This window comes from Homo sapiens, chromosome 21 (genome assembly GCF_000001405.40).
Source record: "Homo sapiens chromosome 21, GRCh38.p14 Primary Assembly".
Taxonomy (NCBI): domain Eukaryota; kingdom Metazoa; phylum Chordata; class Mammalia; order Primates; family Hominidae; genus Homo; species Homo sapiens.
This window is the reverse complement of record NC_000021.9, coordinates 28,914,483-29,491,198: the sequence shown is the minus strand read 5'-3', so window position 1 is coordinate 29,491,198 and position 576,716 is coordinate 28,914,483. Positions and strand designations below refer to the sequence as shown.

The window sequence follows — 576,716 nt, the reverse complement described above, 5'->3', positions numbered from 1 at the left end:
GATTGCAAGTAACCCGCTATGACTCTGAAGTTGATCATTGAGTTTGATCATTATTGACATCCTTTGTTTCTTTGCTTGCTAACTTTTGGCAATTTTATTCGACAAGGTAAATTGTCTCACTATGTGATTCCAATGAAATCCTTTTCCTCCTTGGAACAGGTTTTTAAAAAAAAAAAAATCAGCAAAAGAGAAGAGTAAAACTGTTATAATTAAGTTTTTAAAAAAAAAATTATCTCTGGTTTTTATGTTTTCATATGAACCCTGGGAGGGAAATCTGTCTTCTTGCCAATGGGATAGTACAATATTGGTGTGACCATTGGCAGTGTTGTCTATTGCTTCATTTGCCATCAGGGTTGATTTGGCTAATCGGGTTGACTAATCCTTGTTTCCCCTCCGTGTGTATTTTAACAGAACTAGTGGGCTCAGATGGACAATCTTTCCAGGAAAAGGAGGCCGGTTCTGAAACAAGTAAATCAGAAAGTAAACCTCCAGATAATTCCTACATTTTGCACTTGTTGACAGAGGCGTTTCTGCCCTAAGATGAGTTATCATGGGAATCTTCTCCTCTTTCTTTCCTGTCTCAATCATGGGTTTGAATTCAAATATCAAAATCCTAGTATTTCTGTATAACATTTTTATTGTGCAGTCAAGAGGGCCCCACTCCATATAGACATAGAGCTTTGTGGGGCAGTATTGGGTTCCTAATGTTACTTCAAATGTTCTGTTGCCCCAGGTCACTTCAATTTAGCAGGTATGATTTAATGAGTTTCCACTGGATACAAAGCACAGGGAAGAATTCTGTAAATGATATGAAGATGTATAAAGATTGAAGGGTAGAGAAAAGCCCCAGAAAGATGTATAAACACTTTGAGCTCTTGAATCAAGCCCTGTCTCTTTGGACTTTCAAAAACTTCTGAACAATGGCAGGAATCATTGCTAAGTTATGAAAACTCTGGGCCATGACCCTAAATCCACAGAAGGTTGGAATTTACCGCCACGAAAAATGCAATGCGAGCAGAGTGGGGAGGAGACACTGGTGGTTAAAACCCAGAAACACATAGAGCTAAAAGTCATGCTCATAGTCATTGTATGTTCACTGTGTACCAGAAATCATACTAAGTGCTTTATATAAATAATTGCATTCTGATGTTACAAATAGCCCTGTGAGTATGTATTATTGTTTTTATCCCACTTTGTAGATGAGGAAATTTTAAAGTTTAGATGTTAAATAAATTATCCAAAGTCACAAAAATCAGTAAGTGGTAGAGCCTGGAATTGAACCCAGAGCCTAGATTCTAAGCCACTACATGCAATGAAGACTGTCTTCCTGGTCTACCTCTTTCTCTCCAGCAACCTCACTCCCAGCCCTACCCCAGACCCCTAGCCAGTTACAGTAGACACAGTGCCTATGGCCCACAGAACATTAGGAATCCACAAAAATATTTTAATTTTATTTAAGTCAGAAGAAAAATATTAATAACAATAAATATATGATAATAAATCCAGCCTGAATTGTGTTCATCTTTATATCAACATAATCATAAAATATAATATTAGCTTAGTTATTTTTATGAAAAAAGGGCGAAAGTGCCCACTCGAGGCCCAGAAAAGTCAGAATTTGGCAGATACCATCTTCTTGACAGAGGAATAGAAACTTCACGCTCTCCCTTTCTAAGGCCCTTCACTGGAGCTAATTTTTCCTCTTCAATATAATAAAATAACAATAACCAACACTTCTATAGCTTCTACAATGTGCCAGGAATGTATATATGAGCTTTATATGCATTCTTCACAAACCCCTGTGAAGAAGCTGCTACTATTGTTAGCAGCAGAAAGCATCTGAGTTGCACGGTACCAAAGCAGGTTAGCAGTGGCAGATCCACGAGGGCCTGAAGCAACCTGTTGCCTCCTCAGAAGAAAGAATTTGAATGAGGGGCAGAAGGCAGAAGGAGAGATAGAGGTAAGTTTAGAGCAGGGGAGAAAGTTTATTAAAAAGTTTGGATCAGGAACAAAAGAAAGTAAAGTACACTTGGAAGAGGGCCAAGCAGGCAACTTGAGAGATCAAATGCCCTGTTTAACCTTTGACATGGGGTTTTATAAGTTGAAATACTTGCGGGGTCTTGCATCTCTTCTCCCCTGATTCATCCCCTGGGGTGGGCTGTCTGCATGCGCGGTAGCCTGCTAGCACTTGGGAGTGACCGCAAGTGTGGTGTTTACTGGAGTTGTACACATGCTTACTTGAGGAGTTCTTCTTCCCTTACCAGCTGAATGTTCTAGAAGGAACATTCTAGGAATATTCTGCCTCTTAATGTGCATGCTTGAACCCACTTGCCCAGCTCATGAGATCTTACTGGGAAGCTGCTGATCACCAGTTTCAGGCGTTTCTATCTATCGGGAGACGGCCTTTCTTGGTGCCAGCTGTGACCAATTACTATTTTACAGAGACAGTTAACAACCACCTGACCATACCTGATAGTCACCTGACATTCCTGATGGGCACAGAGGAGCCCTCTCCTGCCTTGCTCATGCCTGACTAGCTAGCTAGCTACTGTAATATTATTAGCTCCATGTTATTTGTATTATTATTATTATTGGCTCCATTTTAGCAAGAGTATTTAATATTTCTTTGAATCACATCCCACCCACGTTAAAATACCAAGAGTCCCTTCAAGATGTGTCCCTGGTCCAATCCTCCAGAATGGCTTCCGTCATGCAGGCATGCAATCATTCACATATTCATTCCCTTAACATGCCTATCTTAAGAAAGGTGCTCTATAAGCCTCTGTAAATATGAGAAGGGAAAATTAAAGTGTCTCTGTCTACAACTTGCTAATATTCTCACCCTAAGATTGTGATTTAAAATACATCTCCTGTAGATTCAGCCATGTTATCTGTGCAGTATCTGGGACTAGGTTTTGGTTTGCTAGACTTTGGCTGGTGGTCATTAGGTGTTTGTGTGTTTGTCAGGAGAAGTGTGAGATTATGGTGCAGAAATTAACTTCACTTCTGCCAGTGCATAGAGTACAAACAGCCTTCTTCCAGAAGTATCTATGCTATTTAATAGAGTTAATAGGAGCGCACCCCAGAGGAATCATTTAAACACAACTCACTTTGTTAAACTTTTTAAATGGAACTGATATCAGCAATAATGTAAAGCATTATTTCAGCCTTTTGCACGACATAAAAACCACCTCGTCTTTTTTCACAAAATCGTTCCCTCTGTCACAAACAGCATTCAAGATTAGATCAGTTTGACTGTCAACTATTTTTACTTTTCAAGCACGGATCAACGGCACACTCTGCCTGATATCATTAAGATAATCTGAGGATAACTAGCCATACGTCGACAAAGGGAGAGATTCATTATTGTGATTCAATAAACCAAGCTGATTATTATAATTCCAACCACTTCTCCCCCACCTCACAGCTCCCTGTTACTAAAACATTCTCTCCCAGAAATAAATACATTGCCATACATCTCATTTCTTTTTTTGACTTTTTTTAAGTTTTGCCTTTGAAACCTCAACACTCTTCTTTGGGTAAATTAAGTAGTTCAATGAGTAGGTCCCTCATTATTACTTTAAATAATCAAGAGTTCCAACCTGATTTCTACAATCATTTTTATTTTGTCTCTAGTTAAATACTACTTGAATGAATGAGAGTGGTCTCTTTTTCCATAACAATGCAATTTTAAATGTTTCAATATTATTTGCAGGAAACTTTTACCTTCCCAGCTGACTGATTATCATATTTAACAAAGCCTTGCTTGTGTGAGAGTGAACAGCCCAGCAATTGCCATCATTTGCATGCACACTAAAACTAGCACTGGGAATGTGACCTTCATTTAGGCATTGAATAATGTTCTCGAAGCTTTATCCACCCTGCCTGCTAATCACCACAGCTACAACACAGTCCCGTGTTGGGCAACTGAATTGTTTTTGCAAACAAAAAGTAAATTGTCTATTAGCGCGTCCACACATTTTCTTGTCTCAGAGAACTAACATAAGCAAAGGTCATTGAAGGAAACAGACAGGGTTCCAGTTAAGTGTTATTGGTGGGTAGGGGGATAGAGTCCAGTGATAAAGAAAACTATTAACCTTGTTTTTTTCCTCTTTGTTTGTGCCTTTGTTTGGGAAATAAGGTCTATAATAAGAGATTAAAACTCCCCACCAAAAGCAAAGTAAGGGCCTACTAAATCGATTTTTATATGTTAGAAAAAAAAGGTTGATCTACATTGCTGATATGGAAAAAAATGAAGACACCCAGTTATAACGCATAAATCTGGAGCTATTATCATGAGTCCGGATGGAGTATTTCAGACAGTCTAAGGAGCTCCTAAAAGGCACAGGGAAGAGATGAAATTTCTTATAATTGAAATAAATCCTTTTGCATGATTACAAGGCAGATCTTAGGCTACTCACAAGAAATGAACCTTAAAAGGGAGGGGTTGGTAAGGGTGAGGAGATTCTAGGCCATTGAACTCAAAAAGCATGTGTCCTGTAGCAGCTGCCATTAAATAAATATTCTAGATCTACAACAGTTCTATCCCTGGTGACTATTTGCATGGTAAATGGCTAAAAGCACAGTTTTAGAATCTCTTATTTATGTAGATTAGAAGGGAAAGAATAATTCATAGTTCTTTCCTGCCCAGAGGTTTACACACTCCACTCCAAAAAGGAAAATAATATGTTGTCAGCAAATATACAACAAGGAACCACTTAAAATTCTGGTTTCATTAATCATCATATGCATTTGCTTTTCTATCCCAGTTCTTTGCAAACTTCAGTGCATACACACACATTAAAAAGATATATAAATATGTTTGTGTAGTTATTTATATAGAATATATATGTTTAGCCTGTGTGTGGCTGGTAGGCTCAACTGATTAAAGTCCTGTTCTAATGAGGCTAGGTCCGAATTTCTCTGGCTCTGCTTTCTGGCCAAGAATAGCAATCTAATTTCTGATTAGACAAGTTCTAAAGGCACACAGTGAGTCCCAAGGTGAAGCAGGCAAGAAACTGTTGGAAGAACAAGCCTTCCGCATGATGGAAAGAAAAAAGACCAAGTGACAAGACCTGCTGGAGGGAAGCTGGAAAGTCTGGACAGGTAACATTTTCATTTGCCAATATGTCTATTCAGGGCATAAAGTATAACTTAAATAACTAACCTACAGCTTTGGTCACTAAAGAAAAACCAGAAGAAAATTGCATAGACACTATCTTGAGTCATCTCCCTCTGGAATTTTAGAAGGTAGGTTGGTAGGATTTTCAGATTAGAAAGTCCACAGCTCAGGAGAATCAAAGAGGTCCAGGTGGAGAAGAAGAAAGGTGCAGGCTGGACTGTCGCTGGGCTTTACCAGACGAGGTGAGATCATAGGGTCATCATTTGTGCTTCTTCATGGTACGGTCAAGTTTACTAGAGAGGAGCACAAGACGGATCTGGGGAAGAAGTCATAGCCAGGAGCAAAGACTGTCCCTTGTATAAAATTTCTCTAGAACCCTAGAATAGCTACAGGACAAGGTGGGAGTCCAGCAGAAGAAAGGCAAAGAGAAAGTCAGGTATGTTTGGCTGGGCGCGGTGGCTCATGGTTGTAATCACAGCACTTTGGGAGGCCGAGGCAGAGGATCATGAGGTCAGGAGATCGAGACCATCCTGGCTAACACGGTGAAAGCCCGTCTCTACTAAAAATACAAAATATTAGCCGGGCGCGGTGGCGGGCACCTGTAGTCCCAGCTACTTGGAGAGGCTGAGGCAGGAGAATGGGGTGAACCTGGGAGGCGGAGCTTGCAGTGAGCCGAGATTGCGCCACTGCACTCCAGCCTGGGCGACAGAGCGAGACTCCGTCTTAAAAAAAAAAAAAAAAGGCAGCTATGTTTGGTATGACACCACTAACAACATCTCTGTAAATGTGTCAGTGGAAATGAGCCACGCCCTGGAAGTCTCTGGAGATCACAGGTGATATGGTTTGGCTGTGTCCCCACCCCAATCTCACCTGGAATTGTAGCCCCCATAATTTCCACGTGTTGTGGGAGGGACCTGGCAGGAGATAATTGAATCTTGGGAGCAGTTTCCCCCATACTTTTCTTGTGGTAGTGAACAAGCCTCACAAGATCTGATGGTTTGATAAGGGGTTTCCCCTTTCACTTGGCTCTCATTCTCTCTTGTCTGCTGCCATGGAAGACATGCCTTTCGCCTTCCACTGTGATTGTCAGACCTCCCCAGCCACGTGGAACTGTTGAGTCCATTAAACCTCTTTTTCTTTATAGGTTATCCAGTCTCGGGTATGTCTATCAGCAGCGTAAAAACGGACTAATACAACAGGGGACTGCATTATCTTCAGTGGGGTCTTCAAAGATAAAAGGCTATGAAAACCTGAGAGTTGAGTATGGCAAAAGTAGACAAACCAAAGAAGTTTTTCCAAAAGATCCACCAAATCAAGAAGAGCTTGGAGGATTTGGGGTACCCGAAGCCAAAGAAGCAGTCAGTATTCAAAGACCCAGTTGTGACTTAAGATACCATCACTAATTCCAGCAACACTCCACAAAAGTCTACTAATAAAACTGGTCTTCAGTGCTTGTAGATCCCATGGTAATTTCTAGAGACAAAAAATTCTGCCAAGCATCTTGATAGCTAAAAGGAATAGCAATATGTCATTTAGGAACTTGCTACATCCAGAATGGTCTCTTACAGTTGAAGGTCAGCTGCTAAGAGGCATAGATAATAACTGCCTCCTTGTCTTGACCAAGGAACTGGTAACATCAAATTACAAAGGCTCCTGTACAGTCTGAGCGAACACATCGAGGCCCAGAAATTTGCCTTCATGTTTGTTCAGCTTGGGTCTACACATTAGGAAAGTCATTAACAGATTGTTAGCATCTGCTGAGGAGTTCCTCAACGCCTTTCACAAGAGCAACTTCATCCGCAAGCTATACTGAGTCAATGCCAAGGTGGTAGGTTAAGTAAAACTTGAAGAGGTGATAATGATTGGTACAAAACCAGGAACTCATCAGTATGTCATCCCACCAGCCTCAACATGCAGCCACTTGTGAGCCGTGAAGAAAAGAACCAAAGAGGGGTAAGTAGTAGATAGGATTCCAACATTACAGAACAGGGCAGCAGAAGCAGCAGCATTGGAAATCTAACTCCACTTCTGATGTTAGAAGGCCTAGACATAAAATATGGGGAGTTGTTCTTCCATAATAAAAGAAAAATCCAAATAATTGAATAAGGCAACTAAGTAAAGCAATTAAATGTGATGCTTCAGGATAGACATCAAGGCCATTAATAGCAATTAATGTCTTTTGTTTGTAGTATTATGCAAGGGGCATTGTAATTTCCACATAGTAAAATGATCTATTTTTCACTTCATTAATCAGAACACATGATCATTGTGATCAAAAAAAGTGGCCTCATTCTACTTCCCGACCAAGATTTAACTGCAAGCGCTTACAGTGAGGTCTCATTTTCTCAAGACTTTATCGCAGTTAAAAGACATACTACAGCCCATTAGTCGGTAGGCTATGGATTATTATAATAAATACTTAAAACCACTTATCAAAATAAAGAGCCAAAGCACACTCTGCCATGCAGTGGGCCCCGTTTTTCAATCAGAGTCTCTCACTTGCTAATTGGAAGTACTCAGAACTCCAAATGACTTGTCTTATCGTTGGTGAGAATTAAAGAGGTTTTATACACTGGAGATATTTTAGCACTTTTCCCAACTAGGTCACCCTCATTACCTTAGCTTTGAAGCTTCTCTTACATTTTCTTTCTTATATGTCAGTTCAAGAAACGGGCTTTCAGAGACAAGTACACTGACCCTCTCAGCCAATGATCCACCAAGTGACTATTCCACACGTAGGCAGCTGTACACATAGCCACTTGCCGGGGGGAAAGAAAATCAATTCATTCCAGAAGATTATTGAAGCTATTTTATTTTGCTTATTTTTGCAATGTACCAGGCTCCTGCCTGAAAAGCAGTCTGGCTTATTTTGTGTGTTTATTTATAGGGTGTATTTATAGTATTTATTTATATACTTATTTATAACAGTGTATTAAACTGATATCAGACCGATTAGAAGGAGTGATGGCAAATACGTTTGCTTGTTTCTTTGTTTTTAAAATTGTGCTGGAATGGTAATGAGGTTGGGAAAATATCATTACATCCAGAATACTGGACTGTGCATCTGCCTAGGATCATTCTCTGAGTCCCACGTAACAATGGCAGCCAACAATGAATAGATGAAGGGCCACCTGAGAGAGGAAGAAATGAATGAGGACCCCTGAGAGGGGATAGAAGCACAAAGGGGGCCAGTGAGCAGCAATCCGCTTGAGGAAAATATTTACTTCCTCTGAGGTCAAAAGGCGGAAACTGTGAATAAATCTTAGCAGCCACAAATGGTCAAGGGAGTCTATAAACCAAGTCATCAGAGAGTGTGCCTACCGCCTCAAACACAGTGCCTTCTCCTGCCTTGGGAGGCCCCTGAAGGCGTCTGGTTGGTAAGTGCAGGGATAAAGACACCAAAGCTGGCTAGGCACGGTGGCTCACGCCTGTAATCCCAGCACTTTGGGAGGCCAAGGCGGGTAGATCACGAGGTCCAGAGATCCAGGCCATCCTGGCCAACATGGTGAAACACTGTCTCTACTAAAAATACAAGAATTAGCCAGGCGTGGTGGCGCCACCTGTAGTTCCAGCTACTCAGGAGGCTGAGGCAGGAGAATCGCTTGAACCCGGGAGGTAGAGGTTGCAGTGAGCCGAGATTGCGCCACTGCACTCCAGTCTGGGGACAGAGCGAGACTCCATCTCAAAAAAAAAAAAAGACACCAAAGCTAACTCTTCACTTTCAACAAGCTTTCCATTTGAAGTTCTAAAGAGCCTCAAACCTCCCAGAACCCACCTCAAACCTCCCAGAACCCACCATCTGCTGAGTCTTTTGAATGAGGTCAAAGGTAGCCCGCTCTGTAGGCTGAGATAATTGCTTCTTCAGGCTTAGTTAATTAGGACAGTTATTTCATTATTAGCCAAGCTCCTTTTATACATACAGCCCACATGAACTGAGTCTGAAGAGTCATCTCAGAAACCAGGCCAGGGCAGGAAAACCCAAATACCGCTCAGCAATATTCCTGTTTTTAGCAATGTTGACAATGAAAGACAAAGTCTTGAGTTTTATGTAGAAAACAGTAAAACATAAACTCATACAGTTAAAGGAATATAGTAAATGAAAGAAATACTCAAGGAAAGAATTTGGCAACATTTTCATTCTTTCATTTGAGCATAAATATATGTAAATTCCTCCTTGTTGACTAATCTGAAGTTACTATATTCCTAACCACCCTTGTGAAGTTGCCCATTTATGGACACCCTTTGCCATCACATTCCACATGGAGCAACTGCAGTTATAAAAAGGACAAATAAAAGGGGAAGCAGGCTGGTGGCTCACATCTGTAATCCCAGCACTTTGAGAGGCCAAGGCAGGCAGATCACTTGAGCTCAGGAGTTTTAGACCAGCCTGGGCAACACGGCGAAATCCCATCTCTACAAAACAATAAAAAAATTAGCCGGGCATGGTGGTGCATGCCTGTAGTCCCAGCTACTTGGGAGGCTGAGGTGGGAGAATCACTTGAGCCCAGGAGGTTGAGACTGCAGTGAGCTGTGATCATTCCACGGCACTCCAGCCTAGGTGACACAGTGAGACCCTGTCTCAAAAAAAAAAAGGGGGGGGGGTGGGGAAGCAGCTATTGTCACTACAGAATCAAAACAGAGTTAGAAATTGTCAACAGAACACTGCCTGCGGGAGTGAGAAATATGTAAACTTCCACCCTTTTGTGTCTGTCCTCTGATTACTCTTGTCTGTAATTGTGCGTTGGTCTTATGCGTTAAGTTTGGTTACAGAGTTTTTGCTATGATTCCACATCTGTTGTGACTTAAGAGACCCAGGAAAGAGGAAATTCCAGCATCAAACTTTAATCCAGCATATTAGGTTGATGCAAATGTAACTGTGGTTTTGCCATTACTTTTGCCATTATTTTAGTGGCAAAACCGCAATTACTTTTGCACCAACCTAATACTAAGTACTCTCACGGAGTTTCTTCCTTTTTCCTCAAAATTGTCCTTCTCTTCACTCTACAGAGCCAAAGACTAGTTCTTATATTTTTATTGCTAATAATTTGTTGCCGCCAAAATCTACTGGGACTTTCTCGTATTCCTCATCACTGTTGACTTACTCACCTGGATATGAACGAGGTGAGTTCATATCTCTGTCCCCACAACATTTTTTATATATTTCTGTGAAAACCCTCTGTTATCCGTGTGCTTTAGCAGGCTTTTTTATTTTCCTACATCTCTCCTCCATGAAGCTATAAGCATCTTGATGACCGAGATTCTGATATAAAAGCAAAACACAGGGCCTGGACCATAGTAGGAGCTTACTAAGTTTATATTGAATGAATAAAAAAATAAGTTGCAAAATATGGAAGGTCAGAATCTGATTGCTCTGTCTTCCTTCACTTAGATGTCTTTCCTACTTCTAGCAACTGGCCGTTGGAGACAGTGGTTTGATTATGCAACTATGTTTATTATCTCTGTCATTACCAATATATTTGAATTCATCCATTTCTTCACTCATTAAAGTATAGAAACTTGGCCAAGTGCGGTGCCTCACACTTCTAATCCCAGCACTTTGGGAGGCCGAGGCGGGTGGATCACAAGGTCAAGAGATCGAGACCATCCTGTCCAACATAGTGAAACCCCGGCTCTACTAAAAATACAAAAATTAGCCAGGTGTGTTGGCGCATGCCTGTAGTCCCAGCTACTCATGAGGCTGAGCAGGAGAGTCTCTTGAACCCAGGAGATGGAGATTGCAGTGAGCTGAGATTGCGCCACTGCACTGCAGCCTGGCAACAGAGTGAGACTCCATCTCAAAAAAAAAAATATGGAAACTTAGGATTATGTGTCTTTAAGGATTGTTGCAACCAACACATACCTTAGCTGGTTAAACTCTCCTCTTTCAAGGTAAAGAAAACAAAATCTGCATGACTGCATTCTTCTTAATAGTGTAAAAACTTGGAGATTAGGGAAAACTTTAGGAGTGGAAATGTGACTGGGAAAATGGAAGTTGTTTATTCACATTGGTTGATCTCTAAAGCTAGAATATCTGGATTTCCAGCTCCACCACTTTGGCAAGTTATGTAATCTCGGTTTTTCACATTGCTAAAACGGAAACAAAAATAGACTCAACCCAACAGGGCTCTTATGGAGTTCAACGAGATAAAGTGTGTTCAGGGCTGGCAACTGCTGAGCTCCCCCCTACTCCATATCAGGTCTTATTACTGCTATTATGGAGCTGTATCAGTATTCCTCATGTCACTCAGAGAAGGCCCATCCAAAAAGACACAAAGGGGTGTAAACCCAAGTGTATTCTTCATCTCGCCATGCAAGCATGAACACCCACTGGCTACTCTCCTTTCACTACCCAGAAAAACTTTCCGTCCATAATGCAAACTGCATCGTAAACTCCAGGAAACACCAGCTTTCATCACATAGGTAATTTAAGCATAGCTTTAACCTCCATTGCTTAAGTTCTAGCTCTGTCTGTGGGTCTCCCAGTCTACCATTCTGGCCCATGCCATAACAATAGCTACCAACAACACTAATATTTATTAAGTGCTTATAATGCACCTTATGAGTTTTCACTCATTTAGTCCTCAAAACAACCCATTAAAAAGATGATTATTATATCATCTTTTTACTAATCTATTCTTCAAATTAGGAAACAAAAGCAAAGAAGGGTCACATAACTTATCCAAAGTCACACTATAAATCAACCATGTATAGTTAAGAGATGCATTAAAATACAAAACCATAGAGTGAAAGGTGCATTAAAATAAAAATAATTTTAAATTATGACAAATTACCAGCTGGTCCAGGTATCTGGTCTTTTGGAAAAGTTACTCAATTTTACCAAAATTTGTATAAACCCTTTGTAAAAACTCTGGAAAAGATCTTAGAGATTCATAAGGTAGAAAAATGTGAGACTTTCTGCAATTAAACTTGAGCAAGCTGAGATAAAATTCTGTAAAGAAAGGAAGGAAAAAGAAAGAAGGAAGAGAAAAAGAACAGAAGAAGCAGATCAGAGAATGAAAATAACCATAATTAAACTCCTAATGATGTGTAAAGCAGCATTTTAGAAACATTTTATTTGTATGACTTGCTAATACTCCAAACTCTTTTGTCTTTCTCCCTCTTTCCATTGTGTCCATCTGTGGAGATCCCAACCTTTGTCCTTGCGTTTAAGCAGCCAAGTCATGTTCTAACCTTGACCCTGTCTTCAGTCTGTGTCCCCTCACTTGCTGAAGAGACCATCAAACATTGTTACTCCAGCCAGAATGACCCATGATGCTGTCTTCCCTTAACCACCCCTTCCTACCCAATTCCTCCCAAAGTTCCGTCCATTTTAGGTCCCACCTGTCTCTTGAATCTGGCCACTAGTCTCCAGGCCCTTGTCCTCTCATCCAAGTTCCTCTCTCTTGTGCCAGGATTTGCATGGCCACCTTTTTGCTCCTGTGGCATCCTGGGCACCACTTCACTTCCATGTGCTATTTCTACAGCAACAGGGCTATTTTCAATGTATAAACTCATTACACCCTCCTGTATCAACAACAGCTCCTCCGCTGTCATGGTTAATATTGAGAGTCAACTTGATTGGATTGAAGGATGCAAAGTATTGTTCTGGGTGTGTCTATGAGTGTGTTCCCAGAGGAGATTAACATTTGAGTCAGTGGACTGAGAGAGACAGACTCACCCTCAATCTGGGTGGGCACCATCTAATCAGCTGCCAGCACGGCCAGAATAAAAGCAGGCAGAAGAACGTGGAAAGACTAGAACGGCTAAGTCTTCTGGACTCCGTCCTTCTCCCATGCTGGATGCTTCCTACCCTCAAACATCAGCCTCTAGGTTCCTCAGCTTTTGGACTCTTGGACTTACATCAGTTGTTTGCTGAGTGCTCTTGGGCTTTAGGCCACAGACTGTACGTTGGCTTCCCTACTTTTGAGGTTTGGTGACTCAGACTTAGCCACTACTGGCTTCTTTGCTCCTTAGCTTGCAGGCAGCCTATGATGGGACTTCACCTTGTGACCTTGAGAGCTAATTCTCCATAATAAACACCCTTTAGTATATACCTCTATCCCATTAGTTCTGTCCTTCTGGAGAACCCTGACTAATACACCAGCTCTGCCGTAGCCCTCTGGGTCAGCCTGTTCTCCCCGGCCTCATTTCACGCTCTCTTCCTCTAGCTGTCTGTGCTCCAACCTGCATTCCTTAGACACACCATTCCCACCTCTGTCCTCTGCCTGGGCCCATTCTTTTCCACCAACACTCCCCTTCCCATCTCACTGCCTTTCCCTGCTTAATGTCAATCCATCTTTCAGATTTCACCTTCAGTCTAACTTTTTAGGGAGACCCGGCCTGACCACCCAGCTAGAGCAGGTCTGTGGTTGTCTGCTGTGATTCTACAACATGTTTTTTTTTTTTTTCCTTCGGAGCTCTTCCTTCAGTGTGTGATTACACATGCACTCCTTTGGGTGTTTTGTTTGAAATCAAGGTTGTTTTATCCACCTGACCATATGTGCTATGAGCTCGGGGAGCACACCTGGTTGTTCTCAGCATGTCACCCAGCTGGACCTGCAAAGAGTGCCACATATGCAGTATCCATTGCCTGAACAAGTGACTCCCTCTAAAATTCACAACAAAGCTAATAGCTGTTGTGCCTGAGGACATACAGCAAGTGCAGCCACAAACATCAGGTCAGACATTAGAAAGCGGCGCTCAAACTTCATGGCTTTCTAAGTCCCCATGCCACCAACCCTTCTGGACAACAGCTGACTTCCATTTCTAAAGAACCATAAAAAGGTCATTGGTTTGCAAAATCAAAATTTGTTCTGGGTGCTACTGTGCCCTCATAAATGAAATTTTGTTATTAAAGGAATGAACCTATTAGAAAACAATTTTTGGTGGAGTTTAAAGAAACAAGTTTCTACTCTCTTCCCCCACCCCCCCCAAAAAAAAAATCACACCATCTGGTACAAATCAAGAGAAAACTCACCCTGCTAATGACATGTGCAAACATGAATAATGAGGGCTTGAGGGTGGCAGAAAAACAGCATTCTCCCTCTGATGTGAGTCAGGAGTTTTAGAAAGTCTGAGATTTGAGAAAACTTTTCCAGGAAAAAGTAACAACAGCTTTTCATTCTCAATGTGTCAGTCAGTGTTTGAGTTAAAGGAGAAGACTAAAGAAAAAAAAACCTCAAACCCAACAGAGATTCCAAACTGCTTTAACATGATAGAACTAAAATATCTGATATTCAGAAAGCATCACAAAACTTGGCCTCGCGGAGCCAAAGAGGGCTCAACCACAAAACAAACACTGTCAGGGAAAACAGAGTTTCCACCAAAACAGGAGCAGGCAATTTTCTAGGAGGCTGGACAAAAAAAAAAAAAAAAATGCTTGTCACACAAAACCACAGAGTCCCCAAGGGCAGCGAGCCGAAAGCAGCATTCGTGGACGGCTGCCACCAAGTGGCCACTGCAGGTATTACATCTACTTAAAATGCTGTTTTGTTTTTTTGAGACGGAGTTTCGCTCTTGTTGCCCAGGCTTGAGTGCAATGGCGCGCGACCTCAGCTCACTGCAACCTCCACCTCCCGGGCTCAAGCGATTCTCCTGCCTCAGGCTCCCAAGTAGCTGGGATTACAGGCACCCGCCACCAAGCCCAGCTAATTTTTTGTATTTTTAGTAAAGACGCGGTTTCACCATGTTGGCCAGGCTGGTCTCGAACTCCTGACCTCAGGTGATCCACCCGCCTCGGCCTCCCAAAGTGCTGGGATTACAGGCGTGAGCCACCACGCCCAGCCAAAATGTTTTAATTCCTAAGATTCCCCCAGAGAAAACTACCTGTGAAATTCTCAAATCTAGAGAGCATGTCTTGGGATTTTTCATTACTCTACCTATCAAACAATCATTTAACAAGTTAAATTTTCCCCCTTTAAAATTGGATAGGGAGGCAAAATACAGCTAATAGTAGAACACATATGTCTCATAAAATGTAAATTTATTTTTGTTCCCCTACTCTCACTTAAAATGTACTCAGTCAGACTAGTTCTTCCCCTGCTCCAGGAAGAAAATCCAGGCAGCCCAAGACTTTTCTGGATATGTAAAACATTGTCACAAATTAGTAACTAAAATGATTGGTTCCATGTACAGGTCTGAATTTCAATCTAGTGTTAAAAGGTGAGTCCACTCCACCTTGGGCCAGAATCTAGCAGGCAGCTGGCGTTGGAAAAGGAGGGGATATAGTCTCTCTTCCTGGCTTATTATAGCATTTTGCATTCTTTTTCCATTCTGCTAGCTTCAGTTTCTGACTCCTTTAAGATTGAGGGTCCAAGAGAGGGGAAGAGATGGGAAATTTCTAACTTAAAGAGTAGCCTCTCTCCTTGGTGTTTTTGTGGATTCTTGAGAGACTCTGCCACCAGAAGTCTCCCCTGTATTTGCTCAGACTGTGGGCTATGAATTGAATTGTATCCTTCCAAAATTCACATACTGAAGCCCTAATCCTCAATGTGATGGTATTTGGAGATGGGACCTTTGGGAGGTATATAGGGCTGGATGTGATCATGAGGGTGGGGCCCTAATGACGGAGTTAGTGCCTTTATATGAAGACACTAAAAAGCTTGCTTACTCTCTCTCCACACACATGCACCAGAGAAAGGCTGTATGCGGACACAGTGAGAAGGCCACTGTCTTCAGGTGAAAAAGAGGGCCCTCTCCAGGACCTAATCATACTGGCATCTGATCCCAGACTCCTAGCCTCCAGAACTGTGAGAAAATACATTTTTGTTGTTCTACCTATCAAGCAATATGCCTGTTCTTTGGTATTTTGCTGGGGTAGCCCAAGCACACTAAGACACTGGATGAACATGTCTTTATTCTGACTGTAGGTATCATGTACCCTCATTCCTCATCAGCCCCAGGAATGCACTGATACAGGCAGATCCTCTCTGCTGAGACCTTTTTGCCTCTGCAGGTAGCCTTCTTGGACAAAACCCCAAGAGAATTCCAAGCCAGCCTTTGCTGACATAGCCCATAGCTGGACCATGAGAAACACCCCTGCAATGTTTGTCTTAAAACAAAGCGACAGAGGCCAACCCTAAGGGAACTGCAATTTCTTTTTACTTCTGCCCTAAGAGTGACTGGCCAGCTGCCTCTCGTCTTTTTAATTTGCCCCGTAAAAGTCAGATAATCCACTGTGTGCCCACCAAAATTCCAGGTACATAGAGAAAGTCCTCCCAGCAAACTCCTTAAAGCCCCATGTCATGGTTAATTTCATGTGTCAACTTGGCTACACCACAGTACCCAGATATTTGGTCAAAACAGTCTAGATATTGTTTTGAAAGTCATTTTCAGATGAGATTAACATTTAAATCAGCAGACTTTAAGAAAAACAGATTAACCCTCCATAATGTGGGTAGACCTCATCTAATTAGTTAAAGGCATTAATCGAAAAAGAATGACCTCCTCTAGAGAAGGGAGAATTCTGCCAGCAGTCTGCCTTCAGACTTGAGCTGCAAAATCAGCTCTTCCCTGGATCTTTGGCCTACCCTCCACCCTGCAGATTTTGGACTTGCCAACCTCTACAATTGTGTGAGCCAATCTCTCTTTCTGTGGTGTGTGTGTGTGTGTGTGTGTGTGTGTGCGCGCGCGCGCGTGTCTATATATCCTACTGGTTGTTTCTCTGGACAACCCTATTACAACCTCACTAGTGACTTGAGGAAAGGGAGGAAGCATCCCCTTGTTTATCCCCAACCAACAGTTGTCCCTAAAGATTCTCTTCCAAACCCTTCTCTAGGAATCTTCTTAAGACACCTCTCACTAGGCTCCAGGTGAGGGGGAAACACCCCCACCACTTCCCCTGGCTGACAGTGGGACTTAAGGTCAACTCTCTCCAAAGGAGCATTTCTCCCCACACTCTCCTACCAAGCCCTCTGTAACCACCATGGGGGTGGGAGATCTAAGTGTCCCCTCCTGGGTCTTGGCCCCAATTCTCTACATTGTGGTCTAGTGCCAGGACAGCGTCTGTCCTTCCCACATCTGCCTCACTGAGTGGACTCTGATCACTGTTCAGGGTGGCAGTGTGCCTAGTCCCAGAGAACAAACAATGTTTGGTGTCAGAGTGCTGCAGTCACTCTGCAGAAGCAGAATGGACATCACCCAGAATTTGGTCCTGATGTTGAGACTGCTGACACCATACGCACACCTAGGGGGTATGAAATTGTTTATTATTCACAAGAGAAGGCTTTCTGGGGGGAATAGGAAGGCTCCAGGCAGGTCTGAAAATGGTTTGAGAGAGCTGGAAGAGGAGACTGGTGTGGTGTTTTGTGGCAGATGGGGCTGGCGTGAGGGCTTCTGCTCACAGACAGAGGGAGCAGGGAGGCTTAAAGGATGTCAGCAATTGAACATCAAAAATGGAGTCAGAGTCTTTATTAAACACAGCCTGGGGCAAGGCCTTGTGTGCTACTATTTTGTTGGGGAGTATAGTTCCAAAAAGCAGGAATGAGGTCACAGATTAAGCAGGGAAGGATGGAAAAGAAATGCAGAAAATACAGGAGATGGGTGTAGCTGGCTACTGCATATGGGGATGGCCTCTCAGCCACTGCTCCCAGGACAGTCCTGCCACAGACAGAAAGGCAAAGCTATCCATGAGTTTCAATCTTCTGTTAGTCAAAGTCTACCCCATGGGTTGACCTCCTCCCCTAAACTTCCAGATTGTACACAGGGGGCCGGAAGTGAGGGTCTGTTTACATCACTTACCCTAGTGACATCAGGGAACTCCCAGGACATGAGATGGGAAGCAGAGTGTGTTCAGGAAATGCTGTCAAGTTGTGTCTAGGACAACACAATGGGGCAGCCACTGTGGCAAGTCACTGGGCAAGTAGCAGCTGTGGCAGCAGCACAAGGGACCCAGCTGACCGGGCAGGAGCAGTGAAAGATGCTCTGGCCAACACGCTAGCAGGGGTAGAGATCTGGAGGGATGTACACACAAAGTGCAGGGCAACTGGTTAGGCTGGTCACAGCTATGTTGTTGTGTTTGTTCACATGCTCCTTTTCCAGGCTCTTTTGCAGTTTGCAAGAAGGGGTTGCCATGTCACAAGTTTCTAGCCATTGAAATGAAAATGGAAGTTTTTGGGAGAGATGTTTCTTCCCGGTTGAAAGAAAAGAAAGCCAGTTGAGAATTTCTCTTTCTCTCCTCTTCTCCTTATCTTGGAGTACCATCTTGATGCCAAGAATACTGCAGCAGGCCAGGCGCGGTGCTCACGCCTGTAATCCCAGCACTTTGGAATGCTGAGGCAGGCGGATCACGAGGTCAGGAGATCGAGACCATCCTGGCTAACACAGTGAAACCGCGTCTCTACTAAAAATAGAAAAAAATTAGCCGGGCGTGGTGGCAGGAGCCTGTAGTCCCAGCTACTCGGGAGGCTGAGGCAGGAGAATGGCGTGAACCTGGGAGGCGGAGCTTGCAGTGAGCCGAGATCGTGCCACTGCACTCCAGAGCCTGGGCGACAGAGTGAGACTCCGTCTCAAAAAAAAAAGAGAATACTGCAGCAGTTCGGCAGGAATCCTGCAACAATTAAGTAGGTCTAAAAGCCTGCAGACTGAGGGTGATGAACTAGAAGGATGAACACAGTCCCTGTCCCTACTGACATGACTGAGCTGCTACCCTCCGTCTGGAAGCAGCTATGTCTGGATTTGTTGTTATGGAAGATAATGACATACTTTTATTAATCAGATTTTCAGTTGCAGGGAAATGTAATTTCACACACACTAGAAAGGAAAATCAATGGTGGGCACGCAACAAAAATAAGCCCCCAGGTACCTCCAAGCCCCATCTTGCGTGAAGCTAAACACAAGAGAGACACACATAGGCCCCATCGTATGGTGATGTACCAGGCCACTCTTGTTGGAGACCCCCATTCTGCCTTGACTCCTGGGAGAAAGACAGAGTAAATAACTTAGTAAATATTTTACCTTCAGATAACCTTGAATGTAGATGTTTCTACCTGACAGAAAAGAGGTGCTATGTCATCATTTTCATCTCATAACATATTTGCTGGTATTTAGATGTTGGAAAGAAGGGGAGGGTGTAGCAAAATGCTGAATAATAACACTAATAATAATAAGGAGGAAAACACTACTAGTTCATGAGTTGCACAAGATGCCAAAGTTAAAAAAAAAAAAAAGTACTTAGGAGCTTATTTTTATCATCACACTGGATCATGGGTGATCTGGGGTTTTGCCAGAGTTGAGGATTTGCATATTGACAGTTCCTGACTTTTACGTATTGTACTTTCTCTTAACCTTCACTTTCATGCACTCTGTATTGATCCCCCTAAATCTGCTTTTATGTGACAGATAGGGACTCTCCTGCCTCTACTGCTCAGTGATAAAGTGGCATTGTGCCTGCCCACCAACAGGTTCTACCAACAGTTCTACCAACAGCGCCACCTCGATCAAAACACCAAGTTTGTCAAAGCATCTCGAATACTATTTTATTGCATGTGTTACATTATAAGTTAAATAGGAAACATAAAACAAGAGTTCCAACACTAAAGACAAAAGGCATAGGCCACCTCAATTCGAAGTATGATGAAATAAACATAAGACTCACTTTATATGAAGAAAGCAGAATGTATTTAGCCTCAAATTGCCTCTTACTGGATGCAAACCAGTTAACAGCATCTTTAGTTTTGTATGAAAACAATTAAATAATATGTACAAGATACAAGAAATATATTAAATATTGAGATTAAAAGGCTGAAAGAATGTGTAATTTTATAATATTTCTTAATAGATTGGCAAATGAACCACATCACCCTCCTACTCATAATATATAAATCTATTATTCTGTCTTTATACATAAACAAACATATTTGTAAATATACTTTGTACTTAAGTAGGAGATACTTATATTATACATTGTGCTCATCAAAACCTTTGCTAAAGGAATAATGTACCATCTCATTACCTTCCCCCAAATATTCATAGTTAAATTTGGTTCTACTCAGATATACACTGCATTTAGAAACCACACCACAAGAGAAAAACACAGCGTCTTTCAGTCACTCCTTCCTGCTTCCCTAATAAAGAGAAGTTCTACATGTACAGAAATAGAATATCTGCCCCCCATGAACGACAAAGGGGCCCCCAGTGAATCAGTGTCTGGCCTTAGCTATGATTTCCTTCTAACAATCCCCCAGGAGAATTATGCACAGAGACCAACCTCTGATTGATTATGGACCAGTGATCAGGTCATTAGCACACGATCTTTGTTATTTACTAATAAACGTCCTCAGCCTTGCACACCACCATAAATTCAGCTCACTGGGGGGATTCTCGGAGCACCACTTGTGCCTTCCTCATCCCAGAGATGGGTCATTTATCCACAAGCTGTGTGCATTTTGCCTTCTGCCTCTAAATACACTCTTTTCTCACAAGGGTCGAAATGGCTTTCATTTTTGTACAAAGTCCACATCCCATACACTCCCCCTTCTGAATGACTTTGAACTTAAAATATGTTTGTTTGTTTAACTTAAGCCACTTCAGTCCATTTACTTCTTTACTTATCTCTTCCCTGCACCAATTACTCACCCTCCTTTTAGTAGCAGCCATTAATATTCTCCATTAATGGTCTCTTTCCAAAACCTAGTCCCTCAGAAATTTCCTTCACCAAGACTCTCCTTTGAAAATATCTACTCCCAAAGGTCTACACTCATCTCTTTGAGCAGCATCTTTCCTAAATATGTGTAATAATAAATTTAGCCCTGGCTAAGAAACTTGAAGAAGTGATCAAGGATCATTTTAAAGAAAAATGATAAACAATGAACAAAAGGCAACCTGAGTCTGAAGAGTTTAATAAAGGGCTCAGGCCGGGTTCAGTGGCTCATGCCCATAATCCCAGCACTTTGGGAGGCCGAGGCGGGTGGATCACCTGAGATCAGGAGTTTGAGACCAGCCTGGCCAGCATGGTGAAACCTCGTCTCTACTAAAAGTACAAAAATTAGCAGGGCGTGGTGGTGCATGCCTGTAATCCCAGCTACTCAGGAGGCTGAGGCAGGAGAATCACTTGAACCTGGGAGGCGGAGGTTGCAGTGAGCTGAGATCATGCCATTGAACTCCAGCCTGGGCAAAAAGAGCAAAACTCCACTCAAAAAATAAAATAAAATAAAATATAAAATAAAATAAAATAAATAAAATAAAATAAAATAAAATGCTCAAATATAAACTCAAGAGTTTATGAAGAATTGTAACCATTTATCTTTTTCCTTAAAGCTTGAAAAAGCAAAAAAAAAAAAAAAAAAAAACAGACAAGAGGCATTTCAGTTTTGTACTTTTTGAGAAAAAAAAAATCCTGACAGAAACTGTTGTTAGATATTCAAATCAGTTACCAAAGGAGATTGTGAAGCCCATGCCCTTGAGTGGGTGAAATTACAAGATGAATTCTCATTGCCTGGAAGGAAGCAGGGGGTAATGTTAATGACCTCTGTAAGTCTCATTCTATCCAATACTATTATGCCCAAGTGGTATACAAACTGTTGTTGTTGTCTTTGTTTTAATAATCAAAATGTGTGACACAAAAGCAATTGAATGCAAAAGTAACTGCCTTCAGGAAAATATACCTGTTGACAAAGTACTGTAAGAAAATCACGGCCTGGCATGGTGGCTCATGCCTGTAATCCCAGCATTTTGGAGGCTGAGGCGGGCAGATCACGAGGTCAGAAGATCAAGACCCTCCTGGCTAACATGGTGAAACCCCATCTCTACTAAAAAGAAATACAAAAAATTAGCTGGGTGTGGTGGCACGCACCTGCAGTCCCAGCTACTGGGGAGGCTAAAGCAGAAGAATTGCTTGAACCCGGGAGGCAGAGGTTGCAGTGAGCTGAGATCACGCCACTGCACTCCAGCCTGGGCAACAGAGAGAGACTCCGTCTCAAAAAAAAAAAAAAAAGGAAGAAGAAGAAAGAAAATCACATAATCCTCTTTGCATGTCACTTATGATTGCTCTTTGAGATTAATTCCAGTTGTACATGCATTAGGGATGGTATGCTTTATTTAGGGAAGTGATTTAAAAAATTAGTCATTTCTTATTTCATCAGTGTAAAAGAATCAGCTAAACATTTTAATGCAGTAATTTCAATGACTTAGAAGCAAATTAATAAAATATTCCCTTGTCATCCACTGGGAAATGCATTCTACCTTGTTAGAGACATATTTATTTAACCTAGTGAAATTCAGAATTGCTTATAATCAAAAAGCAATTTTGGATTAAGGAATAATCCTATGTTAACATGCAGAAATGGTAGAGAAACATCACAGAATAAGTTATGAGTGAAAACTTAAGAAGGAAGAAAGATTGAAGAAATGAGAACTTGCCACATTGCAGGCAATCCTTCTATTAATAATACCCTAAGTTCCAAAGACTCATTTTGAAACCATGTGTTCAGAATTTAGAGTACATATTCCTGCATAATCATATACTCTACAGGTTGGAAAGAGCCTCAAAGATCATTTAGGTCAATGCTCTGGGATTTAATCATCTATTACATCATCTCTACCAAGTAAACAATGTTATTAAAAGGCAATTAAGACTCCAGATTACCTTATAAAATTGTTTTCATGGCCAGGTGCAGTGGCTCATGCCTGTAATCTCAGCACTTTGGGAGGCCAAGGCGGGCGATCACCTGAGGTCAGGAGTTCAAGACCAGCCTGGCCAACATGGTGAAACCCCGCCTCTACTAAAAATACAAAAATTAGCCAGGTGTGGTGGCAGGCGCCTGTAATCCCAGCTACCTGGGAGGCTTAGGCAAGAGAATTGCTTGAACCCAGGAGGGAGAGGCTGCAGTGGGCCAAGACTGTGCCATTGCACTCCAGCCTGGGCAACAAGAGGGAAACTCCATCTCAGAAAATATATATATATTTTTACATCATAAAGATCTAGCATGTACTAAACACATAGTATGATACCATTTTCCCACTCTATATCATAATATTTGTATGAAAAAAATAGGATCAGATTATAGTCGCAATTTGGGGTGGCAGATACACAGACACATTTGAAGCCCCAAACTCCACGCAGAAGCATGATTTATCTCTACCCCATGTGCAAGCACCAGAGGGCTGAGGAAAGGAGTGAGGGGAGAGCTGTGAGTAGGATCAGGACCTGTGTTGTAAGGTAGGAGAGAAACAAACAAGGGGCTAGGAAAGAGGTGAGAGAGAGACTGGAGATAACACAAGGGCAATGAGATTTGTAACTTCCGCATCTCCCTTGACTGGCTTTACTTGCCTTCCAACTCAGTGCTACCCTGAGAAGGCCAGCCTCCACTCTCATGAATCCTCCTCTCTTCACACAATGTGGAAGTTCTGAGCATTCTATTCAGTCAAGCATTAAGTCACTCATCTACTTGTTCACTTTTTAAACATTTCTATTTTGCACTCTATCACTTTACAGTTGTTGGTGTTGACCAGTGACCAAGAGTTCTTGGAGCACTGATGCCTTCTACTATGCATTTCTCAGTACCCAAACCCTGCTTGTGTTTGGCTCACAAAGCATGTTAAAATGTCTTTGTAGAATAGGAGTTTAGGGTGCGGTGGCTCATGCATGTAATCTCAGCACTTTGGGAGGCCAAGGCGGGTGGATCACCTGAGGACAGGAGTTGAAGAGCAGCCCGGCCAACATGGTGAAATCCCATCTGTACAAAAAATACAAAAACTTAGCTAGGTGTGGTGGTGGGTGCCTGTAATCCAAGCTATCTGGGAGGCTGAGGCAGGAGAATCGCTTGAACCCAGGAGGTGGAGGTTGCAATGAGCCGAGATTGCACCATTGCACTCCAGCCTTAGCAACAAGAGCAAAAACTCTGTCAAAAAAAAAAAGAAAAAGGAGTTCATTAAATAAAACGAAAGGAAAGGGAGGTGAAGGAGGAAAAATAGCAGAGGTCCCTTAGTATAAATAGCAGAGTAGATTCTCTCCGCTCTTCAATCTCCTTCCAACTTGCAACCATCGGCAAGAGCTGGGCCGTGAGAAATGGAGCAGCAAAGAAACCAGCAGCGGGAGAGAAATGAGAAGTGACAACTAAGGAACTATTTCTTTCCTTTTCCCTCCCCTTTCTACTTTTCTGCCACTTCACCCACCCTCAGAGACGCCTCCTCTAGTCAAGACTGAATTGTCTGAATAGGGGAAATCTGGTACCATAAGGATATGGTTTCATAAAGCAAGAGGTCTAAAGGGTTAAGAAGAAAGAGAAAGGTAGCAGGAGAGAAATTCCCAGTAGATATAAGAAGAGCCTAGTCCTTATGCAGCACAGATGACCAGCACTCACTAAATATCCATGCACTTCTCCAGGTTTCCCAACCCCATGCATTGGAGCAGTGGTGTCACGTGACTAACTCTTCTCCATGGAACACAAACGGAAGTAATATGCCAGTTCCAATTTGAGGAAGGTCTGAGTGGGTATGCCTTCTCCAAGGCTGTTTTTTTCCTCTGCTACATTGACCTTGGAGACCATTTGCTCTAAGTGGCATGACTACAAATCAAAGAAAGCTATTAGACACAACTAGGCCTTATATGAGAAGAAAACGAGCATTTTTTGGTGCAAAATCAATGCACTTCAGAGATGTATTTGTTACCACAACATAGCATAACATAACCTAACTGATTCACCTTATTTCACCCATCTGACACGGTCACAAACAGGAAAAGGAAGGTTGCTTAGTTGTGAGTACAGGCCAATAACCGCCTACTACTCATTAGCATCTCATTCATCATTTTTAATTCAAAGTTTGAAACCATCTCCAAGCCATCACTTCCATTTCTACCTGTCACTTAATTAGAAGATATAATATTTTCAAAGAATTGACTAAAGGGCCTGGGAGTGGTGGCTCACACCTGTAATCCTGGCACTTTAGGAGGCCAAGGCAAGAGGATCACTTGAGCTTGGGAGTTCAAGACCACCCTGGGTAACATAGTGAGACCTCATCCCTACAAACAATTTTTCAAATTAGCTGGATGTGGTGGTGCATGCCTGTAGTCCCAGCTACTCGGGAGGCTGAGGTAGGAGGATCGCTTGAGCCTGGAAGGTCAAGGCTACACTGAGCCGTGACTGCACCACTGCACTCCAGCCTGAGTGAGAAAGACCCTGTCTCAAAAAAAAAAAAAAAAAGAAGAAGAAGAAGAAGAAAGAGAATTAACTAAAGTATATTCAAATAGCACATTCCTCTAGGTACCCTGAAATCTACCTCTGAATGAAGTTATATTGGCAGCGCTACGTTTATCACATTGGCCACTGTAGACTCATTCTGAGCTTGGCATGAGGCCATTAGATCAAGAGATGCCACCCTCTAGTGTTAGGCCCTGTATAATCTCCTCCCCTTGAGAGTGGCTGGGACCTGCAGCTTGCTTCCAACCAATAGAATATGACAACAGTAATAGGATATTACTCCTTGATTAGGTTATGTTGTGTGGCAAATGTGAGGAGATGACAGTTTCAGGATTATGTTACATAATATAAAGGCAGACATGTGAGATTCACTGCAGTGCCAGAGTATAAACACTGGAGAATGCTACTCATTCTATTGCACAGCATCGTCTTTATGAAAATCCTCTGAATAGTTTTCTCCCTTATCTCAATATTAGTAATAGTTGCTCTTCTCCTGTAAGACAGAATAGTATTAGGACTCATCTCATCAGGTTGTTGCAAGGATTAAATTAATTCATTTAAAAAGCTTAAAATGATGCCCAGGACAGAGTAAGCACCACATATATTTTTGCCATTACTAGGAATTTTTTTAAATCTTAATTGAACTATAAATTGTGCTTATGCTCAATATGTTTTCTAACTGATAAGAACCAAAACCTGAGCCTTCTCACAGCAAGTCTATCAAATGTCTCCAACTTTGTTTCGTGCCCCATTTCTTTCTCACCTTCTTCCAGTGTATTTAATTTGGCTGCATTTTATATATTCCTGTAAGCTGATCTAAATTCGCTCCAGAGCCACATAGGCTAAAAATAAATAAAAATTCACAGAATAATCCCTAAATTCTTTACTTACCTTTTATTAACACTTGGAGAGGGAAAGTGAAACAATGAAAGCCTGTACATAAAAGTAAAATTTTTTCCACTACAGTCTTCTCTTGCTTTCCTACTGTTATTAAAGATGTAAATCTTAACACCTTGGACTGGAAGAACAGATAAGCTCCAGCTAGCCTCAATACCCTAAGTTTAACTTTGACACCTCAGTCAAAAATTTACAAAGGGAGCATCCCTTTCAGCTAACTTGTCTCTGAAACACTCAGGCTAAGGATTAAAAGCCCACTCTGCTCATGGGCCAGAGACATGGAAGGCCACTTTAGGTGAAAGCTGTAACTCTAGTGGCCATTTTCCAAACAAATACTTAGGCCAGTACTGGAATAATATATTTATAGAAACACAATATTTAAAATATAAATTTGGTTGAAAAATTGGACTGCATGATCATTGTGGCTAAAGGACTTAAAACATTGGCCCTGAGCTCAGAGCAAATTTGGTTCCATTCTGTTCAATAAATATTTGGTGGCTTTATTTCCTGGGCATTGTGCGAGGCTCTGAGGACCCAAAGACAAATAAGTTATGGACCAAACCCTCGAAGACTCTAAGTGGGTAAGAAGATACACTTAAATAATTATTCTGTATGACTGAACACTCCTCATTATCTTCATAGCATTTATTCAAATAGTAATTATAAATTAGTTTGCTTACATGTTTACTTTCTGCCTTCTTTACTAGGCCATTTGTTCATTGTGGGGAAGGACCATGGCTATTTTGTGACTGTGAGCTCAGCGCTAGTACAGAAGCCCATCATATGTTAGAGACCCAATAAATGTTTTCTAAGTGAGAATGTATGCATATATAAAATTTATAGAAAGCAATAGTTTTCACGTTATACAAACAACAACGTGTAGAAGATGTAATGGAAAAGAGTCATGTATAATGGCCAAAGCAATAAATCTATAAAGCACAAAATACCAAAGAATAAACCTAATAAGAAATATGTGGCCGGACATGGTGGCTCACACCTGTAATCTCAGCACTTTGGGAGGCCGAGGCAGGTGGACCATCTGAGGTCAAGAGTTCAAGACCAGCCAGGCCAACATGGTGAAACCCCATCTCTACTAAAAATACAAAAATTAGCTGGATATGGTGGCATGTGCCTGTAATCCCAGCTACTTGGGAGGCTGAGGCAGGAGAATCACTTGAGCCTGGGAGGCGGAGGTTGCAGTGAGCCAAGATCGTGCCACTGCACTCCAGCCTGGGTGACAGAGTGAGACTCCATCTCAAAAATAAAAATAAAAATAAAAATAAATATGCAAAAACAATATGAGGGAAGAAAAATTAGTATATATCTGAAAAACAAAGACACCAAGTTTGTAAATGCACCAAAACTTAATATGGTAAAGATGCCAATTCTTTCTAAGCTAATTCATAAATTTAACAGTACTAATAAGAATACTGAAAAAGAAATTTTGTTCTAGAATTAGATAAGCTAATTCTAAAGGTCATGTGGAAAATAAACTAGTAATAGTAATGAGGAAATCTCCAGAATAGAAGTCTTAGAAGCCAATGAATACATAACAAAACTTCAATAATTAAAACAATATCATATTGAGACATATGTAAATATACTAGAGAAGAGGAGATAAATTCCAGAAATAGAATCTACTTTATGTGGGAATTTAGTATATGATAAAGGTGATACTCATTCTGTGGTGGTAAAGATGAACTTTAATATACAATGTTGGAACAACCAAATAGTCTTCTCAAAAATGACACTGTTAGATTCATATATCATACCATATTCAAATAAATCTTCCTAATGGGATTTAGGATTTAGATGTAAAAAAATTACAACATAGTTTAATTTCTTTATATACTTAGCATGGAAGAGACGTTTACAGCTATGACTCAAAAATGAGAAGTCAAAAGAAAAGATTGGTAAGTTCGTAAACTTTGCATTCAAAAATATAAGTGCAAAACGGAAGAAAATATTTGCAATTCATGTCACATAGAAATGTAGAAGAAAAGTAAAAGTTGGATGGAAATATAAACAAAGAATATGAACAGACAGTTCACTAAGAAAAAACACAGGTGGTAATTAAATCTATGAAAATACTCATAATAAAAAGAAAGGATTTTTATTTTCTCACAGTGATGGGAAGAATCTTATGATAGCCAACCTCCACCCCCTGGTGTTAGGGCCTGTACAATCCCCTCTCCTTGGTGTGGCCAGGACCTGTGATTTGCTTCTAATCAATAGAATATGACAACAGTGATAGGGTGTTACCCCCTGGACTAGGTTTTGTTGTTTGGCAAATGTGCTGGGATGACACTCCCGTGATTAGGTTACATGGTATGAGACTCCACCACTTTAACAGACCATAGCAAGGGACTTTCCTGCTAGCCTTGTGGAAGCCAGTTGCTGTGATGTGAACTGTCTATGGGGAGGCTCATGTGCCCAGGAACTGCAGACAGCTTCTCATTGCTGAGGGCCTCATTCTTACAACCATAAGGAACTGACTTTTGCCAACAATCACATGAGTTTGGAAGAGAACTCTCAGCCTCAGGTGAGACCACAGTCACAACCCACATTTTGATTGCAGCTCCTGAGACCCTAAGAAGAGGATGCAGCTAAGTTGTGCTTGGGTTCCTGAACCACAGAAACTGTGAGATACTAAATGTATGTTGCTTTAAGCTGCTGAGTTTATGATTATTTGTTATTCAGCGATAGAAAACTATGACACTTGTCAACCATATTGGCAAAAAAACAAAATATACAATATTGTGTTGCGGAGTATGCCCATGGGCTGTCTCATATGAAATGGTTCAATGCTTATGGAGGAAAATCTGGCAATGTCTAGCACAGTGACAGTAACATTTGCCCTTTGGCCCAGAAATCCAACTTTTGGAAATCTACCTATGCTTTCATATATATGAAATAATGCATGTACAAAATTTTTCATTAAAGCATTTTTTATAATAACAAATAATGAAAACAATTCAGTGGTTCAACAATTGAGAATTAGTTAAATTATCTAGGACCATGTATATGATGGAATACTATGTAACTATAAAAAAGGAATGGGGGAGGCCGGGCGCAGTGGCTCACGCCTGTAATCTCAACACTTTGGGAGGCCAAGGCGGGCAGATCACGAGGTCAGGAGATCGAGACCATCCTGGCTAACACAGTGAAACCCCGTCTCTACTAACAATACAAAAAAAAAAAAATTAGCTGGGCATGGTGGCAGGCGCCTGTAGTTCAGGCTACTCGGGAGGCTGAGGCAGGAGAATGGTGTGAACCCGGGAGGCAGAGCTTGCAGTGAGCTGAGATCGCGTCACCGCACTCCAGCGAGTGCAGGGAGAATGAGACTCCGTCTCAAAAAAAAAAAAAAAAAAAAAAAAAAGGAATGGGGGAGATCTTTATGTAATGATATGGAAAAATGGAAAAAAGTAAAGTTCATAACAATATATGTAGTACACTGCCTTTGTATAATGAAAATTTATGTATTTGCATAAAGAAACTGTGGAAGTTAAAAAAAAAAATTTAATGATTACCTGTAGGGAAAAGAAAGAAAAAAAATGGATAGGAGTAAGACTTCTCCATGGATACCGTTTTTATCATTGTATTTTTGAAACATAAACATCTTACCTACTAAAAATTAATTTAATGTTCTAAGTTGTTGAATGGATGGATGTAAGAAAGCACTGTGTCATAATGAACATACTCAAGATGTAGAGATGACACAGAGAAAAAGGGGGTGAGAGAGGGAAGTCGGCTAACATGTCTTCACAGACAGGGGACACTGAGTGGGACACTGAAAGATGATCAAGAGTTACCATGGGCCGGGCGCGGTGGCTCACGCCTGTAATCCCAGCACTTTGGGAAGCTGAGGCGGGCAAATCACAAGGTCAGGAGTTCCAGACCAGCCTGGCCAATATGGCAAAACCCCATCTCTACTAAAAATACAAAAATTAGCTGGGTGTGGTGGCACGTGCCTCTAGTCCCAGCTACTCAGGAGGCTGAAGCAAAGAATCGCTTGAACCCAGGAGGCAGAGGTTCCAGTGAGCTGAGATCACACCATTGCGCTCCAGCCTGGGCAACAGAGCAAGACTCCATCTCCAAAAAAAAAAAAAAGTTACCATGGATGAACAAGCCTCAAAAGGACATCACAGACGATGAGAACTGCAAGTTCAAAGATACGGTGGGGTAAAACAGACAGTATATCCAGGTAATAAGAGACTCTAGTCTTATTAAATGTTATGGGGGTGCCGGAGAGCTGTGTACTGAGAGAAGAAGCCAGAGGCCAGATCAAGGGGTCCTTGGAAGCTCTCCTAAGAGACTTGGACTTTATGCTGTGCATAATGTTTATGTCTTAAATGGGTCATTCTAGAAGTGACTTGGAGGATATATCAGAGGGTATCTGTATTTATGCCTCATGGCTGCCATAGCAAATTCCCATGAACTTGGTGGCTTAATACAACAGAAATTTATTTTCTCACAGTTCTGGAAGCCAAAGATCTGAGCCAGAAGTCTGAAATCAAGGTGCTAGCAGGGACACATAGGGAAGAATCCATCGTCTGTCTCTTCCAGCTTCTGGAGGTTGCCAGTTTCTTTGGCTCATGGCCACATTATGCCAATCTCTGCCCTCATCTTCACCTCACCTTTTCTCCTATGCGTGTCTTCTCCTCTTCTGTTTCTTACAGGGACACTTGCCATTGGATTTAGGGCCCACTCAAGTAATTCAGGATGATCTCATCTCAGCATTCTGAGCTTAATTATATGTGCAAAACATCTTTTCCAAATAAGGTCACATTCACACCTTCCAAGGATTAGAACATGGACATATCTGTTGTGTGTGTGTGAGGTGGGGAAGAGGCAGTCATGGTGAATGCTAATGACAAAAAGTCTATTTGGAAGATAGTTGCAATTGACCAGGTAAGAGATGTTCATCAAGTATTCAATTTTTCTGATTAAAAACTTCCCACGGCGAAATCCTACAAGCCACTCACATTTTTCAGAAATCCACCCCACATTTTCCTTTCTATAATTTAAGCCCACCTTTCTTGCCTTGATTTTTACTCAAGCAATTGAATGTATATTTGCAGCAGCACCCCCCCCGCATCTCCTCTAAGTCATTTCTTATATTCATATCATAACCACTATGTGGCATCTTATGCTGTAAGAATAATTCTGGGCTTTCTCATCTGAAATGGCAGAAGTCCTCAGGGAGATTCCCTCCCCGAAAATGACACTTACCTAGAGGCAGACAGAGTGTTCTACACAGGATATTTTCCAGCAAGAAAGCCCAAGGCACGTAGCGTTAAAGTTTCTGGTGAGGTCTGTGGAGCACCAGACCAATCATCATAAAATCCAGATATGAGAATTTCTAAAGTAAGTGGTAGCATATTAAAATAGGATGCAGAAGACCTAGGAAGGGATCAAATCTTTAAACTTCACATCAAAGTCAAGAGTGGTTTCATATGAAAGACAAGCCAATCTAATCTCCCATCCCCTTCACCTCCAAAACGGTCACTATCTGGCTGTTTTTGGTTAGCAATTAAGCAGCAAAGAGTTATTATCCAGATCATGTTCTGCTTGTATTTCTAAACCTAGCTAAACTGTAGTTATTGACCTTCAATCTAACTAACCAATGCTGCTAGTGACCCCTTGCTTTCTAATCAGTTAGACTGGTCACTTTCTAACAGTGAAAGCTCTGACTGTAAGCCAGTCCTGTCCAAAAGAACTTTCCACGATGACAATAATGCGTACATACAACATTGTATAATAATCTGCACTCTCCAATATGATGTCCACCAGCCACATGTGGCTACTGACCACTTGAACTGTGGCTGGTGTGAGGGAGAAACCAGTTTTTAAATTATTTATCATTTTCATTAATTTAAAGAGCCAAATGGAGTTCATGGCTACCATACTGGACACCACAACTCTAAGATGGGTCCTGGCCCATCTTCCTATTTGAACAGACTGAAGTTCCATGTTGGTATCACTTTAGTCTTGGTCTGTTGTCATATTTACTTCCTGCTCCCAAGGAAGAATCTGGTAAGCCTACTGGGACTTATGGCCATCAATTATATTTCAAAGGAATAAGTTAGAAGTTTTTTTTTCTCTTTGATATTAGTTTGAGATGTTATGAAATAAGACCTATGATACTGCCTAGATAATTTCAAAAAAATGTTTATAATTGTGGGATGCCCTGCTAGCCACAGATCACTTAGCGGTTTTCTGGATAGACTCGCCCTTTTTTTCCCCTTGCTTCTCTTTCTAGGAAAATTAACAAAGGCTTCTTTGGCTCCTGGATTTAATTTCTATGATGTGACAGAAACATGTACATTTACATACACTATCATTTAAGCCTGAAATTGCAAAAGTTTCTTAGATTGTTTTCAAGTTCCTAACTACCCAACTTCTGGATGGAGTGAAGTTGATTACTCATTGAAGGGGTGAATATAAAGTATTTAGGACTAGATCCACTGTCCTTCAAGGAACTCCTACAGATGTGTCTAGGAAGACGAATCATTGTTTCTGTGAGTGATTTTATCACATCTATACACTAAGCATTAAAAGAAAGCTGAAGCTTTCAGTAAGCAGACCAGGCTGTCACGAAAGCCTTCACTGTATGAACCCAGATTCTCCATTCCCCAAAATCAGAGAACATTCCAACAACTCACCTGTCCCTTTATTCACAGTGTAAAAAGAAACATTCAGCTCCATGAGGTGCTGAAGAAACAGAGATGGTTGGTTCAATGAGACTATGGGGCACGGAGAGCTCTCATAAAACTTACTACTAGATTATATGATGGTAAGTCCTACAATAGAGATGACATAGGAACAAACAAGATCAAATTTATAAATAATATATTAAAAATACAGATAGCAAAAGAATGAATGAGAAGAAATCTACAAAGCACTTCCCACTGAAAACGGTTTCAAAACTATGTGATATTATGACATAGCATTACTGTTTTGATAAGTTAACTGAAATCCCAGCAACTCAGGAGGCCAAGGTGGGAAGATTGCTTGAGGCCAGGAGTTCAAGGCCAAACTTGGCAACATAGCGAGACCTTGTCTCTACAAGAAAAAAAATTTTTTTTAATTATCTGGGTATGGTGGCCCGCACCTGAAGACCTAGCTACTCCTCAGGAGGCTGAGGCGGAAGGATTGCCTGAGCCCGGGAGTTCAAGGTTACAGTGAGCTATGACTGCACCACTGCACCCCAGCCTGAGTTACGGAGCAAGACCCTGTCATTTGTTGTTGTTTTCTCTCTCTTCTTAGATAAAATTTCTGTTTGTGACACAAACAGCCATTAGAGAGAAATGATTAGCTATTATACTTCTCAGTGGTGGTTAGCAATGGTCTATAATTATTCATTTCTATTAGGAGCCATTAGCCATTAATTCCATGTATTAGAATTTTGAGAGCAGCTTGACCACATTGATTCCTGGGTCTACATTTAAAATAGATGTGAGAGAGAGAGAGAGACAGAGAGAGAGAGAGAGAGAGAGAGAGAGAGAGAGAGAGAGAGAGAGAGAGGATAGACAAGTATGTATTTTTGAAACAAACTACTAAGTTATGGTCATGTTTATTGAATGGCTTTCAAATCCATTGGAATACATTGTTCCAGAACTGTGTTTTATCTGTGTCTTCACCGATGCAAGTTTTCATTAAAATAGAATCTGAGACTTTAGGAACTTTAGCCACTGTCAAGAAGAGAGGAGCCCAGGACAGGAAGACATAACCTTAACCCTGTCTTTGCTGAGTGAACTTAAGCAATAGATTTAACCTTTTTATGGCTTAGCATCCTCATCTGTAAAATGAGAAAAATGGTATCTACTTCATTAGGATGTTGCAAAGATTAAATGAGTTCGTTATTGTTAAGCACTTAACTGTCATCATCATCATCATCCCACAGATGTAGACACCGATGTCCAGGTAGGCGATGTGATTTGTCCAAATCATAAAACTAGCATTAAGCACGCAGAAGAACCCAAATCTCTTGACAACTAGCCCTGAGTTCCTTCCACTGTGCCATGCTGCCTGTATTGTTCTATACTACGCCATACTTTCTGATGCATAAAGTCCTTATCAGGTACATAACTTATGAAGGAAAGAACTCAGAAAGAAGAAGGCCTAATGATGCCATTTCTAGAGGTCTCGAGGCAAGGCCATATAGGCCAAAGTGGCTGCTGAAACCAGTCACTTCAGTGTCACTATTAAAGTCCTTGTACCGAATGTATCTCCCCATTTGCTGCTATTCCTAAAATTTCTCTTATATAAGGAACAAGTTTTCATTGCATAATAATAAATGTATAAATAATATTGTTTTAATTATTAATAACCATATACTGGCTCATATTTATAGTACTCATATCAAAACCTTACTCTTAATAAATGAAAATATAAGGTAAAATATATGAACATATAATAATATTTGTGTAATACATAAGAACATAAGACCATGAGCCACGAAAGAGGGATTGTTGAGGTGAGGAATGAAATGGTACACAGTGGATGCTTTGGGTATCCAAATCAAACTTAATTTTCCTCACAATTTTCCAGGAGCCAGTAGGAACATTTCCTGGGATATCACAGCAAGGAATGGAGTACAGCTCCACCAGGAGCCATTAAATATGGGATTAATGATGGACAATTCACGTGAAAGGCAAGAACTGCTTGTCTCCTTCCTCGAAACACCAAGGCCATTCCAGACCCAAGTCAAACTGAGTCTGTAGCCATGAAAAAAATGGTCCCCATGGGGTCCCTGCAGGAGAGACAACAAAACATTTTGATGTTACATATCCTCCAGATCCATGTGGGCTTTCAGAAAAAAAAAAAAAAGGCCCTTGTACAGATATGTTTTATAATCCAGATTTTTACATAGCATGAAAGGGGAAGGAAAAAGGAGCCATTCACAAATTGTCCATCTATTCCTGTATTCTGCAGGAACAATACTTTGCTTCCACATGAACTGCTTTCAACATAATTCCTCTTTATATTAGAAGTCAAAAGTAAAAAGGCTACCTTGACTATATAAGCTTCGCGAAAATCTATATATTTAACTTTAGAATGGCTTTTCTTTTATCCCCATGTAACGTTTGAAAATCATGTTGATGCATTTTATAAAGAATCACACTGGCTCAAAAGTATAGCAACAAAAACAATTCAAACATAAAATCTCATTTTTAAGTTCTTAGCTTTAAATATGCATCAACAGAATGTGAACTGCTATTTTCTCCACATGGGTCTTAAGCACTATACAAAGCATTGGCAGATCAGTATTACAGAAAAGTGGACTTGGTTATTGTCACACTGTCTCTGTCACATCAAAGCTATCTCTCTTTTGCAAGAACCAGTTTTTTTCTGTACTGCACTTTTTCCCCGGCCACTACATGGAATGCTCTGAAGCACTGATCAATTAGGGAAATTGTTTTAATGAGGGAGGTTGATTTTGTCATGTATGCGTTATCTTTCTCTTTTCTTGACCACATTATCCTCTGGGAATCAGAATGCTAAGTTGTTATTGGGAGTCAATAACTGGCTTGAAATTACTCTGAGAAGTTCACCCCTACCAAACTGCTTCATGGCAAATTATTGCTTACCACCTAGCATCTGATACATATATACCAGAGGGCATGCACACATGCATGTATAGGATGGCAATTTGCTGTACTTTAAATTTATTCCTTTCTTCTCACCTTTCTCACATGCCATCAAATCCCCCATTTCCTAGATGGAATGCATCTTTCTAGATGAAAAGAAAAAACTCACTGATGAAATGAGTACTAATTCATTTGCCTCACTGGTCGAAGAAGCCAATTAATATATGAGAAACATCAGCTAGCTTAAAGAAACGTGGAGTGCAGATAAAGACTAAAGAACCACGGAGTCAACCAAGTAAAGTGCCAACTCAAAATGATAGCAAAGAACTAGATATCTAGTATGTGTTCAATAGATGGCTAAGGGTGAGTTTCCTGATATTCTAATTTACTCAGGAGCAATCTGAATTTTCTAAGAGGATATTTATAATAAATTCCTACTGGTAGACTTTAGGCTATTATGTAAGACAGTAAGAGGTTTTTTTTTTTTTTATTTTTGTGCCCATTAAATTGCATCATGTAGTTGATCATTTAACTTTGTCTAAATCCAAGTTTGACCTGTTCGTCTATGTTCCACATAATTGAAAAAAGTACTGGGAGTAAATGAGGGGGATTCTCAGATGTGCTTACTGAGTTATGTTGGTCTGGTAGATGCTGGAATGGAGAGTGAAAGTCTTCAACTTTTTTTGTCATTCTATCGAACCGACAGGATGGAGACAAGAAGTAATACTCACTTTGCAATTAATCACAATCTCATCAGGAAGACTCACCCCCAACCGGTTCATTAAAGGCAAATAGACTTCTTCCAAAGCCTTAGTTTTCCTTTCCATTATCAATCCGGGGAAGAATAAATGAGATTAAAAATGTAAAGCAAAAAGGAAGAACTGAATAAATCAGCCAAAAAATAATAGGATCTTTGGGAGAAAATAGTTTTTTACAAAAACGTTCAGAAAGAGTATAAAATAAATATCTGAGTGTAGAGATCTAAGTACATATACCCACACTGACATTAACACACATGTTCAGCAAACATCAATATTGATTATGCCTCTGGAAACTATTGACTGGTGGGAAAATCAATATATATCTTGATGTTGACCACAACAAAATCAATAATTGCTTCATAATTTACCAAGACTCATGGGATTTAATGAACCAGATAGCTATGAAGTAAAGCAAAATGATTGTACTTTCTCCCCAGCATACTGGATAAAGGATATAATACCAGCATTAGACATTGGTAGCCATACCTTGTGTCACCCCCCTAAACCCCATCTTTATTGAATGAAGCAAGTGAAACATCACCTTTCCCAGAATTGTGGATGACAACTCTGAAATTTGAGCAAGGAGAGAAGAGTAAGAGAAAGAAACCTCAGGGAAGACAACACTCACAAGAAAACTGATTCAGTGTCACAGATGAATGTGGGCATTTGTGCCTGTGAATTAAACAGCAGTCGCCTGCTGATAAATATCATTTATCCACTTTGTTAGGCCCCAGTATTGCATTATATTGATTGTACGTTCAGCCTTTTCTAGTTTTTCACTTATTTCCAGAGATTAATAAATGCAGGTTATTCAAATGCCATGACTATCTAAAATCCAATCCAAAGGGACTTTAGTGGCAGATTTAGAAAAAAAAAAATGCTGGTACTCTTCCTGTCCTTCTTTAGGATCCCCTCAATATTTGCATCTACTTAAGAAAAGCAGAAGTAAAAAGATGGCCAACACTCCGCAGTGCAGACACAATGATTCATCTGCATATTAGGAGCTGGGCCAATACGACCAGTCATTAAAATCTTTCAGTTTAAGTCCAAAACAGAGAAGCTCTATACACTGAACTGTAGGGATGTGTGTATGAATTGCCTGATAAATATGCAGAATGATGTTTCCCAGTGCTCCTAAATGATATTAATAAGTCGAGCTCTGCAAGGAAAAACAGAGGTCAAAGCAACCAACAGAGTAAGCCAAAAATGGGTTCCCATTAGAATAAATTTCTAATAATGAATTTCTCTAGAAAACTGCCAGACTACCTTTATCTAAAACTATAGAAAAAGATCTGGTTCCCATTTTGTAGGGTCTACACAGGGAAATAATAAGTGAACAAATGTGGGCTGAAAGCATAATGGCTAATAATATTTCCCAGAAGAGAAGAAAGAGGTGAGCTGTGTCTTTACAGACATTGCCAATAGGTAAGAGAGGGCACAGAAACTCAAAGAAGCCTTAGATTTACTGAATGTAAGAGAAGGAAGAGGAGAAAAGAGATGTAGATACAAGATTAAAGATTATAAATAAAATTACCATAAGTGACCCCAATTTACCAATCATTTGAAGTGGTTCTAAGAGCAAGATTGTTTCATATTGCCTAAGTTTATGGCAAGGAGCATCAGTGATGTTACACTTTTCAAATGTATCATAACTTACGCATTTCAGAAAGCTTGTACATGGATTATCGTAATTGAGCCTCACAAAAAAACTTTTAAATGGCCTCCTGTGTGATGGTTAATTTTATATGTCAACTTGACTGGGCTTAGGGATGCCCAGATAGTTAGTAAAACACTATTTCTGGGTGTATTTGTGAGGGTCTTTCTGGAAGAGATTAGCATTTGACTCAGTAAACTGAGTAAAAAAAACTGTCCTCACCGAGGTAGGTGGATATCACCCAGGCCATTAAAGGTCTAAATAGAACAGAAAAAAAAATAAAAAATTACTATTTTCAATCAGAAGGATTGTAAAATTCTAATATCTGCCTTTGCACATTTTCTGTCATAAGCTAACCATTGAAAGCTAATTAGGCAAAAATTATTTATTCAAATGTCTACCCCTAACATTACTATCTTAAATTCCACATTCTTTTCTATGTGACTAAGAGCACCATTTTATATCAGGTGTTCTATCCTTTAGGGCTATTGTGAGACATGAGGAATACTTCCATCTCTGATAACCAAGCTGGGGAAATGCCCCTTGATACACCAAATCTCAACTATTAAATGATCTAAAGCAGTGTTTCTAAAATTGTAGTCAATGGACTATCTTCCTTAAAAGGAACTAGAGATCTTGTTAAAATGCAGACTCCTAAGTCCTACCCCAATACTTTTGAGTCAGAATTTCTAATTGGGTCCCAGCTATATTTTAACAAACATCCTAGATAATATTTGTGTACAGGGTAGGATAAGAACCACTGAATCAGAAAATTGGAGCGATGAGTATACAAATAAGACTCAGGCCCTAACACAGAACCCTCTACACATTATACCCAGGGACAGCAAGTACAGATCAAAATAAACAAAAACAAAACGTCCTAGCTTAGGTAAAAAAATAAAAATGAAAAACAGGACAGGTGCGGTGGCTCACGCCTGTCATCCCAGTACTTTGGGAGGCTGAGGAGGGCGGATCACTTGAGGTCAGGAGTTCAAGACCAGCCTGGCCAACATGGTGAAACCCCGTCTCTACTGAAAATACAAAACTTAGCCAGGCGTGGTGGTGCATACCTGTAGCCCCAGCTACTCGGGAGGCTGAGGCAAGAGAATCACTTGAACCCGGGAGGTATAGGCTCCAGTGAGCCGAGATTGCACCACTGCACTCCAGCCTGGGCGACAGAATGAGACCCTGTCTCAAAAAAAAAAAAAAAAATTCTCATTTAAATGCCTTCAAAGGAGGTTTTACAAAGCCTCTTGATATTGACAGCTTCTTTTTTTTTTTTCGAGATGGAGTCTCACTCTGTCGCCCAGGCTAGAGTGCAGTGGCATGATCTTGGCTCACTGCAACCTTCACCTCCCAAGTTCAAGTGATTCTCCTGACTCAGTGTCCCGAGTAAGTTTGGATTACAGGCGTGTGCCACCATACCCAGCTAATTTTTGTATTTTTAGTAGAGAGGGAGGTTTCACCAGGTTGACCAGGCTGGTCTCGAACTCCTGACCTCATGATCCACCAGCCTCAGCCTCCCAAAGTGCTGGGATTACAGGCATGAGCCACCATGCTCAGCCAATAACTTCCTATATGAGTGTGCTTCACTCTAAACATGCACACACACAAAACTAAAATGTGTATATTTAAAAAATCAAATTACTACAATTTTCCTTAAATTTTGGAATATCTTATCCAGGGTTATTTAAAATAGTGTACACAATTATGCATTTTAAATATTGTTCTATCTAGACATAACTTTACACACAGCTGTTCATGAATGTGTCTATTGAACAAAGGTAAGCTTATAGATTTTTCCCAAATAACCCTTCATTTTGGAATTTTCTTTTTTTTTTTTCTGAGACGGAGTTTCGCTCTTGTTGCCCAGGCTGGAGTGCAATGGTATGATCTTGGTTCATCACAATCTCCGCCTCCTGAGTTCAAATGATTGTCCTGCCTCAGCCTCCCAAGTAGCTGGGATTACAGGCATGCGCCACCACACCCAGGCAATTTTGTATTTTTAGTAGACACAGGGTTTCTCCATGTTGGTCAGCCTAGTCTCAAACTCCCGGCCTCAGATGATCAGCATGCCTCAACCTCCCAAAGTGCTGGGATTACAGATGTGAGCCACCGCACCCAGCCAATTTTGGAATTTTCAAAATACGTCAAGGACTGTAGAACTATACATACACACACACACACATATGTATATATAAAATATACGTATAAATACATATATATATAATGTTTATATATACATATATACAATATAATATATACATATGTATATATATGTATATACATTATATAATATATATGTGTATATTTTTGTTTAATTGATGAAATAATTAACTTGTATTTGGGACTGTAATACAAAAAGCTATGGTCTGGGTTGGGCGCAGTGGCTCACGCCTGTAATCCCAGAACTTTGGGTGGCTGAGTTGGGGGGATCATTTGAGGTCAGGAGTTCAAGACCAGCCTGGCCAACATAGTGAAACCCCATCTTTACTAAAATTACAAAACTGAGCAGGGCGTGGTGGCAGGCTCCTGTAATTCCTGCTACTCAGGAGGCTGAGGCACAAAAATCACTTGAACCCGGGAGGCAGAGGTTGCAGTGAGCCAAGATCGCACCACTGCACACTCCAGCCTGGGTGACTGAGATTCAGTCTCAAAAAAAAAAAAAAAAAAAAAAGCTATGGTCTGGAATGGAAAAAAATGGGCCTGCTTTCTGAATCTTCCACATACTAATTTATGCGGCCATAAGCACATCGCTTAACAACCCTGGGCTTTGTTGTTCCTTTGCTGCCTGGGCATGCTAATATTCTCCTCCCAGCATTGCTATTAAGGTGTTTAGCAGGGTTTCTGAATGAACATAATAAATTTAAAGTGCAACACAGAACTTGCCTCCCCTGACACTTAGCAAGTGAGCAAAGAAGAGCTACAGCAACCTACAGAAGGAAAAATAATTAAACGAAATCGTGGAAGGAAAGTTGCAGGGGAGGGGGCATTCTTCAGTGGAGGGGAGGGGTGCAGTACAGCTGGCATCCAAACCAGTTCCCTCCTAGTGGACCTCAGCTTATCCCAGAAGGAGTGTCACTGAGGTTACAAAGTTCTGAAATTTGTTGTTAATACCCTCAACCTGAACAGAAGCAGACTGAACATATATCTGTATCATTTTCTCTCTTAACAGAAGAATGATGGAGTGGTTCCTGGGGTGAGGCAGGTTAAATGGAGAAAGCAGACAATGTACATAACTCTCTCTGATGAAAATGGAAACTACAGACCTACATCCTGTATTGAAGTACAACTGAAGAACAAGCTAAAGCTCAAGGCCCTTCCTGCCTCCAAGCGGAAATAAAATATATGATTCCTAGCCAAGTGTTACAGAACACGTATGTGACAAAAAACCTCAAAGGCACAAAAGATCCTAAATATCCTAAAAGAGAGCTCCTCAGCCGACCTTTCTTCGTATCCTCTATTTTCTCCTTAGGCGACTCAAAAATGGGTAGAAGCAAAAGACTTAACTATCAAACTGTAGCTTACAGAGGAAAACAAACTCTCATATGACAGGAAGAGGGTTAAGAAATCACCCAGCTCTATACCAGATCAAATGGAACATCAGCACAGGACTGCCAAGTCATAAGCAAGAAGAAAAAAAATAGCACGGCAACAATGCAAACATGTGACAGCCAAAAGGGTGGGAGTAGAAAAGGGAGCAGAATGTCAAAAAGACAAAGAACCAATGCTAGAAGGAAAAATTACTCAATGAACGAGGGAAAGTGCTCTACCACTGTGTTATGCTATGAAACAACGTAATTATTAAATGAATACGGTAAGATGGTAAAAGGATAGAATAAGATGAAAAGAGAAATTGCCTAGCTGAGGCAATAAATTGATGCTCAAATCAACATCATTTCTGAACTAAAAAACGTATTAGAACTAGCAAGGAACTGAATAGACATTGCTAAAGAGCAAGCTACTAACATGTGGAAAATTGAACATAAAAATAATGAATGCAAATTTAAAAAACAAAGACATCTAAACAATTAGAAAGGAACTAAGTTACATGGAGGACAAAGATGATATAGCCAAAGAAGAATTGGTGCCCGTGAGATAATCAACAAGTGAAACTGAAAAAATATGTTGTAAGTTGTAATACAATATATATATCGTATTATACAATACGATATATATATACATATATCCCAAAATTCAAAGAGCAACCAATGAGCCTGAACAAAAGCTCATATCATAATTGAACATATCAAGTGTTATAGGGGATTTTCAACACCAAGAACCATCTAGTAGACTAAGTAACATCAAGAATAAACAATTACACAGTCATCCAGACAAATAATGCACATCACTCACAAAAAGAAAAAAAATCATGCTGGCCGTAGATTTATTCACCATACCAATGAATGCCAGGTGATGATGGAATAATGTCTATTAATCTCTAAGGGAAAAAAAATGGTTCCCCCAAGAGAATTATCTCCAGCCAAGAGAGGTTGTTCACATAGCATCAGGTAGACATTATTGAACATAGAAGAAACGAAGGAATAAAAACATCCATGAGGCCAGGCGCGGTGGCTCACGCCTGTAATCCCAGCACTTTGGGAAGCTGAGGCAGGCGGATCAAAAGTCAGGAGTTTGAGACCAGCCTGGCCAACATGGTGAAACCCTGTCTCTACTAAAAAAAAATACAAAATTCAGCTGTGTATGGTGGTGTGCACCTGTAATTCCAGCTACTTGGGAGGCTGAGGCAGAATTGCTGGAACCCGAGAGGTGGAGGTTGCAGTGAGCTGAGATTGTGCCATTGCACTCCAGCCTGGGTGACAGAGCAAGACTCACTCTGTCTCATAAATAAATAAATATTAAAAAGTAAAAAAATCCATGAATTCCTTCTTAATGACAATAAAATCTAGCCAATTAATAGATGAGTCAAAATTTAAAACTTGAGAATGAAGAAGCCATGGTAACAGAAGAGGTGTTAAGCATTTTATCCACTGTACTATTTTTTCAACTTTCCTGTATGTTAGAATGTATTCATATTAAAAGGTTGGAGAAAAAAGATTAAATTAATGTTATACATGCTATAGTATAATACCATGAAAATACTATACCAGGTACTAGTAAGTGGTATACATGGTATACTATTCCATGGTATAGTATTACACATGTTTTGCAAAGATGGTGAAGCTGAGCCATAAGATGGCACTATTTGTGTTACTGGGTGGTGTCTGACCTCACTCCCTTAGCAGTGCTAGGAAGGATAGGGATAGGAAAAATATCTTTCAGCAGCACTCCAGACTGACATGGTATAAGCAGATATTTATCGGAAGTCTATTCCTAAATTATAAAAAGACTAGCTTTGATAAGAAGAAAAGTTAAGAATCTGGGACAGAGTCAGAGCCTTGGGATGGGATGGAACCATCAACAGGACCATTATGCTACTCAGTAATACTAAAATAAAAGTTGTTAAAATGTATCTTTGTTAATACATTTGTGGTGCTCCCCTAGAAAAAAATAAGAAAGTCATGGTCTCTTTTTTTTTTTTTTTTTTTTTTTTTTTTTTTTTTTTTTTGAGACTGAGTCTCACTCTGTTGCCCAGGATGGAGTGCAGTAGTGGGGTCTCGGCTCACTGCAAGCTCCGCCTCCCGGGTTCATGCCATTCTCCTGCCTCAGCCTCCCGAGTAGCTGGGACTACAGGCACCCACCACCACGCCTGGCTAATTTTTTGTATTTTCAGTAGAGACGGAGTTTCACCGTGTTAGCCAGGATGGTCTCGATCTCCTGACCTCATGATACACCCACCTTGGCCTCCCAAAGTGCTGGGATTACAGGTGTGAGCCATGGCACCCAGCTGGTCTTTGTCTTTTGAGATATTGTCTGTTCTCATCATTGTGTCATGTGATGAGAAGATTATTTAACCAAATACCAGAAAAGCTGAAGTTATAGTTTAATATATTTGGTTATCTATAGATATAATATACAACATATAAATTAAATAAGAAAATATCCATGTGTTAGTGGGCATCTATTGAAATTATGCATGTGATAATTTCAACAGATCTTCCCCACACACGTACATCTAATAAAATTTTATACCCTATAACAATAATTTTAAAGTAATAAAAAATTTTACTTTACTATAATTATTTATATTAAATCAAAACTTGAAACATATGTGGCATTCATTTTAAACACAAGAAAAGAGTAAGGATACCTATTATCAGTATTGTGTTGGTCAGAGAATTTTTGGTTTTGAGAAACAGAATCCCACTAGAGATAGATCACAGAAAGGAGGGTTTATTATAGTAGAATCTAAAACCTAAAGGGACACCAGGTGTAGTGGCTCAGCCTATAATCCCAACACTTTGGGAGGCTGAAGCAGGAGGATCGCTTGAGCCCAGGAGTTTACGATCAGCCTGAGCAACATATTGAGACCCCATTTCTATAATAAATTTTAAAAAATTAGCCAGGCGTGGTGGTGCATGCCTGTGGTCCCAGCTACTTGGGAGGCTGAGGTAGGAAGCTCACTTGAGCCTGGGAGGTCAAGGCTGCAATGAGCCACGATAGCTCCATTGCACTCCAGCCTGGACAACAGAGAGAGACCCTGCCTCAAAAAGTTAATTAATTAATTAATTAATTAATTGAAAAACCTAAAGGGAAAACTGCTTCTCACGAGAAGTTGAAAGATAACAAAACAGCTCTTTCCGAGTCTGAATGTTCTCTTGGATTGGCTTTTGTGGGTTGGTGTGTGTGTGCACATGTATGTGTGTGTACACGTGTGTCATACATGTGAGTGTGCATGTGTGTGGGAACTCAGTATCAACAGTACATGAACTTATAGCTCCTGTCTGACTCCTAACCTGCTGGTTGCTGGCTGGCAGATGAATCAGCTTTCCCTAAGGCGTGTGCCCATTTTTTATCCAATCAATCATTACGGAAGCACACATATAGTGCTGAGCTAGCAAGCAGAACAGTTAGAAAGGGAGATTGGACAAGACCGGCAAATTAATTGATGTCTCTTCTACAACTGTTTTTCTAAAATAATAATAAATATCATTAAGATTCAAGTAAGATATAAAAATCATATTGGGAACTGAAAAATTATTATGCACAATTAGAATAATTGCATCATTAAAAGAGCCGAATAAATCTGCTATTAGAGATAAATTACCAATTAGAAATAATAACAGTGAAATGAAAAGATAGAACATCCAAAAAGTTCATCAAAGTCTTATATCCCGTAAAAGGAAGCTAAAGCATAATAATAAAAGAGATCTATTCTCAAGAATAATAGAGTTAGCAAATATTCATGAAAAAGCTTAATTAAAAGCTACATAGAACTTTTATAATGAAAAATGTTAAGTAGGAAATATAAAGAAAAACTTTAATAAGTGAAGTTATAATTTAAACCTTGATAAAGAGATTAATATTTCTTCAAAGTTAATTTGTAGAAGTATTACCATTGCATTCAAACTCTCAATAGAGAGGGGTGGGAAGATAACAAAATATTTCCAAAATCAATTTTAGAAAAGTGTTTAGAATAATTGGAATATTATAAAAACACTGAAAAAAGTGTCACTGGTTTTTAAAATATAAGAAAAGCAAAGTATTGCTCTTAGAAGAATTAAGTTGTGTTAGATGTTAAAACATTATAAAACATTATAAAATTAACAAATTCATAAAAATTAGAATAATTAAAATATTGATTATATCTGCAGACAAATAATAATTTTTCTCAAGCCTAAAGTACCAATCAAAATCATAAGAAAAAACTGACAAATTTAGATATGTAAAACTTAAAATGATATATTAAAAACTCAATTGATAAAGAAACCAGTAGACTATGAACAATATTTGATATTGAGTATGTCAAATATTTCTATAAAATATCATCTCATTAAAATTTATTTTAAAAGGCAAAAATGCCCTAGCATTAAAATTGAAAATATGTAACAATTTGTACAAGAAAGAACACAATTACATTTAAACAAACAAATGGAAATGTGTTCATTCTCACTAAACATCAAAGATTGCACATTAAAGCAAACTTGAAATATTAACATGGACCTACAAATTAGAAAACACTTCTGGAAATAGCACACAGATTGAATAAGGATGTTACCACACTAGAAATACTCTGTACAATTTGTAACACTGCAAACTGGTACAACTGATTTGGATGGCAACATTACAAATTGAACACCAAAGGCCATAAAAAACTATTTTTTCCACTTTACCACTCCCAAGAGATAAAGGAAAGAGTGCAATCTCTTTTTGTTTTTTGCATTTTTAAAATTATTTAAATAGGTTTTTGAGGAACAGGTGGTGTTTGATTACCTGAGTAAGTTCTTTCATGGTGATTTCTGAGATTTTGGTGCACCCATCACCCGAGTACTGTACCTTATACCCAACGTGTAGTCTTTTATCCCTCAGCCCACTGCAACACTTTCCCCTGAGTTCCCAAAGTCCATTGTATCATTCCTATGTCTTTTCATCCTTATAGTTTAGCTCCCACTTGTGAGTAAGAACATATGATGTTTGGTTTTCCATTCCCGAGTTACTTCACTTAGAATAATGGTCTCCAATTCCATCCAGGTTGCTGCAAATGTCATTATTTCATTCCTTTTTATGGCTGAGTAGTAGTCCATGGTATATATATTCCACAATTTCTTTATCCACTCATTGATTGATGGGCATTTGGGCTGGTTCCATATATTTGCAATTGCTAATTGTGCTGCTATAAACATGTGTGTGCAAGTATCTTTTTTGTATAATGACTTCTTTTCCTGTGGGAAGATACCCAGGAGTGAGATTGCTGGATCACATGGTAGTTCTACTTTTAGTTCTTTAAGGAATGGAATGAACACAATCTTTGAGATCAAATAGACACAGGCTCCATTCTGATATACTGCAGCTTTACTATCTTCATTGATTAGAAAGTGATGATAACTGTGGCTAAGATTTCCACAGAGAGCAAATAAGATAATGATACTATAAATGCCTAGCACTTTAGAGACACTAAATGGATTGTATTACCTATGTTTTTTCTCCTCATCTTTCTTATCCCCATGAAACACACACACAAACATGAACATACATGCACTTATATATAAGCACAGAAAATTTAAAGAAAATAATTTAATCAAAAAAGCTTTATGCTCTGAGAACAGAAGGGGAAATGGCATGCCATTCCTTTAACAATGCCTAAGCCATTACAAGGGATTGGGAGTTTTCCAGCTACAATCTTGGCCATCTGTATTAGTCTGTTCTCACACTGCTATGAAGAAATAACCAAGACTGAATAATTTATAACAGAAAGAGGTGAAATTGACTCAGTTCTTCAGGGCTGGGGAGGCCTTGGGGAACTTACAATCATGGTGGAAGGGGAAGCAACCATGACCTTCTTCACATGGCAACAGAACTGTGCTGAGCAAAAGGGGGAAATCCCCTTATAAAACCATCAGCTCTAGTTTACAGTCCCACCAACAGTGTAAAAGTGTTCCTATTTCTCCACATCATCTCCAGCACCTGTTGTTTCCTGACTTTTTAATCCATTCTCAGTAAACTATGGCAAGAACAAAAAACCAAACACCGCATATTCTCACTCATAGGTGGGAATTGAACAATGAGATCACATGGACACAGGAAGGGGAATATCACACTCTGGGGACTGTGGTGGGGTGGGGGGAGGGGGGAGGGATAGCATTGGGAGATATACCTAATGCTAGATGACGAGTTAGTGGGTGCAGCGCACCAGCACGGCACATGTATACATATGTAACTAACCTGCACAATGTGCACATGTACCCTAAAACTTAAAGTATAATAATAAAAAAAAAAAAATCAGATCTCGTGAGAACTCACTCATTATCACAAGAACAGCATGGAGGTAACCTCACCCATGATTCAATTACCTCCCACTGGGTCCCTCCCATGACATGTGGGAATTATGGGAGCTACAATTCAAGATGAGATTTGGGACACAGCCAAACCATATCACCATCTGAAGAAAATAGGATCCAAAAGGACCCAAAGGCAGAAGGAAATCTGGCATATTCCTGGACTCCATCTAGGGATAGAAGCTTAGGGAGAGAATGCTCTTTTAAGACACTAAAAACTATTACACAACAGGGTCTGAATGCTGCTTTGAAGGCCTAACTCATCAGATTGGTGCATGCTTTAAACTGGCTGCACATATCCCCCTCTAACCAGCAGGTGAGTTCCCAAGAGGAAGGAGAGATCAATGATAGAAAAAAATAATTGTTTTCCTCTGCACATCAAACTTGTAGAATGAGTTGAATTTTGTAGATGTTGCATGAAAAAGCACTTTTAGAAAACTAAAGGACAATCCAGTTTTAGAAATTCCCATAAGACTGGGATTTTTGCTCTCTTGTCTGCGTTTTTAGGTTGACTCCATGAAGGTATCACACCTTTACTAGGGTTAATACCTGTCTAACAATCTGTAGTTCTTCAATCAGCTATGAAAACCATATTTTTCAAAATGAGTTATTAGAATCTGGAAATTATATGATTATTATTACTTCTAATAATTATTTGTGTTATTATTTTGGAAATAATAGCAGCCAGGCATGCTGGCTCATACCTGTAATCCAAGCACTTTGGGAGTCCAAGGTCGGAGGATTACTTGAGCTCAAAAGTTTGAGACCAGCCTGGGCAACATGGTGAAACCCCATCTGTACAAAAACTTTTAAAAATTAGCCAGGCCTGGTGGCCTGCACCTGTAGTTTTAGCTTCTCAGGAGGCGGAGGCAGGAGGATCACTTGAGCCAGGGGAAGTTGAGGTTGCAATGAACCAGTATCTAGCCACTGACTCCAGCCTCGGTAACAGAGTGAGACCCCATATCAAAATACAATAAAATAGAAATAGTGGCAAAAAATTATTTCTTTCCAAAGGCCCTAACTTATAATCCTCTTTTACAGTACATAAAACCAGATTCTGAAAATCACATGGGTCCACACATTACGAAGAGGGTCTTTTCTCTCTGTTTATGTCATCTTTTGAGTGCACTTACAGATTCCTGTCTTGAATTCACTGCTGGTTTTTCAGCCTCTATTGCTGCTTCAGCTTGCTCTTCCGTTTCCTAGTTGCTTACTTGTTTCTTCATTTTATTTATAGCTCTATTTTTTCCTGCACTGTTGGAATGATTTCCAGTTGCACCATTCACGCTTTCAACTATTTGAAAAAAAAAAATCTCATTTTCTATAAAAATAGCTAACCTCAAAGTGATTCATTTCATTGTCCAGGCCTTTTTATGATTAAAAGACCTTTTCATATTATTCATGAGTCTCAACTGATTCATCCGTATAATTGAGATTTTAAGCTTTTAGGTTAAGGACTACAATTTCCCAGTGACATTTTCAGTGCTAGGTGGAAAGTCTGTGCTGAAATTGATGCTCTTTCTTAAAAAAAGAAATGTTAGCACTTACTTCACCTTTTAACTTAGGCTGCAGAACTAAAGAAATAGGTTTATATTCTTTAAGGTGGGAAAGACCTTAATAACTGCCTGAAGTGACAAACTGTAATAGGAAGTAGATTTTTGTACTAATAGACTTCCGCTTAATAAAATCACACATTTATGTAGATCAATACAGGGAAACCATTATGTGTGAGTATACTACGTTTCAAAACTTTCTTGTTTTGTCCATTCTCAAAGTGATATATGCTCATTAGGGAAAACAACAGGAAAAAAAGGGAGACAAAAAATCAACCGTACTCCCACTAACCAAAACAATATCAATGTTAACACTTGATGAAATGATTTTCTTTATTCATTTATCTAAATGGAATTTGGGGTTTTGTTTTATTCCTTTTTCCTTTTTATGTAATTGTGATCATTCTGTATATGGAACTCTGAACTCCTATATATAAACATTCATAACATATAATGAAAGTACCTTGCTTTCTTAATATTATGGCATGAACATTTCTCTTATTATAAATTTTTACAAAGTATTTCAAAACAATTACATAATATCTCATTGAGTGGTGATTCCTGACCTTACTTAACTATTTTATTCTATGGCATGTTAAAATGGTTACCAATTTTTGCTATCACATTAAGCCAGAAAAGAATATCCCTAAACAGAAAGGTTTTTCATTTGGTCTTTGTTTCTTGGGATAAATTTTCAGGAATAGAGTTATTAGTTCAAAGGGAAGAAATACTTGAAGGGTTTTGGTATACATTATCAAAGTTTTTCCAAAAGACTTGCAACAATTGGCACTCCTCTCTACAAGATACCCTTAAGTTATTAGCAGTAAGTTGTCTCATTAAAAACAGCTTATGTTTGTGAATTTGCTGGGAAGAAATACTTTTTTTCTTATCTTAATTTGCAAATCTTGATCACCATGTGTTGAAATATTTCCACATTTTCATTTATTAGTTGTTGCTCATCTTTTATGATTTTCTAGCAATGATTTTTGCACATTATCTATCATGATTTTAAAGTTTCCATTATTAACACTTTTACACTGTTGGTGGGACTGTAAACTAGTTCAACCATTGTGGAAGACAGTGTGGCGATTCCTCAAGGATCTAGAACTAGAAATACCATTTGACCCAGCCATCCCATTACTGGGTATATACCAAAAGGATTATAAATCATGCTGCTATAAAGACACATGCATGCGTATGTTTATTGCGGCACTATTCACAATAGCAAAGACTTGGAACCAATCCAAAAGTCCAACAATGATAGACTGAATTAAGAAAATGTGGCACATATACACCATGGAATACTATGCAGCCATAAAAAAAGATGAGTTCATGTCCTTTGTAGGGACATGGATGAAGCTGGAAACCATCATTCTGAGAAAACTATCGCAAGGACAGAAAACCAAACACTGCATGTTCTCACTTATAGGTGAGAATTGAACAATGAGAACACTTGGACACAGGATGGGGAACAGCACACACCGGGGCCTGTCATGGGGTGGGAGAAGAGGGGAGGGATAGCATTAGGAGATATACCCAATGTAAACGACGAGTTAATGGGTGCAGCACACCAACACGACACATATATACATATGTAACAAACCTGCATGTTATACACATGTACCCTAGAACTTAAAGTATAATGAATAAATAAATAAATAAATGTTTCCAGTATTGATTTCTGTGGCTTTTCATAAGGAAGAAAATGAATGTGATTCACAATTGATTCAAAAAATGTCCAAAGTATTTGCCCTTTGATTTTTTTATAGGCATAAGTTATTATTTTTATGGCATTAACATCTATCTCTGTCCTTACAGTTTTTCCATTATTTTTAAGTTGGTAAACCTTCCCCCAAACAGAGATTTGATAGTTTTCTTCTAAACTTTTAAATTTATATGATTTTTTCAAGTCTCTTTTATTCTTGTAGATTTTTGGGGGGTGTATGGTAAGAGGTAAGAATCCAAAGATATCTTTTTTTGTAAACAGATAACCAGTTGTCCCAACACTACTTATTAAATACTACTTTTTTAACCATTAGTTTGTGGTGCCTCCTTTACCATATATTGCAGCTTACCTATCATAGAGTTCATCTGAGCTACCTGGTTCTAGTGATTAGCCTATATCAAGCCCACACTGCTTAAGGAATCCAAGCTTCATAATACTTCTTAATATATGGTACAATTCTCCACCACTTATTAATATTCTATTTTAAGAAAAAAAATATTTTTCTTAATTTTTTTTTTTACAAAGTTTCTCTCAAAAGAATCCCATCTGGACTTTGAATTATAATATTAAAATGATAAATTAATTTGAAAAAAGATAATTTTTTACTATTTAACCCTACCTCCTGATAAAATGTACATCTTTCATTTGCTACAGTTTTACTTTAGGGCATTAGGTAATCTCTTACAGTTTTTAAAAATTTTTTAAATAATTTTTATTCAGGTTATCTTATTTTATTTATTTATTTATTTTGAGACAGTTTCCTTCTGTCACCCAGGCTGGAATGCAATGGTGCGCTGTCACCTCATTGTGACCTCTGCCTCCCAGACTCACGTGATTTTCGTGCTTCAACCTCCCGAGTCACTGGGATTATAGGCATGTGCCTCCATGTCCGGCTAATTTTTGTATTTTTAGTAGAAATGGGGTTTCGTTATGTTGGCCAGGCTGGTCTCAAACTCTTGGCCCCAAGTGATCTGTCCACCTCAGCCTCCCAGAGTGCTGGGGTTACAGGCATGAGCCACTGGGCCTGGCCTATTCAGGTCATTTCTACTAATTGCAGATTTGTGCTATTTATGCACATGGACATTCTATTTTATTATACTATGTAACCTAAGTACTTATAGGGTTATGAAGAAAAGCTAATCAAATATTTTATGTTTAACTTATATTTAGCCTCATTATTTACCCTTTTATAAAATTTAATATTTTTTGTGTTTATTTAAACTTCTAATAATATATCATAATCCATATATAATAAACATACCAATTAAATACATTAATATAATGTAATCCCCATATATTTAAAGTTTTCAATACTGTCACTTAGTTCCTCCCTCCACATATTTATAACCCCTTAAATATGTTTAATATTTCATTGTCTTGACTGGACATTCCAGATTGATAGTTAGATAATCCTGAGGTTACAAGTTAATTGATTTAATGATAATTAAATGTTTAGGTGTTCTTGAAAAACTAGTTCTTTTAAATAAAATCAATGATGAGTTTCCATAAGATGTGAAGTATTCTGGTGTAAAATAAAAGATTCTTTTGTAATTCACAAGCTCCATATTTAAAGAATGCTTAAAATGAAACCCATTTGCGATGTTACATGTAAAATGCCATGTATTGGAACCATGAATGAATTCTCAAAATCTAAAGTACAGTTACAAAGACTTCTCTGAGCACTTGCATTGAATCTAACAGACTGACACATTTTCTATGTGTTAGATGATAAAAATATGCAGTGGGTAGGAGCCTGTGAAAAAATACTCTGGTTAATTTATTATGAATTGTAACATACACAAAATTACCATGGGCAATACCATGTCAAAATTAATTTTAGTAATCTTGACATAAAACCGAATTTGTTTAAAAAAATAAGAGAAAATATTCTGGCAACCCCTCAGTATGGGCCAAAAATGAAGAAAAAAAAAAAGTGAGTGGTGGGAAGACATGTTGAGATAGACCAGAAAGCCAGTATATGTGGTAAACTTGCATTGCTGCCGAAGTCTGCCACTAGAAAATAATTGTAAAGATACAAAAAGTCACAGTAGGGAATTATCTAGCCAGAGAGAAGAATGTGGGGAATACAGACTTAATAAACGGTCTTTGGTGGGATCCAAGAAATCATTTGTAGCAGGATGTTAAAATGTGACCCTTCCTGCCTCATATTTTCACCTGAGACCCTAAATTACCTCCCAAGGATCCTTCGTGTGGCTAAAACCAGTTCTAACAGCCTTTGCCAGTCACCTGCCCCCATCAGAACATGTTAGGAAAAGCTTTTTAAAAAAGATGAAAAGAATATCTTTGAGCAGAAAGCTTTTTTATTATTTGGGCTTAGTTCCTTAGGACTGATCCCCAGGAATGAAATTATTTGTTCAAAGGGAAGAACTATTTGAAAGGAAATCCTCATGAGGAATGTGAAAGGAAAATAAATCTCGGGACCCCAAAATCACTAAGCCAAAGGGAAAAGCCAAGCTGGGAACTGCTTAGGGAAACTTTTTTCCCATTCTATTCCTAAGAAAGATAGCTACTAAGATAAACTCAAAGTCATCCCTCCACTCACTGAGATAAATGCATATCTGATTGCCTCCTTAGGAAAAACTAATCAGAAACTCAAAAGACTGCAAACACTTGTCACTTATATACTTACAACCTGGAAGCCCCCTCCCCACTTAGCATTGTCCTGCCTTTCCAAACCAAACCAATGTACATCTTACACATATTGATTGATGTCTCATGTCTCCCTAAAATGCATAAAACCAATTGTGCCCCAACCACTTTGGGCACATGTCATCAGGACCTCCTGAGGTTGGGTCACAGGCGCATCCTTAACCTTAGCAAAATAAACTTTCTAAATTGATTGAGGCCTGTCTCAGATATTTGGGGTTCACAAGAGGCTGAAGAGATTGAAGATGAAGGATGTGTATGGTATTCTGTGTTGTGGCACTTCCCTTCCTCACCTGTAGTGAAGAGAAGATGGCTTTAAGGGAACCAGGTGGAGGGCATGTGTCCCTTCAACTTCCAGGATGGTACCAGCCTCACTCTTAGAAAGTCCAAAGGAGAGAGAGCACCTGTAGCAGCCTGCCTGAGACACAGCCAAACGGCAGGATTTATTGGTGTCAGATGTATGTCTAGAGTTGAAGAGGACAAAAGTGAATAAAGAGGCTAGATGTAGACAGATCCAGGATCTAAGGGGAAACAGGAAACAGCCAGCTGGAAGAGGAAGCTCCTTGCCAGAAAACCGGAATTGGAGATCCTCAGGGAGGACTCTCCAAGGAAGCCATAATAGTGTACCATAAGAGAAAGAGGCAGCTAGGGACATCTGCCACCCCCAGACCCACCAAGTCTAACAGAGAAATAAGGCCTTCTCTCCCACTCACCAATACGCTGCACCACTACAGTCTTTAAGCCCGGAGAAGCAGGAAGCAGCAAGGGCGGGGGTGTGGGAGGAGTAAAAGAGCAAGACAAAAAAATAGAGATGAAAGGCAGTCCCCATGCTCTGCCCCATAAGAATGGGCCTTGTGCCTGGAACACTTCCTTGCCAAGTTCCAGGCTCTGTGTGTGCTCCTCTGTTAGTCTTAATCATATGTGTCAACGGCCCTCAAGCACACCCCCAGCTTTCAGTATTTCAGGCCCCACAGGGGAAGGGTCAGCGTCCTACTACTGCAGTACAGGATGGGTATGTGAAGGCCTCTTGCCCTGCATTGGCTGCCAGAGGGGCCCACTAGCCATGCAAGACTCATGCACATTGTTGGAGCTGATCTCACCCTGTCTCTTCTCTATGTGAGTAAAAGCGTTGCTCCAGCCAGTGCTTGACAGTACTGCGTTTTCCTTGGCGACTCCAATACTAAGATACAGTGGGCATAAGTGTTTGGATTTCTATTACAGGTGGCTGGCATTATGATGACCTTGTCTATCCTCCAGATAGTTGGAATCTTCACCTGGCATTGGTAACTGGTACATGTTTTTCTGCTCAACAGTAGGCTTACAGATGAGGTCAAGTACAAACTGGAATAGGGAAGAAGTTTTAACTTGAATAAACAATTGTATTAGACTTTAGTGAATATTTTAATACTAAAAATCACCAGAAGAACTATGAGATCAGCCTGGTGTGTCTTCCAGGGATGGTGGGGGGAGGGGTGGGGAATGACAAAATGCAAAAATTAAGAAAGAATTAAGTTGCTTTCTCCATTCCACAAATGAGTTAGAGAACTGACTAAGGGGGTGATAGAGCCAGCTAGTGAGAGTCAGTTACGTTCATTCCATTCCAATTCTGAGTTCCATGGCATCACACTGGGGATTTGAAATTGACCATAGTGGTAGTATTTACACGAGAGAAATTGGCAAATGCTACAAATCAGGTTTTTCTTTTTTTTCTAAAAGCAAGTTGTTAAACATTTACCACCACATCGCTAGAAAGAACCTTTCGTCTAAAATTCAGGTGGCCTGTAGAAAACTTTTAACCAGAACCAAGGATTGGAACTAGGAACTGAGGCAGGAAATAGGGTCTGGAGGCAGGGAACCTAAGGACTTCCTAGAACTAAATTAAATGGAAAAACCCCAACCCAGCCTTCTAAGTCCAAGTAAATAACTTTGTAACTCTACTTCAGCTATGACAGGAAACATCCTCTTCTTTGCATAGGGTGTACACATCCACTTTGCATAGGGTGTACACATCCACTTTGCATAGGGTGTACACATCCACTTTGCATAGGGTGTACACCAAGTAAATAACTTTGTAACTTCACTTTAGCCTCTTCATCTGCATAGGATGGTACACTAAGTAACCAATGGAAACCTCTAGAGAGAATTTAAACTCCAGAAAATTCTGTAACCAGGCCCTTGAGCCGTATGCTCGGCCCACTCCTACCTTGTGGAGTATGTTTCTGATTTCAATAAATCTCTGCTTTAGTTGCTTCATTCTTTCTTTCTTTGTACGTTTTGTCCAATTTATGTTCAAGACACCGAGAACCTGGACACCCTCCACCGGTAGCAGAACCAGCAAATAAAATTGGCATCCCCAAGGATCAAGGCTGAGAGAGGAAATAATAACCTAAAAATTAATCCAAGGATGATCACATCATAAAGGCCACTTCGCCTTTGAACATGCCATTTAGACTAAGGTCAATTTAAACATTAGCCTAAAGGTTAGTAAAGGGGTGCTAGAACAATAAAAAACAGGAAGACAAGACCAGCACAGTCCAGGGACAACAGGACCAGACCTACTGGACCTTAGGCTGACTTCTAAGCATCCCCAGCAAGTGCCCAACATAGACAGAACTAGAGGGAAAAAAAAGAAAACACTAACAAAAGAAGTAGGGAACAGCCATGGAAGGAATCTAGAAAGGACGCTACCAGAATGTATATGTAGCCTTGTTTACAATTCAGTGAATTCTAGAGACAATCGCTGTATTAGTCTGTTTCCACACTGCTGATAAAGACATACCCGAGACTGGTTAATTTATAAAGAAAAAGAGGTTTAAGGGACTCACAGTTCCATGCAGCTGGGGAGGCCTCACAATCATAGTGGAACGTGAAACGCACATCTTTCATGGTGGCAGACGAGAGAGAATGAAAACCAAGTGAAAGGGATTTCCCCTTATAAAACATTCAGATCTCGTGAGACTTATTCACTACTTCAAGAACAGCATGGGGGAAATCACCCCTATGATTCAATTAACTCTGATTAGGTTCCTCCCACAACACGTGGGAATTATGGGAGCTACAATTCAAGGTGAGATTTGGATGGGGACACAGCCAAACCATATCAATTACTTGAGTATATTTTGAGATTCATTCTCTGAGATCTGTTACTTTCGTCAATCTATGTGTTTTCCCATAGTTCTTAGCAATATAAATAAATAACAATGAAAGAGAGTTGTTAGGCATGCCTCAAATACAGCAGGGAAGGAGGAAGCTAAGAAAAATATATATATAAGAGGAATGTGAGGAGGTAGCCGGGCAGAGGAATGTAAACAACTGCAATTGGAAAAGAAACAAGCAGGAGCAAATATCCGAGGGATTGGCAAACTGGTTCTCTGGCAGATTAGCCTGCAGGAAAGTTCCAAGGCCCTCATCATTTCTCTGAAGTCTGGGATCAGTATCTTTCAGAGGAATGGTTTTTCTTAGAAAATGCACACTCCCACATCAGGCATCTCATTAACTTGTGGATTTGCTACAGATTATTTCTCTGCTCTTACGGCAATTTTTAAGCCTCTGAACTTTATCTTATTGTTAGTCATGATTTGATGTGGAATTATAAGCCCCATTAAAATGATTTAAATCTCTTAGAAAAGACCAAAAGCTGCAGTTCTGTCTGTGATAAGACCACTTGAAGATAACAACCATAATTGTCCAGAGTAACTAAACAATCCCTCGCTTGTGGATAAATAAGTCTTGGTATAATCGATCTTTCAGGGATGCTAATCATTCTGTCAGAATCATTGTTGGTTTTGTATTTCCCCAGCAATGATGAACCATCTAACTTAGATCGTATTTCCCATAGATGTCATATCATCTATGGGATATAGATGGAAGATCATAAAACCTTAGTGCTAAAAGATGATCTAATTTAACCTGTCAATTGTATAACTAACCCAACACTCAGAAGAGAAATTAAGTGACTTATCCAAGATCATACAGTTCAGTAGAATTCCATTGACCTAGGGCATCAATTAAATGCTTAACACTTGGTTAATTCAAAAAGTGATAAAATTCAGAGATGCCATATGTTGAACTACATGCATTCTATTTTTCTATTCCTGCATTAGTGTAATGCCTCTTTGTAATGACCAAAATAACAAGTTTATTGAGGCACAGATAGGTAGTTGCATGTTTATGGATTTACAGTGTAACAGAAAGGACCCAGAGCTATTAAAAATCCCTAGACATGTGCCCCAATGCCTGGAAGCCCACAAGGAGCTATTCATTTCTGTTGATTTTTCATACTTCTGAGTGATACATATTAAAAACCCTCAAGATTGTCTGCTACTGGGAAACTCACATAACTTTCTTGAGCATTGGTTTTAATATTATTTTTTACAATATTGGAAAATAGACCTTTAAGCTACCCCCAAGTTATAAATGCAATGGGAATGATGCTCAGATAGGCAAAAATAACAACAATGACTATTCATCCATTCTAGGATGCCCATCAAAGGCCATCACAAGCAGCCAAACAATCAGTTCTCTTTTTCAGGAAATGGAGCAAGGTATCTGCATCCCATCCTTCTTCTGCAGGAAAGAAGGACAGCTAAATTTCCATATCAAACCAGGAGGAACTTGATATTATATTCCTTTTTGTTTTGTTTTGTTTTGAGACTGATTCTCTCTGTCACTCAGACTAGAGTGCAGTGGCATGATCTCGGCTCACTGCAACCTCCGCCTCCCAGGTTCAAGCAATTCTCCTGCCTCAATCTCCCAAGTAGCTGGGATTACAGGCACCTGCCACCATGCCTGGTTAATTTTTATATTTTTAATAGAGACGGGGTTTCACCATGTTGGTCAGGCTGATCTTGAGCTCCTGACCTCAGGTGATCTGCCTAACTTGGCCTCCCAAACTGCTGGGATTACAGTGATACTATAGTCTAGGATCTACCACTGAGTGAATTCCACAGTCAGCATCAACATGATTATCACAGTATCTTTCAGAAATCAGAGAATTGGAAACAGATTTCCAAGAGTATTATTCCTAGGAGAGGTAAATTTTAAAAGAATAAGGTTGGCAGGGAAAGGATCAATGGCAGACCAAAAACCAGAGAGGTGAGATTTGGAGAGAAACCTTTGGATATCCACAGGACATCAAAATGGTGTTAGGAGACGATAATACACGGGACCAAAAAGGGAAAGGCTTTGAAAGAGGAGCTAAGGCAGTGCTACTTTTCCATTCCTCTAACTGCTGGATTATTTTCTTTCATGTGTGCTATAATTTGAGGTTTTCATGTGGACTCCACCCCTTCTCAGGTAGTTTTCGTCTGAAAGGTATACTTTATGTAAGCGGCATTTCTCCTGTCCTTCAATAATAGCATTTATCTGTTAACCACTCAGCTCCGTGGTAGGCTCTCACAGTGGGATCTCATCAAACACACAATTACCCACTCCAGCTGCCATGAATGTGGCATTAATTTCTGACTCTCTGAGACAAAAATTAGATTGTGTTCCAAGTTCTTAGGACTGTAACACCGAACAAAATAACTGAAGTGAGTCTCAATCAATTTAGAGGTTTATTTTGCCAAAGTTAAGGATGCATCCAGGAAAGAGAGACACAAGTCCCAGAAGGATCTGTGGCCCATATTTTTTCCAAAGAGGACTTTGAGAGCTTCAATATTTAAAGTGAAAAAAGTGGGCCGTGGGAAAAGGGGAGAGAAAAAGAGGGAGGATACAGTCACATTCTTGTGATGCTTTGATTAGGCTCACTGAATACTCACATGGAAAGGAGGGGGTAGAGGGAATAGTCAATTAGGTATTCATCTCACATTCAGTAAATCTGCACTTTACATAAGATAAAGTAAACATAGAGTAGAGGAGGAAGTCAAATATGCATTCATCTCAGGGTGGATAGGAATGATTTCCAGTCTCCTCTTGTACCATACTGTGAAGATAAGCTGTTCACTTACATTGTCAGAGTGAGAGAAGCCCCCTGAAGAGACATGTGGCCTTCTACCCTATAACTATTTGTTTAGGAACTCAAGCAAAGGTAGTTTGCTATTGTTGTTGTTGTTGTTGTTGTTTGTGTGTGTGTGTGTGTGTGTGTGTGTGTGTGTGTGTGTGTGTGTGTTCTGCATGACTCAACTTAACTTTTCCTTTTTGGCTTAGTGAATTGGGAGTACTGAGATATTATTTCCTTGCACAGGAATTTACCTGATATCGCTAAGTGACTGATTCCTTGGCAATCATGGAATTTTACATTAAGGCTGAATTTTTAATTAATAGCCCGTGGAACCTCCCTGGGACCCATAGTCATTTTTACGATACGCCAAAATTAACTGCGACCACCTGTCCAACTCTTGCCATGTGCTCAGAGACCAAAGGGCAGACGACTTTGCCAACCAAGCGCGCACATTCCTCAGCTGCCTGTCTGAGGCTTCATTACTGACTTACTGAGAGATAAAAGCTTTTGTCTTCAGCATCTCCCCTGCCAGGTTGGTGATAAATTTACTAGTGCAAATTACCATCCAGGACAATGCTGCAATTCCATTTTGCCAGAGGCAGCTGATTTTCTTTTTAAAGGTGAACCAGCTCCTAGTTCCTGAAAACAACTTTTTCTCCTCACACTCAGCTTTCACACATTTGCAGAAACTATTATTAAGGGATTCTTTTTTCTCACTCTTGAAGTCTATTACAAGGCAATTGCTGAATACAGAGTATATCCAGTTTCCAAAACTGAAAATAAGAGAAGATTGGTGCTCCTGGCCCTCAGAACCATTCTTTTACCCTTTTTGGCACCCTCCCTCTGAGTATAGCTCATACCCTCTGTAATGGCTTTTTTGATGTCAACCCAGCTAAGCTGTAGTCCCCAGGTATTCAAACACTAATCTACTTGTTGCTTTGAAAGGATTTTGCAGATTTAAAGTCCCTGTTCAGTTGACTTTAATTAAGGGAGATTATCCTGGACAACCTGGGTGGGCCTGGCTTAATCAGTTGGAAAGCAGGCCCGAGCCTTCCTGGAGAGACGGAATTCCACCTGCAGACAACAATTTTGTACTGTGTGGTGGAGGTCATTACTCCCTACTGGTCCTACTTCTCTGGGCAAATGCTAAGTGACACACCTTCGTACTATAACACACACAAGCCCGCTGGGAACATCTTTCTGGTGACCCCTGCTTTGGACTTCCCTTTCTCTCTTCCTTCACTCAAATTTTCTTTGTATGCCACAGTGATGATATTCCTTGGTAAACAAAAAGCTAGGACCTGTGACCTAAGGATAGATGTCTTTTATTGTTCTGTGAACATGTTTAAATGAACTATCTTATCAGAGTATAGATATTAAATTCTGTTTATGCATATGATGGCCCAAATTTATTGGAAGGAAAAAATTACTTGAAATTGGTATACCCAGGATAATTTGTGGCATATGATCACCACAACTGTACCCAAATCAATAAACTTCCCATTAGAAATGAATATTATCCCATTTATGCTAAGGTGTTAAAGGTCTTGAGATTGGACTTTTACGCCATACGAACATAAACACTTAAGTGTAATACATATCATAATGTATTTTTATTTTTACAGAATTCTTCAAAAGTTATTACTGCATAAATCAGTATTTCTGATATTGTGGTTCTCTGACCAGCAACATAAGCATTAAAAACTTATTAAAGATAAAAATTTAAATTTTCATGCCCCACCCAAGACTTGATGAATCAGATGAATCTCTGCAGGGGGTGAGGGGCAGGGGTTCCAGCAATCTGTGTTTTAACAAACCCTCCAGGCAAGTCTGATGTCATCTAAAGTTTGAGAACTACTTTCTTAATCTGAGAAAATCACAGTACTGGGAACACATGGGCTAATTTTGAATGACAGATTTGTGGACAGTTAATGAGTTAAGGTATTAAAAAAAAACCTGGAAATTGTTTGTAAAAACAACCATCAAAAATGAATTAATTAGGAGAATACTGGCATCTACCACCAACTTAGCAAGTTTAACACGTTGGAATGTAGGTGAACAGGCAGCCCCAGCACCAGCCCCAATGTTTATAAAACTTCCTTCTAGAGCACAGCCACTAGCAACTCAGTTTTCATCTCCCAATAGTTACTTCGTCTCAACTCAAACTATGAAATTTCAGATATTTGAAACTAGACGGGCTTAGCCTAAGTCAGGGATTCATCACTATAACTTGACAGGGTCACAGAGTAGGAACACAACCATGAAAACTTTTCATCCATGGGTCAAAACTGTTACAGGGAGTTAGACAGGCATGAGCGGGGCAAGAGAGGGCTCTCCCCTACCCACTGGGAATATCGGATGATGGTTGTGCAATTATCACATTGCCTCTCTAAAAGTGATCAATTGGCAGCCAGTGCCAGGAAGAGGCCATTTCCTGATGGTCCACACCTGTTGCATTAAAGTGTTAGTTGAATGCAGGTTCCAGGGAGAAGCAAAAAGGGGCTTCCAATAAAATCTCAGGTATAGGGCAAGTAAGCCTGGGCATGCACATTAAGCGACAAAATGGCGGAGTATGACCTTCCGGGGACACTCCACCGGAAAAGGGAAGAAAGCCTCAGATGGGCATGCACACAACTTCCTAAACACACTACCGCGTGCTCACCTCTGAGCATAAGGAAGGCACTGCACATGGGGGCGGCCCACCCTAAGGGAAGAACCATGGGCAAGGGACCAGCCTAAAAAGTCCTAAGATCAAGGTTAAATACTGCACTTGACCTCAGTGCCCACTTGAGTCTCTTCCTAAAGTATTTTCCTTTCTTTCCTGTTCTAAAGCCTTTTTACATAAACTTCCACTCCTCCTCTGAAACTTGCCCGTCTCTTTTTCTCTCTTACGCCCCTCGGTTGAATTCTTTCTAATGAGAAGGCAGGTATTGAGGTCGCTGTAGACACGTACAGATTCGTCACCAATAACTCAGATACCGTTCACCTTTCACTCTAAAGAGGAAGAAAGCCTATAAGCTAATCAGCCACCCAAAACTATAACTACCCGGAGCCATCCTGGACTTACCTCGATGCTCCTATGCTGCATACTACAGGTGGCTATGCTTCCTCAGCATGACACCAGATTATGCTACTCCCATTCATCCTTCCTGGATCATTTAAAATGTCGTCTCCGCCGGCCATGACCCTTTCAGTCTGGGCTGGCCACAATTTCTCATGCTCTTATAGCACTGATGTGGACTTCACATCCGCTTTTATTTTCTTCAAACCCTGCCTTTGCCTCCATTCCCTTGCCGTATCATTCCATCAGACTCTGCTTGAGAGTTTCTAACAAATACAAATATCTTTAGAATTTAAGGTCTGAAAAAAAGGAGATTTCAGTATGTTCAAACGAAAAGGCTTGAGCACATTAGTAAACTCAGTAGACAAAGGAGTTCTAATCTCTGGGCAAAATTGGAATCGGCAATGTATTTGGAAAAAAAAGTGTGAAGTGCAGCTCTGAAAAGTTACCCTTTCCTTCAGAAACTGAGAATGATGTGTACATACTGAGACGATATTGTGAAGTGTTAACTTGTAATTCTCCCTAAAACTGCCCCTCATACCTCTCCTCATTCAGGCTGCTGAGCAGGAGCATTGCCTGAACCATGTTCCATGTTGTCATCCCAACAAACACAGAGAAATAGGGGATCACATTTTAGCTTCTTAAAAGTTTCTTGGCTGAGACTGGGTGTGGTGGCGCACCCCTATAATTCCAGCACTTTGAGAGGCCGAGGTGGGCAGATCCCCTGAGGTCAGGAGTTCAAGACCAGCCTGGCCAACATGGTGAAACCCCATCTCCACAAAAATACAAAAATTAGCCAGGCATGATGCCAGGTGCCTGTAATCCCAGCTACTCAGAAGGCTGAGGCAGGAGAATCACTTGAACCCAGGAGGCGGAGGTTGCAGTGAGCCGATATCCCACCATTGCACTCCAGCCACAGAGTAAGACTCCATCTAAAAAAAAAAAAAGAAGAAAAGAAAAGAAAAAAGTTTTTTGACTGAGGATGGCAGCTCACTCCTGTGATCCCAGTACTTTGGGAGAACGCGGTGGACAGTTGCTTGAGCCCAGTAGTTCAAGACCAACCTGGGCAACATGGCAAAACTCCGTGTCTACAAAAATAATAAAAATTAGCCAGGTTTGGTGGTGCACATCCCAGCTACTCAGGAGGCTGAGGTGGGAGGATTGATTGAGCCCAGGAGGAGGAGGCTGCAGTGAGCTGAGAGCGTGCCACTGTACTCCAGTCTGGGTGACAGAGTGAGATCCTGTCTCAAAAAAATAAATAAAAGTTCTTTTTTCCGTTACCGTCACCTATACCCCACCATTTCCCATCCCCGGAATCGACAAAAACCTCTTTGTCTGGAGGGGAGAAGGGTGAAAGATAGAAAGCAATTTAAACCATTAATCAACAAGAAAGAGTTTTAGTCATATTAGGCAGTGTGAGAAGGACGCAGAAAATCTTATTCCATGGTTAAAAGACAGAGAAAGAGAGGAGAAGAGAGAAAAGGAAGCAGAAATGGAAGGAGGAAAGAGAGAAAAGAAGAGAAGAGAAGAGAAGGGAGAAGAGAACAACAGATTTTAACCTCCTCCAGCCCTTGTTTGTGCTCACACACAGCCTCCCAGGAGAGCTATCCCACAGGATGCATAGCAGGCCTGGCGAAGCAAGTAAGCTTGCCAGCATCTCTCCCAGTGAAACATCCAAACACCCTCGAACCACGAAGAAAAGCAACATGGAAAATTGGAGAAACAGGAACCAAACTGGGGAAATCTATAAGAGTGTATTGACCTCAGAATCAGGGCCTCCTACTTGAGATATTCTCAGAAGATAATGACAGGAATTTGATTTCTCTCCTTGAATTAATGTTATTTCTAGATGTCTGGAATTTCCAAGTTGACCAACAGTCATTTGTTGTTATTTTTTTCTTTTTTTTTTTAATCCCACAGACTTGGCAACATTCTCTTCAAAGTGGCGTATCCAGGCCAGGCGCAGTGGCTCACGCCTGTAATCCCAGCGCTTTGGGAGGCCAAGGTGGGCAGATCACCTGAGGTCAGGAGTTCGAGACCAACCTGGCCAACATGGCAAAACCGCATCTCTACTAAAAATACAAAAATGAGTTGGGCGTGGTGGCACGTGCCTATAATCCCGCTACTCAGGCGGCTGAGGCAGGAGAATTGCTTGAACCTGGGAGGTAGAGGTTGCAGTGAGCCAAGATAGCGCCATTGCACTCCAGCCTGGGCAACAAGAGCAAAACTCCATCTCAAAAAATAAAATAAAATAAAATAAAATAAAATAAAATAAAATAAAATAAAATAAAATAAAGTAAAAATAAAATAAAATAAAATGACATATCTAATGCCACAAGTGTCTTTAGATTATTCTCTCATTGCCTCCCCTCTGATTTTTTCTTACCTTCTTTCCATTTCTGTCTTCCCTCCCCACTTCGAATGTTCTTATCTATCCTTTTATTCACAGTTCCTTAGGTCAGCCACATCTGGGATATTCAAACTTTCTGGACTGGCCTCTTATTTGGGTAAGAAACAGGATTACCTGTCATTCTCTCTTCTTTTTACCCATGTTTTAGAACCTGCTATTGGATAATTGCATTGTTTATTCTGTGTCTTTAGAAAGTCTGTAAGAGTAAGACCACTGGAATCAGAATAAAGAGCCCTACTTTCCACCCCCACACTTCTGTTTCTTCTTTTTTTTTTTTTTTTTTTTTTTTTTTGAGATGAGTCTCGCTCTGTCAGCCGAGGTGGGCGGATCACCCTGGCCAACATGGCAAAACCCCATCTCTACTAAAAATACTTCCATTTCTTAAATAGCTGGGAAAAGCAATTTTTAGCCATTAGTTTCCTCATCTGTAAAATAAATAAGTTAAACTAAATTTCCATTAAGTTTCCTTCCTGTTGTAAAATGCTATGATTCTCAATGGAAAAAAAAAAGACCCATATTTAAACTTAGGTTATTCAAGGAAAATGAATTAATTTTGTTTCAGGCACCAGCAAAGATTCTTCTATTTTGTAAGAGGAAATAATAGAAAACACTCATATCAGGTATTCATTCAGAACCATTACAACTAAAAATATGTTCTTCCTTATTATCTTCTATTTTAACTTTCTCACTTCCTTTAATGTATTAATTTTTACACCGATGGAGTTTTCTCCCACACTTTCTTCCTTTTTCCTGGCTGGTAAAATGGGAAGCTGGTCCAGTTCAGAGTTTGCCTCCTCCTCTACACATACTAGGACCCCCTGTCCAGCTTCCCTGAGACATCATCTAACACAGTGCACTGTCTTCACCTTCTACTCTCATTTTTTCCTCTCTGCAGGGCACTGCCACTGTTCAATCATCTGTCTCTCCACTGGTTCCCATGTGAAATTCATACAAGTAAAGCAATTTCTTGCTTGTCTTTATGTCTCTGGGCCCAGCCAGTACTTGAAGCAGACATGCGTCTAATAACTAATGATTGAATAAATTAATTATAAAAATGTATCTATCATGCTAGATGAAAAACCCTGAAGGAAACTTAAATGTATTTTGCTAAGTGAAAGAAGCCAGTCCAAAAAGGCTACCTACTACTGTTTGATTTCCAGTGTATGACACTGAAAATGACAAAACTATGGAGACAGCAAAAAGATCAATGGTTGCCAGGAACTTGGGGAGAGAGAGGAAGGAAAGAATAGATGGAGTACAGGGCCTCTTTAGAGCAGTGAAACTATTCTGGTGGATATGGTGGATACATATGATGATATATTTGACAAAACCTACAGAATTGTACAAGGAGTGAACCCTAATGTAAAGTATGGGTTTTAGTTAATAATCATGTATTAATATTAGTTTATCAATTGTAACAAAAGTAGCACTCCAAAGCCAGATGCTAATAATAGGGGGAACTGAGGCAAGGATAGAGGAAGCATGTGGTAATTCTATACTATACGCTCAATTTTTGTAAGCCTAAAACCCCTCTAAAAATTAAAGTCTATTAATTCTTAAAAAATGAATGAGCCCCCATTAGTCTCTCCTAGGTCACTTGTTTTTGTGTAAGTAAACTTTTAACTTGGAGCAGGTAAAGACAGCTAGATAGGGTCACACAGCTCATGCTGACGTTAGAACAAGACATCAGGCCTGCTACTTTCCTGCCTAAGGACTTTTCCTATAGTTGACTTGCTTTTCATTCTGGTCTTATTTAACTTTTAGTTGTTTTTTTTTTTTAATCATCTGTTAGCTTTTATCTTTTTTTCATAGCTTTTCCTGCAACCTAGACATTGTTTATATCATTATCTTGGCTGTGTCACTAATTAGCAATTGATTTCTGAAAATTTAGCTCGTCATCAATAAATGCTGTTCCTAAGTAGTCAATTAGAATGAACATCTCCCAGGGATTTATGGGGTTATTAAGTCTGGAAGGTAGTCTTGGTGAAGGCATACATTAAGACCTTGTATCCCAGGAGGATTATCTGTGGTGACAGCAACAGGAGGTGAACCTGCTCAGCCCAGCTGTGGAGTTCAGCACCAGGCTGGTGAATCCATCTTCCCAAGACCTCATGCTGTCACAGCCAGGAGACTTATGCTCTAATTATGTGCCCCTTCTTTTGCAACCCCTACAGCTTAATGGGTTTCACATTCTCTTAAGGTCTAATGTCCATTTTAAAATTGACTGACATGCCATTATCTCTCAGGTTTGGGGGGACTTGTTTCTTCCTAGGAAGGGAGTTTTGCAATATATCTATTCATCTGCTCCTGACTAGTGCATTAAAGAGAGCTCTTCTTCAATCTTGTCTTCCCACAAATGAAGTAGCACTTTGTTCTCCTAGAGAAGCTCTTTTTATGGAACTGCATTAATCACCTACATAAACCCACCTCCTCGTGCATCCCAATGCTTATGTTCCTCCTTTCTGAAGCTCTCCCCAGTTGGCAATGAAAGGAAGTGCAGACAATGAGCTGTGGCTTCTTGAAGGGCAGAGGCAGACTCCTCAGTCACCCTCTGATGAATGATTACAAGAACTCATTGTGCAAGGCAATGAAGAACATTTATGTTGATACAATACCTGGGCTTTAAAATGCCTTCCGATGACATAACACCAGGAAAAATCAACACAGCCACTTCAGCTGGGATCTCTGAGCAGGAGCCTCAGATGTACTCATTTTTAATTAAATCCCTCTCTCTCTCTCTCTCTCTCTCTCTCTCTGCAAGCCTATGAGAGAGTGGATAAGACAAGGGCAAAATATGAATGACTTATTTTAAATAAAGAGACAACCTGTAAGCTATTTTCCCTGGCCAGTTCATAAAGCTCAGTAAGTGAGTACAGTGAAAACAGAATTGTTGAAAGGTCATTCAACAGGTAATAACTGTTATTGGTTATGGTGGTAGTTTAAAAACTCACCTATTTAGGTTTCAAATAAAGTCTAGTAGTAGATAGCACCAGCTATTAAAAAACATTTTCAAAGAATATTTATAAGGCCAAGAAGAGATGTAGAGATGTCAATACACCCCTATCAGAACAATAAAAATAAAAAATAGTAACACCACCAAATGCTGGTAAGGATGTGGAGAAACTAGAACTGTCATACCTTGGTGGCAGGAATGCAAAATGAGAGAGCTACTTTTAAACCATGTAACTGGGCAGTTTTTTAGACTTGTCAGTTTCTTATTCTTTAAAAAATAAACAACTACATATGGCTAGCCAGTTTTCCCAGCACCATTTATTAAATAGGGAATCCTTTCCCCATTGCTTGTTTTTCTCAGGTTTGTCAAAGATCAGATAGTTGTAGGTATGCGGCGTTATTTCTGAGGGCTCTGTTCTGTTCCATTGATCTATATCTCTGTTTTGGTACCAGTACCATGCTGTTTTGGTTACTGTAGCCTTGTAGTATAGTTTGAAGTCAGGTAGTGTGATGCCTCCAGCTTTGTTCTTTTGGCTTAGGATTGACTTGGCGATGCGGGCTCTTTTTTGGTTCCATATGAACTTTAAAGTAGTTTTTTCCAATTCTGTGAAGAAAGTCATTGGTAGCTTAATGGGGATGGCATTAAATCTGTAAATTACCTTGGGCAGTATGGCCATTTTCACGATATTGATTCTTCCTACCCATGAGCATGGAATGTTCTTCCATTTGTTTGTATCCTCTTTTATTTCCTTGAGCAGTGGTTTGTAGTTCTCCTTGAAGAGGTCCTTCACATCCCTTGTAAGTTGGATTCCTAGGTATTTTATTCTCTTTGAAGCAATTGTGAATGGGAGTTCACTCATGATTTGGCTCTCTGTTTGTCTGTTGTTGGTGTATAAGAATGCTTGTGATTTTTGTACATTGATTTTGTATCCTGAGACTTTGCTGAAGTTGCTTATCAGCTTAAGGAGATTTTGGGCTGAGACGATGGGGTTTTCTAGATAAACAATCATGTCGTCTGCAAACAGGGACAATTTGACTTCCTCTTTTCCTAATTGAATACCCTTTATTTCCTTCTCCTTCCTGATTGCCCTGGCCAGAACTTCCAACACTATGTTGAATAGGAGCAGTGAGAGAGGGCATCCCTGTCTTGTGCCAGTTTTCAAAGGGAATGCTTCCAGTTTTTGCCCATTCAGTATGATATTGGCTGTGGGTTTGTCATAGATAGCTCTTATTATTTTGAAATACGTCCCATCAATACCTAATTTATTGAGAGTTTTTAGCATGAAGGGTTGTTGAATTTTGTCAAAGGCTTTTTCTGCATCTATTGAGATAATCATGTGGTTTTTGTCTTTGGCTCTGTTTATATGCTGGATTACATTTATTGATTTGCGTATATTGAACCAGCCTTGCATCCCAGGGATGAAGCCCACTTGATCATGGTGGATAAGCTTTTTGATGTGCTGCTGGATTCAGTTTGCCAGTATTTTATTGAGGATTTTTGCATCAATGTTCATCAAGGATATTGGTCTAAAATTCTCTTCCTTACACCTTATACAAAAATCAATTCAAGATGGATTAAAGATTTAAACGTTAGACCTAAAACCATAAAAACCCTAGAAGAAAACCTAGGCATTTCCATTCAGGACATAGGCATGGGCAAGGACTTCATGTCCAAAACACCAAAAGCAATGGCAACAAAAGCCAAAATTGACAAATGGGATCTAATTAAACTAAAGAGCTTCTGCACAGCAAAAGAAACTACCATCAGAGTGAACAGGCAACCTACAACATGGGAGAAAATTTTCGCAACCTACTCATCTGACAAAGGGCTAATATCCAGAATCTACAATGAACTCAAACAAATTTACAAGAAAAAAACAAATAACCCCATCAAAAAGTGGGCGAAGGACATGAACAGACACTTCTCAAAAGAAGACATTTATGCAGCCAAAAAACACATGAAAAAATGCTCATGATCACTGGCCATCAGAGAAATGCAAATCAAAACCACTATGAGATATCATCTCACACCAGTTAGAATGGCAATCATTAAAAAGTCAGGAAACAACAGGTGCTGGAGAGGATGTGGACAAATAGGAACACTTTTACACTGTTGGTGGGACCGTAAACTAGTTCAACCATTGTGGAAGTCAGTGTGGCGATTCCTCAGGGATCTAGAACTAGAAATACCATTTGACCCAGCCATCCCATTACTGGGTATATACCCAAATGACTATAAATCATGCTGCTATAAAGACACATGCACACGTATGTTTATTGCGGCATTATTCACAATAGCAAAGACTTGGAACCAACCCAAATGTCCAACAATGATAGACTGGATCAAGAAAATGTGTCACATATACACCATGGAATACTATGCAGCCATAAAAAATGATGAGTTCATGTCCTTTGTAGGGACATGGATGAAACTGGAAATCATCATTCTCAGTAAACTATCGCAAGAACAAAAAACCAAACACCGCATATTCTCACTCATAGGTGGGAATTGAACAATGAGATCACATGGACACAGGAAGGGGAATATCACACTCTGGGGACTGTGGTGGGGTGGGGGGAGGGGGGAGGGATAGCATTGGGAGATATACCTAATGCTAGATGACGAGTTAGTGGGTGCAGTGCACCAGCATGGCACATGTATACATATGTAACTAACCTGCACAATGTGCACATGTACCCTAAAACTTAAAGTATAATAAAAAAAAAGAAAAATAAATAAAAAAAGAAAAAAAAAGAAAAAAAGAGAAAAATCTACAGTTTTGTTCTTTCAAAAAAAAAATAAATAAAAAAATAAACGACTAAACATGTATTTACCATATGAACCAAAAATCACATTTCTGAGAATGTATCCCAGAGAAATGAAAACTTCTGCCCACAAAACACCTGTACACAATGTTCACAGCAGCTTTATTTGGTAATAGCAAAGGTCCAGAAACCACTGAGATGTCCTCCAATGGAGGAATGGTGAAACCGCGGTACATGTCATAGAATATTGATGGCTCTCAGAGGTATTATGCTGAGTAAAAAATCCAATCTCTAAAGGTCAAGTACTGTATGATTGCATTTATATAACATTCTCAAAGCAATAATAGAGAGATGGAGAACAAAATTAGTGGTTACCAGGAGTGGTGGTGGATAGAGTAACCATAAGGGTATAAAGAGTTAGCATGCATGAGATGTTTATGGTAATGGAATAGTTCTGTGTCTTGACTATGATGTGGTCACACAAATCTATATATGTAATAAAATGACACATATTGTACTGACGGCAATTTCCTGACTTTGGTATTGTGCTATAGTTATATAAGATGTTACCATTGGGAGAAAATGGGTAACACTGTACTATAGTTATATAAGATGTTACAACTGGGAGAGACATGAAACTTCTCTCTACTATTTGTGAATAAATAATTATTTCAAGTATAAAAACTTTTAAAAGAATATTTAATAACATAAGAAAATGTTGAAAAAATTATGTTTTAAACCTAAGCAATATATTAACAATATATGCAGAAAAACTATGCATACTTATATACCACCTCCAAAAAGTGCTAGAAAGAAAAACACCCCTACTGATATATTAGTGATTGTACCTAGAGAGCAGAATTTAAATTCTGTTTCTTGTCTGTGCTTTATATAACGTCTACAATGAGCATATATTAATTTTATGATCACCCCTTAAAATTCTGTTTCCTTGTGCTCCACTAGAAGGATAGTCCTTTTAAAAACAGTAAGTTATATATGCTCTGCTAAAAATCAATGAACCAGAACTCATTTCTGAAAGGAAATTGCAGAAGTGAAAGTAATCACCCAGGAGAATCAACTAGTTCCTTCACATAAAAACCAAGGAGAATCTTACTTTGTTTATAAGGGCTCTACTTGTGTGAGGCGTATTTTTTCTTAGCTAATACAAGTCCAAAATTAACAAGACTACCAAATACCATGACTATAACATTTAAATCAGATAGACTAATTTTATAGCTACCAAAGCAATGGTGTTGATTTACTTGGGATGTATTTCCCTGCCTCAACAAGGTAACAGTCAGAAAGCAGGTGCTCTTTATTGTGCTTAATGTAAATCATTCATTAATGCCTCTAGAAGAAGACTGACTGTGTGCTAACTGGCAAATTAACCTAAGATAAACATAAATGTTCAGGTCTTTATTGAAGTGCCTTATGTTTCATCATTATGAAGCTGTGCTCCTGGCTACCTATCTATTCTCTCCCTGTGAACATCCTTGCTGTTCATATATAACAAGTTATTCCTACCCTTTATATTTAACACTTAATGTTTTCTCTTTGGATAACTTGCATTTGTGAACTTACTTTTTGTAAATATTTCTAAAGTAGACTTCCCACATCTCCAGGATGAGTTTAATGACAGGAGATAACTGGGGTTTATAATTTTCCCCAGCTGTTTATGAAAACAAAGAACAGCCTATTTATTATTCAGATGTAAAGCCTCTATTCATCAAAAAGGCATTGATTTCATATTTTTGACTGAAATAATCCTGAATTGTTTTAAGTCGTAAAACAAACACCATCCCAATTATAATTTCAAGATAGGCTAAACAATTAAAAGAAATATAATACAGAGTTGAAATTCAAATAAATGTTTAGTTTCATCTCATTTATTTTAAACTTGAGTAACAGGAATCCAGAAGAGAAAAATACACAAAAAAGTACAAATAAGGAAAAATTCCCTAAAACCAACTGACATTCAAAAGAAAATTCTGGACCGGGCGCACTGGCTCATGCCTGTAATCCCAGCACTTTGGGAGGCCGAGGTGGACGGATCACGAGGTCAGGAGATCGAGACCATCCTGACTAACTCGGTGAAACCCCGTCTCTACTAAAAATACAAAAAATTAGCCAGGCGTGGGGCGGGCACCTGTAGTCCCAGCTACTCAGGAGGCTGAGGAAGGAGAATGGGCTGAACCTGGGAGGTGGAGCTTGCAGTGAGCAGAGATTGGGCCACTGCACTCCAGCCTGGGCAACAGAGCAAGACTCCATCTCAAAAAAAAAAAAAAAAAAGAAAAGAAAATTCTGCCCATTGTTGTATCATAGAAATAGAAACAGATGTAAATATGAATACCTTAGTTGGAAGGATAAAACAAATATACACACAGTTACAGGCAGCATGGTGTAGAGAAAAAGGACAGATAGACACAGACTCGAATCCTGCTCCCAGAGTGCTCACAGTTGAGCAATGGTCAAGTTCAGGGTCATACCAGGAAACCCTTCCATGTCAGGTTATTTTAGAGCTGACCTCCTCTGGCCAGCACTGCTACATCCCAGAGACACCCAAGTTCTTGGTGCCATTTAGGCCAGTGCTACACCCTTGCTATCAGAGGTCAACTGAGTGTTCTGAATTTTTCAAAGCTACTGAGTCACATCCCTTCTTCACTTAATGCCTCTCATCATCCCTGGAGTGAAGTGGTAGACCCTGTGGCTCGTAGTTATCTTAAGGGTCCTCTCTTCCTACCCCTCTCTTTTTTTTTTCAGTTTGTATGTCCATACCTGCAAAACACAAGTTATTATATTCACATCCTTGTTACCAAAGTATAAGATATAAGCTATTACATTTCCAATATTATAGTTGAGGCAACTGACTTACAGACTTATAGAAAATAAGAAACCTGCCTACAGTTGCACAGTTTGAAAGCCAGAAGGTCTGACTCAGGCACTGATGGTGTGTGAGTTGTGAAGTAACAAAGTGGTTGTCTCTATCCATACATCTGGTAGTGGTGACATGTGAGGTGGGCTGGATGTGGGTACAGATTGATTCCTGTATTTGCTGCTCCCTGCATTTCACTTTTTGACTCAAATAAATTATTCTAATCAATGACGTCTCATGCTAGCTCCTTCATTTAGTTCATTTCTTTTTTTTCTTCTTTTCCTTTTAAAAAAAGATCCTATACTGACAACTCCAAATGCTGGCAAGTTGAGGAGCAATAGGAACTGTCATTCATTGACTGGTGGGAATGTCAATGGTACAACAATTTGGAAGACAGTATGGCAGGTTATTACTAAAGTGAGCATATTGTCACTATAAATTCCAGTAAGTGTGCTCCTTGACTTTGACCCAAATTAGTTAAAATTTTATTTCCATAAAAAATGTGGACATAGATATTCATAGCAGCTTGATGGAAAGTTGTCAAAACTGGGAAGCAACTGAGAAGCCCTTTAGTAGGCGTAGGAGTTATTACACTTTGGTACATACAAACAGTAGAATAAGATTCAACACCAATAAGAAATGAGCTATTGTGCCACGAAAAGACAAAGAGGAATCTCAAATGCATATGACTAAGTGAAAGAAGCCAGTCTGAAAAGATGACTTACCATATGACATTCCAACCATATGACATTCTGAAAAGCAAATATGGAGACAAAGATCAGAGATTGGCATAGGTTATTGGAGAGGGAAACATGAAAAGGGAGAGTTCAGAGGATTTTTAGGGCAGGGAAACGAGTCGGAATTCCTTTTTAAAAATTTTTTTATTTCCATAGGTTTTTGGGGAACAGGTGGTCTTTGGTTACATGAATAAGTTCTTCAGCAGTAATTTGTGAGATTTTAGTGCACCCATCAACAGAGTAGTATACACTGAACCCAATTTGAAGTCTTTTATCCCTCACGCCCCTCCCAGCCTTTCCCCTGAGTCCCCAAGTCTTTTTTATCATTCTTATGCCTTTGTATCCTCATAGCTTAACTCTCACTTATGAGTGAGAATATACAATATTTGGTTTTCCATTCCTGAGTGACTTCCCTCAGAAGAATAGTCTTCAGTTCCATCCAGGCTGCTGCAAATGCCATTAGTTTGTTCCTTTTTATGGCTGAGTAGTATTCCATGGTATATATATACCACAATTTCTTTTTTTTAGTATTATTATTATACTTTAAGTTCTTTTTTTTTTAATTATACTTTAAGTTCTAAGATACATGTGCAGAATGTGCAGGTTTGTTACATAGGTATACATGTGCCATAGTGGTTTGCTGCACCCATCAACCCATCATCTATATGATGTTCCCCTCCCTGTGCCTATATGTTCTCATTGTTCAACTCCCACTTATGAGTGAGAACATGAAGTTTTTGGTTTTCTGTTCCTGTGTTAGTTTGCTGAGAATGATGGTTTCCAGCTTCATCCATGTCCCTGCAAAGGACGCTAACTCATTCTTTTTTATGGCTGCATAGTTTTGCATGGTATATATGTGCCACATTTTCTTTATCCAGTCTAACATTGATGGGCATTTGGGTTGGCTCCAAGTCTTTGCTATTGTGAATAGTGCTGCAGTAAACATATGCGTGCATGTGTCTTTATAGTAGCATGATTTATAATCCTTTGGGTATATACCCAGTAATGGGATGGCTGGGTCAAATGGTATTTCTAGTTCTAGATCCTTGAGGAATCGCCACTCTGTCTTCCACAATGATTGAACTAATTTACACCCCCACCAACAGTGTAAAAGTGTTCCTATTTCTCTACATCCTCTCCAGCATGTTTCCTGGCTTTTTAATGATCACCATCCTAACTGGCGTGACATGGTATCTCATTGCAGTTTTGATTTGCATTTCTCTAATGACCAGTGATGATGATCTTTTTTCATATGCTTTTTGGCCACATAAATGTCTTCTTTTGAAAATCCCGCCCCTCTCTTAAATCCCTTCTAATATCCTGACTAAGAGAGAGAAGTGATGCCAAGCTCTGCTGGGGACCCACCACATGGGAAGTATTCCAATCTCAGCTAGTTCTATTCACCCAAACACCAGGTCTGTCTCCACCTTCTGAGACCACACAGAAAACACTAAATTTCTTTGCATCATCATTATCATCCCCATGCTTATTAATGTCTTGGTCCTTTATTCATGTACTGGACACTCTGCTAAAAACTCTATAGGCACTCCTCATTTGATCCACCTAACAGCCTCAATCAGCAGGTATTAATATTTTGTTCCATTTTACAGGATAAATTCAAGTTCAGAGAAGTTAAGTAACCAGCCTAAGACCACAAACCCAGTGAGTAGCAGGGCCAAAATTTGAAGTCTCTGCTCTCAACCATACATCACTCTCTGCATATTAGGCAACAGCTTTGTCACCTCCCTGAGCCTGCTCTTATGCAGATTAAAAGTTTTTGTTTTCAAAGCAAAACAATCATGAAATCATGACATTCTATCCAACGCAATAACCATTAGGATATTTTCTCAGAGATTCCACCTGGAATTCTATCCAGTGTGATAACTATGAGGACATTGCCTCAGAGATCCTAGCTGGAATGCAATAGTTAATTCGAATGGCTGGTGGCATTCAGCACATGGTGAAAACAGCAGAAAGAGGGATGTACAGGAGTTGCGTGTTTGCAGTGTCAGAGCTGAAGGGGAGAAGGCAATGTCAAATTACCCACAATCCCACTGTTCAAAGAACCCTGTACTGCCCTTGTCTTCTTTCCTTCTTCACATTTCAAGAGTTACAGAAGAATCTCAAAGAATCTTTCAGTGTCTGTGACAATACACTTCTATGGGTTTAAACTCCTCAGACTGTAAACGCTTTGAGAGTAGGGGCCACGTCTTACTTAGCTTTGCATCATATACACATGTTTGATTAAATCGGGGACAAAAATCAATGAGCAAAAAACTACACATAGAACCAAGAAAAACTCAGAAGTAGACGCTGATCGAACCTCACTGCAAAAGTTATAAAGCACAACTTGTTTTAGTTTAGGTTCCCTAAGAAGCAAACTCTGACATGAAGTCTTGGTGCAAATAGTTTATTCAGGAGTTAACGTTGAAAACAGAAGAATGGAATAGAAACAGTGAGACAAAAAAGAGAAAACATCAATAACTGGTGTCTAATGAACTGGATTAACCTGTGAGAAGCTGTGCAGAACACTCCTTAGAACTGTCACACCAGGTGATGGGGTGTGGAGGTATTACTCACTTTAGTTGAGGGTTGCTTCCGAGGGTGTTAACTCCCCTGAAATTCTGTGTCATGCATGAAAAACGTTAAGCAGGCTCCTGCAGTTTTGGAGAAAGCAACTTAGAGAGATGCCCTGGCACAAACTTGGTGAAAGACCCTGGCAGTGGCTTGTGGGGCAGCTGTCCTGGAATGAGGAGACTGAGGACATATGGCAACAGTCATGGTAAATCACAAGTTTTTGCACTCACATCTTTATGTAAGCTGGTTAAAAGAAACTATGGAGCCAAGTGCAGTGGCTCACGCCTGTAATCCCAACACTTTGGGGGGCCGAGGTGGGCGGATCACCTGAGGCCAGGAGTTCAAGACCAGCCCGGCCAAAATGGTGAAACCCCGTCTCTACTAAAAATACAAAAATTAGCCTGGCATGGTGGTGCGCACCTGTAATCCCAGCTACTACAGAGGCTGAGGCAGGAGAATCACTTGAACTGGGGAGGCAGAGGTTACAGTGAGCCGAGATGGCGCCACCGCACTCCAGCCTGGGCGACAGAGAAAGACTCCATCTTAAAAAAAAAAAAAAAAAAAAAAGGGAAGAAAAAGAAGAAATGACGGAGTAGAATGTCTCCTCTGGTCTCGGATTTTCAGGTGAAGCTCCAAGCTGAGTACAATAAGCGTCACGAAGCATGAAACCAAGAAACCAGCGGACACTTCCCAATTTGTGGAAATGAGGGTGCCCATACAGAATAGAAAATAGTATCTGTATCAGTTTACCAGGGATACCATAAAAAAAATAGCACAAACTAGGTGGTTTAAGCAACAGAAATGTATTTTCTCACAATTCCGGAAGCTAGAAGTCCGAGATCGGGAGACTAGCAGGGTTTGTTTCTCCTGAGACCTCTCTCCTTGCCTGGCAGGTATTCCTCTTCTCCCTGTGTCTTCACTTGGTCTTCCCAGGGACCCAATATCCTGTTCTTAGAGGCGTACCAATCACATGGATTAGGTCCTACCCTAATAAGCTCATTTTAATTTAATCACTTTTTTCTTTTAACAGACCCTATCTCCAAATACAGTCACCTGCTGAGGTACTAAGGGTTAGGAATTCAACATATGAATTTTGGGGAAACACAGTTCAACCCATAACAGTATCTCACGCTCAGCTGGGGGCTTGCTAAGCAGTTGCAGCAATTCTTAAGTCCCTAAAGAAGGATACGGTGGAATTGCTCTCTGGAGAGCATGACATGGATAAGCTAGAATTTAGGGGTTTATATGAACATAGAGGCTGGTGCCTGCCTCCCGCCAGAGAATGTAGACAGTGAGAGGCTGGCAGGAGGAAGGAAAGGAGCACCGGAAGCAGCCCACATTTGGAACGGCAACGAACCATGCATTTCCGGTGGGTTCGGTGAACTCCGGAAGGGAGCCAAGCTTGAGCCATCTCGATGGGATGCAGCACACTAGACGGTACCACCGGAGGCTTGGAAAAGGCCAACTGGGTATTGCATCTCTTGACACCCTGTGCAGAGCCCACGTGGAGCACACACAGACCATCTGCACCCCACAAATGAGCCAGCGTTTGGAGGCCCAGCACACATATTATCACCAGCCAAGAGAAACCCATAAATATCATGAACGGAGTAAAAATGCCTTTCCCCCTTTCATGCTAACCCCTGCTTCCCAGTTCTGGAGGAGCCAGCAGCAGGAGTTGGGAAGAGAAGCAAAGGAGAAAGGAATTGCATAAGAAAAGACCACACCTCTTTCCTAGCCTAGATCAGACCTGAGTTGAGGGAAGGTGAGAAGCTCAGAATTGGATCTGAGCCTGAAGTTTTTATTTAGACTGGGCTGTTTAATACCAGACACAGTGACTCTTAACAAAATAGGACTTGTCTAACAAGTCAAAAGGACAAGAAAGCTATGTGATTTTCCTCAGATCTCATTCAGGGATAAGGAAAAGGGATCAAACAGACCACATTTAAATGCAATAGACGATGAAAAATTAAATCGTTCCCTAGTTCTACCCCCGCTCAGTTTAGCTCACTCAATAAACCAACAGCACTTCATGTTCTCACGTACAGATTATGGGGGGAAGAAGATTCTGAACTGGCCCCCTTCCCAGAAATCTCCTAAATTATTTTGTACCCTGTTATCAAATTAATATTCTCTAGACATTACTTCTATCTCATTATTCCTCTGTCCAAAATTCTCCAATGACTCCGTAGCCTAAAGGATAAAGCCCACGGTTTTCTTCTTGCTCCAAAAGACCTTCCCCACCAATGCTCACCTCCAGACAGCTCATGAGTCTTCTTTCCCTAGGAAAACCACATTCCAATCTTAGGGTTTGGGAGGGCCACCTCATGGTTTTCCAGGAGTCTTTTCATCGTGGCCTGGGAGGGTTTGAAATAAAGATTGTACCTCAGTGACATAGGTCAAGGAACCCAAACCATCCTCCTCCTCATTCAACCATAAACAGCCCATATTGGCTTCTGTGTATGAGAAATTGAAGGCTCTCCCTTGTCCCAGCTTCCTTAAAGAGTTCCTTAAAGAGTTCATGTTACCACTAAACAGAGTCCCCCTGTTCTTCTAACTGTCATTTCTCACGTTATGGGATGTACATCAGGGCCTCATCATTATTCTCTTTCATATACCTGGACCTTATTACATAGGAGCTCAAAGTCTAGCTCTTTACATTTCTCTTAATCTTCTTTGATACTAAGTGAGGCAACAACAACAACAAAAAGATAGTATAGGCCATTTTATTTTACTTTATTGAGACAGGGTCTTGTTCTGTTGCCCAGGCTGGGGCAGTGGCTTGATCAAGGTTCAATGAAGCCTCAAATTCCTGGGCTCAAGAGATCCTCCAGCCTCAGCCTCCTGAGTAGCTTGGATGACAGGTGTGTGACACCACATATGACTAATTTATATATATATATATATATATATATATATATATATATATATATATATACACACATACAGACAGTGGTCTCCCTATATTGCCTAGATTGGTCTCAAACTCCTGGGCTCAAGTGATTCTCCCCACTCATCCTCCCAAAGTGCTGAGACTACAGGCATGAGCCACCACGTCTGGCCCATGTAGGTCTTTTTAAATAGCCCTGAGCTTCTCAAGCCCCTACACCCCTCCCAAGTAGGAGAAAGGAAAACCTAAATGATTAAATTTGATCTCCTGAGGCCACATGAAAACGGACCCTCGAAAATTCACTGTACTTAGGAAACTCATGGACAGGTTATCAAACCTCAAGTAGCAAAGTCCCTGTAGAGTTTCCTTGGACTTCTACATTTTCTTGCAACAAATAATACATTTAAAGGTCAATGGATCTCATTCTTTATCAACCAAGAAAATATGTTTGCAGAATCTAAAATCTCATCTAGAGTTAAGATCAACATTTTTTTTTCTTCTGGTCCTTTCATTTATTTCTTTAAAATTGTCTTATCATTACTATGTAAGCTTGTACCTGAATTACAGCTTTTAATAAAGCAATGACACTTTTATTTCTCAGATGCCTGATGACCATATTAACCTCTCCTCATTTGAGTTATTAATTGCACGTTCTGTCCAATCCCTTTGGTGTGGCTTCCAAGGAGACAGTCAGAAGGCTTCTCAGGAAGGGAAGGACATGTTTATTGTTGGCCCTGTGGGAGTGTTTGCATAATTACTGGAATGATTAAAGAGGTCTTTTCTAAAACAGACAAGCATACTAAGTTTTAATATGTTTCATGACAATGCATAAGACAAGAGTGCATGTTGTACCTGATATAGGACCCTGCAGGTCGCCAAAATAAATAAATACGTGTAGAGGTGCTGGAATGAATTCAGTCATGGATATAAACAGAAATTTCAAGGGGAAATGAGCTTTGATTCTTGATGAGAGAATTGTTTGTGATCAGAATGAGGACAGCTGTACAGCAAAGGTGACAAAGAGCCTGGGGACATGAAGTCTTAAATAGTTTGCTCTAATCCCATGTTGTAAAGATGGCTTAATGTGAGGGAGGGGGTAGCAGGAAGAGTTTTGATGAATCCTGAGACTGGAGTTAAAGCTTTTCTAATTTGGCTCACTGGTATTTAATCTTATAACTGTGCATCCTTAATCAAAACTCAGAGGGACTCTTTAATCTTGTGTGTATAAAATGAAAGATGATTAGAGTCCCCTGACCTGCCTGTGAGTTCCAGCTGTTTCCTTCTTTTCTATTTCCTAGGCTCTTCATATCTCCCACTAGCTGGAGTTACATTAATAGAAAAAACAGCATCCCGAAATTGTAGGAGAATAAATATGAAGAACACATTCATTCATTCATTTTTTTCTTTTGGTGGTTAATGGCATCTATTATGTGGAAGGCATTGTTTTACATATTAATATACAGCATGAACAAGAACGACATATCTATTTGTACAGACTGCATTTTAGAATCTAACTAGGACTTTTTCACCATTTCTTGGCTAAGTAAGCAAATGCAAGTGATTCAGGAAAATAAATATGATTTTAAGGAGTAAATAATTATGTAGAAAAATTCTTCTGTTTCAGATGACTGCAAGGTGCAAATTGTTTACTGAAGAAATTCATCATATAGCTGGTCAAGTGTTTGGATTCTGTTAGAAGATTGAGAACAAGGTGATAAAATGCATCATTCCAGCATCACAGGATTTTGATGACCAGACAAAGGCTTTGAATTGTGCCTGATGTATTTTTTTAATGCACAGTAAATAGGACTCCAGGGCCAACTCCCCCGACCCACACCACATCCTAAGCAAGACCTTTATAGAGAACTGTCCCTGGGGGAAACCTTTTCCCTTGATCGAAATCCTAGCATATCCAGGTAATACTTCACTACTATTCCCACTCTTTTTTTTTTTTTTTTTTTTTTTTTTGAGACAGTCTCACTCTGTCACCCAGGCTGGAGCGCAATGGCATTATCTCGGCTCACTGCAACCTCTGCCTCCCAGGGTCTGAGCAATTCTCCTACCTCAGCCTCTGGAGTATCTGGGATTACAAGTATGTACCACCATGCCCAGCTAAGTTTTGTATTTTTACTAGAGATGTAGTTTCACCATGTTGGCCACACTGGTCTTGAACTCCTGACCTCAAGTGATCAGCCCACCTTGGTCTCCCAAAATGCTGGGATTGCAGGTGTGAGCCACTGCACCCAGCCTTATTGCCACTTTAAAAAGCTTTTTATTTTTAAGAATATTATTAAAAATCTTTCCATTCTTCAGCTTCCAAATTCAATTTCAATAGAGGGATCAGATTTCAATAACCGACAACTGACAAAAACAACCCAAAAAATCTACAACAATGAAAAATACTAAATTCCTGAGAAAGCATTACTCTGTCACTATAACTAAAATAATGATTTCTATAAAAAAGAGATTTTCAGGGATGAGAAGGCAAACTTTCAGTTTTTGCACGAGTTTTCTAGGTTTTATCATAAACAAAAGAGTGATAGGCTCCTTTGCCTTCCCCCCAAACCCCCACCTTGGTCCTTCTTCATGAATTAATGAGTCTGATACACAGGATGCTGGTAAAAATCATCCCTATATACTTTATAAAATTAATCAGGGAAGAACGGAGGAAGAGCAAGGAAACTAAACCAGGCTCGCAGCAGGCTCAGCGTGCATCACTAGGCCAGCTGCTCTCTGACCTGCTTCCTCCTGGTTGTTTGGTGATGACTGCCTCAGAATCACATAGACCCTGAAACTGCCTTTGCAAAACTTACAACTGAGGAAATTGTAACAGGGAAAGAGATGAGACCTAACCGACTCCATCTTGCTTCTAACCATTTAGCTGTCCTTGTTCATTCCTGGGCATAGGCCAAACTAACTTTGGGAAGGAATTCAGTTCATGGTTGGACTCTGAAACAAAATTGATAACAGCCCTTTTACAAAAAGATCCCTTTCTTGCCTGGAGACCAGTCTGCCTTGGCAGGACTAACAAATTAGCTACAAGATTAGAAATTAAGGTTGAGGGGTCATGGAGCCTCTGGCTCCAAGAGTCTGAACCTCCCCACATTGCTCCTAGGGACAGCATCACTATTGTAAAACCTAAGATCAATGCTTGAGATATTTTGCAGACCCTGCAGTGGATGGATCAGGTAACACCACCCAGACCAGTAATCTGGCTCAACCAGTTCTGCCATCCCACCCAGGAACAAAGGCAGCAAAAAAACTTCACTTCGACCCCCTATGATTCCATCTCCAACCTGACCAATCCTCATTCGCCACTTCCCAAGCCCCTACCCATCAAATTATCTTTAAAATCTCCAATCCCCAAATGCTCAGGGAGACTGATTTGAGTAATAATAAAACTCTGCTCTCCTGTACAGCCAGCTCTGCATGAATTACTCTTTCTTCCTTGCAATTCCTCTGAATAAATTGGCTCTGTCTAGGCAGTGGGCAAGGTAAACCCATTGGGTGGTTACAACCCATTACAAGATTATAGTTCCCCTTACCTGCTCTATAGATAACAACATGAACATTATAAGATGTTGAGTTTTCCATCTGAGATATTCTTTCAGGTCCTGTATATCAATGAAACTACTGATGTCAGCTGGTCTGAAGGGCCCCACAAGATGCTGACTCCCTGAAGAAGCCTATGTGATTCTGAGGCCTATGTGATTCTGAGTTTCTACATCTTGATGGTTTCATATCTCATACACTGACCAATTAATGGCCCCAATATTCCAGCCCTTCATACTTCATGATCCCCTTAAAAGCCCCCACCCAGGACTCCTCGGGGAGATGGATATGAGGGTCTCCTCCCATCACCTTACTTAGTGCCCTGCAATCATTAGACTCTTTCTCTGCTGCAAACACTGTTGTCTTCGTGTAATTGGTATGTTACTGCACAGTGGACATACAAACCTGTTGGTCCTACAATACTGGTAAGAGGACAGTATCATTGAAATAACACAAAAAGAGTAATATTCTATACTCAGAACTCTAGCCACCATAATAAGACATTTAGGCAAAACTCACTGCAGCAAAGTATTAAGTGAAAACATACAAAACCAACATATTTTCTGTTGACATAGGTGTATGTTAGAGCATAAGGAATAGCAGGACTGTTTATTAACTTGAGTTAAAACCACCTCCCTTTTCAGCTGACCAAAGAGAGAGATATGCTGTAAGCCATTCTGGACACCAAGCACATTGATTCTTATTTGTTGCTTGTCTAGAAGACCTTTTGTTTGTGTGGAGGAGGAATATTAGCTGTATATCAGTCACACTTTATTTCTGAGAGAATTTGTACACTAAACATGTGCATAAAAGGAGCACTAGAAAATATTAAATCAGAAACAGCTTGGAAAACACAAAAGATAAGAAACCACAGTGACTTTACAAAAACAAGTACTCACTCTGAACTTGACTGCCCTAACAGTAGCCTATCCAAACCAAGAAGGAGAGCAAACTGTAGGAGAGAACTGTAAGGATCCTGGATCTCAGAAGAAAAGGAAGAGATTCTTATAACACTTTTTCTTTCCCAACATTATTCTGGAATAGGAAAAGAGAAGTGAAGTCAGAAGGAACAAACACTATGGCACTTCCAGCCCCTTCTGACCTATAGTCCCCATATTTGACATTCAAATGATTCACTTTCTCCACCCGAGTGGCTCCCAATCTCTTTTCTTTATAAAAATTTATTTTGCAATATTTGAGACATAGAAAAGGAAATGAAGAATAATATAAGTACCTATGTACCTATCAACTAGTGATATGGTTTGGATGTCTGTCTCCTCCAAATGTCATGTTGAAACGTAATCCCCAGGGCCAGGAGTGGTGGCTCACACCTGAATTCTAGCACTTTGGGAGGCTGAGGCAGGAAGATTGCTTGATTTCAGGAATTTGAGACCAGCCTGGCCAACATAGGGAGACCCCATCTCTACAAAAAATTTTTGAAAGCCAGGCATGGTGGCTCCCACCAGTGGTCCCAGATACTCAGGAGGCTGAAAGAGGCGTATTGCTTGGGCCAAGGAGGTCAAGGATCAGTGAGCTGTGATTGTGCCACTGTGATTGTGCCTGGGCAACAGAGCAAGACCCTGTCTCAAAAAAGAAAAGGAAAGAAAGAGAAAGGGAGAGGGAGAAAGAAAGAAGAGAGAGAGAGAAAGAAAGAAAGGAAGGAAGGAAGGAAGGAAGGAAGGAAGGAAGGAAGGAAGGAAGGAAAAAGAAAAAGAAAGAAAGAAAGAAAGGAAAAGAAAAGAAGAAAAAAAGAAAAGAAAAGAAAAGAAAGAAAAAGAAAGAAGGAAGGAAAGCAGGCAGGCTGGCTGTATAGAGCAGTGGAGCCCTGGACAGGGCCCAGGAAACCATTTTTCCCTCCTAGGCCTCTGGGACCGTGATGGGAGGGTCTGCCATAAAGGTCTCTGACATGCCCTGGAGACATTTTCCCCATTGTGCTGGTGATTAACATTTGGCTTCTTGTTACTTACGCAAATTTCTGTAGCCATCTTGAATTTCTCCCCAGAAAATGAGGTTTTATTTTCTATCACATTGTCAGGCTACAAATTTTCTAAACTTTTATGCTCTGCTTACCCTTAAACACTTTGCCACTTAGAAATTTCTTCTGCCAGATACCCTAAACCATCTCTCTCAAATTCAAAGTTCCACAGATCTCTAGGACAGGGGGAAAATGCCACCAGTCTCTTTGCACAGCAAGTGTGACCTTTACTCCAGTTCCCAACAAGTTCCTCATCTCCACCTGAGACCATCTCAGCCTTGACTTTATTATCCATATCACCATCAGCATTTTGGTCAAAGCCATTCAACAAATCTCTAGGAAGTTCCAAACTTTCCCACATTTTCCTATCTTCTTCTGAGACCTCCAAACTGTTCCAAATGACAGGGACAGGAGACAGGAAACTACTGGATAGAAAAGAGCAGTTCCCACCCTCAAGCCTTGATACCCACAGCCCTGAGAACAGGTATTTCTGTTTTCATGCTCAAAAAGTTGCCTTTTGGCTCACCACATCCCCATATTCTGTACCCATATAAATCCCAAACCCCAGACTCCATAACCAGATGAACAGAGGAGCAGAAGAGTGGCAGAATAGCACAGCAGAGAAGGAGAGAAGAGAAGGAATATCTGAACATCAAAAGGAGTTCAGCTGGGTATGGTCAGAGAGGAGATTGGCAACTGGACAGCCATAATCCAGGGGAACATCATCTTCCTACTCTATCCCCTGTCCAGCTCCCCATACATCCCACTGAGAGCCACCTCTACCACTCAATAAAACCCCCACATTCATCCTTCAAGTCTGTGTGTGACCCAATTCTTCCAGGATGCTAGACAAGAGCTCAGGATCCAGAAGGCTATCACACTGGCCCTCTGCCCTTGCAAAAAGGCATAGAGTCCACTGAGCTGGTTAACACTTAAGCTATCGGTGGAGAGCAAGGCTAAAAGAGTACACTGTAACATGTGTCCACTGGTCTTTGGGAGTCACAGACAACCACCCCTAGACACTGCCACGGGGCTAGAGCCCAAAAGTGCTCACCCTAGTTCCTGCCTCTGCCCCTCTGTGTGCTCCCCCTCCCTCACAGTGGCTGAACAGAGAGCCACACCCTTGTCACATGTCCTGTGAAGGAGGTCAGGGAACTCTCCTGTTTCACAACCTCTGCCTGTTACCCAATTCCAAGGTTACTTCCACATTTTCAGGCACTTTACAGCAGCATCCCACTACCTGGTACCAATTTACTGTATTAGTCCCTTCTCATGCTGCTAATAAAGACATACCTGAGACTGGGTAATTTATAAAGGAAAGAGGTTTAATTGACTCACAGTTCAGCATGTCTGGGCATGCCTCAGGAAACTTACAATCACGGCAGAAGGGGAAGCAAACACGTCCTTCTTCACATGGTGGCAGCAAGGAGAAGCACCAAGCAAAAGGGGGAAAAGCCCCTTATAAAACCATCAGATCTCATGAGAACTCACTATCATGAGGACAACAGCATGGGGCTAACCACCCCCATGATTTGATTACTTCCCACCAGGTCCCTCCCATGACACATGGGGATTACAGGAACTACAATTCAAGATGAGATTTAGGTGGGGACACAGCCAAACCATATCAGTGGGTACATAGTAGGTGCATGTATTTGTATTGTATATTTTTTACCTTTATATGTTCTTCTTTTATTTTTTAACTTTTAGTCTTATTTGTATGTTTTAAATTTTTATATATTTTTATTCAATTTGCTTTTTCAAGCAACATTATGTTTATGAGGTTCTTTCATGAATGTATTTGGCTCTAGTTCATTAATTTTCAGTATTACATAGTATCTATCATATGAACACTCCACCATGAGTTAATCCACATTTCTGTTGATGGCTACTGAAGCTGTTTCTAAGTGTTTGCTACAATAAACCATTTGGCTCTGTCTCCCTGGGAATATGGGCAAGATGTCCTAGGGTATATTTCTAGAGTAAAAGCTGCTGAGTCACAGAGGAAATTAATTTCCAACTTTACTAAATATTGCAAAATTGATCTCCAAAGTGGCTACACAAATCTAAATTCCCCCTTGCTGTGCATAGGAATTGTTATTGCCTTATATCCTTGTAACCATTTGGTATTGTCAGACTTTAAATTTTCTGCCAGTATGATGAGTGTCAAATTATACCTCACAGTGATTTCTTTTACCATTATCCACATTACTAGTGGAGTTAATAATCTCTTCAAATCAGTATTTGTAATTTATTATTTCTGTGAGATTCCATGTTCTTTTTTTTGGGGGGGACCATTTTTTGATAATGTTGTTTGTTGTGCTTTTCTTATTGATGTAGAGAATTTCTTATATAAACTGGATATTAATCTTCTATTGATTATACATGCTGCAAATATTTTTCTTTCTTATTATAATACCTTTTGATGAACAAAAATGTTTTATGTAGTTTGTGTTGTCAATATTTATCTCTATAATTTGTATGTTTTCTGTTTTCTTTATTCCCTACCCTAAAGTCTTGAAGATATTATCCTTTATTTTCTTCTAAATTTTTAGAGTTTCTATTTTCACAGTCAGGTGTTGAACGAACCTTGAGTTCACATCCCTAGGAGATGCAAAGCAGCATGGCATCGTGATTGAGAGCATGGAGTCCGGAGGCAGACTACCTGGGTTCACTTCTCAGCTCTGCCACTTTTTAACCTGTCATTTAACTTCCACGTACTCCAGTTTCTTAATCTGTAAATGGGTACCTAATCATAGGTATGAGTAAAGTTGCAATTAGAATATATAATATTACTCATAGGTAAGAGTAAAGTTGCAATTAGAATATACAAAACCTTTTAGAACAGCACCTACTGAGTGCAGTGGAAGGGATTACTCTTATTATTATATGAGCTCTAGTTTTATTTTTGCATGTGGATAGCCAATTTTCCCACTCCTACATGTTATCTAGTCCATTGCTTTCTCACTGATTTAACAATGCCACTTACATCATACATCAGCTTTCATGTAGGTGTTGACATTTTTCTTGGTTTCCCAGTCTTCCAGTGGTCTATCTGTCTATCCTTTAGGGAAATCTCAAGCCTCCATTTAAAATTTCCTGAGTTCTAAAAATCCCTGAAGTTATCACTCCTGCTTGTTCTTTCATCTACAGTCCCATCTCAACAATATCATTGTAGCTGTTAGTGAAACATAAAGGTTTCCTGTGAGTTTCCTGGGGCTGCCATAACAAAGTACCACAAAATTGGTGACTTAAGACAACAGAAATGTATTTTTCAAATGTGTTGTTCAGAAATGTTCACAGTTCTGGAGGCTAGAAGTCCAAAATCAAGGTGTCAGCAGGACCATGCTCCCTCTGAAATCTGTAGAGAAAACCCTTGCCTCTTCCTAACTTCTGGGGATTTGCTGTCAATTTTTGGTGTTCCCTGGCTTACAGATGTATCCCTCCAATCCCTTATTTTCACATAACATTCTCCCTGTGTCTCTTCACATGGAGATCTTTTCATGAGGACACCAGTCCGATTAGGGCCCACTCTACTTCAGTGTGACCTTGTCTTAACAAATCACATCTGCAATGTCCCTATTTCCAATTAAGGTCACATTCTGAGGCGCTGTGAGTTGGAACTTCATTTGGGGGGAATATAAAATTCAACTTGTAACGAGGGCATAGCCAAAAAAATACTAACGTTGAGCTTTAATGAAAGCTTCTAATCCTCTCCTGGACATTGTAATTTACCCCCGGATGCTTCCTGCCATACTGCCATCAAGTACAGTAATTTAATCCTCCTGGATCCAGACGCACTAACTCAGATTTTAAAACAAATAATTGCAAGCTTCAAATTCTAACCAACTACCTCCAGAGTTTGTAAAAAATGAAGATTTTTAGAAGCCCACCTCCAGAGATTCTTATTCAGTGGTTAAGTTGATCAATGCTAATGCAGGTAGTCAAGAGACTATATTTCGGGAAGCACTGGTCTAGAAAGAAGTGTTAAAAGACATGTCCCCTAAGGAAGGGGCAATTGGTGGAGCAGCCAGCCTCATCACTCAGCTCTCAGGCTGGTCTAAAGGTCTTGGAAGGGGCTAAGGAGAACTTTGCTCTGCCATGATAAGTAGTCTGGAAAGTGAGATTAATACTACTTCACCACTTAAAATCCTTTCCTTAGAGGATCATAGAATTGAACTGGTTCCGATCTTTAATTAGCAATTCAATTGTGTCTTCAGTTTTCACAGGCTGCAGATTCCCTCAAGGTCTAAAGTATGACACTGCAGCAATCTATTCCACACTTGGAGCAAGGATTGCTTTTTTTTATTTGGAAAAAAAAAGGAAAAAAAAAGAGACAACAGCTTGGTGTTTGTTAAGAGCCTACTATTTGCCAGGCATTCTAGGCACTAGCGATGCAGCACTGAACAAAACCAATAGCATCCCTGTTATCACAACGCTTTTATTCTAGTGAATGGGAAACAATTGAGAAGCAAGATAAATTAGTAATATATGTGCAAATTCTATCATGATAGAGTTTTGACTGTTCCATTTAATTTTCATCCCTGGGACCTAGAATGATCCTTAGCACACAGTAGATGATCAACAAATATATATTGAATACCAAATGGTGATAAGTGTAATGACAAAAAATAAAGTAGGGAAATGAAACAAAGTGTGGGGAGGGTGCAATTTTAAATGGAAGAATCACAGAAAGCTTCATAGGAAAAGTGTCATTGGAGTAAAGTTCTGAAGGAAATGAGAATGCAAGTCATGTACATATATCTGGGAAAGAAGGGAGCCTTAGAACAGCATCAGCAAAGGCCCTGAGATAGGAGCATACTTGTGTGTTCAAAGAACAGCATAGAGAGAAAGAAAAGAGGGGAAGAGAAGTAGGAGGGTGGAAAGGTAAAGAGTGCGAGGGATGGCCAGATATGCACTGGGATGTCTTGGCATCAGCTCTGAGATGGGAAGGCACTGAGAGTTATAAACAGTGGAGTGAGGCTGAGACAAGAGGATCCCTCGAAGCCAGGAATTCATGACCAGCCTGGGCAACATAGCAAGACTCACCTCTCTACAACAAAAACTTAAAAATTAACTGGGTGTGGTGGCATGTGCTTGTAGTCCTAGCTACTTGGGAGGCCAAGGCAGGAGAATCACTTGAGCCCAGGAGTTCAAGGCTGCAGTGAACTATGGTTATGACAGCCTGGGTGAAAGAGCAAGACTTTGTCTCAAATAAAATAAAACAGTGGAATGATAGAAGCTGCTTATATTTTAACAGGTTTATTTCAACTGCTGTGTTAGAACACTGAAGAAAACAAGGGTACAAGCAGGAAGCTATTGCAAAAAATCCAATGAGAGATGAGACTGTCTCAGACCCAAATGGTCACAGTAATAGGATGAAAAGGGATAAGATTCTAGGTATATTTTGAAGGTTTGGGCAACAGAACTTGCTAATGAATGGGATGCTGGACATGAGAAAAAGAGAGCAAAGATATAGTCAAGTGAGAATGTGGAGGAACTGGAACTATAATCCACTGTTCGTGGAAATGCAAGATGGTACAGCCACCTTGGAAAATTATTTGGCAGTTTCTTAAGAAGCTACACAATGCACCTACCCACCCAAACATGCCACTCTTAGGTGATTTACTCAAGAAAAATGAAATCAAATACCTACACAAAGACCACTATGGAATGTTCATGGCAACTTTAATCATAATAGCCAACAACTGGGAGCAAGTCAAACGTTCATCACATGAAGAATGCATAAGCAAATCGTGGTGTGTCTATATAATGAAATGTTAATCACAACACAAAGAAGCAAACTACCATTTCACACATGAATAAATATCAAAATATTCACTCTAAGTAAAAGAGACATAACGAGAGTACCTACTGTATAACTCCATCTATATAAAATTCCGGAAAATGTAAACTAGCCATGATGAAAAGTAAATCAGTGGTCTCTTGGGGACAGACTTGAAGGGAGGAATGGGTGACAAAGGGAGATAGAAATGTTCTGTAAATTAATTGTGGCAATGGCATTATGGGTGTATACCCAAACTCATTGAGTTGTACACTTTAAACATTACAGTTTACTGGACATATATGTCATAGAGTTGATTTTAATAATTTTCAAAAAGAGTAAAGCCAGGGTTTTAGCCTGAGTAATTGGAAGAATAGAGTTGTGATTTTCAGAGATGAGAAAGATTGTGAGAGGAGCCAATCTTGTTGGTGGTGAAATAGAATATAAGGAGCTGAGTTATGGCCATGCTAAGTTTGACATGCCTAATAGGGAGATGTTGAATGGACAGTCAGGTATATAAATCCGGAGTTCAGGAAACAGGTCAGGCTGGAGATATACATATAGGAATCATCAACATATGGATGGTCCTTAAAGTCATGAGGTTGTACAAAATCACTATGAGAGTGAATGCAGATTTAAAAAAATAGAAGACATGCAAGGACTAATCCTTGGGACTCCAAAATCAAGAGACCATGAAGCTGAGAAGGAATCAGCAGCAACTAAGGAGGAAAGGCAGTACAGCCTGGTATCCCAGAAGGCAAGTGAAGGGCTCATCGAGAAAGAAGGGAATGACCCTGTGGCCATCTGTGGCAAAGTCAGTCCTGGGGGACTGAGAACTGCTCATTGGAGTACCTGAAGGTCATTACTGACCTTGATAGAGTAATGGTGAAGAAAGAATGGAAAGAGTGAAATTGGAGTTAGCCTATGTAGTTAATTCATTCATGGAGTTTTGCTGGGAGAAATATGAAGTGGCAGGTGGAGGAGAAAGTGGAGTCAAGGGAATTTTTTAGAATGCGACAAATCATAGCATGTTTGCATGTTGATAGGGAAGATCCAGTGAAGAAATATTAGTGCTTTAAAGGAGATAGAAGAGGATGGATGGAACAATATTCCTGAATAAGTGGGAGGCAACAGGACATAATGTACAATTGAAGGGGCTGGCTGGGTCAGGAGACCAGTGAGCTCCTTCACTGTGACCAGAGATGAAAAGAGGCCAGGTGTGGTGACTCACACCTGTAATCCCAGCACTTGGGAGGCCAAGGTGGGAGGACCATTAAGCACAGAAGTTTGAGACCAGCCTGGGTAACAGAGTGAGGCCCCATCTCTACAAAAATTTTCAAATTAGCCAGGTGTGGTGGTGGGCACCTGTAATTCCAGCTACTCGGGACACTGAGGTGGGAGGATCGCTTGAGTTGGGGGGTCAAGGCTTCAGTGAGCCAAGATCACACAACTGCACTCCAGCCTGGGTGACAGAAACAGACCCTGTCCCAAAACAGTAAAATTAAAAATTAAAATTAAAAACAGAGACAGGAAAGAGAATGTGGGCAGCATGAAGGGAGGCATGGCAGAGGGAGCCCATCCCATCTGATAGCTCCTGTTTTCTGGATGAATGAGGAAGGAATATTGAGAGAGAGAGATGAGTGGGAAGCTGCTGGAGACATCTATTTTTGTATGGGCTGTGTGCTAAGAATAGTTTTTACATTTTTAAAAGTAAAACATAAAAAGGACTATTAGCCTTTCAGAAAGACCACACGCTCAAAGAGTTGAGGAAATTTCCTCTTGGCCCACAAAGCCTACATTATTAGTACTGGCCCTTTACAGAAACAAATTGGGCTACCTTTGACAGAGGTGAGTTAGTGAGTGAATGGGCTAAAACTCTATGTAGAGCAGGACATGCCAGGCATCGAAGAGCACTGGGCAGCAGCTTGACAGAATATCAATCTACTTCATCCTCACACAAGTACTACAAGTTAAATATTAATAACCCAATTTTAGATGAGCTAATTGTTTCTCAGGGAGGTTCAATAAATTCCTCGAGGTCATACACATAGTAAGTGGGGTGTATTAGTCTGTTTTCACACTACTATAAAGAAATACCTGAGACCAGGTAATTTACAAAAGAAGGAGGTTTAATTGACTCACAGTTCCACATGGCTGGGGAGGCCTCAGAAAACTTACAGTCATGGTGGAAGGGGAAGCAGTCACCTTCTTCACAAGGCAGCAGGAGAGAGAAGCACAAAAGAGGAACTTCCAAACACTTATAAAACCATCAGATCTCATGAGATCTCACTCACTATTATGAGAACAGCATGGAGGAAATTGTCCCCATGATCCAATCATCTCCCTCCCTCAACCCGTGAGGATTACAGGTCCCTCCTTTGATACACGGGGATTACAATTTGAGATGAGATTTGGGTGTGGACCCAGAGCCAAACCACATCATGGGGAATAAAGATTTACTTAGCAAACATGTAAATGTCTCAAATTCCTCTTTCCTTTCCAAAAGACTGTGACCCCTTCATCTTTACTTTGAATGTTGCATATGCAACTGCAAGATAATGCATATGGAAACAGCACGTGCAGCAGGACAAGCCCACTTTAGAGCTAGACAGATTCAGGTGTAGACCTCAGCCTCCTCTTGCTGGCTTTGTGGGCTTGAATGATATATGCAACATTTCCAAGTCTCCATTTTTCTCATCTGTCAAATCTGATTTGTAATAATTAAGCCACTTGAAATTGCTAATATTCAACCATTTCTGACCTATAAAGATGACAGTTTCATATAGTTCTAACACCTATCATCCAAGGATTTTCTGTGGGATAAAGTTAATATACATAAAGCATGTGTACTTTTTAGACACTTAAATGGTAGTGAATATATGGATAATAATACATCTTGATGCCTAAAGAAGTATTTATTTAGAGGAAAGGGGCTATGGAATGATATCAACTATGCACACTTAGCCCAGAGCCACAGGGAAAAATGAGATGTGGAGGGCTGCAGGAACCCTGAAGGTGGCTGGTGAGTCTCGAGTCACACTAACCCTAAGTCTAAACTCATCTTGATAACATTTGGCCTGGAGGAGCCCTGTGGGCCACTTCATGTCCAACTTTCAATACCTGGAAGATTGCCACAGGGAGGCATCATACTGTCTGGGCTATAGAGGATAGAAAGAGGAATCCTGGGTGGACATTACCTGGAGACAGAGTTATATACAATGTATGCTAAAACTTTTTGATAATTAGAATTATTAACCATGGAATAAGCTGCAGTGGGGAATACACAGTTCAAAAGGGGACTAGAAAGCACAAAATAACATATTGTTGGAGGACTCACCGAATGGGTGAGGGCTGGACTAAATGACCTTTGAGATTCTTTCCAACTCTAAACTTTTATGAGTCAGTAGGTCCTGGTTCAGGTCTAGCAGTGTTCTGAAGTGGAACCAACTAGTTATATCTAATATAGTTCCTGACACAGAGCAGGCATTTAAGGAAAGTGTGCCCTTCTCTTTCACAGCTCCTCTGCCCCTAATGCAAGAAGAACTATTAAGTTATCCTATCATTCAGCAACTGTACATATCTCCCCTTCCTTTCATCCATTTTGATTTCTCATGGGTCTACTAATTAAGAAATAGAGGAGGAAGGAACTGATTCAAAAAGTCACAAGCCAAAATTTAAATTGGAATCCTAGTATATACTTATGAAGTTGTTATCAGATCAAAGTCAGTATTTTTATGTTTGAATAGGCTTTTCCAAGGATAGATCACTGGAATTTATATTGCTAATAGGAGGATAAATTGTTTTCCTAGAAGACAAGATTAAAAAGAAGCAACTGGCATTTGAGAGATTCAGATCACTTCACTCCCGGGTGGCTGGACTAGAAATGAGATGGTAGAAGATAAACAGTGGTGCCTAGATGGTCTCTTCCCAGGTCACAGGTTGCAGCAAATTTTAAGTCAAAAGAATTGTCTCATAATGGGATGATTAAAGGAAGCTCCCTTTGCCTCCCTTAAAAGAGGCAGCCTATGAGTAGAAAACTTGCTCTGTAACAAATGCATTTAAATTATAGCAATGAGGAAGAGCCACTTCTCCAAAATTAAAGACAATAGAAAGTTATTAGAAAGTCCTTTCTGCCAGGCATAGTGGCTCATGCCTGTAATCCCAGCACTTTCGGAGGCTGAGACGGGCGGATCACCTGAGGTCGGGAGTTCAAGACAAGCCTGACCAACACGGAGAAGCTCCATGTCCACTAAAAATACAAAATTAGCCTGGTGTGGTGGTGCATGCCTATAATCCCAGCTATTTTGGAGGCTGAGGCAAGAGAATTGCTTGAACCTGGGAGGCAGAGGTTGTGGTGAGCCGAGATCATGCCATTGCACTCCAGCCTGGGCAATAAGAGTGAAACTCCATCTCAAAAAAAAAAAAAAGAAAAGAAAAAAGAAAGTCCTTTCTATCTTCCAGGTACCTGGGTTTGAGGAGGACTTTTTATAAGGCCATGTACTTGGAGCCAGAAGGCATTCATGAGAACCCTCACCATGTGGCCTCCTACCCTTAATTCAATGACCTTGGGAAGGTTACTTGACCCTCCTATGCCAGTGTCTCATCTGCAAATAGAAACCATATAACATTGACTTCATAGGGTTATTATAAAGATTAAGTTAGATAATGTTTATCAAGCAGTGGGCATGGTACTTGGCAAATTATGAACGTTCAAGAAATGTCAATTACATATGCATACCTTTTAATCCAGAAATGACATCATGGGGACTTTCCTGTTTAAAGGGTACCCAGTTAACACCCCCTACAGCACCCCCTCCAAAGTCTTGCTAAAACACTTTATACAGGCAAAAAATAACACCCTAATTACTTAAAAAAATTTTTTTTTTTTTGAGACAAGGTCTTGCTCTGTCACTGAGGCTGGACCGCAGTGGCATGATCAGGGCTCACTGCAACCTCAACCTTCTGGGCTCAAAGGATCCTCCTGCCTCAGCCTCCCAAGTAGCTAAGACTACAGGCACACACCACCACACCCAGCTAATTTTTTGATTTTCTGGTAGAGTCTAGGTCGTGCTATATTGCACAGACTGGTCTCAAACTCCTGGGCTCAAGTGGTTCTCCTGCCTCAGCCTCCTAAAGTGCTGGGATTACAGGTGTGAGCCACCATACCTGGCTTTAGAATTTCTCATCATGAATTAGGTGGAGTGGAATTGTGAAAATCAATCTGTAGTCCACCCAGCTTTGTCCAAATAAAGTGAATGGCATCTTGAATGTCCATATCAGTCTGCCCTAGCTAATAACCAAAAAAAAAAAAAAGCTGTGGCTTCACTACTGAACAGGTACTGTTTTGAGGTGATCAGAATGTTTCTACCTCATCATTTTCCTGCATGTTTTCAAAGCTTGTAACTCCTTCAAGAAACAGCGAGTCACTGGCACTAGCAGAAGTGGTTCTTTCTTGAGCAATAGCAATATTGTTCTAATATTTTAAGCACTGTGGGGCAGGCAGGGCAAGAATGAAGGTTCTAGTGGCAGACCATGCTGGAGATTTCAGTTTTTACCATCTCACTCTCAGAAGGTCAGAAAATCAAGCAGGAGTAGAAGATCCCACTTCAGTACGCCAGCACCATGTCCACAGGAGCTTCCTAGACACTTTAGATGGGACTACCCACAAAGACTCGCCTTCGACTGTCCATGTGAGAAAGGCAAACATACCTATTCCTCTTTTCTATGGAAGATGCCAAATCTAGATCGTTTTTTCCTTTATGACTAAGGAGGGAAAAAAAAGGGGGCTTGGGCAGCCCAAAAGCTTCTTAGGCTGATAAGCAACTTCAGCAAAGTCTCAGGATAAAAAATCAATGTGCAAAAATCACAAGCATTTCTACACACCAAGAATAGACAAGCAGAGAGCCAACTCATGAATGAGCTCTCATTCACAATTGCTACAAAGAGAATAAAATATCTAGGAATACAGCTAACAAGGGAAGTGAAGGACCTATTTAAGGAGAACTACAAACTACTGCTAAGGAAATCAGAGAGGACACAAACAAATGGAAAAACATTCCATGCTCATGGATAGGAAGAATCAATATCACAAAAATGGTCACGCTGCCCAAAGTAACTTGTAAATTCAGTACTATTCCCATTTAACTACCACTGCCATGCTTCACAAAATTAGAAAAAAAAAAAAACTTTAAAATTCATATGGAACCAAAAAAGAGCCTGTATAACCAAGATAATTCTAAGCAAAAAGAACAAAGTTGGAGGCATCACACTAGCTGACTTCAAACTATACTACAAGGTTACAATTACCTAAACAGCATGGTACTGGTATGAAAACAGACACATAGACCAATGGAACAGAATAGAGATCTCAGAAGTAAGACTGTACATCTACAACCATCTGATCTTCGAAAAACCTGACAAAAACAAGCAACGGAGAAAGGATTCTCTATTTAATAAATGGTGCTGGGAAAACTGGCTAGCCATATGCAGAAAATTGAAACTGGACCCATTCCTTGTACCTCATACAAAAATTAACTGAAGATGGATTAAAGACTTAAATTTAACACCCCAAACTATAAAAACCCTAGAAAAAAATCTAGGCAATACCATTCAGGACATAGGCACAGGCAAAGATTTCATGAGGAAAACGTCAAAAGCAACTGCAACAAAAGCTAAAATTGATAAATGGCATCTAATTAAACTAAAGAGCTTCTGCACAGAAAAAAAACTGTCAGAGTAAACAAAAAACCTACAGAATGGGAGAAGATTCTTACAATCTAACCATCTGACAAAGGTCTAATATCCAGAATCTACAAGGAACTTAAACAAATTTACAAAAAAAAAAAAATTAAAAACTGGGCAAAGCATCGTCTGGGATGTGAGGAGCGCCTCTGCCCGGCCACCCCGTCTGGGAAGTGAGGAGCGCCTCTGCCCAGCCGCCCCATCTGGGAGGTGTACCCAACGGCTCCAAAGAGACAGCGACCATCGAGAACGGGCCATGAAGACGATGGCGGTTTTGTCAAAAAGAAAAGGGGGAAATGTGGGGAAAAGAAAGAGAGATCAGATTGTTACTGTGTCTGTGTAGAAAGAAATAGACATAGGAGACTCCATTTTGTTCTGTACTAAGAAAAATTCTTCTGCCTTGGGATGCTGTTAATCTATAACCTTACTCCCAACCCCGTGCTCTCTGAAACATGTGCTGTGTCAACTCAGGGTTAAATGGATTAAGGGCGGTGCAAGATGTGCTTTGTTAAACAGATGCTTGAAGGCAGCATGCTCCTTAAGAGTCATCACCACTCCCTAATCTCAAGTACCCAGGGACACAAACACTGCGGAAGCCCGCAGGGACCTCTGCCTAGGAAAACCAGAGACCTTTGTTCACGTGTTTATCTACTGACCTTCTCTCCACTATTATCCTATGACCCTGCCACATCCCCCTCTCCGAGAAACACCCAAGAATGATCAATAAATACTTAAAAAAAAAAAAAAACTGGGCAAAGGACACGAACAGACACTTCTCAAAAGAGGACATTTATGCAGCCAACAAACAAATGAAAAAAGTTCAACATCACTAGAGAAATGCAAATCAAAACCACAACGAGACAGCATCTCACACCAGTCAGAATAACAATTCTCAAAGTCAAGAAACAACAGGTGCTGGTGAAGCTGTGGAGAAATAGGAATGCTTTTACACTGTTGGTGGGAATGTAAATTAGTTCAACCATTGTGGAAGGCAGTGTGACAATTCCTCAAAGACCTAGAACCAGAAATACTATGTGACTCAGCAGTCCCATTATTAGATATCTACCCAAAGGAATATAAATCATTCTATCATAAAGATACATGCATATGTATGTTCACTGCAGCACTATCGACAACAGCAAAAACATAGAATTAACCAAAATGCCCATCAATGATAGACTGGATAAAGAAAATGTGGTACATATACACCATGGAATACTATGCAACCATAAAAAGAAAAGAGATCATGTCCTTTGCAGGGACATGAATAGAGCTAGAAGCCATTATCCTCAGCAAACTAACACAGGAACAGAAAACCAAACACTCCATGTTCTCACTTATAAGTGGGAGCTGAACAATGAGAACACATGGGCACAAGGAGGGGAACAACACACATTGGGGCCTGTTTGGGGAGTGGGGGAGGGGGAGGGAGAGCATCAAGATAAATAGCTAAGGCGTGAGGGGCTTAGTATCTAGATGACGGGTTGATAGGTGCAGCAAACCACCATAGCACATGTATACCTATGTAACAAACCTGAATGTTCTGCACGCGTATCCTGGAACTTAAAATAAAATTAAATTAAAATATTTAAAAGAGAGCATGGGGCCTTGCAAACAATATGAGACTAAGGAAAAAGGGAACAACAACTATAGACTCAGAGACAGAACCAATCTCTGAAAATTATCTACTGAAAGAACCAGAATTAAGCTGTAGGAAACTAGGTGCTTTCAACGGGCCACAAGACAGCCTGGCTTCTTCAAGGAGTCACAAAAAGTGAATAGGTTGACATGAACTCAAGAAGAGATGAAAAGATGAAATTAAATTAAATCTCAAGCTGAGATTTTAAAATCATAATAATAACACACTACTTACTAAAAGGAGGCAGATGATGTGCGCAGGAAGGGCAGAGGAGAGAGACTGAAAGAATAATAGCAGGGAAAAAGAGCACATGAAAAGCAGATGTCACCATGACAAATCAAAGGCATCTGGTGAAGGGCAAATTTCAGAACCTTTTAAAAGAAAAGGGAAAAACAAAGATACAAGTGACGAGCAAGATGATGATCTTGAAGGAGAGTTTGGAAAGCCAACTAAATAATTTAGTGTCTTTCTTAGGAGAATACCAAGATAATTACAAGCAAAGCAATAACCAAAATCATCAACAAAGAAAATGTATTTGAGCTGAAAAAGCCTTAACTGTGCAAGCAAAAAGACTCACTCCCCATGATCCACAAAATAAATAGATGAATATATAAATTACACATAAAGCATTCTGAAACTATTTTATAACTACAAAACAGAAAGACATCTTGTAAACATTCACTTGGAAAAAACCTGGTCACTAAGAAAAAACGAAGTCAAGATGATCTTATACTTCCATATAGCATTAAGTTTCAAACATACACACACAGGAAATGTTTACAGAGTTTTAAGGAAAACAATGTGGAACGTAAGAATTTTCAATTCAGACAACAGGAAAAATATTTTTAAACACCTAAGATCTTATATACGGGCTTATAATAATACCTTTCTTGGGAAAAAAAAAATCCTAAAAATGTCTTTAAGAAAAGAAAGAAAGAGGCCAGGTGCCGTAGGTCATGCCTGTAATCCCAACACTTTGGGAGACCGAGGCAGGCAGATCATTTAAGGGCAGGAATTTGAGACCAGTCTGGCCAACATGGTGAAATCCCCTCTACTAAAAATACAAAAATTAGCTTGGCGTGGTGGTGCACGCCTGTAATCCCAGCTATTCCAAAGGCTGAAGCCTGAGAATTGCTTGAACCGGGAGGTGGAGGTTGCAGTGAGCCCAGACTGCGCCACTGCACTCCAGCCTGAGTAACAGAGTAAAACCCTGTCTCAAATTAAAAAAAAAAGAGAGATGGAAAGAAAAATTAAGATCACAAGCCTGAGAGCATTGTATTAGAAAATAAATAGTATCAAGAACTGAAATTATTACTGTGGTGAATTTAATCTAAATAAGCATTAATACAAACACAAATACAAATGATACAAAGTAAACTTAAAAAGAAAAAATACATGAAATTCTTATAAATAATGTAAGAGTAATTACATGGGTTGTATTAGCAAAGTCTAGCATGGTAGAAGACAAATATAAAAGTGCAATAAATTTATCATGCTATTTCAAATGAGGACAAATGATCAAATTCCTTGATAACTAAAGAAAAATGTGTTAAAGAATGTATCTTTAAAATTTAAAGTCAATTACTAGAAGACTCTGAGGAGGATATGTAACTTCCACATCATGAGAAACTGAAACAAACAAAATATGGCTCAAAATCAGAAAATATAAGACAATAAAAACTGCGAAGTAGAGTAAAAATACAAACTATTAAATAACATGATATTGAAATAGCTAAGATAAACTAAATTAATAGTGGCTTTAAAACATGTGGTTTTGATTTCTTATTTTAAAAAATCCAGAATTAGACCATTTTGTGGTTCGTAAGTGTGATGATTGGGTTTGCATGCTCATGAGTGAGACGTGCCTCCCTCAAACCTTGTTACATCATTAGCACATTAAATATCTGACATAAAAAAGTGGGGGAAAGTCAGAAGCAGGCAGTCTGGGCGGACATAGAAGTTCCACAGTCACTGGGGACCCCAGATATGCTGAGCTTCCTGCATTGCTATACTAGTGTGTGTGGTCCTTTGCCAATATGGATTCTCCAGCTAAAAATATGATGTCTGGAATTTACCCTGCAGAAAGGAAAAAGGAGAAAGATGCATAATACCTACCCTCCAAGTATACTTTCTGGAAGTTATACCTATGACTTCAGCCTTCATCCATTATTTGTAACTCAGTCATATGCCAAACATTCCACAAAAGAGCATGGAAAATTAATAACGACCATTCAGGAGGGCCTCTGGTCTTTGCGCAGCTAAAAATTGAGGATTCCCATCTTTATTCAAATAATTTTAGCAGATCAAATTAGGGAGAAAAAGTGTGTAAAGAGCAATGTTCTTTGGAAAAACCAATTAATTTTCAACCATGAAAAAATGAAAACAGGTAAGTGCTAGAAGTAAATGATGGATGATTATTTTCATAATCTTAGGCAGAAAAAGTCTTTCTAAGAAGTTCTAAATTAAAACTTTGATATTTAAAAGATTAAATATGTAATCCTTCAACATCAAAAACATAAAGATAACAAAAATTAAAAGTAAATGAAGATCTGGGAAAATATACTTAGACCATATATGATAATGAAGTTAGCACTATCATATATAATGATATAATAAAGTCATATATCGTAATGTCATTGTTTCTATAACATATAAAGAAATGTTATAAATCAAGGAAAAGATGAACGCCTTAATATAACGATAAGTTAAGAACATGAAGCAATCTGAGAGACAAATACAAAATGGCAAACACAGGTTCAAGAAAAGTTTTACTTCACTAATAATCATTGTAGTTAAAATTAAAATAATGAGACACTATTGTTCTCATACAAATTGTCAAATTTTCAAATTTGCCAATGATGGCAAAAACACTTTGAAATAGGAAATATGCCACTTAATATTAGAAAAGCAAAACTTGGAGGTGAAATCCCAAGTTTCAAAATTATTTAATGACCATTGACCCAGTAAGTCCTAAGATTCCATTCTAGGGACTATGTATAGATTATACATAATATACATCTATAAAGATGTATAAAATAGTGAAAAATTGGAAAGAGCCTGTGTCAAATGAGAGTTTTATTAAAATAAATGTGCCCCCAAAGGTGTCCTTTTTATTGTATCCAAAAGTGCCCTATACTTCTCCTATGAGATTAATTGCATTATATGATTTTGAATCTACTTGTACAAAAGCATGCTTATTTTGTATCTGCCTAGGTACACAATTGTACCCTCTGGTAGATGGGAGCACCTTGAAAACAGGGCCATGTTGTCTTATTCAACAGTGTGTTCTCAAGAACCAGGCTTGGGTCTGTAAACAGTAAGAATTCAGAAAACGTTTGCCACTAAAAACAATAATGTAGAATTATTCTATTAATACAACACATGATTACAGTGTACCATGTGCCAGACACTAAGCTAAACACTAAGATTTGAAAGTGAGCAATGTATTCTTGACTCTCACGAAGATTGTATTTGTCAGAGGCATGTGAACCAGAGCAACTCCATCTTAAATAGGGGCTGGGCAAAATGAGGCTGAAACCTACTGGGCTGCATTCCCAGATGGCTAAGGCATTCTAAGTCACAGGATGAGATAGGAGGTCAGCACAAAGTACAGGTCATAAAGACTGTGCTGATAAAACAGGTTGTAGTAAAGGAAACGGCCAAAACCCACCAATACCAAAATGGCGACGAGAGTGGTCCTCACTGCTACACTCCTGCCAGCACCATGACAGTTTACAAATGCCATGGCAATATCAGGAAGTTACTCTATACAGTCTAAAAAGGGGAGGCATGAATAATCCACCCCTTGTTTAGCATATCATCAAGAAATAACCATAAAAATGAGCAACCATCAGCCCTTGGGGCTGCTCTGTCTATGGAGTAGCCATTCGTTTATTCCTTTACTTTCTTAAACTTGCTTTCACTCTGCACTGCGGACTCACCCTGAATTCTTTCTTGTGTGAGATCCAAGAACCCTCTCTTGGGGTCTGGATCTGGACCCCTTTCCTGTAACACATTCAGGATGGAAAACAGAAAAAAAAAAAAACAAATACAGCCACACATCACATAATGACATTCCAGACAGGCCACTTATACAACGGTGGTCCCCTGAGATTATAATATCATGTTTTCACTATACCTTTCCTACGTTTAGATACATAAATACCATTGTATTACAGTTGCTTACAGTATTCAGGGCAGTAACATGCTGTACAGGTTTGTAGCCCAGGAGCAATAGGCTATACCACATAGGCTAGGTGTGTAGTAGGCTATACCATCTGGGTTTGTGTAAATACACTTGTGATGTTTGCACAATGACAAAGACGCATTTCTTAGAACGTATCCCTCTTATTATGCAACACATGATTATCATAAATATTTATATAGTGTGAAAATGGCTATGAATATAATCATCAAGAAGATAAAATAGAAAATAACTGAGGGAGATGCACTTTAATTACACCAGTCAGAAAAAGCTTCAACATGGGCCAGGCTCACACCTGTAATCCCAGCACTTTGGGAGGCCAAGGCGGGCAGATAACTTGAGGTCAGAGGTTTGAGACCAGCCTGGCCAAACTGGCGAAACCCTCTCTCTACTAAAAATACAAAAGTTAGCTAGGCATGGTGGCATGCACTTGTAATCCCAGCTACTCAGGAGGCTGAGGCAGGAGAATCGCTTGAACCTGGGAGGCGGAGGTTGCAGTGAGCCAAGATTATGCCACTGCACTCCAGCCTGGGCGACAGAGCAAGACTCTGTCTCAAAAAAAAAAAAAAAAAAAAAGAAAAAGAAAAAGAAAAAGCTTCAACATGACAATATTTAAGCTGATTTCCAATGGATAAGAAGTCACACATGGCAACAGTACGGAGAAAAGCATTTTAAGCAGAGGGTACAGCAGATACAAACAGCCTGAGGCAGGAAGATTTAAGTGTGTTTGAATAAGACTGACTCTGGTGTAGGGAGTAGCTTAACCTGAGGCTGGAGAGATATCAGGAGACAGGATCTGTAGAGCCATCCAGCCCTTGTGCAGAGTTTGGATTTATTACACATGTAATGAAAGCCGCTGAAGGTTTTAATGTAAGGTTTAATTTATGTTCTTGCTCATAATGTGGAAAATGGATTGTAGAGGAACAAGTATGAATTGAGAGACCCTTCAACGAGGTGCTGACATAGTGCAGGTGAAGGATGAGCCATGGCCAGGGTGTTCACCATGGAGACAGAGAAAAGTTGACAGTCAAGATATTTTAGGGGGAACAATCAAATGGAGTTGCTGCAACTGCTATATAGGGGTTATGGGAAAGGGAAAATCGGGACTGACTCAGATTTCTGAATTGGGCAACCGACGGATAATGCTGCCATTTATTGGCATAGGACAGATAGAGGAGGAATTGATTCATGCAGGGGAAATGAGAAGTTCTATCTTGGACACGTTTAATTTGAGATGTTTGTAAGACATCCAGGTTGAACTGTCAAGTAAGCAGAGCTGGATATGGTGCTCAGAAAAAATGGGTTGAAGACACAAACTTTGGAGTCTTGAGTCATAATGAGATTTTTAAAGCTGTGAATTAATGGAACCACCCAGTGAAAAATGATAACAGGAGAAGAGAAGAGGACCCAATACTGTCAACACTTAAAAGGAGAAATAGCAGCTGGGAGAAACCAGTGAGTTTGGAAAGCAGAGAACCAATGGCCTGATGATAACCAAGAGAAGAGTATTTTGAGAAACAAATGGCCCACTCCACCCAATGCTGCTGAAAGGGTAAGATGAAGACAGAGAAGTGTACATTGCATGTGGCTATGTGGATTTCCAGTGACCCTGAGGCAAGAAATTTTAGTACAGTGACGGGGCTGGAGAGGAACCAGACTGGAATAAAAAAAATGAGTTAAAAAAGTGGAAATCACATAGTTAACAACTCTTGAGAAGTCTGGCAATGCAAAATAATACAGAAATGGATGGGAGACAGGGGAGACAGGGAACCAAGGAAGTGACTGTGTTTGTTGTTGGTGTTGTTTTTATGATAGGGTTGGTAAATTAGAATATGGTTACAGAAATGATCCAGTAGATGATAAGGGCAAGTTGATAAAGGAGAGAAGATAACCAGAGTGAAGTGTTTTAAAAGGTCAACGAGCATTGGATACAGAGAAGGGGAGGGACTGGACTTTGCTAGGAGAGAGAAAATGCCCTCCATTGTGCCAGGAGGAAAGAAGGGAGCATTAGCTGCAGAGGAGTTTTTGTTAAGTTTTCATCGGGAATGCTAGAGTCATCATGTGAAGGTTTTTACTTCACTGAAGTGTGGAACAAGGTCAATAGCCCAGTGAGGACTAAAGAGGGAAGGGTTGGGGGAGGGTTTGAGGAGAATATATGAATAGTTCTGGGAAACACAAGAAGGTTTCTGGGTCACAATGCATGCCTGTGGAGGCTTTAGATCATCAAATGAAGGAAATGGTTCAGTTAATAGTCTCCAGTAACAGACACAGGTGCAGAGGTGAAGAGGGTTGAGGTTTGGCTAGACATGTGCAATGAGGCTAAGATGAGGGGTAGTTGAAAGCACTTCTGACAGAGTGACTACAATGACAGGTTGAAGAGTATTTAATGATATATAAAAGAGCAAGACAATAGAGGGAAATTTGACATTTATAAAGGGGAATCTTTTTGAGTGGGAAGAATACAGGTAATTTTCATTTTCCTCTTTATGTGGGGCTTTATTCTCTAAATTTTCTATAATAGGAATATTTTAATACTAAGTACAGTTGTATTTCAAAAATAAACAGGATAGTAGGCAAGCAGTTTTACACTGAGTTTAAGAGCAATCCTATTAAACAACGGGGAGACAAATTTAGCATTCATTACAATGGATTGTCAACTGAAACTCATTGATTCAAATATGTTAAATATTTTAGATATATACAACGTATCAAATCTTTTAGTATATTAATATATAACAGAAATATATATATTAAATGTGTAAGTTCATAATGATATTTTGAAAAATGAAAACCACACTAATCATTTTTGGCTGTTGCTGGACTCATTGCTCTGAAATTGGATAAATAAAGGTACAGAATACAGCATTTACCTTGCCTCTCATTTATGAACTGTGCTTCAGGTTAACCAAATAGATGTGAGGGAAAGTTCTTCTCCACAGAAGAATTCTAATTAAAAAAGAATGATTATTAGAAAAATAATTCGAAAAATGTCATTTTGCAACCCCTGCCGAGACAATGGATTTTGGCAAGAATCATAAATGGTAGTTGATGGGAAAATTGATAATGGGTGAATGATGACATCTAAACCCATCAACTTCAGCATCATGAAAAGTGGGACAAGTAGACATTGGGTGCCTGTTGATTTAAACACTGCCCATAAAATATTTTTGCCCCCTGAAAAAAATAAACCTAAATTTAATTGTGTTTCTTGACTTAACTGCCAGTTAACAAGAAATATGGGGTATATAAACAATACCACAGGATACAATCACATAAGACCAGGATGTGGGAAATTCAACTGGAAAAATGACATATTTTCAACAAATAAATGGCTTGAAAAAAAGGGGGAAGAGAAAGTGTTAAATAATAATAGAGGATTAAGAGATATATCAACCAAAATCAACAAAGGAACTCATACAGCTCCTGATATGAACAAATGTACTATTCAAAATTTTTTTGAGGCCGGGCACGGTGGCTCACGCCTGTAATCCCAGCTCTTCGGGAGGCCAAGGCGAGTGGATCACGAGGTCAGGAGATCGAGACCATCCTGGCTAACACGGTGAAACCCCATCTCTACTAAAAATACAAAAAAATTAGCCAGGTGTGGTGGTGGGCGCCTGTAGTCCCAGCTACTTGGGAGGCTGAGGCAGGAGAATGGCATGAACCCAGGAGGCGGAGCTTGCAGTGAGCCGAGATTGCGCCACTGCACTCCAGCCCGGGCAACAGAGCGAGACTCCATCTCAAAAAAAAAAAAAAAAAAAAAAAAAAAAAAAAAAAAATTGAGACAAGGCAATTTGAACATGGACTGATGATATTTAAAATAATAATTTTGTTAAGTATGGTGATACTATTGTGGTTATATTGTCTTAAAGCCCTTATCTGCTAGAGATTCATATTAAAGTATTTACCAATAAAATTAGTGAAGTCCTGGTCATTTTAGACCAATTGTTCCAGAAGTGACTGTTAACTTCCTAGACTGTTGCCAGTGATAGCATGTGACCCCCTCCAACTCTGACTTAAAGCAGGCTGGTTTCCTGGGCTGTTTGTTGGAAACAAGGGGTTGGTTTTCTGGGCGGGCAGGTGTAAGCTGTTCTATTTTTATATATGCTCTGGTTATTGTCTTTGTATATGTGCCTCTCATTTCCAAATCAATTATCATTTAATGTGCCACTGAACTCTTGGTATAATTCAGATCCAGAATAGGGAGGCTACTTCTATGGAAATGTAGTTCCCACAGCCAGGGGAGGCTTCACACAATTCCACTTGGATGAAGGTCTACATACGTGGAGACGAGCTGAGAAATGGTGGTAAGAAACAAATTGGAGTTAATAGCTGCCAGATAGAGATCAGGCCACAAGGAAACCAAGAGTGGGGACTGACTAAAACACAATTGACAAAATATTGACAATTATTGAGACTGAATTAATGGTACCATCAAGTTTTATTATGCTATTCTCTCTAATTCTGGGTATGTCTAAAAATTTACATAATAAAAAATTTAAAACAGAGTTGAAATGAAAAAGACAATGTACCATCAAAATCTAAGAGAGCGTTAAGACCAGAGACTCATAGAGTTCTTTCAGAGCCTTTCATCACCTGCAATTTTATATATCAATGTGCGCTGATGTTCCATTGGACTGACATTTGCCTGTTTCCAGGATAAGCTCCAGAATATAATTTGAGCCATCCAGCAACTCACGAAGAACTTCTTGCATTTGGCAGAGAAAGAAACAGTTGCTAGACTCACTAAAGTACCCATCCACTTCATTCTTCAAGCAGGTGAATGACTATGATGGGGTTAAAATTCCCAGCTAATTACCTCCCAGCCAGCATTTTAACTGGCTGACTCATACAGATTCCTTAAGATAGAGCAGAAGAACAAGAAAACATAAGCAGTAGCTGTGTGCAGTCAAATGTACAAATATTTAACTAGCTTACTCCACCAGTGCACAGTTTTAATACATAGTCTGAGAGCATAGAATGTAGATACCAGCATTGTATGTGAGGCTGAGACGTGGCAATTTAGCAAACCTTATGGAGTAATTAAACCATCTAGAATTTCAGTTCAGAGAAATCTAAATGGGAGAAGCATCCAGCTGTCAGGAACATGTCGGTTTTTCTTTCTCTCTTCCCTTCATCCTTATGCCTTTGGGACCTGGGATCCTTCAGGACCTCCGTGGCCTTCTCACAATGATCTATACCTGCAACCTTTTCTATGTCCAGGTCCTACCTGGTCAAACCATACCCCTATTCCTACCACCACCAACACTGCCTACACACACACACACACATACACACACACACAGGCACACACATACAAGTGTGCTGTGGAATTCATATTAACTTATAGATGGCACAATAGCAGCGGATCTGAAAGTGTGGTCCTGAGACTGGCAGCATCAGCATCCCCTGAGGACTTATTATACACGCAATAAATTCTTGGGCCCCATCCCAGGCCCACAGAATCAGAAACTCTAGGGGCACGGCCTAGCACTCCAAGTTATAACCAGCCCTCCAACTCCTTTCAATCCATAAAAACCTAAGATCAGGTGAATATAAGGTATTCTTATTTTACACAAGAGGCAGGGGAATAATTAATAAATCAAAAGATATACAGTCAATGTGAATTAACTCTAGAAAAGAGTAGGGAGGAGTAAATCAAATAATACAAAATAAGCGTTAAGTGACTTACTGTTTCAGCACACTCATCTTCCAAATTGAGTCTAATATAAAATCAGTTTGCATTTAATCAATTTGCCAAAAAGTATTCCTTGAACACCTTTGATATCCATTTCTTCAAAATACATCAACCAATGGAGACACCCAGAAAGGGAGTATTTGGGGAATTCTCTGAAGGATTTACAATTTAAAAATCACAATATGAGTAATATGCATATGTATGAAGGATATTATAGTCAACTCTAAAGTGATTCCTGAAAAGTTAGAAAACACAAAACAGTTTCTACAGTATTCTCTCCTCTACCTCTCTCTGCCTAGAGTTAAGAATAATAAAGGTCAGGGCAGGGTGTGGTGGCTAACGCCTGTAATCCCAGCACTTTGGGAGGCCAAGGTGGGTGGATCGCAAGGTCAGGAGTTCGAGACCAGCCTGACCAACAAGGTGAAACCCCATCTCTACTAAAAATACAAAAATTAGCCAGGCGTGGTGGCAGGTGCCTGTAATCCCAGCTACTCAGGAGGCTGAGGCAGGAGAATTGCTTGAACCCGGGAGGTGGAGGTTGCAGTGAGCTGAGATCATGCCATTGCACTCCAGCTTGGGCGACAAGAGCAAGACTCCATCTCAAAAATAAATAAATAAATAAATAAATAAATAAATAAATAAATAAATAAAGATCTTATTCCTATAATTTTAGAGGAATAAATAAGAAAAGCATATGCAAAGACTATGGATTTCTAGTCTGCATCCCAGTTCAAATGTGAAGTAAATTACCGTTAAATTTGGATTGAAAACAGGTATGCTTCATATAGAGCTTTATAAGTTTTAGGTCATGTTGACAAAAACACATACGCGCTCCACTTCTTTGCAACATCTTTGAGGAAAGAATTTCTAGAATGAGGATTCTGGAGTACAAATATGTGGGTAACGTTTCTAAGTTCCCAGAATACATATGATTTCTCATAATTAAAATGCCTAGCATTTTTCTTTTACTTTGATTTTTATTAGATTATAAAACTGGTGGGATAATTATTCATGTTAAAAAGAATTATTTCCATGTTTTAAGCTATAAGTATATTTCAAACTCTTTTCATATTCTTTTAATTATGATGGGACAGTAGAGTATTTATAAATGTAGAAAAAAGTCACTTAGATGATAATATTTCAAAAACTGCCTGCATTCTTTTAAATTAATAAACCTGAAGCCATCTTTTGCAGAAATAACTGCCTTAAGCTTCAAAAAGTTTTCAGTTTGAAAGTAGCAAAGTTCAAAATTTTAACGAGTTGTTTTATTAATATTGTAAATTTCTGTGGTGACAGGAAAAATTGGAGAAGTGATCTATGGAGGAGATTCAAAGCATCCTGAAAAACAAACTCCTCTTAAACTTTTACGGAATACAAGATTCTTATTTTTCCTCTCCATTTTGCCATTTTGCTAACGGCCTTTACTATTATTTTGATTATCTAAATGTAATTGAATTTATTTCTGTGGAAACTAAATGAATATAAACCAAAGGAGAAAAGAAAAGTCTACTTATTCAGGGCTTGCTATAACAAGGGAGTCGGCCACCATCAGTTGCATTTTGGCCAAGAACTCAAAGGCAGGCAGAGTGGAAAAGCCCTACAGTGGAAAAGGGGGAAGCCTTCTCATGTGCCTTGATTGCAGGCAGCTGGCATGGGGAAGCTGTGGGCCGCCTAGCTAGAAACTGGCATCCTGTTGCATATTTGCATTTCTCTGGTTGGTCCTAAGTTGGAAGTGGGGACAAGAATTAGGGAAGCTGTCAGTCATTCTTCAAGTCCTGGCCGTTTTAGACCAATTGTTCCAGAAGTGATTGTTAAGTTCCTAGACCGTTGCCCTAGATAGCATCTGACCCCCTCCAAGTCTGACTTAAAGCAGGCTGGTTTCCTGGGCTGTTTGTTAGAAACAAGGAGTTGGTTTTCTGGGCAGGTAGGTGTAAGCTGTTCTATTTTCATATACAGTCTGGCCATTGTCTTTGTATATGCAGTCTCTCATTTCCAAATAAATTATCATTTAATGTGCCACAGAAATATTGGTATAATTCAGATCCAGAATAAGAAGCCTACCTCTATGGAAATTTAGGCCCCACGAATGGGGGCTTCATATAATTCCTCTTGTATGAAGGCCTATGCACATGGAGACAAGCTGAGAGGACGTAGTAAGAAACAAATTGGACCTATCAGCTGCCGGATAGAGACCAGGCCACAAGGAAAGGTTTAGAGCAGCCTAGCACAAGCAGATGCTTTTCAGCAACCCAGGGTAACATAAATGAGTAAAGCCAGCCAACTCTAGGACAGGGAACAAGAGGGGAGACTGGGAATTGAAGAATGCCTGCTTAGCCTAAAGGCTCTCAAACACATACCATATTTCAAAATCACTCCGAATACCAAACAAAACTAATCTACTGGAAACATGGCCCAGAGGCCTGTCTGTTTGGCCTCCCGCCCAATCTGATATTCAGCCAGTACGCAATGGTTTGGCCATACTGATTGGTCAGTTACTGATTTGATCAGGCACCCAAGACAACTGGTTATTAAATATGCATTTTGAATGGCACCTCACTCTAAAGCAAGAGGGTCAGGGCAATCCCCCAAAACTGGTGGTTGTCAAGAATACATGATTTGGGATGTAGTTTTCCAGGTAGGCTGATGTTTTCTTACTGTCTAGGCACTGGGTAATTTGTGTCAAGCTTTATGTGAATTGGGAAGTCATGAGAACCTGAAAGATGGAATCAAAGCAAAAGTAGCCCTGATGAGAAAAGGCTACTCTTTTCCTGATAAGTTAGAGCCACAAGGGAGCTATGAATCTCAGAGTCACACCTCCATGTTAGTCACCTAAGTGGACTACAGGGAGAATCACTGGGGCCTTTAGCCATGAAAGAGATACATCAACGCAGTGATCAGAGCATCAGGGATGCTTGGGGGGCATCAGGAAAGGAAGGCTGTGCAGAGAACAGGATGGAGAGGATAAAGGAGGGCATTGATTCTGACTACTTCAACAAGAGGCCTGCCATCCCCACTGATAATATGAGCATTACCCCCATGGCCCGTTCAAAACGTCATGGCGATAGAGGTTTAGGGGGTATTTCTGGATGGTGCTTAGGGCAGAGACACTGTCTTTACCACTTCATATGGTAACAGGCCCCTGCACCCTTCCACAATAACTTCTATTTTTTTTTTGAGACAGAGTCTCACTCTGTCATCCAGGCTGGAGTGCAGTGGTGTGATCTCTGCTCACTGCAACCTCCACCTCCTGGGCTCAAGTGATTCTCCCACCTCAGCCTCCTGAGTAGCTAGGATTACAGGCGCACACCACCATGCCTGGCTAATTTTTTTGTATTTTTAGTAGAGACGGGGTTTCGCCATGTTGGCCAGGCTGGTCTCGAGCTCCTGACTTCAAATGATCTACCTGTGCCTGGCCTTCCACAGTAACTTCTACTTCAGGTTAAAAAAAAAAAAAATAGCCTGAAGGTGCATTTAATGTACATGTTTTTACCAGCTGAATTTTTTACAACAGGTAATCCTATTTCTATGATAATAAATTAACAGATTCCATTTGAAAAAAGAAAAAACTTCAAGAATTTGCACTTACACACAAGTATGGTGAGTTATTTACTAAAATAGCCAAATAATATAGACACAGTTTTAAAATACTTTAAAAAAAAAAAAAGTTAGAAATCCAATAAATTCTGGGGTTTCTGCAACTAAACTCTTATAGTAAATGTAATATGAATTTTTTTCAAGTTACTTCTACTTAATGGAAATGCATTATATACCAAAATGCCTTTCCTGGTTCTGGAAAACAAGTGTTCCTCTCCTAACTTTGTGCATTTTTAATTTCTGCTCTTAACTCGAAAATATCTACTAGGGGACAGTGATGCTGCTGTACTGTGGGCCAGGTCACCCTTCAAGGCCACAGGCCTTTGTACAATCGAACAGGCTTCTCTTGACGCACCATTTCCTGGCAGTGTGCTCAGGCATGTTCGTGGCCATTTCAAAACTTCAGTTCCAGAGACTTTCAACTTAAGTCTTCAAAGTGGACAGGTAGATAATATGGATCTTTTGTCCTGCATACAGTGGTGTTGATGGGACTATTTTCATTGTTGCAGAATTGGTGACCAAGACCCAGAGTCAAAGGCAAAGACATATCAAGAATCTCTCATTCTGAAGAGAGCTGCCAACAGCTGGAGGCCATATACTCCCCGAAGACTTTTTATTAGGTTGGACATAACCAGCTCTGCTGCTCCCAACTATCCCCAGGCCCCTCTCATTCCCCTACCCCATACAAGCAGAAGATTGGGAAGAGGGGGAGAAAAGGGGTTGCTTTTTGTGGGTCATCAGTACAGACAGCCTTGATGTTTTCCAGGAAGGAAGAGAAGAAAGGAAGGGAAGCACTCATAGCCATTGCAGGTGTCAGGAATAAGAGGATTTGTCTTGATCTACAGTGGGATATCTGCTTATGGGCAGGGGAGATAAAAACTTACATGACAGAGAGGGGCCAGCAATGGGAAGCAAGCCCTTTTGCTATTCAGTGTTACAAGGAAGCTTGAGTTTCCTGTGGCTCAGGGGGACACTGCAGGAGGCAGCTGAGCTTGAGCTGTCCTGTTGTACCCAAAACAAGAAGGCCACCACAAGGTGGCAGTCCCAGCAACAGGAAATGGCAGGGCGTATTATTGCCAGCAAAAGCTGGGGTGGGACTCAGAAGACTGAGCTAGAGCTGATCTCTCACGTTAGAGAATTGGGCCAAAACCTAGGGAGGAACCCTTCCCTAACCCTGAATGGCCTATATAGAACCCACATATGTACTCCAAGAAGGAACCAGCCTGGGACGCCCACCATCAGTGAGCACCCCCACTGGGTCTATCTCAGCCAAAGAGGCAACAAGCAAGGGAAAGCTATCATCCAGAATGACGGCTTCATCCCTTTCCATCTTTCTTCCCCACTCAAAGGGAAGAGTGTCCCGAGAGAGGGGAGTAAGGAGAGAAAAAGCAGATCAAGCCTTCTCCCAACTCTAAGTCCCCATGGAGAAGCATGATCAGGGCTCTGCAGAGGTGGGAGGAGGTAAAGGGGAATCTATTGGATCTGAAATGGATTTTTAAAACTTCACTGGCTTTTTATAAATACTCAGAAGTGGATTTAAAAATTTATGAAACTCTGTGGGTACAGAGTAGAACTTCCCCACAAAATAAATAAATGTTTGCAGGGCTCAAGTTGGAAAAAATGTCCTTCTGCAGCAAAGGGTGTGGCCCTGGGGTCAGGGAAGCACAATGATGAACCAGGAGCATCTAGGAAGTGACCCGTGCCAAGGGTTTAAATTCCAGGACACTCTTTCCTTGGACTTCTGGAAAAGTAGAATGAAGCAGATAGGTTTAAATTCTTTCTCTAGGCTGGGCACAGTGGCTCACGCCTGTAATCCCAGAACTTTGAGAGGCCAAGGTGGGTGAATCACTTGAGGTCAGGAGTTCGAGACCAGCCTGACCAACATGGTGAAACCCCATCTCTACTGAAAATACAAAAATTAGCCAGGTGTGGTGGTGCACGCCTGTAGTCCCAGCTACTCGGGAGGCTGACACACGAGGATCACTTGAGCCCGGGAGGTGGAGGTTGCAGCAAGCTGAGATCATGCCACTGCACTCCAGCCTGGGTGATAGAGTGAGACTCAGTCTCAAAAAAAAAAAAAAAATTCTTTCTCTTATAGTTTCTCAAACACTGTAATAAAATTTGGTACAGCTTTAATATCAAGTTCGAAATGAGTAACAGGCTGGGTCATAAAATAAAAGAGAGAAAGGGCAGCTTCCCCATGTTCAACCTCCCTCCACCCAGTCCTCACTGCTCAGACTTTGCAGAGGTGGCAACAGTGCATCAGAAGGTGGCCTGTGCTCCAGGCCCCGACTAGAAGGAGAGTGAATAGGTACCTGCTTTAACTCAGTGTTATGGACTAAATGTTTATGTCCCTCCAGAAATCATATGTTGAAATTCTAACCTCCAATGCAATGGTATTTGGAGGAGGAGCCTTGATAGGTGATTGGGTCATGAAGGTGGATCCCTTATGTTGTAATTAGTGACCTTATAAAGGAGTCCCCAAAGAGTTCTCTCCTTCCTTCCTTCCTTCCATCCTTCCTTCCTTTCTTTCTCTCTTTTGTTGAGATGAAGTCTCACTCTGTTGCCCAGGCTGGAGTACAGTGGCATGATCTTGGCTCACCACAACCTCCACCTCCCGGGTTCAAACAATTCTCCTGCCTCAGCCTCCCAAGTAATTGGGATTACAGGCATACACCACCAGGCCCAGCAAATTTTTTGTATTTTTTAGTAGAGACGGGGTTTAACCAAGTTGGCTAGACTGGTCTTGAACTCCTGACCTCAAGTGATCCACCCGCCTCAGCCTCCCAAAGTGCTGGGATTACGGGTGTGAGCCACCGTGCCCGGCTCTTCTCTCTTTCTGAGGATACAAGAAGACGGCAGGCTGTGACCCGGAAGAGGGTCCTCATCAGCATCCGACCATGCTCACATCCTAATCTTGGAACTATGAGAAATAAATTTCTGTAATTTCTAAGCCACACAATCTATGGTACTTTGTTATAGCAGCCCAAACTGACTCAGACCCTCAGAAAAGGCTGATGGGGAAAAACCATCCTGGAAAGTAAATAGTCAAGAGGACCTTGTAAGAGCAGACATGAGAAAACTCCCCACCCCAGTAGATTCACTAGAGACGCAGCTCTCAACTCCTTGTACCAAGACCCATAGGAATGATACACTTTACATCATACCCCTATAAACATGTACATGTGTAATTGATTAAAGTTTCATAAAGTAATATTTACTCACTATGTGCAATGCACATTGATATTTCATATTCTGTTCTGTTTTTTAAATGCTGGCCACAACCCCACACAAATTGATTTCTAGACCTTAATAGTCTCTAATCAGCAGTGTAAACAACTCTCATTAGAGGGAGAGAACCCTTAAGAGGAAGGGGAAACCTTGGGTTTCACAGGCATGAACAGCAGTGTTTCTTCTCTCTGAGATATGCCTCCCATACCCACAGCCCCTTTTTTTTCATCATACTGGGATCCTATATTCCTGATTGCCTACTTTCCAGGTGAGTTATCTCCTCTGGAGTTCCCACCTCTCTACTGGATCTCTTATGTAACCACCTGATATGGTTTGGCTGTGTCCCCACCCAAATCTCATCTTGAATTGTAGCTCCCATAATTCCCATGTGTTGTGGGAGGGACCCGGTGAAAGAAAATTGAATCGGTTTCCCCCATACTGTTCTCAAGGTAGTGAATAAGTCTCACAAGATCTGACAGTTTCGTAAGGGGTTTCCCCCTTTCCTTGGCTCTCATTCTCTCTTGCCTGCTGCCATGTAAGATGTGCCTTTCACCTTCTGCCATGATTGTGAAGCCTCCCCAGCCTCATGGAACTGTGAGTCCATTAAACCTCTTCTTTCTTTATAAATTACCCACTCTCAGGTATGTTTTTATCAGCAGTTTGAAAACAGACTAATACACTATCCTCAATGCCTTTCTAATTCTACCCATTGTACATGGATTGGACTCCTCAATGCCAACTCCATTCATGAAATACTTTCCAAGCCCTTTCATACCCAGCATGTACAAATTGTCCCCAGCACCTTCTTAACAAGTATGTCTGAATAACAGAAAACTACAATAATAATGCATGTCAGAATTATATGATGTAAAGATGTGTCTGTCACTGCTACCAGCTCTATCTATACCTCTTTCTCTGTAATCCTTATAACCATCTGACACATTAGGTCACATAGCTATTTAGCGGTGGACTTGAGCTTCGAATCCAGGTGTTCTTGGGAAACTTGCAGATCATAGAGAAGCATGAACACAAAGAATAAGTGTGGCCTTCCAGTGGTGGGGGCAGGGTGTCATGAGACACAGAGCAGTGGTAGGTCTTATGCAGAGCCTCTTTAGGGTTTTACACCACTGGTAGAAGAATCTGTCTCTAGACCGAAGAGTTCAAACCGAGAGACTTCTTGCTTTCTCACAAAGACAGGCTTCTGGCCATTTAGCTGCTGGGCTTTTCATCAGCCTTGAGGAATGAGAGACCTTTGTGGAGCTCTTGTTTCTAGGCGTGAGAGCAGGGGAGAGGCTGAAAAGCATCTGACATTCCTGGCGTCCCATTCTCTAGACAAGAGGGGACACTCATAAGGGCCTAAATACCTGTCCAAAGGCTTCAGTCACAATCCCTACTCTGTAAGGAAAATCTTGGCATCATTTCATCCCATACAACTAAGAAGAAAGATATATATCATGATAGCATATGGATGTGTTAACCATCTTCCCCCATTTTCACGTTTTAAGAATTTTAGGGCCGTGCATGGTGGCTCACGCCTGTAATCCCAGCACTTTGGGAGGCTAAGGCTGGCAGATCACAAGGTCAGGAGATCGAAACCATCCTGGCCAACATGGTGAAACCCCCGTCTCTACTAAAATACAAAAAATGAGCCAGGCGAGGTGGTGTGCGCTTGTAGTCCCAGCTACTCGGGAGGCTGAGACAAGGGAATTGCTTGAACCCAGGAGGCAAAGGTTGCAGTGAGCCAAGATCATGCCACTGCACTCCAGCCTGGCGACAGAGCAAGACTCTGTCTCCAAAAAAAAAAAAAAAAATTTTAGGTCTGGGGTGAGTTGGAGTATTGCTGAGGAGAACCTTTCTCAAGGGCAGGGCTCTCGGAGATCATGTTCTCATGGGTCCCCGGGACCGGTCCTCAGGCTCGCTAGTTTAAGGTGAGTGGAGTGGTCTCTAGGAGCAGAGCATGATAACAACGCTAGGTCACTCATTTACAACGGACTGTAATAAACTACCTTTTTCCTTCCACCAGGGGGCACCATTCACATAGACTTCAACAGCAGTGGCATCAACAGGCCTACAAAGTGGTGGTGGTAAAAAACACACTTGAGACCATCATATGTATCTGAAATCAGATACGATACCTGAAAAACATAAATCAAATTAATGCTCATATGGTTGCTTGCTGTCCAAGGAATTCAAAGCAAAGGTGGAAACTGACCCTTACATCACTTCTTCCTTCTAGATGAATAGCATCAGCTACATTTTCTTTCCCATTATGTAATGTTTCTATTCTGACCACCCACCTGTGATGGACATAGTCTTTTTAGATGTGTTAGTTTTAATATTAGTCAAGACTTAGTCTCAACCGTTCTCTATTAAGTGACTTTGCAGATATCTGATGTCATCTCCATTAATGCAGATTTTCATGTCAGATTCAGCTCTGAGTTCACCTTAATGCGGTGGTGGTTCCCATAGTGTAGTGCCCAGGCCCCCGCATCAACATCACTTGGGAACTTGTTAGAAAGGCAAGTTCCTGGTTCCCAACTCAGACCTACCTACCAAGTCAGAAATCTAAGTGTGGGGCCTGCAATCTGTGTTTTTACAAGCCTAACAGGGGATACTAATGCATGCTAAAGTTTGAGAACCACTGACTTAATATACAGTTTCCAACCCGGATGACACTAGAAACAACTACGGGACTTTACAAAAATATGGGTGTCCTGGCTTCCCCCAGAGCCACTAGGGTAGTGGAAACAAATGTCACTATCAAATGGATCTGGGTTTGAATTCTGGTTTTGTCACTCACCAGCTATGTGCCTTGTGGAGGCTCCATCTTCTCATCTGTAAAGTAAAAGTCATCGGACCTGCCTTGTAGGAAGGTGTAGGAGGGGAAGGTTCAGCAAATGCCTCATAGAGAGATTGACTCATAGTACATCTTCTTCCTTGGCCTCCACCGCAACTAGAATCTTATTCACCCGGCCTGTGAGGGTACAGTTCTCACCTTGCCCCAGAATCACCAGGTGAGAATGATTTGCTAGACCCGCTTTCTGAAGTTTCACAAATGGACAAACATTTTCACAGCTGTTACTGGGATTTTGCCATAAATCAGCAGGAACACACCCGAGATCTGACAAAGCTATTTCAAACTCTAGATCAATGAGGAGGGAAGTTGCTATGAAGCCGGGTTTGCCAACTGAGAGCATTGTAATTGTTCGAGTTGCTCTTGGGATCTAGCTCAGATTCCTGCTGACACCAGAGAAGTGAAGAATGAAAATAGTTGCCTAGAAAATCAGAAGCAGCTCCCCAAGTTACCTGCCACATACAGGTTTGTTTTTCCTTAATTATCTAGGTAATTGCTTTGCTTCCTCTACCTGCCTTTACCAAGAGATGCCTGGCCAGAAGAGCGAGGAATTAAAGTACCTGTGGAGGCTGCCCACCGAGTGAAGCTGCAGGCTGCCCATCCCATCGCAGTAGCTCCTTAGTTGTCAGTAGGTTGTTTCTATGAATGCCCCCTCCATCAGAAACCAATGAGGTTTTTCCAATTAATCTAAATCCCTGCTCTTGTGGAACTGGTGCGGAGACAGTGGTTAAATGCTAAATTGTCAGCCCAAAGTCAAATCCTTTTATTTAAAAACATAATATGCAGAATGGCTTCCTAAAACAAAAATTGGGAAAATTGTTAACATAGAGACTTCCAGGTTTTGCCAAGGGTACAACTGTTTTCTTAAACACAGTTTTTAACAATTACGTACAAATCAAACCAAAGTTCATCCAACCCACTCTCTGAATTAGTCTCAGTACAATGCGCATAGACAGCTATCACTAGAGTTAGTGAATATTATGGGAAAAATTAGAGGCAAAAGTTGAGACTGGAGCCGGTGAGAGTTAACAAAAACACTATTTATATAGAGAAAAATACATTTTAGAGAAGTATAAACATACTGCTTGGCATCAACATAAAAGCCCAAGTGCAAGTCAAAGGTAACCCAAAAGGCTCATAGGTCCTCAGACTACAGAAACCCCCCTACTGATGGCAACAGAAGGTCTGGCCTTCCACATGCTACTTCCTTAGTGTTTGTGGGGGAAAAAAAAATCCCACTGTATAAATTAGAATAGGCCAGATCATGCTACAGTAACAAATAACCCCAAAGTCTCAGTAGCTTACAACCACAAAGGTTTACCTCTTTCCCACTGTATTCAGGGTTTTCCAGAGAAACAGAACCAATAAGGGATTTAATAGAGAGAGAGGGGATGAGGGGGAGAGATAGTGATATGGTTTGGCTCTGTGTCCCCACCCAAATCCCACCAGGAACTGTAATCCCCATAATCCCCATGTGTCAAGGTCAGGACCAGGTGGAGGTAATTGGATCATGGGTGCAGTTCCCCCAAGCTGTTCTTGTGATAGTGAGTTCTCACGATATCTCATGGTTTTATAAGCATCTGGCATTTCCCCAGCTTGCACTCTATCCTGCCACCCTTGTGAAGAAGGTGCCTGCTTCTCCTTTACCTTGCGCCATGATTGTAAGTTACCTGTGGCCTCCCCAGCAATACACAACTGTGAGTCAATTAAACCGCTTTTCTTTATAAATTACCTAGTCTCGGGTATTTCTCCATAGCAGTGTGAGAATGGACTAACACAGATGGACTAATTATGAGGAATTAGCTCGCTTGATTATGAAGGCTAAGAAGTCCCATGCTCTGCCATCTGCAAGCTGCAGACCCAGGAAAGCTGGTAGTGTAGTTTGGTTTCGGACCCAAGGCCTGAGAACCAGTGGAGCTGATGGTTTAAGTCTCAGTTTGAGGGCAGAAGGAGACTGATATCCCAGCTCAATCAGTCAGGCAGAGGAGGTGAATTCTCCTTTCTCCATCTTTTGTTCTGTTCAGGCTCTCAGCAAATTGGCTAATACACTTCCATTCAGGGAAGGGCAATCTATCTTATGGAGTCCACTGACTCAAATGCAAATCTCATCTGGAAACATCATCACACAAACCCAGAAAAGCTTAGTGAAATATCTGGCCACTCCATGATCCAGTCAAGTTGACACATAAAATTAACCATCACACTCACATAACATGTTGAATGAAAGTTGCCTCTGGCTTTGACGCCCTCCCCAAACTTGTAGGTTCCAGGATGATGGAGCAGCAACCAGCTGGAATATTATCAGGTCCAGGGTGAGAGAAGGGAGACATGGAGAACAGTACACTGGTTCCCAGAAATGATAAATGTTTTTGCTGCTCCCATTTCATCGGCCACAGCAAAGCGAATGGCCTCTCTTGAGTCTGGCAGAGTTGAAGAGTAAACTCCTTCCATGGCAAAAGACGGAGGAAAAGTAAAATATTTGGCAAACAGAAATACAGTCTACCATACCGATGGAATTCTTATGCAGTCCACACTTAACTTATTCTGGACCTCTGCTCTGAGACTTCCCCGCAGATCTCTACTGAATATCTTCTTATCACTTTTTCACACAAGTCAGGCTCTTGTTTTATGCAAGGAGAGTTACAGGCTCCTCCCTTAATTTCCAAAAGTACAGCAAATATCTGGATAAACATTTAAGACAATTTCCTGTTGGCTTGAGAATAATGAGGAGAATTATAATGGAGAAAAAGAAAAATACTGTACTGGATATGAACTATCACTGCTCCTGGAGTTCTGTCCATCAGCCATGCCTCTCCACCGGCGTCCTCTCTACGTGGCCTCCCCTAGTCCATCAATTACCATGAGCCACCAGTCCCCTGGGTACCTTCTCCAACCCCCCTTATCCTCACTGCAAGAAGGGCGTTATCCACCACATCCTCACCCACAGGCAACAGCATCATAACCCTAAAAAGATGCAATTCTGCACATGACAAATTCAGCCTTTGATAATTCTATTCAGAAATGTTTAGGATGTCTGGCTCGAGCTTCTTGAGTCTAGAATAGAATTTTGCCTTTGCATAAATAAAGGTCCCAGTGAAGAATAATTTTAATCAAAGATGATGCATGTCTCCTAGCGGAACAAGAGAAAATTACAGGTAGATTTGAAATGTTTTTTTCTACTGCACACAAAAAGAAAATGGTTGTGCTGCGTACAAAAAGAAAATTATATACCTAGTCTGGATGTCCCTGTAATTTTGCATTTTGTTTTGCTTTTTCACGTACTACGTCATAAATGGATTTTGAAATTTTATAGAATGTTCTTAATTAACATAAAGACTACATAATATTCCATCCTGATAAACTAACATAATTTGTTAACACATTCTCTTAATTTAGACATGTCCCTTTAATTTATTATTATCACAGTTGTCATAAATTGTGTAATGTATATGAGCATTTGCTTTTGTTATATTATTTTATTGAGGTAAATTCCTAGGGATAAAATTAATGGGCTAAAAGTATGGATGCTATTGCTTTGTGCCAACTGTTTTATATCTTTCCTAATTTACACTAATTATGTGTAATTTTTACTGCAAATTCAGTAACACTTTTATTTGAAACTTATGTGGTTCAGTTTAACTTAATAAACTAATAACCTGTGATATATAGGTGATAATGTTTATTTTCAATATGAAAGATTTTATCCCCCTAAAAATCAACCTAAAAAAGCTTTGCATTGGGATAGGGACAGCAACTTTTGATATAAAAACCATCTGATCTAGAAAAAACAGTATAGATGGGTCATAACCCTTTGGTTGCAAGTACCAGAAATGCAGTTTATACTAATTAATGCAAGAAAGAAGAGTTTGGAGGGATTGTGGAGTAGCCTACCTCCTAGTAAAACAAAAACAAAACAAAACAAAACAAAACAAAAAGTTGATTAACCAAACCTCCCAAGTGCAGCAATCTAAGCACAGCCAAAACTGTTATTAATAACTAGAAAATGATTGGGACCTTCTCCCATCCTGTCTTCCATTGCATCTCTCTGGATCTTGACTGTCTTCTCCTACCAGAGACAGATGTCTGATGTGGGGCTCACTCCTAGCAGCTCCACGCCTAGAGAAGAAAGGGGCTGTGGTATTGAAAGACTAGTCCAGTTCTTCACCCTTCCATGTATCCACACCCTTGGCATGGCCTCCTAGCGGGTGGTGTATGCCTGTGCCTTGAGTTTGTGCTTGTTTGTTTGACTTACTTTGGCTAATGGCATAAGAGTATAAGTCATAACATGACCCTTCACAGCCTAGGTCTATGTGACCTTGCAGGTTCTCACTTGCTCTCTTGTGGAATATTCCCCAACTAGTCTGCTAAAAGGTTAAAGACTGACTTAAACTGTTTTGACGTTGCTACAAAAAAAAAAAAATGCCTGCAGCTGGGCAGTTTATACAGAAAAAAAATTTATTTGGGTCACAGTTCTGCAAGTTGTACAGGCACGGCACTGGTATCTATCTGATTTTGGTGAGGGCTTCAGGCTGCTTCCACTCATGGTGGAAGGTAAAGGGGAGCCACGTGGTGAAAGAGGAAGCAAGAGACAGAAAGAGGAGGAGGTGCCAGGCTCTTTTCAAAACCCAGCTCTCATGAGAACTCACTCATCCCCACAAGAATGGCACCAAGCCATTTATGAGGGATCCTCCCTCAGGACCCAAACACCTCCCACCAGGCCCTGCCTCCAACATTGAAGATCAAATCTCAACATGATACTTGGAGGGCTCAAATATCCAAACCATAGCAAAGACATAGGCAACAGATGTGCAAACATGCAGTGTGGACTAGAGACATCCTTAAATCAAACCACCCACTGCCAGCCTAAAGACACATGAGCAGGCCTGCTGAGATCAGTGGAGCCCACTCATCAGACCTGAAGAGATGTGAAGTAAATAAGTGCTCACTGTTTTAAGTGACTCTGATTTTATGGTTCTTTGTTATGCAGCAGTAGCTGACTAATACAGGGGGCACCTCTCTTCTAGCTCTAGTTTGAAAAGTCTCGAGAAAGAATACTCTGGCCCAGTTCGTAACAAAGGCCCGTATCTGTCCCCAAGCTGTCAGATAGCTAAAAAACAGAAATGATGCCTGCTGGATGTCAGAAAAAATAATAGCTTTCTAATCTGTAATACACTGTGGTTTTAAGAGCCAAATTTAAAATACTCCACACATCCATCTTTTTGAACTAAATAAAAAGTGAGTTTAGTTAATACAGTAAATAATAATAAAATGACATGGAATTTAAATCTATAGGTGGTAAGAGAGTGAAAAGAAAGAAGACACAGGAAAAGAAGAACAAATGAAAAGCAATATTTGCCAAAACTCTGAGAAGCAGCAATATTTCTTTAGACTAAAAAAAATTTAAAAGCATACTTTCTAATAAACATATTTTAACATTTATCCAAGTAAGAAAACAATAGGATTTTTAGAAATATCATTTTACCCCAACTGAGAAAAACACCAACTGTTTTCCCAGGAAGTAACGAGTATTGTCTCTCAACTCACAGGTAGAAATGTTGCATTCAGTGTCTTTTTATTGCCATCTGGTTACCAGCATCAGCTTCCAGGCAAAGGATTAGAATAAACTACGATTTAGTGCCAAATGCAGAGGGCTCAGGCAAACTGAGCCAGCGGAAGATATAGAAGGCAATGAGCTAGAAAAGTGAGGCAGAGGAGAAAAAACAAAACAAAACAAAAAAAAACACAGCAGGCTCAGAACAAGGATTTAAAAATCACAGCCAGAGAGAGTACAAACAGGACAGCGTCACCTCTATTCTGGTTCCAAGGGTCTTGAAACAAAGCCGGGAGTAATCTTCAGCTAGCAACACAGAACACAACAGGGCAGAGAGCCCTGGCATATCCGACAGCAGCTTCCAATGTTTGCTCCAGAGGAATCGATACAAAATCAGTGCAGAAAACAACAAGAAGAGGATCCATGGGACTGAGTTTGCAGGAGGGAAAGAGATGCCAGCTCCTGCCTTGGGAAGGGGCACAACAGAAAAACCCACGCACCAAAGAGAGGCAGGCAGAAAGAGGCTAGGCTAGGAGCCTGGCCTCCCTGGGAAGGACATTGTAGGGATTGATCTATTTCAGTTACAAAGTAGCCAAAAACTGTTTTTTTTTTAAGAGACAGGGTCTCGCTCTGTCACCCAAGCTGGAGTGCAGTGGTGCAATCATAGCTCACTGCCGCCTTCAACTCCTAGGCTCAAGCAATTCTCCTGCCTCAGCCTCCTAAAGTTCTTGGATTATAGGTATGAGCCACCGTGCCCAGCCTATTTCCAAATATCATTATTTGGCAAGGATTGTTCTATTGATATACTGTCCCAGTGGCCTCTCCTTGGTCCCATAATGAACTGAAAACAGCCTGCAGGTGATGAAGTACTTGGGAGAAACAGCTGGGATGTGGCTGGAACAAAGTTAAGACTGAAATTTAGGGGCCCTTTAGGATTCTGCTGCTGAAGACTTTAGAAATAATGTTACATCTTTGTAACTAGGGGCATATGTTGATCCAACTTTTGATATTTGCAGCAGGAAATTGGGTTAAGAGCTGAATGGTCTCCCTTGCCTAAGCATTTATAACATCTATACAGTAGTGTTCCCCCTTGCTATGAATTAATACGAACAATGGGGGCAATGTTATTATACTTATGACAAGTTTCAATTTACAAATAGGCAGTACACCAGAAGTATGCTTTTAGGTAGGCTGAACTCAAAAGAACGTATTAGTTTAGAAATAAAGATATGCATAGTAGATTAAGTTTTCAGGGTAGACCACAAACCTCTAGTTAAAAGCCATACAGTGGTAGAAATAGTTTAGGTTTTTAATGCCAACTGGTATACATTTTTAGCATTGGACAATCACAAATGGACTTAAGAACATTGCTGTGAGTTAGCTGAGAATGTTAACGATCATTTGGCCTGGTTTTCATTAGAAAATGTAATTCAAATTGCTGTGGCAATGGTTGTGGATGCTTGAAGAAGCTTTGTTTTTGTTTTTGATAGTTGTTGCACTGTCAACCAGAAACATATCTCTATCTCCCCCTTTCTTTACTTCCATCTCCAGTGTAGCATTTAGAATTCTTTGGGTAGCAAGGGAAAGAAAATCCAACCCAAACCAATTCTATAAAGCAAATACATGGGCTCATGTAACAAACTGCACAGGTGCTTCAGGCAAAGCTTGATCCAGAGGCATAAGCACAAGCCCTGGCTCTCTCAGATCTCTGCTCTCTTATTCCTCAAGGTCCACCTAGTGACTTCGCAAAAGGTACTGGCCCTTCTCTCATGAGCACAGCTGCCAGCCTTATATGTTTATATCACACTCAGAATGCCGTCTATCAGTAGGTCCCTGGAGAAGGCAAGAGTTTTTTGTTTTTTGGTTTTTTTCTCAGTAACCCCGGACAATCTCTCCTCACAGCTTTACGGGATTTTAGTACCCATTCTGTACCTATGACTACGGTCAGAGAGACGGGATTGCCTGAATGATTTAATTGTACAGGACTGGGGCTATCAGATATGACTGTGCAGGTTGTGCACTGCACAACTTCAAGTTCACTATACACATTTATGACAATGCAGATGTGTAGTGGTCCGTTCTCATGCTGCTATGAAGAAATACTCGAGATTGGGTAATTTATAAAGCAAAGAGATTTAATTGACTTACAGTTCTGCATGGCTAGGGAGGCCTCGGGAAACTTACAATCATGGTGGAAGGCACCTCTTCTCAGGGCAGCAGGAGAGAGAATGAGTGCAGCAGGGGAAATGCCAGACGCTTATAAAACAATCAGATCTCCTGAGAACTCACTCACTATCACGAGAACAGTGTGAGGGAAACAGCCAGCCTGATTCAATTATCTCCCACCGGCTCCCTCCCATGACACGTGGGGATTATGGGATTACAATTCAAGATGAGATTTGGGTGGGGACACAAAGCCAAACAATATCAAGATGATACCCCTTGGAATTATCTGATGCAGTGACCCTATTTGGGACCCACTTCTAGAGATGGGAGTGGGATCCATATCACCTTAACACGTGGTTTTTGAGTTAGGGAGGCCGTTCTGCGCTGGGTAGAGAGGATATAAAACATGCTTGGGAGGCAGCCCGTAGAAGCCCACTACTGACAGATGGCAAGAAAGTGGCAGGGCCTATGCCCTTTCACACATTCCCTACCATGAAGTAGGAACCCTAGATAATTACAGAGAGAAGAAACCAAAGTAACTTAGAAAACACTTCATTCCACCTTTGAGTCCTAACATGTGAAAGTAAAACACACAAAATACTCATTCTCATCCATGTCATTATTTATGGGTTTCAAAGCATTTTCTGAGTCGGCCCTTCACCTACACAACAGTAGCTCCAGGGGACAGCTGGCAGATAATATTATCCCCATTGGAGACGTGAAGCAAGTCAGGCATCTCCCTGCTCAGGTGGAACCCATCTCCCGCTTACTACAACAGAAACTCCCTGCTTACTTCTGTGCTATGAGAGGGAGATCCTATGGAAAACGATGAGAGAGGGCAGGAAAGTTGAGTGACAGAGAGGCCAGAAGAGAAAGCACAGAAGGAAGAGAAGAGGAGATTCAAGGCAAGGAGAGGAAAGCTTTGGAACAATGGCAGCCACCAACCAAAGGTTCTGTAGTGGTTGACTAGGGCTGCCATAACAATGCACCACAGGCCGTGTGCCTTAAACGACAGAAATGTATTCTCTCACAGTTCTGGAGGCTGGATGTCCAAAATCAAGACATCAGCAGGGTTGGTTCCTTCTGAGGCTGTGAGGGAGACTGTTCCATGGCTCCCTCCTAGCTTCTGGGGATGAAGGTGATCTTTGATGGTCCTTGGCTTGGAGATGCATCACCCAGTCTCTGCCTTCCTCTCCACATGGAGTTCTCCCTGTGTGTGAGCCTGTCTCCAGTCTCCGCATTTTAGAAGGACATCAGTCATACTGGATTAGGATCCACTCTAAAGGTCCACCCTAAAATGACCTCGTTTTTACTTGGTAACAACCCTATCTCCAAATAAGGTCACATTCTGAAGTAGTGGGGGTTAGGATTCTAACACATGAATTTGGGGGGCACACAATTCCCCTCATAACAGGCACTAAGTCTTTAGAGCCGAGCGGAACATGATGTGGCCAACTAGCCACATGTGGCTACTGAGCACTTAAAATCTGGCTAATCTAAATCGAAATGAGCTGTGAGTGTAAAATACACACCAGATTAAAAAAAATGAATGTGCAATATTGCAATAATTTTTATATAGATTACCTGATAAAAATAATATTTTGGATATATCTGGTTAAATAAAATATAGTACAGTATTCAAATTAATTTCACCTCTTTTTTTACTTTTTAACATGTGGTTTCTAGAAAATTTAAAACTTCACATGCAACTTGCATTTGGCTCATTTTATATTTCTACTGGATGACACTGATCTAGAAACAGAAATTCAGAGTCTTTGACACCTGGTCATTTTGTGAAAAGTTTCTGAAATTTCTACATTGTTCTCTGACAAGGATGGCAAAATTAAGCATTCAATTCACTGAATTGAAGTGACATGTAGCATATGGTAAATATCAAACTTTATACCTGTGTAACCAACTCTAAATTTTAAGTAAGTTCTCATAGAACCTAAGTGGCAGATATATTTGATCAATAAGGATCACACTTCATTTTTATTACTAAGAACTCAATTTGGAACAGGCCACCCAATATCATCTTATAAGAGTGGCTTTTGTTTAAAGCAATCACCTTTTCATTTACCTTGTGTAAGAAAAACAAGGCTGCTTATCAAGTGTGACTTTATTAATAATTACATCAGAATGGCATGGGTCCTTATTAAAGACGGTATACAAGTGAGATTTTGCATATGCTTTGTGCAGATAAATCATGAGCTCCATAGTAAAGTTATGTAAATGGAGATGCGTTTTTGCTTTTATGAAATACACTGGGTTATAAATACTCTGACCTTGTTTATGGAGGAAGCTGGTTTGTTCACTTAATGAAGACATTAATTTGCCATTCAGTTTGGACTGATTACTCATTAGCTGCCATCTCCTGACCAACAGCTCTGACTTACAAACCCAGGCTGGTGATCGGATCGTAGGTAGTGGTGTGCTGCCATCTATAGCTGGAACGAGAAAAAGATCAAAGTGCAGCAAGGTCTGCAAAGCCACAACTACTAAAAAGAGTTACAGTATCAAAACATTAACAATTTTTTTTAAAGCTAGACAAAAAAAAATACACTCCAAGGTCTACAACTACGGCTCTTTCCCCTTGTTAAAATCATTGTAAGTATTGATTGATTTGCAAGCAAAACAAAACCTAGATAAAGCAAGCTGTATAATATCCCAGCTGCAAGCCTTAACCCAATTATTGTTGGTGGAGCAGGTGCAAAAACATCTGCAATACTGATAACTCAAATGGCACAAAACCTACTGTAATCATTTTCCAAGTCAGCTACTGCTTGCCTTTGCCCAGAATTCATGTCAGGATTTCTTTTTCCACTCTTCAGTCTTTTTCCTACTCCAGGATGCCGCCATCAGCAACGTTCAACAAACATTTTTGGAGACCCTACTATGTTCCAGCCATTGTCCTGCTTGAGATGCAGCACAGACCAAACGCATCTCCTGGCCTTGCGATGATTACATTCTAGTGGAGTGAGACAGACATTAAACACTAGACTAAGTAAACAAGCTCATTCTATACTATGTTGGGAGGTGGCAGGCATTACAAAGAGAGAAAACAAGAGGGCAGGATATGGGGATGGGGATTGGAGGTAGAATGGTAGGAAGGAGGAAGCATGTGGGGTTTTTTTTTGTTTTTTTTTTTTTTTTGAGACAGGGTCTTGCTCTGTTGCCCCAGTCTGGAGTGCAGTGGTGCCATCTCAGCTCACTGCAACCTCCACCTCGTGGGTTCAAGCTATTCTCCTGTCTCAGCCTCCTGAGTAGCTGGGATTACAGGTGTGTGCCACCACACCTGGGTAATTTTTGTATTTTTAGTAGAGACAGGGTTTCGCCATGTTGGCCAGACTGGTCTTGAACTCCTGAGCTCAGGTGATCCACCCACCTCGGCCTCCCAAAGTGCTGGGATTACAGGCGTGAGCCACTGCGCCTGGCCAGATGCAGTCTTAATGAGGGCAGTCAGGGGAGCCTCACTGACAAGATGACAATGGGGCAAACATGACATTCCCAGGAGTTCCCAGGAGAGGACAGGGGCCTGGGAATGAGGCCAGAGGGTTGGGGAGGGAGTTCATTGTGGAAGGCCTCTGAGGCCGCCGACAAAATAGCAGCTTTTAGCTGAGTAAAATATCACTTCTTGCTTTTAGATATCTGCCTGATGGACAGCTACGTTTTGTGAGCCCAAAGTATTTGAGACAGGTCTCAATTAATTTAGAAAGTTTATCTGCCAAGGCTAAGGACGTGCCTATGACAGCGTCAGGAAGTCTTGGGTACATGATGACATGTACCCAAGTGGTCAGGGCACAGCTTGGTTTTATACATTTTAGCTTGATTTTATACATTGATGAGACCTCAATCAATATGCATAAGAGGTACATTGGTTTGGTCCAGAAAGGTGGAACAACTCGAAGTAAGGGATTCCAGGTCAGAGGTAGATAAGGGACAAAAGGTTTCATTCTTTGGGGTCTTCGATCAGCCTTTCACTGAATACATGTGAGGTGGAATGAATAGAGGAATAGTCACTGATGCCTTAGTCTGACTCAGTGAATCTGCATTTTTACATAAACAATAGGTCAGAGGAAGCAATGAGAAATGCATTTGTCACAGGTGAGCAGAGCAATGATCAAGAGTTCTGTCTGTCCTCTGTCCTGGGCCTGTGAAGATAAGGTATCAATTAATATGGCCAGGATGAAGTTCAACAGAACTGTTTTAGGGTAAAGATCTTTGAGGCTCACAAGGAATTTCCTTACGGGCAAATTGTGAGGGAGGTATGTAGCTTTTTTATTTTTATTGTTTTTCTTTGTAGTTATTTTATTTAGGAATAAAATGGGAGGCAGGTTTGTCTGATGCAGTTCCCAGCTTGACTTTTCCCTTTGGCTTAGTGATTCTGGAGTCTTGAGATTTATTTTCCTTTCACGGTTTTCCCCATTTCTTTCTTTGCTTAAAATCGTGTTTGATAGTTTTATAATCGTGGTGGTGGTTATTGTCTCAAGATTCATGAGTACTCGCAAAAGCAAATTTTAATAAATAACAACTGTTCACCCCAGATGGACTTCAATTTTTTTTATTCACAGAGAGATTTCGATATACCTGGTTATAATCATACTAGATACATAAATCACTTGCTTTCATGTTTAGCATCTGTCATGAGTATTTTTCATTTTATTCCATGTTTACCATAAACATTTTGTTAGCTAAAAACTCATAAAGAGACAATCATTGTGTCAAACATTTGATTTTACTGTGAGGATTAAGGGAAAAATTATAAAAAGAGCCGAGTACAGTGTCAAATCTTAGTTTGAGTAGAGATACAATATAGTGCTTTGCTTTTTTCCATTTCTAAAGGTCTATTCAAAATTATTTACTATGATAAATGCTATGATGGACATCTTGATATAAGAAGAAATTTTTATTATTATTATTATGGATTAATAATAGTCCTAAAATTTAAGATTATTGTTCTTCAGGATGGATTCCTTGGCATACAATTACTGTGTCTGATGTTATGGCTAGTTTAAAATGTTTTAAATAAAATATCAAACTGCTTCCCCAAAGCATAAAAGCTATTTTAAATACTACCCCCCTTGTGTTAGAATGCCAGTTTCACTCCCCCTCATTTTTTATTTTCTAATTTGATATATTTTTTACTTCTTTCTATTTAGCACTTTTTACATTTCTTTCTTTCTTCTTTCTTTCTTTCTTTCTTTCTTTCTTTCTTTCTTTCTTTCTTTTCTTTTCTTTTCTTTTCTTTTCTTTTTTTCTGAGACAGAGTCTCACTCTGTCACCCAGGCTGGAATGCAGTGGTGTGATCTCAGCTTACTGCAACCTCTGCCTCCTGAGGTCAAGCAATCCTCCTGCCTCAGCCTCCCCAGTAGCTGGGATTACAGGCGCCCTCCACCACACCCAACTAATTTTTGGATTTTTAGTAGAGATGGGGTTTCACCATGTTGGCCAGGCTGGTCTTGAACTCCTGATCTCGTGATCCACTTGCCTCGGCCTCCCAAAGTGCTGGGATTACAGGCGTGAGCCACGGCGCCCAGCCCACTTTTTATATTTCTAATGAGAAATAATGATAAAAATCTTCAAAAGCATGTTTAACCCACACAGGTTGCCTCCAAAGTCCCTGAGTTCCTGGTTATTGAGTGCTCCTGTTTTCTCTTTTGTCCTCTGCAGGCCCATGTCTGTTGCTCCTTTGTCTTGATGTAGTTTGGTGTTCTTTTTATTGGATATTGTCAAATGTGTAAAGATTAAAGATATTAGCCCTGTAACTGTTGTTTGGATGACTCTTAAATCTTGAGGCCAAATTAGTTTTCACTTTTACGCTGAATTGCTAACATCAAATGTGCCCTTCCTGCCCCACCCAAAAGGGCAGAGGAAGTGACAACCCCAGGGGCCCTCCTTCTCCCCTGTGTCCAGGGAAGAGCATCCCCACTTCCAGTCACTCCAGCAGGGAAGTATAAGGAAAGGGCAGAAGAAGTGAGGGGTGGACATCAGACCACAGGGACTAGCTCTCAGGGCGTGTGGGGACTAGGTGAGTGGGAGAAGCGGATCACGCTGACTCCACTAGATCCAGTAGGAGTAGCCAAAGCTGGAGTTATTATCTACATGAATATGGGGAACGAGTTACCCATTTGTTGTCCCCTACTTGAGGAGGGAATCAACCCTGAAGTCTGGGCATTGGAAGGAACAAACTCAAGCTCCAGCCTTAAGCCTTCCCACAGGATGAAACTTTTCTTTATGCATCACAGAGAGAGCAAGGATGGCTCTTGGAGTCCTTACTCAGACTCATGGGGCAACCCCACAACCAGTGGCATACCTAAGTAAGGAAATTGATGTAGTAGCGAAAGGCTGGCCTCACTCTTTAAGGGTAGTTGTGGCGGTGGCCATCTTAGTGTCAGAGGCTATCAAAATAATACAAGGAAAGGATCTCACTGTCTGGACTACTCATGATGTAAATGGCATACTAGGTGCCAAAGGAAGTTTATGGCTATCAGACAACCACCTACTCAGATACCAGGCGCTACTCATTGAGGGACTGGTGCTTCAAATATGTACATGCGTGGCCCTCAACCCTGCCACTTTTCTCCCAGAGGATGGGGAACCAATCGAGCGTGACTGCCAACAAATTGTAGTCCAGACTTAGGCCGCCTGACATGATCTCTTAGAAGTCCCCGTAGCTAATCCTCACCTTAACCTATATACCGACGGAAGTTCACTTGTGGAGAATGGGATACGAAGGGCAGGTTATGCCACAGTAACAGTACTTGAAAGTAAGCCTCTTCCCCCAGGGACCAGCGCCCCGTTAGCAGAACTAGTGGCACTGACCCGAGCCTTAGAACTGGGAAAGGGAAGAAGAATAAATGTGTATACAGATAGCAAGTATGCTTATCTAATCCTACATGCCCATGCTGCAATATGGAAAGAAAGGGAGTTACTAACCTCTGGGGGAACGCCCATTAAATATCACAAAGAAACCATGGAGTTATTGCATGCAGTGTAAAAACCCAAGGAGGTGGCAGTCTTACACTGCCAAAGCCATCAAAAGGGGAAGGAGAGGGGAAAACAGCAACATAAGCAGCTGGCAGAGGCAACAGAAAGGAAGAGAGAAAGAAAGAGACAAAGAAGAAGTCAAAGAGAGAGAAAGAGAGAGATAGAAGTAGTAAAGGAAAAACAGTGTACCCTATTCCATTAAAAGCCAGGGTAAATTTAAAACCTATAATTGATAATTGAAGGTCTTCTCTGTAACCCTGTAACACTCCAATATCACCTTGTTGTCAGTGTAAACAAGGGCGTAGCCCGAAAGCACTGAAGCCACTGACAACCCATAGCCTTCCTATCAAAAATCCTTAACCCAGCAGGTTTCCTAACAGGGGATCTAAATCTTAATTAATTACCATACAAAGGTCTGACCAGATCTAGGAGGAACTCCCTTCAGGACAGGATAATATACGGTTCCTCCTCAACTACTAAGGAAAAAAGACACAATGGGTATTCAGTAAGTGATAAGGAAACTCTTGTAGAAGCAGTTAAGAAAATTGCCTAATAATTGGTCTGTTCAAACATGCAGCTGTTTGCACTCAGCCAAACCTTAAAGTACTTACAGTATCAGGAAGGAGCCATCTATACCAATTCTAAGTTAATATGGACTGAATGAGGTTTTATTAATAGCAAAGAAAAATTAAAACCCCAAACTTACAAGGTTTTCAACAAAAGTTTGCTAAAAGTTAACAGTGTAACATGTATTGTACTAACTTCTAATTTTATGGAAATCAGACCCTATCTGTTCCCCTCAAAGCTCAAGTCCGTCAGTGCAGAGCCATACAACTAATACCCTACTTAATAGGGTTAGGAATGGCTACTGCTACAGGAACCGGAATAGCCAGTATATCCACTTCATTATCCTACTACCACACACTCTCACAGGATTTCTCAGATAGTTTGCAAGAAATAACGAAATCTATCCTTACTCTACAATCCCAAATAGACTCTTTGGCAGCAGTGACTCTCCAAAACTGCTGAGGCCTAGACCTCCTCACTGCTGAGAAAGGAGGACTCTGCATCTTCTTAGGGGAAGAGTGTTGTTTTTACACTAATCAGTCAGGGATAGTAAGAGATGCCACCTGGCGCTTACAGGAAAAGGCTTCTGAAATCAGACAACGCCTTTCAAAACTCTTATACCAACCTCTGGAGTTGGGCAACATGGCTTCTCCCCTTTCTAGGTCCTGTGGCAGCCATCTTGCTATTACTCGCCTTCGGACCCTTATTTTTAACCTCCTTGTCAAATCTGTTTCCTCTAGAATCGAGGCCATCAAGCTACAGATGGTCTTACGAATGGAACCCCAAATGAGCTAAACTAACAACTTCTACCGAGGACCCCTGGACCGACCCGCTGGCCCTTTCACTGGCCTAGAGAGTTCCCCTCTGGAAGACACTGCAACTGCAGGGACCCTTCTTTGCCTCTATCCAGCAGGAAGTAGCTAGAGCAGTCATCGCCCAATTCCCAGCAGCAGTTGGGGTGTCCTGTTTAGAGGGGGGATTGAGAGGTGAAGCCAGCTGGCCTTCTGGGTTAGGTGGGGACTTGGAGAACTTTTCTGTCTAGCTAAAGGATTGTAAACACACCAATCAGCACTCTGTGTCTAGCTAAAGGTTTGTAAACGCACCAATCAGCACTCTGTAAAAACGCACCAATCAGCGCTCTGTGTCTAGCTAAGGGTTTGTAAACGCACCAAACAGCCCTCTGTAAAAACGGACCAATCAGCACTCTGTGTCTAGCTAAAGGTTTGTAAACGCACCAATCAGCACTCTGTAAAAACAGACCAATCAGCACTCTGCAAAATGGACCAATCAGTGCTCTGTAAAATGGACCAATCAGCAGGATGTGGCAGAGCCAAATAAGGGAATAAAAGCTGGCCACCCCAGTCAGCAGGGGCAACCCGCTCCGGTCCCCTTCCATGCTGTGGAAGCTTTTTCTTTCACTCTTCACAATAAATCTTGCTGCTGCAAGATCTTGCTTGCTTCTGATCTTCCTTCTCCTCTAGTGTTCCTTATCTCCATTATGAGTTCTTCTTTCCCAGTCATCAGTATTCCTTTGGGGTCTGTCCTGGGCTATCTCCTCTGTTCACCACACACACACTTTTCAGGCAAGCTTTTCCTCTCACATAGCTTCAAAAGTGGACCATATGCCAAAGGCATAAATGTAAAGCTTTGGCCCAAATCTTCCTCCTGAGCAGAAGTCTTACATGTCAACAACCACATGGGCGCCACACAGCATGCCTTGCCTGCAGTACACTCATCACTGAATTTAACACCTGGTTCCACAAACCTGCTCTGACCTCGTGTTCACCATCGCATTGAACAGAAACATCTTCCACTCTGTTGTTCAAGAAAGGAACCTGGGGATCGTCTGTGGTTCTATCTTTTTTACCAGCTCTTCTTCTACCTCAGGACAGTCATCTCTGCCATGTTTCATGAATCTGGCCACTGTTCTGATTTCCCACGAACACATCCCTGGTCCAGTCCACCTAACTTCTTGTCTGACTACAGCCGTGGTTTCTTACTGGTATCTCCCATTCCACTCTTCCCACTCCACAATCCACTCTCCTCACTGCAGCCAAAACAAACTGTGAAACACAGGACTGATCATATCACACCTTTCAAAAGTTTCCCATTGTCCTTAAGATAAATGTCAAACTTTATCATATACCTGAGAAGGTCTGGACTCTTCTCACCCCTCTCCTGACTCACCACATGTCACTCCTCCAACCTGGAGCCCTCATTATCCCCGGCCACACATACATGGCATGCAACCACACCAAACATCTTTCAGCTCTACAAATAAACCATGAGAGGCCCTCTCTCATCCCTCAGCCTTTGCATATGCAATTGCCTTGGCTCAAAACATGCTTCCTCTTCACCCAGCTTCCCGCTCATCTTTTAGAGCTCCATTGGTTGACCATGAGCAATCCCTCAGCTTCTGTACCTGAGGGTAAATCTCAGATTTTCTCTTTCAAAGGCAACCTCCCTCCCTGGCAGAAGCCCTGTTGAATAGGATCCCCTTGGAAATGACCTCAGACGAACAGTCCTCATTTAGGTTCCACATCTGGTGGCTGAAGTCCTATAACTTTTACCCCCACCAGTGCCAATTCTTCTTCTTCCCAAATGCCACTCTATTCTGCTGCCACAGGAGTTTCATCCATCTACTCAAGCAATATTTTTTATGCATAAGGTGCCAGTCCTTTGTGTCTCCCAAACTCTAGGTGACTCATGTCAAGGCTTTTTTAGTGGGCATCTCATAGCCCCCCTCACTAAGATTAAGAAGGTTACAGTCCCAGCACTACCACATTTTCTAACAAAATTCTCTATCTTCTCCAAAAAACTCTTCTTAGTCTTTTCAACCACCTCTGTAGGCTGGAGGTGGGTGGTCAGCTAAGAATTCCAAAAACACTTCTTGGCCAGTTCCTTCTCAAATGCTGCAAAGGAGATGGAGGTGAATTTTGGCAAGTTGGAGGAACAGAGAGGGGACCTCTGACAAAAAGGTACTAAGAAAAGAAGGGGGTTGTGACACGTGGCATGTGGCTAGTGGGTACTGAATTGGATGGTACCATTCTATACAAGACGATGAAAGCTTATTGCGTGCTAGCTGTGTCATGGGGCCTTCTGGTAGACACTCTTCCATACATTGTTTCATTTGATTCTTACTACAACCATACAAGATTGGTTATTTCCTCTATTTTTTACTTACAACTTAGCCAAAAATAATTTGCAATGTGTAACCACTAAAACTCACTTCACCTCCTTCAGTTCTTACATCTTCTCAGTGAGGCCTTCCATTGCCATTTCTTAGAAAACTGTAACCGGCCAGGCACGGTGGCTCTTGCCTGTAATTCCAACACTTTGGGAGGCCAAGGCAGGCAGATCATGAGGTCAGGAGTTCAAGACCAGCCTGGCAAACATAGTGAAACCCCATCTCTACTAAAAATACAAAAATTAGGCTGGACACAGTGGCTCATGCCTGTAATCTCAGCACTTTGGGAGGCTGAGGTGGGTGGATCACCTGAGGTCAGGAGTTCAAGACTGGCCTGGCCAACACGGTGAAACCCCATCTCTACTAAAAAATACAAAAATTAGCCAGGTGTGGTGGCGAGCACCTGTAGTCCCAGCTACTTGGGAGGCTGAGACAGGAGAATTGCTTGAACCTGGAAGGTGGAGGTTGCAGTGAGCTGAGATCATGCCACTGCATTCTAGCCTGGGCAACAGAGCAAGACTCCATCTCAAAAAAAAAAAACAAAAACAACAACAACAACAAAAACAAATATTAGCCAAGTGTGGTGGCACGCACCTGTAGTCCCAGTTACTTGGGAAGCTGAGGCAGGAGAATCACTTGAACCTGGCAGGCAAAGGTTGCAATGAGCTGAGACTCCAGCCTGGGCAACAGAGCAAATTAAAGAAGGCATTCAATGCGGTGAATTGATTTGAATTTTCACGAGGTGTGAGTAGAAGTTTGAGTCAGTCTTACTTTGCTATCGAGGACCAGAAGTCCCAACATGAAAGACATACATATAAGGAAATTCTATCTGAGAGACATTAAGTAATTTTCCTTTGGCTATACTGTGGCTAAGCATCAAAACCAGGCTTCAAAACTAGGTCTAGGCCGGGAGCAGTGGCTCACGCCTGCAATCCCAGCACTTTGGGAGGCCGAGGCGGGCGGATCACTTGAGGTCAGGAGTTCAAGACCAGCCTGGCCAACACGTGAAACCCCGTCTCTACCAAAAATAGAAAAATTAGCCAGGTGTGGTGGTGCACACCTATAATCCTAGCTACTTGGGAGGCTGAGGCAGAAGAATGGCTTGAACCCAGGAGGCAGAGGTTGCTGTGAGCTCTGATCGCGCCACTGCACTCCAGCCTGGGCAAAAAAGTGAGACTCCATCTCAAAAAAAAAAAAAAAGAAAACTAGGTCTGTCTCACTGCAGGTTTATGTTCTTTCTATTCCTCCCCATAGTTCCTGTACTTTCTGAAGGGGCTTGGATTTGTAACTGAGTCATTGCTTAAATTTCTGCAATTCTTTTAGTCCTTAAGTGCATACTTCATACTCAACCTATTTTAAGTATGCTGGCAGCTGTCTGCTCTCCCAGGCCCTAGTAAACACAAGTTCAGGCCATTAAGTGCTTTTACTAGCCAAATTCTCCTACCTTATCTTAGCAGCTATGTGCTCTACTTCTCATTCCTGTGTTAAACTTCATCCTTGATTCCACATTAAGCTTCCCTCCCAGATGTTACTGTTTAGCTGAAACAGAGCTGTCTGAGCAGGTATCCAGAGTTCTCAGAATGGTATGGAACACTTCTTGGCACATCAGATTTTCCACAGAACCCTGAAACAGAACCCCTCAAATATCAGATGTTGAGCATAATAGATGAGGTCTTCTAAAGCCCAGAGTAAACGCTCAAATGAGATGAAAACACAGTGCTTAAAAAACGAGTTCCTTCTTCAGAAAATCTTATTCTTAAGGTTTTAATAGTAGTCCTGTGCCCAGCAGTTAAGGCTATCATTTAAATCAAAGCAAGGAAAACATAAGCATGCTTATTTCACAAAGGAAGATTCTCTGAAATTAATAGCTCAAAACAGAACTACTGTCAGTTTCTGAGGTGGACCAAATAGGTATTACTTTAGAAAGCTTAAGTTATAGTGGATATTTTCATATAGCGTGCTGGGTATTGTTAACAGGATCTCCTGCCAAGAGATTCACATCACATGGGAAACCTGCATATCAAGATGGTATCTGGAAAATTATTTAGGTCCGGTCTCCTGAAAGAAGGAAATTAACTGTTTAGAAAACAGCTGACTTTCGGGACAGTGATTAAGTATAAACTAAGAGTGCAGAATGAAAATGGTGTCTGTTTTAAAGGATGGCTGTTTTAAAATGAAAAGGTAATGTGCTCAATTTTTAAATATTTTCCATGATCTTTGCATTTATACTTTAAGAATAAGATGAGGAAGAGGAAAAAGAAGTGTTTGCAGTTAAACACAAGGTCAGGCTTGGCTTTTAAACCTGAACCTATGTTCCCGCTAGTAGTGGAGTGTGCAGATGAGAGGGCAAGTTCGTGGCTTTCATGGGAGTCTGCTCCTCTTCTGGGGTATCTTTCTCTTTCTCTTCTTGCAAGCTTCTCAAAGCCCCCAGACTCTGCCTCCACGTAATTCCTTTCCACATTCTTCCCTTCACCTTCTACACTCTGACCTTGGAACATGATCTTCCCTCAACCTCTTTGCTCCCCTCATCCCTGCAGAGATGGAGTGCGCTGGCTGATTGATAAATCTGAAAATAACTGGTTGTCCTCTGCCCTGCATGGCCATTCTTCCTCTTGGGATGTGCCCGTCTCCAAATAGCACCACTAGCACTCTACGCCTCCACACCACCATGCTGATTAGCGGAGTATAGGTGGTGCTATGCTGCCCAGAGGAAAATCTCCCTTCATGGAAACCAAGGGTGGAAAAGTTACTTCCCTCTAACAAGAAACAACCTGATAAGGTCAACTTGACTCATTCTGGAGTTTGCACTAGGCTCTCACGCTAAGCTACTCCATTATCAGCAACTGAGGTTTTGTTTTGGTTTCCCATCTACCATTCCTTTATTTTCTCTCTCAAATTCTTCATAGCTCAGGAAAGGAATATGCAATGTTCCTTTGGAAACCCAACATTTGGCAGGGCGGCATTGTATACAGACATTGAAAAATCAAAACCAGAAGAGCAGAGTTTGGGTAGTAAGAGACGCATGTGATTGGGAGTCTTGTGAACCACGGGGTGCAGTAGAGGCCGTGACATTTTACCTTCGATTGTATGTGGAGGTTTGTATTAGGCCAAGTGGGTTTTTACAGGAGTGACGTTGGTCTGGGTAAGAGGTTTTAAAGCAGGCTGTGAGCATATTGAATCTAGAGGATCGTTGTGGCTTGTGGTGTTTTTCCTCAGAGAATGACTTTCTGTGGAGCCCTAACTGGTCTCCTTAGGCCTTTGGAGAGGCTGGTGGGGAGGGGCATCTTAAGTGAAAGGCGCAAGGACTTCAGAAGAGATATGGAGCGCCTCTCATAGTGCAATTCCTTCAGGGACTCAGGAGTTTAACTGGCTCAATGCCAAGAGTCTAAGTGGCTCAGCATTAATGAGACACTCACAAGATTATCACAGCATTTGCACCACCTGTTTTGAAATCAAGCCAATCCCCAGCCAAGACAGCAGCTGTCCAAGAAAAATTATATTCTTAGAACACGGTACCTGGTGCACCCAAAGGCTGTGGAAGGTACTCAGTGGTAACTGAGGCAAGGAAAGTCAATGGGGAAAATCCTTACATTAGCTTCCCCCTGATGCCTGTCAGTCAACACCCACTTTCTGGAATGTACTACCCATGATCTTAAACCCAACTGGCAGAAATTCCCTCCACACCTCTCACGGACTGCAAGAGGCCCTAGAAAGTGGGTGCAACATGGAATAAATTAAATGTGGGCAGCAGCCGCCGGTGGGCCCCTCTCCATCAACAGCAACATAGCAGTTTCACAGGGAAAGGCCCAGCGCCCACAGGTGCTTGGCAGGGCAGGTGGCCTCAAGATGCCACTGCTGCAGTTTCCAGGGGAAAAGCAGACTTCACAGGCCTTTTAGGTGTAGCTGGGAAAAATAATAGGTACTGATTTTCACCGATTTTCAAGGCAGCTGGGTTCCAACGTACTACAGAGTGCTTGTAAGGTTCTAGCTTCTAACTGGTAGCGCCAGGCCACTGTGGCCCTTGCTGTATCAGCCACCCCAAATTCCATTCTGCATTCAGGCACAAGGAGGGAACCATGAAGGGACCTTGGATCCATGTGGTTCATCTGTAGTTGATTCTGGACTGCTTAAATCTATGTAAAGATAGATTTTTTTTTTTTTTTTGAGACGGAGTCTCACTCTGTCGCCCAGGCTGGATAGCAGTGGCGCTATCTCGGCTCACTGCAAGCTCCGCCTCCTGGGTTCACGCCATTCTCCTGCCTCAGTCTCCTGAGTAGCTGGGACTACAGGCACCTGCCACCACGCCCGGCTAATTTTTTGTATTTTTAGTAGAGATGGGGTTTCATCGTGTTAGCCAGGATGGTCTCAATCTCCTGACCTCGTGATCCGCCCACCTCAGCCTCCCAAAGTGCTGGGATTACAGGCGTGAGCCACCCTGCCGGGCCGTAAAGATAGATTTAAGACGCCTCCTCCATCCCTAGGAGGCAACTTTCTTAGGCCTAAACATGCATTCTGGCTCAGGCCTGAAAACGCCTGTATACAGGGATGTTGGCTCAGAGCCCCTAGAGGGAGCCCTCACTCAACAGTCCAGGTACCAGAAACAGCTTGTTGGAAGGGGAAATGTAAATTAAGGTGTCATGCAATGGTGGTCTTTCCCCCAGGAATGATCAGTGTATACGGCCAAAATTAAGCCCTTTTTGAGCGTCCTTCCAATAGAAATTAGGATCACGAGTTGTGAGTTACAGAACACTGGGGCATCTTTGGGGAACTGAAACCAAGATTTTTTTTTTTTCCAGATACTATTGAGGTTCTACTATGGTCTCTGGCAGCACTAGGTACTGAGCTGTGGGAGCAGTGTTGTATGGGATGACTGCTTTAGTACCTGGGAATTAGCTTGTTTCGAAACAAGGGTGGTTGTGGGGCCAAGGCTATGATAATTTTGTGGTTAACTCTTCTGACTCTAAAGTGAGCACATCAGAGACTCAGCCTCAAACCTAGTTCCTTCTGGAGCACGGTAGGAACAACCACTCTCTTAAAGACAACTCCAGCTACAGCCTCTTGAAAGAATCTCAACTGGACCTAGGCATCAAAAACTCCTCTGGCCAAGGCTGATCTGAATGAGAAATCTGGCAGGATAGTCTTGGGATTTATTTTTCTTAAAGTTTTGTACTTCGAACTCAGGTGGACAAAATAATTTGATTTGCTTTAGTTCCTTTAGACTTTAATGCCTTTAGATTTTTTTTAATCCAAAGGGACTTAATCTTTGAATTTTTTTCTCTAAAAGTTGAATAATAAAAGTTAAACTTCCATTCAAATTTGGATATCATTATGTTGCTAGCATTTTATTCCTGGACTTTCATGCATTTTCTTATGGGAATGTTATGTTGGGATCTAATCTCAATGCAGAACATCTGATATGCTACATGCTACACGGGACGATGAGGTAGGAGAGAATTAGGGATGAGAAAAATGTTCAGTCTTTGGTACAGAGTAGCCTTTGAATTCATTTACTTACTAGTACACTGCTGGATCCAGAGCCTTCTGAGACCAAATGTTCACTGACAGCCCAAGCCAGTCACACCTGCAAAGGCTGGTGTTGGGAAGTGGCCTCAAAGGTGAGAGGAGGTCTGCCCTCTGGAACAGATGCTCTCCTCCTCCAGGCCATCAGTCACAGCCCTGGTTGAGCAATGGGCCAATGTTTCAAGAGAACTTAAACTGGGGAGCATGAAAGGGGAACACTCTTCCCTAAGACTTCCCTAGTTTAAATCTCCAGGGCAAGAAACACCCTCTGGCCTTTGTACTTCCACTTTGTACTTTGTCCTGGCCCTGATGTAGTAGTCCCTGATTCTAATGAGTAAATTTTTAGCGTCATTAAGTCTACTTGGCTCGGCCCACCCCTTACTTGTGGAATTTGCTCCCTGTTTACATTTTTCTGCTCCTCTAAGAGCTCTGCCCCTTTTGGGGTCGTCCAAGGTGACCGGTGGATGGATTAAGTCTGCCTAATTCCAGAATGCACTTTTAGCAGGTTCACTGGGCTAAACAGCTAGAAAGCCATGGTTCCAAGCTGGGTTCCATCAGCGATATGGACTTCACCTACTTTTTATTTCTCAAATGGTTCAAAACTCTGGCCAGGGAAAGGGTGCTATTTTTGGCCTTCCTCTAAACCCTCAATACCTACTACCTATACTTCTGTTGCTCTTAAAGCCCTTACAGTCTAACCTCAGACCTTCGATAACTTAAGTCAATCTGGGTAGGGCAAGATGCTGGGACACCCACTGGTGAACACTCAAGTGGGGGCCTTCCTCCTTCTCCCTCTCACTGTGACAACCTCCTTCTGTTCCTTTAACACGCCAGGCTTATTTGTGCCAAGTGGCCTCCTCTCCCCAGAGACCATCTTCTCCCGATTCAGACTACAATCTTTCAAAGCTTGGTGAAATCCCACGTTTCTCACCCTGTCTCCTTTGAACTCTTGCAGCCACCACACTATCTCACACAACTGAGCACTTTCTTACAAGTCATCTTGATTCCATCGTTGGTCTAGTCAGGGTTTCTCAATGTCAGCCAGATCGATACCCTGGGTGGGTAATTGTTGTGAGGGCTGTCCTGGCCTCTGCCCCTAGAAGCCATATCCTATACCCTGCCCCCGAGATTTGTGTCTCTGGGAACTGCCAAGTGTCCCCTAGGCAAGCAAAATCATCCCCAGCTGAGAATCACTATGATTAGACCAGAAGACTTTGCCCTGGATGGCCAATACCGCTGAGCAGCTGCCCAAAGCTTGGTCAGAAGGGCCTGGTTGGAAATTGAATAGGATACAAAGAGCTGACTCGGCAGATAAGTTTTTAAAACTTAATGACTGATAGAGATAATACCCCTTAAGAGTCCCTATACTTCTCTATCCAAACTAACATTAAGTAAAATCAGAAGCAAAGCTAAAATCTGTGCTTCCTAAAACACCTGAATGCTGGAATTTTTTTTTTTTTGAGGCATGATTATCATCAACTAAGGAAAGATTCTCTCCTACAAATTCAGATATACTAATTACCGATCAAAAGACTAAACTGAGTAAATCCACATGAAGTGAGAAAATGAAAATGGAATGTACAATTCTATTCAATTAGAAGCAATTTTAGAGAATTTTATTTAACTGTCAACTTATCACCAACATCTAACATTTTTTAGTTCAGGTACATTTGGGTAAGAACATTAGGGAGAAATGTAAATTAAATACTATGAAACTATGCTTTTAATGAAACATGGTCTCAGTAAAATATGGACACAAAAGTTTAGTGGTTTTATTGCATTGTTAGAAAATTATATTATGAAAGATATAAAAAAATCAATGTTTTTCTGCTTCTTTTATAATCAGTATGCCATCTTCTACCATTATGGCTTTAATTTTCATTCTACCCAACAAGTTTCAAAGAATAGTTTATTACATGCCTTAATAAAACATTTAAAATATTTACAGATTCAAAATAGATGTTTTATAACTGAAAAAAGTTCACCTGAGAATTCACCGTAACATTGCCATTTTTTTCCCAAGTTGTTAATGTGACTGAGTGTCCACATGCAACCTGTATCGTCTACTGCATCTAACATACTTATTTCCTTATTTAAAATTAGTTAAGCAGTAAGCTATAGCAAACTGTTAAAAAAAATTACAGATGGAGAACCAAGACTGTATCCACATTTGTTTTGAATATGACAATTTAACGAATTATTTGCTATAGTTCCAGAATTTGAATAAGAAAAAAAATAAGGTAATGTTATTTTACTGAATTCAACATAACAGCTTTTAAAAAATCATCAAACATTGAGAAGGCCAGTTCATAAAATAGTGAACAATGATCATGTGAATATGCAATATACAAACTGAAAACATTTCAAAATTCTGCATGAAGGAAAAGGCATACACTGTATACTCATAATCCTGTCATTTGTCTTCGGCAGCCTCAAAAAAAATATTGCCTTGAAACATTTTCTTAGAAAAAACTTCTTTAGAAGTTAATGTTAAAATAGGCATAAATGTGTAATGCTATGCAATATACAGAAAACTTTCCCACTTATGGCCAAAAGACAAACGTAAAATCTTTTTTATCTGTCCATCTGCATTACAACTTGAAAATCATGTAGATATGAGGTAGTGTAGTTACTTGTATTACATGCTGGCTATTTAAAGTAATGCTAAATTTTAAGAAATTACACTTGGCCAATAATTCTGTGTCATTAATAGAAACCCTTAATGCTAAACTGTTTATAGGTAGAGAGAAATTTAAACCAAGTGCTTTACAAATTATATTTAAGCTCTGGAGACAACTACATTTTATCATAAAATAGTAGGTAATCTTTCAAAGCAAGTACAGTAGCAATTAAAGCAAAAGATTATTTGACATTTGCACATACACAAACTGATACAACCAATAGTTGGGTGTACACTGAGGTAGGAAATCAAGGGTTCCATTGGCTTAAGATTTTACATTTTGTAAACCAGAAGTTCTTATATTATTTTATATCGTGAAGCTGAAATTTAAAATTACAAGTATCAAAGAAATACCTATATGGAGAGATATATATGTATACATACACATACACACACACACACACACACACACACACACACACAAATTCTTTTGCAGTATGGGATGCACTATCAGAATTATTCTCCCTGACAAATTCTTGAGTGTACTTATAAAAGCTACTAGAAAATAAACAAGTCCAACTAATTTTCTCTTACAAATAAGTCAGTGACAGAGAGAACATACAAACCACTGAAAATATACTAGCAATATCCTCCCCCTACACCCTGATCAAAAAGGGTAACATTTGACAAATTACTCCAAGACATGAAGACTGGTCCCCATATACTCTCAAGGGCAAGGCCAACTTGCTTCAGACTTGTTCATACACAGTGGGTGGTGGCTGCCCACATTAGCTAGACAAGCCCTGCACTAGGCTCAGGATGCAGTCTATAGAAGTGTCTCTTTCAGCCCTCTGATTTTGGTGAAATCAACACTATAAACTACTCCTCTGTACCATTAAAACTGGGTTCTGCCAATGTTTCTGTGAATGTGAATATATGCATTTTTTTTAATTGCTGAGAAGATCCATAGCTTTCATTTGACTCTCAAACACATCTAACCCCAGCATGGCTAAAAGCCACCGCAAAATGTTATGCGATAGGTGCTCAGTTATCTATTTTGTAACAGGACTGAACAAACACTAAGACTGATCTTTAAATGTCCAAGTTAAAATGATTTGTGTGTCTTTATACCACACCAAATTTGGAGAAGAGAGCAAGGATTCAACCTGCTTTTCAAATGCAAACCCACAATAGAAAAAGATTGAGTTTCATCCTATTTCACAAACCTGCAGAGTTGCTGCAGATACATTTTTTATCTGTTACAATCATTTTTACAAGTGAATAATACGACTTCAAAAACAGGGTGAAAAAAATGAACTGCACTCCTGGTAAAAAGTAAGCAACATTCTTTCCCCGTGATGTCTGGTTTTCTGGCATTGGTGACCCACGGTGGAAAAATGAACAGCTTTACATGTTGGTAAGCTCTCCAGATTCTAGGGAGCCTGAGATAATGCTGCCAGTGTAATCACTCATGCCACTGTATTCTGAGTCCTATTTCTTCTTCCAAAGGGACAAAAATGCCAGGAAATAGGAAGTCCATGATGGGACCAGATATGGTAGAGACTGAAGCGGGGGGCAGGGAGGGAAAGTGACACTTAAATCTATTCATGTAGCCAGACTTTCTAGAGTCCATACTGAAGAGGAGAAGCAGCCCCCGTCTTAGGCCAACCACTTGCCTATTTACTAAATCTTCCCAATGTAGCTTAAAGCCTGATTTTAGGAGCCGAAGAACAAAGCCCTAAGATTCAGGTAAGACCATCTTTTTTTCACAATGCAGCTCTACAAAAATATTCCCAGTAGCTGACACCCTGCTTCTAAGAATAGAACTCTATTAGCATTGCTTGGGAAGAAATTTTCTTTCAAACTAAAATATTAGAAAAAAGTCAAATTATTAAACTTCTGCAGGCCACTTCTTTTAGTAGGAACTATCTGTAGATGTTTCAAGCTGTTAAATTGCTGTCTGATATGCTGCAGTTTTCATTCTCCTACTTATTCTGAATAGCAGGAAGAGTTATTACTAGAGTTATTATTCTTTAAAACATGAGTTTTAAAGGTTTACTACATTTTCACATGGATTTTTCTGATATCCAGGAGGCAAAATCATTTCTTTGTCTCTTGTAGAAATCAAGGAGAAATCATGGTTGACTTAAAGGAAATTCCCTTATGGTAAACTACTAAAGGAAAAAAACAGTATTGTTGAGCAACAGATGGTCATATTAGGCTTTCAAGACGCTGCCAAAACTTCAGGAGAAAATTAGATGGTTTGAAGGAAGTGAATGCAAGTTTACTCATCAGTAGTACATTTATCAGTCATCTGCTGACAGAAATCTGAGATCCCACCACTCTGACGACACTGTTCCGCAGGCCCAGCTTGCTCAGAGGTGGCTGTGGACATCTGCTGGGACTCCTGCCCTCGCGCGTAGCCAGGCTCACTGTTTCCTCTGGCACAGGGAGGCAGCACTGCTGGAGGCCGGTCAGATAAACTGAAAATTGATGGTAACGCCAGTTCACCATCAGGAGTACTTTTATCTTTTTCAGAAATTAAAAATGAAAGTGGGCAATCTGCAGCTGAGTACTTGGCGAGTATCTGTATTTGTTCTTGACTCAGAGCTGCTTCTTTACAAACTTTCTGGCAAAGTCCAGTTAGGTTCTGCTTTGTCTCACCCAGAGTTGACAAAATGTGATCTCTTTCCTTCAACAAGCTCTCCTTTTCACTTTGCTGTGAAGTGGGGAAAGAGAACACAATGGCTTGTGTTTATTAGCTCAATCAACATTTCCAAGGCGATCAAATAATATACAGGGGCTTCTCATCAAGTAAGATCACATGGAGTTTATCCTTTCAATTCCATTCAATTATACATTAAATACTAAAGGCCCAGAATCTCCCACCCAAAACTCTTGGGGCAGATGTATTTTGGCACAAAGCATTTTTCAGGTTTTGGAAAGACAGTATGGGTGCACACATAATTTCTCTAGCAGGCCTGGGGCAGCACTTCCCTATCAACTATCTTTACATTTCTAGGTAAACATTAAAATAGCAAATAATGAAGAAAGTAGGATAAAGACTATGTAGTCTAATGTCAATTTGGGGCAGTTTTTCGGTCAAAAGAGTTTGTGACAAACATACGGTTTTTGGAGCTTTCTGGATTTACAGACTGTACATAACAGGTATGGATGGCATTTTGGATGGGATACAAGAAAAAAAGTAAAAGTACAGTTAGCATAACTTAATTACTGAGACTCAAAGCATTGCAAGATTCAACTAATGACCAGCATTTGTTGAGCAGATTCTCTGACAGATATTGTGCTAAATGTTTTCCAACATGCAATCTCAGCTATGTAATCCACACAACACCTCTCTTGATTTAAGCAACATCAAACCCACTGAAGGGATGGGACTGAATTTAAGATGCCTAGAGACAGCCGGTGGGTGAGTTACTAAAGTGTGAAGAATTCGGGGGGGTAATTTTGTGCTTGCTAATTACCATTTTTGTTATTATTATAATTTTAAGATATTACCCCTATAAGAAAGTCTACCACAGAATTTTTCAAAAGTTTTTCTGGTTCCTGCCTTCCTGTCCATGTCACTTATCACTGCTGACAGCATGTCTTTTCTATTATCATCCCATTTCATCCTTCTTGTTCTAACATCTTATTGCTTCTAATCTATTATGAGCCAGGAAACCAAATAATCAAGGTATTTATAAGAAAAGAGTAAATAAACACTTGCTAGAAAGTCAAACGTTTTTCTTATGAAATTTATCACAACTCTCAACAAGTCAGTGTTGTTCTGTTTGCTTTCTGTTCATTGACAGGTTCTGGAGAGTTGAGGCTGCCAGTTAACCTTGAGACAAGTTAGTTCATAGTGCTAATCTATAAGTGCCATCCTTTAGTCTTTTATGACATAAAAGTCACTAAAAGGGTAAAACGAATTTTGCTTTATACAAAAGTATTGTTATGGTTTTATACAAAAGTATTACTATAAAATTATGTATGAATCCAATTATTGTTATTTCTAAAATATTTTAAAGCCTTGTAATATTTTGAGAAAATATACAATAAATACAAAATACTAAATTTTTATATGGCAAAGTATTCTCCAATCTGTTCAGATTTTTATATACAAGTTCTTTTTTTTTTTTTTTTTAAATAGATGTAGGTCAAGAATGTGCGTGTTAAGTATGTGTATGTAAGCAAAATCAATGTTTGGCCAGTACATTTTCTCTTATGCAAAGTTTATCAGTTGCACTCTTCTGATAAAATGAGTCTGCAGATACTGAAAGGGCAAGAACGGTACCTACTGCTTGTTCACAGTAGGAACCATTAAATGCAATCAACACCCATTTCTTTTTATGGTCTCTCAGAAGCCAATCCAAAGGAGGATGAAAACAAAGCTTCCAGAAGAAAGTGAGAAAGAATCTTTCTTCACTCATGGCAATATTCAGCCATGGACTCCTCTACCAAAGTTGGGATGAATCTATTCTAAACAGCAATAGAAAATTTTCAACTGCTGGTTGGTCTTTTAAATTAAATATGGTTCAACAAAATAAGGAGTACTTGAGCTTCCTCCCAGAAATTAGAACCACTACTTAACCTACAGATACTATGAAGATTACAAATATTTTATGACTTCTGTATCTTAATATCCACATGATCTTTAAATACTCTCACTCCTCCCACCCCACTAAATTAGGGATGACATCATTCTTTAAGTATACAAGATGGCTTGCTTCTTCACAACAACTAAAACAAATAGGCACAGCCCTAGAACTCCACCAGAATTATTTCTATAAATTAAATGTTCCCATCTGTTCCCCTGCACTTTAACTCCTACACAGCTAAGCTTCTAAGCAGTTTCCATTTCACTCTAAGTTTAAGACACATATTTACTATAATAGCAGTCAGCTTAATAACTAAAAGTAAAATACAAGTAATTCAAGTTAATTACTTAATGACATCAGTATTTAAGATACCTCCCAAAGTCACTACTTACAGTCATGAGTGGGACTCACTATTAGTGTCCTGCTACCTATCCCTACAATATATTTCCATTTTCCTATAAAAACAACTGTATAAATCACGTTTGAAGTGCTGCACCTTTAATTAGAGCTATTTCTTAAAAAGGAATAAAATTGGCATTCTGGTACCATTCTGGATTTTATACCAACAAAAAATCTTTACAGGCTGGGCACAGTGGCTCACGCCTGTAATCCCAGCACTTTGGGAGGCTGAGGTGGGCGGGTCATGTGAGGTCAGGAGTTCGAGACCAGCTTAGCCAACATGGTGAAACCCTGTCTCTAATAAAAATACAAAAAAATTAGCTGGGCATGGTGGCACACACCTGTAAACCTAGCTAAAAGGGCAGGCTGAGGCAGGGGAATCACTTGAGCCTGGGAGACGGAGGTTGCGGTGAGCCGAGATTGTGCCGCTGCACTCCAGCCTGGGTGACAGAGCAAGACTCTGTCTCAAAAAAAAAAAAAAAAAAAAACCTTTGCATCTAAATCCTTATTTTGAATAGCTAGTGCACAATATTTATTCAAATATAATTTTTTTAAAGATCATAAATATAACTCACCCAATAAAGATATAGAAGAATTTGGCACCAAAAGTACAAGTGACAATTTTATGATAGGGTAAAGAGTACTCACTGTTAGAAAATGGTCACTAATAGTTCCTTAGTAAGTAAAACCTCTGAACGGCAGTTCAGAGAAATCTGCAAATGGCACTGAGAAATATAAGCAAAAATGCTCATTTTCACTCATAAGATAAAAATAAAAGCTACCACGAGATATCATGGTATCTCACTATCAGACTGGAAAAAACCCAAAAGCTGACAACAAATCTTGACTGAGGGTGTGGACAGACACACACACATATACTGCTGCTGGAAGGCCAAATATGACAATTCCTAAGGAGGGGAATCTGTTAATATCTAATAAAATTATGTATGTATTTACCCTTGATCCAACAATCCCACTTCTAGGAATGTGTCCTAGAGACACAGCTCCTTAAACATGAAACAGTATACAGTTATTCACTGCAGGATCCCAACTGTCCACCCACAGAAGACTGGTTTGAACTGTATTACAGTCACTACTGAGTACTATGGAGCTGGAAAACGAATGACAACCTCTCTGAACTAAGAAAAAATATTTCCTATAAATCAATTCTTAAGTTTAAAAAGTACAGAAAAATGTATATAAAATACTTCCATGCAGCAGGATGGATAATAAGAGTAGACATAAAATGTTAACACATTTTTAGAAAAGAAACACAGGGAAAAAAAAATCCAGAAACTAATGAAAATGGTTACCTATAGGAAGTAGCTATGAATAGGGTATAAGGAGAAGATGAGATCAAGATTTGGAGTATATATTTTTTAAAATATAGTTTTAATGTTTGAACCATATAAACGTTTTACATTCAAAATAAAACAAATTAAAAATGTAGGCCAGGCATGGTGGCTCATGCCTAAAATCTCAGCACTTTGGGAGGCCAAGGCAGGAGGATCGATTGAGCCCAGGAGTTTTGAGAGGAGCCTGGGCAACACAGCGAAACCTCACCTTCACAAAAAAATTACCCGGGCATGGTGGTGCGCACCTGTAGTCCTGGCTACTCAGAAGGCTGATATGAGAGGATTTGCTTGATCCCAAGAAGTCAAGGCTGCAGTGAGTCATGACTGTGCCACTGCACTCTAGCCTGGGTGACAGAGTGAAACCCTGTCTCAAAAAATGTAGAGTAAATCCCAGTAATATAAATAGAAAAAAAAATTAATTGTATGCCAAATTGGTAACACAAATATTTCAAATAACTTTAAAGCTTCACACTGGGAAATATTTAAGCATAAAAAAGCAAATAAATCTCAAATTCTGCTCAATTTGTTTACTGTTAATAGTAATACTGATTGTCTAATTTTCTTACTTTTTATACAGTGTGCCCTCACTTAAAATCATCGACAGGTTTTTGGAAACTGACTTTAAGAGAAACAACGCACACCAGGTCCTCAATAAACATTTTGTTCCACATCCTTTCTTTTTTATTTTATTGTTTATTTATATTATACTTTAAGTTCTAGGGTACATGTGCACAACGTGCAGGTTTGTTACATATGTATACATGTGCCATGTTAGTGTGCTGCACCCATTAACTCGTTTTTTTTGTTTTTGTTTTTGTTTTTGTTTTTGTTTTAAGACGGAGTTTCGCTCTTGTAGCCCAGGCTGGAGTGCAATGGCATGATCTCAGCTCACCGCAACCTCCACCTCCCAGGTTCAAGCGATTCTCCTGCCTCAGCCTCCCGAGTAGCTGGGATTACAGGTTTGCACCACCATGTTGGCCAGGCTAGCCTCGAACTCCTGAGCCACCGCACCCGGCACATTAGGTATATCTCCTAATGCTATCCCTCCCCACTCCCCCACCCGACGACAGGCCCCGGTGTGTGATGTTCCCCACCCTGTGTCCAAGTGTTCTCATTTTTACAACATCCTTTCATTATAAAGTTGATGAGGAAAAAAACTGGTTTCATTATCCATCATTTCATGTTAAGTGAGAACTTACTGTATATTATAAAGGAAACAATACACTAATGTAATTGGAGCCAAAATTTTTCCTGTAAATGATGAGAGATTAAACATAAACACAGAAGTGAAGACAAAAGCTCTATACTGCTAAATTTGGACTGGAAATACTACATAAACTCAGGATTTCTAATGTACTTTTTACTTTCATTTACTGAAGCCTGATATATATGAATTCATGATATAATGAACTTTATTTTATACACAGATGCATATATTTCCTAGCTCTGTCCACTGAAAAAGGCCCAGAAGGAATAATACTCCAGCAGCAGGTAGGCTTTCCAAAGTCCAATATAACTGCTAGAAGAAACCAGGAGTTTTAAAGAAATGGGTGATTCCAAATCTTGAAACAATAGAGGTTAAAAAGTGAGACCATGGCAAGTGCTAGATGGTTATGTCAACAGGACAGGAGCTGGCTTGAACGGGCTCTCCCAGGCCAAATTTGAAAAATGTCAACATCAAAAAGAATAATGACTATTACTTATCCTAACAAATTGAATCAGAAAAAATTAATCCATGAGTCCACTGTGATTCCAAAGAGTGGGAGGGAGGGAAAAGAGAAAACAAGAAAAGGCCAGGCATGGTGGCTCATGTCTGTAATCCCAGCACTTTGGGAGGCTGAGGAAAGCAGATCACTTGAAGTCAGGTGTTCGAGACCAGGCTGGCCAACACGATGAAAACCCATCACTTCTAAAAATACAAAAATTAGCTAGGTGTGGTGGTGGGCACCTGTAGTCCTAGCTATTCGGGAGGCTGAGGCAGGAGAATCACATGAACCTGGGAGGTAGAGGTTGCAGTGAGCTGAGATCACGCCACTGCACTCCACACTCCAGCCTAGGCAACAGAGTGAGACTCTGTTTCAAAAAAAAATAAAAAAATAAAAGAGAAAGAAAGGAAGAACAATCCTTTTTAATCAGGAATACCAACTAAAATAATGTAAATAGAATGAAAGATTTAGAAAAATCATGATTTTGTAATCATGGTAATCACAGTGAAGGTCATCAACATATTCTAAAGGATGCAGGAGTATTGGGGAACGGGATAATTATAAAGTGCCCAAGTAACACATCATAGATAACTAAGCAACACAGGTTGAAAAAATATTACTTTGAAAATGGAGCAATCTGGCACTTCCCAGCTACCCAGGTACGACAATACTGACACTGGACCTCCTGCCTCCCTAGGCGACACAATATAAAGGACAACACCAGTGAATGTTTAAACTCAGTCTCCTCAACTCAAACATTTCCAGTTTACGGGAAGTAAAGGGATGGAGAAATGACTTAAAGCCATGGGGAAGCAATCAGACAAATAACTTAAAGTAAGACATTTATGAGAAATCCAGCCTGGATACTTCAAAAAGTTATTGTCATTAAAACAATGAGAGTACTTGTTCTAGATTAAGAGACTAAACAGGTTTAATCAAATGCATTATACGATGACTGTATCCTCGTTTGAAAAAAAAGCATCTATGAAAGATGGGAAAATCAGAGTAATTTGAATAAAAACTAGATATAATATTTAGGATGTGTTGAAATTCTCAGGCATAATAAAGGTATTAGTCATATCTAAGAATGCCTCTTTTTAGAAGATGCATGTTTAAACATTTAAGGATGAAGTGTCATAATATGGTAGCTTTCAAACAATTCAGAAAATAAAAGGAGAGGAAGAGAGCCAGAGTGAGGAATGACAGCCAGCAAGACAGCAGGACAGGAACAACAGTGACACCAAGGGGTGAGAGACCAAGATCAACCAAGTGGGGTTAAAAAAGGACCAAGATGGATAGACGGAGATAGAGGTGCAAAGACTGACAAACCAACAGGTATAGACAGATGATCTGAGGTGGAGAGACAAAGGCGGAAAGATCAAGATAGAGAAATAAAGCAAATGTGGCAAAATGTCAAAAATCAAAGAATCTACATGCAGAGTATATGGTTGCTTATGGTACCCATTCATTTAACTTTTCTGAAAGCTTGAAATTTTTAGAATGGGGTGGGGGGTGCTGACATGAAGCTCAAGAAAAAATGAACACACTTGAACTTGACTCCCTATGAGACTGTAAGTAAGTGAGGATTCTGTCTTACTCATTTCTGACATCCTGGTACCAAGCACAACATTTAACATGTAGGGTCACCAGCAAATACTTATAGGAAGAATAGAGAACCACTTTTATTTAAAGTACAACTAATACATATTGAGCCCTGAACACGTGCTGGGCAGTACAAACAGCTTTTCATCCCTGATCTCATCAGATCCTTGCATCAACCCCGCTGTGGCTGTTACTCTTATCCCACATTAGTAACGGGGGAATGTGGGTACTGGAGGTTAAGCAATTGCCCCAGACCACAAAGCTACCCAGTGGCCAGGCAGGCTTTCCAGTCATTTGTCTCCAAAGCCTCCGTCTGACCTCAGTGCTATCATGCAGTGAGTTCTCAGAATTTAAAACGTACATGACATTTATCTTGGACTTGTATCAAATGCAAGGTCCAGGGCCTTAACAACAGCTCTGGTATAGACTAAGAAATGTCCACCTTAAGGGGCACCCCAAGATAACTATGATGCCAATGGGACACACACCACATTTCAAGAAATGCTGCTCAACGACAACACGGAATGACAGAGGGCAGGTTCCGGAAGGGCCACTGGGGTGCGCTTTGGTTGAGCAGCCAGTAAATTGTGACTAGTTGTGAATAGGACAGGTTTATTTTTAATAAAATATAATCTTCACCACAAAATGCAAATCACTAAGGACGGATGAGGTCGTTTTACTTCTGTGCCATCATAATGGACAAAAGTAATGAAATAAAATGGTGTCTGAACACCTCAACCCTGAGCGCAAGTGTTTGTGAATATTCTGATTGCTGATCACTTACAAGTTGATATCGAAAACAATATTTGATACTTTCTAAAAGAAATACATTTTGGTAAATATTTTTCTGCAAAAAGCGAGGCTCCCTTCATTTCAGGGTACCTCTGAGGTTAAAATGGTTATCAGAGATATGTATATTTTCTAACTTCTGAATTAATCTTCCAGAAAAGAATAAACTTGGACCTTGTAAAGAAAGCTACATAGACAAGAGCTTCATAAGTTAAACACTGAACAGAAGCTGAATCCAAAGACTTTATAATTGTTAGTTTTAAAAGTCGGCCGAGCGCAGTGGCTCACGCCTATAATCCCAGCACTTTGGGAGGCCGAGGCGGGCGGATCAAGAGGTCAGGAGATCAAGACCATCCTGGCTAACACAGTGAAACCCCGTCTCTACTAAAAATATAAAAAAATTACCCAGGCATGGTGGCCAGCGCCTGTAGTCCCAGCTACTCGGGAGGCCGAGGCAGGTGAATGGTGTGAACCTAGGAGGCGGAGCTTACAGTGAGCCAAGACCGACCTCCAGCCTGGGCGAAAAGAGCGAGACTCTGCCTCAAAAAAAAAAATAAAAAAAATAAAAAAAATAACAAAAAAAACCAAAGTCATGTTACTGGCTTATGCATTATGCGCATTCAGTTCTTGTAATAAAAGCAATGCTAAATTAATGCTTAACCTCTAACATACTATAAAATTCAAAATAAATGCTAAAGTCAATACCATCCATTTTTCCACCAAATAAATAAACACCTTTTCTTCAAAGGTTCTATTAGACTCTGACAGAACTTCTTGTTGAGAAATACCTTATTTACTAAATGCTAACTCACATCTCCCTTTGTCCCAACACACTGAGACTTTAATAAAAGTGTCCTTTATTCCTTTATACATAATTATAATACTAACCCACTTTGCAAACATTTTAGAATAATTATTCTATTGTAATCAAACCCCTTTTTATCACATGCTGATCCATCCAGAATCTATTATGCCATTGCCCTCAGGACGAACTGCAAAAAGTTCCAAGATTTCTTTCTAGGAAAACAAACAGCCAATAGCCTAAGACCAAACTAACTAGAATATAGGGCCCTCTGCATGAATATTTTTAGACCTGAGCAATAAATACTGTGAATCTATTAATATGTTAAAGCCAACCAGTCATTCACTATGTGCAAATGGCTGTTTAATTATTAAACAAGCAATTTCCCTTAAATAGGTTTGTTATAATCTTTAGACTATAAAGACTAAGAATACTGCTTGTTTATTGGCCATGTTACTTTCAAAAAGTAACATCTCAATGAGATTAAAATATACACAAATATCTGTTCACATTCCTTCCTCTTTCTCAACTCTCCATGCTACTAAGTATAAACCTCTGGCTGTAACCCTCCTAGTTTTCTGTTTACAAAAGACAAGATCCATAACATCACCCAACAACCAGGGTCCAAGTAAACTTCTTACCATAATAACTATCTTAAACGTCAAATTCTTTTCCTTCTAGACGGGCCAGCTTTCTTATTCGTATTAGCTAATAAGCAGCATATTTTCTGTTTATGTTTATCTGAGAAAGACATCTACGCAGTACAGAAATTTGTAATGTACCCCTCACGCTGCAACTGGAGTTTGCCAGTACAAATCACTAGAACTGAGAGCAGTGTGAAGGACTGAGTAGAGACTTCAAGGAAGATGAAACACAAATGAGTCACTCTGATACAAAAATTCCAACACAACTTCTCTGGGGTTATTTTAGAAGTCAGACTGGCGCCTATCTAGGTGCAGGAGACACTATCAGATGTCTGCTGTGCCTGCCCAGAAAGGAGGGTCTTGACTCTTCTATTTTGTTCTTGCTCGCTAGTCACAGAAGAGGATACCTGAGTGAATTCAGCCAGTAAGATGCTCTCCTTGGGAATTCAGAACTGACTAAAACAGTAGTCTCTGACTGGATTAGTCCCTGGAGAGAGTGAAATTATTCAGGCATTGTGCCACAGCCACCCTTCCCATGTGCACTTAGTGACACACAAAGCCACTCTCGGATAGAGAGCGAAGCGGGTGCACAGAGAAGTCCCTGGGTTCCCAGGAGTCTTCCACTTCTGTTCCCTGTTATTTATGAGGCCTGGCTCCATTGTCTAGCTTCTAAATGAGAGGTACCTATCTCCCTACAACAAATTCATTCATTCATTCATTCATTCTTCAATCAAAAGTCTGTTTCTTGAAGCCAAAGAGTCCAAATTAATGTAATAGTTAAACAGGATACTGACCATTCAGATTTTGGATTTCATAAAAACTGTTGAGAAACAAAATATTACTTTGTATTGAAAATTAACCAGTAGTTATTCACTGACCATATGAAAGGAACCTTACTATGATGACAGAAGCAATATACCAAACACAGAGTTTACAGTTTAGGCAGAGACATTAGGAAGAAGGTCAATTAAGAAAGGGAAAATGGAGACCGGATGCAATGGCTCACACCTGTAATCCCAGCACTTTGGAAGGCTGAGGCGGGCGGATCACGAGGTCAGGAGATCGAGACCATCCTGGCTAACACGGTGAAGCCCCTGTTCTCCACTAAAAATACAAAAAATTAGTTGGGTGTGGTGGCACGTGCCTGTAATCCCAGCTACTCAGGAGGCTGAGGCAGGAGAATTGCTTGAACCCGGGAGACAGAGACAGGAGAATCGCTTGAACCCGGGAAGCGGAAGTTGCAGTGAGCCGAGATCATGCCACTGCATTCCAGCCTGGGTGACAGAGCAAGACTCCGTCTAAAAATAAATAAATAAATAAACCAAATAAAATTTTTTAAAAAGTAGAAAATGGAAAATAATAAAAAATACATAGTATTTATTGAGTAGTTACTACGTGCCAGGCATTGTTCTAAGTTCTTCAGATGGATTAACTCAATTAATTCCCCCAAATAAGCACCTAATCTATAAAGTAGGAACTAGTATTATCCTATTTTTCCGATGAAAACCCCAAGTCACAGAGAAATTAACCTGCCCAAAGTTACTAAGCATCTGATTGAGAGCCCACAATTTTAACCACTGTATCTGCCACCTCTCTAAGAAGGAAAGGCAGAGGGAGAAGAAAGCCCAAAGATAGCAAGGCTTCTTCATCCTAGATATCTGAAATTTAGTAGCAATATCAATAATCTAGCAAACCAATGTCTGATTTGTATCAAAAAAATAAAACCCTTGAGCCAAGAAATAGAGTAGTTCTAAAGGATAATAGCTACTCTCAAACATATTTGCTTAGTATCCATTTATAAAATAAAGTTACGAAATAAACTAGAATAGTCTTGTTTCGCTTTTATTTTTATTTTTAGAGGAGTAAGAAAACTGGATAAACTCTATGAACTACTATAAATTATAGCTGGCAGACGAGAAAGAGCAAGAAAAAGAACTAAGAAGCATAACTAAGAACTTCAGTAGTACAATTTTATGTAGATTTCATTCCACTAGCTTCGCATAACCTAACAGTGTAAAAAGCATCTCTGTATTGCAGCACAGAATAAAAACTGAAGCTCAAAATGCTATACTCCTTCTAAAGGCAGGTAAGGGTTTAATTCAAAACTGAATAAGAAAGAACACCAGTGTTTATTAAAGGTATTACTGATACACACTCTAAAAGTACTAAGTACTATAGAATTGAAAACTTTTCCTCCTTGGTTTTAACAATTTTAACTATTCAGCAATATCATGTCGGTGTTTGGGTTTTTTGTTTTTTTTTTTAACATCTCTCATGCCTCTATTTGTAAAACATCTAGTTCCTCTATTTTTTATTTAGTTATGCTTCATCTCTTTAATATAGTTATGATTTTTTATCTTTTTACACAAAGTATATGTACAATATATAAATAATAATTTTTTATTTTTCAACTTCTCCTGGAGGCACAATTTTTTTCCCTAAATTGTTGCTGTTTAATTGCCATTCATAGCTAGAATGTTCACGCTTGAAAACTTGCCACAATCCCAACTTTTAAACTTTCAACAATTAATAGACACAAAATTGAATATTCAAGCAATGTTTTTACTACTTCTAGGCTGTTTCCTTGCTATCTTTTACCATATCTTAGCTTTAGCTGGCCTGTACTATCAGAGTTGTCCTCTTTCATACAATGCTTCCTTCCACCAACGGAAAAAAGAAAGAGGAGTAAACTAATCAATTTTCAGTTAATTTGTGTCTTGATGCTGGAATAGAAAATAAGATTCAGGCCAGGCACGGTGGCTCATGCCTGAAATCCCTTTGGGAGGCCGAGACAGGCAGATCACGAGGTCAGGAGATCGAGACCATCCTGGCTCACACAGTGAAACCCCATCTCTACTAAAAATACAAAAAATAAATTAAAAAAAAAATTAGCCAGGCGCAGTGGCAGGCGCCTGTAGTCCCAGCTACTCCGGAGGCTGAGGCAGGAGAATGGCATGAACCCAGCAGGCAGAGCTTGCAGTGAGCCGAGATCGCACCACTGCACTCCAGCCTGGGCGACAAAGCAAGACTCCATCTCAAAAAAGAAAAAGAAAAGATTCAAAAGCAAGCATTGTTCTCACTTAGGATCCCATTAGATATTAATATTTTCAATTCATATCACCATATCTATCAGAATTTTTTTCCTTAGATGAAAGATCCTGGTTGGTCTGGTTTTGGTATCAACCAAAACAAGTTATTCAGGTCCACAGTTCATTTAAATGAACACCTGGAATATTAACTTCTATAGACACAAAACAGAGAACCTAAAGTGCTTTATAATTTCTTGAATCTATTCACAACCACTAATGATTAGGTAGACAGTAAAGTCATTCTTAATTTGAAAACCTTCTTTTTAAAAAGCACTTACATATCACAGCATATCATGGTAAAAATGATAAAATGGTAATTGATACATATTAAAATAAGTAATTGAGCATTATATCTGACCTAGAAATTTAAAAACTATTTCCTTGACAAAAAAGAAAGTGGTGGAATTTAAATAGTAACAAGAAACTTTTACACTTACCAGCTTCTCAATTTCTGATTCAAGATTCTGTATACAGTCAAGTTTTCTCTTGCGACAGCGCTGTGCAGCAATTCTGTTTTTACTTCTTCTTCGAATATCATGGATACAATCCAGCTGTTCTGGAGTAAGCTTGTGCATTTTCAACAAGGACTGAAAATCATTTCGAGACAGTGAAATTATCCGTTGTGCATTGAATGGCAGTTTTACCTAGAATATGAAATAAATATTACTAATTATTGCTGTATTTTATAATTATAGTCAAACCTAGGAAGATGAAGGTATACATCTAAGTTTTTCAGAGAACTTATTTTACATTAAAGAAAACATAGGCCTCTATCCCAATTTCTATACAATCTCAAAAGGATATCTGCACTGATCTACACATATTTTTTTGGAGACAGGGTCTCTGTCATGCAGGAGTACGGTGGCACAATCATGGCTTACTGCAGCCTCAACCTCCTAGGCTCAAGCGATCCTCTCACCTCAGCTTCCTAAGTAGCTGGGACTACTGGCACATGCCACCATGCCTGGCTAATTTTTGTATTTTTTGTAGAGATGGGGTTTTACCATGTTGCCCAAGCTGATCTCAAACTCCTGGGCTCAGGCAATCTACCCACCTCAGCCTCCCAAGGTGTTGGGATTACAGGCATGAGCCACTGTGCCCAGTCTGTACTCCCCGCCATATTCGTTACCGCATTATTCACAATAGCCATGATATGGAAACAACCTAAATGTCCATGGATGGATGAACGGATAAAGAAAACGTGGTGTATATACACAAAGGAATACCATTCAGCCTGATAAAAAGAAGGAAATCCTGCCATTTGCCTACAATATGGAGAACTTGGGAGGCATCATGCTAAGTGAAATAAGCCAGACACAGAGGAGAGTAAATCCAACATGATTTCACTTATACGAAGTAGACAGAACAGTCAAACTCACAGAAACAGAGAGTAGAATGGTGGTTGCCAGGGGCTAGGGAGAGGGAAAAAATGGGGAATTGCAATTGGATGGGTTAAGTTTCAGTCATAAAAGAATAAGTTATAGAGATCTGCTGTACAATATTGTGCTTATACTTAACAATACTGTATCGTACACTTAAAATTTTGTTATAAGGGTAGATCCCATGTTAAGTATTCTTACAAAAAACAAATAAAGCCCAAGAAAGGGGAAAAAATGCAATGGATAAAATAGAAAAATAATTTTTAAAAAGAATGTAAATTGTGATTATAAAGAGAAAAGCCAACTATTGAAAGGCAAAAAAAATCATAAAATATAAAAACAAAAAAAAGAAAAAATATTTTAATTAATATATTTTTGGAAGGAACTAACAGGCCCTTGTCATTATTGGACTTATAAGTAATATTTTACAGAAAGGATCTATCAAATACAAACAGAATATACAAATCAAGCTTGCTTTGATTAATATCATACCAGCTACATGTAACTCATGCTAAATTAAGACATTCATCAATAGTTGAAATGGCCAAAGGAAAATTTAAAAATCAATGGCCATGAAAAACTAGATCCAATAAACTTTACTCCACTAGAAGTCACATTCCTACAACTAATCACTGTTAAACCACTGCTCAGGGACATGTCCCAGGTCTAGAGGTTCTTGTTGGCAATGAGCAAGACTGAATATATGCTGCATTTTTCCAGGAGTTATCAAATAATGAGCATAGAATCATTATTCTTTTTTGTCTTGCAGCATGGCATTTGATTTAAACAATTAAATGGCCGATGTGTGAACACAGCCAATGTGTGAACCTACTTTATGGTTAATATATCTACTGGAAACGAATGAACAGAAGTCCTTCAAACTTCATCTCTCTCTTTTGGTATTTATCACACAGTGTTTTTAAAAAATTTTTTGAGACAGTCTTGCTCTGTCTCCTAGGCTGGAGTGCAGTGGTGCAAACCTGGCTCACTGCAACCTCCGCCTCCCACATTCAAGCGCTTCTCCTGCCTCAGCCTCTCGAGTAGCTGGGATTACAGGCACCCACCACCACACCCAGCTAATTTTTGTAGAGACGGAGATTCGCCATGTTGGCCAGGCTGATCTCAAACTTCTGACTTCAGGTGATCCACCCACACCTCGGCTTCTCAAAGTGCTGGAATTAACAGTTGTGGGCCACTGCGCCCAGCCCTATCACACAGTCTTACAATTAATTTTGTATGAGTTTCCTCCCCACTCCCTGAACCTGATTATATCCCTAATGATGCAAAGGGAGCTGATCCACAGTAAATCCCAATTAATGGTTATTAAAACAATGAATTAAGAACATATTCCTGCTCACCTCACATTCTTGTTCTCTGGCTGAACAGGATTCACTGTCTCCTTCGGTGTCCGTCTCAGAGTCGTCTCCCAAGCTAATGACACAAGCATATGGGCAAGGTTCTTGCTGGGGTTCTGAAACATAATCATCGTTTCCAATTTCCAAATTGCTTGAACAGCCTTCAGTACTCAGAGTACTTATAAAAGGGCAGTTGACAGAACTTAATGTTGTGAAAGTCCTTTGACCTGGTTCTGGGCTCTCACTAATCCTGATACCTAACCACGGACACTCAGACCGTTTCTGTGAGATCTGTTCTGAGCCATCTTTGGCCACAGCAGGTGATAACTGCATTTGGCAAGGAGTGTCCGTGCTGCAAATGTCACTCCAGAAGCCTTTTGCTAGGTGTTCTGCCACTTCTCGCTCCACACTACTCCTATCACTAGATGCAACACTACTATCTTCCCTGGTGCCCAAGTCGGATTTCAAAGGTAAATCCTGACTTTCACCAAATGTTTTTTCTTGGACGTCTGTACCTGACAAAGGCTTTTCTGTTAACACTGTTGTGTTTTGCATACCAGCAAAATTCAAGTCACCATATTGGTCATATGTGTGTAAAAGAGACAAAGAATAAAGTCCATGAGGGTCTATGGAAGAATTGTGGGGGAAAGGAGTCACTTCTGATTTTTCAGTTGGGCACTGAGAAGCAGGATCTTTCTTCGTTTCTTCAGGTTCCATTGCTAATTTACTTTCGTCACATTTTAACATCACCTGCAAATCTCTACACTCCGGGACTCCTCCCAGGCATTCATTTTCAGACCTTTCATTTGGCTGAACAGAAGCATGAATGTCTTTGACACTAGATTCCCCAGTACGGACTCTGTCAGTTCCAAATGCTTTTTGGAATTTTCTGTATTTGGGGCATAAAGAAGGCAAGGCCAGAGCAGCATCCTTCTCTAAGCACATGGACTCATATGTCTGACTGGCACTGTCTTGTAGAGGAGGTGAGGCTTTTGCATTTCCTTGATACCTGCGGAGTTTACACTGAGGAGTCTGAACATTTTTATTTTCCAGAAATTCCTCCACTTCATCAGTTTCTAGATCCCTCTGGTCCAAAAGTGAAAGTTTAAGGTCTGTTTTCTGACAGTGTGATGAAAAGCATTTTTTTCTTGGGCATTCTTGCTGGTCTGCAGTGGAGTCCAAAAACTTAAATTTCAGAAACTGAAAGCAGGATTCCTCAATATTATGTACACTTAAAAACTCCACACATTTGCACACTTCATCCACATTCTCTTTACTTAAAATCAGTTTAGCAGTGTAGGCAAACTGAATTAAAGGTTCAAATCCTTTAACTGTCACCTGTTGATACACAAAATAAAAACAAACACATCATTTGAAAGCTGTCTAGTACATAAAAACAAAATAAGTAGAAGAGGAATAGAGAGATATGTAACTTATTTGTGATAATTATAAAATATGTACTTTAATTTGAAGAAAACATATTCTTCTAAGAAATGTAAAAGAAAAAGATCCTGGAAAAGCATGCTTTTCACAGGGACCACACACTATTTTATAGAGTCCTCTCTTAATTGCACATGAATTATGGTTTACTCACATAAGTTAAAGATGTAAGACATTACCACAATTTTCCCATGATAGTGAAAAAAAAAATCATCTATGAATTAGAGCAGGATGAACACTACCTGCCACACATAGTGAGTCTACTGCTAGCCCAGCTCCACATGGCCACTGTATTCCAAACAACTCCAACTGCTACAAGCTACAAAAGCAGAATTTTAAAGGATATAAAACAGTATTTGTAAAGCAGTTACAAAGTCTTGATCCATGGTAAATGCATACTAACTGGTAACTATTAACTTTACTGTCAAAAATTCCTAACAGTAAAAGTTTTAAAGATTCAGATTTTTAAAAGTGATCTAAGAGAAGTTATAAAAATCATGCCTCGGTACTGTTTCAGCAAAAATTCATGGACTCGAAGTAACAAAACTTTTAAGTAGAAACTTGCACATTTACATTAAACCTGCCTCTTAAAGTGAGAGGCAAATGGAACCAACTCCAGTACACAGAAGGCATCATCCTGGATTAAAAGCACAAAATTAATTTGAAACCACTGAGTTCTTATAAGAGTGGTCAAGATAATATTAATATTTGTGATTTTTTTTTTTCTAAGACGGAGTCTCGCTCTGTCGCCCAGGCTGGAGTGCAGTGGCGCGATCTCGGCTCACTGCAAGCTCCGCCTCTCGGGTTCACGCCATTCTCCTGCCTCAGCCTCCCGAGCAGCTGGGACTACAGGTGCCTGCCACCATGCCCGGCTAATTTTTCTGTATTTTTAGTAGAGACGGGGGTTTCACCACGTTAGCCAGGATGGTCTCTATTTCCTGACCTCGTGATCCACTCGCCTAGGCCTCCCAAAGTGCTGGGATTACAGGCGTGAGCCACCGCGCCCGGCTGTGATCTTCTTAAAAACATAAACATGCTAAACCATGTTTAGGCTTTTTAAAGGCTCCAATAAAAAGCAGTGATACCATCAAATGCTAATGAGAATGCCGATAAACTAAATCACTCACATATTGCTAGTGGGAATGTAAAATGGTACAGACACTTTGAAAAAAACTTTCTTATAAAACTAAACATGCAACTACCATATAACCCAGCAACTGCACTCCTGGTCTTTTATCCCAGAGAAATGCAAATTTATGTTCACACAAAAACCAGTACACAAATGTTTACAGCAATTTTATTTGTGATAGCCAAAAACCAGAATTAGCCTGATTTCCTTCAATAGGTAAAAAGCTACACACACACACACACACACACACACACACACACACACACACACAAGGTACATCCATACTACAGAATATTACTCAGCAATAAAAAGGAATAAATTGCTGATACACACAAGCTGGATAATCTCAGCTAAGTCAAACAACATCAATCCTAAGAGGTAATATACTGCATAATTCCATTTATATAACATTTTTAGAATGACAAAACTTTAGAAAAGGAAGAAAGATTAGTGGTTGCCATGGATTAGGCACGGAGGAAGGGGGCAAGGGGATGAGGGCATGGAGTGTAGGCAGGAGATGTCTGTGGTTATAAAAGGACAACACAAGGGATCTTTGTGTTGGCAAGTTCAGTTCCTTTTTTTTTTTTTTTTTTTTTGAGGCAGAGTCTCTCTCTGTCACCCAGGCTAGAGTGCAGCGGCACGATCTTGGCTCACTGCAAGTGATTCTCCTGCCTCAGTCTCCCGAGTAGCTGGGATTACAGGTGCCCGCCACCACGCCTGGCTAATTTTTGTATTTTTAGTAGAGATGTGGTTTCACCATGTTGGCCAGGCTGGTCTCGAACTCCTGACCTCAGGTGATCTGCCTGCCTCGCCCTCCCAAAGTGCTGGGATTACAGGCATGAGCCACTGGGCCCGGCTGTTATCTTAACTATGGTGGTGGATACACAAACCTTCGCAGGGGATAAAATTATATAGAACTTAACCCGCACACACACATGCTAGTACAAGCAAAATTGTGGCAATCTGAACGCTATGGGAGATTGTATCAATATCCTGGTTGTAATACTATACTACAATTTTGCAAAATGTTATCAATGGCGGACACTGGACAAAGTGAAAAGGAACTCTGCATTGTTTCTTACATCTGTACATGAAAACATCAGTGTGACAGTTAATATTAAATGTCAACTTGATTGGATTGAAGGCTGTAAAGTCTTGTTTCTGGGTGTGTCAGTGAGGGCGTTGCTAGAGAAGACTAACATTTGAGTCAGTGGACTGGGAGAGGAAGACCCACCCTCAATATGGGTGGGCACCATCCACTCAGCTGCCAGCGAGGCTGGAACAAAACAGGAGGAAAAAGGTGGGATAGGTGACTTGCTGAGTCTTCCAGCTTTCATCTTTCTCCCCTGCTGGATGCCTCCTGCCCTTGACATCAGACGCCAGGTTCTTTGGCCTTTGGACTCTCAGACTTACACCAGCGGTTTGCCGAGGGCTCTTGGGCCTTTGGCCACAGACTGAAGGCTCTACAGTGTTGGCTTCCCTACTTTTGAGGCCTTTGGACTCGGACTGGGCCACTACTAGCTTCCTTCCTCCTCAGCTTGCAGGTGGCCTATAATGGGCCTTCACCTTGTGAACATGTGAGCCAATTCTCCTTAACAAACGCCCCTTCATACATACATATATCCTATTAGTTCTGTCCCTCTGGAGAACCCTAATACACTCGATAAAAATTTCAATTAAAATTTTTAAATATGTTAAAATAATCTAAAAAGGTCTTTAGGATAGTGAGTTATAAGGTATTTTGACATTGTCACTATAATGAAACACTTCAAATATTTGAAAACTTATGATTTACACATTAGAAAGAATGAATGAATGCATACACACATGCATGTATGCACATACCTTTCCTCCTAAATCCACGAATCAAACTTTGCTTTACTTGTAAAGTCTCATTCAATAATTTGAAAATATGAACCATAGTTAATACATCTCCATTATAAAATGTGTTGTTCTTTTTTTAAAACAATGGCTAGTTCATAGGTTGGCCTTTTTTACCATTTTCTTGATATTGCACCATTGACTCTGACCTCTGCTACAAAACTAACAGACAACCTGTTCCCAAAACCGTAGCTGCAGTTTCACAGAAGTAGGCATGGACAGCAACAAGCTAAACTGTAGACTTAGTTTACAGTTTATCCAACCGTATCCAACTGGGAATATCCCACATAGACCTGTCATACTCAAATGATTTCTACATTCTTTCTCCATATTCCTCCTAACTTCTATTTGTGTCCCAATGCCACAGCCTTGATACTCTGCTAGTAGCAGTTACTAACTAAAGCAAGGGATGCTGCTAGGAGTCAGCACAGCCAGCACATCCCCACCCAAAAGAGAATTCCTCTGAAAGGCAGGACATTAACAAGGACCCAAATATTTGTTAGCCTGAGCTCCACAACAGACCAGAGAAAAAGATGTATGTAAAAATAAGGCTATATAAAAATGACGCAACACTGTTTATTTTTTCTAATCAATACATAAAGACTAAGTCAAGAAAGAAGGGGAGACAGAACACTCATGGAGTGCCTCCTTTTCATAGGAGATGTCTTGGGAAAACGGACGTTTTACAGAACCCTAAACCTAGTGATATGGTTTGGCTGTGTCCCCACCCAAATCTTATCTTGAATTGTAGCTCCCACAATTGCCACGTCATGGGAGGGACCCAATGGGAGGTCACTGAATCACAGGGGCGGGTCTTTCCAGTGCTATTCTGGTGATAGTGAATAAGTCTCACGAGATGTGATGGTTTTATAAGGGGGAGCTTCACTGCACAAGTTCTCTCTTGCCCACCACCACGTAAGTCCCTTTGCTTTTCCTTCGTCTTCCACCATGATTGTGAGGTCTCCCCAGCCATGTGCAACTGTGAGCCGATTAAACTTCTTTCCTTTAAAAATTACCCAGTTTCAGGTATGTCTTTATTAGCGCCACGAGAACAGACTAACACACATAGCTACAATTGCTGATCACTGGAAAGGGCCCCTAGAAGAGAATGTCACACAGCACAGACTCTCAAAACCATGACTTTTCCAATTGCCTACAATCCACTGGGCGTGTCCTGATTTGGTCATTTCATCAAAAATAACATAACAGTGGGTGTTATGTTATATCCAACTGCTCAGTAATGTTAACCAACATTCAAAATTAATGATTTTACATTAAAAAAACTAAAAAAAAAAAAAAAAGGGGTTGCACAGAACCTGGGAAATGCTCCATAGCCACCTGACAAGGAGACTGTGCTTTATTTTCAACATTATGAACCATAAAAAACTTAAGTAAAAGTAGATTAAAATTGCCAAAAACATGGATCTCTCACCTCTTCTGGAAGAGTAATGTTCAGCTCTCCATCAGCCTGGCCTACGATTCTTGAGTGGAAGTAACTGCTGCATGCCGCCAGCACGGACCGGTGAGCGCGGAACCGCTGTCCCTCCACAAAGATGGTGACATCGCACAGCACATCTTTCTTCCGCTGGTCATTAAGGCTGAGTAAAACATTGGTGCTATGCACAGAAGATTCATAGGCAAAAACCGAGTTCTCACTCAGAGACATTCTGCATAACAAATGTTGTCGGGAAGTTCAGTGGAAAGCATGCTTCTAATTATCATCAACCTGCAAACACACATGCAAGATTTCACTTAAATAACATCTTGTTAAAAAATGACAGTGTCAAATACAGGCTAAGATACATACTCATTAAAACAAAAATGAAAATAAAAAACCTCCAGAGGAACAACCTAGAGGCATTTATTCAATATACTTCATTTAAAATAGGTTCTTGATAGCAGTTTTTCTAACTAATTTTACGGAAAAGATTCTTGGTGTGAGGGAACTTTTTGAACCAAGGATTTCATGGCTCTCTGAAAGTGAGACATTACACACTGAGTAACCACCTACTCTGAGCAAACAGATGGGAGCAGGGAATTTCTGGTGGCATCCCAATCCTATTGTTTTGAGACAGTTGAGAGAGAGAGAGAAGGCAGGAGAGACAGCCAGAGAGGTAAGAAGGAAGGTCCCCAGAGGTCACACCTTGGGATGAGACTGATAGTAAAACAGGCATGTGCTGTTCCACATTCTCCACACCCCATTCCTCAACATCTGATAGATGGCAAGTGAATTTAGTGTTTTATAACAAGGGACACTGTTCTACAAAAGGTAAAGTTCCTCCAGCACCAAGAAGAAAATGACTGAAATGTGTCAAGCCAGATCTTGGTAGTAAGTCTTTTTATACAGTAAGATTTACTTCACACTACAAATACAGGCAAGTAAAACTACCTCATTAATTACATGCAGAAACTAGGTTTTCTCAAAATGCTAAGAAAAAGTTATAATTTTATATTTTTTTAAAATACATACTAACATATAATAGCCTCCAAATATTTTTTGATCACATACACACTACTGCCAAAAACAAGAATACCCCCAATACGTGTATGCTTATCTATATTTTTCAGACATGTGCTACTATTCTGATATATATGTTCTGAGAAACACAGAAGTTCAAAGTAACAGGTTAAAAGAGAAGTTCTAATATTGTCTTCCAGCACCCTACGGCCGGAAAGGATGATACTGTGAGGAGCTTATTGGCCTTTATCCGTGTGATGCCTCACGGTATCATCCCTGCGTCATTCACTTCTGTTCTCCTGACACATGGGAAGCCTTCAAATGGTCAGTGAATGAGTAAATGGTACTGCTTTCAGATTTGCTACACACTCCAAACAAAAATGAAAGGAGAAATAAGGACTACTGAAGTTCAGTCCCAAGGTTAAGGATCACAACTTATTTACTGATTCAGCATACCACACGAAATCACTGGTAACTTCAAAATTAAACACTAGAACTAACTCCAGTTTTGGCCCATACGAGAATATAAATTTATTTTTAGCAATTAGTCTTAATACTTCAGTTATCAACACAAGAAATTAGTGTTAAGAATAACAGGGAAAACCATCAATCAAAGAAGTTATATATCTTTTGTGGGTGGCACCACACACAGACCACTGCCCTCTTCTTTCTTCAAGACTATACCCTGCCCAGAGCACACTGCCCTCCCAACCAAGCCGGACTCCATGGCTGACCACCTGCCCTACTATGTCCCTGTACCCACGCTCCCAGCCTCCTTATTCTTTCCTGGTATCTAGGATGCACACCCTTCAAAACTATACTAATCTTACTTCTATAGCTCATCATTCTTTTGAACACAGCACTGCCAGAAAACACTGTAGAAATACACAGACTGGTGTCATTATAAATTTACAATGTGCAGTCGCAGGCTCTTGGTACTGTTCACCAGTTTTCTGGTATGTCCCTGTCTCCTGTTCTCTATAATAGCTTTCCACCTTGCCACTTTTCTCCTCCTGATATCAGCATCTCTCCTAGCAAATCACCATGACTGGGACCCAACCTCAGAAAAAACAGTCCTCCTACCACCTCCATCAGGTTCCCTCTTCTGTTGAAAACAATCTGTAATGTATTCTCTTAATCCCGTGCCATGCCTGCTTCTCTGGGATCCAATACCTTCTCTTAAGACCCTGTCTCATAGATATCCAACCTCTCCCTCTATGCTGGCTCCTTCCCATAATGTTTGTTAATGAACACGTTTAAGTCTCTCCAGAGACTATCCTAAAGATGTTAACTATCAATGGCAAGATTATTAAGCTGTAATTCTTCACCAGGCACTGAGCTAAGTGCTAGATAGAGTTTCTCTCGTTTATGCCTCAAAACAGCCCTGTGATGCTCCTCTATCATCCCAATTTTACAGATGTGGAAACCAAGGCTCAGTAAGAAGTATCTTGGCCAACATCAAAAGACCAATAAGACAAAGATGGAGAATTGCCACCAGACATTTTTTTTAACTACTCCATCATTCTGTCTCCAGTTAGTACTAGCTGAACGCACAGTATGGAGATTCACTGCAGCAATGTGGGGAGCTGGATATGACTAAAAGGTTATGCTTGAGAATACAGATATGGACCGCAGAGAGAGCAAGAAAAAAAAAATTGGACCTGAGCTTCAGAAAGAGAATGACTCTGGGCCTTAGAAACGGAAATCTAAAGGTTCTTTGAATCTCAAGGTGACTCCACACAAATAATTCCTACACCTTCACCCTAGAGCTGCTAGTAGTCAACTACATACATCTGTGGCCCACCGCTTCTCATCCTGCCACCAGCTGGCTGACTACTCACCTCAAATTCCAGAGAATTAATTATTGGCTCAACATCTGTTTAGGCAGTTTTCAGTAACACATCATCTCATGGGTTGAGAGCTAGCTTACAGATTTGCTGCCCCTGGGCGAGATGCCAACCCCAAGTCCTGTCAGCTGCAGCTGAGAGAAACTAGAAATTCAGGTAGTAAAACAGCCATCCAGGAGGACCCCTCTAAGAAGGATCAGTCTCCCTTCAAGTGGATTGAGCACAGCATGCACCATGACTGATGCTGTTCATACAAGAAATCTGGGACTCACTCCTCATTCCTTCCTCAGCTGGGCACCTCTATCCAATCTCTTACTGAGTCCTGCTGCCTCTGCCTCTTAGCACTGGGGTCCACCTCTCTCCATCGGCATCAGCACAACTCTAATCCAAGCCATCATCAGCTCCTGCCTGGAAAAATGCTGTTTAACCTTCTATAACAGCTCACAAGCTCACAAATGTACAAGTTTACTTACATAAAATAAAGTTTCACATATCAATATTTATGCTTATTACTTGCAAGTAGTCTGATACTTTCTACTCCATTCAATTTTTTTTTTAAATCCCAGTTGCGATCCACTCAATTTCAAGACCCACATAGGCGCATCACCTACGCAATGAAAAATACAGGCCCAGTGGCAAACACCACAGGATTTAGAGTCTCAGAATTTACAATCTTACACTGTCTGGGTTCAAATCCCAGCTCTGCCACTACTAGCTATATGACCTTGGCCAAGTTGCTTAACCTCACTGTCTCGGTTCCCTCATCTATAAAGTAGAGAAAACACCACCTCGCTGAGATGTTCTGAAGTTTATATGAGATGATGTGGGAAAAGGGTTCACAGCACAGTGCTTGGTCTACAGCAACAAATAATATTAGCTGTTATTAGTGGTGATAATATTAACAAAAGCCTTATACCCCTAAAGCCCCTCTTGACCCCCTCCAATGTATTCTCTTCCTAACAAAAACCCTACGTCATCTTCCAAATAAATGGCATATCACTTCAAAATCCTTAACACGTCCTCAAGTCCTATGTAGTTGGGTTTTCCATCCATTAATCCAGACTTATCTCAAGCCATTGCCCCCCTTTCTTGCTATTCTCTAGCCTCACTGTCTCTTCCTTCCTGCTCCACAGGCCCCAAGCTCCTACTGATTTCAGGGCCTCCACATACACTGTGGCCACTATCTGGACTTCTACTCTTCAGCCAGCTAATGCCTCACCTTTTAGTTCTCTGTTTAAATGTCACAACTTTGTCTGATTTGTTCCCTGCCATAACCCAAGCATACCTGTTGGACCTGGTCCAACACAGGTACATGCTGCTGAATTAGTAATTTCTTATTTTTAATACAGAAACAAAACAGAGATCATCTAGATCAGCAGTCTCCAACTTTTTGGCACCAGGGATGGGTTTCATGGAAGACAAATTTTCCCCACATGGGCGGGTGCAATGGTTTTAGGATGAAACTGTTTCAGACCATCAGGCATTAGAGTCTCATAAGGACTGCGCAACCTATATCCCTTGCATGCACAGTTTACCATAGGGTTCACACTCCTGTGAGAATCTAATGCTACTGCTGATCTGACAGGAGGTGGAGCTCAAGCAGTAATGCTCACTGGACAGCCACTCACCTCCTGCTGTGCAACCCGGAGGTTGGGGACCCCAATCTAGATCTTCTTCCAAACACAGCCTAGTCACCTATTCCAACATATGTGGAACAATGCCACTGAGCCAAGCATTCAGAGAAAATTTCTTGGACAGCTTTTCCAGCGACTTGAGGGACAAAAAAGAGGCCAGCTCATCCCTCTGGAAGTCAAAGACATACCTGCAACAACAGGCCAAAAAAGAGCAAGGACTGGCAACTATAAACATGGCCAATATATATGACCTACAGTCATGAAAACACCTTGCCTTTTGCTTTCATTAGCATGAGGCACTACAGAAGTGTTCTGAAAATCATTTCTCCTAATCCTGGAAACCATCTAAGTGGTCAGCAATCCATTTTTACCCAATAACTACGTAACAACTACATCAGACAAGAACGGCACCTTCATGTCCTCTAACATCCATCATGCACCTTCTAACATTTCTCAAACCTAAAAACACTCCAGCCTTCCAGAATCTAAAATTCTATTAACTTAATACTAAATTTGGACTCCTGTGTTACGCCTGCATTTTTCTATATTCTTAGAAATAATACTATTGTTATCATTCAAAATAAAAGTTTGCTGACCTTAGGAAATTGCCAATTCATTCACTAGTGCTGATAAAGGATGAATAAGCATTTTAAAGCTTCCTACACCTCAATTTGGAAATAACTTCTGCTCTCTGCTGAATGCACATAATTTAAGTTTTGATATAGTTACTACTTGACATTTTTGCTTTCAAAATCATACAGAAAACAAGATGCTGTGGCTTTATCACATTATATAATTTATTTAAAGGAAAAAAAACTCTTAAAAACCTAAGGTGAACATGTGATCATGGAACCAGGTCTACAATATTTCATCTAACAGAAAGTCAGAAGATAACTTTGTATAAAGTTCCATGTGTGAAAAAGAGCTAGAATTTTATCTACCTCAAGTTTCAATAGATTATATGTTGTGTTTTAATTCTCAATGTAGAAGGGTACAATAAATAACACCTCAAATTTTTTTTTTTAAAAAAAGGCTACCATACATTTTTTATCTTCATTGAAAAATGACAAATGTTCTTCCTACAAGTGTTAGCTGGGCCATATGATGCATTAAGTGCCAAGAAAACACAAATAAAAGACTGTCCCTTCAAGAACATAACCTAGATATGTTCAAAATGAGAATGATGCCTCAAGTAAAAAAGATAATAATGATCATTATAATCAATTTACACAGGAATGTGGACATCTGGAAAGGTATTTATTTGAAGTAAGTCTTCAAACAAAAACTACTTTCCTGGTCAATTTTCATTTAACCATAATATTCAATTAATGAGAACAATTATTTCACAAATAGTTCTGTTAGTCAAGGGTGTGTGTGTGTGTGGTTGGCCACAAGTGGTGGCCAGTGGACATCAGGAACGGTGCATATGGGCAAGTGCCAGCCTTTTTATAAAAGCAGTGCCCTGATCTGCAGCCCAGTCCATTCCTCAAAACCTGCCTTCTCGCATTTCTAGTGGCTATTTGGAATTTCCACCTTTGCCTCCTCACTGTTTCTGCCTAACATCACCTTCATCAACCTGTCAATTACTTTCACCTCACTCAATTTCAGGGCAGGGTATTCAATGGCTCAGAAGACAGGGAAATTCCTCTACTATGACATCTTTCTGAGCTCCCTAAGCTAAGAAAGCTAACCTCCCTAAGCCCAAGCTTCAAACTCCCCTAAGCCAGTCAGTTCCTGTTACAATACACCTAAGATACCCAAAGTTTGAGTGTTCTTCTGAAATTAGGTGAACCTTACATTCAATTTTTCAAGTGGATGGCAAAGATCCAACAGTATCCTGTGTCTACACCCTTAACTCTCCTTTAAGGGCCTTTATTTTAAAAATGATTTTAAATTTAAGGTGGAGATTCCCATAAGAAAAATTCTAAAGACATGGCTTTTCATCATTCTGTAATTCTGAAAAAAACTTAACATCAGAAAGTCTGTGGAAACTTAATTCAGGACAGTAATTTAAGACAACATTCTTCCCAAGGTCCTAAGACCCGACTCACCTGCCAGGAGAGCCTGGAAGAGTAACTCCATGACCAAGCTGTTATTTTCTTTAACCGTTTACAGGCTTAAATATCATAACTGTTTAAACATCTGTATTTGATAGTCACATTTTCTAAAGTTATTTCTCTCAGCCTTAAGAAAATCCTTAAGTATTATTGGATAAGGTACACTGACAAATATATTTTGAAAAGGCTGAATGAAAATGGGAAACAAAAAAAAAAGTTTGAACTAAGGTAAGTAGCAGAGGAGCTTACAGCAACACCAAAAATGATGACATTGTTAGAGGAGTAAATAACCTGGTAATTTACATTAGAACTGTTATATAACTAAAGATGCCACCGCTTTTTTAAAAATGGGGTGGGAGGGAATCACTACAATTTTTGCAGCTCATGATTATTACAACATCATGTGAGGTCCCATACAGGCAAGATTTTTCATTTACTTTTCCTAACATTAAAAACTATATAGTTAAGTCATGGACCTTTTGTTATAGTTGCTGGGTCTAAATCCATATTCGAAATTATGAAACTAAAGTTAAGCTTAGAGGAGAAGACTGTGAACTGTTAGGGAAGTTTGTTAAAGTTATAGACTCCTCAAAGCTCAAAAATAAATGGTGTTTTACTTCCCAAATGATGAAAACCAACTTTGATAATTCCAGGTCATAAGCTTAGAAGAGCTTGGAAGTAAATACTGGAACAAAGATGAGAAGGAACACAGGAAATCCAAGCTCCAGAACCAAAACAAGACTAACAGATTCCACTGTTATACCTTCTTACTACAAAGAGCTTAAGAAACAATGAAGTCTTTTATTTGCTTAACATATTTGGCTGCTACTTGATTCTGAATAGGATTGTTATCTGCTATGAAAATGTGAACTAGTAACTAGAATTGGTCCACATCAATAAAGCTTTTTTACTGAATACATATTTTCTGTCATGCCTTTGTCAGTCACTATTTGTTAAGCAACTTTGAGGTATGATTTATATAGAATAAACCATATCTATTTAAAGCATGCAATACAATGACCTTTAACAACTGTATATGTGCATAAAACCACCACCACCCCCCCCAACCAAGACAAAATTTCCATCAGTCCTCAAAATTTCACACGCCCCTTCCTCCAAGGGCATTGACATGTACCCTTCCCTGTGCCTGATTCCAGGTAACCAATAATTTGCTTTATGTCACTATGGATTAATGTGCATTTTCTTTTTATACAAATAGAATCACATATTATGTACTCTTACTTCGGGTTTCTTTCATTACTCAGAAACATTACTTCTTAATGTTTCTGAGGTTCATTCATGTTGTTGCATACATCAGATGTTCCTTTGTATTACAAAATAACACTCCATTACATGGATATGCCACAATTTGTTTATCCATTTGACTCTGATGGACTACTATAATAAAGATGTACCCTTGCATTGTTCTGAATTTGGGATTATTGTAATAAAGCTTTGATGAACATTTGCATGGACATATATTTCGTGTATCACTTTTCTTGGGTAAACACCTAGGAGTAGAAGAGCTGGGTCATATTATAGGCACATGCCTAACTTTTTAGAAATTACTGAATAGTTTTCCAAAGTGACTGTATCATTTTATCTTGCTACCAGCAGTGTATGACAATTCCAATGTATGGCAATTAATTAGAATGCTCTACGTAAGACGTGTCCATCCCTTTGAACGTGAGGACTGTTTTGTTTCATCGGCGGTGGCAGATAGCATGAAAATCATGCATGGACCTTTTTTTTTTCCTAGCTTGTCAGCTATCGTTAGTGTTAGTGTATTTTATTTGTGGCCCAAGACAATTCTTCCAATGCAGCCCAAGGAAGCCAAAAGGTTGGACAGCCGTGCTCTACATTCTCATTAACCCTTGGTACTGTCATCTTTTTAATCCTGCCTATCCTGATATGTATGGTGGTATCTCACTGTGGTTTTACTTTGCATTTCTTGATAAGTAATGGATGTTGAGCCTCCTTACATGTGCTTATTAGCCATTTGTATACCTTCTTTTGTGAAATGTCTAATTCTTCTGGGCTTTTTAATTCTTATTAAATTCTACTGTAAGAGCTAGTTGAATTCTGATTAGGAATGCAATGAAAATATAGATCTATTTGGGGAGAACCAACATCTAAAAAACTGAGTCCTCCAGTATATGAATATGGCATCTCTCTTCATTTACTTAGGCATTCTTTATCTCAGCATTATTATGATCTTTTTAGTAGAGGGCTTGTGAAGCTTTTGCTATATTCCTCAGCATTTAATGTTTATAGTTACTGCATACAGAGTTGGTTTTTTTAAACTTCATTTTCTCTTTTGTTTTGTTTTGTTGCTATTGTGTAAAAACAAAATTATCGTTTTAAATATCAACCGTGAATTCTGCAACCTTAATTTGCTTACTAGTTCGGATAGCTGTTTGTGGATTCCATAGGATTTTCTATGCACACAATCATGTCATCTGCAAACAGAGACCATTTTACTTCTTTCCCGTCTTTATGCTTATTTCTTTTTCTTCCCTTATTGCAATGACCGAATAGTGAGAGTGGTGACAGTGGGTATCCTCATCTCATTCCCATATAAGGAAAGTGTTAAGTATTTCGCCACTAAATATGTTAACTGTAGATTTTCTAAGATGAGCAACTAATGGGCAGAGAGGCGGGTGCAATTGTTACTATCCCAGTTAAGGCTCCCACAAGAAAGAGGGGAGGGGAAAAAAGCAAAGAATGAAAATTCCCCCAACACGTAAAATTTCCCAACTCAGCCTCTTCCACGGTTTGTCTACACCACTTTCTAAATGCTTACATCTCAGATACCCCTAAAATCCCACAATCAGGGGCTGAAGATGAGGACAGAGTTGTTATCAGGGAGCACAAGTAAGGACATAAAGACTTCTCCAGAAACTGCCAAACAGCAGCTAGCGCTGCTCTAGGGATACCTATGGGTGGACAGCACAAAAGATTAATAGCACTTTATAACTTGAGGACTCCACTGTCAGTTAAGCATGTCACTTTACATCTCTGTGACTTTTTTCAACTTTTAGAATAGACAAATAATGAGAGACTTAATTATAACTATAGCATAGAATGTAAATATTATTAACCTTGACAAAATAAAGCAGGCTGGGAGACAGAATCAGGAAGAATGGGAATGGTATTTCCATACAACTTACAATGTGCAGAGTCAAAAGGCACTGCCTCAGATTAATGAGACAAGAAAAAGAAATAGAAAAAAAGTGTTTAGAGCTGGAGTTGCAGAGGTGATCAACAGTAGAAGTGGAATAATAAGATTACAAATACATGTGGGGGGATAGTAGAGTAAACGAAATCATCACCCACAGTAATACCAAGTCAACAGATAATATCTTAGGTTGATAAATAAACTGAGGTGTAAACATTTTAGACAGAGGTATCCACCAAAAAAATTAAATAGCAGAAACCAGTAAACATTGCACATAACTCTGAAGCAGAATTAGGGGGTGAGGTGCAGCAGATAAGGTTGTTCTCTGTACTTAAAAAAACAAACAAACAAAAACCAACAAGTATTACTTTGACTAAAAACACAAACTTAAAATGTTTAAATAGATAGTAAACAAAAGTAGCAAAATTTAGTTAAATGTAAATGGTTGATCACTTGGTTGCAAGTATTAATATAACTTTTTAGGAGAGTCTTCAAATAGAAAAGGCATTTGATAGAGAATATTCTGAACTAAAAAGATTTTAACAAAACTAAGAGAAGGAAAGAAAAAAATACAGAAAGACATCTTGTTTGGGTACGATGTTACACATACTATTTAATACTGGTGAATATTAATTTAAATCAGTTAAAATTTTAAGGGTATCCTCCAGAAAAATGAGCTGTTGAACTGCCAAATCACTAGAGCACTGGTTCTCTGCCTTACAGAATCTGATGAAATCTATTGAACTTCCACCAGAAAACCACGCACATAATAAAATTTTGCATTTGCCTTTAATGGAACTGATGAATAATGGATCCTCTCTTAAAATTTATTGACCCTCCTTATACCCCTCGATCTATAATTCTTTGCTCTCCTGTACTGAATTTCCAAAAGGAACCATTTATACTCACACTGTCTCTTCCCTCTCTTCCCAATTTCATTTGAGGCCACTCAAACAAGCCTTTTCCCCTCCACTCCGTGGAAACCATTTAGTGAAGCTCAACAGCTTCCACATCACCAAATGGCAAATGTTCAGTCTTCTTACACAGCATCTCAGCAATAGTTAACAAGTTGATCATTCCTTTCCTGAAACCTTGTCTTCACTTGGCTTCCAGGATACCACAATCCTCTGGTTTCTTCTTTGCACACACTCCCTAGGTGAACACATCTGGACCCACAATGGAGACACGATCACTTCACTGACTTGCTGAACACTCTCATATTCGTATTTGGTCCAATCTTGACTTCTCTCTTGAATTTCATACTCATATAGCCAACTGCATACTCAAATTACTACCTGTATGTCTAATAGGCATCACCAATTCAGTATGTCCAGAAATCTTGGTTGCCACCCTCATCACCATCACCATGCCTTGTTAGGATATATAATTAAAATATTAGCATGGTAAGATCTAGGTAATTTTTGTTTCTGCATTCAAATTCTTAACCATAAATACATACTACTTTATAATCAGAAAAATGTTGGAATAAATAACTATAAACAAACAAAAAATGTGCCTTGGTTAAAAAGATAGTTCACAATTATTTTGATTGTCGTGAAATCTCCCAAAGATTGCCAATTACATTTTCCCCCTTTAGAGTAGATATTTCCTACAGTCATCAGCAGATAATTGGTTTGTCACTACATGATAAGTTGATGGGCTCTAAAACTTAGCAGATTCTTCACAATAAATTACTAAAGAATAAATTAAATTTTATAGAAATCTAAAATAAAAAGAAGACTTGGTGTTTAAAAAAAATGAGAGAACCCTGCTATAGGAAAATGAGGAGGAAAGACCCATCAAGTCAAGTCTAGCCATGTGAACAAGGGCAAATGTGCATGTGTGAAACTGAATAGATAGCCTAAGTAGGTAGCTCCCACCCTATCTGTCTCACGAAGCCCTCTGAAAAATATGAAGTGTTAAACACACAGAATTATTAGGGACAACAGGAAATCAAGTTTTAGGTTATTTTAAGGCTACCAGCAGCTGTGGATAATCAGATTAACGCTCTACTGATATCATCAACCATGTGATCTTCTGTAAATTACCTGGCTTAACACTTCCTATAATAAAAATTCAGTTAAGCTTAATAAGGATCTCAAGATAAAATGAAAATATTAAAATTGCACAAGTCTGCCCAAAATAATGGCTAATTTCACAGACCTAAAGAATTTCCAATTAAAAAAGCACATTCATCCAGGATGACCCGCTTCTGTTACAGATAAGGAAACTAAAGGCTTGAGAAGGGCAATAATTTAAAGACTGAAAAAGTCTCTGCTCCCAGGTCCAAATATTACATTTCAATTCATGTTACATGACTCAAGTGGTATGTGGGGGAAGAATAGGTAAAACTGAGGAGGGATGGAAGAACAAGGAGTTCAAGAAATACCCCAAGTATCCTGTGTGTGATGAGAAGGAACACTATTACACAAACAGATTAAATGGGCATTTGTGGAACAACAAATTTCCCCTTATTAATCAATATTTGGTGAATCTTTCTTTTTTTTTTTTTTTTGAGACAGAGTCTCACTCTGTCACCCAGGCTGGAGTGCAGTGGCACAATCTTGGCTCACTGTAACACCTGTCCCCCAGGTTCAAGCAATTCTCATGCCTCAGCCTCCCAAGTAGCTGGGATTGCAGGCGAGCATCACCACGCCCAGATAATTTTCATATTTTTAGTAGAGACAGGGTTTCACCATGTTGGCCAGGCTGGTCTCGAACTCCTGACCTCAGGTGATCTGCCTGCCTCGCCCTCCCATAGTGCTGGGATTACAGGCATGAGCCACCACACCCGGGTCTGGTGAATTAATTTCTAAATAACACTCACTAGATCATATAACCAATCTCATGCATCACTGAAAGGAACCTGACACTAAACTGTGCTCAACTTAAATCATCAAGGTCTATAGTTATACATACTACATATGGACAACTAGAAGAAGAGAACACTAGGAAGTATTTCACTACAAGTTACTTTCAATACAGAGGATTAAGCATCCATGTTCTATTTTCATAATGAAATAAAGATTCTTCATATGCCATCTTGTTTTTTAAACTGTAAAAATTACAACCATAATTCATATTCTTTAGGAGGCGAAAGCCCTAAAACTAGTTGATGGCCAAAATGACCCCCTGCAGGTTTAAGAGTTGACACACATAGTATGCATAGTAACCGAAAAGATAAAATAAACAAAAAAAGTGCTCTTCAAATTCCTAACTATACACCAACTCACAATAAAATTTGAGTCAAAAAGGGGGGTGAGGGTGGAGGGAGGTGCTTAAGAGTATAAAAAAGAATGTTAACAATTTTAATTAAATAAAACAGAAGTTACCGTAGGGCAATCAGTATATCATATGAATCACAAATTTGAAACTGTTTTATTCAAGTAGAGATACTAAACTGAAATGTCTTATTTAAAAACAACCTAATCCACTAATCCCTAACAGCCACCGTAGGGCCACAGTTTCTCAATATACATAGCTAAAACTAAAAACATAAGTCTATTTTTTACTATTTAACTTGGGAGTCAAAATAATCATTTCTAAAATGAGGATTTCCAAGCTACAGATTTGCACCAGTGATCTCAGTAACTACTTTTCATTATATCATAACCACAAGATTCAGCCAAATAAGGAACAATTTGCAGCCTATAAATAAAGCTGAAATATAGCTCAGTTTAAATAGCATCTGAGGAACTACTGAGTAGGGAAATACTATTGCATTTATCTGAGACAAAAATTATATTGGTAGTACAAGTCTTTCTAAATTCTATCCAAAAAACTAATACCAGTTCAGAAGCCTACTCTGGCCATTTATCACAGTCTATTTGTTACTCTCAAAAAGAAACAACCATTGAGCAATTCTCATTTTGTAAATTTACAACACTCAAGTGTTTAGGATTTACATTATTTGTCTGCCTTTCACAGCACAGAAAGCACCCAGACCTGCGATTGAGAAGGAACAAGAATGAAATACAAAAGTGCTTTTACACAGTGATCATACTTGTAACAACATACACAGGTGTCCCCCTTATCTACAGGGGATACATTCCAAGAACCCCAGTGGATACCTGAAACTGCAGATAGTAACAAACCCTATATATATACTATGCTTTTTCATCAAGCACAGTAAGAGATTAACAATAATAAAATACAACAATTATAACCATATACTGTAATAAAAGTTATGTGAATGTGATGTTTGTCTCTTTCTCAAAATATCTATTGTATTTAATATTTTTGGACTTCATCTGACCACAGGTAACAAACTGCTGAAAGTAAAACAGTGGGTGGGGATCCTACTGTATTTCAAAATTGCTAAGAGAGTAGATTTAAAGGTTCTCACCACACACACACACACACACAAAGGTAAGTGAGGTAATGGACATGTTAATTAGCTTGATTTAATCTTTCTACAATGTACACATACAGCAAAACAGAAAAGTTAGGAGTACTACAAGAATACTGTATAAACTTAAGGTGGCATTAATTTTAAAGTCTGAAAAGAATGACGAATAAGCTAACTACGGGACAGCTTTCCCTTCGAGGAGGGGAATGAGTGTGTAGAAAAGGGAAGATGTTCCTGTTTGTACTCCTGATTCAAGAATTTGCATTCTAAAGAATCCTGACCCATCTAGCCAATGAACTAACAATTCTATCTGAGCCAGGCTGGCCTCAGCACTCAGTGCAAGCCATAGAGACCACAGGTGGGTGTGCACTATGGACTGAGGGACAGAGTAGTCCTCTTAGTATACACATAATCAGAAACTACAAGATATAATTATATGTTCTCCTCTCCCTGAAAGGAATAAGACAATGGCAGGGAACTTTTGAAATGTTTAAAGCATTGAAAAAAAAAATTATTTCTTCTATATATATTTATTGACAAAATTGGCATTTTCAATTTTTAAATAATTTTTAAATAAACCATTGATTTGATTTGATTGTAAAAGTGCTACTTGATCATAGAAGGAAATGGCATATAAGAGGAAAAAAAGTCACCTAAAATTCCAAATCCAAAGGCAAGCACATTTTCTTTTTCTCCTCCGAAGTTTGTATCTAAGTGTAGTGGTGGCAGAACTAGTAGACAAGGATGTCACTGTTAACTGCACAACACCATTCACCCCCTCACTTTCTAACCAAACCCTGACTGTGCTCACGTATCTACTCTCAACCCGAGGCCATCAACTTCCAAGGAAGTAGACCCCAGCCACAACCTAAGATGAATCACGATCCATTTATGCCAATCACAGCGGTACTATTCCCCTTGACCTTGACTCATTTAGGCACTGGCTTGTGTGCAATGCTGACCTATGAAGAGAGGAGAGAGGGACAAGGTAGCATCTGCTATGAGGCTTTAGGGAAAAATTTTTCTCACTGATAGCAACAACCTAGGAAAAAAAAAAAAAAAGTGTGTCTTCTTCCAGGAAACTTAAGTCATATTTTCTTGTGACACTTGAACTTGTGGCAGCCATCTTGCAACCATAAGAGGAACTTGCCAAGGACAAAACAAGGACGTTGCCTGCATCTTCAACCTTTTTCCATTGACTGGATTTTTAAATACACACACACACACACACACACACACACACACACACACACACTCTTCCTGACCCAACTTCTCCCTACTAAAATCTATTTCTCTCTCCTCTTATTCACAGCTAAGCTTCTCAAATTGAGTTGATACAAGTTGTTTCCTCCACTAACCTATGCATTCATCACTAAACATCCCTAAGGCTTTCTTGATTTCCCAAAACTTAGGCTTTTAATAGTCTGTGGTTCCACAGCACATTTTACATGTTGCTACTATAGCATGCTATGGGAATAGTTTGCCTGTCTATTAGACTGTAACTTCTGAAAAGTTCATTATTGCCAATATCTGGAAAAGTTCCTGGCTTATAAAAGCCTAAACATTTGTTTCATAAGTTAAATGTAAACCAAATGCCTAACATGTAGGAATGCCACAAATATTGACATGAATTTAGCAACCCTACTGTCCACATACACTGAAAGTTAAGTATGCGTTCATGTGAGTTGGGGGAGAACAGCAGCAGGAACAGGGAGAAAAGAGAACACAGTGCCTTAGCCTTGAAACTTAAAAACACAGTTTTTCCTCACTCTTCAGAGATTAGAGAGCTGTTCCAAGCTAATTCAACAAAAAAGAAGAGGCTGTTTCCACACTGGCATCTGAGAAGCAGTGGTAGGATAGCTCTCTAGAATCTCAGCTCCTCTGCTATTTGTGACCACTGTTGCCAACCTGCTCAAAGAAGAAAAGGTGGCCCAGCCTTTCTGGGGTCTGGAAAAAGACAAACTAGTCCAAAGACAGGAGGCCCTCAGAGACAAAATATACTTTTTAGAAATCTAAAAAAAAATACCTATAGTTTGAATAGCACTTGTGACAGTCTTTTACCACAAAGAGACAACGAAGTAGGGAAAGTTAATCGTAATTACATGCTCATCCCCAAGCAGCATTTCCTTTGACTTCTCTGGATGACAACTGAAACTGAAGGCATGCCAGCAAAGAATCCGAGTGAGCTGGGCAAAATGCTCTCTACTTCAACAGTCTTTTGCTAATGTGAAAGAAAAAAAAAAAAACAAGATTACAAAAGCCAAAAGCTTTTTTTTTTCTTACCTCTTTTAACCTGAATTATGACTCTTACCTAGGGGAGTACCCAAGGCCAGGCTGAGATACACCTCAGAAAAACAGTTGATAAAGAGACATCAGGTACACTGGAAATTGAAGAGGCCTGGGCCAAGATCAGATAACCACTGTACATTTTTTAAAATAATATTTAAATATAAAATACACATTAATGAAATTACAACCTAATAAATTTATTCAATCTTTTATAGCCACATATTTTATAACAAAACTGTCTGATGGATGAGCAACTGCACTAATTTAGCTGACTTCTGAAAGACGCTGGCACACTTTAGAAAATGAATAAGGCAATAAGCATGTGAAGATATCAGTAAAGAGGAAGTTGGGTGGATAGGTCGCCCTATTTCTTCAATAGGACCCTCAGGAGTTCACCTCCTTAGGACAAAAACACCTCCCTAGGGTCCTGGAGGCAGACAAATCAATAAAAAGAAGAGATAACTGGAAAAAAGGTGTGTAGGGGGAGGGAGGGACATTTCCCTTACTATACTATTTACTCTACAGCCTTAGAGGTAGGCTATTACTAATGTCCAGGCTACAAAGGAATTGAAAACCTTTTTTAGTGTAATTCCACTTTAATGAGGGATGGGGAAGTAGAGTGCAACTGTCCACTGACTGATCTGATCTAAAAAAATGATAAATTTAAAAAGTGAAAAAAACTTTACCTGAAAGAAACTGGGAATAATTAGGGGCCAGGCACAGTGGCTCACGCCTGTAATCTCAGCACTTTGGGAAGCCAAGGCGGGTGGATTGCTTGAGGTCAGGAGTTCGAGACCAGCCTGGCCAACATGGTGAAACCCATCTCTACTAAAACACAAAAATTAGCTGGGCATGGTGGGGGGTGCCCCATAATTCCAGCTACTACGGAGGCTGAGGCAGAAGAATTGCTTGAACCCAAGAGGCGGAGGTTGCAGTGACCCGAGATCGCGCCACTGCACTCCAGCCTGAGCGACAGAGTGATACTCCATCTCAAAAAAAAAAAAAAGAAAAAAAAAACTGGGAATAACTAGTTTATTACAAAAATATTAGTTTGAACGATGACTTTCCTAAGGCACTGCAAAAAGTGTTTACATTTATTTTTCAAATAACATGATCTGCACAAAATTTCAGCTGCATTAATGTAACATTTTCTAAATTGTGCCCGTACTGAGAAGGAACCAGCTGCCAGCCAATTTCACTGCATGCCCACTGTGTTTCTACACTGGTCATTAACAACCAAGATTCTGGCTACCACTATTTCTTCTTCCTCACGTTTGCTTCAGGGCAGTTTTTTATTATCCTATGAATATTTGAATATTTTCTAACCTGTCCCTGATCCTAAATAAAACAAAGAACCTGTTCTAGAGGAGTGATATTCAAAGTATTAGACATATAAGACATTTAACATCTAGAAAACCAAATTATATTTTGCTCAATTCAATTCTAATCCAATTATGGGTAAAAATAAGTCACAAGACAAGTTTTATGTCTATCTTAGGAGATGAACTAGAATTACTTAATTCCAGCTGCCTTCTCAATAATCACACCAATGATAAAAACAGAAAGTAGAAAGCTAAATAATCAAAAGAATTTCAACTCAGTGCACACTTACAAGGTACCACACACGATGTTCTCTCCTTCAATCTGTTAAACATTCCCAAGTTTCAAAATCACAGAACTAGAATGAACGCATATCATACCACCCAGTTCAGCAACCAACAGTTTATTAAAGAAACACAGCCAAGGCACATTCAGAGTGCCATAGGAGATAAAACAGAAAGACACAGATTCTCACCATCAGGAAACTTACAATCTGGCTGAAAGAATGGTCAAAATAACACAACCTTTCTGAATTACTAACAGGTACAAAAAGCTATACGATAAATATGTCCATTGTATTCATATCCATTTCATGGATAATTTTTCTGTATTAGTACAGGCATATCATCTAAAGAAAACATAATACTTAGAAGAAACTAATTAGCTTACAAATTTACATTCTAAATGTTTCCAACAAACTGGATAGGGCCCAGGAATATGTACTGAGAAACTAGTTCTGTTCTGGTATTAACAAGAAGGGAGGGGTGGACAGGTTACTAAAGCTGCCAGGCCACAATGTCAACTACAACGTGGAAAAGACTAGCCAAAGAATGGCAAGTGTTTTTATTTCGTAAAAGCCAGTTTCAATTAACTGGTTAGTGACTACCTCAAGCACTCCGCTGAGACTGTTAAGATTCCTTTAAGTAAAAAGCTATGTCCTGTGTTCGTTGCCCTCAGAAGTTGGATGTATGTTTGAGATGGTGCTACTGACTTAACATAAGAGTGTTCCCCGGGTTGTTTTTCCAGTCTCACTTGTGATCAATGCCGGCAATTCAGCTCTCAACAGCTATAAAACACTACTGTGTAACTAAGTACTTCCCTGATTCTGAACAACAGATAATAACACCTAACACTTGATGTTTCTTATAAAGCTGGCACTGTTCTAACCACTTACCCCGTATTAACGCATATAATCCTCACAACAACCTCTCTGATACAGATTCTACTATCACCACCCCTGTTTTACAGAGGAAACAATGAGGCACTAGTTACCAGGTAGAAGAGCTTGCCCAAGGCTTTAAAGTGGGTGACACAACCAGAACCTGACCTTAAGCAGTCTGGCTCCAGAACTACTTTTTAACCATTCTGCTTACTGCTTCTTTGTCAACTGTACAGTGATCAAACCCAGACTTCAGTTATGTTAGTGCACTGTGTAAGCCAGGTGCCTGGGCTTCAGGAGAGTGTAAGTCAATGTTTTAGCTGCAGTCCTGAAATGTTTACTCCCTCCAAGGGGCACGGATTCTGGCGAATTGCACTCAAATTACCCATACCTTGGCCATCGGTACATTACCTCATTTGACATATATTTTAAATCAAAACAATCTCAAAAATCATCGTTCCACCACATAAAATAAACCCTCTGTCTAGAATGCTCAGGGAATGCAGGTTTTAGGGTTAAGACAATTCTCTCATTAACAGAACATTAGTCAGAAAATTAGAAGAGAGGTGGTGATTCCTAAAACGTAAGTCATGGAGAGATCAGCACTATGAAGAGAAAATCTGACAAGTGGTAATTTTAACGGGCTTTGCAACTGTTATTCTGAGCATCACCTCTCACAGTACAGGGGTGTAGAAGGCACATGGCACATGAGATTTAACTGAATGGTAAATACTAACCACCCTCACCGCCGCCACCCGCCCCCAGCACTAGTAGGAGGTTGATATTCTGAATAAATGCCACTTCCCAAGGGATTTACTGAATATGTCGTCTTATTAATCTTAAGAGAACATAAGCTTGGCAAAAAACAAACAAAAAAAAACAGACTTCAAGGAGTAACAGTACAAACTAATTTTTACATATGCTATACATATTACACTCCAATGTGTAGATTATCTTCAAGTATTTCCACTGCACCCTTTTACACATCACTGCACTTCAGATCACATACATTAAACCAACCGCTGGGCTTGTCTCCAAATTCAAAATACAGGTTATCAAATGAAATTCTGTATTTTTTGTATTTCCATCCCCAGTATCAACAATGTAACAAGAAATTTACACTCAAGCTTCTAAAGTAAAACATACAGACAATAGAACTACCTATAAAATAAAACTTAAATGGAATATTAACAGTCTGAAAGAACTCTTAGGAGGAAACCGTAAGTTAAAAGAAAAAGCATTCCGGTTGTTGAAAGAATGTTACTGACAGTGGTTAACAGGCTATGTTCCCCCAGCAACAAAGGGGTGGAGGACATGCACGCGCATTATATAATATGAATACACGATTGTTAGTCTGCATCTTTAAGCTTAATGTCTTTCTTATATTAAAGTTTTTAAAAGTTTTAATATATTCCTTCCAAATGAACCTCCTTGCACCCCACCTTGGAGGCCCTAATACTTACAAAATTCATGATTTCTAATCTCCTCTAGTCCCAGACTTAAAGGAACAAAATAAATCGTTTTTCCTAATACAGAATATTTTAAATGAACTACCATTAATAGGAATCATCATTTTTTTCACCAAAGGGCCAAATTCCCAGCTCTACATTTCCCATTCCTAAACTTTGTTTGCAATGAGGACTCATATAAATATTTGGGTTGTGTGCTCCTTTTTAAAGCAAGAAGCAATGACACCAGGTGTAAAGGCAGTGGTGTCATATAATCAAGACAATGAGACAGGTATTTACGGTTGGCTATTTATTAAACAGCTCTTTCGAGACTTAACCCAATGAGACCTATTAATTCCACCCATATGGTGCTTACCCTCCTCTGACTCCTGAAACTTCTTGTGTATGCATGAAAAGCCAAGGGCCATGAGAAACAGAGCAAGTCCCTTCTGTGTACTCATAACCAAATTTTTATGACGCACAAATTAAGCTCACTGCTTGAAACTTATAGACCACGTAACAGAAACCACAAAAAGGAAACTAAGTCCAGTAAGAGTAGTAAATATTTTTGTTACAATATTTTTTATTGGGTTACCCCTAGCTGCAAATTTCTTCCCCAGTTTTAGCTCTCTCCAGCGCAAATTTATTCTCAGACAGCAGGTCACGAGGCTCCGTCTTTAAACCCGCCTCAGTGCTATTGGCCACTGCCTAAGAGTGCTCTTCCACTTCACCCACTGATAACCTGTATCAAAACAACCCCAGCTGGGTCCCCTTCAGCCTTCTGAAGCAACCTCTCTAGAGCGCTCTTTGGCCTTTTATAGTGGAGGCATGTGATGAGAGTATTTGCACCAGCTGTTTCTAATTACCTCTCAAGCTGGGGCGAATGACTCAGCAACCCAACTTTTTAGAGAGTCATCCTACCTTGTTAACCAACCAACATACCGAACAACAGTAAACCACTTGACAGAAACATAGGTTAAACAACAATACAAGAATCACTACGCCAAAGTCACCCTACTCCAAGCTGACTCACCGGGAGCCTTTCTTCCCTAAGCTTCTTCAAGATGTCCAAAGGCAGAAGTGGCAAGTGCCTTCAAGCCCAGCCCAGCCCTTGCACCACTACCCAAAGACCAGGAAGAAGCAAGCCGACCTCTTCCCATTTCTCTGCTTGACTATGTGAAGCGCTCAAGTGCTCTGCCACTAACACATCTGGGATTTCCACCCTTTATCCTTCTGAACTGCATTCAATGCAGACCCTCTGATGTAAAGGGTGTTCAAATACATGATCAAATTCCCATAGCATCATCCATGGGTAACAGTCCCTACCCCTACACAATTCTCCAAAAAGCAAAGCATCCTACAAAACATTCTTTGTTCCTCCAAGCATGACATTGTAGCTCGTTTTCCTCATACACGTTCTTTCACAATTACTACTACACTTTACCTGGAATCAGCACAAGTTTAACGCAGAAGCCTCACTCCATAAAAGCATTCCGCACAATTCTACTCAATGACATGAAACTGCCGTGTAAGAATGAGAAAGCAACGGCACTCGTGTTACATTACACGAGCACAAAGCTGGTGTCTCCAGAATCAACGCCCACTCTCACCATATTGTGCGAGGCTTAATTACAACGCGTGGGCAAAACTCCAACAAAGGGAGTCCTGGGCTCTCCGGTCCCCAAAACCAGTCTTCGCTAAATCCAGCTCAGCACGGTGGCCTTCTCTCCCCAGCCACAAACTCGGCTTTTCTTACGCGATTCCACGCGCGACAGCCACCGGGCTGAGTAGACGCGAGGCTGGGCATGCGGTGGGAGGCGGCGGAGGACAATACGGGGCCCCAGCCGCGAGGGCGGTGCTGATGTGTCACAGCCCGGGCGGGCCGCGGGCGAGGGGCCGGGCTGGCGCCCGAGGGCAGGGAGGGGGGTGGGGCAGGGACCCCGCGGCCCCCAGCCCCCGCCCGCCCCGGGTAAAGTACGGCGCGCGCGGGTAAACAACAGCTCCGGCAGTGCAGGGGGTTCGGCCGCCGACGGGACGCCCCTTCCGGCGTCGCGGCCACTTCCAGGATCCCGGCCGCCGGCGCCCCCCGCGGGCCCCGATACGTGCCCCCCGCGCCCCGCCCAGCCCAGAAAGAGCCGCCCCCGGCCCGCCCGCGCCTTCACTGGACCTGTCCGCCGGCCTCCCCTCACAGGCCCGCGGCCCTGACCGCGCCAACCCTCCCGGAGAAGGGCCGGCGGGACGGCCGAGCCACTCACCAGAGCTGAGGCGCGGCGCGGCCCGACTGACTGAAGCGAGAGCGCCCGGCGGGCGGCGAGGGCAGCGGTCAGGTGACTCACTCCTTCCGCGCGGCCAGCCGCCCCCTCCCTTCTGCGCCGCTCTGCTGCCGCCACCTCGCGGCGCCAAAACCCCGCCCGCCCGCTGAAGGCCCCGCCCCCGGCGCCGAAGCCCCGCCCTGCCGCCCTCGAAGCCTCTGTCAGCGAACGAGCGCGCGCAATAGCGCGGGGCAGGGGTCGCCGCGGCCGGAAGCCCACGCGGGGGGTTGCAGGGACGGGTCGTAAGGGGCGGGGCGGGCCTCGAGGAGGCGGCGGTGGGGTCCCCGGACCTCCGCGCGTGGCACAGCCCGCATCCTGAACTGACTCCCACTCGAGGACCACCTCTCCTCTCCCTTCTGAGGGCGGAACGGAAAGGCCAAGCGCCTCCTCGCCTCGGGAGCTGCAGGACGCCCTAATTCAGCCGAGTCGCCGCGTGCCCGGGTGCCCGCGAACAGCAGGAGAGAGGACGGGCGCTGGCCCCACAGGGGTCGCTTTACCCCTTGAAGAGCTCCTCGCTGCCTGCCCTGGGGGTGGTGGGCGTCCAGGTTCACAGGGTACTTGAGCTTGCTGGGGTGGGGGTGTGTATGAAGTGCGTCCAGGGTTTTGTGGAGCGCGTCTAGCAGTTGCTCTACTTCTTACTGACAGTGAAACAAGGGCGCCCACGACAGGTGTTCCCTTTTCGCTGTCGCTGCCAGGAAGCTTCCAGCCAGGTTCAGCGCCCAGTGGTGTCAGCCGGCCCATCTCGAGCCTTGGTTCCGCTGTCATCTTCTGGTGCTTATTCTGGTGTTTATCCAACTGTCCGTTTTGAAATTATGTTCCCAAGCCATTTAACACCTCTGGAGAACCAAAGCACTGGCTGTCAGCGGAGCGGGATGCACGCGCAGCGGAGGGGACTGGGCACGCCAACCCCACGAGGGTTCCTGCGGAGATGACACGGACCTTGAGGTCTGAAGCCAAAGGACGATTTGTGTGAAGGGATTTTATTGTTAGCTTTGGAGCCAGCAACAAGAACACAGCCCTGGAGTTCCCGGGGCAAAAAGGATACCAAGATAATAATTCAGGTATTACGACTAACATGACTGCATTTGCACCCACAGGCTGTGGGACTTGGGGACGTTTGAGCTACATCCAAAATACATGAGAAAATCACACAAGTGAAATTGGATGAGAGTGCGAGGGGTGAAGTGATACATTATGACCTAGAATTAGGGGAGGCTTCCTGGAGCAGGTGACATTTGCATTGGGTCTTGATTGGGAAGAGTGGAACCCAGCAGTCTAGATAGGGTCCAGAGGTAGGAGGTACCTCGCATCCCAGGCTGCCTCAGTTCATGGTGAGAGTGCAGATATTTAGTGAAACAGGAGGAAAGGACACTTGGAAATACACCATGAAAGAAGGATTGAAGTTCTTGCAGACACATGGGAGTGTCCGAGGCTTTATTCTCCTTCCACCTTGAGCCAGTGGAATTGCAGTGTCTTTTTTCTACACCTATGCAGTTTTTTCTACACCTGTGCAGTTTTTTCTAGGGGAAGATCAGACCCTCCTCTTTGGGAGGAACTCTTGCTTCTTTAGATAATAGCAGTGACATTTTCTAGCCTGAAAATTATGATGTATGCCCTGATAGGTTTAATTATTTGAGAAGTTCTCACAAAGGTATACAGATGTGCTAAGAGTATCAAGTCAAGTGAGTGACTCTCAAGCTTCATTATGGGGAAGAATATTTGGTTTGCTTGTTAAAATGCAGATTCCGGCCGGGAGCAGTGGCTCATGCCTGTAATCCCAGCACTTTCAAAGGCCAAGGCGGGCGGATCACGAGGTCAGGAGATCGACATGGTGAAACCCCGTTTCTACTAAACCCCAACATGGTGAAACCCCGTTTCTACTAAAATACAAAAAATTAGCCAGGCATGATGGTGTGCGCCTGTAGTCCCAGCCGCTCAGGAGGCTGACACAGGGGAATCGCTTGAACCTGGGCGGTGGAGGTTGCAGTGAGCTGAGATCGCGCCACTGCACTCCAGCCTGGCGACAGAGCAAAACTCTATCTCAAAAAAAAAAAAAAAAAAAAAAATGCAGATTCCTGGGTCCCACCCCCAAAAGATGCTAATTTTGTAGATCTGAGTAGGACCTAAGGGTCTGCATTTTTAATACTGAAGCATGTGGTCTTCAAGCTTATGGCATGTAGTAGGGACAGGACGAAAAATGAAACTGGAGAATGAAATGAAACCGAGTCAGTATGAGAAGGGCCTCATGCACAGCACCTGGAGTTTGGACTTCATCCCGTGGTCTGCAATAAGTGAGTAGAGGTTTCTAAGTCATGTGGTTATTTTTAAAAGCTAATTCTAGTATTGAGAAGGAATGGGAGTGGAAACAGATAGTAGGTTGAATGAAGGAATGAATGCAGTAAAATGCTCAGTGAAAGATGTGGCACTTTTTGTTTTCAGTATTCTCTTGCTTTGAACCAAAACCACTTAGAATGTATTTCTTTTAAAACCTGTATGTCAGTGTAAATATTCACAAACAACTGTATGTTCTGACCTATGTCTTCTGGACTTCCAGAGTTAGCATTAACATTATTAGCTGCCAGGCCAACAAAACCTTGAGTAATCCTGCAATACTCGGAATCAAGAAAAGTGGCTACATCATGGTCAACTTTGAAGAACATCAGCCTCAAGATCTTTTATACTAACTCATATGTTTATTAAAATCTATTACTAAAACAGATTTTTAAAAATTATCTTGAGGTTATAATGAGACATAGTGCTTCTACCTAATTCCTATTGGGAAAAAAAAATGTTGAGATTTGGGGACCAAGAAAAAAAATTCTGATCGCTTTTTTTTTTTTTTTTTTTGAGATGGTGTCTCTCTCTGTCACGCAGGCTTGGAGTGCAGTGGCATGATTTTGTCTCACTGCAACCTCTGCCTCCCGGGTTCAAGTGATTCTCCTGCCCCAGCCTCCTGAGTAGCTGGAATTTCAGGCACCCACCACCAAGCCCAGCTAATTTTTGTATTTTTAGTAGAGACAAGGTTTCACCATGTTGGCCAGGCTGATCTCAAACTCCTGACCTCAAATGATCCACCTGCCTTGGCCTCCCAGAGTGCTGGGACTACAGGCATGAGCCACCGCTCCCAGCTGATTGCTTTCAATTAGTATTGATAATAGTTTGAAACTGGGACAAGTAGCCTAGTCTTGGCAGTCTTTCTGCTCCTTAGCTCAGCTAGGTCCAAGTTCTTGTCTCACAACCAGGAAAAACTAGGCACACAGACACCGGAAAGTGAGTGGAGTGGAATTGATTAAGCAAAAGGAAAGCTCTCAGCAAAGAGCGAATGCTGGGAGCAGTTCCCCTACCCGAAAGTGGGAAAATCCCCTCTCATGTGGCTGAGCCTGGGGCTTTTATGCACTCAGAATGGGGAGTGCATGCTGATTGGTTTGTGAGTTTGCAAAAAAAGGTTAAAGCAAAGACACCACTCAAAGGCAGGCACGACAGTGTAGAAAACCAATTAGAAAGGGTAAGTATACGTAAAATAGGTGAAGGGTGGAGATCAGAGGAAAGCGTGCCAAACAGGAAGACAAGTTCTCAATCTAGTCTGAAAATTTAACTTGTAGTTTGGCTTTCAGGCTTTAAACTGTCTTCAGCTTGGAGGTGGGGTTTCACCGGGGACCTGCCTCTATCTGCCTAGGCGTTTGACTGTCTTCTGTTGCTGTCACTAGTAGCACAATATAAAGATTTTGTGCTACTGTTTCACAGTGATTTGCAATTAGTGCTTTTTTTTGTCATGTAGTTTTGTTTTTAGTGCATTATTCTTTAGGAGAATTTATCCGTGAAGCTTGGGTATCACAGCTTACTGCTATGTCCTTGATTTATACTTCTCATTGACTGTGAGAAGTGATGGCTAGTTTTCCTGCTGTGAGCAGGTTTGGTGATATACAATACCATTCGCAAGATGTTATATATGTGCATTGTCACATTTCTTTCAAAAATGATATTTCCAATTTTTCCAAACATTCATATCTTCTTTCTGGCCATCATACTGATTTTATTACCAAAATAAAATCTTATCATTAACTCTGAAAACAATTTAAATAACTATAAGCCATAGTTAGGGAATGATTTTTAATAAAACCTAGATACAAACACCATCATTTTCTCCTCTAATAGCAGGTTGTCTTGCCTGACTCTCAAAAATGAGGGAGCTAAATCATACAGATAGGTGACATGTTCATGGCTATAAGGAACACCATAGCATAATATTTGGACAGTAAGACATAATACATATCCTGAAAAAACTTTGATGTGTAGTCAGTGTAACCCTTGTCCCCTGTCCTCCTCCCTAACCTCAGGAAAGATCCACACTTCCACATTTATTCCCTACCCACCTTTGGTTTTGAATCCTCATTTCCACAGATGCAGCATGACATCTGTAACCCCTACAAATCTGCATACCCCTCCAGCCTTCCCAGAACTTCATTCCCTCCATCTTCATTGCCTTAGCTCCTTTTGTCTTTAAGTATTCACTCACTAAGTCAAGAAAATATTGGAGGGGGGGTGGGGCAAAACAACTAGGCTTTAAAGGTGGGGGATTACCCAGATCAACACAAGTCTCCCACTTGAACAACTGCTCTTTGACACCTGTACCCTGAGATGTGACTATGGATTAAAGTCATAGCACCCCTGCCTCCAGGTTGGAAAGTTTTATGGAAAATGAACATATTTTATTAGAAGACAATGAGAACTTCCTGGAGCAGATGAGTAAACACACCCTCATGTTTACCTGATAACTGAAATCAAAGATGAGGTGTAGCCTCTGGTTTGAAATGTTACAAAGTGTAAAATTAAGATAAAGGCAGAAAAATGAAAAGGAAATAGCCAGTTTTGAAGCAGAAGAACTCAGTGGGACAGGGGCCAAATCAGTGAAAGAGGTGCTGCTCAGATACCAGATTTAATGACAACCAAAGTGGCCCAAATATCCAAAAAAAATTGCGCTTCTGAAAACCAGTAGGAGGTTGCAGTGGACTAAAGATGGCCACAAAATTTTTATCGTTTTCCCCGTCAAGAATGGGAGTTTATTTTTCATCATCTTGAATCTGGCCCTGTGACTGCATCACCAAGAAGACACTGCAGAAGTGATGCTCTGCCAGTTCTGGTTCTAGTCTTTTAGAAGACTGTTAGCCTCTACTTCCTCTTTCTTCAAATGAGCTCTCTTGGGACACCCTCTCTCAGAACCAAACCACCATGCATGGGGCATGTGTGGCCTCTTCACTCAGGAGCCCCAGCAGAGCAACCAGCCAGTACTGAGCATCAAGTGCCAGTCATGTGAATGAGCCATCTAGGATGTTCTTTGGTCAAGTCTATACAAAAGAACTTACCAGCTGAGCCCAGCCAACACATAGAATTATGAAATAGTAAAATGATTATTGTTTAAAGTCATGAAATTTTGCAGTTTTTTTAATATAGCAATAGATAACCAAAATCAAGATTAAATAAAATATCAGATGATTAAAATGGAGCATGAAAATGGAGTTAACTTTGTAAGAAGAACCACAACCCCAATGATCATGACTTAGAGGAAAGTTCAGTAAATAAAACAGAAAATATTGAAAAAGGCTGTTTCATTTTAAACCTGTGTCAAGCTCCTAGACCTAAAATGACACTTGAAATTGTCCTCCATTAGAATTCATTGTGCTACAGATTTTCTCTCATTCTGTTACATATATTTATTTAATGAAGTAGAGAAATTCTTCTCTCATAAGCTAATGCTGCAAGGTGTTTTTATATGTATTATATGTATATGTACATACATATATTTTTTATATTAACATAACAGTTTATAATAAATGTTTAAGTGTTTTATAATAATATTTATACATTTATCACCATATATACACACACACAAATATATGTATACACACACATATACATACATATAAATGTCTGGGGATAGAAAGTGAGACCCTCAGAATCTTGGATGTAGCCTGACTGCTCTGCACCCAACTGGGGAGGAGTGAGGGGAGAAGAAAGTAGAGTTCCAGCCAGAAAGGTGACAGAAGACTGCCCAAAGCTTCATGTAACCAATCCCTCAAGCCTGCGGAAAAGTTACTAAATGTTTGGTGCCAGTGCCTTCCTGCAGAGTCAGTGATGCTTATGCTTGGTACTGAATCAGAGACAGCACCTTCAACCATAGTCACACGTCTGCAAAAGACAGAAAAATCCAGTCTGATAGCTTTGTTCTATGTATTTGTTCGTGTTTACACCAAGGATTGTAGCCTGCAGCTCCTGATCTTTTATTCTGAAACGTTCTGGAAGTAGTAAAGGCTACTCTATAACATACTTGTTTTAATAAATGTATTCTCCATTTTTTAATGCAAAACTGGCACAACCAAGAGAGGTGCCATATTTTGACTCATATTTTTACTTCACCTCTTCATATAACACTTCATTCAGTGTCCTCAATCAGGTTCTCATTCAGGTTCTCAATAGAGGCCAATTTTGCACCCCCCACCCCCTGCAGCAGGAGATATTGTTATGGGGTGGGTGGTTCTAGCCTCTAGGAGGTAGAGGCCAGAGATGCTGCCAAACATTCTACAATGCACAGGACAGTACCCATGGATAAAATACTTTGTGAATAAGGATACGTTATTCGCCATTCAGAACAAATAATTATCTCGCCCAAGTTTCCACAGAGCCAAGGCTGAGAAACCCTGACCTAAAGATATTCATGCCCCAATATGAGAAATGTGCGTATACATTAAAAGAAAGTGTAAAGGAATAAAGGAACAAAGTGGAAATCAAAAAATGGAATCAGGAAAGAAGCTAAAACATACATATTGCAAAACATGTATCTTTGATAAAGATGAGCTACAGATTTGTCTATAGCTTCCTGGCATCTGGGTAAAAAGATAAGCCAGATAATTCAATCATGAGCTAACTGAGGTCTGAGTGGCCACCATGAGAAGAAGTACTGAACTCCTAGAGGAGAGACCGTAGACACAGGTTGTCATCATAACAGCCTATTCCCTGGACTGAGGTGCCATACATAGGGATCACTTTGGAAAGGGAGGAAAATGATTCACCTGGACTGAGGTGCCATACATAGGGAGCACTTTGGAAAGGGAGGAAAATGATTCATCTTTGAATAAGAACTACTGGATCAGAGGAGAGAGATGGTTATTAGCATGAAGAGATAGAACAGTCAATTGATTAGGGGTGCTGGGTTTTCAGCCTTGATCGCTCCAGATTCCCTCTCCAGCCTCCTCCACACTTCTCTGTACCCTAGGAGGCAGGCCTTTTAGGATGGTATTCATGGATTCCCCATGCTCCCTCACTTCTGGTTGATACGGATAACGGCAGATGTCTACAGGAACTCAGCTGTCTACCTGCCAGGCCAAGGGTTGGCTATGGCTGTATTCCTCTACCAAAGTCCCCAGCTCCTGCCAGGCCACCTTCACCTACAGCTAAAGCCAAAGCAACATCACTCTAAGGGTAGTGGTATCTCCCTACTTTGGTTAGCCCTAGGGTGCATCACCCCTTTGGTGGGTTCCCTGCCCTCATCCTTGTAAATGGTTCCATCTGTTTTCTATCAGTTCCCTGACTGATTCACCAGATCAAGACTTGGGGGTAAGGAGAGTGACTATATTAACACATCAAAGGAAAGAATGTGGATGTAGTAAAGAGAAGCTAAATCAACTCCTAAAGCCAGTGAAGGGAAAGCTAGAGGTACAAATAGGAGCATCATATCCCTTGCCCTGCCTGGGACTCAGTATTTTACTCCTGGGCCCTGTTAACCTGCAGGACAGGAGAAGGATGGAAGCACAGGCTACCATGGTTTGGTTCTACTACATTAGCTATAGAGGTCTTCCAACCTGGATTTCTCTTTGATTTCTTTCCAATAATTATTTGCCTTTACATGTACATTTACCTACTGGAAGAGATGGGTTGGTTAATAAGCATCAATATTTGAAACACTTGTTAGCTATATCCTCATTGTAAATCAATAAATTATCTTTCCAGTGTTCCCCCTGCCTCTGCAGCTTCAGGTGAATGTGCATCCTAAAGCTGTTATCACCACCAATGTGTCTATAGTTCAGTTTTCTGCATCAGCAAGTTCAAAATCATGGTGAGATGACAATCCTGCAGTGACCTGGTTCAGGTGGTTCCTACTTCATGGAAACACCCTCTTTATTAATCATAGTAGCTTCAGGACTGACCTTTAGATCAGGGATGCTTTATTTTCCATACACTTACCTTGCCCTTAATCCCTTTGTGACAGACACTGCTTTGTCTACCCAATATCCCTTTCTTTCTAACATAATCCTGATTAAATGTGCAATGTACCAACTTAAAACATGCCTTTCCAGATTGCATTAGCTATGTGACCTAGTCCTTCTCAATCACATATAAGCAAATATGGACTCAATACAATTTCCAGGAAAGTTTTTACTTTCCTGATAACAAAAGGCTGAATCAGCTGCGCTTATGCCCTCTGTCCACCTTCCTTGAATGACTGGAGGAGGAGCTCTTTTCTTTCAATCATGAGGATGAAAACTACAGGCTAAGCATAGCAGAGCAGGAAGCTAGGAAGAAGCTCAGGTGCTTGATGACTTTTCTTGAGCAGCTGATTAGCCCTGGTTACTGAGTTTACTCTTCTTTTAAAAGCAGAGAAAGAAAACCCTATTCAGTTAAGCTTCTAGAGTTGAGTTTCTGTGACATAAAGCCAAATGCAGTCTTAACTGATACCCCTTCTTAATCTCAAGTTCCTCTTGTCATTCTGTATAAACATACATGCTAAGAACCCTGAAGTCATGCATCCTCTGTTGTATGGGAGTAAGTGGATTGTTATGAAAATATTCAGTGCAATAAACTGAATGTTTATGTCTCACCAAAGTTCTTATGTTGAAATCCTAACCCCCATTGTAATGTTATTAGGGGGTCAGGCCTTTGGAAGGTGATTAGTTCTTGAGGATGGAAACCTCATAAATGTAATTAGTGCCCTTATAAAAGAACCCCAAAAAGCTCCCTCCCTCATCCCACCATGTGAAAACACAGCAAGAAGGTGACATCTGCAACCCAAAAGAGGGCCTTCAGCAGAACCTGACCAAGCTGAACCGTGATCTTGGACTTCCAGCCTCCGGAACTGTAAGAAATAAGTGCTTGTTGTACAAGCCACTGTGGTATTCTGTTAAAGCAGCACAAATTGACCAAGACGCTCAACCTACACCAATGATCCTGGAGGCTGGCAAATGAATAGCACTGAATGACAGTATAATAGTGCCGACAGTAATAAAAGAACAAAAGATGTATGTTATTATGAAATTATGAAGAATATTATTGACTTCAGTATTGCTACCTCCCCTTGGATATAATGAGGTCACACATAACAGAACACAGATATAGATAAGCCAGTAAAAATACTCTGACAAAGTTCCAGGAAATGGCTTTTTCGAAACATGGGACAGCTGCCAAACAAAAAAGAAATTAAAATCCTTCAAAACAATTTTATGGATTTAAGCTATGCAAAAACATTGGGGGAACATGTGAAATTATATGGAATTATTCTGATACTCGGCCTCTTATTGTGCATTTTATGAAAGAATAATCAATAAAACATCTGTCATAATTGCATAAATTTAAAAAAGCAGATCCACTTAACATGGTCAAAATAAACTAAATGTATTTTAAATCCATGTCTCTGAACTGAAGCTACAGGAATGAGATGTTGAATCCCATTTAATAAAAGGAAATATCTTTTTATACTAGCAATTTGAGAATTTTACCTAAGTAAAAAGAGGCTCTAGAATGAATATTAAGCTTACAGTTCTAAAAGCATCCATTTAAATTGGTTAGAACACTGGAAAATTACCCACTGGCTAAATAAGATTTCCAGAAGGAATACTATTGAAAATGTTTTTTACATCCCTTAGGAAAAACAGGGAAAATAAACAGAGGGCATATCTCTAATTAACTACATGTACCCCTTGGGTTTCCAAAAACAAGCTCTAATATAATTTGATTCTTTATCCTTAGCAATGGGAAGTCAAGCATAAAACCATGTGCAAGCACCGCATGATGTGGCATAGGAAAGAAAACATTAATCATAGACATTTCTATCACTTTTTAATAGACAAAAATCCGTGTTTCTATTAGCAGATACAAACAGATCAGTCTGTGCCCTTATTACTTTTCTAGTTGGCGCCCGAAATCCCTTAAAGATTGATTATTTGGGGTGAAGGTTTTGCGTATTCAGAAGTTCTCTGTTAAAATTCAAATTCTTTCAGAGGGCAAACATTAAGCCACATTTAAGGACAGTCGTAATCACTCTAGTGAGAAGCAGCTCATAAAAATACTCATGGCGAATGGGATTTAAATGCATTTTGACAGGAAAGTGGAAGAAAGCATCGAGAGCAGAATCCATGCCACTGTTGGGGCCTGAGAGAATTTTGGTGGAGTCGGGGAGGGCAGTAGAGGGCACTGAATGCTAAGTAGCAGAGGGATGACAGAGACGAATTCTGAATCATTGACAGGTGAGCATAGTTTTTGGAAACAAGTGTTACCTATTCAGTAAGACTTTTATTAAAAATCCAGTTAAGATATTGAAAATAAGGCCCTGAGATACTGTAGATTCATCATTATTAGTAGAAAAATAAAGAATGATATATATTATGAAAGTGCAAAAAATAGGAAAGATTTAAATACATCTATCCACGTTCAATATTCAAAATGTATTTTTGTGAATCTGATATTTCATAGATTTTGTTTCAGTTGATACACCAGGAATATCTCAAATGAAAGTATATAAAACAGGAATTATCTCAAATGAAGAAGTTGAGTTTTCAGGCCAAAAGCTGGCAAAGGTTGCCATGCAGTCTTCAGGCTCATTGACCAAGAGCCCCTTCCTCCACCTGAAACATTCCCTGAAGATCCTGTAAATAAATACAGGTAAATAAATTTGACTGTATGGACTTCATAAGTGCCTTCTTATATCAATTTATGTGCATGTTTTAAAGCTTTATATCATACAGTGTGCAGTTATATCCTTTTTAAGTATGATTTGTAATCATTTAATAAAAGGTCTATTAATTCCCTATTATGTCATATGATTTGTAGGAGGTATTTTGATCAGTTTTATTTATAATAGTCAAAAGTGTCAAAATCCTGGCCTCTGTGGAGTCCTGCTGGGAGAGAATATGAAGCAAGCCACAGATGGCCTAGAATAGAAACTGGAAGGAAGCTACATTGGGCTTCCTGCTATCTGAATCACCAAGTTCAGGAACTAAGTATTTACTAGTCTTGAGTACTTATTAGTTCAATTCAGGCTAACAGGAAGTCATTGATGAGAAAGTAGATGGAACAGAAATCAATGTAGGCTGCTTTTGGAGGGACTTTCATCCCTCGTGGAGAGGCATTTCAGCATAATGATTACAAACATGGACTTTAGTTAGAGCCAGAGTGTTTGAAACCCACTTCTACTACTTACCCATTTGTGCCTGTTTCTTCACCCATAAACAGGGATTATGCTGGTACTTATTACAACAGAGTTGTTGCAAATATTAAATGAGTTAACATACAAAGAGCATTTAGACCAGCACATAGGCATAATTGTATAAGTATTAGCTTCATTATTATAGAAGCCAAGAATATTTTAGATAAAAGCAAGGGTGAAGCAGAGATCAGGTCCTGCCCAAGCCTAATTTGCTGATTCTGAGAAGGGACTAGATAGCATCAAGAAATATGAAAATGGTGGCACTGAGGATTTTTTAGCTTTGAAGTTATGCAAGAGGAATACTAATCATTCCTTAATGTGAAACTATCCAAGAGATATTACCCTAATTTAAATTTCAGTTATAAACCGGTTTGATGATGGCCTTTGGAATAGAGGGGTGTGTGTGTGTGTGTGTGAGTGTGTGTGTGTGTATTTAAAAATCCAGTCAATGGAAAAAGGTTGAAGATGCAGCTGCGTGCACGCTCTTTGAAATAAGCATCTTCTAAGTGAAAACAAAACTGTGAAAACAGCCTCCCAGGGAGCAGGCTGGAGTTGAAGTACACAGTGTTGGTGATCCACCGAGACCCTTCAGACCCCTTTTACCATTTTTGTGCACCTCTCTGCTCTTGCTCCCGATGGCCAGCCCTTCTTTAGAAGACTTCCCTCAGTCAGTGAAGCTGCTTCCCACCCCCATCCCCTGCACATGTTGATTCAGAAATGCCTGCAACTTTACCTCTCTCTGGATGGTGCTTAGCTGCTGGGCAGAGGAGTATGAAAGCCAAGCTCCTCTGCCTCACGTTATTCTCTAAGTTCCCCTATGGGATCAGGCCACACCTATCTTCCGCAGGACTTTTGTCCAATATTGCACCTTGTTTGGCTTCCTCTCCTTCCCTATTCTTCCTTCATTTCCTTACTGATTTCCCTTGGGAGGAAAATAATAAATAACAAATCACTTGCACATGAATCCTTGTCTCAGGGTCTGCTTCTGGGGAACCCACCTGCTATGATCTGAATGTTTGTGTTCCCTCAAGATCCATATGTGAAAATCCTAACCCCAAGGTGATGGTTTTAGAAAATGGCACTTTTAGGAAGTGATTAATGCACTTAGTATACTTATAAAAGAGACCCCAGAGAGCTGACTAGCTTCTTCTACTATGTGAGAACACGGCAAGAAGGCACCATCCATGAACCAGGAAGTGGGTCCTCTCTAGACACAGAATCTGCCCGTTTCTGGATCTCAGACTTCCCAGCCTCCAGAACTGTGAAAAATAAAATTCTGTTTTGTAAGCCTCCCAGTTTATAGTATTTTGTTATAGCAGCCCAAACAGACTAACACACTGACAAGATAGAAGTGAAGTACTTTTTGTCTTCTTTTATAATAAATGATTAGTAATTAAGGCACACTCTGGGATCAGGAAATCTGAATTCAAATCTTGCCCTTAGCTGTGCTAACTTCTATGAGCCTGCTTTCTATCTTTGAATGTTTTCAGTTTAAGCAGTATTTTATTTCTTCTTAATACAACCAAGAACTGTCTTAGATTTTGAGTTACCTAGGTAGGAGAATGAACTAACTTTTGCCAAACATTGGGCACAGAGCTAGGTTCCATTGATGTGTGTTCATTTAATCTTCACAACAACCAGAAGGGGCATGTATGCTCATCCCTGTTTCACAGCGAGGAGTTTGAGAATCAGAGAAGTAATTTGTCCAATACTAAACTGAATGAGTATTTAAATGCAGGGTTATGTAGAACATAGAGTTATAAGAAAGAATCACAAAAACGGTAAAAATTCCATTATATGTAACTTAATTATATAAAGAAAATCTCTATGCAAATTTGCAAAGTTGACTGCAATTAAAAGTTGAGGAAGTGCAAAGATATATGAAGGATATAGGATGTCTCACTAAACATCCTACAATTCAAAGTTGCAAGGAAGAGAGAGAAAAAAAGGAGCAGATGAAGAATGAATTACTAAATATAGGTGGCTGGAAGGAAAATCAAAGAAGGGTGATGGGAGGTGACTCTCACTGTTAAAATATGGTGGGAAATCAAATGAATGAGGTCAAGGAACCATTGGAGGAATGAAGAGAGACTTCTAAGGAAAATAGTGGTGAACATCATTTTCCTGAGATAGGGGCCAGGAAAAACCCTTTGCAAGTTCCAATCAGCATGATTGCCAGGGTACACTGAACAAGAACGCAAGTGTGTTAGTTCAGATCCTCTAACAAGCCAACACCTGGAACAGGATTAAACATGCAAGGAATTGATTAGAAGGAATGCCTGTGTGAAAGGAAACAGCAGGTAGAGCAATAAGACTCCATTGCAAGCCTAATCTCAAGCAAAGAAGAGAGGAGAGAAGATTGCATGGAAGCATCGTAGAAATACAGTGCAGTCTAACGAAGGTTCAACAAAGTTAGCAGAAAGTCCTTGAGCCTAAGTGGACACTGGTAGGAGTCCCATGGCTCTATGAATGAGTCTGCCTTTGTATCCCCACTACACTGCATCACTGGCAAGGAGCAGCCCATGGGAAGTATAGCCTCAAGCCTCAAGCAAAGGTACCCATGCATTTCAAAACTTAGTAGCTGGTGCCATAGGCCAATTACAAATGGCCTTCTACTATGCCCTGTGGTAGAAGGTCTGGGAGGTGCATTCTCATGGCCTCTTTATCAAGTTTCCAAAAAGTCTTTGTTTGAAAGCTACAAGGCAACATCCCTTTTATTCTCAATGTTTCACAGAAAAATAATGCATCTAGTCACCTTTTATTGAGCACTCATGTGCACCAATCACTGTGCTAAGCACTTTATATATTTTTTCTTTTAGAGTCTTCACAGCACATTGAGGAAGATGTTATTACCACTTTACAAATGAAGAATCCAAAGCTTGAAGAGGTTAAAGGACTTCCTCAATAATGCAAAGATAGTAAGGGGTAATGCCAGGATTCAACTCAGACACACTGACTGCTGTTGCAGACCTCCATGTGATAACTCATAATAATAACGCCAACTATGCTATTAGGTAGGATTGTTGTGAATACTCATTGAAATCGTTCATATAAAAGCCCATCACACCTTGCCTGGCCAGGTAGCAAGAGCTCAAGGAATGCTGTGATTATGCAGTAGTTGTGCCAAGATGCAGATCCAGCTCTGATTGATGCCAATATCTGTGCTCTTGGCCACTGATGCTGAACAGCCATCAGTGTAACTTCAGTGTTTCCATCAGATAGTATTGGGAACAGCTGAAAGGCATTAAAAAAGAAAGAGGAGGACTGGAACGAAACATTTTTTCAAGAATTAGTTTCAGTCACACAGATAGAATTCAATGATAGGAATTGAATTGAATTGAAACGTAAGGAATGACTTCCTTTGATTCCCTGAGGAAGAAAGTCACACAGGTGTGGCCCATTTACTACTTCTTCATAAATAGAAATCTGTCAGATTTATGAGACTAAGTGCCAATGGGAGAAAACAAAGAAAAAATATGTTTGCAGAATGCATCTGGATTTCTGCTTATGACCAAGATAGGGTAACAGAAACAAGGTTTACCCTCCGATATGGTTTGGATCTGCATCTCTGCCCAAATCTCATGTCAAATTATAATCCCCAGTGTTGGGAGAGGGGCCTGATGGGAGGTGATTGGATCATGGAGGTGGCTTTCTCCCTTGCTATTCTTGTAATCGTGAGTTCTCATGAGATCTGGTTGTTAAGAAGTGTGTAGCACCTCCCCCTTCTTTCCCTTCCTCCTGCTCTGAACATATGAAGACATGCCTGCTTCCCCTTCAACTTCCACCATGACTGTAAGTTTCCTGAGGCCTCCCCAGCTATGCTTCCTGTACAGCCTGTGGAACTGTGAGCTAATTAAACTTTTCTTTATAAATTACCCAGTTTTATATATTTCTTTATAGCAATGCAAGAACTAATACACCCTCCCACCAGAAACTAAAAAATCAGAAAAAAAAAAATGAAACAATGGTTTTTCTATTGGATTCTAGCAACACAGGACAGTGTTCCCTGAGAGTGGGAAACAAATAAAATGAGTCCTATGGGTGCCCCAGATTACTGCCTGAAGAGAGGAAACCCAAGTGGGGAGCCTGGTGGTCAATCAGAGTTAAGAAGCTGGAGCTGGTCATCTGGAAAAACCAAGGCAGCTGGAATTTGCAGAGAAGAATGCTGAAGAAAGGGAGCTTCATAGAGAACTCCAGTGATCTGCAGAGAGTCCCCCTCATGTCTCCAGCTTAATAATGTTCACTGCATGCCTGTGAGGCAAAGGTTGACGGATAGGCAAAGAACCATATGAAAGGAACAAAGAAAGCAAATACTGGAGCTCACACAAGACAGGGAATAGTTCAGGTGTCTCCCAGCAGGAGTGGAAAACTTCATTCATGAAGCATTGGATAGAGAGTACTCAGAAGAGTATTGTTTGAGTAATGGGGCAAAATTAGCCGTAAACTAAAGGCTGCTCTCCTCCCAAATCACAAAGCTTAAAAGTTTGAAAGGCTCAGACTATTTTCGTAACTGCATCCCAATAAAACTCAGATATTTACAGGAATACAAAAATATCAATAACCCCAACAAGATAAAATTTACAATGAACAACATCCAATCAAATATTACCAGGTACACAAAGAAGCAGAAAAATATGACAAAACATAATGAAAGAAAAAGTTAATCAATAGAAATTGATCCAGAAATGATGGATCTACAACTGATAGAATTTGATCCAGAAATGATGGATCTACAACTGATAGAATTAGTAGACAAGGACATTAAAACTATATTGTAACTCTATTTCCATTGTAACTATATTCCATATGTACAAGAAGGCAGGAGAAAGATGAAACATTTTTAATAGAGATTTGGATATATTAAAATGACCCAAATCCAACTCCTAGAAATAAAAAGTACAATGTCTTAAATAAAAATTCCATCTGTTGTATGAGATTAACAGCACATTAGACACTGTATGGATACAAAAGTATGGATTTGCCCACATTATTGTGTGTATCAATAGTTCATTCATTTTATTGCTGAGAAGTTGTGACTGTACCACAAAAGAAAGGACTAATGTGAAGACACAGCAATAGAAACTCTCCAAAATGAAACGGAATAAACTGAAAAAAAAAAATGAACAGAGCATCACTTAACTGTGAGACAATCTTGGGCAGCCTAACATACATGTAATTGGAGTTCCCAAGGATGGGAGAGAACATAAAAAAACATTTAAAGACATAATGGCTGAAGAATTTTTCCAAATGTGATGAAAACCATAAACATATATAGCCAAGAAACTCAACAAACCTTGATGTGATTTGGCTATGTCCCCACCCAAATCTCACCTTGAATTGTAATAATCCCCACGTGTAGTGGGAGGGACCCGGTAGGAGGTAACTGAATCATGGGTGTGGGATTGTCCCTTACTGTTCTTGTGATAGTGAATAAGTCTCATGAGATCTGATGGTTTTATAAAGGGGAGTTCCCCTGCACATGCCCTTCTGCCTGTGCCATGTAAGATGTGTCTTTGCTCCTCCTTTGCTTTCCACCATGATTGTGAGGCCTCACCAGCCATGTGGAACTGTGAGTTAATTAAACCTCTTTTCTTTATAAATTACCCATTCTCGGGTATGTCTTTTTTTTTTATTTTCATTTTTTTTAAGACAGAGTCTCGCACTGTCGCCCAGGCTGGAGTGCAGTGGTGTGATCTCGGCTCACTGCAAGCTCCGCCTCCTGGGTTCACGCCATTCTCTTGCCTCAGCCTCCCCAGTAGCTGGGACTACAGGTGCCTGCCACCATGCCTGGCTAAATTTTTTTTTTTTTTTTAGTAGAGACCGGGTTTCACCACGTTAGCCAGGATGGTCTCGATCTCCTGACCTCGTGATCCACCCGTCTTGGCCTCCCAAAGTGCTGGGATTACAGGCGTGAGCCACTGCGCCCAGCCACTCGGGTGTGTCTTTATTAGCAGTGTGAGAATGGACTAATACAAACTCCAAGCATAGAAAAAGGCATCTTATAGTACAATGCAAACAAACTTAGAATAGAATGATTACACAACCATAAACGTTGCTTAGATAAGGAGATAACACCCCCAAATTGTATTCCAAACAAACAAGAGCTTTAGTGCAGGAAGTCAGGTGAGGTTTGAACTCTCCATCCAATCCATTTAAAAAACAGATGAGGTTATACATAAGGAGGAAGCAATCAGAAGAATCAAAGAGATTTAAGAAAGAAAAAAAAAGCTTACATACTAGATCAAAGTGTAGAATAAAGCCAAGGTGAAATCAGCAAAAAAGGATGACCTAAATACCTCATATGATAGTTATGGCAAACTACCTTATATAATAATGATGGGAAGACAATATCCCCCTCCCTAACCTATTTCTAAGCTTTCAGATCTTTACTTTTTTTCTTCTTTTGAGACAGAGTCTCTCTCTGTCACCCAGGCTGGAGTGCAATGGCGCAATCTCGGCTCACTGCAACTTTGACCTCCTGGACTCAAGTGGTTCTCCTGCCTCAGCCTCCCAAATAGGTGACTACAGGCATGCACCACCATGCCCAGCTAATTTTTTTGTATTTTGTAGAGACGGGGTTTTACCATATTTCCCAGGCTGGTCTCAAACTCCTGGGCTGAAGCGATCCACACTCCCTCAACCTCCCAAAGTGCTGGAATTACAGGCATGAGCCACCATGCCCAGCAGATCTTTACTTTCAGTTGCCCCAGGCATAACCATAGTCCCAAAGTTTCTTAATTCTGTACATCCATTTTATGATCCTACTTCCTCCATCACCCCATCTCGTTCCTCACCTCAAACTCCTTCGTTGCTTATATTTTCAGTCTCCATTGATGATATCACCCTCTTCCACCAGGCTAGCTTGTTCTCATCTCTATTTCATCTGGATTCCTCAAAACCAATCAATCACCAAATCCTATGGAATTTACCTCTGAAATATCCTTAAAATCAGGCACTTTTCTCCCCTTCTCTCTATTAACATTACTTCAGGCCTTCATTATTTCTTCCATTTTAATTTAATATAAATCTTTTATTAAAATGAAGCATGCATATAGAAAGATACATTAATCGTAAGTATAAAACTTAATTTTTTTTTACAAGGTGAATACACCTATGTAAACACCACCTAATCAGTATGTAGAATTTTTCTATTATCCCAGATGACTCCCTGGTGTACCTTACCAATAATTACCTGTGTCCCCAAAAGATAACCATTATTCAGCAACCAAATACCACAGATTCGTTTTACCAGTTTTTTGAACTTCATGTAAGTTTAAATTAATTTTGAAGTAGAATTATACAGTATATAATCTTGTGTCTGGCTTCTTTAGCTCTATTTTTTTTTTTTTTTTGCAAAATTTATCCCTGTTATTAGGAGTAGCAATAATATCCGTATTTCATTGCATGTATGAATGTACCACAGTGCATGTATCCATTGTATGGTTGGTAGGCATGTTTGAGGCCATTATGAATAAAGTTGCCATGAACATACTTGCAAATGCTTCCTGGTACATTTATATGCACATTTGTTTTGGGTATAAAACTAGGAATGGGATTACTAGATCAAAGGATATGCAGAGGATCAGCATTCACAGATGCTGCCCAACAACTTTCCTAAATAGTTCTTCAATTAACATTCCAATGAGTGGTGTATGAGAGTTCCAAGTATTTCACATCCACTAAGACACCTGGCACTGTCAGTTTTTGAAGTTTCTCCCATTCTGGTTGTTGGGTAATGACATTCATTGTGGTTTTAATTTGCATTTCCATGATGTTAAGCCACATTTCATAAATTTATTGACCATTTTGAAAACCCTGATATGTGAGGTCTTGCTCAAGTCATTTGGCTTTTTTCATTGGACTGTCTGTATTTTTCTTAATGAGTTCTAGGAAGATTTTGAAAATATATAACTTAGGGGTATATGTCTTTTAGATTTTTCCTTATTCTGTGGCTTTTTCAATCTCTTAATTGGATTAGTCAGTGTAAAATTTATTACACTAACTGCACAGATTTTAAGTGTACAGTTCTGTGAGTTTTGACAAATGTATATATATGTGCAACCCCAATCATGATCTAGAACATTCCCATCATGTCAGAAGATTCTCTCATGCCCCTTTACCATGACTTATCCTCCCTCTCCTCCAAGCAACACCTGATCCAATTTCTTTGACCATGGCTTAATTTTTGCTGTTCTCAAGCCTCAATTAAAAGAATTGGAAAGTATGGATTCACCCACATTATTGTGTGTATCAATAGTTCATTCATTTTATTGCTGAGAAATAGTCATTTGTTTGACTGTATCATAAATTTGCTTATCCATTCACCTATTGAAGGGCATGTGGGTTGTTTCAGGTTTAGACTATTATGGATAAAAGTGTTATATTCATATACAATATTTTTTATGAATATTTGTTTTTATTTCCCTCATTTCCCTAGCAGTGGGATTGCTGGACCTAAGATAGGTGGTTCCCCCTGCCCCTTTCTTTTTGTCTGATGGAGTCTTGCTCTGTCATCCAGGCTAGAGTACAGTGGCATGATCTCGGCTCACTGCAACCTCCACCTCCCAGGTTCAAGCAATTCGCATGCCTCAGCCTCTCAGGTAGCTTGGATTACAGGCATGCGCCACCACGCTGGGCTAATTTTTGTATTTTTAGTAGAGACGGGGTTTCACCAGGCTGGTCCAGGCTGGTCTTGAACTCCTGACCTCAGGTGATCCACCCACCTCCACCTCCCAAAGTACTGAGATTACAGGCGTCAGCCACCACACCGGGCCAATAGGTGTATTTATAACTTTATGAGAAATCCCAAACTGTTTTCTAAAGTTTTGTAACATTTTACACTCCCATCAGCAATGTGTGAGCTCCACATTCCCTGCAACTCTTATATTGTCCATTTTTTAAGCACTAGTCATTCTAGTGGGTATGACATGTTCTCAGTCAGGTGTGGTGGCTCACGCCTGTAGTTCCAGCACTTTGGGAGGCCAAGGCAGGAGGATTGCTTACGCCCAGGAGTTCGAGACCATCCTGGGCAAAATGGCAAAACCCTGTCTCTACAAAAAATACAAAAATTAGCCGGGCTGTAGTTTCAGCTTCTTAGGAGGCTGATGCAAAAGGATTGATTGAGCTCTGGAGGTCTAGGTTGCATTGAGCTGTGATCATGCCGCTGCACTCCAGCCTGTGTGATGGAACGAGACCCTGTCTCAAAAAAGAAAGAAATGTAGTCTTATGGAGATGTATTTCCATTTCACTGACAACCAATGACGCTGAACACCTTGTTACTTTTCCATGTATTTATTGGCCATTCCTATATTTTCTTTTGTGCAGTATCTATTCAAGTCTTTGCCTATGTATTACTGCCTGTTTATACTTTTATTCTTGATTTTTAAGAGTTCTTTATGTATTCCGGATTTAAGATGCACATGCTCGCACATACACATGTGCACACACACACAGAGCAAGAGAGATAATATTTTATTCTTGTTTATTCTGCCTTTTAATTATCCTAATGATGTATTGTTCTGAAGTCTTATCAGTTTTTCTTTTTATAGATAGTGTTTGTGTCCTAGCCTAAAAATCGATGGCAGTGGCAAGAGCACAAAGACATTCTCCTATGCTTCTGGAAGTTTTACCATTTTATCTTTTACATTGAGGTCTACTTCCCATCTTAAAAAATGTTGTGGATGGTGTGAGGCAGAGGTCAGGGTTAATTTATTTTCCCATGCAGACATACAGATGTACCACATCATTTGTTGAAATTGTTCTTTTCCCATTGATTTACTTTGGCACTTTGCCAAAAATTGATTACCATGTAACTATGGAACAACTTCTAGACACTTTTTTTTTTCTTGGATCTACTTGTCTCTCCTTATACTAATGCCATATTGTCTCAATTATAGAAGCTTTAAAGTATACCTTGAAATCAGGTGTGTGAATTCTCCAATAAAATTTTTTTTCAGAATGTGCATATTCTAGGTCTTCAGCAATCCATAAATATATTAGAATTGGCCTCTAGATTTTTTTTAAAGCATGCTGAGATTTTATTTGGAATAGTGTTAAGTTTATATTTGGGAGAGAATAGATGTCCTAACAGTCTTGAATCTGCCAACGTATAAACATGGTATATTTCATTATTTATTTAGATATATTTTATATTAGATATATTTAGATATATTTTACTTATTCTCTGCAATGTTTTGTAGTTTGTGCTATACTAGAGGTAATAGCCAGTTCAATAAGGCAAAAATACATAAATAAATAACGTAAAAAGTGAACAGAAGACTTCATATTAGTAGTTGATATGTTCTTTTATGTAGAAAAATCATAAGAAAAAAATTTTAACTTACTAGAATTAATAAGTGAATTTAATGAGGTCAGAGAATACAAAGCTGATATACAAAAATTGCCTACCACACATTTGGTTGAATTTATTCTTAATATGTTATGATGGTTGATAGTATTGTAACTGGTATTGTTTTGAAATTTAATTTTTTCAGCTTTCTGTTGCTTTATAGAAAAAATTAGCTCTGTACTTTTTCACCTGCTATCATCTCATCCTGAATGGAATTGTACCCAAAGTCACCCACCTCACCTCTTTTTCACTCATTACTTGCTTTCAAGACCAGCTCAAAATTCATCTCCTGATTGGAACCTTCTCCAACCTTCCTAATAGCTCTATGCTACATGCTTACGAAAATATCCAACAGGAGAAATAAATGAATAGGAGTCAGTCAATAGGGAACACTTAGTATATACTTAAGTCACATTTAAGATTTGCTATTTGTTATTACTTTAAACTCAATAAGGAAAAATTAAAGAGAATAAGATACATTTAACACTGCCCATAAGGAAAGTGATAAAGATGTTGGAGAAAGCTGGAATCTGTTTTTAGTTTAAATTTTCACTCTCCTGATTTTTATTAAAATCATGTTAACAGGCTCAGTCTTTAAAAAGTATATCATGACTGCCAGTGAATTATAACATTCAACACAGTTATATCTTTCTTCAAAAAGTAGAAGTATTCAATTGGGAAAAATACAAGTAATTATGAGGAATAAAACTTAGTACTTCAAATTTTAAGAGATAAATTAATATTTTATACTTATTTATTTCCATAATAAAGTAGTTCACTCACTAGCTTAGCATTAATCACCAAGCTCTAGTTATACTATCTACTATGCTAAAAACTTAAGCTTTCACTGTATATTAAAGATCATCATTTTAAAAGGTAATATTTTAAATTTAAACTATAAATTACTTCTTATGAAGATGAAATGCATTTTAAATTGAATGAAATTGCAGCTAAATGACAAAATGTTTATGTGTTTCAATTAAGAAAAATACAATATAAAAAGAAATATATTTTAATGAAGCACTATGAATGCTCTTCAAAGAACCATTGAAAATAAGGAAAACATGTCATTATACATTTGTCCAAACTCATAGAATGCCGAACACCAAGAGTGAACCTGAATGTAAACTATGGACTCTGGGTGATAATGATGTGTCAGTTAGGTTTATTGACTGCAACAAATGTACCACTCTGGTAGGGGATGTCAATAATGGTGGAGGCTATGCATGTGTGGGGTGGGGAGACATGGGGAACCTCTGTACCTTCCTCTCAATTTTGCAGTGAACCTAAAACTGCTCTAAAAAAACAAAGTCAAAAAACATAAGGAAAACAAATAACATCATTTTATCTTTCCCTTTCTCATTCCTACTTTCTGGATAATACCTCTTCCTGGTGATTGCCTTCCTTTCTGTGGTGATTGCCTTCCTTTCTCATCTAATTCTTCTAATTGCATGAGGAAATGAATATAAAAGCCTTAGCACAACCTCTACCCCGATAAGTGCTCAAAAATGGCAGCTATTATTCATTATATAAATAATTTCCAGGCACCAGGACTTCTGTTAAGGAACTCATGGATAATATAGAGGTTTTAATTTAATCAATGGGGGAAAGGAAAACTAGAAAAATCCATAGGAAAATTCACTAAAAACATAAAATCCATAATTTGCTATATCCATCCTAACACAATGTTTAAATCTTTTTTCTTTTTAGTAAGTTTTAAAATGCCTAAAAAAAGCTATTTGTGTTACAGGTTAGATATTTAAACTAACCCTTTCATTTCTATTGTGTGACCTACTAAAACTGCAAAACTCAGTGACACATTGAGATGTGTCCAGCATTTATATTATGTATATATATTATGACCAGCATTTATATTATGTGAAGTGACACATAACAGAGCACGAGTTATTTTGAAATAATTTATTGTTAATATGTTGAATGTTAAGGCGCTTGGTATGAAAAAAATAGCCACTGGAAGCATTAAGTATAAAAGAACCATAACTAGCTAATTTTGTATTAGTCTATGGCTGTGTAATAAATTACTGTAAATCATAACAGCTCAAAATAGCAATAAATATGTATTAACTCCCAGTTTCTGCAGGTCAGGAATTTGGGAACAGTTAGCTGAGTGGTTCTGGCTCAGAGTCTCTCATGAGGTTGTAGTCAAGATGCTGTCCAGGACCACAGTCACCTGAAGGGTTGGACGAAGCTTAGGATTGTTCCCAAGAAAGCTCACTCACCTGCTGCTGTTTCCCAGCAGGAGGCTTCAGATCCTCCTCTTCTGGGCTTCCCCATGGGCTGCTTGAGAATCCTCATGATATAGTGACTGGCTCCCCATAAAAGTGAGAGACCCAAGACAGAGCAAGACAGAAGCTGCATTGTCTTTTCACAGTCTAGCTTCAGAAGTCACACATGGTTATTTCCACAATATCCTATAGCTACAAAACTCCATCCTAATCCAAGTAGGAGGGTACTGCAAAAGGGCATGAACATGAGGAGTTCAGGATCACTCAGGGCCATCTTGGAGGCTGGCTACCATGAACCTTAATTGGAATCTAATGCTTAAGTACTACATCAGGAGAGTATCAGTTTTTAAAATTATATTACGTTCAATTCAACAAAAATATTGTTTTGCTCTTTTAATTTTTACCTATATATAAACATAAATCTATATACTTGTATTTATTTATTATTAAATTCACTAAAAACATAAAATCCATAATTTGCTATATCCATTCTAACACGTTTAAATCTTTTTTCTTTTTAGTAAAAGTTTTAATATGCCTAAAAAAAGCTATTTGTGTTACAAGTTAGATATTTAAACTAACCCTTTCATTTCTATTGTGTGACCTACCAAAACTGCAAAACTCAGTGACACATTGATATACAGGGACCAGCATTTATATTATGTAAAGGTAGTATGCTATAGATAGTGTCCTGATAACTTTTTTCCATTGGATAGTATATTAAGTTGATGCAAAAGTAATTACGGTTTTCGTCATTGCTTTTAATAGAAAACAACACAGTTACTTTTGCTCCAACCTAATATTTGTAAGATTTATCCAATTGTGGGTATTGTAGTGTCTTATTAGGTAAGAATGCTATGTAATATTTCATTGTGTGATTACACAACAATTCTTGAATCCACACTCCTGTTGATGTGCATTTGAGTTCTTTCCAGGTTTTTGCTTTTAGGAACAGTGTTGCTGTGACCAGTCTTAAACATGTGCAAGAGCTTCTCATATATTCCTAAGAATAAAACTGCTAACTCACCTGGTATATGAATATCCATCTGTTTTCCAAAGTTACTGCACCTGTTTACCTCCCCACTAAAACTTCAAAAGATTTTCAAGACTTTTAATTTTTATTAATTAAAAACTATAATGACCTTATATTATCCTAAAAAGTAATTAAGAAATATAACCCTGTCCTGGAGAACATAATCTAAACTAAAAGAAAAATTGTATCTAAAACATATAGGCAAACAGACAATTCCAAGATATTACATATGTAAGGATAGTTCCCTATAGGGTGATAGTACATCTCAAACAAGCTTTTCTGGGAAGGAACCCCTAGTGATAGAGAAACATAAAAATGCAGTTTGTCTCACCTTATACCTATTCCCACATCTCCTCACCAAGTCTGAAGATATGGCAAAAACTTCAGAATTCATTTGAAGTTTCATGTTTCATTGTAAATGTTGCTTTTTTATTTTTGCCTGTTACTCCAATATATAACTATTTTGTGTCAATATATTTTATTATGAATCTTTGAGTATAATTGATAACCTAAAAATATGTGGCATGTTTAATCTCATGTTAATCTACTGTTCCTTGGCCAGGCACTGTGGCTCATGCCTATAATCCCAGCACTTTGAGAGGCCAAGGTGGGCAGATCACTTGAGGCCAAGAGTTAGAGACCAGCCTGGCCAACATGGCAAAACCCCATCTCTACTAAGAAGTACAAAAATTAGTTGGGTGTGGTGGCACATGCATGTAGTCCCAGTTACTCAGGAGGCTGAGGCACAACAATCGCTTGAATTCAGTAGGTGGAAGTTGCAGTGAGCTGAGATTGTGCCACTGCACTGCAGCCTGGGCAACAGAGCGAAGCTCTGTCTCAAAAAAAAAAAAAAAATACATCCATTTAAAAAGTACAACTATAAGTGGTGGGAATGTCTTGGATTTTCTTGCATAATCCAATATCCTTTTTTAAAAAAAAAGATTCTAGAGACAGGGTCTCACTTTGTTGCCCAGGCTGGAGTACAGTGGCTCAATCATGCCTCACTGCAGCCTCAGACTCCTGGGATCAAGCTATCCTTCCACCTCAGCCTCCTGAATAGCTGGGACTACAAGCACGCACCACATGCCTGGTGAATTTTTTAAAATTTTTAGTAGAGATTGGGGGCCTCTCTATGCTGCCCAGGCTGATCTGACACTCCTGGCCTTAAGCAATCCTCCTGCCTAAGCCCTCCTAAGTGCTGGCATTACAGGATTAATTAACATCCATTTTTAAAACAGAATAAGTTCACATTGGAAATATTTTCAAACTATTTTGAAAGGCTTTTTTTTTCCATAATTTTCTTTTGAAAAATTAGTGCTTTCTTACACATTGTTGAAATGTCATATTTACTTTGAAAGGACAGACTGTGTTTATTTGCTCAAAATATTTGCTCCATAACATGATTCTAACAGCCATTTATCTTTACAGAAAAAGTCAGCAAATTTGGATTGTTTGTATCATGCATGCCATCTTTTAATACATCTTTTAAATGCTTTGCCAGAAATTGAGCCAGGAACTTCTGGGTTGCAAAACATTTTAATGGTTTACTAGTTCCACTTCTGTGATTGCTTGCAACATAGCCATAAATTCTACCCATTCCTGCAATGTGATTTTGCAGACCCTACAAGAAAAAGGCGGAGTATTTTTCTCTAACCTTTGAACCTGGGCTTGGCCATGTGACTTGCCTTAGCCAATGAGACATTAGCAAACGTGATGCAAGCAAAGGCTCGAAAAGGGCGTGTGGCTTTCTCTCTTTCTGCTGTTTGCTCTTCATTAATCGGCAAGTGAAGAAATCCAGACTAGGCCAGGTGTGGTGGCTCATGCCTGTAACCCCAACACTCTGGGAGGCCAAGGCGGACAGATCACCTGGGGTCAGGAAATCGAGACCAGCCTGGCTGACATGGTAAAACCCTGTCTCTATTAAAAAAAAAAACAAAAATTAGCTGGACGTGGTGGTGTGCCCCTGTAATCCCACCTACTCAGGAGGCTAAGGCAGAAGAATTGCTTGAGCCTGGGAAGCAGAGGTTGCAGTGAGTGGAGATTGCACCACTGCACTCCAGCCTGGGTGAGAGTAAGACTCCATCTCAAAAAGAAAAAAGAGAAATCTAGACTAGTCTGGTAGAGGATGAGAGATCATGTGGCATAGGGGATTGTCCCAGCACTCCCAGCCCGCCATACTTACTAATAAAGTAATAAAGTCGTCCTAGTTTAACCCACCTCAAACAAGGACATCAGAAGAACCACTCAGCTTTCGTTCAGGCTTCACACAGAATCATGAGAAAGAATAAAAGTTGGCAGGGCGTGGTGGCTCACGCCTGTAATCCCAGCACTTTGGGAGGCCAAGGCGGGTGGATCACCTGAGGTCGGGAGTTCAAGACCAGCCTGACCAACATGGAGAAACCCTGTCTCTACTAAAAACAAAAAAAATTAGCCGGGCATTGTGGCGCATGCCTGTAATCCCAGCTGCTTGGGAGGCTGAAGCAGGAGAATCACTTGAACCCAGGAGGCGGAGGTTGCGGTGAGCCAAGATGGTGCCATTGCACTCCAGCCCTGGCAACAAGAGTGAAACTCCATCTCAAAAAAAAAAAAAAAGAATAAAAGTTGTTGTTTCAAGCCACTAAGTTTTCAAATGCTTTGTTACACAGTAAAAGCTGATTAATACATTCCATCTCAAAAAGTATCACATATTCAAAGGTCTCATTTTTATAAATTAACACAAAGGTGACCTCGTATAGTACGTCACTGATAATACACCCTAAGATTCTCAGAAATAAACCAATGGCAGAAGGAACCGATGTCACCCCATCCTCCCTCCAGAAGTATGCATTCTGACTTACTGGTCCACTGAAGACACTAGTATCAATCTGTATATTACACATGAGTAAAGCATAATTTCTATTATTCAGTTTTAGCAAAATTAAATCAATAAAAATAGAACTGTTAATATTGGCTTCATTTACCTCCATTTTGGAGCTCAGTGGTTTAGTGAATCATAAAGGCAATGTCTATTTTTCTGCTTTCTCCCAAACAGGCTATAACACAATATTAAGAAAGGGAAGAAAAAGGCGATGGCAATTTCTGTTTTTCTTTTTACCAGATACATGTTCTATTCATTTGATACTATTAAATTAACATTTGATACTCTTTGGTGTTGAGTTTTAATATTTTGGGAGGATTTTCTTTGCAAGTAGCAAAATAAAACCCAATATTGTGTCACAATTCTGTGAAACCCATTTTTAAAAATTAATCTTTAGTGACTGTATTAGTCCGTTTTCATACTGCTATAAAGAACTACCTAACATTGGGTAATTTAGAAAGGAAAGAGGTTTAATTGACTCACAGTTCAGGATGGCTGGAGAGGCCTCAGGAAACTTACAATCATGGCAGAAGGTGAAAGGGAAGCAAGGCACTTCTTCACAAGATGGCAGGAAGGAGACGTGCTGAGCAAAGGAGAAAGAGCCCCTTATAAAACCATCAGATCTTGTGAGAACTCACTATCACGAGAACAGAATGGGGGAGACCGCCCCCATGATCCCTCCGCCTAGTCTCTCCTTTGCCACATGGGGATGATGGGAATTACAATTCAAGATGAGATGTGGGTGGGGATAGAAAGCCTAACCGTACCAGTGACCTAGAGAGACCAACCATTCCAGTTTTCCAGGAACTGAGAGGGTTCCTGGGAATTGGGACTTTCAGTGCTAAACCCAGGAAAGTCCTAGGCAAACTGGGATTATTGTTTGGGATGATGATTGTTCAGCTGGCTTTGAAAGGACTTGAGTCCCTTGGTAGTTTTTTTTTTTCTTCCCCCAGTGGCTTCTGATTGACCTTTGCTATACAAAATCTCTGAGGAAACTGAAAAGGCTGGGCAGTGCCAAGTAGGGGTATTTGGGGTGGTTTCTATTTTCTAAGTGTCTTTAGTAAGAAAAGTGCCACCAACCTTTGCTGAAATAACACCTCAGTACTCTGAGTACTAGTTTCTGAAAACTCTAAGATAATCAGGATGATTCTGAGTGTTACTTGTCCTCAGAGAAAAAGGTTGTATGTGTTGAAATAAAACTAGATGGTCTTTAAATGTGGCCTGGACAACAGACAGACAAATGTCACATGTTCTCACTTATTTGTGGGATCTGAAAATAAAAACAATTGAACTCACGGACATAGAGAGCAGAAAAATGGTTACCAGAGGCTAGAAAGGGTACTGGTGGGTGAGGGAGGTGGAGATGTTTAATGGATACAAATAAAGTAGTGGGGATAACACCTATTTGATAGCACAACAGGGTGACTATAGTCAATAATAACTTAGTTGTACAGTTTAAAATAACTTAAAAGAGTTTAAGTGGATTGTTTGTAACTGAAAGGATAAATGTTTGAGGGGATAGATCCCCCGTTCTCCATGATGTGATTATTTCACATTGGATGCCTGTATGAAAACACCTCATGTACCCCATAAACACCTACTATGTATCAAAATATTAAAAATTTAAACAATTTTATAAAAATAATAAACGAATAAATAAAAGTGGCCTGGAAAATTATGAATTTTCTTATCAAAATGCAAATACAGTCATTTTAATTAAATGTTTAAATAATGCTTATAATTGGCATCCTAATTTAAAGCAAATTTACACTGGAATCATATTTATATACTATATATCTTTTTTACAGCAAATTGAAGTTCTTTATATACTTAACTTTACAGTGTATTTTTTACTCATTTTATTGGAGTTGAAGCATTAAATTTCATATTTTAAAAGAATATATAGAAATTTTACTTAGCTTTTCTTTTATGTTCCTTTTAGTCAGTGCTATGAATTATTTCATGTTGAATCAGCAAATAACCCCCAATTATATCATTAGTCTAATAACATACTGTTTTTAAATGATGAAGTTTCTGAGAATACACTGCAAATAAAATTAGGAATTTTGGTTTTTTTTTCTTTATTTTTGAGACAGAGTCTCACTCTGTCACCTAGGCTGGAGTGCAGTGGTGCAATCTCGGCTCACTGCAACCTCCACCTTCTGGGTTCAAGCGATTCTCCTGCCTGGGCCTCCCAAGCTGGGACCACAGGTGCCTGCGACCACGCCTAACTAATTTTCGTATTTTTAGTAGAGACGAGGTTTCACCATATTGGCCAGGTTGGTCTCAAACTCCTGACCTTGTGATCCACCCACCTTGGCCTCCCAAAGTGCTGGGATTACAGGCGTGAGCCACCACGCCCGGCCAGGACTGTTCTTATATTACAATGTAACATTTCAAAATGCAAAGTCCATATTTTTTATTTATGTACATATATTTTGTGTTTGTGTGTGTGTGTGAATGGTCAGGGGAGAGAAAGAATGAATCTTGGCTGTTAGCAACAGAAACATGCCCTCTGCTGTTCAGTGCCCCTCACATTTTAATGTGCACATGAATCACTTGGGAAGCTTCTTAAAATGCAGATTCTGAATCTGGGGTAAGTCTCAGGTGATTCTCCAGATTCTTTGTTTCTAACAACCTTTCATATGACACAATCCTCCCCGGCTGCTGGACACCCTTTGAGCGGCAAGGTTCTAGCAAGCCTGTAGGAAGTAAGATGCACCGTCACCCTGGTAACTCCTGTGGCTTCACCGTCATATATTCTTCTTTGCTCTTCCCTACTGCATCATCTTATTTCCTTATTTGTTTACAGGTGTGTTGTCTGTCTTCCTAGCATGGCATTAACTCCTGTATCTACAGTATCTGCCACTAATGAATAATGAGCCACCAGTACTAAAGATCTGTTGGTTAAATAATGTATATGCACAAAGACATGGTGTCTGTGTGGTGCAGGCTACCAGACAGAATCCTTGTATATATTAATACAAGGCAAAGTGTTACCAGTTAAGAGCATGGGCTCATAAGTACATTCCCCAGCTGTGACTGGCAAGCAGATTAAAGCCTCCTGCTTCTGTGTACTCATCAATAAAATGGGAGTGATAATAACTGCAGTCACAGTACTGTTGTGAGACCAAACAAGTCACTACATGTGACATAGAAAGGTGACTGCCAAATAATAAACACATTGTAAATGGGAGCTCATAAGTTATAATGTTTTTAACACTGACAGGTGTTTTACTTATAAAACCTGGAAGTGGCCAGGCATGGTGGCTCACGCCTGTAATCCCAGCACTTTGGGAGGCCGAGGTGGGGGGATCACAAGGTCAGGATTTCGAGACCAGCCAGGCCAATACGATGAAACCCCATCTCTACTAAATATACAAAAATCAGCTGGGCATGGCGGCAGGCACCTGTAGTCTCAGCAAAATTAGCTGGGCATGGTGGCGGCGCCTGTAGTCTCAGCTACTTGGGAGACTGCCTGGGCAACAGAGTGAGACTCCATCTCAAAAAAGAAAAAAAGAAACAGAAAGAAAACCTAGAAGCTTCTTAAGGTGGCAGACATATCCTGTGTTGTATCTGAAAGGGATCAAGACTAGATGGGTAGTTTCCAAACTGTCCTTTGCAGAGATGCAGAGGGTCTGTGGAGATCTCTAAGGGCTATCTCTGAGGGAACAGTGGACAGAAAGGTGGACAGAACCCAGCAATCAGGGCTCTGTCCCCACCATCAATACCACACAAAGTAGCCCCACCCTCTCTTTTATTACCTGCTGACATTTCAAATAAGCTTCCCAAATAAAGGGATGTGTCACTCTAAATGAAATTATCTTGAGAAGCACAGGACAAGGTAATTTTAAAATCTTTGTTCAACTCTATAATCTTATCAATTCCTAGAGACTCAGGCATTCAATAGCCCTCTTATGACCCACTGCAGTCTTCAGGTAGGTCTTCAATATACATTGATGTTATATATTAGTTATAAATTACATATTAAGATACAGTAAATGAATTACTGATTGAGGCTTGATAAGATCAGTTGCAGGAGGATGGAGATCATGACTGTTGTTTGAGATGGATTAAGAAGTGGAGGAAATAGAAACTTTGAGCAGCCTCTACTCTTTAGAGACAAATAGGTCTGGAGAAGGAGATAGCATCTGAGGAAGGTTAAAGACCAAAGGAAAATTCTTTCATGGATGCTGTGCAGATGAGAGCATTGATTTTTTTTTTTTTGAGACAGAGTCTCACTCTGTCACCCCAGCTGGAGCACAGTGGTGTGATCTTGGCTCACTGCAACCTCTGCCTCCCAGGTTCAAGTGACTCTCCTGCCTCAGCCTCCTGAGAAGTTGGGACTACAGGTGTCCGCCACCAGGCCCAGCTAATTTTTGTATTTTTAGTAGAGACAGGGTTCCACCATGTTGGCCAGGCTGGTCTCGAACTCCTGATCTCAAGTGATCAACCTGCCTCAGCTTCCTGAAGTGCTGGGATTACAGAAACAAGCCACCACACCCGACCAAGGGCATTGGTTTTAAAGTACTGAGTACTTAATCTGTTTCAGCAAGTATTTATTGTCCCATTCAAGTAGGTGCTTCTACTTTTTTAGGCCAGTGATTCCCAGCCCTGATGACTCATTAGAATCCCCTGGGGAGGTTTCAAACAGTATCAACTCCCCCATCAGTTAAAACACCATCTTTGCGGCTGAGTCCCAGGCATGGGGTGGTGGTGATGGTTGTTGTCCCCATAGTCCCAGAGCTGCCAGGCAAACCTAACATGCAGTCAGGTTTGAAGTTGGAAGTTTCATTTCAAATCAAAATGTCTAGGATTTACATCAGTGAGGTTTTAATATGTTGTATTAGTCTGTTCTCATGCTGCTAATAAAGACATACCTAAGACTGGGTAATTTATAAAGGAAAGAGGTTTAATTGACTCACAATTCCATATTGCTGGGGAAGCCTCACAATCATGGCAGAAGGGTGGAGGAAGAACAAAGACACATCTTACGTGGCAGTAGACAAGAGGGCATGTGCAGGGGAACTCCCCTTTGTAAAACCATCAGATCTCGTGAGATTTATTCCCTACAACAAGAACAGCATGGGGGAAACCCCCGCCCCCATCATTCAATTATCTTCACCTGGCCTGGCCTTGACACATGGGGATTATTACAATTCAAGGAGAGATTTGGATGAGGACAAAGTCAAACCGTATCACATGTTAATCAAAAAGTATTACATTTACCTCTTTTTTTTTCTCTTGAGGCAGAGTCTCCCTCTGTCACCCAGGCTGGCGTGATCTCAGCTCACCGCAACCTCCACCTCCTGGGTTCAAGTGATTCCCCTGCCTCACCCTCCTGAGTAGCTGGGATTACAGCACCTGCCATCACACCCAGCTAATTTTTGAATTTTTAGTACAGATGGGGTTTCACCATGTTGGCCAGGCTGGTCTCGAACTCCTGACCTCAAGTGATCCACCTACCTTGGCCTCCCAAAGTGTTGCGATTACAGGCGTGAGCCACCACACCGACCTAAATTTACCTCTTAAATAGTTCTTGTTTACAGGTTTGTTGCTGTTTACATGTGATGTGTTAAATCTTGTGATCAAAGAATATTTAATGAACACATTTATAATGAAATAATAGGAAAAATAGATGTGGAAATTTAAGTAAAATGTATGTTTTTCTTTCATTGGGAAAAGATGTATACATATAAATATATAATATATATTATATATGTAACTATATACAAAATGAATTCCAGTATATTAATCACATTATTCAATCCACAACCTGGTAACTGGAGAAAGAACTGGAGAACATCTTTCTATGCACACACCCTACCCCTCCCCACCATACTAACCTCTGCTTGGTCTTCTTTGGCAGTACAGAAATCATCACTGAGGAGTGGAAGTACTTCAAAATTGGACCAGTCTGGCTTAAATGCTGGCTCTGCCCCCCACTCTCTAGGACAAATTCTGAACTTCTCTGAGCCCAGTTTCTTCATCTAGAAATGGAAATGATGTCACCTATTTCCCATGGTTCTTTTGAGGAGTAGATGTGATCACTATAAACGACTCAGCAAAGCATCCAGCATATTTCAAAGACACATACCTCTTCCACTAACAACAGTAAGAGCAGATAATGTCCACTGATCATTTTCTATGTGCCACCACCTGGCTATGTACTCTTTATATATCAGTTCATTTTATTGTAATGCAGTGTAATCCTTCTTTTAAAGTAGGAGATGGAGAGAAGAATAGGATTATAAAGCAAGGTCAAGCTTATTTCAGATTCCTTGGCATAGCAAGGTCAGGGGACCACCTTATTGCGTGTTGTGAAACTACAATACTTGTAACATAAAACACAGTGTCAAAAATAAGTGCCTTATCTAAATAGTCACATGTACTGTAAACTCTCATTAACTATGAAAGTATCTGTCATGAATTGTGACATTTATAAAATGAAATATGTTTTCTTACCAGATAATCTTGGCTTAATAAATATAGTACATATATGAGAAGGTGAAAATGTCCTTCAAACTACAGGCATATCTTGTTTTCTTGCGCTTCGCTTTATTGTGCTTCGCAGATACTGCGCTTTTTACAAATTAAAGGTTTGTGGCAACCCCGTGTTGAGCAAGTCTATCGATGCTATTACTCCAACAGCATGTGCTCACTTTGTGCCTCTGTGTCACATTTTGGTAATTCTAGCAATATTTCAAACTTTTTCGTTATTATTATATCTGTTATGGTGATCTGTGAGCAGTTATCTTTGATGTTCCTATTGTAATTGTTTGGGGATGCCACAAACCCCGCCCATATAAGAAGGCAAACTTAATAAATGTTTGTGTTCTGACTGCTCCATCAACTGGCTGTTTCCCACCTCTCTCCCTCTCTTCAGGCCTCCCTGTTCCTTGAGACACAATATTGAAATTAAGCCAATTGATAACCCCACAATGGCCTCAAAGTGTTCAAGTGAACACTTAGTGTTCAACACTCAAGTGTTCAGGTGAAAGGAAGAGTCACATATCTCACACTTTAAATCAAAAACTAGACATTATTAATAAGCTTAGTGAGAAAGGCATGTTGGAAGTCAAGATAGGCCAGAAGCTAGGTTTCTGCACCAAACAGCCAAGTTGTGAATGCAAAGGGAGAATTCTTGAAGGAAATTAAAAATGCTATTCCAGTGAACACAAGAATGATCAGAGAACAAAACAGATGCATTGTTGACATGGAGAATGTTTTAATAGTCTGGATAGATCAAACCAGCCACAACATGCCCTCAGGCCAAAGTTTAATCCAGAGAAAGACCCCAGCTCTCTTTAACTTTATGAAAGCTGAGAGCAATAAGGAGGCCGTACAAGAAAAGTTTGAAGTTAGTAGAGATTGCTTCATGATTTTTAAGGAAAGAAGCCTTCTTTATAATATAAAGTACAAGGTGAAGCAGTGAGTGCTAATGTAGAAGTTGTGGCAAGTTAACCAGAAGAGCTACCTAAGATCATTGATGAAAGTGGCTAAGCTAAACAACAGATTTTCAATGTAGATGAAACACTCTTCTACTGGAAGAAGATGCCATCTAGGACTTCTAAAGAGAAGTCAGTGCCTGGCTTCAAAAATTCAAAAGATAGGCTAATGCAGCTGGCAACTCTAAGTTAAAGCCAATGCTCATTACCATTCTGAAAACCCTACAGCTCTTAAGAATTATGTTACATCTACTGTGCCTATGCTCTATAAATGGAACAACAAAGCCTGGATAACAGCATATTTGGTAACACCATGGTTTATCAAATATTTGAAGCCCACAACTCACTGTTGAGACCTACTGCTCAAAAAAGGGATTCTTTTAAAAGCATTACTGCTTATTGGCAATGCATCCAGTCACCCAAAAGCTCTGATGGAGATGTACAGGAGAATAATGTTTTCATGCTGCTGACACCACATCCATTCTGCAGCCCTTGGATCAAGGAATAATTGTAATCTTCAAGTCTTATCATTTCAGAAATACATTTCATAAGGGTATAGCGGCCATAGATAGTGATTTCTCTGATAGATCTGGGAAAAATAAATTGACTATCTTCTGGAAAAAAAAAAATCTTCATTTTAAGTGTCATTAAGAACATTCATGATTCATGGGAGAAGGTCAAAATATCAACATTAACAGGAGTTTGGAAGTTGATTCTAACCCTCATGCATGACTTTGAGGGGTTCAAGACTTCAGAGGAAGAAGTCACTGCAAATGTGGTGGAAATAAGAGAACTAGAATTAGAGGTCGAAGCTAAAGATGTGACGGAATTGCTGCAATCTCGTGATAAAACCTGAATGGATAAGGAGTTACTTCTTATGGGTGAGCAAAGTGGTTTCCAGTGAAATCTAATCCTGGTGAGGATGCTGTGAACATTATTGAAATGGCAACAAATGACTTAGAATATTACATAAATGTAGCTGATAAAGCAGTGACAAAGTTTGAGAGGATTGACTCTAATTTTGAAATAAGTTCTACTGTGCGTAAAATGCTATCAAACAACATTTTCTACAGAGAAATCTTTCGTGAAAGGAAGAGTCAACTGATGAGGCCAACTTCAAATGTCTTATTTTAAGAGTCAGCAACCACCACCCTGATCAACATTCCACCAGCAAAAAGATTACAACTCACTGAAAGCTCAGGTGATAGCCTTGTTAGGCAATAAAATATTTTTTAAATAAGGTATGTACATTTTTAGACAATGCTACTGCACACCTAATAGACTATAATATATCGTAAACATACTTTTATATGCTCTGGAAAATGGAAAAATTTATATGACTTGCTTGATTGTGATATTTGCTTTATTATGGTGGTCTGGAACCAAACCCACAATATCTTCGAGGTATGCCTGTACTGACTTGCAGTAGAACCCAGACGCAGGCTGTCTGACTCAAGCTACACTGCCTCAAGGCAAGGGCAGGAACTCTTGTTTATTCCTGTAGCCGATGTTACATTTAACACTGCCTCTCAATCCAAAAAGCTGTTTGCTATGGGCAGAAGTAACTAAAATGAAGAAAATAAAATACAGTATGGTTTCCATTTAGTTAATGCTATTTTGCCAAAATAACAAAAACATAAATCCTAAAGAAGATGACACTCAAACATTCAATATCATTTATGTTAGTACCTACATAGAGTTGTCTCAGTTACTAACTGAACATTTCTGAATCACTGCTTAACCTAATCCTGGTTTTTCCCCTGGTTCAAGTCAATCTAATTCATGCTGAATCTCGTAATTTGAAGATTGAGCTTCTCAAAGCTTATCTGGCTTCTCACCATCTTTGTATCCAAAGACCCTGCAAGCACTTTTATCCCACCTTTGATTTCCTTAAAAAGTGTGATTGATAGCTACTCCCTATAATTTGTGATGGAAAATACTCCTTCCAAGTTTTTTTTTTCTCTCTCTCTCTCCCTCCTTCTCTACCTCCTTCCCTCCCTCCCTCTCTCTCTCCTTCCCTCCTCCTTCATTTCTGGACCCAGTAAAAAAAAGTGTTAATCACACCATTGTTGTTGACTCAAGTGAAACATGATTTTTCTCTAATTTATGACCTTTCTAACAGTTTTCATCTAAGTCTTAATCAGTATTTTCTATTTGAAAAATTCTACAGTTTCCTCTACCTAATTTCTGGTATCTTAAATATAGTTTTTAGAGAACGTTATTTAACATGGATTTCTGTCTGTCGTCAAGACTGTGTTAACTGAAAATTCAGCCTATAATAGATGCTAATTCCTTAAAACATACTTATCCAGCACATATTAAAAACCTTCAAGCAATGATATGAGTTGTCTTCTCCATAACTGTAATATTAAATTATAATATAGGATACCTTTTAAAATCATTTACAACATTGTTGTAGAAATCCAGCAGTTTAAAAAAATCAATTCTTGTGAATCCCTCATGGAGCTAAGAGTGGACGATTCCTCATAAACTGTGTCAGGTGCTACGCCTCCACTTTGGCTATTAAGTTGCCAGATTAATATTTAGGCAATAATAATAATAATAATAGCTAACACCTGAAACTGTATTCTGTGTAAGTACCATTCTGTTTATATCTATTAACATTTAATCAAAATAATTCAATGAGATGTTTCCTGTTATAATCCCCATGTTACTGGTTAAGAAACTGAGATGCAATAACTTGCCAGAAGTCTCACAGTTAGTTAGGCGTAGAACCAGGATCCAAACCAAGACCACCTCACTCCAGCTTCCTTAACCTTTGAGCAACACTGCCTCAAGGCATTGTCTTCATTCATTCACTCACTCAGTTAACAAATATTTATTGAGTACGTACCTCATCAGGCCAGGGCCCTGCCCTAATGTGGCAGTCAAATAATTTGAAAAGAGTATGGTATCATGATAGGCATAGAAAATAGGAGTAATAAAACAGCACAAAATCAGTCTAGGGACATTAGAGAAGGCTTCCAGAAAGAAGTCATGCTTAAGTTGGGTCTTGCTATGGTTGGAATATTTACCCCCTCCAAAACTCATGTTGAAATGTAATTGCCATTTTAGCAGTATTAAGAGGGGGACCATTAAAAGGTGATTAGGCATGAGAGCTCTACCCTAATGAATGGATTAATGAGTGTCATATTGCTGGAGTGTGATCATTATAGAATGGTGAGTTCAGGTCTCTCTCTCTCTCTCTCTCTCTCCCTGGGCCTCACTATTGTGAAGACACAGCAAGAAGACCTTCAATCAGATGCAAGCACTTGATCTTGGACTTCCCAGCCTCCAGATATGTAAGAAATAAATTTCTGTTCATTTAAACATTATCCCATCTATGGTATTCTGTTAGAGCAGCACAAAACAAAGGTCCTAAACAATGAGTGGGAATTAAACAGGCCAAAAGTAGCTACAGGGTGAAGATGAGCTTCCCAAGGCAGAGAGAGTAACAAGTGCAGAGGGTAGGAGGGGAGAAAGAGGAAAACATTCTTCAGGTAACTCTTAAGTCAGCATTATGGCCAGGCATAGAATGGGGTGGGAGCTCATGAGATGGGCTGGAGAGACAGGTAGGGGCCAGATCATGCTTCCCTGAGTCTGATGACCCTATTGAAAGATACTAAGCAGATATGATCAGGTTTTCTCTTCAGAAGACGACTTGTCTGCCTTCAGTGTGTGGAAGATGGGAAGGTGAGCAAATCCAGGACCAGGAAGACTAGACAGGAGGCTGATCTGGTAACTGGAGCAAGAGATTACACTGATCTGGACTGAGCTGACCATCCCCTGAGCAGTGAAGCTAGCCAGATGATGCAGATTATTATCTTAAATATATAAGATATAAAGCTGTGATGCACAAAAATAATGATGCACAAATACTATATGTCTGATGAAATATATATTATATGTAAATAATATATATATTTGTATATACAAAAGATATATATGGAAGATATCTTCTTAAATACTTTGGAGAGGTTTTGGAAAAAAGATATACAAGCTGCCGGTAGGTATTTTTCAAAATATATACAAAACACTCAAGAGAGAAGCAGCCAAAAACAAAAGGCATTTAAGAATGAAAAATAAAAAAGAGGATACATCAAGAAGAAATCCTCAAGAATTCACTAAATTGTAGTTTACTGTAAATAATCATGTCCCAGAGGAAATTTCAAGGGATAATATTTTCCTGCTAGAGATAAAGGGAAGGAAATCCTAACAAAAACAAACCAGAAAGGATTGCACAATTTTCTATAATAAAACAAAGAGAGCTGACTGATGCGAGGTATGCAACAGGCAAAAGGCACGTAGGCACAGCCTCCAGAAATTGGAAGAACAGGATGAGCACGTGCCAGGAGGCTGCACCCAAATTCCAATCTCCTGTTCCATGAATTTTCTTCCCCTTCCCTTGGCTCATTCCAACAGAAAGAAATCACAATTCCTGCAATCGATAACAAGTCCTAGGTTTCTCCCATTCTCTATCATCTATGTATCTTCTTGCCCCTTCTCTCCTAAACTTTTGGAATTGTATTTTAAATATTCACTAAACATATTGATTTGGGGTGTCCCATGTTTGTGAGTACCATTGCACAGCATCACTTTATGTATAACTGATCAAATTACCTCAAAACAGGACTAGCTCTTAGCATTTTTCCTGTGTGATTCATACTCAGCCTCACTTGAATGTCTCAGGGTTAGTAAAATAATTGTGGCTGCAATAGGCAAAGAAGGACTAACATTTAATGGATTTCTCTTGTGAACTAGGCTCCAAGACAGACGCTTATCATGTTTGATCATATTGTATTAAGTCTCATATCCTATAAAGGAGGTGGTATTATTTTCATTTTACAGGTAAAGGCACTATTTTGTTGGCGGGGGGAGGTGGAGTCTCACTCTGTTGCCCAGGCTGGAGTGCAATGGCACACTCTCAGCTCACTGCAACCTTCGCCCCCGAGTTCAAGAGAATCTCCTGCCTCAGCCTCCCAGGTAACTGGGACTACAGGCGCATGCCACCATGCCCGGCCAATTTTTGTATTTTTAGTAGAGAAGGGGTTTCACCATGTTGGCCAGGCTGATCTTGAACTCCTGACCTCAAGTGATCTGCCTGCCTTGGCCTCCCAAAGTGTTGGGATTACAGGCGTAAGACACCGCACCTGGCCAAAGAGCACTATTTAGAAAGTTTCCTGAAAGTACTTAGATTTTTAGCATCTGTCAGGATTAGAGCTTCTGTCTGACTCCAAAGTCTATACTTTTTCTACTATGCCACATTCTAAAGTTCTTTAGTCTAATGTCCTTGGAAAAAAGAATGATATTTTCCTCCTTCATACTTCATAAGGACGTTGTGAGGATTAAAGAGGAGTTTAAAATAAATTTACCCCAAGAAAAGTGGCAAAATAGGAAACATGAAGGTCACTTCCTTGGAAAATTCCAGCAACTCTGACTTTTGTCCACTTTACAATTTAAGTAACAAGGTATTTTTAAAAACTTGATTTGAGAATTACATGTTAACATTCTTGAACAAAGAGGCAGGTGGTATAGAGAAATGACAATGGGTTCCGAGGTCAGACAGAAATCCTGCAGTCCTGACTTCACCACTCAGGCAAGTTACGCAACCTCCCAGACTATCAGTGTCCTGCTCTGAAAGAGACAGGTAATAGAAGTTGCTTTATATAAATGTTATGAAGATTAAATAATAAAGGTAAAAGGCCTACCATAGCACCCAGGACATTATAGGTATTCATTAATTATGCACATAAGTTAAATCACTGGGTTTTTAAAAACCACAGATGATTTTCGTGGTAGCTGTATTAGTCAGGGTTCTCTAGAGGGACAGAACTAATAGGAGATATATATATATATGTATATATATATATGGAAGTTTATATATATATTATATAATATATAACAAATGTCACCAAGTATATTGTGATCTAACCTTAGAAGTCACACAGTATCACTTCTGTGGTTCTCTGATGATTAAAGCAGCCCCAAATTCACCCAGACTCAAGGAGAGAAAACCTAAACTACCTATCAATGGTAAAAGAGTCTCAGATAATTTGCAAGTACCTAAGTAGGTCCAAGCTAATACCTAGAGCGAAAAGTTAGAAAATCTGACCAAGATGTTGGTAAGAGTGAATATACCCAGCAAGAAAGGAGATGGTAATTATAGTGCAGTTGGGGAGAAAGAAGTCATTGAAACAGAAGTTTTCTGTTTATGCCATATCATGTTGAGAATTCTCAATAAACCATTTACAACAATTTACCATATGCAAGAAGAAGCCAGAGTCTGTGCACTTATGTGAAAGCCAAAACCAAAAATTTTATCATTCAAAAGTGACCTGTTGGTCACATCCTTGCCTCTTTGCTTAAGATTCTAATTTCTTTTGTACATGTAATAAGTAAAAATATTTTGAACTTGGTATCTTTTCTAAATAGAAGGCATATATATATGGTAAGGATTTTTATTGGCTAATCTCTTTACAAATCTTGTCAGTACCTAATCCTACAAACATGCCATGATGTGTTAGCATAATTAGCCCCATTTCACAGATTTTTAACAAGGAGATTTAGGAAAGTATCTAACTCACCGAAGATCACAAAATGAACTTATGCAACACTCATATGTTAGCATATGGCTCAAGGCTGCTAAGGCAAATGCTGCTTAGAGAGCAATAGTTACTTCCTGAAATAATATATCTTGTTAAATATAATTTCAAAGCGTCCTTTGTCACTAGAATGGATAGGGAAGCTAAGTGATTGGATGCCCTCCCCTACAGCTGGTAGCTCCAATGTGCTGAACTTTTTATTTTCCTAGAGCGATGATGACTGTGAATCATATGAGCTCTTGCTTTGAAAATAGTCCACAGACAATGGGAGCAGATGGGCTTTTTGGCAGCAGTACCCCTCTTTTCCATCTGCCACAGGTGAGTAGTAGGCCACTTTCTTACATAAGCCCCAATGGCTACTTCAAGTACTAGCAGATTACAAACATCATAGCCAACTTAGGACAGCATAAGATATACATTTAAAGGAGGACAACAGTTCTTGGAGTTAGAGGAATTGACACATAGTAGAAAACGGTAGCCAGTTCCAGTGTCATAAATTGTGCCAAGTTTTTATCATTGCATATTATCTAGGAAGTGAGTGGCGAACCTTTCCTTCAGAAAAGTAAACATTACAGATGACATAGTCAGATTTTGAAGTATTGTGGTAGCAGAAAACGGTGTAGTACAAAAAAAGGAGGAACCTGAAAAAAACACTGAATCAAAGAGCTAATAGGCCAAACCAATTTCAGCCAAGTGTGTGGGAAAATCTACAACCCGTAGGCAAGTGAATGTGAACTCCCCCTAAACACCAAGCCCCAGTGCAGGATAAAGTAGGCAATTTTAACTACATGCCATGCAGTATATGCAAACAGTAGGTTGAGGACAAGAGTTGGGGAGAGGAGAAGGAGGAGGAATCATTGCTCATTGGATACAGCACACTTAGCTTAAACGACCTCTGGAGAATGTAAGGAAAATGGAAATTCACACTTGCCAGTCAGAATGTAAAATGGTTCAGTCACTTTGGAAAACAATTTTGCAGTTTTTTAAAAAGTTAAACATATACTTACAGTAGGACCAACAATTTCACTCTAAGTATTTACTCAAGAGAAATGAATATGAATGTTCATAGCAGAATTACTCAGAATAGTCCGAAATTGGAAACAACCTAAATCTCCTCCAAATGGTAAATAAGTAAACAATTTGGTACATTCATACAATGGAATACTACTCAGCAATAAAAAGGATGGACTACTAATTCATGAAAAATCATGGCTGACCCTCAATATTACGCTAAGTAAAAGAAGCTAGACACAAATGACTATATATTTTTTTTGTGTTGTTGTTTTTGAGACACAGTCTTGCTCTGTCGCCTAGGCTGGAGTGCAGTGGCATGATCTCGGCTCACTGCAACTTCTGCCTCCCAGGTTCAAGCGATTCTCCTGCCTCAGCCTCCCGAATAGCTGAGATTACACACGTGTGCCACTACGCACAGTTAATTTTTGTATTTTTAGTAGAGATGGGGTTTCACCATGTTGGCCAGGCTGAACTCCTGACCTCGTGATCCACCCGCCTCAGCCTCCCAAAGTGCTGGGATTACAGACGTGAGCCACTGCGCCCAGTCACAAATGACTGTATATTATATGATTTCATTTTATATGAAATCTCTAGAACAGGCAAAGTTATAGAAACAGAAAGCAGACCAGTGGTTGCCTGGGGCTAGGTGCAGAAGTGGGAAATGACTATAAATAGGCAGCAGTGAAATTTTTGTTTTTTGATGAAAGTGTTCTGAGTATCCAGGTTTTAATCAAAAAGTACTAGTCACACAAAAAACCAGGAAAGCCGTGAGCTGAATGAAAAATGCAAGCAATAGATGACAACACTGAGATGACAGAGTCTGAAAAGAATTAACTTAAAAATTTTAATAGTAGTTTATATATTTTTACAAGCAAAATTTAATAGAAGAGTGGTTATGAGAATTTAGAAGTCAAGACATTCCAGTATTGATGTAAGCAAAGACATGTTATACACTTACTTATTTACCCAAAAGAAATAATAACATGTCCACAAAACGGGTATACAAATGTTCACAGCAGCTATATTTATAATAGTTAAAAATGAAAAACCAACAAAGTGTCCATTTATAGGTGAATAGATAAACTAATTGTGGTAAATCCATACAATGGCATACTATTTAACAAGGAAAAGGAACAAACTAATGATATATGCAACAACATGAGTGAATCTGAAAAACATTATACTGACCAAAACAAGTTAGATGTAAAAGAAGACTTACAATGTGATTCTATTTACAGGAAAGTCCAAGAAAACTAATCTATAGAGATAAGCAAACATCAGTGATTGCCTGCAGCTAGGCAGGATAGGAAACTGAATGCATAAATGCTGGAAGACAGTTTTTGGTGTGAAGGAAATGTTCTATATTTTGACTGTGGTAGTGGCCATTGTCTAGTTTGTAACAAGGCCCAGTCTACCTGATTTGTATCTTGGTTCTGACACTTACTTGGTGATATGGTTTGGCTCTGTGTCCCCACCCAAATCTCATCTTGAATTGTACTCCCATAATTCTCACAGGTTGTGGGAGGGACCTGGTGGGACATAATTTGAATCATGGGTGTGGTTCCCCCATACTGTTCTTGTGGTAGTGAATAAGTCTCATGAGAGCTGATGGTTTTATCAGGAGTCTCCACTTTTGCATCTTCCTCATTTTTCTCTTGCCACCACCAGGTAAGAAGTGGCTTTTGCCTCCCACCATGATTTTGAGGCTTCCCCAGCCATGTGGAACTGTAAGTCCAATTAAACCTTTTTTTCTTCCTAGTCTCAGGTATGCCTTTATCAGCAGTGTGAAAATGGACTAATACAGTAAGTTGGTACCAGGAGTGGGGTGTTGCTGAAAAGATACCTGAAAATGTGGAAGCAACTTTGGAACTGGGTAACAGGCAGAGGTTGGAACAGTTTAGAGGGCTCAGAAGAAGACAGGAAAATGTAGGAAAGTTTGAAACCTCCTAGAGATTTGTTGAATGGCTTTGACAAAAATGCTGATAGTGATATGAACAATAAGAAGCAGGCTGAGGTGACCTCAGATGGAGCTGAAGAACTTGTTAGGAACGGGAGCAAAGTTGACTCTTGTTATGTTTTACCAAAGAAACTAGTGGCATTTTGCCCCTGCCCTAAAGATTTGTGGAACTTTGAACTTGAGAGAGATGATTTAGAGTATCTGGTGAAAGAAATTTCTAAGCAGAGAAGCATTCAAGAGGTGACTTGGGTGCTGTTAAAAGCATTCCATTTTGAAAGGGAAACAGAGCATAAAAGCTCAGAAAATTTGCAGCCTGATGATGCAGTAGAAAAGGAAAACCCATTTTTTTGAGGAGAAATTCAACCTGGCTGCATAAATTTGCATAAGTAACAAAAAGTTGAATGTGAATCCCCAAGACAATGGGGAACATGTCTCCAGGGCATGTCATAGGTTTTCATGGCAGCCCCTCCCATCGCAGACCCAGAAGCATAGGAGGAAAAAATGGTTTCATGGGCTGGGCCCAGGGTCCTCATGCTGTGTGCAGCATAGGGACTTGGTGCCCTGTGTCACAGCCACTCCAGCCATTGCTAAAAGGGTCCAACATACAGCTTGGCCCATGTTTTCAGAGGGTGCAAGCCCCAAACCTTGGCAGTTTCCACATGGTGTTGAGCCTGCAGTTGCACAGAAGTCAAGAATTGAGGTTTGGGAACCTCCTCCTAGATTTCAGAAGATGCATGGAAACGCCTGGATGCCCAGGCAAAAGTTTGCTACACAGGTGGGGCCCACATGGAGAATCTCTGCCAGGGCAGTACAGAAGGGAAATGTGGAGTCAGAGCCCCCACACAGAGTGCCTACTGGTGCACCACCTAGTGGAGCTGTGAGAAGAGGGTTACTGTCCTCCAAACCCCAAAATGGGAGATTCAATGACAGCCTGCCCTGTGCACCTGGAAAAGCCATAGACGCTCAATGCTAGCCCGTGAAAGCAGCCAGAAGGGGGGTTGTACCCTGCAAAGCCACAAGGGCAGAGCTGCCCAAGCCTATGGGAACCTACCTCTTGCATCAGCATGACCTGGATGTGAGATATGGAATCAAAGGAGATCATTTTGGAGCTTTAAAATTTTACTGCCCTGCTGGATTTCAGACTTGCATGGGCCCTGTAACCCCTTTGTTCTGGCCAATTTCTCCCATTTGGAATGACTATATTTACCCAATATCTGTATCCCATTGTATCTAGGAAGTAACTAGCTTGCTTTTGATTTTACAGGCTCATAGGTGGAAGAGACTTCCCTTGTATCAGATGAGTTGGACTGTGGACTTTCAGGTTAATGCTGAAATGACTTAAGACTTTGAGGGACTGTTGGGAAGGCATGATTGGTTTTGAAATGTGAGGACATGAGATTTGAAGAGGCCAGAGGTGGAATGATATGGGTTGATTCTGTATCCCCACCCAAGTCTCATCTTGAATTGGACTCCCGTAATTCTCACATGTTGTGGGAGGGACCCAGTGGGAGATAATTTGAATAATGGGGGCAGTTCCCCCATACTGTTCTCATGGTATTGAATAAGTCTCACGAGATCTGATGGTTATATCAGAGGTTTTCCCTTCTGCATCTTCCTCATTTTTCTCTTGCCTCTGCCATGTAAGAGTGCCTCTCACCTCCTCCATGATTCTGAGGCCTCCCCAGCCATGTGGAACTGTAAGTCCAATTAAATCTCTTTTTCTTCCCAGTCTCAGGTATGTCTTTATCAGCAGTGTGAAAATGGACTAATATACTTGGGCAAGTTATTTAACTTCTCTGTGCCTCAGTTATCTCATCTGTAAAATGGATATCATAATAATACCTATTTCATAAGGTGATTGTAATTGTTAAAAAATGAGTTAGTAAATAGAAAGATTGTAAAGTACCTGAGATACAGACATTTCCATGTGTTACCCATTATTATTTTTAACAAAGGATAAAGTTGTCTATGTAAATATGTTTGTCAAATAGGTGTTTACAAAAGCAAAAACTGGCTTGCATAGGTATATGAGCTATAATGCTTTTCACCTGATGAAATATTATGTAGTCGCTACATTGGTGAACATTAGAGAATCTATTATATAACTTCTAATTTTAGTAGTTCACATAAAAAATCAGGTAAATATCTCAATAAATGCAGAAATGACATAAAATACAACACCCATTTCTGACACAAAGCAAAATTGATCAGTTCTTACACTTAATCACATCAAAAGCTAGCAACAAATTTAACAGTAAACTTTCGATTTTCCATTCAAATTTCACAAACGAAACAATGGTGCTATCACAATTATTGTCCATTGTTCTGGAAGTAAAATTTAATGCAAGCAAATAAAAATAAATAAGGAGAGTATATGTACTAGAAAAGAAGATGCATAATTGTCATAATTTGGAGATTACAGGACTGCGTAAAAGGATAAAATAATGTGGCTGGTTAAAAATGTTATTTACAAAAATGAGTAGTTTACCTATCTACAAAATCATAATAAGAAAAAAAGGATTAAACAAAACCCCATAATAACAAGACAAAAATAATTAGAAATCATCTTAGCAGTTAACATACAGGACAAATAAAAAGAAAATATTACAACTTTACTGAAGAGACATAAAAGCAGAATTGAGTAAATGTCCCCATATAGAAAAACTCAAAACTCTAAAATTATCAAATCAACTTTCAAAAATTCAAAAAAAGCAACAGGAATTCGGGAGGTATTTGAAAAAATTATAATAAGTTCGCCTGGAAGATTAAATGGAAAAAATGTGGAAAAAATAAGATGAGGCAGAACTATTTTTATCAAATATCAAAGCATATAAGACTACAGGAACTAAAGCATTTTGTGGCAGGATTACTGTGTTAGTTAATTATTGCTGCATAACAAATTTCCCCAAAACATATTGGCTTAAAACAACACACACCTATTATCTCATAGTTTTGTGGGTCAGGAATCAGGGCATGATTTAGCTGAGTTCTCTGACTATGGGTGTTTCACAAGGCTGCAATCAACGTGTCTACTGGGGCCACAGTCATCTCAAGGCTCAACTAGGGTAAGACCTGCTTCCAAGCTCACTCACTTGGTTGTCGGAAGGATTCAGTTCCTTTCAGGCTGTTGGACTGATGACCTCGGTTCCTCCTCAGCTGTTGGCTAGCGATCTTGCTCATTCTCTTGGCACATGAGTTTCTCCACAGGGCAACTCACAACATGGCAGGTGGCTTTAGCAGAGCAAGCAAGTGAGAGGACGAGAGAGAGAGCAACAGAGTACCAGTAGGATGGAGGTCTCAGTTTTTGTAATCTAATTGCAGAAGTGACATCTCATCAATTTTTCAGTATTCAGTTCATTAGAAGCAAATCACTGGGTCCAGCCCACATTCAAGGGGAGGGGATTACACACGGGTATGAATACCAGGAGGCAGGGATCATCGTACAAATCTGCCTGCTACCACCAGAGAGATAAACCAATAGAAGAAAACAAAGTATAGAAATAGACCCAAATTCCTTTGAGAATCTAGTATATAATAAAGATAGCATTCCGGATTAATGATGACAAGCTCTATGAATTATCATGCCATTGCCAAATCAAATCATATACAAATCATACTTTCAAATAATTAGCTAGGCATCTATGAAAAACCATCTTGGCACCTATCTCTTTCCCAGAGATATGATAATACTGATATAATAATTCTATGGAAAATACATATAAAATTAAGGCATGGAAAAATACATATATACTATAATTATCAAAATGTTTTAAAAATATATATACGGAGAAGCAAAAGAAACTACCAATAAAGTAAACAGACACCCTACAGAATGGGAGAAAATATTTGCAAACTGTGCATTCAGCAAAAGTCTAATATCCAAAATCTATTAGGAACTTAAATCAACAACAAAAAAAAATTCCATTAAAAAACTGGCAAAGGAGATGAACAGATACTTCTCAAAAGAAGATATACAAGCAGCCAACAAACTATGAAAAAATACTCATCATCACAGATCATCAGATAAATGCAAATCAAAACCACAGTGAAATATCATCACAAACCAGTCAGAATGGTTATTATTAAAAAGTCAAAAAGAAAATTCTGGAAGGCTGCAAAGAAAAAAGAACACATACACTGTTGGTGGAACTGAAAATTAGTTAAGCCACTGTGGAAAGCAGTTCAGAGATTTCTCTAAGAACTTAAAACAGAGCTACTGTTCAACCTAGCAATCCCATTACTGGGTGTATACCTAAAGGAAAATAAGATCATTATACTCAAAAGACACATGCACTCATATGTTCATCACTACACTATTCACAATAGCAAAGACATGGAATCAACCTAGATGCCCATCAGTGGTGGATTAGACAAAGAAAATGCAATACCTACATACCATGGAATACTATGCAGCCATAAAAAAGAATGACATCATGTCTTTCACAGGAACATGGACAGAGCTGGAGGCCATAATCCTAAGCAAACTAATGCAGGAACAGAAAACCAAATACCACATGCTCTCACTTACAAGTGGGAGCTAAACATTGAGCACACATGGACATAAACAGGGAAAAAAGAGACACTGTGGACTACTAGAGATGGAGAGGGAGAGGGAGAGAGTGTGGATTGAAAAACTACCTATTAGGTACTATGCTTATTACCTGGATGAAATATAGCCATGTAACAAATCTGCACATGGACCTCCTGTGTCTAAAATAAAAGTTGAAGTTTAACCAATCAATAAGTAAAAACATATAGAGGGGAGAAAATGTTTAAGAAAAGAAAAAGAAATACTACACATCAACAGTGGTTGTGTATAGCTGGGATCATTGGCATGTTTTAAGTCTTTTATGTGTTCTAAATATTGTTAATAAAAATGTGGTACTTTACAATGGAAAAAGAAAGTCTTCTAAGTGATGGTTTCAAATTTTTAAAGAAGTGGGAATCTCTTTCAAATGAATTCTTATACAGAATCCTAATCATAAAGAAGACACGTAAATAATTTCTGAATGAATTTTGAAGGTTTAAAGTTGAAAATATTTGAGAATACCTAATACAGTAAGATATTAAAACCTCTTCAATGTCACTATGGTAAAATAGATATCACTATCAATCATTACTGAATTTTTTTTTTAAATACATACTCATACTTAATGCTTTTTAAAAACAAAGTTCTGGCTTCTTATTTTTATTCTTCACCAAATAATCAGATTATAGGAAAAAAAATTTGAAAGCTGGAAAGGTTTACTTTAAGTGTGAAAATAAATAAAAATTTTAGTTCTAGCTCAAGCTGAACAAGTCTTGTTCTAAAAATCTCTGCATATAGCCTTCTTATCAGGAAAGCAGAGATGGATATAAATTACATGATTTCAGGAGCTCAGATGGAACTCCAGATTTATAGAATCTGGAACAGGAGAATAAAGGAGAGTTTGTCTTTTTAAAAAATAAATAAATAAATAAATAATGCTAATACCCACCCACACAGCTCTCCACACAGAATGAAAGCTATGTTATAATAAATTCTGTTTCTCATTTATGACTCAATGAAACATCAGAACACTTGATGTACAATATAACTTTTAAAGGAAGGTTGACCAATTTTCTTCTTGGAAGAAGAAACGAAATCATCTAAAAAAAGCACTTTGGGAACTATGACAAAAATGAGGAAATAAGCTCTTCCTCTTATGAATAAAGATTCAGTGTCTCTGTATCTAATAGTAAATAGACTGAAAATAGGAGATGTTCAATAGGAAGCTTAATGTCTGTTACTAAAATAATAGATAAAAATAAAAAATTAAAGATAAATAAAAATTAAATTATCTGGAAACTCAAAATAGAAGTTCATGTAACCAAAAGACAAAAGTTCTATTAGAAAAAATAATCATTCAACAATATGTATCCCACTTTTAGCTATTTTCTATATGTGAACAAAAATCATTGTACAGTCAATGGGAAATAGTAATTGAATACTACATGAAATAACATTGGACAATTTTTACTTTTGATTAACTCAAGAAATGTAGAGTTATAAGGAATTGAAAGGTAGGACATAAACCAGTTTCCCAGTTTGGAAAATGGTGAAACATGCATTGTTACCAGAGGTCAAATCAAAGCTTACTGGCTACATTTCTTCACCTTTATCATAAAAATTTTAAAGTATGAGAAATCTTCATATGGACATTCTTAAGACAAGTGAAGAAATATTTCCCATTTTCACCTTGTACAATCAATTTAAAATATGAATTTTAAACGTAAAATGTGTTACTATAATTTCCTGTGTTATTTCTTGATGGGGAAAAAATATACCTCAGAAGCACATCCAACTTCTTCTCTGCAGAAGCATAGCCTTGGGAGTGGCCAACCTGAAATTAATTTCCCTGAATAAATTTTGCAAAGCTGCCAGGTGGAGAAATTTTCCTTTAGAAGAGATCCTAGGGTTTGCTAAAACCAGCAAATGGCTTACTATCAGAAAACCTGAAATCATCATATCAAAATATACTTGCACTTGTATGTTTATTGAAGCACTAGTCACAATATCAAGGATATGAAATCAACCTAAATGTCCGTCAAGGGATGACTGGATAAAGAAAATGTGACACACACACACACACCATGGAATATTATTCAGCCATAAAAAAGAATGAAATCAAGTCTTTTGCAGCAACATGGATGGAACTAGAGTCTATTATCTTAAGTGAAATAACTCAGAAAGTCAAATACTGCATGTTCTCACTTATAAGTGGGGCCTAAATGATGTGCGTACGTGGACATAAAGAATAGAAGAGTAGACACTGCAGACTCAGAAAGGTGGAAGGGTGGGAAGGGGGTGACGGATGAAAATTACTTAATGGGTACAATGTACACAATTCAGGTGATGGTTACACTAAAAGCTCAGACTTCACCACCATACACTATATTGATGTGACATAATTGCACTTGTGTCTCCTAAATCTATAAAAATTAAAATAAAGAAAAATAAAAGAAAATCTAGGTTTCAGACTCAGCTTATCCTTAGAAGCTTGAGCAAGACATAACTTCACTTGGCTTCAGTTGCTTCATTTGTAAAATTGACAGGCTGTCAAACAGCTGTCACATCCTGCGATTCCCACTGGACATCATTATGTAATCATTCATCCGAACAAATCCAGGCTCAAGAGAAGATTGCTCTATAACCTGGCTCTTTGTTGTCAATCTCCTCTCAAGATCATTAATGTAAATATTTTAGTTTACTCAAGATAATGGCCATTGATAAGCCTATAAAATAATTATTTTCTCAAAACTGAACATTCCAATGAACAGATACTCTTTAGCAAAGTAGCCTGCGCACAACTAGTTCTTAACACATATTTGAAAAATGTATTTAAGATTATAGTCTGGGCTGGTCGTGGTGGCTCCTGCCTGTAATCTCAGGAGTTAGAGACCAGCCTGGTCAACATAGTGAGACCCTGCTTCTACAAAAATAAAAATAAAAATAAAAATTAGCCAGGCATGGTGGCATGCACCTGTAGTCCCAGCTACTCGGAAGGCTGTGGCGGAAGGATCACTTGACCCCAGGAGGTCAAGGCTGCATGCAATGAACCATGATGGCACTACAGCCTGGGAGACAGAGCAACACCCTGTCTCAAAACAAAACAGGACAAACAAAAGAAAAAGAAAAAAATCTAAGAGTATAGTCTGTACTTTTTCTCATCAATTTTTTCTTCATAATTGTTAAAAATCATCAAATAAAAATATGTGGTATATTTTCTCTTTCTTAAACTATTTCACATGAATACAAAATTTTAATTGGGTAGAAACCATGAATTTTAGGCATATTCATAGAACATTCCTCAAAACATATTTGCAAGTCATATCATTCCCTTTTAGCATACAGTCACTCAGAAGTAGTAATAGAAACTTCAATAGTATTCTTCCTATGAAATTTAAATAAATTAATATTAACAAGACAGCTCAAAATCCTAGGATGAAAATAAAACATATATGGAAATATATTTTTGGGCTTGTTTTTAAAATTTGACTGATACTGTAGTGGAATGAAAGGGTAATGAATTCATGGGCCAATTCTGTCGCTGTAAGCTATAACTTTGTGCAACTAATTTTAACTTGGCTTTCTTATCTGTGAAATGGCCATCATGCCCTTCTACCCACCTCACAGTCTGATGTGTAGATAGTGGGGAAAATCTATACAATGCCCACTTGACACCACAAATATTAATGCTGATGGCACAAGGAGCTTGTTCATTTGTTCTAGCCTGAGAGATAGAGCTTGGGAATGGCCTCAAACTATTGAAATTGGTTCTGTTGTTACAGTGGTGGGGTGGTTGTGGTTTCAGTGACTGAGTTTGAAAGGAGTGGGAAGAGAGTGGGAAGTTCACTGCAATGTATCTGACCAAGATCTGCTGGAAGGTGAAAGTGTGTAGCTTCTCGGTGCAGTTGTGTTGCAAAAGGGAGACCATTTGCAGAGACATAGTTGAGTCAGGTCTATGCTTAGGAGAGTGGATCTTTCAGTTGTTTACAGCAACGTGCCTAAAATGAGCTCACCCTCTTCAGCTGACAAGATAAATGCCCCTGCAGAGCAGGTCTGAGCTGTTCTTTTTAGGGGCACGGCACAGGCAAGCTGCTGAGAAATGTGGCCTGGTGTGCACAGGATTCCCAGCATAGGCCATTAAGGCTGATGGTCCAGTTTCCAGAACTATCCAAAATTACAGAGGAGGCTCATGTGAGGTCTGGGCTTGCCTGGCTCTGTCATCATTGCTTCCTGTCTCTCTGGTCAAGGGCCTGGGCAGACACTTGCCACAATGGGCACAGGGAGAGACCAACTTACCTTCATAGTTGGAGGAGGAGAAACAGAAACTCAGATGCCTGAATTTTAACCTCATGTATTTCCCAACTACACTTGGGGAGAGTAAATAAACCATTACTATTTTAATCATTTGACTACGAAAATAATATTTCTGGCTTTCCAGCTGGATAGAGGATGCATCGAAACAGTGCCCTCTGCCTTACGCTCTGTTTGTGAGCAGTGCGTGACCACAGACTTATTTTGGGGTATCCTAGGGTGGCTTCTTAAAATTTACAGATATCCATATGAAGCTTCCTGAGAACAACATGTTAAAATACACGAGATCTTCCGGGCCTCATCTTCCTACTCTCTAATGCACCACCTTTAACAAAACTGATTTATATTTTTCAACTATGAAAGTATAAAAATGCAATGTTTGTGAGTTCTGAGAAGCATCCTTTCTGAAAGTGCTTACTTAAAAAAATTATGGGTACATAGTAGATGTACATATTTATGGGGTACATGAGATATTTTGATACAGGCATACAATGTGTAATAATCACATTAGGGTAAACCGAGTATCCATCACCTCAAGCATTTATCATTTATTTGTGTTACAAACATTTCGTTTATACTCTTTTAGTTATTTTTAAATGTGCAATAAATTGTTGTTGGCTGTAATCACCCTGTTGTGCTATTAAATATTAGATCTTATTCAAGTGGAGAAAAAGGAACCCTTGCATGCTGTTGGTGGGAATATAAATTAGTACTAAATTAGAATGTAAATTATTCTCCACAGCCACTATGAGAATAGTATGGATGCTCCACAAACAATTAAAAATAGAACTACAACACGATCCAGCAATCCCACTGCTAGGTATATACCCAAAAGAAAGGAAGTCAGTTTATGGAGGGGATATCCACATTCCCATGTTCCTGCTGCACTATATATAATCGCCAAGATGTGGAAGCTTCCCATTTTTTTTTGAGTAAATTATTCAAGAATAAGTACATGCCACGGAATCCTAAATAACAAGTAATGGGATACTACCCTTGTTCTCTGCACAGTTGTGCATCTTTTGCTCCTTCCTACAACTGCCAATTGTTTAAGGGGAGAGTTACTGGGGTGAACAGCCTGGCCAACATGGTGGAACCCCATCTCTACTAAAAATACAAAAATTAGTTCTGCATCGTGGTGCCCGCCTGTAATCTCAGCTACTCAGGAGGCTGAAGCAGAAGAATTGCTTGAACCCGGGAGGTGGAGGTTGCAGTGAGCTAAGATCATGCCACTGCACTCCAGACTGGGCAACAGAGTAAGGCTCCTTCTCAAAAAAAAAAAGAAAGAAAAAAGAAAAAGAAACATAGGATAAATCCATCTTTTAACAGTATGTCACTTATATGTTTGCTATGGTTTGGGTGTTTGTCTCCCCAAACCTCACATTGAGCTTTGATCCCCAGTGTTGGAGATGAGGCCTAAGGGGACGTGTTTAGGCCATAGGGGTGAATTTCTCATGAATGGCTTGGTGCTATCCTTATGGTAATGAGTGAGTTCTTGCTCTATCAGTTCCTGTGAGAGCTGATTGTTAAAAAGAGCCTGGCACCTCCTGCCTCTCTTGCTTCTTCTCTTGCTGAATGATTTCTGCACACACTGACTTCCCTTCACCTTCCACCATGAGTGAAAGCAGCCTGAGACCCTCACCAGATGCAGATGTTGGTGCCATGCTTCTTGTATGGGCTACAGAAGTGTGCGCCAAATAAACCTCTTTTCTTTATAAATTACCCAGTCACAGATATTCCTTTATAGCAACACAAATGGACTCAGATAATTTTCAAACAACATAATCTGCATTTCTTTAACTTCCATTCCCCTTCAAAAGTATAATGAATATAGTAAGCTTCCTATGCTGCCAGAATTTTTGGATGCTCAATATGTTTTATAAGTTACTTTTTTCTAGATCAGCAATTAGGCCCATTATTTTAAATCTAGAGCAAATCCACTTCAACTGAAAGCATATTATTTGAAGATAACTAACATACTGTTTTAAGAAAAGTTTACTTTGTTTCCTGACTTTGCATATGTATCTTATAGAATGGGGACTGGAAGACCAACAGCAATAAATTATTTGCCAAGAAATGTAGTACATTAATAATGTAAACTGTAACTGTGTAAGGCCTTTTGAAAGATGCTTAATACATAAATCTACTCTCTGATAATTTTTTTTTTTGAAACAGAGTTTCACTCTTATTGCCCAGGCTGGAGAGCAATGGCTAGATCTCAGTTCACTGCAACCTCTGCCTCCCGGGTTCAAGCCATTCTCCTGCCTTAACCTCCCAAGTAGCTGGGATTACAGGTGCCTGCTACCACGCCCAGCTAATATTTGTATTTTTAATAGAGACCGGGTTTCACCATGTTGGCCAGGCTTGTATCAAATTCCAGACCTCCATTGATCTGCCCACTTCAGCCTCCCAAAGTGTTGGGATTACAGGCATGAGCCACCATGCCTGGTCAACACTCTGATAACTCTAAGCTATTTAATCCTTAAAAGTTACCAGCCTCATTTGCCAGAATGTGTTGTTTTGATGCCTAATGCCAGAGTGTAAGCTCCCTAAAGGTAGTAATATGTGTAGGATTTGTTCACCAGGAATATCCAGTACTTGGAAATGGGCCTGGCACATAGAATGCATTCAATAAATAATTTTAAATAAATGCTGCCATACATGGAAAGAGGATTAACATGATTTAGCTACTTAAACAATCTGCAACTCATCTGAATATTACTGGTTGGGCAAAGTCCCCAGTGCCTCTTGCTTAGGGGTAGCTTGCAAAATGAGAATCTCTCTGACCATGAAAATTATTTGGGAATTCTTCCAAATATGTCAGCTTAACAAAGACACATCAGTGAGTTATCTTGAAAATTCATTGTCTTCCTTATGTCTAAGGAAACATAGCACATTTTGACAGATAGCCACCATTTATGATTTCATGACATAACTGACACAATTGCAGCACTTAAAATAAGATTTTCCTGCTTTTGGATAGGTCTTCTCATGCCCAGTATATTTTTTAAGAAGTTATAAACAGTGAAAAACAAATTCATTGCAATTATATAAAGTATGTTAGCATAGTTCTTTTTAGAGAAAAACATCCTCATTATAAGTATGTTACTGTAAATGTATATTTATATTGTAAAATCCTAATTCATACACACTACTCCTTTTGTTGGTGGGGTAGAAGTAAGACACTAAAGGATCTAAGAGATTCATAGGGAAACTAAGTGGAAAATATTGGGAAATAAGATGAGGCAGACCAGCCAAGCTTTGGGTTTTTTGTCTGTTTTTTGAAATGGAGCTTCGCTCTTGTTGCCCAGGCTGGAGTGCAATGGCACCATCTCAGCTCACTGCAACCTCTGCCTCCTGGGTTTAAGTGATTCTCCTGCCTCAGCCTCCCGAGTAGCTGAGATTACAGGCACCCGCCACCATGCCCAGCTAATTTTTGCATTTTTAGTAGAGACGGGGTTTCACCATGTTTGCCAGGCTAGTGTCGAACTCCTGACCTCAGGTGACCTGCCCACCTCAACCTCCCAAATTGCTGGGATTACAGGTGTGAGCCACTGTTCCTGGCCATGCTTTGGGTTTTTATGGTACCAATAACCACTTCTCTGAAGTTAGAGGTGTAAACTTCACCTGCTTGATGTACTTTTTGGAAGAGCCTAGGTTGAAGAGAGGTATAGGGGATGAGAGAGGTGAGCACCAGAAAAAAACTTATAAAGAAAAGCCTGTGTTTGTTTTGAAAACAAGTAACCTATGGCTGGGAGAAGAGCTACTGTCAGATGCATGGGCAGAAAATCCAGGCAACCTGACTGTGAAAGGCCTACACAGCAGCAGCTGCAAGGCTGCTCACTGAGTCTTCAAAAGAGGGAACTTTATGCTAAGTCAATCTCTTCTCTGCATAAACTAGAATTATTTTACTTAGCAATGCCTGCTTTTCAAAGTATGGGTTGTAGAATGAAATAACCATTGTTCTCATCCCAAGCTTCACCACTGACCAGCAGTGGGACACAGGACAAGGAAAACTCTTTCCAGGCCTCGGCTCCTGTATTAGTCCATTTTCATCCTGCTGATAGACATACCCAAGACCAGTTGCTTTATTTAAAAAAAAAAAAAAAAAAAAAAGAGGTTTAATGGACTCACAGTTCCACGTGGCTGGGGAGGCCTCACAATCATGGCGGAAGGCGAAAGGCACATCTTACATGGCGGCAGGCAGGAGAGTATGAGAGCCAAGCAAAAGGGGTTTCCCCTTATAAAACCATCAGATCTCGTGAGACTTATTCACTACCACAAGAACAGTATAAGGGAAATCACCCCCAGGATTCAATTAACTCCCACCGGGTCCCTTCCATAACATGTGGGAATTATGGAAGCTACAATTCAAGACGAGATTTGGGTGGGGACACAGTCAAACCATATCATCTCCACACCTCCAAAATGGAGAGAGTAATCCCTCTTCCCATGTCTGTAGAAACCTTGCACAGTGTCCGGCGTACAGGAAAATGTCAATTAGTGGTAGGCTGTTATTTTTCATCTTTTGAATGGGAGTTGTAATTTTTTTTCTTTTTACATTTTCTCTTAGAATTTTAGTCAATTTTTAAAATATTGGGTTCTAAGAGTGCTAACATGGAGTAAAAAACTTGATATTGTCATTGCTTGGAGTTGGAAGAGAAAAAGCAAACACCAGGAGTCCTGGCACAGTAGCTGCAGGTCCATGAGGTAACTCAGCATGGAAGGCAGAAAAGCCAAGGAAAGAAGGTTGGGAAACTGGGGCAGGCAGGCATTCCCCCTATCTATTGCCTGGTCTGCATTTGTTGTTCTTTTGTTTTCTGGAACAAGACTGTATATTTTGCTCATTCATTGGCTTAGTTATTCATTCCATTCAATACAAATGCCACAAAAGGCCGGGGGCAGAGGTTCACACCTGTAATCCCATCACTTTGGGAGGCCAAGGCAGGCAGATCACTTGAGGTCAGGAGTTCGAGACAAGCCCGGCCAACATGGCAAAACCTCGTCTCTACTAAAAATATGAAAATTAGCTGGGGGTGGTGGCAGGCACCTGTAATCCCAGCTACTTGGGAGGCTGAGGCAGGAGAATTGCTTCAACCCAGGAAGCAGAGGCTGCAGTGAGCTCAGATAGTGCCACTGCACTCCAGCCTGGGTGACAGAGGGAGACTCTGCCTCAAAAAAAAACAAAAACAAAAACAAAAACAAAAACAAAAAAAGCCACAAAAGACATTGTGCAAAATGTGGAGAGAGGGAACAGAAAATGGCGGAAATTGAACTTCTCTCAAATCTCAAGTCCCTGTAGGAGATCAGACAAGGAAACTGACAAATGCAAAACCGGATGGTGAAGGCAAGGGGTTTAAGCAGATGTTCCCATGCAATTCTGTTCCCAATAAAAGACCACTGCTTTGGGTGCCAATAACCATGTAGATATGGAAAAAAAATTAATGATATTATGTATTATAAATATCTATACTTTTACAAAAAAGCCAATAAAAATAAATAATAACTGGAGGGTTTGTATTACTTTATTAGCAAAGATTGTTTTATATATGCTGGAAGTAATTTTGATTTCTGCAAAGAGGAAATTTTCTGATTATTATATACTGCAATCAGATTTTTTTCCTATCTCAAGTTATTATAAAAAATTCATTGTTGTCACAGATCAGAAACACCCATCCTCCTTGACTTTCCAGAAAGTCTGAAAGTTAAGAAAAATAATTTCACCATCTAAGCTATATGTTCCATGAGAAAGACACTGCTAAAACAGCAAAATGGTCCAAAAAAGATTCACCTGTGGAAAGTGAAGAAAAAAATGTTAACTTTTATAGTCTCTCTTAAAACAAGGAAATAGATGCATTTATTCCTATGTCTAGCTCTTCTCCTGTAATCTTCTACTTCTTGAATCTGCCTTGGACCAAGAAGCCCACATCTCTGCTGATACTGATTCCTACATCTTCTGGTCTGATGCCAAACCACAGTGATTTTGCATCTGCAAGAGCACATTTGAGAGTCAGCTGAAAGAAGAGCAAAACATTTATTAACGCCAAAGCCATCAACTGCAATCAAAAGATGAAGCCAAACAAATCGAGCAATTTGCAGAAGAGGAGACACCGTCTAAGGCAGGAATAAGTGAACCTGAAGGGTGTTAGAACAAAAACAGATCCCATCTCATAAAAGGAATCTTGGCACAGGCCTTCCCAAATATAAAAATCAAAGAGCTATTCTCCCCTGTCTTCCTTACATAACAGCACTCAAGGATAGGAAAGACAGATTTATGGATCAGAGGCTTCTGTCCAGAGCATGGCCTTTCTCATGAAGTTACCTGTCTAGCATGTGAACCTGATGATCGATGGGACTGTTATTCCCCATATTGGCTTTCTTCCCTGTAAGTGATTATACATCCAACCCATTTCCGAATGACTTGTGGTGCCTCTCCATACGTGGAGAATATTTCTCTGCCATGTTTTCAGGCTTGGCAACATGAGGTGTCTGGGCCAGTGAAATGTAAGCAGAGGTGACAGTGTGCCAGTTCAAGCAAACACTTTGAAGCATGACATTTTCCAGCCAATACTCTGTTTTTCTTTCTGCCACAAAAACAGCAGTCCCAAAGCCAGGCACAGAAAGATAAATTTCGCAGGTTCTCACTCATATGTGAGACTTAGGAATCAAAACAATTGAACTCATGGAGGTAAAGAGTAAAATGATGGTTACTAGAGGCTGGGAAGAGGACAGGGAAGGGGAAGGAGTGCAGACAGCTACTGGGTACAAAAATGCAGTTATGAAACAAAAATAGCAAGTCCCAACTATACATGGCTATGTTTCTGATTCCAGGAAAGAGAAGACACTGGGAGCAGAACTGTAGCAATCAGTGCATGACCATCACTATGTAATGCAAGTGGGAAATGAAAATTTGTTGGCGTGAGCCCCTGAGATTTGGAGACTATATATTATTGCAGTGAAACTGACTAATATATATGACACCACGAAGCAGTAACACAACTGCATTGAAATAAGCATTCTTTCTCTAAGGGCATCCCAATCCATGAGAGGCTTGGCTTTTATTCTAAAAATGAGTGGAAAGAGATTAGATAGGATTGGTTCAAGCACTATGTCATCTGTAGTCAGAAGGTACCAGGGATAAAGGTACAATTTTCTATCCTAGATGAACTACGTTGCTGTAAGATAAGCCATAGTTATCCTGGAGGTCACCTGTTGCACAATTCTGGAAGTGGCCATGAAATAGATCAGCCTTGAAGGAGTGTGGCACAGCATAGGTTTATATTTGCCCCACTGCAACCATTTTTTCAAACACATAGTAAGTTCACTTGTCCTCCATCTCAGGAGTCCACACACAGTCAGGGCTATTACAGTCACTAAACAGAAAGTGCTGCTTTTGGCTTCTAGTTCTGCAACTGCTTTTACGGCTCCACCTCTTCCTTTTAATTTGCTTATTAATGGCTCTTTGACAACCCCACAGCTAAGTCAGTGGCCTTGGGGGGGTATAATTACAAATACTTTAAAACTCAAAGTTAGCATGTTTTTCCAATCAATTAAAAGTACTTAAAAATATCTAGAGCAGCCAAAAGCAACCTAGGTCCTAACCACATGCACCAGGCTACAGGAACTCAACAAGGCCTGACAAATTCAGTCTTGCCAGGACCAGCAGGGAGGGGACAAGAACTGTGAGATTCAGAAAATGAGTTGGAAGGCAGTGATGCATGGCTGAGCAAAGGGGATTTGTTCCTAGAATGCTGCTGCCTAATCCAAGAAGGACAGACAGGGCTGGGAAGCAGATCTGAAGCAGAGCTATGGAAGGAACACCGCATTCCTTGGCAAGCTTAGCTCTGATGGTGGGGCCTGGGGCTCATAAGGACAGCCAGCCACATGCTCACTGGCTCAATCAGAGATGGTTCCTCCTGCCTCTGGAGTGACTTATTCTTCAGAAGATTAGGAGCAAAGAGGATACATTCTTTGGCTAGCCCAGCTTGATTCCCTCTTTGGCTAGACTCACCCTCTGGGTCTTACGGAATCTACAAAAGGACGAAAAGGAACTCACTGGCAAGTAAAGCTTAATGGGAACAAAACAAGGATTGTCCAACAAGGATGACCTATCACAAGGATGCTAGAACTCCTGACAGGCCAGTCTTCTTCTTTTAAGGGTGGGGAAACTGGGCCCAGAGATGCAAAATGACCCACCTAAGGCCAAAGTCAATGACAGCATGGCAGAGGCAGGGCTCAGGGCCTGACCGATGAATTCCTGACTGATGCCGAGAGCTCTTCCTTAAGTCTCTACACTAGCCTATTCTGAAATAAATACAAGGACCTTGTAGGAGCCCCTAAAGTCAGAGAGAAGGTGTGACTACAACAGGAAGGGCTTATGTATCCGAAACACTGTTGTTATTGACAATTGATCCACCCAAGACATCGACTTTTCCACATAATGTTTTCACAAAGAATAGGGGTGTGAGATACTGTTGTGTGGATATTATCCACATGTGGAAGGAAAGAAAATCAATATGTGATGTACAAACCATTGAAACTTCATATTTGAGAATTCTGCAAGTCAACCATTATTGTCAATGGACAGGATCCTCCCTAATGAGAATTTCATAAAGCGTAAGTATAATACATCACACTCCATTAGGGGCTGGGGGTAGGGAACTGGAGGAGGTTGAAAAGGAGGGGCTCAGAGAGGAAGGAAGATGAGGGAAGTGATTAAGAAAAAACACTGACAAGTAGTGAAAACAAAGAACTTGCCTGGAGTGGATGCAGCTAAATGAAGTTTTCCTATGAGAAACAAGGTAAAGGACTCATTTAAAATGCCTGCAGGTAGACTGAAAGTTGTTTCCAAACACCGGATTGACAAAAAGATCTTAGAAATAGACAGAAAATGCCAATGCCTGTAGCTCTTTCTGACTCTTGCCAGTGGTCATGCTTTCATTTCCTCCCAAATCAGATCCTAAGTACCTATTCAGCAAAATAGAATACATGAGATCACAAACAGACACTTTCAACCACCAGAAACACAACTTCACTTAATTCTACAAATATTGTCAAGCTCCAGTGGGAGATGTTCTTTCCCCTGGCATTTGGTTGCGTTTGATTTTCACAAAATAGTGAACTTCTCAAGAGGAAATGCTTCTCTAGAGCTTGCTGGATTGATTTAGTCACTTCTCCCGACTGCCCCTCAGGGTCCCCATTAATTGCTACTTGGGGCAGACTATGACCAGTTTCTCTCGGCATAAACCACACAATAACCATGACAGCATAGCTTTGAGGGTTTACTAACCTGTGACACACTCAAACCATGCGAACTAAAGGGTTTCAAAAATCCTGAAGCACCTGAAATGTTTCTGAAAATGATTCTATGACCTGGCTATTAATAGGGATGAAAACAAGTTTGAAAATTAAGAGAGAATGAGAAGTTAGATGGGAAGTTGCATGCAACTTGGGTTCTTTCCCTGCAAAGTAAGGCAAAGCAGACACAAGAGAGGACTTGAGCTTACACTCATTTTGGAGGAAAATTCCTTGTGATGCTACCCTCCCCACATCCCTGGAGCCCCCACCCCACACCATAAACCTGATCCTTGAAATAATTAAAATCCACTTCTACAAAAGGGAAAATACTAAGTAGATTGATTTTAAACCTTCCACAGTAATGCAGTATGTATCAGGGCAACAGTGGTGTTGGATTGATACTAGGAGAGAAATTCAGTCTTTGCCAGAGCAGTGACTTTATAGCCAACTCCTCATCATGTCAACCTGAAATAATCTAAAGGGTCAGATTCCAATTTTAGAGAGTTTATTCAAGCAAAAAGCTGGGAATGGCCATTTCTGGATGCTCTGTCCCAGAGAAATGGGGGTAGTGCTCTGAAGTTAAAAGCTAAATTCTCTTTTATATAGGAAAAAGCAAAGAAATTTAACAAGATTACAACATTTTCAATACAGGGCCAGTTTATGAGTTACAACAAATTAATCAGTTTCTTTTCTTTTCTTTTCCATGCAGCTTGTTTTCTTTTCTTTATCGCTCCTTTTCATTTCCTTTTGATTTTAAAAGAGTGTGCTTAACATTCCATCTTGAGGCATTGAGATGGCCATAAAGTTTTTGTGTGAGAAGAAAGAGGTTAATCTATAATGAAAGTCAATAGTAAGAGGGAAGGGGTCTCCTCTGGCATCCTTCACTGATATGGACAGGAAACAGGGAAATACTGGGTAGAAGGGGGCGGTTCCCCAACAAACGGCCCACCCTCAAGCCTGAAGACCGGCAGCCCTAAAGGAGGACAGGCATTTCTGTTTTCATGGCCAAAATTTGCCTTTTGGCCTGCCATGCACCCCCCATCCTGCCCCCATACAAACCCAAGACCTTAGCGGGCACATACACAAGAAGCTGGACATCAAGACCAGCAGACCAGTGGACCAGTGAACCAGCAGACCAGTGACAGTGGAACAATGCAGCAGAGAAAGAGAGAAAAGGAAGGATGTCTGGACTCATAGGGGAGCTTGGCCAGGGGTGGCTGGAGAAGAGTTGGGCCGCTGGATGCCCGACTCCAGGGAAAGACCACCTTCCCACTCCATCCCCACTTCTGCCTCCCCATCCATCTCACTGAGAGCCACCTCCACCACTCAATGAAACCTTGCACTCATCCTTCAAGCCCATGTGTGATCTGATTCTTTCAGGACACTGGACAAGAGCTTGGGATAAAGAAAGTTGTCACGCTGGCCCCCTGCCCTCACAATAAGGCAGAGGGTCCGTTAAGCTGATTAACACACAAGCCGTCTGCAGACAACAAATCTGAAAGAGCTTTGTAATACATGCCTACATGGGCTTCGAGTGACACAGAGACCCACCCCTAGACTCTGCCGTGGGACAGGAGCCCAAAAGTGCTTGTACTGGCCTCTGCACCTGCCTGTCTGCATGCTCCTCCTTTGAGCTTTGGGGCGACCAAGCAGGTGAGCTACACCTGTCGCACGTCCTACAACCATTCACAACATTTTACAAAATAATGTAGGTAAGGGAAAAGACAATTCAGACAATCAAAAATATTACAAAAAGTTCACAGCTGCCTAGTTTACAGCTGCCTGTCTTGTGACTCAGGCCCCATAATTCACATTTCCTTATGGCTCAAAATAATTTAGAGTTCCAACAGCTTAGATTTTGAATCACTTATTTTCACAATCACAAAGCATAGTAGGAGTCCCAGAGAGAGAGCATAGCTCACACATAATCCAAAAGTCTTTTGTAGCCCATAGTTTCAAAATCACTCTCCCCAAGAAAGGTGAGGAAAGCTGGTATCATAGAAACCAAATGGGCCCGTCTGAGTTTCATTTCCCTCCCGCTGAGAGGTAATGATGAAACACCATACAAGTACTGCTTTGAAAAGCACCTGGATTCCCCAGGTTCTTTTAGATTACCTCATGGGAAATAAAATAGAAACAAATTTAAAACTATAACTAGGTTGGTTTTTTGTTTGTTTGTTTACCAGTTAAGACCTTAGGTAGGTACATGCTATGGGCTGAATTGTCTTCCTGCAACCTCCGCCAAATGTATATGTTGAACTCCAAACCTCTAGTACCTCAGAATGTTCCTGTTTTGGGACATGATAAAAGAAAAACTTCAGTCGGTTTAAATTTAAAGGAGTTTAATTGAGCAATGAACGTTTCACAAATCAGACAGCCCCCAGAATCACAGCAGATTCACAAAGACTCCAGCGCAGCCATGTGGTGGAAGATTTATAGACCAAAAAAAAAAAGAGAAATGACGTTCAGAAATTGGAAGTGAGGTACAGAACGGCTGGATTGGTTAGAGGTTGGCGTTTGCCTTATTTGAACACAGTTTGAGCACTAAGCAGTGTATGAATGGTTGAAATATGGCTGCTGGGATTGGCTAGGATTTAGCTATTGTTACAGGTGCATACTACTAAGTTAGGTTTTCAATTTTATCTGCCTATTAAGTTAGGTTACGGTTCATCCGCAAGGACTCAAATATAGAAGTAGGGAGTCCTTCTCAGGCTATAGTTTGCTTTAACAGACATAAAGGCTTTAAAGAGGTAATTAAGGTAAAATGAGGTTATTGGCATGGGTCCTAATGTAATCTGACTGGTGTCCTTATAAGATTAGGACACAGACACACAGAAGGAAGACAATCTGAAGTCACAGATCTACAAGCCAGGGAGAGGGGCCTCAGAAGTCAACCTGCTGACACATTGATCTTAGATTCACAGCTTCCAGAACTGTGAGAAAACAAATTTTTGTTTTCTGAGTCACCTAGCGTCCTTCTGGCACTTTTTTATGGCAGCCCTAGTGAACTAATATAGTATATTAACTTCTCCACAATTTTAGTGCATATTTAAAAATCCACCCTTAGGGAGTTGCTTACTAATCTGTCTCTCACTTTTAATGCTTTGTTGACGTCCACATTGCATCAGAGCCATGTCAGAATAACTGAAATAATAGCACAGCCAGTCTGGAGGTTTGGGCTGTCAGATTCGTAACCCTTGATCCAACTCTGTGGACATCATCGACATGTACAGTTTGTTACGATCTCCGCTTTACAGATATGAAAAATGGGGCTTGAAGAGGCTACAATACTTGTTCGAGTTCGGCAACTGGAGAAGGGAAGGGCTAGGATTTGAACCTAGATGGCTTGAGTCAGAGGGTGTGCTCTTAACAATTATGGGACACTGTCTCCCTAAGCAGGGAGGAGAGGAACTGTGATATTGAAACTGCCTTTGCAAAATTATGACTGAGACAGTGAAAGAGATCTGACCTAACCAACTCCATCTTCCTTCTAACCTTTAAGCTGTCCTTGTCCCTTCCTGGGCATAGACCGAGCTAACTTTGGGAGGAATTTATAGTTTACAACAAAGACCATAACAGCCCTTTCCCAAAACAAGCCTCCTTCTTGCCTGGGGACTAGACTGCCTTTATAGGACCAATTAGCCACAAGATTTGAAATTATGTTTTAGGACTTACGCAGCTGGAGGCTACAGGATTCTGACCCTCCCTAAACTGCTCATAAGATTAGTGCTTGAAATATTTTGCAGATATTTTGATGGATCAGCTGGCACCACCCAGACTGATAAACTGGCTCACCTGATCTTGTGGCCCCCACCCAGGAATTGACTCAGCACAAGAGGACAGCTTCAACTTGCCATGATTTCATCTCTGACCCAACCAAGCAGCACTCTCAATTCACTGGTCTTCCCCCACCCACCAAGTTATCCTTAAACACCCTGGGCCAGGCCCAGTGGCTCACGCCTGTAATCCAAGCACTTTGGGAGGCTGAGACAGGCAGATCACAAGGTCAAGAGATCGAGACCATCCTGGATAACATGTGAAACCCCGTCTCTACTAGAAATACAAAAATTAGCTGGGCATGGTGGCAGGCACCTGTGGTCCCAGCTACTCGAGAGGCTGAGGCAGGAGAATCACTTGAACCTGGGAGGCAGAGGTTGCAGTGAGCTGAGATCGCGCCACTGCACTCCAGCCTGGCAACAGAATGAGACTCCATCTCAAAAAAAAAAAAAAAGACCTGTGATCCCCAAATGCTCAGGAAGACTGATTTGAGTAATAATGAAACTCTGGTCCCCCACACAGCCGGCTCCGTGTAAATTATTCTTTCTCTATTGCAATTCCCCTGTCTTGATAGATTCTGTCTAGGCAGCAGGCAAGGTGAACCCACTGGGTGGTTACAATATATCTGAGCTTTAGTGACTGAGAGAAAGGTTGAATCACTGGCAGAAACAGAGAAGATCCCAAAGTCTTCTTGTGAAGAGAAACGTGATGAGGTGGATGTTAGACCTGTTAATTTCAATGGAGAGCCTTCACACAGAGCTGGGAGATTCATGGCAGGGCCATGGGTGAAGAACTGGGGCTTCTCCATTTAAGGCATGGAAGCAGAGGAGACCTCTAAGCAGAAAATTGCAAAGAAGAGAATTACAAATCCTTCCTTTGGGTGTGGCCACAGTTAAGATGAGAATGAGGGAGCGGCAGCTGTGAAGAAGCCAGAGAGGCCGAGCGTAACCAGAAAACACAGAGTCCTGGGATTCCAGGGTAGAATATGTCAGGGATGTGGTAGTAAACACTCAGAACAGCAAACTGCTGACTAGTGCTGTCAGCAAACTGAAATAAGCACTGCATTGAGGGCAGGCAATTGGTTTAACTCCAACATACTCAACTTTTCATTATTGAGATATTCTGGGCACCATCTAATAAAAACTAGCATTTTCCAAAAAACTTCTTAATTCTCAGTCCTCACTTACATATTGAAAAAAATTGTAAAATACACAGAAACAGAAACATATGATTGGCTTTATAAATAATCATAATGATCTGAATCAGCAAATACTGTAAATACAGCAAATACTGTAAAATCACTTCTTAAATTCAGAAAATATTCAAGCATTTTAAAAACCAACAGAGATAGCTACATGTTGACAAAATAATGGATATTAGTAACTGTCTAGTGATCTCTAACAAACTGTAAAAAACAAAACTGTAATATAGTAAGAAAGAATTAGAAACCCCATTGTTAGGCTTAATCTGTGAAAAGATATTTTAGTAGTTTTGTTGATAATGAAAAAAGTGCATATAGCCCAGATATTTATTATTTTTTAAAAAAATTAGACTAGCTCTTACTACCCAATGTAGTCTTTGAGTTGGAAAGACAATCCAAGCTAAATCACTACACCAAATATATAGATAGAAATTTTCCCTACAACGTGCCTAATAGATGGTCATGCAATAGTCCTGATATGGTTTGGCTCTGTGCTCCCGTCCCCAAATCTCATCTGAAATTATAATCCCTACATGTCAGGGGAGGAACCTGGTGAGAAGTGTTTGGATCATGGGGGCGGGTTTCCCTCTGCTATTTTCATGACAGTGAGTTCTCACGAGATCTGATGGTTTAAAGTGTGGCACTTCCCACCTTGTTCTCTCTCTCTCCTGCTGCCTTGTGAAGGAGGTGCTTGCTTCTCCTTTACCTTCTGCCATGATTATAAGTTTCCTGAGGCCTCCCCAGCTATGTGGAACTGTAAGTCAATTAAAACTCCTTTCTTTATAAATTACCCAGTCTCGGGTAGCTCTTTATAGCTGTGTGACAACAAACTAATACAAGTCCATATCATTGTCTTTTATTAATTATAGAAAGCTCTTCTTAATACTGAGTTTAAACCTGCCTCCCTATAACATCAATTAGAATACTTCCCTTGGGACAGAATAAGACAATCTATAATAAAATAGCCGGCCCCCTTTTTTTTTTTTTTTTTTTTTTTTTTTTTTTTTTTTTGAGACGGAGTCTCGCTCTGTCGCCCAGGTCGGACTGCGGACTGCAGTGGCGCAATCTCGGCTCACTGCAAGCTCCGCTTCCCGGGTTCACGCCATTCTCCTGCCTCAGCCTCCCGAGTAGCTGGGACTACAGGTGCCCGCCACCGCGCCCGGCTAATTTTTTGTATTTTTAGTAGAGACGGGGTTTCACCTTGTTAGCCAGGATGGTCTCGATCTCCTGACCTCATGATCCACCCGCCTCGGCCTCCCAAAGTGCTGGGATTACAGGCGTGAGCCACCGCGCCCGGCCTAATAGCCGGTCTCTTAATAAATTAACCTTCTCTTCTGTACACGCCTAATTCTTCCATTGGACTTCCTAGTATGTGGTTTTTAGACCCTCCTTGCTGATCTATCATTATTTGTGTGCACTCCAGGTTAACAACTGACCATTAAAGTGTAACAGACAAATTTTAATTTAATACTCCTGCAAAGACCTGATCATTATATTTGTTACTGAACAAATAATAATTAAGAATCTACCAAGCACAATACATTGAGCTGAACATTGGGGATAAAACATGTGGTTTAGAATGCAGATCTTCAATATCTGCAGTGACTATCTCAGCTTTTGGGGGCTGTGTGGTATTTTGGTCTCACAGCAAATTTGTAATTAATTTATTTGTTTATGTCTTATTTTCGTTTTTACAAAAGCTGCTGCCACAAAGATTTTCAGATCTTATATCTTATCATTGCAGATTTGCTCTTTTAAAGCTGACAATAGTAACTTACATATTTCATGCCATTTCATAGCCAGTTGTCCAACCTGGTGAGATTACTTAGAATTTTCATCTTCAACTAGCAGCAAAAAAAGAAAAAAAAAAGAGTTCTTTTCGCTAAGCTGGCAGCTTTTTGCATTATAAATTTTTAAATTTGATAAATGTGGCTTTTATGCTTATATTCAAGTCTCCGATAACATTTTCACAGAAGTCAAAGAACAAAGAAACTTCTTTTAAGGTTGACCTCCCTTGGTTTATACCCTTTTTGTGTGACTGTCCAACTACTTAAAAAATCATCTGGAACATCAGAGGTAGCCATCCCACATGCTTTTATCTCGCTCATAAGATTATTAAAATAGGCTTTATTCATGTATAATACAATAATAAAGGTTGCCAGGGGTTCATTTGTGCTGTTTATTGTTACTTTTATGAAGAAAAATGAAGAACTGCACAGATATCTAACGGATAAGAAGGCTGAAGGAGGAACCAACCACAAAAACAACAGCAGAAACTGTCTGTAAGGAAACCACAAGGCCCAGATAGTGGGACACACCACCAAATCATGTACATCATGTACAAAAGGTCATGACAATGAAGAAATCCTTATCCCTTTGAAAACTCCCATGTTTCTAGGCAATATGCCTCTTCACTCTGCTAGGATATTGTAGAAATGTTTAGGGTGCATGAAAGGATAAGTACATTATAGGATGCAGTAGATACCATACAATGATAATAGAGATGGAGACCACCCACTTGGGTCATGGAAGATGAAGCCTTTGAGGACTTAGAGTTAAGATCTGATCATTCTTTTTGTAGACAGTCTTGAGACTGGTCCTTGCTAATTCATTTGAATTTGCTGATTACTTTATCTTATTCTGTGTGGATTTTGGCCCAATGATGACAACTGGTGGTGGGGGGGAGGGGTGGTCCCAGAACAAATAAGTGAACATTTTGTCTGCTATTTTATTGTGATCATACAATCTAGGAAACTTAGAATAGAAAGAAAATTGGAGTTTACTTTACCTGATCTATTCGAAGGAAACGTGTGTCAGTCCTGATTGATTGCCATCTTCTATTCCAAATGTTCAACAACGATCTAGCTAATAAAAAATTCTGAGAAAAGGATTTCTCAGATACACTTTTTAAATATTTGCACATTTCCAAGCTTCTTTCATCTCTGCAGTTCCCTACTGTCTCTGATAACACATCCAGGAGACCTTTATACCCTGAAAAGTAATTTACCTAATACTGGGGGTATGAGCACATTTAAAACACCTTCAGGTTCTCTTACCCTTTATTCTCCTATTCTGGGCTTGATGTTAGAGTGGGAAGAAAACAGCTTTAAATTAAGACCACATACCAGACTCCTGGTTCTGCCACTTATTAGCTGAGTTACTTTGGGAAAATTACCAACCCTCCCAAGCCTCACTTTGTTTCTCTATTCAATTGAGGGTTCCTGTTAATTCACAGAGTTACTATAAGGACAAAATGAAAATATGCAAGCAAACAAAATTAATTAAAGATATTATTCTCACATTACAATTGTTAACTTTTCCAGTTGGAATTTCATATCCCTTAATGCAAAAGATTTGAACTTCACTCAATAATTATTGAGTACTTACTATGTACCAAGATAAATATGAAAAAGATACAGTCTCTGCCTGAAGCGGGCTTAGACAAGTAAAATGTAAGTGTCAAACAGCGTGTACAGGATATTTTGAGAGTACACAGGGGACTGAGATGAGGAAGGTCAGGGAGGCCACCAAAGGAGCTTATTCTTGAATCTTCTAAGCATGTCTTAGACAGGAGAGGAGCTGTGACAAGGGAGAGCACCCCAAGCATAAAGAACAATTTGTGTAAAGTCACAGAGATGAATAAAAGCTTGGTGAAATAAACGCAATGGCTGGAGTACAAAAACAAGAGAGTGTCAACATGTGAAAATGGACACTGGCAGGGATCTGATCACAAACAAACAAACAAATAAACAAACAAAAACACAGAAAGAGCAAATGTGCCTGGGAGTTTATTCTCTATCTCAACCACTGCAGAGGGCCTCTGCTATGTTCTGTTTGTGTCCCCCAAAATTCATATGGTGAAATCCTAACCCCCAACATGATGATATTAGGAAGTGTGACCTTTTGTGGAGTGATTAGGTCATGAGGGCAGAGACTTCATTAATTGGATGAGTGCCCTTGTAAAAGAGGCTTCAGAGAGCTAGCTTGAGCCTTCCACCATGTGAGGACACAGCTAGAGGACGTCTTCTATGAACCAGAAATAGACCCTCCCCAGACACTGAATGTATTGGCATCTTGATCGTGGACTTCTCAGGCTCCAGAACTGTGTGAAACAAATGTTTATTGTTTATAAGCCACCTAAGTTTATGGATTTTTGTTATAGCAGCCTGAAAGACTAAGGCAAACTCTAAAGGATTTCCATGATAGTGAGGGGTAGATAATATTCCTAGAATCATACTTTAAAAATATGGCTTGGCTACAACATAGAGAATAGTTTAGAAGGAAGCTAAAGCCAAAGGCGGAAAAATCATTTAGAGGCTTCTGAAATAATCCTGGAAAGAAGTAAAGGGAATCTGAACAAGTGCAGTGCAGATAGGCTAGAGAAAATGGAATGCCTCCTAGAGATATTAAAAAGGCAAACTTTCAAAACTAACACACCAGTTGGGGGATTAGGGAAAGGGGATAGTGAAGTACCCCAGTTTTTGTCTTGGATAAGTGACATTTGAAAAAGAAAGGTATGTAACAGGAAAAGGAATTGGAAAACAGATGATGAAATTCATTTTGAACATATTAACTTGAGATACATCGATTTCAAGATCTAGAGGTCTTATTTTGTTTTACTTTGAGATAAAATCTAATTTTCTTGGAATTCTTTGAGATAAAATCTAATTTTCTTGGAATTCTATCAACTGAAAATTTCTATTATTTGGAACTGACTTGGCAAGATCAGGAGTGAAAGAGAATATATGACTACAAACCCCATGGATGTGAAAAAAAGATAATATATAATGGCTACAAGTAATTCTATACACATACATTTGACAACTGAGATAAAATGGACCAATTTCTCCAAAATCAATAAATACCAAAGCTTACCTAAGATGAAATAGATAACCTGGATAGTCCTAAAACTATTAAAGAAATTGAATTGATAGTTTAAACATCTGAAAAAGGTATCTCTTGGACAAATTATTTCACCAATCAGTTCTACCAAACATTTAAAAAAGAAATAGCACAAATTCCACATAAGCTCTTCCTTAGAAGAGGAGGAAACACTTCCCACTTTATTTTACAAGACCAACATTAGCTAGATACCAAATAAACAACCTAATCTTAAGGGAAAAAAAACTAAAGCAAACAAGAAACAGAAGGAACATTTTCTTTAGTTTTCTTTTTAAAAAAATTCTCTTGTATATTTTTGTTGTTTATTCATTTATATGACTCGACTGCAGTAAGAAGGAACATTTTCAAAAAAGCTTTGAGTAATAGGACAAGCTTACAATAGCCACTTGAATTTGACAAAATGAGAGCAAAAAGATTAGAATATAAAGAATGCTGTAGTATGAAACAGGAAATAAGAACCAAAATAATGTCATCAAAATTAAGCAAGCTAAAAACACAAGTTAAATAAGATCAAAAGAGCAGAAAACAAAATCAATATACTTACATTTAGAAAAAGATTGTGATAATTACAGTAATGCAAATAACATGAGGTGCTTAAAGAATCATAAAGAAACTACTAGATATGGAGGACAAAAATAGAGAGCCCAACAAATGTTAACTGATGTCTCAGAAGAAAAAATAACTCAACAGTGGAATAAGAAAAGTATTACAAAGATATATCACAAAATAAGTAACAGTCCTGAAATGAGAACTCAATTGGCACAGTGAATGAACATGAAAATTAAGTATGGACCTCTTTGATATGTATCTTTGTTAAGTTATTGAATTGTAAGAATGAAAAATAATTGTTCAGGTATCAGAAAGCTAATCACCTACAAGGAGAAAAAAAACCATACGGACCTCAGACTTCTGCAAAGCCAAACACCCAGCTAGAAATGAGAACTATCTGCAGTGTGCTGTTCAATATGACAGCTACATCTGTGTTTTGAGCACTTGAAATGTGACCACTTTAAACTGAGTTTCATTCCGAATATAAAATACATCCTGAATTTTGAAGACTTTATGAATAAAAAGGTAAAAATCTCATTAACATTTTATGTTGATTACATGATGAAACATTTATATATATTGGGTTAAATAAAATATATTAGTAAAATTAATCCAATTTAGAAATGGGCAAAGGACATGATTAGATTATTTTCTATGCCACAGTATTAACAATATGACTTAACTGTTGCTCTTTAACTCTTTAATAACCATATACCACAAAACTGGCAGAATTGCTTTTCTTTAAAATAGTCATTGAAAAATATTCTTACCCAGCAAGATTTCATTTAGAACTGAAAATTTTCAGGGTATAAAATAAGCAATTGTGTTACAATTATGATCTGCCATATGAGGTTCAAGCTTCTCCAGATGTTGACCGTGTTTGTGCTTTCTCTGCCTTTTCTCCAAGTTACTTACTGCTTTCCTCTATAGCATTAGCTATTTTTAAAAATAAGCTACTATTTTTGTTTTTCAGCTTAGGCTCTTTGGTCAACTGAGGTCAACTATCCTGGTACCGTGAGATCCCCATTTATATCATCTCACCCTAAAAATATATCCCTCCAAAGTCAAAAGATGTCTTTTTCTTTCTGAGTCATTGTATATTAGTCCGTTCTCACAGTGCTACAAAGATACTACCTGAGACTGAGTAATTTATAAACAAAAGAGGTTGAATTGACTCACAGTTCCTCATGGCTGGAAAGGCCTCAGGAAACTTACAATCATGGCAGAAGGGGAAGGGGAAGCAAGGTATGTATTACACGGTGGCAGGAAAGAGAGGAGCACGCAGGGGAAACTGCCACTTATAAAACCGTCAGATCTCATGAGAACTCACTCACTATCATGAGTACAGCATGGTGGAAACCGCCCCCATAATCCAATCATCTCCCACTAGCTCCCTCCTTCAACATGTGGGAATTACAATTCAGATTATAATTCAAGGTAAGATTTGGGTGGGGACACAGACCCAAACCATATCACACTGTGACAAGTATCTGACTCTTGAAGAATTGTTAACTACTAGAATTTCAGGCAGTAAGAAAGCACTGGGATGAGAAAATCCTTTTGTCAAAATACCTGTATTTCTTGCTGTTTCTGCTTCAGTTTTTCTCCCATGGTTAGAAAAGAGATTTTCCAGTCTTCGGGGTGGAAAGCTGTTCACAGAACACAACAAAATTGAAAGGGGCTTCCCAGTTCTCTGAGAAAAGCAACAACTGGAGCTTTATAAGAAAGTGCCTGTAACTCAATAAACAACTCAGATATTTTTTACAAGGGAGCTTAATTTCCAAAATGATAAATCCATTGCCTGATACTGATTCACATATGAACATAAAACATCTGAACTCTTTATTAAATACTATCTTTCAGTATAATTTCTTTTCTTTTCTTTTTTTGAGTACAGGAGACTTTATTGATGGTACACAAGGTGGGGCTCCCTAGGCCCCTCCCACTTCAGGGTGTTTGCCATGGAACCAGTGAGGCAGGGAGATTCTCACTGTCATGGGGGACTGGGTGTGGCATGGACTCCCCAGCAGCTGAGGGCCTCTCTTTTCCCTCTCGTGCTCTCGCTGGGGCTGGCAGTCTGGGGGCCTTACTCCTTTGAGGCCTACCACCCTATTGCTGTAGCCAAATTCACTATCATACCAGGATATGAACTTGAAAAAGTGGTTGTTGGGGGCAATGCTGATCCAGCATGGAAAGTGGAAGAGTAAATGTCACTGTTAAAGTTGGAGGAGACAGCCTGGTGCTCAGTGTAGCCCAAGATGCCCTTGAAGGGGCCCTCCAATGCCTGCATCACCACCTTCTTGATGTAATCATATTTGGCAGGTTTCTCCAGATGGCAGGTCAGGTCCATGACCGACATATTGGTGGTGAGGACATGCCAGTGAGCTTCCTGTTCAGCTTGGTAGATGCAGCACCAGTAGATGCACAGATGATGTTCTGGAGAGTCCCGCGGCTGTCGCACCACTGTTTCCCAGAGGGGCCATTCCCTGGTCTTGTAGGTGGCAGTGATGGCATGGACTGTGGTCATAAGTCATGATGCCAAAGTTGGCATGGATGACCTTGACCAGGGGTGCGAAGAAGTTGGTGGTACAGGAGGCATCGCTGATGATCTTGAGGCTGTTTTTGAACTTCTCATGGTTCACCCCCATCACGAACATGGGGTCATCAACAGACAGGGCAGAGATGATGACCATTTTGACTCCCTACTCTCAGTATGCCCCAGCCTTCTCCATGGGAGTGGGAGTGAAGATGCCAGTGGGCTCCCCAACATAATGAGCACTGGCATCACCCCATTTGCTTTTGGTGGGATCTTCCTCCGGGAACACGGTGATAGGATTTCCACTGATGACAAGTTTCCCATTCTCAGCCTTGCCAATGCCATGGAATCATACTGGAATATGCAGAGCATGTAGTTGAGGTCAATGAAAGGATCATTGATGACAACAATATCTGCTTCCCAAAGTTAAAAGCAGCCTTGGTGACCAGGCACTCAATATGGCCAAATCCGTTTAGTCTGACCTGCACTTCCACCATGGTGTCTCAGGGACACGGCTGACACTGCATGAGAAAATGTGGCTGCCAAACCGGAGGAGCAGAGAGCCTAATTTCCTTTTAAATACCTTAAGGATCTTGCTTATGAGCCCACACGTGGCCAAGATATCTTAAGCAAGGTTGCCAATCATTCATTAAGTGACAAACATTTCAATTTTACTACTTTTAATAAGTTCTACCATGTGTTTAAATATTGACCTAAATATAGTACTTTGGGCTTAAAAAGAAAAAAACACAATCCTTTTCAACTGAATGATCTACACTATGCTTCACAAGTAATCTCATGTCAATAACCATCCATTTTCTGAAACTCACTAACACTGTAATGGAGCCAGTTTATTGCCAAAAAGGAAAAGAAAAATGAAGCCCTTTGTACTCTACCAATTATTTCAATTTTCTTCTGATCTCAGCATGGCTCTGAGGCTGTGCCATCTTGGTGGCATGGTAAATTATTAGATATTTTCATGATACATTTTACTCAATGTCCATTCAAACATTAAAAAACTAATTTTCTCTCGAAGAGAAAAATCTGTTCTGGACTTCAGATAGGATAATTCTCCAGCATTCCTTAAATAGTGAGGTGCGTCATCAAACCCAAAGCGCCACACACTCAGGGTCCCTACAAAAATAGTCATTTTGTTTGCTCAGCTGCACATAACCCCACATATCTCAGCCCCATGCATGCTTGGTATATTTAGTAACCGCTCAAGTTGCTTATCTTTCTTTAGCATATTCTTTAATAATCCTAAGTAAAAAGTTTCTGCTGCTCCAAAAACACATTCCCATTTTGCTTATGGTCAATGTGTCTTGTGGTTTGAGATTCTTTCGCCCACTCTTACATTCAGGGAAGGTTATCACTTCTCCACAAAATTCCATTAAAGGAGCTTCGATAGGAGATGAGATCATATTTGCAATGCAGGAATTATTGGGCCTCTGCATCCACAAGTATAAGCATTGTGGTTACCACCTGCAGGCAGTATGACAGTCAAAATGACTGGGCAGATGGAGCCTGTTGCTTTGCTCCATCCAGTATGTCTTGCTTCTTACTTCTCAGTCGGTGATAAGGAGAATGAATGAGCAGGGTGATTTTCTATCAGTATATCCAAAATAGCCTGGCCCAGTGGCTCACGTCTGCAATCCCAGAACTTTGGGAGGCCCAGGCAGGTGGATCACTTGAGGTCAGGAGTTCAAGACCGCCCTGACTAACATGGTGAAACCTTGCGTCTGCTAAAAATACAAAAATTAGCTGGGTGTGGTGGCGGGAGCCTGTAGTCCCAGCTACTTGGGAGGCTGAGGTGAGACAATTGCTTGAACGTGAGAGGTGGAGGTTGCAGTGAGCCAAGATTGTGCCACTGCACTCCAGCCTGGGTGACAGAGTGAGATTACATCTCAAAAATAAAATAAAATAAATTCAAAATATTCGTGGTGCTTTCCGGATTTTAAGGAAAAGGGATGTATACCAAATGATTTCTAATAAGGCTTCAACTTATATTTCTAGGAAGACCAAAAGGAGGTGGTTGTATTTGTTCTTTTTTTTTTTTTTTCCTGTGAATAAGGAAGGAAACAGAAAGAAAGGTGTTTAAATAACAACATCTGAAATCTAGGTTCAATTGTGGAAGGATTTTTAAACCTATCAGTTAAATTTAGAGGTATTTTACTGAGTGAGACTTTTATCTTCCCGCATGGCAGGGTTCTAAAAAGTACCTGAATATTCATCAGAAAATAATGATTCACTTTAAACTCACAAATAATTCCTTTAAAAAAATGGACCCAGAAACTTCCTTCTGTCTTCTTCGTTAGTACTGATAGGTTATCTAATATTATGGTTAAAAATACAGACTCTGGAGCCAGACTACCTGAGCTCAAATCCCAGCTCTATCATTTTTGAGTTTGGTCAAGTTATTCAACCTTTTGGTGACTCATTTCCCTCACGTGTAAAAAGAATATTCATAGCACCTACATCAAAATGTTGCTGTAAAAAGTAGATATGTGAATTTAATGTGCCTGGCACATGGGGGGCACTAGATGTGATCGCTGCTAGTTTCAATAAACATCTTACATTTCACTTCTTTTCAGGATAAGATAGTTTAAATTTGACTTTCTTAATTTATTTATAGATGTGGCCTAGAAACACAGCATAAAGACAGAGAGAGAGGAACTTTTCTCTCTTCTTTTTAGGGTCTCACTCTGTTGTCAGGCTGGAGTGCAGTGGCGTAATCATAGTTTATTCCAGCCTGGCACTCCTGGGTTCATGTGATCCTCCTGCCTCAGCCTACTGGATAGCAAGGACTACAGGTGCACACCACCATGCCTGACCTAGGGGAACTATGAAATTCTACTATTGCTACTATTCTGTCATTTCTTATTATCCACCCATTTTATGTATTCACTCATTCATCCATTATTTGGCTTGTATTAAACACCTGTTATGGACCCTGCAAAGCGCAGGACCCTAAGGACACAAAGATAAATAAAATATAATCTTCAAGAAGGAAAAAGGACTCATGAACACAATGTAAGCACATCAGCGTCACGGGTCTTACGGTTTAAAACTAAACAGTGTGTGGTGGAAGTACCAGTGAGGGAGAGACTAATTCTAATCTGGAGAAAGGTTTAAAAAAGTTCAATAGAGAAGGGGATGCTCGGCTGAGTATGAAGAGCAAGGTTGCCCTGCAGTCTGGGTTGGTTTGATGACAGAGTCTTCCATGTAAAGGAGAACGTGGGAATAACCACAGCAGGTAACACAGAGGCCCTCCAACAACCTATTGGACTACACTGACACCAATTCTCCCACATGCTAGATAAAACAGCGTAAGGAAAAATGATTGAGCTTGAAAAAAGAAAACAGAAACAAACCCATAGGTTTAAGCAAGGAAGAGGGAAATTAAATACAGGCTAGTAAATAGAGCTGATGCAACAGCCTCTCACGGGGTTGTCAGGCCTGCTTAGCAATACAGCTGAGTTTTAATGTCCAGGCAGGAAGAGGGTAAGGACACTGACCCATGTGAGATCTGACATGGAGAGCTAGAGCTGAATCCTCTACATTTAGCCAGGCCCATCTGTTAAAAAGGAACTAGAAATACTCCACCCAAAAGCCTAGAGAGGTAGCAAGGAAGTTTGCCATCTACCCGCGACTCAGTAGGGAAAAAACGAGAAATTGCAAACCTAAGGCACACAAGCATGTAAGGCTCCAATTTATATTGTCCCCATGCTATCAAAATCCCAAGCTGGGACATTAACATAGAGCTGGTCTAGGACCCATAAAACCACTAGGAAACTGGCAAAACTGGTACTTCTACTACCTGGGAGTGGGAAGCGAATCAACCCCTGCTGAAAATGATCTCACAATAAAATAAGCAAATAAAACAAAACTCACCCACACACAGGCACACTAGGAAAAAATCCATCTCCACCACCATGAGAGTCAGTAAATGTAACAAGTCTGTAAAATATGGTTTAAATAATTAGGGAGATAAAAAAAGAAATAGAAACAACAATGAAAGAACAGGACAATGATGGAAAATGGCTACAGAAGTTCCTGCAGTGTGGTCCATTTAGATAATTACTTGTAATTCAGCATCTATAAAGCAGGTAGGTGGGGTGGAAAGTGCAGGGTTGTGAGGTAGTTGTGTGTATTGGTGGGGGACTGAGGGGAGAATGGAGAAGATGCATCAAGAGATAAGTCATGGAAGATCGAGAGGATTAAATTAAGTAAGGTCTTGGATGCCACCCTAAAAAAAATTTTATCCTTTAGCAAGGGGAAGACTTTGAAGACTTTTAATTAAAAAGTAATAAACAGATTTGTTTTGGAATATTCTCTTTGGCAGGAATTGGAAAATGATTGAAAGGAAACATGAATAGAGGAATAGAGACCATTCAGAAGATTTTTATAGTAGACCAGATGTCTTTAGTTCCAAGCTGCATTTATAGGCCCGAGAAATATTCAAATATATTTGTTAGAGTTCCAAACCTGGGTTTCACTGAGAACGTCAACAAAATCCCAAAGCTGAAGGACTACTCTCAACTTTACATTTAGGAAATATTGAATACACATGGAGCACTTATGCTGTCAGTTGGTGCACACGTTGGGCATACAGACATGAATAAAATATAGGCTGTGCATTTTCTCTTCTCCAAGTGCTCACAAACTAGCAGGATAATCAGACATGTAAATAAACAATCATTACACAATGTGATGTGGATAGGAGAATTATGAGCAGAGCACTGGGGAGACTGGAGGAAGTGGGATGTTGACAAAGGCGTTAAAGAGAAGAAGGCATTTGAACTGAATCATGAGGGGAGAATAACAACATTCAACATAGGAGGAATTTTGTAATTGCAAAGGCGCATAAATGTGTCATCAATATGATGTAATTCCAGGAAAATCTCATAAACCATATCCTGATGATATGCTGTCATATGAGTCATTACGTGAGATGAGAGGAGTCCAAAACTTGATCCTCAGGGAGCTTTTAACATATAACAATTCTTTATTTTGGAATATCATAATAATTTCAGAGGCATTCCATACTTGCTTTTTTTTTTTTTTTTTTGGAGACAGAGTCTTGCTCTGTCACCCAGGCTGGAGTGCAGAGACTCAATCTTGGCTCACTGCAGCCTCTGCCTCCTAGGTTCAAGAAATTCTCCTGCCTTAGCCTCCCAAATAGCTGGGATTACTGGTGTGCACCACCATGCCCAGCTAATTTTTGTATTTTTAGCAGAGACGAGGTTTCGCCATGTTGGCCAGACTGGTCTCGAATTCCTGACGTCAAGTGCTCCACCCGCCTCAGCCTCCCAAAGTACAGGGATTACAGACGTGAGCCCACCGCACCCGGCCCACACGTCCTCTTATTTTATCCCCACAATAACTCCGTGAGGTTGATCTTATTCTATCTACCTTGAGAGGAAGGAATTTCTTCATAAAATAGTAACTAAAAACAAGACTAACCCATGAGAAATAACAACCATTAAAGGCGAAGCAGTGCGGGTAACAGCAGTGGTAGGTCCAGAGTTGTTCCATCTCACAGGGAAATTCCCAGCTGTTCTGATCAGCTGCATGTAGGCCAGGATACCATGTTTTTCTTCCACGCTTTCTGCCCTGACAAGGCAACCAAGAAGCCTACCTTCTGTTCAGGGGACAAATAAGGACCCAACACTTTTAGATGGTGTGTTGTCCACGGGCATTGAGTCACTGAGGGCAAGTTGATTTCAAGCACAGTGTGGCATTGACTCCTTCCACTTCCTGGCACTCCTTCCATTTCCCGGTCCTCCTTCTACTTCCTGGTCCTCCTTCTACTTCCTGGCTTCACTCCGAAAAATCTGTTGCCTCCACACTTTTCTCTCATATCCCAATCACCCCTCTTCCATCTTCTCCTCACAGTCTCAGCCCCAGGTTCAGGTAGTCTTTACAAGCAAGTATCTGAAATGCTTAGATCAATGTGTGATTAGAGTTTACGGGTGCCCCTGGATTCACTGAAGGTAAGAAACAGAAGGAGAGGGAATTACACAGAGATCAGATTAATAGCCAAGATAATCCTGCCATATGTGTTGCAGCAACTTGAGGTCAGAGAAGAAACAGCTAATTTAAACTTAGATAATGTTTCAAGCCAAAAGGGGCTCGCATGGAAAAGATGCATTTGAAAAGAGATAATAGCTAATAAATTTGAGGACTGCTTGGGACCTTGGAGATCTTGGAATCTATCCTCTAACACCCCCACATCCTGGTGGGAAAAGCCATATATGCAAAGATCCAGCCTGGACCACATGGAGCCCTGTGAGGAGATAGACCTACCAGAGGAAGTCTTTAATGCCAAGAAATGGTTGGGAAACAGGCATCAACTCAGGAAGATGCTGATAAATATACACCTGTGAATAATGAACGCTTCCTTTGACAGGCAGAGCCAATATTACCATTTTACTGAGCACATAATTCTTGTCCATTAAAGAGTCCATTCTCTTGATGACCTAGGAGACCATAGGGGAACAGATTGTTCTTAAACGTGTACTATTTTCTTAACATGATATTCATTGTATCTTTCCACTCACAAGTACATTAGAATTAGTGAGGCTTAACTTGCTTCCTCTTAGTAGTAAATTACACATCTTTGATTGAACATCAGATCTTTAGACCACTAGCAAACTATTGAGCAGATTACTATTCCACCACAATATACTATCATTCAACTATGTAAAAAGACTTTGAGTTTTGCCATACACAAATATACTCTAGATGTGAAACTAAGTCAGTAAACCACTCTTAGTTTAGTAGAGGAGAAGCTGCAAACTAGAGCCTTAGAAGCAAATCTGTGTGCCATCTGTTTTGTAAATAAAGTTTCATTGGAACACAGCCGCACCCAGTCATTTACAGATTGTCTATGGCTGCTGTCCTGCTACAACAGCAGAGTTAAGTAGTTGTGAAAGAGTCCAGATGGCCAACAAAGCATAACATATTTACTCTCTGGCCCTTTACTGAAATAGTTTGCCCATTCCTGGAGAGCGTTAGTTTTGTTGCTTGTAAAATGTGATCAGAAATGGATCCTAATCTTACCTATTTCTCTCTATTCAATAAACATTTATTGAGCACCTACTATGTGATAGGCACTTTGGAAGAGGGGTAACAAAGAAGAGTAAGACATGGTTCCTTCCGAGAACATTGTAAGGACTGAGAAAGAGGTAACACGGATAATTTCAAGGTGCATATGAAGTACCGAGATAAGGGTATGCATTAATACTATCAAGTCAAAATAGGAGAACTTAGTAGAAACTGGCAAAGGCATTATGGAGAGATGAGACCAGAGCCAAGTGATAAAAAATGAGTAGTATTTTTTATGTTGCATAACCTAACAATATTGTATTGTATACTTACAAACCTACTAAGAGTATTTTTCATGTTAAGGATTCTTATCACCAAAAATATAATAATAATAAATGAAGAGGGTAGATGGAAACTTTCGGAGGTGACGAATAGGTTTGTACCATAGATTGTGGTGATGGTTTCATGGGTATATACTAATCTCCAAACTCATTAAGTTGTACACATTAACTATGTATGGCTTTTTGTATAGCAGTCTTACCTCAAGTAATTTTTTTTAACGAGTAGGAATTAACCAATGAAAGTGCTGAAAAAAAATTGGGAGGATTCAAGGGACTTTTTTGCAGCCAAAGGCCAAAAATGGACTCTTTTTGCATTTCTGCTGAAACAATCTTTACTAAGTTCATGGATGCCTCCGGCTGCAAGGGAGCGGGAGGAGTGTCTTGTATATTACACGCTTTGCATGGTTTAGTTTATAATGAGAACTTGCTGCTTAAAGACTAATGAAGACAAAGAAAATAATGAAAAGCTTTAAAATTAAACTTGTGTGAAAGCTTTAGTCTCCAGGAAACTCTAGTCATTTTTAAAAAGCCACTTAGGATTTACTGATAAATAATTCTACTTGCAAAGAATAGAAACATCGTTTATTAAATCTGGACAATATTTACTATATAATAGGGTATGAAATAAAATTTTTCCGTTATCTTATTTTTGGCTGAGCCCCCAAAACCAATTCAATAGATGTCAAATAACCTCCTAGAAGGAATTCTTTATAGGCTTGTCTATGTGGTGTGAACTGAAGAGAGCAAAGAAGGTGTACATTTGGTGCCTGAGAGATACCACATAAGAATGTCTTTTTACCCCCAACAAGAACACTATCGGGAATTACTTTTTCTTGGCAGTGAGTAGAAAGTGAAGCCCAAAGGTCTAGGACAAAAGACACACAAATGTTGTCAGGATTTACAAGGCATGGGAGATCCAGAACATGGTAAACGGCATTGGAAGGTTGAAATGGAGTATACGGTATAGAAGAAGGGTCAGGGGACAAATAGGAAGTGGAAAGACTAAGGGCTTGTTTTCCCATACACAGGTGTGTCTAAGTGTCTGTATGTGTGTCTCTGTGTGTGTCTATGTGTGTCTGTGTGTCTGTATGTGTCTATGTGTGTATCTGTGTGTATGTGTCTACGTGTGTGCCTGATGTGTCTGTGTCTGTATGTCTGTGTGCATGTGTGTGTGCCTGTGTCTGTGTATATGTCTGTGTGTCTGTATGTCTGTGTATATGTCTGTGTGTCTGTGTGTGCATGTGTGTCTGTATGTGTGTCTCCATATGTGTCTGTGTGTCTGTGTGTGTCTGTGTGTGTCTGTGTGTGTCTGTGTGTGCCTGTGTATATGTGTGTGTCTGTATGTGCCTGTGTCTGTATGTATCTGCGTGTGTGTCTGTGTGTCTGCAGTGTCTGTACTTGTGTCTGTGTGTCTGTGTGTGTGTCTATGTGTGTCTGTGTGTGTCTGTATATATGTCTGTATGTGTTTGTAGTGTCTGTATTTGTGTCTGTGTGTCTGTGTGTGTCTGTCTGTGTCTGCATGTGTGTCTGTGTGTCTGCAGTGTCTGTACTTGTGTCTGTGTGTGTGTCTGTGTGTGTGTCTGTATGTTATATGTCTGTATGTGTGTTTGTATTGTCTGTATTTGTGTCTGTGTGTGTGTCTGTGTGTGTGTGTGTGTGTCTGTGTCTGTATGTGTGTCTGTGTATGTGTCTGTGTGTATATGTCTGTGTATGTGTCTGTGTGTGTGTCTGTGTCTGTATGTCTGTGTCTGTGTATGTGTCTGTATGTGTCTGTGTGTGTCTATGTGTTTGTGTGTTTGTGTGTGTGTGTGTGTGTGTGAGAGCATGTATCTATGCCTCCATGTGTGGCAGCAGCAAGGAATGCAGAGGGTTGCAGGGGCAAAGCAGGTGGGATATTGCCAAAAAGAGGAAATCAACTATTTTGCATGAGTGTGTAAGAGTTCAACTTTTCCACATTTCAATGTCTCTTTATCCATTTTCCAAAATCATCTTAATTCTATAATTGAAAGGTAAATATATTTAAATCCCATGAAGGTACTTCCACATATTAGTGTACATCGTGGGCTATTCTGAGGTGATTCATGCTTCAGAGAAGATGAATATTGGTATTTTTTTGCATCTTAGTATGGAGGGTTAGGAAAAATATTTTAAATGTATTTATAGTCCTTGTTCTTTCTAAATCGTGTACCTCACAATTTTGAGATTTTTCCAACCAGAGACAATTAATTAGTTCAGTGGAATTATCATGGTGCACCAGTTTCAAAACTTAAAGAGAGTTTTAGAATATCTGTGTATGATTTGCTAGGAGGTGACTTGAACCTCATCTACTTCACCTTCCTTCAGTTTCCATTCAGGAGGAGTACAAAGATTAATAGGGATTTCTTTGTATGTTTGTCCCACCTCCCCCTGGGAGAGTAGCTGGAGCGCTTCTCTCCCATTCTCATATTGCCTTAGTTAGTTCAGACTGCCATAACAAAAATGTCATAGGCTGAGTGGCTTAGGCAACAGAAATTTATTTCTCACAGTTTTGGAGGCTGGAAGTGAAGACCCAGGTGCAGGCTGAATCAGTTCTTGGTATGTCCTCACATGGTGGAGAGAGAGGAAGCAAGCGCTCTCCTGTCTCTTAAAAGGGCACCAGTCCCATCATGAGGGCTCCACCTAATTACCTCCTGAAGTCTCCACCTCCTCATACCATCATCTTAGGGATTACAGTTTCAGCATATGAATTTAGGCGGGGCGGGGGACACACGTTCAGTCCATAGCGCATGCCAAATGAGAGTCTTCAGAATAACTGCTTATAGAGACTGGGGTGTCTGGCAGGAAGGGAGTAAGACAGCTTACCACTACCACACCCTTCCCATCGTCCCCCACCCCTAGCCAGCTGGAGCCAGCTAAATTGGGGCAGGTTCTGGGCCCCAGCAACAGCACGGGCCCTGAGAGGAACTGGAGTTTCCTGGACTTACAGGGACACAGGACAGGTGTCTGATTCTCATCTGACAAAGTCTAATGAGAGGCCAGCTAGAGCTCCCTTCTAAGCAAAGTGAAGAGAAGCGGCCTACACCTTCATACCCTGTCTGAGGCCAGGTGCTGAGTGCTCTATGGGTTAAATGGAGACTATGGAAGGTAACCGTCTTGGGAACACTTGAAAGGGCCATATAGAAGGCATCTGCCTGGCAGGGCAAAGCAACCCCTAAAGGAGAGGCTATGGGATCTGATCAGATGAGGTTGCTAAGCAAGGCTCATAAGCAGTCATCTGATCACATGGCTTACTTCACAACCAAGTCTTTCATACTCAAAGCCAGAGAACAAGGTAGTGAGAGGACCCTTTGGGCATTTTCAGAAACTACTTCATGAGAGAAAGTGTGGAGGGTGCATTTGGGCATCTGCCTCCCAGAGGGCTGGAAACAGCCAGTTGTAACAGTGCCAGCCAACTAAGACTGTGCTATGCCTCTAGTCTTCCCACTCTCCTGCATTCTACCCTAGAGGCGTGAGGAACCGTGGATGAGAGAAAAGGTGGTCAGGAGGACCAGAGAAGCTGACCGCAACACCCCTTCCCCACTGTAGGCTTCCAGGACCCAGGCACCTGAGCTGTGGGGGGATGGGAGAAGGTTTAAATTGGACAAGTGATTGAAAGTTTGATGTTACCCTAGGTTGGACTTTTTGTTTCCAATTTTTTAAATTGTGTTAAAATACATATAACTAAAATTTACTGTCTTAGTCATTTTTAAGTATATGTTCAGTGGTATTAAATACATTTATAATGTTGTACAACCATTATCACCATCGATCTCCATAACTCTTCAGTAAAACTAAAATTCTGTACACATAAACCACTAACTCTCCACTTTCCTCTCCCCCTTGCCCTTGGGAAACACCATTCTACTGTCTCTATCAATTTGCCTACCCTAAGTGCCTCATATAAGTAGAATCAAACAATATTTGTCTTTTTATGACTGGTTTATTTCATTTAACATAATATCCTCAAGTTCATCCATGTTGTAGCATATTTCAGAATTTCTTTCCTTTTTAAGGCTGAGTAATATTCCTTGTATGTATTTACCACATTTTGCCTGTCTAGCCATCAATCAATAGATAATTGTGTTGCTTCTACATATTAGCTATTGTGAATATAATGCTGCTATAATCATGGGTGCACCACTTTCATTTCTTTGGGTATATACTCAGAAGCATAATTACTGGATCATATGGTAATTCTATTTTTTAATTTTTCGAGGATCCACCACCATACCATTTTCCACAACAGTGTACCATTTTGCATTCCTACCAATAGTGTACAAGCGTTCCAATTTCTCTACATCCTCACCAACACTTGTGATTTTCTGTGTTGTTTTAAATAGTAGCCATCCCAATGAGTGTCAAGCGGGATCTCCTTTTAGTTTTGATTTGTATCTCTCCAGTGACTGTTAATGTTGAACATCTTTTCACATGCTTATTGATCATTTATACACCTTCTTTGAAGAAATGCCTATTCAAGTTCTTTGCCCATTTGAATCAGGTCATTTGTTGTTGTTCAGTTTTAGGAGTTCTCTATATATTCTGGATACTAATCAACCCCTTCTGTGAGTTGCAAATGTTTTCTCCCATTCTGTGGGTTGTCTTTTTAGCCAGCTGATATTTTCTTTGATGTCCAATTTTAAAATTTTTCATGAAGCCCAATTTGTTTATTTCTTCTTTTATGGCCTTTGCCTTTGGTATAACAGCCACCAAAAGATTGTTTTCAAATCCAATGTTGTGAAGCTTTTGCCCTGTGTTTTTTCTAAGATTTATATAATTTTAGGTTTTACAAATGGATCTTTGATATACCTTGAGTTAATTTTTATATATGATGTTAGGTAAAGATCCAACTTCATTATTTTACATGTGAATATTGTTTTCCCATGGGCTGGACTTTTTAATACCTGAAAATGGGATCTTTAAGACAAATTTATCCATAGACAGGAAAGAGAAATCTGAGAGGGGGTTTGAAAGAACAAGGCTGACTTCTACTTGGCCTCCTATGTCCAGCCCATTCAAAGAATTGGTTCTATAACCAAAGCACAATTATCAGGTAATGAAACTGGTTTCCTGTGTGGTATATAAACCAACCCTGAAGGAAATACTCCAAGAAAAAAACAGTTTTAAGAAACTCCATTAGCAAGACATTTAAAAATAAAGAAAGAGCTCAAAGGGAGCATTTTGGAGGCTATCACATGTACTAGTTCATTATCTAAAGGCTTTGCCAGTGGTATGATGACAGGTGGGCAGTGTGTGCCTCAAAAAAATGGGTCACCTTATTTAGACTAATCTCAGATTTTAAACATCAGAAAAGGACAAAATATTTAATCTTTATCACAAAATAAATCAAAGGGCTCAGTAAAGTCATTTAAAAAGAACATAAATCACAATAGAAGAAAACAGAAGATCCAGACATATGGCACCAGCAATGATTTTACCTCCTTCCCTGTGTTCATAATTTCCTCCACCTTTTTTCTATATACAAGCCTGCCTCACAGACCACATGTGTGAGGATATTTTGGACTTTATATCAAGCATTTCTATGACTCATATAACATCATCTAATGGACCACTTATGTCATTATTTCCAAGAAAATAATCTTTAAGGAATGGCACTAAAAATTTGTTCTCATCTAAGGTATTAAAGGTTTTTTTCTATATACATAAACTAGAAAATAGTATTAAGACATAAAAATAATGCTTTAAATTATATGTTAACACCATAAAGAAAATATTCCTAGGGTTGCATTATCCAACCCTGTAGCCACTGGCCACATGCAGCTATTTAAACTTAAATTTTAATTAATTAAAGTTTTAAAAAATTAAATATTCATTTAGTAATGGCCACCACATTGGACAGCATATACACAGAAAATGTTTATCATTATAGAAAGTTTTTTTTTTTTTTTTTTTAGAGACAGAGTCTCACTCTGTTGCCCAGGCTGGAGTGCAGTTTCATAATCTCAGCTCACTGCAATCTCTACCTCCCAAGTTCAACTGATTCCCCTGCTTCAGCCTCCCAAATAGTTAGAAATACAGGGATGCACCACCAACCCCAGCTAATTTTTGTATTTTTAGTAGAGATGGGGTTTCCCATGTTGGCCAGGCTGGTCTTGAACTCCTGACCTCAGGTGATCCACCCACCTTGGCCTCCCAAAGTGCTGGGATTACAAGCATGAGCCACCACACCTGGCCTATTACAGAAAGTTGTTTTGGACAACACTGTTCTAGAGTTTCAGAGCCAATCACTTTGGAAAATTTAAAAAACTAGTGTTTTCTGTGCATGACTAGGTTCTTAATATCTTAATGCTCAAGCAATTTGAGCTTTTGTAAAGTAAGAAGATACGTGATGTCACAGGCTTGTAAAGGCAGAATATTATTCCTCAATTTAGAGACAGGCTGAGTTCCCTTGATACTTTATTTTTAAATTGCTGTATTAAGGCCAAGAGACAGGCAAAAATTCAAAGTTGCAAAACTTCTTCCTAGAAGCCTGAATGCCCTTCAGATTGCTTGCAAACCATGAAAATTCAGCACTGAGGGATTTAAAATGTTGAGTAGTGATCTCATGCACTTAGCTTTTTCACAGAAGTTTTCATGGTTTCTCGAATAAACACATAATGCACTTCTTTGTGTCACATTTTTTCCCATATTTGTCATTTTCACTTCCCTTTTACATGATTCATCTTTTAATGTATTAAGGTTACATTATTTACTGGCATGCATGGATATTTGTGAGAGTACTGAAGAAGGGAAAACTTACGGGAACTTTTTTTAAATTCTGTTATCTAGAAACTCATTCTTTACTTGGAACAAGGAAAATTAGGAGTTTTGAATCGTTGACATTTTACTATTCAGCTTCCTTTCCCCACCAAAGAACAAGCTGAATAAATCTTTGTCAGAATTTAAATTTGTCTTTAACTGCTTCCTCCGGAAACATGCAGAGTATTAGATCATCAAAAATTACATTCATTTGTCTAATGAAAGCATGTCCAAATCTCAGAAGCTTTATCTAATGTCTAACCAGAATATGTGATTTCATCTGCCTACAGTGGAAAAATCTATATGTAGCCTAAAAATTCTCATTATGATATTCTTAAAACTTTATCATAGGGAGACTGGAAGGAGCAAGTACAGTCTCTTTACAAGCAATGTGGCTACCAATCCCCAGCAACACCTCAACCCCATCCTGGAGCAGTGGCGCCGTTAAGGAAGCGTCTTTGCTAGAGAAATCTATACATGGGCTTTTTGGTGCTTATGGTAGCTCTCACTATATGGTTCTGACAGTCTGACTTCTGAAACTATTGTGTGTCTACAGCCATACCACTCTGCACGTGCCCGATCTCATCCGAAATTAAACTATTATGATAATGAATGTTATTTTTTGTATAGGCAGAACTTAGATTTTTAACTCTTAGCAACCTTTATTAAATGGAAAGGGATTGTTAACACACCCAGCCCCGTACCTTGTCCCTTCCTATAACTAAAGAAAGACCTAGAGAGACTGACTTTGGAAAACTAATTGACAGTTGCTATGTTTTGAATGTCCCCACAAAAACTCATGTTGACATTTAATTGCCATTGTAAGGGTATTGGAAGGTGGAACCTTTATTTAAGAAGTTAACACTATAAAGAAAATATAAGGGCTCTGCCCTCGTGAATGGATTAATGCCAGTATATTGGAAGTAGGTTAATTATCACAAGAGTGGGCTTCTGATAAAAACCTAAGTTCGGCCCCTATTTCTGTCTCTGTCTCATGGGCTCAATCCCACCTTCCACCCTTTCACCATGGGATGCCACTCACCAGATGCCAGTGCCATTTGGACTTCCTAACCTCCAGAACCATGATCTAAATAAACCTTTCTTTATAAATCATCCATTCTGTTATAGCAGCAGAAAACAGATGAAAACAAGTGTTGAACAATTTACGGAATTTTTAAAATTTTGTAAAGTTTACTGTGGTCTTCTGAGAAATTTCCTAGGTCCAGGCATACTATTGGCATTCAAAAAAACCACATATAATATTAGAATTCAGGGAGGGAAAAGAGGAACAAAATTTTGATGGAAGTGAATGGTAAAGATTATGAATTTCCAGGAAGAGAAGTATTGCAAAGAATTCCAGATGGGGCAGGCACCGAAATGAGGTAGAAGAAATGAACCTAAGATATGTCAGGAAGAGGAAGAGTACAAAAGGCTGTAATCAACGCTTTTCAGACTTTAACATGCCTAGGAATCACATTTTGCTACAATGCAGCCTTAGATGAAATAAATCTGGATTAGGGCCTGAGACTCTGCATTTCTAGCAGGCACTCAGGTGATTCCAATGCTCTGCTTTCATAGGCCACATTTTGAGTAACAAAGCTGCAGTCAACTCAGTTACCATAATCACGAATAACTCACATTTATATTGATCCTTTGTTGCACAGGACGGTCTCTCACATAATTTACCTCTTTCGATCATTAGATGAATAAAACAGGATTCTGTGAATATCCAGTCTTATTTTATCTCTGTTATGGAAACACAGGGAGGCTCTGAGGACTCAGCATTGCACCACACTCCTGGATTTTTAAGAAACTCTCCTTTTAACAAGTTCTAACGATCATCTCAAATATTCTACACATCCTTTCCCAAACTGGATGTGATTAGATATGCCAGTGGTAAAAATGTTTCATGCTCAAATAAGTTTGAAAACGTGAGTTACACACAGTTAGATGTTTCTTTACTATAAGACTCTCAGAGTGTTCGATACGAATGTACATCAGAAGTCTTTGAGAGATTTGACCACAGACACAATGCTTTCTTTGTAGTAAACCTATTAACACCTGCTGGAGAAACTTCCCTACATTGTGAACAGTGAGGTTTTGACTACTAGTTCTGAGGTCTCATTGTTCTTAACTTCATAGATATTACTTTGACCAATGTAATCAGTGACCTATGCTTAAATATAAGTCATTGCTAAGAGAGTTTTCAAAGCTGGCCAGGGCATCCACTTAGAAACAATGATCACCTTTGCACGAGTTGATTAGATGGGGTTGAGCAGAGAACAGCTACTGTAGAAAACGCTGGAAAGAGCATCATGCTGAGAATGTACAAAGGACACATCATACAATTAGGATACTGAAAACCATCATTTTAAATGGTGCACCATAGCTGTAAACCGTAAGGAAATGATAGTGGCAAACAGGACCAGTCTACTGTGTACCAAACAAACAGAATAGCTCATCATAAGTAAGCAGAGAAGTGCCCAACCCAAGGACTGAGGTTTATACAAAAGTTTTCCAAGCACAGCCCATAGTGTCCTGTAATCACTGCCTTTGTGAGTGAAGAGAAAGACCAAAAACTTTCCAGCACAAGACTTCGGAAGTCTGACCTCACCCTTCCCCACTATGATAACTAGGAGAGAAGTTTCTAACTATATAAAATATATGAAACTCAAAGCTACAAAAAATACCTCTCTGACCTTTCTTTGGACTGGTTATGTTAAAATAAATTGTGAATTGAGGTTTTGCCTACAACAAATGGACATAGAGCAATGATAAGCTACTCTCTATAATGAATTCTGAGTAAGAAGAAATGAACTCTTTTTATTCTTTTTTTTCTTTTTTTTTTTTCGAGACGGAGTCTCACTCTTTCACCCAGGCTGGAGTGCAAGTGGTGCGATCTCGGCTCACTGCAAGCTCCGCCACCCGGGTTCACACCATTCTCCTGCCTCAGCCTCCGGAGTAGCTGGGACTACAGGCGCCCGCCACCACGCCCGGCTAACTTTTTGTATTTTTAGTAGAGGCGGGGTTTCACCGTGTTAGCCAGGATGGTCTCAATCTCCTGACCTCATGATCCACCCACCTCGGCCTCCCAAAGTGCTGGGATTACAGGCGTGAGCCACCGTGCCCGGCCGAACTCCTTTTTTTATATAAAAAATAAAAAGAGCTTTAACCAAACTGACTTTTTCCTTTTACACACAGAAATAATTGATGCTTTCAAAGTTTAGGAGAAAATTCTAAATATGCTGTCATGATAGCTAATGGAGTTTCCTTGATATCTGTATTAGTCTATTCTCACGCTGCTAATAAAGATGTACATGACACTGGGTAATTTATAAAGGAAAGAGGCTTAATTGACTCACAGTTCCACATGGCTAGGAAGGCCTCACAATCATGGTGGAAGGCCTGTGAAGAGCAAAGTCACATCTTACACGGCGACAGGCAAGACACTGTGTGCAGGGGAACTCCCATTTATAAAACCATCAGATCTCGTGAGACTTATTCACTACCACAAGTACAGTAGGAGGGAAACTGACCCTATGATTCAATTATCTCCACCTGGCACCCGGCAGGGGTTATTACAATTCAAGGTGAGATTTGAATGGGAACACAGCCAAACTATATCATATCAATATCAAATTTCCATCTCATAGAAAATTGATATACAATGGTTCTCAAAATTCAGCTGCATCAAAATCACCTAGAGAGCTTGCTGAGATCTACACTGGAGTTTCCAATTCAGTAAAACTGGGATGGGGCCTAAGGATCTGCATTTCTAACAAGTTCTCAGGTGATACTGATGCTGCAGTTCTGGGGGCCACATTTGAATACAGCTGGAATGGGATGAGCCTTAGCAATCAGCTGATCCATATCTTTACCTTACAGATGAGGAAGCGGGGCATAGAGAAGAATTTATCACTGAAGGCGAGGCCAGCAACAGCTACCTTGAACACCCCTGCACTCTGCTCTGTCCTTTTCCACTGTTTTAGTCACATGTCCAGGGTCTCAAAATGTTATACTGCTTTTCCCTACACTCTCTTCTCCATTCCCTTATCAGGAAAAACTACAAAAACTTTATTGTGGGGAAAAAAGATTACCAGGACTCTGTCTGTCTATCCTTCTAGTGTATCTTTGCCTTGTACTCCCTTTCAGCTGCTTCACTACTCTCAATATTGTCAAAAACTAATAACACAAATGATGCTTGCCTGAAGAAATGAAAGTGAATTGGGCCCTGTGAAATACAATTGATTATTGGGCTGTAGGTATTAACCCAATATGCCTGTAAAATGATTTCAGCATTCTCAATTCCCTCTGTGTGTATGTGTATTTAATTCTCTTTTGAATGTATAGTATCTTAATATGCTCCACAATAAATACAGAGTTAAATAAAGTCTTTGGCGTGTGTTCATTTACTATTTTTATAATTTTTGTGTCATGGTTTATGTTTTTTAAAAAAACTTACCTTTTAACATGCTAAAAAAGACAGTACTTCTTGAATGGTAGAATAAAGACCATCAAAAATCTGCTCATCCATAAAAGCAATGAGATCAGTGGCAAAAATTGTCAAAATTAACTTTTTCAGAACTCTGGAAATTAACTAAAAGATTGCAAAATGTCAAGGACTGTTTAGTCAGGAAAAAATGGCTGAATCTTGGTAAGACCAGTGAGCTATTTTGTGGCATTTTAACTTGACCTAATCCCTCTCCCCCACCCCAATGCCATGGTAACATTGAAAACCAACAGCCTCGCAACTACGGTAGCTATGAAAACCAGCAGCCTGGCAGCCACTGGAGAGGGTCAAATGGATATGGATATAAAACTTCCCCCAAATCTCATAATTGTTAAGACTTGACCTGTGTGGCAGTTCACTGAAAATATCCGTTCTCAGGGCTTTTCTGTATTTGACCTAACCCAGAATTTGCTCTGTGCCAACAGCCCTATTCCTAGGACATTTGTTTAAAAAAAAAAATAGGTGGCAATTATTTCACATTGCAGCTGCCTGAGACAATGTTACTGGTTGGAGCTAACAGGAAACCGACCAAAACACAACCACCAAGGAATTAAGATGTCCATAAGAGACTTTGGAAAGCAAACACATATTCCTGCAAATACAGAAGGTCATTCACATGTGCAGGGCTGTGTACCTGCACAGGAAAGACCTGAGAAGATCCTAATTCCTCACCTCTGGCTTACCTTAAGATTACATACAAGCAGGAAGAAAGTTTAAGGCAAAATTGTAAACTGCCTGTAGGAATATTAAAGATATACCCCAACCCACACATATATCCCATCACCCAAAACTGGGAAACTTATTGGTTCAAGGAATGTAAGGAAATCTCTGTCTAATCATTAGCTGACTACCAATCTAACCAGGCAGAGACTTCAATGGCTGCATATAAAAGAAGAATATAGACTTTACAGAATTAGTGCAGGAAAGTCACTAAAAAAACGAATAAACAAACTAATAATAGTAAGAAAAAATAGCAACAATAACAACAAACTTTGGGGAGAAGAGAGCATCCAATTTCCCGAATAGACATATTATTTAAAATGTCCAGTTTTTAACAAAAACAGAGAGACACATACACACACAAAAAAAAGAATGTCCCGTGCAAAAGAAAACAAGCAGTAAATTCTCCTTGACAAAGTCCAGACTTTGGATTTAGCAAACAAAGATTTTATTTTGCTTTTTGTTTTATAATTTGATGTTTTATTTTAGACTCAGTGGGAACATGTGCAACTTTGTTGCATGGGTATACTGTGTGATACTGAGGTTTGGGGTATGAATAATCCTGTAACCCAGGTAGTGAGTATAGTACCCAATAGTTGTTTTTTTTTTTTCACCCTTGTCCCCCTCCCTCCCTTCCTCTTCTAGTAGTCCCCGGTGTCTATTTCTGCCATATATATGTCCGTGAGTACTCAAAAAACAATGACCTTTAATCATCTAATGAACTAAAGGAAACCACATCTAAAAAATTAAAACAAAGTGTGAGAATAATGTCTCATCAAACAAAAATATCTATAAAAAGATATAAATTATTGTTTTAAGAGAATAGAAATTCTGAAGTTGAAAAGTATAACTGAAATTAAAATCACTAGATGGGATTAACAACAAATTTGAACTCATAGAAGAAAGAATCAGTGAACTTGAAGATAGGCCAATTGTGATTATCCAGGACCAGAAAGAAAAAAGATTAAAAAAAAAAATAACAAGCTTCAGAAACCTGTGGGACACTATCAAGCATACAAACATATGGCAGTCCAAGAGAAGAAAAGATAGATAAAAAGACAGAAATATCATTTGAAAAAATAATGGCCAAAAATTTTCCAAATTTGGTCAAACATATTACACAGTCAAAAATCTAAATAAATTCAAGTAGAATAAACTCAAAGAGATCCACAGTGAGTTACATTGTAATCTGACTGTAAAAAGACAAAGAGAAAGCAAGAATCTTGAAAGCAGCAAGAGAGAAATGGCTTACCACATACAAAGGATTCTTAGTAGGATTAACTGTTGGCTTTTCATCAGAAACCATTGAGATCAGAAGGAAATGGGAGTTAATATATTCAAAGTGCTGAAAGAAAAAGATTGTCAATCAAGAATTCTATATTAAGCAAAAGTGTCTTTCAAAAATGAAGGAGAAAGTAAGATATTCCCAGATAAACTAAAACTAAAATAATTCATCAGTAGCAGACATGCCATATAAGAAATACACATCACTCCAATCACTAAAATCAGAAATGATAAAGAACATCATTAAGTTGTTTAAAGAAATAAAAGGATTATAAGAAAATACTACAAACAATTGTGTGCTAACAAATTAAATAACCTAGATGAGGTAGCCAAATTCCTAGAAAGATACAAACTACCAAAACTGACTCAGAAGAAACTGAATATTCAAATAGACCTATAATAAGTAAAGAGATTGAATTAGTAATCCAAATACTTCTCACAAAAAGTCCAGGCTCAAGTGATTTCAATAATGAATTCCACTGAATAATTTAGAAAGAATGAAGATCACTCACAAACTTTTCTGAAAAGGTGGAAGAGAAAGGAACATTTCCCAGCTAATTCTATGGAGGCCATATCACCATAATACCATAATCAGATATAGATATCAAAAGAGAAAAAAACACAGACTAATATCTCTTATGAATATAGATGCAAAAATCCTCAACAAAAGTGTAGCAGGCCATATTGAACAACATATAAAATGGATTATACACCATGACTAAGTGAGATTATCCCAGGAATGCAAGGTTGGCTCAACATAAGAAATCTATCAATGTAATATAGCATATTAGTAGAATTAAAGATAAACCCACATAATCATCTCAATACATTTTCTTAAAGCAATTGATGAAATCCACCCCCATCCCCATAGCAAACTAAGCATAGAAGAGAAGTTTCTCAACCCAATAAAGGCCATCTATGAAAAACCTCTAGCTAACATGATGCTTAATGGTGAAAGAAAGTTCAGGAACAAGATAAGCATGTCTACTCTCACCACTTCTAGTCAACATTGTATTGAAGGTTCTAGCCAGAGCAGCTAGGCAGAAAGAAAGAAATAAAAGGTAAGCACACATATATCCCATCAGCAAAGACTGGGAAACTTAGTGGTTCAAAGCATTTAAGAAAATCTCTGTCTAATAATTAGCTGACTGCTAATCAGACTAGGCAGAGACTTCAGTGGCTGCACATAAAAAAGAATACAGACTTGACAGATTACAAAGGAAGAAGTAAAATTGTTTCTATCTGCAGATGATGTAATCTTGTATATATAAAATCCTAAGGAAAATCTACCAAAAAACTATAAGAATCTAACAAACCAGCATAATAAGGTTGCAGAATAGAAGATCAATTTACGGAAATGAATTTTATTTCTATAAAATAGCAATAAACAATAAGAAATACAATAAAAAACAATTTTGTTTGCAAAAGTATAAAAGAAAACCTCAGGAATAATTTTTTTTAAGTAAAAGACTTGTACACTGAAAATCTGTAAAAGATCATTGAAAGAAGTTAAAGAAGATCTAAATAAATGGGAAGATACCTCATGTTCATGGATCAGAAGACTTACTTCTGTTAAGGTGGCAATATTTCACAAATTAATCCACATATTCAACTCAATCCTTCTCAAAATCTCAGCTATGTTTTTTCAGAAATTGACAAGCCAATCCTAAAATTTGTATAAGAACTCAAAGGAACCACAATAACCAAAACAACCTGGAATTGTAGGACTTAGGCTTATCAGTTTCAAAACTTATTAGAAAACTGCAGTGACTAAGATAATGTAGTACTGGCATAAGCATAGACATATAGATCAACAGAATAGAATTGGATTCAGAAATAAACTCTTACATTTATAGGTCAAATGATTTTTCAGCAAAGATGTCAAGAAAATTTAATGAAGAAACAGTAGTATTTTCAACAAATGGTGCTGGGACAACTAAATATCCATATGCAAATGAATAAATTTGAAGCCCTACTTCACACCATATACAAAAATTCATAGACCTAAACATAAGGGGTAAAACTATAAAAGTCAACCATAGACCTAAATATAAGAGGTAAAACTATAAAAGTCTTAGAAGAGGCCGGGCATGGTGGCTCATGCCTATAATCCCAGCACTTTGGGAAGCCAAGGTGGGTGGATCACCTGAGGTCAGGAGTTTGAGACCAGCCTGGCCAACATGGTGAAACCCCATCTCTATTAAAAATATAAAAACTAGCCAGGCATGGTGGTGGGTGCCTGTAATCCCAGCTACTCAGGAGGCTGAGGCAGGAGAATTGCTTGAACCCAGGAGATGAAAGTTGCAGTGAGCCGACATGGTGCCACTGCACTCCAGCCTGGGTGACAGAGTGAGACTCTGTCTCAAAAAAAAAAAAAGTCTTAGAAGAAAGCATAAGAGTAAATCTTCATGACATTGGGTTAGGCAATGGTTTCTTAGATTTGTGAATCCAAAGGTACCTGAGACAGGTCTCAATAAATTTAGAAAGTTTATTTTGCCAAGGTTAAGGATGCACCCGTGACACAGCCTCAGGAGGTCATGATGGCATGTGCTCAAGGTGGTCGAGTATAGCTTGCTTTTATCTATTTTAGGGAGACATAATACATCAGTCAATACATGTAAGATGTACTTTGTTTCGATCTAGAAAGGCAGGACAACTTGAAGTTGGGCTTCCAGCTCATAGGTAGATTTTAAAGATTTTCTGATTGGCAATTGGTTGAAAGAGTTAAGCTATTATCTAAAGACCTGAAATTAATAGAATGGAATGTCTAGGTTAAGATAAGTGATGGTGGAGGCCAAAGTTTTATCATGCAGATGAAACCTCCAGGTAGGAGGCTTCAGAGAGAATAGATGGTAAATGTTTCTTGTAAGACTTAAGGTCTGTGTTGATGTTAGTGCTGGAAGGCTTTTCCTGAATTCCAAAAGGGAAGAGGATATATAATGAGGCACTTCTGACCCTCCCTTCCCATCATGGCCTGAACTAGTTTTTCAGGTTAACTTTGGAATGCCCTTGGCCAAGAGGAGTGGTTCATTCAGATGGTTGAAGGGCTTAGAATTTTATTTTTGGTTTACAGACTGATACTGTTTGGCTGTGTCCCCAGCCAAATCTCATCTTGAATTGTAGCTCCCATAATTCTGTTGTGTTGTGGGAGGGACCCAGTGGGAGACACTTGAATCATGGGGGGAGCTTCCCCCATACTATTCTCATGGTAGTGAATAAGTCTCATGAGAGCTGATGGTTCTATAAGGGGAAACCCCTTTTGCTTGGCTCTCACTCTTCTCTTGTCTGCCGCCATGTGAGATGTGACTTTCACCTTCTGCCATGATTGTAAGGCCATCCTAGCCACATAGAACTTTCGAGTCCAATAAACCTCTTTCTTTTGTAAATTACCCAATCTCGGGTATGTCTTTTTTTTTTTTTTTTTTTTTTTTTTTTTTTTGAGATGGAGTCTAGCTCTGTTGCCCAGGCTGGAATGCAGTGGTGCAATCTCAGCTCACTACAACCTCCACTTCCTGGGTTCAAGCTATTCTCCTGCCTCAGCCTCCCAAGTAACTGGGATTACAGGCATGTGCCACAATGCCCAGCTAATTTTGTGTGTTTGTGTGTATTTTTAGTAGAGATGGGGTTTCACCATCTAAGCCAGGCTGGTCTTGAACTCCTGACCTCAAGTGATTCACCCACCTTGGCCTCCCAAAGTGCTGGGATTACAGGTGCAAGCTACCATGCCTGGTCATGGGTATGTCTTTATCAGTGGTGTGAAAAGGGACTAATACACAGATATAACACCAAATGTACAAGCAACAAAAGAAAAAGCAGATAAATTGGATTTCATAGAAATCAAAAACCCCGTTTCTAAGGACACAATCAATAAAACAAAAAGACAACGCACAGAATTGGAAAAATATATGTGCAAATAATATATATAATCAAAGACTGAATATACAATGCAGAATATATGAAGAACTCCTAGAGATTAACAATAAAAAGACAACCCAATTAAGAAATAAACAATTTGATAGACATGTCTTCAAATATGTCCAAATGGCCAATGAGTACATAAAAACGTGCTTGTCATTAGGGAAATACAAATAAAAATTACAATGCGACACCACTTGACACCTACAAGTGAGGACAGCAAACCAGTCCTCACTCTCCTAGAAGGTATGACTTTTCATTCTGTTCCTCACCAAGACCATCACTTCCCACTGCCCCACATTTTCTCCTGCCTCTCCTCTATTTTCCCATCCCTAGTGACAGAAATGACCCAGGCAGTTGCCCCAGATTGAAACGGGAAAGTTTCCTGATCCCTCTCGCAGGACATGCAACAGAGGTATGGCTCGCCTGTTCAGTCGACACCACTGCTCTTCAGTTGTCACCATTGCTCAAACCCCTGATGGGAGGGGAAACACACAGACTGACAGGTGTAGGAGCTGGGGCAAGTGCCTTGGGCTCCAGCCCCGTATCTAGGGGTGGGTGCCTGCGGCCCCTTTTTGCAAGGGCAGAGGACCAGTATGGCAGCTTTCTGTATCCCTAGCTCTTGCTCAGCATCCCAGAAGAATCAGGTGACCCACGGGCTTGAAGGATGAATGTGGGGTTTTACTGAGTGATGGAGGTGGCTCTCAGCAGGATGGATGGGGAGCTGGGAGGAGGATGGAGTGGGAAGATGATCTTCCCCTGGAGTTTGGCCATCCAGCAGTCAAACTCCCCTCCAACCACCCCCAGCTGAGCTCCTCTCAGCGTTCAGATGTTCCTTCTCTTCTCTCTTTCTCTGCTGCGCTGTTTGTCTGCTTGTCTCCTCATCTGCTCATCTGCTTCTGGAGCCTGGGGTTCAGGGTTTATATGGGTACAGGATGGAGGGGCATGGCGAGCCAAAAGGCAACTTTTGGGGCACATAATGCCTGTTCCCACTTACGGCCACGGGTCTCAAGGCTTGAGGGTTGGGACTTTGCTGGGGAACCACCCTCTTCTACCCAATATTTCCCTGTCTTCTGTCCATATCAAAATTACCTTCTCTCCTCCACAACAGAAATCAGGGTTTTCCCCTCTTCCTTCCCAGATTTATCTCTGTGGCAAGTATTTTTGTCTCCAGAAGTCCTATTCTCATTGCCCAGCCAAATGGCTAAAGGAACATCACCCCACCAGCTGTTAGAACCGTGGTGAAGGATGGGAAAATATGTCCCTGGTAACCAAACAGGAAAGCCAACTGAACCTTCCCCACAGAAACAATATTACACGCACCTCAGCCATTTGGGTGTAGGATAGCCTTGAGTGGATAGTCTAGCAGTCCTAACAATCATCGAGGATGTATATGTAAAAAATGGAAACTACGTTTTCACTTTCAAACAACCAGCTCATAAATGAATGTTTGGATCAGACCCATTCTTCTATTTTTCAGTCAAATAATTTTTTATTTTTATTTTTTGGTATCTAACCTTGTTTTGATTCTTGTTGTTGTCAATCAGTTCGACACTGCATTCCTCCAGAAACTCATGAGTATGTTTTGAAAACTTTGCTCCTGTGACCCAGGACCTTGGCTAGAAAGAGTCATCGTAGCACAAGAGGAAGATGGAGCAGGGGTTTTCCTGAGGGTGTGGCAATAGCAGTGACTCATGCTACTTCCTTTTTCTAACCCTTTCCATTAGTGGGGTGGGGGAAAGTCACAGTCAGACCTGGGGAAAGCCGTCTTTATTTAGAGGGCGCCCCTAGTGTAGTGATGGCTTTTTGCTTTCTTTCTGCCACAGTGCAAAGCAGGGAAATAAAAATGCACAGCACGATAGCGAGAGTTTAGAACTCTAAGACAGCCAAAAAAAAGTCATTTATAAAAGAATGCAACATACGCTAAAATTAGTTCCCTAGTGTATGCAAAAAAGAAAGTCAAACTCAGCACATTTCTTTTTGTGTAGTCAGGTACTAAATGTCTCTTGCAGCATATGAAGTGGATAAAGAGAACAGAGACGAAGAAGAAAGGAGAGAGAGGAGTGCAAAGAAGAAAATAAGTGTGGACATAAATTCGCTTTTCAGTGTGTGTAGTCTAGATACTATCTTAGTTCCCCAAACAATGTTTGCTTTGTGATTTCACTGCATAACTCTTTCAGATGTTTTCTCTCTGAATGGCTAGAAGTCAACAGCTCTAGACCCTAACTCTGTAAAAGCAAAGGACTCAAGTCCTCTTCAAGTCTTTCCACTTATAAAAAGGGGAATAAATGAGAGTTTTATATCTTGTGAGCTTTTTAAAGCATTTCACAGAAATTAAACATCAGTGATTACATAAAGTTATATATAACTTCTCAAACTGAGGGGAAAGAAGCCAAGTTGTTGAGGAAACCATAGCCAAAGAAGGATGGCTGTTTAGTTCCCTGAACCACGCTTTTGAAATACTATAATCGAGATCATTCAATGAAACTTGTTTGCTTAAATTTTTTTTACTTTATTGAAAAGAGGGGCTGAGAGGAAGGAAGGCATGAACTGCTATTTCACAAATTAGCATAATTACATCCACTGTATATGCTATTATGGAAATTCAATTTAAGAAATTATAGCTAAAACACCTAGCACGGCGTCTGGCACCTGTTAAGGGATCAATAAGACTCAGGTGTCACAGTTTTTATTATTATTGCTGTTATTATCATTGTGATTATTATAGAGGGGGATCTGTGAGTTACAAGGAGATTGCTGGTAGTTGGATAACTGACCCAAATCATTCCAAATTCTCATGTTGTATTTCATGGACCATGTACAGAAAATAGAATGACAGTTCCATTTTTGTGTCAAATTGTAATTAGTTAACGCCATGCCCTCAAAAGAAACCTTGATTTTTATATTATTATCCAAAATGAATTTCATTCCCAAACTCTTGAATGTGAATATCTTTGACCTGTAGGAGATGAAAATATGCCTGTTTGGCATAAGGATTATTTTGAGGTATTTTGAGAAATTGCAGACACAGGAGAAGCTCTGAAAACAGAGTAAAAGTTACCCTTTTGTAAGAAAAATGTATATCTGTAAAGGAAATCTCCATTTGTAAGTGTCTTCCTCTCTGTACCAGGATGAGAAGGATGACTAAATCATTAGAGACTCAGTGGAGAAGGCACCAACTTAGATCTGCATAACAAACTTGACCTTTGCTTACTGTGTTTTCCTGGGCGTCTCACCATAACTGGCCTTCCCCTCACCCTTCTGTCTTTGTTTCAGTGGAAGATAGGATTTAAGCCTGAATTCAAAGCCATGTCTTTGAGATTTGCTCATTTCTCTAAGTTTCTCCCAGGTATACAGAAGATACACGTTATGAAACGTCCTTTTTTCCCTCGTTAATCAGTCTTTTGTTGCGGCGGTCTGCCCCAGCTAAAAGATATGCAGAGTAGAGAGAAATGTTTTCCCCCTACAGTCCCCAATACTTAATTTTATTCACTAATTTCTGGATCTTGATTTATTAATCATTGAAAAGGTGTCAGATGCACCAAAATCACCCTGGTAAAGAAAGAATACGTAGAGAAAAAAGGTGAAATGCTTTGTCTAGCTCATCCGTCTGGGTTATCTGTGCCTTTGTTTGCCTCTGATTGGGCTATTTCACAACTCTTTAGACACAGAAGTTACCTTGGAGAAAATTGATTGGAATGCAAATAATCTCTGTCCATGAAAATGCAAACTGGGTTTGTGTGGATATTGACCAGTTTTGCCAGTTTTGCATTTGTTTGTAAATTCATTTCACATTCCTTATTTAACCATAAATGTGTGGTTCTCTTTTGAACTCCTTGCAACATCTATTTATCACCTTATTAATTCCTGAGTTAAATCCGACACATTTATTTTATATTGTATGAAAGTTGTAATTTTATCCTCATTTAAAACGTATTCTTTAATGAATATAAACAGCAAACTTACGTGATTCATTGAGGAACACATCTGAAATTCAAACATGTTCCTTTCCTTGCAAGTTTTCTCTCCAAGGCCAGAATTGCATCCTTCCTGTGTCATCCAGATAGTCATTGTCAAAGAATCAGTCAATCAAAGATGGCTTTGTAAGCTTGCTGAATAAATAACAGAGTCCTGGACATTTTTGAATAGCTTCTTCTGTTCAACAAAAAACAACTTGCAAGGCTAGGCGCGATGGCTCACGTCTGTAATCTCAGCACTTTGGGAGGCTGAGGTGGGCGGATTGCTTCACCTCAAGAGTTCAAGACCAGCTGGGAACATGGTGAAACCCCAACTCTACTAAAAATACAAAATAAAAATTAAAATTAGCCGGGTGTGGTGGTGCATGCCTGTAGTCCCAGGTACTCGGGAAGCCGAGGTGGGAGGATCACTTGAGCCCGGGAGGCAGAGGTTGCGGAGAGCCGAGATTGCGCCACTGCACTCCAGCCTGGGCAACAAACCTGGGCGACAAAGTGAGACCCCGTCTCAAAAAAACAAACAAACAAAAAAACAAAACAACCTGCAAAGCTTCTAAGGCAACCTGTTGTTCCCAGTGGTTACTCCAATGTACTTGTGGTGAATCCACAGGCGTCTGCAGCAACTTCAATTCTTGCCTCCTCAGATGAAAGAATTCGACTGAGGGGCATAAAGCAGAAAAAAAGACTAAGGCAAGTTTCAGCACAGGAGTGGAAGTTTATTTAAAAGGCTTTAAAACAGGAAAGAAAGTTCACTTGTAAAAGACCCAAGAGGGTGCCTGAAGGTCAAAAAGAGAGCGTTTAACCTTGATCCTCGGGCTTTACAGGCTTGCCTCTTTCCCATAATTCCTCCCTTAGGGTGGGCTTCCCGCATGCGCAGTGCCCTCCTTACTTCTGGGAATTGAGCACACAGTGAGTTTAAGAAGTTGTATACAGCCGCGTCTGATCCTTCCTTCCCTTTTTTCCGATGGAGTGTCCCCAAAAGGTCATACTCCGCCAACTTGTCTTTTACGGTACATGCCCAGGAGGCTGCTTTCCCTGGCATCTGCATTCAATTAACACTTTAATGTTAACAGCTGTGGATCATCAGGAGATTGTCTCTCCCTGGCACAGGCTGCTGAATTATCATTGCTAGAGAGGCAGTGTGATAATTGTCAAACCATCCCCGGACATTCCTAGTGGGTGGGGGAAGAGCGCTCTCCTGCCCCACTCATGCCTATCTAACTACCTGTAACAATACGAATAAGTTGCCAACAGATCATAAGTAAGCATTACCAAAAGGAAAGTAAGATCTGTTTAGGGGGCTTCTTGGAGAGAAGATTTGCAAACAAAATTTGGTTTAAAAGGGGATGATAATATTAGTTCATCTCATCGGAGTGTATGCAAAACAAACTCTTCAATGTTTTTATTAAAATTTGGCTAATGTCTTTTGAGAAAGCAAAATTTTGAAAAATTTTGTTTTTAGTTTTTATTTTTACAATTGTATTTTAAAACTTATAGAAACACAACTGTTTAGCAGCTTTTCTCTAGAGAGTATGTTGCTAAAATTTTAGGCCTTTCTTTTTACTGAATTTAATTTTATGTAACTACAGACTTGAGTATTTTATAGCTATAATACCATTCCAGTTATGTAAGTAATATTTTATGTAATTGAAATAATTATGTGGGAGGAATTTAGTCAACTCAACTGTATAACCATTCATGTAGTTTATAGAATTATAAAAAAGTTTTAGACATATTTCTATGTGAATGTGTAGTGTCTTTGCAAAAACAGCACCAAACTATAATCATATAAGTAGCTGAAGGTTTTAATGATTTAATGAATATTTAATTATTTAATTTAAATTAATAAATAATGACCATCTAATAAATATGACTAATGATGTTTGTGGTAGCAAGTATAAGAATTTGTGTTTGTTGGCCGGGTGCGGTGGCTCACGCCTATAATCCCAGCACTTTGAGAGGCCGAGGTGGGCGGATCACCTGAGGTTGGGAGTTCGAGACAAGTCTGACCAACATGGAGAAACCCCGTCTCTGCTGAAAATACAAAATTAGCCGGGCATGGTGGTGCACACCTATAATCCCAGCTACTCGGGAGGCTGAGGCAGGAGAATCGCTTGAACCCAGGAGGTGGAGGTTGCGGTGAGCCAAGATGGTGCCATTGCACTCCAGTCTGGGCAACAAGAGCAAAACTCCATCTCAAAAAAAAAAAAAAAAAAAAAGAATTTGTGTTTGTCATCAATGTGATCAGTGTGGAACATTTAATAAAAGGTTACAGAAACCTAATGAGAGCTTATTAGGATGAAATACATGTGTTTTTAAAACTATTAATATTTATCTTACTTGTGAATATGTTTCATGCATTGCCTGTTATTAAACTTATTAGAAAATGAGATCATTGTCATCAATCACCACTCAAGCATCATCTCCTTCCAAAGCCACCCTTGATGTCCTCAAGACAGAATTAAATGCTCCCTCTTGTCTGTTCCCACAGTGTATCTGCCATAACTGCACCATAATTATTGTTTATCTGTGAGTACCTATCTATAGGTGTGGTAAATGGAAACAATATAGATGTTGAAGTCAAACCAGATTTGAATTTCAAAATAACCAATTGCTAGTTGAGTGATCATAGATGAGCAAATAAACATTGTGAAATTCAGCAAGATGCACATTAAAATCATCATAATATATACCATAGTATTATAGTATTGTTATGAAGATTAAGAGAAATAACATATGTTGCCACCTGGAACACAGTAGGTGCCCAACTTTATTATCTAAACATTTCCCCCTCTTCTTAGATTACAAATAAGCTATTTGTATCTGTTTTATTCTATATTTACTATATAATGCTAAACATATGTTATAACAGAAGAGAAAGACGAAAATTACAAATGCTGTAGAAGTTAGTAGCATTTCCCACACCATCACATCTTGTTTTGATAAGTCATCATTAGTTTTCACTTTTCCCTCAACTTTGCTGGACATGCTGTTTTGACACCAGTGTTTTTGAAAAAATGCAAACATTGAGCAATGTATGACCCTTGCAAAATGCTCCTGGTGTTTCTTCTTCACTATTTCCAGAGAGAAACTAATGTTCAAGCCTAATTAACTAGGTAAGGATGAAACATTTGCCCAGGCAGCAAGATCTAGTTCTGCTTGTTCACAAAACGTGGCCAAGGCGAAGGGGGCAGGGTGCCCAGGAGACTGAGGCTTTGGAACATATGGAGTCACCAGGCCCTGCCCAACCCTGTAGTTGGGTTTCTCACCACCCTTTCACACTCTGGCCAAACCAGATGTCAGCCAGTCTCTGATCCTGCCACAGTATCACCTTTTCATCTGAGGTTTCTTCTACCAGAACTGCACCCCCTCACATTTTGTCTTGTGATCTTTGCAACTCAACTCTGTTCCTATCTTTTCCGGAAAACATTTCCCAAATCATTTACCTTTCTCCAAGACCTCCATTCCATCCCTGAAAAAATGAAAAAACAAAAACAAAAGCAATCTCTTACAGCTCCAGTTCTTCTCACTGAGGGTTGCTAAAATATAGGCTATCCAATCAAATTTGAATTTTAATAAGCAATGAATAATTTTTAGTATTAGTATCTCCCAAATAGTCCATGAGATATATACATACTATTTGTTGCTTACCTGAAATTCAAATTTAACTGGGCATCCTGTATTTTTATTTGCTAAATATGGCAATCCTATTCTCTTGTCTTGTGTTGTAGTACTGTATTATGTCATGTGTCTTGTATTACACCATTATTCACAATTGTTAATAGACTACATGTTCTCTGAAGCCAGGAACAGTGTTCAATTTTTTGGTTTCACTACCACCTCTACCTCACCCTTCCTGATGCCTCCTTACTGAATACTCAGCACAGTGTCTTAAATGTTGTTGGGAGTACAGGAATCAAGTCCTCATTCATTCTTTCATTCCTTCTTTCACATAGCAAATATCTACTAAGCTTATAGTTTCTGGGGATACGACTTTAAACAAGAAATAGCTATTGTCATTGAGGAGCTCCCAGCTCATTCAGGAAAATAGACATGTCAGAAAGCGATTTCTTTTTTATTTTATTATTTATTTATTTATTTTGAGATGGAGCCTCGTTCTGTTGCCCAGGCTGGAGTGCAGTGGCGCGATCTCGGCTGGATGCAACCTCCGCCTCCTGAGTTCAAGTGATTCTCCTGACTCAGCCTCCCAAGTAGCTGGAACTACAGGCCCCCACCACCATGCCCAGCTAATTTTTGTATTTTTAGTAGAGACGAGGTTTCACCCTGTTGGTCAGGCCGGTCTCGAAATCCTGACCTCGTGATCTGCCTGCCTCGGCCTCCCAAAGTGCTGGGAATACAGGTGTGAGCCACCGCGCCCTACCAGAAAGCAATTTAAATCAGTGACATAGTTCTAGAGTAGGGTGACTTGAGAACACAGGAGAAAAGCACCAAGCCCAGTCTTTAGGGGTTAAAGGAGACTTCTGGGGAGGAAGTAACAGCAAGGCTGAGACCTAAGAGTTAATAGGAGTTATTAATAATAAGGTGATGGCAGAGAGCGAAGACATTCTACACAGAGATAATAGTTGGAAAAAAAAACACTTGAAATAAGAGAAAATGTGGCATTAATATTTGATTCATTAATCAAATCTTCCTTGTAGTTCAAGCTTGTTCTGACTCATGCATGCAATGTCTTTGAGGCCTCAAGCCTCTTCTTCACATTTTTTTCTCAAGGAATTCAACAATGACAATTCTTATTTCCCGTGCCACATCCACCTTCTCTGAGCTCTAGGCTGGGTTTTATCCCCCATCCTTGGTGTAGTCTAAACTACTTCTTCAAGAATTTAGAGCTGAATGTGACCAGCTGTCTCAGCCCACCTCACCCTTCTCCCATTCAGTCTCACTCTGTCTGCTCCATCCAGTATTCTACTGATTTTTTCCCTCAGTTTACTCCTTCCAACTCCTGTTGCCCCACTGAGGCTGATGTCTATGACCATAACTGCTTTCTGATCCACTTTTGAGTAATTCCACTCACTCAGTCTTCTGCATTTCCTACATAACCAAACCATATTCCACATAGTAGTGCTGACGGCATTCATAGGATTCCAACTTTAAAAGTGCAGTCACAAGAGAAAATACATCACATCTCTGACAAGGACTAAAAGTATAGGAAGAAACTCTCAGGTAAAATCCACTTAATAAAGCTGTTTCTAAATCAATGTCCTGCCAGGTGCGGTGGCTCACGCCTGTAATCCCAACACTTTGGTGGGCCAAGGTGGGTGGATCGCCTGAGGTCAGGAGTTCAAGACCAGCCTGACCAATATGGTGAAACCCTGTCTCTACTAAAAATACAAAATAATAGCTGGGCATGGTGGCGAGTGCCTGTAATCCCAGCTACTAGGGAAGCTGAGGCAGGAGACTCACTTGAACCGGGAGGCGGAGGTTGCAGTGAGCCAAGATAACGCCATTGCACTCCGGCCGGGGCAACAAGAGCAAAACTCCATTTCAAAAAAAATAATAAAAATAAAAATAAAATTACTACAATGTCCTTTGTAGTAATCAGCCATTTGTAGTCATCTTTGCAGTCCTAACCTGTGCCTAGCACAAAGCAACCACTTGATGCAAGAATTTACATCTAATTACATCTTTCGTTCTAATTAAACTTTGTTATAATTAATCTTAAGTTATGGCCACGTGTAGAATTAAACAAATGATGAACAGTAGCTAACTTTCTGTACCAAGCATGAAACCAGGAATTTTAAGTGCTATACAGAGTTTGTGACAATAGGATATCTGTGGTACCTTAATTTCATGTGTCAACTTGACTGGGCCATGGGGTCTCCAGGTATTCGGTCAAACATTATTGTGGGTGTTTCTTGGGAGTGTTGTTGAGTGAGACTGGCATTTAAACAGGCAGACCAAATAAAACAGATTGGCCTTTCCAGTGTGCGCAGGCCTCATCCAATCATTTGAAGGCCTGAATAAAACAAAAAGACTACTGTCCCCTAAGTAAGAGAGAATTCTTGCTGCCTGGCTACCTTCAAACTGGGACATCAGCTCCTCCTCAGTCTTGAGCCTGCCAACTGGGTCTCTAGCCAAGCTTGCTGACTCACCTCCAGATCTTTGAACTTGCCCACTTTCATAATCATGGGAGCCAATTCCTCACATGTAATTCCACTCACTCATCCTTCTGCACTTCCTACATAACCAAACCATATTCCATACAGGAAATTTATATACATCCTATTGATTTTGTTTCTCTGGAGAACCCTGACACCGATAATAGAGTATTCCAGGAAATAAAGCAATCAGAGGTTACTTTGATGAGAATACATGCCTTTAATTTGCCTTATAAGTCTTTTGTGATCCAGATATATGCCATCTCCCTTGGTAATTCGTCCATCTGTGCTACATGTGGATGACTTAATTCTTACAGGTCATTTTTTCATATTCAATCTCAGGACCTTTGAAGAATCCTCTCAACTTATGGATACTAATCCATCAGCTGCAAATAGCCACACAAATGTTCACCACATGCATATACAGGACTATGAAGCTTTGTACGATATGGAGTTGTATTAGGGTAAGTCAGAAAATAGGGAAAAGGGCTATGAGTGCTGATATTCAGAAATAAAAATGAAAAAAAACTAGGTTAAAGCCAATTAATACTTTCTCATCAGACCCTGTCATGTTTCATAGTGTTGTACACAAGTAAAGTTTTGGAAAAAAACAGAAGAGCTGGGGACTTGGGTGGGGAGGGGAGGAAGTAAGAGTTTTGTAAGGAATTCAGGGACATCAAAGTACTAAATGTATAACATTGAGCAGCGTCTGCATCCTAGCTGTGCTACCTGTGTAGTTACACAGAGTCCTGCACGCAGGAGGAGCCTGAATTGGCCTTAAAGCTCTGTCACTATCTTGAGATTCTTAATATTTTTTGCAAAAATGGACCCCAAATTTTCACACTGCACTGGGCCCCGCAAATTATGTAGTTGGTCTTGCCGCTAAGTAAAACTTTCTGAAGTAACCATTTAAAAGTCAAAAGTAAATGTTTATTCAACTTTCTACCTAATGATTAGTTTGATGTCCTGACAATAGCAAACCAAACTGAGGCTCCATACTCCCATGCTCTCCCTGCACATGGAAAGAACAGCTGGCAAGAAATGGCTGAGCAGTAACCATCAAGAGCTATGGATAAGTGGTTGTTGTACAGAACTTGAGAAGAGAGACAAGTTCCTATCATCAGTTCTTATAAGAGCTTGGATAGCTGCTTCTGAAATCAAGGACTAGACCTCTTATATTATAGTGACATCTGCCCCTAGATTGAAAATCCCCAATCTAGGAACTGAGGAAGGTAATTTGGCACTATTGTCAAAACTTTTCTTTATCATCCTTCACCTTTGACTCTGTCTAGTATAAGAAAAAGGAAATGCCAACCATTTGGGAGTTTATTACTTGCTATACAAAAGTAATCACCATTACTTCCATTCCAGGGATTAAGGTAGACCAAATATCCTATTTCCATGTTTTGCACGTGCACACACACACACACACACACACAATCATGTAAACACAAACATATATCAATGGACAAAGTGCTATTTATAGAGATACTGTATTTAAAATAATCTGGATAGATAGTAAAAATGAAGGAATTTGGAAATGATTAGTATCTTTCATAAACTTTCATCTGGTAGGACAGAGGAAGGCACTATACTCAATTTGATAAATGGAAGACATAAACTGCTAAAATGACAATACTTTTAATTGACTCCTGAAATAAAATACTGCACCAACATTATTGCTGACTCATAACTGCCCTCAATGACTTGAACTCCTCTCCTGCAGCAAAGTCTTTTAGCTCCACTCCTATACATTTCACCCCATATACTCACTCTCTTTCTTGCATACTAAGTTCCAGACAATAGGATTGTATTAGTCAGCATTGTCCAGAGAAACAGAACCAATAGATAGAGAGGTTATCAATGATAGATAGATAGATAGATAGATAGATAGATAGATAGATAGATATCAATATACAATAAGGAATTGACTCATGAGATTATGAAGGCTGACAGGTACCAAAATCTGCAGCCAGCAAGCAGGAGGCCCAGAAGAGCCATGGTGTAGTTCCAATCCAAAGGCTGGCAGGCTCAAGATCCAGGAAGAGACCAATATTTTAGTTTGAGACTGAAGGCAAAAAAGAGCCCATGTCTCAGGGTCAAGGCAGTCAGGCAGGAGGAGTTCTCTCTTACTTGTAGGAGGGTCAACCTTTTGTTCTCTTCAGGTCTTTAGTAGATTGGATGAGGCCCACCCACATTAGGATGGAAAATATGCTTTTTTCAGTCTGCCGATTCAATCGTTATCCGCATCCAAAAATACTCTCACAGACATATGCAGAATACTGGTTGACCAAATATCTGGGCATCCTGTGGCCCAGTCAACTTGATACATAAAATTAACCATTTCAAGCATGTAACTGAAAGCATCTTGTGCCAGCTTCCAGGACAGCCAGCCACCCCACTGCCTCAGCCACTTCTTTGTTCCTTCCTTCTCTGGTTGCCTGGAATATATATACCGCCATCTTGGACCATGAGATTGAGAAACATTGCTCAATAATGGCAAAGAAGTTTGAAGCCTTGGAGATTTGATGGAGAAGAGCCTCTATTTCAGCCCAGGACTACACATCCCAGTCTTTTGCATGAGAGAAAAGGAAACTTCCACCTTGTTTAAGGCACCGTTATTTGGCAGGTTTCTGTCCTTCACAAGCAATTCTAATCCTAATTCATGTACCTCCCTTTCACTCCCACTGCACACAACAGGGTAGAATTACAGACTGGACAACAAATTAGATAAAATACCTATGACCAGAAAGGGAGAAAATTGTGAAAATCCCATCCACTCTACAGGGAGGGTAATTTGTATCCTTGCAGTAATATTTGCACAGCCTTTCACAACATTACTTCATTTCTTTCCAAAAATAACCTTGAGAAGCAGACAGAGCTAATGTTTTTATCCTCATTTTTCTCTCTGAATAATCTAGGATTGTCCCTGCTTAGATGATAATTTAGTTTTAATTGATTCTTCATATTAAGCTTAGCAAAACCAGTATCAAGTGAACAATTTAATAGCTTATTAAATACAATGCTATTACTTTGCAAACATTTATAGAGAGCTTTAAAACATCTTTATAAATATAAATTTAGTCTTAAAGCAAGATTGAGGTAATAGTAAAATTTTACTTTGGTAATAGTAAAATTTTACTTTAACATAATAGACACCAAAATGACTTTTTAAAATTTAAACTGCATTTCAATGGAAACCTATGGTCACACTGAAACAGAAGAATATTGGGCTGTTTCTTTGTTGTGATGGTTTTCAAATAAAGCAAGGAAAAACACTATCATTGTTGTCACAATGCATGTTAGCATTAAGTCCCAGGAGAAATCCTAAAGCTGTGAGAACTATTTAACTTTATTTTAATCCACTGTTTTTTTAACTTCTTTGACTATGAAACAGTGTTTAGCTTGTTTTTTTGTTCATTTGTTTGGAAATACTTAACATTTCAAAAATTGGTGTTGAAAGAACAAGGTTTCAGGAATGCTATACCATATTCAAATTCTAATTCTAGTATCTTTAGTGAGAAGGAAGTGCCCTTAGAATTACCATATTTATAAAAATACGGGATGCCCAGTTAAAATTGAATTTCAAATGAACAACAACTCTTTAAGTACCTCCCATGCAATATTTGGGATATACTTATACTGAAAAAAAAAGTTTATCTAATTTCTGAAATTCAATTTTAACTGGATGCCTGTCTTTTCCCTGGCAACCCTACTGTCTTAGTCCATTTTGTCTTGCTATAACAGAATACATGAGACTGGGTAATTTACAAAGGAAAGAAGTGTATCTAGTCCACGGTTCTGCAGGGTGAGAAGTTCAAAAGTATGGCCATGGCTTCTGGTGAGGGCATTCTTCTGTGTCATAACATTGCAGGGCAGAGTAGGTCAAAGGGGAAGCAGACAAGTGAGAAGAGAGAGGATCAAACAGGAACAGGAACTTTGCTTTATAATAACTCACACTTTAGGGAACTAATCCATTCCCACAAGAACTAATGCAGTCTCATGAAAGCAAGAACTCACTACCTGGAAAACTGCATTATTCATAAGGCCATGCTCCTGGCCCAAACACCTCCCACTAGACCCCACCTCTCAACACCACCATATTCGTGATCAAATTTCAACATGAGTTTTGGTGGGGACAGACAAGCCGTATCCATAGGACCTACCTTTGATCCATTCCTAGGGAAGAACAGTTGCTGATCCTTCTGATTCAGATTTTCAGACATTTAATGGGGCTTTACCACTAGGCAAGATCCCATGATTAAAATCACAGGCCTGGCCGGGTGAGGTGGCTCACGCCTGTAATCCCAGCACTTTGGGAGGCTGAGGCGGGTGGATCATCTGAGGTCAGGAGTTCAAGACCAGCCTGGCCAACATGGTGAAACCCTGTCTCTGCTAGAAAAAAATACAAAAAATTAGCTGGGCGTGATGGTGCACGCCTGTAATCCCAGCTACTAGAGAGGCTGAGGCAGGAGAATTGCTTGAACCCAGGAGGCGGAGGTTGCAGTGAGCCAACACTGCGCCATTGCATTCAAGCCTGGGTGACAGAGCAAGACTCCATCTCCACACACACACAAAAAAAAAAACCACCGACCTGGCCATCCTGCTTTCTTTTCTGAAGCATTTCCATCTCTTTCGTTTGTCAGTGGTCTGTGCCCGACACTATCCATGTTCCCCTGCAGATCCACTCTTCACCCATTCACCCTGCTCTGCACCCTGAAAGACTGGCTGTATGATGGACCCCAGCAACCAAGCTCCCTTGTTCTGTCGTTTGTAGTTGGGCTTGGCCAGTGGCAGCCACCAGGAGAGGATGGAAGGACAGAAGGAGAGAGAGATTTTCTGCTAAGCCCTAGGTCAGCTGTGGCCCGGCTCCCTCACCAAAGTGCAAGTTTGTGAGGAATGTCAGTGGTCCTTTGCTTGCCCTTGAAAGCCTAGAGAAGACTTCCCTGAAGCAGCCACCCCAAGGACCTCATCAACCCTTCTTATTTCCCTTAACTCTTCCTCTAACTTTATAATAATCCCTTCATTACTTTCTCTTTTTATCATGCCTTCTTAAGTGTGCTTCTCTTTCCTCCCAAGACCCTGATAATACAGTGTAAGACTGAGATGCAGGGTAAATGGAGATTCCCTACTTGAACCTTAATCCTGAATCTCAAACTCACTCCTAGTTTTGACAAACAGTCCTACTTGGGGAGTTTTAGTACTTGAGTAATAATAGAGGTCACTCGTTTCCCATTTCTAGATAGGCTAGTTAAAGATCAACAAAAGCCGTTCAGTAGGCTTAATATAAATTATTGTTGTTACCAGCATTTGTGTTATTTGGGGGTGGGGCTCAGCGTATTTAAGTGATGTCAACACTTATCTCTCTCCACTTTATAGAAAAGGAGATCATATAACCAAATCCATAGTTGCCCGCAGATCACAGTGACTCCATGGTGAACCTTGTGTCTTGTTGTCTTTTGTTTTTTGTTTTTTGGGTTTATTTGCCTGGGATCTGAGATCTGACCAGCACGTTCATATTGTTAGTTTCCAGAACTCATAAATCCCTAAGATTTGTTTGGCAAACTAGATGTTGTCAGAATACTTAGGGTGAGATACAATAACAATTTAAATGATAAACAAAAACAAACAGAAAAGAATTCATCCTAACTTACCCAGGACCAATTTCTTGCTGTTTTTTTCCCCAGCTATTTTTAAATAATCAAATCACTGTAGTAGCTATGGCATTTTAGAGATTGCAAGGTCTGTGAGTCATATCCTTATTTACAGGAATGATGGGAGAAAGTCAGCTTGTTCAGCATTTACTCCATTTATGAGAAATGTACAGGCAAATAAGAAGCTGGGGAAACGCTGTTTCGTGTATCATTTCACCGTGTCCTACAATCTCTTTCTCTTTCCCTTTTCAGGACTCAGACCTGGGAGAACAGCCACTGCCCAGACACGTTCAGCGACAGATAAAACAGTATAACATTTTGCAAAGGCAAATTCCTCCTCTTCTGCTGTAGAAAAACTTGGTTTCTTCTTCATACACACTGAGTCCTTCTGCTCATAATGCTGGTCCTAAACACCTTAATCCAAAAGCAGCCAATAAAAAGTTTTTAAAAGTCCAACTCCTTAGGGAAAAACTTTGTTTTCCAGTTTGTGTGACTCAGGTCATCAGCTCACGGTCATTGTCAGAGCCCCAGTCATCTACGTGTGTCAGCACCGCCCCTTTTATCTCTCTGTCTTCAGTACTGCCTGAGAAGTACACACAAAGGACTGAACAGAGACATTTTCAAAGTTTCAGAGAAAAATGAAAGGATATGATTTTAACACTGGAACCGAATACTCTCTTAAGCATAAATTTTTCTTCTAGGGAGCATTTGTTTGTAATTATGAGAAATTAAGGAATATATTCCCAGTGAATTAAAACATAGGAAATTAAAACTGGAAGGGTATTCAGGGAATCTAGAAGTTCATGCTATCAGCTTTGTGAGTGATTTCATCTCTCACTTTGTGCATTTCCCTTTCTATGTTCATGTTTGATGTGAGCTGCATTCCCAGCTCAGATTATTCTCATTCTTTAAAAATAAGAGGGGCTGGGCACAGTGGCTCACACCTGTAATCCCAGCACTTTGGGAGGCCGAGGCAGGCGGATCACCTGAGGTCGGGAGTTCGAGACCAGCCTGACCAACATGGAGAAACCCCGTCTCTACTAAAAATACAAAAAACTAACTGGGCATGGTGGTATATGTCTGTAATCCCAGCTACTCAGGAGGCTGAGACAGGAGAATTGCTTGAACCCGGGAGGGGGAGGTTGCAGTGAGCTGAGAACGCACCAGTGCAATCCAGCCTGGGCAATAGAGAGAGACTCCATCTCCATCTCAAATTAAAAATAATAATAATAATAAAATAATAATAATAGACCAGGTGTGGTGGCTCACGCCTGTAATTCCAGCACTTTCGAAGGATAAGGCAGGAGGATTGCTTGAGCCCAGGAGTTCAAGACCAGCCTGGGCCAACAAGAGAGACCCTCATCTCTACAAAATATTTTTTAAAATAACTGGGCCTCATGGTGCATTCCTGTAATCTGAGCTAGTTGGGAGGATAGCTAGAGCCCAGGAGATCGAGGCTGCAGAGAACCGTGATCACACGACTGCACTCCAGCCTGGGTGACAGAGCAAGACCCTGTCTCAATAGATAGATAGATAGATAGATAGATAGATAGATAGATAGATAGATAGATAAAAACAGAGAGGTGAAAAATATGGTTTTAAGGGTTCTGTTTAAGAATACTCTGTTCCAACATGGAGTTTGTCAACTCTAAAGTGGTAAAAAACAAGACAGATTGTAGACATTTTCATAAAAGGCAGGATTATTTGGTGTCACCAAATTAAATATGTTAATGGTCACAGCGGAGGCCGACTCAATCAGCCTTTTATTCTGCCAGGCTATTTGATACTGCTGAGGGCTTACCTATTTCCTGAGGAGAAAAATAGTCATTAAAATGACCTTATAAAGACGACGCTTGCAGGGATTGTTTCTATAGCTCACTACCAGATAAGTTTCTCCGAACATGTAGAGCACCAGAAACCACATGCAGCGGTGCAGCGCTCTCTCGGGAGCCTGACACTGGCTCTGGGTGCTGCTTCACTGCAACTTCCATTTGCCATTGAGAACTGTTCCGCTCTTCCTCTGGGAAAGTAAGAGAGAGAGGGTGCAATCTGAGGGGTTTCCCTTCTTGTAATACAAAATAATAACAACCACAGAGGACATCGCAAGTAAAATGTGTATAACAACCCCATCTAAAGAACCCTATCATCTTTCTACTATCTGTCTACCTAAATATGTATAGTATAAATAACCCTATATAGCACTCTAAGCAACTTAAGTTAGGTAACTTAGAAAACTCTTTTTTTTTTTTGAGACTGAGTCTCACTCTGTCGCACCCAGGCTGGAGTGCAGTGGCGTGATCTCGGCTCACTGCAACCTCCACCTTCTGGGTTCAAGTGATTCTCCCATCTCAGTCTCCCAAGTAGCTGGGATTACAGGCACGCCACCATGCCCTGCTACATTTTTTTTTTTTTTTTTTTTTAGTAGAGATGAGGTTTCACCACATTGGCCAGGCTGTTCTCGAACTCCTGACCTCAGGTGATCCGCCCACCTTGGCCTCATGAAGTGCTGGGATTACAGGTGTGAGCCACTGTACCCAGCCAGAAAACTCTTAAAAAACATGCTATTCTAGCAAAAAACATGTTACCCCTGTAATATGCTTAAAATTCTCCAATGGCTTCTCTTTGCTTTTAGGCCAACATTCTTAATGTGATCTTCAAGTTCTTGACCTATTCTACAACCTTACCTTATACTATACTACCTAATACTATATTCTCCCTACCCCTTCATGCTCAGCCATCCTGGCCTTTCTTCAGGTCTTTGAGCATGTCACAGGGCCTTTGCATGTGTTTTCACTCTGTCTAGGTTGTCTTCCTCCACCTGCCTTCTTTGCCTCTTTAGTTCTTACTCATCCATTAGATCTTAGCTCAGTAGACACTACACTAAGCAGCCATCCCAGACTCCCTATCTCAGTAAGATTCCGTGTTTGTTTGTTTGTTTGAGACAAAGTTTCACTCTTGTTGCCCAGGCTGGAGTGCAAACTCACTGCAAACTCTGCCTCCCGGATTCAACCGATTCTCCTGCCTCAGCCTCCCGAGTAGCTGGGATTACAGGTGCCCAACACCACGCCCGGCTAATTTTTGTATATTTAGTAGAGACAGGGTTTCACCATGTTGGCCAGGCTGGTCTTGAACTCCTGACCTCAGGTGATCCACCCGCCTCAGCCTCCCAAACTGCTGGGATTACAGGCGTGAGCCACCGCACCTGGCAAGATTCTGTTTTTAAGGTGCATTCATCAACTACATTTTGTCACTTATCTCATTTTTGTGGTTATCTTCATTACTTATTGCTGCAAAACAAATCACCCCAAACTTAGCAGCTTAAAACCAGTATTATTGCCTCAAAGTTCCTGAGAATCGGGAACCAGGGGCAGTTCAGCTGGGTGGTTCTGACTCAGAGACTTTCATGAGGCTGCACTCAAGATGTCAGCCAGACTGCAGCGTTTGAAGTCTTGCCTGGAGCTGGCAGATCTGCTTCCAAGTTCACTTACGTGGCTGTTGGCCGAAGGTGTCAGTTCCTTACCTGTGGGCTTCTCCGTGGCAGCTGGCTCACCCCAGGGCAAGTGATCCAAGAGACAGCAGGTGGGAAGGAAGCTCCAATGTCTTTCATGACCTAGACTTAGAAGTCAGATGTTGTCACTGCTGCTTGACTCTATTTGTTAAAAATATGTCTTTAAGTCCAACCCACACTAAATGGGAGAGAAATTAGGCTCTACCTCTTATGGAAATTTTTTGATATGTTTTAAAACTATCCCATTTGGGTATTTAGATAAATATCTACCTCCCTTACTAGACTAAGGGTTCCTTGAGAACCCAATAGAACCCTTGTTTCTAGTGTTCACTTTTGTGTCCCTGGTATCTTCCAGGATGCCTGGCAGAGCGTGGACATTCAATAAATATTGACTATATGAATTAATGAGTGAATGAAACTTTGCACTTGAATCCCAGCTCTGAGAACTTTCTACAAATTATACAACATTGGAGAAAAGGGACAATCACAGCTGTCTCTCAGGTGTTTAAAATAATACAGCCTATACAAAGCACCTAGTATAGTCTGGCACTGAAGGAGGTCATTAAATGTTCTTTCTCTTCCTCTTCCTTGCCTCAATCACACATGCAATCCATCTGAAGCCCTGTGGAGTCTACCTCCCATTATGTCTTTCCCATCCCTCTTAGTCTGTTACTCTCTTTCAAATGCTGCTGCTCTTAGACTTGCCTTGCACATGCTTTTCTATTAGCCTTGTATCAGTTCCCTGTGCCTCTATTCTCTAGGGCAATCTAGTGCAATCCATCCCTAAATGTGCTAGGACCACATTATCTTTGTCATTTTTGCATCTTCTATTGCTGTTGCTCGGCCCTGCACCAGCTAAGTGTATAATAAATTTTTGTTGAATTGAATTTCAGTTCCAGATCTCTTTTATTTAGCTCCTTACTTGCACTGAGTTAATCATACACTCAAACTCAGGTACCAGGATGAGAAAGAGAAACATGCCCTGCCCATATGAAAGGTTATACATTTTCTAGCTAGGTGTAACCACATTCTTTTCATGTCTACACAAAATAAATGGCCCATAAATGACAAATTCTTTAGTAGAGCAATTAAAGAATATAATGTGAGTTACATTTTATTTTAATTCTATCTCTAAAGCAAGCACCCTCACCCTAATGCTATAGTACTAATAACACCATAATACTTCTGTGCTCGTTTTTATGCTCTATAATATTGTCATTATTGCTAATAGCAAGAATATTGCAAATATATTTGAAGATAGAAAATTCTTAAATGGTCATTATATAGATAATATGCAGTGGTAAATAAGATTGGTGGAAATTTGTCAAATTATTGAAAAAAAAGAGACAGATAATATAAGAAATTCCACCTTCTCACATAAGATTTCTCTGACATGCTATAAAAGTAGATAATATTTTCATGTTCTAATTAACAAAAATCTTCTTACAACATATACACCTAGGGAAATGCTTGCTTTTGAGTCACAAATATATAACTTTTGGAAATAGTAAAAAGTCAAGCTAACACCAGCAAAGATAAGAAAACCATCAGTGACTCCTTAATGTAATAATAGTTGTGTTCAAATACTTTTACTTTGTTAAATTATTTTCATTCTGGTAAAGCAAAGAGATTTTGGAACCGTATTTCCCGGCTTCCCATTTTCTAGAAGGGACTGTGACTGCTTGAATTTTGTAAATATATGCAACTGTCTTCAGATGAGCAGTGTCCAAAAACTAATCTTTATATTTAAAGATGAGTAACTTACCTTTCTTCCTCCCATTCTGCTAACTTTGTATTTGTATTAACTTAGTGAACAATTCCTCCTTTATACTGGTGTTTATTAGCCTTATACTAAAAAGAGGAGGTGGGTTACTGAAACAGAAGGTTCTTCCAGAACAGTAGAGACTTTCACCTTCAGTCAAATGTTAAAGCAGCTTAAGGGTGAATAGGCTCACATAACATGAAAACTTTGAGGTCTATCAAAAAGCTTCATTTCACAAATGAGGAAATTGAAGATCAACATGCATAAGGGCCTCCCAGCTCTTATGCTCTTTTGCATCACGTGGCAAAAAAACCTGTGGCCCTGCACCATGCCTCCCTTCACATTTGCCCAAACTGTCCAGAGACTTGTCTATCCCAGGGCACATCAATCTCAGTGCTATTGTCACACTGAGGTGGACAACTCTGTTGCAGGCACTGTTCTGGGCAGGATGGTTAGCAGTATCCTGGACTCAGTCCTCTAGATACAAGTAGGACTCCCTCATGCTAGCTGTGGCAACAAAAACTATTTCCAGACATTGTCAAAGGTCCCCTGGGAGCAAAATCACGCCCATTTGAAAACCACTCATTTATCTGAGGTCATCTTGTTTTAATGAATTATTCCTTTTTTTCTGTTTTTGGGGCAAATATCTCAAGATACAAATGCATCACATTCAATATTGAAGTTCTGAGTTGTTTATATGTGAAATCACAGTCTTTCTAAGAAATGGGACTTCAGGCCAGGTGTGGTGGCCCACGCCTGGAGTCCCAGCACTTTGGGAGGCCGAGGTGGGCAGATCACCCAAGGTCAGGAGTTCCAGACCAGCCTGGCCAACATGGTGAAATCCCATCTCCACTAAAAATACAAAAATTAGCCAGATGTGGTGATGGGCGCCCGTAATCCCAGCTAATTGGGAGGCTGAGGCAGGAGAATCACTTGAACTCAGGAGGCAGTGGTTGCAGTGAGCTGAGATCTTGCCACAGCACTCCAGCCTGGGTGACGGAGCAAGGCTCTGTCAAAAAAAAAAAAAAAGAAAGAAAAAAAGAAAGAAAGAAGAGAGAGAGAGAGAGAGGAGAGAGAGAGAGAGAGAGAAAGAGAGAGAGAGAGAGAGAAAGAGAGAGAGAGAGAAAGAAAGAAAGGGAAAGAAAGAAAGAAAGGGAAAGAAAGAAAAGAAGGAAGAAAGAAAGAAAGAGAAAAAGAAAGAAAGGGGACTTCACTTCTTTTTTTTTGGCACATGCAAATACAGCTAAGAATCAGTTTCCGACTAGGGCTAGGTCATCGCAACATCTAGCACAAAGGAGGTTAAGAAAGGAGCAAACTAGAAACTGTCAGTTTTGATCCATGTTTAATGAAAAAGAAGTTACATGAATAGAAATGGACATATAACAAAGAGTTCAATTTGAGAAAATGTGGTGATAGGTAGAACAAGGAGAAATTGTTTCAATTCTGAATTTACTCGCATATTCCTATTAGCTGTTACTGATCTAAAACATCTCCTTAAATCCAAAACAAAACAATAGTTACAAGTTCACTGATGTTTTCATGGGCACTCACCCAAGTAATGTCCAAACAATATTTTTCCATGTCCCCCCTCCCCCAGAACACACACAGGCAAAGGCAGAGATGTTTACTGTGAGGTCACATGGCATGAAGCAAATGCAGCCTTATCTGTTTATTATTACAACAGCCAGTTAGCATTGGCAAATGTGCTTTGGTTACAAACATGGTTTCTGCTAATAATTTCATGAAGAAGCTTTTAGGATATGTGACCATTTATTCTTAGTATAATCAATCATTGAAGGATAAAAATCAGAGTATAAAAGTTTATACTCTGGCAAATATAAATACATGCACAGAAGTTTCTGACAGTTTAAATTTGAGCATATTTGAAATATTAAAGGCATGAAATTTAAAAATACACATACGTGAAACTATGGTGAACATGTTATGGGTTTGTCCCATGGTTTAACTCTGCTCAGCCCACGATTCTTAGCTGGGTCAGTCAATAGTCTATTTTTATCATTTTCTACCCTGTTGTACAGCATGATCATATCTTCCTAAAAAAGAAAAAAACATATATCTTTGGAAAAGAATTCTGATCTCCAAAAACATATACTAGTAATAGTTTCACGTTAATGATCTCATTTAAAATATCCCTTCTCTCAAGCTAGAAGCTGGCAAGCAGTAAACTCATTATAGACAGTTGTCATGTGGGTAATACAGAGAAGCAATAGATCTGACTCACTATTCATTTAAAATAAAAATCTTTTGGCCAGCACAGGGCAGTCATCAGCCTCGTATGCTCACACTGAAAAATTTAAAGTTAGGACGAGCCCTGCCTCTTCTGATACTGTATTCGAAGTTTCTCCAGTTGTTCCACACATTGAGACTGGGCCAACCTCAACGTCCGATTCTCCTCCGTCAGAGCCTCGAATTCCCGAACCAGCTCAGCAGCATCCACCTTCTCCTTTTCTGCCTGATCTAACTTGGCAATGAGCTCCTTCCTGAAGATTCGGGGTAAAGGGCAGGAAGAAGCACAGAATTCAATGCAAGCAAATTAAATTATTCAGTAATAGCATGATGGAAGTAGAATGATTCATTCTGCTGTTCTGAATTTTTTCCCATCTCTACTTGCCTCCAATGACTTTTATTTGTCCAGCTTTGCAAATTTTATATCCCTTTATTCTAGCACCTCGACTAGACACTTCCAAAATACTAACCATACACCAAAAGTCCCATAGGTTCTTTAGTAGTCAAAAACATGATCATTTTAAAAATACAGAAAATTGTAAAAATAATTTAGAAAAATATCTGTGTAAAATTTTTCATAATTTAAGATGCTGCCTATTGTCTTGTAGAGAGGACAACTATAGTTTTCTCTTGGCTGAGTCTTTGTCCCCCAAATTCAGTTGTTATCTTCCTTTGTTTCCTACATCTGAGTTGAACAAATCTCCAATAGACTTCTTTGAACTACAGAATCCCAACTCTGTCCTTGTAGATATTACCTCCTATGTCTTTCCCTAATCCTTACATATATATTGCAGCCCAAATTAACAAAACTGTGTCCACATTTGATGCTGACGTGACTCCAGAATTGAGGAAGCAGGCTGAAGCTACTGTAGGAAAATTGTAATGAAAACACTTTAAAGAAACTTAGTTCTTAGTTAATAGTTGTAAATAATTCATTGATTTAAATACACATTATAAGGAGCTAAAGGTTGGGCACAGTGGTTCATGTCTGTAATCCCAGCATTTTGGGATACCTAGGCAAATATCTCTTGAGTCCAGGAGTTTGAGACCATCCTCGGCAACATAGCGAGACAACATCTCTACAAAAAATTGGGAAATTAGCTGGGTATGATGGCTGACAACTGCAGTTCCAGCTACTCGGGAGGCTGTGGCAGGAGGATCACTTGAGCGTGGGAGGTTGAGGCTGCAGTGAGCTATGATTGTGCCACTGCACTCCAGCCTGGGCAAAAGAGTGAGATCCTGTCTCAAAAAAGGAAAGAAATAATGAGCTAAAGATCTTCAGTCCATGTGTAGATTTAATAAACATGATAACCCAAAGGATACCAGGTCTGTCTCCATCATGGAGGTCAGGTAATCCTAACCTAGACAAAATCTAACTGAATTCTCCTTTGCCTTACATTTCTTCCTCCTCTGTAGGGCAAAAAACAGTTGGTAAATGACCTTCAGATACATAGTTTTCTAGATGAGCTTTCCAAAGGGAAGGCTTTGTACTGCTGGTGTTAGCATTAGATGATTGTAGGTTGTACTGAAAGCTTCATTAGACTTTTGAATTAAATTAATGTGTATTTTTAAATATAAACCAACGCATCTAACATATGATTTCAAAGATCTTGTGCCCTAAAAGGAGGCTAATTAAAAGAAGATCTACATAAAGATGACTTACAAAAAAAGTTTGAGTCAATAATAATGTAGATGTGGAAGTATCTGGAACTTACTTCATGATCATTCACAGAAGTTGTACCCAAATGACCAAAGCTTAGGACACACTGCCACCAGTCTCAGTCCCAAGGCTTCTCCTCCTAGGTTCCCCCTACCCTGAAAAGCTCCTGATGTTTTACAGTTGTGTTCCTAGGAAACAGTTTTGAACCCCTGTTTTAAAGTAGTAATAACATTGCTTTAGCATAAAATACATGCAAATACTATCTTCCTTACATTCTTTCATCACTACAGTTGGCTACATTTCTAAAAGCCTCTCCTCTTCCTTCTTCCACTGATCAGATACTGATCTGACACTACATAATATGAAAAGAAGAAAGGAAAATACATATATTCCTGAAAAGCAATAATATTCAAGTTTATATTGGAAATAAGCCTGTGGCCACTGGGAACAAGGGGCGGGGGGAGGGGGGGGTTGCTCATCAAAACACAACCTGTAATGTTTCAATAATCCAGAGCTAGAAAACAGCCTGACCATCTCATTCAATTAGGTCTCCAAACATGTTTTATTATATAATACTATTGGTTAAAAAAAATTGAACACAAACCCAAACTACTTCTACGTATGTCTGCATATTCATTCATAAATTATATACCTGCCAATATATTACATACATTATAAAGCATACCCAAATATGGATATGTAACAGGATAAGACCGGATGCTAAACCTGGGGGGTGAAAGTCTGATAAGGAACAAAATATTTACATAACCTCAGTGTCTCCTACAAATTACTTAATTGAAAAGGGAAATGTGTGATGAAAACTGGAAGGCCACTTTCACCAAATGACCAAAGTTGACACTGCTAGTCATGAGATAAATAGACATCACATGCACTGTGAAACACACATCATTTCTGTGGTATTCCTGCCAAAAATGTACACTCTATATCTAATCATACAGACCAAATCAAATTCAGGGAAATTCTACAAAATTGTTAACCTGTATCTTTAAAAATGTTAAGAACTCCTCCGTATTTAAAGAAACCAAAAAAAAAAAAAAAAAAAAGAAAATGACAACACAGGCAATGTGCTATTCTGAACTGAAAAAAAAATAGTTTTGAAGAACATTATTGGGAAATTGATGCAATTTGAATATGGACTGTGAATTAAATAATAATAATATATCAATGCTAAATTTCTTGATTTTAATTATTATACCATGGTTAAATGAGAGAATGTTATTGTTTTAGACTATACTTACTGAAGTGTTTAGGGCAATGTGGAGCATGATGACACACATATATGCATACGTATACATACATGTATTTACACACATATATACATACACATATGTATATATGTATATGTGTGTGTATGAGAGAAAGAAAACCCCAGTACTGTCGTGGGAGGAAGAATAAGGCACAACTGGGGAAAGTTTAGTAACTGGTGAATCCAGTAAAGGATATATGGGAGTGTTGTTTTTTTTTTTTTTTTTTTTTTTGAGATGGAGTCTCACTCTGTCACCCAGACTGGAGTGCGGTGGCGTGATGTCGGCTCACTTCAACCTCTGCCTCCTGGGATCAAGCGATTCTCCTGCCTCAGCCTCGCGAGTAGCTGGGACTACAGGTGTGTGCGCCACACTTGGCTAATTTTTGTATTTTTAGTAGAGATGGGGTTTCACCATGTTGACTAAGCTGGTCCTGACCTCAGGTGATCCTCCCGCCTCAGCCTCCCAAAGTGCTGGGATTACAGGCGTGAACCACCACGCCCGGTTGGGAGTTCTCTATACTACTTTTGCAATTTTTCTCTAAGTTTGAAACTATCAAAATGCAGTTATCCTGAAAAAAAGACAAGGAGTAAATAAGGATAAAAGTTCTAGTATTTTCTTCCTGCACCCAATGGCCTGCCTTGGATACCCACTTTGGTGTCCACTGAGCAAAACCAGATGTTAGAAAGTGTCCAAAACTGGAAGATAAGGTACATCACTGATACGCATATAAACAAAGTTCCTTTGGGCTGTTACTGATTTTTGGATCTTCCATGCTGTTTAGAATAGAATAGGCTCACAATAAATACTTACTGAATAAATAATTGAAGAAAAAGGTAGCTCAGAGATACAGTAATTTATGTTTTAAAAATGAGGAAATAGAAACTGAAAGTGCTCCATTTAAAGGAAAAAGTCACACAGCTAATAAGAGTGAGCCAGAAATCAAGCCTATCTTCTGATTAAATGTTTAGAGTTTTGTGTCCCTAAGCATAGCTTAGGTAGTAAATGTCAATAATTAAATATTAATTAGTAAAATTCCTCATGTAATTATTTTTAAACATTAATGAGTAAAGCCTATATAAATTAAAAAAAAAAAAAAAAGAGGCAGGCACAGAGGCTCACACCTGTAATTCCAGCACTTTGAGAGGCCGAGGCGGGCAGATCACTTGAGGTCAGGAGTTTGAGACCAGCCTGGCCAACATGGTGAAACCCTGTATCTACCGAAAATACAAAAATTAGCGAGGCATGGTGGTGTGTGCCTGTAATCCCAGCTACTCGGGAGGCTGAGGCAGGAGAATCGCTGGAACCTGGGAGGTGGAGCTGCAGTGAGCCGAGATCACATCACTGCACTCCTGCCTGGGCGACAGAGTGAGACTCCATTCCAAAAAAAAAGAAAAAAAAAAGAGAAAGAGAGAGAGACATGCTTTAAATCCCCTATGCATCAAACAGATCATCTATTCCTGTTCTATTTTTCTCTTCAAATTACTTGTGTCATATAAATGATTTAGGTGGACTTTACTTTCAAATCACAGTCTGGGAGGTGGTGGTAATGGGGATAACAATGGCTATTTCCCTGGCTCCATATCTAACCTCATGTAAAACTCCTGAAGCTATCTGTCATTAATTTTGATTGTCAGAGATAAAAAATCACAAAATCATAGATTTTTACAATTTGAAAGAATAGTCTAAATTATCTAGTCTGATCTTGCATTGGAGAAAGTCAATAATAATTTCTTCTTTACTGGAACCCAGAAGACTCAGCGGATATGTTTCTAAATTAGTGTCATGTATTTGATAAGTAATTATACAGACATCCAATGAAAACTGTCAAAATGTCTATTGTTTCCTGTCCAGGACCTATTTATATAGACATATTTATGCTCATCCATTAGCAATTCATAATTAAACCTTGGCACATCAAGCTACAAAAACAATCTTATAAATAGATGATCTGAAGAACAAATCAATATGTATTATAGGCTAGAATGTGGTTCTGCCTTTGATTTATTGGTTCTATTTGTATCGTTTCCTTCAGTGTAATGTAATATGGGGGTAGAAGACCACAGTTAGAGAGATCTTATTTCTGCAGTCATGAATCTGTAACATAGCTTTCCACATGACGCCATTCAATAGCCTAAAAGGTCATAACTTTGGAGTCCACCATAGCTCATCTGTTGCCTCCATCCTAAGCCACATGCCTGGAAAGGTTTTTAGTTACTAAACAAATAGGGGAAGGGAAAGTCCAAGTCAATTGGTTAAGAAAACTTTCAAACTTTATGGAAATTAATTCCAAAATTAAGGAGATTCTTTACATTGCAGGAGTTTGAGACATGGATCCATCACTGGAATAAATATTTCTCTGTGCTGAGGAGACCACTACAAGGGATCTTGGCCCTTTCAAAGTTAACTAGGGACTTTTATTTGGGAAAGGCAAAATTCTAGACAGTTTGGCCCCAGTGAGCTAAAGAATTTGGGGAAATAATATAATAAAATACCTTTATCATAGGGAGAATTTTACTTTTAAATAGGGATTTAGACTGTATTGTTGGTGGATCTTGAGAGACTTATGTCTGAGTAAAAGCATTCATACGCAGGACAGAAGGAGTCAATGCCTCAAGATGACAGAAAGGATGTCAAAGTCTACCTTCATTTTATCCAGGTGGAGGAATAATAAATGATACTGAACTGAGATTTCCAATGCTCAGTCTAGACTATGTTGTTGAAGCTGTACAAATGCTTAATGCATGAAGAAATGTACTAATATCTATTGGGAAGCAAAGGGCAACACTGCACCCGTGCAGGAGGAAGTCAGACTTGCTCCAAAGCAGGATTTCTCATCCTTGGTACAACTGACATTGTGGGCCAGGCAATTCTTTGTCGTTGGGCACTGTCTATACATTGGCGTTGTAGGAAGTCTAGCAGCAACCTTGGCCTCACTCACTAGATGTCAATAGCAAACCTACACTCACCAACCAAAAATGTCTCTTAAGTATTGCCAATGTAGGGTGGGGCAGGTGTGGAGAATTTCCTGATTAAGAACCACCACCTAAAGGAAGTGGAGATTCCCACTATCAATCAACCTGACAAGAATTAATCCTGGGACAGGAAGAAAGTGAACAGCAAAAGGTTTCTTCACTCTGCTACCCCAGAGATTGGATTTGAGCCTCTTTCCTCAGCAAGGGAAACCTACTTAAAAGAGCTCTCACTGAGAAGAGTAAATATGCTGTCCCTTTTAACCCACTTAATGCCTGAGGTTGCAATTTTTTGAATTTGAAAAATCAGATCTTGGCAATGACCTTGAGCAGTAGGATATAAATAACTCCCACATTTAGTGTTCCAATAATGGAACACTAGGCATAAATTTAATATAGTTTCGGGCAGACAATTAGGTGTAGAAATACTTGGGAATGAAATTCCCATTAAATGACTGGGCTGCACCTAATTATGTGGTGTAAAATACCCAAATCATTGTGATTGGGGCATTAACAGCTTAAACTCACAGCCTGATGGCATCTGGGATACTGAAATTTCACAAAAACCTAAGTACTAAAATGAAAGAATACCTTTGGCTACATCTCTGTCTCCATAAACAAAGTAAAGAACTGAGGCAGGCCTTTGCTCTTCTACTCATTTGCTCAGCAAGTATTTATTGAAAGTCTGTTACAAGCCAGGCACCGTCTTCTATTCTTGCTAGCCAAGTCAGTCTTGGGAAGTGCATCTCCACAGCTGGAAAATGAACTCAAATCTCATATCTTACCCAGAAGGCATCTTACTCATATCAGACATCATAGGAAAGAGAAGATAGAACTTTTCCCCACATTACTATATATCCTGCAAACACTTGTGGAGAAATGTCTCCATTTACTGTGTATTTATGTTAATGAAAATGTAATTTCTGGAGGCTGAGTAAATATTTAAGAAAAATATCTTAGGTATATAAAAGTGAGGTTTGGTTTTCAGTGTTACCCTGCTGTGGAATCCTTTTGCAAAGAAAGTCATACCCTGAAGGGATGCAAATAAAAGGGATAAAATTGGTCCTTCTCTGCCGGGCGTGGTGGTTCACAACTGTAATCCCAGCACTTTGGGAGGCCAGGTGGGCGGACCACGAGGTCAGGAGATCAAGACCATCCTGGCTAACATGGCGAAACCCCATCTCTACTAAAAATACAAAAAATTAGCTGGGTATGGTGGCGGGCGCCTGTAGTCCCAGCTACGTGGGAGGCTGAAGCAGGAGAATGGCATGAACCGGGGAGATGGAGCTTGCAGTGAGCCGAGATCGCGCCACTGCATTCCAGCCTGGGTGACAGAGCAAGACTCTATCTCAAAAAAAAAAAAAAAAAAAAAAAATTGGTCCTTCTCTGGTTGATCTTGGTACAGTCCCCTGCCTGACACCCTCTCCCTCCCGAATCTGTGAGAGACTCCTCAGAACACAGTTTAAAAGCCTCTCCCTTTGGGAATATCCTAAAGAAATAAATCCTTCTGGTTAAACATAAAAAAAAAAACTTAAAATCTCCTGTTATTAGAAATCTCAGAATAAATATGACTAAAAACAAATCAAAATTGCACTAATTTTAATTTATGCCTTTGCAAATTACATATGCACCCTTTTGCCCCATCCTGATATGTTCCCCTAGATGAGATGTTACTCCCCAATCATCATTTTATACATTTTAAAAAGACATGACAATATAAGTCTCACATTGATTTTGATAGCCTCATATGAAAACCCCTTTCTGATGTTTTGCCTGAACACACTAAAATTATGTAACATTTTTCACCTCAGAAACAAAAAGACAACCAAATTAAAAAATGGGCAAAAGATCTTTGAGATATTTCTCCAAGAAAAGATAGAAATGGCCAATGAAGCACAGGAGAACCTGTGTAACATCATTAGCCATCAGAGAACTGTAAATCAAAACCACAATGACATATTGTTTCACACCCACTACAGATGGCTAGAATCTAAAAGGCACAAGAAGTGTTGGCAAAGATGTGGAAAAATTGGAACCTTGATACACTGCTGGCAAGAATATAAAATGTCAACCCGTTTGAAAACAATCTGGCAGTTCCTCAAAAGGTTACACATTGAGTTATAATATGAGCCAACAATTCTACTGCTAGGAACCTACTCAAGAGAATTGAAAACATAGGTCTACCTCAAAAATTGTACACAAATGTTTATAGCAGCGTTATTCACAATAGCCAAGAAGTGCAAACAACCGATTAAATGTCCATTAGCCTATGAAAGGATAAAATATTATATATTCATACAATGGAATATTATTCAGCAATAAAAAGAATGAAGTACTGATGCATGATACAAAGTGGATGAACCTTAAAAACATTATACTAAGTGAAAAAAGCCAATCACAAAAGATTACATATTATATGATTCCATTTGTATGAAATGTCCAAAATAAGCAAATCCATAGAGACAGAAAGTAGATTATTGGTTGCCAAAGTCCAGAAGTCAAGGGTCAGTGGGGCGTAACTGCCAAAGAGTGCCAGATTTATTTCTGGGGTGAAGGAAATGTGAAGTTGGTGATGGTTGCACAACTCTGTGAATATACTGAAAACCACCGAATTGCAATAGCCAGGGTATAGGATCAACCTACGTGTCCAAGTGTCCATCAGCAGAAGAATAGATTTTTTAATGTGATATATCTATACAATGGAATACTACTCAGCCATTTTAAAAAATGAAATCCTGTCATTTGCAACAACATGGATGAACCTGGAGGACATGATGTTAAATGAAATAAGTGAGGCACAGAAGGACAAAGACCACACAATCACGCTCCTATGTGGAATCTAAAAAAGTTGATCTCATTGATGTAGAGAGTAGAATAGTGATTACCAGAGGTTGGGGAGGGTGGTAGGAAGAGGGGTATGGGGAGGGGTTATTCAGTGAGTACATAGTTACAGTTAGACAGGAGGAATAACTTCTGGTGTTCTCCTGCACAGTAGGGTGACTGTAGTTAACAATGATGTACACTTCAAAATAGCTAAAAGAGAGGATTTTGAATGTTCTCACCACAAAGATATGACAAATGTTTGAGGAGATGAATACGCTAATTACACTGATTTGATCATTACACAATGTGTCCATGTATGAAAACATTACACTAGACCCCATAACTAAGTACAATTACTACATGTCAATTAAAAACAAATAAAACTGGCCAGGCGCATGGCTCATGCCTGTAATCCCAGCACTTTAGCAGCCCGATCACTTGAGGCCAGGAGTTTGAGACCAGCCTGGCCAACATGGTGAAACCCTGACTCTACTAAAAATATAACAATTAGCCCAGAGTGGTGGCACACACCTGTAATCCCAGCTACTCGGGGAGCTGAGGTAGGAGGATCGCTTGAACCTGGGAGGCAGAGGTTGCAGTGAGCCAAGATCGCACTGCTGCACTGCAGCCTGGGAGACTGAGCAAGACTGTCTCAGAAAAATAAAATAAAATAAAATTGTTTATAAAAATATATATAACATGAGGATGCAAAGACATAAGGATAATACAATGGACTTTGGGGACTCGGGAAAGGGTGGGAGAGGAGTGAGGAATAAAAGAATATACATTGTGTACAGTGTACCCTGCTTGGGTGACAGGTGTACCAAAATCTCAGAAATCATCACTAAAGAACTTATTCATGTAACCAAGCACCACCTGTGCCCCAAAAACATATTGAAATTAAAAAATAAAAATTAAAATGAATAAATAAAACATTCTTCAATCTGACTTTTCTAAGAGTCTGTCTATTTTTCTGACATTTCAGTTAATCTTCTAAACACCAAAGTACCCAATACAATATTTCATACCAAAAAAATAAATAAGTGGTTTCTCTACTGGATGAGATAAAATGCTTTATCTGGAACAAAGCAAACTTTACAGTTGATTGTAGCTTAATAATATACTTTTAAAAATTTCTGTCAAACAATTTGGTAATAGATTTCATTTTTTTATTTTATTTTTTCTAAATTTGGTGATAGATTTCAAAAGCCATAAAATGTCTATATCTCATTTCAATGACTTTCATATTACATACACAAAAAGCTAGGTATGTTGTAGAAAAATGCTTATAATATTTACGGAAAAAATCATGTTATACATTCCACGTTACTGTATATGCAATTATATTAAAATGTCTATTCACATGCAAAAGGCCTAGAAAGAATTAGATAAAAATGATAGCAGGAGTTCTTTAAAGATATCAGAATTCTTGGTAATTTTTCAAAGCTTTCAAGAAAGTCCTTCCCACCTTTTTCACACGGAGAAGAAAAAAAAAATCAGTAAAAATATAACAAACCTCTCGTACATCATTGGTCATAAGCCAGAAGCGATTCTTTAAATTGGATTCAGCCAATGCTGAGTTTATAATCCTAGAAAATGTTTGACTCTCTTTCTCCATCCAACAGATATGATTTAAAATAACAGTTTCAGCAACTCTTCTCATCACGCCTCTTAAGACAAATTCTCCCAAACTTGATCCAGGGAGACCTCCTCTGGAGATGAGAGAGAAGTTCAGTTTGGAGTTCAAACCTTAAGCAGTGTCTGAACGACTCCAATAAAGAAAAACTGTCTTTTAAAATACCTTAGTTAGCGTCTCTCTTTGCATCTAGCTTACGCCAGCCAAGCTAGAGGCAACATAATCAGCTACACTTTATGAAATAATGAGAAAGAAATTCTCAACAGAATCATCAAAAAATGGAGAGCTAACTACTTGGGTCAAATTCACTTGGCCCAATATATCTTGCTTGAAAATAAAGACTGTTTGGGAAAAGACATGTTGCAAAATGAATTTCCACTTCAGTAAAGTCTTAATGAAAATAACGATCATTAACAATCCTTGGAAAACCAAGCTCATGTATTTATAAATATAAGATATTACCATATTTCCCAATTTAACAATGTATCCTAGCAGTTTGTTTTTTTTTTTTAAATGGAGTCTCGCACTGTCACCCGGGCTGGAGTGCAATGGTGTGATCTAGGCTCACTGCAACCTCCACCTCCCGAGTTCGAGCAATTTTCCTCCTAGCAGTCCTTTATTGCTGATATTGACTCTGTAATACCAGCACTTTGGGCGGCTGACGTGGAAGGATTGCTGTAGGTCAGGAGTTTGAGACCAGCCTGGGCAACATAGCAAGATGCCATCTCTTTAAAAAAATTTTTTTAATTAACTGGGCATGCTGGCATGCACCTGTCGTCCCAGCTATTCAAGAGGCTGAGGTGGGAGAGTTGCTTGAGCTCAGGGGGTTGAGGCTGCAGTGAGCTATGATTGCATCACTGCACTCCAGCCTGGGTGACAGGGCAAGACTTTGTCTCAAAAAAAAAAAAAAAAAAAAGGAAGAAAGGGGCCTGTTAGGCCAAGAGCTTGGTGTGAACAGGGGCTCAGTGACTGGAGGACCCACCTCCTGCCCCGGGAGAAGTGAGGAGGCCAATGTAGCTGAAGTTGAGGGATGAGATTGGAAGTTCTACAGAGGTTCCAAGGCATCCCCAGGGAGGTCTTGAAATCTATGCCAAGAACTGGCTGTCATTTTCTAGCAACAAGAAACCCTAGGCAGGGAAACTAGTTACAATATTGCATCAACCAAGATCTCAAGTAATAAGTCCCAAGCCCAAATGGTAGAAGTGAGAATGAAGAAAAAGGAACTTGAGACTTTACGAAAAAGAAAATATATATATAATGAAAGAATTTGGCCTTGGCCCTACATCTAGCCAATTATTTAGGGAGACACTTCAAGTACTTTGGGGAAGGAAACAAGATGAGTTCTGCAGAAACACACACAGGCATATAAGTAATTAAGGAGGGGGTCCGGCCCACTTGTATGTGGTCTGGAAGGTTGTATAAAATACCTCCACTAGCCTGCTAGCCATGTTACTTCTAGAAGTTGACTTTTCCTTTTTTTATTTTTTATTTTTATTTTTTTGAGACAGTCTCACTCCGTCACCCAGGCTGGAATGCAGTGGCGTGATCTTGGCTCACTGCAACCTCCGCCTACTGGGTTCAAGCAATTCTCATGACTCAGCCTCTTGAGTAGCTGCGATTACAGGCACGTGCTATCTACCACACCCGACTAATTTTTTTGTATTTTTAGTAGAGACAGGGCTTTGCCATGTTGGCCAGGCTAGTCTCAAACTCCTGACCTCAGGTGATCCGCCTGCCTTTCCTCCCAAAGTGCTGGGATTACAGGTGTGAGCCTCTGCGCCTGGCCCCTTTTTTCATTTTAATATTGTTGTAGTGGTACCCAGAGTTATCATTGCTTTCAATGTAAACAGTAAGGATATGTTTCAAACATTAGATAGGAGTCACTCTCATGTCATTATCCTACCATATCATTTTTTTTTTTTTTTTGAGACAGAGTTTTGCTCTTGTTGCCCAGGCTGGAGTGCAATGGCACGATCTCAGCTCCCTGTAACCTTCACCTCCTGGGTTCAAGCGATTCTCCTGCCTCAGCCTCCCGAGTAGCTGGGATTACATGCGCCCACCACTACACCAGGCTAATTTTTGTATTTTTTAGTAGAGACAGGGTTTTGCCATGTTGGCCAGGCTGGTCTCGAACTCCTGACCTCAGGTGATCTGCCTGCCTCGGCCTCCCAAAGTGCTGAAATTACAGGTGTGAGACACTGCGTCTGGCCCCTACCATATTTTTTTTAATGCAACATAAAAAAAACTTACAGAACATGTAATTTAGGGGATGAGTATTGCATTTCCAAAAAAAAAAAAGCTACACATAAATTTAATTTAAATAACAAAGTCCTCCAGTACCTTCAGTCTGAAGAGTTTATAAATAGAGACATAATTACTGAGGATTTTTCTATCATACCACCACACTTCACACACACACACCAGAAGATACATTTACAGGCTATTCGTCATATAGATCTTCTTTGACTTCAATATGGATCACATGATTAATAATCCTCAATTCCTTCATGAAATTTTTTGTAGGACTCCAACTGTGTGTAATCATGCAATCTGAGTATTCCAAGCAACTTTATCAAAACTCTTAGAACAAAAAGAAAATAGTCAGACATGGAAGAGAAAATTTGTATTTGTGACCTCCTAATAAACATCTTTTAATCCCCTGTAGCCAAAAGTCTAGATACAATTTTATGTTTGAAGCATGGCAAACCAAGCAAGGAAGGAAGGGTTTGTAAGGTACTAACTGAGGTTTTGCAGAAGTCTGGCCCCAAAACCCATACTGTCCACCATCATGCTATACTGTCCGACCACCATTCTGGGAGTCTCAAAAAAATTGTAAGGATTTCACAAACTTCTCAACACAAAATATATTTCATTCGCTTTTTGTAAAAATTAAATTTTGTGTGTGTGTGTATTTTTATTATACCACCACACTTCACATACACACACCAGAAGATACATTTATTCACAGGCTATTGATTATATAAATCTTCCTTTGACTTCAATACTGGTCACATTATTAATAATCTTTAATTCCTTTATGAAATTTCATATCTATATTAATGAAAATAATAATCATTAATAACCCTTGGAAAACCAACCTCATGTATTTATAAATATAAGATATAATCATATTTCCTAATTTAACAATTCATCTTAGCAGCCCTTTATTGCTGATATTGACTCTGTAATACCAGCACTTTGGGAGGCCAAGGTTGGAGGATTGCTTGAGGTCAGAAGTTTGAGACAAGCCTGGGCAAGATAACAAGATCCCATCTGTAAAAAAAAAATTGTTTTTTTTGAGATAGAGTCTCACTCTGTTGCCCAGGCTGAAGTATAGTGGCACGTGATCTCAGCTCACTGCAACCTCTGCCTCCCAGGTTCAAGCGATTCTCCTGCCTCAGCCTCCCGAGTAGCTGGGATTACAGGTGCCCGCCACCACACCCGGCTAATTTTTGTATTTTTAGTAGAGACAGGGTTTCACCATGTTGGCCAGGCTGTTCTCAAATCCTGACCTCAGGTGATCTACCAGCCTCGGCCTCCTAAAGTGCTGGGATTATAGGCGTGGGCCACTGCGCCCGGCCCCCACAAAATATTTTTTAATTAGCTGAGCATGGTAGCATGTTTATTTCTTCTCCCCTTCCTTTTATTAGGGTGACACGTGATATATAAGAAATAAAGAATCACAATATGTTTGTGTTCTGTTTCACACATCAACAATAATTTACTCAGCCTCTAGGTGCCACATATCATACCAGGCTCCAGGAATCTGATGGTGACAACACCTGACTATCAGTGCTTTTATGGCACTTACCACCTAGTAGGAGATGTAATCAAAAGGAGATCTAATCAAAAGATCCTAGTAATCAAGATATCTCGTTAATAAATGGGAAATCCCAACCAGCTAGTACTGTGAAGGAAAGGTGTCTACTCTGAAGCTTTGCAAGTATAAAAGAATGGGATTCACTGGGGTAGGCACTGGCGGAATCAAGTGCAATTAAAAAGAAGGATCCAGAAACAAAAAGTTATGAGTGAGTAAAATCAGAATGCTTTAATTAATAGAACTGTATAATTCCCTATAGCAGAACTGTAATAGTAATAAAAGCTATCAAGATAAAAACTTACCCTACTATAAAATGTAGTCAGTCAACTAAAACGTTTACATTATTTTGAAGAGCTATCCCAGTGGCTTCTTCACGTGATGTGGGAATGCCATCATTTAAGCAGAAATTAAAATTCACACCAAGCCACAGTGCTCTGCAGCCTCTGGGCACATTTACGGAAAACATAGTGTGGTTTTGGGTGGTATTTTGGCATTTTTAATTTCATGAACTAAAATGTCTTATTTAAAAAATTAAGTTTTGAGTAGGAAGCATTCCTGGTATTCCTTTTGCTACTCCATAAAGCACTTAATCTCCAATAGCACCACTTGAATCATTGCTGTAACCCCCTTGCCTCCCTGTCATCCTCACACTCAGCCTGTCCCCTGCCCATTGCCCCTGGTCCTTGCCCAGTAGGCAGTGCTCAGATGTAGAGTGAGGGGGGTAGGTACTTACTTCCTTTGCTCAAGCAGGGTGATTTCCTTTTTGACCTCATGGTATTCTTCTGCTATTTGGCAGTGCTGTTTGAACACCTCCATGGATTCCTCGGAGTCATGACAAGGCGGCAGGGGCTTCACAAACAACAAGAAGAAATTAGTCCATTTCTTTGCATCAGGATAAATTACCAACCATTTTGCTCGCTGATGTTCTTTAAACGAAGGTTTTTTCTTCTTCTTTTTTTTTTTTAACGTGAGAACAGCATTGTCAGTCAACATTCAACAGAGTTCAGCTGATTCTATTTGACTGAAAATAGAGAGGTGGACAGATAGTCTCCACATTCATCTCCCAGTGTCATTCATGGGCATCTCAGGCCTGAGCCAGAGCCCTGAAATCCATTACATGTCAGTTACCTGCCTTGTGATGGAGTAAAAATAAGTCTCCAAAGGATTCTACCGTACTCCCCGGAAATCTTAGACTTTGCTTTAGAGAAGAGCAGTGGTGGGGAAATAGTTCAGTTGTCTGTTTCAATTATCCCTTGCTTTCTGTTTCTGTAGCCAGGAGGTATAATCTCATCTTGCAGAGTAGAGAAGAAAAGCTCTCTTCTGAGAAATGCATTTGGGCTAAAGAAAGATGCTGAGCCAGAAATAATGCTTGCAAGGATTAAGCAACCTGTAAGAAAGGCCGGATCTCCCTCCCCCTAAAAAAAAACCATCCCTATAAGATTCATGTTTCTCTTTTTCTCCCATCCATGAAAGAAGCAAAGGCCAGCGTGGCAAGCCTTTCTGACCGCAACATGGTGAAAACCCTACTTCTAGGAATTATTTTTAAAGAACGAGTTTTCCCCAAGTTTATTTTTCTAATTTCTTGTTTAGCAATGCGTGATTAAAAGTACTACTTTTAGGCCAGGTGGATCACTTGAGGCCAGGCATTCGAGACCAGCCTGGTCAACGTGATGAAAACCCATCTCTACTAAAAATACAAAAATTTGCCAGGCATGGCGGGGCCCACCTGTAGTCCCAGCTACTTAGGAGACTGAAGCAGGAGAATCGCTTGAACCCAGGAGGTGGAGGTTGCAGTGAGCCGAGATCATGCCACTGTACTCCAGCCTGGGTGACAGAGTGAGACTCCATTGCAAAAAAAAAAAAAAAAAAAAAGTACTACTTTTAGGAATACTAGTTAAGAGTTTTTTTTTAAATCACCCTTTTCAATTATATATAGAAAAAAGTAAATAAAATCTGAGAAATATCAGTTTATTGTGAAATAGGCTCTTCAATCTTATCCTTTCTTCACAATGGTCTCTCTCTATATATAAACTATGTATCTGACAAGGTCATATTGTCACTAATTTTATATTAGGAAATTGAGAACTAATGAATTTTTTACTATTTGTTCCTCTCATTATATTCTTCAAGGACACAGATTTCTGTGGGTGTCATATTTATTTCTGTGATCCCTCCCATGATGTAATAGAAATTCAATAAAGTTTACTGTCTGATTGATAGATAAGATGACATTCCCTATGTATCATGAGGCCTCTGAGTAGAGATGTTTAAAGGAAATAAAATTCTAAATAGATTTAGGTCAAATTTACCTTCACGTGGAACATCTGTTATGTCCCAGTTCATGGAAAATCTCATAATAATCATATTAGGTAGCACCTTTCTCTGCTGCCCATGAACACATTCACAGCATAAACTCAGACTGTTGGAACCATCATCCCTTTCTATACGGGATTCAATTGAAAAATAACGCACAGTAGTACTACAGTATAACTCGCCCCATGAGATAAAGCTATTGCCAAAGGAATTCAGAACTCCTGGCTCCTCCAGTCTGTGCCCCAGAAATCGCTACCCACTCATCAATTTTCACCTGTTACACTGGCAACTTACCAGGTATAACAGTAAGGGGAATGAAAGCAATTTATTCTGGGCACCATAGCCAAGCTGTTGAATCATCTGTGCCCTGTTAAAGGATTTGCCTCCTGGAAGGCCCTAAGACTCTACACATCAGATCCTGTCCTTACAAACACCACACAGGCTATACTCAGTTGAAACAAGAGCTCAGTACGTGTAGGTACCTGAACCATGAATTCAGCACAGTTAACTATGTGGCAGCGAAAAAGTTCTAGAACTCTACATAAAGGATTCACAACTTTAAGATAACATAGAGAGCAGCCGTGTAAAGGGAGATATGTCTTTTGCTGCTGTAATTTAAAAGGAAAACTGAAAAGTACATTAATAACTTTCTTAAGAAGGGAGAGGCCTTCCCTGCCTCACCCCCAGCTTACCACCTGTAATGATTTTTACTAAGTGGGAAATGTTGTCATTTGTTCTTTTTTTACTACTGGCACCTCTTAATTGTGGGAAATTCAAGATGTTGTTATCTATAGGTAGAGCGATCATGCCACTAAGCATATGTGATGATAGGTAGTACATATTTCAAGATATCCACACGTGCTTTCAGCAGCATGATCATGCTATCTATACATAATAATATTTTCAAGACTTCCCATCATAAAGAAGGGACAATCAAAAAAGAATAAGCCTAAAATACTTTGTATCCAGTTTTCAGGGAGTACAAAGATTCCAGGGGTCACTTCAGCCTCTGGATCCTAAAAACTAAGCCTTCAACTTGACATAAAACTCAGCACCACTTCAAATGTTCCAAGTTTGTATGAAAACATTAAAGAGCAATATAGATTTCTATTTTTTAAGTAAAGAGGAAGGTTATATTGCATAACCCACCAAAACATTGTAAAATTCTCTCATTTGTTGCCATAGGAAGAGGGAAATAAGGAATTGTTGTTTAATGGGTACAGACTTTCTATTTTGCAAGATGAAAAAGTTCTGGAGATCGGTTGCACAACAATGTGAATATACTTAACACTACCAAACTGTACACTTAGAAATGGTTAAGATGGTAAATTTTACCATATGCGTTTTTACCCATAATAAGAAAAAAATCAATGCAAAAAAAATTATTTCATTAAACCTTTCTGCTGTCTCTAGCCCATCTTCTAAGCAGTGCTACCAGGGTTACCTAGGAGAGGCTGACTCCATTTGTACTCAATCTTTTGCTCTTTCCCAAATTTCTCCCCAGAGAACTTCAAATTTCTCACCCCTTTATAATCTCGAGCCATTCACTGGTAACCCCAAACATTGTTGAGCAAATCAAAGTGCTCTCCGGTCAACGGAATCTACTGTTCTTAGAGGGCAGTTGACATCATTGGCCATTTACCCCAGCCAGGAAACTGATCAAAGAATTTGCTTAAATATATATGGTTCTTGTCCCAGCAGGAATTCTGGTGAATACAAGTATTAAGATATTCAGGTTTTATACCTAATACAAAAAGTGGCACTATAGAATAATGTGATGTGTTGTTCCATGTAGGATGGAATAACTCTCATTGCTTTGTGATATAATGTGTGTATGTATGTTGTATCATCAGGTCCTGACTGAGGGTAATCCTCTCTTACCTTACCTTTTGAGAGGTAATCCCTCAAAATAAGAGACAATATATGGCCAACAGTATTAATCAAACACAAGCTTCTGCCTGAGGAAATCGATTCTTAGAATTCAAGAATCAGGTTTCCAGTTTAAAAATGGAGTGTCAGTACGCTTAAGTAACATGACATGTAAAACACTGGCACTCATGAATTAACTGGCTGTACGTGGGTTTATGTAACACATGCTCAAATTAAAAACTGTAAAATAACTTAAAAGAATACCTGTGGGTAACTAGATGAGAAAACATCTATTAACTTCTTGGAATAAAAGAAACACTATTTCAGTTCTCATTGCTTGATTTTGACTATTCTTGTCAGAGAGATTTTCATAGTTATAAGCCCATGCTGGGAATGGATGTACGATAAATAAACTCTTAATGTTGATAGTTAATTATTTTTCACATCAGGAGGAAAAAAATTCCCTTGTTATTTTCTCCACAATGATGCTACATCCTCCAATTTTGGATACACTTATCCCACCTTCCTGCTTAAAGAATGAAATATTGCACTCCAAAGAAAAGGAATCCAAAGATAGTTGAGTTGATAAATTGAAGAATAAAGATACTGCTAATGTACTAGAGCACAAATTCTGTGCGGTCACAGCAGCAGCTTTTCAGATGCACTCCCTGCCATCGTATCTGGTTTACTATACAACGCAGCCAGTTCTTAGGAGGTGAAATTAACACCTTCTCCTAACAGCGCCTCAAGCCAACTTTGAAACACATGTTTCCAAGACACAGACTGGGGCTTGGGTGAGGTCACAGCCCAGGAGGAGATACTTCCTCCTCGCCCACTTTTCCTCCATCTCCGCCTCCTCCCGCTGCCGCCTGAGGATGGAGCTCGCAAGGGCTTAATATTTCATGGCAGTGCAGCGTGAAGGAGCTGCTGCTATCTCTGGTATCCGCCCCAATTATCAGGACCGATTTAACAAGATGAAGTAAGAGAGAAACCGCAGGGTCCGGTTCCAAGAATGCCGGCTTGAGCCACACGGTGCTATGGTGCTGTTCTGCTCTCTGCCTGAGCTTGCCGGTTCATAGCAAGCTCCTCCCGAAGTGGATTCCACTCCCTGGAACAGACCCCATGGGGAAGGACCCAGCCAAGCCACCCTCAGCTAGGAGCAAAGCCGGCTCGGGCGTTTCCGTTTTCTATTTGGCTTCTGCGAATACTACTGGCCCCATCCTCTTCAAAAATGTCAGAATTTAATTTTCCTATCCCAGCTTCCCACACAGGAGATATATTTAGGAAGCTAAACATTCTACACTCGCTGAGCACTCTTTGTATTTATTCCTTGATTCTCAGGGTTACCTACTTTTGGGAAAGATGGGGGTGTCTGATTTAAATTTACATTACATTGTAATGTCTTAAAATTAACAAGCATCGTTTGTTAAAACTGAGAGGAAAAACACAGTCCATGCTGATTTCGATATTTAAGAACTCTATTATCTTAGAACTTTAAATATTTTAAGAAATGACATTTATATAGTATCTACATTACAGTACAAGTTGAGCACTATCAATTATACTACAGAACTTATACATCATGTTACACTGGAGTAAAGTATATTTAAGTCATTTCTGTTGACATAAACAATATCAAAAGGAGAAAGAACACAAGAGTAGCAAACTTTTTGAACAAGCCATACCTAAATGACAACTGAGCTTCTCAAAACAAACAAAAAATTAAAGGCATTATTGAAAAGCTCCAAAGTATCTATATATGTTTTCTGTGTGGACACAGCAATCAAAGAAAAATTGCAGTATACAATACTTTTCAATGTGTGTATGAGAGAAAATGTCAGCTACGTCTGGTGCTTTCTATGAGAATATACCCTAACCACATTTCCAGATGGATGTTAAAGACCAGTGTAGCAGAATCCTGGAAGGCTAGACTTCTTCATTTTCTATCATTTTCATTTCCCAGATGTCAAGCAATATATTGATGCAAAATCTAAAAGAAGTTTTCGGAGAGGCTGCTTGGATAACAGGATATTATGGTACACAACTGAAGCTACGAAATTGTTTATTTGTGGAGGTGACATCAGTTTCTGGACTTATCAGACTCTGTTAGTTCAGTGTGTACCACAGAGACACCTGTCACTGTCATCTCAGATTAGATAGGAGGACTTTAAGGAGGGATTGAAGCTATTGCTCAATTTGGTTAAAAAAAAAAAAAAGTCATATTGTTCTCGAAGCACCTTGGCTTAATGAAAAGAAGAGGGCATCAGAACTTCTATCCCTAACTTAAAAATTCAAGCAGATGCTTTTATTTCATTTTACATGAATAAAAATAAATTACTTATTCTTAAGTATTTCATTCAATAAATAATTTCACCAGAGAATGAAATTTACATTAATTGAGCAATTATTTTGTCAAGGACTGTGCTAGATCTACTCATTACCGTATTTAATTCCCACAACAATGTGAGATTGATATCATTATCTCCACTTTGCAGTTGAGGAAAGTGAGCTTTCAAGAGAGTAAATAACATGCTGGAAATCACAAATTTAGCTGAGATCCAAATCCAGGCCAACCCAATGCTAATGCCCATGCCTTGGTCATTGTCATTCTTATTAGTTATCATGTCCTATACCTGACAATAAAACATATTTCTCATTCCAATGAAGTTAAGACCACGTTATAGCATAGTTTTGGATCATGTGTAAGTCAAATCATGGTTCCAAAAACATAACATGCTTAAGCAGTAAGACAGGCTTGGTCTTGACCCAAACCCTGGGACCATGAAAGGATGCCACCATCTTTTAGAACAGAGAGAGACAAGTCAAACAGAAAGAAGCTGAGACCTGAAGAAAAGTAATGGCTGGGTGTGGTGGTTCACATCTGTAATCTCAGCATTTTGGGAGCCTGAGGTGGGCAGATCCCTTGAGCACAGGAGTTTGAGACCAATCTGGGCAACATGGCAAAACCCCATCTCTACAAAAAATACAAAAATTAGCCAGGTGTGGTGGCATGCACCTGTGGTCCCAGCTACTCAAGAGGCTGGGGTGGGAGGATCACCTGAGCTTGGGGAGGTCGAGGCTGCAGTGAGCCATGATCATGCCACTGCACTCTGGCCTGGGTGACAGAGCAAGACTTTGTCTCAAAACATAAAAAAGAAAGAGAATAGTGATTTTTCATTCATTCTTAGAAATGGACATAGAATTGGGCGTCCTTTCTTCTGACTATATCATCTACACTAGCTCTACTCAAATACTGTCCCTGATGGGCATGGGAAATTTAGAAACCTAGTCCCAAGAAAGGAATCTGCACAAATAGAACTGACCTTCCACCTACTCCTGGACAGAGGCCCAAGGCCCACAAATGAACATTATAAAGAGATATTCATTTTAACACCTACCTTCTCCTGCGGTCTCTTGCTCAATATTTTGCATTAATAGAGACATCAAGAGAAATGTTTTTCACTGCTATTCTTGCACAAGGCTTTTTTTGGCTTCTGTGAAAATAGAAGCACTGCAAATTACATGCTCAAACTTGTCCACATTCTTGGCAAAACAACAGAAAAATCCTGGGGGTCAAATTAGTGATTGAGTGTCTACCAAATAGCTATTTTATAGCAGCATTTTATAAACTACCAAAGCATGTGTAATGGATATCAGAAAGTCAGAACAGATTTTACAAGGTTATTCTATAACTACATTATGGCAATCTTGCAAACCAGAAACAAACAAAAAAAGTTTCCACCTATCAAAGTAATTTAAGCAGCCTGTATATTCCTTAAAAAGCGTAAGGGAAAGAAGGGAATAGTAAATGTATTTAGACCAAAATTTGGCCTCAAGTTTCTCATCTGTAAGGTGGAGACAAAACAGTTAGCTTACTCATTATTGCAAAGATCAAATGAGATCATATGTAGGGAAACACCCCTTGCCTAATAGGTACTCAGTGGCTTCGGTGGGATTTAAATCCGAGGTTTTGCAGAGAACGGGGCTGACAATACCTAGCATCATCTATTTTCCACCAAGAAAATGTTTAAGTCTCTGATAGAGGTAATCAAGACTCAATTCATTCTCAAGCAAATAGTTGCAACCACAAGGCACTTCATATGCCTTTGTAATCCAACTTTTACTCTTCCATAGTGGATGATGATAGTCGATAAAATTCCAAGAGCCATTACTGTGTAATGAAAGCACACGAGACTGACTATAAAGATGGCCTGCTCTGTGTAATAGATTGTTCCTTTTGTACATAAAGCATTTTCACTGCTTTCAATACAGAGACTTCCTGCAACAGAAGGCTTAAATGTATATGCTTACGCTAAGTATAGAAATAAAAATCTGCTTTTAGATGTCATCTTCTATTAGATTTCTCCTCCCAACCATCATCGTCTTGCTGTTTAGTCACTCACGCCCTGGAGTACAGAACAAAGATAACAGGCAACAGCTCTAGACAGAGGCAACCCTACCCAAAAGCCTTGACAACTGGTAAATGTTTGTAACACTCACTCCTATCCTTCATTCAACAAACAAGCACTTACTGAAATGTGTTTGGTTGTATTGCTGGTAACACACTCTCCATTCACAAAGAGATAAAGCACTATCATACTTTAAGGGGGAAAAAAAAATCAAAACCATGAGCCAGAAACTACCCTCTCAACTGCCTAATTCATTAAAGATCAATGAAGATGAAATAGTTTCATTGGAATAAAATAATTAAATAGACTTAATTTCTAACATATGTCAAGTGGAATTAAAGCTATAAAATTCAAATGGACCTGGCAATGCTTTAACAGAAAAATTATCTGGATAATTGCCAGAGCTACTGTGAGTCTTGTGGAGAATGATCCACGAGCCAGAGAAGACCATTAAAGTTCCCAAAGGAAAAAATGTTGTTCCAACACAAAAAAAGTAGAATTAATGATCCATAATTTGATGAGAGAACAATAGCCTGAATATGCTTTTAGTGTTTTATTTTCAAAATATGTTTACTCCTTATTTTCACCTGATTTCCGTGATAATAAAATAGCTTTGACATGACCATAGAATAAAGAGGAAAAAATATGACTAGGGGAAAAAATAGCTATTAGGTTGGTGCAAAAGAAGTTGTAGTTTTTGCCATTACTTTCTTTTTTATTTTTTTGAGACGGAGTCTTGCTCTGTTGCCCAGGCTGGAGTGCAGTGGTACGATCTTGGCTCACAGCAACCTTGGGCTCACTGCAACCTCCGCCTCCTGGTTTCAAGCGATTCTCCTGCCTCAGCCTCCCTAGTAGCTGGGACTATAGGTGTGTGCCACCACACCTGGCTAATTTTTGTATTTTTAGTAGAGATGGGGTTTCACCATATTGACCAGGCTGGTCTTATCCACCCGCCTCAGCCTCCCAAAGTGCTGGGATTACAGGTGTGAGCCACGGCACCGGGCCAATGGCATTACTTTCAATAGCAATCCCAATTACACCACCAGCAGCACATAGACAGCCTCTCTGTGAGAACAGAACCTAAGCAAGAACTATCACTTGCAGTGTCAACAGACCAGAAGAAAATGCAGGCCAGGCGCCGTGGCTCACGCCTGCAATCCTAGCACTTTGGGAGGCTGAGGCGGGCGGATCACTTGAGGTCAGGAGTTTGAGACCAGTCTGGCCAACATGGCAAAACCCCGTCTCTACTAAAAATACAAAAATTATCCGGGCGTGGTGGCACATGCCTGTAATTCCAGCTACTAGGGAGGCTGAGATGGGAGAATCGCTTGAACCCAGGAGGTGGAGTTTGCAGTGAGCCGAGATCACATCACTGCACTCCAGCCTGGGTGACCAAGGGAGACTCTGTCTCAAAAAAAAAAAAAAAAGGAAAGGTAGAGGGAGAGCTGAATTGTTCTTCATGCTGAAAAGAAGACATATTGGTGGGGGTGGGAGTGGGGAAGGGAGAGACTATGGTTAAAAATTAGAAGCCAGGAGAGCTGGGTTGAGAACCCTGCATGGAGGATAGAAAAAAGAGGGAGACGTGATGGCTGATAGCTAGAGAGGAAATTTTAGGGGACGACAGAGCTCTTTTGACAGCTGTGTGGTGATCAGTGTAACCCTCCGACCTCCTATACAATTTTCAGTAATACCTACATAACTGATAATGCTCTGTTGAGCAGCTTTCTGTTGGAAAGCTGAGACAATGCCCAGGACTGCTACAAAGGTGAGAATGAGGACTCCTCCAAGCGGCCAGATCACACCTGAGTCACCCTCAGTTGGTTTTTAGAGACCACCCTGGCAGTAGAACACCAGCTCTTCAAACCTGACCTGGTTGCTGCCAGGTTTTTAACACAGTGCTCTGCATACTGAGGTAAGAACAGAAGCAAACAAAAAGGAACACTATCTTGGCTTGCGGAAGGGCTCATTCTTGGTTCTTCTTCCACCTCTGTTGAGGGCTGTCCAGGAATAAGAATGCCAAACTCAAATGACGTTAGGACACAAGGCACACCCACAAATGGGAAAAGCTGCTGTGTGTAAGATAATAGGGTATGTCAGGGCCTGTTGGGAACTGGAGGTTACAAACCCCTCCTAAAGGCTTTCAAAATCAATATTTAGGAGAAAAAAGTGGTGACTAAGAAATGTCTGTGTACAGGATTCAAGACCCCTATTGGACTTGCCTAAATGTGACTACAAAGTTAAGTATTCAAGTGAATGGCTGGCCCAAGGCCAGTATCCTGGTATTTTAGACAGAACCTCTTCTGAAAGCCATTTTTGCCTGGAATCACCATGGATAATCTAAAGAAAATTAAAATGTGATAAATGAGCTCCTTTCAAATAATTCTGGTGTATTAAAATATCTTTCAACAGATCACTCAGAAACTACATATACAAAATAATTTGTCATGGGTCCAACAAGTCAATTTTCAGAAGGTTTAAGTTAAAATAGTTATATTCCATTAAAAGTTGTCAGAGAACTGGGGAAGGGGCAGGGAACAGAGAAAGGAAGATTATTCCAAAGTCTTGGCAAACATGGTAAGTCTTCTCTGCAGAGTTTAATACTAAATCACTAACCCCAGACAAGCCAAAAATGCAATGACCTAGAGACAGCCATATCGAAGTAGAGAAGGGACCCGTCCTTTTCCCAGGCTCCAGAACCCCTTAAAAATAGGAGCCAGTTTATGCTATAAGCACTTGCTGTCCTGGTGCCATAGCCAGATAACCAGACAGGGGCATTCCATGAGGGCTTCAGCCTGACTTTGGAGCTCTAGAAATGTAATCCTTGATGACTTCAAAGCCCCACATTCTGGGTCCAAGTCAGTCTCCCCTAGTCAGGCCACTCTCTGCCCAGCTCGCTATACTTTATGACACTAAGGAGGAAAGAAGAGAGACTTTAGAAAAATCCTTACCTGTAGCTGCTGGTCTAATTCTGGAAAGACCAAAGGAATGGAGTCTTCAGGGGGTGTATCATCTAAAACAAGGAAATAAAATGATTCTTCACTATGGAGCTCTTTCTTGTAGGAGTCCTTGGACTCCCCCAGAGTTAGACCATCAGTATACACTGTTTCAGTCATTTCATCACTTCAGTTGGGGACAGACAGAATGTAAAGGACAATTTTGCTCATTTTCTGTACACACAGATGCGTGGAGAGCTTAGGTCGCCTGAACAAAATTTTGCAAGCAAATATCAGAATCCTCAAATGTCCAGGCTGGCAGCTCTCCAATTAAGAAGGACTGCTTGTCTTTCAATACTCTTACATTGGCCAAAACCAAAAAATATGATATGAAACAAAATGCTTTAACAAGGTGCTAATGAGGTGGCCAGAAGGACTTTAATGGGACAGGAGAACATGTTAGTGAAAAGTAGAAGCATTCGTTCTGCTCTGAATGACTCCAAGTGCCACAAGCTGTGATGGTATTGCTGTCTGCTCCTACCACAAACCACACTAACAGGCAGTTAACCAGAAACTCATTCTGGGTTACAGTGAGAAGCAGGCAGCAACCCAAATGGGGCGTTTCTTTCCAATACACCAGGCAGCACTCCTACCCTGCAGCAGAATTCACAGCTTTGTTAGGGAGCGCCAGAGCCCAGAGAGTCCCGAAAGACCTCCTAACTCATGCTTACGTTGACTGGTTGGCAATAGGCAGCTGTTGCTGGATGGCAAGATGCAGTTCTAAGAAGCATTTGAGGAAACCTGACCAAAATATGGGTCAAAATATCCAAGTCACCCCCAATCTCTTCAAGAACATAGTGCTGACCGAGCCTTGGTGCTAGAAAGCAGAACTTCCATTATCTCCAGGTACTCTCTGGCTCTAAGGTCCATTGGCCACTCATTTCCAATCCCTACCCTAGTACATACACAGTACACATATATGTACAGTAAAGGTACAGTACAGATACATATACAGTACACATACAGTATACCTACACATACATATATAATAGAGATACAGTACAGGTATATATACAGTACACATATACATACAGTACAGGTACAGTACAGATACATATACAGTACATACATATAAAATACAGACACACATACAGTATACCTACACATACATATATAATAGAGATATAGCACAGATACATATACAGTACACATATACATACAGTACAGGTATAGTACAGATACATATACAGTACATATACATATGCAATACACATACAGTACACATGCACATACACAAACATATATAATATATAATAGAGATACAGTACAGATACATACACAGTACACATACATATACAATACAGATACAGTACACATACACATACATATAATAGAGATACAGTACAGATATACAGTACAGATATATACAGTACAGATACAGTTAGGTTTATACAGTACACATATACAGTACAGATACAGTTAGATATATACAGTACACATACAGATACAGCACAGATACATACATACACAGTACACATACATATACAATACAAATACACATACAGTACACATACACATACATATACAATAGAGACAGTACAGATACATATACAGTACACACATACAGTACAGGTATAGTACAGATACATATACAGTACACATATACATACAGTACAGATACATACACAGTACACATACATATACAATACAGATACAGTACACATATACATATATAATAGAGATACAGTACAGATGCATATACAGTACACATGTATACAGTACAGATACAATAAGATATGTACAGTACACATACAGATACAATACAGATACATATGCAGTACATATACATATACTGTACACATATATATGCAGTACAGTACATATACATATACAGTACATACATACAGTACACATACACAGTGCAGATACATATACAGTGCATATATGTATACAGTACAGATACAGTGCATATACTACATATGCAGTACACTTATACATATAGTACACATACATATACAGTACATATACATATATAGTACCTATACATATATACATTTACAGTACACATATGCATATACAGTACACATACTATGCATATACAGTATGTATGCAAAATATAAGGTGAAAAAATAATTTAAAAACCAAAGCTATTTTAAATTATAATAAAGCAAGAAAAGATAACAGTTTTTATGTTTTCATAGTCATCACCAAATTTCTTGATAAAAACTTGTTGGTGTTCTTTTTGAACTAGAGGAAGTGACATGGGCCACATACAATGTGGAAACAAGTATCCTCTCCCAATGTGCTGATAGTACAGTCCAGAATAAAATGCAGTACACAAGGCATTTCTGGCATCTAAGGCATTGAAAGCATCGAAGATAATCACCAAAAAGATAATTTAAACAAGCATGGTATTCACTTTGACCAAACCCCTCAAGGGTCATATCACTTAATAGTCTCTGGTATATTTTAGTCAAGAGTAGTATAACAATACTTCCATTTAAAAGTAGTTTAAAATAATGACAATGCATCACCAAATTTGAATCTGTTTTGTATCTGCTCCTATGCTAGACAATGGGTGTCCTCAGATTCAGTGATATCACTTAACTTTAGCTCACAGAACAAGTAAAAACTGAGAAATTTCCCAAGCCCCTTGCTGCAGGTTAGAGGACAGTCTTCAGAGGAACTGAGATTCAGTCCCAAGGCCCTTTGAATGCTCTACTTAGACCAGAAGTGACAAATTCTGCCAATTACTGTGCCTTGTTAAATCCACCCCAATGTTTGCAAAGAATTGGACAAAAGGCAAAAATAATACACTTGTCACCACTGAACCTTTAGAGGTAGGCTTCATTATAAAACCTATGCTTTGTGAAACTGATTTTGTTCTTAAGTGCGTTTACATTCACTGCAGTACAAGTTTAATAACCTAGACATCACGACCATTTTAGCTCATTGGGTCCAAGGCCAGAATGATTTGGCAAAGGTAAATGGGAACACACTGTACTTGTGCATCCCAACCCTAATAATCATAGACAAGCAGGCACTTGTTGGAAGGAGAAACCACTCTGTAAAGTATGAGAGCAGCTGAGACATTCTAGAATTCTAGAAGACAGCCAGGAATGAATCTTAAGGCTTCCTGAGACTTAATCCACCTTGCCCCCTGTGAAGTCACACTCCTTCCTGCTTAATTATTAAAAAAAAAAAAGTTATCCATTTACTTTACTACAGTAATGTAAATAGCAAACACCTGGTATCAACAGACTTAATGAGGCCCGTTGTGGAAATCGACGTCCTTATTTATAGTCACGCCATGTCACCTCACACATATGTGACCATACTGATAAACTTACAGATAAATAAAGTAGCTTCAAATTGGACTCCTTGAGTTGAAATAAAAGTCTAATTGATTAACGTAGAAATCAACATACAATAGATGTTTTAGAGAGTCAAGCAAAATAAAAAGTAAGACTTTTGTTAAAGAATGGATCAAGTTGGATTAACCCAAGCAGGAAATAGCAGCGGAAACAAGAAAACCAAAGACAGATGTATGAAGCCTACCAAGTCTGAAAGCCAGGCCTGTATTTCACTGTTTGATGCCATCTGGTTTAGCTGGCATCCCTACCAGCCAGAAGTTTCAGGGCTTGCGAAGCTGCTTACAAAGCTGCCCCAAGTTGATGTGTGGTGTGTTTACTTTTAAACAGTGGCTGCCTTCTTTGACTGGTTTTAAAAATAGGCAAATATTCTAAAAGCAGGATGATGAATCACTGGATTGGGCCAAAAGGAAAGAAGGAAAATGACTCATGCTGACTTGTAGCACAGCTGTTCCAAAAACATTTGGCTGAATCGTTGTAAAACATTTTGACAGTGATACCGGATCGGAGTTCCTGACAGCAGTTAAGTTTGTTTTGACAATTCCAGAAGCATAAAGTAGACTGTACAGTAGCTGTACAAGAGACCCTCTAGCAAATTTAGCTTTTTTGAAAAAAAAAATAGTTGCTTGATATGTTTATAATGGGACAAAATCACAGCACAAGTACATTTTTATTAAAATTTACCAATTATTTATTGTGCAAGACAGGGACTCAGACTTACGCAAATTGGCAAATCACTTTATCATATTTTTAATGCATTAAGGAAGTAATTTGAAGGCTTCTTCTTCAAAATGGCACTGTAGACTTACTAGACCAAGCAAAATGTATCCTAAGAAATTTTTTAAAGGATGAAATATAAAGGAAAGAAGAGGAAAATTTTTTATATAAACAGATGTTCACTGCCTGTTTGGCAAATACAATGTGACTAAGCCAACGTCCTTAAGCTAGAACTTTCTTACTGACAGCCCAACCATTATGATGTACCATAGTACATTTGATGATGGGCTCTTTTCAACATCTATTGAGCAGCTGTTGGGTTGGTTTCAGGATTATTTTGTTTGTAGATTCCCTTCAATTGTCTTCTCTGTGTTTCTCCATAACTTGAATAAATAGGACACATTGGGTCTGTAATCCAAATCCTCCCTGTTATTTAGCAATGATAGCTAGCAATCAGTTAACAGAGAATATTGAAGCTGGAAAGGACTAGGCAACCATCTGGTCCAGCCCCCTCAGAGTAGAGCTAAAGACAAGGACCCCAAAAAGGGAAAGAAGCCACCCAAGACTCCACGATTCGTGGCCATGTAAGACTAAGGGGTGTCCCCCAGCCCTGGGCTCTTTCCACCATACCACTCCGCTCTTCTTCACTTACTAGTCCATAGGTTCTCAGACTCGTATTTCATGAACCAGTAAAATTTTCCCTAAAATATTCTGGCTGGGCACAGTGACTCATACTTGTAATCCTAGCACTTTGGGAGGCCCAGGCAGGAGGATCACTTGAGGTCAGGAGTTCGAGACCAGCCTGGCCAACATGGTGAAAACCTGTCTCCACTAAAAATACAAAAATCAGCCTGGCTTGGTGGCACATGCCTGTTGTCCCTGCTACTCGGGAGGCTGAGACAGAAGAATCGCTTGAACCCAGGAGGCTGCAGTGAGAACTGGAGGTTGCAGTGAGCCAAGATCAAGCCCCTGCTTGCACTCCAGCCTGGGCAACAGAGCTAGACTCCGTCTCAAAAAAAAAAAAAAATTCCCTAAAACATGGGGAATTATGTCTTAAGAGCATCCAACTTTTTATTTAGCTAGTGAAGATGATTCAAAAATGACCACCGGATATCATTAGTATCCCTTTAGGACAGAGAGAACATTTCAACACCAAAATCATAAGGCAATCATAGAGTAAAGGAGTGGCCATTATATTACATACATTTAGCTTTACAGATAAAAATAAGCATATACCCAAAACACCTCACTGTCGTACCCTTCTTTCTTTCTTTATATCAGAGGGGTGAAAACTTCATCAAAGCCAGACCAGGTTTTGAGAACCACTGTTCTAAACAGCATCTTCACTGGGTTTTACAATCAATCATCTCCCCCTCCCACTGTGCTCCCCATCGTAGACATAACTGGGATGTAAGTTGAGACGCCCTAAATCCTTGTTAAAAAGTGTTTAGGTTGGGCCACGCGGGGTAGCTCACACCTGTAATACCAGCACTTTGGGAGGCCGAGGTGGGCGGATCACCTGAGGTCGGGAGTTCGAGACCAGACTGACCAATATGGAGAAACCCAGTCTCTACCAAAAATACAAAAATTAGCCAGGCGTGGTGGCACATGCCTGTAATCCCAGCTACTCAGGAGGCTGAGGCAGGAGAATTGCTTGAACCCAGAAGGCGGAGGTTGCAGTGAGCCGAGATTGCGCAACTGTACTCCAGCCTGGGCAACAAGAGTGAAACTCCGCCTCAAAAAAAAAAGAAAAAAAAAGTGTTTAGGTTTCCACACAGAGAAGACCTCAGGAGAGGGAAAGCCATGCCCAGAGGACATTCCCAAGCCCACTCCACTCCCCAAGCAGAACACAAGAGGCAGCCTTGCCCAGGATCCACTGAATTTGTTGACATTTCCTGCAGTTACAGCTGGCTTCATGGGCATTGGACCTATGTGATCACACAGAGCCCGCCCTCCAGACGGGCCCCACGCTTAATTTAATGCTATAGTGTCTTGAATTTCTTAAAAATTTTTGAATGAGGAACCCTGCATTTTCATTTTGCACCATGTCCTGCAAATTATGAAGTTGATTCTACCTGCAGTATGACCTCTGAGTGCTGGTGTCCTGTAAATTGTCCTGCAGGTCACCAGGGACAAACTGACACTTACAAGGCAAGTGAATCTGAGTAGTGGCTTAAGTGTTGAGGCTCATACAGAAACTTTCCTAGGAACTGTTTGCCTATGAAGGCTCCTAACCACTAAGAACACAGCGGGTCAGTACAACGTTCAGTAGGACACAGACTTGCATTTGAATCTCGGGTTGGCCACTTTTTAATTGGTGAATGTGAACAACTGGCATAATCTTCTTGAGACTCAGTTTCCTCCTCTGCAAAATGGGAAGGGTATTACCTGTCTCTGAAAATTTGTATTGATAAAGCAATGTATATGTCAATCACTGGCCTAAAGCCCAGCACCTAGGAAATAACCAGTAATAACAATGAATGCTTAATATAATTAAGTTCATTTTTCATTCTTTTTCACTATAAAGCCAACCAAAGGAGTAATGTGGAGACAGGGGAGCTGTGTGTGTATATATGTGAGTAGTGGCACTTTTTCCTCTAACCCATGTCTATTCTATCAAGCTAAACTTCTGAGGTGGGGAATTATTCTTCATCATCTGAATAATACAAAGGCAAAACACAGGGTTAAGGTCAATGACTCTAATTACTGAGTTCTGCCTCTGCCACTTAAGGGAGATTTCCCTGATGCAGCCATAACCTCAGGTCTTGTGGATTTACTCTCTTCATTTAAATCTGAATTTAAGAATCTTCTGTCCAGGCGCAGTGGCTCATGCCTGTAATTCCAGCACTTTAGGAGGCTGAGGTGAGAGGATTGCTTCAGTTCAAGAGTTTGAGACAAGCCTAGGTAACATGGCAAAACCCCATACCTACAAAAAATACAAAACAATTAGCCGGGCATGGTGGCGCACACCTGACGTCCCAGCTACTTGGGAGGCTGGGGCAGGAGGATCACTTGAGAATGGGAGGTTGAGGATGCAGTGAGCAGAGATCATGCTACTGCACTCCAGTCTGAGTGGCAGAGTGAGACCTTGTCTCAAAAACAAAATTTACTTCCAAACACTTTTTATATGAAAGATAGTAAAAAAAAAAAAAATTAACTTACGCATAAAAGGTCTTTGAGTACTGTCATTTTAAATCTAAATTTAAATTAATATTTTATTTTTAGGAATAAAATATGTGATAAAAAGTAGCCAATGCACATTCCCAATATATCAAAAAAAATTAATTGCTAGATACCCAAGTCCTTGTTAGAGTATAACATAGTTTTAAGACACAACAAAAGCTTTTTAAAACTTTGCTTCCTGCTTATTAAACACTAGAGATGTGAATTATTTAATATACATTGGATTTTCAGGGCCCATAAGATTACAAGTATAGCTATAGAGATGGATGTGGATATTAACACAGATATGGATAAAGATAGAGATTTGGGATGACAAAGCAGGTTTTCAATACTTTGTAAATTAATAAACATGATGTTATCTTAACCAGTACCTAAAATTGTCAGGCTAACAAGATCATGCATCAATAGACTGGTTTTGCTATGCAAAAAAGAGACTTGATTCAGTTAAGGACAATTTCTCTCTTTTTTTTTTTTTTCTTTTTGAGATGGAGTCTCGCTGTGTCACCCAGGCTGGAGTGCAGTGACTCAATCTCGGCTCTCTGCAACCTCTGCCTCCCAGGTTCAAGCGATTCTCCTGCCTCAGCCTCCTGAGTAGCTGGGACTACAGGCACCTGCCACCACACCTGGCTAATTTTTTGTATTTTTAGTAGAGACAGGTTTCACCACGTTAGCCAGGATAGTCTCCATCTCCTGACCTCATGATCCCCCACCTCTGCCTCCCAAAGCGCTGGGATTACAGGCGTGAGCCACTGTGCCCAGCCAAGGACAAATTTTATGTTTCTTGGAAACACCTATTCACTATTATTGTAGCTATCATTTTGTGAGTGTCTATTTATCCTGTTGTTAGAATATTTTGACTGACTTAGGTTATAACATACTCACTGTCCAAAAAACACCTGCCTCAAGAAGAACTTATTGGGGCTGGGGCAGTGGCTTATGCCCATAATCTCAGCACTTTGGGAGGCTGACGTGAGTGGATTGCTTGAGCCCAGGAGTCCAAGCCCAGCCTGAGCAACATAGTGAGATGCCATCTCTACAAAAAATAAACAAGAAACCGAGTATCATGGTACATGCCTGTAGTCCTAGCTACTTGGGAGGCTGAGGTGGGAGGATAGTTTGAGCCCAGGAGGTTGAGGCTCTAGTGAGCCAAGATTGCACCACTGCACTCCAGCCTGGGTGACACAGTGAGATCCTGTCTAAATAAAGAAATAAATGAGCAAACAAGAGCCTATTGGAAGTATATTTATCCTTCAGCACACCACCAAATAAAATTTACCCCTTCTTTTCTTCTTTCCTACCACAACATACCAGAAGTAACCTTCCTCCATCAACCCCATGGCCTTTGGGAAGCTATTTGTTGTCGGGAAGCTATTTGTTGTCAAGAAGCTTTGAGCTTTCTCTTATAACATGAACTCTGCCTCTAAATGGGCAATGAAGTAACAGTCCTGAGGACCGGGCTTTGAACCCTCCTTCTATGTATTAGTTGCATGATTTGAAGCAAGTCACTTCGCCTCACTTAGCAAACATTTATTTCCACTTTTGTGAAAATGAATGGAATAGCACCTTCCTGTGGGGTTGCAGCCAATATTAAATTGATGAGAAGATGCCAGTAAAAGCACTACTCCTTAGTACTCAATGAACACTCACCTTCTTTCTGGCCTTTCTTCACAACTTTAAGTAATACATTCCAACCAATAAATCCCATAGTATCTCAGACTCTTCATCTGACACCAGGATAATGAACCCCAAGTTGTTACAGATAGTGTATTACTGATTTTATAAGTATTTGATAATTCAGTTTCTACTATAGTTCTCAACTCTGTGCTCCATCAGAAATGTAAATACAGGAGACACCCACCTTCCACCATGCCCTTAAGGCACTTGTGACTGAATGTTGTCACTGCATGCTGAGGCGGCTTTAAATGTAAGCTCATGTTGGGACAGAAGGTGATTCGAGAGAGTTCATAATGACTATCTGAGCCTCAGTTTCCTGCAAATACCTGGTTCCTGGTTTCTAAAATCCCAGTGGGAACTTTATCCCTTGACTTCCTACAGAGTTCCCTGTGAATATGCCAAAAAAAAAAAAAAAAAAAAAAAAAGCCAGAGATGGGGCCTGGGCGTCGTGGCTCACTCCTGTAATCCCAGCACTTTGGGAGGCCAAGGCGGGCGGTCACCTGAGATCAGGAGTTTGAGAACAGACTGGTCAACATGGGGAAACCCCATCTCTACTAAAAATACAAAAATTAGCTGGGCTTGGTGGCGCATGCCTATAATCCCAGCTACTCAGGACACTGAGGCAGGAGAATGGCTTGAACCCTGGAGGTGAAGGTTGCAGTGAGCCGAGATCACACCACTGCACTCCAGCCTGGGTGACAGAGTGAGACTCCGTCTCAAAAAAAAAAGAAGAGAGGGGAAAATGGTAAACTCAATATTCATTTATAGCTTAGTGCAGATGAGGTTTTGCAGTTATTCCAGAGAACAATGATTAAAAGTGTGGAGAGAAGAGATTACTAGATCCGAAGATTACTTCGGATCCTGAGGAGGACAAGGGGAATAATACTGAAGGTAGAAAAGGTTGAAGGAAGAGGACAGTGACAAAAGACACTTTGTGGCTGGTCCGAGTACAATGGTGTTTACAACTACTTAATCACAACCAGCTACAGATTTCTTTGTTCCTTCTCTTCTCCCAGTGCTTCACTTGACTAGCCTTAAAAAATAATGATAAATAAGAAGACACTTCACCTGCACCACAATTTTGCTGAGAGCCAGTTTTAGAAGTACACACAAAAAGATCTCACATAACACCCAACTTGTTGCATTGGATTCAAAGGTAGCTATTGCAACTACTCCATGTAATTCTCCCTACCACACAAAACATCCTGATATTTGAGGAGAAAACTGTATTATTTAAAAGTGACACCAATGGTATGGGTTCCGGAGTACCAAAAAAAACACAAAAACTAAGTGTCATACGATTAATTCATATCCAGATATAAAAAATTTCTAACAGCTTGAAAGAATTTCTTTTTTGAGATAGGGTTTTGCTCTGTCACCCAGGCTGGAGTGCAGTGGTGTAATCATGGCTCACTGCAGCCTTGATCCTCTGGACTCAAGCAAGTGCCCCAGGAATTGGGACTGCAGACATGCACCACCACACCTGGCTTATTTTTTGATTTTTTTTATAGAGATAGGTCTCATTATGTTGCCCAGGCTGGTCTTGCCTGGCCTCAAGTGATCCTCCTGGCTCAGCTTCCCAGAGTGCTGGGATTATAGGTATGAGCCACCGTGCCTGGCCAGAAAGAATTTTTAAAAACAAAATATTAAAAGCTACCAGCTTGAGCTGATACTAGTATTCTTGACTCTTTCTAAGCGAAACAAAAAACTATTCTAAAAAATGCAAAAGACAGAAAGAATTCCAAAGCCAAGGTCTAAATTTACAAGGAGCATGCCAGTTTTTAGCTTAGCTGAAGATGAAGAAAAGTCTCATATAATTGACATGAAATCCTAATGTCTGTCCAACTCTAAATTCCCTCTAGCTGGAGAAGGGCCAGTGATTCTTGAATAACCCAAGAGGTGGGATTCATATTTTTCTTCTGCACTTTTTCTATTAAGAAAATTAACTCCATGAAGTTTCCAGTTTAGGAAGTTTCGACTCTTTGAAATTTCCAGTTTAGAAATAATACTGATTATCATTAATATCATTAGCTCATTAAAGACAGGCATCACTGCCTCTGGGAATTACCATTAGCTAAGTTTACTTTAAAAAGCACTCTGATGATAGGCTGAAAATGGAGATTGCATTGTCAAGGAATATATATATATTTGTGTTCTCCAAAACCTTGTTTCCTTTATTTAAGGACCTCTGGAGGTCCATGTTCTATTCAAAGTCTTACAGCTCATTCTGCTATCACTGAAAAATGACCAACTCCTCATCTACCAGGGCCAGTCTGTCACCAAGTCCTTTCAACCCTTCTTTCAAAATGGACCCTGAATTAAGTCATCCCATTACATTATCTAATGCAGGCTCTCATCACTTTGTACCATTATAAAATGCCTCTTCCATTCTCTCATCTCTCCACATTCCAGACTATTCCGCCAAATTTTTACCACTTTCATCATATTATTCCCTTTTCTAAGGACTTTTGACACTTCATCGCTTTTGATCAAGTCCAGACCCCTTGCTGAACTTTGAAGATTGACTTGGTAACCCTAGTCTATTGCTATCTAAACAGTACCCTATGTAAGTATCCAAAACAATGGCTGACTCAAGCAGGGCTCGGTAGACAACACGTTACTCTTCCACAGCTCAGTGGACTAGTCTTAGTCTTGCTCCAAATGACTAGTTTTAGTCTTTTCTGAACACACCATGTTCTTCCTGACTCTTAAGTTTTGCTCCTGCTTTCTGTTTAGAGGGAAAAGAAAGAAAACTGGTTACAAGATATGTAGCCCCTTTTTTGTATCTAGTACCCAGGAATGGCATCTGTCCTGTACTGCTCCTCTATACTCTACCTGCCCTCAAGCCCAGTTTGACTATCACCTCTTCCAAGAAGCAATTACTAACTGCTCTGGGTGACACAGACTTTTCTCCAAACATCTTGCCTTACAAAGCCCATAGGAGGTCATGCTGTTCTCTTTTGCACATCCCACCCACCTTTGGCAGACTGCTGGAAACACCGAAACCAAATAAATTCAGCTAATTGCCCAGAGGTAAAATAGGATATGAACAATCTATTAACTGCATAACTAGTCCCTAAATAACTGCAGGTCAGTAATGCTATAAAATCTACCTTGACATCAAGGTGAGATGTAGGTGAGACACAACTGCTTAGTGGTTTACATTTCCCTTATACTCCACAATCAATTATCATAATTTCAGGGGTAAGTTGAATGCTTAATTTGTATCAAGCACTCTGCTAAATACTTTACCTATAAGATGTCATTGGCTTCTTATTACAACCCTGTGAATTACTACTATACGCATCTTACAGGAAACTGAATTTCAGCAAGGTGGAATGATCATACAAATAGTGTTGGAGGTAGGTCTAGAAATCATGCCTCTCTGGCTGTAAAGCCATATCCTTAACCTCTACACTAAATCATCTCAGGAATATATAGTCCTGAAATGACTGGATGAAATGAGCACTAGGCTAGGCTTATCAGAAATGAACATGTCGGGCCAGGTGTGGTGGCTCACGCCTGTAATCCCAGCACTTTGGGAGGCTGAGGCGGGCCGATTGCTTGAGGTCAGGAGTTCGAGACCAGCCTGGCCAACAAGGTGAAACCCCGTCTCTACTAAAAATACAAAAATTAGCCAGGCCTGGTGGCGGGTGCCTGCAGTCCCAGCTACTCAGGAGGCTCAGGCAGAAGAATCACCTCAGGGAGGCGGAGGTCGCGGTGAGCCAATATTGCACCACTGCACGCCAGCCTGGGTGACAGAGAGAGACTCTGTCTCAAAAAAAAAATAAAATAAAAAAGAAAAGAAAAAAATGAACATGTCAACATTCACAAGCAAAGATGTTTCCTTTTCTCATGGACTCTGCTTATTCATCAACAATAAATCCAACAATGTAGAATTACTCCCAAAAAGTCCACATTAGTGCCCTCATTTACTATGAAAGTCTAGGGGGTTTTCCTTTGTTTCCCCCTAAATGTGTGGTCTGCAGGCCACATGCACTGGAATTCAAAAGGCATGCACAGCTCGCTTGATGGCAAGTGTTTTCCTGTGTGACACTCCACATGTTCCTTATTCAAGAATTTAAAGGGAGTGTCCCAAATATCTGCAAAGCATCTTTTTGTGCACTCAGCCTCATGTATATGCAAAAATAGAGAGTCCTGGGCCCTGACTATTCTTTGAAATCTTGCATTTGTGATATGCATAAAACATAGGAGGAGGTTTTCTTTTTCTTCTTACAACAATAATGGGTCTCCTGAATCAGAATATATAGGAGTGGGGCCTTAGAACACGTGTTTTCAATGAGTGTTCTCAGGTGATGATTTTAATCAGGCAAGGTTGAGAAACACTGAACCTCAGCTCCTGCCCTAGGTTCTCCAGGTAGGTGCCCTTTCTAGAGATATGAGGACACACTGACCATAAGATTAAAATACTTAATTTGGGGAGTTTTTTCATAAGCATCTTTTGGTGGGGCTAGAGGGTAGGAATAATTTAAAATAAATTATAATCCTTTTTTGAGGCTACCTATTAAAAACCATGGATTTTGAAAGTGGGCATTCTGGAGTCATTTGAAAGAGAAGAGAAAGACACTGGAACAAACCAGTCTAAACTGATGGATGAAAAACATCTGTGAGCTCCTAGTCAAGGGCCAAGAGAGTTCAAAGAATGGTGACAAATTAATTGCAAGTTGTACATCCTGTATTTCAAGAAAGAGGTTATTCAGGCAAACCAAAGATGGAGATTCACCTCTCCATGGCTCTTTTCTGTACATAAATTAAGTTCCTGTTAAAATGTTGACAGGGGAACAGTACATTTATTTGGTCCAAAATTAATACTGCCTGAGATAAATAAGCTTTATATACTGAAATTTTCTTTGTGAGGCTGTTGATTGTAACAGGACTTGTTCTGCTCACATGCAGCATGAGTAAAAAAGAAAGGAAATTATACATTTTCCTTCCCTCTGGATTTTGGGTTTGCACGCGTGTGTCTTGAGAGCTAGCCACTCAAGATGCCATGAAAAGCACTGACTATTCCTTGAAATCTTGCATTTATGAAATGTATAAAAACAGAAAGGGCTTTCATTTTTCCTTTTAGAGAAGCAGCATCGAAAATAGAGAAAGTTCAGACTTCAAGCCTAGGGCCCTGAGTTCAGAACATAACTCCATTACCTACAAACAGTGTGGTCTCTGGGTGGCAATCTCTGTGTCTGTACATAAGGAATACTAATGCTTATGTTGCATGGTTTGTTTTTTGTTTTTTTTGTTTTTTTTTTGAGATGGAGTCCTGCTCTGTTGCCCAGGCTGGAGTGCAGTGGCACGATCTCGGCTCACTGCAAGCTCCACCTCCCAGGTTCACACCATTCTCCTGCCTCAGCCTCCCGAGTAGCTGGGACTACAGGCGCCCGCCACCAGGCCCAGCTAATTTTTTTTGTATTTTTAGTAGAGACAGGGTTTCACCGTATTAGCCAGAATGGTCTCAATCTCCTGACCTCGTGATCCACCTGCCTTGGCCTCCCAAAGTGCTGGGATTACAGGCGTGAGCCACCGTGCCCGGCTGCATGGTTGTCTTAAGGATCAGAGATAATACAGGCAAATGCTTATTATGACAGAGAAGTATAGTTAATGGCAGTTGTCATTTCTATGTTGGGGTGGATTGATTTGCCTGTTGGGAGGATTTCTTCTCACCACTGTCTTTCAGGGTGACCCTGAGTGAGGACACAGTACAACGGCAGATCATGAGAAGAGGTTTGGAAAAACTGATTATGAAGAGTCAAGCCTTCACCTCTTCCTGCTACGGAATACATCCTCCACTGGAGGCTAACAGTCTAGGAAACTCCAGGTTAAATGTGTCACCTGGCATAGTAACCCCAAGCCTGCAATGGTTGTGTGACATCAGATTTCACAGAGCTCCTTACTTTGCATTATTTTGGAATGATTCTGTCCCTTTTCAATTACTACTTTTTTTAAAATAGAGATGAGGTCTGCCTGTGTTGCCCAGGGTGGTCTCAAAACTCCTGGGCTCAAGGGATCCTCCTGCCTTGGCCTCCCAAAGTACTGGGATTACAGTCGTGAGCCACCATGCTCGGCCAATCATTACTTTTTAAAGCATCATCCCTACATGGGCATTATAGCAAGAGAGAGAGAGAGAGTCCTCAAAAGACCCAAGGTTTAAATGGTAATGTTGTTTAAGCATGTGATTTTAACAGATGACATTAAACTAAGAGCAATGGCGGATGCCAGTGGAAGAGAGCCAAGCCTTCCTTTCCTCAGCACCGTGACCTCCCGCCACATGAGGTCTTTTGTTCAAAAGTGGTGCAATTCAATGTGTGTTAAGAGGTCACTGAGGGGAGCCATGACGAAGGGCTCTAAGTATGGCAGTTTCACCTCAGACCTTACTATTTAGAGAGGCTCCTCCTCACCTGTCCCATTTATCATTCCTGCTGAAGTCTGTTGATTTAGCCAGAAGTGTGGGAGCACCAGTGAGAAACCAGCATTTCTAACTTACGCTTCAGCAAATGTTGCTGTAAACGGAACAGTGATATTTTCATATTACCTAACCAACTGCCAGCTCCTAATAAAAGTTTCCTCATGCAGTTTTAACAATAACACACTTTGCTATTGTTAGAAATTGTTGTAGCTCAGTGAATTTTATTCTAAAAGAAAGCTAGAATGGGGAGGGAGGAGAAAAAAAATGAGTTTAAATGACCCGAAAACTCAAGGTGGAGGAAAGCATCACTAGAGGCATTTCTGGAAGCCGCCATCTAACAATGCATGATGAAATATCACATTCCCCATCATCAGGTCATGCAAGCATGCAACTTTAAATTTTCCACAGAGGCGTGGCATTAGAAAAGATGCTAGAAAGGTGGGGTATGAAGGAAACAATCCTTCTTCCAGAGCAGAGTATACCTGAGGCGTCATTGAGGCTAAAGGCGATGCGTACAGGCTTGTCAGCAGGTACCCTGGCTGTGCTGATCATGTGGGCACCTGAGCCTCCGCCTTCTCCTGGGTCTTCCAGCTGTGACAGCAAGAGAGAGCCATTGTCACTTTATCCAGCATCATCCCCCTAAATACTCAGAGGCCCTTGGAAATTACAGGTGAAGTTATTAAGGTTAGTAAGCATTACCTGCTTATTCTAAAGATACTCCTAGTTTTGAGCTTTTTCTATGTCAAAAGTATTCATCCGCCCCATTTAAATCTTTTTTTCTTGGCTCAAGAAAAAATTGCTTTTGCAATATACATCTAGAATGAATGAAATATGGGAAATATCTCTACCTGCCTTACTTGCTCAATATCTTTTTACACGGACCAGTTCAATCCTGCCTCTTTAAGGTCATATAAAGTATTTTACTTTCAACTGAGGAGGATAAAAAGAGATATAGTCTTAATAAGGTATCAGATGGCTTCAGATTAGACTTGCTTTTCATGTTCAAAAGCCTAAATTAAATCTGAATTATTAATCTGAGAGTGGCAAAGAATGGGTTTCATGGAATCATTTAAAGAATACCAAAAGTCGCTGGGTGTGGTGGCTCATGCCTGTAACCCCAACACTTTGGGAGGCCGAGGCAGGCAGATCCCCTGAGGTCAGAAGTTCGAGACCAGCTTGACCAACATGAGAAAACCCCATCTCTATCAAAAATTCAAAAATTAGTGGGGCATGCTAGCAGGCACCTGTAATCCCAGCTACTTGGGAAGCTGAGGCAAGAAAATCGCTTGAACCCGGGAGGCAGAGGTTGCAGTCAACCGAGATCGTACCACTGCACTCCAGCCTGGGCGACAGAGTGAGACTCTGTCTAAAATAAATAAATAAATAAAGAATACCAAAAACCACTTTAAAATATCTGTTATATGATGAATATCATATGCTTTAAATATCTGATTAACTACCTGTAAGTCTACCAAACATTTCTAAGGATGCACATCTTAACACTCTATAAAAGCAAAGACAAGACTCAAAAACATCCTATAGATATTCTACTCCAGCTATCAAATCATCATTTAATTAATTAAGGTAGAATGAATGGAAAAAAAACATCCTGCAGATAAAATGGAATGGGCAAAAACACATGAATATTTCTGGTTATAATCAGAGAACTTAGCCCAAATATATTTTAACCAAGATATTTGATAATTTGATGTCTATAGGGGACTAGGAAAAGATAGTTATAAATACATGATATCTTTCTTATTTAAAAACATATATTTAACTTTTCTATTTTTAGTCCCACCTCCCCTAAACCCTCTACTTTCCTTCTCATGTAGACAGTAAACCAAAAAACCTGAATGATATTTTAAGGGAAATAGCTCTAAAAATGGCAAAGTATAAATAATCTCTTTAGCCATCCTTAAAGAGATTCTGGGAAATGCTTTAGCAGGACATTTTCTCACAGCACGGTTTCTGACTTTTTCCCATAACTTTCCTCTATCTATCTAAAAATAGTGTCCAGAACACTGAATTTTGTTTTTAAAAGTATTTATAGAGCCAAAGCCAATGCATATATATATACATGTATATTTAGACATACATACATATGGAATCATCTTACCCAGCATATGAAAAAAGATCAGGCTTATATTAAAACCCTAGTATAGCTTTGGAGAAAAACCAGCAACTGTTTATTATCCAGTTAGAATCATAATTTGGCCCATTTATTTAGCACTACAAGTAGCAATGCACCAAAAAGCTCTCCACTGTCCATATCATGTAATTCTAAGTTAGAAAGAAATAGTGACATGAAACATTTAATTTTAAAAAAGAGTAATATAAAATATCTGTTATTTGATTCAGGATTTGTTTTATCTTAACTCTGCCACCCTTCTGTCCAGTCTTACCTGCTCAGAATCAAGCATTTTGTTAGCCACCTAGGGAATGGCATGGATTGTCTCAAATTCAACAGAAGAAACCATTAAAATTCCCTTAACATTTTAGCTAAAAAGAAAAGTTTTACTGTTATGCATTGTACAATCACCGAATCACTTTAGCATAACATCTAAGGATGGAAAGTTGCACTCCTCTTTTGGCTAAATCCCCCAACACTTTCCCGCACCAAGAAATCAAGTACAAGAGGTAGAAATTTGCCTCAAGGATTTTGTAAATAGTCCTCTGGTATGGTTTCCAGCTACAGGAAATGGAATTAATAAACACAGCTAATTAGAGTCCCTCCCCTCCGCTCAATGGAGAACATCTGTCTGCCTATGAAAGGATGGTGGCAAGACTGAGTGGACTTTGAGTTCCACACCATGTTGACCACAAATGCCCCTACACCAACTTGCCTTTTCATCACACCGTCTGGGGAAACGAACCACAGGTTCCTTCTCTTGGCTACAGGCTGTAACAGAGCTTTGGTTAAGTTGCTGCTGATCTGAGCATTTAGTTCAGTTTTCACACCTGTTGGCTTACCTCACTTAGTTGAGTGTCTGCACTTGTGTAACCCAGAGCCAGCCACTGCCTTGGCCAGTCGTTGCCTTTGTGGAGTAGAGACTCAGTGAGAGACCAGGCTGCACCTGCTGCATAGCAGCCACTGACAATCTGAGGAGCGGAGACAGCTGTCAGGGCAGCACGCTGCTACCTGCTCTGCCCCAGACCCCAGCGTCCCACGGGACCTCCCTTCCCTTCCCTTCCGCTTCCCTTCACAACCCCTCTCTCCTTTCCTTGCCTCTCTAACAGCCAGGATGTTGTCATCTTTCTAGAAAAAGCAAGAGCAAAAGAAAACCCTCCTCCTGTCAGAGGCATTGATAAACAGCAAGTTGTGGGGAGTCCAAATGTTTTAATTCATTAGTCCTGGCAAACTTAAAATACAAACAGACTTGCTTCACAAGACAGGAATGTCTTCAGCGTGACCCAATCGGTGTCTGTGTCTATTCCAGCAAACTGGCAAAGATAGCATGACTCCAGTCAGCAAAAATGTCGGCCGCTCCAATCAGCTCAGCCAGACCCAGCCAACTTGGACAGGCCACAGGCTGACTCTCAGATGATAGCAGCGAGGATCCTGGTTAAGAATGTGAGGTTTGAGGTTGAGCCCATGTTGGGCTTGATGACTCGATTCATTCTTCAAATGCAACCAACCACAAAAGGAGTCAATGGTAAATAAGAATACAGCATTAGGATTTGTCAACCTTTTTAAAAACTGTAAACCTGGATGTCATTGGTACTTAAAAAATAATTGGATTGTGATTTTTGAGGTTAAATAAGCAAAATAAATATTAGGAGAAGGCAAACACAAGCCACAGACTGAAAGAAAATATGCAAAATACATATCAGATGATGGACTGGCATCCAAAATATACAATGAACTCTTAAAATTCAACAACAGAAAAACAAACAACCCAATCAAAAAATAGGCAAAAGATCTGAAAGATATCTCACTACAGAAAATATACAGATGGCAAGTAAGCATATGAAAAGATGATCAACATCATATGTCATTAGGGAATTGCAAACTAAGACAACAATGAAATACCACTATACACCTATTGGAATAACCCAAATTCAAAATACTGACAACATCAAATGTTGGTGAGGCTGTGGAGCAACAGGAACTTTCATTCCGTGCTGGTGGGAATGAAAACATAATAGTATATCCCACTTTAGTAAACAGTTGGGCAGTTTCTTACAAAAGCAAACATACTTTTACCACATGACCCAGAAATCACACTTCTTGTTATTTCCCCAAAAGCCTGCATACAGATGTTTATAGCAGGTTTATGCATAATTGCCAAAATTTGGAAGCAACCAAGTTCTTCAATAGGTAAATAAATCCTGGTATATCCTGACAATGGAATATCATTCAGGGATAAAAAGAAAAACTATCAAGCCACAAAAAGATATGGAAGTATCTTAAGTGCATATTACTAAATGAAAGAAGCTAAATCTTGAAAGGCTACATGCTGTATAATTCCAACAACATGACATTCTAGAAAAGGTAAAACTGTGGATACTGTAAAAAGATCAGTGGTTGCCAGGGATTCAGGAAGAGAAAAAGGAAGGATGAATAGGTGGTGCATGAGGGATTTTTAGGGCAGTGAAACTATTCTATATGAGACTGTAATGGTAGATACACATCATTACACAATTGTCCAAACCCATAGAATGTACAACACAGAGTGAACCCTAATGTAAACTATGGACTAATAATGAATAATAATGTATCAATATTGGTTCATTAATTGAAGCAAAGATGTTAATTAGGGGTTAGAGGGATGAGGAAATATATGGGAATTCCATACATTTTACTCCGTTTTTTTCTGTAAATTGACAACTGTTCAAAAGGTATTAAATATACAAGTAAAAGGACTCAGCAGGCTTTCTTAATCTAATGAATGGAAGGCTAATTTGTTATGATATATACAACAATAAAGCTGTACAGACTCAGACAATTAAAACATTCACATATAAGCTTATTCTTTTCAGGAATTAATATTACTGTTTTAATATTATTTTATGGTTATAATAAAACTTACTAATGCATTATAATTTATCGAAGTGAATTTCTTATTCACGACCTCATTTTAATCTTCCAGAAGATCCTATACAATAGTCTTTGTCAGTATTGCCATCCCGATTTGACAGATGAGCAAATTGAGACGCAGACAATTCAAATAACAGGCTTGAGGATGAATGACCATAATAGAATTAAGAACCCAGATAGGATCCAGGTTTTCTAATTATTAGTTCAAGCTACTTCCACTACACCAGGATGCACTCCGTATCAAAGATTTAATTGGCCGGGCGCGGTGGCTCACGCCTGTAATCCCAGCAATTTGGGAGGCTGAGGCAGGCAGATCATGAGGTCAGGAGATCGAGACCATCCTGGCTAACATGGTGAAACCCCGTCTGTACTAAAAATACAAAAAATTAGCCGGGCGTGGTGGTGGGCGCCTGTAGCCCCAGCTACTCGGGAGGCTGAGGCAGGAGAATGGTGTGAACCCAGGAGGCGGAGCTTGCAGTGAGCCTAAATCGTGCCACTGCACTCCAGCCTGGGCGACAGAGTGAGACTCCATCTCAAAAAAAAAAAAAAATTTAATTGAAATTTTTTAGAATAAGTCTGACTCTCAGCTTTTGTTTGGAGGAGACAAAAGTATCACTTTCTTCAGTGGTCCAGTATCCAGGTTCATCTGACACTAGCCATCTTTATCATGACACCCAAGTTCCACCCCAAGAAAATCAAAGTTTTGCATCTTATGTGTGCCAATGGGAAAGCAGATACCACATCTGTGCTGTCTCTCAAATTGGCCCCCTGGGTCTGCCTTCAGAAAAGCTGGTGGTGACACTGACATTGCCAAGGCAGTCAGTGACTGGAAGTGGCTGAATTCTAGTGAAACTGACAGTTCAGAATGGACAGACCTAGGATGAAGTAGCACCTTCCTTTTCTGCACTGACCATCAGGCTCTCAAAGAACCATACAGAGATAGAAAGAGACAGTTACATATTAAACACAACGGAAATATTGCCTTCTATGATACTGTCAACAGCTCCTCACCAACACAGCATAGATCTTTATCCACAGAACTCTCTGGAATCATTAAAGTGAGCCTGGGGATTGCCCACTGTGTGAGCTGCAACACTGACAGCTACGTCCTCATGACATCAAAAATGACATCAAGAGAGGTGTGGTAGATGCCCAGTTGGTAAAGGGCTACAAAGAAAAAGATTTCATTAAAAGATAATTTGACAACAATGAGAAAGGAACAAAAAAAAATACATCTAAATTGTCTAAATGTTCTCTTTCTGAATCTGATAACATAAATTCAAGGTTTTCAGTCACAATTAACATTTACCAGCTTTTCTGTTCCCATATGAGCAATGATGTATTTCTTGGCTCTTTATCCAAACACTTTCAAGAGAGTAACAAATCTGAAATCCAAGTGAAATCCCTTCCCATAACTGAAACCCAAAATAACTACATGGTATTTTAAGAATTTAATAGAATTATATAAATTCAATCCAGAAAGGATGTGTTTCTGCATCAATATATAAACAGATTAACAGTATGTTTCTTGATGGTGGCAATAATGTATAATTTTTATTTTATTATTTTCAGCAACAAATGTGTTTTTACAGTTATTTGGAAAGTTATTTTCAATAATATTCAAGGAGCTTTTCACATACTGAGCTCTAGACTTGCTTCTGAATTATGATCAATAATACACTCCTACCATAGACTATTGTCACAATTATGCAATATCAATTTCTCAGTACAACTCAATACGTATGTAGCTTGGTATGTTCCAGGCTAGTGTTTCTCAAAAGTACCTGATTACTAGGTGCCTTTAAAAAATACCCATTCCCAGGCTTTGCCATAGTGACTCAGTAGTCTGGGTAGACCCTCATTCTGGAAATTTTAAAAAAGAAATTTTAATGGCTATTCATAGCATTTAGAGAATAGTTGAGAAGACATTTTCCCCAACATTTTAAAGTCAGCTCTGTATTGCTATGTGACATATACGGCCGGTAGTCTCCAACAAAGAAATATTCCATGACGGCAAAATAATCACTCTTCCATTATATCCAGAGGTCAGCACAATTTTTCTCTAAAGGGCCATATTAGAAATATTTTACACTTGTGAGCCAGGCACGGTGGCTCACATCTGTAATTCCAGCATTTTGGGAGGCCGAGGCAGGCGGATCACCTAAGGTCAGGAATTTGAGACCAGCCTGGCCAACATGGTAAGACCCCGTCTCTACTAAAAATACAAAAATTAGCCAGGCGTGGTGGCGAGTGCCTGTAATCCCAGCTACTCAGGAGGCTGAGGCAGGAGAATCACTTGAACTCGGGAGGTGAAGGTTGCAGTGAGCCAAGACCACACCATTGTACTCCAGCCTGGGCAACAAGAGCAAAACTTCATCTCAAAAAACAAACAAACAAACAAAAAAACAGAAAGAAAGAAATATTTTACACTTATGAGCTCTTAAGGATCTCTGTCACAACTACTCATCTCTGCCTCTGTAGCATAAAGGCAGCCATAGACAACATGTATAGGAATGGATGGGCTCTGACTTTATTGACAAAAACAGGAAACAAATGCACATGGCTGTGTTCCAAAAACACTTTATTTACAAAGAGAGAGCAGCCTGGATTTGGCCTGCAGACTATAATTTGCCAGCCTCTCCAGATCGAACATCCAGTGGACGGCCTTATCCTGACTGAACATCCAGTGGACAGCCAAGGCACAGCTCCCCCCACAGTGCCGTATGGCACATGCAGAGTCCTCTGGGAGAAGTAACTCTTCTTTTGCTGCCACTTTCTTCAATTCATTCTTCCCAACTCCATCCCCATAAAAAAATTTTGTCAGATTTCTCAGTTAGTAAAGCAAAAGTCCCAAAGTTATGTATTAACCCTGCTTTTCTATGAAGCACTGATACATCTGTTTGAAGAAAACACCAGTGAATAAACACCTCTTCCAATTGGTTCATGAGACTGCATGTGCAGGCCATGGTAAGAAAGTGCCACGGGACCTGTTCCATACTGTGAGCTGGTCTTGTGCCATTGCTCTTTGGAGGAGCCTCTTCCTCCGCTCCTGACCCCAGTGAAATGTCAGGTAAGGTTTCCCAGGTTTCCCAGGAAGCCTTCTTGCAGTGCTAACTTGCAGTAATGTTGTTACTCCTTCTCAAACCTTCTCGTAGGGCAATGCAATGAAAAACCACAAAGCAAGGATCAAGGCTCAACGACAAAAACAAGACACCACCTCCCCCAGGAACTTCTTTTTATTTTAATTGACAAAGAAAAATTGTATGTTTCTAGAGTAAGGATTTCTGATCACATACTGTCACAGCCTTTGATTTTAAGGGTAACTGGGAGCCACTTTTCCTAATCAAAGTTCACTTCAGGCTTAAGATAGCAGAATGATCAACCCTATATCATTCGTGCCCCCAAAGCTCAAGAGAGGAATGACAGGGGTTAGAACCACTGAACCACTCAATGGTTTCTCTTTCACTAGCTTTGTGGTTCCCTTAATGAAGGAGACAGAGCAATGTGCAACATTTAAGTCAGGCCACCTGGGTCTCCAACCCAGCTCTGTCTCTTACTCATGTAGGACTTTGGTTAAATTACTTAATAAATTATATGCCACAAATTCCCCAAGTATAAAATGGGGGATAATCATAGTACCTGTCCTACAGGTTGTTATGACAATTAAAAGAGCAATACAAGTACGTGCAACAATGCCAGAAATAAAACAGGCACTATGTAAATAGAAATCATTTTTTCAAGGGGGCAAAAACATAGGAAAAAACCACATCCAAAGGGTACCTAGATTCAGAAGACCTGGGTTTGCATTGTGATGCTGCATTCAAAAGCTGTGGAAGTTTAGACCAGAGACTTCATACCTCCAGGACTCAGTTTTTTCATCTAGGTTGACAAACTTTTTTTGTAGAGGGCCAGGAGATAAATATTTTAGGTTTTTCAGGCCATACACTTTCTGTTACAATTACTCATCTCTGCTGTTCTAAGTTGAAAGTAGTCATAGACAATATGCAAATGGATGGATGACTCCAGTAAAACTTTATTTACAAAAACAGTAAGTAAATGTGTATAGCTGTATTCCAGTAAAAGTACAGACACTGATATTAGAATTTCATATAATTTCCAAATGTCACCAAAGATTATTCTCCTTTTGATATTTGTCAAATATTTTAAAATATTAAAACCATTCTTAGCTCCTGGGTCATACCAAAACAGGCTGTGGGACAGACTTTACCTGATCCTCAGAGTTTTTGGACCCTTGATTTGTATAGCCAACAAGCAAGCATGGACTAACTCAGGGTTTCCCCAGATGGGAATAACGTGATGTGTGTGTAGCCACTGTTTTGCCTTTTTAACTTGATTTAGCTATCTATTTATCTAAATGGATTAATCTTTTATCTAAATATTTTATTTATGAAAACTTAAATGGTTTTATACAATTTGAGTTTACCATTTAAAGTTAATTAAATGTGACACATGTGTTCTTTTTTTTTTTTTTTTTTTTTTTTGAGACGGAGTCTCACTCTGTTGCCCGGGCTAGAGCACAGTGGCGCGATATCGGCTCACCTCAACCTCCGCCTCCCAGGTTCAAACGATTCTCCTGCCTCAGCCTCCTGAGTAGCTGGGATTACAGGTGCCTGCCACCACGCCCAGCTAATTTTTGTATTTTTTAGTAGAGATGGGGTTTCACCACCTTCGCCAGGCTGGTCTTGAACTCCTGACCTCATGATCCACCAGCCTCAGCCTCCCAAAGTGCTGGGATTACAGGCATGAGCCACCACCCTTGGCCTGTGTTCCTTTTCTATAAACACCTAGACAGCAGACTCTTGGAGAAAGAATAAATTTCCTTTAATATTTTTGACTGTATGAGAAAATAATGTTTATCTTATATTTTAGTATTTATATCTTTCCCAAGAATATAACCTAGAAGGACTAACAGCACCAAATTTTAAAGCTTGTTATTATAGTATAGATAGATTTACTTTACCTTCTTAATGTTATCCTAAGGAAAACATAAATTTCTCATCATCTGTTAATATCCCAGTGTGTACCCCAAAAAGGAAGAGCACTCTCTTCATTAACAGAACCAAATAGCACCATCACACCAACAACCACCACCACAGTAATTCCCCAACATTACCCATCATCAGACAGCATTCAAACCTCCAATTTTATCACAAACATTTTCAATTGTTTTCTCCATTAATTTTTAAATTTTTAATCAAGATCCAAAGTCCGGACACATGATGGACTGCTAAGTTTTTATATTTATAAATCTACAATTACTCTTCCTCCCTCTTTTTTTGCAAATTTATTTGTTAAAGAAACTATAGAGTTCCCAAAGTTACACCTCCATAATGTTTTTTAATATGCTTCTCTGTTCTCTCTGTCCACTGTAAATTAGCCATTGGATCTAGAAACTCGGTCAGATTCAGATGTGACTTTCTTTTTTTGCAGGACTACTTCATAGACAGCGAATAACATTTATTTAAAAGATCAGCCGGGTACAGTGGCTCATGCCTGTAATCCCAGGACTTTGGGAGGCCAAGGCAGGTGGATCACCTGAGGTCAGGAATTTGAGATCAGCCTGACCAACATGGTGAAACCTCATGTCTATTAAAAATATACAAAATTAGCCAGGCCTGGTGGTGGGCACCTGTAATCCCAGCTGCTTCAGAGGCTGAGGCAGGGGAATCACTTGTACCCAGGAGGCAGAGGTTGCAGTGAGCCAAGATCACGCCATTGCACTTCAGCCTGGGCAACAAGAGCAAAACTCCATTTCAAAAAAAAAAAAAAAAAAAAAAAAGATCATTTCTTCTCCAGTATTGACTTCATTTTGAAAATAGCATTACTTAAGTATAAGCATAAAACTATATATAATCTTTTTATAAAACTCTTACAAAATCAAATGTACAAAGTTCTTATCAACCAATTTTATAATTTAAATTCAAATAAAGTAACAAATTTAAAATACAATTGATACAGACAGGAGGCAGGAAAATACTGGGTAGAAGAGGGCAGTCCCCAGTGAGGACCCCACCCTCAAACCTGGACCCATGGCCCAAAGTAAGAACATGCATTCCTCATTTCCCACCCGAATGTTGCCTTTTCCAAAATCACCCTGGCCTGCCCTGACCCCCATCCTGTACCCAGAAAAACCCCAGCCGCCACTGGCAGCAGAGCGGCAGAGAAGTAGAGAAAAGCAGCAGCAGCTAGACGTTGGTGAGAAGCAGCTTAACTTAAGAGGGACGGCTTGACGGCAGGGCCTCGAAGAAGAGTTTGGCAGTGGATGGCCAAACTCCAGGGGAAGACCACGTTCCCGCTCCATCCCCTTTCCAGCTCTCCATTCCACTAAAAGCCAGTTTCATTGGCAATAAAATCGCCCACAATTTACCATCTTCAATTCGTTCGTGCAACCTGATTCTTCCTGGACACTGAATGAGAGCTCAGGATACAGAGGGCTGTCACATTGAGCTGTTAAACACTTAAGCCATCCGTGAACAGCAAAGCTAAAAAACTGCAGTGTAATACATGCCCTCAGGGCTCCAGGGGTCACGGGTACCCCCCCAGATGCTGTCACAGGGCCGCACAAAGTTCTGCTCCCGCTGACACCCAGAAGCACTCATCCTGGCCCCCGCACCCACTTACCTGCATGTTCCCCATCCCGTAAGGGATTGAGTGCTGCGGGCTCAGTAAACAAGCCACCCCTTTCACAAATCCTGCAAAGGGTCAAGGAAGATTTCCTGTTTTACAACTTAACTACATAAATTTAACATGAGGGAGCACTTTCCAGAAACCAAACAGGTGCACAAACATGAACATGGGACACATTCTGTAGTGTACACTTGGTTTGAGTTCCTCCTCCCCATGCTGATGACTGAGTACTTGCAGGACTTTCCCTCTGTGGCCTGCTTTGCAACTCAAATTTGACTAGTGCCTGTGACATCCTTGGTCTTCATGCAGCAAGAACACATTGTGAGGAAAGTGCTGAGTGCCTGGTGTTCATAAATGTTGGTCTCTCTCTTTTTTCCCCAACCACAGCTACATTTATCCATGAATACAAGCCTCTTAAAATCAGAAGGCCTACGAGATGTAGCCTAAGTACCCTTCAGACATTTCTCAAATAAGCTTCAATGTTAAGGTCATATCTTTACTGAAATTATAAAGGAAACTCATTGAAGTATTTCTAAAAATCCCAAACACTGAACTGCTTGGCTCATTAAAGATCTGGCTCACTACCTTTCTGGTTTATGTCTTTACTTGGACATCCTCCTACTGCAAGAAAGGACCAAATGCCAACCAAACCTCCCATGTGAATGAGAAAAAAGAAAAAAGAAGTTTAGCTCTGAATGAGCCTATATTCTTTCAGTTGCAGGAGTCAAGAACTAACTTAACATTAGCTTGAATACCAACAGGTAATTATTGGTTCACAAAAGTAGGAAATCCAGGGACCTTTTTGTTTAGACATTGATTTACCAAAGGCACAACTGATACCGTTAGGGAACTAACTTACTCCACTTCATGGTCAGCTTTCTTTATTTTAGCTTCATTTTCAGATGGAGTTTTCCCATGAGTTGGCCACCAGCTGCCTACATTTATGTCCTACCAGCTTTACAAACCCATGAAGGGAAGACCTTTTCCCTCAGAATTCCCAGGTAAGACAGTCATTGCCCAAACTTGAGTGCCATTTCCTTCACTGTAGATAATGGGTAGAGTACTTGAACAGATGAAGCCTGCAATACGGTTTCATGAATGAAGTTGGGTAAGAAAGGCATTATTTCTCATATATACACTATATATATATATCTGACTCTGTTGCCCAGGCTGAAGTACAGTGGCACAATCATAGCTCACTGATGCCTCAACCTCCGAGGCTCAAGTGATGCTCCCACCTCAGACTCCCAAGTAGCCGGAACTACAGGTATATGTCACCATGCCTAGCTAATTTTTGTATTTTTTGTAGAAGTGGGGTTTCACCATGTTGCCCAGGCTGGTCTCGAACTCCTGGGCTAAAGCAATCCACCCACCTTGGCCTCCCAAAGTGCTGGGATTATAGGCATGAGCCACCATGCCCAGCCTATTCCTCAAATTGATGAAAGAAAAGGAAGGAAGGAAGAAGGAAGGAAGGAAGGAAAAGAAAGAGAGAAGGAGAGAAAGGAAAGAAAGAAACAGAAAGAAAGAAAGAAAGAAAAAGAAAGAAAGAAAAGAGACTCAAACATTCTATGTTAATACCTTCATGAGTAGAATATGTCGAAATCCCATGAAATATTCTGGTTTTAAGGTGATGAGAAATGAATTATGTGGGGCAAATACTATGTCCCAGACACTCAGCTAGGCCCTTTTCATACCCATGATGTAATTTAATGCACAAAACGCCCCTTTAAGACAGCTACTGTAAATTCCTGCTTTATAGAGGAACTAACTGAGACTTACAAAGTTTCAATGATTTGCCCAAAGTTCCAGAGCTCATAAAGTGTAAGAGCTAATTTGTTTGCCAAAATTAAATCTCTTCATTGACACACCAAAATCCTGTTTATGGTATATGGCTCAAATTGCCTTTGTAGGAGATACCTTTTCATTGGTGCCAAAGATACAAATATACAAAGATACAAATACACAAATATACAAAGACACAAAGATACCAATAGATTGCAGGACTCTGTCTCAAAAAAAAAAAGAAAATTCCCCAAACTGGAAACAAAAGATCAAGCTTCCAAGGAGGAAAAAAATAAGATCTCATAAAAACAATCAATAACCAGAACTGTTTTCATATTTCTCCGTAACAATGCTGGAAACCAGTAGGAAATGGAACTAATGTTCAATATTCTAAAGGAAAAATTATTTCCAACCTAAAGTTCCATATCTGACCAAACTATCAATCAAGTTTTAAGATTAAAGGCCAGGCATGGTGGCTCATGCCTGTAATCCCAGCACTCTGGGAGGCCGAGGTGGATGGATTACCTAAGGTCAGAAGTTCAAGACCAGCCTGGCCAACATGGTGAAACCCCATCTCTATTAAAAATACAAACAAATTAGCCAGGGATGGTGGCAGGTGCCTGTGATCCCAGCTACTTAAAAGGCTGAGGCAGGAGAATCCCTTGAACCCGGGAGGTGGAGGTTGCAGTGAGCCGAGATCATGTCACTGTACTCCAGCCTGGGCAACAAGAGTGAAACTCCATCTCAAAAAAAAAAAAAAAAAGTTTTAGGATTAAGGTCTTCAACAAAATTCTTATATCCCATGCACGTTTTTCAAAAAGCTGCTGGTGTAAACCAGGAAAGAGAAAGCCTGGAACACAGGAAACACAAAGGCGCAACAGCACACAGGGTAAAATGGCCCTTCAGGACGACAATAAAAGGGAATCACAGAGTGACCCTGTGTGCCAGACCTCACAGAAGCAGGTCTGAAAGCCACAAGAATGGCTCCATTAGGAATAGGAAATGGTTAGACTGCTTGATTGATGCCATATTGAAAAGACATTTAGGCAATTGGCAGAAGGGCAAAGACCTTTAGGGTTGAATTAGTGATGAGTACATGGAATAAAAAGGCAAGCAAACAAACAAACAAAAATTTAGCCTGCCCTCCAGGGACAGGGCTGAAACTCTACTGTAAAGTAAAAATAACCATCGTTGACTATTTGCCTCAGCTGTGAATACATTTACACGAGCCTAATATTGTCAGTACTGAATGTTGATCTAACAAAAATTACACTGTGGAAAGGAGGTGGCAGAGAAAGGGTATTTGTGTGTGGGATGGTGTGGGGATGCAGGGAGAGAGCCAAATCCTCATCCTCCATGGGGAGAAGCCAATAGATAATGGCCGAGACTGGTAAAAGCAAGAAATAGTCATGCAAACACATCTCATAAAAGTGGGAAGTAAAGACCAGCACCATCATCTAGACAGTGTTTACCTCTGGAATGGGGAATATGGGAAGTAGGAGGGCTGAGCCCTCTTGGGATTTTTGTAATAAATCTTGCAGAACTATTTGACTCCTTAACATATGCGCATGCACAACTTAAAGAAAAATTAAAATGTTTAAAGATCCATTTGTTGGCTCACTCTTGCCTAAAGAATCACGTCTTTAGTTTGGCATCCAAAGCCCTTCATAATTTGTCCTCCTTTCCTCCATACTCATCTCATGCTCCCACCTTCCCTACAGTGGGGTCACACCGAACTTCTCTCAGTGTTTTCAGATACTATGGCCTCATTGCCAACTTTGTGCCTTCACAGATCAAGGCCCTCACTCCTGTCACCTTGTCTGTGTAGTCATTTCAACCCCTGTCCTCCCAAAACCCTTTGTTCATTCTCCTGCTAATGCACTGAGTACCACATTGTGCTGCTTCCATTTACCATCCCACTGTCACCCCCAATTCAACCAAAGACACATGATCAGTGCCTTGCCCTTAGCAGGGCCTCAGTAAATATTTCTGGAACTAAATTGAACCTGGGATGCAAGTGCCTAATAGGGAAGGTACCCATAAAAGTCAGGGACACACATGGAGAAAAGTTAAGACACTTTGGGAGGCCGAGGCAGGCAAATCACCTGAGGTCAGGAGTTCAAGACCAGCCTGCTCCACATGGTGAAACGCTGTCTCTACTGAAAATACAAAAATTAGCCAGGTGTGGTTGCACGCACCTGTAATCCCAGCTACTCAGGAGGCTGAGGCAGGAGAATCACTTGAACCAGGAGGTGGAGGTTGCAGTGATCTGAGATCATGCCACTGTACTCCAGCCTGGGCAACAGTGCAAGAGTCCGTCTCAAAAAAAATTTTTTTAATTTAAAAAAATTAAATTAATACTCTCTAAAGTTTCTTACAATTCTAAATTGTAGTAGGTGGAGCCAGTCCCTGAATAAAAAAATAATTATCCACAGAATTTCTTCTCTGGTTTTAATTCTGTAAAGATTCAACTGGTTTGTAACAAACCAAAAATACATTTTACAGCAGTCGTCAAGAAAAGAACAGAATAAAGATAATCTCTTCTTCCTGTGGAAGGTAGTTACCAACACAACCCTCAATTTTACTGCCAAACCCATTTAGTCATCGGATATTTGGTACCCGAATAAAATCCATTCAGTCCCTGATCACACTGTGAAACCTGAGGACATTCAAAAAAGTGACAAGAAAGAGATCATGTTTTGTTCATAAAAACATTTTTCAAATTAAGCCATCACATCCTAAAATAGTAGATTAGAATCACCCAGCAGGACTTCTTCCTGAAAGCATGCAAATGCACAATCCTTGTTTAGAAGTGAGTGTCAATTACTTGTGCAGACACAAAAATGACTAATCACTGGGGCCTAATAAGGCACCTGTCAATTTTCCTTTTTTTAGCTTAGCTACTTTCAATTCACAGGAGTTGTCCAATACAAACAGCATTTTGCTGACAGTTTTGTGTGTGCTTCAGCAGTGATAGCATTCAAACTAAAATGGAGCATCAGATATTTCTATCCACTTCTTAAAAATACATTTTAAGAATTACAGTATTAACCACAAATGAATGGCTGCCCAGCCTCACAAATGAGATACAGAAATAGCATTGTTAAGTCCATCAGAGAAGGAATAGCTTTCCATCACCGCTCCAGCTAAATGGGAATGAAGATTTCCTAGAAGAGTCCACAAATAGAAAATGACATTTTCCTGGAACAGAAAAATTCTAGTGAAGGACAGGAGATTATCTTCTTTTGAGATTTAAGGATCTTATAATGTATATTAATTATATTAAATTAAATTAAATTATGTCAAATAGAAGAAATATATTGATAGTTAAGACAGATTTCACAGATGCTTTTGTGTTTGAAATAAGAGTATGCATTATTAAACCACAAAAAGCCTTACTCAAGGTGAGCATGACAATAATTAGAATCAAAGTGATATTTCACCAGTTGCCAAATTAATCTAAACAATTCAAATTAGACAAGTGTGTTCTGCAGGGCCCTTTATGGCCTAAGTACCATGGCAATGGAAGTTATTTATATATCAGGAAATCATTCCTGAACATGAAAAAGTATATTGCTTTAAAAAGCTTTTTGGACTAACTATAGCTGATTCACACCCTGAATGATAAAATTATTTATATATTCAAATTTTTAAAGAACTCTTTGAAGAGCCTAATTAGCATGCTTTTAGTATTCTTTTTCCAAATTTAGATTCTGAAATTCAGAATGAACAAGAATGACATTCCCTGTTTATCAAGAAAAACTAAATGAAGATGAATCAGAATACAGACAGAAGTTTGTACTCTCTTTGGGTTTCTTAAAGGAAGACTTTAGGAAAATTTTATCTGTCATTGACCTGAGATATTTTTAATAATTTTCTTTAAGGACACATTAGGAACAAAAAAAATAGTCATTTCAACGAGATCTTTCCATTTGTGGCTACATGGGCAGTAGGAAAGAATTGAGGCCCATGTGATTCTGTTACTAATGTTAGAGCTAGAAGGCTTCTTTCAGATCATCTAAATCATCCTCTGATTTTACTCGAGAAAACTCATCCATCATTTATATTTACATTTATATTTTTTAAATATTTGTACTTATAAGTTTTCTTCACGTGTTGCTACCAAGATCCCAGATGTCATTTACTTGACTCTTCTAAATTCATGTGACTTAACAAGGTAAGAATCTCATGGCTTGTTCAGTGACAGAGTTAGTATAGCTGAAGATTTATTGTAGCCTGCTATAGCACTGGAAATAGAAATAACGAATAAAAACAAAACTCATGAACTACCCGTCGCCACTGTTTACTGTTGCACATGGGATATAGAAAAGCATTCAAAAATGCTGATTCAATGAAAGAGCTTCACGGAAGAAACCACTAGAGTATACATAAGTAAACTATGCAGAAAGCCACGGAACAGATCGAATCCAAGGCTCGCTTTACCACCAATTCACTGCGTTACTCTGAGCTAGTAACAATTTCTCTGGTTCCCAGATTACTCCTCTGTCATTTTTTAGATTCAATTAATGTTTACATAGACTGCATATGTGTCAGGTAGTACATTAAGGGCTTTAAATAGAATAATTAATTTAGTTCTCACAGTGATCCTGCGAGCAGGGCCAGCTTCCTGGCAAGTGTCACAGGGCCCATGCTCAGAGGGGTCCCACACTTGGTTTGATGCTATGCTGCTGCCGTCTTGAAAGGTGAACAAGGGGCCCAGCATTTTCATTTCATTGAGATTTGAACAAGAGTCTGGAAGCTATGGAACCAGTCCTACCTATGAGGCAAGAACTATTATCACCCCAGTTTTACAGATGGGGAAATGGAGGTAAAGGGAGGTCAAATAACCTGCCTACGGTCAAAAAGCTAGTCATTTTTGAAGTCAAGTTTCACATCCAGGCCATGACTGTGACCACTCTGGCCCCCTGCACTCAGGGATAACTCTGGAGGCCTTTATAGCTAAGTTCCCTGATATTTCTGCAATTCCAACTAAGGCCCTCTACTAAAAAGAATGTTGATTTCACTCTTTCCTCCTTCCATCAATGCTTTTTATAGATGCAGAATTGCAGTGAATAGAGAAAAACACAAACAAGCCAAATCTGAAAAAAGAACTGCTTAGCTAAATGAAAGGTGAGATGGTTTTAAATGGTCGTAGCAGGGGCTTAGCTATTTAAATGACAAGCTAAACAGGATACCTTTTGGGCTATTTCAGACTCTGATCCTCAAATTAGAGTTTTTAGGAGTGGGATCTAGAGCCCTACATGGGGAAGACCAAGTTAGCCCGGCATGATGAGGCCACAGCAGAGGCGGGACACATCAAAGGAAGCACTCTGCACTGCCTTATATAGACGTGAAAACAGCCCAAACCCCCTGCTGTCCAATGGGCAAACATAAATAAATGGTTTGCATCAGCTGAGGATCAAATACTAAAGAAAACAGTCAAGATTTCCTCAGGGCTCTGTGTCAAAGGTCAAGTCTCCTGTAGAGAGAAGCATCTGGCCTCCTGTGGCTCCTAGATTTTCTTGTCCAAGTCTTTCCACACCCACCTTCTATCGAAAGTAACCTTGGGTGACTCACTTTGACTAGAATATTTGAGCTCAAGGGGATGGAATGTAGACATTCCCATTAATCCAGGGCCTGGTCTACACCCTACAGTCTCTGAGAGTTTATTATTATTATTATTTGCCGTCATTTAGGTTTCCATCTATACTCTGCTTTTGAATTTTAAAAATCATAGCCAGGTGCAGTGGCTCATGCCTGTAATCCCAGCACTTTGGGAAGCCAAGGCAGGTGGATCTTTTGAGCCCAGGAGTTTGAGACCAGCCTGGGCAACATAGCAAGAACCTGTCTCTACAAAAAATACAAAGCTTAGCCAGGTGTAGTGGCTCACACCTGTAGACTCAGCTACTTGAGAGGCTGAGGTGGGAGGATCAATTGAGCTCGAGAGGTCGAGGTTGCAGTGAGCCGTGATTGCACCACTGTCCTCCAGCCTGGGTGGCAGAGCAAGGCCCTGTCTCAAAAATAAATAAAAAATAAATAAATATAAAAACAAAATAAGGCCTGGCATGGTGGCACACACCCGTAATCCCAGCACTTTGGGATGCCGAGGTGGGCAGATCAATTTTGACCAAGAGTTCGAGACCAGCCTGGTCAACATGGCGAAACCCTGCCTCTACTAAAAATACAAAATTTAGCTAGGCATGGTGGCGCATGCCTGTAGTCCCAGCTACTTGGGAGGCTGAGACATGAGAATCTCTGGAACCCAGGAGGCAGAGATTGCAAAGAGCCGAGATTGCGCCACTGCACTCCAGCCTGGGTGACAGAGCAAGACTCTGTCTCAAAAATAAGTAAATTATTTAATTTAATTTAATTAATTAGAATAAAACTCTCCTTTTATTTAACTCCCAAATATAGATCAATGAAAAGGCACCCCAGATTTGGGCAGAAATGATACCTCTAAAAAGAACCACAGAAGCTGCTATTCTAAACCAAGCACACTCCTTCCTCATTGCCAAATGCCCTCGCCCAGTGCAGACCAGAACCATATGAGCAACACTGAACAGGCCAGCAATTGATGCTTAAGTAGGCATTATATGGCCGGGCGTGGTGGCTCATGCCTACAAGTAATCCCAGCACTTCAGGAGGCCGAGGCAGGCAGATCATCACCTGAGGTCAGGAGATTGAGACCACTCTGACCAACATGGTGAAACCCCATCTCTACTAAAAATACAAAAATTAGCTGGGCATGGTGGCACACCTGTAATCTCAGCTACAGGGGAGGCTGAGGCAGGAGAATTGCTTGAACCTGGGAGGCAGAGGTTGCAGTGAGCTGAGATTGTGCCACTGCACTCCAGCCTGGCACAAGAATTGCTTGAGCCCAGGAGGCAGAGGTTGCAATGAGCTGAGATCATGCCACTGCACTCCAGCCGCAGTGAGCACAGAGCGAGCAACCAGGTGGATTGTTCAGATTTACACATGCCAAGAGAAAGAGAGATGGGGGAAGGCCTCTGGGAGAACAGTGAAGGAAGTCCAAATTCAAGTCTGAAGTCAGTCTGGAGCTAAAAATTACAATTTCCCAACTAATATTGCATGAGTTGGAAGAAAGGAAGGCCACGTTGAGGTCCAAAATAGTGGCATAAAATATTTAATAGAATAAATATCTTAAAGCACAAAGCAAAAATATACACGATGGAAATTATGAAGAAAAAGAATTTTGAGAGAAAATGGTCACAATCCAAAAATCCTATATCCAAACCACCTGCCAGTTTAAATCATAATGAAATTCCAAGGCACAGAGGAAGAGGAAAAGAAAATAAGATATAGATAAATGGGGCCGGGCGCAGTGGCTCACGCCTGTAATCCCAGCACTTTGGGAGGCCAAGGCGGGTGAGGAGTTTGAGACTAGCCTGGCCAACATGGCAAAACCCGTCTCTACTAAAAGTAACAAAAATTAGCTGGGTGTTGTGGCACAGGCCTGTAATCTCAGCAACTCGGGAGGCTGAGACAGGAGAATCGCTTGAACCCAGGAGGCAGAGGTTGCAGTGGTGCGCACTCTAGCCTGGGAAACAGAGTGAGACTCCATCTCAAAAAAAAAGAAAAAAAAAAAATTTCCAAAGGTCTCGTTTGCTGGGAGGAAAGGCAGAAGAATGAAGAAATGTATTCTGATGGAGGGAGAAAGCATGAAGTTTAAAAGACATCTGGATTAGGGAAATAATTGGTATCTTGTTTTCAAAAATCATAAAGAAAGATCTATGTAATTATGAGAGACAGGAAGGGAACACAGAATGAAAAAATATACTAATTATCAAGGGAAAAGAAAGAAACTGAACTTGATCAAACCTACCAAAGAAAGGGAAAAAAGAAAATAACATAAAAATGTATAAAATAAATAAATATAAAGTCAGATATATGAGATAAAATCTAATACATCAATCATTAAACTACAAAGCAGAGAGTGGGTTTTTTAAAAAATCCTAGGTTAATACTAATTGCAAGGAAGACACATAAAACAAAGTAATAAAAGAAAAATTTGCTGCTGTAAGGATTGAAGAGTGCATCTAATTTCAGTCCTTCCAAAAACTATAATGAAAGATTTTTTTATGTTTTATTTTATTTTATTTTAATTTTTTGAGACAGAGTCTTGCTCTGTCGCCAGGCTGGAGTGCAATGGCGTGATCTCAGCTCACTGCAACCTCTGCCTCCTGGGTTCAAGCGATTCCCTTGCCTCAGCCTCTTGAGTAGCTGGGACTACAGGTGCACGCCACCACACCTGGCTAATTTTTTTGTATTTTAGTAGAGATGGGGTTTCACCATGTTGGCCAGGATGGTCTTGATCTCCTGACGTCAGGTGATCCTCCCGCCTAGGCCTCCCAAAGTGCTGGGATTACAGGTGTGAGCCACCGTGCCTGACCTAACAAAAGATTTTGCAATGAAAGAAGACAGAGCTTTAAGGACGTGGAGGATTGGAGAGGAGGCAATACAAAGTCTGGGTTTGGAAAGCAGACATAAGAATGAGAGCTGGCTTAGCACATCAGTGGGTTTAAGTCATCCATGGGAAAGGTGAAGAATCAACTTGATTTGCAACACAGTATTCACAAAAAGCTCAGGAATGGGAGGCACTAGGTGCCTCTGGAAGTGGGGGCAAAGTGAGAAACTAAAATAAGGATGGTTTGAAATCTGTTTAAGACACAGTCAGACTCTTCAATCCCTTTCTACTCCACCCTCCTTTCCTCACCCCAGAGTTAGGCTTCATTCTTTGGAGAAGGGGGAAGAAAGGCTGTCTCCCTACACCAGCCTGGACTTAAGGGGGATTAAGTGAAAACACGTAGACTTCCAGTCCTTCTCAAAATCCACAATGCAAACAGTCAAGCTCTCACCCTCCAGGCAAGAGATGAAGATTCTTCTCAAGAGACTTGGACAAGAAGATAGATCTAAACATGTTGATGTGGTGCAGTGGGAAGGGGGACAATGGAGGGGTAGGGAATAGAGCTCCTCACCAATCCAAACAGTGGGGTCACTCTGTACTCCATAAGCCCACCTGACACACCCAGAACACCAGCCAGCCTCTTAGCTCCCCACTGTTAAATAAGAGCAGACAACTAAGGATGATGAGACATCCAAGGAACGTTTTTTGTTGTTGTTGTTGTTGTTGTTTTGTTTTTTCTTTTTTTGAGAAGGAGTCTCGCTCTGTCGCCCAGGCTGGAGTGCAGTGGTGTGATCTCGGCTCACTGCAACCTCCACCTTCCGGGTTCAAGCAATTCTTCTGCCTCAGCCTCCCGAGTAGCTGGGACTACAGGCACTCACCACCACGCCTGGCTAAGTTTTTGTATATTTAGTAGAAATGAGGTCTCACCCTATTAGACAGGATGGTCTTGATTTCCTGGCCTTGTGATCCGCCCACCTCAGCCTCCCAAAGTGCTGGGATTACAGCCGTGAGCCACTGCGCCCAGCCCCCAAGGAACATTTTTTACATGGAAGACAGGGACCAAAAACAGCAATGAGAGACAATGCTGAGAGTGAGAGAACTCTTTTTAAAATATATACGTTCAGATTTAAGATATTGCATCCATGAAATACGAATAGAATAGCATTTTTAAAAGAAACATTCAGAGAACAAAAAGAAGTTCTTCACAATTAAGAACATGAAAGCAGAAATGAAAAATTCAATAGAAGGGGTGGGACATGAAGTTTAGGAACTACCAGCAAATAGAACAAAAAGGTACAGAGATGGCCGAGTGTGGTGGCTCATGCCTATAATCCCAACACTTTGGGAGACTGAGCGGGGGTGGATCATTTGAGATCAAGAGTTTGAGACCAGCCTGGCCAACATGGTGAAATTCCATCTGTACTAAAAATATAAGAATTAGGTGGGCCTGGGGGCACACACCTGTAATCCCAGCTACTTGGGAGACTGAGGCAAGAGGATTGCTTGAACTGGGGAGGTGGAGGTTGCAGTGAGCTGAGATCACGCCACTGTACTGCAGCCTGGGCAACAGATAGAGACCCTGCCTCAAAAAAAAAAAGATACAGAGATAAAAAACGGAGCAACAGGATGATAAGAACATTAGAGCATTAGTCCCCCAAGCATCTGAATATAGAAATTCCAGAAAGTGAAAAAGTAGACGTACCTCAAAGTTAATGACTTTAGTCAAAATTGTAATTGATGTGAGTGATGGAGGGATATGGTGGCAAAGAAATATGAATATATGTTCTAATAGTGGATGTGTTTTTTATTTATGGAAAATAGATTAATTTTGTGTTTAAAGAAAAATGGCTGGTTGCTGTAGATGTAATGGAAGATAGTAAAAGAAAAAACGTGAATGGTTAAAAGTTATACAAGGCTTGAAGAAAAGTAAAAATATGCTCAAATTTACTAATAGTCACAGAAATGCAAGTAAGTACACAGTATCATATCACTTTATACAGCATTGTACTCATAACATTCTAAAAATAGATAACATCTCTTGTTGGTGGGTTTGCAGGAGAAATCTACTACACATTGCTAGATTAATGTCTTCTTGGAGAGCAATCTGACAATAACAGAAGACAAATTCAACATACCCTTTGACCCAGAAATCCCACTCCTGGGAGTCTACACTATGTATATATATAAGAAGCAGCAGCAGAACGTAAGATATAAGTAAAAGACACTTTATTAGACCATTGTACAATTTTGCCTAGGGCCAGCTTGAGATATAACTGTTTGTATAAGGTTTGTATAAGGTTGCAGTGAGCCGAGATCATGCAGAGAACCCTAAATGCAGAGTAATTATCACTTATAGACATTCATCATTACTATATCAACTCTGTGACGAGGGGAATAATGTGCTATTTACATTAAATGTGCAGTTTATAAATCAAAAAATGGATTTCAGTAGAGTAAAGTACTTATGGAATTGCTGGTCAAAATCTATTCCTGTATCTCTGCCAACAACTGTTAACAAAGAGAACAACCGAATGCTGAGATGGGGGTTTTGCCAGAAGTCTCACACTTAGTGAAATACTTAACACCTCCTGGCTGAGCATTTTTTAAAGCTCTCTCTGATTTCAAGGAGTTGATCTATCTTTCTATTACTAATGAAAATCAAATTAATTACTAGAAGGAATAGTGATCATGGCATTAATTAAATGGGCACAAAATAAGCATTACACACACATGCACTATCTGGTTGTATATATGGAATTTCTTCTTCCTCGGAGCTCATAGCACTTAATACTTACCCACCCTTCCCTATGTCCATACCTGCAGTCCGCACTGGTGGAAAGGGCGTTAGGGAAGAGGAAGAAACAAGCATCTTCAGTCAGGCCCAGGTGGTCTTCATAATTTGGAAATGAAATGATGAACAAGGTTTCTCTGATAGGATCCAGGAAGGTTACGAATGTCAACCTAGTAGGAAGTAGAATTTTCTGATTCTAGAAAATTATTTGGGTCCAGCCGACATTGAATTCAGATTCAAGTTGACCTTCAAGACTGTAACCAAAGCATTCATGCATTTCTCATTTTGACTAATTTTCACACCATTGGAGCTGACTGAACACTGCAAAATTATTTTTGACTGTTTCATTTGACCTCCTAAACATTCTACAGTTTATTCTACTGAGGCAGGGAGATGAATAACACCACCAACAATACTTATGTTTTCCTTTACAGTTTGCAAAACATCTTCTCATACTTCATCTCATTGGAACTCCCAACAGTGCTGTGAGATGGCACCAACAAGACAGGGATTATTATGATGCTAATTTGACAAATGAGGATACTGGGACTCAGAGAGGGGAGTGGTTTGTCCAAACATACCCAGATGCTGTAAGGTATACTGCACTTTAAATTCAGTTCTTCTAAGGTTACATTCAGTACTGATATAAGCACAGGGAAATATGTATTTTTTTATATACTACTGGTAGGAATGCCAACTGGTATAATGTTTCTGGAGGACAATTTGGCAGTAGGTGTCAAAAACCTTTTAGTCAGCTTAGGCTGCCATAAGAAAATACTATAAATTAGAGGGCTTAAACAACAGGAATTTATTTCTCACAGTTCTAGGCTAGGAAGTCCAAGATCAAGGTGCTAGCTGATTCCATTCCTGATGAGGGCTCTCTTCGTAGCTTGCAGACAACCACCTTCTTGCTATGTCCTCACATGACCTCTTTTTTGTGTGCGCATGGAGAGAGGGGGCTATCTGGTATCTCTTCTTATAAGGACACTAAGCCTATCTGATCAGGGTCCCACTCTTACGACTTTATTTAATTAGGTCCTAAAGACCCTGTCTCAAAATACAGTCACAATGAGGGTAAGAACTTCAACATATGAATTCTAGGGGGACACAGACATTTAATCAATAACAATATGTATACTCTTCAAGCTCGTAGTTTCCTTCCCAGGAAATTAACTCAAGAAAATAACTAATCCCATTTATCAAAATATATGTAAATAAGTATGTTCCTTGCAATGTTGTTGGGCAAAATACATTTCTGAACTTCAGTTTACTCATATACAAAAAGAGAGATAACAGCAAGACATACTGCATAGAGTTGTCATGAATATTATGAAGTTGCAGCACAATGCCTAGCAAACAATAATTTCCATATCAGTTATTTTCACTAACCTTTAATAGAATACTCAACAAAAATAGTTTAACCAATGGACATTTATCCTCTCACATAACAAGAAGTCCAGAGACAGGATTGATTAATGTAGCAGTTCAATAAAGTCAACACTTTGTTTTAGTGTCCCTATTTTTTTCATAACTTTATTCGCTCATGGTCTCAACATGGCTGCTGCAGCTCAAGATACCACATCCCCACGTGACAACTTCCAAAGACAGGTGGGGGTGGCAAGGGAAGAAAATCTTTCCCAGAGGCTCTCATTAGACTTCCCCAGAACCAGGGAACAGGCCTACCCTAAATCACTGCAGAAAGAAATAGGATTATCATGATTCACTTACACCACTTTTCCTGCGGAAACAAAATAGGATCACAAAAGGGAAATCACTCTTGTTTGGGCTGCCGGCAGTCTCTATACTGTTGCTTTCTGTTCCTGAGAGTTCATCCTTCATCTTAGACCAATTTTCTTTATAAGTCAGACTTTTTTGTTTTCTTTCTTTCCTTTTTTTAGATGGAGTCTCGCTCTGTTGCCCAGGCTAGAGTGCAGTGGCGAGATCCCTGCTCACTGCAACCTCCGCCTCCTGTGTTCAGGCAATTCTCTGCCTCAGCCTCCTGAGTAGCTGGGATTACAGGTGTCCACCACCATGCCCGACTAATTTTTGTATTTTTAGTAGAGACGGGGATTCACCATCTTGGCCAGGTTGGTCTTGAACTCCTGACCTCATGATCCACCCGCCTCGGCCTCCCAAAGTGCTGAGATTACAGGCGTGAGCCACCACGCCTGGCCTAAGTCAGACTTTAATACACCCCAGACTTTGAATGCCAGCCATCTTCCTTCTCTTAGCAGTCAGCCCTAAAGCCCTACACAGGCCTGCCTTCTTTCTTCCCCAACAAGCCGCAGCTTGGACAGAATTGGACAAAGCTATCAGAAAGAGCAAGATCCTGTGCTTCAAGGACTGGCAGAATAGACAAGTGTTCAGGATGGGGCTAGGGGCGGAGAGTAGGGCAGAGGCCTGCTCCAACAGCTTGGCCACATGAGGCTCTGTGTGCAGAACCATAACAAGGCAGAAACTAGTCTGAGACGCAGAGACAAAGCCCCACTGCTCAGAGCTGGGACATCAGGCTAGAGAGGGACTAGTGGCAGCAGTGACTCAATTCTAAACCTTTCAATACTGAACTCATGTCTGATCCTTAAAACTTTCTGGCCAGAGGTCATGTTCCCGAACTGGCACACGTGGTTGTACAGATTGTGATCAGTGCAAGGGCCCCAGACTGAGAGAAGTGGATGGGGATAAAACCCAGCTCAGCAATGCTCTCCAAGCCATAACCCCATTATTGGAGTCTATCTTCCTAAAGAAGTAGGTGCCTCTTTCTTCGGAAGTACTGCCTTTTTCAGGCGGATCACCTGAGGTCAGGGATTCGAGACCAGCCTGGCCAACAGGTGAAATTCTGTCTCTACTAAAAATACAAAATTAGCCAGGTGTGGTGGTGCATGCCTGTAGTCCCAGCTACTCGGGAGGCTGAGGCAGAATAGCTTGAACCCGGGAGGCAGAGGTTGTGGTGAGCTGAGATCATGCCGCTGTACTCCAGCCTGGGCGACAGAGCAATACTCCATCTCAAAACAAAAAAAAAGTGCCGTTTTCTTAGTACTTTCAAAGGAGTCTTATCCTTGACATGCCCTGGACCACACAGAAGAAGATGCCTTTTCCTGATTTGTGTGGAAATTCCATATAGGTTACTTATACCCCAGTCTGGCTTGATCTTAGAGCCTAGGGATTAGTGTGAGCCTACAGATGAGAAGACAGGGAGGTTCATGGGGTCTCAATTTTGTGAAGAAAAGGCCAGGAACCATGCAAGACCTGGCCAGGGATTAATTTTGTAGAGCTACCTTCAGCAACATTTTAAGAAAAAGAATTCATAAGGAGTAGAATTTTTTTCTGTCTCCCTCTATGTAGCCCTCTTCCAACAGTCAGAGTACAGGATCATATGCATTTTTTCTATCCAAGCATCAACTCCAGACAGGACTCACCTTAGTCCCATACAATGTGGGGAGGTGATTTAAAACGCTCTTGAATGTCACTGCCCCTCCTCCCCCACTGGCCCCTTCCACACAGAGCTTCTAAGACGAGATTTATGAAAAGACTGTTTCTCTGAAGGAACTGCTTATAAGCTCTTCCCCATGTGGTTTCATGGCCCTGTGCCTCTATCTGGTATGTTTTTTCCCACTGCCTGGAATCTCTTGCCCCATCCCACTTCTCCAGATAAATAATTACACACTCCTTCCTCAAGGATCCCATAGCTCTTGAATGTCCTTTAGATCATTAATCACACAGTACTAGGATTATTCCTTTATAGGTATAACTGGATAACTAAGCAGGAAGCTCCTCCCTGAGGCCAAAGACCTCATCCTTATCATCTTGGTTTTCAGCTCAGAGCTCGAGAGGCTCAGTGGAATGAGCAACAGGAAGAAGGCAGGGCAGAATCAGATCTGTTGAATGTTAATCATCAGCATGGCATGGGAAGGCGGAGGAAGAGAATGAACGATCACCTGTAGGAGGACTGAGAAAGATCAGAGAGCAAGGCCTTTTTCAATATAGCATTCCCCAGGGCAAGCTCCACTTCCAGTGATGGGGTCATTGTAGACGGAAAGCAAAAAATGAGGAATTGCCCAGAGAATGATTGGTGATTAGATCCCACCACTAACTCAGAGCTGGATTCTTGGGTGGAAATCAGACAGCTCCTGCCATTTGAATGTTAGGGGGCTTCCAATGAGACCTTCTTCCCTTTTTAGGAAACATGTGGGAAAGTCTTACCCGTGGCTTATCTCCAGTTCCCTATGCATGGTTCTTCAATAATTAGAACCCTGAGTTTCTCCAGGAGAGCTGGTGATTCATGAAAAACTATCGAATGGATCTGGTGGGGGCAAAGCTAGGCCTGTGTCCAGAGTCTTAGGCCAAGGCATGAAAAGACTGCAGGAAGGATACCACTTCGAAAAGAGGGTACATGTAGAAAGAGAATCCACCTCAGCTAACGAGGATTAGCCGAAGGACACGCTGTGGTTCATAGCAAGCGCACTTTTGGGGTGATGCTTCCTGGAGTGCTGTAATTGGAGACAACCGCACACACATTCTGCCATTCAGGCAGGTCAGCAAATACCCAGCCTTTCCTGTGTGTGATTCCAAATACTCCAGCTCAGGACAGTGTCAGGTTTCTATGGAGGACTTTTCTAATCCAGACAAGCTTTCCCGGCTTCGGCAAAGGAGGTTCTCAAATTCACAGCATGTGCGTAAGGCTGGTTAGCACAGAATTGAAAACAGCAAAGCTTGCCTCCACGTGGGGGATTTGCTTATTGTTCTGTCCACCATGCAACTGGAAATGAAACAACTACTACAGGCATCACCAACACAGGCCACGAACAATGGAATGAGAAGTCAACTCATTTAAAGGTAGGGAAAGTGATTTTCTTCTGCAGAGACAGCAATAGTTTACATGTAAACCACAGCTCTTGCCAAGAGGAGAAATGAAGAATAGTTTTGAAATGAGAACAGAAAAAACCCCGAGAAAAAAAAAATGTCTGTTGTTTTTAAAGGGTTGTCTGTGCTGGTGCTGATGCTGCTGGGACCAAGGACCACCCTTTGAGCAGCAGAGCCTCATGGGACACAAGGCCTGATACTGATTTGCAAAAAACCAAACAAACAAAAAACACACAAACTACAACAAAACAAATATGTATCAAGAAGGGGAAAAAAGTAAACAACATCATGGCAAGAGTTTGTGTTGCTGGGTGCTCTCAACACAAATTAAAGCATTGTCAGTTTCCTCCATATTAGGTATCTACTGCTGTGCAAGAAAAAAAAAATTACTCCAAAAGCTTAAAACAGGAATTGCCAAACTTTTTATTTTAGTTTAGTTTAGTTTTGAGACAGGGTCTCACTCTGTCACCCAGGCTGAAGTGCAGTGGAGCAATCACAGCTTGGCTCACTGCAGCCTCAACCTTCTGGGCTCAAGTAATCCTCCCAACTCAGCCTCCCTGAGTAGCTGGGACTACAGGTGCATAACATCATGCCTGGCTAATTTTTTTTTTTTTTGAGACAAAGTCTCACTCTGTCACCCAGGCTGGAGTGCAGTGGCACGATCCCGGCTCACTGCAACCTCCACCTCCCAGGTTCAAGCAACTCTCCTGCCTCAGCTTCCCAAGTAGCCTGGACTACAGGAGCATGCCACCACGCCTGGCTAATTCTTTTGTACTTTTAGTAGAGATGAAGGGTTTCATCACGTTGGCCAGACTGGTCTCGAACTCCTGACCTCAAGTGATCTGCCCTCTTCGGCCTCCCAAAGTGCTGGGATTACAGGCATGAGCCACCGCGTCTGACTGTAATTTTTAATTTTTTTTTTGTAGAGATGGGTCTTATCATGTTTCCCAGGCTGGTCTGGAACTTCTGGGCTCCTGTGATCCTCCTGCCTCAGCCTCCCAAAGTGCTGGGATGACAGACGTGAGCCACCATGCCCAGCCATGAACCTTCCTTCTGTAACATACGGCCAAATGGTAAACATCTTCAGCTTTGTGGGTCACATAGTTGCTATCACAATTACTCAACTGTGCTGTTGTAATGGGAAAGTAGCCATAGACACTATATAAACCAACAGACATGGCTTTGTCCCAATAAAACATTATTTACAAAGACAGGCTGCAGACTGGATTTGGCCTTGGAGCAGTACTTTGCCAACCCCTAGCTTAAAATAACAAATACCCATTACCTCTCACAGTTTCTATGGGTCAAGAATCTGGGAGCAGCTTAGCTAGGTGGTTCTGGCTGAGAGTCTGTCCCGCAGTTGCAATCGATCTGTTAGCTGGTGGGGGCAGCAGTCCTGTGATGGCTTGACCAAGGCTGGAGGATCTGCTTCCAAGATGACTCATTTACATGGCTGTTAGCAGGAGACCTGAGTTCCTCATTACATGGACCCCTCTATAGGGTTGCTTGAGTGCCCTCACCACATGGCAGCTTCCCCCAGAGTCCATAATCCAAGAGAGAATAAGAAAGAAGCCATGAGGCATTCTATGACCTAATTATACATATTCCGTCATATTTTATTCTTTAGAATTGAGTCATTTATCCAGTCCACACTTTTAAAAAGGGAACCTAGTCTCCCCCCTTTTGGGGCTAAAAAGATGAAAACAAGAAGGTCATAGAATCAATTCAATTTCAGCCAGGCACGGTGGCTCATGCCTGTAATCCCAGCACTTTGAGAGGCGGAGGAGGGAGGATCTCTTGAGCTCAGGAGTTCCAGACCAGCCTGGGCAACATAGCGAGACCCTGTGTTTAAAAAAAAAAAAAAAAAAAAAAGAGAGAGAGAGAGAGAGAATCAAGTCAGTCTTGATATCTTGGCCAAATGTGTGATCTATGTCTTAAAAAGCTGAGATTTAGCCTTATTTCTGAGGCTTGTTTCCACCATATACTTAATTTTTCTGTTTCTTGAGCCTCAGTTAAGTCAACTGACTTGAAATTCCAAGAACGGCCTCTTTGTTAATGGAAAGCCACAGGTCTCCATGGATTGTTGTACCTTTTGTGCACTGCACAAGAAGAGGCACAGATGAGAAGTGACTGAAATCCAACCTGGACTCAGTTCGCCACACTCTGTTCCCTAAAGAAGGAGATAATCTTTGTCTTTCTTCTGCTCAAAGAGGGCACCTCTGCAAGGATCCCCACAATGTGATTCATGTGCCAGCAGTGCCCCTGGGATGTTGATTGTTTACATGATTTAGCCCCAATCTTGGTACTTTCTTTAGATCCTGACTGTGACATCCACCACATTCTCCATCTCTCAGTCACTTTCTCTGTTGGTGGGTTTTGCACACCCAGAGAGTACATAAGAATCCTTTGGGATTCAGGTGAAAAAATAATGGAACTTCTATTTGTAACTTTTTAAATCTAAAGAATGAATGAAAGTAAGTCACTATTAGTTAATAGATTAACACTGGCACATGTGTTAACTTATAAATAAATATATATATTTGAAGTGAACACTTACAAGTTTTTACTGACACATAATCAAGAAAAATTAGATACTATTGTTTTATATCATCATCTAAGTCACTGATAAAAATGTTAAATGTGGCCGGGCACGGTGCCTGAAGCCTGTAATCCCAGCACTTCGGGAGGCCAAGGCAGGTGGATCATGAGGTCAGGAGATCGAGACCATCCTGGCTAACACAGTGAAACCACGTCTCTACTAAAAATACAAAAAATTAGCTGGGCATGGTGGCGGGCGCCTGTAGTCCCAACTACTCAGGAGGCCGAGGCAGGAGAATGGCTGAATCCGGGAGGTGGAGCTTGCAGTGAGCAGAGATGGCGCCACTGCACACCAGCCTGGGTGACAGAGCGAGACTCCGTCTCAAAAAAACAAAACAAAACAAACATGTTAAACAAGACCAGGCTGAGAACAAAGCCTTCAGGTGAACATTGATCCAATAATCTGTGTGGGTGACATTATTACTTGACCCAGTATCTAATCCCAAATCAATCATTATGAAGCAGATACTCTGTGCTAGACAGCCTGGAAAATGGTCTCCAATGATTCCACTTCCTGCTTTTCACACCCATGTAAATGGCATTTTGCATGACCTATCATGCAGCTTTGTAGTAGATGCTGAGCCTGAGGTATCCAGCGAAGCCACACCCAGATTGCTGACCCACAGAAATCGTAAGATAAAAAATGTTTGCGGCCACGCGCGGTAGCTCATGCCTGTAATCCCAGATCCACAGACCTCCATCTTCCTGTGACAGACTAATTAAAAAAAAAAAAAAAGAGGGACCGGGCGCAGTGGCTCATGCCTGTAATCCCAGCACTTTGGGAGGCCGAGGCGGGCGGATCACGAGGTCAGGAGATCGACACCATCCTGGCTAACCCGGTGAAACCCTGTCTCTACTAAAAATACAAAAAATTAGCCAGGTGTGGTGGCGGGCACCTGTAGTCCCAGCTACTCGGGAGGCTGAGGCAGGAGAATGGTGGGAACCCAGGAGGTGGAGCTTGCAGTGAGCCGAGATCGTGCCATTGCACTCCAGCCTGGGTGACAAGAGTGAGAGACTCCATCTCAAAAAAAAAAAAAAAAAAAAAAAAAAAGTTTGCTGTTTTAAGCTGCTAATGTTGGGGTTATCTGTAACACCGTAATAGATAACTACTACACTTTTCCAGGTGATGCGTAATAGTTTGCAATAACCAACAACTCTGTGATCTAACTATTATCATCTTCATTTTACAGAGAAAACGGAGACTCAGAATATTTACATGACTTTCCCAAACTCAAAACAGCTAGTAAATGACAGCACTGGAAGTTAAATCCAGTGTGGCTCTGAAATCCACACTCTAACTAGCTGTATGACTTTGGGAAAGTTACTGCAACCTCTTAGTAGTCAGTTTCCTCATCAGTAAAATTAAGGACTGAAACAAAGTATTCATCTCTATTTTTCTAAAATTTCATACCCCTCCTCTGCTTTATCCGTAGCCCAAGAAGCGAACTGAAATGATATTTATACTAAGAAATGTGGAGTGGGGAAACAAGGGTTTGAAGATTACTCAATTGAGATGAAGAAAGGCAGCCATGCCGAAAACCAGTGAGGCTTGTGACTCTCCAGGGCATACGTGGCTGATGCTGACAGCTTCCTATTCATTCGGGCTGCCGCTCAGAGGACAAAGGTGGGAGGAGGAGATCCATTTCCTTTTTTTTTTTTTTTTTTTTTAAAGACGGAGTCTCGCTCTGTCGCCCAGGCTAGAGTGAGGTGGCGTGATCTCGGCTCACTGCAAGCTCCGCCTCCCAGGTTCACGCCATTCTCCTGCCTCAGCCTCCCGAGTAGCTGGGACTACAGGCGCCCGCCACCACGCCCGGCTAATTTTTTGTATTTTTAGTAGAGACGGGGTTTCACCGTGTTAGCCAGGATGGTGTCGATCTCCTGACCTCGTGATCCGCCCGCCTCGGCCTCCCAAAGTGCTGGGATTACAGGCGTGAGCCACTGCGCCCGGCCCCTTTTTTGTTTTTTTTAAATTAGTCTGTCACAGGAAGATAGAGATCTGTTTCTTAAGAGGAAAGGAAGAAGAGGTTTCTAACCTGCTCTGACCAACTGTTATGTTGCAATATCTTCACAGAGATCCTTCCAGCTGCAATAAAGATAATAAAAGGAATACAACATACTTTTGCTACAACTCAGTACACAGACTCTTAAATACAGTGAGGCTAGGCAGATGGAACATGTGGAACAAAGCAGGGGAAGGGCGTAATAACAACCATGATAACCATGGCTGTACTTATATATATTGAGATGTTTTATTTTATTATAATTTGTTGTTATTATACTGGCTTTTTGTGTGTGAGCTGTTTTGAATCTTTCAACTCCTTTAAATGCCTTCAAAAACTAGTATTTTAGCTGGGCGCAGTGGCTCATGCCTGTAATCTCAGCACTTTGGGAGACCAAGGCAGGAAAATGGCTTGAACCCGGAAGTTCAAGATCAGCTTGGGCAACATGGCAAGATCCCGTCTCTACAAAAAAAAAAAAAAAAAAAAAAAATCAATTAGCTGGGTACAGTGGTGTACACATGTAGTCCCAGCTACTTGGGAAGCTGGGGTGGGAGGATTGCTTGAGCCCAGAAAGTCAAAGCTGCCGTGAGCCATGATTACACCACTGAACTCCAGCCTGGGGGAAAGAGCAGGCCCTGTCTCAAAAAGAAAAGAAAAGAAAAGAAAGCTAGTATTTTAAACTGTGCCTCAGACCTAAAAATGAGTGAACCACTGCCCTAAACCGTGGAAGAGCAAGCCCAACTTGGTTGGGAGGAGACCCTTTCCATATGGGGTCAAAACTGTACCTGCCACTTTGGCATCTTTGAGAATTAAAAGAATAGAGACCTTCAACTTCACCCTGAGGGGACTGCTATACTCATAACTGAGGAGGCAAAGTCCAGATAAATGAGCAGATAAGGTAGAGAAAGATACAAAGAATTTCTCTCTTCCTCAAAAGGAAGAAGCCCAGTAACAAATCTCCTTCAGTGCTTAATAATGTTTGGCGAGGTAGTCTAGTAGAAAGCTTAGGACTTGGCTGTTTAAATCATCCATTCATTTCTTCAAAGGGTTTGCCACTTACTAGCTAGGTGAACACAAGCTAGTTATTTGCCCTCTCTGAGTCCTAATTTCCGCCTTTGCAAAAAGGAATTATAATACCTCCCTTTTCCTTTATTATTGTAAAGATTAAAGAAGATCGCTTCTTTGAAAGAACGGTGCACAGTGGCACAAGTAATGGAAATTCAGAAAATATTGTGTCCTTCTTTCACATTCCTTTTTTTCTCAAGAAATTTAAAACCAGTACGTGTTTTTTAAAAATCATTCCAGCTGCTCCATGGAGACCATATATAAATTGAAAGAATGGAAATAGAGGGGTGAGTCAGGAGACTATTGAAGTTGTCCAGATGGGAGATAAAAATGGCTCAGGCTCAGAGAGTAACAGTAGAAAAAAAGAGAAGTGGGTAGATTTGGGATGCATCTTAAACATAGAGTTGACAGTGCTTACTGTGGAGCACACGGAGAGAAAAATCCCTCTTAAAAATTTTATTTAGCTTATTTCATTCCAAAGAAAGGGAACTGACTTGCTGGTGCTGTGTAGACTGGTGCTCTCCAACAGAACTTTTTGTGATAATGGAAATGTCCTAGATGGTTATTGTCCAGTATGGTAGACATGAGCCTCATGTGCCTCTTGGCACTTGAAGTATGGCTAGCATGACCAAGAAACTAAATTTTTTATTTTATTTAATTATAATTAATTCAAAGTTATATAGCTATCATATTAGCGCAAATCTAGGTAATATACAACCTAGATTTTTTCCCTATAATTCCTTCAAATTATACAGACACAACAGTTTATAGAATGTACAGTTTGTCCCCACACACATTTTTTATGATGTTGTCCAACCTTAACTGTTCAACCAGTTTATGTTAATTGAGCTAAAATCTGGGTGCGGGGGGTAGAAATCAACATTCTTTCTACTTCTATTAATCCCAATATTATAACATTAGTCAGTAAGCCATTTCTGACCAATTAAAAACATCATATAAATTATATCTTTGCATGTTTTCATTATGTTGCTCCTTGGCTTAATTTATGTGAAATCAATTGCTATGATAACTACATATCGTGTTATTTGACCATAATGTCTACAGAAGAAATGACTAATAAAAAAAAAACTTGTAAGGGAGACTATGTAGCAAATCTGACTATCTATTGGCCTAAGAACTGAAGTAATCATTACACCTTAAATATTTAAAAGGTATATCAAGGTTGACGTAAGGGGAATTGCAGTGGCAATAATAAAATTTAAAATAAATTTTAATTTTGTTCTACCTCCTATGTTTTATGAACAATAGTAATATTTTTTATTTATAAGAGCGTTTTTCTCTTTTCTTCCCCTCTCTTCTTATTTTTCTTTGGATAATAAGTTCTAAATATCTATCTACTACCCTATAGCTTATAGACACTTCAGTTTCTTCAAAACTAAACTTACCATCTATGCTGCAGTTAGGAAAAACCATGCTTACCATAGTATGCATACTCCCTCCAAATTCCTACTAGATACTCTGAGTGAATATTTTTGGGTTCTGTCTGCCCAGTATTATGTGTCCCTCTTTTCCTGATAACTGCAACTCCTTTCCCACTAAGGTAGTATCCCTTACCCCTACTTGTGATTTTGGTGGGACAGCCAATCACAATACTCCTCTCATCCCCCAGCCACAATCGTTAGCCTAGGATTAAAAATGGTGCTCTTCCAAGTTCCTATCAGAGTTCTTAGCCGAGATTTTAAACGCGTTCTGAAAGAAAGGTGACCTCCTTTTTCTTTTCAGTTGCTAAACTGGGTTGCTGTAAACCTTGAACTACCTGTAATCATACTCTGTCATTTCCCAACCATATGAAGGAAGCGCTCCTGAAATGGGGAAGAATAAGAGCAGCACATGGAGGGAAGTAGAAGAGAGGAAGAGAGCAAAGAGATAGATCGGATGATTTCATTTCTCTGCCTGAGGCCAGCTCTACCCAACGGACTTCCCAGTTCAGTAAACCAACAATTTCTCTTTTATACATAAGCTTCTATGAGTTGGCTTCTGGCACCTGTAATCAAATGTGTCCTGTTGAATATAGTGCCTCTCCAAACTCATAGCCATGCTCCCTTTCACTCTCTGTGCTCAACCATACTTGAACACAATCTGGTCACTGTGCTCTTTCATCCCTGGGCCTTGGAATATATCATCCCTCTGCCTGGAGCCATTGCCTTCAGATCTCAGCTTAAACATCATTGTCTTAAGGAGGTCCTACCTGACTTTTAGATGTAGGTCATTCACCTGCTATAAACTCTTTGTGCACTTTGTGCTTTCCCTATCATCAACCTCACCCTAGTTATTATTATTATTGCCTCTTTGATGTTTCTCTTTACCACTAGACTCTGAGCTTTGTGAGATCAGGGAACTGCATCTGTCTTATTCACTGATATATTCCCCAGCACCTAGAATAGTGCTTGGCCCAAAGTACGCACCTAAGGTATATTTTGAATGAACAAGTAAACGAATGGTGTTTTCTATGTGTATTGTCAATATATTTTCAAAACTTAGTGTACATTTTCAACCCTACTTCCTAGTAGAACTAAGCTGGTAGACACTAAATTTCCTAAGATCCCACAGCTCAGAAGGCCAATTACCAGGCTGAAAATGTGACTTTCAACTCCTAATCCAGCCTACTTCTCACTATAAACACCTACTTCTAAAAACATTTTTTCATGCAGAAAATCAATAATAAGCTTCTGAGCTGCAGCCCAGAGTTAAATACCACTGTTTCAAAATCACCTCATGTTTCCTCTTAAACAGCTGATACTATCAAGTGGCACTGCCCTAATTGTTTTGTGTTTCTCTGTGTATTAATTCTAATTCTTTAAATGAAATTGTTAATTCCTTGACACTTTAGTCTTGCTACTCAAAGTGTGGTCCCTGGACCAGTAAAACCAATATCCCTCCAGGAGCTTTTCAGATATGCAGAATCTCAAGCCCCATCCCAGAACCTACAGAATTAGAAACATTTTAACAAGATCCCCAGATATTACCATGTACAGTTCTCAACCACTGCTCTGGAATAGTTGGTCACAGCAGATGTTTTTGTGCTACAACATTTGTATTCACAGCACATAAGTTGGGAGACCACAGGTGAAGGAAAATACTTAATACTGGCTTTTGAGGAATCAGATGTTGAGGTGGTCAATTAATTCAATGAGCCAAACTGAGAGTAACAATCAGGTCTTTATTCTCTTCTACAACAGTGCGGGCAAGAGGCAAAAGAGGACGGCTCCAGCTCCCCCACATTCCCCTTATCCCCCTGGAACAGCTCTAGGTGAGGATCAGATGACATGCAGAACAGGCAAGAAAAATGAGCCCCTGCCCCACACAAAAGGCTCCTGCCTCTTTATAGCCCACAGGCTGGGAAACGGGAAAGGGCTAGGAGTAGAAAGGCGTGGAGTCAAAGTGGAGGAAAGTGCCTCAGCCAAGGCCCCCAACAGACAGCCTCTGAATAGAGACACCTGGGCTAGGCATACAGACACGCATACATGTGGGTGCAGGGGTGTGGGGGTGGGGTGGTGGAACAGAATCTCTTTTTTTTTTTTTTTAAATGAATGAGCCTAACCTTCCCTTCCCCTCCCCTCCCCTCTCCTCTGCTCCCTTCCCCTCCCCTTCCCTTTCCTTTCATTTCTGAGACAGGATCTGGCTCTATCACCCAGGCTGGAGTGCAGTGGTGCAATCTCAGCTCACTGCAACCTCCGCCTCCCAGGCTCAAACCATCCTCCCACATCAGCCTCCAAGTAGCTGGGACTGCAGGTGCATGCCACCATGCCCGGCTAATTTTTTTGTATTTTTGGTAGAGATGGGGTTTTGCCATATTGCCCAGGCTGGTCTTGAACTCCTGGGCTCAAGCAATGCTCCTGCCTCGGCCTCTCAAAGTGCTGGGATTACAGGTGTGAGAAGAAAGATACCCGCATGAATCCTTGACTGCAACTCCCTAGAGGAAACCGTAAGGCACTGGCTGTGCACCGAGTCTGGTATGGGAAGGGCAGCTTCTTCCTTCCATGGAGCTTGCCTTGTCATTATCTCAAATCACACACAGATCACACAAAGGATTTTGGCCTAGAGTCAAACTTCTCAACTAGTTGATACAAATTTTGCACCATTTAATAAGATACTACTTTGCTCAGTAGGCTAAGCAAAGTAGTCTATCAAAGCGACCCATGCATAGTGAAGGATTTCTCTCCAGAAATGGTTCTCAAAGAGCAATGTCTGGACCAGCAACATTAGCATCACCTGGGAACTTCCTAAAAATTCAAATACTTAGGCCCCACCCTAGACTTTCTGAATCAGAAAATGTTGGGATGGAGTCCAGCCATCTGTGTTTCGATACTTCCCCTGGGTGACTCTGACAGATGCTAACATTTGAGAACCCACTGCTGTCTAGCAGAGTTTCTCAAATTCAGCACTATGGACATTTGGGGCCAGATAATTGTTGTTGCGGGAAGCTGTTCTGTGGATTGTGGGATGTTTAGGCTAGCCTCTGGCCTCTAGCTACTAGATTCTTGTACCATATCCCTGGTTGTGACACCCCAAAATATCTCCAGCCATTGCCAAATATCCCCTGGGGGAAAAATTGCCCCCAGTTGAGAACCATTGCCCTAGAGTAATTACTATGACCTAGATTGGTCCAAGCCTAAAGCATAACATATAAACTTACAAAAATGATATTCACAGATACATGACAATGTGACATAAACTAACCTTTAAACAGTTTACAGTTTACAAAGCACTTTCACATATAAGTCATTTGCTCCCCACAGTAATCCTAGAAGGAGGGTAATTATCATCATTCTCATCTTAGTGGTAAGGAAATTGAGATTCATACAAGTTACTTGATATGACCAGGGTTACTGCCTGCTAAGTGGCAGAGATGGAACTTAAACCTAGGTCCTTCTCGGCCGGGCGCGGTGGCTCACGCCTGTAATCCCAGCACTTTGGGAGGCCGAGGCGGGTGGATCGCAAGGTCAGGAGGAGATTGAGACCATCCTGGCCAACACGGTGAAGCCCCATCTCTACTAAAAAAAAAAAATACAAAAAATTAGCCCGGCGTGGTGGCGGGTGCCGGCAGTCCCAGCTACTCGGGAGGCTGAGGCAGGGGAATGGCGTGAACCCAGGAGGCGGAGCTTGCAGTGAGCCGAGATCACGCCACTGCACTCCAGCCTGGGTGACAGAGCGAGACTCCATCTCAAAACAAAAACAAACAAACAAACAAACAAAAAAACCTAGGTCTTTCTTTTTCATAAATAAAGAGAATTACCTTATTAAATGAGCTATGGAGGGGTTATTTCTAGTCTTTAACAATATTATTGCTCTTGGTAAAAAATTCAGTATTAGCTGAGAAATAATAGTTGTAGAGATACTCTTAACAGATTATTCAGTATGAAAAATGGATTGTGCATCCATAATAAGGGAAGCCTATCTGTAGATATTTACACAAGTTATTATATGAGCTATTATTTGGAAATAGAAGTCTTATGATAGTCAGCTGGGTGCAGGGGCTTACGCCTGTAATCCCAGCACTTTGGGAGGACGAGGCGGGCGGATCACTTGAAGTCAGGAGTTTGAGTCTAGCCTGGCCAACATGGTGAAACCCCATCTCTACTAAAAATACAAAACTTAGCTGGGCATAGTGGTACATGCCTGTAATCCCAGCTACTCAGGAGGCTGAAGCAGGAGAATCGCTTGAACCCAGGAGGTGGAGGTGGCAGTGAGCTGAGATCGTGCCACTGCACTCCAGCCTGGGTGACAGAGAGAGACTCCTTCTCAAAAACAAAAACAAAAAAGTCATAGTGAGCCTGAGTCAGAGACGTTGGAGAGATTTGTAATCAGTTAAGAGGAGTAAAAAAACAGCACAGTCGAACAAACTCAGGAATAGTCTTTCTCCTGTAAACTGCAGCCCCTGCCTGGTGAGAAAGTGAAATCACAATCCTAGCACATTGACTGAAGGAGATAGAAGAACACCCAGCACGTCGTAGAGCCATTGTCCTGCTCTGACCCAGATCCCTGCAGAATGAGGTGCTGCCCAACCAGCCTTAGGCTCCCATGGTGCAGTGTGTAAAAAGCCTTCAGAACCTGAGACTTCCAGAAAGTGGACGGAATACTCACCCAGAGGGGAGCTGGGGATTTCCACGGGCACAGTAATAGACTTTGGCTTCAGAGTGAGCATCCAATCGCCAGTAGCCAACTTGCTGACCTTTGGATTGTCCTCCAACATGGCCAAACTTGTTGCAGAGCATAAAACTGAAATACTAAATAAAGATCAAGGCCAAATCAAAGTCATGATGAGACAAATGACCCCGCACAGACCTTTTGATGTCAGTTCTTTTTTTCCCTGAGAAGAAATTGAAACCTCTTGCCTCCTCTTTAGAGAGGGTTGTTAATGGTTTAAATCTGGAAAGGTTTCTCATCAGGGGAAAGAGCACTGGGCTTGGACTCAGAATCCTGGATTCCAGTCCTGGATGTTCAACAGAGAAACCACTCAGCCTCGCTCTGCCTCAGATTTTTCTTATAAAAACAAAGAGAGCTGATTATAAGAACTCTAGGATTTCTACCACTTCTAGAATTCTACCCTTTACCAACATCTTAAATTTGCATTTAATATACTCCCCACTTGGGAGACACCATGCATAAAATTACAGAAGGCAGGATTTGGAGTCATGCAGGCCCAGCTTGCAATCCCAGCTCTGCAGTATTCTAGCTGGATTATGTTAGACAACTCCCCTAGCCCTCCCCATGCTCAGTTTCTTCATCTTTAAAACAAAGGTGATAACAACAGTATCCAACTCAAAAGGACTTTTGTGAATATTAAATGGAATTATATGTATAAACAATTAATACATAGTACCTGGTACATAGGAAGCACTCAGCAGATGGGAGTTACTATCATGTATTTGAGAATGGACAGGCCAGGTGCAGTAGTTCATACCTGTAATCCAAGCACTTCAAGAAGCCAAAAGCAGGAGGACTGCTTGAAGCCAGGTGTTCAAGACCAACCTGGGCAAAATAGCGAGACTCCATCTCTATGAAAAAAAAAGAAAGAAAAACTTAGCTGGATGTGGTGGTGCACGCCTGTGGTCCCAGTTACTTGAGGGGCTGAGGTGGGACAATTACCTGGGCCCAGGAGGTCAGGGCTGTAGTGAGCCATGATTCCACCACTGCATTCCAGCCTGCGTGACAGAGCAAGGGGCTGTATTGAAAAAATAAAAAAGAAAAAAAGAAAAGAAAATGTACACTCAGGAAAATAAAATTGAAGGACTTTTATTAAGAGCTATACCTCATTTTGTGATGGAGGGAACTAGAGTGACTTAAAAATCAACTGGCTAAAAACATTCTATTTTTTAAAATCTCAAAACTGTAAACGACAGTCTCTTAGAGGGAACACAGGCCATCTCATGTTTCCTGCATGATTCAAATTGGTGGATAATTAGTCATAAAGATTTTCTGAGTAAACAGCACCATTTGGTAATACACTGTTTTCTGCTGGTTTGGTTAGGGATGGAGAAATTGTGAATGAAAAAGGAATGTATATAGATGTGTTGTCCAGTACAGTTGCCACTGGTACCATGTGGCTATTCACAGCTTAAAATGTGACCAGTTCAAGAGGAGAGGTGCTGTAAATGCAAAATTCACAGCAGATTTCAAAGATTTGGTACCAAAAAAAGTAAAATATTCAATAAAATGTTTATATTGACAAAATGTTGAAATGATAAAATTGGTAAGTTGGAGTAAATAAAATATTTTAAAATGAATTTTACCTCCTTTTTAGTTTTTTAATGTGACTATTAAGCAATTTTAAATTACATATATGGCTTGCATTATATTTCTATTGACCAATGCAGTATAGAGAGGAAAAATAAGAACACACATACACAAAGAGCAAGAAAAAAAACGAAGTCCCGGGGATGCAGCAATTTTAAAAAAAAAAAAAGTGAGGAAGGCCACAGGCTTGATGATCCTGGCTCCATGCAAAAAAAGTCACTAAAATTGATTTTTCTATTAACAAAGAAGCTGCCGGGCGCGGTGGCTCACACCTGTAATCCCAGCACTTTGGGAGGCCAAGGCAGGCGGATCACGAGGTCAGGAGATCAAGACCATCCTGGCTAACACAGTGAAACCCTGTCTCTACTAAAAATACAAAAAATTAGCCGGGCATGGTAGGGGTGCCTGTAGTCCCAGCTACTCGGGAGGCTGAGGCAGGAGAATGGCGTGAACCCAGGAGGCGGAGCTTGCAGTGAGCTGAGATTGCACCACTGCACTCCAGCCTGGGCGACAGAGTGAGCCTCTGTCTCAAAAAAAAAACAACAAAACAAAACAAAGAAGCTAATAGAGATTGCATTCCCTACGCCTTTTACGTATTTCATTTTGTAACATTTGGTAGAAGAAAGAAAAGAGAAGTTGTGCCTTCCTCACTTCTTTCATTGAATAATCTCTTTTAATCTTATAAAACATTGTGTCCTCTTTTGGTCATAAGTGGATGGAAAGACATAAAAATAAGGAAAGTGCACCCTCTGCAGGCTACTTAGCAATACAGAAATACTAAACAGCAAAGTTCTGTAAAAAATACTGCAGAATGAATAAATGAATGGATGAGTTAACATTTCACATTACTGCATCTACTGCTGTCATCACTGATTCAATAATGGTGAAAATAAAGGCAAGGAAATGGGTCGAATAGTATCAAAATTATTAGGTTATATCAATTCTTTCTTTTTTCCTTCCCTCCTGCCTTCTCTCCCTCCTTCCTGTCTTTCCTCCTTCTTTCTTATTCTCCTTACTCCCTTCCTTTCTCCTTTTTTCCCTTCCTCCCTCCCTCTCTTCCCTTCCTCCCTCCCTCTCATCCTTCCCTCCTTCCTGCTTCCCTCCCTTCCTCCCTTTCTTCCTTCCTTCCTTCCTCTTTTTTCTTGCTTTCACTCTTGAACAGCTTAGACACATCTTGTTTGGAAATCCTATATAAAGACAGAAGGCAAAAGGCCAAACTCAGCCTAGAGATTTATGCTGTTTATTTCAGTACAGTTTCCTTGTGAGGTTAATGCTTCATTCATGTTTCTAAATCCAATCTGGCAGACAAAGTAAAGAAATAATAAGGCCACAAACATCACCAGCCACAAGCTTAATGGTGTCAAGTATGTGATTATAAGCAGCCCCTAACTTAGGAAAGGGTTACCTTCCCAAAGGCAGTTTATATTTTGGTTGTTTGGAACGAGAAATCTTTTTCTCATTTTTTCTGGGCCAGTTCACAAGGGCACAAATACGTATTAACCCATAATGTATGTGAGATAGATAATAATAACATCATTATTTTTACTTTATCAAACACTAATATATAACAGTATTTTTATGGAAAAAGACAAATGTAAGGCCCATCTTGGGCTCTCAGATTATCCTTCTTTCTGCAGGTGGTGTGAGCAGTCTTCTCCCAGTTTCTTGATTCAGAGATGAGGGTTATGTCTGGGAGATCCATGCCAGACAACCCCAGGACCAGTGTCTTTTTTTTTTTTTTTTTTTTTTTTTTTTTTTTTGAGACGGAGTCTCGCTCTGTCACCAGGCTGGAGTATAGTGGTGCGATCTCGGCTCACTGCAACCTCTCCCTCCTGGGTACAAGTGATTCTCCTGCCTCAGCCTCCCAGGTAGCTGGGACTACAGGCATGCACCACCACATCTGGCTAATTTTTGTATTTTTAGTAGAGACGGGGTTTCACCATGTTGGCCAGGCTGGTCTTGAACTCCTGACCTAGTGATCTACCTACCTCGGCCTCCCAAAGTGCTGGGATTACAGGCATGAACCACCACGCCTGGCCAGTATCTTGTTAGCACTCTTTAGTGCAAAACAAGGAAGCTAACTCACAGGTACAGTCACACCCCAAGATTTCTGAACTGGAGAACAAAGAAAAATTAATATCATCATCAGAGAAAGCAGCGCCCAAATGGTAGACTCTCTCTGCTTTCTTCAACACACACACATGCACACACACTTTCCTGTGTCACCAACACTCATTTTATAGATTGGGCATCTGTAGGTTAAGACTGACTGTAATGATAACCAGGCTTCAATAGCTTTAAGAAATACAGCACTAGTGTTATGGAATATATTTCCTATTAGCATTTTTATTATTCACAGCGTAATTTAAGACCAATTTAATTCCTTTTAACCTATTAAACAAAACTAGCGTGGTTAAATTAAACTTTGCAGTGTGTAAAATAACTTAAGGAGAGCTTATGAAAGGGAATTTGGAATAACTCAGAAATTATATTTATTGCTTACACATAATTCAAAACAGTGCGAAAATGTAATGCAATCTGTAAACTTGTGTTTTTGTCAAACAGATTATATATTTTAAAATAAACACTTGCAGGAAAACACAACAAAAGGTGATAGCATTTATTATTTGCTTTTTCTTATGGTTACATTTAAACTTTTTAATCCAGAATATATACAACAGCCTAAATTGTGTGCCTATTAAAGCTTCACCTTTCATAGTTAAAATGCTGAAAAAAAATAAAAGCATCTATCTTGATCAGAGTTATGAGAACACAAGTGAAATGTTTTTCCAGCTCTGCTCTCTCTTGAGTGCAGAGACATACACTTTGGAGCTTTTGAGAAATATGGTCCCTATCTAATGCACAGTGGTTCAACGAAGAAGCTCTTACTCACTTAGTGAGTAGATTAAAATACAATCGTAATTTCCTCTTTGGGAAGCTAAGTGTAGTTTTAAGCTATAATCTTTATGTGATTCCAGGTGTGATGTACAGAAATCTCATAGTGTTGTATAGCATGATCATTAAGAAAATGAGCACGACCGGGCGCGGTGGCTCACACCTGTAATCCCAGCACTTTGGGAGGCCGAGGTGGGCGGATCACGAGGTCAGGAGATCGAGACCATCCTGGCTAACTCAGTGAAACCCCGTCTCTACTAAAAATACAAAAAATTAGCCGGTCGTGGTGGTGGGAGCCTGTGGTCCCAGCTACTCAGGAGGCTGAGGCAAGAGAATCGTTTGAACCCCGGAGGCGGAGCTTGCAGTGAGCGGAGATCGCGCCGCTGCACTTCAGCCTGGGAGACAGAACAAGACTCTGTCTCAAAAAAAAAAAAAAAAAAAAAAGAAAAAGAAAATGAGCATTAGATTTACAGTTAAATCCTGCATAAACCATTTAGGAGATATACGACCTAAGACATAGCTTAACCTCTCTGTTCTTTAGCTTCTTCATCCAAAAACTGAGGTTCATTCATTTATTGAACACTTAACATGTGCCAAGCACTGTTCTGAGAACTGGGAACATAATTAAAAAACATATTTGGTCCAAATTCTCAGGAAGATTACATCCAAATTGGCAGAGATAGAGAGTTTTTAAAATTAATTAATGTGAAAATGTTTAGGGAGTATTAGCTTTTAGGATAAAAATAAAATAGGGTGATGTAAAAGGAATATTGAGGAAGTTCCTGAAGACAGAGTTGTCAAGGAAACCCTCTCTGGGGAGACGAGATTTAATCTGGGACCTGAAGGAGGCATCAACCACACTAAGGTCTGGGAGAAGAGAGGTCCAGGCAGAAGGAAAAGCTGGTGAAAAAGTCCAGCAGAGAGAATGAGTGTGGCATGTCACAAGAACAAAAAGAAGGTAGTGTGGCTGGGGCAGAGCAAGTGGAAAAGACGCAGGACATGAAGTAGGCAGGAGCTAGATCATGCCACTCCTTAGAGGAACTGGTTTAGAGTTTGGTTTTTATTTTAAGTACAGTTCAAAGCCATTGGAGGACTTTCATCAGGATGGTCGTGAAGACTGAGATAACACGCATAAAGCACTCAGCACAATGTGCAGAGTGAATACTCAGGAAAGGGGGACGTCATCATAATCATTGTTGATATATGATAAAACCCTAACATACAATATGTGAAGTCCAAAATATTTATTACTTTAAAACTCAGGGTCAAGTTATTGCAAGATTAATGAAGAAAGAACAGGGCCTTAGCAGAGGATAGGAGTCTATTGCCAATCACCACCTGGCCAGATTCTCGTTACTGTGGGGCAGGCTTTACTATATTTCTTGCCATCATTATCATTCTCACCATCAGCTTTATTATCAATGAAACTTAAGTAAAATCTTAGGCCAGCACTGCTCATCACGGAAGTGAAATGTTGATCAGCCTAGAGCAAAATGAATCTGAAGGAGCAATACTCAATGCTGTGGTCACTATGAAATGACACCAACATTCCTTAATTTCCCCCAGAGCATCATCAGGTAAGCGGACTTTCTGTTTTCCAAGCTGGGTGGGAATCCTTCCACTCATTTTCCAGAGCTGGTGGGCAGCAAACACTTACGGGGCCATGAACCTCGAGAAGTTCATTTCAAGCTGGAACTCACATAGATGTGCCAATGATTTTTCCTGGCCACATTTTATCATCTGTGCCTGCTCTTTCTCTAAGAACACCATATAAAGCAGTCCTTACTCCACGGATCATTTAGTTTACTAAATCATGGTTTATTTTTTCCGCAGGATATCACATGCTATTTTAGAATCAGTTTTCAAAAGGTCTTAAATGACTTGGCTCAAAATTGGTTTTGTATTAAGGGAAAGAACCGGTGTCCCAGAGTTTCAATCAGCACCTTAACAAATAGTCTGCCGACCTCCCACAGATTGCCAACAGTAATGGTTAGCTGAGACTTCCAAGGTCCATTTCTCTCTGCTTCTTTCCTACATTTTTCCCACCCTGTTTTCACTGAAAACAGGATTATAGTCGACAGTTTTACAGGAAGGGGTTGGGGGAAGGCGGACATACCTTAAGATCTGCTGCCTCGTTCCACATAACTTCTAAAGGTGCAATCAGCTGAACCATCTAGTCGCTTTGCATGACAGTAATTTAACCACTCAAGTTGTCTTTCACCTGGGGGATATAGAGAGTTATGATTCTGCATCAAAGCCATCGCAACATTCCTTCAAACAACATACTAACCATGCCGTTGGCATTCAATTAATGTTAAATACAGTAACATTTCATTCACATACAATATTGGGGAGAACGAGGTTTTCTACATAAATGAATTTTGCAGACAAGCAAAGCTCACCCCAACAAGAACCAAAAGATATTAGTAAACTTTGAATCATTTTTGATAGAATTTAAATGCTTTTTTTTTTTTTTTTTTTTTTTTTTAGACAGAGTCTGGCTCTGTCACCCAGGCTGGAGTGCAGTGGCACGATCTCAGCTCACTGCAAGCTCCGCCTCCCGGGTTCACTCCATTCTCCTGCCTCAGCCTAAATGCACTTTTTATGTCCAATGACCACTTAAATAAGGTGCAGGGATCTTTATTTTGTTTATTCATAGCCAATGATCACTTTAAGCATAATACACGGCTACGTGCAATGCAATGGTTTCACCTAAAAGCCTCAATTATGTTTCTCAAGTTCTGGTGAGCAAGTCTCCTTGAAGCATGTCAAGCCCTTGTTGGTCTAGCTGTCACTTTTGCTACTACTGGCAGGTTTGACTGCTCTTGGCTTGCACATTCCCACCCCATTCTCATTTGCTCTGTGTGAGAAGATTATAAAACTTACGAACCTGAGCAGTATTACTTTACAACAATTCTCAGTCCAGAAGGACCCCGGTAAGGGCTTAAGGGTTATTCCACACCTCAAATGAGAGAAAATATGGGCTTAGAGACAGGCATTTTCCTTGCTGACTTTTTTTTTCCTTTGTGAATTTTTGGCAAAGTCTGAGAATCATCTTGAGATAAGTCACTGTGCATTATTACATTTCCCAAACATATTCTCTTCTACTTCTTGTTTCTCACTTGCATTTCCTAAATAAACTTTCTTACTCATCTCAGAAAGTTAATTTCTAATTGCGTTTAGACTATATTTGCCTAAGTTATCAAAAATCACTGTGTGATGATGTCAGGGAATGAAAAGATCTTTTGGAAGGATTTTTGGTAACCATTACCCTCCTTCTTCATTGAGATTCCTGATGTGATTTAACTTTCACCTCGATGGTGCATTTGGCATAGAGTCAGAGGAGTGAATATCTGGTAAGAAAGAAAATAGTCTAATCAAATAGCAATGAGAAAATGTAATTGCTCTAGCAGACTGCTACATAAATAGACACATAGATCCTCCCTTGATTTTATTCCCCTGAGGCTAATGACTGACCCTAATGAAAATCCCAGAGGAAATCATTGTAATAAAAATAGCCAAAACATTAAGAACAGGGCAAGTGAGAATGATGATGGCTGATAAGCATTTGAACCATCAAGCATCGTTACTAATCCAACTACAAAAATAAGTACTGGCTCATGGGCTAAGTACCTAAAAGAAATCAGGGACCATCTTACATGAATCAATTAGTGTGTAGACCTTAAGAAAAAATATTCTACAATGACCCTCTAGTTCCCATTATTGTTTTTAATAGAATCTATATATAGTAATGTAAGAAGGTCTCAAGATTGCTTTTTATGCTTTAGTGTTGTGCTACTTATGATGTGGTAGTGTTTCCAGTTTAAGCCACAAATTATAAATTCTTCCTTCTAAGTAAAAAACAAAATTATTCTAAAGTGAAATTGCTAATCCCTTTAATCAACCCCAAACCATCTGTGAATTCATAAACTAGCAATTTTGGAAAAAAAAATATATACATATTATACATGTATATATACATATAATATTATATATAATTATATTACATATATGTCATAAAATATATACATATACATGTGTGTATACATATGTTATATACAATTATATATATTATATATTATAATATTAAATGATTATTTCAGAATTAGTAAAACAGAGATATATATATTACATAAACAAGAGAGGTAATATTATATATATTACATACACACACACACACATATATACACACACACACACATCCCAGCTGATTCCATAAAGAACTTTATGTGGCTTACAAAAACAAATAAAATCACTAAGGATTTTTTTAAGTTGAGATAGTCTGAGCAAAAAAGAAAGAACAATCAGGAAAATAGTAAAACCAAATGTTAAGAGTGGTAGACAGAAATGTTGCACCAGAGCCCTGTAGAGTTGGTAGAGATGGGCTACACATTTGGCTCTAAGTTTCCAGCAGTTAAAGAGAGAAACAAAAACATTGGAAGATTCATAGCGGCCATAAAATATAAAAACCATGGTTGAATGCTGAGATAAATTTTTCCCACAGGTCATATAAAAAGGATACCATGCAATGAAATGATTGACATCCATCAAAAACAGGCATCGAGTAGAGATAACAGTCTATGATAGTTGGCCATTCCTTTTAATTTTCCTTATTATAAGACAATGGCATGATACCAAAATGCAATTTATCAAACTCAGTCCTCCAAAGGACTAAAACTTTAATGGTCTGGCTTCATCCGAGGGCAAAATTAATTATCTAAATGGGAATGTGCTGCACGGCATTGAGGGAATTTTGCTCAAACATAAATTTTTGCAATTAGGCATTTGATAAGGATTGGATAAGGAATGGTTAGAAATTATCTTCTCAAATTGGAGTCCAGGGGGCAGATTTCTGTGTAATAGAGTAAGGCCAAGAAAATTGAGGAATTGCCCAAGGCAAAACACCCAAGTACCTTTAGAAAGGACCAATATCATGCCCTCCAAATATTTCTGAATTCATTTCAAAATATAATTAAATGGGAAAGTAAGACACCAATGCTCTGTGACACGAAGAATGATGACACTAATGTTTAGCTAGAGTTTTTTCAATACAGATATTAATAGTCACCTGCTGTGGTGGCTCAAGAAAAAAAAAAAGCTCAGTGAAACATCAAAATGACACCTTAATTTAAGTAATATTGCTTTCTAGTGAATCCTGCAAGGTAAATTGATCCCAGTATTTTCTTAAGAAACTTGTTGAATGAAGTTGTTGAACACCAAGTAAATGAATGGTGGAAAACTCTTGCCAAAAGCAGGGACTGGGGTTTTAGAGTGGCCGTGGTAGATTGACTGCACTATTGTCCTCAACTTACGTGCCTCCATGTATCTACAGCCTTTGATACTGCCCTGCCACACTGATCCTGGGTGTGGCCACATAACCTACTTCAGCCAATGGGCTAGTAGCAAATTTAACAAGGTGCTTACACATTGCTGCTTGCTCCCTTGGCACCCTCTACTTTCATGAGAGCAAGCCCAGGTAACCTACTAGAGGCTGAGACCATGTGATGCACAGCTGAATTGTTCCAGCTGAGACCTCCAAGCCTGCCAACACTGTTCCCCAACCCCAAGCCCACCCACCAGCTGACTGCAGATACATAAACAATCCCTGCCTAATACAGTAAAGCTTGGTCAGATCAGCCAAACCACCCAACCAGTCCTAGGCATACAAAAAATTTAGAAATTTTTTGTGAGAAATTATTTTGTGAGAAATAAGAAGTAGCTGTTGTTTTAAGCCACTGAGATTTGGAGTGGTTTGTTACACAACAATCGCTAACTAATGCAGTGCCTGAACTTAAGCCATTTCTTTACATAATATTAGGAAATAGGACCAAGAGCTGCTAGAGTCATCTATGAACTTAATAATATTAGTAGAGAATACTTATTACTTTTACTCTCAGTGGAAAGAGGGACAGATTCAGTTAGCTCATCCAAAAGTAATATTATATTATAAAACAAAAAGAAACAAAGTAGTCAAAACATCCCTGTTTTATTCATTTTGAAATAACCATTTAACTTATCAAACCCAGGTCTTTGCACTGGTGTTAAGATGCAAATTCTACATAAGAATCAGGACTGGGTTCAATATTGTACGTAAGCAGGCTCGCCTACAACTGGTTCCTATGCACAGAATCAAATATTGAGTAAAGATCAATAAAAGCTGCAAACAATCTTATCTTGTTATTGAAAGATTTCTGCATAAAATATACAGAAGGAAAAGTAATTTGATGTGGAAGAAACTTGCCAAAAGCCTGCTTCTTGCATAAAACAATGGTCTGAGGAACCCAAACTTGCAATCTGTGGTGGGAAACTGGCTAAAATATAAAAAAGAATAACCAGTAAACTGATGAATTCATAATAAAAGAAAGAGTAAATTTACCTTTCTTTACAAAGGGAGACATGGGAAATATACTATATTTTGGTCCATCAGAACCAAGTTGGGAAGGCCAGATACTTACAGACCATAAACAATTTTTTTTTTTTTGAGACGGAGTCTCGCTCTGTCACCTGGGCTGGAGCGCAGTGGCGCGATCTCGGCTCACTGCCAACTCCGCCTCCCAGGCTCATGCCATTCTCCTGCCTCAGCCTCCCGAGTAGCTGGGACTACAGGCGCCTGCCACCATGCCCAGCTAATTTTTTTGTATTTTTTTTAGTAGAGACAGGGTTTCACCGTGTTAGCCAGGATGGTCTTGATCTCCTGACCTTGTGATCCACCTGCCTTGGCCTCCCAAAGTGCTGGGATTATAGGCGTGAGCCACCACGCCCGGCTGACCATAAACAATTTTAATAGCAGAAAACCTCCTCCAGGTAATTTATATAATTTGGCCTTTTTAATCAGCAAAACTATGAAATGAAATGTTCCCTGCATGTACTAAGGAGAGGAAATTTATCTCAAAATATAAGCCTGAGAAAAGAGGCCCTCTTGTATTTCTAGATACTGTGACTACTTCAACTTTCTTCGTCAGGTTTGTCTTAAAACCTTTCCTGATATTCAATTCTAACTGCCAAGTCTGGGCGAGCCACAATAATTAATTTTAAAAAGTAAAATATTTTTAAATCAAGAGTAAAAACTGGATTTGGTAAGATTCTGAATGACTTCTGAATTTCATTTCTGATGTGAGCTCACAAGCCTGGCCATGGCTGTTTTTAGCTTTGTAACAATCATAAACACAGGAATTATGTCATACAGCATGCAGGAAACAAAAACCACTCAAGCAGAAGGGCTTTAATACAGGAATCAGATCCTTCAAAAATTCTTGATGGGCTAGAGAAGCAAGCTCTAAAATGGGCTTCTGGGAATAGGTCCCAGATGTAACAGAATGACTCACCTTGGGGGCTACACTACGAATGATCAGCAAGGTGGGAGGAATCAAACAACGCCACTAGATGGACCGATATCAAGAACACACCACCAGGGCTTTGACCCAGAAAGCAGGAAGCCAGGATTACGAAGCTGTTGCCAGCCCCACGGCTGCCCTTGTACATCTGTAAGCACGGAGAGCAAGGTGTTATCTTTGGCAAAGAGGTGCCAAAAATGCATCATCTCATCACATTCCCTACACTAAGGTTACAAAAGACCCTGGCCCCTGGACACCCATGAGTGCATCAGGAATTCTGGTTTAAACCACGGCAGCCTTAGGGGCTTATGGCAGAAATGCCAAAACAGCATGAAAATAGGCTTTGTTTTCCTACCACCTTCCAATCCTCACATGAAAGTATCTAATTGGTGGAGGCTTATTTGTACCCACAGCCATAACTGCAACAGAATCCAAGAAACACAGTTTCTGCTTCCCAGCCTTGCAGTAGAAGACCCCATGTGTGCCAGTCTAGCACACTGATCAGGGGAACTATGACAGTAACTTCTATCTTTGCTGAAAGAGAGACTGATAAACACAGTTTTAGTTCATCAACAGTTGATTCATAAAGGCTCAAGAGAACCTTCTCTCTCAAGTCACCTGAAATAAAGATTTCATCTCTAGATATCTAAGGTATCACCAATAGGATTTAAATGCATCTCATTCCATTTCACCCTTCTCGTTCCCATTAATCTAACCAGCTCAATCACACCTAGGCACAAAAGACACCGGGACAACTAAACCAACATTTAAACTAAGAAAAGAATCAATCACTTTCATCCAGTTCAAGATCTTCCCTCTTAGAATGGTAATAAGCAGGGAGTGATTATAATACATTTCATTTCTTGTGACTTTGCCCTAACCTGGAGAGACTTTAAGGGAGCTACTCACTCCAGTACAGCCTCAAGTAGATTGATTGGACTATTCTTGAAACTCTGAATGTAGGCCACACACAGAGCCCACTTTGGAACAAAACAGCCACAGAGCATTCTCACACCAAGGTTACAGATGACTCACATGACCCTGGCCCTCGTTTGCCATTGAGTGCACCACCAATTCTTGCTTAGGCCAAAGCAGCCATGGAAACTTGTATTTTCTGAAAATTTAGCAGAACCTGGGGGCTTTTTGTGGCAAAGCAATAAACTGAACCAATCAGATGCTCCCTCTTGGGATGTTTGAATATGAAACACGTAGAGACCTTTCTGGGGGGAGTGGTGAGACAGTATGGGGAAGCTGAGAGACCCATAGAGAAAAGGAAGCAAGCCAAAGCTAAGAAAGAGCTTGGCATTTGGCCAAGACTCAGATTAGCATGGGCCTTTGCCTGCATGCCCTTTGTGGATACACCAGGGCAGAGCCACTTCCTTCCTGTCTCTTGGCACTGCTTCTCCTGTGGCCTGAGTCTTGGCCAAATGCCTTGTGATCCACCTGGAACACGAGAAGATGGAGACCTGCAAAGAGCTTCTCCAAGGCCATCTTCCTTTCACCTCCTGATCTCACCTGGGAAGCTGTCATGAAGCAGTTTCTCATCACCTCCAGTGTTCTGATGAGACGTGGGTCTTCCTGCTTCACCCTCTCTTAATAGAGTGGCAGAACACAAAACCACCGAGCTGCATTACCCAACTCGCATTGCAATCTCCAAGTCCCTTTGGTTTCAGTGTCATTCTTTTTGATGAGCAGAACAATGACCTCAAGGAGTTGGCACATTTGGCTAGTCTTCCTTTTGTCATCTATGTAATGAATAAACGGTCTGATTCTAAAAAAGTGTCCTTGCATCTTTACCAGTCGAATCAGTCAGGACTTTACCTTAGCCATGCCTTGTCTCATGTGTGCTTGACAGAAACTAAGTGGAGCTGTGGGACCAACATGGTAGTCGTAGGCCGAGTCTCCCCTCAACCTCATCCCCACTCCATAGATAAAAGGCAGAAGAGTGGGAGGGAGGTTTACAGGGAGATGAACAAAAGTAACAATTATATTGAGAGGAGAGTATTGTTTAGTCTTACTCTTTTGGTTACCCCCAGTTCTCGGCCTCTCAATCCACTCCTTCTGACCCACATTGGAAGTTACCTCACTGGTAAGGGATTGACATGGGGCTACCTTTCTTGATTGCATGGAGTTAACCCATTTAAAGTCTCTCCTTCTCTGATCAGTGCAAAGCAGCAATGATGCCCAGCATGCCTGTGCTTTCACCCTAAGCCACGTTCTCTGTAGTCCAGCGAGACTCTGAATTCCAGCCTCCTGACCCCTCTATTTTCTTGGTTGTTTCCAAACTCAGAAAGTGAATAAGGGTATAAATTATTGTGCCCTCTTAAGCCCAAATAAATTCGATTAAAAGAGAAAAAAATTTAAATTTATAAAGGAATATTAAAAGATTTTAACAACAACAAAAATATCCTGAAGCAAAATAATGAGCCAACACAAAATGAGTCAGACTCCAAAGCCAAACAAAAGAATTAAAATTCAACAGAAAAATACTGAAACATAAGATGATATAGTAACATGAAATAAACAATACAAATGGAGGCAGAAAAAGAAAAGTCAGGAGGTTAAGGATTTAATGGGAATTGGGAAAATTAAATAATAATACAAAAAAAATCAAAACACATAGACAAGCCAAAAACATTAAACAATTCTGACGTACAGGGGTTAAAACTTTAACACAAACAAAAAATGAAAAAAACAGAAACAAAGTAACTAGAAACAAATAGTGAACTGAGTCCTTATCAGAATCCTAAGATGGCTCAGACATCCCCAACCCCCAATCCTCACGGCTTTTAGCTCTCCTGGAGGCTGGAGGCCATGTTTTCAGGCAGCACCTAACATGAGGATCCCAGGCTTTTGAATCACTATAACAGAAACCTACAGTCTCCTTGGCGTTTTGCAAACTCTGCGCAAAAACCCTCTTGATTGCTTTGTGTTGTTCTCTGGTTTTACTTCACATACGTCTGGATGGTAAGAATAGAGACCATACCTCCCATGTCTTAATCTGTTTGGGCTGCTATTGAGAGGTGACAGCGTGCTGGCAGTCCTCACAGCCCTCCCTCGCTCTCGGCGCCTCCTCTGCCTGGGCTCCCACTTTGGCGGCACTTGAGGAGCCCTTCAGCCCACCACTGCGCTGTGGGAGCGCCTTCCTGGGCTGGCCGAGGCCGGAGCCGGCTCCCTCAGCTTGCGGGGAGGTGTGGAGGGAGAGGTGCGGGCAGGAACCGGGGCTGCGCGCGGTGCTTGCGGGCCAGCGTGAGTTCCGGGTGGGCGTGGGCCCCGCGGACCTCGCAACTCGGAGCCGCCTGCCGGCCCCACCGGCCCCGGGCAGTTGAGGGGCTTAGCACCTGGGCCAGCAGCTGCCGTGCTCAATTTCTCGCCTGGCCTTAGCTGTCTTCCTGCAGGGCAGGGCTAGGGACCTGCAGCCCGCCATGCCCGAGCCTCCGCGACGAGCGCCGCCCGCTGCTCCACAGCGCCCAGTCCCATCAACCACCCAAGGGCTGAGGAGTGTGGGCTCACGGCGGCGGACTGGCAAGCAGCTCCACCTGTAGCCCTAGTGCGTGATCCACTGGGTGAAGCCAGCTGGGCTCCTGAGTCTGGTGCGGACGTGGAGAACCTTTACGTCTAGCTAAGGGATTGTAAATACACCAATCGGCACTCTGTATCTAGCTCAAGGTTTGTAAACACATCAATCAGCACCCTGTGTCTAGCTCAGGGTTTGTGAATGCACCAATCGACACTCCGTATCTAGCTACTCTGGTGGAGACATGGAGAACCTGTGTGTCTAGCTCAGGGATTGTAAACACACCAATCAGCGCCCTGTCAAAACAGACCACTGGGCTCTACCAATCAGCAGGATGTGGGCGGGGCCAGATAAGAGAATGAAAGCAGGCTGCCAGAGCCAGCAGTGGCAACCCGATTGGGTCCCCTTCCACACTGTGGGAGCTTTTTTTTTCTTTGCAATAAATCCTGCTGCTGCTCACTCTTTGGGTCCTCACTGCCTTTATGAGCTGTAACACTCACTGCAAAGGTCTGCAGCTTCACTCCTGAAGCCAGCGAGACCACAAACCCACTGGGAGGAACAAACAACTCCAGACGTGCCTTAAGAGCTGTAACACTCACTGCGAAGGTTCGCAGCTTCACTCCTGAGCCAGCGAGACCACGAGCCTGCCAGAAGGAAGAAACTCCGAACACATCCGAATATCAGAAGGAACACACTCCGGACACGCCGCCTTTAAGAACTGTAACACTCACCACGAGGGTCCACGGCTTCATTCTTGAAGTCAGTCAGACCAAGAACCCACCAATTCCAGACACACTATAACAAAATACTACAAACTGGGTGGCTTAGAAACGGTAGAAATGTGTTACTCACAGTTCGTGAGGCTGGAAGTCCGAGATCAAGGTGCTAGCAGATACAGTGTCTGGTGAGGGCCTGCTTCCTGGTTCATAGATAGTACCTTCTAGCTGTGTCAGCACATGGTGGAAAGGCAAATAAGCTCCCCTGGGCCTCTTTCATAAGAGCGCTAATCTTTTATAAGGGTGGAGACCTAATGAACTAATCATCTCCCAAAAGGCCCTACGTAATACCATCACTTCAGGGCCTAAGATTTTAACATGAATTTTGGAGGGACACAAACATTGAGACCACAGCACCTTAATTCTTCGATCTCCTCTTCTGGATATCCATTTGGTCACCCAGTAGTTCATTTGATGATGATTTATTGACTCCTTACTCCGTGCATTGTCCAATTACAGTATAAGTGCTGGTGATTCACCACCTACCTGCTGGTGGAGAAAGATGACAAATAATTCTGTCATTACAACTGTGGTAAGTGCTATGAAGGAGAAACACAGAAGCTATGAGAATGACAAACAGGGAATGTCTTGGGAGTCATCAAAGACTTTCTAATGAAAGTGTCTGCATACTGAGGTAGAATTAATTCAGCCATAAGGGAATAGAAGAGCATTTTAGGTAGGAAGAACAGCAGAGGCAAAGACCCTGAGGCAGAAGTGGTAAAGCAGACAGCACGAACTATTCCAGGTACTGGGGCCAGAATACAAGACATTAATGCCAAATGGAGAAGATACCAGTGAGACAAGGACCAGAACCTAGGCCTCAAAGTCACTTTAAATATAGATTAATATATATTAATATGTTAATCAGGTGTCATTTTAGCTCCTTTCAGTTTTATTTCAATTTTATTTTGTGTTAGCTATTTTTATAAGTAATATTATCTCTGAGTCAGAGGAATGTGCTTTTGTTTATTTCTTAGCTAATCCAGGAAAAATCTTGGATTGTTCTGTTGTTCGGGACTGATCATTACAGTAGTTCTCTAACGTATCAGTCTCAGAACACCTTTAGACTCTTAAAAATTAACTTCCCCAAAGGTCTTTTGTTTATGTGGGTTATAGGTATGAATATTTGCTATATTAGAAATTAAAACTGATAAATTTTTAACGTTATTTAAAAAATAATAATCCTATCACATGATAATATGTATGTTTTTATTTAAAATATCTCTATTTTCCAAGAATGAAAAGGGTGGCTGTATTAGTCCGTTCTCGAATCGCTATAAAGAACTACCTGAGACTGGGTAATTTATAAAGAAAAGAGGTTTAATTGGCTCACAGTTCCACAGGCGGTACAGGAAGCATGGCTGGGGAAGCCTCAGGAAGCTGACAATCAAGGTGGAAGGTGAAGGGGAAGCAGACACATCCTACAAGGCTGGAGGAGGAGGAAGAGACAGAGTGGGGAGGTGCCACACACTTTTAAACAACCAGGTCTTATGAGAAGTCACTCACTATCACAAGAACAGCTGGGGATTATAATTCCACATCATATTTGGGCAGGCAATTCAAACATATCAGTGGCATTTACATTTTTGCAAAAATCCAAACCATATCAGTGGCATTTACATTTTTGCAATTTTTTTTTTTTTTTGAGACAGGGCCTCACTCTTGCCCAGGCTGGAGTGCAGTGGCATGATCTCAGCTCACTGCTGCCTCAACCTCCCAGGCTCAAGCAGATCCTCCAACCTTAGCCTCCCAAGCAGCTGAGACTACAGGTGCATGCCACCAAGCCAAAGGGATTTATATTTATCTATAAATTCATATATAAATCAGATATATTTATATAAAATGTGTATATTATATATATAAATCAGATAAATAAATATGTATTTATATCTGATCTTAAAAGAGTAAAAGGGATTTATATTCCCAGGAAGAAGTAGAAAAGAGGAATATAGATAGTGGTTAAGAACCGGCATTTTGCAATAAGTCTGATCTAGATAGGAATTCTAGCTTTAATATTTACTAGCTCTGTGATCTTGGGAAAATTATTTACAGTTTGTGAACTTCAGTTTCCCTTCTACAAAATAGAGACAGTACCATTTAATTTTTAATTTTTAATGGTATCGTCTCCATTTTATGGAAGGAAAACTAAATGGTATTTTAACCGACAATTCATTAATTTTTAAGACTGACCATTAACAGAGATACTGCATGTAAAGCAGATCACACAGAATATGGCACACTTGAGCACTTGATGTGTACTACATTACTCTTAGTGACGACTTTAATTATCGTGCGCATTCCCAGCGCTTCCTATGGTGCCCAACACAGAGCGGACGCCTAGAGACAATTTTGGGGGATGGGGCAGATGCTCTGCCTCGGGAAAAAAAAAGCACACCTGCCCTGACGTTGGTGGCTGGGTCTGGAAGATACGTGGAAATTAAGCTAAGGATGTGTGGCTTCCAGATCAAAAACCGCAAAAATCTAACGCCGTGACTACTGACTACGGTCAGAGAGCACAGACTGGAGCAACCTCTCACGGCCTGGGCTGTCTGCGCGTGCGTGAGCCAGAAACCCGAGGGGCTCCCTGGGCCCGCCCTATCGATCGACCCGATCGGGGATCGTCAGCTTGGTTCTGGCCACAGAGGTTGCTCTTCTCGCGATGCTTCAGACCTGGCGGCAGGGAAAGGGTGGGCTAATTGGAGAGCCAGGAAGAGCGTGAGGCGGCCCCACGCTGCTTTCCCAGAAGGCTGTGCGTGCTCCTCGCTTCCTCCGCGGTCTTCCGAGCGGTCGCGTGAACTGCTTCCTGCAGGCTGGCCATGGCGCTTCACGTTCCCAAGGCTCCGGGCTTTGCCCAGATGCTCAAGGAGGGAGCGAAAGTAAGGGCTGAAGGAAAGGAATGAGGTGGGAGCGTCAGCATAGGGCTGCGGCGGCCGCGGCGAAGTAGGAGGGCCTACTAACGGGCTGAGCGTGCTGCCCTGGCTCAGCGGCCGGGGGAAGAGAAGATTCCAGAAAGGGAGGTGATTTTGGAAGGGCTCGGCCACCGGAGCCTGCGGGCACTTCTCTTCTTCCGCGACCGGGAGAAGGCCGAGGGATCGGCGGCACGATCGACATTGTACACCTTGAAGGTGGACGGATGTGAAGCCGCGCGTGCGTTTTGCCTCCATCCGTAAATGGGGCTAAGGCCCGTCACCCTTAAAGGAGGTTGTGAGGGTGAAATTGAATAACGTAGATGAAATTGTCTTGAGAACTGCGACGTCGATTATCACATAGCTCGCGAGTTGTAGGATGGGGAAGAACGAGAACTAGCCGATCCAGAGAAGAGAGTGGGAAAAAGGGCCGGGTCTTGGTTGCTTGCTTCCCAGTGAGAAACATACGGCTTTCAGCTTAGTTGACAGAAGCCATGCGTTGTAGCCAAATGAGTTCCGGTCCCAACTTATGTTAGCTGGCTTAATCTAAAATGTAACTTTCTTGGGTTTTGTTTCCTTCGTCTTTAAATTATGGAGATTGGACCAAGAGGTGGTGTCTTTGAGTTCTGTGTAATCTGCAGGATAAGTGATAGAGGGGTGCAGATAACACTTTTGTTTAATGGCCTTTTCTTGAACGTTAGTTCGGTAGCATAGTTTTAAAAAATATCTTACTGCACTATTGATAAATTTGTCTCTTGTGCTATTCAAATTGCATTCCTCTGTGTGTCCTCCAGATTTTGTTAATTCAAGAAATAGATCAGTGTGGTTGAATTTAAGGTTTTATGCGAGGTACGGGGAGCATTAACAGTTTAATAGAACTAGGTTCATGTTTGTAGGATGCACTTTTCAAATAATGTCGGTATAGTAAGTAAATGTCAGGGTTCAAGGTAAATGTTGGTGGAATAATCTTTTGAAAATGATATGGGCTGATTCCCTTGAAAAAATCAGGCTGAGATAATAGCTTCCAATTTGGGTTTTTTTCACTAATACAGTTTTGGAAAACTCGTGTATCACAAAACATTATTTGTCATTCCAGTGCTAGTAGTTTTTTACAGAACACTGAGCTATTTCTTTCAATAAATAGGTACTGAAGGAACTGCAGTGAAAGACAAAAGTCCCATTTGTCGTAGAGTTTATGTCCTTCTAAGGCAGAAATAATGATTAAATAAAAGGAGAATTCCAAATAATGATGAAAGAAACTGCACTATAGTAGAGGATGACAGGAGGTAAAAATGTCTGTAAAAGAAGGATCAGGAATAGACAGAACACTTAGACGTTTAGGGAAGAACTCTTAGCTCAGTGCTTAGTGAGAGAAGCCCCTGAGCCTGGGCTGTTTCCCCCGACCTCTTACTTAGGGGGAAATGCCAGGCTCAGGGACTAACTAGTACAAAGACCCTGAGGAAGGAATGATTTTGACCTGTTTTTTTTTTAAAACAACAACAACAACAACAGGTTGTAGGGCTGAAGCTTACCAAAGAAAGGAAGAATGGTAAGTTCAGAGGAGGAGCCATACAAGGGCCGGGATACGTAGGGCCTTGTTTCCTTGAAAAGGGATTTGCATTTTATCCTAAGCTGGTTGGGAAACCATTGAAGGGTCTTAAGTATGGGAATGAGGGGATCTGATCAAATGGTAGTTTCTCACAGAATGGGGAGTGAGGGGAAGAAGCAAGAGTGTAAGCCAGGAGTTCAGACTTAAGTGTTATTGCTGGAATAACAGTTCTTATTGCTGAAGATGCTTTTAAAGCAGTGGCTATTGGCAGGGGTTGGTGGCTCACACCTGTAATCCCAACACTGGGGAGGCCGAGGTCAGTGGATCACTTGAGGCCAGGAGTTCCTGGCCAACATGGTGAAACTCCGCCTCTCAAAAAAATACAAAAAAAACCAACCTGGTGTGGCGCGCACCTCTAATCCCAGCTACTCAGGAGGCTGAGCCTCCAGAATTGCTTGAACCCGGGAGGCCCAGGTTGCAGTGAGCTGAGATCGTGCCACGATCTCAGCTCACTGCACTCCAGCCTGAGCGATAGAGGAGACTCTCTCTCTCTCAAAAAAGAGTAATGGCTATTAACCTTGGTTTTGGATCACAAAATCATGGCTTGTATTGTAAAGCAGTACTATGTAAATAGAACTTTTTGCAGTGCTGGACATACGCTGTATCAGCGCTGTCCAGTGTGATATTCACTACCCACATGTAGCTACTGGGCATTTGAACTGTGGCTCCTGCAATTGAGGAACTGAATTTTTTAATTTTAATTACTTGAAAGTTTATTTTGATTGCTTTCACTAGCCCCATGTATGTAGCTAGTGGCTACTGTATTGGGCAGCGCTTCTCTAAAGAAATGTTCTCATGCACAGTAGATTAGTGAAATATATCTGAGGACCCAAGTAAACCTCAACTCTAAAAAAGTCCAGTGTAGAATTTGTGAGAATTTTTAGTACCGTGAGCAGTTCGCTTTTCAATACATATACATTGGGATAATGTTGCAATTCAAAAAAAGTATTCAGTCTCTAAACACTTCAGTGGCACATACTTAAAGAACTTCTGGCTTTACAAAAGCCCAGATTCTAACACAATAAGAATATTCCACATTTCAACAGTTAGTTAGAAAATACTGATAAATTCTGGAAAGGTATTCTACTTGAAGTACCTCATACCCTTTCTCTAATTAGTCTTAGCATGGTTCCCTGTACTTTTCACTACTTTTAATAAAAAAAATTTTAAGTCTTTTGATGTGTAAGTAGGTACCTGCGGTCCCCCAAAATGTTATACTTTATTCATTCAACTAGAGAGGAAATGTATGCATCATTTATGAATATCAAATGCTGTGTTTTACATTAAAAAATCTTGTTTGATTGTCTCAACAATCCTATGAGTTAGGTACTATTATAATTACTTCATTTTATAATGAAGAAATGTTAAGAAAATTGCCCAAATTTAAAAAGAGCCAGAAAGCTAAGATTTGCAACCAGCCCTCTTGTGCCAAATACCTAAGCTATGCTCCCTCTTTATTAGAGGCAAGATATAAGCAAAGATATCTTGTATTTGAAATTTTTGTTTCACTGTCCTGTCTAATTAGCGGGGTTTTTTGTTTGTTTTTTTTAACAGCACTTTTCAGGATTAGAAGAGGCTGTGTATAGAAACATACAAGCTTGCAAGGAGCTTGCCCAAACCACTCGTACAGCATATGGACCAAATGGTAATTTCTAAATTAATATTTGTAAAGATACAGTAGTAGAATATTGTGTACTACGTCTTCTTTCAGACTTGTTCTGAGGATGTTATGGTATGACTTCGGAAGTTAATTTGATAGCTCAATGATAGTTCATTTCCAATTTTTAGTTATTTCTAATTTTCAATCAACTCACATCTCTTTAGAAAAATGGGGGTCAATATATTACTTTTTATCCTGTTGAGAGGATAGAAAAATTATAACACTTTGACTAGTAAGATAGTACCTAATGTTCATTCTGACAAACACTAAATATAAAAGTGACATAGTTTAAGGAAGAAAATTCTCTCCTTCCTCTTGCCTTCTACCACCAATTAAATTTAAATGATACAGTTTCATGGAATAAACATACAACTAAATATACTAAGTAGATTATTTTGGCCTTTTTACATGTTAATTTCTGTTGAGCACTTGCTGCATGACAGTCATGTTGCAAACAGAAGATAGAAATTGGCAAAAATGTGAGATTTGGCATCTTACGTAGTAAATATTGTAGGACATTAGAAAGGGAAGAAAGAATATGGGTCTGCAGTCAGAGAATGCCCATGGGGCTATAAGATAAACTTGAAGAATAGATAGTATGTGTTTTCTTGCAAAGCTCTTTTTTTAATATACAAATTTATAATTTCTTAACTAGATTTTCCTGGGTATTTGGGGAAGGATTTGATTAATAATGGCTTTCTTTTTCTTTTTTTAACTGTTACTTTTGAGGAATGAACAAAATGGTTATCAACCACTTGGAGAAGTTGTTTGTGACAAACGATGCAGCAACTATTTTAAGAGAACTAGAAGTAAGTTGTTTCTTTAAAAAGTCAAGAAATATTTTGGTGACATCAAAATTAAGTAGATTTTAACTAGAAGAAATCTCTTATTTCAGATTGGATAAGGGACTATTTTTCCAGCTTGAAAATTTATTGTACAGATTGTTCTAATTATAAAGAGTCCTCTTTAGATTGAATGTTTTAGCCACTGAAATCTTAAAAATCTCTCAAGTTATTAATTTATGGAGGGATTGGTTGTGATACATTGCTAATTACGATATGAAATTGATTACCATTGTCTTCATTCTATAGGGTGACTCTGAAGTGAATTATTCCACAGTGCAAAAACGTATACATATAACAGTGGTTTTTAAAAAGATCCAACCATTTGGTTTTGTGAAAATAAAAACAATCAGTTGATGGCATTTTACTTTGTTCAGCTTTAGTTTTACTATTAGAATCTATAAAATAGATACTGCCTGCCAGCAGGGTTATAAGGAAGGTCTGGCACCTGAACAGGCAGAGAGAGCCATTCCTCATTCCCGCCTTGTAATTAAAGGATAACATATTCAACCTCAGGGAATTTTCCTGAAGCTTAGCCCTTGAAAGCACTAGAACTTAATCTTTTGTTTTAAATGAAACGATAGAAGAATCAACATTTTTCTAACCTCTTAAATAATATATTTTTGGTTGGACGCGGTGGCTCACGCCTGTAATCCCACCACTTTGGGAGGTCAAGGCAGGCGGATCACCTAAGGTCAGGAGTTTGAGACTAGCCTGGCCAACATGGTGAAACCCCATCTCTACTAAAAATACAGAAACAAAATCAGCCGGGCGTGGTGGCACACACCTGTAGTTCCAGCTACTCAGTAGGCTAGGGCAGGAGAATTGCTTGAACCTGGGAGGCGGAGGTTGCAATGAGCCAAGATCGCGCCACTGCACTCCAGCCTGGGCGACAGAGCAAGACTCCATCTCAAAAAAGAAAAAAAAATACATATTATATATATAAATTCTTAAAGAACTTAAGTTAAAAGTTAAATTTTAACTCCACAAAACACTTGTACAAGGGTTTGTCACTGTGAATGTTAATGTTGCACACTGATGATCTCAGGAGTTATTAAAGTACAGTGGTGATACCGTCAAAATAATAAAATCACAGGGCTGACTTTTTATAGTTTTCTTGTTGCTCTCAGTTCTTACTCCTTGGCTTGTTTCTGTAAAGGTATCTAAAATTAAATCCTAAGAATAAAATCCACATAAAATTATGTTATATTTGAAGAAAAGTTTTATACTCCCCCTTTTCTTTAAATCACAAATGATAACCCTTACAACAAGAATATATAGTAAAATAGATATTGAGAGTCATGACCAAGTTAAGTGGTATCTATTTTAGTTCTCCTGAAGGCTTTTAAAAAATATCTAGGTTTGGTGGTTGTAATTACTTTGTTTTTTAATTTAGTGAAATATGATATGGTGAAACATATGTGTGGCACTGTATGTGCAGGCCACCAAAAGAGGATGCACTTTGAAATTCTTATTTATAGTGATACATTTGTGCTGATCGGCATAAAGGGACTTGGATTTTTTCTTGTGACCACACTATAAGTAGCGTATAGCAGTGTAGCAGTGTGATCAGATGGAGTTACCTAATCTACAAGAAAATTGAGTCTATTTAAGAAATGGAAATGAACAATTTTATGTTGCTTTAAGGATCAGATGTTTAACTTGATATTACCTTTTCTACTAGGTACAGCATCCTGCTGCAAAAATGATTGTAATGGCTTCTCATATGCAAGAGCAAGAAGTTGGAGATGGCACAAACTTTGTTCTGGTATTTGCTGGAGCTCTCCTGGAATTAGCTGAAGAACTTCTGAGGATTGGCCTGTCAGTTTCAGAGGCAAGTGTTCATTTATAATTTACTCCTACTAAATTTTTGCTTACATATACACCTGCTTAAAACATAAACTAAAATCATTATTATAGTAGTAGCTAACATGCACTGAGCAGTTTGCTCTGTACCAGCCATTATAGTACATATGCTTCACATGCTGTATCATTTTAGTCTCACAAAAACCCTATTAGTGAGGCCTTATAATCCCATTTTATCTATTTTTTTTCCCACTTTATTTTAGATGAGAAAAGAGACTAAAATTAGAAAAATCTTGCCCAAGATCTCATAGCTAGTGAGTTAGGTAGAGTTAAGATTCAAATTTGGGCTGTCATCTAAGCCTCCATTCATAACTAGTAGAGTCTACTATATGTTTTATTCCGAAGTATATTCTTTGTCATTTTGTATCAAAAATAAACATCCATATGCATTGGGTTACCAAAATAAGCTACTTTAAGTCATGTCAGAATAGGAAATGTTGTTTATGTTTTAGGTCATAGAAGGTTATGAAATAGCCTGCAGAAAAGCTCATGAGATTCTTCCTAATTTGGTATGTTGTTCTGCAAAAAACCTTCGAGATATTGATGAAGTCTCATCTCTACTTCGTACCTCCATAATGAGTAAACAATATGGTAATGAAGTATTTCTGGCCAAGCTTATTGCTCAGGCATGCGGTAAGTAAATATCAGTAAATGAAAAGATCCAAAATAAAAATACCTTTAACATGACTAGATACTTTCTCTGTTGTCCCAAAATAATCTTTTGATATGTCTCATTTTCTTAACAGTATCTATTTTTCCTGATTCCGGCCATTTCAATGTTGATAACATCAGAGTTTGTAAAATTCTGGTAAGTAGAAAATGCATTAATGCTACATATCTAGGTCAGTTTTTTTGTGTGCTTTTTTTGTTTTTTTGTGCAAAAAAAAAAAAATGTGTTCATCTAAACCTAAATGTTACTTCATGATTTGAACACTTAGGACTTTTTTTGAGGCATTATTTTTATTTATGTACTTATTTATTTTTGAGACGGAGTCTCGCTCTTGTTGCCCAGGTTGGAGTGCAATGACATGACCTCGGCTCACCGCAACCTCCGCCTCCCGGTTCAAGTGATTCTCCAGTCCCAGCCTCCCGAGTAGCTGGGATTACAGGCATGCGCCACCACACCCGGCTAATTTTGTATTTTTAGTAGAGATGGGGTTTCTCCGTGTTGGTCAGGCTGGTCTCGAACTCCCGACCTCAGGTGATCCACCTGCCTTGGCCTCCCAAAGTGCTGGGATTAACAGGCGTGAACCACCGTGCCTGGCCTTTGAGGCATTATTTTGTAACATTTTGATGTTGCTAAGTTGTAATAATACTACTACCTATTTAAGTTTAAAAGGATATTGACATATTATCTCCTTATAAAGTCATTTTCTGTGATGTCTTGTGGGTTTAAGAATAATGTATAAACAAAATACTAAATTTTTTTTTTTTTTTTTTTTGAGATGGAGTCTGGCTCTGTTGCCCAGGTTGGAGTGCAGTGCCTCGACCTCGGCTCACTGCAACCTCCACCTCCCAGGTTCAAGTGGTTTTCCTGCCTCAACCTCCCAAGTAGCTGGATTACAGGTGCATGCCACCATGTCCAGCTAATTTTTGTATTTTTTTAGTAGAGGCAGGGTTTCACCATGTTGGCCAGGCTGGTCTCGAACTCCTGACCTCATGATCTGCCCACCTTGGCCTCCCAAAGTGCTGAGATTACAGGTGTGAGCCACCGCGCCCAGCGCAAAATACTAATTTTTTTGTGTTCTTCATAATACTCTGAATTATAATAAGCTTATAAGACAGTTTTGAGTGGGGTGGAAATCGTCCTATTCCTCTTCAATAATAGAATTCACACTTTAATGTTAGTATTGAAATATTAAAGTATATTTTTGATAAAATGTGCTTGATAGAGTAAAACCTATCAGTGGAATGGTTTTGGTTTTGCACATTGGCATTCTGATTGTTAATGTGAATTTAGCATAACATAAGTACATGTGCTTTCCCTGAAGATACTCACGTGTTCTATGTTTGCTGTCTCCCTCCACGTACTGCCAGCTTTTCCCATTAAATGCAACCTTGTGAGAACAGAATCTTTGCTTTGTTCTGTGTTGTATTTGCAGTACTGACAGCTGTGGCTGGTATATTGGCACCAAGTACTAGGTAACTGAATGGCTAAGACCAGTTCTCTGCCTTTGGTTCTTCCCAGTACATGGAAGGACCTCCCCTCCCTAAAAGTAGCTCATTCCCTCAGTGATTTCTGCCTCGAGCAGAAGGGTGTGCTGTATGTCCACCACTCCACCCCTTATCCCAGGAGTCACTGCCTTGGTTTATGACTTTATTTTAGAAAGGGATATTTTTGGTATATGGAGAATCAACAGTTTGACCGTAATGTTATTTTCAGGAGATTGCTGATGAGTTTGGTATTCAATTCCTTAGGGCTCTGGTATCAGTTCCTCTTCAGTATTGCATGGCATGGTTTTTAAGAAGGAAACCGAAGGTGATGTAACATCTGTCAAAGATGCAAAAATAGCAGTGTACTCTTGTCCTTTTGATGGCATGATAACAGAAACTAAGGTATGTAGACTTCAAACCTTAAAAGTAATAATTGGGGTTGCACTTTCAGATTGTTTGAGTTAGCTCTTAAACCAGTAAGTACTTCTTAAAAAACTGAACATTGCAGGATCTTACCTATTTTTTTATGCCAGATTTATAGTCTTCAAATATCTAATTCAACTACTGAACATTAAACTGGAAATATAAAGATGGTGGCCGTATTATTTATAATCTGACACACAGCCCTTCTAGTAGAGCTTATACATTCAGCAAGTGAAAGAATATGAGAATGTGAGTATTTTGTGTGCTCTTCACGAAAATAAAGTTGACATTCTGTAGCATCCTAAAACAAGATAAGCTAATGTAATTTGAAAATGGTAAGTATGTTTCTAAAAATACATGTTAGAAAGTTTGAAGTTTGTGTTTATAGTCAATAGTGGCTGACTTCATCTCTAGAATTCTTGAAATCCAAGTTGTTGATAGTTTTAAAATTTTGTAGCATGAGGGGGGTCTGGTCATTTGGTCCATATTTTATTTTATTGTATTTTATTCTTTTTTTTTTTTTTTTTTTTTTTTTTTAGAGTCTTGCTTTGTCACCCAGGCTTGAGTCCAGTGGTACAATCTTGGCTCCCTGCAACCTCCGCCTCCTGGGTTCAAGTGATCTCTGGCTAATTTTTGTATTTTTAATAGAGACAAAGTTTCACCATGTTGGCCAGACTGGTCTCCAACTCCTGACTGCAAGTGATCCACCCGCCTTGGCCTCCCAGAGTGCTAGGATTACAGGCATGAGCCACCGCGCCCGGCCTAGTCCACATTTTAGAAAAAGTTTGAGAACCACAATGTTGTATTGGGAACACTAGTTAGCCTTTGTCAAAAGACAAACACCAGGACACCTACCTACCTGACATATTTAAAATAAAAGCACTTCTCGGCCGGGCACGGTATCTCACGCCTGTAATCCCAGCATAGGCCAAGGCAGGCAAATCACGAGGTCAGGAGTTCAAGACCAGCCTGGCCAACATGGTGAAACCCCGTCTCTACTAAAAATGCAAAAATTAGCTGGGCGTGGTGGCGCTTGCCTGTAATCCCAGCTACTTGGGAGGCTGAGGCAGGAGAATCGCTTGAACCAGGGAGTCAGAGGTTGCGGTGAGCCGAGATCCTGCCTGCACTCCAGCATGGTGACAGAGTGAGACTCTGTCTCAAAATAAATAAATAGATAAAAGTACTTTTCCACCTAAGTACTTATCAAAAGCAGATGCATCTGTTTTGACAGGGGGTTCTAGAAGCAAGCTGAGTTTCTATTTCACACATACAGTATTCTGCTGCTTCATAATATATGCACATATATCTTCATATTTTTTTGCCAAACCTTTATTTCTTCAGTCAACTATTATCTAATGACTTTGAACACCAACGTAGTGAAATGATTTTAAAGGGAATGTTTACTTGTTTTGCCAGGGAACAGTGTTGATAAAGACTGCTGAAGAATTGATGAATTTTAGTAAGGGAGAAGAAAACCTCATGGATGCACAAGTCAAAGCTATTGCTGATACTGGTGCAAATGTCGTAGTAACAGGTGGCAAAGTGGCAGACATGGCTCTTCATTATGCAAATAAATATAATATCATGTTAGTGAGGTAAGAAAAAGCCGATTTTTTTTTTTACCTATATCATAAATGGTTTTTTGGTGGTGAAAACACTAAACGAAATAGACCATGAAGACTGTTAATAAAGGGAAAGTAAAGGTACTAGGTCAAATAGCAGAAGGATTTAGTTTGGGGAGGGGTCAGGAAACACCTCTGAGAAAACATAAATTTAAGCTGAGAGCTTGAAGAACCAATTACCAGATAATTGAAGAGGGAAAAGCATTCCAGGCAAAAGGAACAACTTGTCCAAGAGACTAGACACAAGCTTGGTGCATTGCCTATCAGAGTATGGAGTCAGGAAGATCCCTTTTAATCCATGAACACATTTATGGTGCACACTAGACAACTTAACCCATTTCTACCTACCACCATCCCTAGTACCTAATAAAATGTGCAAAATAAATCACTCTTGTTCACAGAACATTGATTGCACAAAGTAAAGCAAAAATTTTCTATATGCTGTTGAGTTTTGTAAGGGTTTCTCTGGTGTTTTAGAACTATAAACCACTGACATCCTAAAGTGACTTCCATTCTCCCAATTCTAGAACAATGCCATACAACACAGGCTTAAGATGTGGTACTATTGGCCAGCTGGACTCACTCAGAGAGTCAGGAATCAGCTTCCTGGCCTTAGTGTTCATTGCAATCCAGACATGTTCTGAGTTAAAATCCATTGTCAAAGGAATGTGACATGGGGGCTGGTATACAGGTTCCTCTTTAATTTGAACTTTATATGCTATCTGAAATTGATTAAAACTTTTATTAAGGTCTTTGTGTTTTTTAAAGGCTAAACTCAAAATGGGATCTCCGAAGACTTTGTAAAACTGTTGGTGCTACAGCTCTTCCTAGATTGGTATGTATTTTGGAAAACACTAAAAGATAGTTGAACAAGATGGAATTTTTATTACAACAGTCACTTTCTTACAGACACCTCCTGTCCTTGAAGAAATGGGACACTGTGACAGTGTTTACCTCTCAGAAGTTGGAGATACTCAGGTGGTGGTTTTTAAGCATGGTATGTAGGAATGGTAAAACATGTTTAAGTGTAGGGCTTTAGCTTCTTGTATTTAATCACCAAATATATTTAATTTTTTGATAGAAAAGGAAGATGGCGCCATTTCTACCATAGTACTTCGAGGCTCTACAGACAATCTGATGGATGACATAGAAAGGGCAGTAGACGATGGTGTTAATACTTTCAAAGTTCTTACAAGGGTCAGTATCAGCAATATTCTTAGTAGTTTGTAAGGTCTGAGTAATTTGTATGGTCTTAAAAGTACAGTTTGCAGACTCTTGCACATCATGAGAACTTCAGAATGAGTGGTTTATATGAAATGAAGCACCTGTTTTTGTTTTTACCTAAGACTTAAGTGTCCATTGTTAGTGAATATGATAGTTTCCAAAAAAGATTGTACAGAGGAGTTAACAGCAAAACAGAGCTTTAAAAAAAATTGTTTATCGTTGTTTTCCATTGTAATGTACTGTTAGTTGCTAAAGCAGTTCTTAGTGCTATATCTGTGGATATGCAAAAATGATACGGTACTATTCCCATTCTTCACTTTGGTCCTTTTCATACACCAGACACTGTGCACTAAGAAAATTTGCCCCACCCACTCATTTTTACCAAATTTGTAATATGTATTTGAGTAACAATGACTGATAAAAACTCCTGTTTGGTGGGGTACTGGAATGTGAAAAGATTAGAAAACTGCAAACTGATTTTTAGTGAATTTGTTTTGTGTTCATTTTTTTTTTGGTGGGGGCGCTACATACAGGATAAACGTCTTGTACCCGGAGGTGGAGCAACAGAAATTGAATTAGCCAAACAGATCACATCATATGGAGAGGTACAGCTTTTTCTGTATAAATTGACTTTCTTTCCATTGCTTGAATAAAAGACAGTAATTAACGCATTTTTGTTTTAGACATGTCCTGGACTTGAACAGTATGCTATTAAGAAGTTTGCTGAGGCATTTGAAGCTATTCCCCGCGCACTGGCAGAAAACTCTGGAGTTAAGGCCAATGAAGTAATCTCTAAACTTTATGCAGTACATCAAGAAGGAAATAAAAACGTTGGATTAGATATTGAGGTATTTGAAAAAACACTGAACTTAAATTGCTTTATTTGGGGAATGCACAACCTAAAAATAGTATGAGTTTAAAAGAAATATCAATGAGAAACAGTGTTCTGATTTGGGAGCAGATTATTTTCTTAGTTTTTACATAGGTTGTCTGATGGAGGAACGTTTCATTTTCCTTCTGTTTTATTGATAGTCTTTTGTTCTGTAGTGTGTAGTCAGCCCAGTTCTGTATCCATTGATTCAACCAACCACAGATTGAAAATATTTGGAAAAACTAAAGACATTTAAAAATACACTATAACAACTATTTACACTATGTTATATAATTAATCTGGAGACGATTTAAAGTATATGAGAGGATGTGCATAGATTATATCCAAACACCATGCCATTTTATGTAAGGGATTTGAGCATCCACAGATTTTGGCATCCTTGGAGGTGCTAGAACCAATCCTCACATACTAAAGGATGACTCTATAAGGTAGGACTGTGCTTGGTTACTTTCCAGTACTATTTAAGGAGCTATGTGAGGCTTTTTGTGGGTGTAAACATTTTCACATAAAAGGATTTTAAATGAAAGGATGAAAATTGTGTTTGACAGGCTGAAGTCCCTGCTGTAAAGGACATGCTGGAAGCTGGTATTCTAGATACTTACCTGGGAAAATATTGGGCTATCAAACTCGCTACTAATGCTGCAGTCACTGTACTTAGAGTGGATCAGGTGAGCAAAGTGAAATTTTGATCTTTAAAAATACTCATTTGCATACTGTTTAATAGTATATTTTCCCAGAACTAGAACATAGCATAGTTCTAATTCAAAGGATTCTTAGTCCTCACCTATTAGAGATACTATGTGCCCCCCTCCAATTTTTTTCTTCTATTATAAATTGTATTGAATATATAACTTTCAAACCTTTTAGCCTTAGAACCCATTTGTACAAATAATTTAGAGAGTAAATTTAATATATAATACTAACATGGAATTTGGAAGGACCATAAAGCTCTCAAGCAGACATTGCAGACCACCAGCTTGAAGGAAAATGGAGTCTCTAGCTGTCTGCAGATAAGAGGACTGGGCATTGAAAATTTTTTCTGCTATGACAAATTACAGCTTGAGATACTAAAAGATGTTAAAGGTGTTTAAAATCATATTTCTACCCTTTTTTTTTTTTTTTTGAAGAATTGTGGTAGACTGTTCTATATATAGAAGTAAACCTGAAATCATAATTATTTTTCCAAAAGGTATTTTCTGGCAAACTTAATTAAATACATTTCCCCACAAAATTCTAGAAGTAATTAATAAGCAATGACTATTTATAAGTACTTAATAGAAAATTTTAATTTGCTAGAGGGACAGTATACATCCATTAGGTAAAAGTCATATGTCATATTAAAGGTGGAGTAAGTCCTAAGTAGAAATCAGTGGAAAGACATTTCAGCTTTTAAGTACAGTAAGGACCAGTTGGTGGTAATTATAACAAATTTATTGGAAGAACTATGATAGCAAGAGATGACCAAAAATGGAACTGGATATTTAGTTTCAAGTCATTGAAAATAAGCAGAAACTAGATGTTTATGTACCAGATTAACGGGTTTCTCTGTCAGCTTATTAGGTGATTTTCAATGGAAGAATATGTTTGAGTTCTTAAATAGAAACCTAAGAAAATACTTATTCTAGAAATTAGAATGTGGCTAAGAATAAAAGGGGAAACCAAAAATAGCAGGGACGGAAGAAGCTAAGTAGACTGCAGCATAAGGAACGCAGAAATTCCAACTGTGTTAGGAACTTTGAATGTCAATTATTCAAGCAAGACAATAACCACCACCCTTGGTCACAAAGGCAGTTTGAATTTTGGCTTTAAACTAGGAAGTCTGCTTTATCTTATGGTAGGGGAAGTTGTTGGTTGATCTGTTCCCCCAGTCTTTGCACTCTATGTGAAGTATGTATCTAAAGAACCCATCCAACTGTATTAACCAGTTTGTGTATATAGTGTATAGTATAATGAACCTAAATTTGTATAGTATATATTCTAGAAAAGGAATTGCACATCAAGCTTTAAGCATTGGATAGTGTAGTACGGACTGGATTAATCTTTGTTGGAATGTCTATTTCACTAGTTCTCAAAGTATGGTCCCAAAATAGTATCAACATCACCTGAGAACTTGTTAGAATGACAGTTCTCAGCCAGGTATGGTGGCTCACACCTGTAGTCCCAGCTACGCAGGAGGCTGAGGTGGGAGGATCACTTGAGCCCAGGAGTTGAAGGCTGCAGTGAGCTGTGATCACATCATGGCACTCCAGCCTGGTTGACAGAGTGACACTCCATCTTTTAAAAAACTAAAAATAAATAAGAAATACAGATTCTTGGAGGCCAGGCGCGGTGGCTCACGCCTGTAATCCCAGCACTTTGGGAGGCCAAGGCAGGAGGATCACGAGGTCAGGAGGTTGAGACCATCCTGGCTAACATGGTGAAATCCCGTCTCTACTAAAAAAAACAAAAAATTAGCTGGGCGTGGTGGCAGATGCCTGTAGTCCCAGCTACTCGGGAGGCTGAGGCAGGAGCATGGCATGAACCTGGGAGGTGGAGCCTGCAGTGAGTAGAGATGGCACCACTGTACTCCAGCCTGGGCGACAGAGCAAGACTCCATCTCAAAAAAAAAAAAAAAAGAAGAAATACAGATTCTCAGATGTCACTCCAGACCCACCAATATCAGAAATGCTGGAAGAGGCCTAGCAGTCTGTTTTAATGAGCACTTTTGATTATGGTGCCCACTAAAGTTTGGGAACTACTTGTTTTAGTGTTTGTTTCTTTTTTTTCTTTGAGATGGAGTCTTGCTCTGTCACCAGGCTGGAGTGCAGTGGTGTGATCTCAGCTTACTGCAACCGCCACCTCCCAGGTTCAAGCAATTCTGCTGCATCAGCCTCCCGAGTAGCTGGGACTACAGGCGCATGCCACCATGCCCACCTAATTTTTTTTTGTATTTTTAGTAGAGACGGGGTTTCACCATGTTGGCCAGGATGGTCTCGATCTCTTGACCTCGTGATCTGTCCGCCTTGGCCTCCCAAAGTGCTGGGATTACAGGCATGAGCCACCACACCCAGCTTTTAGTTACTTTTTAAAATCAATGTGCACTTAGGTTCTAAAATTATGCTTAATGCCTTTAATTCAGTCTGAAATTACTCTCAATTGGTAACATGTTATTCTGAGAATTTCAGGTTTAGGTATCTTTTTTGTTGTTGTTGTGATAAGGTCTTACTCTATCACCCAGGCTGGAGGACAGTGGCACAATCATAATCAGCTCACCACAGCCTCAAAATCCTGAGTTCCAGTGATTCTTCTGCCTTAACATCCCGAATAGCTGGGACTGTAGGCAGGTGCTGTCATGGTTGGCTGAGATATATATCATATATATCTGATATGTATATATCACACATATCATATGTATATATCATACATATGTATATATCATACATATCTCATATATATCATATATATCTCATATCATACATATACATGATATATATATCATACATATATGTATGATATATATTATATATGATATATGTATGATATATGTATCGTATATATGATACATATATCATATATATATTATCAAATGTTATATATATATTTTATATATATATATATTTTTAGTTTTTGTAGACTAGGTCTCACTTTGTTGCCCAGGCTGGTCTCAAACTCCTGGCCTCAAACCTTGGCCTCCCAAAGTGCTAGGATTACAGGCATGAGCCACTGCCCAGTTCAGGTTTGCAGATGGTAATTAAGATGTTTTCCAGCCGAGCGCAGTGGCTCACACCTATAATCCCAACACTTTGGGAGGCTGAGGCGGGTGGATCATGCAGGAGTTTGAGACCAGCCTGGCCAACGTGGTGAAACCCCGTCTCTACTAAAAGTAAAAACTTAGCCGGGCATGGTGATGGGCACCTGTAATCCCAGTTACTCAGGAGGCTGAGGCAGGAGAATTGCTTGAACCCAGGAGGCAGAGGTTGCATTGAGCCAAGATCGCGCCACTGCACTCTCTAGCCTGGGCAACAGAGCAAGACTCCGTCTCAAAAAGAAAAAAAAAAAAAAAGCTAAAACCTATTTATTTTAGATAAAGTAAGGTGAGGTTTGTGGCGCTTTTTTTTTTAAGTTGGGAACTTAGATTTTTGTTTATGAAAATTCCTGGCTGCTTGAATGATTCTCATTTACAGGTTTTAGAAAATTTCAGTGTTAAACTTTGTATATACTTATGTATCAACTACTTTAGATTATAATGGCAAAGCTGGCAGGTGGGCCTAAAGCTCCTAAACCACAAGGAAATTGGGACAGAGATGGTTGGCAAGACACATCTCATATATAAATAGCAAATCAGGTGCCAAACTGACCGACTTACACCAGTGATGCATGCACATATTTTCACTTTCAGCTTTTTGAGTTATTGAAGTGCATGTCTTGGAATGTTCACTAATCTCTGTGGATTTTATTGCGGTTATCCATAAAAGCAGTAAACTTTCTCATGCGCTGAAAGTTTACAATTGAATTTCTAACAAGGGAGCTAGCAAACTCTGTGCTGTAGTGTTTTATATGCAGTACATAATTATACCAAGAAGACTGCTTAATCTTAAATCATGCTAATAGAAGCATTCTTTTCATTCTAAAGGTTAAGTTGATAAGCATACTCTTGTGTGATTCTTTTTTATGCAGATCATCATGGCAAAACCAGCTGGTGGGCCCAAGCCTCCAAGTGGGAAGAAAGACTGGGATGATGACCAAAATGATTGAAATTGGCTTAATTTTTACTGTAGGTGAAGGCTGTATTTGTAGTAGTACTCAAGAATCACCTGATGTTTTCTTATTCTCCTTAAATTAAGAGTTATTTTGTGTTTGTATTCTTGGCTGGATGTTATAATAAACATATTGTTACTGTCAAAGCCTTATTGTCTAATGACCACGGTTATTGGCTCTAAATGACTTGTGTTCCTCTCAACCTTGTTAATCACATTAGCTGTGGGACTTAAGGCAAGTCACTTATGTAAGTAGAGGCCTATTACCCATGTATATCTGGCCTACTGCCTGTTTGTGTAAATAAGTTATTGGAACACAGCCATGCTCATACCATTACATATTGTCTGCAGTTGCTTTCTAACAAGGGAGTGGCAGAGTTAAGTATCTTTATTTTTGACAGAGACCAAATGGGCCTACAAAGCCTAAAATATTTACTATCTGGCCCTCTACAGGAAAGTGCTGCCAACACCTGGACTAGATTTCCAGTGTTTTTGTCACAGCTCTGGAATTCCTGACTCAAGGTGACTTGTTTCAATAGCAATTAATAATTTGTTGAAGACACTCGACTTAGCAAAGTACAAAAAAAATGCTTAGAAAATAGATAAACTGACATACAAAATTAAGTCAGTTTTCATAAAGCAGATTCTATTTTGTTAAAATCAGTAAGGAGTGTTGAAAAAGCCAAGAACATTATAAATAAATTATTATAAATAATCATACTGAATTTTATAGGACATGTGCTACTATATGTGTTGGTTATGTAAGGTCCTTAATACTGTTTGAAATTGTGTGTGTATGTATTTCTTGAGACAGGGTGTTGCTCTGTCGCACAGGCAGTGGTAAAATCTCAGCTCACTGCAACCTCTGCTGTTGGGCTCAGGCAATCCACCCACCTCCGCCTCCTGAAAAGCTGGGGACACAGGCAAACACTACCACATTTGGCTAATTTTTAAGTTTTTTGTAGAGATAGGGTCTCACTATGTTACCCAGGCTGGTCTCAAACTCCTGGGCTCAACGTTTCCTACTGCCTTGACCTCCCAGAGTCCTGGGATTACAAGCATAAGCCACCGCACCAGCCTGTTTTTAGTATTCTTTCCAAGAGATTTTAGAAGCAGTATGACTGACTGGGTATTACATAAACTCAACAGGTGTTTGTTAGGAATGATACAACTCTCATTACTGCCACAGCAAGTTAGAAATGTTCATCGTATGTCGAAGTTGTCCTCAGAGAACCTTTCAAGAAGTTCAGAGACGCTTGGTGTCCCTAAGCTCTTTGTGTTGCATGTAACTCAAACAGTGGCTGACTTGGGACAGTTCACAGGCTTTCTCTGGTATGCTGGTATTAAGGGGTTTGGTACCCAATTATACTCATAGGAGTGAGACTGGTTTGTCTTACATCTGTCCAAAATCAGTTGACCACTGGCACAGAGCAAATACAGAGTAAGGCCTTGTATACCCCAGCTTATGCACACTATGGCATCAGAAGGCTTATAAAGAAACATTGCTCCCATTTATATTCTGCTGTCAATATAGATGCTTATAAAATTAACACACTTGTATGGCCCAGCGCGGTGGCTCAAGCCTGTAATCCCAGCACTTTGGGAGGCCAAGGCAGGTGGATCACGAGGTCAGGAGATCGAGACCATCCTGGCTAACACGGTGAAACCCTGTCTCTACTAAAAATACAAATAATTAGCTGGGCGTGGTGGCGGGCGCCTGTAGTCCCAGCTGCTCGGGAGGCTGAGACAGGAGAATGGCGTGAACCTAGGAGGCAGAGCTTGCAGTAAGCTGAGATCGCACCACTGCACTCCAGCCTGGGCGACAGAGCAAGACTCCGTCTCAAAAAAAAAAAAAAAAAAAAAAAAAAAAAATTAACACACTTGTAATGAAGCTTCATTAGCCAGTCTGATGAAATATTTTTTAAAGTGTTACCTAGTAGGATAAGTCAATAGAAGTTAAAATCTTCCCAGTAATAAAACAAGATTTTAGGGTAAGTCAGTTTATTGATGTGTTGTGATCCATCACCCAGATATATTAAACACAAAGTACTTAAGTAATTCAGGATTTCCTTTCCAGAAACAAAGCAGGAATAAAAACCACTATGACAATATAAAACCTTTGTACATTTTTAGGTATTTTTCCCTTCAATATTTAAATAAACATGATTTCTTCTGGCATGTATTTAATGTTAAGTGAACATGATTTTAATTAGTCTTTTTTTATCGTTATTTCAGCCATTATAAAAGCCATAAATGTGTTTCCAGAAAAAGTGCTTTTGATATTATTACAGTATTCTCTCATAAAATAGGAGGTACGCTTGTGAGTTTAGTACTTTAGTTGTAGGCACAGCTTGCACATGTGTGTCGCTGATGTGAAACCACTGCCCTTTTGATTCCATTTCAAAATCTGTCATGAGAAAATGAAAAATCAAACATAAATGGAAAGATTCAAGTTGATTACTTTTTGGTTTTGCCGTAATCTGCTGAGTGCCTGAATTTTCCAAGACATCTTACCTTGTGGAATATCACCGTGAAGAACAAGATTAGAGAGATGACTATTTGCGGTTCTTGCCTTGGCATAGGCAGTGTAATGCCCCGACCTCATAGTACCACTGTGTTCAACAACTCCATATAAGGAATAGAGTACCCTTGTATTTTCTTCTGCAACATTCTTTAAAAATGAGTAGAATCCAAAAGTTAGTTCTAGTTCCATTTACACAGATGTCATGGGCAAGACAAGTTTACACTATGCAAAGGGTCTTTAACCATTACTTTGAGAGTGCAGAAATCATTCATGAGTCTACTCTTTTCTCCATACCTCTTCTCAGCCTGAGACACTTCTGTTTTTATTATAAATTCACCATTGTTCCCCTGGTAGAAAAGCTGTAAGCCACAGGCCACTTGATGCAGTTACCTGGCTCAGATACCAAATAACTGAATTCAACTTGCCAGTTTCTTTAGGAGCCTGAGGATAATTCTTAACAACCCTAGCTATTAACAACTCTGAATACCCTGTTTAAAAAAAGGTAAGCCCTGAACAGGAAGAGAACAGTATTTTAGGTTGTGCCAAAAATTACCCCTTACATCTTTAAATGTCCCCAAGGGAGTTGGTGAGAAGCACATTCAACCTCTCAAGTGTTCACTTTCCCCACGAGAGAGTGCACGCTGCTTATTCTTTCAGGACTCTATATGCCATAGGGCTGGCAACAGGAACAGGCATTCTCTGGGCCAGGAGCCACTTTTCAGACAACTATTTATGTTCTCATGTAAAAGTCCGTAACAGGCATCACGGCCCTTCAGTAGTACTGTCTCCTATACTCAGCTTCCCAATCTGTGCCTCCATATTCACTGAAGAACTTAGTACTTCTCCGTCCATCTATGATTCTCACAGGACTTTAAATGCCATTCCATTTTAGTCAACCACACCCAGGACTAGAGTCTGGGCTTGTCATCACTCAGAATTGTTCAACTTCATAAAATTTTTTTTGAGACAGGGTCTCACTCCGTCACCCAGGCTGGAGTGCAGTGGCATGATCTCAGCTCAATGCAACCTCTGCCTCCTGGGCTCAAGTGATCCTCCCGCCTCAGCCTCTGGAATAGCTGGGACTACAGGTGCACACCACCATGACCTGCTAAATTAATTTTTTGTAGAGATGGGGTTTCAGCATGTTGCCTGGGCTGGTCTCAAACTCCTGAGCTGAAGGGACATAAATCTTATTTTTAGTCTTAGTCCACAAGTCTTCTATTTATTCAACTCTCATCTCACCTATTCTGTACTCTTTAACCTAACAGGATCTCCAATGCTCATATTCTCCTCACCTATGAAGACTTTTGGCTTCATTCCTGATATGGTTTGGCTGTGTCCCTACCCAAATCTCATCTTGAGTTGTAGCTCCCACAATTCCCACATGTCATGGGAGGGTACCCGTTGGGACGCAACTGAATCATGGGAGCAGGTCTTTCCCATCCTTATTCTTGATAGTGAATAAGCCTCATGAGAGCTGATGGTTTCTTAAGGGGGAGTTTCCCTCCACAAGCTCTTGCTTTGCCCGCTGCCATCCATGTAAGATGTGACGTGCTCCTCCTTGCCTTCCGCCATGACTGTGAGGCCTCCCCAGCCATGTGGAACTGTAAACCTCTTTCTTTTGTAAATTGCCCAGTCTTGCCCAGTATATCTTGTCCAGTATATCTTTATCAGCAGCATGGAAACTGACATAATATAATTCCCATATGCAGTCTAGACCATTGCTATTCAAAATGTGGTCCATGAACAGCCAGCATCAGCATCACCTGAGAGTTTACATTAAACATGCAGAATTTTTGATCCCATACTAGACCTACAGAATCAAAATTTGTAGGTCTGATTCCCACATACACATTAAAGTTTGGGAACTTCAATCACATGTATCACTTACAAATAATCTCCTCCATATCCAATTCATCACAAAACCTCACCCTGAATCCTATAATGTACCTGCCATGCCCCAAACCCAGATGGCCACTACTGCCAAGAAACAAAAGTATAATAAATGATCATGTACCTTGTCATAGTCCTCAATGTGACCATAATCTTATAAATTGTCCTTAGCGGCCTCTTCCATTATGCCCATCACAGCAACTGGCCCAGACTTTTTTTTTTTTTTGAGGGAGTTTCTTGCTCTGTCACCTAGGCAGGAGTGCAGTGACGCAATCTCGGCTCACTGCAGCTCTGCCTCCCAGGTTCCAGCAATTCTCCTGCCTCAGCCTCCCGAGTAGCTGGGATTACAGGCGCACACCACCATGCCTGGCTAATTTTTGTATTTTCAGTAGAGACAGGGTTTCACCATGCTGGCCAGGCTGGTCTCGAACTCCTCACCTCAAGTGATCCACCCGCCTCGGCCTCCCAAAGTGTTGGCATTACAGGCGTAAGCCACCACGCCCAGCCCCAAATTCTTCAACATGGAGATTCTTTGAGATCCTTTGTGGTGTCCTCACTTTCTACCCCTGCCTCTTCCACTCAGATACTTAGGAGGGTCCTGTCATTGGCCATCTCCTTTTTCTCTCTTCAGACTCTATACACAAGGGATCCCATCTTCTCATAGTTTAAACTGCCACATATGTACTGATTTCTAAATCTGTGCCCTGGGCCCATCCTAACCTCTCTGCTATAGGTCTCAGATATGTATATCCAAATGTTTTCTAGACTAAGCACATTAATTTCTCAAAGGTATCTGACACTCAAATGTATCTAAAACTGAAGTCATTATCCTTTCTCTACCTGCTTTTCTCAACCTGCTTTTCTCCCTATATATCCTATCTCAATTTACAGCACTCCCATCTGTCGTGCCAGGCCTCAGGAATCATCCTCAACCCTTTCTCTGCCACCCTCAGCATCCACTTATAAAAGGCCTCTGCCTCACCTTACAGTGCCAATCAATCATTAAGTCTGGTTAATTCTACCTCCTGAAATATTCCTTCTATCTCCCCATCTCCTGCCCAACTTTAAGCCCTCATCAACTACTGGCTGAATTAATACAACAGCCTCCAAACTCACTTCCCCACCTCTAGTCTTTCCGTCCTAAAATTCAGCCTTCATACATCAACAAGTAACCTACGTCATATGAAGATCTGACCATGCCACCCCAGTGCTTTAAACTCCTCAGGGCTCCCCACTGTATACCTAATGAAGTCCAAGTTCCTCACCATGAGAACCCTCCAAAACTTCATTCCTATCTCACTTCTCTGGCTTCATTTCTCAACTCTCCCTATAACCTTGTACTATAAACTCTAGAACTACATACGTTACCAGTCTCTGGCAATCACCATCCTATTTTACACTGCTGTTTTTACTCCTGCTGTTCCTTCTGCCTGCAAAACTCATTTCATCTTGATTCATCATACTTTTACTCCTTCTTTAAATATAGTTGAGGCATGGTTTACTTTACAAAGCCATTCCTGAACCACCAACATGCTGGGTTAAGTGTATACCACTCCTGACCTATGTTCACCAGCCTTAACATTCAACCACATTAAACAGATTATTCATTAATAGATCTGCTCACCTTTAGTTTTATGCCCTCCGCTCACAAGACAATGTATGCCATAATAAAGGGGATTCCAAACGTTGAACTGAAATAACCCATTCTTCAAAATGATTCATCACTAATCTTCAAATTATAAAGGTACAATGATCAAAGACCCACTCTACTCAATAAGTGTTATCAACTTCATACTTAAGTGAGTTGCTACTGGAGCATTAGGTAAGCCACAATTTGACTTTAAAGGACTTTCCTGAAAAAGACCACTTTGACTTACCTTACATTTAAGGGTGCAAAAAGGAGCCAAATCTAAGATTTCCGGAAACTTTATGTGTTTGTTAACTTTGCGTAGGTTAAAACCAGCCTAAAAGAGAAGCATAACAGATTGACTTCTTTTCTTGGAAAAGCAATACAGGTTAAGTAAACCGAAGTCCCCTCCGACGTCCAAAAGAATATCAACATTAAGTCCTAGTTCAATTTTCTTTGGAGACTCAATTCTTCCTGAACACTAACTGATTCCAAGTTGGTTTGCTTTTGCTAAGTACACATGTATCACACAAAAAACACACACCAACACATTAAGAAAGCTATTCCCAGCTGGACACGATGGCACATGCCTGTAATCTCAGCACTTTGGGAAGCTGAGGCAGGAGGATCACTTGAGCCCAGGAGTTCGAGATCAGCCTGGGCAACACTGTGAGACTCTGTCTCTACAAAAAAATTAAAAAATTAGCTGGACATGGTGGTAGCCACCTATAGTCCCAGCTACTATAGAGGCTAAGGTGGGAGGATCGCTTGAGACTGGGAGGTCAAACCTTCAGTGAGCCATGATCGTGTCATTGCACACCAGCCTGGGTGACAGAACAAGACTGTTTCAAAAAGAAGAAAAACAACTTTTCTCGTGAGAAAATTCTCAATGTTTCTGCTTCAGCCATCCAGAAATGCCAGATTAGACCACAGGTTCTGAGTGCTTAAAACTCAGCGATAGCATAATACTTTTCTGTGAAACACACGCTCTCAGCCTCATGCTCAAACCAAGCTTAGTGAATTGTTAATAAAGGCCCACCCAATTAGTCAAGCCCATACCAACCACAAGAGGCAAAACGTTCTGAAGATACTGAAAGTACTTTCGGAATTTGCAACACAGTTTAGAAGTTATACAGCTATAGCAAAAGTTTTCCAGAAAAGATGAGGTCACCAAAATGATGACAATCCAAGGCACCAATGTCTTTTTATCAAGGGTCCGTAAAAACAAGATGCCACACACAAAACAGAAAAAATCACTAATATTCCTAAGCATGAGATATATGTAACACACCAGTCTTTTTCTTTTTTTAACCTGAAATAAAAGTAAGATGCCAATCGTACTAAAAAGAGGGACATAAATGAGTTCTAGGAAATCTGAGGAGATTGTGCCTCCATCTTCACATGCGCCTCTGCCTAGCCCCTATGTTTTTCCCTTTCTGACTTCATTGACATTACAGTTAAGAAACAACAGAAAACCAAAGAAACAAAGTAGTATGTTGAGACAGTAATGAAAAAAATAGGTAATAAAGTAGGTGTTACATATTTAAAACAAATTTTGGGTAACAAGGAGTACCTGCTGAAATCTCTTTAAATGAAGAGTAAGAACAGGAGGAGCAAGAGAAATTAGCATCTGCTTTTTGGCATTGGTGTAAACATGCTTCCTTTCACCTAAAGAAAAGAAGAAATTTTTAACAGGGAGAAAATCATTTTAGACCCCTAAAGCATTCAGATTTGCTATAAAATCATTCCAAACATCTAAAGCAAGGATCAGTAAACTTTTTCTATGAAGTACTAGATAACAAATATTGTAGAATTTGTGGAGTAAGAGGCAAAATCAAAGATATTTTATAGGTATTTATGAGATTAAAATGTCCATAAATTCTTACTGATGAAATCAAAATACAGTAATAACTGAGAATGATTACAATCAGAGCAAAATTGAATTACTGTGGAGAGACACAATATTTTGGTTAATGAGGTTGAAAGTTTAGTATATTCCATCACATCAAATCATTTGCAAATGCTCATCTATAAAAAATATTTTTTAGGCTGGGTGCGATGGCTCACGCTGTAATCCCAGGACTTTGGGAGGCCTAGGCGGGCAAATCACTTGAGGTTAGGAGTTTGAGACCACCCTGGCCAACGTGGCGAAACCCTATCTCTATTAAAAATACAAAAATTAGCCAGGTGTGGTGGCGGGTGCCTGTAGTCCCAGCTACTTGGGAGGCTGAGGCAGGAGAATCTCTTGAACCCGGGAGGTGGAGATTGCAGTGAGCTGAAATTGGCCACTGCACTTTAGCCTGGGAGAAAGGGCAGGACTCTGTCTCAAAACACACACACACACACACACACACACACACACACACACACACACACACACGTATCGTCTCTGAGCTGATATATATACAGACAAAAAGTAAGCCTATTTTTGTATAGTCTCTGAGCTTATATATATATACATACACACACATATATATATATACATACACACACATATAAGATACATACACACACACACAGGCTTACTTTTTGTCTCTATATGTAAATAAATAAAATTCTACTTAGAATTTTAAAATGTTTCAACAATTCTACTAAAAATCCTTAGGAATCCATGGCCCCTCCACATCCTATTTACCCAAACTCAAAAAAAAAAGCAATGGGGAGATAAGGGAAATTGTCAGTATGATCCTTTCTCCCATTTGAGGAAGACTGTAAGAAAGCACTGTCTTCCCAGTGCTTTGCACTGGGCATGTCATATTAGTTCACTGATAAATTCAAGTGTGGCGTCCTGGGTGCAAAGGAGGTAAGGGTGGAAAAAAATAGCCACTATGTGTCAGGATGCTGTGGTGACTGCATTCCAAGGGGATAATTTACCCACAGGGAGAGATGTCAGGGAGAAAACTGTCCCATTTAACTGCTGCTGGGATGTCACAGTGTATTAGCCACTTCAATAAAGTCCTACTTTTCCATCCTATTAAAATATTTACACAGAAAAGGACACTTATTCATGCCATCCAAATCCTGATACAATTAGGAGTACTCTACCTATGCAGTGCAAAATGTGCCCCTGAATATTAATTTTACTTACAGTGAGAGCATTAAAATACCTTTTATATTTGCCTTTGGTCCATTACACTGTCTCCGTGTGCATACTTCACAAAGCAGTTTATTCGCATCTCGAAGTTTCTCATTACGGGTGAACTGATATAAACAATGTTGGATTGAACACTCATCAGTATTGAAAACTTCCCTGTTTGCAAGAGTACAGAAAGCAGTTTCTGGATCTTCATTTACAACCTCATACACCTTTGTTCCAGGAGTATGACTATCATTCAGAATCTCTATATTTATTTCATCAGGATGAAGAGCAGCATTCAAATTTAGGTTTTTGAAACCATTGGAAATGTCCACTTCTCCATTGCTCCCTTCCGTTAGGTAGGCACCATTTAAATTCCTAGTGGGAGAAGATGTTAAAACCTCCAGATCATTATCCATGTTGATATTTTTCATATCTACTTCCTCTGTGGATTTTTGATTGTCAGTTACACTTTCGATCATTTTTGCTTGGCCATTCAAATCTTTCTGGTTGACACAATATTCTTTATGCATAACACCCTCTTGTGAAATATGGTTGGATTTAATATTTACTTCTCCTTGAAGTGACATTTCAGCTTCATATTCACTGTCTTCAGGATGGTCAATAGTACAAATATCATTTAAATGAAGAACTTTTCCTTGAATTTTTTGTTGTCTTCGTTGGTTCTGGGTAAAAAGTATACGGCATCAAAAAATAAAGAAAAAGAAAGAGCGGGAGAAAAGGAGGAAGAGAGATAGAGGAAGAAGGACAAAACACACACATGTACTATATCCAGTTTTGCTGCTTGTCAATCAAAAATAATTTCCTAAGGAAGAGTTCACTCTCACAATCTGATCCTAAAAAGTTCCTTTGCTATCAAGGATCAAAAAAATTATGACGAAATTGGCTGGGCATGGCGGCTCACACCTGTAATCCTAGCACTGTGGAAGGCCAAAGCAAGATGATCACAAGAGGATCACTTGAGGAGTTTGGGACATGCTTGGGCAACATACTGAGACCCCATCTCTAAAAAAAAATAAAAATAAAAATTAGCTGGGCACGTTGGTGTCCACCTGTAGTCCCAGCTATTCAGCAGGTTGAGGTGGGAGGATCACTTGAGCCCAAAAGTTCAAGGTTACTGTGAGGTATGATCATGCACACTATACTCCAAACTGGGTGGCAGAGCAAGACTCTGTCTCAAAAAATAAATTATGAAGAAAAGTTATTTAGGCCAGGTGTGGTGGCTCACACCTGTAACCCCAGCACTTTGGGAGGCCAAGGAGGGCATCTCACTTGAGGTGAGGAGTTTGAAACCAGCCTGGCCAACATGGTGAAAACCCATCTCTACTAAAAATACAAAAATTAGCCAGGCGTGCCTGTAATGCACACATGGGTGGTGCGCGCCTGTAATCCCAGCTACTCGGGAGGCTGAGGCAGGAAAATAGCTTGAACATGGAAGGTGGGGGTTGCAGTGAGCCGAGACCACACCACTGCACTCCAGCCTGGGCAACAAAGTGACTCTGTTCCCAAAAAAAAGAAAGAAAAAGTTATTTAAATGAAATCAGGAATAAACCATCACCAACCATCAAAAAACCACCCTACTGTAGAAATAAAAATATGCAAGACATGGTCTCTGTGCTAAGGGAAGTAATCCAGGCAGAGTACTAAGACTGTTAAACCCAGGCAGTCAAATGTTATACCACACGGTGGGTCTGACTCCACACTAACAGAAAGAAATGTATCCATATGAGTTACTGGGTCAAGGTTTCACTGAGAGAAAAAAAAAAACAAACTGAAAGAAAACTCAAGGATGCACAAGTACAGGACTGCTTTGGTCAGAGGAATGGACAAAAGTATTCTGGGAAAAAAATGGCCTGAAGTTAGCAAAGAAGCAAGGTAGCCACACATACAGAAGAGAGTAAAGAACTTTTCCCTTTAAAATCACTCTTGCCACTTGCAACCTACTTCCAAATAGAGGAAAAGAAGGCATTTCATCAAGATTCCTGTTACTGAAATGCCTAAAAACCCAAAGGCATTTCTGGTTGTAACAGAAAGAACTGAAAGAACAGCCCCTGTGAGGCTACTCTGTAATACCAGAAGAATGAAGGGCAGCAAACAGGATGGGAACCAAACATTTTCTGATGTGTTTCCGTAAAAACAGAGGAACACATGAATAAAAAATAAGAAAAGAATATAAGCAAAAACTTCAAAGAACATGAAATGCAAATGGCTCTGAAACATAAAAATATGCTTAATCTAATTTATATTAAAATAAATGTAAAATAAAACTGCACTGAGATAATATTTTCCATCTAACATACCAATCAAAATCTGGAAGTTTGATAACACACAGCTGTCAAGGGTCAGGAGCAACCTTTGTGAAGGACAATTAGTATCAACCAAAACTACAAATGCAATCCCTCTTCTCAAAATTTACCCTACAGATGACTTATGTGTAGGGTTATTCACTAGAGCACTCACCATTATAGCAAAATACTAGAAACAACCTAAATCAATAGAGAAATGGTTAAATGAATTATGGCACATCCATAACACAGAATCATGCAACTGTTAAAAAAAAGAAAGAAAGAAAGAAAGAAAGAATGGGCCAGGCACGGTGTCTCACATCTGTAATCCCAGCACTTTGGTAGGCTGAGGTGGGCAGATTATCTGAGGTCAGGAGTTAGAGACCAGCCTGACCAACATGGCGAAACCTGTCTTTACTAAAAATACAAAAGTTAGCCAGGTACGGTGGCACATGCCTGTAATCCCAGCTACTTGGGAGGCTGTGGCAGGAGAATCACTTGAACCTGGGAGGCAGAGGTTGCAGTGTGCCAAGATCTCGCCATTTGCACTCCAGCCTGGGCGACAGAGTGAGACACCATCTCAAAAAAAAAAAAAAAAAGAATGAAGAAGTTTTATATACTAAAATGGAAAGGACTCCAAGAATCTAAGTATAAACAAACAACACAATCCAGAATGGTGTGAATGGTGAGAAAGGGGGAAAAAAACCAAGACTGCATATTTGTATTTGCTCATATTTTCCAAAAGAAACTCCAGAAGGATACGTAAGAAAAAACAAAAATGTTTATCTTTGTCATAAAAGGAAAGTGGTGGTCGGCCGGGCGCGGTGGCTCATGCCTGTAATCCCAGCACTTTGGCAGGCTGAGGAGGGAGGATCACTTGAGGTCAGGAGTTTGAGACCAGCCTGGCCAACAATGGTGAAACCCTGTCTCTACTAAAAATATAAAAATTAGCTAGGCTTGGTGGCATGCACCTGTAGTCCTGACTGCTCAGGAGGCTGAGGCACGAGAATTGCTTGAACCTAGGAGATGGAGGTTGCAGTGAGCAGAGATCGTGCCACTGCACTCTGGCCTGGGCGACACAGCAAGACTCCATCTCGGGTTGGAAAAAAAAAACAGTGGTGGGAGGGGGACTTATTGTTTACCTTTATATATTTTTAAATTTGTGGATGTCAATAATATTAACTCGAAAATTAAGTTAATTAAACTTACTACAAATACTTGTTACAAGCAATGCAGGATTTAAAAAAAAAGAAGCACGACGTTTTCTTCACATATACTCAAAGCAATTTCCCTGCAGAGAATACTAAATGAGCTAAATTCTGTAATTGTCAAATGAAAGTGCTGTATCTAAAATAACAGACATGTCTAACCAATGTCATTCAGACTACAAACTCAATAGCTCAAAATATAAAATTACAAGCATATGATTTTCCTCCTAATTACCCACCTTGGCTTGCTTTTTGGCTTGTTTCTTTGCTTTTTTCTGTAAGTGCTTACTTGTTCCAGAAGGAATATCACTTCTCTCTTTTATGTAACTGTCGTTATCTTTTTCTTCCTCACTATCTTGATCTTCATCCTCCACTGTCTTTTTCAGATTTTTATCATTTACACTTTTCTTACCACTCTTAAAATATAGATAACATAGGTCAAAAACAAAATTTTACAACTACCATTTGGTGAAAAAAAATCCACACTATGTAAATATTTTTCTACTTCTATTATGTATTAGCTTTTTTTTTCCACAATATTTGAAAATAGATGAGACAAAATTCGTTTATCTCATACACTAGAAAGCAATCTTCACATAATGAGAAAACAAGCAAACCAACAAAACAGCAAAAGGCAACATCACATGTAAGTGTAATAGAAATATAACGAAATTTATTAGATACATGCTGTGTCACACTGTAAATACGTCCATTTCCAAATACATTTTCTAAGTGACTTATGTAAGTCACCACGGTGTATTCTTTTTTATTCTTTTCTTTCTTTGCATGCATATGACAGTTTCAGAAAAACAGAAAATAAAATTTGGTGAGACTTTAATTGCCAAGTTAACAAGCCAAGGGTCTCATAATTCATATGAAGTTGAAGAATGATTTATCCAATACTCATAACATCTCTTCTTTTTTCCTACTACTATTTAAAAGGAACCAAATTAAAACAAAATAATACTCTTTAACATTTATGAACTTAGGTGTGCAAGGGATTCGTGATTAGTCTTAAATAACAAAAATAAGTATTAATTTTAATATAAGGAAAATACTTCACTGTATGGAAACCAATCAAACTAATTACTTGTACAGAATTCTGAATACATCATCTTTTTTTCCATCCTTGTTTTTAAAGTAGTTACCCTGTTCTTTATTCAAATCCTAAAATGCATTCTACCTCAAATTAAGAAAAATTTCTGCATGGGCTAGTAATATACAAACTTAAAAAGAGTAACAAGGCTTCCCCCCACAAAATCTTACAGGAAAAAAAATCTACTTGAATAAAATAAATTCAATAGTCTTACCTGATCATCTAAAACTGGGAGGGACAAATCAAGGAAAGATTCATGAACCAAGGAGACCTTAACCAATCAGAAAAGACAGTGTAAAAATGTAAATACTGTAAATGTTACATAGTAAGATCCTCCCTGCCCTGTGGGATGGGGAGTAGGGGATGGGTTTTAAAATAAACAAAGGCTTAAGAAAATTTGAAATGAAAAATTACACAACATTGAGGACTTTGGGTTGGGGGAAATAAATCAAACTGTTTAACGTCTTCAAGATTTAAGGAGTGCTGACATTTCCCACAAAGAACCATGCACATCTGAATAGCATCTGAATAGTTTAAAAAGATATCCTATGAAGGTAGAGATTTCTGCTTTTGAAATAAACAATTGATAAACTGTTGAATATTAGCAAATAAACCCAGTATACATGACATCTACTTACAGTTCTGCATTGATCACACATGATCATACTAGTTAGTTCACCACCAAAGATGCGGTCAACAAAACTTGGCATTGATTTTTTCTTCTCATAATCTATGGAGAAAAAAAAGTCTATCAATTACCAATTACCGTTATATAATTAATTAAACAAGAAAAGCTAAAACTACTTACCTATCTAACTCTAAAATTTTATTTTAAATTTCCTGTCCCACAGACTTCTTCCTCCATTCATAATCACCTTTTTTAAGCAATAGAAGTCAGTATTATATATTCCACCTCTGAGCATAACATAATTGAACACAATCGCCTTTTATGAATAAGACAAAAAAGTCCTTATCCAAGATCTAGTCAGTGGGAAGTAAACTGTGCAAGTCAGTGAGACTTCTATGTCTTTCTCTCTCTCTCCATTAGTATAAAATGAACAGCTCAGAGTAGGCTGAATGACAGCCTAGTTCCTTAGTTCTAGCTCTAACATTCTAACATTCAAGACTGATAAAAGATACCAGAGTAGCAAACTGGGAGAGAAAATGCATGTAACTTGTTTTGTGAACTCTAAGACTGAACTCCTTTGATATTTTAAAAACAAAAGAAAAACCTCAGGAAAATATTTCAAACAAAATCTTCCTTTTATTTTCCTATGCTCCCAGAAATAATCTTGATAAGTTTAATATAACTAAAAGCCATAATTTTACTACTTGATCAGCCAATTTTCCAAATACGTGAAACCTATAAGCATTATTCAAATGATAATTTATGCAGAACCACACTTTTCTGACAGAAAATGCCAGCAGGGGTAATTCTCTCCATTACTGGCCAGGCTCTAAAGGGCACCAAGGAGGCAAAGAGTTGCTATGAGTTGATTCAAATCTGTGCTTTATAATACAGTGCCCTTAGTCACTTACGGCTATTTAAATTTAATTACAATTAAATAAAAATAAAAATGTAGTTCCTCAGTTTCACCAGTCACATTTCAGGCGCCACACGTGCCTAGTTGCTTCTATATGGAACAGCAAAGGTATAGAGGAGTTCCATCAACATAGGAAGTTCTACTGGGCAGATCTGCCCTAAATCTTTACACGCCACATAATAAGAACTAAGTTGGCTCCATGATTAATAAACCAACTACTGACAACTCACAGTAACAAATATAATTCATGTATTACTGCTAATTATAATTTTAAGCTTTTGAAAAGTAAAACTGTAATTCATCATAGTTCTATCTTTAATACATAAAAAGAATACACCATGGGGTAAAACTGTTCACTTCTGGAGCACTGAATAATTTTTACTAATCAACGTTGATAAAGAGAAATTATACATTAATAATTGTGGACTTGGAAATATATGTGCCAGCAATCTTGTCCTAAGGTACAGAGGAATTCAACTATAGTGTTTTAGTTCAAAAAGTCAGACATTACCTTTAACTTTATTTTTTAGTTCTTCATCCAACTTTTCAGTAGAATTACCAAATGCTTTAAGTATTCCTTTACTCACTCTCTAAAAGTAATAAAATGGATATATATATACTATTAAATTTTAAATTTTATTTTCCTTAGAAATATGTAATCAAGTCAAGAAAGTGATCAGGATACAGCTCCCCATATTTACTAAATAATTCCAAAATCACATTTTCAAACTTAATTCAAGGAGCTAAAAAGGAATTATGTCACAAAGCAATCACTAACCATTGAATAAAGGTATTATCTTATCATTTCAAGATCTTAAACCTCTTCAAGCCAAAGGTTTTCAGAACATGCCCACCACCTTTGAGAAGAAACTGAAATAGCTTGTCCTACAAGCACAATGATTACATGACAGCCACAGGGTCTGACTCCAGTGCTTAAAGCCCAGCTCCATTATTTCTGGGGGACCTTAAACTAGGTACTGAACTTCTCTACAGCCTAGATTCTCAATCTATGGAATAGGAAAAAATCACAGTATCCACCTCACAGAAACTTTGTGAGAACGAAGTAAGGGAATTAATACAAAACACTGAAAACAGTGATTGGCATAAAAATAAGTGCGAAATAAATATTAGTTATTATCACTATTATTAGTACTCATTAATTCATACCCCAAATACATTTTTTTATATCCTGGCAAGTAACAAAAATTTTAAAATGCAACCAATGTTCCCTGACTCTTACAAAATGAAAATACTTCCTAGGTTCAAAAAACAGTATTAAATCAGACTCAGAATTAAAAGTAAGGGTGTGCTGCACCTGGGTTTGGGAGAAACAATTTCCAATATTTGGCAGCTCTCTTCGTATAGGTTAGTACAACAGAATCTTTAAAGAACATTAATGCTGTAAACATCAACTAAACTTAAGCCATCATGAGAAAGAGAATTACTGCTAATTCTCTGGATTCATTCTAATGGTGAAAACATACTAGTTGAAAAAGCTGGTGTAAGAAAAAATTTTAAAGTATGATGGCCTTAATAACTAGCTTTCATTGTTTTAACTCGTAAGATATCAAATGAGACAGAAAGCTTATGAAGATAAGATCATAAAATACAATGGTCATAACATGCTAACTTGGTGTTCTTCTGCTCTCATCCCATCCAATAAGTAGCGAAGCAGCTCCTGGCTGTCTTGCTGCTGATAGCCTTTAAACCGCACTGCTCTAGAGAAAAACAAAAAGACAGAAAAGCAATCTTCAGTCTACTAAGCTCTGAAGCTATTTTTAGAAAATCTTAGGATCATATCCCAAATCTCAGAGAGTTCTGGTTTCTACAAATTTCCGTTTAGTCCATTAACACCCTTGGGAGATTTAACTATCACATAAAATATATTTTAAAATCCAAATGAAAAAAAACTATGCCTTTTGTATATAGAGGGTTGACTAAATGTAATGCTATTAATATTTTTATATTTTACTATTTAATATTAATATTATTTCTCAGCATCTCACTGAGGCACTGAAAGCACAATCGAAGTGGATACTCACTTTTTACAGACCTGAGAAAAGAGTTCTTTCGGTGTCACAACCCCCTTTTTGGTCTCTTGCATCTCATTAAGAAACTGGCTCATGGCTAAAGTAAGAGGGCCTGGAGGCTCAAGGTTTATTTCTAATGGTTCCTGAATATGGGAAAAGAAATTACTTTCTTCAGTCAAATTCTGGAATCACTGACTTTACTAAAATCTAATTAGTTAACATATACTACCAATGTTCCTGACAGAACTGCCCCATTTAAAAGTTTAAAATGTACATCAAAAGAGATAGAAACTGTTTGGTCACAGACTGTCTTATGCAGAATTCAGCTCTACTATTTTAGTTTTAGATTATCTGGAACACTTACTACCTAAGAATTGAAAGAGCCAAAGCAAAATGTAAATAATAAAAATGGATAAGGTAATATTTATTTGGTTACACAGCTCTTAAGTCACCTTAAAGATGTTAAAAATAATAATGTAAGCCTAAGGCTTCTCAAACATATACACATTCCCAAGAAGGAAGCTTAACACTCGAGCATAGAAAAACAGAGCACACACACAGCAAACAGATGTAATGCCTCCTTATAACTTCTATTAGCCTGAAACTGTTTAAGTTAGTAGCCTAAAGTAAAACAAAACAAACAAAAACAGTGGAAATGAGTGTCAGTTATTTAAAATAATTTAGAAAACACACATTCAGAGAGGAAAGTTACAGACTAGAAAAGTTTAAAGAACATACTGTTAATGCCAAATCAGGTGGTTCAATTTTTACAATTGTTCCAGACATTTTCACTTCTTTTAGTAGTTCTCTAAGCACTGGTGTTTGTGACAAGTTCTAGAATGTAGGGTGAAAAAAAAAGAGAAAAATTATTTAAAGGCAAATCAACTCTGACACTTCTTAAGTGTCTATTCTATCAAAACAGAAAATCATGACCAACACTGAAAACTCTATACTTGGAAAATGAAAAGTTACAGATGCTTCTCTCCCTACTCTATTTGGGTCATAACTACTTCAGTTCTGAGCTTATTCATCACCTCAGTGGGGCATTCTCCCACCACCCAATCAGAAGTAGCTATCCCCAATCCTCCACCATGACTCTCTCACAACCACTTACCACTACCTGTAGGTACGTATTTGCTTCTATATGAGGTTATCCTGTGTTTCCTCCACCCAAGTGCAAGCTCCATGAAAGAAGCAGCAATATTTCTTTCAAACCCACTGCACCCGAGTGCTCACCAAACTCTCTTACTGTCATGCAATAAAACTTTCCTTAAGTTTTCTTTGGCCAGGCATGGTGGCTCACGCCTGTAATCCAAACACTTTGGGTGGCCAAAGGGGGTGGACGGCTTAAGCCCAGGAGTTCAAGACTAGCCTAGGCAACATGGCGAAACCCTGTCTCTACAAAAGATACAAAAACTAGCTGGGAGTGGTGGCGCATGCCTGTAGTCCCAGCTACTCTGGAGGCTAAGGTAGGAGGACTGCTTGAGCCCAAGAGGTAGAGGCTGCAGTGAGCCACGATCGTGCCACTGCACTCCAGCCGAGTGACAGAGTGAGACCCTGTCTCAAAAAAAAAAAAAAAAAAAAAAAAAGTTTTCTTTGGATACATAGAAATAAATTACTCAGGTGGAAAAAACTCAATAATGTAAGTAGCAGATTCTATGAGGAAAAGGACAGCTTTTTTAAAGGGAAAAAAATGACAATGTACCTGCATAACTGCATTGAAGAAACATGTGTTTCCCAAATTACTGAGTCCTTTCACGGTTATTTGGCAAGGAGAATTCATGGGAGGATTCTCTTTAGCCATGTTTTCCTTCTTTTCTCTCTCTTGTTCATTCTTACTCTCTTTTTCTAATTTTTTATTTTCAAGTTCAATATTTCCATTATCTTTCTCTGCTTTAAAAAAAGAAAAGATTTAGCAAAATGTGTAATACAGTCATATCGAATGCAGAAGTATACTTGGGAAACAGTACTAGAGTTTGTGAGTTTACCTGAAGTCATTCTTTCCAACCCACCCACCCATTTGATTTTAAATAGATACAGGTAAATTGCCATCCAGAAAAAAAACACAAAACCCAGTAAACAAAAAATACTCAGACCTAAAGTAAGCATTAGTTTGATAAATGAAACCAAACAGTATGTGCTTTGGTATAAATCTCCCTTTTTTACTGCACGAAAATTCTTTACAAATGAACACATCTTACCTTGTGAAATTAAGAATATAAAACAATCAAGAACATGGACATGAAATAAATTTTTTAATGAATTCTGTGGGTCAAAAATCAATCCTAAAGTAAAAAACAAATAATTCTGGCTCTGACAAAGATACTTGTGACAATAAAAACTTAAAAAACATGCTTAAAGCAAATGCTGTATGTCAGCCAATTAATTTAATTATGCATGGAAAGAACCTAAGAAATATCTGACCATTAGAAGGAATCACAAATGCTTTATGTTATCCCAGCAGACAGACTGAAATCTTGCTATTACAAAATGTACGACAGTAAGAACAGTGTAAGGCAGGTCTATAGTAAGCCTGGCTAGGGTTATGGGAATTACCTTAGTCTTAGCATTAATGGCCATTACCTTAGTCTATGGCCTTCATCACATCTGACTAGATCATTTCTCATATCCCTTCTAATACCTTATAGTTAAACCAAAAATAGTTTCATAGTTTGCAATCAACCATAACTAATGTTACTCAGCTGTATGTAATGCTAGGTAGTATAACAAATCTAAGTATCAGCAGATACACAAATCGACATTTGGTGTATATTAAAGAAACAAATTATTTTACCTGGCTTTGGAGTTGTAATGCTGGCTTGTTTTCTGACATAATCAACCACTTGACCCAACTGGTTTGAACTACAATACTGGACCTCATTATCACATACGTAACACCTGTGACCCAAAAATCAGAGATGAAAAATGACAAAATGACAACTAAAAAGGGGGAGACAAATAATAATTCCTGGAATCAAAGTGTGTAACTGCCAACTTATTCTATTAAAGAAACCGAACGTAAAAATTCTGTTTTCCTGAAGAAGACTATGCATATTAACTCTGGTTTATTATTAATAAAATTAGCCAGAATTATGGCTGCATATAAGTAGTATGATGAAATACTCCAAACGTTTTACTTTACTGGTTATAACATTGAAGTCAAAAGATTGTTTACATATATTTTAAAATACAGAATAACACTAACAAAAATAACAACTTTTTTTTGTTTGTTTTGTTTTTTGGTTTTTTTTGAGACGGAGTCTCGCTCTGTTGCCCAGGCTGCGTGCAGTGGCAGGATCTCGGCTCACTGCAACCTCCAGCTCCCTGGTTCATGCCATTCTCCTACCTCAGCCTCCCGAGTAGCTGGGACTACAGGCACCCACCACCATGCCCAGCTACTTTTTTTTTGTATTTTTAGTAGAGATGGGGTTTCAACGTGTTAGCCAGACAAAAGTAACAACTTTTACAATTGAAAGATGCCATTCAAGCCAGGCACGGTGGCTCATGCCTGTAATCCCAGCACTTTGGGAGGCTGAGGCATGCGGATCACAAGGGGATCACGAGGTCAGGAGTTTGAGACCAGCCTGACCAACATGGTGAAACCCCGTCTCTACTAAAAATACAAAAATTAGCCGGGCGTGGTGGTGCATCCCTGTAATCTCAGCTACTCGGGAGGCTGAGGCAGGAGAATTGCTTGAACCTGGGAGGCGGAGGTTGTGGTGAGCCGAGATCACACCACTGCACTCCAGCCTGGGCGACAGAAAGATTCCGTCTCAAAAAAAAAAAAAAGATGTCATTCAGTGAAGACTACTGTGAAAATGATTTTTAAGACGTAAAAATCTGTTTTAATGATGTTACAATGCAGCATCTATAACATACCAGACTGACATTTATTTTCATGCAAATTCATAGCCAAAATTTTATTACAATTTTATCTGAAATTTGTTCTTAGCGTCCCTATCTCCACTATATGCCTTATAATATCACAAGCAAGAAAAACAAAGGGGTAAAGATTCTTAAGTCTTCTATGTTACAATGTTTGTGCTTGTGCAAACGTCCAAGTAAAAGCTTCTCATAATACTGCATTCTTTAGCTTTGTGAAAGTGATGGTATTTTAAAACATACTACAAAAATTTTAAATTGCTTTCTTCTTAAACATATTTAAACATTTCCATTCTCTAATATTTCAAATAATTTCCACCCAAGAGGCAGAGGAACTGAAACTCACCATACACTCCAGTTGTCCAAACTAAGAACCAGACAGTGAGGTTCAGATCTTGGCGTCAGATAGTGCTTCAAGGCATGCTGCTCCTGAGAATTTCTGCCACAGCCCTAAAAAAATCATAATCATAAACCTCAAAGCCATAAAAACTCAGCAAGAGGGGAGAATGCATAATCTATCATAAACAAGGAAGTGGCTCATGAAATTCTGCCATTCTTACAATCTTGAAAAGAAAATGTTAGACTCTAGAATCAATATTTTGTTAAAACTTACATATGCACAGGCAACTGAGAACATTTAAGTCAACAAGTATTTAGAAAACCATGCACTCGCTAGGCGCGGTGGCTCACACCTGTAATCCCAGCACTTTGGGAGGCTGAGGCCAGGGGTGGGATCACCTGAGGTCAGGAGTTCGAGACCAGCCTGACCAACATGGTGAAACCCCATCTCTACTAAAAATACAAAAATTAGCCGGGTGTGGTGGCGCACATCTGTAATCCCAGCTAATTAGGAGGCTGAGGCAGGAGAACTGCTTGAACTCAGGAGGCGGAGGTTGCAGTGAGCCAAGATCACGTCTGGGCCTGCACTCTAGCCTGGGCAACAAGAGCAAAAACTCCATCTCAAAATAAAAAAAAAAAAAAAAAGAAAACCATGCACTCAAAGTACTCTTCTTGTCCAACTTTCCAGCCCAGATTAAACCACACTAATGCAGTCAAGTCTGGTTTGGATTCCTTAACAGTCTCCTAAACATTCCCCTAACTTCAGCCTCCTTCTTCACATGCATATTCTTTCAGTTTAGTGTTCCTAAAACAAAGCTCTGTTCATACACCATTCAAAAATTATGAATTGCACTCTTAAACTCCTAATAAACAAACCTGACATCCTCTGACCCCGACATATCTCTCCAGTGTTAACTCCCACATTCTCTTATTCACATACCAACGACCAGCTAAAAACACACTGAGCGCTTTTCACAACTATGCAATTTTGTTCACATTATTCTATTTATCCAGAATCCTTTATGAACACTGCTACCTAACCAAATCCCACCCACTCTTCAAGATCTTGCTCAAAAGCCACCTCCTCCCAGAAGCCTATACTTATCTCCCAGATGAGAAAATACTGTCTCCTTCCTTTAAACAAATTCTATAAAACATGGCATGAATTCCTAGTGGCATTCCTTATTTTTTACCTTGTACTAACGTTATTGATATTTATATCCTTTCTCACCTGGTCTATAAATCCCAAAGGCTCAAGGCAGTAGACTTAATCTATTACCAAATATTCTAGAACACAGGAGGTGGTCAAAAAACACTATTTAAACAAGTAAATGGGAGACTTTTACCTAAAAGATGTATAGGCTTATTCATAAAAGAACATGACCTAAACTTCTGCTTTCAGCTAGTCAGATCACTGCTGAGAAACATATCTTCACTGTGTATCTACTGGAACCAGTCTATCAACTTTTGGATCACAGTACAACAACCGGTCGTGTTTCCATTGCCGCTAAATATATACTTTGGAGAAGAAATATACATTGGTAATTTCTAATTCCTTAACTATGATCCCAAACACTATTCGCTTAATTTATCCCACTGAACATTTAATTACAAAATAAATGAATTAACATTTGATACTATTTTTGAAAATTACAACATCATTTGAGATCATTTGAAACATAGTTGTCTTGAGACAACAGTTAAGAATCATTAGCTAACAGTGCCAAAGGTATCTAGTGGGAAAAAAGTTAGCAGTTAATACTGACATGTCTTATTCTTACAAATTAAAAAGGTAGCACAAAAATTTGTAACACAAAATATATTCTGAAAAACTGAAATAGCAAAGCATATTCATACTCACCATATGTATTTAAAAGGTTACAATTAAACCTTTCAAATACAAGTAAACAGTATCTTTTCTAACATACAGATTTTTTTAACTGACCACAATGAGATATCAGTATATAACTATCATGATGGCTAAAATAAAAAACTGTGACAATTGTAAATGCTGGCAAAAATGAAGAAAAAGTGAAAGTGAATCATTCATACACTGCTAGTAAGAATATAAAAGGTAGAGTCACTGTGAAAAAACAGTTTGGCAGTTTGGCAGTTTCTTAAAAAACTAAACATTAAATTGCCATAGGACCCAGCAATTGCACTCTTGGGCATTTATCCTAGAGAAATGAAATCTAAGTTCACACAAAAACCTGTACACAAATGTTAACAGCAGCTTTATTTGTAATCACCAAAAAATGGGATCAGCCCAGATGTTGTCATTCGACAGGTAAACAGTAAAAACAAGCTGTTGTACTATATGCCATAAAATACGCTCAGTAATAAAAAAAGAGCAAACTTGATACACACAGCTTTGATAAATCTTTGGGTGATTATGCTGAGTGAAAAAGCCAATCCTGGCTGGGCACGGTGGCTCACACCTATCATCTTAGCACTTTGGGAGGCCCAGGGGGGTAGATCACTTGAGCCCAGGAGTTCAAGACCAGCCTGGGCAGTATACCAAAACCGCATCTTTAGAAAAAATACAAAAATTAGCCAGGAGTGGTGGCATGCAGGTGTAGTCCCAGCTACTCAGGAGGCTGAGGTGGGAGGATCACTTGAGCCTGGGAGGTGAAGGCTGCCGTGAGCCGTGATTATACCGCTGAACTCCAGCCTGGGTGAGAGAGTGAGACCCTGCCTCAAAAAAAGAAAAAAGCAAAAGCCAATCCCCAAATGTTGCACACTGTATGACTCCATTTACATAACATTTTTGATGAAATGACTAAATTTAGAAATACAGAATAGAATGGTAGTTGCCAGGGGCTGCAGAGAGTGGTGGCAGTAGGGAGGTGGGTATGATTATACAAGGGCAACACAAGAGATCCCTGTGATGTTCAACTATTTAGTATCGTGACTGTGGTGGTGAATAATCTACACAGGTGACAAAAGTGTACAGAATGTAATACACATGTACACATACACACATGCACAAAAAAAGAAGTCAAACTCAGGAGATCTGATTGCGATTGGTGTGTTGTTTCAATCTCAATATCCTGGTTGTGATATTATACTCATTTTGTAAAATGTTACCACTGGGGGACTCTGAGAAAAATGCATAGGGATTTCTCTGTATTATCTGTTAGATCTGCACATGATCTATAATAACCTCAATAAGATTTTCAATTTGAAAACGTGAAAAAACAAAAAATCCTGGCTGGGCGCAGTGGCTCACGCCTGTATTCCTAGCACTTTGAGGGAGCCAAGGTGAGTGGATCACTTGAAATCAGGAGTTTGAGACCAGCCTGGCCAACATGGCAAAACCCTGTCTCTACTAAAAATACAAAACTCAGCCAGGCGTGGTGGCACACACCTGTAATTCCAGCTACTTGGAGACTGAGGCAGGAAAACTGCTTGAACCTGGGAGGTGGAGGCTGCCATGAGCCAAGATTGTGCCACTGCACTCCAGCCTGGGTGACAGAGTGAGACCCCATCTCAAAAAAACAACAAAAAACTGGCTATCTGCCTGATCTTGAAGCCTCATGACTTCATGACTACTGCCTAGTAGCCCAATTTCCTAACATATAAGCTTAACTTGCCACCACTAAGGGTAACTGAGAGACCCTGACTTTAGTACCACGGTAATAACTGTGAGCTGGTAGAGTAGATACTGTGATGTGCCAGCCAGACATGCCCTCACTGCCAAAGATCAAGGTACTACTCATTCCCCCAGGTGCTGAGAATGTGGCCGGCTGAGAGCTCACAGTCTAGTCCATCCATCCCCAGGAATCAGTCTCAACAAAAGGGAGCTGCCTTGCCCAAGGTTACTTCCTGCTCTAGGGGCAGGCCACATCCAATGACTGGTCTATGCACAGGTAGAAAGGTCTAGCTCCTTGCCTCAATTCAGGCAAGAGATCACTGTGGGATTGGCTGAGACCCTGTTGCCACTGCCTCTTCATTCAACTTCTCCCTATGCTTAATCTTGCTTCCCTTACTTTTACTGGTGTGGTACCAGAGAACACTCCACCACCTATACACACATCTCAGAACTGGTTCTCCAGAGAACATGATCTATGTTACTAGTATCCTTTTATCCATACTGTACTTTCAGGTAATACCTTCTAAAGTAAGTTCAAAGAGTTTTCTAAAATCCCATATTGATCTTAAAACGTAAGCATACCTGATGGCCACATTTAAGACACAGCCAAACTGAAGGCTTTTCTTCTGTTTCTTCTTCAGCTTTATCTTTCACTTTATTGTCAGTCTTACAGTCTTGGCAGATATTCCATTCCACATTCACTAAAGCCTTTTTCAAATTACCTTGTTCCAATCCTTTTCTAATGTGTCTGCACACAGGTTCTATTAAAACAAATAATAGACAAGGAATATATAAGGTCAAAAATGACTTTCTTCAGTTAATCTCAAAACTTACCCTCGATTCACATTTCAAAAATGAAATTTACTCTATAAACTGTTAAGATATTCTGAACTTAAAATTGTTTGATATTTGAATAATATGAGATAAATATGTGAGAAAGAGATTTGACACAAATTTGTGAAGTTTCGCTTTCTTGAAGTCCTAAATATAACCACCACTGTCCCCCACTACAAATTCATTTCAATTTATTTGGCTATTTCCTTTAAATTAAGGCCCTTTATCATACTTATGATTCTCTTTATCTTTAAAGATTTGTAGAAAACGTCCTTCATTTAGTCAATAATACACCTACTATAGGGCAGGCACTGTGCTAGACGCTCAGGAGCCCAAAATTGACCAAGTCACAGCTGTTTTCTTTGAGTAGCTCACATTCTGGAAGGAAAGGCAGCTAAATAAATTAATGTATAAGAATCTCCGAAACATGGTATAGCAGCACAAGCAGAGAAGGCTAAAGTCACCAAAAGTTTCACAGGGGAGGTAACATCTGTGCAATCCTAGAAGATAATAATAGTAATAAAAATTGCTGATATTAATTAAATATGTCCTATGAACTTTGTTAAATGTTTTGAATACATTATCCCATTTAATCCTTACAATCACCCTAGAAGACACTATTATTCCCAATGACAAATGAGAAAACTAAGATTTAGTACCCACATAACTACTGAGTATCTATGCCAGAATTTAGACTCAAGTCTTTCAGACTTCATAGCTCACACTTTAAACTGCGACCTCAGGGAGTGAAGGGCAATCTGAAAATGCCCATGCCAAGAACAAAAACATGTGAAAGTGCATGCTGTCTCCCCAGATGATGGAGTTACACAATGTGCAAAAATGAGCAGTTGAACCTGAGGCTGAAAACTCTGTTGGGGCCAAGATAAGTAAAGAGCTTTGCAAACCACTCTACAGTGCTGAGTTGTTCCAGGAACACTGGAGGTTTAGAAACTAGTCAAGTGGCATAATTAGCTTTATGTCCAATGATCTTGCACCAAGAAAAGAAATATAAATGCAAATGGGATCAGGTGGAAAAACTACCAAATCTCAGTAGTCAAAGAAATACAAACTAGAAAAAGAAGGTACCCTTTTTTTTCTTTTTTCTTTTTGAGACGGAGTCTTGCTCTGTTGCCCAGGCTGGAGTGCAGTGGCACAATCTCGGCTCACTGCAAGCTCCGCCTCCCAGGTTCACGCCATTCTCCTGCCTCAGCCTCCCAAGTAGCTGGGACTACAGGCGCCCGCCACCACGCCCAGCTAATTTTTTGTATGTTTAGTAGAGACGGGGTTTCACCGTGTTAGCCAGGATGGTCTCGATCTCCTGACCTCGTGATCTGCCCGCCTTGGCCTCCCAGAGTGCTGGGATTACAGGCGTGAGCCACCACACCTGGTCAGAAGGTAACCTTTTTTAACTACCAAATCAGCACAGATGTTTACAGATGATACTAACCAGTGCCGATGAAGGTTCAGGGAAATGGGCACTTTACTACGCTAATAGGGGGCCTGGAAATTAGTAAAACATTTCTGGATGGCAATTTAGCAACAGGATCAAAAGAGTCTTAAAAATGTTTACACCCTTCGATTCAAAAATTATGTATGTGTATTAGGAAAATATTTGGATGTACAGAGAGATTTAGCTATAAAGTTGTTTACTACTGAGCCATTCATAATACTAAAAAGTTAAAGATTACCTAAATCTGTAACAGTAGAAAATTATCTAAATAAATTATGAAATATACATCCATGGTCTTTGCTAAATGCAATAATATGCCATTAAAAATGTTGTTGAAGGTCGGGCGCGGTGGCTCACGCCTGTAATCCCAGCACTTTGGGATGCTGAGGAAGCGGATCACTTGAGGTCAGGAGTTCAAGACCAGCCTGGTCAACATGGTGAAACCCTGTCTCTACTAAAAATACAAAAATTAGCTGGGTGTGGTGGAGCACACCTGTAATCCCAGCTACTCATGAGGCTGAGACAGGAGAATCGCTTGAACCCTCAAGGCAAAGGCTGCAGTGAGCTGAGATCACACTACTGCACTCCAGCCTGGGCAACAGAGCCAGACTCCGTCTCAGGAAAAAAAACAAAAAAGATGTAGAAAGTCAGGTGCAGTGGCTCTCACGTGTAATCCTAGCACTTTTGGAGGCCAAGGCAGGCGGATCACTTGAGGCCAGGAGTTCAAGACCAGCCTGACCAACACAGGGAAACCCCGTCACTATTAAAAAAAAAAAAAAAAATTAGCTGGCTGTGGTGGGATGTGTCTGTAATCCCAGCTACTCAGAGGCTGAGGCACGAGAGAACCGTTTGAACCTGGGAGGCGGAGGTTGCAGTGAGCTGAGATTGCACCACTGCACTCCAGCCTGGGCAACAGAGCGAGATTCTTTCTCAAAAAAAAAAAAAAAAGTAGAAGACTATTAAATGACATATAGATACAAACATTATATTAAAATGCAGATAATATAACAATAATATGCAGCTTTATACCATTTTTACATTTTAAAACATATTCATTTAGAGATATAAACATTAAAGATTCAATCAATGAAATATACCTAAAGTTTCAGAGGAATCATCGATTGGAACAGTTTTTCCCTTTGTCCGTTTCTTTCCCATGTTGGCACTTTATGGATTACTTACTGACACAAAATAACAATCTAGAAAACAAGATAAAGTTAGCTTGACCAAAAAAAAAAGTATGTCTTATATTTCTCTAGGAGACAGTAATATAACTAAGCCACGTATATTATGCATGTCTATCACATTGTAATTTACAAAGACCAATCACATATAATCATCTAATTTTCAACAGGAACTCAAGTAGATAGAATAGTTATCTCCCGTTTTTCATAGCATAGGAAAGTGATTCTTAGCAAGCTTAAGAGGTTTTCAATATATGTAAAGGTCAGGAGAGAACCTTGGTCATCTTACACAGATCTTGAACAGTCTCAGAACTTGATACTCTTAGGAAGGTGACTCCTCACTACATACATGTGAAATAATGGCAGCACTTTAATCAGAAAACTGATTTGCTTCCCTTCTAAGCTACCTTTCTTAGCTCTGCAGTCTATGCAAATTAAACTGATAATTTCTCTAATAAAAATTAAAAATAATTCTAACAACCTCCTGAAGGGAGTTAGAAAATTTCCAAAATGGCTTCAAAGCCAAATACAAAAAGTGATACACTGTTGTACATTTTCCACACCAGGATTTCCTATGCGTATCAGCTAAATGAAAATTGATTACAACTGCATTCTCAACTATTTACATTATTATATTATTGCCAAAACCACTTTGGAAGGCTATTTGACAAATCTAGCTGCACATCAAATCTTCACTTTTTTAGTCAACAATTCAAACTTAGAAAACATGAAAAGTGCTAAAAGTACATACAGGTCTACCTAATTATATAGAATTATAGATTTTAGAAATAAATACATAAAATAGCACCCAAGTTCTTGCCTCCAATCCAACTCACTCTAATCGATGTGGGAGTTCAGTACTAGATTCATCTCCCAGTTATGCCATTTTTATCATATCACTCTCTTGATCGGAAGCATTTAACAGTTTCCTGGACCACACTCCCTAAACTTTGCACTCATAGGCCTTTATAAATTCGGCCCCATTGCTCGGCTAATCCTGACTTTCTATTACACCTCAACAACAACAAAAAAAACCACTAAAGTTATAACTATATAGTGCTTTTGATCTTCAAAGCCCTTTCACAAACATTATCACATCGGATTTTCATAACAACACTTTAAATAGAGGCATTTCACTCAAGGAGAAAAGTCAGGAAAAAAAAATGGTGAAAGATCACACAAACGATGAGCTAAAAGGCAGATGTTGTCTGGGTGCGGTGGCTCACGCCTGTAATCCCAACACTTTGGGAGATCGAGGTGGGAGGACGGCTTGAGGCCAGAAGTTCAAGACTAGCCTGGGCAACAAAGCGACACTCTATCTCTACCAAAAAAAAAAAAAAAAAAAAAAAAGGTAAAATGCAGATGTTTGGGTTTCAAGACCACCACTTTTTACCTGCCAATCAAGTCTGTCTCTTTTTTTTTTTTTTTTTTTGAGACGGAGTCTTGCTCTGTCGCCCAGGCCGGAGTGCAGTGGCCCGATCTCGGCTCACTGCAACCTCTGCCGCCCGGGTTCAAGTGCTTCTCCTGCCTCAGCCTCCCGAATAGCTGGGATTACAGACGCCCACCACCACACCCGGCTAATTTTTGTATTTTTAGTAGAGACGGGGTTTCACCATCTTGGCCATGCTGGTCTGAACTCCTGACCTCGTGATCCACCTGCCTCGGCCTCCCAAAGTGCTGGGATTACAGGCGTGAGCCACAGCACCTGGCCAAGTCCTTCTCTTGTACTCCACTCCAAAACACTTTGTACCCTCCCCGCCTTGATGTCTTTGATTTCTAGCTGTAATATTCTATCTAAATCTTACCAATCTTGGAAGCTCTCCATTTCAAGGAAGCCTTAGACAATCATTCTACTCTAAATAAACCTCTCCACTGAACTTCCCCAGTATTTATGGTATGCTCTAGTCATCTTGTCCCCTTATCCCATATTCTAGTGAATTTCTTAAATCTTTAATCTGGGTTTATGTTATTTCTGTAAGCAGAATCTAAAGTTCTTAGAAAAATAAATGGTTTCAAGCACAGTTTTGGAACTGCCTATAATATCTAGCATAATGTTAGTACATAGCAGGTCCTGAAGAAATACTTCTTGCATTGAAATAGAAAAATAGAATAGTACCTGAGGCATAAAGGATGATTACAAGGTGCAAAGGTAGGTACATAAGAATGAAGCAAACAAGTTCTGGTGAAAAAGAAAAGGGTGAAAAATGAGAAGTCAGAAGTCTGCAGTAGTGAAGACAGCACTAGTAAATCTGGTTTGAGGATTGCAGCAGCTTAGACTCCATAGGAAAACTTGAAAGACGAATTGTTAATTACTGCAGGCAGAGGACAGAGGGGTCACTCCAGTGCTGCGGAAAGAGCCTCAGTAAAGTTCTGACAACTATAAAGGCAACTAATGAGTCATGAGGAGAGCATATTGTGACTTCCATCAGCTATAAAACATCAATAAACTTAATACACTTTTCAAGTAGTGTCATCGGATGAGCATTAACGTCTTAGTGAAATGACTCTTCGCAGGACTCCATACAAAATCTAAATCAAAGATAGTCTTGCCGGTTCTCATATTATTCCAAGTCTCTTCACTCTCTGCCCTCCCAGTCTTCCCCTGCCTACTCGGTTCCATTAAAAATGTAAGCGTGTGGAAAACTTTGTCAGCAGGTGTTAACGTGGCTTTCAAGTTTTGCGTATATCAATCCCCTCCTAGATATAGTCAATTGGATAAGTGACAGATCCTGCTTTTCCTACCAGCCGTATGAACACGGCTGCAAATCCAGCTCCAACCCATAGGGAAGTCCCTGCCACGCGCCACCCACCCATTTGCTCGGCGCCTGCCACACCTTCCCTCTCCTCCCCTTCTAACTGCTCCGATCCCACGGGGGAACCTCTGGGTCCACGGGGTCGAGAAGGCCGCCAGCAGCGGCATCTCATTGGCCAGCTTCTGGAACTGACAGAACATGCAGCCAATGAGATCGCAGTACCGGAAAGTAGCCGGGTTACGTGCTTAAGGAGAGCGGCCTTCAAGAAGAGAACGAAGTTGGGGCGGAAAACAGGAGCTCTCCCAGCGCAGAAAGCCAGGCGAGCGACGACTGCCAGGCAGTGGGACCAGAACTCACCCACGGCGACAGAGCCCATAACTGCATCCCCTCATGGGCCTTTGGGCTGGGCAGCCAGCTCCGTCTTCCTCCTGGTGACGAATTGAGAGCGACGGAGTCGAAGCCAGAGTGACCCCTGGAAAGCAATAACTTCCGGAACGCGGCATTATGGGAAGTGGCTAGGCCACCACCACCCCACCCCCACCTCCCGGGACCATCGGCTCTGACGCTAGTAAATCTGCGCCTGCGTGCGGCTTGCGCCGGATGTTCGGGTTTAGGGGTTTGGTTGTCAATGGGTTTTCTCGTCTCTGACATAACCACGAAGTTATATAAATGCTCCTGAAGTGTGGGCATCCGGTGGTGGTCTGAGCCTTGGAGTTTCCTAGATGGTTACCTTTCTGGAACACATTATATTTGGAGCTAAAAGGGGGAACGCTTAAATTTGTTTCCGTAATTCTGTCCTGTCGACTTCTAAAACTGAGTACCTAAGTTGTCTTGAATTTACCTTCCTGCACCATGTCAGAATAAAAAACGCAGCGAGTGATTTTTTGTTTGTTTGAGACGGAATATCCCTCTGTCGCCCAGGCTGGAGTGCATTCTTCTGCCTCAGCCTCCCGAGTAGCTGGGACTACAGGCGCACGGCACCACGCCCAGCTAAAATTTTTGTATTTTTAGTAGAGACGGGGTTTCACCAATTGGCCAGGCTGGTCTCCAACTCCTGACCTTGTGATGCGCCCGCCTCGGCCTCCCAACGTGCTGGGATTACAGGCGTGAGCCACCGCGCCCGGCCGCGAGAGTGAATTTTTAAAGCAAAACCGAAAGACGGTGTCAGATAAATTGCGGGGGAGGAGGGGATTTTCAAATATTTACTGTCCATTCTTTGAAAATTTGTAAGTGCGAGCCCTGGCGCGGTGGCTCACCCCTGTAATCCCAACACTGGGAGGCCGAGGCGGGTGGATCACGTGAGGTCAGGAGTTCGAGACCAGCCTGGCCAACGTGGTGAAATCCCGTCTCTACTAAAAATACAAAAAATTAGTCGGTCGTGGTGGCGGGCGCCTGTAATCCCAGCTATTCGGGAGGCTAAGGGGGAGAATCGCTTGAAGTCTGGAGGCAGAGGTTGCAATGAGCCAAGATCACTCCATTGCACTCCAGCCTGGGCAACAAGAGCAAAACTCCCTCTCAAAAAGAAAAAAAGAAAATATGTAAGTGCACACTTTGTGCCAAGCCTTTCCTCAAATGAATTAAACATAGGCCTCTCTGCCCTGGAGTCTTAGTTTAGTAGAGAAGATAGTAATCGCTACCGTGGGGGTCGGGGGAGTTGCAGATAGCTATAGAAAAATAGATATGTAAACAGGTAATTCACCATAAAAGAACAATTGGTCATAAAATAAATGTCCATCCTTACTAATCAGATAAAAGGAGTTTAAGATGGTGGCATACTAACCACCAGAGTAACATTTGGTTAAATTTGGGGGAAAACTAGCTCTCTTGCTTTTTACTGCTGAGATAATTTTTGTTTTATTTACTTATTTATTTATTTATTGAGACCGGGTTGCACTCTGTTACCCAGGCTGGAGTGCAGTGGCACGACCTCAGCTCACTGCAACCTCCACCTCCCGATTCTCCCACCTCACCCTCCCCAGTGGCTGGGATTATAGGCACGTGCCACCCCACCACACAGCTAACTTTTGTATTTTTTTGGTAGAGGCAGGGTTTCAGCATATTGGCCAGGCTGGTCTTGAACTCCTGGCCTCAAGTGATCCACCTGCCTCGGCCTCCCAAAATGCTGGATTACAGGCATAAGCCACCGGACCCGGCTTAGTTTCATCTTTCTCTGTATTCTGACAACATTATGACATTACAGTCCAAGAGATATTGGGCTGGTCCTTGTTTGGTCTCTGGTGATTTAGATGAGGCAGGACTGAGCCCCCACGAATGTATTATCTCAAAAAGTTAGTAGCAGCTACTGTGCAAAGTTCGAAGGCCCAAGTCAAATCCTGGGCATATCCACGGATGTGTGGTAGGGCATAGGCTCCAGCTCTCATGCAAAAAAGAACAGGAGTGGGATGAGATAATTTTTTAAAGCTTTCTTCTCCAAGCTCCAGAAATGCAGGCTTTTTGCCCCCACGCATTTTAAAACAGAGCCTTAGGGTCATTGTACCACGTGCTTCCTGTCAGAAAGCCTCTTCCCCCTGATCTTCCGGGGTTGGTATCTTATTGTCATTCTGTTCACACCTTATTTTTAATTTATTTATTTTAGAGACAGGGTCTGGCTTTGTAGCCCAGGCTGAAGTGCAGTCATAGTTCACTGTAACCTTGAATTCCTGTGCTCAAGTGATCCTCATGCCTCAGCCTCGCGTAGCTGGTACTGCAAGTGTGTGCCACCTCATCAGCTAACTTTTTTTTTTTTTTTTTGAAGTCACCGTGTCTCTACAAAAGCCTGCTGCCCAGGCTGGTCTCAAACTCCTGACCTCAAGCGATACTCCAGCCTCAGCCTCCCAAAGCACTAGGATTCCAGGTGTGAGTCACCACACCCAGCTTCTATACATGCCTTAAAAGTCACTTCCTTCCAGTTACAGGGCAATCTAAGTAACACAGTCATCTGATCACTCACATCACCTTACTTTACTTCTCTGCCCAGCAGTTTATCCACTATCTGGTAATTTTCTTTCTTTTTTTTTTTTTTTTGAGACAGAGTCTCACTCTGTTGCCCAGGCTGGAGTGCAGTGGTGCAGTTACAGCTCACTGCAGCCTCAACTTCCCAGGCTCAGGCAATTCTCCTACCTCAGCCTCCTGAGTAGCTGGGACTACAGGCCTACAGGCACACGCCCCCACACCTGGCTAATTTTTGTGTTTTTTGTAGAGTTAGGGGTCTCTGTTGCCCAAGCTGGTCTCAAACCCTGGGCTCAAGTGATCCTCCTTGGTCTCCCAAAGTGCTGGGATTATAGGCATGAGCTATCATACCCAGCCATAATTTTTTTTTTTTTTCTTTTTTTTGAGACGCAGTTTTGCTCTTGTTGCCCAGACTGGAGTGCAATGGCGTGATCTCGGCTCACCACAACCTCCGCCTCCCAGGTTCAAGCAATTCTCCTGCCTCAGCCTCCCCAGTAGCTAGGATTACAGGCATGCACCACCATGTCCAGCTAATTTTTGTATTTTTAGTAGAGACGGGGTTTCTTCATGTTGGTCAGGCTGGTTTTGAATTCCCAACCTCAGGTAATCTGCCCGCCTTGGCCTCCCAAAGTGCTGGGATTACAGGCATGAGCCACTGTGCCCGGCCCATAATTTTCTTTTATTTTTACCTTTATGTTTAGCCCTCTTCATACATACACAGAAATGTGCAAATATAAGCTCTTTGAGAGATGCGACATCTTTGTCTTGTTCATGGCTATAATTAGTACCTGGAAATGCCTGGAATATAGTAAGTGCTCGATAAATATTTATTGAAAAGAAAGTCATGAGCAATAAAATGCTATATAAGAACGTTCACAGCAGCTTTATTTATAATAGCCAAAAAACTGAAGACAGCCCAGGTTTCTATCAAAACAAGAATGGAACTGGTATATTCATATGATGGAATACTACTGAGCAATCAAAAGAAAGTGATACACATGATATCAGATGAAAATATTACCCTGAGTGAAAGAACCCTTACACAAAAATATCTATTGCATGACTCCAACCATATGACGTTCTATAACAAGAAAAATAAGTATGGTGGGGGAAAAAATCAGAACAGTGGTTACCTTTGGGGAGAACTGGTTGGGAACTAAGAAAGGGCATGAAAGAACTTTCTAGGGTGATGGTAACGTTCTATATGTTAATATGGCTTGAGTTCCATAGGCGTGTGCATTTAAAAACTGATGTGTATTTAAGGTATGCATTTCATTTTTACCTTAAAAAATCCTTAATTTGAACTCCAATGATGTGCATTAGAGGTACTTAGAAGCGTACTGTCTGCAGTTTACTTTTAAATGTATGAAAACAGATAGATTGATGAGGTATGTGACAAAGCTGGTAGAGTAAAATTCTGTACTCTCCAGGTCAGTGTTTTTCAACCTCAACACTATCAACATTTTGGACCAGCAAATTTGTTGTTGTCGGGGGATGTCCTGTTCATTGTAGGAAGTTGAGGAACATCCCTGTGCTCTACCTACCCCATGCCAATACCATCCTTCCAGTTGTGACAACCCAAAATGTCTTCAGACACTGCTAAATAGAGGGGAAATCCATCCTTCCCCTTCTCTTGAGGTCTGCTCCACTGTAAAATTCTCTCGACTTCGCTTTACACTTGAATTTTTTCATAATAAATGTTGGAGGAAAAAATAAATTATGACATTGAAAAACGCTCATGAAACACTATGCAGAAGACGTAGTTTATGAAGACCTACAATACATACTGTCGTATTTTTGTTTAAAAAAAAAAAGTGGAGGGGAGACCTAGCAGTGATATTTAGTATTGCTAAATGTCAATGTTTACAAATCTTATCTATGACATTTCTAAAATGAATATTATAAAGTGTATTGCATATAGTTGGATTGGGAAGAAAAACATTTCTAATTATTCTCCTGTCAGCATCTCCTTCAAACTACCCTTTTATTAACAGGGATAGATATGCATTCACACGGTTCCTCCCAGCTTGGTTAATGGGCAAGAACACCTAAGATAGCCAAGGCCACCATGCATCCAGGCTCACATCTCCCTAATTGCCCTCCTCCATGATTCAGGGACAAGGAGGATCACCATCGTGTGGGAAGATACTAGAAATGTAGAATTTGGAACCCCACCCCTACCTACGGAATCCTGATCTGCACTTCAACAGGATCCCCGAACTATTCCTAGGCGCGTTCGAATTTGAGGAACATTAACGGACCAATTCTTTGTCCCTGAAAAGTGCCCGTTATAGAGGCGGCCGCTGGGAAATGACAACGGGGTTGGCATGGAGAGGTATTAAGTAGAAAAACTCCGGCCGGGCACGGTGGCTCAGGCCTGTAATCCCAGCACTGTGGGAGGCCGAGGCCGGTGGATCACCTGAGGTCAGGAGTTCGAGACCAGCCTGGCCAACATGGTGAAACCCCATTTCTACTGAAAAATACAAAAATTATCTGGGCATGGTGGTGGGCGCCTGTAATCCCAGCTACTCGGGAGGCTGAGGCAGGAGAATCGCTTGAACCCAGGAGGCGGAGGCTGCAGTGAGCCGAGATCGCGCCACTGCACTCCAGCTTGAGAGACACAGCGAGACTCCGTCTCAAAAAAAAAAAAAAGGAAGAAAGAAAGAAGAAGAAGAGAACTCTGCGACTGAAAAGTACCTAGCAGGGACAACGCATTCCCTACGTCCTTCCAAGTGCAGACACCAACACCGGCGGACGCGGCTCCCAACAGGCGAGCCCCAGCTTCCGGTCCGCGGCCTTGGACGCGCATGCGCCGCATGCTTTTTTTTTTTTTTTCCGGTAGGTCGCCAGCTGAGGCGGTTTGTAAGTTTTGGGTCGCAGTATGCTAGAATTTTGAGGCTCCCTTCTGATGAAAATTGAGCTGTCCATGCAGCCATGGAACCCGGGTTACAGCAGTGAGGGGGCCACGGCTCAAGGTGAGTCTCGCCTCAGCTAGCGCCAGTGGTGACCGCCACGGGGGTTTCCCACGCTGCAGCGCCCAGTGCAACCCTTTGGGAACGTGCCCGGCATGGCGGCCCCGGTTCCCCTCACTGCATGCGCCCATCGGTCGGCTCGGTCCTCGGCGTTGCTTCCCGGCTTCTGCAGCCCTGCTCCAGCCGGGGACCTCGCCCCGGGGGCAATCAGGGTGCGAGGGCGGCTGCGTGCTGGGCTTTCTTCCTGAGAGCGTCTTGGCTTGGGTCGCGGGGTACCCTGCTCTGTTCTTCAAAAAAAAATCTGCAAGGAAAAGATATTATTCCACTCAGAAATCTCAAGTTTCAGTCTGCGTTCTCTTAAATATATTTTATTTTTTAAAAAAATAATAAAGGCGAGCTCTTACTATGTTACCCAGGCTGATCTTGAACTCCTGGGCTCAAGCAGTCCCCCTTCCTCTGCCTCCCAAAGTGCTGGGATTACAGGCGTGAGCAATCGCGCCCGGCCACAGTCTATTATCTTACAGCATTCGCTGAAATCTTGAATCATAAAATTATCTTGAGGGTTTTTTGGAAGGACTGAAATCTCTTAAGCGAAAATAATTTGGCAGATAAATGACCTGTGACATCACTCCCGTAGTTGTCCGTTCAAGAGTCCCTCCGTCCCGTTCTTCTTTGCTAATCCCATTTCATCTTCGATACCTCCAATTCAATAGCACCCTCTCCCAACTTTACTCACTCCCTGGGAGACTTTAAACAAATATATAGTTCCAAATAAGTGTTGACTCCCAAGATTATATATCTAGCTGAGTCTCTCGTAGACTTCAAAACTATACATCTAACTGCCTGCTAGACCTCTCTATTTAACAGGTGTCTTAGTAGGCACTTCATTACTTGTGTCTAAAACCAAGCTTCAGCTCCCCATGACCATCAACGTCTAAATAAATGGCAGATCCATACTTTCAGTACCTTAAAGCCCCGGAGTCATTCTTCCGTGTCTCATGTAATTCATCTGTAAATCCTGTTGCCTCTGTTCTCTGCATGTATCCAGAACCTGAAGCTCACCAACTTGACCACTATAATCCTATCAAAGCCACCATCATCTCTCCCTAGTTATTGCGGTGTCTATATCTGGTCACCCCACTTTTCCTTTCACTTTTCTCCATAGCAGCAAGTGTGGGGATCTTCATAAGTCAAACCTCTCTTGTAGCTCTTACATGTCAGTCGGGATAAAATTCAAAATTCTGGCCATGCTTTACTAGTCCCAACATAAACTGCCCCACATTTCCTTACTAAACTCTTCTATTCCCCGTGTCCTCAGCTCACTGTGCTCTGGCCAGCTGTTCTAGCACCCTCCTTCCTCAAGGCCTTTGAATATGCTGTTCGCTTTCCCTTGAACACTCTTGGCCAAGAAAAACACATGGCCTCCTTTTTCAGTTCCTTAAAGTCTCTTCCCTACAGTCACCTTAGGAGAAAGGCCTTTCCTGACAATGCTGTGTGCAGTCTCACCCCTGCTGCCTCATTGTTTCCCTTATCCTTGTTTTCTTTTTCAGGTTTCTTCATAGCAGTTATTCACTGGGTACAAAAATTCTTTTTTGTTTTTTTTTGAGACAGTCTTGCTCTGTTGCTCTGGCTGGAGTGCAGAGGTATGATCTTAGCTCACTGCAACCTCCGCCTCCCCAGTTCAAGCGATTCTCCTGCCTCAGCCTCCCTAGTAGCTGGGACTACAGGCGTGGGCGACCACACCTGGCTAATTTTTGTATTTTTAGTAGAGATGGGGTTTCATCATGTTGGCCAGGCTGGTCTCAAACTCCTGACCTTAGGTGATCCGCCCACCTCATCCTCCCAAAGTGCTGGGATTACAGGCGTGAGCCACCACCGCACCTGGGCTGGGCGTATAAATTTGTTTTTGATGTCATGGTATCCTCCCACCAGTAGAGTTGTTTTATTACTTTCATTCATTGTTATCTTAGTGCCAGTGCTTGAACGTAAGTGCTTGAGAAACATTTGTTGAAATGATGACCAATAATAATAATAGTAATAAGCAGCCGGACACGGTGGCTCATGCCTGTAATCCCAGCACTTTGGGAGCCCAGGGCGGGTGGATCATGACGGCAGGAGTTCGAGACCAGCCTGGCCAACGTGGTGAAACCCCGTCTCTACTAAAAAACCCAGAAAGCAGAGGTTGTAGTGAGCCGACTCTGCACTCTGGCCTGGGTGACAGAGCTAGACCCTGTCTCAAAAAAAAAGGTTTTTTTAATTAATAATAATAGTAGCAAGCACGCATATAAAATTTACTGTTGCCAGGCACTTTCCACAAATTCTCATCTAATCATCACAGCAACCCTCTCATCCCAGTTATGGAGTTGGGGAGACTAAAGCACAGATAAATTAAGCCACTTGCCTAAGGTCCTGCAGTTGGTAAGTGGCAGAGCCAGGAGTCGCACCTTGGCAATCTGGTAATAGAATCCAAAAACACTGGTAACAGAGCCACGCCAACAAAAAAACAAAGTAAACCATTTCCTCTAATAACCACCCAAGTAGTTGTTTTTTATGTTTCTCAACTCCAAAACAGACCAGCAAATATGTATATGGAATTCCAATAAGTCCAGGGATTTTAAGTATGTATGAGGATTTTGTTTAAAAAAAAAAAGGCCGGGAGCAGTGGCTCATGCCTGTAATCCCAGCACTCTGGGAGGCCAAGGCGGGTGAATCACCTGAGGTCGGGAGTTTGAGACTAGCCCAACTGACATGGTGTAACTCCATCTCTACTAAATACAAAAAATTAGCTGGGTGTGGTGGCGCATGCCTGTAATCCTAGCTACTTGGGAGGCTGAGGCAGGAGAATCGCTTGAACCTGGGAGGTGGAGATTGCAGTGAGCCGAGATTGCACCATTTCACTCCAGCCTGGGCAACAAGAGCGAAACTCCGTCTCAAAAAAATAAATAAATAAAAAATCGGAAAAAAAACAAAAGAAAACATTGCGATTAAAGGAGGGAGGAATATTTGCAGTTCCAACAGTTATTAGAAGAGGAAAACTTCAAATTAAACATGAATAGACATATTAATAAATATATGTTAATATATGTATAAATATTATCAAGGCTACCCACCATCTTTTATGATACTTTAAATGCTTATATTTAAACTACTTAAATTCAGGTAACTACATGGCAAAATAAGGAATCCTGCTCTGTTCTGTGGAGAGGAGGGCTAATGTCATTTGGCCTGGAAAAACATGTTCTGGAGTCAGACAGAATACTGAACACCCCTCTTGGAAATTCACAGTTTAAGACTCTGAGAAGTCACAAATAAGAATTGTGCCCATATAGTCTCTCGCCTAATTAGGATTGCTTTTGTCTAGGATAAATACCTAAACCATATGGGGCTGGGCATGGTGGCTCACGCCTGTAATCCCAGCACTTTGGAAGGCCAGGGTAGGTAGATCACCTGAGGTCAGGAGTTTGAGACCAGCCTGGCCAACATGATAAAACCCTTTCTCTACTAAAAATACAAAAAATTAGCTGGGCGTGGTGGCGAACACCTGTAATCCCAGCTATTCGGGAGGCTGAGGCAAGAGAATCACTTGAACCCAGGAGGCGGAGGTTGTGGTGAGCCAAGATTGTGCCATTGCACTCCAGCCTGGGCAACAAGAGCAAAACTCCATCTCAAAAAAAAAAAAAAAAAAGACTAGGTGTGGCGGCTCACACCTGTAATCACAGCACTTTGGGAGGCCAACGCGGGTGGATCACAAGGTCAGGATTTCGAGACCAGCCTGCCCAACATGGTGAAACCCCATCTCTACTAAAAATACAAAAATTAGCTGGGCGTAGTGGTGTGCGCCTGTAATCCCAGCTACGCAGGAGGCTGAGGCAGGAGAATTGCTTGAACCTGGGAGGTGGAGGTTGCAATAAGCCAAGATTGCACCATTGTACTCCAGCCTGGGTGACAAAGTGAGACTCCCATCTCAAAAAAAAAAAAAAAAAAAAAAACGCATCATAATCAAACTTCTGAAAACCAAAGACAATGAAAAATTCTTAAAATTAGTGACAAAAATGAACCTTATCTGTAAAGGAAAACAATTCAAATGAGAGTGATTTCTCATCAGTCACCAGAGAGGCTAGGTGAAGAGGCACAGCATTTTTCAATTGTTGAAAGTAAAAACCTGTTAAGCCAGAATACTGCATCCAGTGAAAATATTCTGCAGAAATGAAGGGGAAATCAAGACATTCTAAGATGAAGGAAATCTAGGAGATTTGTCACCAGCAGACCTATCCTAAAAGAATGGTTAAAATAGGTTCTCTAAACAGAAAAGAAATAATAAAAGAATTATTATTAAAGAAATATAATTTAGACCTATTTTATTTTACTTTATTTATTTTTATTTTTTTATTTTTAGAAGGAGTCTCGCTCTGCCGCCCAGGCTGGAGTGCAGTGGCTGTATCTCGGCTCACTGAAAGCTCTGCCTCCTGGGTTCACGCCATTCTCCTGCCTCAGCCTCCTGAGTAGCTGGGACTACAGGTGCCCGCCACCACGCCCGGCTAATTTTTTGTATTTTTAGTAGAGATGGGGTTTCACCATGTTAGCCAGGATGGTCTTGATCTCCTGACCTCATGATCTGCCTGCCTTGGCCTCCCAAAGTGCTGGGATTACAGGCGTGAGCCACTGCGCCAGGCCATTTAGACCTATTTTAGGACTGTTAAGACTGAGATGGTCTCTGCTGTGGTTTAATGTGTGCCCCAAAGTTCATGTGTTAGAAGCTTTATCCCAAAGCAATAGAGTTGAGTGGTGGGACCTTTCAGAGGTGATTAAGTGATATGCAGGGATATAACAAAAAATGTAACATTCCTGTCATCAGCATTTCAGAAGAAGAGAAAGAAGGCAGGGTTGAAAAAGTTCCCAAAGAACAGGGCCCTCACAAATGGATTAATGGTGTTACTGCAGGAGTGGGTTAGTTATTGTGGGAGTGGGTTCCTGATAAAAGCATGCATTTGGCCCCTTCATCTCTCTTGCACTTGCTCTCATTCTCTCTTGCCCTCTGCCTTCCGCCATGGGATGACTCAGTAAGAATGCCCTTGCAAAATGCAGGCACCATTCTCTTGGATTTCCCTGCTTCCAGAACAATAAGCCAAATAAATTTCTCTTCATCGTAAACTACCCAGTCTCAGGTAGTCTGTTATCGTAACAGAAAATGAACTAATATAACATCCAATAGAAATATACAGATATAGTTAAATTTACAAATATGGGGCTCGAGAATTTGGAACATCCTAAGAATTTGAGAATTGTGAACATTTAATATTCAGTAATACTTGGTACCATGAGACAATAGAGAAGATAAAGATGTCCTCAACCAAACCTTAAGGGATGCTAACATTTTAAAGATCTTGCTTGGCAGTAGTATGGTATGGCATATAAATTATACCTCATTAAAGCTATTAAAAAAACTACTGAAGGGAAAATTCTACGTTATAAACATATCGTCTTTTTCTGTATTAATCTTTAATTTCTTTTTTTTTTTTTTTTTTGAGACGGAGTCTCACTCTGTCGCCCAGGCTGGAGTGCAGTGGCGCGATCTCGGCTCACTGCAAGCTCCGCCTCCCGAGTTCACGCCATTCTCCTGCCTCAGCCTCCCGAGTAGCTGGGACTACAGGCGCCGGCCACCACGCCCGGCTAATTTTTTGTGTTTTTAGTAGAGGTGGGGTTTCACTGTGTTAGCCAGGATGGTCTGGATCTCCTGACCTCATGATCCGCCCGCCTCTGCCTCCCAAAGTGTTGGGATTACAGGCGTGAGCTACCGCGCCAGGCCTAATCTTTAATTTCAATGCAATTACCATTTTTTCTTGTTTTCAAAACTTAACAAAATTATTCTAATGTTTATATGTGAGAAAAGCCAGGAAATACCAAAAAAGAATTCTAGAAAAGAAGAGTGATGGCTATGAAGAGACAGAGTAGGAGCAATTTACTAACCCATCATAGTGATTTCAAGAGTTGAGTATTAGTTAGCTGGGTATGGTGGTAGCATGACTGTAGTCCCAGATACTTGGGAGGCTGAGACAGGAGGATTGCTTGAGCCTAGGAGTTCGAGGCTGCAACGAGCTATAATCGCACCACTGCACTCCAGCCTGGGTGACAGAGTGAGACTCTGTCTCAAAAAAAAAAAAAAAAAGAGTATTAGGACATGATATTATAGACAGATCAATATAACAAAATGGAGAATCCAGAAAAAGACTCAAATACATATAGGCACTTAACATATGTTGAAAGAAACATTTCAAATTTATTATAAGATGTACTGGTAAAAATGGCTAGTTAACTGGAAAAAAAAAATAAGCTGGAAACTTCCGTCACCTTTTAAAGTGAAGTATATCCCAGATGGATCAAATATTTAAATGCAGAAATTGAAAATGTATTCCAAATAGAAAATAGAAGACTTTTTTTTTTTTAATTGATCATTCTTGGGTGTTTCTCGCAGAGGGGGATTGGGCATGGTCACAGGACAATAGTGGAGGGAAGGTCAGCAGATAAACAAGTGAACAAAGGTCTCTGGTTTTCCTAGGCAGAGGACCCTGCGGCCTTCCGCAGTGTTTGTGTCCCTGGGTACTTGAGATTAGGGAGTGGTGATGACTCTTAAGGAGCATGCTGCCTTCAAGCATCTGTTTAACAAAGCACATCTTGCACCGCCCTTAATCCATTCAACCCTGAGTGGATACAGCACATGTTTCAGAGAGCACAGGGTTGGGGGTAAGGTCACAGATCTACAGGATCCCAAGGCAGAAGAATTTTTCTTAGTACAGAACAAAATGAAAAGTCTCCCATGTCTACCTCTTTCTACACAGACACAGCAACCATCCGATTTCTCAATCTTTTCCCCACCTTTCCCCCCTTTCTATTCCACAAAACCGCCATTGTCATCATGGCCCGTTCTCAGTGAGCTGTTGGGTACACCACCCAGACCGGGTGGTGGCCGGGCAGAGGGGCTCCTCACTTCCCAGTAGGGGCGGCCGGGCAGAGGCGCCCCTCACCTCCCGGGGGGGGGCTGACCACCCCCACCTCCCTCCCGGACGGGGCGGCTGGCCGGGCGGGGGGCTGACCCCCCAACCTCCCTCCCGGACGGGGCGGCTGGCCGGGCAGAGGGGCTCCTCACTTCCCAGTAGGGGCGGCCGGGCAGAGGCGCCCCTCACCTCCCGGACAGGGCGGCTGGCCGGGCGGGGGGCTGACCCCCCCACCTCCCTCCCGGACGGCGCGGCTGGCCGGGTCGGGGGCTGACCCCCCCACCTCCCTCCCGGATGGGGCGGCTGGCCAGGCGGGGGGCTGACCCCCCAACCTCCCTCCCGGACGGGGCGGCTGGCCGGGCAGAGGGGCTCCTCACTTCCCAGTAGGGGCGGCCGGGCAGAGGCGCCCCTCACCTCCCAGACGGGGCGGCTGGCCGGGCGGGGGGCTGACCCCCCCACCTCCCTCCCGGACGGGGCGGCTGGCCGGGCAGAGGGGCTCCTCACTTCCCAGTAGGGGCGGCCGGGCAGAGGCGCCCCTCACCTCCCGGACGGGGCGGCTGGCCGGGCGGGGGGCTGACCCCCCCACCTCCCTCCCGGACGGGGCGGCTGGCCGGGTGGGGGGCTGACCCCCCCCACCTCCCTCCCGGAAGGGGCGGCTGGCCGGGCGGGGGGCTGACCCCCCCCCACCTCCCTTCCGGACGAGGTGGCTGCCGGGTAGAGACGCTCCTCACTTCCCAGACGGGGTGGCTGCTGGGCGGAGGGGCTCCTCACTTCTCAGACCCAGCGGCTGCCGGGCGGAGGGGCTCCTCACTTCTCAGACGGGGTGGTTGCCAGGCAGAGGGTCTCCTCACTTCTCAGACCGGGTGGCCGGGCAGAGACGCTCCTCGCATCCCGGACGGGGCGGCAGGGCAGAGGTGCTCCCCACATCTCAGACGATGGGCGGCCGGGCAGAGACGCTCCTCACTTCCCACATGGGATGGCGGCTGGGAAGAGGCGCTCCTCACTTCCTAGATGGCAGGGCGGCTGGGCAGAGACGCTCCTCACTTTCCAGACTAGGCAGCCAGGCAGAGGGGCTCCTCACATCCCAGACGATGGGTGGCCGGGCAGAGACGCTCCTCACTTCCCAGACGGGGTGGCGGCCGGGCAGAGGCTGCAATCTCGGCACTTTGGGAGGCCAAGGCAGGCTGCTGGGAGGTGGAGGTTGTAGCGAGCCGAGATCACGCCACTGCACTCCAGCCTGGGCACCATTGAGCACTGAGTGAACCAGACTCCGTCTGCAATCCCCGCATCTCGGGAGGCCGAGGCTGGCGGATCACTCGCGGTTAGGAGCTGGAGACCAGCCCGGCCAACACAGCGAAACCCCGTCTCCACCAAAAAAATACGAAAACCAGTCAGGGGTGGCGGCGCGCGCCTGCAATCGCAGGCACTCGGCAGGCTGAGGCAGGAGAATCAGGCAGGGAGGTTGCAGTGAGCCGAGATGGCAGCAGTACCGTCCAGCTTCGGCTCGGAATCAGAGGGAGACCGTGGAAAGAGAGGGAGAGGGAGACCATGGGGAGACGGGAGAGGGAGAGGGAGAGGGTTTTTTTTGGTTTTTTTTTTTTATTTTTATTTTTTGAGACGGAGTTTCACTCTTTTTGCCCAGGCTGGAGTGCAATGGCACGATCTCAACTCACTGCAACCTCTGACTCCCAGGTTCCAGTGATTCTGTCTCAGCCTCCCAAGTAGCTGGGACTTCAGGCACGCACCAACACACCCGGGTAATTTTGTTGTATTTTTTAGTAGAGACAGGGTTTCGTTATGTTACCCAGGCTGATCTAAAACTCCTGGACTCAAGCTATCCACCCTCCTTGGCCTCCCCAAGTGGTGGGATTACAGGTGTGAGCCACCGTGCTAGGCCAAAAGGAACTATGTATTAAGAATTTTCTTTTAAAGAAAAGAAGCAGGGGACTGAGTACAATTGTAAATTTCTGTTCTGTATGGCAACTTTCTGGAAAGTAACTTGGCAATATCTATCAAAATTTAAAATGTACATGTTGATACAACAATCCACCTCTGTAAGTTTATTATTGAATACACAGTATTCAGTTTACCATACTATATATATAAAAAGACCTTGCATTATAGGATTGTTCATATTAGTAAAAATGTGGAAACAACCCAAGTGTCCATCAATAGGTAAAGAATTAAATAAGTTATGGCATATCTACATGATTCAGTATAACAGCCGACAGTTACAAAGAATGAGGTAGATCACTATATGTTGACAGTGAATAGATCTACAAAATATATTTGGTGGGGAGGGAGATAGGAAATAGGAGGAAAAAGTATATATTATCCCCTTTGGATTTAAATATGTATACTGTATATATCTCACATTGTACATATTTATACATTATACCAGCATTTTTCACATATATATATGTATAATGCTTAAGATGTTTTAATGTTAACAGGGGTGACTTAAGCTACAGGACAATTAACACTTATTTTCTCTTTATGTTCCTCTGCTTCTTAAAAACTAATAAATAGGCCGGGCGCAGTGGCTCACACCTGTAATCCCAGCACTTTGGGAGGCCGAGGCGGGCGGATCATGAGGTCAGGAGATCAAGACCATCCTGGCTAACACGGTGAAACCCCATCTCTACTAAAAATACAAAAAATTAACCGGGTGTGGTGTTGGGCGCCTGTAGTCCCAGCTATTTGGGAGGCTGAGGCAGGAGAATGGCGTGAACGCGCCGAGGTGGAGCTTGCAGTGAACCAAGATTGCGCCACTGCACTACAGCCTGGGTGACAGAGCGAGACTCCGTTTCAAAAAAAAAAAAAAAAAAACTAATAAATGCCATGCACAGTGGCTCATACCTGTAATGCTAGCACTTTGGGAGGCCAAGGCAGGAGGATTGCTTGAGCCCAGGAGGTCAAGACCAGTCTGGACAACATAGCAAGACCTTGTTTCTACAAATAAAAAATGAAGCCGGGCGTGGCAGTGCATACCTGTGGTCCTAGCTACTCAGAAGTCTGAGGTGGGAGGATTGCTTGGGCGTGGGAGGTTGAGGTTGCAGTGAGCGGGGATCATGCCACTGCACTCCAGCTGTGGTGACAGAGCTAGACCCTGTCTCAAAAAAACCTAATAAACATTAATATTTACTTAAAAAGAAGAAATTGACCATCCACGTAACCAAACTCTCTGACTGACTTTGTTCATTCTAGGTTTCCAGTGTAACCAGTCATATCCTCTCTTCTGGCTACATTATTGATACAGCTTTTTGACTACATAATTGGTTTACTTTGATGAAATTGCCCATTATGGTAGCTCAAGTTGTCCACTCAACTATCTAGACACAGAAGAATGTGGTGTCTACTTACTATTAAGAGTTTTTTTGTGTTTGTTTTTTTATAGATGGTCTCAGTATGTTGCTCAGGCTGGTCTTAGCATAGGACTTAGCATATTATATCTGAAAGTAGAGTAATAGGGAAAGAGACTAATTAAATTGTACAATTTATGAAGAAACCAAGTACAATTTTAGTAAGTACACATGTTGATGTATTCATTTCTTCCAAGATTGCATATGTAAATTGTCTCTCTTATCTTTACCTCCTTAGAAACTTACACATGTCCAAAAATGATTGAGATGGAGCAGGCGGAGGCCCAGCTTGCTGAGTTAGACCTGCTAGCCAGTATGTTCCCTGGTGAGAATGAGCTCATAGTGAATGACCAGCTGGCTGTAGCAGAACTGAAAGATTGTATTGAAAAGAAGACAATGGAGGGGCGATCTTCAAAAGTCTACTTTACTATCAATATGAACCTGGATGTATCTGACGAAAAAATGGTAATTCAGTTTTGCTTTTAGAGGGATTGAAACATGTTGAGACTTAAAACATTGGTTAGTGCACTTTTTCTTCTTCTCTTTAATCAGGCGATGTTTTCTCTGGCCTGTATTCTTCCCTTTAAATACCCGGCAGTTCTGCCTGAAATTACTGTCAGGTACGTTACAGAAGCTCTGGCCAACTTTGGAGGTCAAAATTAATCTGAGAATAAAAGCAATTCTCGAATTTGTTTTCTGTTCCAAGACAATATTTTTCTTGTATCTTTTCTATTAGATCAGTATTATTGAGTAGATCCCAGCAGACTCAGCTGAACACAGATCTGACTGCATTCCTGCAAAAACATTGTCATGGAGATGTTTGTATACTGAATGCCACAGAGTGGGTTAGAGAACACGCCTCTGGCTATGTCAGCAGAGATACTTCATCTTCACCCACCACAGGAAGCACAGTCCAGTCAGTTGACCTCATCTTCACGAGACTCTGGATCTACAGCCATCATATCTATAACAAATGCAAAAGAAAGAATATTCTAGAGTGGGCAAAGGAGCTTTCCCTGTCTGGGTTTAGCATGCCTGGAAAACCTGGTGTTGTTTGTGTGGAAGGCCCACAAAGTGCCTGTGAAGAATTCTGGTCAAGGTTTGCTTTTACATATGTATATGAAGTCATGTCAATAATGTTAATACTAAACAAGATACAGTCATGTGCTGCCTAGTGACGTTTTGGTCAACAGTGGACAACACATAAAACAGTGATGCCATAAGATTATAATGGAGCACATATAGAAACCTGATATATGGCACTTGATCTTCCCACTATTGAATATCAGAATGATATTCAGTAATGGTGCTGGGACATTTGGTTTTCTATATGAAAAAATATAAATGCAAAAAAAGTACCATCTAGGTTTGTGTAAGTACACTCTGTCGTGGTGGTACAACAACAAAATAGCCTAAAGATACATTTCTCAGAATGTATCCCCGTTGTTAAGCAACACATGACTATTAGAGATGTGGAGATAAGTATGTCCCAGGGGTTGTGTCTTTATGGGGATTCAATCTCAAGTTGATGGATATGGCAGAAATCACATGTAGTCAGCATTTTCCCCGTCACCTGACAAGTGCATGTAGGAGACATTCTGTAAATATGCACTGAATGAATTGAGCTCCTGCCCCAGACACTATGACCCCATCCACTTCCATGGATCTGGTCCTTCCCTCATTTTAGTGATGCTGCAAACTGTATACCCTGTGAAGTAAGGAGCTTTCTAGAAGCATTAGAATTGCCACTAGTCTCATTTCTCTACTGATATACTAAATGAATTTCTGAGAAGGTCCATAGTAGTTTGGGATTCAGTAATTCCTACATTTCTAAACTACTGATACATGGCTGTAGTAAGGGCAACAAATGAGTTCAGAGATGAGATTATGACCAGAATCATATTTGATTAAAATAAATCCCTGTGAGATAAAAGTAGACTTCTTGGACGGGGTGTGTATGACTCACACCTGTAATCCCAGCACTTTGGGAGGCTGAGGCCAGAGTATCACTTGCAGCCAGGAGTTTGAAACCAGCATGAGCAACATAGCAAGACCTGCCTCTACTAAATCAATAAGTAAAAGTTATAAACATTTTAAAAAGTAGACTACTTCTAGGAAAAGGCATTGATAAATCTGTTTTATAACTTCTGTTTTAAATGCTCTAGAATATACATTTTGAAAATGTTTACTTTGGAAATTTCTTTTCAGACTCAGAAAATTAAACTGGAAGAGAATTTTAATTCGCCATCGAGAAGACATTCCTTTTGATGGTACAAATGATGAAACGGAAAGACAAAGGAAATTTTCCATTTTTGAAGAAAAAGTGTTCAGTGTTAATGGAGCCAGGGGAAACCACATGGACTTTGGTCAGCTCTATCAGTTCTTAAACACCAAAGGATGTGGGGATGTTTTCCAGATGTTCTTTGGTGTAGAAGGACAATGACATCAAGAGTAGTTGAAAGTATCTTGCCACTGTTGGCCTTTTGATTTTTTTTTCCCACTTTTTCTTGAAAGATTAAGTAATTTTATTTTAGTTCCATTCTAGAATGTTGGGGAGTGGGGCACAAGAAAAAATAGTATAGCTGAAATGCATCTGTTAAAAATGTCATGATTGAAAGCAGAACTGAGTTTCAAATTACAACCTTAAAATTGTTGTTAGATATTTCTTCACATATCAGCTGCCCATTTTGAAAAAGAAATTATCCATAAAGGTAATGTTGGTGCTCCAATTTGCCAGCCATTCCCAACCCCCTTCTCCCTTACCTGCCTTCACTAAAGAACCCAGAAAAGCTAATTGCTCCCCTTTCAGCCTCTGTTGCAACTAACAACTCTCAGTGGCCTCAGGACACAGCTTTGGCCTTGGGAATTCTGGGAAAACTTTTACTTCCTGATTAAAGATACATATGCAGCTAGGCCACCTCCTCCCCCCCTTACTGCCATAAACACCAAAGTGATGACTGGAGCTGGAGGAGTTATTTGAACCACGACGAAGGGCCAAGAGAACCACGAAGATGCCAGTTGCCACATTGTTGAGCTGCTGACCCAACACCAGCCATTGCCTGTCTCTAAACATCTTATGAAATAAAACCAGTTTTGTTTAATTTCTAGGCTTTTTTTTTAAATAGACGGAGTCTTGCTCTGTCGCCCGGGCTAGAGTGCAATGGTGCAACCTCCGCTCACTGCAACCTCCGCCTCCCAAGTTCAAGCGATTCTCCTGCCTCAGCCTCCCAAGTAGCTGAGATTACAGGCGCCCGCCACCATGCCTGGCTAATTTTTGTGTTTTTTAGTAGAGACAGGGTGTCACCATTTTGGCCAGGCTGGTCTTGAACTCCTGACCTCAGGTGATCCTCCCACCTCGGCTTCCCAATGTGCTTGGATTACAGGCATAAGCCACCGTGCCTGGCCAATATCTAGGCTTTTTACTAGCAGTTGAAAGCTAGTTTGTCAAATAGAGTTTTTCAGAGCTTTAGTTTTGCATTTACCCCAGCCTTTTGATACACAAATAGGTGAAGTTTTTCTGAAGTGGAGTTTGCAGTTCCCCACTTTTTGTATACTCACGCTCTGCCCCTGCTCCTGGGCTTGCCTCAGACAAGGCTGAGGCATTAGTAGGGCTTAAACTTTTTTAACAAGCCTCAACAATTCATCAAATTAGTAATTTAGAAAATTTGTTTGGCAAATTGTATTCTGACATTTTTTGTTCTGGAAATGGCTTTCTGTACATTTATTTTTGCCAAATTGACCTAGCATTAAATAAACACACCACCCAGTTTTTGAGGACCTCCATAAACCAGTTAGTTCCAAAAGCATTTATTATTTGCTAATTTGCTAGCATGCAGGTTGATGCAGGTTGATACCAGGTGTTGGATATTTCTTGACCAGTCAGACTTGGTTAAGGAATGGAGTTGGGGTGAGAGACAATGCATTAAGTTAGTAAAAGGTTGTAGGCAAACTATGCTTATCACAAAATGAATCAGTTAGTAAAAGACAGCATATATTATGTAATACAATGTAGAAATCTGAAGGAATAAAATGGAAGAAGGCAATGTGGATAGATCTTAAATATAAAGGTGGTTAAACATAAATGAGAATCAGAATGGTATTTAAAGCACAGTGCTTGTATTGGACCTAAATCTTATGTACGTCCCCAGATTTCCTCCCTGCTGCCCTGTCCTATCGCCCCGTCAGTTGCCCTGGAAATCCCAGTTCCTCTGCTGCCACCAGACAGCCAGGTGGACCAGTTGTGTGTCTAGTTTCTGATTCCTCCAGCGACTAACAGATTTGTATGAAATACCCTACAGAGAATGGAATCTGACATCCCTACCACCAAAGGGGGCAGATGATGCATATATTACTTTAAGCAGCTAAAGTGGCAGCTAAACTGCTAAAACTTTTTCAGTCTCTCTACATTATATTAAAAACCAGATTGCTATGTATAATATGCAGATCTCAAATGTCACATAAACACATAGAATGCAACAGAGTAGTTTTATAAGTTTTCTTTCCTGGGACATCTGTCAAATTTAGACATTTATGATTAAGTCATATAAGCCAGGGAAGTACAGATTTTCCAATCTTGTGATGACCAACTTCCTTTGAGAATGGATAAATGTAGTTAAATGTTAGAAATGTTAGAGTATAAACAATATAGCTTTCTTAGGTTTCTTTCTCTTTTTTTTTTTCTGGAGACAGAATCTGGATCTGTCACCCAGGCTGGAGTGCAGTGGCGCAATCTTGGCTTACTGCAACCTCCGCCGCCTGGGGTTCAAGCGATTCTCCCACCTCATTCTCCCGAGTAGCTGAGATTACAGGTGCGTGCTACCACGCTCGCTATTTTTTGTATTTTTAGTAGAGACAGGGATTCACTATGTTGGCCAGGCTGGTCTTGAAGTCTTGACCTCAGATGATCCACCTGCCTCAGCCTCTCAAAGTGCTGGAATTACAGGCGTGAGCCACCGCGCCCTGCCCAGTTTCTGCCAATGATTATATACTTGATATATAAACATCCTTAAATATAAAATGTTCCGTATGATTGCACATAAAAAATTTGTTCAGCAACGACAATTTGTCAACATATTAATGTAATAAATAGTTTGAACTGGAATCACCTATAAAAAATGATAAATCCTGGAAAGAAACCGTTTCAAGTCAAATTATGTTTAAAAGTTACATTTTTCTAAAGAAAACAAGTATAGGCAGGGAATACTGGCCACATGCCTTGTTTTTTTTTTTTTTTTTTTTTTTTTTTTTTTTTTTTAAGACGAAGTCTCGCTCTGTAGCCCAGGCTGGAGTGCGAGTGCGGTGGCGTGATCTAGGCTCACCACAACCTCTGCCTCCCAGGTTCAAGCAATTCTTCCTCAGCCTCCGGAGTAGCTGGGATTGCAGGCGCGCGCCACTGCACCCCGCTAATTTTTGTATTTTTAGTAGAGAGGTAGGTTTCACCATGTTAGCCTGGCTGCTCTTGAACTCCCGACCTCAGGTAATCCGCCCGCCTCGGCCTCCCAAAGTGCTATTTATTTATTTATTATTATTATTATTAAGAAAGATGCGTATCAGGGAAACTAAAAAAGACAGACTATGGGTGAAATTCCATAAAAGCGGCAATGCAGCCAAGGTTTAAAGGTATTTAAGGGCAGACGCAGAAATTACGTTCCCGCCCCACCCCACCCCCCCAGCGATAATTAGAACTACTTGGGAAAACTAAGTCCATAAAAACTCAGCAAAGGGGCACCACGAGCCTTCCACTTTAACACAATCTGCCAATCTGAAGCCATCAGATCCGGGAAGGGATGTAGGTCGTAATGTCCTTTGCCATCCCTGCGAGGGACAGAGCTGGGCGAGGAAAGATTCCAGATCAGCTTGGAAGTGTCTCCTGGCTGCCTACAGACACCCGGGTATCGCAAGGCGCCCAGATGCTCTGGGGCTGTCATTGACAGCTAGGCTTTCTCTTGTGACCGCGGCAGCTCCCGAGCACTCGCAGGCCTCACACGCAGCCTAAGAGTGCGGAGTGAAGCTCGCTATGCTTCGCGCGTGCGCCTTCCTGGGCCGGGGTGACCCGGAAGCACTAGCTCGTAAGTTGCCGGGATGCTGTGAGCACGGGGACTTATGAGCAGGTCGCGTCACTGCAGCTGCGAGCGCTGCGTTTCGGATTTCGGCAATAGCTTCCGACCCCGGGCTTGAGTCCTAAGCTGCGGACTCGCCTCCCCAGTGGGCATCTCGCAGGCCAGCCAGATGCTGCTTTGGGGCGGAGTTGGACTTTTTATTTTTTTGTTGTTGTTGACGCTTATTATCTTTTGGAAAAACAGGCATAGATCCCCATTCTCGGGACTTCCCAGATGTTGCTGCAACTGGGGGATTAGAGGAATGGTGCACCCTGGGACCCAGGTGGTGCCTTCGAAGTCCAGGGTGTTCCTCGATTTTAACCAGGGAATTACCGAAATGGAGGGTTTTTTCCCCACTGGGGCATTTGGCTTTTCAGATTTTGTAAACCTGCTTTCCCTTGTTCCTCCCACCAACAAATTATATATATTATTTATATGTTATATATAACGTATTACATATATGTATTATATATATGATTACACATAATATGTATCATTATAGGAAGAGTAGAAATAACTGGATTTTAAAGTCACCCACAATCCTGTGTCCAAAAAGACAATATTAAATTTTGGTTTTACATTTTATTTTCTAGTATCTTATTTTTGCATGTGTGTATATGCGGGGTTTTCTTTAAAAAAAAAAAAAACAAATTAGGCCGGGTGCGGCGGCTCACGCCTGTAATCTCACCACTTTGGGAGGCCAAGGTGGGTGGATCACCTGAGGTCAGGAGTTCGAGACCAGCCTGGCCAACATGGTGAAACCCTGTCTGTACCAAAAATACAAAAAATTAGCCAGGTGTGGTGGCAGGCGCCTGTAATCCCAGCTCCTCGGGAGGCTGAGGCAGGAGAATCGCTTGAACCCGGAAGGCAGAGGTTGCAGTGAGCCAAGATCACGCCACTGCACTCTAACCTGGGTGACACAGCGAGACTCCTTCTAAAAAAAGAAAAGGTGCAGCAATGACTAGCCTTGTGCATTCATTTTTCTCCCCCCCATCTTTAACACTTATTTCTTTAACAGAATTATGGAGCGACTATAATTGAAGATGGAAGTTTCGTGGGAAGGGATATTCAACATAGTTAACAACCAATATGACCTGATCACCATCCATTGGAATAGCCATATGTCTAGGGCTGGAATGGGGTTTTAGAAGCCTGATAAATCAGCAATTCACACTTTAGCCAGGAATCAGGGGGAGGTCAGAAACATCCTAGGGAAATGGGAAGGGCAATGAAAGAACATTTCAGAGGGTATCAGAGAATTTTACTATTCTAACACCCATTTAGTTAAACGTGTATAATAATCATCAGCCCAATTTGTATGTTTGCTATTGAAAAGATAAGGATTATAATCTGATTATCTTGTCCTCTTGTGTCCAGAATTGGTGGGTTCTTGGTCTCACTGACTTCAAGAATGAAGCCTCGGACCCTCATGGTGAGTGTTACAGCTCTTAAGATGGCACGTCTGGAGTTTGTTCCTTCTGATGTTTGGATGTGTTGAGAGTTTCTTCCTCCTGGTGGGCTCGTGGTCTCGCTGGCTCAAGAGTGAAGCTGCAGACCTTCGCAGTGAGTGTTACAGCTCTTAAGGCAGTGTGTCTGGAGTTGTTCGTTCCTCCTGGTGGGCTCCTGGTCTTGCTGGCTTCAGGAGTGAAGCTGCAGACTTTCGTGGTGAGTGTTACAGCTCATAAAAGCAGTGTGGACCCAAAGAGTGAGCAGTAGCAAGATTTATTGCAAACAGAAAAAAAAACAAAGCTTCTACAGTATGTAAAGGAACCAGAGCAGGTTGTCACTGCTTGCTCGGGCAGCCTGCTTTTATTCTCTTATCTGGCCCCACCCACATCCTGCTGATTGGTCCATTTTACAGAGAGCTGAGTGGTCTGTTTTGACAGGGTGCTGATTGGTGCATTTACAATCCCTGAGCTAGACACAAAGTTTCTCCACCTCCCCACTAGATTAGCTAGGTACATCCACACAAAGGTTCTCCAAGTCCCCACCAGAGTAGCTAGATACAGAGTGTCGATTGGTGCATTCGCAAACCCTGAGCTAGACACAGGGTGCTGATTGGTGTGTTTACAAACCTTGAGCTAGATACAGAGTGCCGATTGGTGTATTTACAATCCCTGAGCTAGACATAAAGGTTCTCCGCGTCCCCACCAGACTCAGGAGCCCAGCGGGCTTCATCCAGTGGATCCCGTACCCGGGTTGCAGGTGGAGCTGCTTGCCAGTCCCCCGCCGTGTGCCCGCACTCCTCAGCCCTTGGGTGGTCGATGGGACTGGGAGCCGTGGAGTAGGGGGTGGCGCTTGTCGGGGAGGCTCAGGCTGCACAGGAGCCACGGAAGCGGGGAGGGGAGGCTCAGGCATGGCGGGCTGCAGGTCCCGCGCCTTGCCCCGCGGGAAGGCAGCTAAGGCCCGGCGAGAAATTGAGCACAGCAGCTGCTGGCCCAGGTGCTAAGCCCCTCACTGCCCCGGGCCGGCGGGGCGGGCAGGCAGGCCGCTCAGAGCGCAGGGTCCGCCGAGCCCACGCCCACCCGGAACTCACGCTGGTCCGCAAGCACCGCGCGCAGCCCGGGTTCCCGCCTGCGCCTCTCCCTCCACACCTCCCCGCAAGCTGAGGGAGCGGGCTCCGGCCTTGGCCAGCCCAGAAAGGGGCTCCCACAGTGCAGCGGCGGGCTGAAGGGCTCCACAAGTGCTGCCAAAGTGGGACCCCAGGCAGAGGAGGCGCCGAGAGCGAGCCAGGGCTGTGAGGACTGCCAGCACGCTGTCACCTCTCACTGTGAAATTGGAGGAAAACTCATCTGTTGAAGTCAAGGAGGAAGGTAGAATGATCAGAGTTTTGAAGAAGTGTTCAAATAATTAATTGCTGGGAGTCCTAAGACATTACGGAAGTATGGTACATTTGTTGGGCTGTATTGAAGACACAACTAAGGTATGGGATAATTAATTCTTAGTGGTCTAAAGCTTGTGTTGACTAAATTGTTTGTTTTCCAGGTAGTGTTCAACTTTTCTCTGGAAAAAAAAAAGCTGAAAACAAATAATTGGCTTTGTGTAGTGTTTGGTTTCTCCAGATGAATAGGCTGAAAGAGCAGATGTACAAGAGACTTCGTGGTATTGGCAAGAGAGTGATTGACACAAAAGATCATGAACTCTAAAGTGAACAATGAAGAGAGTAAAGAGAAAAGAGTCCTTAAAGTTAGCGAGAAAATATAAGGGCCAATGCAAGGTTAAGATTTCCTTGAAGAATGTCTAGGTGGAAACAGTTAAATGAGGAATCTGGCAAGAGAGATTGTGACCCAAGAGTGGGGTGAAATTGGGAAAATTTAAGTATTAATATCAGGATGTGACTGTGGTGTGGTAGATGAAGTGGAATGGAGGAAAAGGATATGAGAGATGAAGATTTTTATAACTGAGAGGCCAAGCAATGGACAGATATGCCACATGAACCTAATTAGGACTTTAAAAAGACCATCCAGGATGATGTTTGGAATGAGGGTGGAGAGCCAAGTGCTAAGTCTTTAGAGACTAAAAGGGAGTGACCAGGAGGCTGGTAAGAGGACAGATGTCAGAAGGTGTATTCTGTTGACAGCAGCCCAAAAACAATGATTTATTGTTTTAAGGAAAGTGGAAGCAAAGAAGATCCTATTCTTATCTGCAGACCCCTGAGGTAGGTAGGATTTTAGACAATAAACAGCACTCATGAGAGGCTGCTATGGAAGCACTGTCATTAGCCAAACTGTAAACACGTGTTGAGGGTGAATATTGGCTCATCACCGAAGCTGCAATTCCAAAGAATATGTGGGAAGAAAGGGCTTTGTAGGGCACATAGGAGTAGGGGTTAGACCAGCAAGAAAGGACACAGTTTTTTTTTGTTTGTTTGTTTTTTTGAGAGGGAGTCTCGCTCTGTCGCCCAGGCTGGAGTGCAGTGGTGCGATCTCGGCTCACTGCAAGCTCCACCTCCCGGGTTCACACCATTCTTCTGCCTCAGCCTCCGGAGTAGCTGGGACTACAGGCGTCCACCACCACGCCCGGCTAATTTTTTGTATTTTTAGTAGAGACGGGGTTTCACCGTGTTAGCCAGGATGGTCTTGATCTCCTGACCTCGTGATCCACCCGCCTCGGCCTCCCAAAGTGCTGGGATTACAGGCATGAGCCACCGTGGAAAGGACACAGTTTTATGTGGTAAGGAAATAATATATACATGTGTCTGTATCTCCTTCCTGCCTTCTTGACTTCCTGAGTCCAGACTCAGTATTACAGTTTCCTTCTAGATTCCGGAAGTCTGTTTTTCATCAGTTTTAATTTTAGTTGTGTTGTTTTTGTCGTCTTCAATGTTTTCATCAATTTTTTTGTGTGTATGTGAATTTGAGAGGGGCTGCTAGCAGATGCTATTTTGAACTGGAAATTCACCTATATATTCCTCTAGTACTATTATGGTTATTTTCTTTTCTTTTAAATCCCTCTGATATAGTTTGGACATTTGTCCCCACCCCAATCTCATGTTGAATTGTGATGAGTTACAGCTGGTATATACTGAAATTATTCTTATTGTACATTTATTTTGTAGTGTTAGCAAACTATTATATCTTATTTTCTCAATTGACTCTCTACAGATCTCAGTTGACAAACAAATGCTCTGCTGGCATATATTACCTATGTAGTGTTGCTGCTATTTAAATAAGAAGTTTGCTTAAAAAGAATTTAAAAATACTTTTTTCCTTCTTTCCAGCGTTCAAGATGTCAAAGCGAGGACGTGGTAGGTCCTCTGGTGTGAAATTCTGGATTTCCTTGGGTCTTCCAGTAGGAGCTGTGATCAACTGCTGACAACACAGGAGCCAAAAACCTGTATATCATCTCCGTGAAGGGGATCAAGGGACAGCGGAACAGACTTTCTGCTGCTAGTGTGGGTGACATGGTGATGGCCACAGTCAAGAAGGGCAAACCAGAGCTCAGAAAAATGGTACATCCAGCAGCGGTCATTAGACAACCAAAGTCATACCGGAGAAAAGATGGTGTGTTTCTTTATTCCGAAGATAATGCAGGGGTCATAGTGAATAATAAAGGCAAAATGAAAGGTTCTGCCATTATAGGACCAGTAGCAAAGGAGTATGCAGACTTGTGGCCCTGGATTGTGTCCAATGCTCGCAGCATTGCATGATTTTCCAGTAGATTAAAAAGAAAAAGAAAAACTTTAAACCCATTAAAAAGTATTTGTACCCCCCCCCAAAAAAATACATCTTAATAACAGTTGAAGGTAAAGTACCACCAAGTTTAATAAAGATTAATTAATGCTGAGTTGTTTTGTTTTGTTTTGAGACGGAGTCTCGCTCTGTTGCCCAGGCTAGAGTGCAGTGGCACGATCTCGGCTCACTGCAAGGTCTGCCTCCTGGGTTCATGCCATTCTCCTGCCTCAGTCTCCCAAGTAGCTGGGACTACAGGCGCCCACTACCATGTCCAGCTAATTTTTTGTATTTTTAGTAGAGATGGGGTTTCACCATGTTAGCCAGGATGGTCTAGATCTCCTGACCTCATGATTCACCCGCCTCGGCCTCCCAAAGTGCTGGGATTACAGGTGTGAGCCACCTGGCCCAGCCGAAATATATTTTTAAGTGCTTGATGTCTGATTTTCCTCCTCAGAAACTTGTCTGGATGGGTAAGATTATTTTAACATCAGACTTCTGTAAGGCATGCCCAATATTTACTTAGGGAAAAAAGGCTATAATTCTGATGTGTAACTCTTAATCTGTGAAAACAAGAATTTATAATATTAATAATTATGAATGAAGAAGGGAGGGTTTCAAGTCTCTTTTTTTTTTTTTTTTTAACTCCCAACCTGGTTTCTGAAGAGTTTCTAATCTTGGCCTTAAAAGTATTGACATTTCTTTTTTCTTTTTTTCTTTTGAGACAGAGTCTTGCTCTGTTGCCCAGGCTGGAGTGCAGTGGTGTGACCTCAGCTCAGTGCAACCTCTGCATCGTGGGTTCAAGTGATTCTCCTGTCTCAGACTCCTGAGTATGTAGGATTACAGGCACGCACCACCACGCCTGGCTAATTTTTGTATTTTTGGTAGAGACAAGTTTTCACCATGTTGGCCAGGCTGGTCTCGAGCTCCTGACTTGAGGTAATCCTCCTGGCTTGGCCTCCCAAAGCATTGGGATTACAGGCGTGAGCCACTGCACCCAGCCGACATTTCTTGACATAAACATTAACATTTTGACAAAAATTAAACATTATTTTTAATGTTCTTCTGTCCAAACCTTTTCTGCCTATCACCTACTGTATTGATAGAAACAATTATTTTCTGATTTCTAAAACCTTGTATGAATCAATTAAAACAAATTTGCGGGTATCTACTTTGGCAGGCACTGTTTAAGAGTACCATGGAGATAGCCTCACCTTCAAAGGATTTACAGACTTGCTGGAAAATCTAAACATGAGAAACTGTTAAATCAATGAGACTATTTTCAAGTTCCCAAAGCAGTAATATCCTACTGACTTCTGGGTAAAAAAATAAACCAGTTATAAGTTGATGTCCTAGGAAAATCGAAGAGAGATCTGTGTGGCCTGGAGTAGTTGAGGAACATGGCAAGAGGCATGGATCCCTGTTGCAAAAGGTGGAAAGTCTCGTCAGAATACAAGGAAATGAAATGAAGAGATATTTCCAGCAAGAACAGACAAAATTTAGGAAACAATTAGTAAATAGGAGCACAGAAAATCATTCCAGTCTTGTCCTTCAAGTTTTTTTTTTTTTTTTCCCCCTGGGTAAGTCTGCACTGAAGTTAGGCTAGATTCTTGACTGTCCTTTCCGAAATCCATGCTAATCCAACTCACTGTCTCTGTCCCTCTCTCGTCCCCATTTTGAATGTTCTCCCTTTTATTTTACTTTTCCTAATGTTTTCCAAGCTTTGGGCTTTGGCTTGGAAAGCCTATCTGACTACTCAAGCACATGTTAATCTTCCCCTTCTGTAGCATTTTTGATATGTGACACCCACATTTTCAGTGAATGGCATGATATCTAGTAGTGTTTCCAATGTGTTAAACTGTTTGCAGCTATATTGTATAACTCTCAAGAATGAGGACACTACAATTTGTATAACCAATGTACCATGATATATGTAACCAATGATTTATTTTAAACAAACAATATTTGTTGAGTTGATTTTTTTTTTTTTTTTTTGAGACGGAGTCTTGTTCTGTTGCCCAGGCTGGGGTGCAGTGGCGCGATCTTGGCTCACTGCAACCTCTGCCTCCTGGGTTCAAGCAATTCTCCTGCCTCAGCCTCCCACATAGCTGGGGTTACAGGTGCGTGCCACCGTGCCTAGCTAGTTTTTGTATTTTTGGTAGAGACGAGGTTTCACCATCGTGGCCAGGCTGGTCTTGAATTCCTGATCTCAGGTGATCCACCCACCTTGGCTTCCCAAAGTGCTGGGATTATAGGCATCGGTCACTGCACCCAGCCTGAGTTGATTTTTAATTACATAATTAATACATGAAGATGTTGTCCTTGTATAAAATAAAATCTTACAGATAAGGCTTAATTTCCTTTGACTATAACTCTTAACCCTAATGTCTTTTCTTGCCACTTTTTCCCACAAAAAGTCACTACAATGATCAGACTGGTATGTATTCTTGCAGATCTTTATTTTATTATTATTTTTTTTTGAGACGGAGTCTCACTTTGTCACCCAGGCTGAAGTGCAGAGGCGCGATCTTGGCTCACTGCAACCTCCACCTCCTGGGTTCAAGCAATTCTCCTGCCTCAGCCTCCCTAGTAGCTGGGATTACGGCTGCCTGCCACCATGCCCAGCTAATTTTTGTATTTTAGTAGCAACGGCGTTTCACCATGTTGGTCAGGCTTGTCTCAAACTCCTGACCTCAAGCAATCCACCCACCTCGGCCTCCCCAAGTGTTGGGATTACAGGCGTGAGCCACCGCACCCGGCCTATTCTCTGTATTTATATTATATATATATGCATAAATATATATATATATATATTATTGTGTTGTGGGTTTTAAAAACACAAATGGTATCATACTGTATATATTGGTATTTGCTTTTTATTTAAGAATGTGTCTTAGAATTCTTCCTATGTGTGTTCAGATAAACCTTATTCTTCTTAAATGTTGCCTAATAGCTTATTGAATACATATAATTTATTTAGCAGTTCTCCAATATATAGACATAGGTTGCTTACAATTATCTTTCTATTATAAAGTTTTTGTGAACCTCCTGTAATATGTCTCTTTGTGTGACTTTTTTCTGAGACAGTCTGCTCTGTCACCCAGGCTGGAGTGCAGTGGCATGATCTTGGCTTACTGCAACCTTCGCCTCCCGGGTTCAAGAGATTCTCGTGCCTCAGCCTTCCAAGTAGCTGGGATTGCAGGCACCTGCCACCACTGCCCAGCTAATTTTCGTATTTTTAGTAGCGATGGGTTTTTGCCATGTTGGCCAGGCTGGTCTCGAACTCCTGACTTCAGGTGATCCACCTGCCTCGGCCTCCCACAGTGGTGGGATTACAGGCATAAGCCACTGCACCTGGCTTTTGTGTGCATTTTAAAATCAGGGTCCAGTCAGGAAAACAGAAATCACATTAGTTATTGAGAAATATTTTAATATGGGAAATTGGTCAAAAGGAATTATAAAAGGTAACAGGTAATCACTGCAGGTAGCAGCTACCATTCCTAGAGCTAGGAAAGGATGGAACAAAAGAAGTGGTTGGAGTCATCAGAACCTAAAAGCTTGAAGGAGGGCCCTGAACACCTTAGTTCAGGCCTATGAAGAATGAAGAGAGGGTGATGGCTGGCTGTTACTGGATCTCTGGAGCACAAAGAAGGGATCCCACGGTGTTGAGGCTCAAACTTCTGAGGAGGTGGCTCAAACATTGGCTATCTCAGGAGCTCAGGGGAGGGGCCGCATGAAAGTAGAATTCAGATCTCTGAGGAGAGCACTGACTGCTGCTGTGATCTCTGAGGGGTGCAATAAGGCTGATTCTGTGATTGTTGGAAAAAGGATAGAGATTAAAACCACCTTTTGGCTAAAGCAATTGCTCCTGCCACGGTAAAATGCAGCTGCTGCTGGCATGATGCTTACAGAATGGAGCAAGTCCCTTCTTCCTCTTGCCTTTGTTTCCCTCTTGTTCGTCCTGTTGGTGGAATCTAGCAGAAGCCCCCCCAGTAACATGGAGTTGAGTATAAAAGGGTGACTGCGTGGACAAGAAACAATAACCAGCACACATTTACTTGTTTCTCTGGTGTGATTCTGAGTCGCACAATCAATGGGTTACAGGATTTGTACATTTCAAATTTTAATAGGGACTCCCACATTATCCTCTTTCCTAAACTGCACGTTAACAGTTTCAATATGAATAAAAGGGGACGGGGAGGGGAGATTTAGAGAGAATAGTGCCTACAGCAGTAATCAAATTTTAACAAGACTTGGGAATACTGTCAAAATGCAGGATCTGATTCAGGAGTTCTGAGGGGCCCGAGTTGGCCTTTTCTAAAAAACGCCCAGGTGATACTGATGATTGCATCATGTTGGAAGTCTAAAACACTCCCATCTTCCCACAGCCTCTACCATAACATTCTAATGCTACCCTTATGTGAAACTGCCCCTCTGATGATTCACGCCAGTTTCCTACCCTCTAAGCAAGGAACAAACCTAGCTTCTGAAAGCGGGGAGGACAGGATTTGGCGCCACGGGTCCAATGCTTGGCTTCCTATTGGCCAGGAATGACATCACTCAGACAGGCGTGGCTTTAGCTGTGACGTCTCCGGTGGCGGATGGTCAGGGACACAGCGGGAGGCGGGAGCGGAAGTGGGGCAGCAAATGGACAGGGTGGGTGGCGGAAAAGGGCCCGGGGGAAGTTATTACAGGGTGTCCTCTTCCGCCGCCAGAAGCCGGAAGTTGTGTCCCGGACGTGTCAACCGGGGTCTGAGTGCTCAGAGTACAGCTGCAACCGCGACCATGGGCGGGAAGAACAAGCAGCGAACTAAAGGGAACCTGAGGGTGAGCGGGGGCTGGCTCGGCCGACCCGGGAGCCTCGCTTCGAGGCGGCTGGCTCCGCCCAGCGCGTTGCTGGAGGGTGTGTGGAGCGCGGCTGTAGGGAGGCGTGTGTTTCCCTGTCGAGTGTGACCTCTCTGTTGTGTGTGCGTCCCTGAGAGCGGTTTGTGTTATCTCTGAGCAGATTGGGGAATCGTGAGAGAAAAGATGTACCATGCCAGAGCTGTCCTCATCCGAGCACACACCCATAATATTCATGAAGAAATGATAATGTGTCAGGTTCACTGGAAGGTGATCTGGCCGAGGTAGCGGGTTGGTTGGGGGAGGGCGGCGCTGGGAAGAAGGAGAGTTGGGAGAATGTTAAAGTGAATCCACTGTGGAGGTTACCGCAGATTGTGCCTCTCCTTTGCTACCTACAGTGGCTTCTCCTAAGCTAAAGCTCTTAGGATGGTATATTTGGTTTCTGGACTGCCTGTTACCCCTTTCCATCTGCAGTCCCATCTTCAGCTCCCTCCTCTTGGCTTACTTCATCCAGCCACACTGATCTCTTCACTGTGCCTTGACTACCTGGCCGGCTCCCAACGCTCTTCAGTTAGGTGGCTCCAAACTTTGCTCTCGACACCTCAGTGAGGTCTCCCATGATCACCCTCTTGGTAGCCCTTCCCCACTCCCATGTTCTTCCTACTTTATTTTACTCCATTGTATTTATGACATTTATTGTCTTGGTTCACTAGGACGTAAGTATTTTGAAAGCAAATGTTTTTATCCTCGGAACCTAGAACAGACTGGCACCTAATAGACGCTCACTAAGTACTTGCTTAAGGACGACCTTAAAGTGGATTCGTGTAAAACTACACGATGAGGGGTTTTGTAATGGTATTTTTTTATGGTGTTAGATTTATTATAGCACAGTCCAATTTTATGAGAATGCTTTTTTTTCCTGTTTCTGATGTAGTTAATTCTAGTGATTTCAATGTCACATTTTCTTAGATCTGTCACTTAATCTGTTTTGGAAGATAATAACAGTATTAACAATTATAGCAACCTGTTGTGTTACTGTGCTAAGCACTTTACTTGCATCTTTTAATGTTTTTTATTTAACAGATTTTCTCAAATGTTTTATATTTGAAAAGTTCTTATGAGGAAAAGTTGCAAGAATATTAGAACGACATCCCATATACTCTTTACCTACATTTACCAATTGCTAATACTTGGTTGCATTTGCTTTCTCTCTCTTAATTTATGTATTTTTCTGAACTTATAAGAGTTAGTTGCAGAAGTCGGGACTCTTAACTCCTAAATACATCAGCATGTATCTTCTAAAAACAATGCCATTTTCTAGCCTGCAGCAATTATAATAATGGTTATAGTATGCAGAAACTTTGACTTTTGTATAATACTGTAATCCAGGATACAGCCTTGTATTTAGACTTCTGTAGTTATCCCAATAATGTTCTCTTTTTTCTTTTTTTTTTTTTTGTAAGACAGGGTCGCTCTGTCTCCAAACCTGGAGTGTGGTGGTATGATCATGGCCCACTGCAGTGTCAACCTCTTGGGCTCAAGCGGTCAGTCCTCCCACCTCAGCCTCCTTAGTAGCTAGGACTCCTGGCTAATCTTTTTTTTTTTTTTTTCGGGGACAGAGTCTGGCTCTGTTACCCAGGCTGGAGTGCAGAGGCGTGAACTTGGCTCACTGCAATCTCCGCCTCTCGGGTTCAAGTGATCCTCCCAGCTTAGCCTTTCCAGTAGCTAGGACTACAGGTACAGGCCATCACGGCTAGCTTATTTTTGTAGGGACAGAGTTTTGCCATGTTGCCCAGGCTGGGACTTTTTTAAAAAGATAAACCGTTTTAACATCTGAGATTCAGTCAAGGATCACTCATTCCATTTAGTTACCATTTGGGTTTCTTTGATCTAGACAGTTTCTCAGTACTGTTTAAGCGGGGAGAGGAGTGTCTTTTTTAACAAAATTTGGAAGAGCCTGGGCCATTTGTTTGATTAATTCAGATTCATCTAGTTTTTTCCTTATGATTAGATTCAGGCTAAACAATTTTTAGAAGGAATTCTTCATAGATGATGAGTCTTTCTCAGTGCATCACACACCAGGGGCACTTCGCACCTGTTTGTCCCCTTATTGGTGGTATTTGTTTAATTACTTGGTTAAGGTGTTGTTCATTATAAAGTTATATTTTTCCATTGGCCAATAACAAATAATATGTTAGTTTGAAACTGTGAATGTCCTGCTCTTCCACAAACTTTCACCTAATGGTTTGAGCACCCTTTGATTCTTGCTGGAATCAGTTATTACTATGGTGATTTAAAAACTTATGCTTAATCATGAAAACAACCCAACTAATGAATTAATTACTCATATCTCATTTTAAATGTGGTGAAACTGAGGTTTAGAGAAATTAGCTTGCCTAAGCTCATGTAGCCAGGAAGTTGTGGAGTTGGGATTTTAACTTTAATGTGGCAAAGTCTTCAATAGAAGACTCTGATACTGGATGTCAGGTATTCAGAGATAATAGATGTCTGCTGTTCTTGAACTATTAGTTTGATGATACAGACACATATGTAAGCAAATGTTAAAGAATTATGATGCAGGTATTAGAAGAAAGAATGTGGGAGAATGGAAGAGAATGGAGGAAGGCAAGTGTTGCAAACATGAGTTTGAAAGATGAGTAGGAGTTTGTCAGACAGTGAAAAGAAAGGAAGCGTTTTCAGGTAGAGAAAAAAGGTTATATAAAGATCAAATTGTGAAAGGCCATCACATAGATAACTTTTTTTTTTTTTTTGAGACAGAGTCTCGGGTCACTGCAACCTCCACCTCCCAGGTTCAAGCAGTTTTGTTGCCTCAGCCTCTCGAGTAGCTGGGATTACAGGCATGCACCATCACACCCGGCTAATTTTTTGTATTTTTAATAGATACAGGGTTTTGCCATGTTGGCTAGGCTGGTCTCAAACTCTTGGCCTGAAGTGATCTGCCCAAAGATACGCTCAGCCTCCTAAAGTGCTGGGATTACAGGTGTGAGCCACCATGCCCTGCCTCAGAGAACTTCGAATTCAGTTTGCTACTAGGGCATGAATGATGGCAGCATAATTTGAAGAAGGGAGAAGGAAGTGGGGCAAGGGAAGGAAAGAGTGGCAGGAGATAAGACTGGGAAAAGTTGAGGTTAGATGGTGAAAGGTCTTGTAAGTCTTCCTTGGTTTGGTCTTTGTAGACTCAGGATTGCCACCACAAATAACTCTAGAAGCTAGGCATGAAAGAGTGTAGACAGAAGTAGGCATAGTACAAAAAAAAAAATAAGTGCCATAAATAGAATTGTTTCTTAATTTTTATTGAACTATGGGTATAGCACTTAACATACAAAGATCATAAGAGTAACTATATTTTAAATTTAAAGTAGACATTAAAAAAAGATAGTGCATTTAAAAGTAACTTGTTACTTTTAAATTGGAGACTGGAAATTTGATACCTTCTCTTTTGCCCCTAGTTATCACTCCTAATTCTGTTATTTCAGCCTCAACTCCTTTAGATGTTAGCAATAATTAGTTTTTTATTCTGTTTCATAATAAAACCGTTTACACATGAGATTGTAGAAAATTCTGATACCCTAAAGTCATCATATTTAGTTTAAGAATTATAATTCACTAACTACTTCCTTTGTGGCTCTTTATTCATGTACCAATATTGAGAAAGGTGAATTGAATAATTAATATTAATTCATTTTAATAAACTTAAAAAATAGAGAACAGCTGCTTTGCCTATGGAGTAGCCATTCTTTTATTCTTTTCTTTTTTTTTTTTGAAATGGAGTTTCGCTCTTTTTGCCCAGGCTGGAGTGCAATGGCGCAATCTCGACTCACTGCAATCTCTGCCCCCTGGGTTCAAGCAATTCTCCTGCCTCAGCCTCCCAAGTAGCTGGGATTAAAGGCATGTGCCACCATGCCTGGCTAATTTTGTATTTTTAGTAGAGACGGCGTTTCACCATGTTGGCCAGGCTGGTCTTGAACTCCTGATCTCAGGTGATCTCCCTCCTCAGCCTCCCGAAGTGCTGGGATTACAGACGTGAACCACCGCGCCTGACCTATTTTCTTAATAAACTTACTTTCACTTAAAAAAAAAAATAGAGAACCTTTTTTGGAATTAGTCTTAAATGCTACAGATTGAAAACAAATGTAATGCAGGCCATCATTTTCTTTCCTGTTCACTCAGTTCAGTTTAGGAAGTAGGCCAGATTATTCCTTGTCAGATGAATTTTCCAAACACACTTTTGCTAGGTATTAGGAATTTTTTTTTTTTTTTTGAGACAGAGCCTCGCTCTGTTGCCCTGGGTGGAGTGCAGTAGCACAATCTTGACTCACTGCAACCTCAGCCTCCCAGGTTCAAGCAATTCTCATGACTCACCCTCCTGAGTAGGTGGGATTACAGGCACATGCCACCACGCCTGGCTAATTTTTGTGTTTTTGGTAGAGACAGGGTTTTGCCATGTTGCCGAGGCTGGTTTCGAACTTCAGGGCTCAAGTGATCCACCCGCCTTGACCTCCCAAAGTGTTGGGATTACAGGCATGAGCCACCTTGCCTGGCCGGTATGAGCAATTTGTTTTTTTTTGTTGTTTTTTTTTTTTTTTGAGACAGAGTCTCGCCCTGTCACCCAGGCTGGAGTGCAATGGCACAATCTTGGCTCATTGCAACCTCTGCCTTCCGGTTCAAGCGATTCTCTTGCCTCAGCCTCCCGAGTAGCTGGGATTACAGGCGTGCGCCACCACGCCCAGTTAATTTTTTGTATCTTTGGTAGAGATGGGGTTTCACCATGTTGGCCAGGCTGGTCTCGAACTCCTGACCTCGTGATCTGCCCGCCTTGGCCTTCCAAAGTGCTGAGATTACAGGCGTGAGCCACTGTGCCCGGCCGGTATGAGCAATTTGAATCACACATTTGGATAACCGTTGGCAAACATCCTTATAGAGAAATAAGAAATAGATGACTTTAGATGGGTTGTGATGTCAGCTTGGTGGTCAAACTGAAGCATTTTCTGTTTAGATAACAATAAGTTAATTTCTTTTAGCAGTTCAAATATTTTCTTTCTCTGTATCAACTCACCTCCTTTTAGTAGAAGACTACTATATTGTGTATCAGTCAAAGAAACCACTGACTATGATTCAAAACAAAGGAGTCTGTATTATAGATTGACTGTTGTATTGATTTTTATGGCTATAATAATGTAATTTTAGCCCAAAGAGGTTAGGCTAGGCTTTGGAGTGTGTGGAAATGAGTGTATCCACTCTCAAGGAACTCTCAGTCTAGAGGCAGCTATCATTAGACCTGGGCCATTGTGATTGTTTAATAAATATTTGTTCATTTAATGGGTGAATGAAAGGATGGGTTCTATTTATGAGTTCATTTTACATCATTACATAGTATACATATGTGTATACATACTATTTATATGAAAGTTAGAAATAAAAAATTCATAACAGCATTTATGAAAATTTTCCTGCATGTGATACATTCTGATTTTAAAAATTTTAATCAATTTCTTTAAAATTCTGTCATGGTCCATTATATTGATATCATGAGCCACTAATGGATTGTATCCATGGTTTACAAAACATTCTAATGTTTAAGAAACAGAATAATTTCTAGGATCAGTATTGATGGATTCTTGGCAACAAAACCATTAATCTTTGGGGAACTTTGCAATAGATGAAATTTTAGGCTAGGAAAAAAGAAAATAAAATAAAAGCTCATTCTGACCATGGGAATAGCCAAGGAATTATAAAGTTAAGTTTTGAACCCTTCCTGGACTCTGACTTTTTTCTCCGTAATTTTCTTATCAGCCTTCAAACAGTGGCCGAGCTGCAGAACTCCTTGCCAAAGAACAGGGAACAGTGCCTGGATTTATTGGTTTTGGAACATCTCAGAGTGACCTAGGCTATGTTCCTGCTATTCAAGGAGCTGAAGAAATTGACAGTCTTGTAGATTCTGATTTCCGAATGGTGCTGCGGAAACTTTCAAAGAAAGATGTCACCACAAAATTAAAAGCAAGTTTTCTTGTTTTCATAAAAATTATCAAGAAAATCCCTTTGTTAAAATAAAATGTCATTAGCATGTTTTATGTAAAGAAAAATGAACAATTTATTGCTAAGTTCTTTTATAATTGTACTTTTTTCTGACACAGAGTCTTAAACTTAGTTGATATTTATTTTCTAGGTCGTAAATTAGTTTGTTACAGTGAACTTTTTTAAAGTGCTTTGGAATTTTGGCTGTATAGTTTTTCCCATTAGGGAATGTAACTTTGACCTTGTAACTTTAAATGAGGTTTTTTTGTTTGTAGATGTTTTATTTTTAAAAAAACAACTGAAGAGTTTCTACCGTAGTAGCCTGTGAAAGAGCTCTTCAAACTAGTCTCATATGGCATAAAGAGAAATAGTGTATTCTCCTATTACATAAAATAGACAAAGCTTCCAGAACAGAATAATCTATAGCCAGTTATTATGGTTGTTAATCCTAATGATGTTAATAACTTACTTTTAGGCTATGCAGGAATTTGGAACCATGTGTACAGAGAGAGACACAGAAACTGTGAAAGGAGTTCTTCCATATTGGCCAAGAATTTTTTGCAAAATTTCACTTGTAAGTATTAAAACTTTGCTAGTTTATTTCTGTTGTATATTTTTTGGTTGGAGTCATGGAGACTCTCAAATTTATAATGTTGATTTTTGGTGAGGGTTATTAAATGTTATGTCAGCATTGTTATGCAGATTGAATTGTTAACACTTGAGAAGAGCGTGGAAATAAAAAAAGAGATTGGGGCCTGGTATGGTGGCTCATGCCTGTAATCCCAGCACTTTGGGAGGCTGAGGTGGGCAGATCACTTGAGGTCAGGAGTTTGAGACCAGCCTGGCCAACATGGTGAAACCCTGTCTCTACTAAAAATACAAAAATTAGCCGGGTGTGGTGATGGATGCCTGTAATCCCAGCTACTTGGGAGGCTGAGGCAGGAAAATCGCTTGAACCCGGTGGGGCGGAGGTTGCAGTGAGCCAAGATTGCACCACTGCACTCCAGCCTGGACAATAGAACAAGACAATGTCTTTAAAAAAAAAAAAAAAAAAGATTGGATTGTGTTGGGTTATGAAGAACATTTAGGAAGTCTGTTTTCAGAAATTAGGTTGTTACTGGAGAATTACCCAGGTGCTTTCCAGTTTTAATAAATTTTGATAGTGATTTTATTCCCTGTATATTTGCTGCAGAAGAATGAGAGTGAGTTGCTTAATTATTGAAGACCCAACTTTTTTTTTTTTTTTTTTAATTGAGACGGAGTCTCATTCTGTCACCCAGGCTGGAGTGCAGTGGCGCGATCTCTGTTCACTGCAACCTTGTCTCCTGGGTTCAAGTGATTCTCCTGCCTTAGCCTCCTGAGTAACTGGGATTACAGGTGTGTGCCACCATGCCCCGCTAATTTTTTGTATTTTTAGTAGAGACGGGGTTTCACCATGTTGGCCAGGCTGGTCTTGAACTCCTGACCGCCAATAATCCGCCTGCCTCGGCCACCGAAAGTACTGAGATTATAGGCACGAGCCACCAGGCTCGGCCTCAAGGCCCAACTTTGAATCTGTCTTGAATACAATCCTATCTCATTGGGAGAAGGGGAGAAAGAAAAATTAATAAATTATTTTACATAGTTTCTGATTTAAAAACCTCCAAATTATTGATTTAAAAAAAATGATTTCAGTTTAGCTTAATACATAGGTGAATTCTTGGTAATGGGTCATTATAGCATATCCGGAAATGTCTGTGATTGTTTTTATGGGCTAGAGCTATTTTAAATCACATTTATATTTTTAATAGGATCATGACCGTCGCGTCCGAGAAGCCACACAACAAGCTTTTGAAAAACTTATCCTTAAAGTAAAGAAACAGTTGGCTCCCTACTTAAAAAGTTTAATGGGATATTGGCTAATGGCTCAGTGTGATACTTACACACCAGCTGCGTTTGCAGCAAAAGATGCATTTGAAGCGGCTTTTCCTCCAAGCAAGCAACCTGAAGCCATAGCATTTTGTAAGGATGAAATTACAAGTGTAAGTTCTGGAATCATTCTGAATCTATTTTTTTTTTTTAAGTATTTAAGGGTTATAAGCATAATGACAGCTCTTTTACTTGGGATTGTAGGGGAATGAGTAAGTAGAGTATTTCCAACTGAAGGTTGCCTTTTTAAAATTCTGTTTAGTTAAATAACCATTTTGGATCTTTAACAAGATTAACATTTTGGATTGGATCTTTCTACAGTATTTAAATTTTCCATTTTAATTTTGAAGTCTTTATTATATTTTTAAAAAGTAGATGTTTTATGTAATCTAAACAAGTAATATATCTAAAAATAAATCTAAAATTATTTTCTCTCGTGTTTCCATATCAATATATATATATATACAGATCTAACTTAGTGTCTTTTTCTTTTTATTGGCTCTCTGGTATTACTATACATGGATGTACTGTAGTTTATTTAACTTTTTAGATTAATATACATTTGGATTTTTTTCCAATTTTTATCATAACAAATGCTATTTCAGTAAACATTCTTGAGTAGATCTCTTCATACCCTTGTGGGAGTGATACTTACTAGAACTTCTAGTAAGCATATGTTGGGCCAAAGAATAAGAACATTAAAATTTTTTATAATGATAAATGGCCCTTCAAAAGGCCAAACAAATTTATACTCCCATTTTCAGATAAAGTTTCTCCACACTGGGCTAACACTTTTGCCATAACTTTCTCATAAAAAGTTACCAGCCATACCTGTTTGTGGCTTTCAGTGTGTCTGTTTCTAGTAGTGTCTCATTTCTTCCCCCTTCATTTTCTATTCCCAATATATGGACTAGAAAAACCAGACAACAAAGTTGTTAGAATTATATTGAGAAATAAAAGTAGATGAAGTAGAAGTGAGGAGGGAATTGATAATTTTTTAAAAAATCTATGCTTGCATTTATTCCCTTATTTAGTACTCCTGTGTTTCCACAACACCCTGTGTATAACCCTACTTAAACATTTCCATCTGACCCTCTCCCCCTGCTTTCCTTCCTCCTTTCAATTAGCCATCCTTCCTGTGGCTCTCCATTACACTTTTAAGTTCAAATTTCTTGTCTTGACATACAAGGCTCTGCATGATCTGGTCCCTGCTTCCCTATCTAATCTCTTCACCCAGCACTCCCCAACACATAACTTGATTGTAGTACCTCATTTAGGTTCTTCCATTCTTCATTTCTCAGGTGTACCAAGCGTGTTTTTCTAGAGAGAGGGTTTGTAGCTTTAATCATATGCTCAAATGGAGTTTTCTAACCCATCTGTAGCATAAGAATCATTGGTTGATTTAAAATGCCAAGTTATAAACGTTACAAGAGTGAAGTGTCATGAGTTTGGACGCTAAGAGCTTTAGGAAATGGATTTTGAGACAACTAGTTTGGCTCTTCATAGGCTTTAGAAAATAAATTTGTTCTTGGCTTTGTCATGGATGGATAACTAATCATTGAACATTGGGTTATTTCTTCCATTTTATTTTCCCTTTAGTTGGCTATGTTACAGTTCATTACAGCTGTTGGCATTGAACTGTCTCCAGTTCCAAACCCATGTATTAGAGAGGAGTTAGGCAAATGAAAATCAAAATGTCAGCATTATAGATAGTATATCATACTGTCTATAAGACATGGGCTCTGGGTCACACCATTGGTTCTAGTCCCACTCTGCCATCAGCTAGCAACTAGGTGTGTGACCTTGGGCAAGTTTCTGTGCCTTCATTTCATAATCTATAAAGCAGGAATTAACTTGTACTTCATGGAGTTCTGAGGATTGATTTAGTTAATGCCTAAAATGTGCTCAAAGCAATACCTGGCACATGCAAAAGCTCAATAAGTGTTAGTTATTGTTATTGCTGATAAAGCAGTTACTGGAACAGTGGACTCCCTTGCACTGCACCCCAGGAGGAAACAGACTTCCGTATATTTGAAAACCTCATACCTTCCTCTGTGATGGAGCAGAGCACAATGTATGGTGTTCTTTGTGGGCAAGCAGGCTTACAGAAAGAGGGGAGAGGAAAGCAGAGCCTAATTTATCTCCCAGATTCACATTCACTTCATTGCTGTGTGAAAGAGAAATGGAGGAACAAGTGGTCAGGAGTATTTATAGGTGCGTGGGGAAGAAGTATCTAAAGCAGCTAACCTTGGGAATTGATAGGAAAAGGAAAATTGGTAAAATTCAAACCTTTCAGTTTTGCTATTTGATTCTGCTCTTAGGTAAGATGATGTTTATGGGGATTTTTAAAAAGTGGATTTTATTTAACTAGGCTCTGTCTGTTCACCATTGACAGTTCAGTAAAACCAAAGGCTTTGGTATTTCCCCCCTTTGTAGGTGCTGCAGGATCATCTTATAAAAGAAACACCTGATACACTCAGTGACCCGCAGTAAGTTGTATTGTTTCATTGTAACTCATGTTAAGGATTTGTTTCACTCATAAGTAATCAGATGATTTCAATGTGACTTTTTGTTTTTGTTTTTTTTTTGAGACAGAGTCTCACTCTGTCACCCAGGCTGGATTGCAGTGGCGCAGTCTCAGCTCACTGCAACCTCCAGCTTCTGGGTTCAAATGATTCTCATGCCTAAGCCTCTCGAGTAGCTGGGATTATAGGCATGCACCACTACACCTGGCTAATTTTTTTGTATTTTTTATAGAGATGGGGTTTCACCATGTTGGTCAAGCTAGTCTCGAACTCACGACCTCAGGTGATCCACCCGCCTCGGCCTCCCGAAGTGTTGGCATTACAAGCATGAGCCACTGGGCCCGGCCCTGTGTGACATTTTTAAAAAGAAGGAATAATATATGTAGAGATGAAAATAACATAATGCTGTATGTGAGATGCTGTATTAAGTGCTTTTACTTGCAAGTTGTCCTGCTATTTAACTTGAATTACCTGGGAGCTACACATTTGGTTGTATTAGAAAGAGATGTTTTTATATGTTTCCTTCTTTACTTTTTGACAGTTGTAGGAGGAAGTATTTTAAGGTCTGGTTGAACATAGTTGAAGAATATAAATAGTTCTGTTGAAAGAGTAGTAAACTATTTTGTTTACTTCTATATTCTAATCAAAGTTTTAAGAGTCCTTGAGGGAAAATAGTCTTAGATGGCTTGATATCCATTCCCTGGGATCACCCTTGTACATGCTACCGAGAGCGGTATACTTTCTCACTTATTGCAAGCCTTGGCTTTTCGTCTACTTTCACCTTGTATTAGTAGTAAAGTATGTGATTAAATTTCTTTGTATGTTTACATTTTGAGGGGCGTTGGCACAGGGGAAATAGAAGATAGAAATAAAGCAACTTTGGTAGATATTTAATGATAAAACATTTTAAATAGAACCACCAGATATATAGTTTGGCTAATTCTAAATTTTTAAATATATTTATTTTGTTTTATATCAAGAACTGTTCCAGAGGAAGAAAGAGAAGCTAAATTCTACCGGGTTGTAACTTGTTCCTTATTGGCATTAAAGAGATTACTTTGCCTTTTACCTGATAATGAGCTTGATTCTCTGGAGGAGAAATTTAAGTCTCTTTTATCACAGAATAAGTTTTGGAAGTATGGAAAACACAGTGTACCTCAGGTATATTAATCTTTTTTATCTTAAGACATTTCTCTGATTCCTTACCCCCATCTTCTTAGTTTATGTTTTATGTTTATTGTTTATACTTAGAACTCTGCAAGCACATCTGTGTGGTAGGCTATTCATTTACTGAATTACCTCTCTTACTAGAATGTTACTCTGTTTTTACTTTTTTATTTAGTTTGGGCCTCAGATTTAGAATTATCAGTATGAATTACCATACTCCTTTGTTCATAGCACCTTAAAATTGGTGTGTGCAAGTCTCTTCTCATTTAATTAATTTATTTTTTCCCTTTTGTCTATCTCTCCATTCTCTACTTTCACTGGCTGACTGGTCTACTATGTTTAATATATGTGCTTTTGTTTGTGCAGTTGATTCTTATCATTCTTAGTAGTTACTTTCTATAAACTCATCATGAATACTGACTTAGTGAATACTGAGGCATTGCCCTTACGGGAAATGCAGGGTTAGGTTCTTGTGAGCTATTCACAGCATTTTTGTCAGTTGATAACTGACATAACCAGTACATAACCTTGTTTTTTTTTTTTGGTAGTTCTTTTTTTTAATTATTATTATTATACTTTAAGTTTTAGGGTACATGTGCACAATGTGCAGGTTAGTTACATATGTATACATGTGCCATGCTGGTGTGCTGCACCCCTTAACTCGTCATTTAGCATTAGGTATATCTCCTAATGCTATCCCTCCCCCCTCCCCCCACCCCACCATAACCTTGTTTTATGTGTGTTTCTGTATAAAGACACCTTTTTTTCATAGCTATTGTTGATTCATTAGCATTGAACTCACGGCCAACAGCACTAAAACTCATGCCTGGATAAAGCGTATCTAACTCATATTTTCTTTGTAAGGCATATCATAGCGTTCTTGTGCCTAGATACAATAGACAGCACTTCAGTGCTGCTGCTTGGAGGCCATTTAAAACATGAAATCACCAATCAAAAGCACAAAAATTTGAAAAAGTACTGTGAAAAGGACACTTGTTTACAGTATGAGAGCTGAAATAAGGGAACGTCGCCTTGTTCAACCTCAGCTGGGAATGTGCACGTGGGTGACTCAGATTTTTTGCCATTCTATGCATGTCCACAAATGACTGCAAGACACTGCAAGTTTTTTGTTTATTTTTCCAGATGGAGTTTCGCTCTTGTCACCCAGGTTGGAGTGCAATGGCGTGATCTAGACTCACTGCAACCTCTGCCTCCTGGGTTTGAGTGATTCTCCTGCCTCAGCCTCCCAAGTAGCTGGGATTACAGGTGCCCACCAGCACGCCCGGCTGATTTTTAAATATTTTTAGTAGAGACAGGGTTTCACCACGTTGGCCAGGCTGGTCTCAAACTCCTAACCTCAGATGATCCACCCACCTCGGCCTCCCAAAGTGCTGGGATTACAGGTGTGAGCCACCGTGCCCGGCCTAAGACACCGCAAGTTTTGTTTTTGGGGTTACAAATTAATTTTAGCAAGTAGGTGAATTGGCAAACATGGGATTTGTGAGGATTGACTGTATTTTTGAAAAACGTGCTTTTGTGTGTGCTTGAGTTTTTAATTCACATAAATGATACTGTTATATTTTATTCCATTTATTACTTTTTCAAAAGAGATCCATCATGTTCCTGTATGTACATCTGATTCATGACTTCTAACTGCCTTGTAGTATTCAGAAGTTTGCATTACCTATTCATTTAACCTGCCCATTCCTCCAGTGATAGATCCTGATTGCCTCCAACTCCTTGCCTTCACAAGTAATGCAGCAATGAACATCTTCATTCATGTGTCCTTGGATCTTAAGAAATTATCTGAATTGCTGAGTCAGTGAAGTGTGTGCATACCTAATTTCCTAAAATAGTGCCAGATTGCTCTCCTGAAGGGCTGCATTACTCTAGACTCAACCATCAATACGTGATGACTCTTATACTGCATAACCTTATATTCTAGCCATCACTAGGCAGCATTCAGCTGCTACTACATAACCTTATATTCTAGCCATCACTAGGCAGCATTCAGCTGCTACTACATAACCTTATATTCTAGCCTTCAGTAGGCAGCATTTAGCTGCTACTACATAACCTTATATTCTAGCCTTCAGTAGGCAACATTCAGCTGCTACTACATAACCTTGTATTCTAGCCTTCAGTAGGCAACATTCAGCTGCTTAATTTTTCATCAGCCTAATAGGAATTCAGGTGATATCTCTCTTTAACTGGAATTACTTTCCTTATTGGTGATTTTGCATCTCTTCAAGAATTTTTAGCGTTTTTGTTTTTGTGTTTCTTGTTCATTTTTCCTTCTTTGGAGTTCTCTTTTTCTTTTTATGCAGGAGTCCCTTTTATAATTAAATATTAGTCTTTTTGTCTTTTTTAAAAATTCTAATCTCATGACAGATTATCTTTTGTCATTTTTAGGCAATGCAAAAAAGCTCCCATTCTGTCATCTCTCCCATGTGTCTTATGTCAGAAAGAAAATTTTGATGTGATCAAAGTCACTGATTTTTGCCTTATGAAGGCTATTCCCACCTTTAAGTCATAAAGATATTCTTATATTTTGAATTTTTTAGCTTTATAGTTGTAGGCTTTATATGCAGTTTTACCTTTCATATAAAATCTTCACTTCATCAATAATCTACCTTTTCATTTGGTGTTAAGTATAGATCTAGTTACATTTTTCTTCATATATGGTGAGTCAGTTTTCCTAACATTACCTAGTAAACTGTTTATTTTTTTTCCCTGTTGATCTGTGGTCATGCCGTTACAAGACATTAAGTTCTTATATATTGCTGGGCACAGTGGCTTATGCCAGTAATCCCAGAACTTCGGGAGGCCAAGGCAGGTGGGTCACTTGAGCCCATGAGTTCCAAACCAGCCTGGACAACATGGCAAGACCCTGTCTCTACAAAAAAATAATTAAAAAATTAGTTGGGTGTGGTGGCACACCCCTATTGTCCCAGCTGCTTGGAGACTGAGGCAGGAGGATCGCTTGATCCCAGGAAGTCAAGGCTGCAGCGAGCCATGATTGTGCCACTGCACTCCAGCCTAGGGGAAGAGCAGGAACCTATTAAAAAAAAAAATCATACATTCAGAAATTTGCCCTAAATTATGTTCTGATGCATTGGTCTCTGTTTCTTGTTATACCAGTGCCACTGTCAGTATGACATTATGATATGTCTTTTTTTTTTTTTGAGACAGAGTCTTACTCTGTCACCTAGGCTGAAGTGCAGTGGCACGATCTCAGCTCACTGCAACCTCTACCTCCCAGGTTCAAGCAATTCTCCTCCCTTAGCCTCCCGAGTAGCTTGGCACTCAGGTGCCCACCACCACGCCTGGCTAATTTTTGTATTTTTTAGTAGAGACGGGGTTTTGTCATGTTGGCCAGGCTGTTTTCTTGAGACAGAGTTTCACTCGGTCACTTGGACTGGAGTATAGTGGCGCAATCTCAACTCACTGCAACCTCCACCTCCCAGGTTCAAGCTGTTCTCCTGCCTCAGCCTCCCGAGTAGCTGGGATTAGAGGCGCCTGCCACCATGCCCAGATAATTTACGTATTTTTACTAGAAATGGAGTTTCACCATGTTGGGCAGGCTGGTCTCAAACTCCTGACCTCAGGTGATCTGCCCGCCTCAGCCTCCCATTTGGGATTACAGGCATGAGCCACTGTGCCTGGCCTTATGATATGTCCTAATACCTGCTCAGGTTAGTCACATATTTTGGGTTGTATTCTTTTTTTTTTTTTTTTTGAGATGGAGTCTCACTCTGTTGCCCAGGCTGGAATGCAGCGTCATGATCTCAGCTCACTGCAACCTCCACCTCCTGGGTTCAAGCGATTCTCCTGCCTCAGCCTCTCGAGTAGCTGGGATTACAGGTGCCTGCCACCACGCCCAGCTAATTTTTGTATTTTTAGTAGAGACAGGGTTTTGCCGTGTTGGCCAGACTGGTCTCGAACTCCTGACCTCAGGTGATCCACCTGCCTCGGCCTCCCAGAGTGCTGGGATTACATGCATGAACCACTGCACCTGGCCAGAACTTTATTCTTTCATAAAAATTTCAGTAAATTTGGGCTGAGCGTGGTGGCTCATGCCTGTAACTCCAGACCTTTGGGAGGCCAAGGTGGGAGGATGACTTGAGGCCAGGAGTTTGAGACCAGCCTGCATGACATAGTTAGACCCCATCTAAAAAATGTAAAAAAATTAGCTAGACACAGTGGGGAGTGCTAGTAGTCCTAAGTACTTGGGAAGTTGTGGTGGGAGGATCACTTGGGCCTGGGAGATTGAGGCTGCAGTGAGCTTTGATTGCACTGCCACTGCACTCCAGCCTAGGCAATAGAGTGAGATCCTGTCTCAACAAAACAAATTCCAGTACATTTGTTGAATTTCTCAAAAACGTCTAACTAGAATTTTAATTGTGGTTGTACTCAATTTATAGACCAATATGGAGAAACTTGCTTTCTTTATGTTGTTGAGTCTTCCTATCCATGAACTTCTCATCTCTTTCAATTTTTTTTTTTTTTTTTTGAGACAGAATCTCACTTTGTTGCCCACACTGGAGTGCCGTGGTGTCATCTTGGCTCACTGCAACCTCTGCCTCTTGGGTTCAAGTGATTCTCCTGCCTCAGCCTCCCAAGTAGCTGGAATTACAAGCACGTGCCACCATGCCCAGCTAATTTTTGTACTTTTAGTAGAGACAGGGTCTCACTGTGTTGGCCAAGCTGGTCTCGAACTCCTGACCTCAAATGATCCACCAGGCTTGGCCTCCCAAAGTGCTGGGAATACAGGTGTGAGCCACCATGCCTGGCCTCTCTCAAGTTATTTGGGTACTTTAAAATATCCTATGATAATTCTTAAAAAATCAACTTTTTTGAAGTATAATTTGCACACAGTCCTGTAAAATGCAGCCATTTTTATAGTTTAAGTTTTGACAGATGTGTACACCTGTCTACATGTATATATACTTATATAACCACTACAATAAAGAAATAGAACTTTTTTTTTTTTTACCCAAAATGCATTCCTTTTGTCCTTCCAAGTCATCCTCTGCCTTTATCCCAGGCAGTCATTGATTTGCCTCCCATCACTACAGATTAGATTTGTCTTTTCTATGCTGTCATATAAATGGAGCTAGGCATTACTCTCTATCTAGCTTCTTTTGCTTAGTGTAATGTTTTAAGATTCATTCATGTTGTTGCATATATCAGCAGTCCATTTTATTGTTTAGTTTTGTACAGTTTTCGTGTGAACATATGTTTTTATCTTTCTTGAGTAAGGAGAGGAATTGATATGTCATATGGTAAGTATATGTTTATAGGAAGCTACCAAGATGTTTTCTAAAGTTGTAGTACTCCTACCAGCAATGTGTGAGATTTTTAGTTGCTCCATATCCTCATGTTTCATATTGTCAGCCGTTTTAATTTAGGTCATTCTCCTGGGTATGAGATCAGGCATTGCAATAGCTCGTGTGTCAAATCTGGCACATCTGTTTTTGTTTTTTTCATCCCCATGGACACGAGGGAAACATCTATTTTTGTAAATAGTTTTATGTATTATCTATGGCTACTTTACTTCTACAAAGCAGAGCTAAGTAGTTGCAACAGAGATGACATGGCCTGCAAACCCTAATATATTTACTCTGTATCTCCCTATGGAAAATGTTTACTGACCTCTGGAATAGAGGTTTCTCATTGTGGTTTTAATTTGCATTTCCCTGATGACTAATGATGTTGAATATCTTTTAATATGTTTATGGGCCATTTGTATATCTTCTTTTTGGAGGTGTCTGTTGTAATCTTTTGCTTATTTTTTATTTCATATATTTTTTATTCCTAGAACTTCCACTTGGTTTTTTATATTTTCTGTTTCTTAGATGAAATTGTCTATTTTTTCCCCATTCATCCTCATCGTATTTTCCTTTACCTTATTGAGTATAGTTTTAATAGCTTTTTAAAATCCATGTCTGATAACGTCTGGGTCATCTTGGGGTTGACATCAGTTAACTGTCTTATCCTTTGTGATGAGACCACATTTTTGTGGCTCTTGGTATGTTGACTAATTTAAGATTGTATACTGGACATTGTGAATGTTATGTTTTGGAGACTGGTTTATTTTATATTTATCCAAAGGGTATTTTTTTTTTGTTAGGAGGCAGTTAACTTGATTAGACCCATACCAAACCATTATGCCTGTGGTGGGAAATGGCTTAGCTCTCAGTTCATTTCTTGTTTTAGCTTTAAGCTGCTTCTAGTTTACTTGAGGCCAGGAATTCAAGACCAGCCTGCACAACATAGTTAGACTCATATCTCTAAAAAAATTTTAAAAATTAGCTGGGCATAGTGGAGTGCACATGCATGGTTCAGAGATAAGCTATAGATTTAGGCTGTTAAAATACAGAATATAGGGGTTCCTTTCTGTGGCCCTCTCCTTTCTAGAGTCCCCCATCACTCTCCTGCGTCATCCCGCATTATCCTGGCCTTCTTTCCTGGTTCTTCTAGTTCCTCTGGCCAGAAAGATGTCAGTCTTTCTACTGAAGTTGTAGCTGGTCCTGTGCCTTTGTGATGGCGACCACAGCCACGTTTGGGCAAAGCTGCAAAAGTTGGGATCTCAATCTACATGGATCACTTACTCCCAGTTTGATTCTCTTCTAAAATGCATCTGTATTTCAGTCTCCAGAGTCCTCAGGTAGTTGTTTTTTGTGTGTGTTTTATCCACAGAGCTTCCTTTTTAGGAGGACTGATATATTGGGCTCTCACTCATCCATATTTTTTGGTCCATTTTAAAATTGCAGTTTGGTTATTTTTGAGTTGCAAGTGTGCTGTATTTATCCTGAGTAGAAGTATGTGTCAGATAAAAGTATGATGAATGATTTCTTCCAGTATATGGCTTGCCTTTTAATTTCATTAGTGTTTTTGAAGAGTAGATGTTTTAATTTTGATGAAGCTTAATTGATCATTTTTCTTTTATGGTTGTGCTTTTTGATGTCTTATTTTTTATTTTTATTATTTGAATGGCCAGTTAATAGATTGATGTCTTATCTAAGAAATCTTTGCCCAAGTTTGCAAAGATTTTCTATATTTTATTTTAGAAGTTTTATAGGTTAGCTCCATGTAGTGGATTTAGAGGTTTTTTTTGCATATAAACTGAAGGTGAGAGTCAAAATTAATTTTTTGGTTATGGAGTATTCAGTTGCTGAAAGACTATCCCATCCTTATTCTGACATCTTTGTCAGAATTCACTTGACCGTATATGTACAACTTTAATTTTAGACTCTGTTCTGTCCACTGATCTGTATGTCTATCCTTACACCCAATACCATGCACTTGATTATGAATGTTTTATATTGTGTTGAAAACTTCCAACTTTGTTCTTTTCAAAATTCTTTTGGTTATCTTAGGTCTTTTGCATTCTAGAATAATGTTTTACAATCTGCTCAGTCCTTATGGTTTTTGTTTCTTTCATGAATGAATGCTTGATTTCTAAGCAAAGCAAAATTTTCTTGATTTTTCTGATGTTTTATGATCAAAGTTTCTTGGCATAGCTAGAAGTTTGCTGTCTTTATAAATGTCATGTCTTTTAAAATACTTTGCTAACTTTGATTTGGTAATATTTTATATAAAATATACATAAAATATTTTGTGGGGTTAGATATGTATGTATTTTTAAATCTCACAAAATATTATACTCTCAATCTTTGTTTACATTTGCCTATATATTTGTTGCTTTGTGTCAGAAGGTGTTTTTATTTTGCCCTCATTCTTTTTTTTTTTTTTTTTTTTTTGGGACGGATTCTTGCTTTGTCACCCAGGCTGGAGTGCAGTGGTGCAATCTGGGCTCATTGCAACCTCCGCCTTCCGGATTCAAGTGATTTTTGTGCCTCAGCCTCCCAAATCCTGGGATTACAAGCATGTGCCACCATGCCTGGCTAATTTTTGTATTTTTAGTAAAGATGGGGTTTTGCTATGTTGGCCACCCCAGTCTTGAACTCCTGGCTTTAAGTGATCTGCCCGCCTCAGCCTCCCAAAGTTCTGGGATTACAGATGTGAGCCACCATGCCCGGCCTTCATCCTCATTCTTGAAAGACATATTTGCTGAGTACAGGATTGTATGTTGGTAGTTATTTTTGTGTTGAAGATACTATTCCATGTCTTCTGATTAAATTATTGATGTCAAAATTAACTATCAGTCTTATTGTCCTTCTTTTGAAGGTAGTTTATCTTTCTCCTTGGGCTACTTTTCTCCTTGTGTTTTCCCAGTTGCATAATGTGTCTTTGTGTGGATTTCCTTTATGTATCCTGCTTGGGATTTGTTGGACTTTTTGAATCTTTGACTTGGTGTATTTCATTGGCTCTGTAAAATTCTCAGCTATTATCTCTAGGTATTTCCTTCCTCATTCTTCTCTTGTTTTGGGATTCTGATTAAATAGATATTAAGCCTCACTTTATCCCCTATGTCTGTTACGTTTTCTTTGTTGTTTTTCATCTTTTTGTCTCTCCATGATGCTTTGCGGATAATTTCTTTTGCTCGGTCTTCTAGTTCACTGATTCTCTCTTATTTGTATCTAACCTCCAGCTGTCTTAGTCCATTCAGGCTACTTTAACAAAATACAGTCAGCCTTCCATATCTGCAGGTTCTGCATGTGTGGATTCAATCAACTGTAGATGAGGAACCCGTGGATATGGAGGGCCGACTATATTACGCCATTTTATGTCAGGGACATTTTATGTAATTCCTGAGAATTTGGTATATGTGTGGGGGTGGGAGGGTGGGATATCCTTGATCCAATCCCCTGCAGGTACCAAGGGATAAACTGTACCTTAGATGGAGTAATTTGTAAATAATAAAAATTTATTTCTCACGGTTCTGTAGGCTGGAAATTTCAAGATCAAGGTGCCAGCAGATTCAGTGTCTGGTGAGGGTTGCTTTCTCTGTTTCAAAGATGGCTACTTTTTGCTGTGTCCTCACATGGCAGAAGGAGTAAACATGGTCTCTCATACCCTTTTGTAAGGGCCCTCTGATCCTATTCATGAGGGTAGTGCTCTCAAGACCTAATCATCTCCTAGAGTCCTCGCTTCTTAATACTATCACACTGGTGATTAAGTTTCAACATACTAATTTTGGAGGGAGACATTCAGACCATTGCATTGTTCTTAAACTACGAGTTGAGCTTTAAGTTTTAATTATTTTTAGTTGAGTAATTGTGCTTGATCTTTTTCCGATCTGCTCTGCTTTTTCCAGGATCCTTTTTCTTACAAGTTTTTTAAAACTTTTGTTCCTTTAAATATAATAAGCATTGTATTATAGAATTTGTGACTGATCATTCTAAGATTTAAAGTCTCAGATCTTTTATTTCTCCTGATTGTTGCTCATGGTGTCTTATTTTCTGTTTGTTTGGCTATAATGGAGGCCCCAAATGAAGGCTTCTGCTACTAAAGAGGATTTGTGTTTGCTTCAGTCAAAGAAAGAGAAAGTTGAATTAATTCTTTCAGCCTTCACTTTTGCCTTGGTAATTCCTTATGCCTTTTCAGCCATTTCATACTCTAAGATTTTAAAAAGTATTTTTTCTAGCTATTTTAGTTTTCTTAGTGGGAGGGTTAGTGTGAATAATCTACTATTACCATAAATTAAAAATCTTATCAAGTTTTACTAGGTTTTAATTTAATTCAGCTTTGCATTCTTTTAGATTCGCTCAGCTTATTTTGAGTTAGTCTCTGCATTGTGCCAGCGCATTCCACAGTTGATGAAAGAGGAAGCATCCAAAGTGAGCCCATCAGTTCTACTTAGCATTGATGACAGTGACCCAATTGTCTGCCCAGCTCTCTGGGAAGCTGTACTCTATACACTTACAACTATTGAGGTATGTAAGAGAGGCACATTTAGTACACTGAGGAATGAACCTATGAGATAAGAATATCCAAAACTTACTGGGAAAATGCTTTCTTGGAAATAAAATAATCTAAACTTGGCATAAATCTTAAAGTGACTAAAATGGCATAGAGTTTTTATTTTATTTTGTTTTGCCAGTATTAATTATTCTTTAAACCTTATGTGTCCTAGTGCAGTCACCATAACTGAATTTTATATTTAAGATGAAATATAATTAAGATTGAAATATAATTGTCCCTTTTAGAAAGCAGCTTTTATAGAAATAGAAGTTAAATAATTATTTCTAATCAATACTTTATTGTAAGCATGTCGAATATATGATCATTATATGTAATACATTTATAATTTCAGTTTTAGTTTTTAATGGTGGTGAAAGATTTTAGCTTTTTTTAGGTAAAATACTTGGTTTTTCTTTTTGAGAGCCTATATGTTTTCTCTTTTAATTGAGAAAAGTATGTTTATGATCTCTAATTACTACTATAATCTTTTGTTTGGTTAGGACTGTTGGCTTCATGTAAATGCAAAAAAGAGTGTGTTTCCCAAGCTATCAACTGTGATTCGTGAAGGTGGTCGGGGTCTAGCTACTGTCATATATCCTTACCTTCTGCCATTCATCAGCAAGCTCCCTCAGTCCATCACAAATCCAAAGTTGGATTTCTTCAAAAATTTCCTCACGTCTCTAGTTGCTGGGTAAGTAATTTAAATTTTTGATTTTTAAAACAAAACAGATTTTCTTGTTTTTATACTCATTTTCTTTCTTACTTAAATTTCTCCAAGTTGTTTTACTATTCATTAAATACTTTTAAAGTTTTCAGAGAATTACAATTGATATTTTTTTCTTGAGTACGTTCAAGACTTCAGTGGTAGCACACAGCAGGAAGTTAGATAAATAAGGTAAAGCTCCTTGTTGGAAATAGGTCAACTAGGCTATTTTTCAAATTAGCCATTTTTTTAACAGCAGAATGTGCTAACCAATTGCACCACAGACACATGTAGCCATTTTTTATTTTTTATGTTGATAAATACAAATGCCTAAATGCAGAAAATTAGCCAGTGAAATTTTTAAAACATCAACAACTTTAACTACTATAGATGTTTAAATTCACACTTAAAAAAACTGTTTCAGTACATTTGTTGAACTTAGAAGATACATCATTTTATTAATGATTACAGATTTTTTTTACTACACCATTATCTTTATTTGGTTAATAAGTTATCTCGAATTTGCAGGTGGATTGGTCCATGAATAGAAAATTAATATCTCGGCTAGGCGTGGTGCCTCACAGCTGTAATCCTAGCACAGGCCAAAGTGGGAGGATTGCTTGAGGCCAGGAGTTCAAGACCAGCCTGGTCAAGATAGTAAGACCCTATTTCTAAAAAAAAAGAAGAAAAAGAAAAAGGAAATATTCTCTTATTTTTATTTTTTACTGATACATTTTTTGAAAAACTTTTTCAAAGTTTTTAAGTTCATATTCTCATTGGGCTATATGTATTTTCATTGGTATTTAATTTGTAGTTTAAGAAACTGCTTTAAAAATGTTTCTTCTGTCATGATGCCTTTTTGAGGTCTTTATTTTGATAATTCTGAGTTCTTGTTTCTTCTTCATGAAAGAGTAATCCAGTTATTAATTATTTCTTAGGCTGTCAACAGAGAGAACTAAAACCAGCTCTTTAGAGTCCTCGGCAGTAATATCTGCTTTTTTTGAATGCTTACGTTTTATAATGCAGCAAAACTTAGGTGAGGAAGAGATTGAACAGATGCTCGTCAATGATCAGGTATCTATAATGTAAAAGTCGTCAGTCTCTTTGCATACTGATTATGTAGGATCAAGCTCATTGTGTCTTGTTGCCATTTACAGTAATAAGCCTTCCTTGTAAAAATTTTATTTTTATAATTTACCAATTGAGTGATGTGTATTTCTGACCAGATAAGTAAAAATTCCATACTCTCAGTTGCTAGCATGGTATGATACCTAAGAAACTAATCAGTGTCTGGATGCAAAAATCCCTTTTTTTTTTGAGACAAAGTTTCGCTCTTTGTTGCCCAGGCTGGAGTACAATGACGCAATCTCAGCTCACTGCAACCTCTGCCTCCCGGGTTCAAGCTATTCTCCTGCCTCAGCCTCCCAAGTAGCTGGGATTACAGGCACCCGCCACCACACCCAGCTAATTTTTGTATTTTTAGTAGAGACGGCGTTTCACCATGTTGGCCAGGCTGGTCGAGAACTGCTGACCTCAGGTGATCTACCCGCCTCGGCTTCACAAAGTGCTGGGATTACAGGTGTGAGCCACCGCGCCCGGCCTGTAAAACCCTGTTTTAGAAAGATGTAGTGCAGGCTGGGCGTCGTGGCTCACGCCTGTAATCCCAGCACTTTGGAAGGCCGAGGTGGGTGGATCACCTGAGGTTGGGGGTTCAAGACCAGCCTGACCAACATGGAGAAACCCCATCTCTACTAAAAATACAAAATTAGCCAGGTGTGGTGGTGCATGCCTGTAATCCCAGCTACTCAGGAGGCTGGAGAATTGCTTGAACCTGGGAGGCAGAGGTTGCAGTGAGCCGAAATTGTGCCATTGCACTCCAGCCTGGTCAACAAGAGTGAAACTCCATCTCAGAAAAAAAAAAAGAAAGATGTAATGCAAAGCAGAATTTTGAAGTTGCTATTTATGATCTTTTGTAGTAAGTTTAAATAAATCATGAAGCAATCATCTTGTTAATTCTAAAATACTCAAATTATGCTTTGTGAAAGTTTGGCTTGGCTTTTAGAACCAGAGATGAGAGAAGGTTATGGAATATGGTTCTTTACAGTAGGAAATTAGTGAGATTATAGAAGCCCAGGTCTTAGGATGTCTCTACCCTTATTTTTGTAATTTAGGAAATAGGATTCCGCACTCTGTGGGTCCTAGGTATCTTTCATGTTGACTTATAGTCTCATATCTTAGATTTGCCTATAGTTAAGGCAGAAAAGCAAAACACTTAAATCCAGAAGATGCAAAGAAAACTAGATTGTTAATGACCAAGAATCCCAGTCAATTTTATCATGAAAAAGGAATAATTGAGGTGAAATCATTAAGCTCTTGTATGATATGAAAGGGATCTTTAGGTTAACTTTTTCAGAGTTCTAGGGGAAAATTTATGTTTTTCAGTTATTAAATATGAAATAGTGTTTTACAAATACTTTGTTTAAATTTTCTCTTGAAAATTGAACTTTTCAATTTTTTACCTTCTGTGAGTGGAAAAAACAATTTTTCCTCTATTCTCACATCATAGTAATCAACACAGAAGACTTCTGTGACCAAATATGTGGAGATTTCTCCCACCCAGCAAGCAGTCAGTTCTGCAGCAGATACCAGCTATGTGTCCTCCAATTCAATTCTGACTATCTACCTGGAGATAGTGTCAGATCTCACTGGCTTAGGACTCAGTCCCACAAGACCGCTCCCCACTTCTGATGCCAATCGCAAGCCCCAGGCTGTTTTACCTGGGCTTCTGACCAACCAGCTGTACATCTAAATCAGGGATCCCATGACCCCCTCCTGGGGTTTGCTTAATTTGCTAGACTGTCTCACAGAACTCAGAGAAACAATTTACCAGTTTATTATAAATGATATTACAAAGGATACAAATGAAGACATGCACACGGTGAGATACGGGAAGGGGTGAAGAACTTCCACTCCCTCCCTGGGTGCGCTACTCTCCAGGAACCTCCACATGTTCAGCTATCTGAAAGCTCCCTGAATGCTGTCTTTCTTGCGTTTTTATGGAGGCTTCATTACTAGGCATGAATGATTAAGTAATTGCCACTGGTGATCAGCTTAACCTTTAGCTACCTTTCTATCCCTGGAGGTTGGGGAGGTATTGAAAGTTCTAGCCCTTTAATCCTGCCTTGGTCTTTCTGGTGATCAGCCCCCATCCTGCTATACAGGTGCTGCCAGCCATCAATCAACCCATTAGCTTATGAAATGATATCACTTTGGAGATTCCAAGGATTTTAGAGTTGTGTGCCAGGAGATGGGGGTTGAAGACCAAATATATATTTTATGATATTCTACCTTTTCTTTCAGTTGATCCCTTTTATTGATGCAGTTCTCAAAGACCCAGGATTGCAACATGGGCAGCTATTTAACCATTTAGCAGAAACTCTAAGTTCCTGGGAAGCCAAAGCAGACACGGAAAAAGATGAAAAAACAGCTCACAACTTGGAGAACGTACTGATACATTTCTGGGAAAGACTGTCAGAGATCTGTGTTGCGAAAATCAGTGAGCCAGAAGCTGATGTTGAGTCCGTTTTGGGTGTATCTAACCTATTACAGGTGCTTCAGAAGCCGAAGAGCTCATTGAAGTCAAGTAAAAAAAAAAATGGTAAGGTTAGATTTGCTGATGAGATACTTGAAAGCAATAAAGAGAATGAAAAATGTGTATCTTCAGAAGGAGAGAAGATTGAAGGCTGGGAATTAACAACTGAACCTTCTCTCACTCATAATTCTTCAGGCCTTTTGTCTCCTCTAAGGAAAAAACCTTTGGAAGACTTAGTCTGTAAACTCGCAGATATAAGTATTAATTATGTCAATGAACGAAAGTCAGAGCAACATCTAAGGTTTCTTTCTACTCTGCTTGACTCCTTTTCTTCAAGCCGAGTATTTAAAATGCTACTTGGTGATGAAAAACAGAGTATTGTCCAAGCCAAACCTCTTGAAATAGCCAAGCTTGTACAAAAAAATCCTGCGGTGCAGTTTTTATACCAGAAACTGATAGGTTGGCTAAATGAAGATCAAAGGAAGGATTTTGGTTTCCTGGTGGACATTTTGTACAGTGCTCTCCGGTGCTGTGACAATGATATGGAAAGAAAAAAAGTCTTGGATGATCTAACCAAGGTATTCCTGTTGTATATCTTTTCAAACTATTTGAATAATAGATGAGTAGAATGAGCCTGCTTATTGTTTTCTGGTTGTTTCTTCACTGTGAGTGTCAATTTTAGGACAAGCAATATATTCTTGATCATGATTTGGGAAGTATCTAGGGCTGCTGGGTAGATGTTCAGCAGTACCAGGGTGACAAATACTTGTAATTAAAAGGTGAATTCTTTTAATCTATACATTTAAAAAGTTGGATAAGAACATTTTAGTTTTGTATTGGTTACATGGGTACTTCATTTACTTTTTAAAAGTTTTAGCTGGGCATGTTGGCGCATGCATGTAGTCCCAGCTACTCAGGAGGCTGAGGTGAGACATTGGCTTGAGCCCATGAGTTCTAGACTAGCCTGGGCAACATACAAAACCCCATCTCAAACAAAAAGTTGTTCTAGCAGATTGTTTCTAACTCTTTTTCTTTTTTCAGGTGGACTTGAAATGGAATTCTCTTCTTAAGATTATTGAAAAGGTATCTTAGGGATTTTTTTTTCTTTTTTTTTTTGTATTTATGGGAATAGAAATATTATAACCGTAGTCCTATTTACACAATAAATATGGTCAGATAGTCAGGTTCTGTGTTAGAGAACTTCCTCATTATTGTAACTTTCTTCCTATAATGTGGGAAGATATTTGTTCTTTTCCTTTCCTGTAGTAGTATTTTTCTGGTTAGTAATATTAGGGAAAAATGAACAGGCTCTGGAAAATCCAGTGTTTCTTTCCTAGAAGGTAACAAAGGCAGATTTAAACATTTTATTATCTTTTAATTAAAGCTACAACTTTCTGCTGTTATTCTAGTTACTTTTTCTACTGCAGAAATGGATTGGAGGTTCTAGCTTTGGGTAGAACACATGAGAAAATTAAGTTTTCTCTACTCTGGAACACTATGTAGGTAAATAAAAATCTTCCAGTCTTTGTGTGATTGCCACTGACTAAGAAAATTAGTGGTAAGAATAATGAAAAGAAATGAAAGAACATAAACAATTTACAAATTTTCAAAACGGCTTAAGTATTCTTTCCTAATGAGGATGTAAATGTTATAACTAACACTTTTCCAACTGTAGAGATGTTATGACTAGCTACCTGAAATTCTTACTCCTTTTTAAAGCATTTTCAAATTATTTTTCTGTTTTCATAGCTAACTCTTGAATTTGCAAGTTTTTTTCTATTTTTTAAATTGTAGTAAAAAAAACACATAGCATGAAATTTACCATCTTAACCATTTCTAAATGTACAGTTCAGTAGCATCAAGTATATTTACATCGTTGTGCAGTTTCCATAACTTAATTCATCTTGCAAAACTGAAACCCTGTATCCATTAAACAGTAACTCCCCATTTTCCCCATAGTTTTATTTTTACAAAATAAATACAGAATATTTATTATTTTTCAATGAGGAATATGACTTATCAGGCACACTATTTGCCTTAGTTTATCTAGTGCCTTCTCTCCCTGTAGCCAAGTTACATGAAGAGCTAAATTATCAGAAAGCTCCTTGATAAGCCTTGATTCAGAGCAGGGGGTGCAAATAATTTGATAAGAGTAGACTAATGTATCCATTTCCAACTTAGGAATGTACCTGCCGTGAAGTGCAAATACTCACATCTGTGTGGAAGAAAATCCTCTTCCTGAGCAGTGATTGGAAGTTCCTAGCCAGTGTTTGCTGCCTGCGCTTCCATGACTCACTAGCCTCCTCATCTCCTTACAGCTAGGCAGCTTCTTTCATTAGATATGTTCATACTGGCATATCTCAGAGACATCGTAAGTTCAGTTCCACACCACAGCAATAAAGCAAGTTACACAAGTATTTTGGATTGCCAGTGCATATAAAAGTTATGTGTACACTACAGTCTATTAAGTGTGCAATAACATTATATCTGAAAACCAATGTACATATCTTAATTTAAAATTAATTTATTGCTAAACAGTGCTAATGATCATCTCAGCCTTCAGCGAGTTGTAATCATTTTGCTGATGGAGAGTCTTGCCTCAATGTTCATGGCTGCTGACTGACCAGGGTGGTGGTATCTGAAGGCTGGAGTGGCTGTGACAATTTCTTAAAATAAGGACAATAGTGCAGTTTGCTGCATTGATTGACTCTTCCTTTCATGAAAGATTTCTCTGTAGCATATGATGCTGTTTGATAGCATTTTACCCAAAGAAGAACTTCTTTCAAAATTGGAGTCAATCCTTTCAAACCCTGCCACTGCTGTATCATCTAAGTTTATGTAATATTATAAATCCTTTGTGGTCATGTCAACAATGTTCACGGCATTTCACCAGGAGTAGATTCCACCTCAAGAAACCACTTTCTTATCTGTAAGAAGGAACTCCTCATCCATCCACATTTTATTATGATATTGCAGCATTTCAGTCACATCTTGAGGCTTCATGTCTCATTCTAGTTCTTTGCCTCTTTCCTCCACATCTGCAGTTGCTTCCTACACTAAAGTCTTGAACCTCTCAAAGTCATCCATGAGGGTTGGAATCAGCTTCTCAACTCCTATTAATGTTGCTATTTTAGCCTTTTCCCATGGTTCATGAATGTCTTAATGGCATCTAAAATGGTGAGTTTTTTCCAGAAGGTTTTCAGTGGACTTTGCCCAGATCCATCAGAGGAATCACTGTCTATGGCTGCTATAGCTTAATGAAATGTATTTCTTAAATATTAAGATTTGAAAGTTAAAATTACTCTGATTCATGGGCTGCAGAATGGATGTTGTGTTAGCAGGCATGAAAACAACATTAATTTCCTTGTACATCTCCATCAGAGGTCTTGGGTTACCCAGGTGCATTGTCAATGAGTAGTAATATTTCTACTTATTGTAGAATTTTTTTCTTTTTTTCCTTCGTTTTTCCAACAGTGGGCTTAAGATATTGAATAAACCACGCTATAAACGTGCTGTAATTTAGTCCTTGTTATTCCACTTATAGAGCACAGGCAAAGTAGATTTAGCATAAGGTTAAGAACCCTGGGATTTTTAAAATGAGAAATGAGCATTGGCTTCAACTTAAAGTTACCAGCTATATTAGCCCCTAACGAGAGTCAGCCAGTCCTTTGAAACTTGGAAGCCAGGCATTGACTTCTTGCTAGCTATGAGAGTCTTAGATGACATCTTCTTCTAATATGTGACTGTTTTACCTCCACTGAAAATCTGTTTAGTGTAGCCACCTTCATTATTGATCTTAGCTAGATCTTCTGTATAACATGCTGCAGCTTCTACATCAGCACTTGCTGCTTCACCTTGTACTTTTGTATTGTGGAGATGGTTTCTTCTTTTAAACCTCATGAACCACCCTTTGCTAGCGTCAGTCTTTTCTTGTGCAGCTTCCTCACCTCTCAGCCTTCATAGAATTAAAGAGAATTAGGGCCTTGCTCTGGATTCGGTTTTGGATTAAGGGAATGTTGTGGCTCGTTTGATCTTCTGTCTGGACCACTAAAACTTTGTCCATATCAGCAGTAAGTCTATGTCACTTTCTGTTACTCTTGGGCTCACAGGAGTGGCACTTTTAATTTCCTTCAATAACTTTTCCTTTGCATTCACAACTTGGCTGTTTGGCACAAGAGGCCTAGTTTTCCACCTGTCTTGGCTTTCAACATGCCTTCCTTGCTAAGCTTCATCATTTCCAGCTTTTGTTTTAGAGAGATGTGTGACTCTTCCTTCCACTTGAACATTTAGAGGCCATTGTAGTGTAATTAACTGGCCCAATTTCAGCATTGTTGTGTCTAAGGGAATAGGGATGCCTAAGGACAGAGAAGAGAGATTAGGGAATGGTCGGTCAGCGGGGCAGTCAGAACACACACACAATATTTGTTGATTAAGTTTGCCCTCTTATATGGCAATGGTTTGTGGCACCCCCAAACATTACAATCGTAACATCAAAAGTCACTGATTGCAGATCACTATAACAGACATAATAATGAAAAAGTTTGAAATATTGTGAGAATTACCAAAATGTGACACAGAGACACAAAATGAGCATATATTGTTGTAAAATGGTGCCAATAAACTTGCTCAATGCAGGGTTGCCACAAATCTTCAATTTTTAAAATTGCAGCATTTACAAAGCCCAGTAAATATTAAGCCCAATAAAACAAGGTATGCCTGTACATTATGTTGAATTTCTTATCTTGCTAACTCGAGAGGCATTTTATTCAGAAGTTTATTTTGTTTACCAGGATTCTGCAGAATAGATTGGTTTTACTTGGCAAACTACACTGGGAAAACAGGTATCACAGCCATCTAAACTCTAAAGTAGTTTTTCTTGTTTTATGGAACCTTAATACTTTATGAGCAGAGTCTTAAAATCATCTTTTTTTTTTGAGACAGAGGCTCACTGTGTTGCCCAGCAGGCTGGAGTGCAGTTGCAACATCTCGTCTCACTGCAACTTCTGCCTCCCGGGTTCAAGTGATTCTCCTGCCTCAGCCTCCCGAGTAGCTGGGATTATAGGCACCTGCCACTATGCCCAGCTAATATTTGAATTTTTAGTAGAGACAAGGTTTCACCGTGTTGGTTGGTCAGGCTGGTCTTAAAGTCATCTTTTAAAAAAACCATCAATTAAAAAACAGATTTGAGTTTTGGAACCAGAAAAGGACCTTAGAGATTTTCTAAGTTAATCTTTCCAACTTTCAAATTAGGAGATAGGCCCACGCTGATTAAAAGATTTGTCCAAGGTCATAGGCTAGTTAGTGATAAAGCTTGGACTAAAATATAAGCTCTGGTTACCTACAATTTTTAAATAAAAGGATAAAGTTTTCCAAGCACTACCCAATCTGCACTTGGATTTTTTTTTTTCTTCCAGATTGCTTTGAAATGAACCAAGTTGCAAATTCCTTACTTCTCAGCCCTTAAAGCAAAAGAAGCTCTGGGAACATGGATCAGCATGCTTTAGGGGTGGATTTACAGCTTTTTTTTTTCTTGCTTCCCCACCTCATGAAAATAAGTTGCTGTCAGATATCTGGCCCTAGTAACTCTATATCAGAGAATTTGGGGAAATAAATCCCATTGTTCATATTGAAGTAATTTACCATTATTATACACTAATTGTTCTTTAATTTTAGCAAAATTAATGAACAAAAATTTATAGAGCATTTATAAATCTATCTTCAAAGTTTATTCATTATTCATTGAACATATCTACAGTGTTGATAGCAGGTATCAAAGAAGTTTAAGACAGTCTCTACTCTCAAGGAACTTACAATCTCATTGGAAAGACAAGATATACACAGATGAAACATTTAAATAATTATACAATCCAGTAAGTGCTTTAGAAATTCAGAGAAAAGCAGTGATCATTGTGGGCTGGAGTGGATGGGGAGACTCCATAAAGTAGGTGGGATTTGTACTGATTTTCAAAGAATGGATGGGATTTTAAGTTAAAAAAAAAAGGGGGGGGTGGGGGAATATTTATGGCTGGGAAGGTAACAGCAAAGCGTGGAAGTGAACATCATACAGGCTTAATGGGGAACAGGGAGGATACCAGTCTTCCTAGAACTTCAGGAGGAGGAGGAGGGGGGATAGAATTGGAGCCATGATAACGAAGGGATAGTAATATGGTACAAGTAATATTTTGGACAGAGAGAGTATTTGATCTTGCTGTTAATCTTTGCTTTAATTTTATGGTTTTAGGCATGTCCTAGTTCAGATAAACATGCTTTAGTAACTCCTTGGCTCAAAGGCGATATCCTTGGTGAGAAATTGGTCAACTTGGCAGATTGTCTTTGTAATGAGGACTTGGAATCCAGGGTATCTTCAGAATCTCACTTCTCAGAAAGATGGACTCTTCTAAGCTTGGTATTATCCCAACATGTTAAAAATGGTAGGACAAATATGGCTTTTGTTTTCTAATGGGGAATAGTCCATTTCTCCTTTGTGGGGGATTGCATGGGGCTCAGCTTATGTGTTATTGGTTAAAAATAACAGGACTTACTCATTCAAATTTTTTTTTTTCTTTTCTTTTCTTTTTTCTTTTTTTTTTTGAGACTGAGTCTCCCTCTGTCGTCTAGGCTGGAGTGCAGTGGTGTGATCTTGGCTTACAACATCTGAGTTCAAGTGATTCTTGTGCCTCAGCTTCCCAAGTAGTTGGGACTACAGGTGCATGCCACCATGCCTGGCTAAATTTTATATTTTTAGTAGAGACGGGGTTTCGCTGTGTTGGCCAGGCTGGTCTCGAACTCCTCACCTCAGGTGATCTGTCTGCCTCAGCCTCCCAAAGTGCTGGGATTACAGGCGTGAGCCGCTGCGCCCAGCTCATTTACATATCGTAATATTGTAAGCACCCTAATTGTTTATTAATCTTCATACCATGACTTAGAAGATATTTAATATTTTTAGTTCTATATCCTAAAGGGTTTTTTTTTTTTAGCTCATAAAGTTGACTCATGACTTAAAGGGTTTTCAGTGTACAAACTTGCTCACCCTAACTGTAGACCATTTCTGTTTTCTACTTAATTTAAAACTGCCTTTTTTACTTGAGGGCCTTTATGTGTGAGAGAATGTGTTGATTTGTTGATAAAATTTTGTCTAATACATTTTAAAATCCAGGAAAGACCCATAGAATTATTAATCCAAAGTAAGATATTTAAAAATACACGTTAATATTTTTATTTTTTGTCTGTTTGAACCTTTTTTTCTCCAGATTACTTGATTGGAGACGTATATGTTGAAAGAATCATTGTTAGACTTCATGAAACTTTATTCAAAACAAAGAAATTATCAGAAGCTGAAAGCAGTGACTCATCAGTGTCTTTTATCTGTGATGTGGCCTATAACTATTTCAGCTCAGCGAAAGGATGCTTGCTAATGCCATCATCTGAAGATTTATTATTAACTCTCTTTCAGTTATGTGCTCAGAGCAAAGAAAAAACACATTTGCCAGGTAATAGCCTACTGCTCAAATGTTTTGTTGGGAATCTCCGGCTCTGACCTTCATAGTGAGTGTAAGTGCCCAGGCTTTATTAATTGAATTATAATGTGTTTGAAAGTTTAAAGCATTTTGAGTAAAGGGCTACAGTCTTAAACACTTTCAGCTCTAGAAAGCAAGTTAAAGATGTACGTAGATGTTATTTCTAAAGATCTCACTTGATATTCAAAGAAATTTGGAATGAGCCATAATTGATTAGGTGGAATCTTAGTCCATTCAGTAGTTCTGGCATGTTCCTTAATTTCTTGATGTCTTAGTTTCCTCATTTGTAAAAGGGGGATAATAATATCCCTTTATTATAGTAAAAACATTCAATCTTTGGTGTATATCAAAATAGAATTGAAATTATCTTTTTAAGGACTATATTCTTGCCTTATATGCTAATTCAGACTTATTTGTGAAAGGAACATAAAAAAATACTATCTATAGAGAGCTCTCCTCCTCCCACCCTTCATTCTTTCCTTTCTTTTTTTCTTTCCTTCTTCCTTCCTCTTTCTCTCTCTCTTTTTTTTCTGCCCATCATTGGCTACCAACCCTTTCTTAAATACTAACTTCTGTATTTGGAAATGGTGTAATAATTTTTTTAAAAATGTCTCCAAAAGGACAACTCTTGTAAATAAGTTCAAGCATAAAAAATGTAACTTTAAAAATCTTACCATTTTACATTTATATGATACGTGCTAGCTTGTATGATTGCATGTTTATGACACAGTTGCTTTGTTTGGCAATTGAATTTTGAATGGCAATTTAAAATTTTTCTTTTTTAAATGGTATTTAAAAAAATCTCAGATCTGTAGAGTTGTTTCAAACATTTTGTGCTGATGAGAGTTAATTCAGTGAGATTACAAATTCCTGTTGACATCTTGATTTTAGATTTTCTTATCTGTAAACTGAAAAATACTTGGCTCTCTGGTGTAAATTTATTGGTTCATCAAACTGACAGTTCATATAAAGAGAGTACCTTCCTACATTTGTCTGCTCTGTGGCTGAAGAACCAAGTTCAGGCTTCATCTTTGGATATCAACAGGTAACCTTTTTTGAGCTTGGTTTCAGTGTCTCTTTTATACTTGAACAGTGTCCTTAAATTAGATTCCATGATCAGTGTGAGTGCCTATGAAAAATGACTTGTAGGGCTCGTCCCTATAATCCCAGCTACTCAGTAGGCTGAGGTGGGAGGATCAGTTGAGACCTCCAGGAGTTTGAGACCAGCCTGAGCAACATAGTGAGATGCCATCTCTTAAAAAAAAGAGAAATGAAAAGTGACTTGTTAGGTAACAAATCTACAGGACTCTTATGAAAAGACCCAAACGAATTTTTCCAAAACCATTTTGTTTCAATGACCATCCATTTAAACTGCCAGTTAATTGAAGGATAATTTGCTATAACATACCTGCTGGACTCATAACTTATAGACAGTAAAGTGATGGTGATACTATCCTTTGTCATAGGCTGGTGTGCATTGTAGCCTCTCATGGTCACCACATGTACTGATTGTTCTTGGTTATTTATTTTTTGGGGACAGGTAGGCAGTGTTTTAAGATGTTGAATTGCAAGTATATTTTACCTCTCATACCTAAATCCATATAATAAAGGAGAAGAGAGAATGCATTTAGAGGATATTGGGTTTAGGTAAAATAGTGCTGCATTTCATAAGGTAGCTGTATTTCTGAAATACCTGGTCTGAAATAGGTCAGGTCCTCTTCATTCTGAGATAGATAGGAAGCAACACTAGATTTCAAATGATAAATATTGGATTACCTCCCCAGTTTGACTGTTATGTTGGTGTGTCATCGGTGGGGGAATGTCACTTACCTCTTTTTATTTTCATCATTTCTTTTTGTTCAGGTGAGCTATTATAGGGTATTTAATATGTATTGGGGTATTCAAACTAGTCATAGCGTAACTACAACAGTTAAGTTCTCTGCATTATTTTTAGTCTCCAAGTCCTCTTGTCTGCTGTTGATGATTTGCTAAATACACTTCTAGAGAGTGAAGATTCTTATCTTATGGGAGTTTATATTGGAAGTGTAATGCCGAACGACAGTGAATGGGAAAAGATGAGGCAGTCTCTTCCTATGCAGGTATTTTGGAAATTGAAGAGTACATATCTCATTCTGAAGTTTGGATTTCATGCAAGCTTGAATATTTTTATTTTGGGGAAGAAAAACATAAATAAAATGAGTATTTTGCTTTGCTTTGATGTCTTTGTATGCTCATATACTGGATGTTTGCTTTTTGCAAGACACCATTTGACAGTGGCAGTGGGCATGGTACAAAGACTTAGGACCTAGTTCTGTACTTAAGGAGTCTTAAAGAAATACACATGTTGATAATTTCCTGTAAAAGAAAACAAACTTCTAGGTTTCTGTGGTTTTGGTAATAAATATTCTCACAACTTCATTTTTGTTCAGTCTCAATTGCTTAGGTAATAAATAATTTTGTATATAACGTATTCTTTTCACAGTGGTTACATAGACCTCTTTTAGAGGGAAGATTGAGTTTGAATTATGAATGTTTCAAAACAGATTTTAAGGAACAGGACATAAAGACACTTCCCAGCCATTTGTGTACTTCAGCATTATTGAGCAAAATGGTCTTAATTGCACTGAGAAAGGAAACAGTCTTAGAAAATAATGAGCTTGAGAAAATAAGTAAGTATATATGAGTATTTACATATAACATAATGCATGAATGAATATAATTTTGAAATAATCTTGATTATACTGCAGTTTAAATCTTTAATTCAAGAATCTTCAGCTTTCTTTTTCCTATTTTAATGATGAGAACCTTGAAGTTACTTAAGTGGTGAATGTGAAATTGCAAATTAGATACGAATATATTGGAATCTTGCTATAATCTTGTTAACTGTGGATCGTAATTTGGTGTTAGCTACTCAGGCTGTCATGACATCAATGTAAACAGATCCTGTGGCACATACCCTAAAGAAAATGGGTGAGGCTTTGGTGTTTTATCAAGGATTCAGAATTTTCTGTTGATTAAAAAAAAATTGATACCTGATAATTTTACATATTTATGGGGTACATGTGATATTTTGATATATACATAGAATGTGTAGTGATCAAATCAGGCTAAGCAGGATATCCATCACCTCAAACATTTATCATTTCTTTGTGTTGAGAACATTTCAAATCTTCTAGTTATTTTGCAATATAAATCATTGTTAACTATGGTCATCCTACTGTGTTATTGAATACTAGGTCATATATCTTCTCTCTCACTGTATTTTGGTACCCATTCACCGACCTCTCTTCATCCCCTGCTCTCCCTGACCCTTCTCAGGGTAACCATCAGTCTACTATACTATTCTATCTTCATGAGATCCACTTTTTTAGCTCCCATATACAAATTAGAACATGTGATGTTTGTCTTTCCGTGCATGGTTTATTTCATTTAGCATGATGATGTCCAGTTTCATCCATGTTGCTGCAAATGACAGTATTTCATTCCTTTTTTTTTTTTTTTTTTTTTTGAGACAGAGTCTCGCTCTGTTGCCCAGGCTTGAGTGCAGTGGCGCAATCTCGGCTCACCACAACCTCTGCTTCCCAGGTTCAAGTGATTCTCCTGCCTCAACCTCCCAAGTAGATGGGACTACAGGCGCACACCACCATGCCCAGCTAATTTTTGTATTTTTGGTAGAGACGGGGTTTCACTATGTTGGCCAGGCTGGTCTTGAACTCCTGACCTCGTGATCCGCCCGTCTCAGCCTCCCAAAGTGCTGGGATTATAGAAGTGAGCTACCGTGCCTGGCCTCATTCTTTTTTTAATGGCTGAATAGTATTCCATTGTGCATATGTACCACATTTTATATATCCATTCATTCACTGATGGACACTTAGGTTGATTTCATATCTCAGCTATTGTGAATAGTGCTGCAGCAAATATAGGGGTGCAGATATACCTTTGATATACTGGTTTTCTAAATATTCAATGGGATTGCTGGATTGTGTGATAGTTCTATTTTTAGTTTTTTGAAATACTTCCATATCGTTTTCCAAAATGGCTGTACTAATTTGCATTCCTACCAATAGTATATAAGTTCCTATTTCTCTGCATTCTTGCCAGCATTTGTTATTTTTTGTCTTTGTTTTTTTAGAGATGGGGTGTTACTATGTTGCCCAGACAGGTCTTTATCCTGGGCTCAAGCAATCCTCTTGCCTCAGCCTCCCAAAGTGCTGCGATTACAAGCAGTGCCACCATTCCCAGCTTATTTCTTACCTTTTTGACAAGAGGCATTCTAACTGGGGTTTTGATTTGCATTTCCCTGATGATTACTAATATTGAGCATGGGATTTTTTTTTCCTTTCTTGCCGTTGAGTTGTTTGAGTTCCTTATATATTCCTTATGTTAGCCCCTTGTTGGATGAATAGTTTGCAAATATTTTCTCCCATTCTACAGATTGTCTCTTCACTTTGTTGATTGTTTCTTTTGCTGTGCAGAAAGCTTTTAGTTTAACATAGTCCTATTTGCCTGTTTTTGTTGCCTTCGCTTTTGAAGTCTTAGCCATAAAAATATTTGCCTAGACCAATGTCCTATAGCGTTCCTTGATGCTTTCTAGTTGTTTTATATAGTTTCAGTTCTTAGGTTTAAGTCTCTAATCCATTTTGAGTTGATCTTTTTAGATGGTGAGAGATAGAGGTCTGTTTTCACTTTTCTACATATGAATATTCAGTTTTCCTAGCACAATTTCTTGAAGAGGATGTCCTTTCCCCAATATATGTTCTTGGCATTTTTGTTGAAGACTTTGTCAATTGCCTGCAAATATGTGGATTTATTTCTGGGTTCTCTAGTTCTGTTCCATTGGTCTGTGTGTGTCTGTTTTTATACAAATACCATGCTGTTTTGATTCCAATGGTTTTGAATACTTTTGTATTTCATCGGGCTCTAATTTTTTTTCTGGCAAGTGGACGTTCAAATGTTGAACCCTAAGAGGACTTAGGGCCTCAGCAAATTTCCCTGTTTCAACAAATGGTTTAGAATTATAGGTGGTGGAGTGACTTTTACAAGATGGTATTAAAGGTAGAGAATTTGCAGAAACCCTGTATCAGTCTTGTTTGTAAGCCCTCAGCTGTAACACAGTTACTAGAAGGGGGAATATATGCTCTGTGGAAGAAAGTTGAAACACCTCTTTTGGGCAGCCACCTTCACATTTAGTTAAGGGAAAGGAAACAAGCCTGTAGTTTAACATTGCTCACAGGGTGAATCTGTGCAAATCCAAAACTAGTAAGTAGAGTAATAATTTTTTGTGTTACTAATTACAAATTGGCAATATTATTTCTTTAATTTTATCGAGCTCATTAGTCAGATATTATTGTTGTTTTTGTTACCATGACTTGATTAGAGCTGCTTAGCTGGTAAGTGTAGGATTAGATTTTGAACCAGGTCACAATGCTTCTGACTCCAAAAGCTATACATGGCTTTATAAAAGGGAGCTGTGACTGTGTATTAGAAACCTATGATATACCAGGCTTTATGATAGATACTTGGCCATTTAATTATCACAGCAGTCCTGTGAGGTAGTTCGTAGTATCCTAATTGATAACTATTTATATAGCTTGAGAGAGAGATGCAGATTTGAATCCACCCCAATCTGTAATTGAGGCCTCATGTCCTTTTACTGTATCATACTGTCTCCCATTTCTCCCATTTGCCATGAACTTCTCACCTCAGGTCTTGGGTCCCTTAGTTGTTTTTCCTGTCTGGAACTTTTTACCAATTGTGCCAAAATGGTAGGAAGATTCTTTCAGTATCTCTAGTAACTTAGGTTCTTGTCACATTCTTAACTAATTAGAAAAAGGACCAAGTAGAATTTGGGAAAAGGGTGGTATTTTGTATCAGACATATATTCTCAGTTTTCATTGTCCTTGAACATCTCAAAGCAGATTTGAAAAATCAGTTCATAGGAGTTTTGAGATGAGTGGGCACAACAGTGTTAGAAAACAAGGTGGAGAAGTGAAAGTAATTGAAGGGTTTGTTCACAGAGTGCTTTTCATAATTTGGTGCTGTCTCTTCTTTTAGTTGCAGAACTGCTTTATTCACTGCAGTGGTGTGAAGAATTAGATAACCCACCTATTTTTCTAATTGGATTTTGTGAAATACTTCAAAAAATGAATATTACGTATGATAACTTACGTGTACTTGGTAATACGTCGGGCCTTTTGCAGCTGTTATTTAACAGGTAAGAATCTCTTTCAATTTGTTTTTAAAATGACTATGCTACTTCTTTATGGCTTTGCCTTCTGTAAGAGGTAACCCTACTGCATGCTAATGTTTCAGTCAGAGGATTGATCTAAATAATTCCTATTCTTAATAATAAATAGTTTATGAATTCTAAATACTTGATTTAACCTTCTCAGGGGAAGATATTTGTATTCTGCCTGTCTTATTAAATCCATAAATACATACAAGGGTCAGATGACAAAAAAGAAGTAGAAGCTTGTAGAAGTTGTTTTGATTTATCTGTGACTCATCCTCCCAGTGCTCTCAGATTCATCCTTTATCTTACATGTTGTTATAGGTGTGTCTTAATGTTATGACCACAAAGCCCTCTCCCCTAGATTAGGAAGGCAGGTATGAAAACAGTCCTTGTAGAGGTTGTAGTAGTAAGATGTTTAGCTTTTTGAAATTACTGTATTGAACTGCTTTCTTTTTAGGAGTTTATCACTTGCCGATAGTATTTTGAGTATGCTTTGCTGTATCAGAGGACCCAGGCTTCCTTTCCAATCGCATTCTACTTAGTTGACACAACTTTCCTCAGAACCAAAGAACCTCTTTGATTGTTCAACTTAAGCCTGCCTAGGTGTCCTCTGGGAGATGTCTTTTTCCCAGCTACAGCCTCTGGTCTTCAAGCCTAATCTCTAAGATCATCTCCCCTATTGGGACTGAAGAGACTGTGGAGTTGCCTAGGGATGAGAGAGCTCAATACCAGCCTTGAAGGAGTGTTGAAAGCCGAAACTCTCAGCTCTTTGGATAATTACTGGCAGTTGCTTGGGTGCAAAGTCTTAGGTGAATTGATGCCATCACAAGGTGCTTTATTTAATTCTGTAAAAGGAATCCAGCTAGCCAGTGTTTAAACATTTTATTCAGTATGCTTTCAAAACGGAATATAATTTTTTTCTTTCCTTTTTCAGGTCCAGAGAACATGGCACACTGTGGTCTCTTATTATTGCTAAGTTGATCCTTTCCCGAAGCATTTCATCTGATGAAGTAAAACCACATTATAAGAGAAAAGAAAGGTATTCTTATTTAAAATGTTTTTACTTTGTAGTTTACTGTAATCGGTCACTTTGGCAACCCCTAATTAATGAATAATTTCTAATGAATCAAGAAAACAGGTTTAGGAAATGAGGAAATTAACGACTTCAAGGCAAATTAAATTGTTTTAGGTTAGGGACATACCTTTGAATTTATTTATTTATTTATTTTGAGACAGGGTCTCACTCTGTTGCCCAGGCTGGAGTTCAGTGATGCGAACATGGCTCACTGTACCCTCAACCTCCTGTGGTCAAGTGATCCTCCCACCACACCCTCCTGAGTAACTGGGACCACAGGTGTGCACTACCACACCTGGCTAATTTTTTAATTTTGTAGGGATGGTGTCTTGCCAGGTTGCCCAGGCTGGTCTTGAATTCCTGGGCTCAAGCAGTCCTGCTGCCTCAGCCTCCCAAAGGCCTGGAATTACAGGTGTGAGCCACCATGTCTGGCCGACACCTTTTTTTTAAAGTAAATAGTTTTAACTCTATAGCCTTTTGTTGTAGAATTTTATACTGTACTTTTTTTTTTAAGCCAACAGCATTTCATGAACTTGTTTTCTTTTCCCCAGAAATCTCTCTGATAGAAATCTTTTCTTTTGCCCTTTCCTAATACTCTTTTTCCATCACTTTATTTGCTATATGGAAGTGATAGGGAAAGTTACTCTTCTCTTAAATAACATCATCCTATTGAAATATATTCTAGAAATGTAACAAATGTGTCTGTTCTTAAGACAAAGAAGTAGATTGTGGGTTTGGGTGTGCTGGTGAAGCTCAGCATTCAAATTAATACTTAGCTGAGATTTACCAAGAGGCATTTTGAATTTACTGATTTACCAAGAAGAATTCTGAAATGATAGATACATGTTCTGGCATAGTAGAATTCTAAATTAAATTTTGACTGTTTTTTATCTTAAAAGTTTTAAAAAACTTTTTATTTTGAGGTAATTGTAGATTCACATGAATGTGTAAGAAGTAATACAAAGAATAAATCATACATCTACCCAGTGGTACTGTTTTGCATAACTTTAGCATAGTATTACAACCAAGGAAAAGGCATTGATACAGTCAGTTGACTTAGTTTACATGCACATGTTTGTGTATGTTTGTGTGTGTGAGAGACAGAGTGTGCGTGTGTTCTGTGTAGCTCACATCTGTGACCACCACCACAGTCAAGTCCAGAACAGTTTCATTATCAGGATCCCTTGCGTTATCCATATATAGCCTCAGCCACCTCCCTTCCCCTTCCCATTGTCCTAATCTCTAGCAACCACTAATCTGTTCTCTCTCTTTGTAATTATGTCATTTAAGAATATTTTATAAATGGAATTTGCCAGGTGTGGAGGCTTATGCCTGTAATCCCAGCACTTTGGAAGGCCAAAGTGAGAGGACAGCTTGAGCCCAGGAGTTCGAGACCAGCCTGGGCAACATGGCGAAACATCTCTACAAAAAAATACAAAAATTAGCTAGGTGTGGTGGTGTGCACCTGTAGTTGCAGCTACTCAGGAGGCTGAGGTGGGAGGATCACTTGAGCTCAGGAGGTGGAGGTTGCAGTGAGCAGAGATCACGCCACTGCACTCCAGCCTGGGCAACAGAGTGAGACCCAGTCTCAAAACAAGACAAAAAATGATATTATATAAATGGAATCATACTGTATGTAACTTTTTGACATTAGCTTTTTTAGCATAATTAACATTTTTTTCTGATTATAAAAGTAATACGGAATTAGCTAAAGAACTATTGGAACTAATTACTAAGGAGATGGATGTATATTTACCACACAAAAATGAATAGCTTTCTTATTTACCCATAGTAATCAATTTAAAAAATGGTATGGGAGAAAAAGAAGATTCCATTCACAATGATAACAAAAACTATAAATACTTAGAAATAAACTTAACAAAAAATTACAATTATAAAACTTGAATAAAGATCACAAAAGAAGGTGGGAAGATAAATTGTAAAAATGATTGTGTCAATCTATAATTTCAGTGCGATCTCAATCAAAATTTCAGCAGTTTTTGAAAAACTTAGTAAACTGTTCTGAACATAGTATACATTTGAAGGAAAAAGTTCTCAAAAATAAGAAATTTTTGAAAAAAGTGAAAGAGACTGCATGCCAAATATAACATATATTATTGAATTATAGTAATTAAGCAGTATGAAATTGAAGAGTAGACAAATCAGTGGATACAGTCCAGAAACCTATCCACACATAAATGTGAATTTAGTTTTTAATATAGGTGGCATTTCAAATCACTGTGGTGAGTAAATAATAATGATGGGAAAATTGGTTGTGTGTTTGGAAGAAAAATACTGAGACCTTCTCCTTTACATTTTATGTAAATATATATATATTTGATTCTGTAAAAATGAAAACTTGCAACCTAAGTGCCCATCAGTGGATAAATGGATAAATAAAAGTGTGGTATAACCATATAATGGGATATTATTCAGCCTTAAAAGGGAAAGAAATTCTGACATGCTACATACAGTCTGTATGAACCTTGAGGACATTATGCTGAGTGAAATAAGCCAGTTACAAAAAGACAGATACTCTATGATTCCTTCTGTAGAGTAGTCAGATTCATAGGGATAGAAAGTAGAAGGTGGTTGCCTGGGGCCGAGGGTGAGAGAGGAATGGAGCATTCGTGTTAGTGGGTAGAGTTTCAGTTTTGCAGAATGAAGAGTTCTGGAGATTAGTTGCACAATAGTGTGAATGTACTTAACACTGCAGAACTCTACACTTTAAAATGGCTAATACATTAATTTTATGTGTATTTTATGACAGTTAAAATTTTTTATATAGTATTTCTGAAAGATGAAAACTGCGACAAAATATAAAGATTACAGGGACAAATGACAAAATGGGAGATGACATTTGCAAATCAACAAAAAACTATCTACATATAGTTTATATAAATCAGTAAAACCCTCCAAATTGGAAAATTTATCAAAGACTTAAAGAGGCAATTCATAGATGAAATGGTCAAAGGTAGCTCAATACTGAAATGTGAAATATGAAAGGATTTGCCTTACTAATAATGACAGAAGTACAAATTAAGAGCAATGGTTTTATCCACTATATTGCCGAGAATCAAAAAGATTCATTAAATGTGCAGCTAAACAGTCACACCTGTGCATATTTGGTGAAAGTATAAGTTGATTATGTGTTTTCAGAAGCAATTTGAGATCACCAACATATAATACATTCAAATCCTTTGAGCTTTCAATTCCACTTCTAGGAATTTAGCCTAAAGAGGTGTTTATACATACACAGAATAGTATCTTCTTAAGGATATTTATTGCAGCATTATGTGTGACAGCAAAAATTTGGGGAGGGGAGAAACCTAAATGTTCACTGATAGGGAAATAGTTAAATAATGATACCTCCATAGTATGGAGTGTTAGGTAGATTTTGTTCATTTTTGTTACGTAGCTTTAAAACAGAATAATTTATATGTTCTGACAGAAAGTATATGTAAGTGGTAAATGATAGAACAATATGTTTAGTGTCATCCTTTTTATGTGAATAAAACCCAACTATATATATGCACAAATACGAATATCAGTTCAAAGAAAGGACACACAGGCCTGGAATCCCAGCACTTTGGGAGGCCAAGATGGCTGCATCACCTGAGGTCAGGAGTTCGCGACCAGCCTGACTAACATGGTAAAACCCCATCTCCACTAAATGAAAAAAAAAAGTTAGCCAGACATGGTGGTGCATGCCTGTAATCCGAGCTATTTGGGAGGCTGAGACAGGAGAATCACTTGCACCTGGGAGGCAGAGGTTGCAATGAGCTGAGATCGTGCATTGCACCCCAGCCTGGGCAACAAGAGTGAAACTCCGTCTCAAAAAAAAAAAAAAAAAGAAAGAAAAGAAAGGACACACAACTGGTACTATTTATTTAAGTTGAATCAATTGACTCTATTTTTTTTTTTTTTTTTTTGAAACAGAGTTTTGCTTTATCACCAGGGCTGGAGTGCAGGGGCCCAATCTCAAGCTACTGGAACCTTTGCCTCCCAGGGGCAAGTGATTTTCCTGCCTCAGCCTCCTGAGTAGCTGGGATTACAGGTGCCTGCCACCACACCCGGCTGATTTTTTGTATATTTAGTAGAGATGGGGTATCACTATGTTCGCCAGGCTGGTCTCAAACGCCTGACCTCATGATCTGCCCTCCTCAGCCTCCCAAAGTGTTGGGATTACAGGCATTAGCCACCGCACCCCGCAATTGACTCTTTTTTTTTTTTAAAAGAGGACATAATGTCATGTGGCTAGTATAATTTTAAAAAATCATATATGGGGAAAAGTTATATATGCTCATTTAAAAAATTTATGCAGAAAAGAGAAAAGGAGCAAAAAAAACCAATTTCATCAAGTCAGCACTTGTTAAATCTATCATAGTTTCTTTTTATGTAATTATATGTGATAGAATTATTCATCTATCTTTTTCAGTAGTCTAAATAAAAGAAATATATAAAATAACTGTATGTTTGGAAGAAATCTAACTTGTGTTTTTTTTTTCTTTAAACAGTTTTTTTCCACTAACTGAAGGCAATTTGCATACCATTCAAAGTCTATGTCCATTTTTGTCAAAAGAAGAAAAGAAAGAATTTAGTGCTCAATGTATACCTGCTCTTTTGGGCTGGACTAAGAAAGATCTTTGCAGCACTAATGGTTAGTTGCTTGATAATAAATATTTCATTAATTTAATTATTGCTTGAGATGAAGAACTGTTTCTAATATATAAGACCACATCTAGCAGAGGTAAATTGAATTACAGCTGATTTGTTCTGAGATTATATGGATGAGTGTTGTTAGACAGTGGCTGTTACCATTTTACAGTACAAAAATGCTGGGCCTTAAGGGAAGACTTACGCCCAGAAATACCTTCTAACCATTTCTTTTCTATCTATAGCTTTTTAAAGCTGTGCCTCATTTCTCCCTAGCCAATCAATGATTGAACATATAAAGGCAAAAATAGCGTCTGTTGTATTTAAAACACTGCACTTTTCATTTGTTTATTAATTTAATAAACATTTATGAGCACCTGCTACATGGTAGTTCCTATTGTAGAGAAGACAAACATAAAGTTGTATTATGTGATAACCGATGTAGCAAAAAGATGTGCTATGTATAGAAGTGGCAGAAAGGAAGGAGTTTCCACTCTGCTTTGAGGGTGTTAGTGGCAATTTCACAAAGAGAAATATTTCTACTGGGTGTTGAAGGATAAATAGTTTTCCATATGGACATAGTTGGGGAAGGGCATTCCAGGTACACAAAAACATACAAGGGTACAGATTGTTCATTTTGGCTGGTATGTAAGATAGAAGGTTGGGGACAGAGGGTGTTAAGATACACCAGTGGATGGATTTTGAGGAATGGTAGAGATTCTAAAGAGTGAGTCCACATCAGAGTTTACCACATGTACTAGCTGCTATTGAGTGAATGAATGTATAAATTATGAAACAGTATGTTCTATTTTCCATTTGCTGTTTCCAGCTACTCTGTAGCTGTAGGGTTTTTTTTATTTGAATGATGAGTTTGCTGAATATGTCCTGCACTTAAGAAACCAAAACAAAAACAGCATAAGTCAGTTTAAATTACAGCATCATTCACTCTTTCTCCTCCCCCAAATTCTCTATTGTGTGCTAGGTGCTGGGTTTGGAGACAGGGTCTCTGCCCTTTGGAGCTTATAAGCTCATTTGTTGACTCTTAGATAAAAGTCATTATTAGAGTTCTTAACCTGAACACTTCTCAAGAAAGTCTTTTACTTCTCAAAGTGGACTTTTTTTTAATAGTAGCGATATAGTTCTTAAATATTTTTAATTTTCATTTTGAATTTTACTTTAGGAGGTTTTGGACATCTTGCCATTTTCAATTCTTGTCTGCAAACCAAAAGTATAGATGATGGAGAGCTATTACATGGAATATTAAAAATCATAATATCCTGGAAGAAAGAGCATGAAGATATTTTTCTTTTCAGTTGGTAGGTGATACTTTATACTATGTTTTTCCTTCAGTATACAATTCAGACAAAGATTACGTATCTGTGTCACAATTTTGTAGAGAAATTATGGTAGACATTTAAGTCAGTTATAAATAAGTATGTAAGATTTAAAGTAGCATACTTTCTAATTGAATGTCAATATAATCTTTTATTGTCTTTTGTTTTTATCTTTATCACAGTAATCTATCAGAAGCAAGTCCAGAGGTACTGGGTGTAAATATAGAAATAATCCGGTTTCTTTCCCTATTTCTGAAATACTGCTCATCCCCTTTGGCAGAGAGTGAGTGGGACTTCATCATGTGCTCCATGTTGGCTTGGTTGGAGGTAAATTAACCCGATATGTCATCACCTCTTGTGGGTTTTTGTACATACTTTTGCATCAGAACTATTTACTAATCTCATTCTTTAAGTGATGATTGTAATTGGTTCCTTTGTATAATTTAAAACACTTTATAGATGTTCTTCTTACCAGCTACTATTTGACAGAATAGTAAAATGATAGATTTTTAATGACTACCAGCATCATTCAGTGACCAAATCTCCTGTTATTAAAATGCCTTCTCCATTAGCTTATTGTAATATTTGCAGCACAGCCCTTTCAGGTTTTATCTGTTAATGACAATTATTTTGGTCTTTTTTGGTTATAATTAGATTATTTCTAAAACATACTGTGTGAATATTGTGAGAGTAATGCATTAAATAGTAGCAGATTCAGAGGGAATTAGTGTAATTTTTGACCCAAAGCAACCAGAGGTATATTACTTGTGGGCTCCAAGGCAGCAAGTCAGTCAGGGTTGGATTGGTCTGAATCTCTGCTTTGCCTGCTATTAGCTATGTGACTTAGAGTTTTAAACTTAAACTATTTGAGACTCAGTTTTCTTTCTTTCTTTCTTTCTTTTTTTTTAAATTTGAGATAGAATCTCGCTCTGTTGCTTAGGCTGGAGTGCAATGGTGCGATCTTGGCTCACTGCAACCTCCGCCTTCTGGGTTCAAGCAATTCTTGTGCCTCAGCCTCTCAAATAGCAGGATTACAGATGCCCACCAGCATGCACGACTAATTTTTATATTTTTGGTAGAGATGCGGTTTCACCATTTTGGCCAGGCTGGTCTCAAACTCCTGCCCTCATGTGATCCACTTGCCTCAGCCTCCCAAAGTGTTGGGATTACAGGCATGAGCCACTGTGCCTGGCCGATTTTCTTATTTTAAAATAATAACTTACAACTTGTAGGGCTACTGAGAAGATTATAAATGTGTATTTAATGTGTCTGACTTAGTGTTTCCTTCCATGGGTTAGAAATTAAAAAGGGTACTTGAGAATAAATTGTTTATTAATGATTCTATTCATGGTATTTAATTTTGAAGAAAAAAGTTATTTTGATGTAAAATTTTATGTTTCTCCTGAGATTACACACCTCAACTGCTTTTCGTTTTAAAATTCAAAGAAATGAAAGTGGGGCTTTTCTTTATATTGGCTTTATTTGTAGTGTTCTGGTAGAAGTCTGTTTACCTATTTCATTTTTATTGTTTTTTCAGACAACAAGTGAGAATCAGGCATTGTATTCTATTCCACTTGTGCAACTGTTTGCCTGTGTCAGCTGTGATTTGGCCTGTGACCTCAGTGCTTTCTTTGATTCCACAACTCTGGATACCATTGGCAATCTTCCTGTAAATCTAATCAGTGAATGGAAAGAATTTTTTTCCCAAGGCATCCACAGTTTGCTTTTACCTATTTTGGTGACTGTTACAGGCAAGTGAAAAAGGGAATAATAGTGAGATTGATTCATTGGAAATGACTTACTGAAAAATTCAAAAGCAAAAATTTTGATGTTTAAATCAAATAATACTAAATAGTAAAAGAAAAAGCCAGAAGAGAAAGCTTGGCTTCTCAGAAGCATCATCTATGCTTTACTTTACAGACAGAAATTGAAAAATGGCAAGGTATCCAATGACTGTTGCAAATTAAAATAATAATACTTCAGATAACATGAATGGATGATGTGAATAGAACCTTGCTATTGAACATTTGCTGGATCAGATAAAAGTCATTAAAACAGTTGAGATTAACTGGAATATATATTCAGTTCATGTTTCTAGTTAAGACTGCTTTATTGTTTATGTCTAGTTTTTATTTCATTTTCTTAAATGACATTTGATTGTTTGTGAATCATTTAAGCTATACTAACTTTCTTTTGAGACGTGCATGTTTCTTTCCTTTTTGTCATTAGGAGAAAACAAAGATGTGTCTGAAACATCCTTTCAGAATGCAATGCTGAAACCCATGTGTGAAACATTAACGTATATCTCAAAGGAACAGCTATTGAGTCACAAACTTCCTGCAAGATTAGTTGCTGACCAAAAAACAAACTTACCAGAATATCTCCAGACTTTGTTAAATACATTGGCCCCATTACTCCTCTTCAGAGCTAGGCCTGTGCAAATTGCTGTTTATCATATGCTATACAAGTAAGAATTCATCCAATTGAATCAATGTTACAGTGGTCTAAAAAAATAGAATATATGCTTAGTTTTTACTTTTAATTATTTAAAGTAAAATTTTTAAAAGAAGGAGATCTGACTGCTTCACTTATAGGGACCCTAAGTTGCCTCATCTTTTAGGTTATTGTTCTCTATACACAATTTATATTTCAATAGTCCTGGCTATAGTAGTTATTTTAAAGAAAACTCATTAAAACATTTACTCATTATAAAATAAGTATTGGTCTTTCTGCTCTTGAGCACGACTTAATAAACAGTTTAATATCACATATTTAAAAATAATGTTCTAATTTCTAGATTGATGCCTGAATTACCACAGTATGATCAGGATAATCTAAAGTCATACGGAGATGAAGAAGAAGAGCCAGCCTTGTAAGGTTTTTTTAAATAATTTGTTTTATTAAATTCTTATAATCCATCTCACTTATAATGTCTTTAGAGGACTGAAGCAGCACAGAAGCTATAGAGTTATATTCATTCTACAGATAGATCTTTTTAGTTATCTGTAAGATATAAATGAAATATAGATTTCACCCAAAAGATTGTGTCACTCTCTTAATTGTTCTTAAATCACATTTTCCGTTTGCTACTGTTCAGTAAAACTATCTTTGGCCATATGGTGGCTGTGGAAAGAGTGTATCGGTTCAAGTATCTATTGAGCATCCACTTTGTGCAGAGTATTAATTAAATGCTGAGGGGAATATGCAGTGTTTAGTGAGCACTTTCTTTTCCTTAAGGAATTTATCTGATACAGATGATACTGTAGCGTTATGGAAAATATAGTATATGATAAGTGCTAAGAAAAAGGATAGATAACTTTTTTTTAAAGGTCAGTTAGGCCTATATAAGATAGCATGTATGAGGGCACAATTAATGTACATCAGGAAGGGAAGACTTTCTTTTGAGGAAGAGGCATTTAAACTGGACCTTTAAGGTTAGGTAGCATTTCTGCAGGACAGGAAAGACAACATAAGTTAAGAGAACATCATGTACAAAGGCACTGAGTCATGAATGTGAGGATGTGCTTGGGGAATATTGAGTAGTTACCACTTAATGTATAGTTTTATTGATAATATCTTTCTTTACTGGAATGTAAGTTCTGTGAGGGCAGGAATTTCTCTCTCTTATTTCTGAGAGAGAAATAGGCTAGAATGCTGTAGGCCAGAATGCTTCCTGGCCTATAATAAATGGCCTTAAAAATGACTTTTTTGGGGGGATTTGGTCATTACTTGGTAGGAGATAGGGCGCCACCAGCCGATTCTGACACTAATGTGAAACATGAATTGTAAAAAGAAGCAAGCAGAGGTGGAGCTGATTGCAGAAGTTAAATAACAATGCATGGAGGGCAATGTGAAAAGTGGAGAGATTTTGGAGCTGGTATTTTATAAGATCTAGTGACTATCAGTATGGAATATAGAAGGCTGGGTACATGAGATGGAGGTGTTGAAGGAAAAGACCTAAGAGCAGAAGTTTGGAGAAGGCCTGTACTTGTGGGCTGGGAGAAGGAAGCCACAAGGGAAGAACGATCACAGAAGTGAAAGGAGAGAACCAGGCTAGAGTATCATGGAGAAGAGAGTTAAGTATTTTACTTTTTGAGAATCTCATAAGTTCACCTGAAAGTATAAATGAGTAGAGTAGTTCAATAAAGAAGAAAATTAACTTACATTGTTGTGAATTAATCTGAATGGTACATTTATTTTCCTAAAAAGATTACAATCATGATTTTTTAAACAGGCACATAATTATTTTCTGTGTTTATCCGATTAATAGTATCATTGTGATATTTCTTAATAGTACTAAGTAGATAATATGCAATAAAATAGAAACTAGAATGAAGTGACAAAGTTCGAAGTCTTAATCTTCACTTTGTCTTTTATAAGATGATAAAAGGCCGGGTAGGATTTAGAATCCCTAACAGTTTCCCCTACTAACTGAAAGACGTTGGACTCATCATTTGGCTTCTCTGGGTGTGTGATTTTTTTTCACTTAGAAAATTGAAAGAGACGTTTTCTAAAAATGTCTTTCCTTCAAGTGCTATAATATGTCTTTTTTATTTTACTGTTATGTGAGATTAGGAGTTAAAATTGGCTCAATAGAGGGGAATTTTTAAAACGTTTTTTGGAAAACAGAGAAATTTTTCTAAAATGCTTGAAGTTTACAAGTACTGTCAATTTGTTAAGGAATGAATTATAAAGAAAACTTGTGGTGTTTAATCATTGATTCTTAGGTCACCACCAGCAGCACTGATGTCTCTTCTTAGCATTCAAGAGGACTTACTAGAAAATGTTTTGGGGTGTATTCCTGTTGGACAGATAGTTACTATTAAACCACTGAGTGAAGACTTCTGTTATGTTCTGGGATACCTTCTCACTTGGAAATTAATACTAACTTTCTTCAAAGCTGCATCATCACAGGTAAATAAATATGTGACAACTTTCGATAGTTCTGTCCTAATATGCTTCTGATACTGTTCTAAATACCTTCCTTTCAGTTTAATAAAAGGAAAATCCTTATGTTTTAATCTCATCTTTTAAAATTTATTTTATTTTGTTTATTTGAGACAGGGTCTCACTCTGTTGCCTGTGCTGGAATGCAGTGGCACAATCTCGGCTCACTGCAACCTCTGCCTCCTAGGCTCAACCGATCTTCTCACTAAGTAGCTGGGACTACAGGTGCAAGCCACCATGCCTGGCTAATTTTTATATTTTTGTAGAGATGGGGTTTCACCGTGTTGCCCAGACTGGTCTCAAACTCCTGAGCTCAAGCGATCCACCCACCTTGGCCTCCCAAAATGCTGGGATTACAGGCATGAGCCACTGCGCCCAGCCTAATCTCATTTTATCCAACTAACTTCCATCTGCTTAATAAGTTTACTCCTGTCCCTTATACCTTACCTTCCAAGCAAAAGTAATTACTCTGATAGGTGGCCAGATCAACTTTTTTCTAACTGAATGTAGTCACCAGGTTCTTTTATTTCAGGAAATAATATTTATATAATTTAATTTTGTACTATCATAGTAATGATTTCAAAAGAATTGGATCTTGTGTTTTTTGTTTTTTTTTCGGAGGGAGTCAGTTTGTCACTCTGTTGTGGAGATATAACTTAATACATCATTGGAAATTTACCTTACTTGAAAATCACTGTTTGGAGAGAGATCTGTGAAACATTACCTATGTAATAATTCAAACTGTTACCTAAGTGGTGAAAATATCTGAAATATTTTGTCCAAATTATTCTAGCAGCCACTAGATGTCTCTGTTGTCTCATGTTTAGGAAGTAAGACCTTGTCCAAGAAGAAACTGGAAAGATCTCTCTAGTTTTTCTGTTAGAAGGATCCCCACTTGAAGATAGTTTGAGCCGGGGAAGTGGAGGTTGCAGTGAGCTGAGATCATGCCACTGCACTCAAGCCTGGGCGACAGAGCCAGACCCTGTCTCAAAAAGAACAAGGAAGATCCAAATCTCTGTCAATCTTTGATTGAATTAGCCTAATAAAATATGTGCCTTCTTTTGACAGGTCAATACAAAAAGATTTAGTTTATCATTTAGTGTGATTAAGTATTCATGGCATTCATTTCCAATGTGACTTTTTGGAATTTTTAAATTATAATTTATGTTGTTGCTCATACCCTATACCCTGGTACAAAGATATCAATTTTTGCATCTTTGCATTTGTATATCTGTGGGGAAAAGTCAAATCACAGAAGCAGCATTGATCTAGCTGTTAAATAGATTAGTTTTCTCTTTAGGCCTGTCACTTATTTTTGTGACTTAAGCTAGTTTTATTTGCTGATGATATATTTCAAGAGCTCCTTATTTGGCTTTTACATCAATTTCTTAAAATATTGTTGATCTTTAAAAAATAGCAGCAGATTGAGGCATTTGTGTATAAGAGTTTTGTTCTCATTTTATATTCAGAAATTAGGAAAATGGCCATGTGTCACCTTTTTCATTAAGCTGGGATTGGGTTAGGGTGCAAAATTATACGGCAGCATTTATTATTATTGAGTCTGAAACTTGAACTGAGCTGTGGGCAGATAAACCAGAATAACCCACTAAGTAATACTAATTAGATGAATCCTGAAATAAACAGAATTTTTCTTCGGAAAACTTTAAATGTTCCTAAATCATGGGTTAACTTTTTTCTCAAAAAAACTAGCAAATCAGATTGAACTGGAAAAAGTTGTATATGTACATGTGTATGTTTTTGTGTCTGTTTTATAAAGCTTTACTGAGATATTGCACATACCATAAAATTTACCCACTTAGCATACACAGTTTGGTGTTTTTAGTATATAGTCATCCCTTGATATCTGCTGGGGATTGTTTCCAGGCTCCCTCCCATGACCCCCACCCCAGCGAATACTCAAGTTCCTTATATAAAATGGCATATAGTATCTGCATCTAACCTATGCACATCTTCCTGTATACTACTTAAAATCATCTCTAGATTAGTTATCACTGATACAGTGTAAATGCTATTGAAATAGTTGCTATACTGTATTAAAGTTTTTAGTATTTTTATTGTTGTATTGGTTTTTTTAAATCACTTTTTTTGCCCCTCAAATGTTTTCAATCTGCGATTGGTTGAATTCTCAGATGTGGAACCCATGGAAGTGGAGGGCTGACTGTATTCACAGAGTTGTGCAACTGTTAACCACTATATAATTTTAGAACCTTTTCAACATCCCATTGTAATTGATAGCAATCACTTCCCATTTCCTCTCAAACCCCGCAGCTCCTGACAGCCATTAAACTGTGTTCTGTCTCTATGCATCTGCCTGTTCTGGACATTTCACATATCTGGTCTTTTGTGTCTGGCTTTTATTTTAGTATATTATTTTCAAGATTATCAAATTGAAGCATGTATCATAAGTATTGCATTTATTTTTGTGGCTGAATAATACTCCATTTTGTAGATCTATCACATTTTGTTTATCTATCTGTTTATCCATTAATGGGCATTTAGGTTGTTTCCTTTTTTTTGGCTATTGAAAATAAAGCTGCTGTGAACATTCGTGTACGAGCTTTTGTGTTGAAATATGTTTTCACTTGTGTTGTATACCTTGGAGTGGGATTGCTGGGTCGTATATGTGTGTTTTTAAAAGTCCATTGATATTGGTGATTAATTTTTTAAAAATCTCTAACTTTTTGTTTTGAAAAATTAAACAATGAAGTTGGAAGAATAATTCAATGGAAAATCACATACTCTTTTAGATAAAAAAGTTACATACATCTTTTAACATATTGCTACATTTGCACATACTTTCTCTGTATTTACTTTTTTTCTGCTGATCTACTTGAAAGTAAGTTGCAGATATTTTGATGCTTTACCAAAAGTATTTAAGCATATATCTCCTAAGATCACGGACATGTTTCTACATAAGCATAATATAATTTTTATACTCAAGAAATTTAATTTTGATGCAATAATATCTAATTTTTATTTAGATACTTTCAGTTGTCCCAGTAATATCTCTATAGTTTTATTTTCTTCTCTATTGAAGATCCAATCAAGAATCATGTTTGTATTTGCTTGTCATATTTCTTTAGTTTCTTTAACCTATAATTTCTATACCTTTCTTTTCTTTCTTGTCATTGTTTTGGCCAGCTGTTTTTAGCCTGTCATACAATGTGAATTTGTCTGATCGTTTCCTCATTAGATTGTGGTTAATTTTTAGCAATAGTACTTACTGCACAAGTTGTTATGTGTTCTCAGTGTCTTACCTCAGGAGCCATATAATGTCATTGTGTTCTTTTACAGGTTGAGTATCCCTTATCCAAAATGCCTGGGACCAGTAGTGTTTCTGATTTCAGATTTTTTCAGATTCTGGAATATTTTTGTTACACTTACTGGTTGAGCATCCCAGATCCGAAAATCTGAAATGCTCCAGGAGCATTTCCTTTAAGCATCATGTTGGTGCTCAACAAGTTTTAGATTATGGAGCATTTTGGATTTTGGATTTTCAGATTTGGGATGTTCATCCTTCATTAGTGATGTTAAGTTTGATGATAAGAGCACTTTGGTCAACATATTTTAAAAATCAATTCCAAATCCTATGACTTGATCCTTGTACTTAAGTATTCATAGTGTTCAGAAAATGCTATATTTTACACAAAGAAAGGATAAATGCTTGAGGTGATGAATACCCCACTTACCCTAGTACATATTATATGCCTATAAAATACCTCATATGCCCCATAAATATCTACTGTGTACCCACAAAAATTAAAAATACAAATTTTTTAAAAAGAAAAGGGAAAGAAAATGATATCTTTGTACTGTGAGGAGATATGTGATATAGTAGAAATTATCTTAAAACCAATACAGATACCAAAGAACTGCAAAGTCAATGTGGAAAATGCAAGCTACTTTATGGAGGGAAAGCAGGAGTTGTGAAGTACAGGTCTCACACAGATACCTGCAGTGCTCCCACTGGTGGCTCGTTTTTCTGTTTTTAAAAGAGAAATCAGAAATCCATATTTTTATGTGAAATTTCCTGATTGAAAAAACAACTCTGAGAAGACCCCCATGACATTTTGGACCACTAGTTTGTGCTCTCTGTCGTAAAGGGATGTCGGAGTTTTTGATACAGGGTGAGGTCAGCCATAAAAATGGGATTAGTTTTAAGCAGGAATTTGAAAGGTTAAGGGCAATGGTGTGGAAGGAATGTATGGAAGACTTGGGAGGAGAGTGAGGGAGTCATCTGTGGGAATGGTGAATAGATTTTCTTGTCTCAGACATTCTAAGCCAAGGTGAGTGCATTGTAATACAGGAAGACAATTTGAGAAAGATATTAGAAATGTGTTACAATAATGAGGGGATAGAATGTCTGCTAGTTTATGAGGAAAGGAAATTTGTTACACTTTGAGTTGTTCTTTTATACCAATTGTCTTGGTGTATTTGGTTTACTAACAAATTCTTTGCTCTCCACCAGCTTCGGGCTTTGTATTCCATGTATCTTCGGAAAACAAAGAGTTTGAATAAATTGCTCTATCACCTGTTCAGGCTTATGCCAGAAAATCCAACCTATGCAGAGACAGCAGTTGAGGTCCCAAATAAGGACCCTAAAACATTCTTTACTGAGGAGCTCCAGCTGAGTATTAGAGGTCAGTAAGATATGTGTTTATGTTCTTTCTTGGACACTAGATTCAGACTAGGTTGAATTAAACTTTTCCCTGAGAATGTGGAGAATAACCCCAAAGGTGGGTCCTGGCTATGAGAATGTTGAAATTGACCATTTTCCATATTTCTCTAAATAGGATGAATAATTAGTTTTTACCCATAAGACTGTGAGGAATTTAATACATTTTTGAAGCTTAGTGTGGTGAGACTATTAACTTTTGACTCTGTAAACAAATATTTCTTACGTGATAACATTTTATAGGCATATAAATCAGGGGAAATAAAGTTGAATAACATTTCATTCTGGGAGCTCACATGTGAGCTGAGAGGACAGATATGCATGTATCTGGTTGTACTACAGTATTGGAAACAATTTACTAAGAATATGAGTTTTTTAAATGCCTTGGAGATCTGAGGATGGACTGCATCTTGTGAGTATTGAGTTGGGTATTCCAAGACTTCTGCACAGCAGTTCAGCAAGCTCTGGGGAAAGTAAAGGAGGCCAAACTCCTTTTCATAATTTATAACAGCAAGCATCTTTAATTTTTCCTTCTTTTTAAAATATGTGTATTCTATTTTATTTGTGGTCTTCATGTTAAATACAGAAATCTGTTTCTAGGTAGATTTTTCAGTGTCAATTGGGATTTTCACTTTTTTTTTTTTTTTTTTTGAGACGGAGTCTCGCTCTGTCGCCCAGGCCGGAGTGCAGTGGCGTGATCTCGGCTCACTGCAAGCTCCGCCTTCCGGGTTCATGCCATTCTCCTGCCTCAGCCTCCGGAGTAGCTGGGACTACAGGCACCCATCACCACGCCCACCTAATTTTTTGTATTTTTAGTAGAGACGGGGTTTCACCGTTTTAGCCAGGATGGTCTTGATCTCCTGATCTCGTGATCCACCCACCTCGGCCTCCCAAAGTGCTGGGATTACAGGCGTGAGCCACTGCGCCCGGCGGGATTTTCACTTTAAAAAAAAATTCTTTTGCCATTCTTATGGTTCATTTTGAATGTGTGGAAAGATGCTCATACTCCAGAGTTCTGGTTTCTCTGGTATGTTTGTTTTTATGAGCTATAGCACTATTGTTGAGAAATTAAGGATCACTTTCTAAAGAAAATACTAATATTAGTCTGTTATTCTATATAAGAAATATATGTTACTAATCAATAATTTGTTTTTTCCTCAGAAACAACAATGCTTCCATACCACATTCCACACTTGGCTTGTTCAGTCTATCATATGACATTAAAAGACTTGCCTGCCATGGTTAGGTTGTGGTGGAATAGCAGTGAGAAGCGTGTTTTCAATATTGTGGATAGATTTACAAGCAAGTATGTCAGCAGTGTTCTTTCTTTTCAAGAAATATCTTCTGTACAAACAAGTACACAACTATTTAATGGCATGACGGTTAGTATTGTCTTGACTTTCTCTAGAAAAGTTGTTTTAATATTGGGTATGTCTGTCATTGTTAATATCATAACAGACTGTAGCTCTTAACTCAGAATTTATAGAAACTGGTGGCCAGGAGTCGTGGCTCATGCCTTAATCCCAACGCTTTGGGAGGCCAAGGTGGGAGGATCACTTGAGCCCAGGAGTTCAAGACCAGCCTATTTTATTTTCTAATTTGTGTGTCAAATCTCAACATTACTTCATGCGTGGATTGAAACAGTGGTATAATTTCATTCACACACTGTATTAGTCTATTCTCAGATTGCTATAAATGCCTGAAACTGGGTAATTTATAAAGAAAAGAGGTTTAGGCCGGGTGCAGTGGCTCATGCCTGTAATCCCAGCATTTTGGGAGGCCGAGGTGGGTGGATCACTTGAGGTCAGGAATTTGAAACCAGCCTGGGCAACATGGTGAAACCCCATCTCTACTAAAAAAATATAAAAATTAGCCATGCGTGGTGGCGGGCGCCAGTAATCCCAGCTACTCAGAAACTTACAATCATGGCGGAAGGCAAATGGGAGTCAGCACTTCACATGGCCAGAGCAGGAGGGAGAGAGGCGGGGAGGTGTCACACAATTTTAAACAACCAGATCTCATGACAGCTCACTCACTATCACGAGACTAGCACCCGTGGGAAATCCATCCCCATGATCCAATCACTTCCCACCAGGCCCCACTTCCAACATTTGGGATTACAATTCAGCATGAGATTTGAGCGGGGATACAGATCCAAACCATTTCACCCACCAAATAGTTTTTGAGCATTCATTAGTTCATTCAAAATCTGTACTGGAATACTTACAGATGCCAAGCACTGTGTCCCAGTCACCAAGGATATGAACAGTTTAGTAGGACCAGATTCTTGTCCTGTAATAACATACAGTCTAATAAAGGGAAAAGAGCGAGACTGATAATTATTTTTGCATTGGAAAGTAGCATATTAAGAGAAAGAGTGCCTTGTGATCTGAGTGGGAAAGATTCATCTGGCTGAGGGGATTAAGTGAGATTTTATGGAAGAAAATCACTTGGAGGTGGGCAGGATTTTGTTATGGGGAAAATGAAGGGAATGGCATTTACTATAAAGAAAATAGGCCGAGTGTGGTGGCTCACGCCTGTAATCCCAACACTTTGGGAGGCCGAGGCGGGCAGACCACCTGAGCTCGGGAGCTCAAGACCAGCCTGGCCAACATGGAGAAACCCCATCTCTACTAAAAATACAAAATTAGCCAGGTGTGGTGGCACGTGCCTGTAATCCCAGCTACTCGGGAGGCTGAGGTAGGAGAATTTTTTGAACCCGGGAGGCGGAGGTTGTGGTGAGCCGAGATCACGCCATTGCACTCCAGCCTGGGCAACAAGAGTGAAACTCCATCTCAAAAAAAAAAAAAAAAGAGAGAGAGAGAGAGAATAGTATTGCAAAAGCAAAAAGCATAGAAGTGAGAATGTCATTTCAGTCGTTGCCCAGGAAATGATAAATAATGCAGTACTCCAACCCAAATAATGCGTAGGAGTCCCAAGGGTGAATAGAATCAACGGTGAATAAGAGGTATGTTGGGAAGGGCCTCAAATAACGGTCTAAAGTGGTACAATTCAGCCACTGAACATTTTTCATTCAGGCAGTAGCATGATCAGAGTTAAAATCTTTGAAATTGCTCTGACCACAATCTATAGCATGATCTGTTGGCAAACAGTTTGGATTCAAATGAATGGTAGAGGAGACTATTGGGGTAGACATGAGCAAAGGACTAGGGCATGGGTGAGGCAGTAACAGTGGGAATATAAAAGTAGGGATGTGAGAGATTTTGTGCTAGTGATTTAGTTAATATCTAGGATGAGGTAGAAGCAGAAATTTAAAATGAGCTATCATGATTTTTTAGCCTGGAAGTAGGAAATTCAGAAGATGAAGTTTGTAAAGGATAATAATGTGTGCGTTTTATGTTGAGTTTGCAATGTTGGTTTGAAAACCAAACAAATAACTATAAATGTTCTGACAGTTGATAGTTGGCTCCAAAGCTCAGGAGGATAATATGGTAGAGGAAGAATTGTTAGATGTAGAAGTGACATTCGATACTCTGGGTGTGGAAGAGAAGCATAATAACCCATTCTGTCACTTATCTATTCAAGGTTTATTGAACTATTATGTGACAAGCCTAATATAATAAAACCTTTTTTATGAGCAATTAATTTCTTTTAAAACAAACTTTGAATATCACAAAATCACTGTAAAAATATACCAGGCAGGTATTTAAACGTATTTCTTAATTATCTCATGTCAGATAAGTGAATGTATTTACCTGCACTGTCCTTGAATGAAGTCTTTAGCTTTTAATAGTCAACCTATCAAAATGTTTTCTGGTTGAAAGACAGAAATTTGGCAAACAAAATATCCTTTGTTGTATTGCAGGTTAAAGCTCGAGCTACTACTCGAGAGGTAATGGCTACTTATACTATTGAGGACATAGTTATTGAACTTATAATACAACTGCCTTCAAATTATCCACTGGGTTCAATAATAGTAGAAAGTGGGAAAAGAGTAGGAGTAGCTGTTCAGCAGTGGCGGAACTGGATGCTGCAGTTAAGCACTTACCTCACCCATCAGGTAAGTTTCTGTTTACACATTTGGCTTTACAAACTTGGAAAAGATGATCTATTTAAAAGGGCATTTAAACATAAAATATATCTTTTCTGCTTAAGATAAAAGTAGATATTAAACTTCCTTGGATAAATACAGAGATATGCCTAAATGGATTAAACCTGCCTTTCTGTTTTAATTGTTAAGGTTCTGTAATTTATTTTCTGGTGTTTGAGAGGGATTGACTTTATTTCATTAACACTGTAGAAGGTGTATTAACAAAATTGTTTCGGAGAGGATGTTTTGAAAGATACTGGACAGATGAATGCCTTCTGAGCTACTTTCACTTTTATTCTTACATTTCAACTCCTCTTTGGTTAGAGAAGTCCCAGGACCCTCAAAGACCTTTGACCTCTAAACACATTTTAAATCTTCAGTTCTGTGTGCACATTGTGTATCTCAGGCATTCTACAATAAAGAAAAACTTTTTTTTTTTAAGAGTTTTTGCTCTTGTTGCCCAGGCTGAAGTGCAATGGCATGATCTCAGCTCACTGCAACCTCTGCCTCCCAGTTCAAGCGATTCTGCTGCCTCAGCTTCCAGAGTAGCTGGGATTACAGGCACCCGCCACCACACCTGGCTAATTGTTTGTATTTTTAGTAGAGATGGGGTTTCACTATGTTGGCCATGGTGGTCAACGAACTCCTGACCTCAAGTGATCTACCCACCTTAGCCTCCCAAAGTGCTGGGATTACAGGCTTGAGCTACCGCTCCCGGCCAAGAAAAACTATTTTAAAACAAATATGCTCACCAATATTGTAGAGCTGGAACAAATCATTTGAGATAATTTCATCATTTTCAGTTAAACATTAGAACTAACCTAAATGATTTAATTATTAAGAGAGTTTTATCAAGCAACAAGCTTAGACTATAACACTTTAAGTATTGGTCCAGAAGCCTTTAAAGTATGTCTTTAATGGAGAAAAATTACATCTGGTTCCAAAAACTTGGGAGGTTATTTTAAAAACCAACATTCATAAGTTGGGAGACATGAACATAGCCAAGCAGATTCTCTTCTTTCAGAATTGTAATTCAACTTTAAAATTTGTGAAATTGAATAAAAATAAAATTGGTGGTTATCAGTGTGTAGTGACTTATTTTTCTTCTTGTTAACAGAATGGAAGTATTATGGAAGGCTTAGCTTTATGGAAAAATAACGTAGACAAACGTTTTGAGGGTGTTGAAGATTGCATGATCTGTTTCTCAGTCATTCACGGTTTCAACTATTCCCTTCCCAAAAAAGCCTGTAGAACATGCAAGAAAAAATTCCATTCAGCCTGCTTGGTAAGTCTAAAGAGAAATTAACTTACTTATATTTTATGTATTTTATACACATAAACACACACACACACACACACACACACACACACACCTACACAATGTCTAACTTCGGAAGAGAAAATGTGTGTTAAACTTAATTGTAGCTAATGGGAGATATATTAAAAAGTGATTTTTTAAAATCTGCCAAAGATAATTAGCAGTTTACTGAGACTGGTAGAATCAAGGCCCTCTAATAAATGGGTGTTTCCAGTGACCTTTTACCACTCAAGAAGTAGAAGGTCTTCTGAGATCTAGACCATGAAGGAGAGTACAGGAGTTGGTACTGGAAGCCATCTGGCATCAGAGCCCTGTGCTCTTTTTAAACATACTGAAAAAGAAGTTGCCATTTGTTCATTTGTTTCACAGGAGATTTCTTATATCTTAGTGATTGTGTGCATGAGCCTAAGTAGGAAGAACTTAGTGTAGCCATCGGAAGTAATACTCAATTTGTGTTAATTTTGGAGATAACAGAAAGAGCAAAAATTTTATTGTTCTTCCCTTTTCACTTTATCATTTGAAGGTTACTATAGATGTATGTGTACTTTATGATGTATGTTAGAGGAGAACTTTAAAAGTTCTTTTAGTATTTAAAACCTTTTCTTTTTCAGTACAAATGGTTTACATCTAGCAACAAATCCACTTGTCCACTGTGTCGTGAGACGTTTTTCTGAGATTTTTTTCACTGGAAGGGATCCCTGAAGTACATCAAACAAAGGCATTGGATTTGGATCCGTCTGAAAGTGTGGATGTGGGGAAGCCAGTGAGCATTACTTTTAAATAGGACCTTCTCTGGAAAATTATTTTGGTTAATGTAATAATCCTAAAATCAGGTTTACTTAACTTTAGATTGCTTTGTAAATGTTTGGAAACTTTCTTTTACAAAAGAATATTACATATTTGAGAGAAAATATTTCTATTAATGGTTTAATTTCTTTGTATATTTAAAAATAAATATGAAAAACCCCTAAATTACAGAATTGGAATTTGTGAAAAGATTGCACAACTATATTATTGATAAACCCATTCCGTTTGTTGATCTGTGTTTTAGAATAGTCCAAGTGAAGCAAAACGAACTGAGAGAGCTGATTTACATCTATAGATATTTTAAGCCTTATTTATTAGTTATGACAATAAATTAGTATTCTGATATTTGTAGATTATTTTAATGATAAAAATGACACTAAGCTATTAATACGGCTTGTCTTAAGATATCTGGAGGCATGCTCTGAAATCCTATATAAAAGAGTTTAAACTGAACTTTAAGGTGCCTCCATTTATCAAGGGTTATGAAACTCAGAAAATTAAATTCTTGATGCTGACCTTTTTGCTTGTGGGAGAATTATTTCTATATATTAGTGAAATTTGAATTGTAAACTTGTCAGTGAATTTATCACTCTGAGCGAGTCTCTAGAGGGTGAGAATTTGAGAGAAATAGTAATTTGATTATTTCATTCATGAAGCGGAGTGGTAGTTATCCTTCTATTGAGAGGGAAGAAATAAATGAGTATTACTGAAACTTAAAGATCAGTGGAAAAAAAAAACATTTAAAAATGTTGTAGGAGACTTTCAATTTTGGAAGCAAACTGAGCTATTCTTACCAGCCAAAGTTATACTAAATAAGAGACTTGGGGGAGCAAATGTTTTTCAGCCTTCAGAAATGAAAGTTAAGGATTTTAGCACTAGGTAAAATTCAGTATAATAGGCTGAAGTGGAGTAAGTGAAAACCTGCCTTTTGCCACTCTTAAAAATTGTGCCCAAAATATAAAAGTGTGGAACTTTAGAACTTGGAATAATTTTATTGCAGTCTTCCATTACATGGAAATAGCATATCTAATATCTAGGTTACTTGAGAGACCAGCTAATCATCTCTGTTGCACATGTTTAATTGGCAAAAAGCAATTCATGATAAATAAAATTACTGCTTTCCATCTACTGGGTAAAATGACTATTGAAATAGTATGAATGTGGTCAGAGGATTATAGTTGAGAGTGAAGTACTATGTGTGAGTTATAGATCTCTCGAATTATATTTATAGATGCAGTGTCCTGCCCAGTTTTGTTTGCCTCCTACATTTTACTGTAAAATATTTATTGTCTTCTAGCCTTGAGCCTCTGAGGGTCAGTAAGTGAAGTACAGATAGCAAAATTTTACTACCTCGTTAACCCTTTTCTTAAAATATTCTCTATCTTTCTATGTCTCTTTCTGACATAGTAATCCCAAAGGATTGTGTTACTCCCCGTGAAAGTTATTACTTTTCCTTTAAAAATGGTTTTATAATAAGACTGTTTAAAACCTTTCCAGTATTGGTACATCTTGGCTTCTGGCCCAAACCCCAAGCAGAAAAGAAAATGGAATAATGGAGCATTGTTTTTCCACATTAGTATTAGGGCATCAGATTCTTGGTGAAACACTATAATTAAGTAGTTATAATTAAATAACTGTTCTTCATACTTAGGACTCTTAATACATTTCTTTAAGACTTGTAAGTATAATTGTAAAGCTTGTTAACTGTTTATATACTAAAGAAAAAGCTTTACAAGATAAGACTGAAATTCAGAATACCACATCTGTACAGCGTTGACAACTCTAACTAAAAGGATTACAGCCCTTAAAATTTTAGCTTAAGGACATTTTAAAATTGCATGAGATTAGCAAAATTATTAATTTAAAACCCCAAAGTAAATTGCAAATTTTAAAATTTATTTTTGACTCTTTTATCACATGCTCCAATGTATGTACATAAGTGTCTGTGGCTTAAATAATATGTTGTTATTTGATACATTTTTGTGGTGCAAGTAATTAATGTTATTATTTGATTGTTATACCATATGTGCCCATTAAAATTCTTTTTAATTAAAAATATTTCAAATATGCAGAAAAATAATAATATAAATGCCCTTGTACCCTTCACATACTATTTTGCCATATTTGCTTCTGATTTTTAAATAAATAAAATGTTACTCTTTTGTACTTCTCCCTGGCGCCATTCTCCTCCTTCTTTCCCTAGAGCTAACGTACTAATTCTGAAGTTGGTGTGACTCCTTCCTGTTTAAGATTTTATACTTTACCATGTGTTTTTATCCAGAAACAATGTATAATAGTTAACAAAAATTATGTTAATGATGTTTTATGTATGTAATCTTTTGTAACCTGATTTTCCACTCAACATAATGCTGTTTAGTGTCATATCAGTTTACTTACCAGTTCCCTTACTAAAGATTGTTTAAATTGTTATTTTTTTGCCATTTTGAACAGTGCTGCAAGTGTACATTCTTGATCATGTCACCTCATGCAGATGTGCTAGATATTCTAGACATATGTCTAAAAATGGAATTTCAGCCCGGCACGGTGGCTCACGCCTGTAATCCCAGCACTTTAGGAGGCCGAGGTGGGAGGATCACCTGAGGTCAGGAGTTTGAGACCAGCCTGGCCAACATGGTGAAACCCCGTCTCTAGTAGAAGTAAAAAAAAAATTAGCCAGGCATGGTGGTGTGCACCTGTAATCCCAGCTACTTAGGGAGGTTGCAGTGAGCCCAGATCGTGGCACTGCACTGCAGCTTGGGCAACAGAGCAATCAAGACTCAGTCTGAAAAAAAAAAAAAAAAAAAAAAAAAAATTTTATATATATATATATATATATATAAAATAAATAAAAATGGATTTCCAGGTAGTAGGATGTGTATACTCTGTCACTTTAGATGTCTTCAAATTGCCCTCCAAAGTGATATGCAAGTTTGCTCTCCCAGCTGCAGTTTAAGAGAATTCTGGTTTTCCTATCTTGTCACCAACACGTAGTCTTATCAGAATTTTTAAGTTCTGCAGTCTGAAAGCTATGAGATAGTAGCTCTTTGTTTTAACTTATATTTCCTTAAGAAGCCTAGCTTCATTTCATATATTGGTCATTATTTGACAGATTTTTGTCCATAATCTATACCTATTTTTCTGCTAGGTTACTTGTATTCTTACTGATCATAATGCTTTAGCTCATAGGACTTCTAATATGTGGCTTGTCTTTAACATTTTCTGTGACTATCTTTAATCTCACAGAATTTTTCGGTTAAATTTAATCAGACCTTTTTTTTTTTCTTTTATGATTGAGCCTTTTTTATGTTAGGTTTTAAAATTTTATTTAACTGAGGTTTAAAAAATTCCGTTATATTTTGTTAAAAGTTTTAAATTTCAAAATGTGCCTAATTTACCTGGCATTAACTTTTTTTTTTTTTAATTTTACTTTAAGTTCTGGGATACATGTGCAGATGTGCAGGTTTGTTACATAGGCATACATGTGCCATGGTGGTTTGCTGCACCTGTCTATCCGTCATCTAGGTTTTAAGCCCCACATGCATTAGGTATTTGTCCTAATGCTGTCCCTCCCCTTGCCCCCCACCCCCAACAGGCCCCAATGTGTGATGTTCCCCTCCCTGTGTCCATGTCTTCTCATTGTTCAACTCCCACTTATGAGTGAGAACATGCGGTGGTTTTCTGTTCCTGTGTTAGTTTGCTGAGAATGGTGGCTTCCAGCTTCATCCATGTCTGCAAAGGACACAAACTCATTCTTTTTTATGGCTGCATTGTATTCCGTGGTGTATATGTACCACATTTTCTTTATACAGTCTATCATTGATGGGCATTAGGGTTGGTTCCAAGTCTTTGCTGTTGTAAATAGTGCTGCAGTAAACATACATGTGCATGTGTCTTTATAGTAGAATGATTTATAATCCTTTGGGTATATACCAAGTAATGGGATTGCTGGGTCAAATGGTATTTTGGGTTCTACATCCTTGAGGAATCGCCACACTGTTTTCCACAGTGATTGAGCTAATTTACATTCCCACCAACAGTGTAAAAGCGTTCCTATTTCTCCACAGCCTTGCTAGCCTCTTGTTTCTTGACTTTTTAATAATCGCCATCGGACTGGCATGAGATGGTATCTCATTGTGGTTTTGATTTGCATTTCTCTAATGATCAGTGATGTTGAGCTTTTTTTCAAATGTTTTTGGCCACATAAATGTCTTCTTTTGAGAAGTGTCTGTTCATATCCTTTGCCCACTTTTTGATGGGATTGTTTTTTCTTGTAAATTTAAGTTCCTTGTAGATTCTAGGTACTAGAGCTTTATCAGATGGATAGATTGCAAAAATTTTCTTCCGTTCTGTAGGTTGCCTGTTAACTCTGATGACAGTTTCTTTTGCGTGCAGAAGCTCTTTGATTTAACTAGATCCCGTTTGTCAATGTTGGCTTTTGTTGCAGTTGCTTTTGGTGTTTTCGTCATGAAGTCTTTATGCATGCCTATGTCCTGAATGGTATTCCTCGGTTTTCTTCTAGGGTTTTTATGGTTTTGGGTTTTACATTTAAATCTTTAATCTATCTTGAGTTAATTTTTGTATAAGGTGTAAGGAAGGGATCCAGTTTCAGTTTTCTGCATATGGCTAGCCAATTCTCCCAGCACTATTTATTAAATAGGGAATCCTTTCCCCATTGCTTGTCTTTGTTCTGTTTGTCGAAGATCAGATGGTTATAGATGTGTGGTGTTATTTCTGAGGTCTCTGTTCTGTTCCATTGAAGACCACAATTTTCTAAAGTATGCCTTTAAGATGTACAATCATTTCTATCCAGTGTGATAATTTTTCTTCTTAATTGTAACATTTAATTCATTTATATAATGTAATTACTAAGATAGTTTATAATTCGTTTTCTAATTTTTCCATCTGTTTTGTATTCCATTTCTCTTTTTTATTTCTATTTTCCCCTCCTATTAGTTTCTTTTCTTTCACATCATAGAATATATTATTTAAGGTTATCCTAGAGATTCCAACATTAATACCTGACTTATCAACATCTCATATAAATTCTTTTTGTCACTTCCTGGAAAATTCAAAGTACACACCCTTCATCCCAGCACTTTGGGAGACCAAGGCAGGAGGATCACTTGAGCACAAGAGTTCAAGACCAGGTCGGGCAATGTGGCGAAACCCCATCTCTACAAAAGAAAATGCAAAAATTAGCCAGGCATGGTGGTGTGCACCTGTAGTCCCAGCTACTTGGGAGGCTGAGATGGGAGGATTGCTTGAGTCTGGGAGGTCAAGGCTGCAGTAAGATGAGATCATGCCACTGCACTCCAGCCTGGGTGACAGTGGGAGACCCTGTCTCAAAAACAAAAAATTCAGGGACCTTAGAATAACTTCAGTACTATTATTATTATTATTATCATATTTTGTGATCAAGTCTCACTCTGTCACCTAGGCTGGAGTGCAGTGGGGTGAACTTGGCTCACTGCAACCTCCACTTCCTAGGTTCAAGTGATTCTCTTGCCTCAGCCTCCCAAGTAGCTGGGATTACAGGCGTGTGCTACCATGCCTGGCTAAATTTTGTATTTTTAGTAGAGACAGGGTTTCGCGATGTTGGCCAGGCTGGTCTCGAACTCCTGACCTCAAGTGATCATCCTGCCTTGGCCTCCGAAAGTTCTGGGATTACAGGCATGAATCATGATGCCCGCTCCAGTACTATGATTTTTTATACTGTTGTTTAAACACCACAGGACATTATTATTGTTTTATGAATCTATATATTCATTTATATTTTTCTTCACATTTACCCCTTTGTATATTTCTTCATTCCATTTTGCATCTGGTAATTCTTTCATCATCTTGGCAGTATTACTTTTCTTTTGGAGTTCTACTGTTTCTGTTGCAAAGTCATCTGTGAATCTTATTCCTTTTAAGAAAATGTGTACCCTACCCCACTCTACCCCCAGCTGCTTTTATTTTCCCTTTGTTTTGGGTTTTAAACAGTTTTACTATGATGTCTCTAGGTGAATCTGTGATTTGGTGTCTTTCATTATTTTTGGAAAATTCTCAGGCATAATCTCTTCTTCTATCACTTTTGCCCCAATTGTCTCTTTCCTCGCCTACTCAGGGCTTTTCACCATTAGCCATACGTGTGTTAGATTCTTTTCTGTTTTGTTGTTTTATTCGTTTTTTCTCTTCATGCTCATTCTGGATTTTTATTGACCTATTTTGTAATTCACTGAACTTGTCTTCAGCTATGTCTAAGCTGTCATTTAACTCATTTACTGCGTTCTTAATTTCAGTTCTATTATTTTTAATTTCTACAAGTTCCATTTAATTATTTTTACTGATTTGGACCCTCTGCTGAAATTCATCATCTTGTATATTTTCTAGAGCATATTAATTACAGTTACTTACAAGTAATTTGGAAGCCCATGCTTGATAATTCTTAATACAGTTTCCACTTTTCTATTTTCAGTCATTTGGTCTTATCTTTTAGCATGGTCAATAATTTTTGTCTGAATGCCTGACATGTGAATGAAAAATTATTGAGTTGATGACATTAACTCTTGATACTATCTTTTTTTCACAGACAGTTTTCTTTTTGCTTCTAGCAAACAGTTTGGATAAGAGCAGATCAGTGTGGCAATTAGCTGATGAAACAGCTGAGCTTTAGTCCTTTTGAGGGTTGGTATATTTACTTTTCATTCAAGGTTCTTTCACCTTGATTGATCCTGAACTTGTTTTTGTATTCCCAGACATGTAAGACAGCCTAAAATTCTGCTCACCTTTTCAACCTCTGGTCCTCTGTTTTCTGCTCATTCAAGGTTCTTTCACCTTGATTGATCCTGAACTTGTTTTTGTATTCCCAGACATGTAAGACAGCCTAAAATTCTGCTCACCTTTTCAACCTCTGGTCCTCTGTTTTCTGCTCATTATTTCCCACTATTTAGCTTCTTAGCCTTAGGCTACTGCTTATGAATTGGCAGTTGCCTCAAGGGGAAAACAGGTGCTAAATGTCATTCTCACCTTTGCACTTCCCTTTTGGACACGGTCTTGACCCTTCAATTTCTTACTACCTTGGTGGCTCTCTTGTTTAAGCGGATATCCTCATCTATGTTTCTGTATCTGTAAGTGTATCTCATTTTTGAGTAGAGTCACTGGCCTGACAAAAGTATATTCTAGCCAAAATAAGAGAAGTCCCCACAATTTGTTTAATGACAAAAGCTCCACTAGAGAGAAGCAGTTACCTAGATAAGTCTTAGAATGTCAATTCCATTCTTTCTCTTTGCTTTTTGTGGATAATGTATAACCTTTATAGCAGTCATATATGCACATACAATGTTTTGGTATCCCTGCTTGAGCACTTTTGGAAAACCTTTACCATCTGTGCCTTAAATCCATGTAGAGCTTGTGAACACAAAATATGTGAGACAGGTCTCAGTCAATTTAGGAAGTTTATTTTGCCAAAGTTAAGGATGTGCCCATGGCATAGCTTCAGGAAGTCCTGAGACACGTGCCCAAGGTGTTTGGGGGTACAGTTTGCTTTTATACATTTTAGGGAGACATGAGACAGCTATGTGTAAGATGTACATTAGTTCAGTCCGGTAAGGCAGGACAACTCGAAGTGGCCCCGTTAGAAGTAGGTAAGACGCAAAAGGTTGCATTCTTTTAAGTCGTAGATCAGCCTTCCACTGAATACACAATTTAGTCTGGTTCAGTGGATCTGCATTTTCACAGAAACAATAGGAGAGAGGAAGCAATCAGATATGCGTTTGTTTCAGGTGAGCCTCAGACGGATGACTTTGAATAGAAGGGGAGGCAGGTTTGCCCTAAGCAGCTCCCAGCTTGACTCTTCCCATTAGCTTAGTGATTTTGGGGTCCCTAGATTTATTTTACTTTCACAAGCTTTTATATGCAGTCACCAACTCAAGCTTAGCTACACAGAGGCTGGGATGTGAAAGCACTGGTTAAGTCAGCTGTGGATCGCACATGCCCTTTCTATCTGATCTCTTCAAACCAGGATACCATCTGGCTTGGTTCAGAAACTTTCACTGTATACTTTAGTTTGAATTTAACTTTTTTTTTTTTTTAACCTTCGATACTTTGGCTGACTTTATGACTATTTTAATTCACAAAAGAGACTCACCTTAAGAGACATTATAATACTCAATTTATTGCAGGGTAAGAAAACATAAACAAGTCAATCCGTGGGCTAAAGTTTTTCTTTGGCCAAATCGTCACCATTGTCTTTATTAAGACTAGGACACCCTTTAAAAGGGCTTCCTGACTAAGTAACGATTGCCTTTCACTTCACTGTACACCCCTCCACTCTCCAGATAAGTTCATCAGTTTAACTTCATCCAATATACACAAGTGAATGCACCTTAATTAATTAGCAGAAATACTAATTGATACACATTTATTCTTAAATCCTAGATGCAGTATGTACCCTTATATCTAAAAGAGAGGTTAGCACAATAGTGCACACCAAGACATTTCAAGAGGTACTTGTGCAAGGAGAATTTTAATCCATTTTCATTTCCTCCACTTCCTCGATACTCTTTCCAAAATTTGATCTTCCCATTTATATACCTGTCTCAGACTGGTTCTCTTTTCCCACCTGCCCCTTTCACATATGTCCTTTTTTAAAAGAAAGGCATAATTTTCACCCATCTTTCTCAGTTTCACCATTGTCAAGGTGGGAAAAGCAAAACAAACAAACAAAAAACCCTTCCAGTCTATACAGGTCATTTGAAAATGTGTTGAGAAAGAGACTCCAATAATGGCTAACCCTTTTTTGCAACTCACTGGTTTTCAGTTATTTGCTTTCAATAAAATTAAACAAAAGCCTAGGCAGGCTGTCAGCCATTAAATCATTAAAATTTATTTCATTTTTGACGTATTACTAAAAAAATTGATGGATGCAGTGGCACTGAGTGACAAAGAATTGAATTATTACAAATCTCCATTCTCTGGATAAAGAAAATGTACTACATAGTGGAGTGCTATTCAGCCATAAAAAAGAATGAGATTCTGTCATTTGCAACAACATGGATGGAACTGGACGTTATTACGCTAAGTGACTTAAGCCAGGCATAGGAAGGCAAACATTGCATGTTCTCACTTATTTGTGGGATCTAAAAATCAAAACAATTGAACTCATGGACATAGGGAGTAGAAGGATGGTTACCAGAGACTGAGAAGGGTAATGACACAGGGGGTGGGGTGGGGGTTGGAGGTGGGGATGGTTAATAGGTACAAAAAAATAGAATGAATAATACCTAGTATTTGATAGCACAACAAGGTGACTATAGTCAATAATAATTTAATTTACAAGTTAGAATAACTAGAGGAATATAATTGTATTGTTTGTAACACAAAGGATAAATGCTTGTGGGGATGGCTACCCCATTTTACATGATATGATTATTACACACTGCTTGCCTGTATCAAAAATCTCATGTACCCCATAAATATATACACCCATGTACCCATGAAAATTAAAAGTTAAAACAAAAACGGAACAAAACTACATTCTCATCTATTTGTTTTACATTAAAAATGATCTCATCTATAGATAGGAAAAATGGGAATGTAATTTATGTTGACTGCTATGTCATGCTAGTTATAAATCATATATACCCACGGAAAGATGAACTAAAAAAAACACTACAAATTGGTCTTGATTCTCAGATGAATTTCCAGTAAGATTTTTAATGTTTTATGTGTAATACTTGTGTGTAAAAATATTCATGTTTGTGATATTATCTACTGCATTCTAATAGTTACTGTAATAATTTAGAAAAAAGTTATTTTTAATACTTATAGCCTTTTAGTTATAGGAAATTTTTTAAATTTCAATTTATATTCGTTTCAGAGAAGTACCTTAGGAGATAAATATTTTAAGCAGTAAAATATACTATAATTCTGTGAGGAAAGCAAAATATAAACAAAGATCCAGTGAATGATGTTTAATGTCTCACTATTGAAGAGCTTGTTTATGTATTATGTTGATAATGGTGGGAATCAAATTGCTATGGTACTTAGATTCTATTAGATACATTTAAAAGAATGACAAAAGTTTTTATTTTTGAAAATGTAAATATTTACAGTATGCCACTTGAAATTATCTTATTTGCACTTACTTAAATTTATGATGATAAATGTTAGTTATCAACTTAAAAATACATGAAAGTGTACATTCTTAAATTTTATTTAGAGGTATGTAGGTGATAAAGTTTGAAGATACTCTTCTGGCAAATATGGTAAGTGAAAGTTTAGCAGGTTCCCAGACCAGAGTTAAACACACCAGCAGATCTTTATTGACTATCTTATAGAAATTTAAAAATATCTCTCAACTTTAGATTTGGTGTTAGGGAATCTATCATGAATAGAATCTCACACTGTCTTGCAGGTGAGCCAACCAAGTCCTAATGCTAGAAATGTTGAAAAAACTGCCTTACTCCTTGGGTGAGATCTTCCAGAGACTCTGTTGCTAGGAATCTAGCCACTGCTGGAAAAAAGGGAGAAATGAAATAGAAATTGTATGTAATCAAAGCCTAATTCTTCCCTAGTAATAGAACTGACAGCTTTTACAAAGTGAAAAGATTACATTTTCTATCACAGAAAGAATGTATTATTAAAAGTGGTTTTGTAGCTGTTTGTCACAAGATTATAATTAAGTAGTTACATTTTTGGAAAGCACTTCCCTTCATTTAACATCCCCTTATCCCAATACGTACTCCCTCTCATGCCTGCATAACATGAGCTTTGTCATAGTCTGCTTGACAGTAGTTTTGAAGACAGTGCCTATAAATTTCACATCTTATTTTGTTTTCTTGTCTTAGCTGGGAAGACTTCTTAGTAAGCAGTTACCTTTGTCTTTTGATTGACTTTAAAATGGAATATTTTAAGTCATTAAATGTGATGTACCCCAGCTTTGAGCTACTTCCAATATATTAGGTTAGGAAGTTTCTATTTGCTTATATTTTTAAGTCCTGAGTGGATGATGAGTTTTATAAAATGCTTTTCCTACTTCTATTAAGATGGCAAGTGTTTCCCCCCTCCCCTCCTCTCTATTACGGTGGATTACATAATTTTGAACCACCCTTGCATTCTGGGATAAACCCAAATTGGTCATGATCAGTAGTATTACTAATAATATACTTGTAGATTTAAAATATTTTATTTTTCAAATTTTGAATCTTCATTTACAAATAAACTATAATTTTTCTTGTTCTGTATATTCATAAGTGAGATTAATTTTCAATTATATTCATAATTTTTTGTTTTTTGTCATTTTGTTTTTATTTTTTGAAATAAATGTCTACATGTACTTCATGTGGTTATTGTTTTCTCCCTTCCATACTCTATTCCTTGGAAATGAACCACTAAGTCTATCTCACACTCAGGTGCTAGAGAAGTAGACTTCACATTTTGGACAGAGAGGTGTCAAAGAATGTATGGACATGCTTAAAATCCCCACAATGCAGGTAATGCATGTATAGATTATATGCTAAATATGGTGTTCTTTCTAACTTAAGAAAGTTATGATGCCAAAATGAATTTGAAATTGATTGCGATATCTATATAATTTATGATTTTATCCAAAGTCTGATACTTTGTCAATCAAAATAGCTTTGTCGTTATCAATTTACACACAGATATTTCATACTAATGGAGCTATAGAACACTTAAAACAAGCTGCACTCTAGCCTGGGCAACAAGGTGAGACTCTGTTAAAAAAAAAAATTCTGGTCGGGTGTGGTGGCATGTGCCTGTAGTTCCAGCTACCCAGGAGGTTAAGGCAGGAGGGCAACTTGAGACCAGGAGATCAAGGCTATAGTGTGCTATAATAGTGCCTGTGAATAGCCACTGCACTCCAACCGGGGCAATACAGCAAGATTCCATCTCTTAAAAAAAAAAAAAGACATCTGACCACATTGATCCTGAAGTCCACTGGTCATGCCTTTTTTCGGGTGGCTGACAATATAGCTCTCCTTTTCAGGGCAGGGGGTTGGGGGCTGTCTGTCTCCTTTACAGCACAGCTTTGATTGTCTTTTTTCTTCCTTCATTCATCTGCATTTGGGTTTACACCTCTTGCCATCAGGAGTGTCCAGTAGCTTTGGTACCACCACAGATAATATGGTGTCAGAATAGGCAGAAAAGAAGCACCCCTTCCTCAGTCATCAATGGACAAGGACAGCACCCTTTTTGGGGACCCTTGAATCACTGTGACCGGGTCCATTGCCATCACTGGGTGACATGCAGATGATACTTTTAGCTTGAGAAGTGGTAACATCAATGAACTGGCACATGCTCAATATGAAGGCGGAAAATAAAAAATATATAAGAGAAGGAATGGGCCTGTGATATAAGCTAAAATTATAGCTTGCATTTTAAGTTCTCACTAAATTACCTCTTTAACCATGAGTATTAGGCTAGGTGATCTCTAAGTTCTCTTCTAGTTTTACAATTTCTCGGGCTAGGTGATCTCTAAGTTCTCTTCTAGTTTTACAATTTCTCGGGCTAGGTGATCTCTAAGTTCTCTTCTAGTTTTACAATTTCTTTTTATTTTAGGCCAGGCGCGATAGTTCATGCCTGTAATCCCTACTTTGGTAGGCCTAGGTGGGGGATCACTTGAGGTCAGGAGTGCAAGACCAGCCTGACCAACATAGTGAAACCCCATCTCTACTAAAAATACAAAGAATAAAAGCCCCGCATGGTGGCACACCCCTATAATTCCAGCTACTCGTGTGGCTAAGGCAGGAGAATCATTTGAACTCAGAGGTTGCAGTGAGCCGAGTTCACGCCACTGCACTCCATCCAGCCTGGGTGACAGAGTGAGACGACTCCATGTCAAAAAACAAAACAAAAACAGAAACTTCCTCTATTTTATTCCAGCTCTAAAGTTCTGGTATTTCTGTATCAAATATTGCTTTATAAATCAAACTATAAAGTCTTTTGAAACCATAGCTGTGCCTCAGACATGCCTTCACCTCCCATAGAATCTATGTTTCTATACACAGAAGGGTTTGTCATACACACTGATTGATCGCTCAGTATTTTAGTCTCTGGATTCCATATTCACTTAATTATTTCAATAATTGACATTACCCACAACCAACCAAAGGTGATACTTCTGGCAAATGGAAGCATGAGAGTGCTATTTCTTACTGACATTCATTTACCTTTTACATAGAAACCATTCATTTATCCTCTTCATTTGTTCAGCACTGGCAGTTCCATCTATTTTACATGACTTTTTGCAGTTATTATACCTATTCATAATTATTCCTGGCATATGTTGCTTAATGATGGAGATATGTTCTGAGAAATGTGACATTAGACCATTTTGTCATTGTGCAAATATCAGAGTATACTTACACAAACATTGATGGTATATGTATACATATATATTTAATTTATACATATTTTTCATATGGAAAACCAAATGTCTCAGAACCTTAACTGAATTATCGGTCATTTCCCCTGCTTAATCTGCAGTGCCAATATCAAGTGTTACATATCAGGTTTCTGTTTATGTTCTGTTATAATCTTATGGGACCACTGTCTTAAATGCGGTCATTGTTGGCTGAAACATCATTATTCGGCACATGACTGTACTTGGGTTAAATAACTGTTTTGGCTACAAGACTTGGCACAGAGGGATTTCTGGGGGATAATAATCAACTGCAAGAAACTGGTTACCCAAAACAAGCTGGTCATTAGTTTTGTTGAAATGTCAGAAGCTCATATCTGAAAATGGTGGGCAAAATAAGCAAATAGGTAACTTTTAATAGGTAGTACACTTTTACTGCTGCTCACATGAAGACATTAATAAATGTTCCCAATCCAACCAAAATAGCTTCTTAGCATTCCATCCAATAGAGCCAGGAATCTTTATTAGCTTCTGAGAAGCTCTCACATCCAGAAACTATTTGAAGTGTTTCCACCTGACTTAGGATTTATTAGGTTTTTTAGTTTAGTTTTTTGTGTTAGTTTTTTGGGGGGTTTTGGGATTTTGGTTTTTGGGTTTGTTTGGTTTTCGTTTTTGTTTTGGTGTCACATAAGTATTTCAATTTTGCACAACAATGTTATGGACTAGAAAGGGAATTTGCAATAGGTGATTCAAGTTATGGTCTTGGTAATTCCAGACAGAAGCTATTGACCTGGAAGAAGTCACTGACCCCCTGGTACTTTTTGGGAAAATAGGAATAATAACCTTCCACTCCAGAAAAATACTATAAACTCTGATGACATGAAGAATGTTTACATATTTGTCTTCCTTGGAATACACCTTATAAAGGCATAATGTTATTTCTAAAAGCTGTATTTTCAGAGGCAAAGTCTTGCACTTATGTTACCAATTAAGTCTCTGAGGATAATTTAGTTTATTACAAATACACTGGTAGAGACAAAGGCCACTAAGATTCTAGTGAAGTCACAGATGCAAATCAAAAACTGCGGATAGCAAGTTAATGGTTGGAGTGCTGGGGTGTACAGCATAAGGCTTGATGGGTAAGTTTAATTTCTACAACAAACATATTCTAACAAATATAATTTTCCTTAACCAACATAATAAGAAAATATAATTTTTTTTAAGCAACAAACAAGGATGGCAAGCACACAGGCTGCTTTACATATTTAAAGTCAGAACCTCCACAATCAGGTCAGCGGGCTTTAGAACTGTTAAATCAAATCTCTTATGATTACAGCAAAGCTCTTTTCCATTTGTAACAAACAAACTTGGAAAAAACTCAATTACAAATAGAAACTAGCTATGGATAGATATAATTTAAATTTTATGACAACTCGTTCTTCATTAAACTGCTGCCGCTCGCAGCTGCTAGATTCAGTTATAATTTCTAATTAGGGCTGAATTAAGCATGAGGGTTATAATTTTCTATTGCCAACCTATACGCCAATAATAATAATCGTTATAACAACAATGATAATACCAAAAGTAGGTAACACTTATGGAGTGCTTACAATGTGCCAAGATTTTAACTAAATATTTTATTTAATCCCCAGAACTACCCTATGAGGTGGGTACTATTGTGATATTCATTCAACAAATGAGAAAATGACAGTTTAAAGACGTTAAGGGCTGGGCATGGTGGCTCACCTGTAATTCCAGCATTTTGGAAGGCTGAGGCAGAGGATCGCCCAAGTCCAGGAATTTGAGACCAGCTTGGGCAACATAGTGAGGCTTTGTCTCTACAAAAAATTTTTAAATTAGCTGGACATGGCAGTGGCTTGTCTATAGTCCCAGCTACTCTGGAGGCTGAGGTGTGAGGATGCCTGAGCCCAGGAGTTCAAGGCTGGGGTGAGCTATGATCAAGCCACTGCACTTCAGCCTGGGTAAGAGTAAGATCCTGTCAAAAAAAAAAAAAAGGTTAAGGCCACAGAGCTAGGAAGAGGTAGATTCTTATCTGATAACTCATGCCCTTAAAGATCAAACCAAGTCAAAGGGCCAGGCATGGTAGCTCACGCCTGTAATTCCAGCACATTGAGAGGCTGAGGCAGGAGGATCGCTTCAACTCAGAAGTTCAAGATCAGTCTGGGCAACACAGTGAGACCTTATCTCTACAAAAAATATTAAAAATTAGCCCAACATGGTGATGCGTGCCTGTAGTACCGTTTACTCGGGAAGCTGAAGCAAGCGGATTGATTGAGCACAGGAGGTCGGGGCTTCAGTGAGCTGTGACGGTGCCACTGTACTCCAGCCTGGGCAACACTGGGCAACAGAGCAAGACCCTGTCTCAAAAAACAAAACAAAACAAAAAAACCCCCCAAAAAACAAAAACAAAGGGTACAAAGTTTCATTCAGATAGTATGAGTAAGT

The 576,716-nt window shown here is 39.8% G+C and overlaps 6 protein-coding genes, 9 long non-coding RNA genes, 2 other non-coding genes and 3 pseudogenes across 51 annotated transcripts, besides 40 other annotated features; 10 read left to right on the top strand and 10 right to left on the bottom strand.

The window, feature by feature from the left end:
• Positions 1-17,515: 17,515 nt before the first annotated feature.
• Positions 17,516-56,910, bottom strand: LOC107985486 (uncharacterized). The gene is made up of 2 exons (XR_001754998.2): positions 56,830-56,910; positions 17,516-33,219 (listed from the first exon to the last, which is right to left on the bottom strand). It is a non-coding gene; the product is annotated as an uncharacterized LOC107985486 (long non-coding RNA).
• Positions 56,911-101,708: 44,798 nt separating this feature from the next.
• On the top strand, positions 101,709-101,812 carry LOC124905071 (small nucleolar RNA U13). Its single transcript, XR_007067950.1, has one exon. It is a non-coding gene; the product is annotated as a small nucleolar RNA U13 (small nucleolar RNA).
• A 15,406-nt stretch (positions 101,813-117,218) lies between these two features.
• BACH1-IT2 (BACH1 intronic transcript 2) lies at positions 117,219-118,698 on the bottom strand. The gene is made up of 2 exons (NR_046564.2): positions 118,636-118,698; positions 117,219-117,957 (listed from the first exon to the last, which is right to left on the bottom strand). It is a non-coding gene; the product is annotated as a BACH1 intronic transcript 2 (long non-coding RNA).
• Positions 129,305-192,277, bottom strand: BACH1 (BTB domain and CNC homolog 1). Of its 3 annotated transcripts, NR_027655.3 has the most exons (8): positions 185,877-185,995; positions 169,685-169,978; positions 163,806-165,140; positions 161,506-161,712; positions 139,386-139,565; positions 138,536-138,620; positions 129,956-130,168; positions 129,305-129,647 (listed from the first exon to the last, which is right to left on the bottom strand). NR_027655.3 is itself a non-coding variant. In NM_001186.4 (5 exons), the coding sequence occupies exons 2-5, from the start codon at positions 169,916-169,918 to the stop codon at positions 148,366-148,368; spliced, it is 2,211 nt and encodes a 736-aa protein (NP_001177.1). In that variant the 5' UTR covers positions 169,919-169,978; positions 192,246-192,277; the 3' UTR covers positions 145,051-148,365. The 3 variants fall into 3 exon arrangements, 2 of the variants coding, with proteins under 2 accessions (NP_001177.1, NP_996749.1); NM_001186.4 differs by lacking the exons at positions 129,305-129,647; positions 129,956-130,168; positions 138,536-138,620; positions 139,386-139,565; positions 185,877-185,995 and adding exons at positions 145,051-148,800; positions 192,246-192,277; NM_206866.3 differs by lacking the exons at positions 129,305-129,647; positions 129,956-130,168; positions 138,536-138,620; positions 139,386-139,565; positions 185,877-185,995 and adding exons at positions 145,051-148,800; positions 191,601-191,824.
• Positions 147,880-149,079: an enhancer, noted in NCBI's record as "CDK7 strongly-dependent group 2 enhancer chr21:30714441-30715640 (GRCh37/hg19 assembly coordinates)". NCBI's record gives its function as "activates an origin of replication core promoter dependent on BRD2, BRD4, P300/CBP, MED14 and CDK7 cofactors, with strong dependence on CDK7, by STARR-seq in HCT116 cells {active_cell/tissue: HCT116}" and the evidence as "EXISTENCE:reporter gene assay evidence [ECO:0000049][PMID:35650434]".
• Positions 188,597-188,891: a silencer, noted in NCBI's record as "tiled region #12458; K562 Repressive DNase matched - State 5:Enh". NCBI's record gives its function as "represses a minimal TATA promoter and a strong SV40 promoter by Sharpr-MPRA in K562 cells {active_cell/tissue: K562}" and the evidence as "EXISTENCE:reporter gene assay evidence [ECO:0000049][PMID:27701403]".
• Positions 190,503-190,612: an enhancer, noted in NCBI's record as "active region_18348". NCBI's record gives its function as "activates an Ori minimal core promoter by ATAC-STARR-seq in GM12878 lymphoblastoid cells {active_cell/tissue: GM12878}" and the evidence as "EXISTENCE:reporter gene assay evidence [ECO:0000049][PMID:35858748]".
• Positions 191,843-192,752: a silencer, noted in NCBI's record as "silent region_13238". NCBI's record gives its function as "represses an Ori minimal core promoter by ATAC-STARR-seq in GM12878 lymphoblastoid cells {active_cell/tissue: GM12878}" and the evidence as "EXISTENCE:reporter gene assay evidence [ECO:0000049][PMID:35858748]".
• On the top strand, positions 192,463-195,021 carry LOC105369299 (uncharacterized). The gene is made up of 2 exons (XR_937652.3): positions 192,463-194,593; positions 194,857-195,021. It is a non-coding gene; the product is annotated as an uncharacterized LOC105369299 (long non-coding RNA).
• Positions 202,994-297,705, bottom strand: LINC00189 (long intergenic non-protein coding RNA 189). Its single transcript, NR_027072.2, has 2 exons — positions 296,939-297,705; positions 202,994-203,215 (listed from the first exon to the last, which is right to left on the bottom strand). It is a non-coding gene; the product is annotated as a long intergenic non-protein coding RNA 189 (long non-coding RNA).
• On the top strand, positions 203,119-207,650 carry LOC124905007 (uncharacterized). Its single transcript, XR_007067841.1, has 2 exons — positions 203,119-203,231; positions 206,595-207,650. It is a non-coding gene; the product is annotated as an uncharacterized LOC124905007 (long non-coding RNA).
• Positions 245,677-245,726: an enhancer, noted in NCBI's record as "active region_18347". NCBI's record gives its function as "activates an Ori minimal core promoter by ATAC-STARR-seq in GM12878 lymphoblastoid cells {active_cell/tissue: GM12878}" and the evidence as "EXISTENCE:reporter gene assay evidence [ECO:0000049][PMID:35858748]".
• Positions 253,871-253,970: an enhancer, noted in NCBI's record as "active region_18346". NCBI's record gives its function as "activates an Ori minimal core promoter by ATAC-STARR-seq in GM12878 lymphoblastoid cells {active_cell/tissue: GM12878}" and the evidence as "EXISTENCE:reporter gene assay evidence [ECO:0000049][PMID:35858748]".
• Positions 255,208-255,287: an enhancer, noted in NCBI's record as "active region_18345". NCBI's record gives its function as "activates an Ori minimal core promoter by ATAC-STARR-seq in GM12878 lymphoblastoid cells {active_cell/tissue: GM12878}" and the evidence as "EXISTENCE:reporter gene assay evidence [ECO:0000049][PMID:35858748]".
• Positions 256,963-257,062: an enhancer, noted in NCBI's record as "active region_18344". NCBI's record gives its function as "activates an Ori minimal core promoter by ATAC-STARR-seq in GM12878 lymphoblastoid cells {active_cell/tissue: GM12878}" and the evidence as "EXISTENCE:reporter gene assay evidence [ECO:0000049][PMID:35858748]".
• Positions 257,493-257,672: an enhancer, noted in NCBI's record as "active region_18343". NCBI's record gives its function as "activates an Ori minimal core promoter by ATAC-STARR-seq in GM12878 lymphoblastoid cells {active_cell/tissue: GM12878}" and the evidence as "EXISTENCE:reporter gene assay evidence [ECO:0000049][PMID:35858748]".
• On the bottom strand, positions 267,733-268,945 carry GAPDHP14 (glyceraldehyde-3-phosphate dehydrogenase pseudogene 14; annotated as a pseudogene).
• Positions 293,974-295,173: an enhancer, noted in NCBI's record as "MED14-independent group 3 enhancer chr21:30568347-30569546 (GRCh37/hg19 assembly coordinates)". NCBI's record gives its function as "activates an origin of replication core promoter dependent on BRD2, BRD4, P300/CBP and CDK7 cofactors, and independent of MED14, by STARR-seq in HCT116 cells {active_cell/tissue: HCT116}" and the evidence as "EXISTENCE:reporter gene assay evidence [ECO:0000049][PMID:35650434]".
• Positions 294,477-294,716: an enhancer, noted in NCBI's record as "active region_18342". NCBI's record gives its function as "activates an Ori minimal core promoter by ATAC-STARR-seq in GM12878 lymphoblastoid cells {active_cell/tissue: GM12878}" and the evidence as "EXISTENCE:reporter gene assay evidence [ECO:0000049][PMID:35858748]".
• Positions 297,706-306,396: 8,691 nt separating the features above from the next.
• Positions 306,397-313,104, bottom strand: LOC105372767 (uncharacterized). The gene is made up of 3 exons (XR_007067837.1): positions 312,237-313,104; positions 310,518-310,736; positions 306,397-309,299 (listed from the first exon to the last, which is right to left on the bottom strand). It is a non-coding gene; the product is annotated as an uncharacterized LOC105372767 (long non-coding RNA).
• Positions 306,995-307,084: an enhancer, noted in NCBI's record as "active region_18341". NCBI's record gives its function as "activates an Ori minimal core promoter by ATAC-STARR-seq in GM12878 lymphoblastoid cells {active_cell/tissue: GM12878}" and the evidence as "EXISTENCE:reporter gene assay evidence [ECO:0000049][PMID:35858748]".
• Positions 308,960-309,049: an enhancer, noted in NCBI's record as "active region_18340". NCBI's record gives its function as "activates an Ori minimal core promoter by ATAC-STARR-seq in GM12878 lymphoblastoid cells {active_cell/tissue: GM12878}" and the evidence as "EXISTENCE:reporter gene assay evidence [ECO:0000049][PMID:35858748]".
• LOC124905065 (small nucleolar RNA U3) lies at positions 310,560-310,774 on the top strand. Its single transcript, XR_007067941.1, has one exon. It is a non-coding gene; the product is annotated as a small nucleolar RNA U3 (small nucleolar RNA).
• A 2,207-nt stretch (positions 313,105-315,311) lies between the features above and the next one.
• MAP3K7CL (MAP3K7 C-terminal like) lies at positions 315,312-414,085 on the bottom strand. Of its 17 annotated transcripts, NM_001371374.1 has the most exons (12): positions 413,486-414,085; positions 410,491-410,647; positions 405,282-405,386; positions 399,623-399,698; positions 399,438-399,531; positions 398,618-398,760; positions 382,016-382,159; positions 360,276-360,404; positions 357,785-357,893; positions 341,949-342,010; positions 331,143-331,258; positions 315,312-316,487 (listed from the first exon to the last, which is right to left on the bottom strand). In NM_001371374.1, exons 9-12 carry the CDS (start codon positions 357,852-357,854, stop codon positions 316,307-316,309), a joined length of 429 nt encoding a protein of 142 aa, NP_001358303.1. In that variant the 5' UTR covers positions 357,855-357,893; positions 360,276-360,404; positions 382,016-382,159; positions 398,618-398,760; positions 399,438-399,531; positions 399,623-399,698; positions 405,282-405,386; positions 410,491-410,647; positions 413,486-414,085; the 3' UTR covers positions 315,312-316,306. The 17 variants fall into 17 exon arrangements, with proteins under 17 accessions (NP_001358303.1, NP_064537.1, NP_001273546.1 ...); NM_020152.4 differs by lacking the exons at positions 357,785-357,893; positions 360,276-360,404; positions 382,016-382,159 and adding an exon at positions 406,056-406,127; NM_001286617.2 differs by lacking the exons at positions 382,016-382,159; positions 410,491-410,647.
• Positions 326,537-326,831: a silencer, noted in NCBI's record as "tiled region #14833; HepG2 Repressive DNase unmatched - State 12:CtcfO". NCBI's record gives its function as "represses a minimal TATA promoter and a strong SV40 promoter by Sharpr-MPRA in HepG2 cells {active_cell/tissue: HepG2}" and the evidence as "EXISTENCE:reporter gene assay evidence [ECO:0000049][PMID:27701403]".
• Positions 356,912-357,458: an enhancer, noted in NCBI's record as "NANOG hESC enhancer chr21:30506062-30506608 (GRCh37/hg19 assembly coordinates)". NCBI's record gives its function as "activates a minimal SCP1, AML or CMV promoter by ChIP-STARR-seq in primed H9 embryonic stem cells {active_cell/tissue: H9 hESC(primed)}" and the evidence as "EXISTENCE:reporter gene assay evidence [ECO:0000049][PMID:30033119]".
• On the top strand, positions 362,924-363,550 carry RPL12P9 (ribosomal protein L12 pseudogene 9; annotated as a pseudogene).
• Positions 365,768-365,817: a silencer, noted in NCBI's record as "silent region_13237". NCBI's record gives its function as "represses an Ori minimal core promoter by ATAC-STARR-seq in GM12878 lymphoblastoid cells {active_cell/tissue: GM12878}" and the evidence as "EXISTENCE:reporter gene assay evidence [ECO:0000049][PMID:35858748]".
• Positions 368,505-368,574: an enhancer, noted in NCBI's record as "active region_18339". NCBI's record gives its function as "activates an Ori minimal core promoter by ATAC-STARR-seq in GM12878 lymphoblastoid cells {active_cell/tissue: GM12878}" and the evidence as "EXISTENCE:reporter gene assay evidence [ECO:0000049][PMID:35858748]".
• Positions 368,985-369,164: an enhancer, noted in NCBI's record as "active region_18338". NCBI's record gives its function as "activates an Ori minimal core promoter by ATAC-STARR-seq in GM12878 lymphoblastoid cells {active_cell/tissue: GM12878}" and the evidence as "EXISTENCE:reporter gene assay evidence [ECO:0000049][PMID:35858748]".
• Positions 369,315-369,364: an enhancer, noted in NCBI's record as "active region_18337". NCBI's record gives its function as "activates an Ori minimal core promoter by ATAC-STARR-seq in GM12878 lymphoblastoid cells {active_cell/tissue: GM12878}" and the evidence as "EXISTENCE:reporter gene assay evidence [ECO:0000049][PMID:35858748]".
• Positions 386,751-386,830: an enhancer, noted in NCBI's record as "active region_18336". NCBI's record gives its function as "activates an Ori minimal core promoter by ATAC-STARR-seq in GM12878 lymphoblastoid cells {active_cell/tissue: GM12878}" and the evidence as "EXISTENCE:reporter gene assay evidence [ECO:0000049][PMID:35858748]".
• Positions 386,861-386,920: an enhancer, noted in NCBI's record as "active region_18335". NCBI's record gives its function as "activates an Ori minimal core promoter by ATAC-STARR-seq in GM12878 lymphoblastoid cells {active_cell/tissue: GM12878}" and the evidence as "EXISTENCE:reporter gene assay evidence [ECO:0000049][PMID:35858748]".
• Positions 390,937-391,231: an enhancer, noted in NCBI's record as "tiled region #4059; HepG2 Activating non-DNase unmatched - State 24:Quies". NCBI's record gives its function as "activates a minimal TATA promoter and a strong SV40 promoter by Sharpr-MPRA in HepG2 cells {active_cell/tissue: HepG2}" and the evidence as "EXISTENCE:reporter gene assay evidence [ECO:0000049][PMID:27701403]".
• Positions 391,060-391,109: an enhancer, noted in NCBI's record as "active region_18334". NCBI's record gives its function as "activates an Ori minimal core promoter by ATAC-STARR-seq in GM12878 lymphoblastoid cells {active_cell/tissue: GM12878}" and the evidence as "EXISTENCE:reporter gene assay evidence [ECO:0000049][PMID:35858748]".
• Positions 411,892-412,031: an enhancer, noted in NCBI's record as "active region_18333". NCBI's record gives its function as "activates an Ori minimal core promoter by ATAC-STARR-seq in GM12878 lymphoblastoid cells {active_cell/tissue: GM12878}" and the evidence as "EXISTENCE:reporter gene assay evidence [ECO:0000049][PMID:35858748]".
• Positions 414,580-415,779: an enhancer, noted in NCBI's record as "CDK7 strongly-dependent group 2 enhancer chr21:30447741-30448940 (GRCh37/hg19 assembly coordinates)". NCBI's record gives its function as "activates an origin of replication core promoter dependent on BRD2, BRD4, P300/CBP, MED14 and CDK7 cofactors, with strong dependence on CDK7, by STARR-seq in HCT116 cells {active_cell/tissue: HCT116}" and the evidence as "EXISTENCE:reporter gene assay evidence [ECO:0000049][PMID:35650434]".
• Positions 416,656-417,567: an enhancer, noted in NCBI's record as "NANOG-H3K27ac-H3K4me1 hESC enhancer chr21:30445953-30446864 (GRCh37/hg19 assembly coordinates)". NCBI's record gives its function as "activates a minimal SCP1, AML or CMV promoter by ChIP-STARR-seq in primed H9 embryonic stem cells {active_cell/tissue: H9 hESC(primed)}" and the evidence as "EXISTENCE:reporter gene assay evidence [ECO:0000049][PMID:30033119]".
• Positions 417,326-417,495: an enhancer, noted in NCBI's record as "active region_18332". NCBI's record gives its function as "activates an Ori minimal core promoter by ATAC-STARR-seq in GM12878 lymphoblastoid cells {active_cell/tissue: GM12878}" and the evidence as "EXISTENCE:reporter gene assay evidence [ECO:0000049][PMID:35858748]".
• CCT8 (chaperonin containing TCP1 subunit 8) lies at positions 417,551-434,873 on the top strand. Of its 5 annotated transcripts, NM_001282907.2 has the most exons (16): positions 417,551-417,939; positions 419,211-419,247; positions 420,862-420,952; positions 421,697-421,776; positions 423,494-423,643; positions 424,128-424,308; positions 424,422-424,483; positions 426,094-426,231; positions 427,669-427,847; positions 428,643-428,709; positions 428,784-428,871; positions 428,956-429,071; positions 429,632-429,703; positions 429,782-429,946; positions 430,539-430,658; positions 434,647-434,873. In NM_001282907.2, exons 2-16 carry the CDS (start codon positions 419,245-419,247, stop codon positions 434,722-434,724), a joined length of 1,590 nt encoding a protein of 529 aa, NP_001269836.1. In that variant the 5' UTR covers positions 417,551-417,939; positions 419,211-419,244; the 3' UTR covers positions 434,725-434,873. The 5 variants fall into 5 exon arrangements, with proteins under 5 accessions (NP_001269836.1, NP_006576.2, NP_001269837.1 ...); NM_006585.4 differs by lacking the exon at positions 419,211-419,247 and having other exon boundaries at positions 417,551-417,668; NM_001282908.2 differs by lacking the exon at positions 419,211-419,247 and having other exon boundaries at positions 417,551-417,693.
• Positions 417,568-418,479: an enhancer, noted in NCBI's record as "NANOG-H3K27ac-H3K4me1 hESC enhancer chr21:30445041-30445952 (GRCh37/hg19 assembly coordinates)". NCBI's record gives its function as "activates a minimal SCP1, AML or CMV promoter by ChIP-STARR-seq in primed H9 embryonic stem cells {active_cell/tissue: H9 hESC(primed)}" and the evidence as "EXISTENCE:reporter gene assay evidence [ECO:0000049][PMID:30033119]".
• Positions 417,946-418,115: an enhancer, noted in NCBI's record as "active region_18331". NCBI's record gives its function as "activates an Ori minimal core promoter by ATAC-STARR-seq in GM12878 lymphoblastoid cells {active_cell/tissue: GM12878}" and the evidence as "EXISTENCE:reporter gene assay evidence [ECO:0000049][PMID:35858748]".
• Positions 425,907-426,016: an enhancer, noted in NCBI's record as "active region_18330". NCBI's record gives its function as "activates an Ori minimal core promoter by ATAC-STARR-seq in GM12878 lymphoblastoid cells {active_cell/tissue: GM12878}" and the evidence as "EXISTENCE:reporter gene assay evidence [ECO:0000049][PMID:35858748]".
• Positions 426,037-426,266: an enhancer, noted in NCBI's record as "active region_18329". NCBI's record gives its function as "activates an Ori minimal core promoter by ATAC-STARR-seq in GM12878 lymphoblastoid cells {active_cell/tissue: GM12878}" and the evidence as "EXISTENCE:reporter gene assay evidence [ECO:0000049][PMID:35858748]".
• A 1,837-nt stretch (positions 434,874-436,710) lies between the features above and the next one.
• USP16 (ubiquitin specific peptidase 16) lies at positions 436,711-466,531 on the bottom strand. Of its 6 annotated transcripts, none has more exons than NM_001032410.2 (19): positions 466,422-466,531; positions 465,428-465,490; positions 463,225-463,326; positions 460,426-460,604; positions 456,259-456,362; positions 454,825-454,928; positions 453,736-453,923; positions 452,769-452,864; positions 452,043-452,173; positions 451,631-451,718; positions 450,512-450,590; positions 449,095-449,186; positions 448,671-448,727; positions 447,600-447,776; positions 443,878-444,532; positions 442,344-442,438; positions 441,021-441,107; positions 437,241-437,397; positions 436,711-437,133 (listed from the first exon to the last, which is right to left on the bottom strand). In NM_001032410.2, exons 3-19 carry the CDS (start codon positions 463,283-463,285, stop codon positions 437,012-437,014), a joined length of 2,472 nt encoding a protein of 823 aa, NP_001027582.1. In that variant the 5' UTR covers positions 463,286-463,326; positions 465,428-465,490; positions 466,422-466,531; the 3' UTR covers positions 436,711-437,011. The 6 variants fall into 6 exon arrangements, with proteins under 6 accessions (NP_001027582.1, XP_016883747.1, XP_016883746.1 ...); XM_017028258.2 differs by having other exon boundaries at positions 453,736-453,920; XM_017028257.2 differs by lacking the exon at positions 466,422-466,531 and adding an exon at positions 466,122-466,371.
• Positions 447,070-447,268: a silencer, noted in NCBI's record as "fragment chr21:30416252-30416450 (GRCh37/hg19 assembly coordinates)". NCBI's record gives its function as "represses an EF-1alpha promoter that drives an FKBP-Casp9 reporter gene in an ReSE screen in phorbol 12-myristate 13-acetate-treated (for megakaryocytic differentiation) K562 erythroleukemia cells {active_cell/tissue: K562(+PMA)}" and the evidence as "EXISTENCE:reporter gene assay evidence [ECO:0000049][PMID:32094911]".
• Positions 466,266-466,655: an enhancer, noted in NCBI's record as "active region_18328". NCBI's record gives its function as "activates an Ori minimal core promoter by ATAC-STARR-seq in GM12878 lymphoblastoid cells {active_cell/tissue: GM12878}" and the evidence as "EXISTENCE:reporter gene assay evidence [ECO:0000049][PMID:35858748]".
• On the bottom strand, positions 469,871-473,613 carry LOC124905005 (uncharacterized). The gene is made up of 2 exons (XR_007067836.1): positions 472,952-473,613; positions 469,871-472,286 (listed from the first exon to the last, which is right to left on the bottom strand). It is a non-coding gene; the product is annotated as an uncharacterized LOC124905005 (long non-coding RNA).
• Positions 471,760-472,009: an enhancer, noted in NCBI's record as "active region_18327". NCBI's record gives its function as "activates an Ori minimal core promoter by ATAC-STARR-seq in GM12878 lymphoblastoid cells {active_cell/tissue: GM12878}" and the evidence as "EXISTENCE:reporter gene assay evidence [ECO:0000049][PMID:35858748]".
• On the top strand, positions 471,850-486,815 carry RWDD2B (RWD domain containing 2B). 2 transcript variants are annotated; one of them, NM_001320724.2, is made up of 6 exons: positions 471,850-471,988; positions 481,507-481,604; positions 482,578-482,804; positions 482,892-482,959; positions 483,076-483,438; positions 484,548-486,815. In NM_001320724.2, exons 3-6 carry the CDS (start codon positions 482,598-482,600, stop codon positions 484,780-484,782), a joined length of 873 nt encoding a protein of 290 aa, NP_001307653.1. In that variant the 5' UTR covers positions 471,850-471,988; positions 481,507-481,604; positions 482,578-482,597; the 3' UTR covers positions 484,783-486,815. The 2 variants fall into 2 exon arrangements, with proteins under 2 accessions (NP_001307653.1, NP_058636.1); NM_016940.3 differs by lacking the exon at positions 481,507-481,604.
• Positions 478,355-478,935: an enhancer, noted in NCBI's record as "NANOG-H3K27ac hESC enhancer chr21:30384585-30385165 (GRCh37/hg19 assembly coordinates)". NCBI's record gives its function as "activates a minimal SCP1, AML or CMV promoter by ChIP-STARR-seq in naive H9 embryonic stem cells {active_cell/tissue: H9 hESC(naive)}" and the evidence as "EXISTENCE:reporter gene assay evidence [ECO:0000049][PMID:30033119]".
• Positions 488,157-488,266: an enhancer, noted in NCBI's record as "active region_18326". NCBI's record gives its function as "activates an Ori minimal core promoter by ATAC-STARR-seq in GM12878 lymphoblastoid cells {active_cell/tissue: GM12878}" and the evidence as "EXISTENCE:reporter gene assay evidence [ECO:0000049][PMID:35858748]".
• Positions 493,157-493,643, top strand: RPL23P2 (ribosomal protein L23 pseudogene 2; annotated as a pseudogene).
• Positions 497,018-498,096, bottom strand: LOC105372766 (uncharacterized). 2 transcript variants are annotated; one of them, XR_007067835.1, is made up of 3 exons: positions 498,068-498,096; positions 497,518-497,629; positions 497,018-497,417 (listed from the first exon to the last, which is right to left on the bottom strand). It is a non-coding gene; the product is annotated as an uncharacterized LOC105372766 (long non-coding RNA). The 2 variants fall into 2 exon arrangements; XR_007067834.1 differs by having other exon boundaries at positions 497,518-498,096.
• Positions 498,038-498,097: an enhancer, noted in NCBI's record as "active region_18325". NCBI's record gives its function as "activates an Ori minimal core promoter by ATAC-STARR-seq in GM12878 lymphoblastoid cells {active_cell/tissue: GM12878}" and the evidence as "EXISTENCE:reporter gene assay evidence [ECO:0000049][PMID:35858748]".
• Positions 498,322-563,055, top strand: LTN1 (listerin E3 ubiquitin protein ligase 1). Of its 6 annotated transcripts, NM_015565.3 has the most exons (30): positions 498,322-498,435; positions 504,265-504,468; positions 504,962-505,060; positions 506,277-506,507; positions 508,831-508,883; positions 509,900-510,080; positions 519,755-519,928; positions 520,457-520,647; positions 521,598-521,733; positions 524,020-524,829; positions 525,293-525,334; positions 530,493-530,682; positions 531,502-531,741; positions 532,660-532,813; positions 533,723-533,867; positions 534,251-534,437; positions 537,823-537,982; positions 538,935-539,039; positions 543,593-543,735; positions 544,912-545,047; positions 545,248-545,392; positions 546,603-546,816; positions 547,295-547,532; positions 547,863-547,937; positions 549,793-549,979; positions 554,502-554,673; positions 555,870-556,090; positions 558,535-558,729; positions 559,877-560,044; positions 560,689-563,055. In NM_015565.3, the coding sequence occupies exons 1-30, from the start codon at positions 498,394-498,396 to the stop codon at positions 560,749-560,751; spliced, it is 5,301 nt and encodes a 1,766-aa protein (NP_056380.3). In that variant the 5' UTR covers positions 498,322-498,393; the 3' UTR covers positions 560,752-563,055. The 6 variants fall into 6 exon arrangements, with proteins under 6 accessions (NP_056380.3, NP_001307695.2, XP_047296697.1 ...); NM_001320766.2 differs by lacking the exon at positions 525,293-525,334; XM_047440741.1 differs by lacking the exons at positions 498,322-498,435; positions 504,265-504,468; positions 504,962-505,060; positions 506,277-506,507; positions 509,900-510,080 and having other exon boundaries at positions 508,862-508,883.
• Positions 498,408-498,517: an enhancer, noted in NCBI's record as "active region_18324". NCBI's record gives its function as "activates an Ori minimal core promoter by ATAC-STARR-seq in GM12878 lymphoblastoid cells {active_cell/tissue: GM12878}" and the evidence as "EXISTENCE:reporter gene assay evidence [ECO:0000049][PMID:35858748]".
• Positions 522,233-522,415: a silencer, noted in NCBI's record as "fragment chr21:30341106-30341288 (GRCh37/hg19 assembly coordinates)". NCBI's record gives its function as "represses an EF-1alpha promoter that drives an FKBP-Casp9 reporter gene in an ReSE screen in HepG2 liver carcinoma cells {active_cell/tissue: HepG2}" and the evidence as "EXISTENCE:reporter gene assay evidence [ECO:0000049][PMID:32094911]".
• A 3,442-nt stretch (positions 563,056-566,497) lies between the features above and the next one.
• On the top strand, positions 566,498-572,204 carry LOC124905004 (uncharacterized). The gene is made up of 2 exons (XR_007067833.1): positions 566,498-567,579; positions 567,694-572,204. It is a non-coding gene; the product is annotated as an uncharacterized LOC124905004 (long non-coding RNA).
• Positions 568,345-568,885: an enhancer, noted in NCBI's record as "OCT4-NANOG-H3K27ac hESC enhancer chr21:30294636-30295176 (GRCh37/hg19 assembly coordinates)". NCBI's record gives its function as "activates a minimal SCP1, AML or CMV promoter by ChIP-STARR-seq in primed H9 embryonic stem cells {active_cell/tissue: H9 hESC(primed)}" and the evidence as "EXISTENCE:reporter gene assay evidence [ECO:0000049][PMID:30033119]".
• Positions 572,205-576,716: the final 4,512 nt, after the last annotated feature.

What these genes read in the sequence shown, in the direction of transcription:
- BACH1 (NM_001186.4), bottom strand. Translation starts at nt 169,918, where the DNA reads ATGTCTCTGAGTGAGAACTCGGTTTTTGCCTATGAATCTTCTGTGCAT. An exon ending in ACATTACTCTTCCAGAAGAG is followed by an intron (nt 165,141 to 169,684) that starts GTGAGAGATCCA and finishes GTGTATCAACAG; the next exon opens with GTGACAGTTAAAGGATTTGA. An exon ending in AATCAGAAATTGAGAAGCTG is followed by an intron (nt 148,801 to 161,505) that starts GTAAGTGTAAAA and finishes CCCACTTCACAG; the next exon opens with CAAAGTGAAAAGGAGAGCTT.
- USP16 (NM_001032410.2), bottom strand. Translation starts at nt 463,285, where the DNA reads ATGGGAAAGAAACGGACAAAGGGAAAAACTGTTCCAATCGATGATTCC. An exon ending in TCTTCAATGCAGTTATGCAG is followed by an intron (nt 452,865 to 453,735) that starts GTACATTGTCAT and finishes CCTACATTCTAG; the next exon opens with AACTTGTCACAAACACCAGT. An exon ending in CACCTGATTTGGCATTAACA is followed by an intron (nt 452,174 to 452,768) that starts GTATGTTCTTTA and finishes TCCCATATTCAG; the next exon opens with GAACCATTAGAAATAAACCT.
- LTN1 (NM_015565.3), top strand. Translation starts at nt 498,394, where the DNA reads ATGGGCGGGAAGAACAAGCAGCGAACTAAAGGGAACCTGAGG. An exon ending in AGAAAAAACACATTTGCCAG is followed by an intron (nt 531,742 to 532,659) that starts GTAATAGCCTAC and finishes TCTTGATTTTAG; the next exon opens with ATTTTCTTATCTGTAAACTG. An exon ending in GTTTATCATATGCTATACAA is followed by an intron (nt 547,533 to 547,862) that starts GTAAGAATTCAT and finishes TCTAATTTCTAG; the next exon opens with ATTGATGCCTGAATTACCAC.
- RWDD2B (NM_016940.3), top strand. Translation starts at nt 471,922, where the DNA reads ATGAAAATTGAGCTGTCCATGCAGCCATGGAACCCGGGTTACAGCAGT. An exon ending in ATGTATCTGACGAAAAAATG is followed by an intron (nt 482,805 to 482,891) that starts GTAATTCAGTTT and finishes CTCTTTAATCAG; the next exon opens with GCGATGTTTTCTCTGGCCTG. An exon ending in TGTGAAGAATTCTGGTCAAG is followed by an intron (nt 483,439 to 484,547) that starts GTTTGCTTTTAC and finishes ATTTCTTTTCAG; the next exon opens with ACTCAGAAAATTAAACTGGA.
- MAP3K7CL (NM_020152.4), bottom strand. Translation starts at nt 405,338, where the DNA reads ATGGTTCAGCTGATTGCACCTTTAGAAGTTATGTGGAACGAGGCAGCA. An exon ending in AATTAGACCAGCAGCTACAG is followed by an intron (nt 331,259 to 341,948) that starts GTAAGGATTTTT and finishes TTGTTTGTGAAG; the next exon opens with CCCCTGCCGCCTTGTCATGA. An exon ending in ACCCTGCTTGAGCAAAGGAA is followed by an intron (nt 316,488 to 331,142) that starts GTAAGTACCTAC and finishes CCGAATCTTCAG; the next exon opens with GAAGGAGCTCATTGCCAAGT.
- CCT8 (NM_006585.4), top strand. Translation starts at nt 417,609, where the DNA reads ATGGCGCTTCACGTTCCCAAGGCTCCGGGCTTTGCCCAGATGCTCAAG. An exon ending in TACAGCATATGGACCAAATG is followed by an intron (nt 420,953 to 421,696) that starts GTAATTTCTAAA and finishes GTTACTTTTGAG; the next exon opens with GAATGAACAAAATGGTTATC. An exon ending in ACGTTGGATTAGATATTGAG is followed by an intron (nt 429,947 to 430,538) that starts GTATTTGAAAAA and finishes TGTGTTTGACAG; the next exon opens with GCTGAAGTCCCTGCTGTAAA.